At 45.1% G+C, this 576,716-nt stretch overlaps 2 protein-coding genes across 2 annotated transcripts; both read right to left on the reverse strand.

Moving 5' to 3' along the window:
• Nucleotides 1-145,575: 145,575 nt before the first annotated feature.
• Nucleotides 145,576-147,663, reverse strand: LOC123081871 (uncharacterized). Its single transcript, XM_044504386.1, has one exon. The coding sequence runs from the start codon at nt 146,786-146,788 to the stop codon at nt 145,808-145,810; it is 981 nt and encodes a 326-aa protein (XP_044360321.1). The 5' UTR covers nt 146,789-147,663; the 3' UTR covers nt 145,576-145,807.
• A 258,672-nt stretch (nt 147,664-406,335) lies between these two features.
• Nucleotides 406,336-407,394, reverse strand: LOC123081873 (predicted GPI-anchored protein 58). Its single transcript, XM_044504387.1, has 2 exons — nt 407,064-407,394; nt 406,336-406,984 (listed from the first exon to the last, which is right to left on the reverse strand). Exons 1-2 carry the CDS (start codon nt 407,183-407,185, stop codon nt 406,636-406,638), a joined length of 471 nt encoding a protein of 156 aa, XP_044360322.1. The 5' UTR covers nt 407,186-407,394; the 3' UTR covers nt 406,336-406,635.
• Between the last annotated feature and the right edge of the window lie 169,322 nt (nt 407,395-576,716).

Consider the following 576,716-nt stretch of genomic DNA (forward strand, 5'->3'; position numbering starts at 1 on the left):
CATAAGGGGAAGAGGGAGGGGGCGAGGTCGAGGACGAGGTCGAGGCTCTCGGGGAAGAGGCGGGCGGGGTGGAGCGCCAGCTTCGCCTCCGCCGGTGGCTCCTCCCCCCACGGCGGTCCATATAGGGGACGGCCCTTGCGAGTTCTTCGTCAAACTGCGCCGGGCGCCTCGTCGTCGCCTCCGGCTTCCAGCTCCGTTTGCGAGCGCGATGGAGTTGGACCCGCCCGAGACACCGAGACTGCACATGAGGGGCTGTGGAATCAACGGCACGCAAGTCCGCGTTGTATTCCCAGCCCCTAATGTGATGTATCTTGATCGAGGGTGGAAGACGTTCGCCCGTATCCACAGCCTGATGGAGGGGTTCACCCTCCATTTTAAGTTGATGGAGGGCGATCTCCTCTCCGTCAAGGTCTTCAGGTGCTTCGGCACTCGGGCGAAGTGCTGCGTGGACAGCTCCTCCGATAGCGAAGACTCCCCCTCGAGCGAGAGTGACGAGGAGGAGAGCGACAGCGACGATGAGGATAGCGGGCGACGGGGTGGCGGGTCCGACTAGGCGTCGGGCGCTACTTTGCGCGGCACCGGCGACCCCATCATCCGTGTCGTCGGCTCCTTGAACTCCCCGGGGTCGTCTCCTTGGGCGGCTGGGGTAGGGAGGCTGCGGAAGGGGAAGAGGGCTGACGACAAGGCCGTCAGGTCGGAGTACGAGGGCGTGGTGCCCTCGACAGCGTGTTGACGTCCTGCCGCCCCGTCTTCGAGCCCCGCTTCCAGCGCCGCCATCGCCGTCCAGCCTTCGGACGGCCCCCGGGATGCCAAGATGTCGGGGAAACTGATCCACGAACACCTATGGGGATTGGCGGACTGAGCCCCTTTCTATTCAGTGAGGGCGGAGGTTGAACAAAGAGCGGATCGAGGCAGTACACGCGGGCAGTTTTACCCAGCTTCAGGCCGCACGGATGCGTAAAACCCTACTGCTGCTTGTTTGTGTGTATTGAATCCTTGCTCAGGAGCGATGGACGCTATCAGACTGAGCGTGGGAGTGTTTCTGGTGTTTCGGATGAGCCGAACCGGCCGAACCCCCTTCTACGTTGCGCCTGGGCCTCCTTTTATACTTTCAAGGGGTCACCGACAGGTGGCAACGTAGACTAGAAGGGTAAAAATGGAAAAGGATGCGGTAGGTGCAGCTACCGCTACTGTGGATACAGTGCACCCTACCTAACTCTGACGGCAGGGGACAAGAGCATTGAATGCCTGTCTGAGTTGCCTAAACAGTGCAAAAGGTGACCGTTAGGAGCGCCACCGTTTGCCACGATGGCCTTCTCTTCATCTCTGCTTGCCACCACGTACCCCTAGCTGCACGGCCTCCTGCCACGTGTGCTCGGGAGAGTCCTAGAGCGACACGTTAGCAGGTGTGCTGGAGCGCGGGCACGAAGTGGGGGTTTCCCCCGGCAAGCTCCTTGCCGCAGTCGTCATCTTGTCGCGTCCGGAAGCTTGTCGCTCGCCGGATCTTGCCGGGACGCAGGGCGCGTCGCGGCAAGCTTTCTTGGTATGCCTTGAGTGGCCTTCCCGGCAAGCTCCTCTTGCCGGGGTCTTGTCTCTTCCCGGCAAGATCCTCTTGCCGGGGCCTTGGTTGGCCTTCCCGGCAAGCTCCTCTTGCCGGGGCCTTGGTTGGCCTTCCCGACAAGCTCCTCTTGCCGGGGCCTTGGTTGGCCTTCCCGACAAGCTCCTCTTGCCGGGGCCTTGGTTTGAGTACTTTGTTCTTGAATGGTCTTCAAGGGAACCACGGAGGGTCTTGGCGGTCACCCGGCAAGCGTTGTCGCGGGGCGCTGCAACTGCCCGTGCACGAGTTCGGGATACTAGGGTACCCCTACTCTAGTACACCGACAGATACGTTGGAAACATATCAAGCATCCCCAAGCTTAATTCCTACTCGTCCTCGAGTAGGTAAATGATAAAATAGAATTTTTGATGTGGAGTGCTACTTGGCATAATTTTAATGTAATTCTTCTTAATTGTGGCATGAATATTCAGATCCGAAAGATTCAAGACAAAAGTTCATATTGACATAAAGATAATAATACTTCAAGCATACTAACTAAGCAATTATGTCTTCTCAAAATAACATGGCCAAAGAAAGTTCATCCCTACAAAATCATATAGTTTAGTCATGTTTCATTTTCGTCACACAAGAATACTCTCATCATGCACAACCCTGATGACAAGCCAAGCAATTGTTTCATACTTTAGTAATCTCAAACCTATAAACTTTCACGCAAGATATGAGCGCGAGCCATGGACATAGCACTATGGGTGGAATAGAATATAATGAGGGGGGTTATGTGGAGAAGACAAAAAAGGAGAAAGTCTCACATCAACGAGGCTAATCAATGGGCTATGGAGATGCCCATTGATTGATGTTAATGCAAGGAGTAGGGATTGCCGTGCAACGGATGCACTAGAGTTATAAATGTATGAAAGATCAACAAAAGAAACTAAGTTGGTGTGCATCCAACTTTCTTGCTCACGAAGACCTAGGGCACTTGTTGGAATATACAAGCCAAGTTCTATAATGAAAATTCCAACTAGTATATGAAAATGACAAAACAAGAGACTCTCTATCATGAAGATTACGATGCTACTTTGAAGCACAAGTGTGGCAAAGGATAGTAACATTGTCCCTTCTCTCTTTTTCTCTCATTTTTTGGGCCTTCTCCCTTTTTTATGGCCTTTCTCTTTTTTTATTACTCACTTGGGACAATGCTCTAAAAAATGATGATCATCTCAATGATTACAACTTGAGACTAGAACAAAAGATGACTATATGAATGCCTCCGGCGGTGTACCGGGATATGCAATGGACCAAGAGTGACATGTATGAAAGAATTATGAACGGTGGCTTTGCCAAAAATACTATGTCAACTACATGATCATGCTAAGCAATATGACAATGATGAATGTGTCATGATAAACAGAATGGTGGAAAGTTGCATGGCAATATATCTCAGAATGGCTATGGAAATGCCATAATAGGTAGGTATGGTGGCTGTTTTGAGGAAGACATAAGGAGGTTTATGTGTGAAAGAGCGTATCATATCACGGGGTTTGGATGCACCGGCGAAGTTTGCGCCAACTCTCGATGTGAGAAAGGGCAATGTATGGTACCGAAGAGGCTAGCAAGGATGGAAGGGTGAGAGTGCGTATAATCCATGGACTCAACATTAGTCATAAAGAACTCACATACTTATTGCAAAAATCTACAAGTCATCAAAAACCTCGGTACTACACGCATGCTCCTAGGGGGGATAGATTGGTAGGAAAAGACCATCGCTCGTCCCCGACCGCCACTCATAAGGAGGACAATCAAATAACACCTCATGTTTCAAATTTGTTGCATAACGTTTACCATACGTGCATGCTACGTGACTTGCAAACCTCAATACAAGTATTTCTCAATTTCACAACTACTCAACTAGCATGACTTTGATATTATTATCTCCATATCTCAAAACAATCATCAAGCATCAAACTTTTCTTAGTATTCAACACACTCATAAGAAAGTTTTATTATTAATCTTGCATACCAAGCACATTAGTATTTTAAGAAAATTACCATGATATTAAGACTCTTAAAATAATCTAAGTGAAGCATGAGAGATCAATAGTTTCTATAAAACAAATCCACCACTGTGCTCTAAAAGATATAAGTGAAGCACTAGAGCAAAACTATAAAGCTCAAAAGATATAAATGAAGCACATAGAGTATTCAAACAAATTCCAAATCATGTATGGCTCTCTCAAAAGGTGTGTACAGCAAGGATGATTGTGTAAACTAAAAAGAAAAGACTCAAATCAAATGGAGCTGTGCTTTGGAGGCTAGCTTACAGTTACTAAGGTAAGTAAGCACAAGAAAGATCAGGTCAAATGGAGCAAGTAAAATGGTAGTTGCTGTAGAAACCACCATTTCTATCCAGAACAGAATATATTTTCTATAGCAAAAATATCCCAAAAAGTGATGAAATATTTTTTCTCAGGGAGGTGCCCTAGGGTCTCTAGAATATTTGCGAATTATCTCAGAATTTTCTGAGCCATAAAAATTAGGGTTGCTTTGGAGCAAACAGGTTTGGCTTAGGGTTTTCGAGAGAAATTGAATATTTTTCATTTAAGAAAAATGTTCCATTTTGAGGTGGATCAGATGTGAAATGATGGTTTGGGAGAGAAAAGAACACTTGGGTGAAAGCCAAGGATGCCCAAGTGTTTAAGTCCAAATGAAAAGATTCAAAAACTCCAAGTTTCAAAAAAATTCAAATGAAAACTCAAACAAATGAAAGAGGGCAAAAACTAGGCTATCACAAACCTCCCCACTTAGAATGAATCTCGTCCTCGAGATTCAGTTGCTTGGGAAAACCACTCTGGATACTGACCCTTAAGGAATTCTTCCTGCTCCCAAGTTGCTTCTGACTCTGTGTGATGCTCCCACTGAACCTTGTAAAATTTTCTAGCTTTGCTGCGAGTGACCCTTTCCATTTGATCTAAAATTTTGAATGGTCTTTCTTCATAAGTTAAATCCTCTGCCAATTCTATCTCAGTCATTGCAGTCCTTTGCTCGGGCGGGGATATGCGTCGTCTCAATTATGAAACATGGAACACATTGTGTATATCCGACAACTCCGAGGGTAGTTCCAGTTGGTATGCGACCATACACACTCGAGACATAATTGGGAATGGACCAATGAATCTGGGTGCCAGCTTTCCACGAGTCTGAAATCGGTTAACGCCTTTCATAGGAGTGACTCGGAGGTACACGTGTTCTCCGGGCTCAAAACTGACCTGCCGGTGCTTTGCGTCATAATGACTCTTCTGACGGGATTTGGCCAATTGCAGTCGGTCTCTGATTTCTCGGACTTGTCTCTCAGCTTCCATCATGAGATCGGTTTCGAAGATATGGCTATCTCCAGCTTGAGACCAATTTAGAGGAGTGCGGCACTTACGACCATATAGAGCTTCATATGGCGACATCTTTAGACTGGTCTGGAAGCTGTTGTTATATGAGAACTCGGCATATGGCAAACAATCTTCCCATTTTGCCCCGTTGGCTAGTACACAGGCTCGCAACATATCTTTGAGTATTTGATTTACTCGCTCTGTCTGACCGTCCGTCTGAGGGTGATAAGTAGTACTATATTTCAGTGTTGTTCCCAAGGCTTGATGAAGACGGGACCAGAAAGCGGAGGTAAACAAAGATCCTCGGTCGGAAGTGATGGTTCGGGGTACTCCATGCAGACCGACAATTCGGGATACATACAATTGTGCAAGTTCGTCTGCTCTGTATCGGGTGCTGATCGGGATGAAGTGAGCAACCTTGGTGAGGGTGTACACTATAACCCAGATGGCGTCTTTGCCTTGTTGATTCCTAGGCAATCCAGTGATGAAATCCATGCAAACATCATCCCATTTCCATTGTGAAACTGGCAATGGTTGGAGAAGTACAGCTGGCTTTTGATGATCTACTTTCACCTTGTTGCATATGTCGCAACAGGCTACAAAATATGCAATGTCTTTCTTCATCCCATCCCACCAGAATATCCGTTTAAGGTCTTCATACATTTTCGTACCTCCCGGATGAATGGAATACGAGGATTCGTGTGCTTCTGACAAGATTTTCTTCTTCAAGTCCGGTTGATCTGGTACACAAATTTGTCCACGAAACCAGAGGGTACCGAAGTTGTCCTTGAAGAAATCTGGGGATTGCTTTGCATGTTTTTGTAGCTCGGCGTCTTCTGGCTGGGCCTTGCGGATATCCATCTCAAGTGTGGGGGTAACTTCCAAAATATTAGTGAGGCCAGCATCCATGATGACCAAGTTGAGCCGAGCGATCTCCTCCTGAAGTTCGGTAGGCAATGATTTTAACATGACATTTAAGCTGACGGGCTTTCGACTGAGCGCATCGGCAACGACGTTGGCCTTGCCTGGATGGTAATTTATTCCAAGGTCATAATCCTTGACCAATTCTAACCATCTTCGCTGACGGAGATTTAAATCTGGTTGAGTGAAGATGTATTTGAGGCTTTTGTTGTCAGTAAAAATTTGGCACCTTTTTTCCAATGAGATAGTGTCTCCAAATTTTTAATGCATGAACCACTGCAGCCAATTCCAAATCATGAGTAGGATAATTTCCCTCGTGTGGTCGTAGTTGTCGTGAGGCATACGCTACTACCTTGCTGTCTTGCATCAATACGCAACCAATACCTTGTCTGGAGGCATCGCAGTATACATCAAAGCTGCGATAAATGTCTGGAAGAGTCAATACCGGTGCGGTCTTCAGACACGTCTTTAGCTCATTAAAACTCTTCTCACAGTCCTCTGTCCACTCAAACTTTTTATCCTTTTTGAGCAGTTCCGTCATCAGTTTAGCAATTTTGGAAAACCCTTCAATGAAACGACGATAGTATCCAGCTAATCCGAGAAAATTCCGGATTTGTGTCACAGTCGTGGGTGGTACCCAATCAAGCACATCCTTTACTTTGCTTGGGTCCACGGCTATACCTTCGGTGGATAGTACATGTCCGAGAAACCCGACTTTCTTGAGCCAAAATTCGCACTTACTGAATTTGGCGTATAACTAATGGTTGCAGAGCCGTTGTAGCACTGCTCGGAGGTGATCTTTATGCTCTTCTTCACTCTTGGAGTAAATGAGGATATCATCGATAAAGACTACCATGAATTTGTCGAGGAAGTCCATGAACACTTTGTTCATCATATGCATGAAGAAGGCAGGGGCATTGGTGAGACCAAAGGACATCATAGTATATTCGTAAAGACCGTATCATGTAGTGAATGCGGTATTAGGAATATCTTCCTTTTTAATCTTGAGCTGATGATATCCGGTCCGTAAATCGATTTTTGAGAATACTTCAGCCCCACTGAGCTGATCAAACAGATCATCAATCCTTGATAGTGAGTATTTAATTTTGATGGTGACCTCATTCAGCTGACGGTAATCTCTGCACATACGGAGACTGCCATCCTTTTTGCCCGCGAAAATTGCAGGTGACCCCCACGGTGAAGAGCTAGGACGAATATAACCCTTCTGGAGTAATTCGTCAAGCTGTTTCTTTACTTCCACTTATTCTGATGAGGGCATCCAGTAATACTTCTTGTATATTGGTGCGGTTCCGGGCACAAGATCTATGGCAAACTCCAGTTCCCGATCTGGTGGCATGCTAGGCAGTTCTTCTCGAAACACATCAGGGTACTCACTGACCACAGGAATAAATTCCAACTCAACCACAGCGGTGCAAACTAGTTCTAGCTTCGGCACATGCTTGCGAGCACAGAATCTGATGAGCTTCCCATTTAGACCGGTCAAACTGACTTCTCGGGTTGCGCAGTTTATACAAACTTGGTACTTGGTCAGCCAATTCATCCCCAATATAATATCCAACTGTTCAGACTCATTGATTATTAGAGATGTTGGAAAGTGGACCCCGTTGATATTGATCTCCAGATCACGGTAGACTAGATTGCTCTTGATTATAGATCCCGGGGTTTGTACCAGCATATTTTTTCCCAAAATGGTGCAAGGAAAATTGTTTTGGGCGGCAAAACTCCGAGAAATAAAAGAATGGGAAGCCCCAGAGTCAAATAAAATTACTGCAGGTATGTCATTAACAGAAAACATACCAATGACGACTTCTGGCTTCTCTTGGGCTTCCTCGGCGGAGATATGGTTCACGTGTCCAGTTGGCCCTAACTCCATAAAGTTGACTTGTGGCCTGTCCACGGCATTCACCTTGTTGTTCTTGGGGCACTGTTTGGCGTAATGTCCGTCCTGCCCGCAAATGAAACAAGTATTATTGCGCTGGCACTCCTCATGTGTTGGATTGGTTACAATATTCTTGACTTGAGTGGTGGTCCTATTAACATTCTGCTGCCAATTTGGCATGTATTCCACCTGATTCGGCTGCCAGGTACGAGCTTTTTGCACAGGTTGTCCATCCTTCTTTGGCTCAAACTTGCGCTTGTTCTCGTTGTTAGCAGACCTATAATCCGATATAAGCTTGTGCTCCCATTCAGCAATGAACGCTTTGTCCACCAGAGTTTGGAAATCGGTGAAATCAAACATACTAAGAGCACACCAAAGTTGTGGATTTAAACCTCCAAGAAATCTGTCAATCTTCCTTTCTTTAGTGGCCACGTCATACAGAGAGTAGCGGGACAAATGATTGAATTTTTGTAGATACTCAGCCACAGACTGATTTCCTTGGACGAGCGCGAGAAATTCACGCTGTTTGGCCTTCATAACTCTAGTAGGGATGTGATACTTGTGGAACTTATCCTTGAATTTTTCCCAGGTGACTTCCTCATCAACCGGCCACATGGCTTTTGTATTTTCCCACCATATGGTAGCTGCGCCCTCAAGGTAATGGATTGCAAATGGGACTTTATCATTTCCTTCAGTACGGGCGATCTCAAGCTTTTTTCTCCATGGTCCGCAACCAATCGTCTACATCCAATGGGTCAACAACCTGACTGAAACTGGGTGGACTGGTCCTCTGAAAATCTGAGAGCTTTGAGTGGTGACCATTTTGATTTCCATTCTGTCCAACCATAGCTTGCACACTTCTCAATATTTCAATCAGATCATTGTTCCTTTTCTCTTCAAACATACACAGAACTTGCTCGGTGGATGGAGGATCGGGCGGTGGAGGTGGTGGCTGAACATTCAGCTCGGGAGAATATCCTGCCTGTCGTGCAGAACAACGAACAGGAGTTCATGCACGAACGTTGCTACTGCTGCCTCCCCGCGTCATCCTATTGAGTATTTTTCCCAAGGCAACGCAATCGAGATGAGAGACATCCAAGAATAAAATTGGGGGAAAAGCCAGCAACAACTCACGAAAAAGACCAAAAAGAGCGAAGAAAATACGGCGATTAAAGTCCCAACATAATTATACATAGACTCATACATGACAATTAAACTACAAGGCTGGTTCCACTACTCTCATACATGAAGCATCATAACTCATACAACTACATCCGTGCACCATCTAGATGACTATGAATACTCAAAGATACTACTGCTCTGCTGGTGCTGTGGTGTCCTCCCCTGAAGCAGTCTCAGATCCCGAACTGACGTGGTTAACGGAAACCTCCGGGTTAATGGTAACGCGACAACGCTGCCTCGAGGGCTCTCCCTCAGGGGCAGGGGTAGGATGAAGCATCGGGGCTGCAGGGGTAGCGAGAAGTGAGACCCACTCGGTAGAAGCACTGAGAGGGTTCACGGCGTTGACACCTGTGCTACTCGGGGGAGTAACCGGCGAAAGAGGAGAGCTAGAACTAACTGGGACATACGGGGTAAATCCCAGAGAGGACGGAGTAGTGGTGGATCTAGTAGTGACCAAGGTAGTGGCTAAAGCAGTACGGGCACGAGTCAGCTCTCGAGCCAGCTCGTGGATCATTAGATAGCTAGCAGTGATATAACGAGCAAGATGGCTAGCAACACTATCAGACTCCGGGTCAACGAGGGGAAAATGGACACGTTCGTTGTCGTGCAGAGATGGGTAGTAATAGAAACCTGGGTGGTGTTGCATTTGAACCTCGGTATAATGAAGCTCGACAACGATCTCAAATGCAGCAAATTGGACAGCCTGAGAAGCGGTGGAGGCGTAACCGCTCTGAGAAGTGCGACTGTAAGAGCCAGAATCGGAACTGGTGCGTAGAGTAACCACTGCATGATACTCATACACTGAGTCTGCTAGACGCTCCCGGTACACATGTTAGACTGGTTCGTCTCCGTGAGGGTACAGCCGACGCCACACATTGCGGAGAAGGTGCGGTGACATGTACGGCATCAGCTGCAACTGGCATGGATACGGCATCGGAGCCATATACACTCACAACCATTAACAGGTTAGCATAACAATAATAATCAAATGACTAGAATGCAACAACCAGCTATAACTGCTACCGGCACTCAATTTTTCTCGCACCTAGCATCCAGTTAACATGTCGTAGTCTAGCGTGGCCTGCAGTCAGCGCGGCTCTGATACCAATCATTGTGGCACCCCGGCTCAGAGGGACCGGTTTACCCTGCATTGCCAGCCTAGAGACATGTCTTCTGGCAACACACAACAAATTGGTACAAAAAACAACCGCTTTATTGATACTAGCGGAACAGTGTTCAAATTACAACAGCGGTCGAGGCCAAGTGGCACACTCGGTGTGGCCGAACAATATGTACATTATTTAGTGAACATAAAAGGGGCCTCGATCCGAACAACTACGTGGCAGCGGAATAACATCGTAGCGGAAGCTCCATATCACAGGGACACCGATGTGGACACGATCTAGACTCGAACAGCGCTCCTTTCCAACGAGACTTTCCTGAAATCTGGCATGACACGCTAGGTCAGTACATTGAATGTACTTGCAAGCTCACAACAAGCATAATCATAATGACAAACAATATCATGATATTTAGCCAATTATTAAAGATGCAACACTATATGTCAACATGCTATGATCATGCTCGAACGTCCCTCAGGACAACTTACCAACTGTGATCATCCTCTGATCACAAACACCACCAATGTGGTGAAACACACCACTGACATGGTAAGATACACCACCAACGTGGTAAAACACACCACTAATGTGGTCTTTAACAAAATGACTCGTGATCCTTATGACGATCACAACCACGACCAATATCTGGTCCCAAATTCAGCGATTGTCTTTCTGCCATCCTTGACAATGCAAAGTTTACAGCTTAGTGTGTAATTTTTATCATTCGTTGACTCATGGTGGGACCTACTATGAGGTGTCCTTAACCGTGGACGTGGCTATCGATATATTATACACTCTACAGAGGTAGCACACTAGACCCACACCACGAAACCCATGGCCTCGCACTCCCATTCGGGTGGACCAACAGCATTCCAACGAAACCCCTCCATTGCCACAGCACTCTCCCGGCCACTCCGACCCAAATCCACAATGGGCTGGTCTTGGGTGGCCCCGTGTCTACCAAAGACACCCTGACCACCATCGTGGTCAAACTCCCACTCGGGGAAACTCCCACTTGGGGAAATCGGTACCATAATCTTATCAACGAGCACACAAGGTTAAGTCTGCTTGCCGGGCCAGGGCAAACACGACATAACCTTCCCTAGATGGAGGCACCGACCAGAGGCCGTGTCAATGGACCGAATCAAGCCCCCCCATAAAGGCAAATGTGGTTGCACTGGAAAGACTCGATTCAGCGGCACCATGACCCAGTCAACTGTGTATTCAAGTTGAGTTATTTTCAGTTTCAACTTTAAACTAACAATGACCAGTGTCATAGCATGCCATGAAATGAAAAATAACACATGTATCATCAAATAACCGATGTCATATATGCACCAAGCATAACCGTCAACAACTCACGTTACTCTACAGATGACTCACAACTTAATCAAAATATTTTGCAACAAGTTTCATTGATTCCTTACGCAAGAAAGCAATTCCGATAACTTTTTGATATGCATGACAAAAGATTTCACTATCAACAACTTTTACTTTCTTTATCACTAAATTAAGTTCAAACTTTCTGTAAAACAAGTAATATGATTTAACAGAATATTTTCTAACAAATTCTTATCAATTTTAGGAAGGCAAAAATATATTTAAGATAACTATCATGCATAACAAAATTATTTCTAATATCACCTCAAATAAATCTTAACTTGCTTTATCCACTAAACTAGTTTCAACTATTCTATAAATCAAGCATAACAACTATTCAACCTTTAACAGAATACAAATAACTCAATAATTATTTAAATGCATGGATTAATTATTTCAGCCAAGTAAGAAAATCACAAATATTGAAATGGCATCATACAAATGTGTCGTGGCTTGACTTAGTGCAGGAGAGGTTCACAAGCCTCCTGGTGATCCTCAAGACAAGCCTCACCTTCTGAAAATAATTTTAAACACACAAGGAAAATATCAAGAACACTTCTGAAATTCACCAGAAATTTTAAACAGCTCAGAAAAAACTCATCTTTGGTGAGCTGTTAGATTTTCTTTCAAAGAACACAATGCAAAAAGAATCAATTCATTTGGACTTATGGTTAAAAAGTTATAACTATTTGAAGTGTTCTGGAAATTCAAATGAATTTGAATAAAAAGAAAAAGACTGGGGGGGGTGACGTCGAAGGCGTAAAAGCCCAGGGGCGCCACCACTCGTACCGCTTCGCGCGTGTACAGAGAGACTGACTAGTGGGCCCCGCTAGTCAGGTGGGGGAAGAGGGAGAGAGAAACAGAGATGGTCGCGGCTTCGCCGGAGCTCTCGCCGGCGACGAGGGCTCTTTGGCCAAAACGAGAGGGAGGGATGGCAAGAGGAGGTCGAGGTGCACCTTCCCGTACCCGTAGCGTAGCTAGGGGTGGTCGGACGGCATCGGAATCTTGCTCGCTGGCAGAGGTAGAATGGGGAGGTCGTCGGAGTTGGGAAAGATGGCGAGCAGAGGCCGTTCCAGGGGCTCCAAGCGGGCGAGACGGCCTCACCGGAGAGAGGCGGAGGCCCTGGAGAGGTCGCCCAGGCCTGGGAGGGGCTGGAGCTGCCGCGGCGACCAGAGGGGATCGCCGGCGAGCTCGAGCTCGGGGACGATGGCCCGAGGCCTGCCCGGCCGGGCTACGGCTTCCTACTCTACCGTGGAGTGTGTGTGAGTGCTGGAGGATGCCCGGAGAGGGTGGGGAGGGGCTCTATATATAGGCGAGCGGCGAGGGTGCTTCGGGCTCCGCCGGTGGACACCTGTCCATGGCGCCCGGCGACGAGCAACGTCAATGAGAGGGGAGAAGGTGACGTAGGCCACGCGACCACTTTGGACGAGCGGAGATGAGCACAGGGTCGAGGGGGGTGACGACGAGCACAGTGCGCACGCACTGTTGGGCTGGCCGGACCATGCCCGTGCTCGCTGCGGCGAGCTCCGGCGTCGGCGAGTGCCCAGGGTGGAGTTAATGGTGTCGAGACAATGAAGGTGGCGAGCTTTGGCTAGGTTTGGTAGGCGGGGGAAGCGAGCACGCGCGAACAGAGCGCTCGGCGGCTCCCAGAGCGCATCGACACGCATGCCTGGCATCGTGGACACACGTGGTCACCGCATGAACTCCCTTCAAAGGATGGCCTTCGTCCAAAAACCATGTCTGGCATGTTGTTCTGGTGGTTTTGAAGTTTACCACGGTTGGGTTTGGATCCAGGTGCAGTAGAGAAAGTTTTACTAGTCTGGTAAGTTTCTGGACAGTAACTTTGAGGTGTTACTGTGGTCAAATGGCTGGGAGTTTGAAGTTGTGCTTTGGAGGCTAGCTTAGAGTTACTAAGGTAAATAAGCACAAGAAAGATCAGGTCAAATGGAGCAAGTAAAATGGTAGTTGCTGTAGAAACCACCATTTCTGTCCAGAACAGAAAATATTTTCTGTAGCAAAAATATCCCAAAAAGTGATGAGATATTTTTGCTCAGGGAGGTGCCCTAGGGTCTCTAGAATATTTGTGAATTATCTCAGAATTTTCTGAGCCATAAAAATTAGGGTTGTTTTGGAGCAAACAGGTTTGGCTTAGGGTTTTAGAGAGAAATTGAATATTTTTCATTTAAGAAAAATATTCCAAAGGTTATTTTGAGGTGGATCAGAAGTGAAATGATGGTTTGGGAGAGAAAAGAACACTTGGATGAAAGCCAAGCATGGCCAAGTGTTTAAGTCCAAATGAAAACATTCAAAAACTCCAAGTTTCAAAAAAATTCAAATGAAAACTTAAACAAATGAAAGAGGGCAAAAACCAGTCTGTCACACATAGATTCATCAAAATAAGCAAACAACACACGAAAAACAGAATCTGTCAAAAACAGAACAGTCTGTAGTAATCTGTAGCTAGCGCAATATCTGGAACCCCAAAAATTATAAAATAAATTTCTGGACATGAGGAATTTATCTATTAATCATCTTCAAAAAGAATTAACTAAATAGCACTCTCCAAATAAAAATGGCAGTAGTTCTCTTGAGCGCTAAAGTTTCTGTTTTTTTACAGCAAGTGTAACAAGACTTTCCCCAAGTCTTCCCAACGGTTCTACTTGGCACAAACACTAATTAAACATAAAAAACAACCAAAACAGAGGCTAGATAAATTATTTATTACTAAACAGGAGCAAAAGGCAAGGAATAAAAATAAAATTGGGTTGCCTCCCAACAAGCGCTATCGTTTAACGCCCCTAACTAGGCATAACAAGCAAGGATTGATCTAGGTATTGCCATCTTTGGTAGGCAATCCATAAGTGGCTCTCATAATAGATTCATAAGGTAATTTAATTTTCTTTCTAGGAAAGTGTTCCATGCCTTTCGTTAATGTAAATTGGAATCTAATATTTCCTTCCTTCATATCAATAATTGCACCAATCGTTCTAAGGAAAGGTCTACCAAGAATAATAGGACATGAAGGATTGCAATCTATGTCAAGAACAACAAAATCTACGGGCACATAATTCCTATTTGCAAAAATAAGAACATCATTAATTCTTCTGATAGGTTTCTTAATAGTGGAATCCGCAAGGTGTAAGTTTAGAGAGCAATCATCAAAATCACGGAAACCTAACAAATCACACAAAGTCTTTGGAATCGTGGAAACACTAGCACCCAAATCACATAAAGCATAACATTCATGATCTTTAATTTTAATTTTAATAGTTGGTTCCACTCATCATAAAGATTTCTAGGGATAGAAACTTCCAATTCAAGTTTTTCTTCATAAGATTGCATCAAGGCATCAACGATATGTTTACTAAATGCTTTATTTTGACTGTAAGCATGAGGAGAATTTAGCACGGATTGTAAAAAGGAAATACAATCAATCAAATAGCAATTTTCATAGTTAAATTCCTTGAAATCCATAATAGTGGGTTTAGCAACATCTAGGGTTTTAATTTCTTTAATCCCACTTTTATCAATTTTAGCATCAAGATCAAAAAATTCCGAATTCTTGGAACGCCTTCTAGGTAAAGGTGGATCATATTCAGTCCCATCATTATCAAGATTCATATTGCAAAACAAAGATTTAATAGGGGACACATCAATAACATTTAGATCTTCATCTTTATTTTCATAGGAACTGGAAGAACACGCTCTTATAAAGGCATCTTTCTTAGCACGCATCCTAGCGGTTCTTTCTTTGCACTCATCAATGGAAATTCTCATGGCTTTCAGAGACTCATTGATATCATGCTTAGGTGGAATAGATCTAAGTTTCAAAGAATCAACATCAAGAGAAATTCTATCCATGTTCCTAGCCAACTCATCAATCTTAAGCAATTTTTCTTCAATCAAAGCATTAAAATTCTGTTGCGAAGTAATAAATTCTTTAATATTAGATCCAAAATCAGAGGGCATCTTATTATAATTTCCATAAGAGTTGTTGTAGGAATTACCATAATTATTAGAGGGATTACTAGGATAAGGCCTAGGATTAAATTTCCTCTATACGTGTTGTTACCAAAATTGTTCCTACCAACAAAATGCACATCCATAGATTCATTATTATTCTAAATCAAAGTAGACAAGGGCATATCATTAGGATCAGAAAAAACACTCTTATTAGCAAATAATTTCATAAGTTCATCCATCTTTCCACTCAAAACATTAATTTCTTATATCGCATGGACCTTTTTATTAGTAGATCTTTCGGTATGCCATTGAGAATAATTAACCATAATATTATCTAAGAGTTTAGTATATTCTCCTAAAGTGATTTCCATAAAAGTGCCTCCCGCGGATGAATCTAAAAGATTTCTAGAAGCAAAATTCAATCCGGCATAAAATTTTTGTATAATCATCCACAAATTTAAACCATGAGTAGGGCAATTACGTATCATTAGTTTTATTCTCTCCCAAGCTTGTGCAACATGTTCATGATCAAGTTGCTTAAAATTCATAATATCGTTTCCAAGAGAGATGATCTTAGTGGGAGGAAAATACTTAGAGATAAAAGCATCTTTGCACTTGTTCCATGAATCAATACTATTTTTAGGCAAAGACGAAAACCAAGCTTTAGCACGATCTCTAAGCGAAAAAGGAAATAGCTTCAATTTAACAATATCATTATCCACATCTTTGTTCTTTTGCATATCACACAAATCAACGAAGCTATTAAGATGGGTAGCGGCATCTTCGCTAGGAAGGCCGGAAAACGGATCTTTCATGACAAGATTTAGCAAAGCAGTATTAATTTCACAAGATTCAGCATCGGTAAGAGGAGCAATTAGAGTGCTAATAAAATCATTGTTGTTGGTATTGGTAAAGTCACACAATTTAGTATTATCTTGAGCCATTGTGACAAGCAAGCAACCTAACACACAAGCAAACAAAAAGCAAGCGGGAAAAAAGAGGCAAATAGAGAAAGAGAGGGAGGATAGGGAGAGAGGGCGAATAAAACGGCAATGGCGAAGTGGGGGAGAGGAAAACGAGAGGCAAATGGCAAATAATGTAATGCGCGAGATAGGGGTATGTGATGGGCACTTTGTATGTTGACTTTTGCGTAGACCTCCCCAGCAACGGCGCCAGAAATCCTTCTTGCTACCTCATGAGCACTGCGTTGGTTTTCCCCGAAGAGGAAGGGATGATGCAGCAAAGTAGCGTAAGTATTTCCCTCAGTTTTTGAGAACCAAGGTATCAATCCAGTAGGAGGCTACGCATGAGTCCCTCGTACCTGCACAAAACAAATAAATGCTCGCAACCAACGCGAATAGGGGTTGTCAATCCCTACACAGCCACTTACGAGAGTGAGATCTGATAGATATGATAAGATAATATTTTTGGTACTTTTGTGATAAAGATGCAAAGTAAAATAAAGGCAAAGTAAAAGGCAAAGGAAATAACTAAGTAGTAGGAGATTAATATGATAAAGATAGACCCGGGGGCCATAGGTTTCACCAGTGGCTTCTCTCGAGAGCATAAGTATTCTATGGTGGGTGAACAAATTACTGTTGAGCAATTGACAGAATTGAGCATAGTTATGAGAATATCTAGGTATGATCATGTATATAGGCATCATGTATGAGACAAGTAGACCGACTCTTGCCTACATCTACTACTATTACTCCACTCATCGACCGCTATCCAGCATGCATCTAGAGTATTAAGTTAAAAACAGAGTAACGCCTTAAGCAAGATGACATGATGTAGAGGGATAGACTCATGCAATATGATGAAAACCCCATCTTGTTATCCTCAATGACAACAATACAATACGTGCCTTGCTGCCCCTACTGTCACTGGGAAAGGACACCGCAAGATTGAACCCAAAGCTAAGCACTTCTCCCATTACAAGAAAGATCAATCTAGCAGGCCAAACCAAACTGATAATTCAAAGAGACTTGCAAAGATAACCAATCATACATAAAAGAATTCAGATAAGATACAAATATTGTTCATAGATAGACTTGATCATAAACCCACAATTCATCGGTCACAACAAACACACCGCAAAAAGAAGATTACATCGAATAGTTCTCCACAAGAGAGGGGGAGAACATTGTATTGAGATCCAAATAGAGAGAAGAAGCCATCTAGCTAATAACTATGGACCCGTAGGTCTGAGGCAAACTACTCACACTTCATCGGAGGGGCTATGGTGTTGAGGTAGAAGCCCTCCGTGATCGATGCCCCCTCCGGCGGAGCCCCGAAACAGGCCCCAAGATGGGATCTCGTGGATACAGAAATTTGTGGCGGTGGAATTAGGTTTTTGGCTCCGTTTCTGATCGTTTGGGGGTATGTAGGTATATGTAGGAGGAAGGAGTATGTCGGTGGAGCAACAGGGGGCCCACGAGGGTGGAGGGCGCACCTAGGGGGTAGGCGTGCCTCCTACCTCGCGGCCTCCTCTTTTATGTCTTGACGTAGAGTCCAAGTCTCCTCTGTCTTGTTCGTTGAGAAAATCACGTTCTCGAAGGTTTCATTCCGTTTGGACTCCGTTTGATATTCCTTTTCTTCGAAACCCTAAAATAGGCAAAAAACAGCAATTCTGGGCTGGGCCTCCGGTTAATAGATTAGTCCCAAAAATAATATAAAAGTGGATAATAAAGCCCAATAATGTCCAAAATAGTAGATAATATAGCATGGAGCAATCAAAAATTATAGATATGTTGGAGATGTATCATAACTAACTCATTAGTTACAATGCTTGCAAGGCTTATAGTGATGTGCATTACCGAGTGGGCCCAGAGATACCTCTCCGACAATCGGAGTGACAAATCCTAATCTCGAAATACGCCAACCCAACAAGTACCTTCGGAGACACCTGTAGAGCACCTTTATAATCACCCAGTTACGTTGTGACGTTTGGTAGCACACAAAGTGTTCCTCTGGTAAACGGGAGTTGCATAATCTCATAGTCATAGGAACATGTATAAGTCATGAAGAAAGCAATAGCAACAAACTAAACGATCAAGTGCTAAGCTAACAGAATGGGTCAAGTCAATCACATCATTCTCCTAATGACGTGATCCCATTAATCAAATGACAACTCTTTGTCTATGGCTAGGAAACATAACCATCTTTGATCAATGAGCTAGTCAAGTAGAGGCATACTAGTGACACTCTGTTTGTCTATGTATTCACACATGTATCATGTTTCTAGTTAATAAAATTCTAGCATGAATAATAAACATTTATCATGATATAAGGAAATAAATATTAACTTTATGATTGCCTCTAGGGCATATTTCCTTCAGTTCCTCAGTATGTGACTCCTCCAATGGTCCAATTAGTTTTTGTTCTAGTGCTTTATTCACTGCATATTTGTGCTGCTTAGGTGACCCTGTTCTTGTGCTTGCATGTCAAATTTATGTGGTTCCAAGTAGTTTTGATTCATGATATAGGCTCTAGGCACTTGTAGGAGTAGTTGCTATCAATTTTGTTGAGTTTGGTTCACTTTTATTTCGAAGTTACTAAAAATTTCAGAAATTTTTCAGAGGAAGAAATATGTTTAGGAAAATGTACCAAGATGGTTCTTCAAGGAAACAAGGACCCAGGTTTGCAATGAGTGATGCTGATGATGAGCCACCAAGGGACGCTCTAGTGCAGCCTTGTGAATGGCCTTCAGAGGACTTCATGGATCGAGCAGGAATTAAGGAAGAATTTAATGCATATTTGCATAATGCTGATCTTGTGAGCTTCGAGGCAGAAAAATGCCGTCAGTACCACTATATCACTAGCTCCTTTGTGAGGAGGTTTGAATTTTCATCTTCACGCAATTCTCAAACTGTCCTGTTTGATCTTTATGAAAATTCTTATACTATGGACTTAGAGGATTTTACCACTGCTTGCAAACTTCCACAGTGGGGTAGTGCTAGTGAACCTCGCAAATCTGAATTTAGAGATTTTCTTGCTAGTATAACTGTGGGAGAGTCTAGAGATATAGCACAAGATACCATAGGGAGCATTCATTTTCCTGCTCTACATTATTTTGCTCTCTTCATAGGTTGATGCATTAATGGTAAAGATGAAGCATGTCACATGTGTGTGCCTGACCTCAGTATTCTTAGGAGTGCTGTGTTAGGAGATAAATCTTATAATTTGGGAGCCATTGTTGCACGTAGGTTGCATCTTAATAGATTTAATGGAGATTTCTTTGGTGGAATTTATGCAACTCGCATAGCTAATTTTCTTGGTATAACCATTCGTGAGGATGATATTGAGTTGCCCCCTGCTTATTTGGATTATGAGGCTATGGTTCGTCATCAGTTTGTTGAGAGGAACGATTAGTTCCTCCAGTACCGACTAATCTTTGACAGATGACGCACCTATCACGTCGCTCTCCCTGCCTCTACTTTCTTTGACTTTCAGGCAAAAGGGAGATATTTTATAACCAGAGAGGAGGCGGAAGAGTATAAGAGGAGGGCTGATATAGCTCGCCTCCAAGTTGCGGCCCATGATGCAATGACTATTGCATCTCAGTACGACCCCAACTACAACTTTGGATATCCGCTAGGCCATCCGTGGCATTAGACCAACTTAGGCCAAAAGCCTAAGCTTGGGGGAGTACGCATTTCTCACCGACATTACATTCATGTTCACACACTCATTGCTAGTTGTCGGTGCTCATACTTTTTCATTGTAATATCCATGCTAGTTTATTTTCTCTTTTTATGCTTTCTTCTTGTGTGTTAATAAACATTAAGAAAAACGAAAAAATTAGTTGTAACTTTTAGCTAGTTTTAATTTCCATGCTTGTAGTAGTAATTAAAAAGAAAACCCAAAAAGATTTCCTGTTCTTCTTTTGCTTGTTGGGGGCTTTCCCGTGTAAATAGTTTTATTTCTTTTCTTTTCTTTGGGGGTCGATAGGAGAAGACCATAATTAAATTGTTGAAGTGGCTCTTATATGCATTTTTGTTGATCTGACAAAAGAGCCCATATTGCCTTGTCTTCTCCTGTTTATTGAATGCTTGCAGATTCTAGCTTAGTCCAATGCACGTGCATTATTATTATTATCCACATCATTCAGTCATGCAAGTGAAAGGAAATTATGACGATATATGATGAACTGATTGAGATGGGAGAAGCTGGTATGAACTTGACCTCTCTTGTTTTTGTAAATATGATTAGTTCATCGTTCCTGATTCAGCCTATTATGAATAAACATGTTTGCGATGACAATTAGAGATCATAGTTTCTTATGCCATGCTTAATTAGCTAGGAGATTATAATGGTTTACCTTGCGTGCCAACATGCTATTAAAATGGTTGTGATGTGGTATGATAGGGTGGTATCCTCTTTTGAACGATTTGAGTGGCTTGACTTGGCACATGTTCACGCATGTAGTTGAAACAAAATCAACATAGCCTCTACGATATTTATGTTCATGGTGCATTATATCCTACTCATGGTTGCATTCGGTGTTGATTAATTTTAATGCATGTTCATGACTGTTGTCGCTCTCTAGGTGGTCGCTTCCTAGTCTTTTTCTATCCTTCACCTGTACTAAGCGGGAATACTGCTTGTGCATCCAATCCCATAAACCCCAAAGTTATTCCATATGAGTCCACCATACCTACCTATAAACGGTATCTACCTGCCGTTCCAAGTAAATTTGTATGTGCCAAACTCTAAACCTTCAAATAAATATCCTATTTTGTATGCTCGAATATCTCATGTATCAACTAGGGCTATCCGTATCTTCCATGTTAGGCGGGTTATTCTCAAGAGGAGTGGACTCCGCTCCTCACTCACGAGAAAGTGGCTGGTCACCGGGATGCCCAGTCCCATGCTTTATGCAAATCAAATCAAAATAATTGCAAACAAAACTCCCCCTGGGACTATTGTTAGTTGGAGGCACTTGTTGTTTCGAGCAAGCCATGGATTGATGCTTGTTGGTGGAGGGGGAGTAGAAACTTTACCATTCTATTTGGGAACCGCCTATAATGTGTGTAGCATGGAAGATATTGCCATCTCTTGGTTGTTATGTTGACAATGAAAGTATACTGCTCAAACTATTATTCACCTCTATTTCAAAACTGAGCTCTGGCACCTCTACAAATCCATGATTCCCTCTGCGAAGGGCCTATCTATTTACTTTCATGTTGAGTCATCATCCTCTTATTAAAAAGCACCAGTTGGAGAGCACCATTGTCATTTGCATTCATTACTGTTAGTTTACATTGAGTATGACTTGACTAGATCTCTTTTACCATGAATTACAATGTCTAGTCAGTCCTTGATCTTTAAAGGTGCTCTGCATTTATGTTTTGCGGTCTCAGAAAGGGCTAGCGAGATACCATCTTGTTATATCATATTATGATTATTTTGAGAAAGTGTTCTCATTCGAGATTTATTATTATTTCTCGCTAGTTGATTATGTCATTGATATGAGTAAACATGAGACCTAAGCGTTATTGTGAATATGGTTAGTTTATAATCTTTGCTGAAATCTTGAATGTTGGCTTTACATATTTACAACAACAAGAGCAAACAGAGTTTGTAAAAGTTTTTCTTTATCACTTTCAGTTTGTCAACTGAATTGCTTGAGGACAAGCAAAGGTTTAAGCTTGGGGGAGTTGATGCGTCTCCGTCATATCTACTTTTCCAAACACCTTTGCCCTTGTTTTGGACTCCAACTTGCATGATTTGAATGGAACTAACCCGGACTGACTGTTTTCAGCAGAATTGCCATGGTGTTATTTATGTGCAGAAACAAAAGTTCTCGGAATGACTTGAAACTTCACGGAGATTATTTTTGGAAATAATAAAAAATACTAGCAAAAGATCAAGACCAGGGGCCCACACCCTATCCACGAGGGTGGGGGCGCACCTGCCCCCCTGGGCGCGCCCCCCTACCTCGTGGGCCCCCTGGAGCTCCTCCGACATCAACTCCAACTCTATATATTCGTGTTCGGAGAAAAAAAATAAGGGAGAAAGATTCATCACGTTTTATGATACGGAGCCGCCGCCAAGCCCTAAACTCTCTCGGGAGGGCTGATCTGGAGTCCGTTCGGGGCTTCGGAGAGGGGAATCCGCCGCCATCGTCATCATCAACCATCCTCCATCACCAATTTCATGATGCTCACCGCCGTGCGTGAGTAATTCCATCATAGGCTTGCTAGACGGTGATGGGTTGGATGAGATTTATCATGTAATCGAGTTAGTTTTGTTAGGGCTTGATCCCTAGTATCCACTATGTTCTGAGATTGATGTTGCTATGACTTTGCTATGCTTAATGCTTGTCACTAGGGCCCGAGTGACATGATTTCAGATCTGAACCAATTATGTTTTCATGAATATATGTGAGTTCTTGATCCTATCTTGCAAGTCTATAGTCACCTACTATGTGTTATGATCCAGCAACCCCGAAGTGACAATAATCGGGACCACTTCCGGTGATGGCTGTAGTTTGAGGAGTTCATGTATTCACTATGTGTTAATGCTTTGGTCCGGTACTCTATTAAAAGGAGGGCTTAATATCCCTTAGTTTCCGCTAGGACCCCGCTGCCATGGGAGGGTAGGACGAAAGATGTCATGCAAGTTCTTTTCCATAAGCATGTATGACTATATTCGGAATACATGCCTACATTATATCAATGAACTGGAGCTAGTTCTGTGTCACCCTAGGTTATGACTGTCACATGATGAACCGCATCTGGCATAATTCTCCATCACTGATCCATTGCCTACGAGATTTCCATATATTGTTCTTTGCTTATTTACTTTCCCGTTGCTATTGTTATCATCACTACAAAATAACAAAAACATTAATTTTGCTACCGTTACTTTTGCTATCGTTACCACTACTATCATAATACTTTGCTACTAAACAATTTGCTGCAGATACTAAGTTTCCAGGTGTGGTTGAATTGACAACTCAGCTGCTAATACTTGAGAATATTCTTTGGCTCCCCTTGTGTCGAATCAATAAATTTGGGTTGAATACTCTACCCTCGAAAACTGTTGCGGTCCCCTATACTTGTGGGTTATCAAGGTAAAAACAATGAATATGATATATGTCACACATATCCCTAGGAGGGAGCACAAATGCGCACTATGGGACGTCTACACCATGGAGCCGGTCGCCCCCAAATTTAACCCATGGTTGGCTTGTCACCTTCGATCGAAAGGACCACCTACCTAGTATCCGGCACGGAGGTTCGACAGCTTTGGTCCTCGATCCAATCATCAGCGGATTCCATCTTATGCGAGTCCTCATGGATGGTGGCAGCAGTCTCAACCTACTTTATCAGGACACTGTCCGCAAAATGGGTATTGATCCGTCAAGAATCAAACCCGCTAGAACTACCTTTAAGGGAGTAATACCTGGAAAAGAGGCCCGCTGTACGGGCTCAATCACGCTGGGAGTACTCTTCGGCTCGCCGGACAACTTCCAAAGTGAAGACTTGATCTTCAACATCGTCCCCTTCTACATCGGCTATCACGCACTGCTCGGACGAACTACTTTTGCCCGCTTCAATGCGGTCTCGCATTATGCCTATTTGAAGCTCAAGATGCCCGGTCCACGTGGCGTCATTACAATCAATGGAAACAGGGAGCGCTCCCTCCGTACTAAGGAGCATACAGTGGCCATTGTGGCCGAAGTACAAAGTGGCCCTATCAAGTCGCATAGCTCCTCGCCTGTCAGGCCATCGGACTTCCCCACGCAGGACCGATCAGTCGTACATACCGGCAGCCCGGCCACTTCTGGGTTGGATTAGCAGCCTAGCCTCCGCTGACCGCCACATACATCAGCGGGATTCATACCCCGGGTGCACAATTATACACTCAAAATACCTTGGGCATCGGCGGAGGCAACATATGGACATGCCTATACAAAGGTCCGACCCTATACGGCCTTGCCCTTTCTTTAATCATCCTTTCCTTCCTTTTACCACAGGTGAATCAACACCTACTCATTCTTCGAACCCACGAAGACTCTTTTCGAGCCCGGTTCCACATACATGGCCGAAGGCCATTCCTTTAAAGAAATCTTTCCTATTTGGGCGGAAAGCGGCGCAGACGTGCGGCGGGAAGACCACAACTTCGCTCAAGGACCTATATATAGCTTTTCCCTTAGCCCTAGACCCCCGGCATGTAAAATGGCCTTGGTGATTATGGTACCTTTTATAAGATTACGTTTTGACGTATCAATCAGATCTCAGTGAACCAAAATTCTTATTCGGTATCGTTTTTTATTCCGTCTATTGTGTGGTTCCACGTACACACCTCGGCATAAAACTGCCAGGGGCTCTATAAGGCAACATATGTGTTGCCAAACAAAAGTCCGAACAGCTTTTCAGCACAATTCGGTGTCCCGAGTTCGTCATTATATGCATCATCTCCGAATCATGTCTTTGGTCAATAGTTGGGTTGCCCGGCTCATGTGCTTGCTACCTTACGTTCCGTCTGATCGGCTAGGGTGGTGAAGGGAGAACTACTGCGATTGTGTTTCTGGTTCATCTGGTTAAGCACCACGGTAGAGAAAGCCGAAAACTGACTGTCATGATGCAGCGAGAGCTGGTCAGCCACTCGGCGATTCATTACAATCCTTAGCGATTTTTCCGTATTACACGAGGTACCGTTTCCCGGTCACCTATGTAATGCAACCGTATTCGGATCACCACGTACATACCAGGGGCTACATCGTAGACCCATCGTAAAACTCCTATGGCTAAGTGACAGTGTTGAAGCCCTATAGTCCGATTGCCTAGTTCGCCGCACTGACACCTCTGTTACGGACTAAGACATTGGGTCAAGAGTGATCAGGTGCTAGTCCGAACACCCCCGTATTATATGCGAGGGGGCTGAAACCGACGACTGGAAAACTTTCAGATTATAAAAAAATGGCCACACAGGAGGAAATAACTTTTAGGCAAAGGTATGAATATAACATAGCCTTAATGTATCATAATATTGTTCTCACAATTCTGGTGCACCTATCCGAACATAATATCCTTCGAGCACTGACCCTCTATCAAGCAGGCGCCCTCTAGGATGTCCTCCAAATAATGCTCCGGCGTGCGGTGGTCCTTGCCGCCGGGTGGGCCCTTAGCCAGAACATCGGCGGCCTTCATCTTTGCCCAGTACATCTTGACGCAGGCGAAGGCCATCCGAGCACCCTCTATGCACGCCAACCGCTTGACGGCGTCGATACGCGACACTGCATCGACAAGTCGCCGCACCAAACCAAAGTAGATGTTCGTAATGGGTTCAGCCGGCCATAGCCGGACCACGACGTCCTTCATGGCAGCCCCGGACATCTTGTGGAGCTCGGCCCACTGTGCCATCTGTTCTTTCAGCAACGCCTGACGTCGTGGCACATTGAATTGTGACCAAAAAAGCTTCTCTGTAGAACGTCCTTCCCGCGCTTGGAAGAACTGTGCCGCGTTGGAGACACTCTTCGGCAGGTCCAAGAACGCGTCTGGAGAACTCCACAGTTGATTACGGGGAGCCTACTTTGGGTCGCCGAATTTAGTCTGTAAAAGAAAGGGCTTACCAACCGCTATCTCCCCAGCTTGCCGGATCTTATCCAGAGCTGCTCTAGACTCGGACCGTGCCTCTCTCGCCTCTTGTATGGCCTTGTCGAGTTTGGTAGCCTTGGCTTTGTTATCCTCCTCGAGTGATTTGCATTTGCCAGTGGCATCCTCTAGCTCTCGCTCCATGACAAATATTCTCTCCTTGCATTGGCGCCGAGTGGCCTGTTCGGCCTTTAAACTAGCAGTCGCCTTTTGGGCAGCCGCATTACTCATTCTGGCCTGCTCCTTGGCCTGGGCAAGCTCGGCCCGAAGGGTCTCAACCGCGGTAGCACCATCTACAGTTATGCATATCACAATGTATAGTTTTCAGCTTGATGCTCATACTTTTATACATGCATAAGTGGGCCGTCCCAAAACATACCTTGTGCCTCGTCGAGCCGCCTGTTAATATGGGTAATGTCTTCATCAACTAATTCAAGTTTCTGCTTTAAATATGCTACCTCTGCAGATTGGGCAGTAACCTTTGACATAACAGCCTGTTTTCAAATTAATCATGTTAATTCCTGAGCATATCTTTTTTTGATCCTCTGATTGCCTCCATGTGGAGGTCGACCAAAGTATCAGGGGCTACTATCTATACACAGGCGCATCTTTGCATGAAAAGAGCGGTTATTACATTGCATACCCCGAAGCCTCTCAGTAGGCTCATGAAGGCTTCGTTCAATCCGCTTCTCGCAGACAGAATCCTCTCAACTACCGTACCCATTAAGGTACGATGTTCCTCTGCAATGGATGCACTTTGTAATGTGCCCATCAATGTACCCGGCACCTCCGGATTCCCGGAGGTTGCCGCGGGAGTGTGGACTCCCTTCAAAAGGGTACGCTTACTCGACCCTAGAGTTGTCTCCGGCTGTAAACCGGATAGTTCGGGGCCCTCATTTTTTGGTCCCCACAGGGGCCGCTTCCCCTGGACCCTTGACAAACGAAATATCACCTTCGGGTGCTGTCTCCTCTATCCCCCACACCGCTGGAGGATCAGGGGAGATCCTTTGGGACGACACCTCGAAGTCGTCCATCCTTAGGGGCGGTGAAGCTTGTGGAGGCGTCTCGCTTTCCATCATCTCCGGAGGCAAGTCCCCCGATGAGGACGACTGTGGAGGTACATAGCGGGCTGGACTGCGAACATATGGTTTAAATGTTACCCTTGCAAAACCAAAAAACAGGATATGTCTAGAGCATCCTTGTTCACTTACGATTCGGCAAAGGGCTTGCTAAAAAGGAGCTTTGCGTCAACATCGTCCTCCAAACCCGAACCATCTAACAGGGATATCTTCCCTCTCTTGGGTGCCCCCACCTCCAAGTCTTTGGGGGCAGTCCTTTTCTTCCTGTGGGAGGAAGGGATATCCCTTTCTTATTCTTCCCCTTTGTCTTCGTCTTCGGAAGAGGGAACTTCAGTCTCCCCGGACGTAGCGTCCAATACACCTTTAGAGCGTGGGCCACCTTCAGCCATCTTGCTCTTCTTCTTGTCCTCCCTCACCGGCATTTGATACAGCGCCGGGGCTAGCATCCTCATTAACACAGGATCAGTTGAGTCATCGGGAAGTGGAGCCGAACACCTGATTCGCTCCGCCTTCTTTATCCAACCCTGGTTGAAGATAGGTTTCTCAGTACATTGCTATGGGATAATTAACCAAATTGCATTCAGGAGTGGGGTACTTACGAGGGTATCCGGATGGTTGCAGTCAAGGCCGATGTCCTCGGATGTGTCCGGCCACTGCTTTCGAGTCTTGAAGAATAGTTTCCACATCCCTATGTGCATTGTGTTGAAGAATTGCTGAAGGGTCCGCGGCCCTTCCGGATTGAACTCCCACATGCGGAGAGGCTGTCGCTGACACGGAAGAACCTGACGGACTAGCATCACTTGGATCACGTTAATGAGGCCGGTGTCCTTTTAGAGGATGCTTTGGATATGACTTTGCAGCGTCTGCACTTCATCAGTTGATCCCCAGTCAAGCCCCTTAATAATCCATGATGTGAGTCGCAATGGGGGGTCAGATCGGAATGCAGGCGTGGTTGCCCATTTGGTACCGTGAGGTTCGGTGATGTAAAACCACTCCCGCTGCCATAAGTTGGAGGTTTCCGAGAAGGTGCCCTTTGGCCAGACAGTATTGGCGAGCTTGCTCACCATAGCACCACCGCACTCTGCTTGCTCCCCGTCGACTATCTTCGGCTTCACACTGAAGGTATTGAGCCATAGACCTAAGTGTGGGGGGTGCGGAGAAAGGCTTCACACATAATGATGAACGCTGAGATGTGGAGAAAGGAGTCCGGGGCTAGGTCGTGAAAATCTAGTCCATAATAGGACATAAGGCCGCGAACGAAGGGGTGGAGAGCGAACACTAGCCCGCGGAGGAAGTGAGGGATGAATACAACCCTCTCACCAGGTTTTGGCGTGGGGATAACCTGCCCCTTTGCAGGAAGCCTGTGGGGGATTTCCGCGGTCAGGTACCTCGCCTCCCGGAGCTTCATGATATCTTCCTCAGTGATCGAGGAGGCCGTCCACCTACCTTGGGAGCTAGATTCGGACATGACTAGAAGGCTTGGTAGCAATGAAAGAAATCGAGACTTGGGCATTGGAGCTCGAGGCTGGAAAGGCTAAGGAAGAGGCAGGCGTGGGGGAGAAAGGTGGGTCTGTACCACTTTATAAAGGCAATGAATATTGAATGCCTCCTCACGGGCCTTAAAGCTCGCCTATTCCCAAGGGATCGTGCAAACGACACGGTTGGATTACCCACACCCATATTGATAAGAATCCCGTGATAAGCGGGCACGATCTCTGCTTTGACAAGATATGCCAATAAAGATCGTGTCTCATAACATGGAACGAGAGGTTGAAACACGGTTCGAAATAATAACCAGGCAAGGGACGTAACGTCTCGTCTCGAAAGCCGTCAGTAGATGGGACTTGTTAAATATTATATCCTGTTGTGGTTGTATGTGGTGTATGCTTCGTAGAGCCAGACACATTTTCTATGTTCAAGGACTACTTTGAAGTATTCGGAGGAGGAACCCACCTTGCAACGCCAAAGACAATCTGCGTGTCGGACACATCATCATTGAAGCTTGGTTCAGGGGCTACTGAGGGAGTCCTAGATTAGGGGGTCCTCGGGCGTCTGAGCTGTGTGACATGGGCCGGACTAATGGGCCATGAAGATACAAGACAGAAGACTTCCTCCCATGTCCGGATGGGTCTCTCCTTGGCGTGGACGGCAAGCTTAGCATGCGGATATGAATATTCCTTTCTATGTAAACCAACTCTGTACAACCCTAGCCCCCTCCAGTGTCTATATAAACCGGAGGGTTTAGTCCATAGAGGCAATCATAATCATACAGGCTAGACAATTAGGGTTTAGCCATTACGATCTCATGTCAGTTCAACTCTTGTAACCCCTATACTCATCAAAGTCAATCAAGCAGGACGTAGGGTATTACCTCCATCAAGAGGGCTCGAACCTGGGTAAAACATCATGTCCCTTGTCTCCTATTACCATCAATCCTTAGACGCACAGTTCGGGACCCCTACCCAAGATCTGCCGGTTTTGACACCGACACTCCCCTTCAATCCCGTATGAATCAATTTCTATGGTAGGAAGAAGCTTCTGTCACTCTTGCCCTCCAATGCATATTCCTATCAACATACAACTAGCCCCATGGTGTAATCCACATGCTTGATACGTCTCCATCGTATCTATAATTTTTTTACTCTTTCATGCCAATATGTAACTACTTCCACATACTTTTGGCAACAATTTATATGATTTTCTTGGACTAACATATTGATCTAGTGCCTAGTGCCACTTCCTGTTTGTTTCATGTCTTTTGTTTCCAAAAAAATCCATGTCAAACAAAGTCCAAATGCGATAAAATTTTACAGTTTTTTTGGAGTATATGTGATTTTGGGGAAAAGAACCAACAAACGATAATGCTTGAGGGGCCCTGTCGGTGTCAAAACCGGCGGATCTCGGGTAGGGGGTCCCGAACTGTGCGTGTAGGCCGGATGGTAACAGGAGGCAAGGAACACGATGTTTTACCCAGGTTCGGGCCCTCTTGATGGAGGTAAAACCCTACGTCCTGCTTGATTAATATTGATGATATGGATAGTACAAGAGTAGATCTACCACGAGATCAAGGAGGCTAATCCCTAGAAGCTAGCCTATGGTATGATTGTTGTATGATGAAGTTGTCCTAGGACTAAAACCCTCCGGTTTATATAGACACCGGAGAGGGTTAGGGTTACACAAAGTCGGTTACAATGGTAGGAGATCTTGAATATCCGCATCGCCAAGCTTGCCTTCCACGCCAAGGAAAGTCCCATCCGGACATGGGACGAAGTCTTCAATCTTGTATCTTCATAGTCCTGGAGTCCGGCTGAAGGTATAGTCCGGCTACCCGAACACCCCCTAATCCAGGACTCCCTCTGTAGCCCCTGAACCAGGCTTCAATGACGACGAGTCCGGCGCGTAGATTGTCTTCGGCATTGCAAGGCGGGTTCCTCCTCCAAATTCTTCATAAAAGTTTGTAAACACCAAGAGTAGTGTCCGGCTCTGCAAAATAAGTTTCCACGTATTGCCACAGAGAGAATAATATTAACACAAATCTAATCCGCTGACGTATTCCGCAGCGTGACATCACACTACGGCCAAGCCTTTATTCGAATCGTTTTCACTTTTCCACCTCAGCGTGTTTTGCGAGGCGGTTTCCTTGGCACGTCTTGTCAAAGCAGAGATCGTGTCCCCTTTATTTACGGGATTCTCATCAATACGGACGTGGGTAACCCAATCGTGCCCGTTAGCATGTCTTCTCGATTAAAGGCGAGTCCCAAACGGTTACGGGGAGGGCTCCTGGTATTCAACCTCTTATAAAGAGACCAAGGCCTTACTCCTTTTCTCCAATCTCAAAACAAGTTCGCCCGTCGCCTCGAGTTCCAACACCCTAGGCTCCAGATTCCAGGCGCTTCGGACCTTCGACAATGTCCGGTTCCGACCTTCAAGGCCGATGGATGCCCTCCTCCGTCACGGAGGAGGACGTGCTAAAGTTGAGAGAGGCTAAGTTCTTGACCGCCGAAATTTTGCATAGGTTGCCTGCTCAAAGGCAGGCTATTCCCAGTCCCCAGCCCGGTGAGAGCGTAGTGTTCATGTCTCACTTCCTTCGGGGGTTAGGCTTCCCGATGGATCCCTTCGTGAGGGGGCTGATGTTCTATTATGGGCTGGAATTTCATGACTTAGCTCCGGAGTCCATCCTCCACATTTCCTCATTCATCGTTGTGTGCGAAGCGTTCCTCCGTGTTACTCCTCACTTCGGATTATGGCTCAAGACTTTTGGAGTGGAGCCGAAGATGATCGAGGGACGGCACGCAGAGTGCGGAGGCGCTGTCATAAGTAAGAATGCTGATGCTCCATGGCCCGAGGGCTCCTTTCAAGAGGAGCTCGGCTTGTGGCAACGAGAGTGGTTCTATATCACCGCTCCCAGGAGCACCAAGTGGGTGGCGCCTCCTGCCTTTCGCTCGGGTCCCCCACCACGGCTAGCGTCATGGGTCAACAAAGGATTAGATTGGGGGTTATCCAAAGACGTGCCCTTGTTGCAGGGCCGCATTAGGGATCTCTTAGAAAGAGACCTCAACCTGGTCAAGGTGACGCAGGTCATGCTGATTCGCCGAACACTGCCCGGCAAACGTCGCTCCCTTCGTCTGTGGGAGTTTAATCCGGAGGGACCACGAGCTCTCCAGCATTTTATGGGCGCAACGCCCGTGGAGATGTATAAAATGTTCTTCGGATCACAAGCAATGTGTCCGGATTTGACCGAGGACGCAGGTTTAAGCTGCAATCGCCCGGATACTCAAGTAAGTAACCTTGTGCCCGGACTCGCTATCCGTAAAATTGTCATAAATTCGCCCCTAAAAGAGCTGTCCTTTTAAACAGGAGTGGATAGCGAAGGCAAAGCTGATCAGGTGTCCGGCTCCCCTTCCTGAGACCAGGCCGGATCCCGTGCTAGTCAGGATGTTGAAGATCGTGCCTTTGGAGGGAAGTGAGGGGGAGGACAAGGAAACTATGGCCTCCTCGAAGGAGGCTGCTCCGAAGGGAAGAACCGACAATTCCTCTCCTAAGGGGAAGAAGAGGGCCGCCTCTGACGACCCGGAGACCATGGCCTCAAAGCGGGGGAAAAGTCCTCGTCAGAGGGTCCGACGCCGGGGAGATCCTCGGCCGAACTACGCCCTCAAAGGGATCAGCCCTCCAGCGAGCCGTAAGTAGAGAAAGATTTTCCTTTAGAGGGATGAGAGAAATCCTTGCTTTTTATCTGAGAAGATTAACCGAAATTTTACTTTGTAGCTCGGACCTCAGCCCTTCTCAGCAGAGCTCGTCTTCGGGGGATCTTCTTCCGGAGATGATGGAGAGTGGAACGCCTCCCCCTGCCGTACCGCCTGGCGAGGCGGGCGACCCTGAGGTGTCGTCGCGGAGGGTTTCTCCGAATCCGGCAGGGGTGGAAGGTAGCCATATGTCCCCCCAAGGTTCTCCGCGTCCGGCCTTCGATGGAGGTCATAGGACGAGTCCGGCACCGTCCGATGCGCGGTCGGAGGAGCTGATGATTCTGCTGGGGCGAGCTTCTATCTCAGAGGAGCACCGTGCATTGATGGGTACGGTGATTGGAAGGATTTCGTCCGCGGAAAGCGGATTGCATGAGGCCGTCAGAAGTTTGCTGACGGGTTTTGAGGTACGTTTGATAATGTACTTCTTTGTCAGTTGCGCATAAACAAGATGCGCCCTGTGTAGATAGTAGCCCCTGAGACTCTGTGCGTTGTCAAAATTGACGGCGCGCAGAGGATCATAATCCCAGGTCTAAAATGTCGCCTTTGTATACAGGTGGCGAAGTGTCCGGAATCGAGCCGAACTGATGATTTTGCCGAACTAAAGCGGCAACTTGACGTGGCAGATGCCGACATCGCGCTCGTCAACGAGCGGCTTGATGAGGCTCAAGGTATGCAATTCCTCGGGCGGCATCTGGTAAGAGGAGCTTTATGCCAGTATCTTACAATGTGTGTGCTTGACGCAGATGGTGCGGCCGCCGTGGAGAGTCTTCGGGCGGAACTTGCCCGAGCTAAGGAACAAGCCAGGAAAAGTGATGCGGCTGCCGAGAAGGCCCTTGAAGAGCTGAGAGCCGAACAGGCTGCTCACTGCCGAAGCAAGAAGGAGATGGCCGGATGGCCGTGAAGTTAAAAAGTGCTGCTGACCGTTGCAAGTTTCTTGAGAAAGAAGACCGGGCGAGACAGACGGACTTAGAGAAGGCCGTTGCTGATGCCAAGGACGCTCGCTCTGCGATGAGAGCTGCGAAGGAGGAGCTGCGTCAGGCCGGACAGATTGCGGCTGGAAAGCCCTTTATGCTGCGGAGGAAGTTTTGCGATCCGAAGTTTGCTCCGTTGGACCGGATGTGGAGTGCGGAGGACACCTATCTGGATTTGGCAGCGAGTGCTGCTGATGCGACCGAATACTTTCGAGATCAAGAAGATCGCGAAGTGGAAAGGCTTTTCTGGTCGCAGTTCCAGAATCCAGAGCGTCCACTGGCAGTGGACGATCGTCTGGCTCAATGGGCCGAACTGAATAGATTGTCCGGACTCGCCATGAAGTACGTCATGGGTCATCTGTGGCCGGGGAGATCGGAGCCGAAGAGTTATTTCAGCTTGGTGCAGCAATTCCTTGACGCGGTGCCACGTATCAATGCGATGAAGAGGTCAGCATGCATAGAGGGCGCACGGATGGCTCTTGCCCGTGTCAAGACATACTGGGCAGAGATGGAGACCACCGTTGTTGCATCCCGAGATTCGGACAAAAGCCGAGTACCCTCCGAGCACTATTTTCAGGAAGTCCTTGAAGGCGCTCGTGTAATAGAGACGCAGTGCTCGAAGGATGCTATGTTCTGATAGCATATGTAATTATAAAGCAATATTTTGATGAATTGTAGTAGCCTTTTATACTTGTGCCTTCAAGTATTTGGAACACCTCCTGTGCGGCCGTTTTAAGATATATATACAAAATCTGAAAGATTGCAGTCGTTGGCTTCAGCCCCCACGCACATAGTGCGGGGGTGCTCGCAGAAGGCGCATTTTCACACTTAATCCAACGTCTTGGTCCTACAAAGGAGGTGATAGCGCAGCGAGCTAGGCAACCGGACTATAATGCTTTAACACTTTCACTTAGCCATAGGAGCTTGACAATGGGACTATTTAGGTAGCCCCTGGTGGCGACTGCGCTCGCCCGAATTCGGGGCGCGTATGTGCCTGGCCGGGAAACGGCCCTTCGTTAATGCGGAGGAATCCTACAGATTCCGGAGAGTCATCGAGTGGTTGACCAGTCTCACGCCATATCATGACAGTCGGTTTTCGGCTTTCTCTACTGAGGTGCTCGCCTGGCCGAACCAGGGCACAATCGCAGTAGTTCTCCTGGTGCCGCCTTAGCCGATAGAGCGGAACGTAAGGCGGCCGAACACAGGAGCCGGGCAACCCAACATTTGACCAAAATCATGACTCGGAGCTGATGCATATAAGGCCAAACTCGCGACGCCGAACACTCCCTAAGGTATTCGGTCTTTATGAGAGCGGGCGAGGTAACGCTCTGAGGTATAAGCCCCTAGTGTCCAGGTACGCGCAAGAATTCTGACGTGGCCACATGCCAAGACGCCAGCCTCCTCCTTGGTCATAGAACCAGGGGATGTGTATCAACAAGAGACAGTAAAAAAGGTTTACGCAGGGTCTTAATCTGAAAAGAATCCTTGGAACGGGTCCCTACTGCACGTCTGCGCCTGTGTCTCCGTTGTGCCGTATCCTGGACGGGCGCAGCACGACGTTCATCTGTAAAAAGAGAGCAACTAAGTTGAAAAAGGGGCGTGCCGAACAAAAGTTATATGAAATAAACAAAGTGTAAAGTAAAATATGAAAAATTGAGCTTTATTGTCTCTTATTTTATACGTGTGAAGCCCCTAGTGCAGGGGTATATGGCCACTAAGCCTTTATCAACGATACTTTTGTGCCGGACTCGTCTATCCGTGTCCGTGGTCTTAATGACCTGTTCCGATGTTCTGGCTGGTGAAGCCATTGTATTGTGGGGCTGTTAAAGCGGCCGCACAATCCTCCGCTTGGGGGAGGTGTTCTCACTGCTTCCCCTTTAAGGAGATGATGCCGCGTGGACCGGGCATCTTAAGCGTAAGAGATGCATAATGCGGTATTGCGTTAAAGCGGGCGAAAGCTTCGCGTCCCAGTAGTGCTTGATAGCGACTTGAGAATGGGACGATGTGGAAAGTCAGCTTTTCGCGACGGAAGTTATCGGCAGAGCCGAAAATAACCTCGAGCCGGAGAAAACCCATGCAATGGGTGTCCGGACCTGGCGTTACTCCTTGAAAGGAGGTTTTGCTGTGGCGAATTCTTTTTGGGTCGATCCCCATGTGGCGGATTGAGTCCTGATATATCAGGTTGAGTCCGCTGCCACCGTCCATAAGGACATTTGAAAACTGGAGTCCGCCAATTATTGGATCGAGTACCAGGGCAGTCCAGCCTGGGTTCCTGACACTTCTAGAATAATCCAGATGATCGAAGATGATTGGTTTTGACAACCAGTGGCGGGATTCCTTTGGGATAGGCCGTGGGGCGCGTACCTTTATGGGCGCCGCACGTTTTGTTATGTGGAGTAAGTTTACTGTTTTTACTTCTTGTGGGAAATTCTTTTGTTTCCTGGTACTCTGCTTTTGGGGTTCGTCCTCGTCTTCGCTTGGTGTGTCGAGCCCCTTGTGTTCGGCGTTGAGTCTGCCGGATTGTTTGAAAACCCAACAATCTCTGTGGGTATGGTTAGCAGGCTTTCCGGGAGTGCTGTGTATTTGACATATCCTATCCAAGATTTTGTTTAGGTTGGATAGGTCGTCCCTGTTATCTTGGAGGGGCGGCTTTTTCTGATTCTGTCGTGAGCTTTTGAATCCGGCGTTGACTGCCGTGCTCTTCGGACTTTTTTCCTTAGTCCGGCGACGGTCCTTATTGCGTCGCGGTTTTCCGTTTCCATCCCTAGTTTCGGATGTACTTGGGTCACTGGTGCTGCATCTTGCCAACCAGCTGTCCTCTCCTGCGCAAAAGCGGGTCATGAGGCTTGTTAGTGCGGCCATTGTTCTTGGCTTTTCTTGGCCGAGGTGTCTGGCGAGCCATTCGTCTCGGACATTATGCCTGAAAGCCGCTAAGGCTTCAGCGTCCGGACAGTCGACTATCTGATTCTTTTTAGTAAGAAATCTATTCCAGAATTGCCGAGCTGACTCTCCGGGCTGTTGAGTTATGTGACTAAGATCGTCTGCATCCGGAGGGCGGACATAGGTCCCTTGAAAATTTGCTCGGAAAGCGTCCTCGAGCTCTTCCCAACTTCCGATTGTGTTTTCAGGAAGGCTTTTGAGCCAATGCCGGGCTGGCCCTTTAAGCTTGAGGGGTAAGTATTTTATGGCGTGGAGGTCATCTCCTCTAGCCATATGTATGTGGAGGATATAATCCTCGATCCAGACTCCAGGGTCTGTTGTTCCATCATATGCCTCTATGTTTACGGGTTTGAATCCCGCTGGAAATTCATAATCCAGGACCTCATCGGTGAAACATAGGGGGTGTGCGGCACCCCTGTATTTGGGTGTGCCGGATTCTGATAATGGCTTTATTGCATTGCTTACGAGAGCTTGCTTTCTTGGCCCGTAAATGGACCTGGCTGGGCCATGATGCGAATCCTTAAGTGGGTCGCATGCCGGCTTAAGTGCGGCGCTGCTTGCCGCTTTATGCTGGCCATGGGGTCGTCTATCCGACCGTGTGGCTTTCTCACTTTTGGAATGCGAGGGCTCTAAGGCCTCCTCGTCGAATTCAGGCAGTAGCTTTCTCTTCGGATAGCTTTTAGTGCGGCGACTGTCGCCGTATTTGTCTGCGGTATTGATTACTTTACTCCATCTGATCCTGAGTGCATCTTCCGCAGTTTTTAGCTTCCGCTTCTGCTTTTTCAGGCTGCGTGCGGTTGCAACGAGCCGTTTGTGGAGGTTCTTCTGCTTCGTGGGCTTGTCCGGCGTAGGGTCGTCCGGAATGCCATTTTCGCCGGGGGAGGGATGTTCGGTTTCTCTATCCGGGTTGTCCTGTTGGGACGGTTGCTCTAAGGCATGCTCGTCGTCTACCGGCTCATCCTGCTCTATGGCTGGGTCTTTATCGAGGCGGGGCTTGGGTCGGCGTTTACGCCGACGCTTTGATTGTTTTTCGAGAGATCGATCCCTCTTTCCATCCCCGTTTTCCTCGTTGTTGCTTCCTTTAGGGGTATCCACCATGTACACATCGTGAGATGAGGTGGCTGTCCAATGCCCTATAGGCGTTGGTTCTTGGTTGTCTCCTGCATCGTCGTCCATACCGTCGATGTCTTCGGAGTCGAAGTCGAGCATGTCGGTTAAGTCGTCGACAGTGGCTACGAAGTGGGTGGTGGGTGGGTTTTGAATTTCTTCATCATCCGAATCCCATCCTTGCTGACCGTAGTCCGGCCAGGGCTCTCCTGATAAAGAGAGAGACTTTAGCGAATTCAGGATGTCGCCGAAGGGCGAGTGCTGAAAGATGTCTGCGGCGGTGAACTCCATTATCGGCGCCCAATCGGATTCGATCGGCAGGGGCGCGGGGGGCTCGGAGTTCGGAAAGGAATCCGGCTCCTCGGAGTCACGGGCCATGCGGAGTGCGGGGCTGGAGTTCGGCTCGATCGCCTCTGAGATCGCAGCCCCTGAGGCAGCGTCCAACCGCTGATCCTCGATCGGCGCAGTAGGCTCCGAATCAATGGTCGGAACCGATGCGTGTGCGGCCTCCAAGGCGCTGTTCGGCGGCAGAGCTATATCATGCCCATCGAGACAGTGCGGCGCGCTTGGCTGTGGCTCGAATCCGTCGAAGATCAAGTCCCCGCGGATGTCAGCCGTGTAGTTTAGGCTTCCAAACCTGACCTGATGGCCAGGGGCGTAGCTTTCGATCTGCTCAAGGTGGCCAAGCGACTTGGCCCGCAGTGCGAAGCCGCCGAAGACGAAGATCTGTCCGGGGAGAAAAGTCTCACCCTGGACTGCATCGTTGTTGATGATCGAAGGAGCCATCGGGCCTAAAGGCGACGACACAGAGGAACTCTCAATGAAAGCACCAATGTCGGTGTCAAAACCGGCGGATCTCGGGTAGGGGGTCCCGAACTGTGCGTCTAGGCCGGATGGTAACAGGAGGCAAGGAACACGATGTTTTACCCAGGTTCGGGCCCTCTTGATGGAGGTAAAACCCTACGTCCTGCTTGATTAATATTGATGATATGGGTAGTACAAGAGTAGATCTACCACGAGATCAAGGAGGCTAAACCCTAGAAGCTAGCCTATGGTATGATTGTTGTATGATGAAGTTGTCCTACGGACTAAAACCCTCCGGTTTATATAGACACCGGAGAGGGTTAGGGTTACACAAAGTCGGTTACAATGGTAGGAGATCTTGAATATCCGCATCGCCAAGCTTGCCTTCCACGCCAAGGAAAGTCCCATCCGGACATGGGACGAAGTCTTCAATCTTGTATCTTCATAGTCCTGGAGTCCGGCTGAAGGTATAGTCCGGCTACCCGAACACCCCCTAATCCAGGACTCCCTCAGGCCCATCACACGTGTGCCATACCCTGATGCGTGCCAGCAGGCTACCTGAGGCGTTGGGCGTGTCATTTGCGCAGGAGCATATCCAGATAAAAATCCCTCAAAATTCACCCAATGAAGTTTGGATCTTCCATGAAATAGTGACCCGCAAGAAGTGCGAAGAGAAATAGAGAGATAGCTCCAATCTGGAAGGGGCTCCTGCCCTCCGGGAGCCATGACGGCCAAGGACCAGAGGGAAAACCCTCCTCCCATCTAGGGGGTAGGCCAAGGAAGAACAAGAATGAGGGGGCTCTCTCCCCCCTCTCCCCATCTATTATTTTTATTTGTATAGATGTTATTTCTTGTTTGCCATCATCTTAGTAATTCCTATGTATGTATGATATTAAGTACATAAAACTAATATGTTGTTTATTTTATATGAACAGGGGATGGACAAACATCGTTGTTGTTTTGACCTTTACTTTACTGCAGAAAACATTTTTTACAAAAAAGTGTTTTGTGTAGTGCAACTAAAATGACACATTAGTGATGATGATCTATTTTAGGTGCAGTACACAAAAAATGGCAGTTTTATGTGTAATCTCGACCGCAAATCTGACAAGTCGAGGGGAATTTCCAGTGAGTTGAAGGACTCATTCAAGTGCCAGGTTAGCTCCGGTGGCATGGCTAATTCTTCGATGACAAGACTCGTCTACTTATAGATCAATGTTAGCACTTAGTAGAATTTGTAACGTTAAACATTTGGATGTATGTATGAAATGTAATGCAATGCAATTTCGTTGTATGTGCCTATGTATAACTTTCTTCCTTGGTGCATCTTGGGGCTTCACGGCTAGAAACTTATTGCTAGCAGTGGAGTCCTAATTTGCTTGTACATTATTTTTTTATCTCTGACTAGTCTAGCGGTTTGTGTGTGACCATTATCATAGACGGGTCAACTAGTCTGTCTTCTGATGGGACATCATTACTGGCCCCAAGGCACAGGCCAGAAACTTATTCCTTGGTGCATCTTGGGGCTTCACGGCTAGAAACTTATTGCTAGCAGTGGAGTCCTAATTTGCTTGTACATTATTTTTTTATCTCTGACTAGTCTAGCGGTTTGTGTGTGACCATTATCATAGACGGGTCAACTAGTCTGTCTTCTGATGGGACATCATTACTGGCCCCAAGGCACAGGCCGGCCAAAAGCATGTAGTGATAATACAATTTGATTGGTCAGTGTTATGTCGATCTTTAGAAGTGGGACTTCGATACCTGATAACCCACAAGTATAGGGGATCAAATGTAGCTTTTTCAATAAATAATAGTGTCAAACCCAACAAGGAGCTAAAGGTAGGATTTATATTCCCTTCAAGTTCTATCGACCATCGATACAACTCTACGCACACTTAACGTTCGCTTTTCCTAGAACAAGTATGAAACTATTTTGTAGGTGTGGGATAAGTTTGCAAGGATAAAACTAGAAGTACTTAGCGAGAATAAAACTACGAGTAATTTGCAAGATAATAAAAGTTAGTTGTTTAGTAGAAAGCTATTTGTAACACAAGAGAAGGAATTGTCCCTAGGCAATCGATAACCAGACCGGTAATCATTATTACAATTTTATATGAAGGAGAGGCATGATCTAACATAATTTCCATACTTGGATCATATGCACTTATGATTGGAACTCTAACAAGCATCCGCAACTACCAAAGATCATTAAGGTAAAACCCAACCATAGCATTGAGTAACAAGTCCTACTTACTCCCATACGCAACAACCCCCTTACTTGGGTATAAGCTTCTGTCACTCTCGCCACCCACTATAAGCGAATCATAAACGTATTGCAACACCCTACAGTGGTAATCCCATACGGTTTCACAACACATAGGAAAATGATGTCTACTATGCAACTTTATTCTTGTAGACTCGTGTTGGACCTCCAAGCACAGAGTTTTGTAGGACAGTAGCAATTTTTCCTCAAGTGGATGACCTAAGGTTTATCAATCCATGGGAGGTCTAGTATGAAGATGGTCTCTCTCAAACGACCCTGCAACCAAATACAAGAAATCTCTTGTGTCCCCAACACACCCAATACAATGGGAAATTGTATAGGTGCACTAGTTCAGCGAAGAGATGGTGATAAAAGTGTAATATTGATGGTAGACATATATTTTCATAATCTTAATAAATAAAAACAGCAAGGTAGAATATAGTAAATGGGCACAAAAACGGTATTGCAATGCTTAAAAATGAGGCCTAGGGTCCATACTTTCACTAGTGCAACCTCTCAACGATGCTAACATAGTCGGATCATATGATTATCCCTCAAAGTGCAATAACGAATCACTCCCGAGTTCCTATTAGTGGAGAACAAAAGATAGAAATTGTTTGTAGGGTATGAAACCACCTCAAAGCTATTCTTTCCGTTCGATCTATTCAAGAGTTCGTACTAAAATAACACCAAGCTCTTCTTTTCGTTCGATCTATCCTAGAGATCATACTAAAATAACACCAACACAAATTCATATTCATAATACTCGATCCAACACAAAGAAATACAAGGAGACCCCAAAGTTTCTATCGGAGAAAAGATAATAAGAACGTGCATCAACCCCTGTGCATAGATTACCCCAATATCACCGCGGGAATCCGTGAGTTAAATGCCAAAACACATATCAAGTGAATCAATATGATACCTCATTGTCACCTCAAGTATTCATACCCCAAGACATACATCATGTGTTCTCATATCTGAATATTCAATCCGACAAGAAAAAACTTTAGAGGGTAAATTCAATTCATCACAACAATAGTATAGAGGGGAGAAACATCATATGATCCGATTATATTAACAAAGCCCATGATATAGATCACGAGAGAGAGAGAGGTTAAACACATAGCTGCTGGTACAAACCCTCAGCCCCGAGGGTGGACTACTCCCTCCTCATGGTGGTGGCCATCGGGATGATGAAGATGGCCGCAGGAGATGATTCCCCCCTCTGGCAGGGTGCCGGAACGGGTCTAGATTGGTTTTCGGTGGCTACGGAGCCTTGTGGCGGCGGAACTTCTGATCTAGGTTAACCCCGAAGGGTTTTGGTATATTTGGGAATTTATAGTGCAAAGAAGGGGCGCGGGAGGCCACCGAGGTGGGCACAACCCACCTGGGCGTGCCAAGGGGCCCTGGCACACCCTGGTGGGTTGTGCCCCCTCGGGGCACCCCCCAGGTGCTGCTCCGGCCCATCGGGAGTCTTCTGGTCCATAAAAAATCCACAAAAATTTCCGCGGTGTTCAGACTCCATTTGATATTAATTTTCTGCAATGTAAAAAACAAGCAAAAACAGCAATTGGCACTGGGCACTGGATCAATAGGTTAGTCCCAAAAATGATATAAAGTTGCTATAAAATGATTGTAAAACATCCAAGAATGATAATATATTAGCATGAATACTTCATAAATTATGATACATTGGAGATGTATCAGCATCCCCAAGCTTAATTCCTACTCATCCTCGAGTAGGTAAATGATAAAAGAAATAATTTATGAAGTGTGAATGCTAGCAAAGTGCGCAAGTTTGATCAACGATAATTTCAGTCACTTTTCCAAGCATCATAACAACAATTATTTCTGATAAAACTTTTCATGTTATAGTGGCAACCAATTCACATGTTAAGGTTCAAACAATGAATTCTCTTGAAACCCAACAACCTATGTTCTCAGTCACCAAGCAATTGCAATTCAACTTATTCAACAGGGTTTAAGTAAGAGCTCCACATACTCAACCATCATATAGTCTTCTATGATTGCTAACACTCACCTTGTACACATGAGCAAAATGTTTCAACCGGACACATAGAAAGATAGGGGCTTATAATTTTGCCTCCCAACTTATTCACCTCAAGGGTGATGTAAACAATAATAACTCATGCTACCCATATCCAACTGGATATATGTGCCTAGATCTTTCCTCACCACATGATGCTTGCCAAAAGAGAAAAATAAAAAGGAATAGAGAGAAGAACTTTGACTCTTTGCATAAAAGTAAATACATAAAAGTAAAAGATAGGCCCTTCGCAGCGGGAAGCAGAGGTTGCCATGCGCTTATTTGTTTGTATGCTCAACCCCTTAGTGCAAAAGAATGTCATGTTACATTGCCCCTTGTGATAGTGACCTTTATTATGCAGTCTGTCACTTTTATTCTTCACCGTCACAAGTTTGTGCAACGCTCAATTTTCTCTTACACTAAATGGTCTCACACTTTTAGAAGCAATTTTTATTGCCTTTTTGCACCTATGAAAACTTACTTGAAGGATCTTGCTCAATCCTTAGGTAGGTATGCTGGACTCTTGAAAATAAGATTTGGTTTTAAGGGTTTTTTGGATGCACAAGTATTATCTCTACTTGGTGCGGAATTTTTGGCTAGCAAAGATGGTGGCAAGCACCGCATGTTGAAGGATATATGACAATATAAATTCTATGTGAATATGAACAAACATAAACCATTACATTGTCTTCCTTGTCCAACATCAACAATTTTGGCATATAATATTTTGATGGGGGCTCACTATCACAAAAGATTTCCATGATGGTGTATTTGTATGTGAAAGTTCTCTCCCTTATACTAATTATTCATGAATTGCTTACATGACCAATATTGTGATTGTGAAGCCTCAAAAGGTTTCACTTTCTAAACCCAATGTGAAGCTACCACTAGGCATGATATGATTTCAACTTCATGACATTCAATTTATTCAACAATTAATTCATAGGATATAAGTGAAGCACACGAGTAAATGACATAGGAAATAGCTTCATTGACGGGATGTGAATGTCGCTTACTTAGCCTCCTTGGTAACTATTTGAGGATTCTATTTTATTTAAAACTTTCAGATCTAAGTACTTTATTAAAATAGCAAAAAACCAAAAAAATCGCATTCCAATAATAGCACAACTCATTTGGAAAAGCAAAAACTTAGGCTCAACTGATACTAACCGATAATTGTTGATGAAGAAAGGTGGGATGCCTACCGGGGCATCCCCAAGCTTAGATGGTTGAGACTCCTTCAAATATTATCTTGGGGTGCCTTGGTCATCCCCAAGCTGGAGCTTTTGTGTCTCCTTAATTCTTCTCATGTCACGGTTTTCCTAAATCTCAAAAGCTTCATCCACACAATACTCAACAAGAACTCGTGGGATAAGTTAGTATAAACCAATGCAAAAACCTTATCATCCTCTACTGTAGAAAATCACTAAAATTATTATTCAACATTGCATACTAAATGCCTATGCATATTTAATACTCCTATCCACAAAAAGGATCATTAAACAAGCAAACATATGCAAACAATGCAAACATAACAGTAATCTGCCAAACCAATATAGTCTATAAAGAATGCAAGAGTATCAATACTTCTTAAACTCCAAAAATTATGAAAATTTACCACGCTGTAGAAAATTTATCAGAGCTTATTTTGCAAAAAGTTTCAACATTTTATCACATTCTGACTTTTCTAGGGAATTTTTGCAACAGCAGTAAACTTTCTGTTTTCAAACAGCAACATGTAGACTTGTAAAATAAGCATAATAAAGGCTATACATGCCACTTTTATTGAAATAAAAGATGCAAAACATTATTCTAAATAATAGCAAGAAAATACTAACAAAATAAAATGACGCTCCAAGCAAAACACATATCATGTGATGAATGAAAACATAGCTCCAAGTGAGGTTACCAATAATGTTGGAGAAGAAAGAGGGGATGCCTTCCGGGGGATCCCCAAGCTTAGTTGCTTGGATATTTGATGACCCACAAGTATAGGGGATCTATCCTAATCCTTTCGATAAGTAAGAGTGTCGAACCCAACGAGGAGCATAAGGAAATGATAAGCGGTTTCCAGCAAGGTATTCTCTGCAAGTACTGAAATAAGTGGTAACAGATAGTTTTGTGATAAGATAATTTGTAATGAGCAACAAGTAACAAAAGTAAATAAGGTGAAGCAAGGTGGACCGATCCTTTTTGTAGCAAAGGACAAGCCTGGACAAACTCTTATATGATGTAAAGCGCTCCCGAGGACACATGGGAATATCGTCAAGCTAGTTTTCATCACGTTCATATGATTCGCGTTCGGTACTTTGATAATTTGGTATGTGGGTGGACCGGTGCTTGGGTGCTGCCCTTACTTGGACAAGCATCCCACTTATGATTAACCTCTATTGCAAGCATCCGCAACTACAACAAAAGTATTAAGGTAAACCTAACCATAGCATGAAACATATGGATCCAAATCAGCCCCTTACGAAGCAACGCATAAACTAGGGTTTAAGCTTCTGTCACTCTAGCAACCCATCATCTACTTATTACTTCCCAATGCCTTCCTCTAGGCCCAAATAATGGTGAAGTGTCATGTAGTCGACGTTCACATAACACCACTAGAGGAGAGACAACATACATCTCATCAAAATATCGAACGAATACCAAATTCACATGACTACTAATAGCAAGACTTCTCCCATGTCCTCAGGAACAAAAGTAACTACTCACAAAGCATAAACATGTTCATAATCAGAGGGGTATTAATATGCATATAGGATCTGAACATATGATCTTCCACCAATTAAACCAACTAGCATCAACTACAAGGAGTAATTAACACTACTAGCAACCTACTAGCACCAATCCCGGACTTGGAGACAAGAATTGGATACAAGAGATGAACTAGGGTTTTGAGATGAGATGGTGCTGATGAAGATGTTGATGGAGATTGCCCTCTCCCGATGAGAGGAGCGTTGGTGATGACGATGGCGATGATTTCCCCCTCCGGGAGGGAAGTTTCCCCGGCAGAACAGCTCCGCCAGAGCCCTAGATTGGTTCCGCCAAGGTTCCGCCTCGTGGCGGCGGAGTTTCGTCCGAGAAGATGGCTTATGATTTTTTCCCATCGAAAGACTCCATATAGCAGAAGATGGCCACCGGAGGGCACCAGGGGGCCCACGAGGTAGGGGGCACACCCAGGGGGTAGGGCGCGCCCCCACCCTCATGGGCAAGGTGTGGCCCCCCTGGTGAAGTTCTTGCTCTCAATATTTTTTATATATTTGGAAAACATCTTCCGTGAAGTTTCAGGACTTTTGGAGCTGTGCAGAATAGGTCTCTAATATTTGCTCCTTTTCCAGCCCAGAATCCCAGCTGCCGGCATTCTCCCTCTTTATGTAAACCTTGTAAAATAAGAGAGAATAGGCATAAGTATTGTGACATAATGTGTAATAACAGCCCATAATGCAATAAATATTGATATAAAAGCATGATGCAAAATGGACGTATCAACTCCCCCAAGCTTAGACCTCGCTTGTCCTCAAGCGAAAAGCCGAAATCGAAAAATATGTCCACATGTTTAGAGATAGAGGTGTCGATAAAAATAAAATACGGACATGAGGGCATCATGATCATTCTTAGAACAACAACTTATATAATTCTTGTCATATAATCTCTAATGCTAGAGTAATAATTCAATCACAATATCAAGTATGAATCGTAAACTTCATTGAAAACTAACAAACTACAATCTCAGTCATTGAAGCAATTGCAATTTATCATAACATAGGAAAGAGTCAATGTATAAGAGCTTTTCAGCAAGTCCACATACTCAACTATCATATAATCTTTCACAATTGCTGACACTCACGCAATACTTATGGGTATGGAGTTTTAATCGGACACAGAGAAAGATAGGGGCTTATAGTTTTGCCTCCCAACGTTTTACCTCAAGGGTAATGTCAACAGTAATAGTTCATGAAAACTCACATCCAATTAGCCATATATACCAGGATCTTTCCAACATATTGTGCTTGCCAAAGGATAAAATGTAAAAAGGAAGGGTGAAGATCACCATGACTCTTATGCAATGTAGGAGATAAAAGTAAAAGATAGGCCCTTCGCAGAGGGAAGCAGAGGTTGTCATGCGCTTTTATGGTTGGATGCACAAAATCTTAATGCGAAAGAACGTCACTTTATATTGCCACTTGTGATATGGACCTTTATTATGCAGTCTGTCGCTTTTATTACTTCCATATCACACGATCGTATAAAGCTTATTTCCTCCACACCAATCAATCATACATATTTAGAGAGCAATTTTTATTGCTTGCACCGATGACAACTTACTTGATGGATCTTACTCAATCCATAGGTAGATATGGTGGACTCTTATGGCAAGACTGGTTTAAGGGTATTTGGAAGCACAAGTAGTATCTCTACTTGGTGCAATGAATTTGGCTAGCATGAGGGGGAAAGGCAAGCTCATCATGTTGGAAGATCCAAGACAATATAATTTATCTCAGATGTAAGAAAACATAACCCATTATGTTGTCTTCCTTGTCCAATGTCAACTCTTTAGCATGTCATATTTTAATGAGTGCTCACAATCATAAAAGATGTCCAAGATAGTATATTTATATGTGAAGACCTCTCTTTCTTTATTACTTCCTATTAATTGCAACGATGACCAAAACTGTGTTTGTCAACCCTCAACAACTTTTATTCATCATACTCTTTCTATGTGAGCTCATTACTCTCCATAAGACTCACATGATCTCTTTGTTTCTTTTTATTTCTTTCTCTTTTCTTTTATTCACTTAGGATCATGGCAAAATAATCAAGCCCTTGACTCAACACTAATCTTTATTATATAGCTCACGGACTCGATTACATAGAAGGATAATAAAGCAAAACTCATAACTAGATCATACTAAGAACTTTTATTCTACTAGATCAAGATATTACCAAAAGGATCGAACTAAGAAAAACGGTAAAGATAAAAGTGATGGTGATACGATACCCGGGCACTCCCCCAAGCTTGGCAGTTGCCAAGTGGAGTGCCCATACCAGATACTCAATTCTTCTTTGTTGGTGGAGACGGTGGTGATTTTGTTGATGACGTAGGCTTCTTCCTTAATTTGCGCTTGAGGACAGAATTTTGGTCCCTTAGGTCCTCGATCTCCTGCTCCAAGCTCAGTACCTTTTTGCATAGTTCCTGCTTGTTCTCCTGCAAGAGGAGAAAAGGGATAAACTCGATCTTAGGTTTCTTTACCCTATCCGGGAGGCTTGACTTTATGAACTCCACATTCATGTCCCCAGGTTGAGGTAGTGGGACTTCATCTTCATCTGAGCTCATCTCCTCCTTTCCCTTGGGTTCATAATCCTCTTCTTCTTTCGTAGTCCAACCGCAATGCTCCACATCCCCATAGACCTTAGGATCTGCAAGGTAATCAGCCACGTAGCTTTCTCCTTCCGAATCCTGGGACGACATGTTGCTCTGTCTGCAGCAGGACAGCTCAAAACAAAGACAGAAATTTTTGCGTGATACGGGAGTCAAAACCCACGGGAGGTTATATAATGAATTTTTACCGACCAAAATACGTGTCGTGTATGAAAACGGAGTCCGGAGAGCACACGAGGTGCCCACGAGGTAGGGGGGCGCACCCAGTAGGGTAGGGCGCCCCCTCCACCCTCGTGGAGCCCTCGTGTCCTTCCCAGACTACTGCTTATTTTTCTATTTTTCTAAATATTCCAAAACGGAGAAATATTGCCTTAAAAACTGTTTTGGAGTCGGTTTACTTACCGTACCACATACCTATTCCTCTTCGGAGTCTAAAACGTTCCGGAAAGTGTTCCTTATGTATTCCTCCGGGGTTACGGTTTCGATAACATTGGTTTCAACATTTATGGGATTACCTGAGATATAGTGTTTGATTCTTTGACCGTTCACCACCTTCGGATTTGTGCCTTCGAAGTTGTTGATTTTTATGGCACCGGAACGGTAGACCTCCTCGATAACGTAAGGACCTTCCCATTTAGAGAGAAGTTTTCCTGCAAAAAATCTTAAACGAGAGTTGCACAGCAATACATAATCACCTACATTAAACTCACGCTTTTGTATCCTTTTGTCATGCCATCTTTTCACTTTTTCTTTAAACAACTTGGCATTTTCGTAGGCTTGGGTTCTCCATTCATCAAGTGAGCTAATATCAAATAACCTCTTCTCACCGGCAAGTTTAAAATCATAATTAAGTTCTTTAATAGCCCAATAAGCCTTGTGTTCTAGTTCGAGAGGTAAGTGACATGCTTTTCCATAGACCATTTTATACGGAGACATACCCATAGGATTTTTATATGCAGTTCTATAGGCCCATAATGCATCATCAAGTTTCTTGGACCAATTCTTTCTAGACCTATTAACAGTCTTTTGCAAAATTAATTTGAGTTCTCTATTACTCAATTCTACTTGACCACTAGACTGAGGGTGATAAGGAGATGCAATTCTATGATTAACATCATATTTAGCAAGCATTTTACGGAAAGCACCATGAATAAAATGTGAACCACCATCAGTCATTAAATATCTAGGGACTCCAAATCTTGGAAAAATAACTTCTTTAAGCATTTTAATAGAAGTGTTATGATCAGCACTACTAGTTGGAATAGCTTCTACCCACTTAGTAACGTAATCAACAGCAACTAAAATATGTGTATATCCATTAGAGGAAGGAAAAGGTCCCATATAGTCAAAGCCCCAAACATCAAATGGTTCAATAACAAGTGAATAATTCATAGGCATTTCTTGACGTCTACTAATATTACCAATTCTTTGACATTCATCACAAGATAAGACAAACTTACGGGCATCCTTGAAGAGAGTAGGCCAATAAAAACCAGATTGCAGTACCTTATGTGCAGTTCTATCTCCAGCATGGTGTCCTCCATAAGCTTCGGAGTGACACTTGCGTAGGATCTGTTCCTGTTCATGCTCAGGTACACAACGTCTAATAACACCATCTACTCCTTCTTTATAAAGATGTGGGTCATCCCAAAAGTAATGCCTCAAATCATAGAAGAACTTTTTCTTTTGCTGGTATGTGAAACTAGGTGGTATAAACTTAGCAACAATGTAATTAGCATAATCAGCATACCATGGAGCAGTATGAGAAGCATTTATGACATTTAATTGCTCATCAGGAAAGCTATCATCAATAGGTAGTGGGTCATCAAGCACATTTTCTAACCTAGACAAGTTGTCTGCAACGGGGTTCTCAGCTCCTTTTCTATCAACAATATGCAAATCAAATTCTTGTAGCAAGAGAACCCATCTAATAAGTCTAGGTTTAGCATCTTTCTTTTCCATAAGATATTTAATAGCAGCATGATCAGTGTGAATAGTTACTTTAGAATCAACAATATAAGGTCTAAACTTATCACAAGCAAATACAACTGCTAAGAATTCTTTTTCAGTAGTAGCATAATTTCTTTGAGCATTGTCTAGAGTTTTACTAGCATATTGAATAACATTTAGTTTCTTATCAACTCTTTGTCCTAGAACAGCACCTACAGCATAATCACTAGCATCACACATAATTTCAAAGGGTAAATTCCAATCAGGTGGCTGAACAATAGGTGCAGAGATCAATGCTTTCTTAAGTATTTCAAATGCTTCTACACAATCATCATCAAAGACAAATGGTATATCTTTTTGTAATAAATTAGTCAGAGGCCGAGAGATTTTTGAGAAGTCCTTAATGAACCTCCTATAAAAACCGGCATGACCAAGGAAACTTCTTATACCTTTGATGTCCTTGGGACATGGCATCTTTTCAATAGCATCAACCTTGGCTTTATCAACTTCAATACCTCTTTCAGAAACTTTATGCCCCAAGACAATACCTTCATTAACCATAAAGTGGCACTTTTCCCAATTCAAGACAAGATTAGTTTCTTCACATCTCTGCAAAACTCGATCAAGGTTGCTCAAGCAATCATCAAAAGAAGATCCATAGACGGAAAAGTCGTCCATGAAAACCTCACAAATCTTTTCACAAAAGTCAGAGAATATAGCCATCATGCATCTTTGAAAGGTAGCAGGTGCATTACATAAACCAAAAGGCATACGTCTATAAGCAAAAGTACCAAAAGGGCATGTAAAAGTAGTCTTTGATTGATCTTTGGCTGACACAGGTATTTGAGAGAAACCAGAATAACCATCTAGAAAGCAAAAATGTGTATGTTTGGACAATCTTTCTAGCATTTGATCGATAAAAGGTAAGGGGTAATGATCCTTTTTAGTAGCCTTATTTAATTTGCGGAAATCAATTACCATCCTATAACCTGTAATAATTCTTTGAGGAATCAATTCATCTTTATCATTAGGAACAACAGTAATACCTCCCTTCTTAGGGACACAATGGACAGGGCTTACCCACTGACTATCAGCAACGGGATAAATTATACCTGCCTCAAGGAGCTTTAGTATCTCCTTTCTTACCACTTCTTTCATTTTAGGATTCAGCCGGCGTTGATGATCACGAACTGGTTTAGCATCTTCTTCCAAATTAATTTTATGTTGACATAGAGTGGGACTAATGCCCTTAAGATCATCAAGAGTATACCCAATAGCAGCACGGTGCTTCTTCAGAGTTTTCAATAATCTCTCTTCCTCATGCTCTGAAAGGTTAGCACTAATAATAACAGGATATATCTTTTTCTCATCAAGATAAGCATATTTAAGAGTATCAGGTAACGGTTTAAGCTCAAACACGGGATCACCCTTGGGTGGAGGAGGATCCCCTAGGATTTCAACAGGTAAATTGTTTTTCAGAATAGGTTCCTGTTTAAAGAATACTTCATCTAATTCCCTTCTTTCATTCATAAACATATCATTTTCATGGTCTAGCAAGTATTGTTCTAAAGGATCACTAGGAGGTACGGCAATAGAAGCAAGACCAATAATTTCATCCTTACTAGGTAATTCTTCTTCACGGTGTTGTCTACTAAATTTAGAAAAATTAAATTCATGAGTCATATCATCTAAACCGATAGTAACAACATCTCTTTTGCAATCTATGGTAGCATTAACAGTATTTAAGAAGGGTCTACCAAATATAATGGGACAAAAGCTATCTTGTGGGGAACCAAGAACAAGAAAATCAGCAGGATATTTAGTTTTCCCACACAAGACTTCAACATCTCTAACAATTCCCATTGGTGAAATAGTATCTCTATTGGCAAGTTTAATTGTGACATCAATATCTTCCATCTCAGCAGGTGCAATATCATGCATAACTTCTTGTATAAGGAATAAGGTATTGCACTAGCACTAGCACCCATATCACATAAGCCATGATAACAATGATCTCCTATTTTAACAGAAATAACAGGCATGCCTACCACAGGTCTAGGTTTATCTTTATCACGGGGTTTAGCAATTCTAGCAGTTTCATCACAGAAATAAATAACATGCCCATCAATATTATCAGACAAGAGATCTTTAACAATAGCAATATTAGGTTCAACTTTAACTTGCTCAGGAGGTGTATATGTTTTAATATTGCTTTTACGAACCACAGTTGAAGCTTTAGCATGATCCTTTATCCTAACAGGGAAAGGTGGTTTCTCAACATAAGAAGTAGGAACAATAGGATCATTATAAGTGATAGTCTTTTCTTCAACTTTAATAGGTGCAGCTACTTTTACTTCTATGGGAGGATGATATTTAAACCACTTCTCCTTGGGGAGATCAACATAAGCAGCAAAAGATTCACAGAAAGAAGCTACTATCTCAGAGTCAAGTCCATATTTAGTGCTAAATTTACGAAAAATATCGGTATCCATAAAAGATTTAACACAATCAAAACTAGGTGTCATACCTGACTCCTTACCATTGTCGAGGTCCCAATCTTCAGAGTTGCGTTTAATTCTTTCCAATAAATCCCATTTGAATTCAATAGTCTTCATCATAAAAGAGCCAGCACAAGAAGTATCAAGCATGGTGCGATTGTTACCAGAAAGCCGAGCATAAAATTTTTGAATAATCATTTCTCTTGAGAGCTCATGATTGGGGCATGAATATAACATTGATTTAAGCCTCCCCCAAGCTTGAGCGATGCTTTCTCCTTCGCGAGGCCAAAAATTATATATATAATTGCGATCACGATGAACAAGATGCATAGGATAAAACTTCTGATGAAATTCCAATTTCAATCGTTTGTAATTCCAAGACCTCATATCATCACATAGCCTATACCATGTCGATGCATCTCCCCTCAAAGATAAAGGGAAGACCTTCTTCTTAACAACATCTCCGGGTACACCTGCAAGCTTAAATAATCCACAAACTTCATCCACATATATCAGATGTTCATCAGGATGTTTTGTTCCATCTCCTAAAAAAGGATTAGCTAGCAGTTTTTCTATCATACCCGAAGGAACTTCAAAGCAAGCATTTTCATTTTCATTTTTCAGTAGGTTCAGTAGGTTGAGGAGCAACTCTTTGCTCTACTGGTCGGGGTGAAGATACCCCGAACAAGCCCCTCAGAGGATTACTTTCCATGGTAACAAGTGACAGTAAATTTCAGCACACTATATAAATTTTTCCTTACCAAATTCCACCTACCAAAGGCGCTTCACTCCCCGGCAACGGCGCCAGAAAAGAGTCTTGATGACCCACAAGTATAGGGGATCTATCGTAGTCCTTTCGATAAGTAAGAGTGTCGAACCCAACGAGGAGCAGAAGGAAATGATAAGCGGTTTCCAGCAAGGTATTCTCTGCAAGTACTGAAATAAGTGGTAACAGATAGTTTTGTGATAAGATAATTTGTAACGAGCAACAAGTAACAAAAGTAAATAAGGTGCAGCAAGGTGGCCCAATCCTTTTTGTAGCAAAGGACAAGCCTGGACAAACTCTTATATGATGTAAAGCGCTCCCGAGGACACATGGGAATATCGTCAAGCTAGTTTTCATCACGTTCATATGATTCGCGTTCGGTACTTTGATAATTTGGTATGTGGGTGGACCGGTGCTTGGGTGCTGCCCTTACTTGGACAAGCATCCCACTTATGATTAACCTCTATTGCAAGCATCCGCAACTACAACAAAAGTATTAAGGTAAACCTAACCATAGCATGAAACATATGGATCCAAATCAGCCCCTTACGAAGCAACGCATAAACTAGGGTTTAAGCTTCTGTCACTCTAGCAACCCATCATCTACTTATTACTTCTCAATGCCTTCCTCTAGGCCCAAATAATGGTGAAGTGTCATGTAGTCGACGTTCACATAACACCACTAGAGGAGAGACAACATACATCCCATCAAAATATGAACGAATACCAAATTCACATGACTACTAATAGCAAGACTTCTCCCATGTCCTCAGGAACAAAAGTAACTACTCACAAAGCATAAACATGTTCATAATCAGAGGGGTATTAATATGCATATAGTATTTGAACATATGATCTTCCACCAATTAAACCAACTAGCATCAACTACAAGGAGTAATTAACACTACTAGCAACCTACTAGCACCAATCTCGGACTTGGAGACAAGAATTGGATACAAGAGATGAACTAGGGTTTTGAGATGAGCTGGTGCTGATGAAGATGTTGATGGTGATTGCCCTCTCCCAATGAGAGGAGTGTTGGTGATGATGATGGCGATGATTTCCCCCTCCGGAAGGGAAGTTTCCCCGGCAGAACAGCTCCGCCAGAGCCCTAGATTGGTTCCGCCAAGGTTCCGCCTTGTAGCGGCGGAGTTTCGTCCGAGAAGATGGCTTATTATTTTTTCCCATTGAAAGACTCCATATAACAGAAGATGACCACCAGAGGGCCACCAAGGGGCCCACGAGGTAGGGGGCGCGCCCAGGGGGGTAGGGCGCGCCCCCACCCTCGTGGGCAGGGTGTGGCCCCCTGGTGAAGTTCTTGCTCTCAATATTTTTTATATATTTGGAAAACATCTTCCGTGAAGTTTCAGGACTTTTGGAGTTGTGCAGAATAGGTCTCTAATATTTGCTCCTTTTCCAGCCCAGAATCCCAGCTGCCGGCATTTTCGCTCTTTATGTAAACCTTGTAAAATAATAGAGAATAGGCATAAGTATTGTGACATAATGTGTAATAACAACCCATAATGCAATAAATATTGATATAAAAGCATGATGCAAAATGGACGTATCAATATTCCTTAGATATCAACTTGGGGTTCCTTGTGAATCCCCAAGCTTAGGGTCTTTTCACTCCTTATTCCCCTCATATCGACATCTCTCCTAAACTTGAAAACTTCAATCACACAAAAATTAACGGAACTTTGTGAGATAGGTTAGTATGATAAAGAGCAAATAATTCCACTTTTGGTACTGCCAAAGACAAGATTCATAATTTTTCTCACACAATGCCTACTTTAGCATATAATTTCCACAATTTATATTGAGCAATGTAATCCATGGAAACTAGAAAACAAGCAAACTATGCATTGAAAACAGAATCTGTCAAAAACATAACAGTCTGTAGTAATATGTACTCAATCCATACTTCTGCTACTCCAAAAATTCTGAACAATTAGGACAACTTGAGAAATTTGTCTATTGATCATCTACGAAAAGAATCAGCATTTTATCACGCTTTTGTTAAAAATGAGAATTATTTTCCTAAGCGCAAAAGTTTCCGTTTTTCAGCAAGATCCAATCAACTATCACCGTAAGCCATCCCAAAGGTCTTACTTGGCACTTTATTGAAACAAAAGCAATAAAACATGATTACTACAGTATCCTAATCATGTGAACACACACAATAATGAGGTAAAAGTGTTGAGTTGTCTCCCAACAAGCGCTTTTCTTTAATGCCTTTTAGCTAGGCATGATGATTTCAATGATGCTCGCATAAAAGATAAGAATTGAAACATGAAGAGGGCATCGTGAAGCATATGACTAGCACATTTAGGTATAACCCACTTACTATGCATTGGGATATTGTGAGCAAACAACTTATGGGAACAAGAATCAACTAGCATAGGAAAGCAAAACAAGTGCAACTTCAAAGCAATCAACACATATAGAAGAAACTTGATATTATTGACATAAGTAAGATCATAAGTTCCTGTAGCGACCAGAACTCAGACGGTCAAGTCTCTGTGCTTAAGTGTCATCCCTGGATCGGTATTGCTGACACACATAGTACTTGAGGATTTATTGCAGAGTTTCAATCACACACTTATTACATCGAGAATCTCAAAAAGAGTACTTATTACAATAATATGGCTGAAGGCCATCTAAATAAGATAACTGCGGAAGCTTCGAGATAAATGAGTCCATCCAACTCCACGGCAAAACTGAGTGCATGACAACGACCTAGCGCACCTTACTCTTCATCTGAAAATTCCGCAACATGATACGTTGCAGCCGTGTAGGTCAGCACATGGAATATGCTGGCAAGATAACACTATAGAGCAATGAACAGAATAACAGCTATCACTACATGCATATATGGCTGGTGGAGGCTCTATGGTTATCATTTGCATAAAGCTAGTTTTCCCTACAACAAAGGAATATATTTTATTTAACTACAAAGTTTGTTGAAATTATTGAGAAGGTAACCCCAACTCAATCCCAAAATTAAAGAAATTAATAACCCGTCAAAATTAATTAAGTAAAGTGATGAGATCAACATAATAATTCAAGCACCAGATACTCAAGATGTGCATAACCGGGGACACGGCTAATCATGATTAGTTTATACACTCTGCAGAGGTTTACGCACTTTTCTCCACAAGACTCGATCTCCTCCGTTGAATTTCTCGCACTACATGATGTTTGAGATCTGAATGACTGAGACACAGTCTTTCAGAAGCATTAACTCTTTACTATGGGTAGACAGTACCACCTACATCCCCTACATTTGCTAGCCTACCACTGAAAGAGGTCACGCAACATACTGAACTATGCCAGAGCCCATAATGGCTTGTGGCTGCACACAAAAGTTTCTAGCATGAATAACATTATGATCCCTTTGAGCCTGGGTGGCAAACCATAGGATGATCACATGTTGGAAATATGCCCTAGAGGCAATAATAAAAGGATTATTATTATATTTCTTTGTTCATGATAGTTGTCTTTTATTCATGCTATAACTGTATTATCCAGAAATCATAATACACGTGTGAATACATAGACCTCAATATGTCCCTAGTGAGCCTCTAGTTGACTAGCTCGTTGTGATCAACAGATAGTCATGGTTTCCTGGCTATGGACATTGGATGTCGTTGATAACGGGATCACATCATTAGGAGAATGATGTGATGGACAAGACCCAATCCTAAGCATAGCACAAAGGTCGGTTAGTTCATTTGCTAGAGCTTTTCCAATGTCAAGTATCTCTTCCTTAGACCATGAGATCGTGTAACTCCCGGATGCCGTAGGAGTGCTTTGGGTGTACCAAACGTCACAACGTAACTGGGTGACTATAAAGGTGCATTACAGGTATCTCCGAAAGTGTCTGTTGGGTTGACACGGATCGAGACTGGGATTTGTCACTCCGTGTTACGGAGAGGTATCACTGGGCCCACTCGGTAGTGCATCATCATAATGAGCTCAAGGTGGCCAAGTGTCTGGTCACGGGATCATGTATTACGGTACGAGTAAAGTGACTTGCCGGTAACGAGACTGAACGAGGTATTGGGATACCGATGATCGAGTCTCGGGCAAGTAACATACCGTCTGACAAAGGGAATTGCATACGGGGTTTGATCGAATCCTCGACATCGTGGTTCATCCAATAACAACATCGAGGAGCATGTGGGAGCCAACATGGGTATCCAGATCCCGCTGTTGGTTATTGACCTGAGGTCGTCTCAGTCATGTCTGCATGTCTCCCGAACCCGTAGGGTCTACACACTTAAGGTTCGGTGACGCTAGGGTTATCAGGAAGACAAGTATGTGATTACCGAATGTTGTTCGGAGTCCTGGATAAGATCCCGGACGTCACGAGGAGTTCTGGAATGGTCCGGAGGTAAAGATTTATATAAGGAAAGTGGTTAAACGGATACCGGAAAAGTTTCGGTGGCATACCGGTATTGTACCGGGGCCACCGGAAGGGTTCCGGGGGTCCACTGGGAGGGGCCACCCCTCCCGGGGGGCCACATGGGCTGCGTAGGAGAGGGAGCCAGCCCCTAGTGGGCTGGGCGCGCCTCCCCACCTATGGCCCATGCGGCTAGGGCTTGGGAGGGGGAAACCCTAAAGGGGGCGCCCCCTAGCTTGGGGGGCAAGCCTCCCTCCCTTGGCCGCCGCCCCCCCTTAGGGTTTCCCTCTAAGGGGCCGGCCCCCCTTGCCCCTTCCCCTATATATAGAGGGGTGAGGGGAGGGCTGCAACACAACACAACTCAAGGCGCAGCCCCTCCCCTCCCCAACACCTCTCCTCCTCCGTATGTGCTTGGCGAAGCCCTGTCGGAGTACTTCTGCACCACCTACACCACGCCGTCATGCTGCCGTTGGAGCTGCCTTCCTCAACCTCTCCTTCCTCCTTGCTGGATCAAGACGGAGGAGACGTCGTCCGTCCCGTACGTGTGTTGAACGCGGAGGTGCTGTCCGTTCAGCACTTGGTCATCGGTGATCCTAATCACGGCGAGTACGACTCCCTCATCACCATCCCCTTGAAAGCTTCCGCACTCGATCTACAAGTGGTATGTAGATGCAAACTCTCTCCCTTGACTTGTTGCTTAGATGAACTCATAGATGGATCTTGGTGAAACCATAGGAAAATTTTTAATTTTTTGCAACGTTCCCCAACAGTGGCATCATGAGCTAGGTCTATGCGTAGTTCTCTTTGCACGAGTAGAACACAATTTTGTTGTGGGCATAGATCTTGTCAACTTGCTTGCCGCTACTAGTCTTATCTTGCTTCAGCGGTATTGTGGCATGAAGCGGCCCGGACCAACCTTACACGTACGCTTACGTGAGACCGGTTCCACCGACTAACATGCACTAGTTGCATAAGGTGGCTGGCGGGTGTCTGTCTCTCCCACTTTAGTTGAAGTGGATTCGATGAAAAGGGTCCTTATGAAGGGTAAATAGAAGTTGACAAGATCACGTTGTGGTTATTCGTAGGTAAGAAAACGTTCTTGCTAGAACCCAATTGCAGCCACGTAAAAGATGCAACAACAATTAGAGGACGTCTAACTTGTTTTTGCAGCAATTGTCATGTGATGTGATATGGCCAGAAGTTGTGATGAATGATGAATGATATATTGTGATGTATGAGATCATGTTCTTGTAATAGGAATCACGACTTGCATGTCGATGAGTATGACAACCGGCAGGAGCCATAGGAGTTGTCTTTATTTTGTATGACCTGCGTGTCATTGAAGAACGCCATGTAAACTACTTTACTTTAGTGCTAAACGCGTTAGTCATAGAAGTAGAAGTAGTCGTTGGCGTGACAACTTCATGAAGACACGATGATGGAGATCATGATGATGGAGATCATGGTATCATGCCAGTGACAAGATGATCATGAAGCCCCGAAGATGAAGATCAAAGGAGCTATATGATATTGGCCATATCATGTCACTACTTTATATAATTGCATGTGATGTTTATTATGTTTATGCATCTTGTTTACTTAGAACGACGGTAGTAAATAAGATGATCCCTTACAACAATTTCAAGAAGTGTTCTCCCCTAACTGTGCACCGTTGCTAAAGTTCATCGTTTCGAAGCACCACGTGATGATCGGGTGTGATAGATCCTTACGTTCACATACAACGGGTGTAAGACAGTTTTACACAGCAAAACACTTAGGGTTAACTTGACGAGCCTAGCATGTACAGACATGGCCTCAGAACACAGAGACCGAAAGGTCGAACACGAGTCGTATGGAAGATACGATCAACATGAGAATGTTCACCGACGATGACTAGTCCGTCTCACGTGATGATCGGACACGGCCTAGTCGACTCGGATCGTGTAACACTTAGATGACTAGAGGGATGTCAAATCTGAGTGGGAGTTCAATAATTTGATTAGATGAACTTAATTATCATGAACTTAGTCTAAAACCTTTGCAAATATGTCTTGTAGATCAAATGGCCAACGCTCATGTCAACATGAACTTCAACGTGTTCCTAGAGAAAACCAAGCTGAAAGATGATGGCAGCAACTATATGGACTGGATCCGGAACTTGAGGTTCATCCTCATAGCTGCCAGGAAACAATATGTCCTAGAAGGACCGCTAGGTGACGCTCCCGTCCCAGAGAACCAAGACATTATGAATGCTTGGCAGTCTCGTGCTGATGATTACTCCCTCGTTCAGTGCGGCATGCTTTACAGCTTAGAACCGGGGCTCCAAAAGCGTTTTGAGCATCACGGAGCATATGAGATGTTCGAAGAGCTGAAACTAGTTTTCCAAGCTCACGCCCGGGTCGAGAGATATGAAGTCTCCGACAAGTTCTATAGTTGTAAGATGGAGGAAAATAGTTATGTCAGTGAGCACATACTCAAAATGTCTGGGTTGCACAACCGCCTGTCCCAGCTGGACATTAACCTCCCGGATGAGGCGGTCATTGACAGAATCCTTCAGTCGCTCCCACCAAGCTACAAGAGCTTCGTGATGAACTACAATATGCAGGGGATGGTGAAGACCATTCCTGAAGTATTTTCAATGCTGAAGTCAGCAGAGGTTGAAATCAAGAAAGAACATCAAGTGTTGATGGTCAATAAGACCACTAAGTTCAAGAAGGGCAAGGGTAAGAAGAACTTCAAGAAGGACGGCAAAGAGGTTGCCGCGCCCGGTAAGCCAGTTGCCGGGAAGAAGTCAAAGAATGGACCCAAGCCTGAGACTGAGTGCTTTTATTGCAAGGGGAAGGGTCACTGGAAGCGGAACTTCCCCAAATGATTAGCGGATAAGAAGGCCGGCAACACTAAAGGTATATTTGATATACATGTAATTGATGTGTACCTTACCAGTACTCGTAGTAACTCCTGGGTATTTGATACCGGTGCCGTTGCTCATATTTGTAACTCACAGCAGGAGCTGCGGAATAAGCGGAGACTGGCGAAGGACGAGGTGACAATGCGCGTCGGGAACGGTTCCAAGGTCGATGTGATCGCCGTCGGCACGCTACCTCTACATTTACCTACGGGATTAGTTATAAACCTTAATAATTGTTATTTTGTGCCAAGTTTGAGCATGAACATTGTATCTGGATCTCGTTTGATACGAGATGGCTACTCATTTAAGTCCGAGAATAATGGTTGTTCTATTTATATGAGAGATATGTTCTATGGTCATGCTCCGATGGTCAATGGTTTATTCTTAATGAATCTCGAACATAGTGTTACACATATTCATAGCGTGAATACCAAAAGATGTAAAGTTGATAACGATAGTCCCACATACTTGTGGCACTGCCGCCTTGGTCACATTGGTGTCAAGCGCATGAAGAAGCTCCATGCTGATGGACTTTTAGAGTCTCTTGATTACGAATCATTTGACACATGCGAACCATGCCTCATGGGCAAGATGACCAAGACTCCGTTCTCCGGAACAATGGAGCGAGCAACCAACTTGTTGGAAATCATACATACCGATGTGTGCGGTCCAATGAGTGTTGAGGCTCGCGGAGGATATCGTTATGTTCTCACTCTCACAGATGACTTGAGTAGATATGGGTATGTCTACTTGATGAAGCACAAGTCTGAGACCTTTGAAAAGTCCAAGAAATTTCAGAATGAAGTAGAGAATCAACGTGACCGAAAGATAAAATTCTTACGATCAGATCGTGGAGGAGAATACTTAAGTCACGAATTTGGTACACACTTAAGGAAATGTGGAATCGTTTCACAACTCACGCCACCTGGAACACCTCAGCGTAACGGTGTGTCCGAACGTCGTAATCGCACTCTATTGGATATGGTGCGGTCTATGATGTCTCTTACCGATTTACCGCTATCATTTTGGGGATACGCTCTAGAGACAGCTACATTCACTTTAAATAGGGCACCGTCTAAATCCGCTGAGACATCACACGGGTTCCCCGGGATCTCCTTGGACAACACTGATATATCCCCAGGTGCCCACAACCAATCCACCCAAATGTGTATTAAGTAGCCACCTTTAGTTCCCTTAGTTAATAATAACTCTCACATCTTCCATGAATTCTCTCAAACCAAACCACGTCTACTAGCATAGCAAAGAAGTATAAGCAGAACGTAGTAACACCCCAGGTTTGAATGTAAGACAATAGGTTCCTACCTCATCAACTACTTCCCAATACCCACATGTTATCAAATCCTACTCATGCAATGTTTGAGGGTTGAAACTAATGCATAAAAACTGGGTAATAAATGGATATGATCAAAGTGTTACTTGCCTTGCTGACTATCCGAAAACCCTAGATATTTGTAGTAGCAAGCCTCGCACTCCAATAATTATATCATGAACAAACAATAGCATACATAAGCACTCAATCATAATATGCAAAGGTAAACCCAAAAGAAAAGAAGTAAACTGAAAGTTCAAGTGAAGAGCTTCGATTTTCAAAAAGAATCAATTGAATCGGAGTTACGAAACTCAAACTACGATCAAAAGAAATTCAAAATCAAATCTGCTTGAAACCAAATTTTTAGTTTCCAAAATCATGTTCAAGTTGATTATCTGGAGAGAGGGGAAGAAGACGAAGATTTTGGCATTGGTTTGACTGGATTAGGACAAACGAGCAAAAAGTAGTGAGGGTTTAAAGATCAGGGACTAATCTGCGGTAAAAGTAATTACAGATAGGTCGCTGGCCGAAAATAAAACTAAAAAAACCTAACGAATGAACATTCGCTAATAGAAACTAATGAACGAATTCGTTCACTAATAGAGAAGATTGGGTGAACGTTCACTAATTAGCGAACCCTAAAAATAAAACCGATCTAAACGGATAAACTGAAAAAAACTAGGGCGGCGGTTCGGTTTTCTACCGGCTCGGGGTGGTTCGGGGCGGAAAAACCGGCGGCAGCGGCGTCTTGCTCCGGCGAGCGGCGGCAGCACGTCGGGCGGCGGTGCGCGGCAGGCAGCGACGGTGTGCGGCGGTGGCTCGGCAGCGAGCGACGGGCGGTGGGAGGCGGCGGTGGCCAAGGGGGAGAGGGCGGCGGGGCTCCGACTTATAAAGGTCGGGGGAGGGGGCCTGCTTGGGGGAGGGGGCGACGGCGGCGGTGGGAGTACGAGTCGGACTCACTGGCGGCGGCGGCGCGTGCTGGAGGCGGACTCCGGGGAGGCGGCGACGCGCGTGGGTTAGCTGGGCTTCAGCCCAGTCGGTCCGAAAAGTTTTTTTTAATAATTTTGCCTAATGGAAAAATCCAAAAATAAAATAAATAAAACCCTAAAATCCCAAAAACAATTTTCACGGTCCTCTACTAATATTTAGGACAACATGAACATTTTTCTGGGTTAAAATGCAATTTATAAAAATGCAATTTTCCCTAATTTACTCGAATAAAAACTCAAATAAAAATCAAATAATTTTTTATTTAAAATTAAATTTCCGTTATTTCCTCTGATTTGAAGAAGTCATATTATCTTTTGTCATTATTTTATTTATTTTGAAATAATCGGAAAAATAATTTCAAATAAAAATCACTTTGATCCAATTTACCAATTTTGAAAAAAATGGATTTTATGAAAAACCTCCAACTCTCTCAAATGGTCCTTGAGTTGCTTAAGGCCTCTAGGATCAAAATGTCCCAACAAAAAAATGAAAAAAAATGCAAAGAGCATGAATGCAAATGATGACCTAATGATTAACATCCAAATTGAAAATTGGGATGTTACAAACTTTGCAAAATTTGATGACCTTGATGCGTGTAACTCGGCTGGCAAACTCGAGAATCTTGACGGGTTTCTCCTCATAGCTTAGGTCACTCTCCAATTGAATTGCTTCCAAGGGCACTATATCTCTCAGAGGAATATCTGCCATCTCTGCATGGCACTTCTTCAACTAGGAAACTGAAACACATCATGAACTCCTGACAAACCTTCGGGTAACTCCAACTTGTAGGCCACTTCTCCCATACGTTCCAAAACTCGGTATGGCCCTACAAATCTTGGGGCTAACTTTCCTTTGACTCCAAATCGTTTAACTCTTCAAAGTGGTGACACACGGAGATATGCTCTATCTCCAATTTCGTAGGCTACCTCCTTGCATTTAGTATCGGCATAACTCTTCTGCCTGGACTGAGTTACCTTCAGTCTATCATGAATCAACTTAACCTTCTCTTCAGATTCTTTGATTAAATCTGGTCCGAACAACTGACGGTCTCCAACTTCATCCCACATCAATGGTGTCCTGCACCTCCTTCCATACAAGGCTTCGAAAGGGGCCATCTTCAAACTAGCATGGTAGATGTTGTTATATGAGAACTCAAGAAGATCATCAAGAAGAGATGACCAATAGATACATCATCAAGAAGATCCTAAGAGCCTTGGATGGAAAATATGATACCGTGTGCACATTGATCCAAATGATGCCCAATTACAAAGATCTCAAGCCAACGAAAGTCATTGGAAGAATTGTTGCTCCTGAGATGTCACTTAAAGATAAGGAAGAGCTCCACAACAAGTCAAGTGGTGCTTACAAAGCCTCATGTGATGCTCCCACATCATCAAGTGATAAACAAGCCTTCAATGAATAATTGAGCCTAATGGTTAAGAATTTCAACAAGTTCTACAAGAGTAGAAGCAAGGAAAGAAGTTCTAGGTCAAGGTCCTACAATGACAAAAGATCTTCAAGTCGTGAACGTAATTGCTACAATTGTGGAAGACCCGGATACTACTCCAATGAGTGTAAGGCTCCCTACAAAAGAAGAGAAGATTCTCCCAAAAGGAGTAGGAGAGAAGAATCACCACCAAGAGAGAGACGGAGTAGAGATGACCGTTATGAACGAAGAACATCATAGAGAAGCAAGGATTCGGAAAGGAAGGACAAATCATCAAGGAGCTACACAAAACGAAGACATCAAGCTCATTGTCGGTGTCAAAACTGGCGGATCTCGGGTAGGGGGTCCCGAACTGTGCGTCTAGGCCGGATGGTAACAGGAGGCAAGGGACACGAAGTTTTACCCAGGTTCGGGCCCTCTTGATGGAGGTAAAACCCTACGTCCTGCTTGATTAATATTGATGATATGGGTAGTACAAGAGTAGATCTACCACGAGATCGGAGAGGCTAAACCCTAGAAGCTAGCCTATGGTATGATTGTTGTTCTGTATGTTGTATATTCTATCGACTAGCCTGGCCCTGGTTTATATAATGCACCAGAGTCCTAGGTTAACAAGAGTCCTAGCCGAATACGCCAGTGGGGAGAAGTCCTTTTCTTGATCGCCAAGTCTTTGTGGAATCTTCCTTGTATGCGGCAGCTGTCCGAACTTGCCCATGAGTATACGGCCATGGGGGGCCTCGGCCCAATCTAATAGATCGGGAGACGACGTGGTGAGTACCCCCTAGTCCAGGACACCGTCACTCATGTTGGTGAATGGGTATCCGGCTCCGACTCCGACAATCACTCCGAGAAAAGTTATCACTCCGACTCTGAATATACTCAAGATGAAGGTGTTGCCGGTCTATCACTTGTGTCAACCAACTCCTACAACATATTTGAGTCACCAAATGAAGGAATTGGAAGATGCTTCATGGCTAAAGCCTAAAGGTATCACATCCCGAGTATGTTGTTTTCAATAGTGATGAAGATGATTTGTTAGGTGATGATGATTTACTTGTTGACAATTCTAGTGATGAAAACTATGATGAACTTTCTATTAATCATGCTAATCAAGATAAAACGAATGATGATGATAAGAAGGAGATTGAGCATCTAACTAAAGAACTAACCACTCTTAAGTTAGCTCATGAAACTACCTTGGAAAATCATCAAGAGCTTTTAAAGACTCATGAGAAGTTACGCTTTGAAAAGCTCAACCTTGATGGAGAGCATGATTTCTTAAAAGAGATCAATGATGATCTTCGCAAGAAAAGTTCTTCTTACATTGCCAAGTGTTTACTCTTGTCTACTTACATGCCTCAAGTTAAATCTAGCAACAAGAGTAAGAAAGATTCTTCTTCTAGTAGTAACAATAATCATGCTAAATCCAATGATGTTGCTTCTAGTAGTTCTCTTGATTCCACTAATGATTCTCTTAGCCAAGTTACACTTGAGCAAGAAAATATCTTATTGAAGGGAATTATAGAGAAAGGTGTTTACAAGAGCCTTGCTGGAAGTAAGCAATTTGAGGAAATTGTACGGAAGCAAGGAAGACACCAGAAGAATCAAGGTGTTGGTTTTGAATGAAAGTTCAATGCCAATGGAGTTGAGTGGGAAGAAGATCAATACCCCAAGACAAAGTTTGTTCCTCAACAAGAGAAGTATGATCCTACTTCTTTCCAAGGAACACAAGCTCAAGATGATCTTCCACCACTAGACCACAAGCAAAAAGGAAAGGACAAGCTTCAAGAGGAGATTGATGCATTTGAGGAAGCTCCCAAAGCCTTGGTCAAGTGGGTTCCCAACACTACATCAAGTTCTACTTCATCAAGTACGACTACAACTCCAAGGATTCCCATCAAGATGGTGTGGATCCCGAAGAAGAAGAACTAGAGAGTTCTTGAAGGTGACTCCGCCAACATACTTCACTCATTTCATTTTGGCGAGGACAAGTGCAAACAACTTCCACATCTTGCACTAGTTCAAGGAGTCACAAATCCTCTTGTTGGTAACACAAGGGACAAGGTAACCTAATGTTTTCATGGATATCATCCTATGTGAACATCACTCTATGTCTATGGATATCCTTGTTTGTTCCTTGTGGGACTAACCCGTGTAGGTATTGAAAGTGCAACTCACTATTATGGATTGCTCCAAATGATCTACATCAACATTGAGCATCTAAATCTTCAACACCTACATGAAGTCATCATCGACAAAACCCAAGGTTAGTTCATCCCTCTTAGGGGGGATATCACATCTAGGGGGAGCTTTACTCTAATCAATTGAGCTAAATCAACTCTAATGGTGTGAACACAACAATGCTCTATGTAAAAGTGGCAACCCCACTTGTGCTTAAACAATGAGTATGACCTACGATCAAATGTTCTCATTTGACTCCTCAGTCAATATACTCATATATAGATGACCTAGTCATCGCAAATTGATTGATAGATGCAAGAGTGATTGTGCATGCTTTGTCGCATATTTTATTTGCCATCTTATTGTGCGAGCATGTTGGTTGCATATTTTACTCATTCAAGGACATCCATTTGTTGTTTTGATTGTTTGGCTTTTTATCTTTTGCCAAATGGATGGACAAGAATGCCTAAGAACCTCCTTTAGCTATCTATTCTTTTCTCATCTCAAACTCTATTCATGCTACATCACAAAGTTTGATCAAGTCAGATTTGAACCACTCTGTGTGAGGAGCACTCGGATTCCCCGATTCATCATAGACTTAAACTTCCAAAACCTCTTTGTGCATTTCGGTATGACCGAGTCATCCACTTCGGTCACACCGAGTTCACTAAGTTGATCTAGGTTTTCCATCTCGGTGCAACTGATTTGAACTTTTCGGTCACACCGAGTTGCAGTAACCGCTCATGATTCTGCATCTCGGTGCCACCGAGTTGTTCCACTCAGTCACACCGACAGGGTCAGGATATATATACTCACGGGTTGAATTTTGGAAATTTCCCCAAAACTCTTCATCCCGCGCGTGTCCTGCTCTGCCTTCTCGGGTCTGCGGATCGTCTGCTCGCTGCTAGCGACCTCCCGCTGCTGGTCCCCGTCGTCATCAATGGAAATCTACCCCGCCGTTGTCGTCGTAGCGAACTCCCGCCGAACTAGGGTATGGGTTCGACCTTTTTTGCTATTACTTTACCTCTAATTCATAGCACATTGTTTTGCCATGATCCTTACCACATATGCAAACACTCTATCCACTAAAAACATTCTTTAGGTTAGATTCGATTTGAAAATTTAGGGTTAGGTCTCCGCCGAACTCATCTCGGACCGACCGAATTGTAGAAATCAGTCTCACCGATTTGGCTTAGGCCATAGCACATGCATTTTCGGTTTGACCGAAAATTGCAAATCGGTGTGACCGAGTTTGATTCTTTGTGAAACCCTAGCAGACTCGATGCCACTAAACTGTGACTCAGTCTGACCGAGTTCACTAGTTTAGGTTCCAAAAGCTGGTTCGGTATCACCGAGTTTACAAATCGGTAGCTCCGAAATGCTTTCTGTGGAGAACTAAAACTAAGTTTTTAAGTCATCTGTTTTGCAAAACCTCTGCGCTTTGTGATGCTCATCCACTCTACCTCATCTACATCTATTCACAGGGCCTGCTATCAGTAAGTTTGCAAAGATGTCTAATTGGAGTGACAGTCAGAACAGGTTAAGGAACATGTGCAGCTGAGTGAGGGTTCAGATTCCTCAAGCACTTCTGATGATGGCAGCAGGAGCACTCCAAGTAACTTGCCAAAGGCAGCCACCATTACAAGGAAGAAGAGAACCTCAGATTCAAAGGATGAGGACTATTTGGCTACTGAGGAGGAAGTAAGCTCCAAGAAGAAGGTGCTGAAAAAGGAGTATGGCACAACTGCTACAGTTAAGCCAGGGATGAATAGGAAGGCTCTAGCAAAAAGGATTCCTATGTCTAAGGCCAAAGCCTCTACTCAAGAAACAATGGAGTTCACTCTTGAACCCAAAGAAGCTGGAGAGGGTAAGAAGAGAAAGGAAAGAGTCAAGAAGACCATTGCCAGAGTCATTGGCAAGCCCTCCATGATGAAAGATCCCTTTAAAGATGAAGAAGAAGAGGATGCTCCAGCACCCAAACTCAGAACCTTATGGGAGATGCTATAAACTCAGGGGCTGCAACATCAAAGCCCAGAGTTGCCCCCAAAGCTCAAGCTCAGAATCCTCCTAAGCCCAAGAGGAACACCAGAAGTATTCCTGCTGAAGAGAAGAACAAGCCCCTAGTGCCTGAAGCTGAAGAAGAGGATGACGAGTCTCTTGTTTTGAGAAAGTTGAAACCTAAGATCCCAGACCACAATGATACTCATCGAGTAGCTGAAGACATGGACATCAGAAAAGATGCTGGACTGAGATTGTGGAGACAGTCTGATCCCTATGCTGTGAGGAGAAGGACTACAATTGACTATAGGTTTCACATAAAAGAACAGCAAGACTTCTATGAAACTATTTTGCTTGACAAGAAGCCCATTGTGTGTGACATGAGATGGGTTGATTGGGAATTCATCAAGGAGAATGAACATCACTTCCCAGGAGTTTATGACAGCTTCAAAGCATGTGGAGTAGATGAGTTTGTTGGACAGAAGCTCACAAAATGGAATGATGAGCTGATCATGCAGCTTTACTCCACTGGTCACTTTTACCCAGATGGGAAGATCATTTGGATGTGAGAAGGTACTACGTACCACTCCACTATTGAAGAATGGGCCAAGCTGATAAATGCCCAGAAGAACATGAGGATGACTTGGATGTGTATGCCAAGAAGAAGAAAGACCACAACACTATGGCAAACATGTACAAGGAGATCCCAGATAAAGCTTTGGAGACTCACAAGCTTGGATCAGTACATTTCTTATTGTCTAGTCTGCCTACCATCAACTGGATCCTTAGACACACATTGCTACCCAAGTCAGGAGATCACAAGATGATCATAGGGCATTCTATCAACCTGCTATAGCTTTTTGATGCCCCTTAGAAGTTCAAGGTCATGAGTCTGATTGTAGAGACAATCAAGAGGCACTACAAAAAAAAGACACATCCGTGACATTTTGGGCCGAACGAATTTTTTTCTATCATACATATAACAGTTCTATGACGATAATTGTGACAAAACCCGGTATCATCATAGATGTGGTGGGCTCCTACCTCTATGACAAAAAATCATGATAGAAAATGGGCTTTTCGTCCTGGGAGGGCCGGAGGCGCAGCTGCATGACATTCTTTGGGCCGTCCATGACGGAAAAACCGTGGTAGAAGCGAGGGGAAGGAAAATTTCAGGGAGTTCCCGGTTACGTGGGAGGTCGGGGGCCGAGCGATGCGCGTTTCTCTCATACACGTACACGCGTGTGTGTGAGGCGTTGGCTCTAACTAAACCCGAGCGAGGCGTTGGGCTCTAACTGAACCCGAGCGATCGATCAATGGCTGTTAACTGAACCCGATCGAGCGATTCCTTCGCTACTGCTGCTAACTGAAGCCAATCGATGCTGCCTCTGGATGAACAGTGAGCGTTGCGGGGGGGGGGGGGGTGGATGAACAGTTCCTGGTGGGGGTGGATGAACATGACCCCGTGGTGTTGCCTCTGGATGAACATGACCCCGATCGATTGAGCCGGTTGGGGCTGGATGAACAGGACCCCGTGGAGGGCTGGATGAACAGGACCACCCCGTGGAGCGCAAGATGAACAGTAGATGGTGGAGGGAAGGATGAACAGTAGCCCGTGGAGGGGTGGTTGAACAGGAGCCCGTGGAGAGGGTTGGTTGAACAGTAGTCGGTGGAGTAGCACGCAGTGGAGGCTGGATGAACACGAGCCCATGGATGAACAGTCGCATGTGGAGGCTGGAGGAAGTCGACGGTGGATGAACAGTAGCTCGTGGAGGCTGGAGGGGGTCGACGGTGGAGATGAACAGTATCCCGTGGAGTCCCATTTTGCGGTACGCCACACCCCTCCTGATGAACAGGACCCCCGTTTCGATCATAGCGCTCCAACAAAATCCGTTTCGTCCGTTTTGCGGTACGCCACACCCCTCCCGATCAACAGGACCCCCGTTTCGACCGTAGGAGGTCCGTTTCCTCCGTTTTGCGATACGCCAGACCCCTCCCGATGAACAGGATCCCGTTTCGAACATGGCCGGTCGAACACAAGTCCGTTTCCTCCGGTTTGGGGTACGCCAGGCCTCGTTTCCATCGCCTGTTCCGTCAAAGCCCTCCCGATGAACACGACCACGCATTCCGTTCCGACCCAGCCGGTTGGCTCCCACACGTTCCGTTGCCTCCCGATGAACACGACGCATTCCATTGCCTCCCCATGAACACGACGCATTCCGTTGCCTCCCCATGAACACGACACATTCTGTTGCCTCCCCATGAACACGACGACGACTTTCTCCGTTCCGACCTAGCCATGTCAACGAGTCCTCGCCGTACGTATGCGCGAGTAGGCGTTCAAGACCCCGCCCGTATGTACACATACGTGGCCATATTTTCTTTCTTGCACCCTGGCCGCCTCTACTATGACACGTGCGCGCCTCTACATCCACTAGTATATATGTACGTACACGTTCGCGGCCAGAATGACAAACGCTACGTACGCTTCGACCAGGTGGGTCCCGACTGTCAGGCACTTCATTGCGTGCAAAGATGTAGCTGGTGGGTCCCAGCAGTCAGAGGGGCGAAATACGGTGGCCCGTCCGGTGGGTCCCCGCTGTCAGGTGGAGGAATAATTATTTTGCACGTAATAAGGAGGCACTTCCTTGCTGCGGCCGTGGACCCATCTGTCAGCCTCTCCACGTACAGTCCATGTCCGATGGAAGCCGTTCCTTGACCACGTTGACCACGCCGCACCGAGAGCACCATGGAGGTGGACGACGGCGAGGCCTAGGAAGGGGACGACGCGGAGCCGGGGAAGACGCGGCAGTGGATGCCCACGCGTAGAGGAGTACGAGGGTTCACTGGTTTGCTGCGGTGTGAGGTTGCCGTCACCGCAGAATAACAGGGGGTGTGGGTGAGTAGATGGATGGCCTGGCCAGCGGTATGAGTAGTAGGGGGCGGTGAGGCCCCCGCCGCATCGCAGCCGGCCACGGGAGGCAGGACCACGAGGCACGACCGGCGCTGGTTTGGGCAGCTGGAGCAAGAAGACCAGAGGTTGAAGAAGCACTACGGCCGTTGGATGGACATCGTACGGTCACTGGAGCTAGAATCGTGCATATTGACTAAGTTGACAAAGCCCTCCGTCCCCGTCAACTTAGTAGGCCCACAAGTCAGCCTGCCACTATATTGGGTCCCAGCTAATAGCGGGAGTATTCATTTTTTGTGTGCGTAATAAGGAGGCACTTCCTTGCGTGCGAAGATATAGCTGGTGGGTCCGAGCTATCAGCGGCAGTAATGTTTTTTTGCGAAATACAGAGGCCCTTTCGGTGGGTCCCTGATGTCAAGTGGAGGAATCATTATTTTCCGCGTAATAAGGAGGCATTTCCTTGTGTGCGGCCGTGGACCCAGCTGTCGGCCTCTCCACGTACAGTCCACTTCAGATGCATGTCGGTTGTTGACCACATTGACCAGGCCGCGCCTAGAGCACCAGGGCGGTGGACGACAGCGATGCCTAGGAAGGGAACGACACAGAGGAAGGGATGACTCGGCAGTTGTTTCCCACGCGGATGGGAGTACGATTGTACGAGGGTTTACTAGTTCGTCTGCCGTCGCCAGAGAATAACGACAGGTGTGGGTGAGTAGAGGGATGGCTAGTCAAGCGATGGGAGTACGGTGGGGCGGTGAGGCCTGCGCGGCAGCACAGCCGACCGCGGGGAGGAGGGAGCAGGCAGTCCTGTTGGTGCTTGTTTGAGCGGCTGGAGCAGGAAGAGCAGAGGTTGAAGAAGCACGACGGCCATTAGATGGACATCCAACAGTCACTGCTTGTGTGTCAACCTTTTTTTTAGGAAAGCCTCAAATCTGTGGAAAACAGCATACAACCCATCTGCCATTATTTCTAATAATTTTCCGCCCGTTTGCTAATTCTTAAGGTTTTTTTGGAGCCCATGTTTTTTTTGTTAGCATTACAGCCCAAATTGTGGCCATGGTTGAAAAATTATATGAAATTTTGCATATTTCGGTGCGGTCCGAACTGTTTTTAATCCCGAAATTTCGACTCACATTCAAACTAATTTTAAAAACAAATGTTATCAATATAAAATCCAACAAATTCTCCACGCATAAAAATTAATGTAATTTAAAATCTTGAAATGAAAAAAAAGATATTTGAAACTAATTGCCGGTTTGATGTGTTTTAAAAATGTACAACCCATTTCTCATTACTGATGGGCCATTTTCTCGGCCAGCCGAATGAAAGCTCTCCTTGTCTTGAAAGATTTGCAGCCCAACAGGCCTGATAAAGCGATTTACTTGGCAAATCACAAAAAATTGGGTTGTGGTCGTGGACCCAGCTGTCAGCCTCTCCATGTATAGTACTCTTCCGATGGAAGTCGTCCCTTGACCACGTTGACCACGCCGCGCGGAGAGCACCACAGCGGTGGACGACGGCGAGGCCTAGGAAGGGGACGACGCGGAGCCGGGGAAGATGCGGCATTGGAAGCCTGCGCGGAGAGGAGTACGAGGGTTCACTGGTTTGGCTGCGGTGTCAGGCTGCCGTCGCCGCAGGGCCTGGCCAGTGGTGGGAATAGTAGGGGGCGGTGAGGCCTCCGCGGCAGCACAGCCGGCCACGGGAGGCAGGAGCATGCGACACGACCGGCGCTACTTTCGGCGGCTGGAGCAAGAAGACCAGAGGTTGAAGAAGCACTACGGCCGTTGGATGGACATCGTACGGTCACTGGAGCTAGAATCGTCCATATTGACTAAGTTGACAAAGCCCTCCGTCCCCGTCAACTTTGTTGGCCCACAAGTCATCCTCGCACTATGGTGGGTCCCAGCTAGCAGGGGTATTCATTTTTTGTGCGTAATAAGGAGGCACTTCCTTGCGTGCGAAGATATAGCTGGTGGGTCCGACATGTCAGCGGGGGGAACGTTTTTTCATGAAATACAGAGGCCCTTCCGGTGGGTCCCAGCTGTTAGGTGGAGGAATCATTATTTTGCGCGTACAGTCCATGGCCAATGGATGTTGTTTGTTGACCTGGCCGCGCCGAGAGCACCATGGCGGTGGACGACGGCGAGGCCTAGGAAGGGAACGACACGGAGCCGGGGAAGACTCGGCAATGGTTGCCCACGCGGTGGGGAGTACGAGGGTTTACTGGTCCGGCTGCCATCTCTGGAAAATAACAGGAGGTGTGGGTGAGTAGAGGAATGGTCTGGCCAGCAATGAAGTAGGGTGGGGCGGTGCGGCCTGTGCGGCAGCACAACCAGCCACGGGAGGCGGGAGCAGGCAGTCCCACCGGAGCTGGTTTGGGCAGCTGGAGCAAGAAGATCATATATTGAAGAAGCAGCGTGGCCGTTGGATTAACATCCGACGGTCACTGCTGCTAGAATCGTTTGTGGACTAAGTTGACAAAGCCAAAGTACACGTCAACCTAGTAGACCCACAAGTCAACCTCCACATCTGTCCCAAACAGCATACAGCCCGAAATTTCTAGCCAGATTCAAATTAATTTTAAATCTAAATATACATTAATTTAAATTCAATGAAATTTTACCCGCACAAAAACAATGAAATTTAAAATATCAAAATCCGAAAGAAAATAGTATTTTGGAACTAATTGTCTGTTTGCTGTATTTTTTCATTTTACAACCCATTTATTATTACTTATAACCCATTTCTTATTACTTATAGCCCATTTTCTGGGCAAAATGCATCCCTCCTCGTCTCGAAAGATTTCCGGCCTAGCAGGGCATAGAAAAACAAGTAGGCCTACGTTGGTTATTCTGCAAAAAACAAAATAGCTGGCTAGCAATTTTCAGAAAGGAAAAAACAAACTGGGCTGGTCATGTGCTAAACATATGAAATAAAAGCCTGGGCTAGACGGGCCACGGGTCCCGCACAACCCAGTTGATACCCTTCTCCGTCCCGAAAAACAAAATTACTGCGCGCGCTGCTGGGTCCCTACTGTCAGCCTCACCATGTACAGTCATCTCCTTATTCCTCTCGGTTGTTGACCATGTTGACAACACCGTAGGGCGGTGCCGTGGCGAGCGAACCAAGGCGGAGGACGATGGTGAGGCCTCGGACGGGAACGAACAAGAGCCGGGGCAGATCACAGCCAGCCATGGGAGGCAGGAGCAGGCGGTCCCGCCGGCATTGGTTTGGCTTTGGCAACTCGAGGAAGAAGAGACTAAAGAAACGCGACAGACGTTGAATGTCAATCCAATGGTCAAGGTTGGCACAATCATTTGTTGACTAAGCAGACACCAAGTAGCATACTTTTTTTATATATAGGAAGAAAACTGCGAGGAAAATGCGTTCGTCTGCCGTCCTCCTCACAGGGAACGTTCGCCACATAAGTGACTAGAACCCTTGGTTTTCAACCGAGAGGTCTTGGGTTCGAGTCCCAGGAACTCTCAATTTTGTCCTCCTTCCTTCCTCGCAAAAAGGGAAAGAAAATCAAAGACTTGGGAAGGCGTACAGAACAAGCTAGTGTACCAGTAATGAGACGTTGCCGAGTTTTAGAAAAAAGAAAGACGTGTTCCTGTAGCTGGTTCGAATCCAAACCTAGACTATGACTATATATGGTGCTATGCTACTCTACAAGTAATGAAGCTGACATATCCAACGTTCACTTCTCCTCTTCTCTACTTACTCTGCCTAGCATCAAAAGCTCTGGCCGCAGCAACCATGTCCACTGGCTGCTCGTCCACCCGCTCTTCAGCAGGCAACAACCAGATATGCGCCAAGTCGCAACCCGTACCATCGCCTATGGGTCTCATCACACCCTCGCCGGCACGCGCGTCGCAGCCGATTGCTCATCGCAACCCGCTGTCGTTGGTGTGGTGCCACTGCTGCAAATCACGCAGAGTCATCCGTCGCGTCTCAACCACAATCCGCAACCCTGGCCGAGTCTTCTACAAATGCCCGAATCATGGGGTAATAATATGTTTAAGTGTTGTTCTACTGCTTTCAGTTGCTGATTTTTTAATAGTTTGGTTGATGATCTACCAATTTGATTCGTGCAGAAAAGGGAAGATTCGTGTGATTTGTACTTCTGGGAAGTTGCTGATGTGGGGGAATGCAACTACGCTGATTATTTGGTTAGCCGAGGAATCCCAATACCAGCAGGTTGGGGTGTTGGACAAGTAACTGAAGGAACGGCAGAAGAGGAAGATGCATAGCAGAAGGTTAAAGATGCAGTTCCTCTGATCATGGCCAAGCAACAGCTGTTGAACGGCCTTGACAGCAATGAGGAGATGAAAGAGCTTGTGAAGATAATGGGAAAAATCGATGTGCTCTGTAGGATGATTGTCTCTTTATTTGCAGTGTATGTAGCACTCGTGATGTACAGTGGCTACGACATGAGCACTTTGCTGAAACTAGTAATGTATGAAACCTGTGTAGCAGGCTGGGCATAGTGTTGTGAACATCTAATGATTTCTATTAACGGAAATCAGGGGGTATCCCCTTTTGCTCATATAAATAAATAAATAGCAGAGGCCCTGTCGGGTCAGCTTTGTTCTCATTCGAAGACGTCGAGCAAATTGCAGTCCAACAACAAACTATGTCATTAAATTCAAGTTTCACAGCCAAATATGAGTACACCTAAACAACAATGTCGTCATGTTTTAGTTGCCATACAATCACCAAACACAAATATGCATACATAACAAGTGATGTTCTCACAGCAAAATACTAAACAACATGTTCATCAGGTTTCAGTTGTCATAGCAAACACAATTTCACATAGTAGATAAAAAAATGTCTTCTGAACGGCAAATATGAAAAAAGCAATGTAATCATCATCTGCAGCAGCAGCGTTGAAAGTGCGTTATATCGACTAGAGGGGGGTGAATAGGCGATTTTTATGAAAGTCTTCAAAATGTGGAAGTTTCAAAGACAAACGATAGAAATAAACCTATTACCATGCAGCGGAAGGTAGACTACACTAGGCAAACCATAGTCAAGTATTCAATGAAGTGAAAGCACAATGACTAATAGCAGCTAGGTAGTAAGGATCAGGTAGGAAGATATTATGAAGCCAAACAGAACACGCAGTCACTCAGTGAAGACAAAAGATAGTGCAATCATACAATAACTTCACAAGGACCAATAGTAAGTAAAGGGAAGGGAAGGATGAAACCAGTGACTCGTTGAAGACAATGATTTGTTGGACTAGTTCCAGTTGCTGTGACAACTGTACGTCTGGTTAGGGCGGCTAGGTATTTAAACCTGAGGACACACAGTCTCGGACACCCGGTCCTGAACACGTAGCTCAGGACACCCAGTCCTCACCATATTCCCCTTGAGCTAAGGTCACATAGACCTCGCCCAATCACTATGGAAAGTCTTCAAGGTAGACTCCCAAACCATCACAGATTTCATTCACTCGCGATCCACAATGTCTCTTGGATGCTCAGAACGCGATGCCTAACCGGCTGGAGGATTCACAGTCCTCAAGTGTAATAAGTCTTTAGATCACACAGACAAGAAGACTTAAGTGATGCCTAACACTCTTTGGCTCTGGGTGGTTAGGGCTTTATCCTCGCAAGGAATTCTCTCTCAAAGGCTTCGAGGTGGGTTGCTCTCAAATGACAAAAGCCGTACTCTAACTCTGAGCAGCCAACCGTTTATGGTTGTAGGGGGTGGGCTATTTATAGCCACTAGGCAACCCGACCTGATTTGTCCGAAATGACCCTGGGTCACTAAGGAACTGACACGTGTTCCAACGGTCAGATTTCAAACACACACGACAACTTTACTTGGGCTACAAGCAAAGCCGACTTGTCCGACTCTGGACAAGATTCGCTCTCATAGTCTTCACTTGAAGACATAGGTTTTGGTTAAGCATCACTTCAGTCATTCTGATTGGTTCTCTTGGACCCCACTTAACAGTACGGTGGTTCCTATGACTCAACAAAGAAGAAAAAGAACTACAAAAGATCTAAGTCTTCGAGCTCCATAGGCTTCATGCGATGTCTTCTCTTGTCATAGTCTTCAATGTGAATATCTTCATATACCACCTTTGACATCAATGTCTTCATACATTTTTAGGGGCCATCTCTGGTAGGAAAACCGAATCAATGAGGGACTTCTACCTGTGTTATCCTGCAATTCTCACAAACACATTAGTCCCTCAACTAGGTTTGTCGTCAATACTCCAAAACCAACTAGGGGTGGCACTAGATGCACTTACAAGCGTCAACATCTTCGCCATGTGTATCAGTCTGAATCGTAATTCCCCACGGTGTCATCTTCTTCTTCGTCATCAACGTCCTCGAACGTTGGCTTCTTCTTGATCAACTCATGTATGTCCACAGCACGACAGGAAATCTCTTCGCTGGCGTCATTGACGTGATGGTTCTCAAAGATATTAGGAACATCTGTGTTATCTTGTACATCAGGAGCAGTGTAAGCATCATCTTGTTCTGCAACTTCATTAAACGAATTCCTCTGCTCAAACCTTTGCAATACTCTCCAGTCATCGCTACGTGCAAATGTGTCTTCCAAGAAAAATATGTGTGTTGCTTGATTTGCCAAAATAAAAGGCTCATTGGTCTGGTACGCCGCCTTGACATTGATGGATTTGAAATAATCATCAGCTCTGGGTTTTGCGATCCTGGAAAACATGTTATACCAACGACAGCACAACAGAACCACACACCGATGATCCTCAAAACTGGAGATATACTGCAACTGAATAATGTCTGTTATTTTAGCATACATTTCAGTTGTCTCTTTGTCATATGTATCCGTGCTCATGATGGCACTGTTTTGTGTCTTCCTGCCTTCGTCTCGTGCAAGGGTGTTGTAGTGCACATCTCCAACAACGCAAGATTCATAATGTCTTACCCGAGTATCAGGACCCATTGCTAGTGAGTAAAGGGCATCATCAACTGCCTGCCCATCCTCCCGCATCTTCTTAACCTATGGTTAGAAAATAGACAAGCTGATCATCTTATGTACTCAATATATTAAAAAAACTGACAGTGCACTTCAAAAGCTTACATGGTTCTTGAACCATTTCGCAAATCTTGCCATAACCAGTATGTCAATGTTTCTTGGATTTTGCGGCAGTAACTCCTCTTTGTAGATGCTGCACAACATAGTGATCGCGTCAAACATCTAAATATATAAGAATGTGCTGCAAGTTTAGTAGATTACGATGTATAAGCTGTAGTACTGCACTTACTTGATATAAGGTAGTATCTCAGGATAGTTATTCAACACATACCAAACCATTTTGTCCAAATCTTTAGGTTTGTCCTCTTGTCGACTCTTCCCTGTAACTCGAACAGAATAATCAAAAACATTGAGCCCGGGATTGTCTTCACCCACCTCTTTGCTAAGCTGATCAGCCGTTTCAATGTATTTTGAGCAGAATGTCAACGCTTCTGTAGCAATGTAGGCCTCTACAATGGAACCCTCGGGTCTTGCTCTGTTCCTAACATGGCCCTTGAAAGTGCCTAGCCGCCTTTCAATAGGGTACATCCAGCCATACTGTACTGGACCTCTAAGTAGTGCCTCATCAGGTAGATGAACAACCAAATGCACCATCACATCAAAGAAGGCTGGAGGATATATCTTCTCAAGGTCGCATAGGATAGTTGGTATCTTGTCTCTAAGACGCTCCAAAGCATCTATCCTAATAATCCTACTGCAGAGTTCCCTGAAGAATTGTCCCAACTCTGCAACTGCTCTGTATAAGTCAGGGCGGCCCAATCCTCTAAGGATAACAGGTAAAACCCTTTGAAGTAGGACGTGGCAGTCATGAGTTTTCAACCCTTGTACCTTGTTTCCATCTGCACTGACTCTCCTTTCAGGGTTGGAAGCAAATCCATGTGGGAATCTCACACATGACATGACCTCGCAGAATTCTTTTCTTTTTACCTTGTCCAAGACGTACATAGCTGGTGCCATATCCCGTGGTTTACCTTCATCTTGCACCTGCAAATCCTTTCTGATACCCAGGTGTGTCAAATCAATCCTAGATTTTAAGGTATCTTTCGTCTTGCCTTCAATATTAAGAAGTGTGCCGATAATGCTGTCACATATATTTTTCTCGATGTGCATCACATCAAGATTATGCCACAGATCCAAATCTTTCCAATACTCCAAGTCCCACAAAGTGGACCTGTGGGTAAACAATAATCTCTCTTCTACCCTACCACGCTTCCTTTTCCCGCTACCATTACCAGGATGGTTTCCTGGTGTAATATGCTTGACCTTCTCTAATTCCACTTGCAACTCATCGGCGGTGAGCCTCTTTGGCGCATCACGGTTTTCATGCTTTGCACTGAACACATGTATTCGGTATTTTCTAGGATGTGGCTTGTCCTTGGCAAGGAAACGGCGGTGTCCAATGTAACAGATCTTGCTAAGTATTGCATATGATAGCGGATTCATGTCACAGCGAACACATGCATTGTAACCATGTGTCGTTCGCCCTGACATAGTGCCCAAAGCTGGATAATCATGGACGCACCAAATTATAACAGCACGCAGAAAGAAATCAGCTAGTGGGCTACTATATAGGTCTCGAGTGAGAACACCCTTCCATAGCTGTTGAAGTTCCTCCACAAGAGGCTCCATGAACAAATCAAAATCCTTTCTAGGACTTTTTGGACCTGGGATGAGCAAGGCCATCATGTAGTTTGATTCTTTGGTGCAGACATTTGGAGGCATATTGTAAGGGATAACAAGCACTGGCCACATGCTATATGTGGCGCTCTGGTGGCCAAATGGGTTAAATCCATCTGAAGCTAAGCCAAGTCTAATGTTTCTCGGGTCAGCAGCAAACTCTTTGTGTTTATCATTGAAGATTTTCCACTCACTACCATGAGATGGATGGCTCATTACATTCTGATCTCTATACTCCTGGTTCCTAGAATGCCACAGTACATGCTCTCTTGTTTCAGCATCATGAAACAACCTCTGCAATCTTGGTGTAATTGGAAAATGTCTCAGAACATTATGAGGAATCCTCTTCATAGCATCGCCATCTTTCCATCTTGATGATTTGCATTTCGGGCATTCACTTAAGTTGGCATAATCCTTCTGGAACAGAACACAATTATTCTTACAAACATGGATCATATCATATCCAATTCCAACTGCATGAAGGAAATTTTTCATTTTACTGTAGGTGTGTGGCAGCTCAGATGCATCTGGGAAAGATTCGCGGAAAGCAGCCAACATCGCATCGAATGATTTGTTGGTCATCCGCTCAGATGTCTTCACCTGAAGAAAGGTGACCTTAGCTGAGAATACTGACAACTTATTTCGTGGGGTGACAACAATGTTGCATTGTTCCAACATGCGGGCCCACCGTTTTTCTTCTACAGGTGAAAGTTCACGGAATGCACGAGCATTTCGTAGCATTGTTTCAATGTTGGTCAAACTTACTGGCTCCGCCACCACCACCACCTCCTCCTCTTCCACCTGAGCATCAGGCAGATCAAGATGGTGATCTGCTGCTTCCACGTAGTCAATAACATTGACGTTCACAGCTTCACCATGATGAACCCACCTAGTATATGTGACCGACATCCCATAGAAGTGTAGATGATTTTGCATAGTTGACTAGGGTCTTGTAACTGAATTCATACAACTGCTACACGGGCAGAGCACATCTGATTTCGGACCACCGTACTCAGCTCTAATAAAGTTCATGAAGTTTTCAACCCCCTCGACATATGCAGCGGAGAATCTTCAAGAAGAAGTTATCCAAGTCCTTGTCAAGCTTCTTAAGCAGAGCATATTGACAGTAAACTACTTCGGAAAACAGTGAGATTAACAGCGTCTATCAGCTAACATTCAGCGCTACACCGACATGAACGGGGCCTCAGTATAGAATGCGCGTACCGTGGGAGAAGCTGACCGCCGTGCGTCTCCACACGAACGTCTCCAGCGGTGGCGGCGCTGACCGCCGTGCGCCTCCACAAGAACGTAGCCAGAGGTGGCGGCGTGGCTAGAGGACGGCAATCTACGAGAGCGTACTGTGGGAGCGAGAGGATCGTCGAACCGCGGCGCCGACGTATCGGCGCGGCGGGGAGGGCAGCTTTGGCGGAGCGAATGGAGTGGAGGGGGACAGGGGGGAGGGGGTTTGGGGAATATTATTGGCTAGTTGGCCAAAGGGCGGTTGAATCGGATTTGGGGGGAATTTTTTGGTGTGTGTGGGGGGGGGAGGATTTTCGCGCGGTGGGCGCGAGGAGTTTGGCGCATGGTCGGTTTCTCCAAGTGCAGTCCCACGTGTCAGTGAAGAGGCAAGCCGAAGCGCGTTCCGTTTGCGTGAGCCATGTGCAGGACCGAACGTGTGTGGGGTGCAATGCGACCGTGACAGGAGTGTTGTGAGTGTACCGCATTTTTCCTTTTAAACTAGGTGCTTCGCCCCCTCAAAAAGAAATCTGTTACTTCGCGCGATCCATCGATACTACTACTAGTAATCCGGTAATCCCGACTAAAACGGCGCGGCCGGGTCTTTTCCCGCGCGATATGCTGGGTGGTTGGCTTAGTTGGGTTTTTTAGGACGAGTAATGCTACACCTACGTAATCCCAGTTATGTAATTAACATAATGTGAAACGTGTGAGCTGTTGATTATAGATTGGGGGGGAGGGGCCCACCACCATGAAAATCAGGGGAGGAGAGAGAGAGGTAATTTATGTTAACCCTTTCGTAGGTTCCCGTAGATGTAGAAAGATGTGTCCGATCCTGCAATATAGGCCGTCCGATCTATATCTAACGGATAGGAAGGAAACTATGACAATTTACCTGCACTCCTCTCCACATTTGTAGATAAGGCTTTCCCTTGTTCATCCTTTTCTCCCACAAGATCTTGATCTTCCATGCAACGCATGGGCATCTTGCTAGTACTCCTACAATATGTATATTATTGTGAAAGTTCATATACACCGGCCGAGATTAATGCAAACATGGCAGATTTTCATTACATTTCAAACTTTTATAGGACAAAAAATAAATAAAAGAAACCCGACCCTAAACCTATTCTATAGCGGCGACCGACGTCCTCCATCTGTGATCTCCATGTACAGGGGCGGGGTTTAAGACCCGTGAAGTGAAGGTGCGGTCTCCGGCGAGGAAAAGTAGAACACGGGAGACGGACCGGCCAGTTGGCACACCATGCCCTGCCGCCTCCCATGCCCTACTCATCCTCGGAGGAGTCCCCAACCTTGGCGGTGCCGGACGTTGGACGGCGGCAAGTAGGACGCGTGGCTGACGGTGCTCCTGTCATCGGCCGCCAGCGTGGCCACCGCTTGTGCGGCGACTTGAGCGAGGGCGGCGACCTCGAGCTCCATCCCCGAAGACAAGCTCTCCCATAGAGCATTCGCGCTTGCGGTCATGACGGATGTGGTTCCAGGTAGGAGGACGATGCACTATGGTGTGGAGGTTAGCTGGGCGTTCCCGCTTTAAGTAGCGCATTCCGATGAGGCCAAGCGTCCGGGTGCGTCATTAAGTCGTCGGAGTTGGTTCCGCGGGCACCGAGCCTCTTAATGATGACATATGAACGGAGGGCATGAATGCGGGCAGCTGGCGCCGGCTATGAACGCACCGCGCGACGGCACGAGGGATGAGGGTTTTGGTGTGCCAGGGTAGTCAGCTGTGGTCATGGCAACGTTGGAGATTCCCTTTGCTCACATGCGATCCCCGCATGTCATTAAAAAAGCAAAACGACCCGGCATGGTCTCAGGTCTAGAGGATGCAGTTGGCCGCGCTACACCACTTCGCGGACGCGTCGCGGCACCCCGTGCATCCTCGACGAGCCGGGTGTTGGGGTGTGTTTGGATTGTGGCCAAAGTGCACCTTGCCAAAATTTTGGTCATGACCAAAAGATTGGTCTTTGTTTGGATGGTTGCCATTTTTTGGCATGCCAATGAACTCTAGCCAACTCTAGTTCATTTTTCTTGCCAATGTCGGCCAAATCATGGGCAACCAATACCTCAACCAAAATTTTGGTCATGACCCAAAGAATGGTCTTTATTTGGATGGTTGCCATTTCTTTGGCATGCCAATGAACTCTAGCCAACTCAAGTTCATTTTTCTTGCCAATGTCGGCCAAATCATGGGCAACCAATACCTCAACCAAAATTTTGGCTACCCAATGCTTTGATGGGGCAACCTTGGGCACAAACCAAACATACTGTTGGTCGTGCCACAACACTAACGCCACCCTTGGCAAACTGAAACCGACCGTGTCTAGCGACGATATGAGCGTGTTGCTCACCGCGGTCGCCGTGTCCAGAGGCGGTGCTGGAGCTGCGCCCCGTTGTTGGCCCCAACGACCCACATGAACGGTTGTCGGTGGCGAGGAGGTCGTGGGCCAGCTCCTCCGTTGGACTAGTCTGCGCTACGTCGTCCCGACAGGTGTGCCCCACATGTCTGTTTCCCTATTTTCTCGGCCATATTCGAGCGTCAGTGCTCCGCGTTGCGCATTAGGCCTTTCACTATGTAGGCCAAGCGAGACAACTTATTGTTTATTTGAGCCGTTCAAGTATAATCATGTGGCGTTTGCTTATTTCTCATTCCTCTCCAACCCTCTTCTCCATCGATCATGTCGCCCTCCAGTCGAGTCCATCCTCCCGCATGCCTCATTTGAACATTCCGCCGAGTATCATTCGCATGTACCCACCCTAGTCCTCTTTCAATAGATCTCCGGACCCCGAGATGAAATCGAGAGGGAACGAGTGGGGGCACGTGATACCTAAGGCGGATTCAAAATTTTGAACCGGTGATCATAGCATCCGCAAATCATATATAAAGGGTATTCAATGTTCGTTTCGTTTTTGAACGTACAATATACTCCCTCCTATCCTTTCTAGTTTACATATAAGTTTTATGTGTAGTCAAAGTATCTCTACTTTGATCAAAAAGGTATCAACATTCAACAACGCCCAATCAATATTGTTAGATTCGTACGTACTCCTAGATTTGTACTCGAGATGGTTTCCAATTTGACTATTGACAAGATTAATAGTACATGAGATGTATAATGTGAAAATTATATCATTGGAAACTCCTTTCACATACGAATTTGACCGTATGCTTTGTGTAAGTTGCATGTCATATATTATTACTCTAACATTTGGTCAAAGTTAGCCTCGAAAAACGCATTAGACCCTGTATGCTTTGTGTAAGTTGCATGTCATATATTATTACTCTAACATTTGTGTAAGTTGCATGTCATATATTATTACTCTAACATTTGGTCAAAGTAGTATAGTGGAAGTGGATCCTCTGACGTAGGTATCCCTGCCTTACCCTCCCTTTCGGTCACTTACTGGCGGACCCCATGCTTGCTAGGCCCCGCATGTCAGTTACTCAATGGGTTCGGCCACGTCAGGGGATCCTCATCCGTAGTATACTCCCTCTGTTTTTATTTACTCCGCATAAAACGGAGGGAGTGGTGGTATAATAAATGACGCGGGCGGGGGAGGGGGAGGGACGTCGGTTTGCTCTCAACTGCGGTCCCACAAGCGAGCGAAAACGCAAGACGAAGCGCGTTCCATTCGGTGAGCGACGTGGAGGGTCCAGCGTGCCGGGCTGCAACGCGAACGCGACAAGAGCGATGTACAGTCAAAACCGATTGACCGGTCGTCACCGGAACCACTATTCACACCAGAACCTTCGCTGCTCGGCCTACGCCAGCCACTGCCCTAAAACCACACCAAATCTCCAGCCCATTCCCCCACCTTTCGATCCCCTAGCCCGCATCAAGCGTCCCCTAGTTCGCCGGAAAGCCATGGTGCGCCGCAAGATCACTTACTACAAGATGCTGACGCCGGAGCGCCGCGCAGAAATCGCGGCGGCGGTCGGCGCCACAGACCTCCGTTCCCAAGCTCGCTTTGCGGCGGGCCAATCCCCGAGTTCTCTGGAGCCAAGCTACGAGGAGGAGGAAGCCGATCCAATGTTCATGGCGGAGGTCGCGGCGCAGAAGGCCCCCGATGGGTATGAGACGATGGACGTCGACTTCGTGCCGGCGTCCGAGTCCCCCATGGTGCAGGCGGACCAGCGGTTCAACATGGCGATACTAAAGGAGGACCGGGAGGCAGAGGCTCAACTCGACGCGGAGCGCGCGCATGCCGCTGCCATCGAGGCTCTCCTGCAGGCGGAACCGGATGTCGTGGATGTGAACCGGGCGGCGGAGGCTCAACTTGAGGCGGAGCGCGCGGATGCCGCTGCCATCGAGGCCCTCCTGCAGGCGGAACCGGACGTCCTGGACTTGAACCGGGCGGCAGAGGCTCGACTCGACGCAGAGCGCGCGGATGCCGCTCTCATCGACGCCCTCCTGCAGGCGGAACCGGACGTCCTGGACTTGAACCGGGCGGCGGAGGCTCGACTCGACGCGGAGCGCGCGGATGCCGCTGCCATCGAGGCCCTCCTGCAGGCGGAACCGGACGTCCTCGACTTGAACCGGGCTGTGCTCTCGTCCGTGCAGAGCGCCCGCACGCTCCGCTTGAACGAGTAGCTGGAGGCCGAGGACAACCACGGTGCGGAGACACACGTCGGCAGCGACGGCTGGTTCGCGCCGGCAGCCAAAGACGACGAGGCCGTCTCTTTCCGCGAGCAGTGATAGTTTTTCTTTATGTTGTTGTTTTTATGGATCTTTTGCTGTGTAAAAACATATATTTGTTATGCAAGTCGCCTGACTTGGGTCAGTCTACCATTTCAGGCGGTTGGATGAATATCCTACGTCTCCTAACCCTTCTTTCCTTCTTCCTCACCTCTTCTTCTTCCCCAACAGACCACCGCACGGGCCGTACGGATACTCCCCAACATGCGGTTGGATAAACATACTCTATGAACGAAAATTATGTGTCAGCGATAGGATGGCTGAGTTTGGTTTGTTCACATGCGACAGCACGTGTCAGTGAGGGTGCGTTCCCTTGGTTGGGTTTGCGGCGTGCAGGAGCGACTGTGTGAGGGTGCGGTGCGACCGCGGCGTGCAGGAGCGACCGTGTGAGGGTGCGGTGCGACCGCGACAGCCGTGCGCAAGTGTACCTCCTTCTCATTTTGAAAACTTTAGGCAAGCTTGGCAAAAATGTGTGGCGAAGTTTGGCAATGCAAGGCCTAGACCCAAACAGGATAAGTACGTACGTACTAGGAGTACTAGTGTTAAAAAAGAAAGGCGGGGTTTTCCTTCGCGGGATTTAATCGATACAAATCCTCGTTTCACGTGTCAATTAATGCGTATTTTTTCTCCAAAGACCAAAGAGCTAACCATCTCACTCCTCATCGCTTGATTAATGCAGCGCCATGCAAACCAACCTTCTCACTTCCGCATGCATGCAGGGGATATTAATGTCCTTGGTTGCTAACCCCATCAATTTTGCCTCGATTAGTGTTAGTGGCCCTTTGCAAATTGTAATTTTGATATACTGGCCTTGTGTACAAAAAAATGGAGGTAGTAACTATATTTGACTTCCTTCCCCATTGCGGTGACGTCGACGATATCTTTTTTTTGGTGGTTTGGCGAAGTGCGTTCGACGGAGAACACCATTGAGGGAGACCACGGTAAGTCGTTCGCAAGTGCCGCCTGCAAGCCGAGACAACCGCCTTATTTGCATCCAGGAAGTCCTTTACTAGTACTACTAGGAGTACTAGTGCGGTGAGATGGTTTCTCGAAGAAGACGATGGAGAAGCGGAGTCAGCGAAGAGTGAAATGATGGTTGCTTCGTCCGTGCTTTTGTGATTTGACGCCTCACTGCTTTGTGATTTGTGATAGAAGGGACAGGGGAGTAGACTCTGTGCTCTATACTGTACTACATGCGTCCAAGCATGGGAGAAAGAGGAGAGACGTTGCATTTTTCTATTCCTTCAATCAATCAAATCAGGGAGCTTCGGTTCCATCTTTTTGGCTTTGGCAACACCGTCCACAATGGTTCCCACGATGCCAAAAGCTATTTTCACATTTGGCTACACATTGTGGATGCCCTTAACCGTACCACTTGGTTTTGCTCCTGTGTGATATCTATACAAATCTCAATTATATTGATCTAAAAAATTATAGAATCAAGATTAGTAAAAAGGAGGTGATTTTGCCGCGCGGATGGCGGGGGAGGTTTCTTATTTTCGGATCGGAGGACGTTGTCCTGGCGGTTTGCTAACATGCGGTCCCACGTGTCAGTGCTTTACCAAGCCGATCCGCGTCCCACATGAGGCAGAACAACGGCAGAAGCAACACGTGGTTAAGTTGAAGAAGATGAGGGAGAAGCGGATTCAGCAACGAGTGAAATGATGGTTGCTTCGTCCCTCCAACTTCTTTTTTAGCATTATTACTTCGTCCCTCCAACTTAACTGCGGGAAAGGTGCAGCTTTGTGATTTGACGCCTCATTGCTCATTACTACGCCGGCGCCATGACTGGGGTGCTTCACCCCGGCTGCTCTGCACTGTATTCCGGTATGGCACGTGGACCCGGTAGCTTGATGTCCCACATGTCGGCGAAAGGGACTAGAAGATTTATGAAAGCGAGCGCTCCACTCTTACGACGGAGGAGTAGACGACACGACGGCCCAGTGAACTGTCACTTGTACTGTATAGTACTATAGTTTTGCTGTTTCGCACGATCCATCGATACAAACCCGATTAAACAGGAAAGGGCGGGATTTTTCCCGCGCGGTAGATGATACTGGCCATACATTTCAAAGGCAATTTTAATGTATGCAAACTGAATAATTATAAGTAACAATATGATATCTAGTAAAACTAAAAACACATATGATTTATTGTGTTAGAGTGTAGTAGTAGTGCTGTATTGCATAGTTGTTAGATGTAACATGCGAGAACGTGTAGAGATGTAGTTTTGGAGGGCCTACAGAGAGAAAAGCGTAATACGGTCACCGAACTTCAGAATAAGCTGATTACGGTCACTATATACGTTTTGCGGTGATTATACGGTCACTTGCTCACAGTTCAGCATCGGATTGCACTCTGTTGACCGGCCAAATAGTCTGCGTGGCGCCATGTTGACTAGTTAAATTGACCACGTTCCTTGTGGGTCCCACCTGTCAGTTCGCATAGGCAAAAGGTCAGATAAACACAAATTTACGCAGGCGCGACAAGGCTCCAACCCGTGCGCGGGAATCACCTGGTTGTGTATGTGTCTGTCAGGGCCTGATGTGTGCGCATGCACGTGTAGGTTGAGCACTTGAGCGTGAGAGTGTGTGTTGGTCGTGTGGTGTACTGGTGTGTGCATGCATGCGTGCGTGTGCGTGTGAGTGTTGCGTGCGTGCGTGGCTGCGTGTGTACGTGTGAGTGTTGCGTGCGTGCGTGGGTGCATGTGTTTGTGTGAGTGTTGCGTGGATGCAGTTCGTGTGCATGCGTGCGTGTGTGTATAATCACCACACCAGCTCCTGTGTGTTAAAACAGACGGCTCAGCATACCAATACAAGGCCACCTTGTCCGCTGTGCCCGCGGTCATGACTTCGAACCACCGTCCAAATATTTTTTTGTCGTTTGTTTTCATTCTTACTAGCAAGATGCCCGTGCGTTGCACGTAACATCAAGATGCATTTGTATGACTTGTTTATCTTGTGAGAGAAAAGGATGAACGAGGGAAGGCCTTATTTGCAAATGTGGAGAGGTGTGTGGGTACCTTTTTGCAAAATTGCCATAGTTTCTTTCCTATCCGTCAGATATAAATCGGACGGCCTATATTGCAGGATGGCAGGCACACCATCATCACCAACTCTGTTTTTTATAAGAGTGTATTTTATGTATTTTATAAGAGTGTAGATGTAGAGTAGATACAAGTCGACAGGTGGGCACGATGGTAGTGAGATAATGTGATGCAACACTAGAGGTGCCACGTGGAGCGTTTAACTGGTCAACTAGTCATGTCATGAGCAAATACAGAGTTGTACGGTGAGCCCGTGACTGTATAATAACCACTAAACGTAAATGGTGACCGTAATGAGTGGATTCTGAAGTCCAATGTATGTATCGTGCTTTCGCTTCAAATACAATGATCGTCATTGCATATATCGCGAGAGAAAGATGAAACATGCGTGAATTTTCTGGGGGCTTACTTTTAGAGGACCTGGAGATAGTTTTGTGTGCATACGTGAAAGGGGCGTACAGGGGGGTATGCGATGGAGAGAGAGATGCTCTTCGTTTCTCTTTATTATGACTAACTTTGTATATAGTATAAAAATATACAAATTCACAGTGCGGAATAAATATCATTGTGGGCACCATGCAATGCAAATTAGCGTTCGTACTCCTCCATATAACTTTGTAATGTTGTATATATGTAGAAACTCTAAAATAATTTTTTGGCCACACTTTATTCAAAAGGAATGTTGTATGCGAAATAAACGTGAAGAGAGGGCTTTTTAGATCAATGGGGTACGTGATGTAACATGTGTGAATGTGTAGTTGATGCATTTGGCGGGGCCTAGAGAGGTATGTGTGTGTATTACGTATTCGAGAGAGGCATGGATAGAGGGGCCGACGGGGGGGGGGCGTGGGAGAGATAGCACGAGAAATGAGAGTGGTCTAGAGAGAGAGAGACGAATATGACGTCACGACAAGAGATTCCATTCCCTTGAGTGTGTATATGCAAGGGGGGAGGGAATAGAGGCACCAGGAGAAATTTTCTGTGTGTGTGGTGTTTGTGTTGGTATGTGTGGGTGTGAGAAGATAATGAGACGTGGGGGCAGAGGGTGTGTCACCGCGTGAGGTCCGGTGGGTCGAGGTGAGGCCCTTCGTTCGGTTCCGTCCTGCGCCACATTGGTCGGCCCGTGACGCATTTAGGAAGACCCATGGATGACTAGTCGTACAAGACAAAGATAGCAGAATTGTGAAGGACTCTGTGTCCACTGACAAAGCCGGCTAGGATTTGTAACCCTAGGTTCTCGGACTAAGGTAACCCCTTTATCTCTGATATTACTATTCATCCAACCTAACTTTAAGGGGCATCCTACAGAATGCTCTGCTAGAATCATACTCGTCGATTAGGAAGAGAGGTGTGAGACAATGCGTGAGAGACAGGCGTAAAGATAATGTGCGTACATGAGACACGTAGGCAGGTCCATGTATATAGAAAGGGTCGATGAGGATTGTGCGTGTGTATGTTTGCGAGAGGAAGAGTGCTTGTGATAAAGGTTAGTGAAAACAGTTGTAAATGGTTACGAGAGGGAGGGAGGGTTATATCTAGAGCATGTGTGCGAGAAAGACACCTCGGGAGAGAGTGTGTGAGCATGTGTGAGAGACCACCGATGGAGAGTGAAACTACACGTAAAAGACTGCTCTACACATTGATTAAAGATATAAATTGTATCCAAATATTAGGATGGGATCATGATATTTGCAATTCGCGTAAGGAGCGGTCATTGATCCATCAGACATCTAGATTCTATCGAATTTGAGCATGTCTATGTTATTATTCGACACAATTGATCCACATAGTTAGTATTTTGAACTCCAGACAATGCATCGCTTTAGCAATCGAATATAAACGTGAGTATAGTTCATGTTGTGTGTGTAAAGCACATTATACATACGAAAGTTACACAATGGACATTATAAATAGCTACCTATGAACTAGCATACATTTGAATTCAACTTAAGGTGGTTTAAAAAAATCGAATTCAACATGAAGTCCATTCAATTATTTGAATTTGATATCATGGTATTTGTAAACCATACCTAAATTATGGGGGCACCAATCTTTGCTCTTATTTTGTACATAATAGCATATGTAGTCGTGTACAAAATAGATTCAAATTTAGCTCCTCCATTCCAAAATAATCGTAGTTATAGGATTTTTCAAGTGTCAAAATTTCAAAAAGAAGCGGATAATTTAATGAGCTTTTCAAACATACAAGGTCAAATATAACGTTGTATATTTAGGTCAATCCTCATAGTTCAAGAGTACTCTAAACGTGAATGCTTGTGTTTCAAAATTTTGAACGAAGCGCCAAAAGAGCCTCTACTCGCCCGAAACCGCGTGAGACCAATGTTTGGTAGTACAAGGAAATTACTTTTCTAATAACTCCGACCCGTGAAACCTACCGGCCTGACGTCCAAAGGTCTAAACCGGGGTAGGTTTGTAGCTTCATCTAGACGCCATGCAACCGCATCCGAAAACATTCATACACAATGGCCGCCTAAGCACACATGCGCGCGGCCGAAATCGCTCCCGCCCACTATTTTGGACACCTGGGATTACCATCCTACCCCCGACCCACAATACGTCCGAAATTTAAGGGGGGGTCAAAGTTTGTACTTTCCCCAAATTTCAAACAAGCGCGTCCCATCTTTTGTTCAAAAAAGCCAAAAACAAGCGCGTCCCAGACCGAAACATGGTTCCCCCCACCCGTTTGATTCCCCATTCATACTCCGTGGGCACCAAAACTACCTATCCACCAGCCGCGAAACCCCGGCGTCCTCCGTCCGCCACCCCATCCCACCCATCAACCGCCGCCCTCCTCCATCACGTCGGAGCCGATACCCCGACGTCATCGTCCACCGAAACCTCAACCGCAATGCCCTCCACGGCTAGTAGTTGAAGCCGAGGCCGAGCCATCCGTACCCGAGCCAGTTCAACCACGCCGTCCTGCGCCTCACCGTTGCCGCTCCAACTTCGCCACCCTCCACCGCACCGGAGCTGTTCCTGCTACGCCATCCTTCACCGCCTCGGATCTGCTTCCCCTCCGCCGACATACGGCCATGGCAACAAAGTCAACAATTTGGCCATGGGTCCGTCCAAGCCTGCACCCTCCATAACATTGGTTTCCCCAGTAAAAAGAAGAAAATCGGCGCGACTTGTGGAGGTGACCACACCAGCAACCGAAAAAGGTACTCCTCTTCCCTTATTCGTGCAAATCTTACGTCTCTGCTTGCACGGTATTCATCCCACAGAAGACACTAGTTGACCGCTTCTTCTTGATACTAGATGTTCCTAGTAACTCGCGATGCACAAGGTTTCTCCTCATATACTATTTCACCTTAGCTAGAGGTCCGTCGCCCCCCCTGAATTTCAATTTCTGGCCACTTGATTCCCAATTAACGGAAGCATTTCCCGGTGTGCTGGAGGAGTACCTGCATTTCCTGTGGTCATATATTACAAAATCATACAGAGTAGAATCTAATTTTGTTTGCCATGCAATGTTGTAGAGCTATCATATGTCTCCTGTCATTTATTTTTCAGCCACCTGCTATCTGCTACTTTTACAGTGTAGTAGTTCTGCACACACTTCACCCCTACTCTCATTGTTGTGTTTTTATGCAAGGGTATTTCAGACTCTGCTGCCATGAGAGAAGCCAAAAAGAAAAGAGTGAAGTTGCTCCAGTTTGGTGTGCGGCTAGGAAAGACACGTTTCAACGCTTTAAAGGGTGTAGTGTCAGCAGATGGAGACGGGGAGCGTAGCTCTGGAGTTGATGACCTCGCTCGCAATGAACCACCATCCCAGGTGCTTGCTTTAACTTCGCGGTGTCATATGTGGTTGCATGTTCCATATGGTGTCTAGCTTGTATTCGAAAGGCCGAAATCGGTAAGATAAGGAAAGATATTTTTTTACATGAACCACCATCCCGTGAGCACCAGAAGACAAATAGCTAGTCAGGGCACTGTCCGGGCCAGTGACAAGCCCAGCAAAGATAGGCATCACCTGGAAGCCAACTAAAAAGCTGTGATGGTGGCGAAGCAGCCCGCCTCCCACCAGGCTCTCAGGTCCTAGATGATCATGCTCACCACTCCAACCGGATGTCTAGCTTGTATTGCTTCCAATTAGGTTAAATTGCATCTGCTTAGCTTACACATTGTACCTTTGAATATGACGCGCCTTTCTGTTTTTGGTACATACTAGTACATCTGTGTATTAACCATGTTCTTACATCAAACTAATGTTCTTGTGTATCCCTCATCAAACACTTAAGACGAGGCAGGCAGGCAAGGGGACTACTCCTCATTTAAAGAATGCAGCGTCAGCCTCCCGACATGATTCTCAAGAAACAGAAATGCTAGATGAAGATAGTGAACGTAGCTCTGTAGTTGATTACAACATTTCCCCTACTCTAGCATCGCAGGTGCTTGCTCTAACTTGGCAGCGTGATATGTCGTTGCAGGTTGCATATGGTGTCTAGATTGTAATTCTTCCAATCTGGTTAAACTGCATGTGCTAGTTTGCTTAGCTTATACATTATACCTGTTAATGTGACATGCCTTCCTATATTTAGTACATAGTACATCTGTCTATTAAGCATGTTCTTACATAAAACTATTGTTTTTTTTGTATCCCGCATCAATCAGCATGACGAGACACCTTTAGTACATGCAGTGCAATATTAGTTGCATCTTTCATATGATTTATAGCATGCGCTGCTTCTAATTTGTTGAAATTCCATTTATGATGGGACGCTTTTAACTTGGCAGAGTCATATTGGTTGCATCTTTCATGTGGTGTCTAGCTTGCATTGCTTCTTATTTGCTGGAATGGTTTCTGCTTAGTTTACACAAAGAGTTGTGAACATGCCATGCCGTCCTGTTTTTCGTACATATTCCATCCTGGTATCATGTGTTTTCCTTACATCAAAGTAGTGATTGTCAGTATCATGCATGGATGAGTTCTGAAGAGAGAATTTTATTGCTTTTTCTTGTCGGTTTTACTTGACAATTCAAAATCAATAATGCGGAAGGAAGTTAGCAAGGCAGTGGATAAAGGTGCTCCTTCCGAACGGAGGGCCTCTACAGTTTCTACTCCTCCACACCCCCAAGATGATTTCCAAGACAACACATGCATAGACACTCAACAAAGTTGTGTTTATGATGAGCACGTCTCCCCTAGTGCAGCATCACCAGTGCTCCCTCTAACTTCGCACTGTTATATGTGGTTGCATGTTATGTCTGATGTCTAGCTTGTATTGCTTCTAATTTTGTTAAATTCCATCTGCTTACTTTACACATTATACTTGAATAAGACACGTGTTCCTATTTCTAGAACATACAATATCTGTCTATCACACCATGTTCTTACATCAAATTACTACTGTTGTGTAACCTGCAACAATCACTTATCATAAGACACGTTTGACTTTGGAGTGTGATATAGGTTACATCTCACATTCTTTTCTAGCTTGTATTACTAATTTGTTGAAATGGCACTTATGACGAGACATTTTTAACTGGGTAGAGTGATATTCGTTGCATCTTTCATATGGTGTCTAGCTTTCATTCCTTCTAATTTGTTGAAATGCCTTCTCCTTAGTTTACACATCATAAGCTATGAATATGCAACGCTGTGAATATGCAATGGCACTAATGACGAGAGACCTCTAACATGGTAGTGTGATGTTGTTTGCATCTTGCATATGATTTATTTCTTGTACTGCTTCACATTTGTTTAAACGCCATTTATGATGAGACACTGTTAACTTGGTAGAGCGATATTTGTAGCATCTTTCATATGGTGTCTACCTTCCATTGCATTGCTTCTAATTTGGTGAAATGTCTCCTTCTTAGTTTACACATCATAGTTCTGGTTATCTCTTCCGTCCTGATTTTCATACATATTACATCCTCCTATCATGTGGTTGTCTAACATCAAAGTTCAGTTTGTCTGCATCACACATCAATTTGTTCTGAAGAACTAAATTGTTATTCATTTTTCTTGTCGGCTTGACTTAACATGGCACAGAGAAAGAGGAAGAAACACAAAATGGTAGGGAATGAGAAGCGGATAAATCCTGCAGATTCTGCTAGTACTGATGGTGCAATAGAAGGTCAAAGTCCAGCAGAAAATTCTACAAACACGGCATCCCATGCTACATGAGTTGCAAAAAAAGACAAACAGAAACAAATAGCTGCCACCAAACAAGCAGAGACATCCCTAGTTCTTGCAACACCTACCACAGTACTACCAGCTGCACGACGCACTCGTGCGTCAACTGAGCTAGCAGCACATTCCCAAGCTCCCTTGCCACCTGACACTACTTCCAAAGCACTCTTGACACAAGATGAGTTGGCAATATCAGATGAACCTTGTGAGCTTCAACAGTAAGAAGGTAGTTGCTGGAGTCAAGTTACAGTTGCATGTTTCTTTATATGTAGTCTCATAGTTTGATATACACTAACACTTCCTATGTTTGTTGTTGGACTAGCACCTAGGCGCAAGAGGAAACAAACATCAGGGATAATGCTCGATAGGTTAACTAAATCTAGAGGAGGAAGAATGAAGATCCGTTTTGAGGCAGGTTTAAAAAGGCCACGTGATGCTATAGAGTCAGCCAAGTTAGTATCAGAGGCAGCAGTTGTTGTTAGGTGTCATGTACGTATCCTCCCAACATGGATTCAGTACAGGAATGACAAAGACGAAACCCAGTTCAACATCTTCCTCGACCATTTATCTGTAAGTACAGTTATGTATGGAAACTAGTAATATTGTCTTGCTCTATCCAATACTTTCTAGGTTGCTGATAATGAGACTCCCATAATTTTCAACAGATGAGGTTCAAGTTGGATAGCCAAGATGATGCAACAAGACAAGCTTGCACCCATGTTTTCAAGTCTGCTCTGCGCTAGTATCGGTATAACTTGAGGAAAACTCACTTTGAAGGCAAGGCTAACGGTGAACTTGCCCAAACATCTCCAGTGGAAAATATATCTGATGAAGACTGGAGAGGCCTCGTTAAACACTGGTCTGATCCAAAGTATCAGGTACATTATATATATGTCATCAGATCACATGTTAAAGTCCTATTTACGCATGTGCCACACAAATCTATCTTCTTGTAGGTGAATTGTTCAAAGAACAAGGCCAATCGTACGAAAGTGAAATTCCAACAGACGATAGGATCTCGTAGCTATATTGCACACTGCGAGGCTCTTGTAATTAGCTTTTGTTTCACTCTTTTCGCTGTACCATATTATCAGATCTATATTGACTTGTTCCAAATGCAGAGGAAAGCCCGCAAGGACCAAAAAGTACCTGAACCAAATGTTGTGGAAATCTTCAAGGACTGTCACACCAGCAAGAAGAAGGGCATGACTACACCAGTTAAAGCCGTTGTTGTAAGTCCTTAATCCTCATGCCTTTTAACTACTACTTACTCAGACTTGTGCCTTGAACTGCATGGTTTGCAGCCAATGTCTATTACTCTTTTCAATTTTATACACAATTGTCTTAGCGTATCATTGCACCTTACAAGGTTTAAAAGAGAGGAGTGATGTTCCTTTGATCTTGACCCGTAATCTAGTTCCATGCTGGACTTGCCCACACAACGTTACAATTGCATGTTTGTCTGTTCTCAGTTGTTTTGTGATATGAATGACGTCATACTATGCTTACCGTATTATAAACTTCGTCTCTTTATCCTTAGCCCTCAATACAATGTGAAGAAATAGACAATACATTAGCGATGGTACATGGTCATATGTTTGGAACCTGGTTTTATTATGTACTTTGCAATAAAATACAACTAATATTTTACATGGGCTCACCAAAATAAGTTCTGTATATAAACCAAAGCTATTTTGTTTGGTTTTGCTGCCTCCTTAATATCTTCTGTTCTGGTACTACTAATGTAAAACCTCAACTTTTCAGCAAGCTATGGAAAAAATGGTGGAACCGCCACCTTCTGAAGGTGGGGAGGCAACAATAACCGCAATGTCAGCTCTTGCTGTAGTGGGTCAGTACCTGTCCACTAACAGTGCCAAAAGCACGTTCCTACATAATACTGGGTTGGTTGTTAAGGCAATATCATCCAAGCTGCCTCATGATCAAGATATGCAAGCTCAAAGCAATGTTGTATCTGCACTCCAGACACAAGTCCATTCCCTAACAGAGACCCTTTGTGAAACAAGGAGAAACATTGCTAAATGTCGTCAAGATATGCATGGTTTCGAAACCAGACTATTAGACATTTGCTATGTTGTTCAGGAGCCTAGGGGAAATGAAGGCGAGGGTTATGGTTCTCCATCGGACAATACAGCATGAAAACATAACAGTCAGGTCAAATGAACTGAGCTTCTGAACTTCTGGTGGTGCATTTATCTGCTAGACTGTTAAGTTTTATGCTAACCTTCCTTTTGTTATATAGTTGTAATTTGTTTTGGTGCGAGACAAAATTTATTCTTAACGTGCAGCCACCGCCAGAAGAAAACTTCAAGCCATTTTTGTATAGTGTAGGGTGTTCCCTATATTTGCACTGGTGGCGATCTTTGATGCCGAGTGGATGTAATCTGTGCAATCGCCTTAATAGCCTAGCGTTAGTTTCGGCCTTATTTATTTCCTAGTCTTCTTTTTCCCTGGTTTGCTAGTGGCCGCAACTACCATGGGCCATATACGGGTCGTAGGATCCATGGGTCTCCTACGGGTCGTCGATAACTGGGCCTGTAATCGGTGGGCCTCGGGCCGTCGGATAAATGGGTCTACATGGGCCATAATTGGGCGTAATTGGTATCGGCCCAGCACGGTAATAGGTCGTTAACAGGCCGTAGGACAGCAAAGGCTTAATTCTGTCATAGGCATAACAGGTCGTTAATGGGCCAGAATATAGGACGGGCCAGAAACGGCACAACGGGTTAACAAGCCAAAAATGGGCCGACTCTTGCCATGGACCAAATTTGGCCCATTAGGGTAACAGGCCAGTAACGGGCCGACTCTTGCCATGGGCCGAATTTGTCCCATTAGTGGAACAGGCCAGTAACGGGCCGACTCTTGCCATGGGCCGAATTTGGCCCATTAGGGGAACAGGACAGTAACGGGCTGGAAGTAATCGAGGGCCGAAAAGGAGCCCAAGAACGTATGGGCTGTCAATAGGCCGAAAGCTAACACGGGCTGGAAACAGCCCATGTAAATTACGGGCCATTAACGGGTATAAAGAAAATTACTGTTCATTATGGGCTAGAGTCACCGTGGGCCTATAATGGGCCAAAAGATATGAAGGCCTCATATGGGCCAAAAGACATCATGGGCCATACATGGGCCGAAAGTGAAATGGGCTGGTATTATATTCGACGGCCCACATGACGTTGTTGGGCTGATTTCCTTTAGGGCCTAATGGGCCATGAGTTAACGGGACGTAAAATGGGCTATTTGCGAAGAGACCGTTAACAGGCTTTTCATGGGCCAGCCCATTAACTTTTGACCAAGTCAAACGGGTCAGCTTTGTAAGCTAAATGGGCCACTGTTGGGTCGTGCCACGTGTCGACATATCATAGGCGCCTATCTGACCCACTGACGAGCTGACACGTGTTTCCTCTAGCCAATGATGATTTTACACGTGGAAAATCCCCATTGGTCGGGGCTGTTAATGGGTTATCGGATCCAAAACCCGACCCGATAGCTTAACGGCGTTCCGTTACGTTGGATGCCATGTGTCGGTCACCCTTGACGAAAGCACTTCTGTGACGCACGATTTATCGTCATGGAAGTGGACACTCCCGTGATGATAATTTTGGTAATGTCATGGAACACTTCTACGACAGCACAGGTATGACTATCTTGATTCTGTCATAAATTTGTCATGGATGTACATGCATGACAAAAAGCGACCTACTATGACAAACACGTATCATCACGGAAGTGTATGTTTTTTGTAGTGAGGACTGCCGCTGACCAGAAGAGAAGTTGTGGGTATGCTCCACACATTCAGGAGCTCATCAACTCCAAGATGGGCACATGAACATATCTGTTGGATAAGGAGCATCTACCCTCATATCCTGATTTTGAAGACAACATTGTAGTGATGAATGAGGAGGAACCATCATCAGTTCAAGCACAAGAGAAGAGAGCCAAAGCAAAGGTTGAGAAAGCTGCCAAGATGCCAAGTGTTAAAGAGGCATCTCAAGTTTTCCTGAAGAGCAAGCAAGATCAACTTGCATATTTGATCTAGTCTACACTGAGGATTGAGAAGGGCTTGGCCACCCTGATTCAAAATCAGGAGAGCTTGGAGAGGATCGTAGAAACTAAATTTTATGGTCTTGATCTGAAGGTAACTGAGATTCAAACAGCAGTTGAGCAGCTCCAGGAGGAAGCAGAAGAGAAGAGAGGGAAGGCAACTACTGATGCATTTCAGCGAGTGCCTAGAGGACAGAGGTCTGCTATAGTGCATGTACCTGATACAAGAGCAACAACATCAGCACCAGCAGCCACAGCCTCAGTACCACCTCCAGCAGCCACTCCACCAGCTCCAACTACATCAACGGATGCCTTCGTCCTTAGAGTTCTCTCTACACCACCTCCCGAAGACCAAGCCTGAGAGACGCATAGCACTATGCATATTTGAACTTTTTGGTAACTTGTTGCCAAAGGGGGAAAAATATGTATAGATCATAGGCTTCGAGAGAGAGTGCTTTGCTTCTTTGCCTTTGGTTGAATTTTTTATTGCTTGTGTGAGATACTTGTGTGATCATGTGATTGATCATATGCTACTTTAATGCTTTCTTGGATGATACTATCTTTTATATGTCTATATGATCATTCACTTTGCTTGGTGACGAGTGCATGCTTTTAAGTTATATCATTTTGAGTGCTCTACCAAGATGTATGTGACATGGAATAGTGACCCATGATCCTAATCGATTGTGCATTTGCATTCAAAAGCAAATTTTAAATAATTCACAAATTTAGGGGAGCTCTTGGTTATCACATACTTCTCAAAGTGACAATGTATTTCAATCTTATTATCATTTGTCGAAGCTTTGGTCTATATGTTGTCTTCAATTACCAAAAAGGGGGAGATTGAAAGTGCAACTATCCCTGGGTGGTTTTGGTAATTCCTAAAAACATATAGCTCATTGAGCTAATACTATTTCAAGATAAATATTTCAGGAAAGCTCAATGATTGGCATGGCATGGATTAGAAATGTGGACCCCTCAAAATGCTAAGTACAAAAGATTGGCTCAAGCTCAAGCTCAAGACTCTACATTTTACCTTTTAGTGATCCAAGATCACATCGAGTCCATAGGAAAAGCCAATACTATTAAAAGGGGATGAGGTGTTGCTTAATGGGTTACTTGCTCAAAATGCTTAGTGATATGCTCCAAAACCCTCAACCACTTTCTCACATCCACATATGTCCCAAACCAAAAGTCAAACTCGGCCCCACCGAATCTTTCCATCCGGTGCCACCGAGTTCAGTTGACATAGCCACTGCCACAAAACCCTAGTCACTTCGGTCTTACCGATAAGGATCTTGGTCTCACCGGGATGGGATTGCAAACTCTCTGTTTCCCCTTCATAACGTTTCGGTCCAACCGAAATGAGCGAATCGATCCCACCGAGTTTGCCTGACCAACTCTCTGTTTGCTTATGACCAAAATCGGTCCCACCGAGTTTGTGTAATCGGTCTCACTGAGATTATGTTATGTCCTAACCCTAATAGAATTGGTCCCACCGAGTTGACATGTCGGTCCCACCAAAAATCCTAACATTCAGATTATGAACTAAATCGGTCTGACCGAGTTCTCTGATTCGGTCCCACCGAGTTTGGTAAATTATGTGTAACAGTTAGATTTTGTGTGGAGGCTATATATACCCCTCCACCCACTCTTCATTCGTGGAGAGAGCCATCTGAACATGCCTACACTTCCATCATACATTTTCTGAGAGAGAACCACATACACTTGTGTCGAAGTCAAGATATTCCATTCCAAACACATAAATCTTGATCTCTAGCCCTTCCCAAGTTGCTTTCCACTCAAATCATCTTTCCACCAAATCCAATCCTATGAGAGAGAGTTGATTGTTGGGGAGACTATTATTTGAAGCACAAGAGCAAGGAGTTCATCATCAACACACCGTCTATTTCCTTTTGGAGAGTGGTGTATCCTAGATTGGTTAGGTGTCACTCTGGAGCCTCTGTCAAGATTCTGGAGTTGAACCAAGGAGTTTGTATGGGCAAGGAGATCGCCTACTTCGTGAAGATCTACCCTAGTGAAGCAAGTCCTTCATGGGTGATGGCCATGGTGGGATAGACAAGGTTGCTTCTTCGTGGACCCTTCGTGGGTGGAGCCCTCCGTGGACTCGCGCAACCGTTACCCTTCGTGGGTTAAAGTCTCTATCAACATGGATGTATGACAGCATCACCTATCGGAGCCACGCCAAAAATCTCTGTGTCTACATTGCGTTTGCTCCCTCAAACTCCTCCCTTTACCTTCATGTGCAATGTTTTACATTCCGCTGCTATACTCTTAGACTTGCATGTGTAGGTTATTTACTTGACTAGTGCTAAGTTGCTAAAATCTGCCAAGACTTAAAATTGGGAAACGGCTAGATTTTTATTTGGTCAAGTAGTCTAATCACCCCCCCTCTAGACATACTTTCAATCCCACAACTTGGCATATAGCTGATTTTCCCTGAGCTTCTCGAGAACTAAGCGCAAATGTTCCTTGTGTTCTTCTTCATTCTTCGAGTACACCAATATGTCATCAATGAACACCACAACAAACTTATCCAAGAACTCCATAAACACCATATTTGTTTGGTGCCTAGCAACAACTCTATCAAAGATTCTATATCTCAATCTGGTGGCATGCCTGGTAGTTCCTTCGGGAATACGTCGGGATAATCCCTCACAACTGGCACTTCCTCCTGAACAACTCCCAAAAGTGAATTTACTTGAGTCCTCCTTGGCGCATGCCTAGATACATACTTGATCTTTTTTCCCTTAGGAGTGGTGAGTAGTATCGACTTACTAGCACAGTCGATGTTTCCTCCATACTTCGATAACCAATCCATACCTAGTATTATATCCAATCCTTGTGACTCCAAAATTATTAGGTCTGAGGGGAAAACATGGCTTCCAATGGTTAATGGTAACCGATCACACCATTGGCTGGCCATATACTCCGATCCTGGCGAGCTTACTAACATGGGTGACCTAAGGGCTAAGGTTGGCAATTTAAACTTGTCCACAAATCCCCTTTATATGTGTGAATGCAATGCACCAGTGTCAAAAAGAACGAGAGCGGTAAATGACTTAATCAAAAACTTACCAATCACTACGTCAGACTGCTCTTTGACTTCCTCCATGTTGATGTGGTTCACCTGATCTCTGGTGAAGGGATTGGGCTTCTTTACAGAGCTTCCAATGTCCAGTCTTCCCGCACTTGAAACAGGTAACGTGACTCAGATCCTTCTTGGCGGGTGTTGCTGGGTTGGAACGGCTCTGACCGCTGCTTCCTCCATTCCCATTTCCATGCTTAGGGACACTGTGGTTGTGTGAACTCCCTCCATTGTGAGTGTGGCCTCCATGGTTATGATGGTTATGTCCTCCCAAGTTTGGGGTAAAACGAGGCTTCTGCTGAGCTCTAGAGTTGTACTTCCCCTATCCATACTTCCGTTTGCGGTTCTATATCTGCTGCTGCTTGCCTTCAATCATGAGAGCCCTATCTACCAACTCCTGGTAATTGGCGAATGTTGCCACCATCAAATGCATACTCAACTCATTGTTCATCCCCTCCATAAATTTCTCCTATTTCGCGGCATCTGTGGCCACATCATCTGGGGCATAGCGAGCTAACTTGCTGAACTCATCCACATACTACCCCACAGTACGATTTCCCTGGCGTAAGTTGCGAAACTCATGCTTCTTCATGCTCATAGCTCCGGTTGAGACATGTGCAATGCGGAATGCTTGCTAAAACTGATCCCAAGCGACATTAGCCACGGGAAAGTGGCAGTGTAGTTCTCCCACCATGAGGCTACAGGTCCATCTAGTTGATGTGCGGCAAAGCGCACCTGACTAGAAACTTCATCAAGGCATTTTGCTATTGGATCAGCTGAGTGATCTCTGGTCGGAAGACAAATCCGGGGTCACGTCTCGGAGGCATCTGATAGGTTTAGAGGGGTGAGAACAGAACAGAGTGAGGTCTAAAGAGATATCACTACCCATATGCACATGAGACAAACACATCCATTTCACACCATTCAATTCAAACAAGATCATAAATCAATCTAAGCTACAGTTACAAAATCTCGGACTATTACTATATACATGGGAGAATACTACTGATAATATGGTGGTCGACTAGAAATTTTGCTCGGTGGATGACTCCATGATATCTGCTCCAACTTTGTCTTCATAATCATCATCGCTGTCGGGGTCGGAGTCGGTGTCGTCGAGTATGATGTAGTCTTTAGAACGGATGTCCTTTTTCGGTTCGGGATCTCCCATGAATATTCCTAGCTTCTTCTTCAGGTCTTCATTCTTCTCTAGTAGTACAACAATTTCTTCTTCATATCTATCGCATGTAGACTTGAGTTCTTCCTCCAGCTCCGTGTTCCAGGTCATCACCTTGTTCATGTCTATCATACTGGCGCACATTTGGTTCTCTTGGCGATGTATGTGCTGGTTTAATTCCTGTATGTAAGCTGCAATGGATTTGTCCTTCCTGGTGCAAATCATCTCCCAATCCTCATCTTGGCGTCCACATATCTCGTAGATGGTGTCGTTAAGCTCCTTATTGTACATTTCGCCGATGCGTCCAATGGCGATGTGAGCGGCCTTGCTCTTTCCTAGACTCCAGGTTGGTGCATCAAAGGAAAACTCGATGGGCTCGGTAACTGGCGTGAACGTCTTTCCTGGAACATGAACTCGTATCATCCAACGCTCTTCTTCAGGTAGAATGGCAGTGTAGGTTCCGGTGAAGCTTGGTATGCCGATGCTCAGGTACCTAGTGACTTCTTTCAAGTGTCGTCCAAAAGGGGTGTCATCATCTGGTTGAGTGAACTTGTTCCTTGGGTCCGCCATCTATAGAGAAGAAATGGAGAAGAGTCATAAATGAGTAGAGAAGAGTATCCTGTGGCGTGTCCTAGTGGTCACATCCTACAGTCAGCGTGTGCTCTAATACCATCTTGTAGCGACCAGACCTCACACGGTGAAGTCTATGTGCTTAAGTGTCATCCCTGGATCGGTATTGCTGACACACACAGTACTCGGGGATTTACTGCAGAGTTTCAATCACACACTTATGTAACACCCCGGATGTAACTTGCCATATTTGTAACTCCAACTTTTGCCATTTCCGGCTTTAAGTTATGAGATTCCCTTCGTGGTTGGGTTTTGTCTTCGTTTTGCATTTTGTTCATGTCATGCATTTCATATCAAGTCATCATGTGCATCGCAGTTGCATATGTGTTCGTATCATGCATCCGAGCATTTTCCCCGTTGTCCGTTTTGCAATCTGACACTCCTACATGCACTGGCGTGCCTCTCTTGCCTCTTTTCGTGAGTGGGTGTTAAATGTTCTCGGAATGGACCAAGATTTGCCAAGTGGCCTTGGTACACCACCGGTAGACCGCCTGTCAAATTTCGTTCCATTTGGAGTCCGTTTGATACTCCAACGGTTAACCGGAGAACCGTAAAGGCCTCGTGTGTGTTGCAGCCCAACACCCTTCCAAAAACGGCCCAATAACCCTTCCAAACCATCTCCATGTCCTCCGCCGCCGGATCACGATCATGTGGTCAAAAAATAAACTCCATTTGGACACTCCTACCTCCTCCTACCTATAAATATGTGCACCCCGTTCAAATCTCGGGTCCAAAACCCTAGCACCACTCCCTCTCCGCCGGCAGACACATCCGGATCGAGCCGGACGCGTCCGTCGCCGCGCCCGCACCAACCAGAGGACACCACGTGTCCACCGTCCTCGCTCCCCGCCGCTGGCCCGCCCGAGCCCACGGCGGGGCCCCGAAGCCCGCGCCGCCTGACCGCTCCCCCCGCGTGTCCCCGTGCCCGAGTGCGCGAGCGCCGCCGCCGCGCATCTGCTTCCCCGCCCCGCTGACCGCGCCGGCCGCCGCCTCCTTACCGGCGCCGCCCCACCGCCCTTCGCCGGACCTCGCCGGCCGCGCCTCGCCTCCGGCCGCTGTTTGCTCCTGTTACTTATCAGATTATGATGATTTGTCATTTTTGTCACATTTGTTGTGTGCATCATATGGGCATGTGCTCTACATGTGTTTTGATCTATGCCATGCCATCTTTACAGGGGTGCTTGCCATGTATTTTTGTGATCAATGTGGGGACTAGCACAAGCATGCAAAGTAGCCTTCGTGATGTTGCTGCTTTCAGGGACTTAGGATTTTACTAAGTCATTTCCCTGCTGTTATTTTTATGCCATGTAAACATGATGCTACAGTGAGATCCATGCTTGTTTTGAGTACCTTCAGTAAGGATGTTTTGGACATATGGTTATGCTCTATCCATCCATGCCCCTGTTTGAAATTATGGAGTGCCCTGGCATGTCTTAATCTTGCTCTACTTTTGCTATAAAATTTTCCTGGCAGATTGTTTACATGTTAATCAATTTTGCCATGGTAATTGTTAGTGATCCTTGCATGCTATGAACTTGATCTTGCCATGGTTAGCTTCATGAACATGTCTTATTTTTGTTTCCATGCTTGTATTGTCATGAAAGACTTTGTGGTGAGTGATTTGAGCTCGCAAAGATACCTTCATAAGTCTGTTTATGCCATGCTCTGTTTTCTGCCAAGTCTCAAACTATTAATAAAACTTTCTATGTTTACATGGGTGCCAGCATATATTCTGTGCCTTTTGGGCTCATGATCAGTAAGGGACTTTTGTTCTATGCTTTGAGTATATTCATGCCATACCTTTGTTTGCTATGATCTATTACTATAGCATGTTGTTTGCTTGCTCTAAACATTGCTTCCTGATGTTATTCCTGGCATGTTAGTTTTTTCACTAAGTCTGTGAAGCTGATATCTTTTGCACTTTTGCCATGCTTGTTTGAACCTGCTCTTGTGTGATTTAGCCATAGCTCAGTGTTCATGTTTTGTCAAGCATCTTGAGTACATCACTGCCATATGCTTTGTTGCTATGTTGGAGTGCAGTAGCTTAGTTTCTTGTTGCATTCTAGATGGCATCGTGCTGTTAATCGCAGAATTGTGCCATTCTTGTTTTGCTTGCCATTTGCAAACCGTGGATCCGATTCCGGTGATCTTTATATTCATTTCAACCAAAATCATCTCATCTTTCCGGCGGCGCACTTAGTTTGCCAAGTTGATGCCTTGATCATTCTTTTCCTTCCGAAGCACGCATATGCATCGCATATCATGTCTTGCACATCATGCCATGTTTTGCATCATGTTGATTGTGCATTGCACCGTGTTTGATTGTTGTTCCTTTGCTTGTGTTCTTGCTTTGGGTAGAGCCGGGAGACGAGTACGTGATCGAGGAATCTGTTGAGTACGCTAACGAGGATCAAGCTTTCGTCAACTCTGAGAACTTTGCAGGCAAGATGACCATACCATCGAGATCACTTCTATCTTTGCTTGCTAGTTGTTCGCTCTATTGCTATGCCGGAATATCATGCCTCCCATATTGACATGTCAAGCCTCTAACCCACCTTTCCTAGCAAACCGTTGTTTGGATATGTTACCGCTTTGCTCAGCCCCTCTTATAACGTTGCTAGTTGCAGGTGAAGATGAAGTTTGTTCCATGTTGGAACATGGATATTGTTGGGATATCATTATTATATCTTATTTACTTTAATGCATCTATATACTTGGTAAAGGGTGGAAGGCTTGGCCTTATGCCTGGTGTTTTGTTCCACTCTTGCCGCCCTAGTTTCCATCATACCGGTGTTATGTTCCTTGATTTTGTGTTCCTTACGCGATTGGGTGTTATGGGAGCCCCTTGACAGTTCGCCTTGAATAAAACTCCTCTAGCAAGGCCCAACCTTGGTTTTACCATTTGCCATCTAAGCCTTTTCCCTTGGGTTCCACGGACTCAAGGGTCATCTTTATTTTAAACCCCTGGGCCAGTGCTCCTCTGAGTGTTGGTCCAACTTGTCAGCCACTGGTGGCCACCAGGGGCAACTCTGGGCTGGCCTACCGGATGTTTGGACAATCCGGTGTGCCCTGAGAACGAGATATGTGCAGATCCTATCGGGATTTGTCAGCACATTTGGGTGGCTTTGTTGGTCTTGTTTTACCATTGTCGTAACCGGGATTCCGAGTCTGATTGGGTCTTCCTGGGGGAAGGAATATCCTTCGTTGACCGTGAGAGCTTGTGATGGGCTAAGTTGAGACACCTCTACAGGGTTTTGAACTTTCGAAAGCCGTGCTCGCGGTTATGGGCAGATGGGAATTTGTTAATATTCTGTTGTAGAAAACTTCACACTTAACTTAATTAAAATGAATCAACCGCGTGTGTAGCCGTGATGGTCTCTTTTCGGCGGAGTCCGGGAAGAGAACACAGTCTCGTGTTATGCTTGAACGTAAGTAGCTTCAGGATCACTTCTTGATCACTATTAGTTTCTCGACCGTGCTTTGCTTCTCTGCTCTCTCTCTTTTGCGTAATTTAGCCACCACATATGCTAGTGCTTGCTGCAGCTCCACCTCACTACCCTTTCCTACCCTTAAGCTTGAATAGTCTTGATCTCGCGGGTGTGAGATTGCTGAGTCCCCGTGACTCATAGATACTTCCAAATAGATGCAGGTGCCGATGATGCCAGTGCAGGGGATGCTACCGAACTCAAGTGGGAGTTCGACGAGGATTCGGGCCATTACTATGTTTCTTTTCCGGATGATCAGTAGAGGAGCCCAGTTGGCGCGATTGGGGATCTAGCATTTGGGGTGGTCTTTCTTTATTTTGGTTCCGTAGTCGGACCTTGATTGTATTCTGGTTGATGTATGATATATTTATGTATTGTGTGAAGTGGCGATTGTAAGCCGATTCTTTATCCCTTTCTTATTCAGTACATGGGGTGTGTAAAGATTACCCCTCTTGCGACATGCCTACCATGCGGCTATGCCTCTAAGCAAGGTTGAAAAAAGCGGTAGGCATAAGCGAGGTGGTTGGCCTTCTCCTAGTGCCTAGGTGGTGCCTAAGCGCCCTAGGCGCGGCCTAGGCGGTAATATAGTTTTTACTCATAGTGTATTTGTTATTATTATATGGGTGTTGATATTAGTTTAGGGCATACAAATAAGTTAATTACCGTCTACTGCCATTGGAATATAAGCCATTTGGCATATTAGTGTAGTATGTGGCATGATTTCTTTCTTGGGTAGGCAATTCCTTGCATGCCCTGCCTAGACCTCCATTTATGCCCTAGGCGAGGCGTTTGGCTGTTGCCTAGCGCCCAGGCGTGCCTAAGCGCCTCCTAGGCACTGCCTTTTCCAACAGAGCCTCTAAGTCATGCCCCGACACGTGGGAGATATAGCCGCATTGTGGGTGTTACAACTCATTACATCAAGAATCTCAAAAAGAGTACTTATTACAATAATATGGCTGAAGGCCATCTAAATAAGATAACTGCGGAAGCTTTGAGATAAATGAGTCCATCCAACTCCACGGCAAAATTGAGTGCACGACAACGACCTAGCGCATCTTACTCTTCGTCTGAAAATTCCGCAACATGATACGTTGTAGCCGTGTAGGTCAGCACATGGAATATGCTGGCAAGATAACACTATAGAGCAATGAATAGAATAACACCTATCACTACACGCATATATGGCTGGTGGAGGCTCTATGGTTATCATTTGCATAAAGCTAGTTTTTCCCTACAACAGAGGAATATATTTTATTTAACTACAAAGTTTGTTGAAATTATTGAAAAGGTAACCCCAACCCAATCCCAAAATTAAAGAAATTAATAACCCGTCAAAATTAATTAAGTAAAGTGATGGGATCAACATAATAATTCAAGCACCAGATACTCAAGATGTCCATAACCGGGGACACGGCTAATTATGATTAGTTTATACACTCTGCAGAGGTTTGCGCACTTTTCCCCACAAGACTCGATCTCCTCCGTTGAATTTCTCGCACTACATGATGTTTGAGAAACGGATGACCGAGACATAGTCTTTCAGAAGCATTAACTCTTTACTATGGGTAGACAGTACCACCTACATCCCCTACATCTGCTAGCCTACCACTAAAAGAGGTCACGCAACATACTGAACTATGCCAGAGCCCATAATGGCTTATGGCTGCACACGGAAGTTTCCGACATGAATAACATTACGATCCCTTTGAGCCTAGGTGGCAAACCATAGGATGATCACACGGGTTCCCTGGGATCTCCTTGGACAACACTGGTATATCCCCAGGTGCCCACAACCAATCCACGCAGATGTGTATTAGAGTAGCCACCTTAAGTTCCCTTAGTTAATAATAACTCTCACGTCTTTCATGAATTCTCTCAAACCAAACCACGTCTACTAGCATAGCAAAGCAGTATAAGCACAATGTAGTAACACCCCAGGTATGAATGTAAGACAATAGGTTCCTACCTCAGCAACTACTTCCCAATACCCACATGTTATCAAATCCTACTTATGCAATGTTTGAGGGTTGAAACTAATGCATAAAAATAGGGTAATAAAGGGATATGATCAGAGTGTTACTTGCCCTGTTGACGATCGAAAAACCCTAGAGATTCGTAGTAGCAAGCCTCGCACTCCGGAAACTCTATCGTGAACAAACAATAGCATACATAAGCACTCAAGCATAATATGCAAAGGTAAAACCCAAAAGAAAAGAAGTAGACTAAAAGTTCAAGTGAAGAGCTTCGATTTGCAAAAAGAATCAATCGAATCGGAGTTACTAAACTCAAACTACGATCAAAAGAAGTTTGAAATCAAATCTGCTTGAAACCTAATTTCATATTTCCAAAATCATGTTCAAGTTGATTATCTAGAGAGAGGAGAACAACACAAAGATTTTGGCGTTGGTTTCACTGGATTTGGACAAACGAGCAAAAAGTAGTGAGGGTTTAAAGATTAGGGACTAATCTGCAATAAAAGTAATTATGGATAGGTCCCTAGCCGAAAATAAAAATAAAAATAAAAACCTAAAGAACGAACGTTCGCTAACAGAAACTAACGAACAAATTCGTTCGCTAATAGAGAAGATCGGGTGAATGTTCGCTAATTAGCAAACCCAAAAAATAAAACCGATCTAAACGAATAAATCAAAAAAAACTGGGGCGGCGATTCGGTTTTATACTGGCTCGCGGTGGTTCGGGGCGGAAAAACCGGCAGCGGCGGCGTCTTGCTTCGGCGAGTGGCGGCGGCGGCAGCGCGGAAGGCAGGCGGTGGTGTGCGGCTGTGGTGGCAGTGTGCAACGGGCATTGGGAGGCGGCGGTGGCTGAGGGGGAGAGGGCGGCGGGGCTCTGATACGTCTCCGTCGTATCTACTTTTCCAAACACTTTTGCCCTTGTTTTGGACTCTAACTAGCATGATTTGAATGGAACTAACCCAGACTGACGCTGTTTTTAGCAGAATTACCATGGTGTTATTTATGTTCAGAAACAAACGTTCTCGGAATGACCTGAAACTTCACGGAGCGACTTTTCAGAAAATATGAAAAATACCTGCAAAAGATGAAGGCCAGGGGGCCCCACCACCTCTCCACAAGGGTGGGGGCGCGCCCCCTACCTTGTGGGCCCCCTGTTGCCTCTCCGACTCCAACTCCATATATTGAGTTTCGGGGAGAAAAAAATCAGAGAGAAAAAATCATCGCTTTTTACGATACGGAGCCGCCGCCAAGCCCTAAAACCTCTCGGGAGGGCTGATCTGGAGTCCGTTCGGGGCTCTGGAGAGGGGAATCCGTCGCCATCGTCATCATCAACCATCCTCCATCACCAATTTCATGATGCTCACCACCGTGCGTGAGTAATTCCATCGTAGGCTTGCTGGACGGTGATGGGTTGCATGGGATCTATCATGTAATCGAGTTAGTTTTGTTAGGGTTTGATCCCTAGTGTCCACTATGTTCTGAGGTTGATGTTGCTATGACTTTGCTATGCTTAATGCTTGTCACTAGGGCCCGAGTGCCATGATTTCAGATCTGAACCTATTATGTTTTCATCAATATATGAGTGTTCTTGATCCTATCTTGCAAGTATATAGTCACCTATTATGTGTTATGATCTGTTAACCCCAAAGTGACAATAATCAGGATACTTACCGGTGATGACCGTAGTTTGAGGAGTTCATGTATTCACTATGTGTTAATGCTTTGTTCCGGTTCTCTATTAAAAGGAGGCCTTAATATCCCTTAGTTTCCATAAGGACCCCGCTGCCACGGGAGGGTAGGACAAAAGATGTCATGCAAGTTCTTTTCCATAAGCACGTATGACTATATTCGGAATACAAGCCTACATTATATCAATGAACTGGAGCTAGTTCTGTGTCACCCTAGGTTATGACTGTTACATGATGAACCGCATCCGGCATAATTCTCCATCACGGATCCATTGCCTACGAGCTTTCCATATATTGTTCTTTGCTTATTTACTTTTCCGTTGCTATTGCTATCATCATTACAAAATACCAAAAACATTACTTTTACTACTGTTACCTTTTGTTACCGTTATCATTACTATCATATTACTTTTCTACTAAACACTTTGCTGCAGATATTAAGTTTCCAGGTGTGGTTGAATTGACAACTCAGCTGCTAATACTTGAGAATATTCTTTGGCTCCCCTTGTGTCGAATCAATAAATATGGGTTGAATTCTCTACCCTCGAAAACTGTTGTGATCCCCTATACTTGTGGGTTATCAAGACTATTTTCTGGCGACGTTGCCGGGGAGCATAGCTTTATTCTTTGAGTCACTTGGGATATATATCTGCTTATCATTATGAAGAACTTGAGAGATCCAAAAACCAAGATCTATCCCTCAACTACGAGGGGAGGTAAGGAACTGCCATCTAGCTCTGCACTTGATTCACCTTCTGTTTTGAGTAAGCTTGCGACACCTACACCTGCTTCTGCTATTCGTTCTGATACGTCGCATGTTATTGATGATGCCACTTCTTCTATGCATGATACTTATGATGAAACTACCTCTATGCCTGATACTACTGTGCCACTTAGTGATTTTCTTGATGAACAACTTGCTAGGGCTAGAGAGATTGAAAATATTGAATCTGATGATACTGATGAAAGTGATGATGAAGAATCACTTGTGATTCCTAAGGGTTATGTTTTTGATCAAGAAGCTTCTTTAGCTATTTTAGCTTGCAAAAATAGAAATGAACTCAAAAGGTTATTAGCTAAATGGAGTAAGCAATCTCTAAATGCTAGAATGAAACCTGACCCTGCTTTTGCTACTTCACCTATCTTTGTTACTGATAAGGATTATGAATTCTCTATTGATCCTGATATAATTACTTTGGTTGAATCTGATCCTTTTCATGGCTATGAATCTGAAACTGTTGTGGCACATCTTACTAAATTAAATGATATAGCCACCCTGTTCACTAAAGATGAGAGAACTCATTACTTTTACATCCTTAAAATATTTCCGTTCTCATTAAAGGGCGATGCTAAGATATGGTTTAATTCTCTTGATCCTGGTTGTGTGCGTAGTCCCAAGGGTATGATTTATTACTTCTCTGCTAAATATTTCCTTGCTCATAAGAAACAAGTTGCTTTAAGGGATATATATAATTTTGTGCAAATTGAAGAAGAGAGTCTCCCACAAGCTTGGGGGAGGCTTCTCCAATTACTTAGTGCTTTGCATGATCATCCTCTTAAGAAAAATAAAATACTTGATATCTTTTATAATGGACTAACCGATGCCTCCAGAGAGTACCTGGATAGTTGTGCTGGTTCTGTTTTCAGGGAAAGAACACCGGATGAAGCTGAAATTCTATTGAATAATATGTTGACAAATGAAAATAATTGGACACCTCTAAAGCCAATTCCTGAGCCTATTCCTAAACCAACTCCGAAGAAGAGGGGCATTCTATTTCTCAGTCCTGAAGATATGCAAGAGGCAAAGAAATCTATGAAAGAAAAAGGTATTAAAGCTGAAGATGTTAATAATTTACCTCCTATTGAAGAAATACATGGTCTTAATTTACCGCCTGTTGAAGAAACATATGATCTTAATCCTTCACCTATTGAAGAAACTCATGGTCTTGATAACCCGACACAGGTATTAAAGGTAAATTCTCTCTATATATATGATAAAGCTGAAATCCCATTTACTAAATTTGCTAGCCCGTGCTTAGATGAGTTTGATAAATTTATGACTAAGCAAGAAGATTTTAATGCTTATTTCGGTAGACATTTGAAATACAATTCAAATATGCTTGAACACTTGGGTGATTATATGGCTAATGTCAAAGGTGAACTTAAACTTATTAGTAAACATGCTTCTATGGTTACTACTCAAGTAGAACAAGTACTTAAAGCTCAAAATGATTTGCTCAATGAATTGAATAGTAAAGATAATGATAATGCTGTTAGAGTGGCTACTAGAACTGGTAGAATGACTCAGGAACCTTTGTATCCTGAAGGCCACCCTAAGAGAATTGAGCAAGATTCTCAGAGAAATAATATAGATGCACCTAGTTCGTCTAAAAAGAAGAAAAGAAAAATGATAGGACTTTGCATGCTTCTAGTGATCCTATTGTTGAAACACCTGAGAATCCAAATGATATTTCTATTTCTGATGCTGAAACTCAATCTGGTAATGAACCTAAAACTAGTGATAATGTTAATAATAATGTTCATGATGATGCTCAACCTAGTAATGATAATGATGTAGAAATTGACCCTGCTGTTGATCTTGATAACCCACAATCAAAGAAGCAACATTATGATAAAAAAAGACTTTGTTGCTAGGAAACATGGTAAAGAAAGAAAGCCTTGGGTTCAGAAACCCATGCCTTTTCCTCCCAAACCATCCAAGAAAAAGGATGATGAGGATTTTGAGCACTTTGCTGAAATGATTAGACCTATCTTTTTGCGTATGCGATTAACTGATATGCTCAAAACCAATCCTTATGCTAAGTACATGAAAGATATTATTACAAATACAAGAAAGATACCAGAAGCTGAAATTTCCACCACTTGCTAATTACACTTTTAAGGGTGGAATACCAAACAAACTTGGAGATCCCGGTGTACCAACTATACCATGCTCCACTAAAAGAAATTATGTTAAACTGCTTTATGTGATCTTGGAGCCAGTGTTAGTGTTATGCCTCTCTCTTTATATCGTAGATTTGATTTGAATAAGTTGACACCTACTGAAATATCTTTGCAAATGGCTGATAAATCAACTGCTATACCTGTCGGTATTTGTGAGGATGTGCCTGTTGTAGTTGCAAACGTTACTATTTTAAGGGACTTTGTTATTCTTGATATTCCCGAGGGCGATAGTATGTCTACTATTCTTGGAAGACCCTTTTTGAATACTGCAGGGGCTGTTATTGATTGCACTAAAGGCAATGTCACTTTTCATGTTAATGGTAATGAGCATACGATACACTTTCCGAGGAAACAACCTCAAGTTCATAGTATCAACTCTATTAGAATAATGCCATCGATTATATTTGGAGGTTTTGAAATTCCTCTTCCTACTGTCAAGAAGAAATATGATATTCTTATTATTGGGGATGTGCATATCCCTGTTGAGGTAACATAGTGTTACTCGAAATTTCTTCGGTTCCATGTTATTCGGAATGAGTTCGTTAACAAGACTTGATCAACCTTGTTAGTGGATTCCTTCTGATGATCATGAGATGGATGAAACTAGAAGGCACAACCTTCTGTACCCCACTTTTACTTTCTATTATTTATATTAAATAAAATAAAAACAAATATTTTTCTCTCTGTCATCTGATTATCCGTGCAATATAAAAATACCTCGAAAATAAAAGTTCTCCAAATGCCCTGAAATTTAAATATGATTTTTTTCCAGAATATTTGAGAATATTTGGCACTAAGAACACAGCAGGGGGGTCAACCACCTGCCCACGAGGGTGGAGGGCGCGCCCTACCCCCTGGGTGCGCCCCCTTGCCTCGTGGGCCCACGGTGGCCCTCCTCCACTTATCCTTTCACCCATACACTCTTTCTTCCTCCCCCAAACGCGAATATCCAGCTCAAACCCGAGTCCAAGATCGTTTTGCTGCCATTTTCGATCTCCTTGCTCAAAGCACCTCTCACAAAACTGCTTGGGGAGATTGTTCCTTGGTATGTGACTCCTCCATTGGTCCAATTAGTTTTTGTTCTAGTGCTTTATTCATTGCAAATTTTTGCTGCTTAGGTGACCCTATTCTTGAGCTTGCATGTCAAATTTATATGGTCAAGAGTAGTTTTGATGCATGATATAGGCTCTAGGCACTTGTAGGAGTAGTTGCTATCAATATTATTGAGTTTGGTTTACTTTTATTTTGAAGTTACTAAAAATTTCAGATTTTTTCAAAAAATGATGAGGAGACTTTTGAGGGGCTCATCGAGCCAAAGCTCGAAGGAAAAGGCACCGAAGCCTAAGTATAATCTGTCGTGCACCGCGGAGGTTCGGGCGTGTGAATGGCCTTCCGAGGATTTCTTGAGAACAGTCGGGATTTATGAAGATTTTCATGAATTGGCTAAGAATGCAGGCCTCACCGCTTTCCTCCACGACCAATGCGATCAGTATCTCTTACTCACAAATATCTTTGTGCAAAACTTTCATTTCCATTCTAGGAGCTCACCACCTACGGTGGAGTTTTATTTATATGATGAGCATAAGGAGATGTCACTTTATGATTTTTGTCGGGTTTGTTTAGTCCCTTTTGAGGGCAAGACAGAAGAACCACATCGCGATGATGTGGAGGGGTTTATTGATACTATCACTGTAGGGGAAACAAGGAAGGTTTCCGATGCACGAATCACTAGCATACATTTTCCTGTTTTACGTTATTTTGCATTATTTGCTAGTCGTTGCTTAATTGGTCGCAGAAACTGTGGAAACCTTAGTATCCTTGATATTATTATTTTGCTCCACGGTTTATATGGTGATAACTCTGTTAGTATGGGCGGCATTATTGCCAAACGGTTAAGTCTGAACCGTACAAAGGGCCCCATCTTTGGAGGCATCTATGCTTCATGCCTAGCTGCACATTTTAACATACCTATTAGGCATTATGAGAAGGAATAAAAAGTGCTACCTCGTGTTTACCTAGATTATAAAAGTATGGTGGCACATGATTTTATTGTTAAGAATAGGGAAGGAGAGCTTAAATATCAATTGTTCTTTAATAAACATCATCCTGAGACTATTACCCTGCCTGCTCCTTCTTTGTTTGATTTATCTGTAGGCCAATACCTTGTTCCATTGAAGGCTATTCACGCCTACCAGAACCCTGCACCAGCCATGGAGCCAGAGCCGGAACCACAAGTTGATCCTTCACGACAGTCTAATTACCAGTGGGATCCGGAGATGATTGTCAACCAGTGGCAATCGAAGTCTTCCTCTTCTTCTTCTTAGTACGACCCCAACTACTATTATGGATATCCGCCAGGCCAGCCGTGGCCATAGACCAACTTAGGCCAAAAGCCTAAGCTTGGGGGAGTACGTATTTCCCACCGACATTACATTTATGTTCACACACTCATTGCTAGACGTCGGTGCTCATACTTTTTCATTGTACCATCCATGCTAGTTTATTTTCCTTTTTATGCTTTCTTCTTGTGTGTTTAATAAACCTTAAGAAAAACAAAAAAAAATTGGTTGTAGTATTTAATCAGTTTAATTTCCATGCTTGTAGTAGTAATTAAAAAGAAAACCCAAAAATATTTCATGTTCTTCTTTTGCTTGTTGGGAGCTTTCCTGTGTAAATAGTTTTATTTCTTTTATTTTCTTTGGGGGTCGATAGGAGAAGACCATAATTAAATTGTTGAAGTGGCTCTTATATGCATTATTGTTTATCTGACAAAAGAGCCCATATTGCCTTGTCTTCTCCTGTTTATTGAATGCTTGGAGATTCCAGCTTAGTCCAATGCACGTGCACTATTATTATTATTCACATCATTCGGTCGTGCAAGTGAAAGGCAATTATGATGATATATGATGGACTGGCTGAGATGAGAAAAGCTGGTATGAACTCGACCTCTTTTGTTTTTGTAAATATGATTAGTCCATCGTTTCTGATTCAGCCTATTATGAATAAACATGTTTGCAATGACAACTAGAGATCATAGTTTCTTGTGCCATGCTTGATTAGCTATGAGTTATAATGGTTTACCTTGCGTGCCAACATGCTATTGAGATAGTTATGATGTGGTATGATAGGGTGGTATCTTCCTCTGAATGATTTAACTGACTTGACTTGGCGCATGTTCACGCATGTAGTTGAAACAAAATCAACATAGCCTTCATGATATTTATGTTCATGGTGGATTATATCCTACTCATGCTTGCATTCGGTGTTGATTAATTTTAATGCATGTTCATGACTGTTGTCGCTCTCTAGCTGGTCGCTTCCCAGTCTTTTGCTAGCCTTCACTTGTACTAAGCGGGAATACTGCTTGTGCATCCAATCCCTTAAACCCCAAAGTTATTCCACATGAGTCCACTATACCTACCTATATACGGTATCTACCTGCCGTTCCAAGTAAATTAATTTGTATGTGCCAAACTCTAAACCTTCAAATAATTATCCTATTTTGTATGCTCGAATAGCTCATGTATCAACTAGGGCTGTCCGTATCTTCCATGTTAGGTGGGTTATTCTCAAGAGGAGTGCACTCCGCTCCTCACTCACGAGATAAATGGCTGGTCATCGGGATGCCCAGTCCCATGCTTTATGCAAACTAAATCAAAATAATTACATACAAAACTCCCCCTGGGACTCTTGTTAGTTGGAGGCACTCGTTGTTTCGAGCAAGCCATGGATTGATGCTTGTTGGTGGAAGGGGGCGTATAAACTTTACATTCTGTTTGGGAACCGCCCATAATATGTGTAGCATGGAAGATATCGCCATCTCTTGGTTGTTATGTTGACAATGAAAGTATACCGCTCAAAATATTATTCACCTCTGTTTCAAAACCGAGCTCTGGCACCTCTACAAATCCTTGCTTCCCTCTGCGAAGGGCCTATCTATTTACTTTTATGCTGAGTCATCATCCTCTTATTAAAAAGCACCAGTTGGAGAGCACCGCTGTCATTTGCATTCATTACTGTTAGTTTACATTGTGTATGACTTGACTGGATCTCTTTTACCATGAATTACAATGTCTAGTCAGTCCTTGGTCTTTAAAGGTGCTCTGCATTTATGTTTTGCGGTCTCAGAAAGGGCTAGCGAGATACCATCTTATTATATCATATTATGATTGTTTTGAGAAAGTGTTGTCATCCGAGATTTATTATTATGGCTCGCTAGTTGATTATGCTATTGATATGAGTAAACTTGAGACCTATGCGTTATTGCAAATGTGGTTAGTTATAATCTTTGCTGAAAACTTGAATGCTGGCTTTACATATTTACAACAACAAGAGCAAACAGAGTTTGTAAAAGTTTTTCTTTATCATGAATTGCTTGAGGACAAGCAAAGGTTTAAGCTTGGGGGAGTTGATACGTCTCCGTCGTATCTACTTTTCCAAACACTTTTGCCCTTGTTTTGGACTCTAACTTGCATGATTTGAATGGAACTAACCCAGACTGACGCTGTTTTCAGCAGAATTACCATGGTGTTATTTATGTGCAGAAACAAACGTTCTCGGAATGACCTGAAACTTCACAGAGCGACTTTTCAGAAAATATGAAAAATACCTGCAAAAGATGAAGGCCAGGGGGCCCACCACCTCTCCACGAGGGTGGGGGCGCGCCTTCCCCCCTAGGGGTGCGCCCCCCTACCTCGTGGGCCCCCTGTTGCCTCTCCGACTTCAACTCCAACTCCATATATTGAGTTTTGGGGAGAAAAAATCAAAGAGAAGAAATCATCGCGTTTTACGATACGAAGCCGCCACCAAGCCCTAAAAGCTCTCGGGAGGGCTGATCTGGAGTCCGTTCGGGGCTCCGGAGAGGGGAATCCATCGCCATCATCATCATCAACCATCCTCCATCACCAATTTCATGATGCTCACCGCCGTGCGTGAGTAATTCCATCATAGGCTTGCTGGACGATGATGGGTTGGCTGGGATCTATCATGTAATCGAGTTAGTTTTGTTAGGGTTTGATCCCTAGTGTCCACTATGTTCTGAGATTGATGTTGCTATGACTTTGCTATGCTTAATGCTTGTCACTAGGGCCCGAGTGACATGATTTCAGATCTGAACCAATTATGTTTTCATGAATATATGTGAGTTCTTGATCATATCTTGCAAGTCTATAGTCACCTACTATGTGTTATGATCCAGCAACCCCGAAGTGACAATAATCGGGACCACTTCCGGTGATGGCCGTAGTTTGAGGAGTTCATGTATTCACTATGTGTTAATGCTTTGGTCCGGTACTCTATTAAAAGGAGGCCTTAATATCCCTTAGTTTCTGCTAGGACCCCGCTGCCACGGAAGGGTAGGACAAAAGATGTCATGCAAGTTCTTTTCCATAAGCACGTATGACTATATTCGGAATACATGCCTACATTATATCAATGAACTGGAGCTAGTTCTGTGTCACCCTAGGTTATGACTGTTACATGATGAACCGCATCCGGCATAATTCTCCATCACCGATCCATTGCCTACGAGCTTTCCATATATTGTTCTTCGCTTATTTACTTTCCGTTGCTATTACTATCATCACTACAAAATACCAAAAACATTACTTTTACTACTGTTACCTTTTGTTGCCATTATCACTACTATCATATTACTTTGCTACTAAACACTTTGCTGCAGATATTAAGTTTCCAGGTGTGGTTGAATTGACAACTCAACTGCTAATACTTGAGAATATTCTTTGGCTCCCCTTGTGTCGAATCAATAAATTTGGGTTGAATACTCTACCCTCGAAAACTGTTGTGATCCCCTATACTTGTGGGTTATCAGGCTCCCGCTTATAACGGCCGGGGGAGGGGGCCTGCTTGGGGGAGGGGGCGACAGCAGCGGTGGGAGTCCAAGACGGAATCTCTAGCGGCGGCGGCGGTGCGCATGGGCCGGTTGGGCTTCGGCCGAGTCGGTCCGAAAAGTTTTTTTTCTAAAATAATTTCATCGAATGGAAAAATCCAAAAATAAAATATATATTTATATATAAAAATCCTAAAATCCCGAGAACAATTTTCATGGTCCTCTACTAATATTTTGGATAACATGAACATTTTTTTGGGCTGAAATGCAATTTTTAAAAATGCAAATTTTCCCTAATTTACTCGAATAAAAACTCAAATAAAAATCAAATAAAAATATTTTTATTTAAAATTAAATTTCCATTATTTCCTCTGTTTTGAAGAAGTCATATTATCTCCTCTCATTATTTTATTTATTTTGAAATAATCGGAAATTTACCAATTTTGAAAAAAAAATCAAAAATGGATTTTATGAAAAACCTCCAACTCTCTTAAATAGTCCTTGAGTTGCTTAAGGCCTCTAGGATCAAAATGTCCCACAAAACTTATTAAAAATGCAAAGAGCATGAGTGCAAATGATGACCTAATGATTAACATCCAAATTGAAAATTGTGATGTTACAGTTCCTTCCTCATAATAATTTTCAGAAACATCGTGAACGGATTCAACAATATAATTATCACATACAACACTCTTTTCATGATGCAAAAGCATAGAAGATTTATCACTCTTTATGGCATACATGTCATCATAATAATCATCATAGACTGTAACTTTATTGTCATGGTCAATTGAAACATCTTCCAAAATAGTGGATGTATCACTAAATAAAGGCATGACATCTCCAAATCCACTTTCATCAATATTGTAATAAGATTCAACACCCTCCAAAATAGTGGGATCACTACTACCTAGAGTTGACACTCTTCCAAACCCACTTTCATCAATGTAATCATCATAAATAGGCGGCATGCTATCATCATAATAAATTTTCTTATCAAAAGTAGAAGGAATCAAAGGATCATATTCATTAAACAAAGCATCCCCAAGCTTAGGACAAGCATTATTTCCAGAAAATAAATCTTCAAACATGTCATACTCATCAAACATAGCATCCCCAAGCTTGTGGTTTCACATATCATCACAATCATTCTTATCAATAGCATGAATGGCACCAATAGTATAGCAAACATTATTATCATATTCTTCCAAGCCAGTGTTAAAAAGATTTTCAAGATCATAATTGATATCATTGTCTTCCCAATCATAATCATTACATAAAGTAGTAGGTATCACAACATCATGCTCAATATCATCATCCTCCATTAACATATTTGATTTAGTTTCATGAGGCACAATGGTAGGAGCAACATTATTTGGGAGAGATATGCTACCTCTTGAGCATGAGTTAGTTTTCCCTTGAAGAGGAAAGGGTGATGCAGGAAAGTAGCGTAAGTATTTGCCTTAGTTTTGAGAACCAAGGTATCAATCCAGTAGGAGACAATGCACAAGTCACCTAGTACCTGCACAAACAATCAAGAACCCTGCAACCAACGCGATAAAGGGGTTGTCAATCCCTTCACAATCACTCGCAAAAGTGAGATGTAATAGAGATAGTAAAGTAAATATTTTTGGTATTTTTGTTGTATATATTGGAAAGTGAAGATTGCAAAATAGTAAACGAGATGCGATGTAAATAAAATAGATATAATATAATAGGAAAGAGACCCGGGGGGCATAGGTTTCACTGGTGGCTTCTCTCAAGATAGCATGTATTACGGTGGGTGAACAAATTACTGCCAAGCAATTGATAGAAAAGCGCATAGTTATGAAGATATCTAAGGCAACGATCATGAATATAGGCATCACGTCCGTGTCAAGTAGATCGAAATGATTCTGCATCTACTACTATTACTCCACAAATCGACCGCTATCCAACATGCATCTAGAGTATTAAGTTCATAAGAACGGAGTAACGCATTAAGCAAGATGACATGATGTAGAGGGATAAACTCAAGCAATATGATATAAACCCCATCTTTTTATCCTCGTTGGCAACAATACAATACGTGCCTTGCTGCCCCTACTGCACTGGGAAAGGACACCGCAAGATTGAACCCAAAGCTAAGCACTTCTCCCATTGCAAGAAAGATCAATCTAGTAGGCCAAACTAAACCGATAATTCGAAGAGACTTGCAAAGATATAAAATCATGCATATAAGAATTCAGAGAAGAACCAAATAATATTCATAGATAATCTTGTTCATAAATCCACAATTCATCGGATCTCGACAAACACACCACGAAAGAGTATTACATCGAATAGATCTCTAAGAACATCGAGGAGAACTTTGTATTGAGAATCCAAGAGAGAGAAGAAGCCATCTAGCTAATAACTATGGACCTGAAGGTCTGTGGTAAACTACTCACGCTTCATCAGAGAGGCAATGGTGTTGATGTAGAAGCCCTCCGTGATGGATTCCCCCTCCGGAAGATCGCCGGAAAAGGCCCCAAGATGGGATCTCACGGGTACAGAAGGTTGCGGCGGTGGAAAGGTGGTTTCATGGCTCTCCTTGATGTTTCTAGGGTATAAGAGTATATATAGGTGAAAGAAGTACGTCGGTGGAGCTACGAGGGGCCCACAAGGGTGGGGGGCATGCCTACCCCCCTGGGCACGCCATCCCGCCTCGTGGCTTCCACATGGAGTTCCAGACTTCGACTCCAAGTCTTTTGGATTGCTTTCGGTCCAAGAAAGATCATCGCGAAGGTTTCATTCCGTTTGGACTCCGTTTGGTATTACTTTTCTGCAAAACTCTAAAATAGGCAAAAAAAACAGAAACTGGCACTGGGCCTCCAGTTAATAGGTTAGTCCCAAAAATAATATAAAAGAGCATATTAAAGCCCATTAAACATCCAAAACAGATAATATAATAGCATGGAACAATCAAAAATTATAGATACATTGAAGACGTATCAAGATACCTTCTTACCTTTGTTCTTTCTTCTTTTCTTCTTCTTCTTCACCACATCATGTGTGGGTTTAATTAATTCTTTCAAGCTTTTTGTTGAAGAGATTGATTGGATAGGAAGCTCCTCCTCGTTACCTGATTCATCATAATAAACACTAGGAGGGTATTGGGAAATATTTCCCCTTTCATTAGTACTCTCTTCATATTCCATTTGTTTTCTTGTCTTTAGATAGTTGACAATATAAGGATTCTCAATGCAATTTATCGCACAAAACATATAAATTTCTTCTAGATCAAAATCAAGAAATCTCTCGGGATTTGGAAAACCCTTAGTTATACGTTTCATTTCTTCATACCCCAAAAGAAGACTAAGCTCTTTATGATGCTCAAGGGAAATCAAGTTATCACAATTTTTGGACACGAATTGATCATGAAACAATTTGCATTGGAGATTTAAATGACCACGTTCATTGCAAAGTTCACAAGGATGGCGAAAAAATTATATCTTTTAGCACAGTCACCTAGCCTCTCTTGCAAATTTTTCATTTCTAAATATTTATGCTTCTTACAAAATCTATCTTCCCTTTTTGGTGTGCAAATGCATTCCCAATTCACTCCGCAAAAATTGAAATGCTTCCAAGAAACATTTTTGTCCTGACTTGTGCAATCATCATTAGCATTTTGGATATTCAAAGAATTTTTACTAACAACATTGCAGTCATGCTCATCATTCAAATATTTTGTGCCAAACATTTTATTGACTTCTTCTTCTAACAATCGATCACAATTTTCCGAACCATCATTTTCAAGAAAGATATTATAAAGATGATCAATAACATGATGCAACCTCAATTCCAATTTTTTTGTAGTTTTCTTTTTATAAACCAAACTAGTGATAAAACAAGAAACTAAAAGATTCAATTGCAAGATCTAAAGATATACCTTCAAGCACTCACCTCCCCGGCAACGGCGCTAGAAAAGAGCTTGATGTATATTACGCAACTTTATTCTTGTAGACTCGTGTTGGGCCTCCAAGCGCAGAGTTTTGTAGGACAGTAGCAATTTTCCCTCAAGTGTATGACTTAAGGTTTATCAATCTGTGGGAGGTGTAGCATGAAGATGGTCTCTCTCAAACGACCCTGCAACCAAATACAAGAAATCTCTCGTGTCCCCAACACACCTAATACAATGGCAAATTGTATAGGTGCACTAGTTCGGTGAAGAGATGCTGATAGAAGTGTAATATTGATGGTACAAATATATTTTTATAATCTGAATAAATAAAAACAGCAAGGTAGCAAATAGTAAACGGGCACAAAAATGGTATTGCAATGCTTAAAAATAAGGCCTAGGGTCCGTACTTTCACTAGTGCAACCTCTCAACAGTGCTAACATAGTTGGATCATATGATCTTCCCTCAGAGTGCAATAAAGAATCACTCCTGAGTTCCTATTAGCGGAGAACAGAAGATAGAAATTGTTTGTAGGGTATGAAACCACCTCAAAGCTATTCTTTCCGTTCGATCTATTCAAGAGTTCGTACTAAAATAACACCAAGCTATTCTTTCCGTTCGATCTATCCTAGAGTTCATACTAAAATAACACCAAAGCAAATTCATATTCATAATACTCAATCCAACACAAAGAACTACAAGGAGACCCCAAAGTTTCTATCAGAGAAAAGATAATACAAACATGCATCAACCCTATGCATAGATTACCCCAATATCACAGCGGGAATCCGCGAGTTGAATGCCAAAACACATATCAAGTGAATCAATATGATACCTCATTGTCACCTCAAGTATTCATACTGCAAGACATACATCTTGTGTTCTCATATCTGAATATTCAATCCAACAAGACAAAAATTCAAAGGGTAAATACTCAATTCATCACAACAAGAGTATAGAGGGGAGAAACATCATATGATCCGACTATATTAACAAAGCCCATGATATAGATCACGAGAGAGAGAGAGAGATTAAACACATAGCTACTGGTACTAACCCTCAGCCCAGAGGGTGGACTACTCCCTCCTCATCGTGGTGGCCGCCGGGATGATTCCCCCCTCTGGGAGGGTGCCGGAATGGGTCTAGATTGGCTTTCAGTGGCTACGGAGCCTTGCGGCGGCGGAACTTCTGATCTAGGTTAACCCCGAAGGGTTTCGGAATATTTTGGAATTTATAGTGCAAAGAAGGGGTGTGGGAGGCCACCGAGGTGGGCAAAACCCACCTCGGCGTGCCAGGGGTCCCTGGTGCACCATGGTGGGTTGTGCCCCCCTCGGGGCACCCCTCAGGTGCCCCTAGCACGCCCAGGTGGGTTGTGCCCCCCTCGGGGCACCCCTCAGGTGCTGCTCCGACCCATCGGGAGTCTTCTGGTCCATAAAAAATCCACAAAAAGTTTTGCGGTGTTTGGACTCCGTTTGATATTGATTTTCTGCGGTGTAAAAAACAAGCAAAAAACAGCAACTGGCACTGGGCACTGGGTCAATAGGTTAGTCCCAAAAAACGATTTAAGCTTGTTATAAAATGATTGTAAAACATCCAAGAATGATAATATATTGGCATGAATACTTCATAAATTATAGATACATTGGAGATGTATCAGACACCATAGGATAGCACCAAAATAAAATATACAACTCAAACCAATCACGATCATCAATCAACACATAGGACAAAACGAATCTACTCAAACATCATAGGATGGCCATACATCATTGGATAATAATATGTGGCATGAAGCACCATGTTTTGGTAGAGATTACATCGGGGAGACCAGGCACCACTGCATAGAGGGGGAGAGATAGTTGGTGATGACGATGGTGAAGTTGTTGGTGTAGATCGCTGTTATGATGGTTGCCCCGGTGGTGTTCCGGCGCCACCGGGAGAGAGGGGGAGAGAGCCACCTCCTTCTTCTTCTTCCTTCACCCCCCTAGATGTAAGGAGAGTTCCCGCACCGGTCCTTGGCCACCATGGCGGCAGAGGGGCGAGAGCCGTATCTCTCTCTGTTCTCTTCTATTATGCGTTCCTGTTTTCTGTCTGAAAACCATTTCTTAAATATACGGAGATCCGTAACTCCGACTGGGCTAAAATTTTAACATGATTTTTCTGGATATTATCTTTCTTGCGGCGAAAGAAGGGGGCAACCGACTTACGAGGTGCTCACAAGCACCAGGGCGCGGCCACCCCCTGGGCATGCCCTGGTGCCTCCTGGGCACCTCGTGCACCATCTTGCGTTGATTCTTCTTCCCAAAACTAGATTCCAAAATAAATATCCATAAATTTTTATCGCGTTTGGACTTTGTTTGATATGGATATTCTGCGAAACAAAAAACATGCAACAAACAAGAACTGGCACTGGGCACTAGATCAATATGTTAGTCCCAAAAATAATATAAAATCTTGCCAAAAGTATATGAAAGTTGCAGAATATTGGCATGAAACAATAAAAAATTATAGATACGACGGAGACATATCAGCATCCCCAAGCTTAATTCCTGCTCGTCCTCGAGTAGGTAAATGATAAAAAATATAATTTTTGATGTGGAATGCTACTAGCATAACCTTGATCATATAATCTTATTAAGACATGAGTGATTCAAAGCAATAGTCTATAATTTGACATAAAGACATCGATACTCAGGCATCCCAACAAACAATCATGCCTTTTAGAACGAAAATGCTAGAGAACGCTATCCCTACAAAATCATATAGCCTTGTTATCGGTGTCAAAACCGGTCGATCTCGGGTAGAGGGTCCTGAACTATGTGTCTGGGGATCAAAGGTAACAGGAGACAAGGGGGACATGGTGTTTACCCAGGTTTGGGCCCTCTTAATGGAGGTAAAACCCTATGTCCTGCTTGATTGTATTTGATGAGTATAGGGATTACAAGAGTTGATCTACCTCGAGATCATAATGGCTAAACCCTACATGTCTAGCCTATATGATTGTGATAGTCTCTACGGACTAAACCCTCCGGTTTATATAGACACCGAAGGGACCAAGGGTTATACAAAGTCGGTTTACAAAGAGAGGAAACTACACATCCGAGAGTTAAGCTTTCCATCCGCGCAAAAGAGAGTCCCACCTGGACTCCGGAGAAGGCCTTCTTATCTTGTCTCTTCATGGCCCATCAGTCCGGCCCATGCTACACAATTCGGACATCCGAGGACCCCGTAATCCAGGACTCCCTCAGTAGCCCCCGAACTTGCCTTCAATGATGATGTAACATTCGGCCCAGGTCTTCGGCTTTGCAAGGCAAGTTCTTCATTATAATTCGGACCAATGACAATCCGGTGATAACCTCGACGTCTTTTACGATTCCCCCTTGTCGACGCTTTGATTTTCACGCGTCGGGTGAATACGAACGGTCCATGCTTTTTTGCAAATAAGCCCTTTACCATGTTTGGATGGCACCTATATAAGGAGATATGAATCTCCAAATCCCATCTCACATCGCGCAAAAGAAAAACGACCAAGTATAGCCACAAACAAAGCCTTTCATCGTGGCCGACACCCCAGGCTCCTCTTCGTGCCCCCATGGCCCTCAAGACGGTGATTGGCAGAGTTGCTCCATGCCTCATCTTCAACTAAGCCGGCTCCAGATGCAGGGCTACCTCCCCCTTGCAGATCTAGTTGCCGTTCGACCAGGATTATATTCAATAGGCAACGATGAGATGGCTGAGAATTTCCCCAATCCAAATAAGGAAGAGAGAGTGCGCTTCATCCCCTTTATGATGCGGGGCCTGGGATTTCCAATCCATCCCTTCCTCCGGGGGTTATTGGAGTTTTACGGCATCCAACTGCACAACCTCACCCCAGGTTCAATTTTGCACATCCCAGGCTTTGTTGCTCTCTACGAGCTATTCCTAGGTACCGAGGCCCATTTTGGATTATGGAGGAAATACTTCTGCCTTGTTCCCCGCCACCAAGGGGGTTCCATATTTGAAGTGGGCGGTGCCGAATTATGGCGTAATGCCAGATCCGGATACCCTACAGGAACACCTAAAGAGGCATACCCACAGTGGTCTTCGGAGTGGTTTTATATGGACGATGTTCCGCTGCCGGATCCAGTCAGGCGCAGACTCCCTGAATTTTCCAGCGCTCCTCTAAAGAGGCGACTCAACTGGTGTAACGCCCCAAGACCGGAGCTGCAGATGCCTTCCAGGTTTTCCAGGTTTCGTTGTGTGTTTCGTTTGTTTGTTGCTTTCATCATGTCATCATTTGCATTGCCATCATGTCTTTTAATTTTGTAAAACTCAAATAAATAAACCGTATGGATCTTCGGTCCATTTAAACCGAGGGATTTCACATGGTGATTCTCTTTAAAACATATCCTCTTGATATTTAGAGAGCTATAGTAAATATTCCATTTATTTGGAATTAACCATAACACACTTGCATATTAATTCCTTTGGCCTTTTCTTCTTCAAGTGTTGACTCTCTAACCTTGCCTTATATCCTTTCGTCATTTTCCGGAGCTCCACCTAGAATTTCATCATTTTTGGTCACTCCAAAAACCTTGTCCCAGTTCAAGCCTATTTGAATTAAATTCAAATGAGTTCGAAGTCTTTTGTTCGATCTGGCTTTTTCTATTTTTCGCGGAATGAGCACATTTTTTGTGAGTCTGGGAAGATTATCCACGTGTCCAAATTCAATCCCTAAATCTTTCTTTCTTCTCCTTTTCTTCTTTGATATTTTCTGTTCTGGGAAATAAAAGGAGTTAAGGGAGAGAGAGAGAGGGTGAAAGGAGCCCAACTGTCCAGCAAGGCCCAGCAGGCCACTCCTATCCTAACCCTAGCCCGATCAAAAACCCCTCTCGCTCCCCTGCTCGACCTCCAGCGCCGCTAGGAGCTCGTTCCCCTCTCCCTCGCGTGAGCGCATCTCTCCCTCGATCTCATCTTTCTCCAGCGCCGCCACTCCCCTTCCCGATCTCCACGCCCACGCTCTCTCTCCTCTCGCTCGGGCGCACGCAGGTCCAGGAGCCTGAGCGCTCGCCCGATCCATGGCGCCCTTCTCCTCCTCCGCCTGGTGCCTGCGGAGCCGCACACCCCTCGCCCTCCATCGTCCGCTTCCGGCACCTCTGACCCTCTTCTGCTTCGCCTCCCCATCACCATGGCCTGAAGCCCGAGCGCCTCCTGCCACGAGCTTCACCAGGATCACGCCGCTGCCCCGCCTCCAAGTCTACCCCACGCAGGCGCCTAAGCCCCGCCACCATCTCGACCTCGCCATGGCCATCGCAAGCCGTCCTCGGCCATCCCCGACGCGCCCCTCTTCTTTCCTTCTGCTTCGTCTCCATGGCGCTGTCGTCATCCCGGCGTTCCTCCATTCTCCATCGTGCCCCGCTTCTCCTTACTAAGGCCGCTGCCGGCGCCCCAAGCGCAACCGCGACGTGCTGCCGCTGCTCTTCTCGCGTGCCACCTGACCTGCGCTGTTGCAGCACCTTCAACACCTCATCGCCCGCCGCCATCAACCTCTCCACCTGCATCCTGCAAGCTCTCGCCGCTGCCCCAAGCGCTCCTGTCCTCGAGCACCTGTTGGCTTCGGATCCTGTCAAGCGCTCTAACCCGTCACTGCCATGTCCTTGCATCCATCTGGTGATGTTGTTTTCACGAAGCCACTGTACCATGGCCACAAACGAGACCCGTCGGTCATCACCAAGACCCGCTGCGTTGACTAGATCAGTGTCGTTCCAGGCCAATGCACTGTGCTACTACGCTGAGAGAACCCGGATATGCCAAGACTCGGACCGACAAGTACCATGGCACCGAAGACATTTGATGCGTCAAGTCCCTTTTTGAAAGTGTACAACTACCGTCGCCGACGACCCAAGTACCACTACCGTCGACCCTGGAAGACCCCGTGGACGTCAAGTTCCATGTCGTGACCCCGAACATCTACGAAAACATTGTACGACTACTTCCGTGGCCGAAGACCTGTGTACAACTACCGTCGCCGTGTACGACTACTTCCGCTACGAACGTCCCGAAAACGTCTAACTCCTCTACTTTGCACCGAACGAGAATCGTCCCGTTTGCTCGCTTCAAAGGTATAACCACCGAGACGACGACCGTGATCGAATGCATGTGTTGTAGGAGATGATCGTGGTTGCACTGTGTCCTAGTTGTTCTTTGCGAGTTCCTCGTTGCCTTGCCGTCGACATGTGGGAACCCGGAATCCGGGAGCACTCCCACCATTCTTGCATGACTCGCTCACGCCCTATCCTTTTGACCGGTATCTCCATGAGCTACCGGAACCGATATGGTGCCGTGGCACCATTTTCGGATTCATCGTCGTGGCCCCCTTTCCTTTCCACCACGAGGGCTAATGCTTCATAATTCTCTTGTCAATTTTTAATAAAAATTGCATAATCTTGTTCATGTCATCCGCATCATGTTAACAACTTCAAGAATGTTTAAAATTGTTGTTTCCATTGCAGACACTAGTCGAATGTACTTTTTGTTGCCACCAACCAATCATGGAGGAGGATAACCGAGGACGTCCACTGTCTCGCTCCCCAGCCGGAGGACAATAATCGTGATGATGATCCTGGCTTTTGCGAGGATTCGGATATATAATTTGACGATGGGGTATTCTACTAGGCGAGCTTTGACGGTTCGGAAGTGGCCATCACCGCCGACTACCCTCGCCATTACCATTTCTGCATCGTAAGTATCCAGAGGGTCCCTAAGAAGAGATCCACATTTGCATCCTTACCCGTTGTACTGATCCGGATTTTAACAAGATCGGTGCTCCAGGGACCGTATCTCCTCGATGGTGGCCCCTACACAAGGCCGTCATTCAAAACGAAAAGGGACCGGGAGTACTGCGGAGACCTCATAGTCTTCCAAGAGTTATGTATGCTTTAATGCATGCCTAGGCATGACTCCGGATTGTTGAGTGTCTCCCCTTTTTGTCTACTAATCTTCAGGTGGAGAACGCAACAAACGGTGGGAAAACGCCCGATGAGCCATATGTCCACTAATCCGGTGCCGGACTCGTCAGCTAGGACGCAAGCCGACGCCATGCCTGTTCTGCCTCCTCAAGAGGATTCAGATGACACGTCGGTCATGAATTCCGAAGTGGAGAGCGTGATGAATCACCGTCGATTAAAGGAAGCTATGCGTGCTCCGGTCTTGACCGAACAAGAATTCGCCGCACTAAGTGATGAAGCTATGTACCTGGGGTAGGGTCATGGGCCTGTCCTAACTGCCCTACCCAAGGACATCTCTAGAAGAAATCACCTTTCAATTGACTTGAAGGTGTTCCACTCGACAGACTCGAAGACACTCGACCAAGAAGCAATCACTCGACCAAGATCCAACCACTCGACGGCCAGGAGACCTAAAGTCACTCCGCACGCTAACGGTCGGTCATTAAATAGCTTTTATGGTCATCATAGCACTTTATTACCAGCGTTACCAGTAACGCCCCGCCTTAATGTACATTGAACCCTTTGTAACATGGGCTGGCCGGGGTCCTGGTGCACTCTATATAAGCCACCCCCCTCCTCCGAGACAAGGGTTCGCACCTCTGTAACTCATACTCACATAATCCAGTCGACCGCCTCCGGGCTCCGAGACGTAGGGCTATTACTTCCTCCGAGAAGGGCCTGAACTCGTAAACCTTGCGTGCATACAACTTCTCCATAGCTAAGATCTTGCCTCTCCATACTTACCCCCTTACACTATGTCAGACTTAGAACCACGACAGTTGGCGCCCACCGTGGGGCAGGTGTTTTAGCGTTTGTTGGAGGAGTTGCGACCTTTTCCGACCCGAATCATCATGGTTTTCGGCGGAGTTTCGGAGGAGGGCCGCGAGATCCGTCTCGGTGCGCTCACGTTCATCGTCGACGACTCTGCTTGGCTCCAGGAGGCTCCGCTCGACATGGACGCACTCCCTGCTTGCGGGGCAACGCACTTTAGCGCGTGCATCCGCGGCGTTATCCTGCGGCAACCGTTGACCACCTACCGGTCGGCTCCTGTGTTGTCCTCCCTCCCCGTTTCCCGCCGGCGCAAGCGCTCCGGTCGGTCGAGACTTCAGCGGTGGGTGAGGCACGCGGTGGCACGTCAGTCGGCCACCCCTCAAGTCGCTGCAATCGAGCCCGACCAATCCCTCTATGGCCTGTTCGACCTGTCGACTGGCTCCGCAGACACCGCATCCGAGTGCGACAGCAGCGATCCGGCGGCAGAGGTTCTGATGGTCGATGGACCACCCAGTCCTCCCGGTTTTCCCCGCACCAACGGAGGCGCAGGTGGAGGCGACCCGTCGCGTCTCCATGAGGAGTATCTTCCCGAGCGTCTCACATCGCTGCAGAGAGAAGAACTTCGCCGCCGGAACATGGATGCACTGCACACTCCTATCGTTGGAGAAACCCCCGAGGCTCGCGCCTTGGAGGACGCGCGCCTGGCAAACTTGGGTGAGCGCACTCGACTGGAGAACCTCCAGCGAGCACTCGACGAGCGTGCGCGACAACGGGTTCCCAAATCCAGTCGATGTCAGCTCTTCCCGCCCCCGCAGGTATATCAAACACCGATTCAGAATTTAGCAGCTGTGGCCCGTATAGCGGAGTCGATTCAGCCTTCCCAGTCGAAGGCTGGCAGAGGCTTGCTGCAGATCACAGCGTTACTCCGGGCAGCAGGAGATTAGAATTCCGCTGTTTCTCAGTCGCGGAACAGAATTCACAGCAGATCTGTTACCGCAGACACAGTCCAGACGGCTCACAGCCCGAGATCGCCCCCGAGGCATGAGGGACGTGGAGACCGGCGTGACCAGTATGGGAACCATGAGTAGTATGATCACTGAGTCGATCGTGACGGTCGACGTCGAGTGCCCACGCCTCCCCCGAGGAGCGGGTCATATGTGCCTCGCCAGCAGGATGACAGGCGCCCTCACAGTGGTGGGCGAAGAATTCCAGTCGACCCCCGAGGGCCAGGCTTTGACGCAAGATCCATTCTCGTCTAGGGTTTGGTCGACAGGAACAGGGCTCACCGAGAAGGTCACGACAGAGATGCACCTACCAGCAACAGAGTACATGTTTCGGGGCCAGAGTGCTTTAGTAGGGCCATCAGGGCCGCTGTGATTCCTCCCAACTTCAGGTTGGCGACTGGAGTCAGTAAGTTCACTGGCGAGTCCAAGCCCGATACTTGGCTTGAAGATTACCGAGTGGCCGTCCAGATCGGCGGCGGCAATGATGAAGTGGCCATGAAGCACCTGCCTCTCATGTTGGAGGGCTCGTCCAGGGCGTGGCTGAACCAGTTAGCACCTAGCAGCATTTACACTTGGGAGGATCTCTCCCGAGTGTTCGTCACCACATTTGAAGGCACGTGCAAGCGACTGGCAGGGCTGACGGAACTGCGGTCTTGTGTACAGAAGCCGAATGAAACTTTGAGGGATTACATCCAGAGGTGGATCACGTTACATCACTCGGTGGAGAATGTGCCTGACCACCAAGTAGTTTGTGCCTTCAAGGAAGGTGTCAAGTACAGAGAACTGAATTTGAAATTCGGTCGAACCAGGGATATGTCCCTAAAGCGGATGATGGAGATTGCCACCAAGTATGCTAATGGCGAAGATGAGGATCGACTCAGGAGTGGCAAACTCAAGTCAGTCGCCCAAGAGCCCGGAGGCAATTCCAATCGGAAACAGAAGTGGAAAGCCGAGCCAGCGGCTCCCGGGGAAGCCTTGGCTTTAACCCAAGGAAAGTTTAAAGGGAAACCTAAAGGGCCTTGGAACCCCAAAAGGTTAAAGACCAGGACGGAAATGATGTGTTGGACTTGCCATGTCTCGTCCACACAAAGAAAGATGAAGAGGGTAATTTCATTTACCCGAAACATACCACTCGACAGTGTCGACTCTTGATCTAGCAGTTTCAGGGAAAGCAACCCAAAGGTAAGGAAAAGGAGTCGGACAAGGTCGAGGAAAACACTCATACCTAGACAACACTCGACTCCAAATAGGAAGAAGCACTCATCCAGTTCCTCCGTGAGAACTGGGACATTTTCGCATGGAAGCCCTCTGACATGCCGGGTGTTCCCAGGGAGCTGGCTGAGCACTGCCTAAGAGTCGACTCAAAAATAAAACCTGTCAAGGAACATCTCCGACGGTCCCCCGTCCAGAAGAGCAAGGCCATTGGCGAAGAGGTAGCTCGGCTCTTAGCGGCAGAGTTCATCCGAGAAATCTACCACTTCGAGTGGCTCGCCAATGTTGTCATGGTCCCCAAGAAAGACAAGTCACTTCGCATGTGCATTGACTTTAAACATATCAATCGGCCCGCCTGAAAGATCATTTTCCTCTCCCCCGCATCGACCAGATAGTCGAATCGACTGCGGGATGTGAGCGACTGTCTTTTTTAGACGCCTATTCCGGGTACCATCAGATCCGTCTGTATGGACCTGACGAGATCAAAACAGCTTTCATCACTCCATTCGGGTGCTTCTGTTATGTTACCATGCCATTCGGCCTCAAGAATGCCGGAGCCACATTCATGAGGATGATTCAGAAGTGTTTGCTCACCCAAATCAGTCGGAATGTGGAGGCGTACATGGATGATATTGTGATCAAGTCACGGAAGGGTTCCGACCTGCTAACTGACCTTGCTGAAACCTTTGCCAACCTCGGAAGGTTTGATATCAAGCTTAATCCATCAAAATGCACATTCGGGGTTCCTGGCAGAAAGTTACTCGGTTTTCTTGTTTCTGAACGGGGAATCGACGCCAATCTAGAAAAAGTTGGTACTGTACTCCGAATGAAAAGTCCTGTGCGAGTGCACGATGTTCAGAAGCTTACTGGTTGCTTGGCCGCCCTAAGTCGATTCACATCTCGTCTCGGTGAAAAGGCATTACCTCTTTACCGATTGATGACGAAGTCTGACAAGTTCGAGTGGACTCCTGAAGCTGACGCATCATTCGCAGAGCTCAAAGCTCTGCTCTCCACCCAGCCAGTGCTTGCTGCCCCAATCAGCAAGGAGCCTTTGCTGCTTTACATTGCAGCCACAGGACAAGTCGTCAGTACGGTACTTACGGTCGATCGGGAAGAAGAAGGGAAAACCTTCAAAGTTCAGCGCCCAGTGTATTATATTTCTGAAGTCTTGACCCCATCGAAGCAAAGATATCCTCATTATCAGAAGGTCGTATATGGGATTTATATGACCACAAAGAAAGTTGCCCACTACTTCTCTGATCATTCCATTACAGTCGTCAGCGACGCTTCGTTGTCAGAGATCTTGCATAATAGGGACGCAACTGGTCGAGTGGCAAAATGGGCGATTGAACTCATTCCTCTAGATATCAAGTTTGAGGCAAAAAAAGCTATCAAGTCCCAGGCAATCGCGGATTTCATCGTCGAGTGGATTGAACAGCAACTGCCGACTCAGGTTCACTCGGAGCATTGGACCATGTTCTTTGACGGTTCCAAGATGCTAAATGGTTCCGGAGCCGGAGTGGTGTTGGTCTCCCCCAGAGGAGATAAACTCAGATATGTTCTTAAAATCCACTTTGATTCCTCTAACAACGAGGCAGAATACGAAGCACTTTTATATGGGTTGCGCATGGCCATTTCACTCGGCGTCCATCGCCTCATGGTCTATGGCGACTCAGATTTGGTGGTCAATCAAGTGATGAAGGAATGAGACGTCAGAAGTCCAGCCATGACTGGTTATTGCAATGCAGTGAGAAAGCTGGAGAAGAAATTCTAGGGGTTAGAGCTTCATCACATACCCCGACTGAAGAATCAAGTAGCTGATGATCTGGCAAAAATAGGTTCCAAAAGAGAAGCCATTCCCAGCAATGTGTTTTTGGAACACATCCACACACCGTCAGTCCAGGAGGATCCCTTCACTGAAGAGGCCCCATAGCCAAAAAGTGCCACGGATCCGACTAAAGTTGAAGTTCCAGCTGTGGTCGACCTGATCATGGAAGTCTTGGTTATCACTCCCGTCTAGACAGAATCGTACATCGCGTACATCCTAAGGAAAGAACTCCCAAAAGACGAAGAAGAGGCTCGACAGATCGTCCGTCGATCCAAGGCCTTTACAGTCATAAAGGGACAGTTATATAGATAAAGCACGACTGGGGTCGGCTAGAAGTGTATTACACCAGAAGAAGGTCAGATGATCCTTAACGATATCCACTCGGGGACCTGTGGTCATCACGCGTCCTCTCAGACCATTGTGGCTAAAGCATACCGAGCGGGGTTCTACTTGCCAAGAGCCAATGAGATGGCCAAAGAGATAGTCGACAAATGTGAAGGATGTCAGTATTACTCCAATATGCCGCACAAGCCCGCGTCAGCCCTGAAAACCATTCCACTCGTCTGGCCTTTCGCTGTTTGGGGGTTGGACATGGTTGGACCACTGAGAACAGGCAGGAGCGGCTTCACTCATGTGTTGGTAGCAGTCGACAAGTTCACCAAATGGATTGAAGCCAAGCCTATCAAGAATCTTGATGCTTGCACCACTATAAGTTTCATCAGAGAGTTGATATTCAGATATGGAGTTCCACACAGCATCATCACTGACAACGGGTCAAACTTCGATTCCGACAAATTCAGGGCCTTTTGCGCCTCTCAGGGCACTCGGGTCGACTATGCTTTGGTCGCTCACCCCCAGTCGAATGGGCAAGCAGAAAGGGCAAACGGCCTAATTCTCAAAGGACTGAAACCCCGATTGATGCGTGATCTCAAGCACGCAACAGGTGCATGGGTCGACGAGCTTCCATCAGTCCTTTGGGGATTGAGGACAACCCCGAATCGATCGACCGGAAGAACCCCATTCTTTCTGGTCTACGGAGCCGAGGCAGTCTTACCGAGTGACCTGCTTCACAATGCTCCCAGAGTTGAGCTCTACTTAGAAGATGAAGCAGAACAAGCCCGGCAGGACGCAGTCGACCTCCTAGAAGAAGAAAGGGAAATGGCCTTGATTCGATCGACCATCTATCAGCAAGACTTGCGTCGATTCCATGCCAGAAACGTGAAGAGTCGAGCCTTCCAAGAAGGAGACTCAGTCCTCCGAGTGGATCAGCAGAAACCACACAAGCTCGCTCCTACTTGGGAAGGCCCCTTCATAGTCACCAGAGTCCTCCACAATGGAGCATACCACCTCTACAATGTTGATCACCAGATTGATGAGCCACGAGCCTGGAATGCGGAGCTACTTCGCCCCTTTTATACTTGAATTCTCACTCGGATGAGATGTAATAAGAAAAACTCCTGTAGTTTATTTATCAAAGACAAGAGCGTTATAATTTTCCCAGTGATTATTATTGTTTTTGTTTGCGTAAGAAATCCCCCAGTGGGTGGCTTAGCTGCGAATCCGCTTCGCCTAAGTTTGTAAAAACAGTTTCCTACCGAGTGGCGAGCCAGCCTCCCACTCGGGGGCTTAGCTGCGAATCCGTTTCGCCTAAGTTTGAAAAAATCCTACCGAACGGAGAGCAATCCTCCCACTTGGGGGCTTAGCTGCAGTCCAGTACTCGCCTAAGTTCTCCCACTCGGGGGCTTAGCTGCAGTCCAGCAATCGCCTGAGTTTGAAAAAATCCTACCGAGTGGAGAGCAATCCTCCCACTCGAGGGCTTTGCTACAATCCAGTACTCGCCTAAGTTCTCCCACTCGGGGGCTTAGCTGCAGTCCAGCACTCGCCTAAGTTTGAAAAAATCCTACCGAGTGGAGAGCAATCCTCCCACTCGGGGGCTTAGCTGCAGTCTAGTACTCGCCTAAGTTCTCTCACTTGGAGGCTTAGCTGCAGTCCAGCACTCGCCTAAGTTTGAAAAAATCCTACCGAGTGGAGAGCAATCCTCCCACTCGGGGGCTTAGCTGTAGTCCAGTACTCGCCTAAGTTCTCCCACTCGGGGGCTTAGCTGCAGTCCAACACTCGCCTAAGTTTGAAAAAATCCTACCGAGTGGAGAGCAATCCTCCCACTCGGGGGCTTAGCTGCGAATCCGTTTCGCCTAAGTTTGAAAAAATCCTACCGAGTGGAGAGCAATCCTCCCACTCGGGGCTTAGCTGCAGTCTAGTACTCGCCTAAGTTCTCTCACTTAGAGGCTTAGCTGCAGTCCAGCACTCGTCTAAGTTTGAAAAAATCCTACCGAGTGGAGAGGAATCCTCCCACTCGGGGGCTTAGCTGCAATCCAGTACTCACCTAAGTTCTCCCACTCGGGGGCTTAGCTGTAGTCCAGCACTCGCCTAAGTTTGAAAAAATCCTAACGAGTGGAGAGCAATCCTCCCACTCGGGGGCTTAGCTGCAGTCTAGTACTCACCTAAGTTCTCTCTCTTAGAGACTTACCCGCAGTCCGGCACTCGCCTAAGTTTGAAAAAATCCTACCGAGTGGAGAGCAATCCTCCCACTCGGGGGCTTAGCTGCAGTCTAGTACTCGCCTAAGCTCTCTCACTTAGAGACTTAGCTGCAGTCCGGCACTCGCCTAAGTTTGAAAAAATCCTACCAAGTGGAGAGCAATCCTCCCACTCAGGGGCTTAGCTGCAGTCTAGTACTCGCCTAAGTTCTCTCACTTAGAGACTTAGCTGCAGTCCGGCACTCGCCCAAGTTTGAAAAAATCCTACCGAGTGGAGAGCAATCCTCCCACTCGGAGGCTTAGCTGCAGTCCAGTACTCGCCTAAGTTCTCTCACTTAGAGACTTAGCTGCAGTCCGGCACTCGCCTAAGTTTGAAAAAAATCCTACCGAGTGGAGAGCAATCCTCCCACTCGGGGGCTTAGCTGCAGTCCAGAACTCGCCTAAGTACGAAACACATCTCATTCCTCAAGGACGACGAGGGGCAGGTCGACTGCCACCTTCTCCTGGGGAGCTTCGCCACAAATACAATGTGCGCTCCGTACCACTCTACAGTAACAGGGTGTGGGTTGACCGCTACCTTCCCCTGGGGAGCTTCGCCACAAATACAAGACATGGGTCGACTGCTTCCCTCTCCTTCGGAGCTGCACTGCGGATGCAAAAGTTGTCTCGAATGAAGAGTGGGTTCACTCAGCAGGAGATTCATAAAGATATTCAACGGTAAACCAAGTTCGGGTAAATTCCAAAGGTTCCAGATCATATATCGAAGTACTCGGGCATGCAGCCCGAAAAAGTTTAACGGTTACAAAAACCACTCGGCATTCCGAGGCAAATTTAAGGTGGGACATAAGAGTTTGTTCACTCCGCGGGAGGAGGGCTGGCAGGCTCGACGAACTCATCTAGGTCGACGCCGTCGGCTATCCGAGTGGCTGCAGCGATGAAAGTCTCCATAAAGGTTCGGAAGTCATGCTTCTGGGTGTTGGCGACCTTGATTGCTGCCAGTTTGTCCTATCGCACCTCCTTGCAGTGGACACGAACCAAAGACAGAGCCACATCAGCGCCACACCGAGCAGCAGACTTCTTCCACTCCTGCACTCGGTCGGGGATTTCATTTAGTCGAGTCATCAGGGACTCAATATCATTTTGGAGCATAGCCTTTGGCCAAAGTGCCGGGTCAATGCACAACATGGAGACCTTCAGTCGAGCCAAGTAGTCCACGGCACTGTCGATGCGAGATTCCAGACGGAGCAGATTCATGGCAGTTTCATCTTTCACGGGAGAGTTGATTGGATCCAAACCTGGTTCAATCCGCCCAGTATCCTCTTCAAAGTTCTAGCAAAACTCTGCATTCACGATCCAAGGATAAGTCAATTTTCGTACACTGAGTCGACACAAAAAAATCAGTCGGAACAGAATGTGCACCTTCAAGCTTGATGAACAACTTCTTGGCAAGACTTCTCAGATAGCTCTCCAGATCATCCCTCCTGCGAGCAATGCCTTCCATTTTCTCGCCCTGGACGAGATTCGCCTTCTTCCAGCGCGAGCACTCCTTGTTGGAGTCATTCAGAGCGGTCTTCAGCCTGGTATTCTCTTCTTCCAACTGGCCGACCAAAGGCAGCTTCTGTTCGGCCAGAGCGGTCTTGTCGTCAGCCTCCTTACGAGCAGCGGCCAAATCATATGCACTTATGATTGGAACTCTAGCAAGCATCTGAAACTCCCAAAGATCATTAAGGTGAAAACACAACCATAGCATTAAGTAACAAGTCCTCTTTACTCCCATACACTACAACCCTCTTACTCGGGTATAATCTTCTATCACTCTCGCCACCCACTATAAGCGAATCATGAACGTATTGCAACACCCTACAGTAGTAATCCCATACGGTTTCACGACACATAGGACACCATAGGACAAGACCAAAATAAAATATACAACTCAAACCAATCACGATCATCAATCAACCCATAGGACAAAACGAATCTACTCAAACATTATAGGATGGCCATACATCATTGGATAACAATATAAGTGGTTGGTGTAGATCGCCGTCACGATGGTTGCCCCGGCGATGTTCTAGCGCCACCGGTAGAGAGGGGGAGAGAGCCCCCCTCCTCCTTCTTCTTCCTTGGCCTCCCCCTAGATAGGAGGAGAGTTCCCCCTCTGGTCCATGGCCGCAACGGCGGCGGAGGGGCGAGAGCCCCTCCGGATTGGATCTCCCTCTCTGTTCTCTTCTGTTTCACGTTCCTGTTTTCTGGCCGAAAATCATTTCTTAAATATCCGGAGATTCGTAACTCCGATTGGGCTAAAATTTAACATGTTGTTTGGACAGTATCTTTCTTGTGGCGAAAGAAGGGGGAAACCGACTTATGAGGTGCTCACAAGCCACCAGGGCGCGACCACCCCCTGGGCGCTCCCTGGTGCCTCATGGCCACCTCGTGCACCATCTTGTGTTGATTCTTCTTCACAAAAATCACATATATTCCAAAATAAATCCCCGTAAATTTTTATCACGTTTGGACTTCGTTTGATATGGATATTCTGTGAAACAAAAAACATGCAACAAACAAGAACTAGCAGTGGGCACTAGATCAATATGTTAGTCCCAAAAATAATACAAAATGTTGCCAAAAGTATATGAAAGATGTAGAATATTGGCATAAAACAATAAAAAATTATAGATACGATGGAGACGTGTCAATACCATATGCAAACTTGGATCCATGTGCCAAAACCTATTCTCCCTCCTCTAGCCACTAGGTAGACAAGCAACGATGATGAAGAGTTGGGTACTTTTTTTAGAGCGAAGGCTCAATGAGAGCCCGACTTTGAATTAACAAAGCCATCAACCGGCCAGGATTACAACCACTGCATTACAAACTCGAACAAACAAAAAACAAAACACGGCAAGATACAAGGGTGCTGGAAGGCAACTCTCAAAACCTCACACACTACAGCTAGGAGATAGCACATGATAAGCATGAGCTGAAGCACGCAGAGGCCCTCGTCCACCCAAGGCTCACCAGGGAAGGAGAAATGGGGCTCCGGGAAGCGCCCGCTATCGAGGATAGGCTATGACGGCACCAAACACCAAATCCCTGGAACAACATCACCATCCATTCCCACTGTCGAAAGAGGCACCTGCCTTCTCGCCTGACTCGAAAGGCGCCGAACCGTCGACATATGGGTTGCTCACCCTAGAACATGGATGGAAGGATGCAACCAGAAGGAGTAGGAATAGAGCACACCCTACATGACTAAGAAACTTCACCAGAAACACCGCATCACCGCTGCCCACTGACGATCCTTTGAAAAGGAGAAAGATGCCGGTCAGACAACAACAGGGTGTCTAGGGAGGACGGAGCAACGAGGAGGTAGGGCCAAGGCCGAGGAATGACGCTCCGGCACTCACAACTTGCACTACTGTAGCCGCCGGAGGAGGGGAACTCGATCCCCTCCTGGCCAGAGGCCGCCGGACCAAGATGTCACTAGTTGCACAGAGAGCACCAGAAGAAACCCGAACACTACCGGACCTGCCAAGCTACCGCCGCCGCCACTCGGGGCACACAGTCGCCGCCGCCCGACAACCACCACACTGTAGAGCCCACAATCCAAAAAGCATCCAAGGCGACGACTTCAAGAAGCAAATGGAGCCAAGAGCACCATCGCCGCCCAACAAAGTTCAAGCTTTCGCTCGGGAGGCTAGGGGAAGGGGAGGGTGGAGCAAAAGACCTGAATGGCGCCTCCAAGAAGGGGAGCGGTGTCCATGGACGTCGCCGCCATGGATTTCTCCCGGTCAAAGCTCCACACCGCCAACACCACATCCAGCTCCAGGCACCGGAGAACCAAGTCGACCCGGACCAGATCCGAAGGGGTGGAGCACGCAGGGCAGCAGAAGGGGGAAGGGGCGGCCAGATCCAGAGCCGAAGAGGCCAGAAGCCCCACCGCCGGTGCCGTGGATCTTGTCCGCCGGGGAGCTTGCTGCCCGCGCAGCCAAGCCCACCGGACCACACCCGCGCCACCACCAGCCGAGGAGACGGTGGCGCCTCACCGAACGAGGCCGCCGCCCTGGATTCCGACGCCCCCCGCTGGAGAAACGGAGTAGCAGAGGCCCTGCCGCCACCTTCCTTGGCGACGCCCCAGTCTTGCCCAGCGGATGCCTCTGGTGGCGGCGAGGAGGGAGGGGAGGAAGGGGGGAGGCGGCGAGATCTAGGGTTGTCGCCCTCGAGCCGCCCAAGAGGGGCGATGTGAGGGAGGGGGGGGGGGGGAATCACCAACAAGGGGTATATGATTGGTGTTACTTCAAGAGTTGGGTACTACATATTGACTGGAGTAATCTTGGGTAACCAAAACTGACTAGGGAACCAGATGATCGGGGTATTATTAGGCAGTGAGAATAAATTAGACAAATGATTCACCATGGATATGGCAACGGCAATCTAGCATAGAAACCACTCCCAAATTCCTTAGTTCATCCGCCACATCGCCATCACCAGGGTGGATTAACGACCTGCTCGTGCATGCTAATCGTTGTAAGCTTAACAAACAAGAAAACCGATTGACTTCGTTTGTTTGAAGCTCGTCACACTTGTGAGCGCTTTTTAACCAGCACTACCATAAATATTGAACATGCAGTCAAATTCTTTAACAACTTGCCCACACTTGAATTGCCAAGTTCTGGGACAAACCATACATACGCCTCTTATGGGTTTAACGTTGATTTCATTAAATGGAATAGATGGGCTACACTACACCACCACGAAAGAATGCCACTTAAGATAATAATCATTTGTGTGCCCAACTAACGAGCTGGTCATGAAGCTCATTAGCTTGTTCATTAAGCTTGCTCGGCATAGTGAGCTAAATGCAACGCGATGAGCTTAATGGGCCGCGTTAGCGGGCTCTCATTAAACTGGCGAGCTATGAGCTTTGGGTCGACCCCTAGGAAACACGATTGCCTGGAGGCAAAGGAAGGGAGATAAACTAGGAGCAGATCCGGACACGGTAGCCTCATTATTGGCCAAGCACATGGTACACACCAGAAACCAGCAATATTCATAGAATATAAATGACTTAGGGGGCAGTCGAGTTCCTCTTCCCCTCACCTTCGGACTACAGAGCTAGCGAACATAAGATGGGGAGGAGGAAATGGTGAGAGCAAGAGGAAGCATGCATGATGTGGCATGAGAGTAGAGAAACAGACAAAATATTTCGCTTAAAAAAAGGGGAACGTTTACCTTCGGATGACCGGCCGAGCGTTCGGCTGATTGCCCCTCGCTTGCTTGCCTTTTTACGCGGAAGCAACTGTGCCAGGTGCGTTCATGGGCTCAAGCGAGATATCCCCTTTCTTATCTCTTTCGCACAACTTCTTTTTTCTTTTTTTTTCTCTGTTTTTTCTTCTTCCTCTTGCCTTGTTGCTTCTTTCTTCTCTCCTTATTCAACCGACGAGCAAAGCTACAACTGACGAGTTTCGGTGTTGCAATTGTCGCCACCTTTTGCTACGACCGGTGATGGGAATAGCTGTAGCAATTCATGTCGATAGCGATAATGATAATTTTTGCTTCAACCTCATCGGTCTTTGCTATGGCCGGTGATGGGAAATGCTATAACCATTCATGTCGATGTCGCAACCTGCAACCCTCGATGACGGCGATGATTTTGCTTCTACCTTTTTCAGCTTTTGTTACGACCAGCGATGAGAATTGCTACAACTATTCACGTTGATGATGCGACCGACAACAATGACGACCTTCGTCGGCTTTTTCTATGACCAGCGGTGAGAGTTGCTACAACCATTCACGTTGACAATGCGACCCGTGACGGCGGTGGCTACATTTTTGTTGCAATCGTCATCGGATTTTGCTACAACCAGCAAGGTCGGGAGCTGCAACCAGCACAGACGGTGCTACAACTGGTGGCCAGCGAGCTGCAGCCGCTGGTGGAGCTGCATCCAACGGTGACCGATGACGGAGCTGCAACCGGTATGTGCCGGAGCTGCAACCCGCAAATAGGGGCTGCATACGGCATTTGGGAAGCTATAAGGGGGAGGTTGTTGTTTCTACAAGCGACGACAGTGAGCATGCGGGCGAGCGGGGCAAGGCAGTGCTGCAAGCGAGGGGGCGCTATTGCGTCTATGCGAGCCACGTTGATGAGCTCGAGGGCGGCGAGGTGTGCGGTGACCATGAAGGAAACATAGAGCGAGTATGATGGGCTTGCGTACGGGACAAGGATAAGATATGGACGGCTACTCAGATGTACCAGGTGCGATTGGCCGAAATATCGGCCGACATGCCGACGCCTATCATTGGCCTACAAAAATATTTCGCTCGTTCTTAATCTATACCTAATAATAAAGGGGTTATTGTTTCTGCTCCTAAAGTTACTAAATATTAACCACCAATGTCACCTATAAGTGATAAAAAATGTTTTACACAGGGGAATCCCCACCCGGGCCGGCCCATGCAGTAGAGACCTCCTATATTGTGCTCTGCTCGCTGGGAGAAGACGTGTCACGCCCGTTTGGCACGGCCAATGTCCGAGCGGCCTGTTTTTATTTTTTTATTTTATTTCTAGTTTAAATAAATTGGGACTTCAAAAAAATTCCAAATTTTTTAAAAAATAGAATTTTGAAATAAAATGTTTAATAAATCATGAAATTTTGTGGATTCAAAATATGTTCGTGATTTTATAAAAAATGTTTGCTTATTCAACAAATGTTTGAAATCTTGAAAACAATTTTTTGGGAAATAAAAAAAATCATGTTTTTCAAAAAAGTTTGCGAATTAAACAATGTTAATGAGATTGAACAAAATTTCGCCAATTCAAAAAATATTCATGAATGGAAAAATATCCTAAAAATTCGAAAATTGTTTCTGACTTACAAAATAGTTTATTCATTCATAAAATGTTCGCTGATTCAAAAAAAATGATCATGCATTTCAAAAAATGTTCGCTAAATCAAAAAAATCTTCATAAATTTAAAATTTGGTCCATTGATTTCCAAAAAAATGTTCGCCGATTCAAGAAAAATGCTTAAAAATGTTCACAATCTATATTTTATTTTTGCAAACAGATTAAAATGTTCGAAAATTTGTAAAAGTGTTCACGAATCTGAAAAATGTTCATCATTTCAAATATGTTCACGAGTTTAAAAAATGTTTATGATTTAAATTTTTTCATAATTTCATGAAATTGAGAGTGATAGTGGATCTCGGTGATGCAACAAAATATGTTCATGGCCACTAGAGATTATGATTTTTTTTCCATTGCAACACATGGGCCTTTTTACTAGTTTTATATAAGAACTATATAAATATTACAAGATTAAGGAAATCAAAGTATCAACAAGACAACAAATATCTAGTGACCTAACAAATTAATACTCGTTCCTTAAAAAACAATTTAATACTCCAATAAATATGTGCATTTCTATTTCTCTAAATCAAACCCCTAGCGATCTACCATGCAATCTGCAAACTTTACATACTAGCATTTTTCAAATTCCAACCACACCTCACCCCCAAAAGCCTGACGACGTCCCCACGGTAGTCTGAGGGGCGAAGCCAACTATGGTCCGGCAGACGGCCACCACGCCACTGCTGCCTAATGCCGTACCCGCTGGTGCCGGAATAGAGTTAACCGTCCGCTTGTAGGGCCCGAGCCATTTGGTCATCATGAACCGCCTCTTCCTCCAGGGCGGCACACTGAGGCCGCTGCTCTTGAGCGAGCGCCGTGCTGCGGACGCTGCAAGCTTCACAACCTGCCTGAGGTGCTCCGGGCGCGCGATCAGCACTTCCGGTAGTGCCGTCCGAACTGCCTCATACTCCTCGGTCGACCGTGCGACCTCAAACTCCGTCGCGAAGCCGACATCCACGATGTACCTTGTCTCGTCCCCGCCAGCGACGATGTCGATGTATTCGTAGCTCCCGGCGGTCACGCCACTCGACTTGTCCCAACGCACCTTGCACAGGCCGGCGTCGTGGCCACGCTCGCGCAGGCGGGACATCACGGCGCGCCGGAAAGCCGACTGGTTCGGCCGCAGATCATCCAACCCTCGCATGGCATCCGCCACGGCAAAGACGAGCCGGCGGCGTAGCTCGTCAGCACTGCTACCGGTTGGGTCAAGATTGTCCTTGATCTCCGCAAGCATGTCGGCCGCCGCCGTTGAGCTGGTGTCGCCGTTAGGCTCGTCATCCAGATCAGAGGAGCCTTCCACCGCGAGGGTGGCCGACGGGACTGTCGCGTCCGTCTCGAGGAGGTAATCGTTGATGAGGCTGGAGAGTGCGGCCGCCTCGTGCTCGCTGCCGCTGCTGTCGTCGCTTCTGGGGAGAGCGGCGAGGCGGGCTCTCGCGGCCGCATCGAGGGGCGCCGTGGCCCGCTTCGGTCTGAGGCGGGGCGTCGGCGCCGTTGGCATCTGCAGTTGGTGAGAGGTGGGTGGATGCATGTCAGTGGTAATGATCTGCGATTTCGTTGTAAGCAATGTAACGCTGTGCATGCGATCGAAGTGTATATCGCGGTGGAGTGGTCAAGAAATATCAGCAGGTGTCGACAGAACGCCACCATTGTTAGCTCATTAGCTTAAGAAGCAAACAGAACGTCCAACTATCTAAGAGGGACTTCATAGCTTATACTAGTTGGAAATACTTACTTTTAGTCGATATTGATAGTCATTGATAAACGTCATCCTATAATATAAGAACATTTTATACACTAGTATAGTGTAAAAAACGCTCTTATATTATGGGACTGAGGGAGTAGCATTGTAGGGAATATCCTATTTAACGCTAATTGCGGCAAATTGTCAAAGGAACGCACAGGAAACAGGAGCGACCGAGCGAGTGAGCTACATGGGCCAGCCCACTACTGATGGATTACCGTGCTACTTCTTGGTCTTTTTTCTTTTCTTCTTTTTCCGCTTTTCTGTTTCTTTTTCTTCTTTCTTATTTTTTTCTGTTTGTTTTTTTGCGTTTTCCTTTATTTTATTTTTAAAGTTTATTTTTTTAAAGACCATCTGTCGAGAATTCTTGAAAATTTCAAAAAATGTTCCCGTTTTAAAAAAAATCATAATTTCAAAAAATGTTCGTCTTTTAAAAAATTGTTCATAAATTTAAAAAATGTTCCTCTTTTAAAAAATTGTTCGCATTTTTTGAAAATTGTTCACAAATTCCAAAAATGTTCATTTTTTTAAAAATTATTCGCATTTTTGAAATCTTCGAAAATTGTTCTGGAATTTTCAAAAAATGTTCTTGTTTTACAGAAAATGTTTGAATTTTTTTTTCAAATTTTTGACAATCTTTAAAAAATGTTCCCGTTTTAAAAAATTGTTCACAAATTGAAAAAATTGTTCATGTTTTTATTTTTTCAGGAGTTTCAAAAAAATGTTCTGGAAGTTTGAAAAAAATGTAAACATTTTTATTTTTGGTTCAAAAATTCAAGAAATGTTCTCTCTTTCCAAATTTGTTCACATCATGAAAATGTTTATGTTTTACAAAATTTGTTAGAAAATCCAGAAAATGTTTTTATTTTGAAGAAAATATTCGTAATTTCGAAAAATTCAGTTGTAGGTCCTCGGTTCGACCCAATACATGGACTGTAGTTTTGGGGATTTTTTGTGAATTAATGTTCCAGTTTTGTCTGCCACATGTGTCTTTAAATGTTGCGCTGCGAATTGAACATGAGAGCGTGTATGTGGGAGTGGTTTGCACATCGGGCCAATTAGTACGAGGTCGCCGGTTTGAGTTTCAGCTGTAGCGCTACTGGTTTTTCTTTTTTGCGATTTTTCATCTCGGGATGCCGCCGCGTGCAACTGTAAATGGGCCGGCCCAGGCTAGCCTCTCATGTGCGAAGGGCGGGCACTTTGCCGCAGCCAGCGGCGTACAGGAGCTCCCGCATTTTAGTGCATTTTGAGAATATGATTTAAGGGTTGCACATAGTGGCGGACCCTAGCACAGTGGGCCAGGGTGGGCCAACAGTGCAATTGTGCATGTAAATTTAGTTTTTTCTTTTATTTATTTACGACTTTTTGCTATGGTATAAATGTCATTTCCTAATCTCAAGGTGAGCCGTGGCCCACCCTGTCCACCCTCTACCTCTGCCACTGGTTGCACATACATATATACATATACTCTTAGTGATCTAAACGCTTTTATATTTTTTTATAGAGGGAGTATATATTAATTGTATTCATTTTGTTCATGGGGGATTTGCTATAGTTACGTCGTGTTTGGTTTGGAGTTTGGCCAAACTTCAAAAGCCAAACTTCAAAAGCCAAACTGTATGCATATGTACCTGGTCCAAAACATGGTCGTGGCTTTCTTGTGATTAATATATTACCCTTTTTCATAATTCTTCGAAGATTGCAAGGACTACTTATACATACAAGCAAGCATATATACATTTATAGGGTCTCATTATCGTCTGCATGGAATTCATGCCACCTTATTTGGACCGCGTTTGCAACTTTCTGCTTGAGCAGTGTGACAGACTAGCTTATATTAGCAGTGTCTTCTTCCCTGACCAGGCTTGAAGAGCAAAACTTCTGAATTTATGTACTCCCACATTCAAATATACCTCTTAAACAAATATACTTCATATGTAAATATAAGAGCATTTAGATCATTTATCTAAACGCTCTTATATTTCTTTACAAAAGGAGTATTACTTATACCTCTTTATGATTCTCAATAAAATTTTCATGAGAAAAATCGTCCAAGCCCTTAGTTTATGTAATATCTCGTTTTGCGTACAAAAATGCGGTTTACATGTTAAGAGTATACAATATGTGATCTCAAATGTAATTTCTCATGGAACTCGCGTTGGGGTACGGAGTAATTATCAATGTAAGTATACTAAAAATGATAAGGAGGTATAACCAATTCAACTATGTGGTGCATGCGGAGTGGGAGTACATATTCCAAGCAGTTCAAGATTTCTTGCGTCAAGTGACTCATTCCTTGCAGAGCATGAAAAACATTAACACATTCCTAATTAGTGAAGTAGCTCGCTTGGGTTCAGAAGTGGATGTACAATCAATTTCTAATAGACATAATGAAATTTGAGTTCTCTCACATACATGTTTTGCTTCACAAAATGACGTTAGCTATCCGGGTGCTTCCACCTTTATGATGACAACAAGCACATACAACTAATTAGGCCCATGCAAAATATGGGAAGACATTTCATGCAAAGCCATCTTTGTAAAAAATTAAACAACATGAACTTTATTAACGCACCACGGTCAAGATGATAAAAAATTATTCTTGACCTCTGCAACAACAGGACAACCTTATCCGGACTTGGGACACTAAGGATTCACATCACCAACCTTTTTTAAGTATAATAGAAACAATCAATTGTGATCATGTCGTAAGTCGTAACGAGCGTTAGCATACATCACCTGTAGTGATAATGGTCATATGTGCCATTGTTTCTTATCCAACCACTGAAGCCCACACCATTGATCTGCACCTGAGATAGCAGATTCTGCACAACTCCACGCAATTGGTGCCTTCAATAAGTCGCCATTACTAGGCCTAACCAATGAAGACCTAGGGCATTTTCGTCGAAGTAATGATGCCCCCACTTGCCGATTAGGCATTGCCATACCACTAGCTTTTGACAGACTACCAAGACATAAAAAGCCAATGTGTCATCATACCCAAAAGAAGACATGTCATGGATGACTTACCAAAGAGAAGAGCAAATATCCACGCGTACTAGACTAGTGGCACATCCCTAAAAATGAGTCCAGGGTTTGTCGAAATTTATTAGTTCACTAGCTAATCAAAAAGTTCCACATCGGTGTAATCGTGCCAACAAGATATAAGACACACTTGATCAGGAAAGAAGATTCTGCTAATATAAGCTAGCCCGCCACACTGCTCAAGCCGAAACTTGCAAATGCGGCCCAAATAAGGTGGAATGACTTCCGATGGTACGATAACGAGACCCTATATGAATGTAAATACACTTGTTTTTCCTTGCCTGTACTATGTATAAGCAGTCCTTGCACTCTTCGACAAATTATGAACTACTCGCAAGAAAGCCACAACCTTGTTTTGGACCAGGTATATATACGTAGTGTTTTTTTAGGCATAACTTTGGCTTTTGAAGTTTGGCCAAATTCCAAATCGAACACCACATAAATATAGTGAGCTAATGCAAATCCTCCATAAACAAAGTGACTACAATTAATTAGCTATCACAGAATGCGGTTCCCCCTTTTGCGCGCTATTTATAATAATCTCATACGCTGATTTACTGTACTCTATAACAAAGATTTACAGATTATATCGCTTCTACTAGCTCCTACAGCCACCCCAATGAAGAAAGATAAAAACAAACAGATAAAAGAACGGGAGAAAAGGTTGTGCATGGTTGCAATTAATCTACTGAGATCTACGCAAACCTTAATGCCTTGGGATTACGCTGCTCATGCGGACGCTATCCTGACTGATAGAAGCTTTATGGGGGATGAATTAACCAATGAGAGTACACTGCCCGCTCATGTGTGTTTATATGTTGACGGTTACCATTGCCATTATTGGTTCTGGGATCCTGAAATGGAGCATACTGACATCTCTGTCTAGGTTCTGTGCATCCGAAGGAAGGTGTCCAGGTTCGATGAACGAAAGGGCCAGAGTTATGCTCACAAGTACACGTAAGGTCAGTTCAAAAAAAAGAATACATTTGTCGTATGCCTTAGGTAATGCTAGGATTGAAAATCACTAGACCGTAAGTAGTTGAGATGATTGCACTCCAGATACATAATTTGGTACAAAAACTTTTAAAAAATGTTCACCACGGGTGCACGAACTTGGCTTTTGGGTTCATATCATGTACTTCCTCTGTCTGAAATTACTTGTCATAAAAATGAATGTATGTAGATCTAAAATACGTCTAGATACATCCATTACTCCAACAAGTATTTTTCGAGCTGAGGGAGTGCAAATCAATCTTGGCTCGACATATGTGCTCTTTTTTTAATATGAAAAACCCTTGTATACTATTTTTGCGGCTGTAGCCCTCTCCTCATTCTCCATGGTGTACAGAGACGCCACACTCTGTCGTCGTGCCGCTGGCCCAATGAGTGGTCGATCTTGTGCATGGTGAGGAACTCGAGGTCCACTTCATCGACGTTGGGGTCGTTGTCGTAGCTGGCGGAGCTGAGAACGGCCCAGCGCTCGCCGGCGTCAAAGTGGAGCTCACAGCTAGGCAGGGAGAAGGTGTGGCAGAGCACACCGAACGGACCGTCAAAGGGCTCGTCGTCATTGTGGTCGCTTGGATGCACGACAAGCTTTTTTTGGACTGCAGAGGTGAGAGGAAAAGCAAAGGGGCCCTGCCCTCGCGCGCACGCATGATAGAGAAGCCCTTAATAGTTTAGGAGCTTTTATCTACTCCTGCGCAACTCAATAGAATTCACAACACTTTTTTTAACAAGTGTTACAATACGATGCTTTTCGTGGATTGGATTGGTTTTAGCAAGGATAGGATTTCTGATCGTTCGCGTGACCGCCCTAGGATGATGCATGCACAAAATGCGAAGGTGCAGCAGGTGGCAAAGCGCATGCCATTGCACGGGAGATGGTGGCAATGTTAGGGAGGGGAGAGAGACGAGGGGTATGTGAAGATGTAGTGGCCCAGCCACCGACTCGCCACGCGCATGACATGCGCTCCTACAACAACACGTTGGTCCAACCCTAATGTAGTAGTGCATGCGATCGCTGCAGTCTACGCCACCAAGTTGACGCATGGCAGTGCCATACATCATGATGCAACTATCCTAGGAAGGTTTCAATGGCTTCTGGGACTATGGGGAGTTGAGGAAGCAAGGAGGAGGACCGGTGGCTCGCTGGTGGAAGAGATCACGTGCGGCGGTGCTTGGCCAGAGGAGGAGAAGAATAGAGCGGCAGCGACGATTGTGCACAGATCTAGCCAATTCATTCAGCGGGAAAGCTCCTTTGGTTGATGAGATGATGTGAACTTGACGACCAAGGTCTCAAGGCTGCTAGCTAACGTTGGTCGCATCAACAGGATACGACGTTGTCAACGACATGGGCTCACTACAAGGTCGCCATCCATGGCCTCCTGCACGGGCTTCCCTATGGACACACAGTGCAACACAAGGGTCGGGGGGTTGCCCGACCACTCTTGCATAGTGAGTCTCACATAGCCGACCAAGGCTACTGCAAGCAGCCAGTTGCTAGCGGACGACCACTCTACTGGAGATCACTTGGCGAAGTAGGACTGATATACAAGACAACAAAATTAAAAGAAAGAACATGACATGTGTTGATCCAGGAGTTATTTTTACCTGGTATGAATCCAAAGACCAAGTTTGTATACTCGCGGTGAATGCTTTTTGAAATTTTTGTACTAGTTTGTTCCCACCGGCCAAGTTTATGTATCTAGGGCGCAATTACCTCTAAATAGTTGTAGCGGTATACTTCTTGGCATCATGCATTAGCAATTTATTTTGGTGGGTCATATATCTCATTATTGATGGAACAATATCTAATAGAATATTCCATTTACCCTAGCGGACCAGAAATAAGGCCACTCTCCCAACCATCCAACTAACATACGTTTTCTTTTGGGTTTTCTATTTGCATGCCTCTCTTTCGTTGGTTGTGCTCAGTTTTGCCCCACCTATTTAACTCTCCTCATTTTTCCGCTTCTCTCCTTAGCCCAACATCACAAATGCCAAATGGGTGCACTATCGTCGGGTCAAGCACCTTGACATTTACTTCTTGATGAGTGGGGCCGTGTTGAATCCTGATAGGTGGGCCAGGGCCACTAATGACACGTGGGGCTGGGGTAGCTTATGACAAGTGGGACCGGCCTAAGGCTTGGTCATCTCCCCCCCTCTCTCAATTTCTAACCGTCCTACCCCGAGAAGCTCCCGAGACAGCCGTAGGCCCCGCCATGCCTGTCGTGCCGAATCCGTTCATCGGTAGCACGATCAGTGAACATTTGTGTTGCACCTCCGCCGCATCTACCTTACCCCCTCCCTATCTAGTCCATCATAATCGCCCAATCTAGCCTGCCCTTGATGATATGTCGTCGACCAATCGACTGATGCACTGCATCCACCTTTTGTCTTTGCTCGCTTGAGAGGATCTTGAGGGAAGTTGTGGCTGCTTGAGGGGAGCCGCGGGAGCTTGAGAGACTGCTTGAGGGAAGCTGCAGGGCAATGGCGAGCGTTACCCCCTTCCCCCTCCTCGAGCCCATCGACTGTGGTGAAGATTGGGTTGAACCAGGATTACATAACTCATGGATTCCAGCTAGGTAAGTTTCAAATCCCTCGAATGTATGATCTAACTAGAAAATATAGGGCTAGGATTTAAGCCTTGGGCACTTGAATTTTTGCCTGTCTGCCTGAAATCTTGCATGCCTAACTTCACACTTTCTTTTCATCGAGAAGATCGATCCAGGGATTGCTTTTCGGCTGGTAGTTAGAATAGAGAGTGGCATATTGCATGGTACTAAAGTGCATCTACTTTCTGGCTTTTGCTATCCAAAGGTGGTAGGAACAAGTATTTCTTTCAAAGATTTTGTCAATTCCCTAAGTGTTAATTATCCATGGAGCCATTCTCATGTTGTTTATATCAAACACTTCAACATTAGTGAGGAAATATTTGTCCCACTAACTTGCGATTAACATCTAGGTTACCTTTTTGGCTGGAATGCTGACACTTGTTTCGGTACAATTCACATCGAAGTGCTTCAACCACCAAAAGAATAGGAAAAAGGGGAAGGGTGTTCAGACCTCACATAACTCTAAGCCTCATAGGCCCAGACCATCTAAACCTACTGCCAGTAAGCCAGACCAGTAGTACGGAGGTTGCAAACAATGATGCACAGCCTGATGAGGCCGTGCCTCGACAAGATGATGAGGATGAGAGGTTGTATCCTGAATTTTGGAGATATGCCCTAGAGGCAATCATGTCATGATGATATTTCCCTATGTATTCGTGAGTCTATTGTATTGTCCTTGAACATCATCAGTGATATGTATCCATAAGTATGTGACTTGTTTGTGAAATTATATATTAAATGATGATTGTTCTAAGGGTCCCTAGTTGATAAGGTTATGCAGACACATACCCTTTGGGAAGTATATGATTCAGTTGATGACTATGTTTCACAACTCATGGGCATAGAGATGCTAAACCGATAGTATGGACTCGATATGGAGATCACTGAGTCGGACGGATCCACTCTGAGACATAGCGAGATATTGTCATCTATCAGTCTCAAGTACAATGTATATGCCATGTCCTAATGTCCTCACACGTTCTTGAGATTATGATCAACTCACTTAGGGTCTATCTAATGCTACTCCGTAACTGGGTAGTTATAAAGGTAGCTTTCGGGTGAGTCATGAGACATGGTTGATCAAGATGGGATTTGCCCCTCTCATAAGGAGAGATATTCTCTGGGCCCTCTCCGGTGATCAAATTCAGAAAGCATGGCCATGCGACTTGGGTTAAGCGTTAACCCAGTTCGAGAATCGGTATCACGGTTTCGAGAAGAAAGGTCGAGATACCACAAGGGTGACAAGTACTCTTCTTGAGTTCAACAACATATCTCGTGAGGCAAAAGGAATGTTGCATATGACACATTGTTGAGGTTCATCAAATTACTTTAGGCACACATGGGAGTTGGCACATTCTGCTAGGAGCCGCCACCAACTATCGACTCGGGCCGTGTCCATGTGGATGTGAACTTATAGGGTCACACACTTAAGGGGTTGAAGCCCATTCAGTTTGGATCCGAAACAAAATTTGGCGTAGCCTCCTAGCGGGCCTCAAGTGTTGAGCCCACCTTGGACGTCTATATAAAGGGGAGTGGGCTCACCTCCTAGGGGGATCTTTTCCCTCCCTACACAACTGCCTCCACCACTCTCCACGTCCCCATGCTGCACGACCGGACCTAGTAATATGTCATCCAAAGTTGCTCCCCATACGTGTGGATACTGATATGTCTCTATCATATCTATAATTGTTTATTGTTCCATGCCAATATTATACAACTTTCACATACTTTTGGCAACGTTTTATATGATTTATTGGACTAACCCATTGATCTAGTGCCCAAAGCCAGTTCTTGTTTGTTGCATGTTTTTTGTTTCGCAGAATATCCATATCAAACAAAGTCCAAACGCGAAAAAAATTTACGGAGAATTATTTTGGAATATATGTGATTTTTGGGAGGTGGAATCAACGCTAACAGAGGCCCACAGCCTACACAACCCACTAGGGCGCCAAACACCCCCTAGCGCGCCCAAGTGTCTTGTGCCCTCCTCGTAAGTTTGTTGTGGACCTTTTCGGGTGCAAGAAAGATAATTTATGGAAAAACGTGTAAATATTTTAGTGCAATCAGAGTTATGGATCTTCGGGAATTTAAGAAATGATGAAGGGCCAGAAAATAGGAACGCAAAATAGAATAGAACAGGGGATAGATCCAATCTAGGAGGGGCTCCCGCCCCTCCGCCGCCATGGAGGCCATGGACCAGAGGGGGAACTCCTCCCATCTAGGGGGGAGGCCAAGGAAGAAGAAGTCACTACAAAAAAAGACACATCCGTCACATTTTGGGCCGAACAAAATTTTTTCTATCATACTTATGACACTTCTATGACGATAATTGTGAAAAAACCCGGTATCATCATAGATGTGGTGGGGTCCTACTTCTATGACAAAAAATCATGACAGAAAATGGGCTTTTCATCCTGGGCGGGATGGAGACGCAGCTGCATGACATTCTTTGGGTCGTCCATGACGGAAAAAACCGTGGTAGAACCGAGGGCGAGGAAAATATCGGGGTGTTCCCGGTTACGGTGGGTGGTCGGGGCCGAGCAATGCACGTTTCTCTCATACACGCATGTGCATGGGTGCGAGGCGTTGGGCTCTAATTGAAACCCAGCGATTGCACTGCAGGCTACGCGTTACTGAACCCGAGCGATCGATTGATTGATGTTAACTGCACCCGATCGAGCGATTCCTTCGCTACTGCTACTAACTGAAGCCGATTGATGCTACCTCTGGATGAACAATGAGTGTTGCTAGGGGTTTGGATGAACAGTTCCCGGTGGGGGTGGATGAACAGGACCTCGTGGTGTTGCCTCTGGATAAACATGTGTAGGATCCAAAGTATGTCTAGAGGGGGGGGGTGATTAGACTACTTGACCAAATAAAAACTTATCCTTTTCCCAATTTTAGTTCTTGGCAGATTTTAGCAACTTTGGACAAGTCAAGCAATCTTAACACAATTCAAGCAAGCATGCAAAGAGTATATGAGCAGCGGAAAGTAAAGCATGCAACTTGCAAGAATGTAAAGGGAAGGGTTTGGAAGATTCAAACGCAATAGGAGACACGGATGTTTTTGTCGTGGTTCCGATAGGTGGTGCTATCGTACAACCACATTGATGGAGACTTCAACCCACGAAGGGTAACGGCTACGCGAGTCCATGAAGGGCTCCACCCACGAAGGTTCCACGAAGAAGCAACCTTGTCTATCCCACCATGGCCATCGCCCACGAAGGACTTGCCTCACTAGCGGTAGATCTTCATGAAGTAGGCGACCTCCTTGCCCTTACAAACTCCTTGGTTTAACTCCACAATCTTGTTGGAAGCTCCCAAGTGACACCTAGCCAATCTAGGAGACACCACTCTCCAAGAAGTAACAAATGGTGTGTTGATGATGAACTCCTTGCTCTTGTGCTTCAAATGATAGTCTCCCCAACACTCAACTCTCTCTCACAGGATATGGATTTGGTGGAAAGAATGTTTGAGTGGAAAGCAACTTGGGGAAGGCTAGAGATCAAGATTCATATGGTAAGAATGGAATATCTTGGCCTCAACACAAGTGTAGGTGGTTCTCTCTCAGAAAAAGGTAAGTTGGAAGAGAAGGTTCGTTCTAATGGCTCTCTCCATGAATGAAGAGGAGGTGGAGGGGTATATATAGCCTCCACACAAAATCTAACCGTTACACACAACTTGCCAATCTCGGTGGGACCAAATTGATAAACTCGGTCAGACCGATTCAGCAAAGCTAGTGACTGTTAGGGTTTTTGGTGGGACCGACATGCAACTCGGTAGGATCGATATGGTTAGGGTTAGGGCACAACGTAATCTCGGTGAGACCGATTACACAAACTTGGTGAGACCGATTTTGGTAATAAGCTAACCAGAGAGTTGGTCAGGTAAACTCGGTGGGACCGATTTGCTCATTTCGGCGAGACCGAAATGTTTCAAAAGGGAAACAAAGAGTTTACATTGCAATCTCGGTGGGACTGATCGCTCATCTCGGTGAGACCGAAATGTTACGAAGGGAAACAGAGAGATTACAATCCCATCTCGGTGAGACCGAGATCCCTATCGGTGAGACCGAGATCCCTATCGGTGAGACCGATTTGCCTAGGGTTTGTGGCAATGACTATGACATCTGAAGTCGGTGGTGCCGGATAGAAAGAATCGGTGGGGCCGAGTTTGAATTTTGGTTTAGGTCATATGTGGATGTGAGAAAGTAGTTGAGGGTTTTGGAGCATATCACTAAGCACTTTGAGCAAGAGCCTCATTAAGCAACACCTCATTCCACTCTTCTCATCCATGCCATGCCAAACATTGAGCTTTCCTGAGATATTAATCTTGAAATGGCATTAGCTCAATGAGCTATATGTTGTTAGGAATTACCAAAACCACCTAGGGATAGTTGCACTTTCAACAGGACCCCGATCGATTGAGCCGGTTGGGGCTGGATGAACAGGATCCCATGGAGGGCTGGATGAACAGGACCACTCCGTGGAGAGCAGGATGAACAATAGAAGGTGGAGGGCTGGATGAACAGTAGCCCGTGGAGGGGTGGTTGAACAGGAGCCCGTGGAGAGGGCTGGTTGAACAGTAGCCGGTGGAGTAGCGCGCGGTGGAGGCTGGATGAACAGGAGCCCGTGGATGAACAGTCGCAGGTGGAGGCTGGAGGAGGTCGACGGTGGATGAAGTAGCCCGTGGAGGCTGGAGGTGGTTGACGGTGGAGATGAACAGTATCCCGTGGAGTCCCGTTTTGCGGTACGCCACACCCCTCCCAATGAACAAGACCCCCGTTTCGACCGTAGCGCTCCAACACAAGTCTGTTTCCTCTGTTTTGCGGTACGCCACACCCCTCTCGATTAATAGGACCGCCGTTTCGAGTGTAGGAGGTCCGTTTCCTCCGTTTTGCGGTATGCCAGACCCCTCCCGATGAATAGGATCCCGTTTCGAACATGGCCGGTCGAACACAAGGCCGTTTCCTCCATTCTGCGGTACGCCAGGCCTCGTTTCCATTGGCTGTTCCGTCCAAGCCCTCCCGATGAACACGACGACGCATTCCGTTCCGACCCAGCCGGTTGGCTCCCCATGAACACGACGACGACGTTGTTTCTCCGTTTCGACCCATCCATGTACACGAGCCCTGGCCTTACGTACGCACGAGTAGGCGTTTGAGACCCCGCCCGTATGTACATACGTGGCCGTATTTACTTTCTTGCACCCTGGCCGCTATACGTACGTGTACATGCTACGTGCGCGCCTCTGCTACGACACATGCATGCCTCTACATCGACTAGTATGTACGTACACATTCGCGACCAGAATGACAACGCTACGTATGCTACATACATCTTGGTGGAGTGCTCAAAATGATAATAATTAAATACATGCACTCATCACCAAGCAAAGTGAATGATTATATAGGGATATAAAAGGATAATGTCATCCAACAAGCATTAAGGTAGCATATGATCAAACACATGATCATCCAAGTATCACACACAAAGTATCTCAAACAAGCAAATAAAAAAAGTTCAACCACCAAACTTTAAGAGAATAAAAAGCAACACTCTCTCTTGAAGCCTATGATCTATACATTTTCTCCTTCTTTGGCAACAAGTTACCAAAAAGTTCATAAAAATGCATAGTGCTAGATCGACTCTCAGGCTTGGTCTTCAGGTGATGGTGTAGATAGAACTCCAAGGACGAAGGCATCAGTTGATGTAGATGGAGCTGGTGGAGTGGGTGCTGGAGCTGGTGGCACTGAAGCTGTAGCTGGTGCAGATGAAGTTGCTCTGGTGTCTATAACAGGCACTGCAGCAGATCTATGTCCTCTGGGCACTCTAGCAAAAGCATCAGTGGTAGACTTGCCCTTCTTCTCTTGCACTTCATCCTGAAGTTGCTCAACAACTGACTGGATCTCGATGACCTTCACATCTAAATCATAGAACTTCTGTTCCACGATCCTCTCCAAGCTCTCCTGGTTTTGAGTCAGGGTGGCCAATCCCTTCTCAATCCTCAGAGTGGAGGCAATCAAGTAGCCAAGTTGATCTTGCTTGCTCTTCAGAAGGTACTGAGATGCCTCATCAGTGGTTGGCATCTTTGCAGCCTTTTCAGCCCTTGCCTTCTCCCTCTTTGCTTGTGCTTGCACAGAAGATGGTTCATTTTCATCCATCACCACAGTGTTGTCCTTAAAGTCTGGGTAGATGGGCATGCGTTCCTTGTCCAAGAGATATGTGCCAGTTCCCATCTTGGAGTTGATTAGCTCCTGGATCTGTGGGGCATACCCACAACTTCTCTTCTGATCTGCAGCTATTCTCTTTATGGTTTCCACAATTAGGCTCATGACCTTGAACTTTTGAGGCACATCAAATATGTGGAGTAGGTTAATTGCATGGCCTCTGATCATCTTGTGATCACCTGACTTTGGCAAGAGAGTGTGCCTAAGGATCCAGTTGATTGTTGGCAAGCCTGACAGAAGGTAATGTACTGATCCAAACTTGTGTGTCTCAAGAGCAGCATCTGGGATCTCTTTGTACATATGTGCCATGGTGTTGTGATCCTTCTTCTTCTTGGCATAGACATCCAAGTCATCTTCATTCTCCTCAGGAGCATTGATCAGTTTTGCCCATTCTTCAACTGTTGACTGGTACCTAGTACCTTCAGACATCCAAACAATCCTGCCATCTGGGTAGAAATGAGCTGTGGAGTAGAACTGCATAATAAGCTCATCATTCCACTTTGTGAGCTTCTGAGCCACAAACTCATCGAATCCACATGCCTTGAAGCTGTCATATACACCAGGGAAGTGATCCTCATTTTCCTCAATGAATTTCCAATCAACCCATCTCATGTCACACACTATGGGTTTCTTGTCAAGTAACACTGTCTCATAGAAGTCCTGTTGTTCCTTTGTACGGAACATGTAGTCCAGAGCAGTCCTTCTCCTGGTGGCATATGGATCAGACTCTCTCCATAGCCTTAATCCTGAATCCTTCCTGATTTTCATGTTCTCTGCAACTGGGTGAGCATCAATGTGATCTGGAATTTTGGGCTTCAACTTCCTCAAAACAACAGAATCATCTTCTTCTTCAGCAGCTTGAGGCACTGGGGCCTTGTTCTTCTCCTCATCAGGGATGTTCCTGGTGCTCCTCTTGGGTTTTGGCTTTGGAGCTGGAGCAGCAGTCTTAGGAGCAATTTTGGGCTTAGATGGAGCAACTGCCCTTATAGCATCTCCCATAAGCTTTTGAGCTTTGGGTGCTGGTTCTGCATTCTCTTCCTCTTCCTCTTCTTCAGAATCTCTCATTATTGAGGATCTGCCAAGCACTCTGGCAGTGGTCTTCTTGACCCTTTCTTTCCTTTTCTTGCCTTCTCCAACTGCCTCTTCTGATGGCTTGGAGGTTTCAGCAGTGGATGCTCTGGCCTTTGACGTAGGCACTCTCTTGGCAGGAATCTTTGTCTTCATTCCTGGCTTAGTGGTAGCAGCTGTGCCATATTCCTTTTTCAGAATTTTCTTCTTTGAGGTGGCCTCTTCCTCAACAGCCACATAGTTCTCATCCTCAGAATATGAGGTTCTCTTCTTTCTGGTCCTGGTGGATGCCTTAGGCAAGTTGCTGGGTGTGCTCCTGCTTCCCTCATCAAAGCTGCTGGAGGGACTAGTGCCCTCACTCATGTTAACTTGCTCCTTAGATTTGTTCTAGCTGTCACTCGGATCTAACATGATGCAAAAACTGACAGCAGACCCTGTGAATAGATTATAGATGAGGTAGATTAGATGAGCATCACAAAGTACAGAGGTTTTGCAAAATAATGAGTTAAAAATTTAGTTTTAGTTTTCCATAGAAAGCATTTCAGATCTACCGATTTGAAAACTCAGTGATACCAAAGTAGCTTTTGGAACCTAAACTAGTGAACTCGGTCAAACCGAGTCACAATTCGGTGGCACCGAGACTGCTAGGGTTTCACAAAGTATTGAACTCGGTCACACCGATTTGCAATTCTCGGTCAGAGCGAGAATCACATGTGCAATGGCCTTAGCCAAATTGGTGGAACCGATTTCAACAACTCGGTTGGTCCGAGATGATTTCGGTGGAAACCTAACCCTAAATTTTCAATCCACAACTAAACTACGGAGTGATTTCGCTGGATAGAATGATCTCAATTGTGGCAAGATACATGGCAAAACAATGTGCTAGGAATCGGAGAGGGGTTAGCACAAGGATCAAGTCCATACCCTAGTGCGGCGATGGACCTGCTACGGCGGCAACGGCGGAGACGATTCCCGTTGACGGCGGCGGAGACCATTGGCGGGAGGCAGCTGGCGATGAGGAGGACGATCTGGAGACCCAGGGAGGCAGAGCAGGCTGAGCGCGGGCGAAGGGGTTCGGAAATTTTTCCAAATTTTGGCCCAGGGATATATATAGCCTGACCCTATCGGTGTGACTGAGTGGAACAACTTGGTGTGACCGAAAATTTCAAATCAGTTGCACCAAGATTAAAAACCTAGATCGACTTAGTGATCTCGGTATGACCGAAATGGATGAATCTGTCAGACCGAAATGCACAAAGAAGTTTTGGAAGTTTAAGTCTATGACAAATCGGGCACTCCGAGTGCTCCCCACACAGAGTGGTTCGAATCTGACTTGATCAAACTTTGTGATGTAGCATGAATAGAGTTTGCGACAAGAAAAACATAGATAGCTAGAGAAGGTTCTTAGGCATTCTTGTCCATCCACTTGGCAAAAGAAAAAGGAACCAAACAATCAAAACAACAAGTGGATGTCCTCGAATGAGTAAATTATGCAACCAACATGCTCACACAATAAAATGGCAAATGAAATATGTGGCAAAGCATGCACAACCAATTCTAGCATCTATCAAGCAATTGGCGATGACTAGGTCATCTATATATGAGTATATTGACTTAGGAGTCAAATGAGAACATTTGATCGTAGGTCATACTCATCGTTTAAGCACAAGTGGGGTTACCACTTTTACATAAAGCGTTGTTGTGTTCACACCATTAGAGTTGCTTTAGCTCAATTTTTAGAGTAAAGCTCCCCCCTAGATGTGAGATCCCCCCTAAGAGGGATGAACTAACCTTGGGTTTTGTCGATGATGACTTCATATATGTGTTGAAGATGTGGATGCTCAATGTTGATGTAGATCATTTGGAGCAATCCTCTGGAGTGAGTTGCACTTTCAATACCTACACGGGTTAGTCCCACAAGGAACAAACAAGGATATCCATAGACATAGAGTAATGCACACACAAGATGATGTCTATGAAAACATTAGGTTACCTTGTCCCTTGTCTTACCAACAAGAGGGTTTGTGACTCCTTGAACTAGTGAAAGATGTGGAAGTTGATTGCACTTGTTCTTGCCAAAATGATAATAATGAAGTATGTTGGCGGAGTCAACCTCAAGAACTCTCTAGTTCTTTTTCTTTGGGATCCACATCATCTTGATGGGAATCCTTGGAGTTGTAGTCGTACTTGATGAAGTAGAACTTGATGTAGTCTTGGGAACCCACTTGACCAAGGCCTTAGGTGCTTCTTCAAATGCATCAATTTCCTCTTGAAGCTTATCCTTGCCTTTTTGCTCGTGGTCTTGTGGTGGAAGATCATCTTGAGCTTGTGTCCCTTTGGAGGAAGTAGGATCATAATTGTCTTGTTGAGGAACAAACTTCGTCTTGGGGTATTGATCTTCTTCCCACTCAACTCCATTGGCATTGAACTTTCGTTCAAAACCAACACCTTGGTTCTTCCGGTGTCTTCCTTGCTTGCATACAATTTCCTCGAATTGCTTACTCCTGGCAAGGCTCTTGTAAACACCTTTCTCTATAATTCCCTTCAATAAGCTATTTTCTTGCTCAAGTGTAACTTGGCTAAGAGAATCATTAGTGGAATCAAGAGAACTACTAGAAGCAACAACATTGGATTTAGCATGATTATTGTTACTACTAGAGGAAGAATCTTTCTTATTCTTGTTACTAGACTTGACTTGAGGGATGTAAGTGGATAAGAGTAAACGCTTGACAATGTAAGAAGAACTTTTCTTGCGAAGATCATCATTGATTGCCTTTAAGAACTCATGCTCTTGCTCAAGGTTGAGCTTTTCAAAACGTAATTTCTCATGAGTCCTTAAAAGTTCTCGATGATCTCCTAAGATAGTTTCATGAGCTAACTTAAGAGTGTTTAGTTCTTTAGTTAGAAACTCAGTCTTCTCCTTATCATTGTCATTCGTTTTATCTTGATTAGCATGATTAATTGATGTTTCATCATAGTATTCATCACTAGAGTTGTCAACAAGTAAATCATCATCACCTAACAAGTCATCTTCATCACTATTGAAATTAACATACTCGGGGTGTGATACCTTTGGGCCTTTAGCCATGAAGCATCTTCCAAGTCCTTCATTTGGTGAATCAAATATGTCGTAGGAGTTGGTTGACACAAGTGCTAGACCGGCAACACCTTCATCTTGAGTATATTCGGAGTCGGAGTGATTGTCGGAGTCGGAACCGGATACCCATTCACCAACATGAGCTTGATGTCTTCGTTTTGTGTAGCTCCTTGATGACTTGTCCTTCCTTTCCGAATCCTTGCTTCTCCGGGATGTTCTTCGTTCATAACGATCATCTCTATTCCTTCTTTCTCTTGATGGTGATTCTTCTCTTCTACTTCTTCTTTTTGGAGAATCTTCTCTTCTCTTGTAGGGTGTTGTACACTCATTGGAATAGTGTCCGGGTCTTCCACAATTGTAGCAATTTCGCTCTCGACTAGAACATCTTTTGTCATTGTAGGACCTTGACTTGGAACTTCTCTCTTTGCTTATACTCTTGTAGAACTTGTTGAAGTTCTTCACCATTAGGCTCAATTCTTCATTGAAGGTTTGTTTCTCACTTGATGATGTGGGAGCTTCACATGAGGCTTTGTAAGCACCACTTGACTTGTTATGGAGCTCCTCCTTATCCTTGAGTGACATCTCATGAGCAACAATTATTCCAATGACTTCCGTTGGCTTGAGATCTTTGTAATTGGGCATCATTTGGATGAATGTGCATACGGTATCATATTTTCCGTCCAAAGATCTTAGGATATTCTTGATGATGAATTTGTCGGTCATCTCTTCACTTCCTAAGTCAGCGATCTCATTTGTGATAAGAGCAAGCCTAGAGTACATTTCAGCGACACCTTCACCATCCTTCATTTTGAACTTGTCAAGATGACTTTGAAGCACATCCAACTTGGATTCCTTGACGGAGTCGGTACCTTCGTGCATATCAATCAAAGTATCCCAAATTTCCTTTGCATTCTCAAGACGGCTGATTTTGTTGAATTCTTTGGGGCACAATCCATTGAAGAGGATATCATAAGCTTGAGCATTGTATTGCAGCATCTTCAACTCTTCCGGGGTAGCTTCACAATTCGGTTATCTCCCATCAAAGAATTCACCTTGCAAGCCAATACACATAATATCCCATACGACAGGGTTATGTCCAAGAATATGCATTTTCATCTTATGCTTCCAACTAGCAAAATTAGTACCATCAAAGTAAGGACCTCTATGGTGGTAATTTCCCTCGCTAGACGCCATACTCTCCTAGGTTGTGAAACCAAGGCTATGACAACCAAAAGCTATGGAAATCAAAGCAAATGGAGACCAAAGCTCTAATACCACTTGTAGGATCGAAAATTTGTCTAGAGGGGGGTGATTAGACTACTTGACCAAATAAAAACTTATCCTTTTCCCAATTTTAGATCTTGGCAGATTTTAGCAACTTTGGACAAGTCAAGCAATCTTAACACAATTCAAGCAAGCATGCAAAGAGGATATGAGCAGCGGAAAGTAAAGCATGCAACTTGCAAGAATGTAAAGGGAGGGGTTTGGAAGATTCAAATGCAATAGGGGACAATGATGTTTTTGTCGTGGTTCCGATATGTGGTGCTATCGTACATCCACGTTGATGGAGACTTCAACCCATGAAGGGTAACAGCTGCGCGAGTCCACGGAGGGCTCCACCCACGAAGGGTCCATGAAGAAGCAACCTTGTCTATCCCACCATGGCCATCGCCCACGAAGGACTTGCCTCACTAGCGGTAGATCTTCACGAAGTAGGCGATCTCCTTGCCCTTACAAACTCCTTGGTTCAACTCCACAATCTTGTCGGAGGCTCCCAAGTGACACCTAGCAAATCTAGGAGACACCACTCTCCAAGAAGTAACTAATGGTGTGTTGATGATGAACTCCTTGCTCTTGTGCTTCAAATGATAGTCTCCCTAGCATTCAACTCTCTCTCACAGGATATGGATTTGGTGGAAAGAAGATTTGAGTGGAAAGCAACTTGGGGAAGGCTAGAGATCAAGATTCATATGGTAAGAATGGAATATCTTGGCCTCAACACAAGTGTAGGTGTTTCTCTCTCAGAAAAAGGTAAGTTGGAAGTGTAGGTTCGTTCTGATGGCTCTCTCCATGAATGAAGAGGAGGTGGAGGGGTATATATAGCCTCCACACAAAATCTAACCATTACACACAACTTGCCAATCTCGGTAGGACCGAATTGATAAACTCGGTCGGACCGATTCAACAAAGCTAGTGACCGTTAGGGTTTTTGGTGGCACCGACATGCAACTCGGTAGGACCGATATGTTTAGGGTTAGGGCATAACATAATATCGGTGAGACCGATTACACAAACTCGGTGAGACCAATTTTGGTAATAAGCTAACCAGAGAGTTGGCCAGGTAAACTCGGTGGGACCGATTTGCTCATTTCGGTGAGACCAAAATGTTACAAAAGGGAAACAGAGAGTTTACATTGCAATCTCGGTGGGACCAATCGCTCATCTCGGTGGGACCGAAATGTTACGAAGGGAAACAGAGAGATTACAATCCCATCTCGGTGAGACCGAGATCCCTATCGGTGAGACCGATTTGCCTAGGGTTTGTGGCAATGACTATGACATCTGAACTCGGTGGCGCCGGATAGAAAGAATCGGTGGGGCCAAGTTTGACTTTTGGTTTAGGTCATATGTGGATGTGAGAAAGTAGTTGAGGGTTTTGGAGCATATCACTAAGCACTTTGAGCAAGAGCCTCATTAAGCAACACCTCATCCCTCCTTGATAGTATTGGCTTTTCCTATAGACTCAATGTGATCTTGGATCACTAAAATAGAAAATGTAGAGTCTTCTCATCCATTAGAGCCAATCCTTTTGTCCTTATCATTTTGAGGGGTCCACTCTTCTCATCCATGCCATGCCAAACATTGAGCTTTCCTGAGATATTAATCTTGAAATGGCATTACCTCAATGAGCTATATGTTGTTAGGAATTACCAAAACCACCTAGGGATAGTTGCACTTTCAACAGGACCCCGATCGATTGAGCCGGTTGGGGCTGGATGAACAGGACCCCGTGGAGGGCTAGATGAACAGGACCACCCCGTGGAGGGCAGGATGAACAATAGAAGGTGGAGGGCTGGATGAACAGTAGCCCGTGGAGGGGTGGTTGAACAGGAGCCCATGGAGAGGGCTGGTTAAACAGTAGCCGGTGGAGTAGCGTGCGGTGGAGGCTGGATGAACAAGAGCCCGTGGATGAACAGTCACTGGTGGAGGCTGGAGGAGGTCGATGGTGGATGAACAGTAGCCTAGGAGGCTGGAGGGGGTCGACAGTGGAGATGAACAGTATCCCGTGGAGTCCCGTTTTGCGGTATGCCACACCCCTCCCGATGAACAGGACCCCCGTTTCGACCGTAGCGCTCCAACACAAGTCTGTTTCCTCCGTTTTGCGGTACTCCGCACCCCTCCCGATCAACAGGACCCCCGTTTCGGCCGTAGGAGGTCCGTTTCCTTCGTTTTGTGGTACGCCAGACCCCTCCCGATGAACAGGATCCCGTTTCGAACGTGGCCGGTCGAACACAAGGCCGTTTCCTCCGTTCTGCGGTACGCCAGGCCTTGTTTCCATCGGCTGTTCCGTCCAAGCCCTCCCGATGAACACGACGACGCATTCTGTTTCGACCCAGCCGGTTGGCTCCCCATGAACACGACGACGACACTGTTTCTCCGTTTCGACCCAGCCATGTACACGAGCCCTGGACGTACGTATGCACGAGTAGGCGTTCGAGACCTCGCCCGTATGTACGTACGTGGCCGTATTTACTTTCTTGCACCCTGGCCGTTGTACGTACGTGTACATGCTATGTGCGCGCCTCTGCTACGACACGTGCGCGCCTCTACATCGACTAGTATGTATGTACACGTTCGCGACCAGAATGACAATGCTACGTATGCGAAGATGTAGCTGATGGGTCCCAACAGTCAGGGGGAAACGTTTTTTCGCGAAATACGGTGGCCCATCTGGTGGGTCCCCGCTGTCAGGTGGAGGAATAATTATTTTGTGTGTAATAAGGAGGCACTTCCTTGCTGCGGCCATGGACCCAGCTGTCAGCCTCTCCACGTACAGTCCAGGTCCGATGGAAGCCGTTCCTTGACCATGTTGACCACGCCGCATCGAGAGCACCAGGGCGGTGGACGATGGTGAGGCCTAGGAAGGGGAGGACGCGGAGTCGGGGAAGACGCGGCAATGGATGCCCACGCGTAGAGGAGTACAAGGGTTCACTGGTTCGCTGCGGTGTGAGGCTGCCGTCGCCGTAGAATAACAGGGGGTGTGGGTGAGTAGAGGTATGGCCTGGCTAGCGGTGGGAATAGTAGGGGGCGGTGAGGCCTCCGCGGCAGCACAGCCGACCATGGGAGGCAGGAGCATGCGGCACGACCGGCGCTGCTTTGGGCGGCTGGAGCAGGAAGACCAGAGGTTGAAGAAGCACTACGGCCGTTGGATGGACATCGTACGGTCAGTCGAGTTAGAATCGTTCATATTGACTAAGTTGACAAAGCAATCCGTCCCCGTCAACTTAGTGGGCCCACAAGTCAGCCTCCCACCAAGGTGGGTCCCAACCAGCAAGGGGAGTATTCACTTTTTTGTCTGTAATAAGGAGGCACTTCCGGTGGGTCCGAGCTGACAGTGGGGCGAATGTTTTTGTCGCGAAATACGGTGGCCCGTCCGATGGGTCCCAGCAGTCAGGGGGAAACATTTTTTTCGCCAAATATGGTGGCCCGTCCGGTGGTCCATGCTGTCAGGTGGAGGAATAATTATTTTCCGTGTAATAAGGATGCACTTCCTTGCAGCTGTCGTGGACCCAGCTGTCAGCCTCTCCACGACAGTGCTCTTCCGATGGAAGTCGTTCCTTGACCATGTTGACCACGCCGCGCCAAGAGCACCAGGGCAGTGGACAACGGCGAGGCCTAGGAAGGGGACGACGCGAAGCCGGAGAAGATGCGGCAGTGGATGCCCATGCAGAGAGGAGTACGAGGGTTCACTGGTTCGGCTGCGGTGTGAGGCTGCCGTCGACGCAGAATAATAGGGGGTGTGGGTGAGTAGAGGGATGCCCTGGCCAGCGGTGGGACTAGTAGGGGGCGGTGAGGCCTGCACGGGAGGCGGGAGCAGGCGGTCCCGCCGGCGCTGGATTTGGCGGCTGGAGCAAGAAGATCAGAGATTGAAGAAACACGACGGCCGTTGGATTGACATCCAACGGTTACGTCCAACGGTTACGTCTGCTATAATCATTTGTTGACGTATATAATAACTAAAAAAAATCTTGCATATGCGTCAACTTAATAGGCCCATAAGTCAGACAATTCCATCTTTTTTTAATAATTTATATATAGCTCATTGCGACTTCTTATACAATTTATTGCAGTCCGTTTTTTGGTTGGCCAGGGCCAATTTCGCATATTTCTGTGGGTTCCAAACTATATTTAATACCGAAATGTCGAGCCAAATTTAAAGTACTTTGAAGATATATTTAAATTAGGTTAATGCCCAGTGAAATAGGAATCTGAAAAAGTGAAAAAATTCAGAAATTATAAAGTAATTGCCAATTTGTCATTTGTTTTTATATTTACAACCAATTTCATATTACTTTCAAGATTTGCAGGCGCCTTGAAAGAGTTGCAGCCCATCAGGGCATAGAAAAATAAATAGGCCTAGATTGGGTATTCTTCAGAAAAAATAAACTGGGCTCATTTTCACAAAGAAAAAATAGCTGGGCTGGTCACATGGTGAACATAAAATATAAGCCTGGGCTAGACGGGCCACAACCCAGTTCAAACCCTGCTCCGTCTCAACAATAACAAAAACAAAATACTACTCGAGTAGCTACGTCCCAGGTGTCAGCCGATCTTGTGCTGTTCTCTTGTCTATTGACTATATACGCTCACAATGTCGTGGGTCCCAGATGTCAGGAAAACACTAGGAGGAAGCATTTTATTTTTCCATACGCTGACATGGTGGGCCCGTACTGTCATCCTCTCAACATACTTTTGCCGATTCCTGTTGTTTGTTGACCATGTTGACAATGCGAGAGGGCGGCGCCGCGGCGAGCGCACCAAAGCGCGCGGAGGACGACGACGAGGCCTCGGACGTCGCCGTTAACGATATAGGAGACGGTGGGGCGGCAATGCGTGCACTGAGGCGCAGCCAGCCGTGGGAGGTGGAAGCAGGCGGCCCCGCCAGCGCTGGTTTGGTTTTGGCGGCTGGAGGAAGACATGACTGAAGAAACGCGACAGACTGTAAAGCAGTAGGAGTACTTAACAACCTTAACTGAAACCAACAGGGGCACTTAACAACCATAGCTGAAAGCAGTATGAGTACTTATACAGGTTCAACCGTACAAAGCATGCCTCGAACAGTGCTACTTTGCCTACAGTTAACCAAGGGTGAGGCCGCCAAGCCCCAGGATAAGGCCCAGGCGCCACCCCATGCATCCACAACCTTCTAAAAGCGGCTTCATCTCGCAATGTGGTCAATAAAGAGGATATTCGCTTTAGAGCCATGGAAAAGCAGGAACATAATCTTCTGTCCTATTCTCCAAGATGGATGGGCCTTCATTATTTGAGACCACCCATGAATAAGTATCTTTTCACCTCCAAGGGGAATGGAGTAGGTCGACATAAACATCATGTTGTGACCAAGCGCAAGTCTGACCCGACCATGGTCAGGCATCTGTATAGGAACAATAGAACTGGGCAGTTTCTGTTTCAAGAAGATCACAGCTGTAAAACTGTGTATAAGCAATAGTTTATGAACAACATATATAATAGAAAACAGCTCGTACCATAAGTTTCTTGACACAGTTGGACCTATTCAACGAGTGCAGCAGTGGCACACATATCCCACATGGCCTTCCACCATTGAAACGCCCCACAAGGACCTCAAGACGATCAATAAAGTGTAGGAACTTGTTTATGTCGTCCCAGTCAACTTCAGTGCCATCAGTAACAACCAAGTTGTTACAGAATAACAAACGAGCAGCCTGCTTAACTCTGAAAAAACCCACACGTGCCACCAATTATAAGAAAACATTAGTTAGAAGTAGCATCTTCATGAGAGATTCGTTGCTACTTCTAAAGTTAAATTGTGATTAGTTAGACAGAATAGGTGGATTAAGAAGTAATCGAGGCAACAATCAAGAACCAGATACAAAACTAACATGGATGAACAATTGGAATGACATCAGGGTGGAATGAGACCAGCTTCTGCTATTTCCATCAACATTCATGCGCCAACTTTCAGTCTGTAACACATGAGAAAGTTTATCCAAGTTCGGCCATAAAAAAAGTAGCGATCTTCTTGGTTCATGAACCCAACTCGGAACTTATATCCATGGCTTGTCTTCACTGTGACCATTAAACTGGTGTATTCAGTTATGCCAAGGCCGAGCATCTTGAGTACATGTGTTCTGGCAGAGCAAATAATGCACTGCAGGAAAAATAATATGAGAACACAATGTATTCCCTATCCAAATCTAGAAATAACTTCCCCCTTCACGTCAGTGTTGACCATCGTACTGGTAGTACCTTTTATACAAATATAGCAATCCAAATTTCCAAATTAGTCGACAACATGTTCAAAAAAAACCCACCCTCCCGGATAGAAAAGAGGATTCTAGGAACACATTGTGCGCATTTTAAAATCCTGTGTTAGGATGAGAAGGAACAAGTGTGGCATCTCGCCGAGAGCGCAGAAACCTGTAGGGTCCTCGCACTTTGGGCACTGCAAATGAAACACACTAGACTCAGTAGGAAGAAAAATGCATCAACGGCGGCGGCTGCCATCCTAGGATTACCCGCGACCAAGGGACTTGGATTTATCAGGGATGGATGAAGAATTCGTACTTGGTTCTCCATGAGAAAACCCTATGCAATCGTCGAGAGGGGGTTTTCTCTGAACAAGTAGATGAGGGAGAAGGGGATTCAGGCCCAGTGAAATGTTGCCGCTTCATCCGTCCAGCTTACTGCTAAAGCTGGAAAGGGGGGGTTGTGATTTGACGGCTCATTGGGCATTACTGCGGCGCTACGACCGGGGTGTGTGATAACCCACAAGTATAGGGGATCGCAACAGCTTTCGAGGGTAGAGTATTCAACCCAAATTTATTGATTCGACACAAGGGGAGCCAAAGAATATTCTCAAGTATTAGCAGCTGAGTTGTCAATTCAACCACACATGGAAACTTAGTATCTGCAGCAAAGTGTTTAGTAGCAAAGTAATATGATAGTGGTGGTAGCAGCAACAAAAGTAAAGACAGCAAAAGTAATGTTTTTGGTATTTTGTAGTGATTGCAATAGTAGCAGCGGAAAAGTAAATAAGCGTAAACTAGTATATGGAAAACTCGTAGGCACCGGATCAGTGATGGATAATTATGCCGGGCGGTTCATCATGTAACAGTCATAACATAGGGTGACACAGAACTAGCTCCAATTCATCAATGTAATGTAGGCATGTATTCCGTATATAGTCATACGTGCTTATGGAAAAGAACTTGCATGACATCTTTTGTCCTACCCTCCCATGGCAGCGGGGTCCTATTGGAAACTAAGGGATATTAAGGCCTCCTTTTAATAGAGAACCGGAACAAAGCATTAGCACATAGTGAATACATGAACTCCTCAAACTATGGTCATCACCGGGAGTGGTCCTGATTATTATCACTTCGGGGTTGCCGGATCATAACACATAGTAGGTGACTATAGACTTGCAAGATCGGATCAAGAACTCACATATATTCATGAAAACATAATAGGTTCAGATCTGAAATCATGGCACTCGGGCCCTAGTGACAAGCATTAAGCATAGCAAAGTCAGAGCAACATCAATCTCAGAACATAATGGATACTAGGGATCAAACCCTAACAAAACTAACTCGATTACATGATAAATCTCATCCAACCCATCACCGTCCAGCAAGCCTACGATGGAATTATTCATGCACGGTGATGAGCATCATGAAATTGGTGATGGAGGATGGTTGATGATGACGACGGCGACGAATCCCCCTCTCTGGAGCCCCAAACGGACTCCAAATCAGCCCTCCCGAGAGGTTTTAGGGCTTGGCGGTGGCTCTGTATCGTAAAACGCGATGATTTCTTCTCCCTGATTTTTTTCTCTCCGAAAGCAAATATATAGAGTTGGAGTTGGCGTCAGAGGGCATCCAGGGGGCCTACGAGGTAGGGGGGCGCCCCCCACCCTCGTGAGAAGGGTGTGGGCCCCCTGGTCTTCATCTTTGGCGAGGATTTTTTATTATTTTTTCTAAGATGTTCCGTATAGTTTCAGGTCATTCCGAGAATATTTGTTTTCTGCATATAAAACAACACCATGGCAATTCTACTGAAAACAGTGTCAGTCTGGGTTAGTTCCATTCAAATCATACAAGTTAGAGTCCAAAACAAGGGCAAAAGTGTTTCGAAAAGTAGATATGACGGAGACGTATCAACTCCCCTAAGCTTAAACCCTTGCTTGTCCTCAAGCAATTTAGTTGACAAACTGAAAGAAAGAAAGAAAAACTTTTACAAACTCTGTTTGCTCTTGTTGTTGTAACTATGTCAAGCCAGCATTCAAGTTTTCAGCATAGATCATAACTAACCACATTTGCAATAATTCTCAGGTCTCATAATTACTCATATCAATAGCATAATCAACTAGCAAGTCATAATAATAAATCTCGGATGATAGAACTTTCTTGAAACAATCATAATATGATATAACAAGATGGTATCTCGCTAGCCCTTTCTAAGACCGCAAAACATAAATGCAGAGCACCTTTAAAGATCAAGGACTGACTAGACATTGTAATTCATGGTAAAAGAGATCCAATCATAGTCGTACCCAATATAAATTAACAGTGATGAATGCAAATGACGGTTGTGCTCTCCAGCTAGTGCTTTTTAATAAGAGGGTGATGACTCAACATAAAAGTAAATGGATAGGCCCTTCGCAGAGGGAAGCAGGGATTTGTAGAGGTGCCAGAGCTCAGTTTTGAAATAGAGATAAATTGTATTTTGAGCGGTATACTTTCATTGTCAATGTAACAACTAAGAGATGGCGATATCTTCCATGCTAAGCACATTATAGGCGGTTCCCAAACAGAATGGTAAAGTTTATACTCCCCCTCCACCAACAAGCATCAATCCATGGCTTGCTCGAAACAACGAGTGCCTCCAACATACATCAGGTCCCAGGGGGAGTTTTGTTTGCAATTAATTTTGATTTAGTTTGCATAAAGCATGGGACTGGGCATCCCGGTGACTAGCCATTTATCTCGTGAGTGAGGAGCGGAGTCCACTCCTCTTGAGAATAACCCGCCTAACACGGAAGATGAGGACAGCCTTGGTTGATACATGAGCTATTCGAGCATACAAAATAGAATGTTTATTTGAAGGTTTAGAGTTTGGCACATACAAATTTACTTGGAATGGCAGGTAGATACCACATATAGGAAGGTATGGTGGACTCATCTGGAATAACTTTGGGGTTTAAGGGATTGGATGCACAAGCAGTATTCCCGCTTAGTACAAGTGAAGGCTAGCAAAAGACTGGGAAGCGACCAACTAGAGAGCGACAACAGCCATGCACATGCATTAAAATTAATAAACATTGGATGCAAGCTTGAGTAGGATATAATCCACCATGAACATAAATATCGTGAAGGCTATGTTGATTTGTTTCAACTACATGCGTGAACATGTGCCAAGTCAAGTCACTTAAATCATTCAAAGGAGGATACCACCCCATCATACCACATCATAATCATCTCAATAGCATGTTGGCACACAAGGTAAACCATTATAACTCATAGCTAATCAAGCATGGCACAAGCAACGATGATCTCTAATTGTCATTGCAAACATGTTTATTCATAATAAGCTGAATCAAGAATGAGGGACTCATCATATTTACAAAAACAAAAGAGGTCGAGTTCATACCAGCTTTTCTCATCTCAGTCAGTCCATCATATATCATCATAATTGCCTTTCACTTGCACGACCAAACGTGTGAATAATAATAAGAGTGTACGTGCATTGGACTAAGCTGGAATCTGCGAGCATTCAATAAACAGGAGAAGACAAAGGCAATATGGGCTCTTGGTTAAATCAACAATAATGCATATAAGAGCCACTTCAAAAATTTAATTATGGTCTTCTCCTACTGACCCCCAAAGAAAAGAAAAGAAATAAAACTATTTACACGGGAAAGCTCCCAACAAGCAGAAGAAGAACGGGAAATATTTTTGGGTTTTCTTTTTAATTATTACTACTACAGCAGAAAATTAAACTACTACTAATTTTTTTGGGTTTTTCTTAAGGTTTAACAAACACACAAGAAGAAAGCAGGAAAAAGAACATAAACTAGCATGGATATTACAGTGAAAAAGTATGAGCACCGACATCTAGTAATGAGTGTGTCTGAACATAAGTGTAATGTCGGTTAGAAATACGTACTCCCCCAAGCTTAGGCTTTTGGCCTAAGTTGGTCTATTGCCAGGGATAGCCTGGCGGATACCCGTAAGTGTAGCTGGGGTCGTACTGCGACGAAGAATAGTTGGGATCATACTGATGTGCAGCGATTATCGCCTGCTGAGCTACAGCGTGGAGTCGAGCTGCCTCCGCTCTCCTCTCATACTCTTCTGCCTCCTCTCTAGTAATAACATATCTTCTTTTTGTCTGTGAATCAAAGAAGGCAGGAGCAGGGAGAGTAATACGGAAAACACATAGTTTATCAAAAACTAAACGATATAAGAGAGGTGATTCAGGCCTCTCGACAAACTGGTGCGAAGCCATAGGGTTATAATCTAAATATGCAGGAGGCAACTCCGTATCATCCTCACGAATGTCTATCTCAAGAAAATGAGCTAAGCGGGTTGCATAAATTCCTCCAAAGAAATCTCCATTATGTTTATTATGATGCAACCTACGAGCTACAATGGCTCCCATATGATAAGATTGGTCTCCTAACACAGCACTCCTAAGAATGCTAAGATCAGGGACACACATGTGACATGCTTCATCCTTAGCATTTATGCATCTACCGATGAAGAGAGCAAAATAATGTATAGCAGGAAAGTGAATGCTCCCTATGGTAGCCTGTGTTATATCTCTAGATTCCCCCACAGTTATACTAGCAAGAAAGTTTCTAAATTCAGATTTAGGGGGGTCCCTAACAGTACCCCATGATGGAAATTTGCAAGCAGAAGTAAAATCCTCTAAGTCCATGGTATAAGATTTGTTATAGAGATCAAACATGACTGCAGGAGAATTACGCGAAGATGAATACTCAAACCTTCTCACAAAGGAACTTGTGAGATCATGATACTGGGGGCATTTGTTAGCCTCAAAATCCTCAAGACCGGCATTATGCAAATATGCTTTGAATTCTTCTTTAATTCCCGCATGGTCCATAAAGTTTTCCGATGGCCATTTGCAAGGCCGTACTGGAGCGTCTCTTGGTGGATCCTCGTCAGCATCGCGCATAGCAATCCTGGGTCCTTTCTTCTTAGAAGAACCACCTTGGAAAATCTTCCTAAGCATATTGTTTCTCTGAAAAATTCTGAAATTTTTAGTAACTTTAAAATAAAAGTAAACCAAACTCAATAATATTGATAGCAACTACTCCTACAAGTGCCTAGGGCCTATATCATGCATCAAAACTACCTTTAACCATATAAGTTTGACATGCAAGCTCAAGAACATGGTCACCTATGCAACACAAATTTGCAAAGAATAAAGCACTAGAACAAAAACTAATTGGACCAATGGAGGAGTCACATACCAAGGAACAATCTCCCCAAGCAGTTTTGCGAGAGGTGCTTTGAGCAAGGAGATCGAAAATCACAGCAAAAGTGGCTGGAACTCGTGCTTGAGTTGGTTTTTCGGGTTTGTGTGAGACAGAGGAAGAAGATGGGTGCTGGGATAAGTGGAGGAGGGCCACCATGGGCCCACGAGGCAGGGGGGCGCGCCCTAGAGGGGGGGGGCGCCCACCACCCTCGTGGCCAGGTGGCAGCTCCTCCCGCGGTAATTTTTGCACAGTAAATCCTCAAATATTCCCGAAAAAATCATATTAAATTGGCATGGCATTCTGAGGACTTTTATTTTCGGGATATTTTTATGTTGCACGGATAAGTCAGGAAACAGACAAAAAATACTATTTTTACTTTATTTCTACTAATTGACAGAAAATAAAGAGAAGGTACAGAAGGTGGTGCTTCTAGTTTCATCCATCTCATGCTCATAAAAAAGAATCCACTAACAAGGTTGATCAAGTCTTGTTAACAAACTCGTTCCGATAATCATGAAACCGGAGAAATTTCGAATAACACTAAGTTACCTCAACGGGGATATGCACATCCCCAATAATAAGTATATCATATTTCTTCTTGACAGTAGGAAGAGGAAATTCAAAACCTCCAATTATAATCGATGGAATTTTTCCAATGGAGTTGATACTATGAACTTGAGGTTGTTTCCTCGAAAAGTGTACCGTATGCTCATTACCATTAACATGAAAAGTGATATTGCCTTTGTTGCAATCAATAACAGCCCCTGCAGTATTAAGAAAAGGTCTTCCAAGAATAATAGACACACTATCCTCCTCGGGAATATCAAGTATAAAAAGTCCGTTAAAATAGTAACGTTTGCAACCACAACAGGCACATCCTCACAAATACCGACAGGTATAGCAGTTGATTTATCAGCCATTTGCAAAGATATTTCGGTAGGTGTCAGCTTATTCAAGTCAAGTCTACGATATAAAGAGAGAGGCATAACACTAACACCGGCTCCAAGATCACATAAAGCAGTTTTAATATAATTTCTTTTAATGGAGCAAGGTATAGTAGGTACTCCGGGGTCTCCAAGTTTCTTTGGTATTCCACCCTTAAAAGTATAATTAGCAAGCATGGTGGAAATTTCAGCTTCCGGTATCTTTCTTTTATTAGTAATGATATCCTTCATATATTTAGCATAAGGATTTGTTTTGAGCACATCAGTTAATCTCATACGCAAGAAGATAGGCCTAATCATTTCAGCAAAGCGCTCAAAATCCTCATCATCCTTTTTCTTGGATGGTTTCGGAGGAAAAGGCATGGGTTTCTGAACCCAAGGTTCCCTTTCTTTACCATGTTTCCTAGCAACAAAGTCTCTTTTATCATAACGTTGATTCTTTGATTGTGGGTTATCAAGATCAACAACAGGTTCAACTTCTACATCATTATCATTACTAGGTTGAGCATCATCATGAACATCATTATCAATATTTTCATTAGGTTCATGTTCATTACCAGATTGTGTTTTAGCATCAGACATAGAGATATCATTTGGATTATCAGGTGGTTCAACAATAGGTTCACTAGAAGTTTGCATAGTTCTATCATTTTTCTTCTTCTTCTTTTTAGAAGAACTAGGAACATCAATATTATTTCTTTGAGAATCTTGGTCGATTCTCTTAGGGTGGCCTTCAGGATACAAAGGTTCCTGAGTCATTCTACCAGTTCTAGTAGCCACTCTAACAGCATAATCATTTTTCTTACTATTCATTTCATCAAGCACTTCTTTTTGAGCCTTAAGTACTTGTTCTACTTGAGTGGTAACCATAGAAGCATGTTTGCTAACAAGTTTAAGTTCACCTTTAATATTAGCCATATAATCACCCAAGCGTCTAATCATATAAGCATTTTATTTTAATTGTCTACCAAAATAAGCATTGAAGTCGTCTTGCTTAAACATAAAGTTATCAAACTCATCCAAGCACTGACTAGCAATTTTAGTAGGAGGGACTTCAACTTTATCATATCTATAGAGAGAATTTACCTTTACTACCTGTGTCGGGATATCGGGATCAGGAGGTTCTTCAGTAAATAAAGAATTGAGATCATATGTTTCTTCAACGGGCGGTATATTAAGACCATGTATTTCTTCAATAGGAGGTAAATTCTTAACATCTTCAGCTTTAATACCTTTTTCTTTCATAGATTTCTTTGCCTCTTGCATATATTCAGGACTGAGGAATAGAACACCTCCCTTCTTCGGAGTTGGTTTAAGAATAGGCTCAGTAATTGGAGCAGGAGTTGGCTCAGGAGGTGCCCAATTATTTTCATTTGTCAACATATTATTCAATAGGATTTCAGCTTCATCCGGTGTTCTTTCCCTGAAAAGAGAACCAACACAACTATCCAGGTAATCTCTGGAAGCATCGGTTAGTCCATTATAAAAGATATCAAGTATTTCAGGTTTCTTAAGAGGATGATCAGGCGAAGCATTAAGTAACTTGAGAAGCCTCCCCCAAGCTTGTGGGAGACTCTCTTCTTTAATTTGCATGAAGTTGTATATTTCCCTCAAAGCAGCTTGTTTCTTATGAGCAGGGAAATATTTAGCAAATAAGTAATAAATCATATCCCGGGGACTACGCACACAACCAGGATCAAGAGAATTAAACCATATCTTAGCATCATCCTTTAATGAGAACGGAAATATTTTGAGTATATAAAAGTAACGCGATCTCTCATCATTAGTAAACAGGGCGGCTATATCATTTAACTTAGTAAGATGTGCCACAACAGTTTTAGATTCGTAGCCATAAAACGGATCAGATTCAACCAAAGTAATTATATCAGGATCAACAGAGAATTCATAATCCTTATCAGGAACACATATAGGTGAAGTAGCAAAAGCAGGGTTGGGTTTCATTTTATCTCTAAGTGATTCTTTGTTCCATTTAACTAATAACCTCTTAAGCTCATATCTATCCCTGCAAGCTAAAATAGCTAAAGAAGATTCTTTATCAAAACATAACCCTCAGGAATAACAAACATATTTTCATCATCACTATCATCATCGTAGTCAGATTCAATAATTTCTTTTTCTCTAGCCCTAGCAATTTGTTCATCAAGAAATTCACCAAGGGGCACAGTAGTATCAGGCATAGAAGCAGTTTCATCATAAGTATCATGCATAGCAGAAGTGGCATCATCAATAACATGCGACATATCAGAACGAATAGCAGAAGCAGGTGTAGGTGTCGCAAACTTACTCATAACAGAAGGTGAATCAAGTGCAGATCTGGATGGCAGTTCCTTACCTCCCCTCGTAGTTGAGGGATAAATCTTGGCTTTTGGATCTTTCAAGTTCTTCATAATGATAAGCAGATATAAATCCCAAGTGACTCAAAGAATAGAGCTATGCTCCACGGCAACGGCGCCAGAAATTTGTCTTGATAACCCACAAGTATAGGGGATCGCAACAGCTTTCAAGGGTAGAGTATTCAACCCAAATTTATTGATTCGACACAAGGGGAGCCAAAGAATATTCTCAAGTATTAGCAGCTGAGTTGTCAATTCAACCACACCTGGAAACTTAGTATCTGCAGCAAAGTGTTTAGTAGCAAAGTAATATGATAGTGGTGGTAGCAGCAACAAAAGTAAAGACAGCAAAAGTAATGTTTTTGGTATTTTGTAGTGATTGCAACAGTCGCAGTGAAAAAGTAAATAAGCGTAAACCAGTATATGGAAAACTCGTAGGCACCGGATCAGTGATGGATAATTATGCCGGATGCGGTTCATCATGTAACAGTCATAACATAGGGTGACACAGAACTAGCTCCAATTCATCAATGTAATGTAGGCATGTATTCCGTATATAGTCATACGTGCTTATGGAAAAGAACTTGCATGACATCTTTTGTCCTACCCTCCCATGGCAGCGGGGTCCTATTGGAAACTAAGGGATATTAAGGCCTCCTTTTAATAGATAACCGAAACAAAGCATTAGCACATAGTGAATACATGAACTCCTCAAACTATGGTCATCACCGGGAGTGGTCCTGATTATTGTCACTTCGGGGTTGCCAGATCATAACACACAGTAGGTGACTATAGACTTGCAAGATCGGATCAAGAACTCACATATATTCATGAAAACATAATAGGTTCAGATCTGAAATCATGGCACTCGGGCCCTAGTGACAAGCATTAAGCATAGCAAAGTCATAGCAACATCAATCTCAGAACATAATGGATACTAGGGATCAAACCCTAACAAAACTAACTCGATTACATGATAAATCTCATCCAACCCATCACCATCCAGCAAGCCTACGATGGAATTACTCATGCACGGCGGTGAGCATCATGAAATTGGTGATGGAGGATGGTTGATGATGACGACGGCAACGAATCCCCCTCTCCGGAGCCCCGAACGGACTCCAGATCAGCCCTCCCGAGAGGTTTTAGGGCTTGGTGGCGGCTCCGTATCGTAAAACACGATGATTTCTTCTCCCTGATTTTTTTCTCTCCGAAAGCAAATATATAGAGTTGGAGTTGGCATCGGAGGGCATCCAGGGGGCCCACGAGGTAGGGGGGCGCGCCCTAGGGGGGCGCCCCCACCCTCGTGAGAAGGGTGTGGGCCCCTTGGTCTTCATCTTTGGCGAGGATTTTTTATTATTTTTTCTAAGATGTTTCGTGGAGTTTCAGGTCATTCCGAGAATATTTGTTTTTTGCACATAAAACAACACCATGGCAATTCTGCTGAAAACAGCGTCAGTCCGGGTTAGTTCCATTCAAGTCATACAAGTTAGAGTCCAAAACAAGGGCAAAAGTGTTTGGAAAAGTAGATACGACGGAGACTTATCAGTGTGTCTACCGTGCAGTTGTGCACTCTAATTTGTGCATATGGCACGTGGACCCCATTGCCGGATGCCCCACATATCAGCGAAAGGAAGTAGAAAGACAGGAGTAACTAGTTACACAAAAAAATATTTTCGACAGAGATATACTCCCTCTGTAAAGAAATATACAAATCTTTTATATCACAACTTTATACATAAGAAAAATCAAGGGGAATATATATAACATATATAATTATAAAAACAGAGTTGTTTTTAACACAGTATAGACGAGTTGGTGATGATGGTGTGCCCGCCATCCTGCAATATAGGCCGTCCGATTTATATCTGACGGATAGGAAGGAAACTATGGCAATTTTGCAAAAAGGTACCCATACACCTCTCCACATTTGCAAATAAGGCCTTCCCTCGTTCATCCTTTTCTCTCACAAGATAAAATACTCATACAAATGCATCTTTATGTTACGTGCAACGCGCGGGCATTATGGGGGTTCAGCTGAGAATATAATACTCAGACAGGCTCATGGTTCTGGACTTTGGGCCACAGGCCCACCCTGCATGTTTGGGGGCCCATGTGTTCTACCTCAATGCTTTTCATATTGCAAGCGATTGATACGGTGCTGGTTTTAGATGCTGTCGCAAGGCGAATACACAAAATTGAATAAAGCACGTCAACTATTGGAATGAAATCGAACGACAGTTCCTAATCAACAATGAGAGTTGCAATTCTATCAACGATATACCATGTGATAAATAATACTGTCATATTACTTATACACCCAGGACACTTGTTTCAGCATGCCAGATTATTACATCAAAATCTCTCGTAGGATAGATCAGTTCGGCAGTTGCGTGCTGCTACTGAAGAATTTCAAAGTTGATTTGGGCTAGCTCTCCTTGCCGAGAAAGTTCGATTTTGAGATCATACCCTACCACAAGATATGATTTAGATTTGAACCTTGACCATCCTTTAGCATCAATCATCATGTGACCATCCTTTGTACTTACGGTATATTGAGCAGGTTCATTCACACCAAGCTTGTGCATGGTAAGAGAAACTTGGCCGCTGTCGCCCGGATTGTTGAATGACTCCCTCGTTGCTCTAGGAATTCTCTATTTGCAAACAAGAAGACATGCCCAAACAGTTAGATCAACACAATGAATCATGCAAAACAACATGGAAAGAAAAAAGAATGAAACACTTGGACGGTCAATGCTTACCAAGAAGGTGGACATGTCGATTTTTGTAAGGACTTTGGTATATGAAGTGCGAACTGCAGCCCAGTCTGTTGCCGGTGCAACTGCTTGTTCGGTTGCCGCTGCACGGGCCGGAGCAGATGCAAGTGCACGTGTTGGTGCAGGTGCCGAAGCCACTGCTGCTGCCAGAGATGGTGCTCCTTGTAGAGCTGGTGCCGGTGTCGGAGCAGGTGCCGGTGTCGATGCCCGATCCTCCGGTAGATCAGCCTGATCCGCTGACGCGGTCGGTGCCCAATCCTCAGCTGGATCAGACTGAGCTGCTACTGCCGTCAGTGCTAGAGCAACTGCCGGTGCTTGATCCGTTGCTGAAGGTATTACCGATGTGCGAGACATCGGTGATCGTGTCTGGTCTGCTATGATCAGCTTTCTAACCGTGACCGTGACCATGATCCAATTTTTTTCTTCATTTCTTTTAAACACGAGAATGACTAATCGTGGCATTTTTGTTAAACCAAACTGCAGATCATCATAGGGATTCAGCTTGTACCCAGACAACATACTGATCCAATTTTTTCCAGTAATATAAGTGATGGACAGTGCCTTCATTACTAACACGACATAAGAAGTGAAACCTGCAAAATAGCCATCGTAATGCAAACCAAACGGTTTATTCTGTGGTGAATGTCACACGGCAAAACCCGCATCGTAAAATTGCAGGAAATGAAAGAGAACATGACAGTAAATCAATAAGATTTAGACAGTAAATCAATAAGATTTACTTGATGTGACATGAGTGAATCCTTACCAGGAAATCACTATGTTGAAGTACTAAACAGAAGATTGATCGTCCAACTACGGGTGGCATGCAGGGGCCCCGCCTACTCCCACATGCAGGACAGTCCAAAGGTCATGACAAATCGTATGGACCGAACATCCATGGGACTGGAAATCCTGGTGGGTGCGATAAACCCTGCAATGCATACAGATATTGGAGCGTAACCATAATTGATAAACCGTCCTCACAAAAAAGATGATCTGGATACTTCAAAATATACAGACTGAATTGAGTGGACAGACATTAACATAGACCGTTCTCAGGACTGACCACACAACAAAAGCGGCAGTACCAATAAACAATACAGGGTTCACAATCACAAATCAAGTACTGAACAATAGTACTTACTACAGACAAGCAAAGTTGCACTAATTAAATTCTGCAAACTATTTCTTGCCACTGACCTACGCGATAAACCCTGCATAACTGACTAGGCCATGGACTTCGTGAGAGATGTCTACATGCACCATCACCATCTCGTCAACCTTGGAGAACCTAATAGAGTGGTCTTTCCACTCATAAACATGATCATGAAGACATGCCGCATCAGATTTGTTGGGAAGCTTTACAAGAACCACACCCTTCGTAATCGAAGGCACAACCAGGAAATTGTTGTGGTCAAGTACAGCCTCGAGAACACGCCTGACAACAATGCTACAGGAAAACACTAGTTCAGGACACGTGGCGACAAGGACACAACAGCTGGATAGTTTAGCAGTAGAACTCATCCTCAGGTCTTCCAGTTCACACGACATGACTTTGAGAACTTTATCTCCACCGCAGACCTGGTTCTAATTCAAACAGAAACCATATTTTATTACTACCTCCGTTCAAAAATATAAGATGATTTTCGATATTATACTCCATATATGACTACATATACGCACAAAAATGAGTGAACAAAGACACTAGAACATGTCTTCAAAGGCATGAGAGCAGAGGGATTACTTGCAATATCCATAACACAAGTTACTGGGGCAAATATACCCTCTTCAAAGGTAGCATTGATGTTCATAAAGTACTCCCTCTGTCCCAAAATTCTTGTCTTAGATTTGTCTAGATACAGATGTATCAAGTCACATTTACTATTAGATACATCCGTATCTAGACAAATCTAAGACAAGAAATTTGGGACAGAGCGAGTAGTTGAAAGTAATCTATAAGAAATCAGTGTCAACCTCTCGCGTGTTTTGGTCAAAAGAGGAATTTAGAACCGTCATTTGGCACACAAAAATCATATGCAAGATCACCCACAAAGTTGTACTACTAGTACTAGTACTGCGTGTTAGATGAAAAAACACGATCAAGATCGAGAGAAAGATCGTCAAGAAGAGATATTACCTAGACTTGCTTAATGAGGGACCCCGGAGAGGGGGGCTTGGACAGGGCGATGGCTTTGAGCTTGTCTGTGGTAGTCTCGGCGGGGTGCTTGCGCTTCTTCGTGCCATGAGCCTCGACGGTTTTGGCTAGAGCCATAGACATCACTTCGTCCGGTGCTCCAACGTCCATCAAGAAACTGCCAAATAGAAATAAAAGAAAAGAAACCATAATCACAAACCCAAAAGAATAAAAGAGAGGGAGTTGAACAATGGCAGAATCAGGTCGGGGTTTTCTTGAAGAAATGAGGAACAAGATGAGGGAGAAATGAGTTGGGAGGAGAGGAAGCTGAGAGAGAAGAGTGAAATGATGGTTGCTTCGTCCGCCCAACTTACTGCTGGAAAGGAGGGGGTTTTGTGATTTGACGGCTCATTGGGCATTACTGCGGTGCTTCGATCGGGGTAGTCTACCGTCACTCTACTACGGAGTAATTTAGTGCATGGCTGGTGGACCCCGATGCTGGTTGTCCCACACGTCAGCGAAAGTGAGTAATTTAGTGCATGGCTGGAGGAGGATCCGCATGGTAGAGCGTGTCCACTGTTTTTCTGAAGAAGAAAAAATGATTACAGCAAGCGTTTCCACTCTTACGACGGAGGAGTGGAAACACAGCAGCCACTTGAACATACACAGTGCTGCTACTACTAGGCATGTGCAGTGGTTCATACGTCAGTACTACATAATCTTGTTGCTAGTGTAGTAAGATATGATGACAACAAATGATGTTGTGTGCATGTCAACTATATGAACAGTAATGTAGTAACATAGTACCGCTTTTTCGACTGTCCGGTCGAGAATGAACGGTGAGATCAATGTTAACAGAACTAGGTCTATAGCGCATGGAGAGTATGGTGCTATAGTACTCCATGAAACATGAACCATATGAAGCACGAATAGTGCTAGGCAGGGTGTATGAAGGGTGCACGGGATCGGAGCAAAAGTTCCCTTCTCGACCCACTTTTGGGTGTTTGGCAGAGTGCATGAAGGGTGCATGAGTCCACACTAGTAGGTTAAAACAAATACACGAAGAGGAAACAACTATATTGAGATGAGAATGCAACCAAACACACCCACACGCTTTTGCTACAGTGACTGATCTACACCGTCTGAGTTTGATCCAACGGTCATGTTGCGCCGAGACATGGACATGTCCATGCAGAGGGCGCCTAAACACCACCGAAGTCCCTCTGCTTCTCAAGGCGCACAACGTTGGTGATGCAGGGGGCGAAACAGCTGAAAGGCAATGCAATCTACGGGAAGGCGGAGGGAGCCAGCCGAGGAGTGGGGAATCTTTTGGTTTTCACCATGGTAAAACACCAACCGACGACTTCTCACATCAGGGAGCAATGGGTTTTACAGGCGGAGTCATCGTGACTAATTGCTACCGCGCCTGCTCCCATCAATCAAAAAATTAAAAATCCTGCCGCGCCTGCTCCCGTCAATCAAAAAATTAAAAATCCTGCCACACTCAAATACCAGAGCAACGCCGCTGTGGATATTTAAATTTACCTGGCAGCAAGTAGATAAAAGGGGTGAAAAAACAAATGTAGCGGCGGCCTAACTAATCGGTCGAACTAGCCCAACTAGCTAGCCACCGTGCTTCACTGATGTACTCGGCGGGAAAAGTGGCCTTTCATGATTTGACGACTCATTTACTTGCTTCAGCAAAAACGCGTGGTAGGGCATCCCACGTCAGGAAGAATATATGCGTGCACCACCCAGGAGGACCCCGAAACCGCGCGGTAGGGTGTGCCATCTCTCGGCACGGAGGAAAACTGTGCGTGTAAAAATTTACAATATCAGACGTAGTACCTATGGTTCGACCTCGGGACCCAGCCAATCGGTCGAAAACACCCCACTAGCCACACAGCTTCATCATGCTAACATGGCACAGAGGATAGGTGTGGTTAGCTCCGTCTCGACCAGCCACAACGTCTCTTGTTATAGGCGATTCTTCTATTTTCCAAGCTTTTTTTAGTTGTAATAACACCACGGCAAGCTAGCGCCGCTCTTCGTGTGTGCCCGTGCAAAGGTTAGACGATGGAGAGAAGAGAGAGATCGCAGACCTGGGACCCACCAGTAAGTGAGTCAACGGTCATGCACGTGTTGACGAGGCACTCCCTCTACTCTACTCAACGTAGTACTGTATAAAATCAAGTTATGCGACAAAACCAACAACCGTTGTTGTTTTAGGCTATTGACTTACGCTTTGTAGTCCAGGTTGCTAGTTCGAATCTCGTCTTTCAGATTTGTTAGTTTTAGGTCCAAATTTGATTAATGACAAGTGGGACCCTCGTGTGTTGTTCCGATATTTCAGTATAGGATGGTTTTTTTGAACAAACACTTTGCGCGGTTAGACAAGTAACGACACAAGTTACACGTATTTTGCAAGTTTACGAACAAAATGACAGCATCATAGAATATCACATCCACCCCGCAGCTTAGATGCGATGGTGATACGAGTTTTTACACCGTTGGAAGTGAGATCCAATGGCTTGGGAGTAGTCTTTGTAATTATGCGCAATTTCCAAACTCTCCAAAGTTTTTTTTGCAAATAAAACATTCAGGCCTCGTGTGTGCCGCTGCATCTTGGATCCAACAGCTCCCCGTTGCTCATATTAGGTGCTCCCCGTAGCTTAATTACCTGCTATGGTGATATGAGCATCTAGGTCGTATGATCAGTGATCAGATGGCACATGCGTAGTACTTGTACTTTCTGCGCAATTCCCAAACTCTCTCAGTCGTATATTGCGAAAACATTCAAACCTCCTGCCATGGGCCGTTAGATCTCCGTGAACTCGTATCACCATAGAATCTACGATGCGGGAGCACCTCATATTCTCCAATGCGAAAAAACATAAGGTGCTCTCGCAGCTTGGATGCTACGGTGATACGAGCTTCAAGGTCGTTTGATCTAAGATCCAATGGCATCTGAGCAGTCTTTGTGCTTGTAAGCAGTGCCCGAACTCTTTGGGGGCTTTTCTGCAAAACAACATTCGAACCACCGAGGAGGTGTTGGGTCACAAATCCAACAGCTCCGAAGAGCTTGTATCACCAAAGCATCTAAGGTGTGGTAGCACATGATATTCTTACATACAGGAGAATATGATGTCCTCCTTCATCTTAGATGCTACGGTGATACGAGCTTCGAGGTCGTTGGATATGGGATCCAAGGGCATCTGAGTAGTTTTTGTACAAATTGTGTGCAATTCTCAAACTCATCAAGGTTTCCTGTAAAAATATTAAGACATCATGTGAGCTGCTATATCTCAGATCTACAAGCTCCAAGCAACTCGTATCGGCATATAGCATCTAAGGAATGGGGGCACATGATATTCTCCTGGGGAGGAGGGGTGGGGGGTGCACAACCAATCGGTGGTTGGGAGGGTGGGGACAAATATAATATAAACAACCCTAAATAGAGCTTCACAATTTTATCTAAGGTCGAGGGGGTGACCCTCGACAATCATAGCTCTGCCTAATTAAACACAACATTTGCATGTACTGTAGTACTAGACTTAATATTCATGTTTCAGTTTCATGTTCGTTTTAAATATTGAATTGAGGACCATGCATGTCTTACATTTTACTCCCTTCGTTCCTAAATATTAGCCTTTTTAGAGATTTCAAGTGGATTGGCACATACGAATGTATATAGACATATTTTAGAGTGTAGATTCACTCATTTTGCTCCGTATGTAGTCGCTGTTGAAATCTCTAAAATACTAATATTTAGGAACAGAAGGAGTATTTTTGAATTCGTGTCATACATGCATGGTTTGGGAAAATAGATGCACTATACTTATTGGATTGTTGTTGTGTTCGTGTGTGGGTGTCTCTCTCTCTGTGTGTGTGTGGTCATATGCTTGATACATACAAAGTTTTCTCACCTCCATATTGTTCATCTTTTAAATTTGAATTTGCATTGAAAAACTTACTAGGGATACCATGAAATGTGAAATCCACGTTGAGATCACTATATCACAAACTCACTCTAATTCTACAACTCGTCATAAATCAATTACCACGTTGAGATTAGTATCTGCAAGGAAAATACGTGCATTGTAATACACATAGATTCGTTCGGCAATTTAAAAGGTTCCTTTCGTATTCTCGAATGGTAGGACCCAACAGCGTACCAGCCCTTGGCTCGTGTTGATCCTAAAAAAACAAAAAACAAAACAGGCTTGTGTCCTTCTGGTGGCATGCGTGGTACACACATTAGGCAACCCCAACCAATCGAGCCTCTGCGTTTCAAGTCGAAATATCTGGCGGCCAGAATTCCAGCCCTAGGAAATTCCCCTCATGTCCCCGGTCCATAATGACTACCGATGAACAATGGAGGGATGCTTTAGTAACTAGACAATGCTACCTACCGTGCCGAGCACGGTTCAATTCCCTCGGTCGCCGCTCGCCAAGGTCACCTGTCAACTGCATTGCCTAGTACTACTACTACTACACCAGGATGAGCACAAAATTGAGCCCGTTTGTTCGTGCCTAGTACTTGAGTTAATATATCAGGCAATGCACTGGTATGGAGGGATTATCCTTTTGCTCTGCATATATAACTTGTCTGAAGTCTAACTAAGCAAAATGTTTGACCAAATCCTTTCTTAAGAAATACAACATGACAGATGTATGGATTGAAAATTTATTGAATGATGCAGGTTATGATATTGTTTCGAATCCTGGATCTTAAATTTCAGAAAATCCAAAAGTGGCCATAAATTCTTGAAACTGAGCATGGTCACGTGATAAGGCACAAATATTACTTCGTAATTTTTTTCTTCAATTTGAGACAAGCTGCTTATGACAAGTTGCACAAATGAAGAGCCAAGGTATTTTGGAACAAAGACCTGTCACATTAAGGCGAACACTTTCACTATTGAAACCGTGGGCGTTTACATGCCGCCACGAGTCCCACTTCTCATCGGCAGGTGCCGTCCAAGCAAGCGTGTGAGTCGACGGGAGGCATGCGAGCAGAGCACTGCGCCGGCTGACAGGGAGGCGTGCGAGCAGACCGTTGTGCAGGCTCACCGGGAGGCGAGCCCTTTGACCAGGCTCCGCCGTCCACCTTCGTCCCAACTGCTCCCACTTTTAATGTCATCGACACCGCAGTTTAAAATCAACGCCGCACTACCCGGTATCGCTACAATCTTCTCTCTTCCTCTCCAATTCTCCTTTTGTCTACCTCCAACCAGCCTGACCTAAACGTACGCCATGCCGTATCACGATGGTCTGCCCTTAGTCTTCCAGTTTCCCGAGGGAGACACCCAGCCGGAGTCTCAAGAACATAAGGCGCTTTGGGACGATCTTGAACTGGCCTTGCGGGAAGACGTCGCGCATGTCCCCGCTCCCGTTCTGGCTCCCGTCGCCCCGACTACGCCAGCGCCCATCCCCATGGCATTGATGGGCTGGGAGCCACACATTGTCGCCGAGCTTGATGCCACGGGGTTCCACGAGGTCCCTGCCGACTTTCACGCACCCGTGCACCTGCCAGCGCATGTGCCTGCGCGTGCACTGACGCACACGCCCGTGCCCCTGCCAGCACATGCGCCTGCGTGTGCACTGACATACGCACCCGTGCCGGTGCCCGTGCACACAAATGTCTCTGCCACACCGTTGACAGCGCCTGTCCCCGCGCGGGTGCCAGTGCCCCCCTCAGCGGCATGGATGGCCGCCATTGACCGCTTCCTTGCACCAATGCCAGTCGCCTCCTCCCGCCAGTTGACTCGCTCCGAAGTCTAGAACATTTTGGCCTTCCTTGAAGATAGGCCAACATCCAGGAGTACGCCAACAATGGCGCAAGGCGTCGCCGTCGCCGTCGGTCAGTGGCCCAACGACACACAGAGCACGGCAGAGGAGCCGCTTCCCACTGCAAGACGTCGTCGCCACCGCCGTGTAATCCTAATTTGCCATGAAAAACATTCGGATTGCCATGCTTAAAATCTGAACGTTTATCATTTCCGTTTATTTTAGATCGATCATCGTATAATTTAAAGTCGGAGTCAGACTGAACGAAATCTATGGTTTGATCGATTGAATGTTCTGCTAGAGTCGTATCAAATTAAATATAAAACGTCATCAAGCCACATGTATTCCTTGTCATCCAACGACCTAGACCGCTTCAATGTCGAGCGCTCAACATGTTTAGCATGCAGTTAATTTCATGCCAGAAATAGTGCTAATCACATAATAACATGTAATAATATCCTACTTAATATCCGCATGCACTTAATATACTTCCAAATTAACGTGCATTGCACGTGCACACTGACTAGTGCTGCTAGCACGTGAAACTGGTGCTGTAACTTGTGAACGCGTCCAGATATGGTCAACGGCTACATCGCCCGCGAGTTCTTCATGTTTGCCCGTGCGTCTAAACGCAGAAGGGGAGGAGAGAGGGAGAGCACACATGGAACCCACCAGTAAGTGAAGGCGAATAGTAGTAAAAATAATGTTACATGTTATCAATTAAATAGGTTGTGGTAATATAAAAACATTATGTGAACAAAGGGAGGTAGAACAAACATTGATGTTCTAGGTTGCCTATTGACGTGCGGCTTGAAGGCCCTGGTCGCATGTTCGATCCTCGTCCTTTATTTTTAATTTGTATATGGGTCCAAATTTGTTTCATGACATGTGGGCCCCTTAGTGTGTAGTTTGTAGCACTTTAATTTGTGGGTCGAAATTTGTTCCATTCCAAGTGGACTATCAGTGTGTAGTTTTGTAGGTTATTTATAATAATTAAAGAGAACAATAGAGTTTTTTGCAATAATACCATGCTGCGACGTTGAAGGCGAGAAAGGACATGCGAGAGAGCGATGACCGAGCCAGAGGGATATCAACTAGGGGAGTTGCGGGGGTTGCAACGGTGTTTCGAGTAGTTGTGGGCCGAATGCTACGAAAATATAATCTAAACTGACCGGAATAAATGCCTACACAAATTAATCCATGGTTGGAGTGCCCCTCGCAATGTAAATAGCCCCGGCTTTGCGAGGGATGGAGAGGTAGCTTCAATGTGTGGAAGATACGGCGTGAGAAAGCGAGGTCAATCGAGAGACATATAGATAGAGAGACAAAGTGAGTGTGGTCCGACATTCATTGAACAAATATATATGCTATGGAGAGATATTGTCCGATTGAGCTTTTGGCAAGGGTGAGGGCTGTAAGATAGAGCTTGAGAGATGATCCAGTCACAGACGTGTAGATATATTTTGTGCGTGGGAGGAAGCAAGGTCAATCGATCACATAGGGTCGTCGTGCGATCGAAAGAGTGAGACGGGTTGGAGAGAGTGACCTAGATAGACAATGTGCGTGAGAGTATACAATGTGAATAAGTCGAATTGGGCTCAAACATGGTGATATATCGTTTTTGTCCGAGAAAGAGCGAGTTCAATCGAGACATACAAAGAGAGAGAGAGAGAGAGGGAGAGAGAGGGAGAGAGAGAGAGAGCGTGGCCCGCCATGAGGTCGAAAGAGTGGGGGCGGCTTCGATGGACTGGCCTAGATAGACAGTCTGCGTGAGAGAGTATAGAGTGTGTCGATCGAGGTCCGAACAGGGAGATATTTGTGTGTGAAAGAAAACGAGGTTAAATGAGACTCAGATAAAGAGAGCGAGATTGAGCGAGTGTGGCCCGCCGTGCGGAAGAAAGAGTGAGATAGTCTCGAGGGAGTGACCTAGATAGACAACGTGTGTGCGTGCACACAAGAGGTTGGGGGGCTAGATAGGCAATGCATGTATTTAGCGCGAGAGGGTGAGAGGGAGAGGGGAGAGAGAGAGAGCTCGGCATGGGGTGCAATGGCGGGTGTGTGAGGTAAATACATTTCGTAACAGAGTGGAAAAGGGGGGTTGTGTAGTTGAGAGAGTTAGAGATCGAAACATGGAGAGAAAGAATGGATGTGTGTTGGAAACCGATAGGTTCCTAAGGTGGTTAGGAGAGGAAGATTGATCGATACAGGAAGTATGTAGCGTGTGTGCACGCGGGGGGGGGGGGGTGGGGTGGGGGGGGGATAAAAACAACATTTGAATGTAGATAGTATGAGACTTAATATCGATGTTTCAATTCAGTGTACATTGTAAGATTTGAACTGAGGACCATGCATATGGGTAATTATTTCAAATTCCTGCCATACTAGTTTTCAAAAAGTTGACATTGACTCGATTTGTTGTGCTATTTTGTAGGTCATATGTTTGGATCGATCCAAAAGTTTTCTCACTACCATGGTGTTCATCATATACATATGAATTTGTATTAAAAAGTAGCATGGATACATTGAAATGCGAAATACACGTTAGAATTGGAGATCGCTATGTGACACACACTCTAATTCAAATAACTAAATATGTGACACACACTCTAATCCACGTTAGCATGGATACCGTTTCAATTTTTTTCAAATAACTCCTCATTAATTAATTTATAGTATCTCGTTTCGAATGACTAATTATTGCAAGGAAAACACAGGCATGGTAATACATACAGATTCATTTGCAAATGAAAGAAGATTCGTTTGCATTCTCAAATGTAGGCACACCAGGCAGACCAGGGTCGTGTCGTGGTGGTCGCTTGTGTCGGGCGGACGCTTAGCACCCAGCCACCCACCCCCTCCCTCCCTCCCCCCAAAAAAAGGATGACGACAAAATAAGTTCGCGCTTCCATGTTTCGGATTGAAATATCTGGCGGGCCCAATTCCAGCCCTGCAAAATCTCCCTTCTCCACCGTCCCCTTCCGCGCCTAGATTGCTCAAATCCCTAATTCGCCGCCGACCCAAGCAAAGTTCGAACGCCCCTCGTCTCATCTCTTTCCCTACCTCTGTGCCGGACAACGGCGACGAAGACGACGGTCGCGCTTCACCACCGCACCGGAACTACAACGAGCTAGCGTAAGTCCCTGCATTTCATTTAATTCGTACCGGCATTCATGTATGATTTGTGTGCAGTGGCGGATCTACGAATTCAAGTTACCAGGGGAGAACATTTAACTTAAAAAATACGAAGGCACTTGCACTCCGGAAATCAACATAACTTGAGAAATGTGAAGCTACATGCACTTTGAAAACCAGCTAATGATCCAAAGTAGTTCAGATTATAAACACTAAATGATGCAAGCACCAAAAAACAAAAAATGCAACATGGTGTACAAGGACTACATACATGGTCTGTACATGCTTGAATTATTCGTACTTTGGCTGAAAATATTGAAGTGTAATTGCACCTATAACCAGTGCGCAAACTGCATATCAATATATCTATCCTGCACAAGTATGCCAATAGTTTCAAACAACATATTAGAAAAGTATTTATGCTACATTGTCATGATACGAGGACTTTCTGGTAGATGGCATCGACGTTTCCTCAAGTCATGAAAATGCACTATAATTTTCTTATCATCAATGCCTGCAAATCTCTATGTCTCTCTCAACATAGCAGATCATCATTAGACACTAAATCCTTCAATGGGAGCTTGCAAGATGCTTGCATTAGATTCCTCATTAGACACTATATTTTCATCACCAGGAGCATGTAAAATGTTTGCATCAAATCCTTCATTAGCAGTCTGTTCATTAGACACTTCAGGCTCAAGAACAACATGAGCTTGGATGTTTGCACTGGAAACTTGATTAGATTCATCAGATTCGGTCAGTTCATTATTGATTGGGGGAGTTATAAAATAAGTAGAAATTGGTTTCATTTTCTCATAGATTCCCTACATACAAGCAGTTTTACAACACCATCAGGTTTAACTATTGGCCAGAAATTGAAGAGTTGAATTAGATATAATCAGGGATGTGATGTACTTGCTCATTGCGCATGCTACTCTTGCAAGCTGCGACTGTCCGTTTGCGCAAGCTCGATGCCATGCCTGTGCTGCCACCGCTGCCTCCCATGCAGGCTACACCCAGGGTTGGATCTTCATCTTCTTGTCCTTCCGTTCGCTTGAAGCTCGGCGACCGCCCTCCAACGAGGGCGCGAGGAAGTGCCGTGTCGGTCTATCCAGTGGCGGCCAGGTTAGGAGCGAACCAGACTGGAGGCTGGAGCAGATGAATTGAGATTTTTCCTGCTGTCGATCGATATGGGGGGCGCTCGTTTGGGCCGCGAGCCTGCTATAGGGCCTGCCTTGCACTTATGTTATTGGCCTATCCAAATTGAAACATTTTTCTTCATTTTTTACATTGCCTGCTCGTGCGTTGGGACGAACAAAACTAGCCTGGGCCAACCTGGATGACTCAAACTAAGTGCACACTTTCGAGCCACCCGAGGCGGCCGCCCATACCAGCCACTATGGTAGCATCGCCCCTTTTTGCATGTATGATAGGGGTAGTGAAAAATATTCCAGTGGCACTTTTGATTTACACACAGAATGGTTGAATTGCTTGTTTCTATGAACTGAGTTCGCCAATAATGTGAAGGATGCCAGTCTTTTCATCCTATTGTAGATTGCTTAGATCTCGACATGCCAAAAGTAATCACATGAAATATACAGTAAAAGCCAGTGTGATGTGTGTGGCTACAACTAGTCTGACTACACGCCCTCATATAACATATGAAGGACGCACCATCTTACTAGATTGACCATTCGACTTACCAATGCAGTGTGGGAATAAAGAAGTATTAGGACTGTGTATCCAAGCAATTGATGCCATGGACTCCTTCGTACAACCTTGTAAGTGAAAAAGAAGTTGCAGTGTGCCTGTACAAAGAACTAGCGTAAGTTCAGTTACCTGCTTCTCGGAATTTTAGTTAGCCACTTATTGCAAAATTGTTCAATTACGTTGCTTGGCTTAATTTAGTTTGCTACTGATTACATAATGCCAGAACCTGTTAATCCTATTATAGACTGCGCCTATCTATGTGTTTGATACTTACTGTTAAGAATTACCTGTTTGCCTGAACTTAAATAGCTACTTGTTTGTTTAACTGCTTTGCTACTGCAACAACAGGTTACAATGATGTTAATTACTACTTTTCAGCATCGAATTGAAACTCTTTAATTCCTTGTTTGTTTAACTGGTTTGCTGTTATAACTCCCAGTTGAGATGTTTTGCTAACTTCAACTTTCCTGAATCCAATCGGAACTTTAATGGCAAAACAGGTTAGCCCGAGATCAAAGAGTGAGGTCCCCATGGACGTTGTATCATCCCACAGCAGTGGCACCGACCCAATCGTGCATTATGAATTGCCAACTGTTGATGCTCTAGAGGCTAAACTAGTGGTAGAAAAAGATTCTGCTTCTGCACTTAGATATGAAGTTGACATGTTGAGGAAGCAAACAGCACAATCAGTAGCAATACTCAAGACAACCATTAAATATTTGGTGGATTTCAAAACGAAGCAAGCCAAGACTGACCACATTGTTAAGGTCCTGAAGGAAAAAAGGAAATTAAATTCCCACTTAATAAATCATAGGTGAAATGTTCTTTCCATCGTTGAATAACCTTTGTGTTGTTTGTTCATGCAATCAATCAACCCATTTGTTTTAGAGATCATGTAATAATTGTTTTTTGTTTTTTGGTTTGTAATTTTATTTGAGCACAAGTCTGTATTAATTGATAAGACTCGGAGACATTTCATTTTGATTGTTGTGGCAGACCTACAAATATGCCAATCGGGCTGAATGTGCATTCAGCAATAATAGTAGTATAGATGGACCATAAGTGGCAGCATCGGAAAGGGCCAAGATGTTGTAGTAGCTTGGCTAAAAAAAGGATGTTGTTGTAGCAAAGAAAAGTACAACAGCCTGGCTTATGTATGTTAGTTGATACTATTGATCCATATACTCTATAACTGTTTATATGTCTGTTAGTTCTGTACATTCTTGGTTGATTGACTCGGTGTTTGAATCTTGATACATCGCTTGTGTACATATCTAAATGGGAGTACACATTATGCTGCGTGTGACATTTGAGTTGGACATGAAGTGTTCCAAATATTCGAATTCACCTTAAACTGGATTCTAGCTTCTGAATTTGAGTATCAGCATTTGTAAACCATATTCATATGTGACAGTGGAATACATCTTTGTCGTCCTTTTGAAGATATATAAAAACACATAGAATGATTTATAAAGATTCATATAGGAATACAAAATGGATTCGAATTTAGTTGCCAGGGTAAACGTGGATGCTTATTGTCCCAAAATTCGAAAGAAGCGGCAAAATGTCCACGCCCACGTCGGCTGCCCGTAGCCAAGTGTTTGAGAGATGGAAATTACTGTCTACCCATTACACGGACAATCCATCGGCCCAATTTCCACTGCTCTAAATAGGGGTAGGATAGTAACTTCAATTAGACGTGACACGACCGCCTCTGAGCCCATTCTGACATGGTGGGCGCCAAACATGGGCGGCAAAACACATTTGATTCAAGCTTGTCCGAAAGACCTCTGTTTCTCCCTCCATTTCCCCATTCATACATGGTGGGCGGCAAAACAAACTCGACTCAGTCGAAATCGATGTAGGCAAATATTTTCAATAGGGGCAGGTTTGTAACTTCACTCAGACGTAACACAACCGCCTGATGTCTACTACACAACCTTCTTCTTGTAGACGTTGTTGGGCCTCCAAGTGCAGAGGTTTGTAGGACAGTAGCAAATTTCCCTCAAGTGGATGACCTAAGGTTTATCAATCCATAGGAGGCTTAGGATGAAGATGGCCTCTCTCAAGCAACCCTGCAACCAAATAACAAAGAGTCTCTTGTGTCCCCAACACACCCAATACAATGGTAATTGTATAGGTGCACTAGTTCGGCGAAGAGATGGTGATAGAAGTGGTATATGGATAGTAGATAATAGTTTTTGTAATCTGAAAATATAAAAACAGCAAGGTAAGGAATGATAAAAGAGAGCGTAAACGGTATTGCAATGATAGGAGATAAGGCCTAGGGTTCATACTTTCGCTAGTGTAAGTTCCCTCAACAATACTAACATAATTGGATCACATAACTATCCCTCAACATGCAATAAAGAGTCACTCCAAAGTCACCAATAGCGGAGAACAAAGGAAGAGATTATGGTAGGGTACGAAACCACCTCAAAGTTATTCTTTCCAATCAATCCGTTGGGCTATTCCTATAAGTGTCACAAACAGCCCTAGAGTTCGTACTAGAATAACACCTTAAGACACAAATCAACCAAAACCCTAATGTCACCTAGATACTCCAATGTCACCTCTAGTATCCGTGGGTATGATTATACGATATGCATCACACAATCTCAGATTCATCTATTCAACCAACACATAGAACCTCAAAGAGTGCCCCAAAGTTCTACCAGAGAATCACGACAAAAACATGTGCCAACCCCTATACATAGATTCATGGGCGGAACCCTCAAGTTGATCACCAAAACATACATCAAGTGAATCATGTGGTATCCCATTGTCACCATAGATACGCACGATAAGACATACATCAAGTGTTCTCAAATCTTTAAAGACTCAATCCGATAAGATAACTTCAAAGGGGAAACTCAATTCATTACAAGAGAGTAGAGGGGGAAGAAACATCATAGGATCCAACTATAATAGCAAAGCTCGCGATACATCAAGATCGTATCATCTCAAGAACACGAGAGAGAGACAGAGAGAGAGAGATAGAGATAGAGAGAGAGATCAAACACATAGCTACTGGTACATGCCCTCAGCCCCGAGGGAGAACTACTCCCTCCTCGTCATGGAGAGCACCGAGATGATGAAGATGGCCACCGGACAGAGATTCCCCCTCCGGCAGGGTGCCGGAACGGGTCTAGTTTGGCTTTCGGTGGCTACAGAGGCTTCTGGCGGCGGAACTCCCGATCTATTGTGCTCCCGGATGTTTTTAGGGTATATGGAGATATATAGGCAGAAGAAGTACGTCAGGGGGGCACGAGGGGCCCACGAGGGTGGAGGGCGCCCAGGGGGGTGGGCGCGCCCCCCTACCTCGTGACCTCCTCGAAGCTTCCCTTACGCGCACTTCAAGTCTTCTGGGCTTCTTTCCTTCCAAAAATGGGTTCCGTGAAGTTTCAGGTCAATTGGACTCCGTTTGGTTTTCCTTTTCTTCGAAACCCTAAAACAAGGTAAAAAACAGAAATTGGCACTGGGCTCTGGGTTAATAGGTTAGTCCCAAAAATGATATAAAAGTGTATAATAAAGCCCATAAACATCCAAAACAGTAGATATAATATAGCATGGAGCAATCAAAAATTATAGATACGTTGGAGACGTATCAGCATCCCCAAGCTTAATTCCTGCTCGTCCTCGAGTAGGTAAATGATAAAAACGGAATTTTTGATGCGGAGTGCTACTTGGCATAATTTCAATGTGATTCTTCTTAATTGTGGTATGAATATTCAGATCCATAAGATTCAAGACAAAAGTTCATATTGACAAAGAAATAATAATACTTCAAGCATACTAACTAAGCAATCATGTCTTCTCAAAATAACATGGCCAAAGAAAGCTATCCCTACAAAATCATATAGTCTGGCTATGCTCCATCTTCACCACACAAAATATTTAAATCATGCACAACCCCGATGAGAAGCCAAGCAATTGTTTCATACTTTTGATGTTCTCAAACTTTTTCAATCTTCATGCAATACATGAGCGTGAGCCATGGATATAGCACTGTAGGTGGAATAGAAGGGTGGTTGTGGAGAAGACAAAAAAGGGAGAAGATAGTCTCACATCAACTAGGCGTATCAACGGGCTATGGAGATTCCCATCAATAGATATCAATGTGAGTGAGTAGGGATTGCCATGCAACGGATGCACTAGAGCTATAAATTTATGAAAGCTCAAAAGAAACTAAGTGGGTGTGCATCCAACTTGTTTGCTCACGAAGACCTAGGGAAATTTGAGGAAGCCCATCATTGGAATATACAAGCCAAGTTCTATAATGAAAGATTCCCACTAGTATATGAAAGTGACAACATAGGAGACTCTCTATCATGAAGATCATGGTGCTACTTTGAAGCACAAGTGTGGTAAAAGGATAGTAGCATTGCCCCTTCTCTCTTTTTCTCTCATTTTTTATTTTTTTATTTGGGCCTTTCTCTTTTTTATGGCCTCTTTTCTCTTTTTTTATTTGAGCTTCTTTGGCCTCTTTTATTATTTATTTTTGTCTGGAGTCTCATCCCGACTTGTGGGGGAATCATAGTCTCCATCATCCTTTCCTCACTGGGACAATGCTCTAATAATGATGATCATCACACTTTCATTCACTTACAACTCAAGAATTACAACTCGATACTTAGAACAAGATATGATTCTATATGAATGCCTCCGGCGGTGTACCAGGATGTGCAATGATGCATGAGTGACATGTATGAAAAAATTATGAACGGTGGCTTTGCCACAAATACGATGTCAACTACATGATCATGCAAAGCAATATGACAATGATGAAGCGTGTCATAATAAACGGAACGGTGGAAAGTTGCATGGCAATATATCTCGGAATGGCTATGGAAATGCCATAATAGGTAGGTATGGTGGCTGTTTTGAGGGAGGTATATGGTGGGTTTATGGTACCGGCGAAGTTGCACGGTACTAGAGAGGCTAGCAATGGTGGAAGGGTGAGAGTGCGTATAATCCATGGACTCAACATTAGTCATAAAGAACTCACATACTTATTGCAAAAATCTACAAGTTATCAAAGCAAAGTATTACGCGCATGCTTTTAGGGGGATATATTGGTAGTAAAAGATCATCGCTCGTCCCCGACCACCACTCGTAAGGAATACAATCAATAAATAAATCATGCTCCGACTTCATCACATAACGATTCACCATACGTGTATGCTACGGGAATCACAAACTTCAACACAAGTATTTCTCAAATTCATAACCACTCAACTAGCATGACTCTAATATCACCATCTCCATATCTCAAAACAATTATCAAGTATCAAACTTCTCATTGTATTCAATACACTCATAAGAGAATTTTATTATTCTTGAATACCTAGCATATTGGGATTTTAAGCAAATTACCATGCTATTTAAGACTCTCAAAATAATCTAAGTGAAGCATGAGAGTTCATCTATTTCTTCAAAATAAAACTACCACCATGCTCTAAAAGATATAAGTGAAGCACTAGAGCAAATGACAAACTACTCCGAAAGATTTAAGTGAAGATCAATGAGTAGTCAAATAATTATGCAACTATGTGAAGACTCTCTAACATTTAATAATTTCAGATATTGGTATTTTATTCAAACAGCAAGCAAAACTAAATAAAATAAAATGACGCTCCAAGCAAAACACATATCATGTGGCGAATAAAAATATAGCTCCAAGTAAAGTTACCGATGAACGAAGACGAAAGAGGGGATGCCTTCCGGGGCATCCCCAAGATTAGGCTCTTGGTTGTCCTTGAATATTACCTTGGGGTTCCTTGGGCATCCCAAAGCTTAGGCTCTTGCCACTCCTTATTCCATAATCCATCGAATCTTTACCCAAAACTTGAAAACTTCACAACACAAAACTTAAAGTAGAAAACTCGTGAGCTCCGTTAGTATAAGAAAATAAATCACCACTTCAAGATATTGTAATGAACTCATTATTTATTTATATTGGTGTTAAAACTAATGTATTCCAACTTCTCTATGGTTTATAAACTATTTTACTAGACATAGATTCATCAAAATAAGCAAACAACACACGAAAAACAGAATCTGTCAAAAACAGAACAGTCTGTAGTAATTTGGATCAAACGTATACTTATGGAACGCCAAAAATTCTAAACTAAATTTCTGGACCTGAGGAATTTATCTATTAATCATCTGCAAAAATAATTAACTAAATAGCACTCTCCAACTAAAAATGGCAGCAATTCTCGTGAGCGCTAAAGTTTCTGTTTTTTACAGCATGATCGCAAAGACTTTCCCCAAGTCTTCCCAAAGGTTCTACTTGGCACAAACACTAATTAAAAGCATATAACCACATATAAACAGAGTCTAGATGAATTATTTATTACTAAACAGGAACAAAAATAAAGGAACAAAAATAAAATTGGGTCGCCTCCCAACAAGCGCTATCGTTTAACGCCCGTAGCTAGGCATGATGATTTCAATGATGCTCACATAAAACATAAGAATTGTAACATAAAGAGAGAATCATGAAGAATATGACTAGCACATTTAAGTCTAACATACTTCCTATGCATATGGATTTTTTGAGCAAACAACTTATGGGAACAATAATCAACTAGCATAGGAGGGCAAAACAAGCATAACTTCGAAATTTTAAGCACATAGAAAGGAAACTTGATATTATTGCAATTCCTACAAGCATATGTTCCTCCCTCATAATAATTTTCAATAGCATCATGAATGAATTCAACAATATAACCAGCATCTAAAGCATTCTTTTCATGATCTACAAGCATAGAAAATTTACTACTCTCCACATAGGCAAGATTCTTCTCATTCGGAATAGTGGGAGTATCATAAGAGACTTGAATACTATAAATTGTTTCCACATTAAAAGAGTAATGTTCAGAAAAAGGGTAATCATAATCATGACATGTTTTATAAATATAATCATCACTACTTTTATTGCATATGTATTATCACAATAATTATCATAAGTAGGAGGCATGCTATCATCATTATAAATTTGCATATTAAAACTTGGGAGACTAAAAATATCATCTTCATTAAGCGTAGCATCCCCAAGCTTGGGACAAACATTGATTGCAGCAAATATATTCTCAAAAACATCATCTTCATCAAACATAGCATCCCCAAGCTTGGGCCTTTTCATATCATAAGCATAACCACTCTCATCATTAATAGTATGGATAGCACCAATAGTATAGCAATTATCATATTCTTCCAAGCAAGTGCCAAAAAGATTTTCAAGATCATAAGAAGTATCATTATCTTCCGCAATTATATTTTCATGAGGCACAATAGTAATAGGAGCAGCACTATTTGGGAGAGATGTCTTTTTACCTCTCTTCCTTTTCTTTTCTTCTTCTTCACCACATCATGTGTGGGTTCAATCCTCTTTTTGGAGCTCCTTATTAATGAGATTGGTTGAATAGGAGGCTCCTCCTCGTTACCTGATTCATCATAAGAAATAATAGGAGGGTATTGGGAAGCCTCTTCCCTTTCATTAGTATTCTCTTCATCTTCTATTTGTTTTCTTTTCTTTATGTAGTTGGCAATATAAGGATTTTCAATACAATTCACCGCACAATACATATAAATTTTCTCTAGATCAAAATCAAGAAATATATCAAGATTAAACTTTGTAATACCCTCAGTTATACGTTTCATTTCCTCATACCCCAAAAAAAGACTAAGCTCTTATGCTCAAGGGTAATCAAATTATCACAATTTTTGGATACGATTCGGTCATGAAACAATTTGCATTGGAGATTTAAATGACCATGTTCATTGCAAAGTTCACAAGGGGCGCGAAAAATATTGAATTTTTCAGCACAATCATCAAGACTTTCTTGCAACAATTCAGTTTCTAAGTACTTATGCCTCTTGCAATATCTATCTTCCCTATTTGGTGTGTACTTACAAACCCAATGCACTCCACAACAATTGGCATGTTTATAGGAGACATTTTCATCATAATTAGTGCAATCATCATTAGTATCATGGATATTCAAAGAATTCATACTAACAACATTGCAATCATGCTCATCATTCAATATTTAGTGCCAAACATTTTATAGATTTCTTCTTCTAGCACTTGAGCACAATTATCCTTTCCATCATACTCACGAAAGATATTAAAAAGGTGATGCATATGAGACAAACTCAATTCCATTTTTATATAGTTTTCTTTTATAAACTAAACTAGTGATAAAACAAGAAACTAAAAGACTCGATTGCAAGATCTAAAGATATACCTTCAAGCACTCACCTCCCCGGCAACGACGCCAGAAAAGAGCTTGATGTCTACTACACAACCTTCTTCTTGTAGATGTTGTTGGGCCTCCAAGTGCAGAGGTTTGTAGGACAGTAGCAAATTTCCCTCAAGTGGATGACCTAAGGTTTATCAATCTGTAGGAGGAGTAGGATGAAGATGGTCTCTCTCAAGCAACCCTGCAACCAAATAACAAAGAGTCTCTTGTGTCCCCAAGACACCCAATACAATGGTAAATTGTATAGGTGCACTAGTTCGGCGAAGAGATGGTGATACAAGTGGTATATGGATAGTAGATAATAGTTTTTGTAATCTGAAAATATAAAAACAGCAAGGTAACGAATGATAAAAGAGAGCGTAAACGGTATTGCAATGATAGGAGATAAGGCCTAGGGTTCATACTTTCGCTAGTGTAAGTTCCCTCAACAATACTAACATAATTGGATCACATAACTATCCCTCAACATGCAACAAAGAGTCACTCCAAAGTCACCAATAGCGGAGAACAAACGAAGAGATTATGGTAGGGTACGAAACCACCTCAAAGTTATTCATTCCAATCAATCCTTTGGGCTATTCCTATAAGTGTCACAAACAGCCCTAGAGTTCGTACTAGAATAACACCTTAAGACACAAATCAACCAAAACCCTAATGTCACCTAGATACTCCAATGTCACCTCAAGTATCCGTGGGTATGATTATACAATATGCATCACACAATCTCAGATTCATCTATTCAACCAACACATAGAACCTCAAAGAGTGCCCCGAAGTTCTACCAGAGAATCACGACGAAAACGTGTGCCAACCCCTATGCATAGATTCATGGGCGGAACCCGCAATTTGATCACCAAAACATACATCAAGTGAATCACGTGGTATCCCATTATCACCACAGATACGCACGGCAAGACATACATCAAGTGTTCTCAAATCTATAAAGACTCAATCCGATAATATAACTTCAAAGGGGAAACTCAACTCATTACAAGAGAGTAGAGGGGGAAGAAACATCATAGGATCCAACTATAATAGCAAAGCTCGCGATACATCAAGATCGTATCATCTCAAGAACACGAGAGAGAGAGAGAGATCAAACACATAGCTACTGGTACATGCCCTCAGCCCCGAGGGAGAACTACTCCCTCCTCATCATGGAGAGCACCAGGATGATGAAGATGGCCACCGGAGAGGGATTCCCCCTCCGGCAGGGTGCTGGAACAGGTCTAGTTTGGCTTTCGGTGGCTATGGAGGCTTCTAGTGACGGAACTCCCGATCTATTGTGCTCCCGTATGTTTTTAGGGTATATGGAGATATATAGGCAGAAGAAGTACGTCAGGGGGGCCACGAGGGTGGAGGGCGCGCCCACGGGGGTGGGCGCGCCCCCTACCTCGTGGCCTCCTCGAAGCTTCCCTCACGTGCACTTCAAGTATTATGGGCTTCTTTCCTTCCAAAAATGGGTTCCGTGAAGTTTCAGGTCAATTGGACTCCGTTTGGTCTTCCTTTTCTTCGAAACCCTAAAACAAGGTAAAAACAGAAACTGGCACTGGGCTCTGGGTTAATAGGTTAGTCCCAAAAATGATATAAAAGTGTATAATAAAGCCCATAAACATCCACAATAGTAAATAATAGAGCATGGAGCAATCAAAAATTATAGATACATTGGAGACATATCACCACCCTACCTGTCAGCCCCGTTCATACACCGTGGGCGCCAACCACCCTCTCCTCGCCCGAAATCGCTCTAGGCAAATATTGGCGAGATGCGAGATTATCGTCATATCCCCAACCGACGATATGTACAAATTTTAAACGGGGGCTAAGTTCGTAACTTTGCCATATTTTAGACAGGCGCGTTCCAAAAACATGGTTCTCCGTACCTCTCTCTTCATTTTCCCATTCATACACCATCCGCACTAGAACACCATCCCCTCACCAGCCTCCGTCCGCCACCCCATCCATCGCCGCTGTCCTCCACCACATCCATCACTGCCGTCCTCCACCACATCCATCGCCACCATCCTCCACCATGCCGGAGCGCCTACCAAGACTCCATCGTCCACTGCTAGAGATGGACGTTTCTCATCCACGGTGACGGACCAAGAGCCTTGCATCACGTCCTCTCGCTTCATCGGCGTCGTCCTCCTCTTTGCCGGGGCTGCTCACACGACCTTCTCTTCCAACTCAATGGGACTTATCCCCTGATGCACCCATCTACCATCGCAGATCTGCTTCAACGCCACCGACAACCATCGCACCCCTGATGCCTACACGGCGCTGCAAGAGAGGTGGTACTTCATATCTCCTCAACTTTTTGATCTCAACTAGAAAAAATAGATCTTAACTTGGTTACTCTACTTTCTTTTTAGCTCTTAGAATTTAGTTCTTAGTTCGAAGCAAAAAATGGCTGCTAAATATCATTTCTCCGGTTTCCCCCTTTTATGATCACTATACGATCAGAATACGTGCTTCGTGTCATAATAGCACTGCTCGACCCATCAAGCTAAACAAGCTTAGTTGTTCAAATACGAATCTGATATTATTAAAATAGATTTGTTTAATTGGCCAGCTAAATGTTCCTAAATTAGTTTCAAAAATGCATGTTCGCCGCTCGGGTGTGTATCTCTACAGGGTGCCCATGGTGGGCCGGCTTACCCTGGGATTTTGGGTCGTCCCAGGCCCCGATTCCCCTCTGTTCTGCTGCGTGCTTCCGATCTCTACTCGCCCCTAGCTGCCTGCCTCGCTAGCGACTTGCCGTCCCCGGATGGCATGACTCTAGGAGGAGACGCTAGACTAACAAGAGATCAGGAGCCGCTTGCCCAACGGCGTCACCGCTGCCCGGGCGCGCCGCCGTGCCTACCTTCCCAGTCCGTTCAGGGCTCAGGCGTGCAACACCCACTAAGCCAACCCGATTTATCCTGAGATAAGTTGTCAACACTCAGCAGCCACTCCTCATCACCCATTTTCTAATTGATTCATTACTCATTAGGCAGGACTGTCATTAGGGTTTGTTGTGTGCTTAGTGCTACCTACACATAATGGTTCAGATGTATTACGATAATCTTTAGTACCTGTAAAGTTCACAAGGTTTTCAAAATTCCGGCCCTAGGAACAGACACTATTCATTTTGGATTGTTGGTCGTAGTGACATTGACCCAGATTACTACTGCAAGCCAGGTTTGTTGACAATTTTACTTGTCTTTCTTACTCATTCGATATAATATCCAATTATTCACATCGATTAGTTGCAAACAATAAGTGCTAGACAAACTTCTTGATTTAGATTTTAGACGGTCTCTTACTGTAGTTACAATTCTACATACTTGTCCTAGTAAGCTCACAAGTAAATGATTGATTCACTACATCTATGCTTGCCTTGTCATATTTGTTGTCAATATTCTTTTAGGGTGGACCACCCTGTTTCTAAATAATGCAACCGTAGACATGAGTGAATAGTATTTCTCTATGTGATCTCTTCCATCATGTGTGGGTAACGAACACTGCATTGTATAGAAAGAAAGTGTCATTTCCAGCTTTTACATAGGCTTCGATCTTTTACATGGAATAAAATCTGCCTACTTGCTTTGTGTCGCACTACCAACACTCCACCCTTGAAGCTAAACATTATGCCACTCATAATTCCTTAGTTTATTTGTTCAAATACGAATTTCATATGATTCTAATGTTCCTACTTCAGTTTTCAAATGTGTGTCTGCCTGTTATAGAGACATAAGGGGTTTGTATTTCTGTGGGTGGTCTGGTCAGCACGGTTGGGGAGTGAACTTTGCATATGTAGGGGTTTACAGGGAGACACTCTTCGAGTTGAATCCGCAATGCATTCCATAGATAATCTGACTACTTTTTATGTTTTCATGAATCTCAGATTCTAAATAGCATCATAATGATTATGAGCTTGCGCGCATGAAAAGAATAAAGCAGAACAATGCCATGGCTGTCAAACTTGGCATTAAGGGACTGAAATCAAGTCTGGATGCAATGCAATGCAAACGCTCTCCACCTACAGATTCATGCTCAGAATATGATCCTAACAGTGATTCTGAGCTAGAGGGAGACCTAAGTCAATGTAGCTCCCTAGTGGAGGAGTCAGAGGAAGATGCCCTATCTTATTCACCCATCAAGGTGCTTGCTCTAACTTTCCAAGGTTATATTTGTCGCACATATCTTGCAACTGATGCTTTGCATTGTTTCTACTTTGTTGAATTGCCATTAGCTTAGTTTACACATCATGTATGTGAATACGCCCTACCTATCCATTTTTAGTACATATTCCATCTGTCATCATACCATATTTATCCATTAAAATGCTATTCTTGTGTATCAGATGTTCAAAAGGAAGAGGGCGATTGCTGATCATGGAGGAGCACAAGCAAAGTATTTGGAAAAGGTAGTGGCACATGATAAATCAAATAGCCAATTAGGTGTAGTTGCAATATCACCTGACCCACAAAACACCCCAACTCTAGCAGACTCTAGCCCTACTACACCGGTCATTTCTGATGCCCCAACTCAGCAGACCCCAACTGCAGCAAACATTATGATTATGCCAGTTGACATAGCACCAGCTCTACGATGCAAAACCCCCATTCCAGCAAAGAGTACACCGAATCCAGTTGCCAATTCCCTTTTTGAACCAAAGAGAGCCCCAATTGCAGCAAATAGGACCCATGTTCCATTTCTTCCCAGTTTAGAAGACAAATCTTATATTGTTGTCAGGAACTTTGTGCGCATATTTCCTTCATGGAAAGATTATACCGCAAACACAGAAAAAATTCTAGTCTTCCTCCGCAACTTACGCGTAAGTAATGTACTAATGTTATTCATGGTCATTGCTGCATATGTTTCTGCTGACAGAAGACACAAGATTTCATTCTTTTAAATAGGCGAGGACCAAACTGGATTGTGAAGACGAGCAAGGGTTGGCTGCGCTTTTCAAGCACTCATTGATGAAGTATCGTTCCTACCTGAGGCAAGCACACTTCGATGGCAAGCCTCTAAGCGAAATTTTTGTAAAGTCTCCGGTGCTACATTTATCCGACGGTGACTGGAATAATCTTGTTACACATTGGTCTCGGCTGCAGCATAAGGTACTATCTATGATATCACATCACAATTTGAACTACATTTCTGCATTTGCCTTAACGTCTCACTTGTATGAAAACTGTTAGTAGAAGAACATTCATTCTCAAGGGACCACAGAATCTCACAACTATACTACACACTACATTGCTCTTGTGAGTACCTCTTGCCCTGTATGACCATACTTACTTTCATAGTTGTTTGATTATGTAGCATCACTACACATGTTAGCCTCGTTATCGTCCATTTGGTGGACATTATAAGATCCGTATGGACTCTTACATAAATTTAGAATCAACCCAATGCTTTTGAATAGGTTTAGCTCTGCAGTCCTCTTGTAAGGAATGAATGTCCTCTATCACTGTACGTACATTAACATCTACTCCCTCCGTCCCATAATATAAGAACGTTTTGTACAGTACACCAGTGTTCAAAACACTCTTGTATTATGGGAAGAGGGATTGGTTCATTGTGTAGCATTCTGCATCTTATCTCCCTCGCCCACCATTTACTAAAAAAGATCAGATCTATATTTAATCTTACCAAAAAGTAGAATACACAGATAATGCCAGTGCAGAAGTGTAGCCCATTGCTCTTGTTAGTACATTTTGTCCTGTAATGCTTGTACTTCCAGGGATTGGTAGTTGATTATGTAGCATCAATCTGCATCTTATCTTCATTATCCTCTATCCCTTCTAGTATTATCATATCTATAATTACTCTCTAAAAAATGTAGAGTACATGCAATGCTTATGAAGAAGATTCTATGCTGAAATTCTTGAGTTATCCTTCCCTTGACATGGAGAATGGCATTATAAAGCTGGTGTTAACTGTTAATGTAAGTCAGTCCTTCTAAAGCCTTTATCCTCAACTGCTGTTTAATTTGCTCACACTCCCTATCATTTACTGCTGTTTAGTTTGCTGTTTCTACCAAAATGCATGTTCGCAAGAACCGTAGGTTCTAAGTTTTACTTGTAAAACCAAATTCCTTATTCATACCATGCACATTACTCAATACTCCCTATATGTATGCTTGTTTTTGTGGATCTATAATCCAGTGTTTGGTGAAGCAGCCCACATTTGCACCTTGTCATCTCCTGTTTTATCTTATTGATGTGGCTGATGATATGAACAACATGCCATGCACATTAACCAAAATAGATACAATGATTTTATTTGCCCTTCATCTATGCTTGTTATGTTAAAATGGTAATCCAGTAGTGTGGTGAAGCTCCCCGCATTATGAACAATGCCAAATTATGCTATTGATATTTTGAACTTACTCTTTATTTTCTAATTTGAAATTGGATGGAATTGGCAGCACAGCTATCATCTTTGTTTATACACATGCAAAACCTATCATCTCTTTGCTTTGTTTCAGGGTGATATGCCTGATGGTATGCACAAGTCTGCTGAAGGCTGTGAGACAAACCCAACATATATTGCAGCAAAGACGGCAAAACATCTTGAAGATAGTGAAACAACCCCAAAGTCTTGTCTTGATGCAGTGTTCAAGTTACTTGAGACTAGCAGTCAGACAAGCTCACAGAATTCGTTGTCTGAATCAGTTCGACTTCTTCAGTCCCAAGTTCTAGTAGAAAGGCATTCTGCAACTCAACTTCGACTTGAAGTCCTATCTCTAAGAAAGACTGCGGAGAACACCAATGAGAACCTCATCGCTAAACAGCTACACCTGGAAGCTATGACCGACATGCTAGGCCGGTCTCACAGCCTTGCTCAGCAGCTTGTGCAGCAGTTCCCACGCAAGGCTAACCTTTCTTGAACTGTCTTGGAAGTGGTCTCGGTTCAGTATTATTTTGTTATGGCGCAATGGTGCCCGTTTTTGTAATCTGCTTCTTCTTTGCGCGTTATGATCACTGGTGGCGAACTTCGATGCCCAGTGGATGTAATATACCATAAATTCTTTATTGTATAGTGTAGGTTTATTCTTAGTTACTATGCCGTAATTTCTTTACTGTATAGAGTAGGTTTGTTCTTAATTCTTACTAGTTACTGCCATCATTTGCTATCTAAAAAAAATCAGATGTAGTCAACCGGGCCGAAACATTCGCCTCTAACGGGCCTGGTGTTTAGCAGGCCACAATTGGGTCGGCCTGCATCTTTCATGGGCCCGAATCATTGGGGCCTTCACACTTTGCACGAGGCCCACAACTTACACTGGCCTATATTTTAGTTGGGCCTTCTGTGGACCCAGCGCTTAGTTTGGCCCAGGTAGTGTTGGGCCATTAACAGGCTGAATATTGTATTGGCCTGTTACGGCCCAGATGAAATGATGGGCCTTTAGCAGGCCAAAATGCATATTGGGCCTCAATTTTCACTAGCCGTCGACGGGCCTTCAGCAAGCTGAAATCTAGACCGGGACTTTTTGGGCCCAGTTATATCACGGGTAGTTACCAGGACAAAACATATCTCGGGCCTTAGTTGGCCCACTGATATCATGGGCCCTTAAGAGGCCGAAAGCTTAGTACAGACATCAACGGGCCGAATTATGTGACAGGCCTTTAACATGCCCAAAGTCACGTTGGGCTTAACTGTTGCCACCTTTATCACGGGCCATTAGTGGGCCCGATGTCCTGTCGGACCATATATGGCCCATGGGCAGCACGAGCCATTCCCAGGCCGAAAGTCACACCTGGCTGAAATGGGCCCATGTCTACATCGGGCCTCTAACAGGCCAAAAGTCACTGGGCTGTAATTGGGACCAAATATTCAGCGAACAATTAACGGGCCAGATCTGGCTTCGGGCCGTAAATGGTCCCAAATATTCAGCGAACAATTAACGGGCCAGATCTGGCTTCGGGCCATAAATGGTCCTTTATTAAGCAGGTCGTTATTGGGCTGGCCCACTAGTACCTGAGTAAGTACTACGGCCCTTTGTCTGGGTCGGCCTTTTTAACCTATATGGGCCTCTGTTGGGCCGTGCCACATGTCGACGTATCATAGGCGCTTTGGGTCCAATGAGTGGATGATATCTGTCCCAACGGTGCGCCGACACGTGTTTCCTCCAGCCAATGATGATTTTACATGTGGAAAATCCCCATTGGTCAGGGCTGTTAACGGGTTATCGGATCCAAAACCGGACCCGATAGCTTAACAGCGTTCCGTTACGGTGGATGCCACGTGTCGGTCACCCTTGACGAAAGCACTTCCGTCCGCGATTTATCATCATGGAAGTGGACACTTCCGTGATGATAATTTTGGTGATGTCATGGAACACTTCTACGACAGCACATGTATGACTATCTTGATTCTGTCATAAATTTGTCATGGATGTACATGCATGGCAGAAAACGTGACCTACTGTGACAAACACGTATCATCACAGAAGTGTATTTTTTTGTAGTGAGGAGGGGGGCTCTCTCCCCCTCTCTCCTGGTGACGCCTGCCGCTGGGGCAAGGATCGTGACAGCGATCTACATCAACAACCTTGCTACCGTCAACACTAACTTTCTTCCCCTCTATGCATCAGTGTAACACCCCTTCTCCCCGCTGTAATCTCTGCTTAAACATGGTGCTCAACACTATATATTATTTCCCAATGATATGTGGTTATCCTATGATGTTTGAGTAGATCCATTTTTCCTATGGGCTAATTGATGATCATGGTTGGTTTGAGTGTATATTTTATTATGGTGTTGTCCTATGGTGCCCTCCATCTCGCGCAAACGTGAGGGGTCCCCGCTGTAGGGTGTTGCAATATGTTCATAATTTGCTTATTGTTGGTTGCTGGAGTGACAGAAGCCTGAACACGGATAAGTGGGTTATTGTGTCTGGGAGTAAAGAGGACTTGATACTTAATGCCATGGTTGGATTTTACGACCTTAATGATCTTTAGTAGTTGTGGATGCTTGCTAGAGTTCCAATAATAAGTGCATATGATCCAAGTAGAGAAAGTATGTTAGCTCATGTCTCTCCCTCATGTAAAATTGCAAGAATGATTACTGATCTAGTTATCGATTGCATAGGGACAAATGACTTTCTTGTTGACAAAAGTTACGTACTCTTATTACCTTGCAATTTATTCGTAGTTTTATTCTCACAAAATACATCTAGTTTTATTCTTGTTCTAGGTAAAGCAAACACTAAGTGTGTGTAGAGTTGTATCGGTGGTCGATAGAACTTAAGGGAATATTTGTTCTGCCTTTAGCTCCTCGTTGGGTTCGACACTCTTATTTATCGAAAAAGGCTACAAGCAATCCCTACACTTGTGGGTTATCAAGACCTTTTTCTGACGCCGTTGCGGGGGAGCAATAGCGTGGGGTGAATATTCTCGTGTGTGCTTGTTTGCTTTATCACCAAGTAGTTTTTATTTTGTACTCTTGTTTTCTATCTTTATTTATGGGTAGAAAACAAAAAATACCAAAAAAATTAGTTGTACCTACTAAGCCTATGGTTGAAGAACCACCCAAAATATATCATACAGCTGAAGCTTTTTACTTGGATCATCTTCGATCCCTTTGTGCTCGTGTTGAAACCCCAACTAGATTAGTTGAGGGCAAATCATTAGATGAGCATGTTCATTTCATGCGACACTGCTTATCTCAAAATGGGAAACTTTTACTGCATTAAATTAATACTATGCAATGCTATGCTTGCAATTTATGTGAAACACATGATTTTACTTGTTGTTCTAAAGACCCTAAGAAACACCTTCCTTATCAATGTGAGTTTAGAGATAATGGAATTCTATCTTCTTATGCTAAGGGTGTTTATAATTACTATGATGTTGAACAAATTGAATAATTTGTTGCTTCTAAGGGTGCTTATGAAATTGCTTCTTTGATTGAAAAGTATGATACCACTCTTTGCAAATCTGAAAATTTTGCCATACTTAAATATTGCTAGAAAACTATGCTTCTAGTGCTTATATTAATGAGTTTATTGAGAAAGTCAGGGCTGTCCAAGAAGAGACTAATATTTTGCAGGAGCCTATGGAAGAAGAAATTGATGAAACTGTGAGCTCATTGGATGAAAAAGATGACGAGGAGAGCGAAGAACAAAAGGAGGAAGAGCGGATTAGCTACCCGTGCTGACCTTCTAATGAGAGTAACTCTTCAACTCGTACATTGTTTAATTACCCTTTATGCTTACCGAAGGATGAATGCTATGATAATTGCTTTGATCCCATTGATTCATTTGAAATATCCCTTTTTGATGAAATTGATGCTTGCTATGCTTGTGGCCATGATGCCAATATGAATTATGCTTTTTTTGACTGGGAACTGTGGGGCAAAACCCCCATAGCATATCAAAAGCTTTATTTAAACAAATGGTAACAGATACAACAAAGGTATTACAAGAGGTAATCAAAGAAAACTAATCTAGGAGAAAGCAAAAAGAGAGAGATCTTACAACACTATGCCTTAAGGGGGCAGAAAAGAAATCCACTTTAGGAGATCATCCTTGTAAGCAGATTTTATCCTGTATTGCATAAGACTGATATCATGCCTAAAACCACCTCTCCATTTATTAAAACTGCCCCTCATTTCTGAAGACTTTTGCATTTATGATGATCCAGATATTCCAAGAGGCAATGAAGACCACTTCAGTGAAAAATGGCTTATCGAAATGTCTCCTAGCCTGAATAACCAATTCAGACATTGAATCTCCATATGCCCACTCAATCTACAGATAATTCCATACTCTCACACTGAAGTTGTAGTTAAAAATAGGTGATCCCTGGTTTCCCTTGCCTGCAAGGGGCAGAGCCTACAGTGAACTCCATCCTCCATGTGCCAATGCCTTCTGTCCACCATATCCTTTGTATTCAATCTGTCCATAATGAGCATTCAGGAAAACACCTTAATTTTCATAGTACAAGATGATTTCCATATCTAGCAGGTCAAAGGATTAAAGGTTTTAAATACAAAAGTGTGAGAATAGAACATCTTGGGCATGTACTCTTTGGAGGAGGCTTGCCAAAACCACACATCCTTAGTGCCAGTTGTCTTGGTGTGACAGCCCATCAAAGATTGCAACATAGCCAAATCCTCATAAGCCCAGGCTGACAATGGAAGATGAAAATGCTGGTGGATGTGCTGAGAGTTGAAAATCTCCTTAACAGAAATCTATGGGTCCTTAGCATATGAGAATAGTCTAGGAAATCTGGACTGGAGAGTAGAAACTTCATTATCAAGATTCCAGTTGTCAGACGAAAAAAGTGCAGTGTCACCCTCATTTATCTGAACCCAGGGACATTCTCTGAAACTCTGCATTACCTTGCAAATATCCCTCCACCAAAAAGAACCACAATTAGAAGTTCCTTGGGGCACCCTGCCATGGTAATATGAGTCCCAAATTAGGGACACCTAGATGAATTATGCTTATGAAGATGAACTTGCTATAGTTCCTTATGTTAAGAATGAAGTTGTTGCTATTGCACCCACACATGATAGTCCTATTATCTTTTTGAATTCTACCAACTACACTATATCGGAGAAGTTTACACTTGTTAAGGATTACATTGATGGGTTGCCTTTTACCTTGGCACATGATAATTTTGATGAATATAATATGCATGTCCTTGCTGCTCCTACTTGCAATTATTATGAGAGAGGAACTACATCTCCGCCTCTCTAAGTTTCCAACACAACAAAATTGCAAGAAACTACTTATGCTATGTATTGGCCATTACTTGATGTGCATGAATTGTTCTTGTATGACATGCCAATGCATAGGAAGAGAGTTAGACTTCGTCATTGCATGATATATGTTGCTTTGTGCTCACTACTAAATTATAAATCATTGCTAATTAAAATTGTCTTTGATATACCTTAAATCCGGGTGGATCAATTACTTGAGCACTTTGTGCCTAGCTTAATGGCTTTAAAGAAAGCGCTGCCAGGGAGACAACCCGGAAGTTTTAGAGTCATTTATTTCTGTTGAGTGCTTTTATAAAGTTTAAAAACAAAAAAATATAGAGGGGAACCTAAAAACCTTTTTCTAAAAGAGAAGCGATTGAAAGGTGATGCATTGGAGAAGTGAGGGTCGACCTTGAACACTTGTGTTCATGCTCATGGAAATAATGTAATTTTCTCATGGAAAATTCTCGCAAAAATAATTATCCCCTTGTAAAAATCCTTTCTATTGTAAAATAATTGTGCCAAGATTTTCCTTTAGGATGAGTAGATTGCTTGTTCGTATGTGCGGTGCAAAAACAGAAACTTTGGCTGTAGTGCGTGATTTTACATTTTTTTACTGGAACGTCGAAAGTTTCTAAGATTTTTGCACATTATTGCTATACAAATTGTTTATTTTGTCCTAATTTCTCTGAATTTGTGGAATTACAGAAGTATGGTAGATGTCCAGATTGCTACAGACTATCCTGTTTAAGACAGATTCTGTTTTTGATGCATTGTTTTGCTTATTTTGATGAAACTATCGATTCTATTGGTGGTATAAGACATGGAGAAGTTATAATACAGTATCTACAATGCAAAAACAAAATATGAATGGGTTTGCAATAGTACTTAGAGTAGTGATTTGCATTATTATACTAACTGATCTTATCGAGCTTTCTATTGAGTTTCGTGTGAATGAAGTGATCAAAGATCGAGGAGGTCTCGATATGAGGAGAAGGAGAAGAGGAAAGAGCTCAAGCTTGGGGATGCCCAAGGCACCCCAAGTAAATATCCAAGGAGACTCAAGCGTCTAACCCTGGGGATGCCCCGGAAGGCATCCCATCTTTCTTCAACGAGTATCGGTATGTTTCCGTTTTCGTTTCGTTCATGTGATATGTGTAACTCTTGGAGCATCTTTTGTGTTTAGTTATCAATTTTCTTTTATGAACCATGCTGGTATGAGATAGACCATGGTTGATTTATAGAATTCTCATTACACTTGACTTATATCTTTTGAGTATGGCTTTATAGAATGCTTCATGTGCTTCACTTATATCATTTGAAGTTTGGATTGCTTGTTTCTCTTCACATCGAGAACCGCTATTTGTAGAATAATATTTTGCTTCACTTATATTTGTTAGAGTATGGCCTTTTGTAGAAAGAATTAAAATATCTTGCTTCACTTTTATCTATTTAGAGAGTCACGGGAATTGGTCAATTGCATGATTAGTCATAAAATCCTACATAAAACTTGTGGATTACTGAATATGATATGTTTGATTCCTTGTAATAGTTTTGCGATATAGAGATGGAATATGTGGGGGGTACTAGTGGATGATCGTGTTTAGTAAGATATTGGTGTTAAGGTTTGTGATTCCCGAAGCATGCACATATACTCTCTCATTATGCTATGAAGTTGGAGAATGATTTATTATTGATTTTCTTCCTTTGCGTAGAGGTCAGGGGCGCGTGATGGTTAACTCCTACCAACCTCCCCCCTAGGGGCATGCGTAGTAGTATTTTGCTTCAAGGGCTAATAAACTTTTGCAATAAGTATATGAGTTATTTATGACTAATGTGAGTCCATGGAATATACCCACTCTTACCTTTCCGCAATTTGCTAGCCTCTATGATACCGTGCATTGCCCTTTCTCACCTCGAGAGTCGATGCAAACTTCGCCGGTGCATCTAAACCTTGTGATATGATACGCTCTATCAAACATAAACCTTATTATATCTTCCTCAAAACAGCCACCATACCTACCTATTATGGCCTTTCATAGCCATTCTGAGATATATTGCCATGCAACTTTCACCTCTTCCGTTTTGATGACTTGAGCATTCATTGTCATATTGCTTTGCATGATCATGTAGCTGACATAGTATTTGTGGCTCACCACCGTTTATCATTTTTTATACATGTTATCCTAGATCATTGCACATCATGTACACTACCAAAGGCATTCATATAGAGTCATATTTTGTTATAGGTATCGAGTTCTAAGTAAACAGAAGTGTGATGATCATCAACTTTCATTATTAGAGCATTGTCCCAATAAGGAATGGATGATGGAGACTATGATTCCCCCACAAGTCGGGATGAGACTCCGGACCAAAACAAAAAAAGGAAAAGAAAAGAAAAAAATGAAAGAAAGAAAGAAGGAAGAGAAGGCGCATGCCAATTCCACACTTGTGCTTCAAAGTAGCACCATGTTTTTCATATAGAGAGTCTCCTATGTTAACACTTTCATATACTAGTGGGAACTTTTCATTATAGGATTAGATGCACACCCACCTAGTTTTCATATTGAGATTTCATACATGATATGTCCATTTTGCATCATGCTTTTATATGGATATCTATTGCATTATGGGCTGTTATTACACATTATGTCACAATACTTATGCCCATTCTCTCTCATTTTACAAGATTTACATGAAGAGGGAGAATGCCGACAGCTGGAATTCTGGGCTAGAAAAGGAGCAAATATTAGAGACCTATTCTGCACAACTCAAAAGTCCTGAAACTTCATGGAGGCACGTTTTGGAATATACTAAAAATATTGGGCGAAGAAAGAACCAGAGGGGGGCCACCCACCATCCACGAGGGTGGGGGCGCGCCCTACCCCCTGGGCGCGCCCCTGCCTCATGGGCCCCCTGGCAGGCCTCTGGTGCCCATCTTCTTCTATATGAGGTCTTTCGTCCGAGAAAAAATCATAAGCAAGCTCACGGGACGAAACTCCACCGCCACGAGGCGGAACCTTGGCGGAACCAATCTAGGGCTCCAGCGGAGCTGTTCTCCCGGGGAAATATTCCTCCGGGAGGGGGAAATCATCACCATCGTCATCACCATCGATCCTCTCATCGGGAGGGGGTAAATCTCCATCAACATCTTCACCAGCACCATCTCATCTCAAACCCTAGTTCATCTCTTGTATCCAATCTTTGTCTCAGAACCTCAGATTGGTACCTGTGGGTTGCTAGTAGTGTTGATTACTCCTTGTAGTTGATGCTAGTTGGTTTATTCAGTGGAAGATCATATGTTCAGATCCTTTATGCATATTAATACCCCTCTGATTATGAACATGAATATGATTTGTGAGTAGTTACGTTTGTTCTTGAGGACATGGGAGAAGTCTTGCTATAAGTAGTCATGTGAATTTGGTATTCGTTCAATATTTTGATGGGATGTATGTTGTCTCTCCTCTAGTGGTGTCATGTGAACGTTGACTACATGAAACTTCACCATTGTTTGGGCCTAGAGGAAGGCATTGGGAAGTAATAAGTAGATGATGGGTTGCTAGAGTGACAGAAGCTTAAACCCTAGTTTATGCGTTGCTTCGTAAGGGGTTGATTTGGATCCATATGTTTCATGCTATGGTTAGGTTTACCTTAATACTTCTTTTGTAGTTGCGGATGCTTGCAAGAGGGGTTAATCATAAGTGGGATGCTTGTCCAAGAAAGGGCAGTACCCAAGCACCAGTCCACCCACATATCAAATTATCAAATTACTGAATGCGAATCATATGAGCGTGATGAAAACTAGCTTGACGATAATTCCCATGTGTCGTCAGGAGCGTTTTCCTTTATATAAGAGTTTGTCCAGGCTTGTCCTTTGCTACAAAAAGGATTGGGCCATCTTGCTGCACCTTATTTACTTTTATTACTTGTTACCCATTACAAATTGCCTTGTCACAAAACTATATGTTACCGATAATTTCAGTGCTTGCAAAGAATACCTCACTGAAAACTGCTTATGATTTCCTTCTGCTCCTCATTGGGTTCGACACTCTTACTTACCGAAAGGACTACGATAGATCCCCTATACTTGTGGGTCATCAGACTCTTTTCTGGCACCGTTGCCGGGGAGTGAAGCGCCTTTGGTAGGTGGAATTTGGTTAGGAAAAATTTATATAGTGTGCTGAAATTTACTGTCACTTGTTACTATGGAACATAATCCTTTGAGGGGCTTGTTCGGGGTATCTTCACCCACACCAGTAGAGCAAATAGTTGCTCCTCAACCTACTGAACCTACTGAAAATGTTTACTTTGAAATTCCTTCAGGTATGATAGAGAAACTGCTAGCTAATCCTTTCACAGGTGATGGAACATTACATCCCGATTTGCACCTAATCTATGTGGATGAAGTTTGTGGATTATTTAAGCTTGCAGGTATGCCCGAGGATGTTATCAAGAATAAGGTCTTACCTTTATCTTTGAAGGGAAAGGCATTGACATGGTTTAGGCTATGTGATGACATGGGATCATGGAACTACAACCGATTGAAATTGGAATTTCATCAGAAGTTTCATCCTATGCATCTTGTTCATCGTGATCATAATTATATATATAATTGTTGGTATCGCAAAGGATAAATCATCGCTCAATCTTGGGGAGGATTAATTCAATGTTATATTCATGCCCCAATCATGAGCTCTCAAGAGAAATTATTATTCAAAAAATGTATGCTCAACTTTCTCTCAATAATCGCTCCATTCTCGATACTTCTTGTACTGGCTCTTTTATGATGAAGACTATTGAATTCAAATGGGATTCATTGGAAAGAATTAAATGCAACTCTGAAGATTGGGATCTCGACGAAGGTAAGGAGTCAGGTATAACACCCAAGTTTGATTGTGTTAAATCTTTTATGGATACCGATGCCTTTCGTGAATTTAGCACTAAATATGGACTTGACTCTAAGATAGTAGCTTCTTTCTGTGAATCCTTTGCTACTCATGTTGATCCCCTAAGGGGAAGTGGTTTAAATATAATCCTCCCATTGAAGTAAAAGTAGTTTCACCTATTAAAGTTAAAGAAAAGACTACCAGTTATAATGTTGATCCTATTGTTCCTACCGCTTATATTGAGAAACCACCTTTCCCTGTTAGAATAAAGGATCATGCTAAAGCTTCAACTGTGGTTCGTAAGAGTAATACTAGAACACCTACACCCTCTGAGCAAATTAAAGTTGAACCTAGTATTGCTATGGTTAAAGATCTCTTGGCTGATAATATTGCTGGGCATGTTATTTACTTTTGTGATGAAGCTACTAGAATTGCTAGACCCGATACTAAAAATAAACATAGACCTGTTGTAGGCATGCCTGCTATTTTTGTTAAAATAGGAGATCATTTCTATCATGGCTTATGTGATATGGGTGCTAGTGCAAGTGCGATACCTCATTCCTTATACAAAGAAATTATGCATGATATTGCACCTGCTGACATAGAGGAAACTGATGTTACAATTAAGCTTGCCAATAGAGACACTATTTCACCAGTTGGGATTGTTAGAGATGTTAAACTCTTGTGTGGGAAAGTTAAATATCCTGCTGATTTTCTTGTTCTTGGTTCCCCACAAGATAACTTTTATCCCATTATATTTGCTAGACCCTTCTTGAATACTGTTAATGCTAGGATAGATTGCAAAAAGGATATTGTTACTATTGGTTTGGGGGATATGTCTCATGAGTTTAGTTTTTCTAAATTTTGTAGACAACCCCATGATAAAGAATTGCCTTGTAAAGATGAAATTATTGGTCTTGCTTCTGTTGCCGTGCCTCCTAATGATCCTTTAGTACAATATTTGCTCGATCACGAAAATGATATGTTTATGAATGAAAGAAGGGAAATAGATGAAGTATTCTTTAAACAGGGACCTATTTTGAAACACAACTTGCCTATTGAAATTCTAGGGGATCCTCCTCCACCCAAGGGTGATCCCGTGTTTGAGCTTAAACCTTTACCTGATACTCTTAAATATGCTTATCTTGATGAGAAAGAGATATATCCTGTTATTATTAGTGCTAACCTTTCAGAGCATGAAGAAAAGAAATTATTGAAAACTCTGAAGAAGCATCGTGCTGCTATCGGATATACTCTTGATGATCTTAAGGGCATTAGTCCCACTCTATGCCAGCACAAAATAAAATTGGAGAAAGACGCGAAACCGGTTGTTGATCACCAACGATGGTTAAATCCTAAGATGAAAGAAGTGGTAAGAAAATAAATACTAAAGCTTCTGGAGGCAGGTATAATTTATCACATTGCTGATAGTCAGTGGGTAAGTCCTGTCCATTGTGTCCCTATGTAACGCCCCGAGAGCGATGTGCCAGGTGTCCTCCAGTTATTCGCTGTTGTTGCCTTGTCATTGCTTGCGTGTCATGCATCTCATATCATGTCATCATGTTCATTGCATTTGCATACATGTTCGTCTCATGCATCCGAGCATTTTCCCCGTTGTCCGTTTTGCAATCCGGCGCTCCTATGTCACCCGGTGTCCCTTTCTACCTCTTTTCGTGTGCGGGTGCTAAACGTTCTCGGATTGAACCGAGACTTGTCATGCGGCCGTGGTTTACTATCGGTAGACCGCCTGTCAAGTTTCGTGCCATTTGGACTTTGTTTGATACTCCAACGGTTAACCGAGGGACCGTAAAGGCCTCGTGTGTGTTGCAGCCCAACACCCCTCCAATGTGGCCCAAAACCCACCTAAACCCCCTCCATCCTCTCGGTCGTTCCATCACGATCGCGTGGCCGAAAACCGCACCTCATTTGGACTCTCCTAGCTCCCTCTACCTATATATATGTGCCTCCCTATGAAATTCTCGCGCAGACAAACCCTAAACTGCTCCTCGCGCCGCCGGATAAAAGCATCGCACCGCGCCCGGACATGTCCGCCCTGTCGTCTGCGTCCAACCGTGGTGCGCCACCTGTCCACCGCCGCCGTCCCCGCACCGCCGGGCCCGAGGCGCCCAGATCCGGCCCTCCCCGGCCCGGGTCCTTCTGCCGCCGCTGCCGCTCGATGGGAGCCGGATCCCGTGCCGCCCGTCCGCTACTCACCGGTGCTCCGCTCCTCCTCCGCCGAGCCGGCGCGCTCCGGGCCTGCACCACCACCGCGCATCATCGCGGTGGCCACCGCCCCGCCGCCCTTCGCCGCTTCGGGCGCAGCCACCGCTCCTCGCCGAAGCCGCCTCGCGCCGCCGCCACGACGCTCTCTCCAGCGAGCTCCGCGCCCATGCCGACGCCCTCTTCTTCAACTCCGGCAAGAGCTCCGGTGAACTTCGAAGTCCGTGCCGCTACAGTGATTTGAGATCCAGATCTGGATCCATCGTCCTCGGTTGACTTTTCCCCCCTAAACCCTAATTTTTATGCAATCTTCATCGCATCATAACACCCTCATCGTAGCTTCGATTCGTGCATGTAGCATATCAAAATGTTCGTCTGAACGAGTACATCATTTCATCTCATTGCATCATTTTCATTTCAGCTCATCTTAATGCCCGAAATGCTGTTGGAAGAGGGCTATCTGAGGAATATTTCAGATCTGTTTCAGTAAATGGCCTTTTGTCATTTTTGCCATGATTAATGTGTGCATGCTATGATGCTGAGCTCTACATGTGTTTTGTTATATGCCATGCCATCTTTACAGAGGTGCTTGCCATGTATTTTTGTGATATTTGTGGTGACTAGCACAAGCTTGCAAAGTAGCGTAATCGTTGATGCTGATTTCAGGGACTTAGAATTTCACTAATCCTTGTCCTGTTTTCGTTGTCATGCCATATGTTCATGTTGTTCCCTAGTGATGCGCGCCTCTTTTGAGGATGATCAGTAAGGATGTTTTGTTAACATTGTGGTGCTCTATCCATCCGTGTCTTTGTTTGCATTTATGGATCACCCTAGCTTGAGTCAATCGAGCTCTACTTTTGCTATAAAATGTTCCTAGAAGATCGTTGACATGATTAGCGATTTTGCCGAGGTTGTTGCTATTGATCGGTGATTCTATGTTGTTGTTCTTGCGATGTCTAGCTCCTATGCCATGTCTTCTTGATGGGTGTATGCTTAGTTTGTCATGAAATGCTCTGTAGTGAGTGCATCCAGCTCGTAAACATGCCTACTCGTTAACTGTTTTGCATGCTCCAGTTTTTCACTAAGTCTGTATCTGTTTGTGTTTTTGCTATGTTCACATGCTTACAATTGTATTTTCTGATCCCTTTTGGCTCTAGGTCACTATGGGACTTTTGTTAAGTGCTTTGAGTAGCTTCATGCCATGCCTTGCTTTGCCATGTTATGTTCCTGTAGCATGTAGTTTTCATGCTCGTAAGATTGCTTCCTGATGATAAATTCCAGACTTGTGTTAATTTCACAAACCTGTTATCATTTGCACTTTTGTCATGCTTGTTTGAACTTGTTAATGAGTGAATTAGTTGTAGCTCAATGTTCATCTTTTGTCAAGCATCTGGATGCCTGCCATGTATTTTGTTGCCATGTTTGAGTGTTTTAGCATATTTATCTTGATGCATTTAGATGGTCTCTTGCTGATTATCGCAGTTCGGTGCTATATTTGTTTTGCTTGCCTTTTCCAAACCGTGCATCCGATTCCGGTGATCTTTATATCGATTTCAACCGAAATCATCTCCCCTTTCTAGTGTCACTCTTGGTTTTCCAAGGTTGAGGCCAGGTTCCATCATTCCTTTCCAAGTCATGCATATGCATCACATACCGCATCCCGCAATCATACCATGTTCATGTGTTGGTTGTTTACTATATCGTGTGCTTCTTTCCGGTGTTGCTTCTTCGGGTTGGTTCCATTTACGTCGCGTTTGTGAGGACCTGTTCGACTACGTCTGTTTGTCTTCTTCATGGACTCGTTCTTCTTCCTTGCGGGATTTCAGGCAAGATGACCATACCCTCGAAATCACTTCTATCTTTGCTTGCTAGATGCTCGCTCTTTTGCTATGCCTATGTCGCGATACCTACCACTTGCTTATCATGCCTCCTATATTGTTGAGCCAAGCCTCTAACCCACCTTGTCCTAGCAAACCTTTGTTTGGCTATGTTACTGCTTTGCCCAGCCCCTCTTATAGCGTTGTTAGTTGCAGGTGAAGATTGGAGCTTGTTCCATGTTTGGAACATGGTTATTTTGTTGGGATATCATAATATCTCTTATTTAATTAATGCATATATATACTTGGTAAAGGGTGGAAGGCTCGGCCTTATGTCTGGTGTTTTGTTCCACTTTTGCCGCCCTAGTTTCCGTCATATCGGTGTTATGTTCCCGGATTTTGCGTTCCTTACACGGTTGGGTTATAATGGGAACCCCTTGACAGTTCACCTTGAATAAAACTTCTCCAGCAATGCCCAACATTGGTTTTACCATTCGCCACCTACCCTTTTCTTTCCCTTGGGTTCTGCAGACTCAAGGGTCATCTTTATTTAAACCCCCCTGGGCCAGTGCTCCTCTGAGTGTTGGTCCGACCGAGTAGACTGCGGGGCCACCTCGGGGCAACTTGAGGATTGGTTTTACTCGTAGGATGTCTCAGCTGAGTGTGCCCTAAGAACGAGATATGTGCAGCTCCTATCGGGATTTGTCGGCACATTCGGGCGGTGTTGCTGGATTTGTTTTACCATTGTCGAGGATGTCTTGTAACCGGGATGCCGAGTCTGATCGAATTGTCTTGGTAGAAGGAATATCCTTCGTTGACCATGAGATCTTGTGATGGGCTAAGTTGGAACACCCTGTAGGGATTTGAACTTTCGAAAGCCGTGCCCGCGGTTATGGGCAGATGGGAATTTGTTAATGTCCGGTTGTAGAAAACCTGAAGTTGATCTTAATTAAAATACATCAACCGCGTGTGTAACCGTGATGGTCTCTTTTCGGCGGAGTCCGGGAAGTGAACACGGTGTTGGAGTTATGCTTGACATAGGTTGTTCTAGGATCACTTCTTGATCATAGCTTTATCGACCGTGCCTTGCCCTCTCTTCTCTCTCTCATTTGCGTATGTTTAGCCACCATATATGCTAGTCGCTTGCTGCAGCTCCACCTCATACCTTTTATCCTTCCCATAAGCTTAAATAGTCTTGATCGCGAGGGTGTGAGATTGCTGAGTCCCCGTGACTCACAGATACTTCCAAAACCAGTTTGCAGGTGCCGATGATATCGTGCAGGTGACGCAACCAAGCTCAAGGAGGAGCTCAATGAAGATCTTGTCCTTTGTGTTGTTCCTTTTTCCAGTTGATGGTAGTGGAGCCCAGTTGGGTCGATCGGGGATCTGTGTAGCATTTTGGGTAGTGTTCTTTTATTTTGGTTTCGTAGTCGGACCTTGATTGTATCTGGATGATGTAATGCTTTATTCATGTAATTGTGTGAAGTGGTGATTGTAAGCCAACTATGTATCTCTTTCCCTTATGCATTACATGGGTTGTGTGAAGATTACCTCACTTGCGACATTGCTTTCAATGCGGTTATGCCTCTAAGTCGTGCTTCGACACGTGGGAGATATAGCCGCATCGAGGGCGTTACAAGTTGGTATCAGAGCCTTCCCCGACCTTAGGAGCCCCCTGGTTGATCGAATCATTGGTGTTGTTGAGTCTAGAAAAATGTTTTGAGTCATTTAGGATTATATATATCGGAGAGTTAGGATTCTTTTTACTCCTCAGTCCCTTCGTCGCTCTGGTGAGGCATCCTGATGTAGAGTTTTGACTCTTCTCTTCTCAAATTTCACTAAAAAAAATTAGGATCACGCGGGTATCTTGGAATCATTCGATGGTTTTGTGACGAGAACATTGTTCTTGGTGCCTCCTGACATTTAGGGGTTGCGGCAGTGTCCCGGGGAGTTGAGCTCTGAGGTGTTGTCATCACAATTTTATCGTTGCAGTTCTGGAATACCTGAGTTCGCCGACATCGAAAATCTCTTTTATGCAGTTGTTGGTGAGATAACCTCGTCGCCATCCAGTACTGAGGCGGGAGTTCGGGAGTATTGCCATAACTCGTATAACGGATGCTTTTCAAAGGTTGAGGTAAACGATTTCCGAAGGTTTATTGGTTATGTGTTGAAGGATGGATACAGTTGGATGTAGGATTTGCTAGTTTTGGGTGAGATATTATGCTTCCCCTGTATCCCCAACACCTGATTGCGTAACCGGAAAATTTTGGGAGTTTATAAGTGGGAATTCAAGTAGCTCTTAGGATATCTTTTCAACAGATGTATGATATGAAATTGGGGTTCGATGTCTAGTGGTCCGCCTATCCACGGTCGGTTTTACAGTGGTCTCGTTGTGTCTTAAAGAGTCCTTGTCTATGCCGACTCGGGGACGCTTTGTATGTCATGTGCACTTCCTTGTACATGATGATGTTGTATGATCGAGCCCGTGTAGGCCCCACCACGAAAACTTCGGATGAAATCTCTATCATATGTTTGTTCCGGCTTATTCCGCAAGCCAATCCTTTGTTTTGTTTTGAGTTGTGGTATTCGAGTTGCTTCAGAGACAAATGTTGATTTCATCCCTTGTCTAAGCGGTGTTCTCATGTTCCTATGTGAATACTAATCCTTCATGATAATCAAGATTGTCATGTTAATCCTTTTCAACCGGTGTGCTTCTCTTCAAGTGGATCCGATCATTTTAACATCGCAAGATCACCTCCCGGTTTTCCCAACGTTGTCTGTTTCATCCGTCCCCAAGTTGTCTTTGTTTTTCCCGCCCTCCCACCATTTTTCTTCAAGGATTCAGATTTCTTAATCAAGTATCCATCTTATTGATGCGAGGCCTCTTCATTCCTTTTCCGTCAATGTTCTTATTCGGCGATTCTCATGAAGATTCTAATGGACCTTCAAGCTCATCATTCCTCGTTCTTTTCTTCTCCGGTGGTTTCAAGTCAAGCTTTGGTGATCATATCCTTTTCCTCGTTTCAAATGCTTTTCCCATCCGGTGCACCTCTTAATCATTCCCTACTTGTTATTTAATCGCTCCGGAGTGCTCAAGATATCTCGAAGATTCGCGTTTCCACTTTGCATTCATTCAAGCTCTTCGAGGATGTTATCTCAATTCAAGCCTTTTTTATTCAACCGGTGTTATCTCTCTTTCCAGCAATCATTCTACGGTGATTCTTTTGAGTGGGACCTAACCCACAGGTCTTTTCCCAGGATCTTACCTGACTCTTCTAATTTTACCGGAGCTATCCTAAATTCATTTCAAAGATTGACGTAATAATGATTTGTCATCAGTCAAATGTCTTTCTCCAAGATCTTTCAAACTCTTTTCATCTTTGGCTCAACCTCTCCTCTTTTAATCATTTCGGAGTGTCTCAACGATTCATGGTGGTGTTTCTCGTCGTCATTCTCGGATTGTGAAGACCGAAGAAGAGTTTTTTTCCTCCATATCTTATCTATTCTCTCAAAGACTCGTGGTTCTAGTTCGAGGCCATCATCTCATAATTTTTTTTGATTATGAGAATTATTTTCACCTATCCGGAGCAACTCAAGTTTTTCTTTCAATTTGATTCTCCGAAGGCCATCATTTCAGGATTATTCATTCTAGCTTTCAGCTCTCATCCTCCTAATTTTACCGGTGCATCGATCAAATATCCTCTAATCAGTGCATGATCGTTTCGTTCTCTCATATATAAATTCTCTCAAGCATCTTCATTCATTTGCTAATTCTTCCCGGTGTTTCTTTATCTTTTCTTCGTTCATTTTCAATCCTTACGGTGGTTCGTCCAAGATTTCTCTTCCTTATTTATCATATTAATTCATTCGTTGTTTCGATTCTACCGGTGGTTCGTTGAAGACCTTCTCAAGTTTGCACTATATCTATCTTAATCCTTTCTTCGAGAATAAGTAGTATGTCAAATCCGTTGCTTGTCATCAATTTAATTGGTGAAGGATAAGCACAATGTAATTCTTATTCTTGTTTCATCCAAGTGATTAATTCCTTATCCCGGAGGTTCATCAAAATTCGTGGTTTCTTTTGCTCATCTTTCTTTTCCGGAGTTCCAAGTTTCCACTTTATCTCGTCGCAAAGCTTCATCTAAATCATTGCAAGGGTTCACCCTGTGTTTTCAACTTCTCTTTCCTTCCGTTTGATCATTCTTTGTTTACCGGAGTTCTTCATGAAGGTTCTACATGATGGGTCGTCGAGGATTTAATTCTTTCTCGAAGTGTTCATCGAGATTCTCTTCAGAGGAGCTCATGCATTGTTCATCTTGCAATCCGGAGTGCAATTCTTTCTACCGTATCATCGGACGTGGTATTATGTCATTCTTGATAATTTGAGTTCATGTTTCATGATTCACATGTTGTTAAGAATGGGGTATTTTAAATCCATCAACCTCTTCGTTGGAGTTATCTTGGGTTATATTTCACCTAAAACTTCCCCTAAGGTTTGTTGCTATTAATGGTGATAATATATGATCCAAGTTCTTCATCTATCCTCCTGGTGAAATATCTTCTCGTCTCCTTGTTCATATCAATCCAATTCTTTTTCCCGTGAGTGGCAGAATTTCACCTCATAGTTTTGAGTTGTTCTCCATAAGCCCACTACAAGCTTACTCTTTTCATTGTTGGTTTTCCCAACAACTCCGTTCAACCCTTCTCCGAAAGATGCCTTTTTAAGCTATGTTGTGACAGAAGTTGCCTTTTTCTTCTCCATTCTTTTATTTCAATTATCTATCTTCTATTATTTTGTTTCGGAGGTATTGTGATGTTGCTCTCTTCAACCCATCTTCTTGTTTTGTCAGGATCATGTTCTTTTCATGCCTATCCATTTAACCGGAGTGTTGTGCCCTTTTGCTCAAGTTCTTTTTGCCTTATCAGGCCTTGCATCTCTTTTCTATCGGAGTGCTGTCCGAATTTGTTCTTCCTTGTTACTCTTCCCTACCGGAGTGCTTTCAATTTTGTTCTTCTTTGTTGCATTCTTTCTTTCAATTTGTTCAACCTCTAAAGGTTCGTGGTTTCACTCGTTTGTCAAAGAAGCAACTTAATTTTACCACTTCTCTTTCTCTTCCGTTTTCCCTCCGGTGCCATTCTAGATCTCGGGACGAGATCCTCTCGTAGTGGTGGAGTGTTGTAACGCCCCGAGACCGATGTGCCAGGTGTCCTCCAGTTATTCGCTGTTGTTGCCTTGTCATTGCTTGCGTGTCATGCATATCATATTATGTCATCATGTGCATTGCATTTGCATACATGTTCGTCTCATGCATCCGAGCATTTTCCCCGTTGTCCGTTTTGCAATCCGGCGCTCCTATGTCACCCGGTGTCCCTTTCTACCTCTTTTCGTGTGCGGTTGTTAAACATCCTCGGATTGGACCGAGACTTGTCATGCGGCCTTGGTTTACTACCGGTAGACCGCCTGTCAAGTTTCGTGCCATTTGGACTTCGTTTGATACTCCAACGGTTAACCGAGGGACCGTAAAGGCCTCATGTGTGTTGCAGCCCAACACCCATCCAAAGTGGCCCAAAACCCACCTAAACCACCTCCATCCTCTCGGTCGTTCGATCACAATCGTGTGGCCGAAAACCGCACCTCATTTGGACTCTCCTAGCTCCCTCTACCTATATATATGTGCCTTTCTCCGAAATTCTCGCGCAGACAAACCCTAAACCGCTCCTCGCGCCGCCGGACAAAAGCATCCCACCGCGCCCGGACATGTCCGCACTGTCGTCTGCGTCCAACCGCGGCGCGCCACCTGTCCACTGCCACCGTCCCGCGTCGCCGGGCCCGAGGCGCCCAGATCCGGCCCTCCCCAGCCCGGGTCCTTCCGCCGCCGCTACCGCCCGATGGGAGCCGGATCTCGCGCCGGCGCTCAGCTCCTCCTCCGCCGAGCCGGCGCGCTCCGCGCGCCGCGCTGCCGCCGCGCATCATCGCCGGTGGCCACCGCCCCGCCGCCCTTCGCCGCTTCGGGCGCCAACACCGCTCCTCGCCGATGCCGCGTCGCGCCGCCGCCCCGACGCTCTCTCTGGCGAGCTCCGCGCCCACGCCGACGCCCTGTTCTTCAACTCCGGCAAGAGCTCCGGTGAACTTCGAAGTCCGTGCCGCTACAGTGATCTTAGATCCAGATCTGGATCCATCCTCCTCGGTTGACTTTTCCCTCCTAAACCCTAATTTTTATGCAATCTTCATCGCATGATAACTCCCTCATCGTAGCTCCGATTCGTGCGTGTAGCATATCAAAATGTTCGTCTCGATGAGTACATCATTTCATCTCATTACGTCATTTTCATTTGAGCTCATCTTGATGCCCGAAATGCTGTTGGAAGAGGGCTATGTGAGGAATATTTCAGATCTGTTTCAGCAAATGGCATTTTGTCATTTTTGCCATGATTAATGTGTGCATGCTATGATCCTGAGCTCTACATCTGTTTTGTTCTATGCCATGCCATCTTTATAGAGGTGCTTGCCATGTATTTTTGTGATATTTGTGGTGACTAGCACAAGCTTGCAAAGTAGCATAATCGTTGATGCTGATTTCAGGGACTTAGAATTTCACTAAGTCCTTGTCCTGTTTTCGTTGTCATGCCATATGTTCATGTTGTTTCCTAGTGATCCGTGCCTCTTTTGAGGATGATCAGTAAGGATGTTTTGTTAACATTGTGGTGCTATATCCATCCATGTCTTTGTTTGAATTTATGGAGCACCCTAGCTTGAGTCAATCGAGCTCTACTTTTGCTATAAAATGTTCCTGGCAGAACGTTGACATGATTAGCGATTTTGCCAATGTTGTTGCTATTGATCTGTGCATTCTATGTTGTTGTTCTTGCCATGTCTAGCTCCTATGCCATGTCTTCTTGATGGGTGTATGGTTAGTTTGTCATGCAATGCTCTGTAGTGAGTGCATCGAGCTCGTAAACATGCCTACTCGTTAACTGTTTTGCATGCTCCAGTTTTTCACTAAGTCTGTATCTGTTTGTGTTTTTGCTATGTTCACATGCTTGCAATTGTATTTTCTGATCCCTTTTGGCTCTAGGTCACTATGGGACTTTTGTTAAGTGCTTTGAGTAGCTTCATGCCATGCCTTGCTTTTCCATGTTATGTTCCTGTAGCATGTAGTTTTCATGCTCGTAAGATTGCTTCCTGATGATAAATTCCAGACTTGTGTTAATTTCATAAACCTATTATCATTTGCACTTTTGTCATGCTTGTTTGAACCTGTTAATGAGTGAATTAGCCATAGCTCAGTGTTCATCTTTTGTCAAGCATCATGAGTGGATCCCTGCCATGTATTTTGTTGCCATGTTTGAGTGTTGTAGCATATTTATCTTGATGCATTTAGATGGTCTCTTGCTGATTATCACAGTCCGGTGCTATATTTGTTTTGCTTGCCTTTTCCAAACCGTGCATCCGATTCTGGTGATCTTTATATCGATTTCAACCGAAATCATCTCCCCTTTCCAGTGGCACTCTTGGTTTTCCAAGTTGAGGCCAGGTTCCATCATTCCTTTCCAAGTCATGCATATACATCACATACCACATCCCGCATATCATACCATGTTCATGTGTTGGTTGTTTACTATGTCATGTGCTTCTTTCCGGTGTTGCTTCTTCGGGTTGGTTCTGTTTACGTCGCGTTTGTGAGGACCTGTTCGACTACGTCTGTTTGTCTTCTTCATGTACTCGTTCTTCTTCCTTGCGGGATTTCAGGCAAGATGACCATATCCTCGAAATCACTTTTATCTTTGCTTGCTAGATGCTCGCTCTTTTGCTATGCCTATGCCGCGATACCTACCACTTGCTTATCATGCCTCCTATATTGTTGAGCCAAGCCTCTAACCCACCTTGTCCTAGCAAACCGTTGTTTGGCTATGTTACCGCTTTGCTCAGCCCCTCTTATAGCATTGTTAGTTGCAGCTGAAGATTGGAGCTTGTTCCATGTTTGTACCATGGTTATTTTGTTGGGATATCAAAATATCTCTTATTTAATTAATGCATCTATATACTTGGTAAAGGGTGGAAGGCTCGGCCTTATGTCTGGTGTTTTGTTCCACTCTTGCCGCCCTAGTTTCTGTTATATCGGTGTTATGTTCCCGGATTTTGCGTTCCTTACACGGTTGGGTTATAATGGGAACCCCTTGATAGTTCACCTTGAATAAAACTCCTCCAGCAATGCCCAACATTGGTTTTACCATTCGCCACCTAGCCTTTTCTTTCCCTTGGGTTCTGCAGACTCAAGGGTCATCTTTATTTAAACCCCCCTGGGCCAGTGCTCCTCTGAGTGTTGGTCCGATCGAGTAGACTGTGGGGCCACCTCGGGGCAACTTGAGGGTTGGTTTTACTCGTAGGATGTCTCAGCTGAGTGTGCCCTGAGAACGAGATATGTGCAGCTCCTATCGGGATTTGTCGGCACATTCAGGCAGTGTTGCTGGATTTGTTTTACCATTGTCGAGGATGTCTTGTAACCGGGATGCCGAGTGTGATCGGATTGTCTTGGGAGAAGGAATATCCTTCGTTGACCATGAGAGCTTGTGATGGGCTAAGTTGGAACACCCCTGCAGGGATTTGAACTTTCAAAAGCCGTGCCCGCGGTTATGGGCAGATGGGAATTTGTTAATGTCTGGTTGTACAAAACCTGAAGTTGATCTTAATTAAAATACATCAACCCCATGTGTAACCGTGATGGTCTCTTTCCGGCGGAGTCCGGGAAGTGAACACGGTGTTGGAGTTATGCTTGACGTAGGTTGTTCTAGGATCACTTCTTGATCATAGCTTTATCGACCGTGCCTTGCCCTCTCTTCTCGCTCTCATTTGCGCATGTTTAGCCACCATATATGCTAGTCGCTTGCTGCAGCTCCACCTCATACCTTTTACCCTTCCCACAAGCTTAAATAGTCTTGATCGCGAGGGTGTGAGATTGCTGAGTCCCCGTGACTCACAGATACTTCCAAAACCAGTTTGCAGGTGCCGATGATATTGTGCAGGTGACGCAACCAAGCTCAAGGAGGAGCTCGATGAAGATCTTGTCCTTTGTGTTGTTCCGTTTTCCAGGTGATCAGTAGTGGAGCCCAGTTGGGTCGATCGGGGATCTGTGTAGCATTTGGGGTAGTGTTCTTTTATTTTGGTTCCGTAGTCAGACCTTGATTGTATCTGGATGATGTAATGCTTTATTCATGTAATTGTGTGAAGTGGCGATTGTAAGCCAACTATGTATCTCTTTCCCTTATGCATTACATGGGTTGTGTGAAGATTACCTCACTTGCGACATTGCTTTCACTGCGGTTATGCCTCTAAGTCGTGCTTCGACACGTGGGAGATATAGCCGCATCGAGGGTGTTACACCCTAAGAAGGGAGGTATTACTGTTGTTCCTAATGATAAAGATGAATTGATCCCACAAAGAATTGTCACAGGTTATAGAATGGTAATTGATTTTCGCAAATTAAATAAAGCTACTAAAAAGGATCATTACCCTTTACCTTTTATTTTTCAAATGCTAGAAAGATTATCCAAAATACACATTTTCACTTTCTAGATGGTTATTCCAGTTTCTCTCAAATACCTGTGTAAAAAGAGGATCAAGAAAAGACAACTTTTACTTGCCCTTTCGGTACCTTTGCTTATAGACATATGCCTTTTGGTTTATGCAATGCACCTGCTACCTTTCAAAGATGTATGACTGCTATATTCTCTGACTTTTATGAAAAGATTGTTGAGGTTTTCATGGATGATTTCTCCGCATATGGAACTTCTTTCGATGATTTCTTAAGCAACCTTGATTGAGTTTTGCAGAGATGTGAAGAAACTAATCTTGTCTTGAATTGGGAAAAGTGCCGCTTTATGGTTAATGAAGGTATTGTCTTGGGGCATAAAATTTCTGAAAGAGGTATTGAAGTTGATAAAGCTAAAGTTGATGCTATTGAAAAGATGTCGTGCCCTAAGGACATCAAAGGTAGAAGAAGTTTACTTGGTCATGCCGGATTTTATAGGACGTTCATTAAAGACTTCTCTAAAATTTCCAGGCCTCTGACTAACCTATTACAAAAATATGTTCCTTTTGTATTTGATGATGATTGTGTAGAAGCATTTGAAATACTTAAGAAAGCTTTGATTTCTGCACCTATTGTTCAGCCACCTGATTGGAATTTTATCCTTTGAAATTATGTGTGATGCTAGTGATTATGCTATAGGTGATGTTCTAGGACAAAGAGTTGATAAGAAATTAAATGTTATCCAATATGCTAGTAAAACTCTAGACAATGCCCAAAGAAATTATGGTACTATTGAAAAAGAATTTTTAGCAGTTGTATTTGCTTGTGATAAGTTCAGACCCTATATTGTTGATTCTAAAGTAATTGTTCACACTGATCATGCTGCTATTAAATATCTTATGGAAAAGAAAGATGCTAAACCTAGACTCATTAGATGGGTTATATTTCTACAAGAATTTGATTTGCATATTATTGATAGAAAGGGAGCTGAGAACCCCATTGCAGACAACTTGTCTAGGTTAGGAAATGTTCTTGGTGACCCACTACCTATTGATGATAGCTTTCCTAATGAACAATTAGCTATCATAAATGCTTCTCGTACTGCTCCATGGTATGCTGATTATACTAATTACATTTTCGCTAAATTTATACCACCTAGTTTCACATACCAACAAAAGAAAAAGTTTTTCTATGATTTAAGACATTACTTCTGGGATGACCCACACCTTCATAAAGAAGGAGTAGATGGTGTTATTAGACGTTGTGTACCTGAGCATGAACAGGAACAGATCCTACGCAAGTGTCACTCCTTATGGAGGACACCACGCTGGAGATAGAACTGCACATAAGGTATTGCAATCTGGTTTTTATTGGCCTACTCTCTTCAAAGATGCATGTAAGTTTGTCTTGTCCTGTGATGAATGTCAAAGAATTGGTAATATTAGTAGACGTCAAGAAATGCCTATGAATTATTCACTTGTTATTGAACCATTTGATGTTTGGGGCTTTGATTATATGGGACCGTTTCCTTCCTCTAATGGGTATACACATATTTTAGTTGTTGTTGATTACGTTACTAAGTGGGTAGAAGCTATTCCAACTAGTAGTGCTGATCATAACACCTCTATTAAGATGCTTAAAGAAGTTTATTTTCCGAGGTTTGGAGTCCCTAGATACTTAATTACCGATGGTGGTTCACATTTTATTCATGGTGCTTCTCGTAAAATGCTTGCTAAGTATGATGTTAATCATATAATTGCATCTCCATATCACCAACAGTCTAGTGGTCAAGTAGAACTGAGCAATAGAGATCTTAAGTTAATTTTGCAAAAGATTGTTAATAGATCTAGAAAGAATTGATCCAAGAAACTTGATGATGCATTACGGTCCTATAGAACTGCATATAAAAATCCTATGGGTATGTCTCCGTATAAAATAGTTTATGGTAAAGCATGTCACTTACCTCTCGAACTAGAGCATAAGGCATATTGGGCCATTAAAGAGCTCAATTATGATTTCAAACTTGCCGGTGAGAAGAGGCTTTTTGACATTAGCTCACTTGATGAATGGAGAACCCAGGCTTATGAGAATGCAAAACTGTTTAAAGAGAAAGTTAAAAGATGGCATGACAAAAGGATACAAAAATGCGAGTTTAATGTTGGTGATTATGTATAGTTATACAACTCTCGTTTAAGATTTTTTGCAGGAAAACTCCTCCCTAAATGGGAAGGTCCTTGCGTTATCGAGGAGGTGTATCGTTTCGGTGCCATAAAAATCAACAACTTCGAAGGAACAAATCCAAGGGTGGTGAACGGTCAAAGAATCAAACATTATATCTCAGGTAATCCTATAAATGTTGAAACTAATTTCATTGAAACCGTAACCCCGGAGGAGTATATAAGGGACACCTTCCAGAACATTTCAGCCTCCAAAAAGGAATAGGTCTGTGGTACGGTAAGTAAACGGACTCCAAAACAATTCTAATAGCAATTTTTCTCCGTTTTGGAATATTTAAGAAAATAGGAAAATAAGAAGCAGTCCGGAAAGGACACGAGGCATCCACGAGGGTGGAGGGGGCTCCCTACCCCCTGGGCGCGCCCCCTACCTCGTGGGCACCTCGTGTGCCCTCCGGACTCCGTTTTCTTGCATGATACTTCTTTTGGCGGTAAAAATTCATTATATAATCTCCCGAAGGTTTTGACCACTGTACCATGCAAATATCGTCTGTTTTTGTTTCGAGCTGTTTCTGCTATAGATCTAGAGCAAGATGTCTTCTCAAGAGTCAGTCGGGGAGAGTCGGGTGTCTCATCCGATACCGGGGCCAAGAGCAAACAGCGATGCTGACCACTTTGGGCCATCAACTGAGGAAGAGATGGAGGTCGACTTAAAAAGGATAGATGCCATGGAGGAGGATCAAGAAGTTACTTCTCATTTCTGAGCCGGATTCACGATGGGGGAACTACAAAGCTCAGCTATTCCAAACTCGGTCATCCCTTCCAACGTTAGATTTATTTCTTATGAAAATATGAAAAAGAGTGTTACTTGTTCTCCCACAGCTATGCAACATCCTTGGGTGAAAGGAGCTTTAGCCGTCACGGGAAAGCTCTGTAAGGAAATAGTGGACCTCAAGCAGCACGTCAATAAGCTCGAGGAAGAGAATCATATCCTGAGGGGCATTGAGGGAATCCTGGATTAGGGGGTCTCCGGACAGCCGGACTATATCCTTTGGCCGAAATGTTGGACTATGAAGATACGAGATTGAAGACTTCATCCCGTGTCTGGATGGGACTCTACTTGGCGTGGAGGGCAAGCTAGGCAATACGGATATGTATATCCCCTCCTTTGTAACCGACCTTGTGTAACCCTAGCCCCTTCCGGTGTCTATATAAACCGGAGGGTTTTAGTCCGTAGGACAACATACAATCATACCATAGGCTAGCTTCTAGGGTTTAGCCTCTCCGATCTCGTGGTAGATCAACTCTTGTACTACTCATATTATCAAGAATAAATCAAGCAGGACGTAGGGTTTTACCTCCATCAACAGGGCCCGAACCTGGGTAAAACATCGTGTCCGCTGCCTCCTGTTACCATCCACCTTAGACGCACAGTTCGGGACCCCCTACTCGAGATCTGCTGGTTTTGACATCGACATTGGTGCTTTCACTAAGAGTTCATCTGTGTGATCATCATTAGGCTTGATGGCTCCTTCAATCATTGATAGCGATGCAGTTCCGGGTGAGACTTTTCTCCCCGGACAAATCTTTGTGTTCGGCGGCTTCGCACTGCGGGCCAACTCGCTTGGCCATCTGGAGCAGATCGAGAGTTACGCCCCTGGCCACCAAGTCAGGTTTGGAAGCCTAAACTACACGACCGATATCTGCAGAGACTTGATCTTCGATGGATTCAAACCCCTGCCTAGTGCGCCACACAGTCACAATAAGCATGATTTAGCTCTGCCATCGGACAATGTTCAGGAGATCGCGCCGGCAACCGCTCCGACCGTCAATTCGGAGCCAGTTGCGCCATCCATGGACGGGTGGATAGACCCCGCCACGGAGGCCGCACTCTCATGGGTGATCGAGCCGAGTGTCGACCTTACCCTTCACGGGAGGCGTGAGGCCGAACTACCGGATTCTTCCCCGGCCACGGACTCCGAACCGTCTGCGCCCGTGCCTATCGAATCCGACTGGGCGCCAATCATGGAGTTTACCTCCGCGGATATCTTTCAGCACTCACCCTTCGGTGACATACTGAACTCGTTAAGGTCTCTCTCCTTATCAAGAGAGTCCTGGCCGAACTATGTTCGGCAGGATTGGGATGCAGATGATGAAGAAATTCGCGCCCACCCACCACCCACTTAGTAGCCACTATCGACGATTTGACCGACATGCTCGACTTCGACTCCGAAGACATCGACGACATGGACGACGATGCAGGAGGCAAACAAGAACCACTGCCCACAGGGCACTGGACAGCCACCTCGTCATATGACATATATATGGTGGACACACCCAAAGAAGGCAATGGCGGCGGGACAGCGGAGGATGACCCCTCGAAGAAGCAACCCAAGCGCCAACGTCAGCGGCGCCGCTCTAAGTCTCGCAAGCAAAAGTAGTGACACCGGCACAGGAGATAATAGCACTCCGGATAGTGCCGAAGATGACAACAATCCCCTCCAGCAAGATTTAGGGTAGGAGGATGGAGAAGCCAGCCCTCCCAAGAGAGCGGCAGATGGAGAGGCGGAGGATGATAATTACATGCCTCCCTCCGAAGACGAGGCAAGCCTCGACGATGACGAATTCGTCATGCCTGAGGATCCCGTCGAACAAGAGCGCTTCAAGCGCCGGCTTATAGCCATGGCAAATAGCCTTAAGAAAAAGCAACAGCAGCTTCAAGCTGATCAAGATTTGCTAGCTGACAGATGGACTGAAGTCCTTGCGGCCGAGGAATATAAACTCGAACGCCCCTCCAAGAGTTACCCAAAGCGCAAGTTGCTACCCCGACTGGAGGAGGAAGCACCAAAACCTACATATCCAGCGTATGACGCGGCTGATCGGCCACCTCGTGGCCGCGACAAAGAGGCATTCCAGCCAAAAGTTCAGCCCGCACCCCGACGCCACTCAAATAAAAATGTCAAGACATGGGGAAATACGCCAGACCTGCGAGACGTATTGGAGGACAAAGCAAAACACGCAAGATCGATCTACGGATCGCGAGGGCGCGCCACTATGCGAGACGATAACCGTCACGCCGGATACAGTAAAAGTAAGTCCGGCCGGGCCGAACACAGCGGACAAGACTCATTTGAGCTGCGTCGCGATATAGCCCAGTACAGAGGCGCCGCACACCCCCTATGCTTCACAGACGAAGTAATGGATCATCAAATCCCAGAGGGTTTCAAACCCGTAAATATAGAATCATACGACGGCACAACAGATCCTGCGGTATGGATCGAGGACTTCCTCCTGCACATCCACATGGCCCGCGGTGACGATCTACACGCCATCAAATACCTCCCACTTAAACTCAAAGGACCAGCTCGGCATTGGCTCAACAGCCTGCCAGCAGAATCCATTGGCTGTTGGGAAGATCTGGAAGCCGCATTCCTTGACAACTTCCAGGGCACTTATGTGCGACCACCAGATGCCGATGACTTGAGCCACATAATTCAGCAGCCAGAGGAATCGGCCAGGCAATTCTGGACACGGTTCCTAACAAAGAAAAATCAAATCGTCGATTGTCCGGATGCAGAGGCCCTAGCAGCTTTTAAGCACAACATCCGCGACGAGTGGCTCGCCCGGCACCTTGGCCAGGAAAAGCCGAAATCTATGGCAGCCCTCACGACACTCATGACCCGCTTTTGCGCAGGAGAAGACAGCTGGCTGGCTCGCAGCAATAACATATCAAAGAACCATGGTACTTCGGATACCAAGGATGGCAATGGCAGGTCACGTCGCAACAAACACAAGCGCCGCATTAACAGCGACAATACCGAGGATACGACAGTCAATGCCGGATTCAAAGGCTCTAAACCCGGTCAGCGGAAAAAGCCATTCAAAAGAAGCACTCCGGGCCCGTCCAGTTTGGACCGTATACTCGACCGCTCGTGTCAAATACATGGCACCCCCGACAAGCCAGCCAACCACACCAACAGGGATTGTTGGGTGTTCAAGCAGGCCGGCAAGTTCAATGCCGAAAACAAAGATAAGGGGTCACATAGCGATGACGAGGAGGAGCCCCGGCAGCCGAACACTGGAGGACAGAAGAGGTTCCCCCCACAAGTGAGGACGGTGAACATGATATATGCAACACACATCCCCAAGAGGGAGCGGAAGCGTGCGCTAAGGGACGTATATGCGTTGGAGCCAGTCGCCCCAAAGTTCAACCCATGGTCCTCCTGTCTGATCACCTTCGATCGCAGGGATCACCCCACTAGTATCCATCATGGAGGATTCGCCGCACTGGTCTTAGACCCAATCATCAATGGATTTCACCTCACTCGAGTCCTTATGGACGGTGGCAGCTGCCTGAACCTGCTTTATCAGGACACAGTGTGCAAAATGGGTATAGACCCCTCAAGGATCAAACCCACAAAAACGACCTTCAAAGGTGTCATACCAGGTGTAGAGCCCCATTGCACAGGCTCAGTCACACTGGAAGTGGTCTTCGGATCCCCGGATAACTTCTGAAGCGAGGAGTTAATATTTGATATAGTCCCGTTCCGCAGTGGCTATCATGCACTGCTCGGGCAAACCGCATTTGCGAGATTCAATGCAGTACCGCATTATGCATACCTCAAGCTCAAGATGCCAGGACCTCGGGGGGTCATCATAGTCAATGGAAACACAGAGCGCTCTCTCCGCACGGAGGAGCATACCGCGGCCCTCGCAGCAGAAGTGCAAAGCAGCCTCTTAAGGCAATCCACCAGTTCGGCGATTAAAGACTCGGACACCTTCAAGCGTGCCCAGAGTAATCGGCAACAAGACCGCCTGGCACGTTCTGAGCTCGCATAGCAATGCGGCCCCCGCCCCAGTACCAGCCAAACGGCAAAATCCGTGCCACGCGTACATAATTATGCATTAAAAATACCATGGGCACAGGTGGGGAGGGGGAACGACTACGGCATGACCCAAAACGTGGCTCAACCGCACTAGGGGCTTCCCGCTTTGTTATTTTTCTCTCTTTCAGGACTTTAATCTCTGGAAACCCCGTCCGGTAGTACGGTTGCCGGACACACGATGCAACAACAAAGGAGGCAGAAAGCTACGTCGCACCACGGAACTCCCAGGTGGTCTCTGACAACGAGTGAAATACTTTCTTCAAATACCATTCCTCAGCTTGCCCTTGGAGGGGACATGTCAAATAGTCCTACTTTTTGCTTATCGCACTACTTGTATCATTCCGCTTTAACGCACCTTTTTGAATATACAATGCATAGCACTAGAGTATTATCGCATTCTCTGTACTTTATATATATATATGTGTGTGTGTGTTCATTCATGACATCCAGCACCTGTACACTCTGGTACGACCAATACGCTACGGGCTTAAGCATACCCCATAATACGGTGTGAGAAGTCCGAACACTTTCGACAGTGCGGCACCCCGAACTTATAGCATTATATGCATCAGCTTCGAATCATGTCTTGGGTTAATAGTTGGGTTTGCCCGGCTCCCATGTTTTGGTACCTTACGTTCCATTATATCGGCTAAGGTAGCACTGGGAGAACTACTGCGATTGTGCCCTGGTTCAGCTGGGCTAAGCACCTCAGTAGAGAAAGCTAAAACTGACTGTCATGATAAGGCGAGAGCTGGTCGCTGTTCGAGAGGTTTCGAGTCCCTAAAGACTTATGCCGCTTAGAGCGAGGAGTCGGCTTTGTCCGGCTTAAGGCGTGTATAGCGCCCCGAATTCGGCCTTCCGAATACTAGGGGCTTCGCCAAAATTTAAAATTGTAGAATTCTATGGCTAAGTGAGAGTGATAAAGCATTATAGTCTGGTTGCCTTGTTCATTGTGCTGAGCACCTCCCTCGAAGGACCCAACAATGGGAAAAAGAGTGCTCAGGTTTATCCCGAACACCCCAGCACTCGTGGCATGGGGGCAGAAGCCGACGACTGGCCATCTCTCAGATTTGATAAACAGCCGCACAGAAGGTAATATTTTAAATTCAAACAAGCGTTGCATAGCGCATATGAACAAGTTTTCATAATACAGGATCACACGAGCAAGTTCATTCAAAAATTACATCTTTTGCACACTCGTCCGCCACAAGACGGGCACCCTTCAGGACACCCTCATAATACATTTCGGGGTGGCGATGCTCCTTGCCCTGCGGCGGCCCCTCCTTCACCAGCTTCTCAGCGTCCATCTTGGCCCAGTGCACCTTTGCACGGGCAAAAGCCCGGCGGGCACCTTCTATACAGACGGACCGCTTGATGACTTCCAGCCGTGGGCAGGCATCCACAAGCCGCCTCACCAGGCCGAAGTAGCTGTTGGGAAGGGAGTCGCCAGGCCACATCCGGACTATAAAGCCCTTCATGGCCTGTTCGGCCGCCTTGTGCAGCTCGACCAGTTGCTTCAGCTGGTCGCTCATAGGCATCGGGTGTTCGGTCCCAGTATACTGAGACCAGAACAGCTTCTCCGTCGAGCTTCCCTCCTCGGCCTGGTAAAATTTCGCGGCATCCGACACGCTGCGGGGCAAATCTGCGAATGCTCCTGGAGAGCTCCGGACTCGGGTAAGTAACAAGTAATTTACTTTCACATGCTTGCTTTGCATATTGAATGCCTTACCCGCCGCTATCCTCCTCATCGCCTCAATCTCCTGGAGGGCCTTTTGGGCTTCGGCCTTGTCATGCTTTGTGCTCTCGAGGGCCGCGGCAAGCTCAGACTCTCGCGTCTTCGAGTCAAGCTCCAAAGCCTCGTGCTTCTTCACGAGAGCCTGGAGCTCTTGCTGCACCTCGCCCACCCGTGCCTCTTGTTTTCCCGCTCGGTGCGCTCCTTGGCCGCTTTGTCTTCGGCCTCGGACAGCGCTTGCTTCAGGGTCGCCACTTCGGTCGTGGCCCCTGGCACATTCATGATGATCCTGTCATTTCGCAACCACATTTTCTTTTATATATATAGACAAGGTATTACTTACCTTTGTTCTCCTCGAGCTGCCTCTTGGCAAGGCCGAGCTCTTTCTCGGACCCCTCGAGGTCCTGCTTCAGTGCGGCGACCTCCGCAGTCAGTGCGGCAGAGGTCAGCAGCGAAGCCTGCATACGCATACAGACATACTTATATTAGACTCCTGCATATATTATTTGATCCTCTATTCGGCTTTTCTTTGTGAACACCAAACAGAGCATCAGGGGCTACTGTCTATGCGGTAATATTTTTCCTATATTTTAAATACTTACCTCAAAGCCTGTTAGAAGGCTGGCACAGGCTTCAGTCAGTCCGCTCTTGGCGGACTGAACCTTCTTGATCACCGCACTCATAATAGTGCGGTGCTCTTCGTCGATGGAAGCGCCGCGAAGCGCTCCCAGCAGGTTGTCCGGTGCCTCTGGATGGACAGAGGTCACCGGCACGGGCGTCTTGCCCCTTTTGGAAGGGGGCCGCCTGCCCGAGTCCGGAACCACTGGAGGTTCCGGCGCGGTGTTCGGCTGAGAGCCGAACTTGGAGCCCCGGGGAGCCTTGCTCCCTTTTCTCCTGGAGTCCGGAAGGTCGCCTTGAGGCGCCTCCGGGACTGTCTCCCCCCGGCTCGGTGCCCCTGAGACAGTACCTCGGCATTGTCCGTAGGGCAAGGAGAGGTGGCGGTTGGAAGTGTATCACTATTCATGTCCGACGAGTCCAAGGAACCGTCCGACGATGATACATCGATACGGGCTTGGGGCGGACTGCATAATCATATTCGACGTTAGGAGAAGCAGTGCGACAAAGGTATGCTATGAGTTACTCTGGTATCCGAATACTTACGAACTTCGCCAGGGGCTTGGCCCTGAGCAGCCACTCGTCTTCGCCGTCGGCGGCGGTGGTGGAACAGTCCGGAAGGAGAGTCCTTCCCTTCTTGGACCCTTCGGCCTCCCCGGTTAGGGCGGCCTTCCTTTTCTTGTCTCCCTCGGCTGTAGGGGGAGAGTCTTCGTCTTCCTTCTCCTTGTTTCGTGGAGGAGTGTGTCTCGGAGTTATCGGACGATGAGTCCAATACCACCTGGCGCCGGGAACTCTTTCGGTTCCCTTGGCCTTCTTCTTGGTCTTATCCGGCACCTCATAAGGAGCCGGAGTCCACATCTCCGTCAGGAGAGCGTCCGCAGGGTCTTCGGGCAGAGGGGCCGAACAGTTGATCTGCTCCGATGTATCCACCCAGTCCTGTCAAAGGCATGGGAGCTCAGACCCCGCACATGGTTAAGCTAGGGGAAATAAACACCCTATCAGATGTACAGAACTTGCCGGATTCACAGAATGCTTCGCGCTTAGCCCGCGGTCCTCGGTAAGAGAAGGAGGGACCTCGGCGCCCTTGAACAGCACCCTCCAGACGTCTTTATGCGTCGTGTCGAAGACCTCTCTTAGAGTCTGGTGCCGGGCCGGGTCGAACTCCCATAAGTTGAAATCTCGTTGTTCACACAGGAGGATCTAGTGGAAGAGCATGACCTGGACTATGTTGAGAAGCTTAAGTTTCTTGCTTGTCATGTTCCGGATACACTTCTAGAGTCTATCCAACTCCACCGATGAACCCCAGGATAGGCCCTTCTCCTTCCAGGAAGTGATCCGCGTGGGGATTCCGGATCAAAACTCGGGGGCCGCCACCCAGTTGGTGTCGCGCGGCTCGGTGATGTAGAACCACCCCGATTGCCACCCCTTTATGGTCTCCACGAAGGAGCCCTCGAGCCATATGACGTTGGGCATTTTGCCCACCATGGCTCTGCCGCATTCCGCTTGTTGGCCGCCCACCACCTTCGGCTTAATATTGAATGTCTTCAGCCACAGGCCGAAGTGGGGCCGGATGCGCAGGAAATCCTCGCACACGACGATGAACGCCGAGATGTTGAGGATGAAATTCAGGGCCAGATCATGAAAGTCCAGCCCGTAATAGAACATGAGGCCACGGACGAATGGATGGAGGGGCAACCCCAATCCGCGAATGAAATGTGGGAGGAAAACCACCCTTTCGTGAGGTTCCGGGGTAGGGACGATCTGCCCCGCGGCTGGCAGCCGGTGCGCGATATCCGCGGCTAAGTATCCGACTCCACGTAACTTTTTGATGTGCCCCTCCGTGATGGAGGAGGCCATCCACTTGCCTCCCACTCCGGACATGTTTGGAGAGAGTTGAGGAGGAGGATGCGGACTTGGGCGCTGGAGCTAGAGTGCGTGAGAATGGATGAGCAAGGAGGAAGAAGGCGTGGGTAGAAAAAGGTGAGATCTTATCCCTTTATAAGGGCAGACTAAATTGTGCGCCCCCACTAGCCAGGTAAAACTTGCTTATCCCCCAAGCACCGTAATTGATGGCACGGTTGGGTTACCCGCATCCGTATTGATGAGAATCCCGTAATAAGGGGAACACGATCTCTGCTTTGACAAGACGTGTCAAGAAACCGCCTCGCGTTATGTGCGGGGCTGGTTAAAGAAAAATGGTTCGAATAATTACCGGGCCATGGCGTGATGTCATGCTGCCAAAACGTGTTAGCAGAATAGATTTGTGGAAATATTATACTCTCTACGGTGGTATGTGGAACTTATTTTTTAGGGTTGGACACTATCCTTGTATTCAAACTCTTCTGTGGTGTATTCGGAGGAGGAACCCGCCTTGCAATGCCGAAGACAACACTGCACGCCGGACTCATCATCATTGAAGCCTGGTTCATCGGCTACTGAGGGAGTCCTGGATTAGGGGGTCTCCGGACAGCCGGACTATATCCTTTGGCCGGACTGTTGGACTATGAAGATACGAGATTGAAGACTTCGTCCCGTGTTCGTATGGGACTCTACTTGGCGTGGAGGGCAAGCTAGGCAATACGGATATGTATATCCCCTCCTTTGTAACTGACCTTGTGTAACCCTAGCCCCTTCCGGTGTCTATATAAACCGAAGGGTTTTAGTCCGTAGGACAACATACAATCATACCATAGGCTAGCTTCTAGGGTTTAGCCTCTTCGATCTCGTGGTAGATCAACTCTTGTACTACTCATATTATCAAGAATAAATCAAGCAGGACGTAGGGCTTTACCTCCATCAAGAGGGCCCGAACCTGGGTAAAACATCGTGTCCCCTGCCTCCTGTTACCATCCTCCTTAGACGCACAGTTCACGACCCCCTACCTGAGATCCGCCGGTTTTGACACCGATAGGCATCATCGCCAAGAATATCACATCACCCCCCTCCCCGAAGAAAGAGACATAAACACACAGGTATGGGCTCTCCTCTTGGCAACTGCCAAGCTTGGGGGAGTGCCCCGATATCGTATCACCATCACACTTCTATATTTACCGTTTTTCTTAGTTCAATCTTTTTGGTTATATCTTGATCTAGTAGAATAAAGTTTTAGCATGATCTAGTTTTGAGTTTTGCTTTATGATCCTTCTTTGTAATCGAGTCCGTGAGCTATATATAATAAAGATTAGTGTTGAGTCAAGGGCTTTGTCGGTGTCAAAACCGGCAGATCTCGGGTAGGGGGTCCCGAACTGTGCGTCTAGGCCGGATGGTAACAGGATGCAGGGAACACGATGTTTTACCCAGGTTCGGGCCCTCTTGATGGAGGTAAAACCCTATGTGCTGCTTGATTAATATTGATGATATGGGTAGTACAAGAGTAGATCTACCACGAGATCAAGGAGGCTAAACCCTAGAAGCTAGCCTACGGTATGATTGTTATATATGGAGGTGATTGCCTACGGACTACAACCCTCTGGTTTATATAGACACCGGATAGGGTTAGGGTTACATAGAGTCGGTTACAATGGTAGGAGATCTTGAATATCCGCATCGCCAAGCTTGCCTTCCACGCGAAGGAAAGTCCCATCCGGACACGGGACGAAGTCTTCAATCTTGTATCTTCATAGTCCTGGAGTCCGGCTGAAGGTATAGTCCGGCTACCCGAACATCCCCTAATCCAGGACTCCCTCAGTAGCCCTCGAACCAGGCTTCAATGACGACGAGTTCGGCGCGCAGATTGTTCGGCATTGCAAGGCGGGTTCTTCTCCAAATCTTGTGTACCTATAGGAATAATGTCCGATTTTTGTAATGTAGTGCTCCTCGGCTTCCATGCCCAATAATGGCCGTCTTCCACGTGTCAAACGAATGCAAAAAGCCGGGGCGTTTTTACACCCACACCCCTAGCCGTATAAATGAGCCGTCTATTTAACGGGATGGGGATTTAGGTCCAAACCACATCTTCTCCTTTCCGCGAGTTATCATCAGAGCGCTTCCAGCAAAGGTCCATTCCAACATGACCAGCCGTCGCAGCTCCTCCCCTCGCCCCTCCGGTCCCAAACCCGGGGACTGGGAGAGTTGCACCATCCCGCATAGCGAGTTAGTGTCGCTTCAGGCCAAGGGATTTATCCCTCAGGCATACATGGTCCCGGTCCGAGCCGGTCTCGCCACCTACAATGGCGAAAAACAAGCGGAGAGCACCCCCAATCCTTCTAAAGGAGAGCGGGTGTGCCTCGTCCCCTATCTAATAAGGGGACTAGGATTTCCAATTCATCCATTTCTCCGCGGGCTTCTGGAGTTCTACGGCCTCTAGCTGCATAATCTCATGCCCGCCTCCGTATTGCATATTGCGGGTTTCGTCGCCGTTTGCGAGCTATTTTTAGGCGTTGAGGCTCATTTCACGCTGTGGAAGAGGTTATTCTGCCTGGTGCCCCGTTCTCAAAAGGGGTCTATATACCAAGTGGGCGGAGCCGAAGTATGGCGCATCGCCGGGACCGGATACCTATCCGAAACCCCAAAGAAGGCGTCCGAGGACTGGCCTTCGGAATGGTTTTACATAGATGACGTCCCGCTACCAGACCCTATCTGGGTCAGTCTCCCTGAGTTCAACAGTGCTCCATTGAAGAAACGCTTGAGCTGGCGTCCACGGAGCTCTCAGAGAGAAAGCGACAGAGACGTCCTTTACCTGATGGGCCGGATAAGACTGTTGGCTCATTCCGGACTAACCATGATTGGAGTCATGGCCGCATGCATTATGCGGGGGGTGCAGCTGCTTCAATATAGAGGCCACCCCATGTGGGATTTCAACGGGGAGGATGACGCCACATGTTACGGTCGTAAGGGGCCGGCCTCAGCTGCCGCCTTAGTAAAGATCTTATCCTCTTTGTACAAGGGAGAGAAGGAGGAATTCCTCCGCGTCAACCCGCGGGCCGGATTCAGTATGTACGATCCTCCAAGTTGGGTAAGTGAACAATTGCGCTTGCCCGTTTGTTTTATACTCCCATGGTTAGATAGGTAGTCTAACGACTTCAATGCAGGAACTGCGACAGGAGGTAAAGGATATAAACAGCCGCCCTCCACAGCCCGAGGACCCAGAACGGTCCCTCAATCCGGACTCCGAAGAGGATCCGGACATATCGGTGGAGCTTATCGACGGGGTGTTCCATCAGCTAGGCAAGGACAATACCTTGGTAGCCATTACGGCGGATTACCCAGGGTTAATCCTGGCCTCCAGGTGACAGAAACCGGGGTCTTATTCCCTTAAAAGAGATTCCACCCTCACGTAGCCTGGTGTTTCTGACGACAGGCGTGTTTTGCAGGGGAGATTTTCGAGGCAGGAGGCCGAACCTGCGACGGCTAGCCAACGAGGGGCCGCAGGGCCCCGTGGGGCAAAAAGGAATGTAGTCCAGACTGAGATGCCGGCGCAAAGGTATAGTGCACCCTTTGTTTCCCTGGAGTTATTCTGTCAGGGCATATTAACGTTCGTGCTATCTTCAGAATGAAGAGACCTCGCCGGACTACATCCGGAGAGGTTGCCAATCGCGCCTCCACCAGCCAGGCTCCAATGTCTGGCCAGGAAGCGGAGGCGAGCACAAGGCGCACACCGGACGCTCCTTCGACAGAGGATGCGGATAGGCTGTCTGCCACAAATTCTGAAGTGGAGAGTGCCATGAACCACAAGCATCGCCGGACAATTCTACGCGACGCTTGTTTCTCCCAAGAGGCTTTAGATTCCTTTAATTCGGGAGATGCGTACCTCCATGCCGCTCAAAATGGTTTAGCCAGAGCTACGGAGCAGTATGTAAAAGACATACGGGTAAGAAAATTTCGGTTAAATATATATATATATATATATATATATATATATATATATATATATATGCCAGTAGCCCCCGAGATTTGAAGCAGTTAGAGCAACTGATTTAAGGATCATGTAATATGCAGCTTCTTACAGAGAAGAATACCGTACTATCCCAGGAGCTGGAGAAGTGCAAGGCCCAACTAGAGGCCGCACTAGCCGCAGCAGGGGAGCCCAAAGAGACCCCCTCAGGTAAGATACACTTCGAAATATTAGTATTGTGCGGTGTGGGTGCAAATCTGACAAATCATTTTTGCAGATGGCGCCGGGCTTGATCCGGACAAGCAACAACTCTTACGCCGGCTAGAGGCCGGTAAGAGTACGTTGACAAAGGTGAGGCGAGAGAAGAATGATCTTCAGGATGCCAACACCAAGCTGGACGTTGAACTTAAAGATGTTCGTGGCCAGCTGTCGGACTCCACGAAGGAGAATCAGCGGCTTCGACGCGTCATTTTTAGTAAGTGCTTGAACGAACTTTGAAAAAAGAGTTCAGCGAGGAAGTCGACTAACAGAGTAATGTCTGTAGGTATGCTCACAGGTCGTCCTGCAGAGGAGATGCCCGGTTCTACGGGTAACCTTCTTCCCGAACTCTTGCAACTGCACGAGCGAATTCGGCAGGCGATCCAGGGTATTGCCCAAGCCTTATGGCCTGCCCACTCCGTGCCCGAGGGCCTTGGAGAGCTTGCGGAGAAGCTGAAGGGAGCTCGGCGGCGCTTCCGGTTGTGGAAGATATCGGCCTGCCGACAAGGCGCTAGGGAGGCATGGGCCATGGTGAAGACCCGTTTTATGAAGTCTGACCCAAACCACATGGCCGAGGTCGGACCAGTGGGGCCTGACGGGAAGGAGATCCCTGTAAGCTTAGTATACGGCCAAGTAGAGTTGGCCGCGAAGTATTCCCAGCAGGACTGTAAATTAGACAGCTTGTTAGATGGTATAGAAGAGGAATACAATCAGTCAGAATGACTGTGTAATTTTGAATTGACATGTGTAATGCCTTCTAGCCGGATTGTAGATTGTTTGTCATTGCCGATCTTTTCGCTTCAACCTCGGGACCTGACGGTCCGGAGTGTGTCCGAATACCCTAGCGGTTATATAAGAACCGGAGTATGCGTGGAGACCAGGCGTAGGGGTCATCAGTGCTTTATCAGACAAGTGCCCAACTAGTTATGTTATATTACATGGTTAGTGAGAAACATCTTCCAGAGAGAATAGTTCCGTTAAGGGTTCCTTTCGCTGGGAGGCATGCCCTAAGGTGCATGTCCGGACTGCGTGAAGAGATGCAGAAAAAAAGCATCTGGGGGTGCATAAAATGAGTAAAAAGATCATCTTTTATTTCACCGACCGAATATTCCCTTAAGAACGCTAGCTTTCGGCTTCACCCAGTCTGAGGTACACATCCGGCTGACCCGGCAGTAACAATCGCAGAGGTGCTCCCTTTACCGCCTAGCCGAACAATCGGGAACGTAGGGGTAAGCGCAGGAGCCAGGCAACCCAGCTTGGCCAAAACTTAAGTCATATCGATGCATATAATGGTGAAGAAAAAAGGTACATGCGGAAGTTTGATGCATGTGTTGGGCGTGAAGCCCGTATAAATAAGCTTCTGTTAAAGAAGCCCCCAGGTTTAATGAGCGCGAGTGGCGCGTCACTAGATGAGCCTTTAAGGGCTATGAAAGAAAAAAAGGGGAAGGAGAGAAATGTAAGACAGAAAAATACAAAAAGGGATGGACAGAGGAAGGAGACGAACACAGAGTCCGGTGCTAGGCATAGAATCTTCAGAGACGGGTGGCGTTCCACGGGTTCGGCTCAAGTCGGTTGTTCGACGCATCTCGCAGGCGGTACGCCCACCAGTCAGGACTTGGTCGATTATGAATGGACCTTCCCACTTGGGCTTGAGTTTGTCCTTTTTCTTATCTGGCAGGCGTAGAACTAGTTCGCCAACATTGTAATTTTTGGCCCGTACTTCTCTGCTTTGATATCTTCGGGCCTGCTGTTGATAAAATGTGGAACGGGCTTTTGCCACATCGCGCTCCTCCTCCAAGGCGTCCAAGTTGTCCTGCCGATCGAGCTCGTCTTCTCTTTCTTCGTACATGCGCACTCTAGGTGAGTCATGAATTATGTCGTAGGGCAGAACTGCTTCTGCGCCGTACACCATAAAAAATGGTGTGTACCCGGTGGTGCAATTTGTCGTGGTCCGCAGCCCCCATAGCACGGAGTCGAGCTCCTCTACCCAGTGCGTGTTAGATTCCTTGAGGGACCGCACTAGTTTGGGTTTAATGCCGCTCATGATAAGACCATTTGCACGTTCGACCTGCCCGTTGGTTTGTGGGTGATAGACGGAAGCATAATCGAGCTTGATGCCCATGTTTTTGCACCAGAGTTTTACCTCGTCGGCGGTAAAGTTTGTACCGTTGTCGGTTATGATGCTGTGGGGGACACCATAACGGTGTACAACCCCGGATATGAAGTCTATCACAGGTCCGGATTCGGCCATTTTAACAGGCTTGGCTTCTATCCATTTGGTGAACTTATCCACCATGACCAGTAAGTATTTTTTCCTATGGGTTCCACCTTTAAGGGGTCCGACCATGTCAAGCCCCCAGACCGCAAAAGGCCAGGTGATGGGTATAGTTTGGAGTGCGGTGGGTGGCATATGGCTTTGGTTGGCAAAAAGTTGGCAACCAGCGCATCGTTGGACTAAGTCCTGAGCGTCTGCTCGGGCCGTCGGCCAGTAAAAGCCTGTATGGAAAGCCTTGCTAACAAGGGACCGAGCAGCGGCGTGGTGACCACCGAGTCCGGCATGAATTTTAGCCAGGAGGTTCCGCCCTTCCTCTTCGGAGATGCACCTTTGAAGGACTCCAGTAGTGCTTTTCTTATAAAGTTCTCCCTCATGGACTCTGTAGGCCTTAGATCGCCGCACTATGCAGCGGGCCTCATTTTGGTCCTCCGGGAGTTCCTGCCTAGTAAGGTTGGCTAGGAAGGGTTCTGTCCACGGGGCGATAACCGCCATTATTATGTGGGCTGTAGGTGTAATTTCGTTGGCAGAGCCTCCGATTGTGTCAGATTGTTTGACGTCGAGTGGTGCGGCTGGGTTCGGGCTGTTATTTCCGGGTTCCCCCTCCCATGCTACGGATGGCTTGAACAATCTTTCCAAAAAGGCGTTGGGGAGGACTGCATCGCATTTTGCTCCGATGCGTGCTAGGACGTCCGCCGCTTGATTGTTTTCTCGGGCTATATGGTGAAACTCCAGCCCTTCGAACCGAGCTGACATTTTTAGGACGGCGTCGCGGTAACTGCCATTTTTGGGTCCTTGGCGTCGAAGTCTCCATTTATTTGGGATATCGCGAGTTTTGGATCCCCGCGTACCTCTAGGCGCTGGATACCCATGGATACTGCTATCCGGAGGCCATGCAGGAGGGCCTCATATTCAGCTGCATTGTTGGAATCCGTGTACATGATCTGGAGCACATATTGGACTGTGTCTCCTGTGGGGGACGTCAGGACGATGCCGGCCCCCAGTCCGGCCAACATTTTGGACCCGTCGAAATGCATAATCCAGTTTGAATATGTGCCGTACTCTTTAGGGAGCTCGGCCTCCGTCCATTCTGCGACGAAGTCGGCCAAAACTTGTGATTTAATAGCTCGTCGTGGCTTATAGGTTATATCGAACGGGAGAAGCTCGATGGCCCATTTTGCAATCCGGCCCGTTGCATCGCGGTTGTTGATAATATCGTTTAGTGGCACTTCCGAGGCTACTGTTATGGAACACTCTTGAAAGTAGTGTCGTAGCTTCCGGGATGCCATGAATACTGCGTATGCAATCTTTTGATAATGCGGGTACCGTGATTTGCATGGAGTGAGGACAGTGGACACGTAGTAGACCGGCCTTTGAAGGGGGAATTTGTGTCCGTCCGTTTCCCGCTCGACAACGAGCACTGCGCTGACAACTTGGTTTGTTGCTGCAATGTACAATAACATTGGTTCGCCGGTGATTGGCGCGGCCAGGACTGGGTTTGTTGCCAATATGGCTTTTATTTCATCAAGTCCTGCTGTGGCGGCATCCGTCCACTCGAAGTGTTCGGTGCGCCGAAGGAGGCGATAAAGGGGTAGTGCCTTTTCTCCCAAGCGGGAGATGAAGCGGCTTAAAGCCGCCATGCATCCGGTTAATTTTTGTATTTGTTTAAGGTCCTTTGGGACATCCAATTGTGACAAAGCTCGGATCTTGGCTGGGTTTGCTTCAATTCCTCTACCGGATACAATGAAGCCCAAGATCTTTCCGGCTAGAACGCCGAAGACGCATTTTTCTAGGTTGAGCTTGATGTCATATTTTCGGAGGTTATTGAATGTAAGCCTCAAGTCGTTTACTAGGGATTCGACATGTCTTGATTTGACGACCACATCATCCACATACGCCTCCACTGTTTTGCCGATCTGGTTTGCCAGACATGTCTGGATCATGCGCTGATATGTCGCGCCGGCGTTTTTCAGCCCAAAGAGCATTGTGTTGAAGCATAATGGTCCGTATGGTGTGATGAATGCTATTGCAGCTTGGTCTGATTCTGCCATCTTGATTTGATGGTAACCGGAGTATGCGTCGAGGAAACACAACAAATCATGTCCTGCGGTGGCATCGATAATTTGATCGATACGGGGGAGGGGGAAGGGATCCTTTGGGCAAGCCTTGTTAAGGTCTTTAAAATCGACACACAGGCGCCAGGATTTGTCCTTCTTTGGTACCATCACCAGGTTTGCTAGCCAGTCCGGATGTTTTATGTCTCTGATGAATCCGGCCTCTAATAGCTTGGCTAGCTCCTCTCCCATAGCCTGTCTCTTGGGTTCGGAAAAACGCCGAAGGGCTTGTTTGACAGGTTTAAATCCTTTTAGGATATTTAAGCTGTGTTCGGCTAGCCTGCGTGGGATCCCTGTCCTGTCTGAAGGGTGCCAGGAGAAGATGTCCCAGTTCTCTCGTAGGAACTCTCGCAGTGCGGCATCTGCATGACGGTTCAGTCGTGCCCCGATGGAAACTGTTTTATTAGGGTCCGTTGGATGGACCTGGAATTTGACTATTTCGTCAGCTGGCTTGAAGGATGTGGATTTGGATCTCTTATCGAGTATCACATCATCCCTGTTAACCGTGGAGCGCAGCGCAGTCAGTTCCTCGGCCGCTAAGGCTTCGGATAGCGCCTCAAGGGCTAATGCGGCTGTCTTGTTTCCGGAGCGGAGTGCTATGTCCGGATCACTAGCTAGAGTGATAATTCCATTCGGCCCGGGCATCTTAAGCTTCATGTACCCGTAATGGGGTATTGCTTGGAAGATTGTGAATGCTTCCCGCCCTAGTAAAGCGTGATATCCTCTCTTAAACGGGGCCACCTGAAACATGACTTCTTCGGACCTGTAATTATCCGGCGTGCCGAACACCACATCTAGTGTGATTTTTTCTGTGCAGCGCGCTTCCCGACTGGGGATTATTCCTCTAAAGGTTATGCTACTTCGCTCGACGCGGTTCCAGTCTATTTCCATTTTTTGAAGGGTTTCCTCATAAATGAGGTTCAGTCCGCTGCCTCCATCCATGAGCACCTTGGTGAGGCGAAAGCCGTCCACTATGGGACTGAGGACCAATGCGGCTGGTGCTTGGGCTGCTCGGAATCTAGGTTCATCACTTGCGTTGAAGGTAATGGCGGTGTCGCTCCATGGATTTATTGTTGCAACTTGATAGACTTCGGCGAGGCTGCGGAGTGTTCTTTTTCGCACATTGTTTGATGTGAAAGTCTCGAAGACTGTGAGAACGGTACTGGTGTCCTTGGGCTGGCTTTCTGCGGCCTCCGGAATTAAGAGGTCCTCGCCGATTTTGGCCACCTTCCAGAGTATCCAACATGCTCTAAGGCTGTGAGTTGGTGTGGCGTCCTCTGTACTCTGAATTCTACAGGGTCCATCAAGCCATCTTTCCAGTACGGTTCCATGCCCTGTAGAGGGTTTTGGCTTTTTGGTGTTTATCCCGGGTGTCCTGTAATGATGCACCCTCTTAGTTCGGACGGGATTACTATTCAAGGCCGGATTATCCCAAAAATTTATTTCGGTTTTCCAGGCGCTTTCCATTGCATGGTATTTTTGTACTATGGATGCCAAGTCAGCGAAGCATGTGATATCACGACGACTTACAGCGTTAAGGATTCCCTTGTCCGTGCAATTACTGCAGAAAATTAAGATTGCATCTTCCTCGCGGCAATCCTTTATCCTGTTCATAACCAGGAGGAATCTGGCCCAGTAATTATGTACTGTTTCCTCGGGCCTCTGCCTGATTTGGGAGAGATCGCTTATGATCGGGTGGGCGGGTGTTGTTGAATCTGAAACCTCACCCAATCCAAGATTTGGAGGCCGAAGAGTTTCCGAACTCTGAAGTTCGGATTCTTGGATGTTGTCCAGTGAATCTGGCCCATTGCCTGATCCTAAGCTCAGGTCTTGAGTTACATCTACCCCTCCGCGGGTATCCGGTTGGAGGGGTCGGGAATTTGGACGTAGCTAGTCCTTAAAATAGATGAGGGGTTGCTGCACTGCGTCTCTACCACGACAATGTGGTGGGTGACTTGGGGAGAGTTAATTTCTCTTAGATTGGGTTTAAGCCCAACCTGGTCGTAATCCGTAGCGACCCCCAGGGCGGCGATGCGATCCAAGAGCTCGTTTACGGAAGAGAGCTCCATTGGATCTAGCTGCTCGACGAGCTCCGAGCTGACGTGTAGGTTGCTTTTGATGACCCGAGAGGTCACCGTCAGCGCAACAGCCGAACAGGCGGTCATGAGGAAACCACCTAGCCGGAGGGTTTGGCCGACAGCCAAGGCTCCCTTAGCAACGACGCCGTCTTTAAAGATGGGAGGAAGCATCCTTCCTGATTGTGACGGCACAGAGGAACTCTCAATGAAAGCACCAATGTCAGTGTCAAAACCGGCGAATCTCGGGTAGGGGGTCCCGAACTGTGCGTCTAGGCCGGATGGTAACAGGAGGCAGGGAACACGATGTTTTACCCAGGTTCGGGCCCTCTTGATGGAGGTAAAACCCTACGTCCAGCTTGATTAATATTGATGATATGGGTAGTACAAGAGTAGATCTACCACGAGATCAAGGAGGCTAAACCCTAGAAGCTAGCCTACGGTATGATTGTTGTATGTGGAGTTGATTGCCTACGGACTACAACCCTCTGGTTTATATAGACACCGGATAGGGTTAGGGTTACATAGAGTCGGTTACAATGGTAGGAGATCTTGAATATCCGCATCGCCAAGCTTGCCTTCCACGCCAAGGAAAGTCCCATGCAGACACGAGACGAAGTCTTCAATCTTGTATCTTCATAGTCCTGGAGTCCGGCTGAAGGTATAGTCTGGCTACCCGAACACCCCCTAATCCAGGACTCCCTCAGTCTTGATTATCTTGCTATGATCTTGAGGGAATAAAAGAGAGAAAGAATAAAAGAATTAAAGAGGTCATTTGGATATTATGGAAAGTAATGACTTCACATATAAAGAGTATGATGAATAAAAGTTGTTGAGAGTTGACAAACATAGTTTTGGTCATCGTTGCAATTAATAGGAAGTAATAAAGAAAGAGAGGTTCTCACATATAAATGTAATATCTTGGACATCTTTTATGATTGTGAGCACTCATTAAAATATGACATGCTAAAAAGTTGATGTTGGACAAGGAAGACAATGTAATGGATTATGTTTTCTTACATCCGGAATAAATTATATTTTCATGGATCATCCAACATGTTGAGCTTTTCTTTCCCTCTCATGCTAGACAAATTCTTTGCACCAAGTAGAGATACTACTACTTGTGCTTCCAAATATCCTTAAACCCAGTTTTGCCATGAGAGTCCACCATATCTACCTATGGATTGAGTAAGATCCTTCAACTAAGTTGTCATTTTTGCAAGCAATAAAAATTTCTCTCTAAATATGTATGATTTATTAGTGTGGAGAAAATAAGCTTTATACGATCTTGTGAAGTGGAAGAAATAAAAGCGACATACTGCATAATAAAGGTCCATATCACAAGTGGCAATATAAAGTGACATTCTTTCGCATTGAGATTTTGTGCATGCAACCATAAAAGCACATGACAACCTCTGCTTCCCTCTGCGAAGGGCCTATCTTTTATTCTTGTCTTATACTTCATACAAGAGTCATGCTGAACTTCACCTTTCTTTTTTACATTTTATCCTTTGGCAAGCACAATGTGTTGGAAAGATCCTGATATATATAGCTAAATGGATGTAGTTTTCATGAACTATAATTGTTGACATTACCCTTGAGGTAAAAGGTTGGGAGGCAAAACTATAAGCCCATATCTTTCTGTGTGTCCAATTAAAACTTCATACCCATAAGTATTGCGTGAGTGTTAGCAATTGTGAAAGACTAAATGATAGTTGAGTATGTGGACTCGCTGAAAAGCTCTTATATTGACTCTTTCCGATGTTATGACAAATTGCAATTGCTTTAATGACTGAGATTATAGTTTGTTAATTTTCAATAAAGTTTCTGATTCATACTTGAAATTGTGAATGAATTGTTACTTTAGCATAATAAATCATATGACAATATACATATATGTGTGTGTGTGTGTGTTGCTATTATAATAATGATCATGATGCCCTCATGTCCGTATTTTATTTTATCGACACCTGTTTCTCTAAACATGTGGACATATTTCTCGATATTGGCTTCCGCTTGAGGACAACCGAGGTCTAAGCTTGGGGGAGTTGATACGTCCATTTTGCATCATGCTTTTATATAGATATTTATTGCATTATGGGTTGTTATTACACATTCTGTCACAATACTTATGCCCACTCTCTCTCATTTTACAAGGTTTACATGAAGAGTGAGAAGCCCGACAGCTGGAATTCTGGGCTGGAAAAGGAGCAAATATTAGAGACCTATTCTGCACAACTCCAAAAGTCCTGAAACTTCACAGAGGCACGTTTCGGAATATATTAAAAATATTGGGCGAAGAAAGAACCAGAGGGGGGCCACCCACTATCCATGAGGGTGGGGGCGCGCCCTACCCCCCTAGGTGCGCTGCCCTGCCTCGTGGCCCCCCTGGCAGGCCTATGGTGCCCATCTTCTGCTATATGAGGTCTTTCATATGAGAAAAAAATCATAAGAAAGATCACGGGGCGAAACTCCGCCGCCATGAGGCGGAACCTTGGCGGAACCAATCTAGGGTTCCGGCGGAGCTGTTCTACCGGGGAAACATCCCTCTGGGAGGGGGAAATCATCACCATCGATCCTCTCATAGGGAGGGGGATCAGCATCTTCACCAGCACCATCTCATCTCAAACCCTAGTTCATCTCTTGTATCCAATCTTTGTCTCAAAACCTCAGATTGGTACATGTGGGTTGCTAGTAGTGTTGATTACTCCTTGTAGTTGATGCTAGTTGGTTTATTCGGTGGAAGATCATATTTTCAGATCCTTTATGCATATTAATACCCCTCTGATTATGAACATGAATATTATTTGTGAGTAGTTACGTTTGTTCCTGAGGACATGGGAGAAGTCTTGCTATAAGTAGTCATGTGAATTTGATATTCATTCGATATTTTGATGAGATGTATGTTGTCTCTCCTCTAGTGGTGTCCTGTGAACGTCGACTACATGACACTTCACCATTGTTTGGGCCTAGAGGAAGGCATTGGGAAGTAATAAGTAGATGATGGGTAGCTAGAATGACGGAAGCTTAAACCCTAGTTTATGTGTTGCTTCGTAAGGGGCTGATTTGGATCCTTATGTTTCATGCTATGGTTAGGTTTACCTTAATACTTCTTTTGTAGTTGCGGATTCTTGCAAGAGGGGTTAATCATAAGTGGGATGCTTTTCCAAGAAAGGGTAGTACCCAAGCACTGGTCCACCCACATATCAAATTATCAAAGTACCGAACGCGAATCATATGAGCGTGATGAAAACTAGCTTGACGATAATTCCCATGTGTCCCCGGGAGTGTTTTTCTTTATATAAGAGTTTGTCCAGGCTTGTCCTTTGCTACAAAAAGGATTGGGCTATCTTGCTACACCTTCTTTACTTTTATTACTTATTCCCCGTTACAAATTACCTTATCACAAAACTATTTGTTACCGCTAATTTCAGTGCTTGTAGAGAATACCTTACTGAAAAATGCTTATCATTTCCTTCTGCTCCTCGTTGGATTCGACACTCTTACCTATCGAAAGGACTACGATAGATCCCCTATACTTGTGGGTCATCAATACACTTATAGCTCTTAGTGCATTTGTTGCATGGCAATCCCTACTCCTCACAATTATATAACTTGATGGGCATCTTCATAGCCCGTTGTTAGCCCCGTCGATGTGAGACTTTCTTACTTTTTTGTCTTCTCTATATTTACCCCTATCATCATACACTATTCCACCCATAGTGCTATATCCATGGCTTGTGCTCATGTATTGTGTGAGAGTTCAAAATGTTGAAGCGCGTTAAAAAGTATGAACCAATTGCTTGGCTGACACCGGGGTAGTTCATGATAAATACTTTGTGTTCAGAAGATAGAGCATGACAAGACTATATGATTTTGTAGGGATATCGTCCTTTAGCATTGATATCTTGAAAGACATGATTGTTTGTTGGGATGCCTGAATATTGGTGTCTTTATGTAAAATTATAGACTATTGCTTTGAATCACTCGTGTCTTAATATTCATGCCATGATTAGGTATATGATCAAGATTATGCAAGGTAGCATTCCACATCAAAAATTATCTTTTTTATCATTTACCTACTCGAGGACGAGTAGGAATTAAGCTTGGGGATGCTGATACATCTCTGTCGTATCTATAATTTTTTATTGTTCCATGCCAATATTATACAACTTTCACATACTTTTGGCAACATTTTATATGATTTATTGGACTAACATATTGATCCAGTGCCCAGTGCCAGTTCTAGTTTGTTGCATGTTTTTGGTTTTGCAGAATATCCATATCAAACAAAGTCCAATCGCGGTAAAAATTTATGGATAATTAGTTTGGAATATATATATATATATGATTTTTTTGAGGTGGAATCAACACTAATGGAGGCCCACGGCCTCCACAATCCACCAGGGCGCGCCAGGCACCCCCTGGCGCACCCTGGTGTCTTGTGCCCTCTCCGTAAGTCAGTTGGGGCCCTTTTCGGGCGCAAGAAAGATAATTTATGGAAAAAACCGTGTAAAAATTTCAGCACAATCGGAGCTAAGGATCTTCGAGGATTTAACAAACGGTGAAGGGCCAGAAAACAGGAACGCGAAACAGAAGAGAACAGGGGGATATATCCAATCTACGTGGGGCTCCTGCCCCTCCGCCACCATGGAGGCCATGGACCAGAGGGGGAACTCTCCTCCCATCTTGGGGGGAGGCCAAGGAATAAGAAGAAGAAGAAGAAGAAGAAGAAGAAGAAGAAGAAGAAGGAAGGGGGGCTCTCTCCCCCTCTCTGAAGGAAATATGCCCTAGAGGCAATACTAATGTTGTTATTTTATATTTCCTTATATCATGATAAATGTTTATTATTCATGCTAGAATTGTATTAACCAGAAACTTGATACATGCGTGGATACATAGATAAAACACCGTGTCCCTAGTAAGGCTCTACTAGATTTGCTCGTTAATCAAAGATGGTTAAGTTTCCTAACCATCACTAGTGCGCGTCAGTCCTAAACAAACGGTTTAAAACCCCTTCCCGCGACGCCATCTGGAACCGTCACCAAGTGAGTGTGGGTGATAGGGGGGTCCTTCCCACATGACCTAGAAACCGTGGGGGATATGCCCTCCTGGCACACACGTTCGGCAAAATGAGGTCGTGTGCGACCGGCAAGCACTCAAATACAGAAATACGTACAGTAGAGCTAAAAAAAATACAATTATACGGCGAAATTGTTTTCGGTCGCAAGTACATTCCACACAGTCAGTCCCCGCTAAACGTTTCCATTCGTATGCACATCCCACTAGTCGCTCCACGGAAAACGTTTCCGTTCACATGTACCTGAGACACAAGTTTTCCCGTTAAATCGTTTGTGTTATTGAATGTAGCACACACGGTCCACAGAAGAAACTATGTGGCAAAGGCTGTCCATGACACACAGTTTTTATGTGGTAAACGTTTGTGCAAGGTGGCCTAACGCAAACAGTTTTCAAGAGAAAGTCATGTGTGATTGTTCATTGATCCAACACGGTTTATTCCTAGAATCTGTGTGCGTTGCCTGAGGTCATCGCCCACGGTATTTTTTCAACAACCGTTTGCAATATCAAAACCCAATTAGTAGGCTAATTTGCCATTAGCAGGCTAATTCGCCATTAGCAGGCTAATTGCCCTATTATTAATAATCCATTTATTAATCTAATTGACATTCATATTAAGCACACAATATATTCCATTTCCATATTAAGGAAGCAGAATTTCATAATTGAAATACATCAGAGTACAACATGATATAGCTTCAGCACTCAACTACCCCATTACACAACTGCACCAGCAGCAAGTTCCACATGCAACATGTAGAACCTTTCGAAATTAGCATCATAGACGGTATATAGACAGATGCATCTCATCTGGAAAACTGCTGAAGTGGAAGGCGAATATTGAGCCTTCATTCATGTTGAAGGTCTTTGCAACTTTAGGCCAGTTCCTGTGGATGATTGACCGTCCGTCCTTCGACCTCTTCAGGAACACTTCAATATTGAACCGTGGGTGTTGTATGAAAACCTTCCTCGCCTCCTAACCATAGAGGTGGTTTGAGAGGTAATCAGCAGTGAATTGCTTTGGAAAGGCCTAAAAACAAGGATGTGCATAAATATCTTCTCTATATTGGAAATGGGGCAAGCGAATAAAAAAGGCAAGGTATAATAGTTAGTACTATCTTGTAGTGAACGAATGTCTTCTTCATTGTGCAGACAAAGATCTTGTTGTTTTTTGTTGCTAATTTCTTTATCCTAACAATCTTTCTGAGTTTCTTGATTTGATTGATATTCATGGACAACTCATTTCCCCATATGCAAAAAAGGCCGAACAGTGGGTCAACACCTTTGACAGCAGGACCTACATGTGCAAGACCAAATTGTTAAAAACCAAAATATTAGAATGGTTCCTACAATTGCACAATAATGTGCTATTAGACAATGGACCATGCACGTGCTAACCTCGATTGTAAACCTCAATGCTTCCCATTGTTTCCCTGCAACACATATAAGGTAGTTAGTCATCAGGTTAAGTAAGGGTTCGCATGCTATCAATAAAATATGTTGATGAAAAATAAGCAAATTGCAGATTCATCAGATTAATTGAAGCCACACGGAAACCCATTTACCCAAACCAAGCATGATTAAGAACTAGGAAATATAGCACTTGTATATGTTTCTCATGTATTAAGTGCAGCCAAATTCAAATTATTCCTCACATGCACAACAATACAAAATTCTACCCACGGCAATTGGACATCGCATTGCAGAATTGAACCAAGCAGTTAACTAAACACCACAACAAATGAACCAAACATTAACTGAGCACCACATTGCACAATATAACATTGAACCAAGTAGTTAACTAAACACCACAACAAATAAACAAAACATTAAATGAGCACCACATTGCACAAATATAACATACTCCTAATAGAAGATCGGAGAGTTAACCAAACAGTTAACTACAGCCAATTATAGCAATCGTATTTGTTTCTCGTGTATTTACTACAGCCAAATTCAATTTATTCCTTACATGGTATACAATAACAGAATCCACCCACAATTTTGTAAAGATAAATTCGATTTGTTTCTCACATGGAAGACAATACAAAATTGCAGCCTGAAGAATTGAACATCACATTTGCAGAATTGAACCAAACAGTTCACTGAAGACGACAACTAATTAACAAAACAGTTAATAAGTGAGCACCACACTGCACGACATATAGAACATATACACTAGAGCAATAGATTGCATGGTGAAATTAGATAGCACAATTCACTAGATTTTGTGAAGGAAAGGCAGGAGCAGCACACGCAACGGGTAGACCAAGCATGCTTAACCGGCGTAGCTAGCGATTGGCAAGGTGCTCCTCCAAGATCTGGGGGTCGGCATGAATGGCAGCCATCACGACCTCATCCACGCGTGCAGCCGCGATTTGCTTCTCCGCTGACACATGCTCCTTGAGGTCCTGGCTATACTTCGAGCACCATGGCTTAGGCCGGCACTTATTTGGTGGAGGGGTTGGTGATTTGGGTGGAAGGTGTCGTGCTCGCGCCGGCGGTCAGGGCATGTGCAATGTGGAAGGAGGAGGGGGATGGGGGTCGGTGTGGATTACCTGCCTAGATAGAGGAGGCCGAGCAGCGTTGAAAGGATCGATATGGTTGACTAGAGGGGGGTGAATAGGCAACTAACAATATTTAGCTTTTCTTTAGCAATTTAAACTTTGCATCAAAGTAGGTTTCTAGATATGCAACTAGGTGAGCAACCTATATGATGCAACACGGATAGGAACACAAGCAAGCAAGATATATGAAACAATTAAGCTTCCACAACTAAAGGCACGAGATAGCCAAGAGTGGAGACGGTGGAGACGAGGATGTGTTGCCGAAGTTCCTTCCCTTTGAGAGGAAGTACGTCTCCGTTGGAGCGGTGTGGAGGCACAATGCTCCCCAAGAAGCCACTAGGGCCACCGTAATCTCCTCACGCCCTCACACAATGCGAGATGCCGTGATTCCACTATTGGTGCCCTTGGAGGCGGCGACCGAACCTTTACAAACAAGGTTGGGGCAATCTCCACAACTCAATTGGAGGCTCCCAATGACACCACGAAGCTTCACCACAATGGACTATGGCTTCGCGGTGACCTCAACCGTCTAGGATGCTCAAACACCCAAGAGTAACAAGATCCGCAAGGGATTAGTGGGGGAATCAAATATCTCTTGGTGGAAGTGTAGATCGGGGCCTTCTCAACCACTCCCGAGCGAATCAACAAGTTTGGTTGGCTAGGGAGTGAGATCGGGCAAAAATGGAGCTTGGAGCAATAATGGAGCTTAGTGGTGGAAGAGATGAGTCAATGGGGAAGAAGGGGACCCCTTATATAGTGTGTGCAAAAGATCCAAGCGTTACCCACCAACCAGCCCGCGGCCAGCGGTACTACCGCACCTGGCCAGCGGTACTACCGCAAGGCCGCGCGGTACTACTGCTTGCAACGAAGCTCTACTACCGCACGGCTGTGCGGTACTACCGTACTGACCCACGGTACTGCCGCAACCCCAGCACAGAACCGGTAAAGAGACGCACATGAGCTGGGGGCGGTACTTCCGCACGCGCGGTACTACCGCGCCCCCCATGCGGTACTACCACGAGGCAAAAATCCCAGCCAGGGGAGAAGGGAAACTTCCATGCCTACTTCCGCAAAGAAGCAGAAGTAGCAAAAACCGGACACAGTAGTACTGCCGAGGGGCGGTACTACTGCCTGACTGCATAGCGCGGTACTACCGCTCGGCGAACGCGGTACTACCGTGGGCACCTGCGGTACTACCGCGAATGCCCGCGGTACTACCGTTGACCTAGGACCAGTACTACCGCAACCAACAATGGCAGCCAGACAAGGGAGGCAAGAAAATGGAGGAAGCTCCAAGGAAGAAGGAGGGCATAAGAAGGAGACGTGTACGAGATGATTCCACACAAACCTTTCCAACGCGGACCCCCTCTTAATAGTACGGCTTTCCTACGACTCAAATCCACCAAAAAGAAACGTAGAAAAGACGCCGTCTTCGTCAGTCTTCGAGGGGCACCCAATCGTCTTGTGCCTAGCAAAGAAGTGTCTAGAATACTCATGGCACACGATTAGTCCGCAAATGCGTTGTCATCAATCACCAAAACACTTAGGGATAAATATGTCCTTACAATCTCCCCCTTTTTGGTGGATTGATGACAAAGCGGGATTTGCACAAAGAAAATACTATTAAGTAAATGCAAACCCCTCCTCTCTATAATATAGACGGGCTCCCCCTAGATGTGTGCCACCTAGATGAGTGCTTTGGACTGCATGGCACACGAATACTAGGAACAGAGCTCCCCCTATATTATAGAGACAAGGCATATCTATCACTAGACAAGATAGCACAAATATAAGTTAACTACGATAGATAAAGTGCATATGTCTTACACCATATGAAGGAAAGGTCTTGAAAGCACAAACCAAACAAGAGCAACCAAGCACAAACGAGGTCCAAAAGACAAAGCAAATAAACGGAACAGGAACGACACAACGCAAATCCCTACACTCTCTCCCCCTTTGGCATCGAGACGCCAAAAAGGCAGAGAGGACACCTACACACACAGGGTGGCTCAGTCAGAGAAGTAGTCCCACTGCTCCTCGTGCTCCTCGTCAGACTCAGCGGCGGGGATAGTCTCCTCGAGGTCATCCTCTGAACTGGTCCACTTGTATCCCTGCTTTGACATCCAGGCAGCCTCAGGTGTGATGACGTCCTCAGACCCGCCAGACACATCCTCTCCAAAGAGTGTAGGATCGAAAGTATGTCTAGAGGGGGGGATTAGACTACTTGACCAAATAAAAGCTTAACCTTTTTCCCAATTTTAGTTCTTGGCAGATTTTAGCTATTGTAGGACAAGTCAAGCAATCATCACACAATTCAAGCAAGCATGCAAAGAGTATATTGGCAGCGGAAAGTAAAGCATGAAACTTGCAAGAATGTAAAGGGAAGGGTTTGGAGAATTCAAACGCAATTGGAGACACGGATGTTTTTCCCGTGGTTCGGATAGGTGGTGCTATCCTACATCCACGTTGATGGAGACTTCAACCCACGAAGGGTAACGATTGTGCGAGTCCACGGAGGGCTCCACCCACAAAGGGTAACGGTTGCGCGAGTCCACGGAGGGCTCCACCCACGAAGGGTTCACGAAGAAGCAACCACCCACAAAGGGTCCACGAAGAAGCAACCTTGTCTATCCCACCATGGCCATCGCCCACGAAGGACTTGCCTCACTAGCGGTAGATCTTCACGAAGTAGGCGATCTCCTTGCCCTTACAAACTCCTTGGTTCAACTCCACAATCTTGTCGGAGGCTCCCAAGTAACACCTAGCCAATCTAGGAGACACCACTCTCGAAGAAGTAACAAATGGTGTGTAGGTAATGAACTCCTTGCTCTTGTGCTTCAAATGATAGTCTCCCCAACACTCAACTCTATCTCATAGGATTTGGATCTGGTGGAAAGAAGATTTGAGTGGAAAGCAACTTGGGGAAGGCTAGAGATCAAGATTCATATGGTAGGAATGGAATATCTTGGTCTCAACACATGAGTAGGTGGTTCTCTCTCAGAACATATGAGTTGGAATTGTGTATGTGTTCTGATGGCTCTCTCTGCGAATGAAGAGGAGGTGGAGGGGTATATATAGCCTCCACACAAAATCCAACCGTTACACACAGTTTTCCAATCTCGGTGGGACCGAATCAACAAACTCAGTCGGACCGAAAAGGTAAACCTAGTGACCGTTAGAGATTTTCGGTGGGACTGACATGCAACTCGGTAGGACAGATATGGTTAGGGTTTAGGCATAACGTAATCTCAGTGAGACCGATTACACAAACTCAGTGAGACCAATTTTGGTAATTAGCTAACCAGAGAGTTGGTCAGGCAAACTCGGTGGGACCGATTTGCTTTTTCGGTGAGACCAAAAAGTTACAAAAAGGAAACACTGAATTTACATTGCAATCTCGGTGGGACCGATTCGCTCTTTCGGTGAGACCGAAAAGTTACGAAAGGGAAACAGAGAGTTTGCAATCCCATCTCGGTGAGACCGAGATCCCTATCGGTAGAACTGAATTGCTAGGGTTTGGCAGTGGCTTATGACAAATGAAACTCGGTGGCGCCGGATAGAAAGAATCGGTAGGACCGAGTTTGGCTTAGGGTTTAGGTCATATGTGGATATGGGAAAGTAGTTGAGGGTTTTGGAGCATATCACTAAGCACATGAAGCAAGAGGCTCATTAAGCAACACCTCATCCCTCCTTGATAGTATTGGCTTTTCCTAAAGACTCAATGTGATCTTGGATCACTAAAATATAAAATGAAGAGTCTTGAGCTTTTGAGCTTGAGCTAATCCTTTGTCCTTAGCATTTTGAGGGTTCCACTTTCACATCCATGCCATGCCAATCATTGAGCTTTCCTGAAATAATCATTTTGGAATAGCATTAGCTCAATGAGCTATATGTTGTTATGAATTACCAAAACCACCTAGGGATAGTTGCACTTTCAATCTTCCCCTTTTTGGTAATTGATGACAACATATAGATCAAAGCTTCGACAAATGATAATAAGCATGAAATATATCGTCGCTTTGAGAAGTATGTGACAAGTGAGAGCTCCCCCTAAATTTGTGCATATTTAAAATTTTCTTTGGACTGCAAATGCACAAAGAGTTAGAGTCATGGGTTACTCTTCCATGTCACATACATCTTGGTGGAGCGCTTAAAACGATAAGAATGAAATACATGCACTCATCACCAAGAATAGTGAATGATCACATAAGATAGATAAGATATATCAAGCATGCATAAGTGTAGCTTATGATCAAACACATGATCATCAATGTCTCACGAGCAATGACATAGTATCTCAAGCACTCAAAAGCAAACAAAGTTTGAAAAACCACCAAATAAAGCAAGAGAGAAAAAAGCAACACTCTCTCTCTCGAAGCCTATGATCTATACATTTTCTCCCCCTTTGGCAACAAGTTACCAAAAAGTTCCTAGAAAATGCATAGTGCTAAGTCGACACTCAGGCTTGATCTTCAGGTGGTGGTGAAGTCCGGAGCACTCCAAGGACGAAGCCTTCTGTAGACGTGGTTGGAGTTGAGGCTGAAGTGGATGCTGGAGCTGGTGGAACTGAGGCTATAGCTGGTGCAGAAGTGGTGGCTCTGGTGTCAGCAATTGGCACTACATATGATCTCTGAGCTCTTGGCGCTCTGGCAAATGCATCGGTTGTAGTCTTGCCTCTCCTCTCCTGCATGTCATCCTGAAGTTGTTCCACTGCAGACTGAATCTCTGTTACTTTGACATCCAAGTCATAGAACTTTTGTTCCATGATTCTCTCTAGGCTCTGCTGATTCTGAGTGAGGGTAGCCAGTCCTTGCTCAATCCTCAGTGTGGATGCAATCAAGTAACCAAGCTGCTCTTGTTTGGTTTTCAGGAAATACTCAGATGCCTCCTCTTGAGTTGGCATCTTGGCAGCTTTCTCCTTCTTTGCTTGTGCTTGTGCAGATGATGGTTCATTCTCAGTCATGACCACTTGATTATCTTCAAAATCTGGACGGATGGGCAGGTGTTCCTTGTCCAGTAAGTATATGCCTGTGCCCATCTTTGAGTTGATGAGCTCCTGAATCTGTGGGGCATATCCACAACTCCTCTTATGGTCTGCTGCAGTCCTCTTGATGGTCTCTACCATGAGGCTCATCACCTTGAACTTCTGTGGCACATCAAATATATGAAGCAAATTTATTGCATGGCCTCTGATCATCTTGTGATCTCCAGACTTGGGCAACAAGGCGTGCCTCAGTATCCAATTGATAGTTGGCAGCCCTGACAGAAGATAGTGCACTGAGCCAAATTTGAAAGTTTCAAGAGCCTCGTTTGGAATTTCCTTGTACATATTGGACATAGAGTTGTGGTCCATCTTCTTCTTGGCATAAATGTCCAAGTCATCTGCTTGCTCCTCTGGGTCATTAATGAGCTGTGCCCACTCAGCAACTGTTGACTGATATCTGGTTCCTTCTGACATCCATACAATCCTCCCATCTGGATAAAAATGTGCTGTGGAGTAGAACTGCATGATAAGCTCCTCGTTCCACTTTGTGAGCTTCTGCCCAACAAAGTCTGCTACTCCATAAGCATTGAAGCTGTCATACACTCCAGGGTAGTGTTCTTCATTGTCCTTGATGTATTGCCAGTCAACCCATCTCATATCACAGACTATTGGCTTCTTATCAAGCAGCACTGTCTCATAGAAGTCCTGCTGTTCCTTGGTGTGAAATCTGTAATCCACAGCAGTTCTTCTCCTTGAAGCATATGGGTCTGCTTCTCTCCACTTCCTCAGCCCTGAGTCTCTCCTGAGCTTCATATCCTCAGCCACAGGATGAGCATCGTTGTGGTCTGGGATCTTGGGCTTGAGTTTTCTGAGAACTTGCTCTTCATCATCTTCTTCAGCAGCTTCAGGCACTGGGGCCTTGTTCTTCTCAGCAGCTGGGATGCTTCTTGTATTCCTCTTTGGTGCTGTCTTGACCTTTGATGCAGCCTTGGGTGCTTCCTTGGGCTTAGATGTAGTAGCCCCTGATTTGGTAGCATCACCCATTAGCTTGGGTGCCTTAGGTGCTGGTGTAGCAACCTCTTCTTCTTCCTCTTCTTCCATGATGGAAGCCTTTCCAAGCACTCTGGCTACAGTCTTCTTCACCCTTTCCTTCCTTTTCTTGCCTTCAGCAGCAACTGGCTCTATGGGAGTGGGCTTCTCAGAAATCTTGATTGAAGCTCTGGCCTTTGGCATAGGCTGCCTGCCTGCTGGCCTTTTGATCTTTAACCCTAGCTTTGTGCCCTGAGCTGGCTCAATTCTCTTGGAAGTTGCTTCCTCTTCCTCTGCCACATAATCTTCATCCTCAGAATCTGAAGTTCTCTTCTTCCTCTGTCTAGTGGCAGCTTTTGGCAAATTGCTTGGGGTACTTCTACTGCCATCATCTGAAGAGCTGGAGGGACTAGTGCCCTCACTCATCTGCACTTGCTGCTCTGACAAGTTCTGGCTGTCACTCTGATCAGACATGTTGCAAACTCTGACTGCTGACCCTGTGAATAGGTTATAGATGAGATAGAGTGGATGAGCATCACAAAATGCAGAGATTTTTGCAAAAAAATGACTCAAAAACTTAGTTTTAGTTTCCCATTGAAATCATCTCGGATCTACCGATTTTTAAACTCGGTGATACCGAAGCAGTTTTGGAACCTAAACTAGTGAACTCGGTCAGACCGAGTCATAGTTCGGTGGCACCGAGACTGCTAGGGTTTCACAGAGTTCCAAAATCGGTCACACCGATAAGTAATTCTCGGTCAGACCGAGTCTCACTTGTGCAATGGTATAAGCCAAATCGTTGGGACCGAGTTTTTCAACTCGGTGGGTCCGAGATGGTTTCGGCGGAAACCTAACCCTAAAATTTTCAAATCAAAACTAATCTACAAACGCATTGACTGGACAGGAGTGTTTCAATCGTGGCAAGAATCATGATGCTCACAATGTGCTAAGAATCAGATTGGGGAATAGCACAAAGATCGAGTCCATACCCTAGTTCGGCGAAGACTCGCTATGGCGGCAACGGCGGGGTAGAATTCCGTTGACGGTGATGGAGACCAGCGACTGGAGGTGGCTGGTGGCGAGGAGACGATCCGGAGACCAAGTTGGCAGAGCAGGCTATCGCGCGGGCGAAGGGGTTCGGAGAAATTTCCAAATTTTTTGCCTGTGACTATATATAGCCCGACCCTGTCGGTGTGACCGGGTGGAACGACTCGGTGGCACCGAGATGCAAAACTGTACATAGTTATTGCAACTCGGTGTGACCGAATGGTTCAAATCGGTTGCACCGAGATCGAAAACATAGATCAACTTAATGATCTCGGTAGGACCGAAAGTAGGGTATCGGTCAGACCGAGAATCATACAGAGGTTTTGGAAGTTTAAGTCTATGACGAATCAGGGACTCCGAGCGCTCCTCACACAGCGTGGTTCGAATCTGACTTGATCAAATTTTGTGATGTAGCATGAATAGAGTTTGAGACGAGAAAAGCATAGATAGCTAGAGGAGGTTCTTAGGCATTCTTGTCCATCCACTTGGCAAAAGGAAATAAAACCGAACAATCAAAACAACAAGTGGATGTCCTCGAATGAGTAAAATATGCAACCAGCATGCTCACACAATAAGATGGCAAATGAAATATGTGACAAGGCATGCACAACCAATTCAAGCATCTACCAAGCAATTTGCGATGACAAGGTCATCTATATATGAGTATATTGACTTAGGAGTCAAGTGAGAACACTTGATCATAGGTCATACTCATCGTTTAAGCTCAAGTGGGGTTACCACTTTTACATAAAGCATTGTTGTGTTCACATCTTTAGAGTTGCTTTAGCTCAAGTCTTAGAGTAAAGCTCCCCCTAGATGTGATATCCCCCCTTAGAGGGATGAACTAACCTCAGGTTTTGTCGATGATGACTTCATGTAGATGTTGAAGATGTGGATGCTCAATGTTGATGTAGATCACTTGGAGCTATCCCTTTGAGTGAATTGCACTTTCAATACCTACATGGGTTAGTCCCGCAAGGAACAAACAAGGATATCCATAGACATAGAGTGATGCACACACAAGATGATGTCCATCAAAACTTTTAGGTTACCTTGTCCCTTGTCTTACCAACAAGAGGGTTTGTGACTCCTTGAACTAGTGCAAGATGTGGAAGTTGATTGCACTTGTTCTTGCCAAAATGATAAGAGTGAAGTATGTTGGCGGAGTCACCCTCAAGAACTCTCTAGTTCTTCTTCTTTTGGATCCACACCATCTTGATGGGAATCCTTGGAGTTGTAGTTGTACTTGATGAAGTGGAACTTGAAGTAGTCTTGGGAATCCACTTGACTAAGGTCTTAGGAGCTTCTTCAAATGCATCAATTTCCTCTTGAAGCTTATCCTTGCCTTTTTGCTTGTAGTCTTGTGGTGGAAGATCATCTTGAGCTTGTGTCCCCTTGAAAGAAGTATCATACTTTTCTTGTTGAGGAACAAACTTTGTCTTGGGGTATTGAACTTCTTCCCACTCAACTCCATTGGCATTGAACTTTCGTTCAAAACCAACACCTTGATTCTTCCGGTGCATTCCTTGCTTGCGCACAATTTCCTCGAATTGCTTACTCCCGGCAAGGCTTTTGTACACTCCTTTCTCTATAATTCCCTTCAATAAGCTATTTTCTTGCTCAAGTGTAACTTGGCTAAGAGAATCATTAGTGGAATCAAGAGAACTACTAGAAGCAACAATATTGGATTTAGCATGATCATTGTTACTGCTAGAGGAAGAATCTTTCTTGTTCTTGTTACTAGACTTGACTTCAGGCATGTAAGTGGATAAGAGTAAACGCTTGGCAATGTAAGGAGAACTTTTCTTGCGGATATCATCATTGATTGCTTTTAAGAACTCATGCTCTTGCTCAAGATTGAGCTTTTCAAAGCGTAATTTCTCATGAGCTCTTAAAAGTTCTCGATGATCTTCGAAGATAGTTTCATGAGCTAACTTAAGAGTGTTTAGTTCTTTAGTTAGAGCCTCAATCTTCTCCTTATCATTGTCATTCGTTTTATCTTGATTAGCATGATTAATTGATGTTTCATCATAGTATTCATCACTAGAGTTGTCAACAAGCAAATCATCACCTAACAAGTAATCTTCATCACTATTGAAATCAACATACTCGGGGTGTGTTACCTTAGGACCTTTGGTCATGAAGCATCTTCCAATTCCTTCATTTGGTGAGTCAATGATGTCGTAGGAGTTGGTTGACACAAGTGCTAGACCGGCAACACCTTCATCTTGAGTATCTTCGGAGTCGGAGTGATAACTTCTCTCGAAGTGGCTGTCGGAGTCGGAGCCGGATACCCATTCACCAACATGAGCTTGATGTCTTCGTTTTGTGTAGCTCCTTGATGATTTTTCCTTCCTTTCCGAATCCTTGCTTCTCTGTGAGTATCTTCGTTCATAATGATCATCTCTACTCCTTCTCTCTCTTGGTGGTGATTCTTTGCTTCTTCTTTTTGGAGAATCTTCTCTTCTCTTGTAGGGAGCCGTACACTCATTGGAATAGTGTCCGGGTCTTCCACAACTATAGCAGTTTCGCTCTCGACTAGAAGATCTTTTGTCATTGTAGGACCTTGACTTGAAGCTTCTATCTTTGCTTCTACTCTTGTAGAACTTGTTGAAGTTCTTCACCATTAAGCGTAATCCTTCATTGAAGTTTTGTTTCTCACTTGATGATGTAGGGGCTTCATATGAGGCTTAGTAGGCACCACTTGATTTGTTGTGAAGTTACTCTTTATCCTTAAGTGACATCTCATGAGCAACAATTCTTCAAATCACCTCCGTTGGCTTGAGATCTTTGTAATTGGGCATCATTTGGATCAATGTGCACATGGTATCATATTTTCCATCCAAGGCTCTTAGAATCTTCTTGATGATGAATCTATCGGTCATCTCTTCACTTCCTAAGCCGGCAATCTCATTTGTGATGAGAGCAAGCCTAGAGTACATTTCAGCGACACCTTCACCATCCTTCATTTTGAACTTGTCAAGTTGACTTTGAAGCACATCCAACTTGGATTCCTTGACAGAGTCGGTACCTTCGTGCATATCAATCAACGTGTCCCAAATTTCCTTTGCATTCTCAAGACGGCTGATTTTGTTGAATTCTTCGGGGCACAATCCGTTGAAGAGAATATCACAAGCTTGAGCATTGTATTGCAACATCTTCAACTCATCCGCGGTAGCTTCACGGTTTGGTTCTTTCCCATCAAAGAAGTCACCTTGCAAACCAACACACACAATAGCCCAAACGGCGGGGTTATGTCCAAGAATATGCATTTTCATTTTATGCTTCCAACTAGCAAAATTAGTACCATCAAAGTAAGGACCTCTACGGTGATAATTTCCCTCGCTAGACGCCATACTCTCCTAGGTTGTGAAACCAAGGCTATGACAACCAAAAGCTATGAAGATCAAAGCAAATGGAGACCAAAGCTCTGATACCACTTGTAGGATCGAAAGTATGTCTAGAGGGGGGGATTAGACTACTTGACCAAATAAAAGCTTAACCTTTTCCCAATTTTAGTTCTTGGCAGATTTTAGCTATTGTAGGACAAGTCAAGCAATCATCACACAATTCAAGCAAGCATGCAAAGAGTATATTGGCAGCGGAAATTAAAGCATGCAACTTGCAAGAATGTAAAGGGAAGGGTTTGGAGAATTCAAACGCAATTGGAGACACGGATGTTTTTCCTGTGGTTCGGATACGTGGTGCTATCCTACATCCACGTTGATGGAGACTTCAACCCACGAAGGGTAACAGTTGCGTGAGTCCACGGAGGGCTCCACCCACAAAGGGTAACGGTTGCGCGAGTCCATGGAGGGCTCCACCCATGAAGGGTCCACGAAGAAGCAACCACCCACGAAGGGTCCACGAAGAAGCAACCACCCACAAAGGGTCCACGAAGAAGCAACCTTGTCTATCCCACCATGGCCATCACCCACGAAGGACTTGCCTCACTAGCGGTAGATCTTCATGAAGTAGGCGATCTCCTTGCCCTTACAAACTCCTTGGTTCAACTCCACAATCTTGTCAGAGGCTCCCAAGTAACACCTAGCCAATCTAGGAGACACCACTCTCCAAGAAGTAACAAATGGTGTGTAGGTAATGAAATCCTTGCTCTTGTGCTTCAAATGATAGTCTCCCCAACACTCAACTCTCTCTCATAGGATTTGGATCTGGTGGAAAGAAGATTTGAGTGGAAAGCAACTTGGGGAAGGCTAGAGATCAAGATTCATATGGTAGGAATGGAATATCTTGGTCTCAACACATGAGTAGGTGGTTCTCTCTCAGAACATATGAGTTGGAATTGTGTATGTGTTCTGATGGCTCTCTCTGCGAATGAAGAGGAGGTGGAGGGGTATATATAGCCTCCACACAAAATCCAACCGTTACACACAGTTTTCCAATCTCGGTGGGACCAAATCAACAAACTCAGTCGGACCGAAAAGGTAAACCTAGTGACCGTTAGAGATTTTCAGTGGGACTGACATGCAACTCGGTAGGACCGATATGGTTAGGGTTTGGGCATAACGTAATCTCGGTGAGACCGATTACACAAACTCGGTGAGACCGATTTTGGTAATTAGCTAACCAGAGAGTTGGTCAGGCAAATTCGGTGGGACCGATTTGCTCTTTCGGTGAGACCGAAAAGTTACAAAAAGGAAACACTGAATTTACATTGCAATCTCGGTGGGACCGATTCGCTCTTTCGGTGAGACCGAAAAGTTACGAAAGGGAAACAGAGAGTTAGCAATCCCATCTCGGTGAGGAGATCCCTATCGGTAGAACTGAATTGCTAGGGTTTGGCAGTGGCTTATGACAAATGAAACTCGTTGGTGCCGGATAGAAAGAATCGGTAGGACCGAGTTTGGCTGAGGGTTTAGGTCATATGTGGATATGGGAAAGTAGTTGAGGGTTTTGGAGCATATCACTAAGCACATGAAGCAAGAGGCTCATTAAGCAACACCTCATCCCTCCTTGATAGTATTGGCTTTTCCTAAAGACTCAATGTGATCTTGGATCACTAAAATATAAAATGAAGAGTCTTGAGCTTTTGAGCTTGAGCCAATCCTTTGTCCTTAGCATTTTGAGGGTTCCACTTTCACATCCATGCCATGCCAATCATTGAGCTTTCCTGAAATAATCATCTTGGAATAGCATTAGCTCAATGAGCTATATGTTGTTATGAATTACCAAAACCACCTAGGGATAGTTGCACTTTCAAAGAGCCTCATAACCTTCTTGTCACGGCGGCGACTCTCCTTGTCTGCCACGTGAGCCCTGTACTGTCCCTTCGCCTGCATGCAGAAGAGAGTCTTCATCTTGTCCTTTAGCTTCTTGGCCCATGACGGCTCAGAGGAAGAAGTGGTGGACCTAGAAGCACGGTCCTCAGCAACATTCTCAGCAGCAGCAGCCTCCCCCTCACCAGCAGCCCTCCTAGCAGAAGAGGCCTCAGCACGGGTAGTGGTGTTGGCCCAGTTGGGCTTGACGCGGAGGCTGATGGACTCATGGCGAATCCAGTCTGGAGCAAGGAACTCATCACCCGGGTACATCTTCTCCCAAGTGGTGGAGAGCAGCAGAAACAGGTACGGTCCATAGATAGGTACCTTGCGAGTGAACACCGCAAACCGAAGCTCACACCACATGATGTGTGAGACATCAAGTGGCTGAGTCTGAGAAGAACGTGCCTCTGCACACAAGAGCAACATGTCCACTAGATATGCATGTACCTTGTCCTTGTCGCCAATGCGTGGGAACAGAGTGTTGCGGAAGATGCGATGCATGATATCCAGAAAGGAGTTTAACACCCAAGATGACTTGCCATTGGGGAGTACCTTCTCAAGAAGGAAGGGCTGAAGCAGGTTCTTGTTGGCAGACTCAGAGTTGGCATGGGGGCGAACACCAATGGGGGTGTGAAGCCCGTCATCAGGAATGTGCAGCAGATCCATGAACTCTTTCCATGTAGCAGACAGCTGATGGCCATTGGTCATCCAGATCATCCTCCGCTCCTCCCCGGGATGAAAGTACACTGAGGCAAAGAACTGACAGATGAGCTCAGGGTCATAGTCATGGTGAAAAGAGATCACCGACTCAATAGCAAACTACTCCACCAAGTCCAGAACCTCTCCAAAATAGTCACGAAACTTGTCCTTCCGCATGTGATGCATGTCTATCCACTTGACCTCCACGAATGTATTCTGCTTGCTCTTGATTACATCCAGATAGATGAGAACCTGTTGCTTGTTCCAGAACATCTCAGTGCCTCTGAGCACAGCCCGAGGAGTCACATAGGGATTGACCCTCCGGCGTTCGACATACTCACTGACAGAAATCTCGTCCATGCCCTTAGCAGGTTCCTTTTGCTTGCTGGCAGTGGTCTTGACATTGCGCTTGGGGGCATTGGAGCCCTCTGGGGCTTCATCTTGGGGGTTGCGCATACGCTTGGAGCCAGTGCCACGACTGGGATTGGAATGACGAGAGCCACCACCTGAGACACATAACGCAAAAACACCCACAACATCCAAGAGAGATTAATGCAAAGACCACAACAAAGCAAGTGAAACAAGAAGAAAGGACACATGATAAATGCCTAGAGAGAGATTTGATCCCTACGGTAGTACTGCCAAGTGCTGTGGAGCTAAGATAGTAGTACGGCTCTTAGACGCGGTAGTACCGTGCAAGATCACGGTAGTACCGGGTGTAGGAGCGGTAGTACAACCTTAGCGCCGCGGCTAGCGCGGTAGTACCACGTCTACAGAGCGATAGTACCGCACGGTATGGTAGTACCGCACGGTACAGTAGTACCGCACCTGACGGGCGGTAGTACCGCAAGAGCGGTAGTACCGCACATTAGGCACGGTAGTACCGCACCGCGTCAGATCTGAACATGATCAAATCTGAAAAAGCCCGCGAAACCATGGCGGTACTACGGTTGGACAAAGCTACCACAAGACAGCATATCAAGTATGTTTCCTACACATCACGACTCTCCTACATCCTACTCTTGCACAGATTTGGCCTAAAATCTCAAGAACGACAAGTTTCTCCCCAAAAACCTAGAAGCAAGAGAACAGCCAAGAAAAAGAGGGATTTGGGGAAAAACCTTGGTCCATGGCAAGAGGAAGTGGTGGGGAACGATCCCACCGGTCGGAATCCGAGGAGAGTGGCCGGAGACGGAGATCCGGCGAGGGCCTCCAACACTGTTCTTGAGAGAGAGAGACGTGGAGAGAGATACAAAAGAATGGGTATGGGGAGTTGGAACTCCCCTGCCCGAGTCATAACCCCACGCGCCCTCGACGGCGTGGTAGTACCGTGCCCAGACACGGTAGTACCGCCCGGCGCGGTACTTCCGAAGTATCGCAACAGAGCGGTAGTACCGTGCTGTGGCGCGGTAGTACCGTGCCTCCCAAAGCGGTAGTACCGCGGCCAGACACGGTAGTACCGTGAGCTCAAGAAGATGCACATTTCGAGCACACGAAAAACTGGATCTTTGCACAAAACACTCCGAGACAACACCACACCACAAGACCACGCAACACACAAAACCAGAAAGGCACACGACAAACGAACCAACCATGAGACACCATCTCTCCAAAAGAGAGGGCAGTGGCCGTAGCCACCTATGTTTGAGTCAATTGGTATGGCACCACGAAGAATTATCCTTGGGTCCATGACCAGAACTCGTCTTTGAAGCACAAGTACCATCAAACATGGCTAATGTGAAAGACTTGATTGATTTATGCATAATGGGGGGAGGGAGAGTTCATTAAGAGAACATCACTCCCCCTATGTCCATGCCTACATCTAAATAGGACAACACGTTGAGTATGGTGGGGTGTGCAAGGGTTCAAGCAACATTGCTCGAATCGATGATATTTAGCTCATGCCTTAACTCGCGAAATCTTGCTTCATCCAAGGGCTTCGTGAAGATATCTGCAAGGTTATCATGAGTGTTGACGTACTTGAGCTCGATCTCTCCTCGCCTAATGTGATCCCGGATGAAGTGATACCAAATCTCAATATGCTTCGTCTTGAAGTGTTGCACCGGGTTGAGAGAGATCTTGATGGCACTTTCATTGTCACACCAAAGAGGCACTTTGTCACAAATGACACCGTAATCCTTTAGAATTTGCCTCATCCATAACAGTTGTGCACAACAACTACCGGCCGCCACATACTCCGCTTCGGTGGACGAGAGACACACAACTTTGCTTTTTGGAGGACCAACTTACCAAAGAGCAACCAAGAAATTGGCACCCTCCGGAAGTGGACTTCCTATCCACTTTGTCTCCCGCCCAATCGGAATCCGAATACCCTACAAGCTTGAAGTTTGCTCCTTTTGGGTACCATAGGCCAAAGTTTGAGGTATGAGCCAAATATCGAAAGATTCGTTTGACCGCCACATAGTGACTTTCCTTACGTGCGGCTTGAAAACATGCACAAATTCCCACACTCAACATGATATCCGGTCTAGATGCACAAAGGTAAAGCAATGAACCTATCATGGAGCGATATACCTTTTGATCCACCGCTTTACCATTGGGATCTAAGTCAAGTTGGCACTTGGTAGGCATGGGAGTGGAAGCCGGCTTGACATCACTTAGCTTAAATCTTTTGAGCATGTCTTGAGTATATTTGGCTTGATTGATGAAGGTTCCTTCTATTCTTTGCTTCACTTCGAACCCTAGAAAGAACTTCAACTCTCCCATGGAAGACATCTCGAACTTTGAGGTCATGAGAGCGGCAAATTCCTCATTGAAAGCTTTGTTAGGGGAAGCAAATATAATATCATCAACATATAATTGGCACACAAACAACTCCCCATTGACCTTCTTAGTAAAAAGAGTGGGGTCGATTAGCCCAACTTCAAAACCACGGTCTTGTAACAACTCGGTAAGGTGATCATACCACACACGTGGGGCTTGTTTAAGGCCATAGAGTGCCTTATCGAGTTGATACACATGATCAGGAAAGTAGGGATCCTCGAACCCGGGGGGTTGCTTGACGTAAACCAATTCATTAATAGGACCATTAAGAAAAGCACTCTTCACATCCATTTGTTGTAACTTAAAGTTGTGATGAGAAGCATATGCGATCAACATGCGAATGGATTCAAGACGAGCAACGGGAGCAAAGGTTTCACCGTAGTCGATACCCTCGACCTAGGAGTAGCCTTGTGCTACCAAACGAGCCTTGTTGCCAATGATGATCCCATGGGCATCTTTCTTGTTCTTAAATATCCACTTGGTTCCTATGACATTGTGATTCCCGGTCGGTCTTGGCACCAATCTCCACACTTTGTTGCGCTCGAAGTTGTTGAGTTCTTCATGCATGGCATTGAGCCAATCCGGATCTTCTAGCGCCTCATAGACCTTGTGGGGTTCCACACAAGAGACAAATGTGTGATGCTCACAATAATTTGCTAATTGTCTACGAGTGCTTACCCCCTTTCTTAAGCTTCCAAGCACATTCGTCATGAGATGATCCTTGGTGGAGAGCTTGGAAGCAACCTTGGTGGCACGACGCTCTAATTCCTCCTCGGGGGTGAGACGAGGAGTGGTCACTTGATCATCTTGAGCGTTGTCTTGGGCTTGTTCTTGTTCTTGAACTTGCTCGGAGGATGAGAGAACTTGAACTTGGGCATCACTTGATGTGTCAACACCGTCTTGAGCGTGATCTTGCCCTTGGTCATGTTCTTGAGGATGAGGGCCTTCATGTTGTTCTTCGGAAGCGTGTGGGCCTTGGGTTGGTGATGGCTCCACTTGAGTGGAGCTTTGTCCTTCTCCTTCGGCGACAAGGGGTTCCTCAATGGGTAGGATAAAGCCAACACCCATTCTTCTTATGGCTTGGGGAGGAATTTCATCACCTACATCACAAGTGCCACTTTGCTCCACTTGGGAGCCGTTATTCTCATCAAACTCCACGTTACACGTCTCCTCAATAAGTCCCGTGGATTTATTGAGGACACGGTAAGCATGAGAGTTTGTAGCATAGCCAACAAATATGCCCTCATAAGCTCTAGCCTCAAATTTAGACAACCGAACACCTTTCTTGAGAATGAAACACTTACACCCGAATACCCGGAAGTACTTGAGGTTGGGCTTGTTACCGGTGAGTATCTCATATGGAGTCTTGTTCAAGCCCTTGCGGAGGTAGAGCCGATTGGATGTATGACACGTGGTGTTGATGGCTTCGGCCCAAAAGTTGTACAGAGACTTGAACTCCGCCATCATGGTCCTTGCCGCATCCATCAACGTCCGGTTCTTCCTCTCCGCAACACCGTTTGTTAAGGGGTGTAGGGTGCGGAATATTGATGCTTGATTCCCTCATCACTAAGAAACTCATCCAAGGTGTAGTTCTTGAACTCGGTGCCATTGTCACTTCTTATTGTCAAGATCTTTGCATTGTGTTGATGTTGTGCTTCATTTGCAAAGTCAATGACGGTTTGTTGGGTCTCGCTCTTCCTATTGAAGATATACACCGTGTGTACCTTGAGTAGTCATCCACAATCACCAAGCAATACTTCCTACCTCCAAGACTATCGAAGGATGGAGGCCCAAAGAGATCCATGTGAAGGAGCTCCAAAGGCCTCTTTGAATAAATGATAGTCGTGGGAGGGTGAGCCTTCTCATGTAGCTTTCCTTCGATACAGGCACTGCAAGCACGATCTTTAGCAAAAATAACATTCGTTAGTCCATGGACATGGTCCCCCTTGAGGAGACTTTGCAAAGATCTCATATTGACATGGGCTAAATGGCGATGCCAAAGCCATCCCACATCAACTTTAGTCATTAGGCATGTCGCGGTCTTAGTGGGTCGCTTCGAAAAGTTAATCACATAGAGACCGTTCTCGACATGCCCAACAAAAGCTACTTTAAGAGTCTTGCTCCACAAGAGGGCTACGGTATCGATATCAAAGAAAGTGGCAAAGCCCATGATAGCAAGTTGACGAACGGAAAGTAAATTGTATGCAAGGGACTCAATAAGCATGACCTTCTCGATCGTGAGATCATGAGAGATGACCACCTTACCAAGTCCCAATACCTTAGAGGATGAGGCGTCACCCCACTCGACATTGGTGGGCATAGATGGAACCTTGTGCACGTCCACCACCAAGTCCTTGCTTCCGGTCATATGATTTGTTGCTCCGCTGTCGAGCAACCATGATCCACCACCGGAAGCAAACACCTACATGAGATCAATGCTTGGTTTTAGGTACCCATTTTGTAATGGGTCCTTTGATGTTAGTAACAAGGGTCTTAGGAACCCAAATAGACCATTCAATGTACTCATGAAGAGAACCAACAAATTTGGCATAGACATGCCCATCACTAGCACGGCATAACACATAAGAAGGGTTAAAATCGCCGGCTTTGTTGGGAAGGGTGACATTGCCCTTCTTGACATTGTTCTTCTTCTTCTCCTCGAGGGCACTCTCTCCCTCCCTCACAAAGGTTTGCATGAGGGGAGGAGGTTGTTTGGTCTTGTCATTCTTCTTCTTGTTCTTGGAGTCGGGCACGTACCCAACCCCTTCCTTGGCCACACCTCCCTTTTGGTTGATCAAGAGATCATTGAGGTTCTTCTTGCCTTGTATGCAAGTCGCAAGACCTCTCTCAAGTTGATCCTTCAACTTAGCATTTTCCTCAACAAGATGTATATGCTCACAACATGGGTTAGTAGCATTTGCATTATCAATTAAAACCATATGAGGAAAAGTTGCTTTCTCCTTAGTTAGCTTCACTTGGAGTTGATCATGAGACTCCTTGAGACTAGCGTGAATACCCTTCAAGGCCTTGTGGGCCTTATCAAGTATATCAAACTCCTCTTTGAGTCTAGCAAGATCAACCCCGAGTTTGGCCTTCTCGGAATTTAGCACACGAGAAACAATGAGGACATGATCATAATCTTTCTTTAACTTAGCATGATTAACGTTGTGTGACTCCTCAAGAGCCAAACGAAGACCACGCTCTTCCTCAAGAGCATTGGAAAGATCCGAAATCTCATCGGCATAGTCACGACTATGCCCTTCCATCTTAGAGATGGTGTCTTCGTGAGCCTCGATCATGTCATTGGCTTCACCAAGTTGTTCCAAGAGAGCAACAAAGTGCTTCTTGGATTTTCCCTTGAGTTTGCCCATAAAGGCCTCAAACTCGTTAGCCTCCACATTAGCTCCCTCAAGTTCATTAATGCTATCCGTCGGGGAAGGATGATTAATGATGGTAGTTTTGATGTTGGAGGTTATCTTGTTGGTGGCTTTAGCCATGAGGCACTTGGCGGTGATGCTCTCGTTGGGTGAGTCAAAGAGAGACACCCGTGACGTTGTTGCAATGGCAACGGAGGCCATGGCAACCGACTCACCATCTTCATCATCGTCATCATCCTCATTGTACTCTTCTTGCACAACCAAAGCCTTGGGAGGAGTCTTCTTGGTGAAGTTGTTCTTGTTGGGGAACGACTTGGCCTTGTCCTTTCGGATGAGCTTGCCACCATTGTCTTCCCTCTTCTCATATGGGCATTCTGCAACGAAATGACTCACGTTGCCGCAATTGTAGCAAGTCCTTACAATTTGCTTGCCCCTTGTGCCACTCGAGTTGCTTTTGCTAAAGTTTGGCCTCGAGTTTTTCTTGCTCCAAAATTGCCTTGAAGCAAGTGCCATGTGTTCATGATATGCATACTTCGTATCTTCGGGGTTGCTCTCCTCTTCTTCCTCTTCTTCTTCTTCTTCCACGGTGAGCTTGGCCTTCAATGCAAGGTTAGGCTTCTTTGCCCATTGAGAACGGAGCACCACATTATCGGCGGTCTTGTCCAAAATGTTCATGGCCACAAACTCATCCAACACTTCGCTTGAGGTCAAAGTGTGGAAGTCCGGTCTTTGACGAATGACGGAGGACATGGCCTTGTGATAGGGCATCATTGCTTTGAGGAATTTGCGCTTGATCCAATTGTCATCCGTGTCCTTGCTCCCGTGATCTCGTAGTGAGACCGCGAGTTTGGTTACTCTCCGATAAAGCTCACGAGGTTCTTCATCTTCTTTCATTGCAAACTCATCGGCCTCATCTTGTACCACTTCATAATTGGAGCATTGAATGCTTGCGCTTCCCCGGTAGAGAGAGACAACACAATGCCATGCATCTTTAGTCAAGGCGAAGGGACGAAGATGAGGTAGGTCTTCGGGTGGAATTGCATCTTGAATGATGAAGAGAGCATTCTCATTGAATTGATTATCCGCGGCTTCTCGAGGAGTGAAGTTGCTTGGATCATGTGGATAAAAACCTTCTTCAATGATTCTCCAAATGTTAGTGTTCACATGATTTAAATGACGTTTAAAGCGGTAAACCCAAGAATCAAAGTCCTCATTTTTCACAATCTTAGGGGGAGGACCGGCATGATTCAAATGAGTGGAAGGAACCGGTCCACCATAAACAAGTGGTGGTTCCACATGGGCAAAGATGCCGGTGCCATTCTTACCACTAGAAGAAGTAGCCTTTTCACTACTAGCTTCCCCCTTATCGGGGATAGCATCCGTCACCTTGTTGGCGGGGTCACCCACTTTCAACGGTGTGGTGGATAGTTTAAGCCCCTCAAGAAATTTAGTAAACATGCTTTCAACTTCGGTCGTCATGGAGGTTTTCAATGTCTCCAAGGCCACATTGAACTCCTCACGAGAGACCGAGGTTCCCCCAGCCCGTAGACGAGATCGGATTCACACCATAGTGTTCCTCCACACCGTCTACGGTATCAACCATACTCTTTGGATGGTAAAGTCCTTAATAAAGAGACGAGGCTCTGATACCAATTGAAAGGATCGATATGGTTGACTAGAGGGGGGTGAATAGGCAACTAACAATTTTTAGCTTTTCTTTACCAATTTAAACTTTGCATCAGAGTAGGTTGTCTAGATATGCAACTAGGTGAGCAACCTATATTATGCAACACGGATAGGAACACAAGCAAGCAAGATATATGAAACAAATAAGCTTCCACAAGTAAAGGCACGAGATAACCAAGAGTGGAGACGGTGGAGACGAGGATGTGTTGCCGAAGTTCCTTCCCTTTGAGAGGAAGTACGTCTCCGTTGGAGCGGTGTGGAGGCACAATGCTCCCCAAGAAGCCACTAGGGCCACCGTAATCTCCTCACGCCCTCACACAATGCGAGATGCCGTGATTCCACTATTGGTGCCCTTGGAGGCGGCGACCGAACCTTTACAAACGAGGTTGGGGCAATCTCCACAACTCAATTGGAGGCTCCCAACGACACCACGAAGCTTCACCACAATGGACTATGGCTTCACGGTGACCTCAACCGTCTAGGATGCTCAAACACCCAAGAGTAACAAGATCCGCAAGGGATTAGTGGGGGAATCAAATATCTCTTGGTGGAAGTGTAGATCGGGGCCTTCTCAACCACTCCCGAGCAAATCAACAAGTTTGGTTGGCTAGGGAGTGAGATCGGGCGAAAATGGAGCTTGGAGTAATAATGGAGCTTAGTGGTGGAAGAGATGAGTCAACAGGGAAGAAGGGGACCCCTTATATAGTGTGCGGAAAAGATCCAACCGTTACCCACCAACCAGCCCGAGGCCAGCGGTACTACCGCGCCTGGCCAGCGGTACTACCGCAAGGCCGCGCGGTACTACTGCTTGCAACCAAGCGGTACTACAGCACGGCTGTGCGGTACTACCGTACCGACCCACAGTACTGCTGCAGCCCCAGCACAGAACTGATAAACAGACGCACAGGAGCTGGGGGCGGTACTTCCACACGCGCGGTACTACTGCGCCCCCCCATGCGGTACTACCGCGAGGCAAAAATCCCAGCCAGGGGAGAAGGGAAACTTCCGTGCCTACTTCCGCAAAGAAGCGGAAGTAGCAAAAACCCGACACAGTAGTACTGCCGAGGGGCGGTACTACTGCCTGACTGCATAGCGCGGTACTACCGCTCGGCGAATGTGGTACTACCATGGGCACATGCGGTACTACCGTTGACCTGGGAGCAGTACTACCGCAACCAACAATGGCAGCCAGACAAGGGAGGCAAGAAAACGGAGGAAGTTCCAAGGAAGGAGGGGATAAGAAGGAGACGTGTACAAGATGATTCCACCCAAACCTTTCCAACGCGGACCCCCTCTTAATAGTACGGCTTTCCTACGACTCAAATCCACCAAAAATAAATGTAGAAAAGACACCGTCTTCGTTAGTCTTCGATGGGCACCCAATCGTCTTGTGCCTAGCAAAGAAGTGTCTGGAATACTCATGGCACACGATTAGTCCGCAAATGCGTTGTCATCAATCACCAAAATACTTAGGGATAAATATGTCCTTACAAGCGTGAATGAGGGTCGCCGGCGAGGAGGCGGCGGTGCTGCAAGCAAGGAGTGAAGGTTTCAACTTGGAAAGGAAGGTGGAAAGAGGGGAAATGTGGCTTTTGGTAAGGGGGAGGGGGCGGGGAGGTAGATATTTCCGCGGAAGCCAAAAATTTGGAATCGCTTCAGCCAAAAAACTGGCGCACAAAGTGTCATCAGACACGATCCCTTATTCAGAACGGTGTATGATATGTGGACATCACAAACGATTCAAATAGCTTAACCCGTGTGTGATGAGTTTGAACGTCAAAAGTTTTCGTTCGAATTTCGATGGTTACAATGGTCATCCACATCATTGCATAATTTGGGTACACAAAGGAGACTACAGCAAACCCACACTTCTTAATCGAGCAAGTTCAGCAATTAAATAGAGCTAGCTGACCTAAACATTACTCTAACAAATTAAAGACCGGCGCTCTTAATTAAACAAAACATAGAGTACTACTACGGCTGGTGCTCGTTGATCTCCGCCGCCGCCATGTCCAGCTCACGCCCGACGGTCTCCTAGGGAAGGGGCTCCATGGTATCCATCGCACCATACTCGGCAAGCATCTCGCCATCTGCGTCCGCCATCTCTTTGGAAAAGGACGCCACGAGCTGGGCGTGGGCGGACATGATCTGGGCTTGGACGGGCTACATCGTTGCAAGGTATGCGGCGGAGGAACGAACGGCTTCTCGAACGCTCTAGGCGATTGCCAGGTCTTCGGCCGTGGGTTGCCGACCATTGTCGAGGAAGCTTCGTCTGATTTGTGCGGTGACTGCCAGGAGCTGGGCGTGGGCGGCCTCGACACGGTCGTGGGCGGCCTCCATCAGGGATAAGGCCACCGCTGCAGAACGGACAGTTGTTGTGCCACTCTCGCCAGTTGCTATCCCCGAGGCAGATGTTGTTGCCGCCACCTGAGCAGCAACAACGACTGTTTGGTCTGCCTTTGCCGCCTGATCGCAAATTGCGGCCGCGCTCATGCACGTTGTTAGCATGCGCATGGCGGCTGCGGCCGCGCTCTCGCCGGAGTGGGCCACCGAAGTTGCCCTGACGATGCGGGTCCACGTGCCCATCTTTCACCAGCGATGATTGAACAGTGAAATGATATTTGGGGAGCGAGCTAGTGTGCTTAAGACGCCGGTTGTGGACTGTAGCCGACGCACCTTCTCGCGTAAGCCATACGCATCATATACATCAAGGGCGCTCCAAGATATTTTGTACTACATCTCACACGGTTGCTAATAATAAATTGTGTGTGATCTACTTGATTTTTCATCTTCATTTGAATTACGTAATGGGGTCACAGCGGCAATGGATGGTGTTTGAATTGCTAGACCTTTTTATCTGGAGTGAACATGCAACTATGTGTGTGTCGTAAAAGAATTAGAATTATTCAGGGTTCGTTTGAACATTTTATACATTGAATTGGTTTTCTAGCCATTTCAGGTGAACAATTCAAATTTGAACTACATGCACATGCTCCAGTGCATATAAATTTGTTGAAGAATCAAATATGTGTCCTTGGGTGCATGCTTAGGTCCCATGCAAGAAATGGGAATGAATTTCATACACCAGAGCACCGTTGATTGCCAGCAAAACATTGAGATGCCTGGTTTTTAAATTCTAGTAAATCCAAAACTTGTCTGAAATTCATGAAACTTGGCATGCTATCATGGAGTGGCATCAACATGTTATGGTACACATTTTGTCCCATTTGGGGCAGGTTTGGGTATATGCTTCTCACAAACCGGAGCTTCTCACAACAAGCATGATGGTTTTCGGTAGGGAACGTCCCACCTTTAGGGACGAAACGATATCCATTGCCTCTTATTGCTTTCAAATTTTTTTCTCGTGTCAACTTAGAACAACAGGAGTGTTGTGTGATTTTTTGTGATTTTTCGGGGTTCATTCGGACATTTTTATGCATTAACTGAGTTTTCAATGCATTTTATATGCATAATTCAAATTTGAACTACATGCACATGCTCCAGTGCATATAAATTGGTTGAAAAATCAAATGTGTGTCCTTGGCTGCATGCTTAGGTCCCATGCAAGAAATGGGAATGAATTTCAAACACCAGGGCACCGTTGATTGCAGGCAAAACATTGAGATGCATGGTTTTTAAATTCTAGTAAATCCAAAACTCGTTTGAAATTCATGGAACTTGGCATGCTATCATGGAGCGGCATCAACATGTCGTTCCACAAATTTTGTCCCATTTGGGGTAGCTTTGGGTATATGCTTCTCACAAGCCGGAGCTTCTCACAACAAGCATGATGGTTTTCGGTAGGGAACGTCCCACCTTTGTGGACGAAACGATGTCCATTGCCTCTTATTGCTTTCAATTTTTTTCTAGTGTCAACATAGAATAACAGGAGTGTTGGGTGAATTTTTGTGATTTTTAGGGTTCGGTTGGACATTTTTATGCATTAACTGAGTTTTCAATGCATTTTATGTGCATAATTCAAATTTGAACTACATGCACATGCTCTAGTGCATATAAATTGGTTGAAAAATCAAATATGTGTCCTTGGGTGCATGCTTAGGTCCCATGCAAGAAATGGGAACGAATTTCAAACACTGGGGCACCGTTGATTGCCGGCAAAACATTCAGATGCATGGTTTTTCAATTCTAGTAAATCCAAAACTCGACCGAAATTCATGAAACTTGGCATGCTATCATGGAGCGGCATCAACATGCTGTGGTACAATTTTTTTCCATTTGGGGCAGGTTTAGGTATATGCTTCTCACAAACCGGAGCTTCTCACAACAAGCATGATGGTTTTCGGAAGGGAACATCCCACCTTTGTGGACAAAACGATATCCATTGCCTCTTATTGCTTTCAACTTTTTTTCTCATGTCAACATAGAACAATAGGAGTGTTGTGTGATTTTTGTGATTTTTCAGGGTTCGTTTGGACATTTTTATGCATTAACTGAGTTCTCAACGCATTTATGTGCATAATTCAAATTTGAACTACATGCACATGCTCCAGTGCATATAAATGGGTTGAAAAAACAAATATGTGTCCTTGGGTGCATGCTTAGGTCCCATGCAAGAAATGGGAATTAATTTCAAACACCAGGGCACCATTGATTGCCGGCAAAACACTGAGATGCCTGGTTTTTCAATTCTAGTGAATCTAAAATTATGTTAACCATTCATGTGACGCCACGTGTCCTGGTTTTAATGGCTGTAGGAGGTGCCGTGTGATGTCTACTACACAACCTTCTTCTTGTAGACGTTGTTGGGCCTCCAAGTGCAGAGGTTTGTAGGACAGTAGCAAATTTCCCTCAAGTGGATGACCTAAGGTTTATCAATCCGTAGGAGGCGTAGGATGAAGATGGTCTCTCTCAAGCAACCCTGCAACCAAATAACAAAGAGTCTCTTGTGTCCCCAACACACCCAATACAATGGTAAATTGTATAGGTCCACTTGTTCGGCGAAGAGATGGTGATACAAGTGCAATATGGATGGTAGATAAAGGTATTTGTAATCTAAAAATATAAAAACAGCAAGGTAACTAATGATAAAGTGAGTGTAAACGGTATTGCAATGCTAGGAAACAAGGCCTAGGGTTCATACGTTCGCTAGTGTAAGTTCCCTCAACAACACTAACATAATTGGATCACATAACTATCCCTCAACATGCAACAAAGAGTCACTCGAAAGTCACTAATAGAGGAGAATGAACGAAGAGATTATGGTAGGGTACGAAACCACCTCAAAGTTATTCTTTCCAATCAATCCGTTGGGCTATTCCTATAAGTGTCACAAACAGCCCTAGAGTTCGTACTAGAATAACACCTTAAGACACAAATCAACCAAAACCCTAAAGTCACCTAGATACTCCAATGTCACCTCAAGTATCCGTGGGCATGATTATACGATATGCATCACACAATCTCAGATTCATCTATTCAACCAACACAAAGGACCTCAAAGAGTGCCCCACAGTTTCTATCGGAGAATCACGACGAAAACGTGTGCCAACCCCTATGCATAGGTTCATGGGTGGAACCCGCAAGTTGATCACAAAAACGTACATCAAGTGAATCACGTGGTATCCCACTATCACCACAGATACGCACGGCAAGACATACATCAAGTGTTCTCAAATCTTTAAAGACTCAATCTGATAAGATTACTTCAAAGGGGAAACTCAATCCATTACAAGAGAGTAGAGGGGGGAAGAAACATCATAGGATCCAAATATAATAGCAAAGCTCGTGATACATCAAGATCGTGTCATCTCAGGAACACGAGAGAGAGAGAGAGAGAGAGAGAGAGATCAAACACATAGCTACTGGTACATACCGTCAGCCCCGAGGGAGAACTACTCCCTCCTCGTCATGGAGAGCACCGGGATGATGAAGATGGCCACCGGGGAAGGATTGCCCCCTCCGGCAGGGTGCCGGAATGGGTCTAGATTGGTTTTCGGTGGCTATGGAGGCTTCTGGCGGCGGAACTCCCGATCTATTGTGTTCCCCGATCGTTTTAGGCGGAAGAAGTACGTCAGGGGAGCCACGAGGGGCCCACGAGGGTGGAGGGTGCGCCTAGGGGGGTGGGCACGCCCCCTGCCTCGTGGCCTCCTTGCAGGTCCCCCGACATGCACTCCAAGTCTTCTGGGATTCTTTCCTTTCAAAAATGAGTTCTGTGAAGTTTCAGGTCAATTGGACTCCGTTTGTGTCGGTGTCAAAACCGGCGGATCTCGGGTAGTGGGTCCCGAACTGTGCGTCTAGGCCGGATGGTAACAGGAGGCAGGGAACATGATGTTTTACCCAGGTTCGGGCCCTCTTGATGGAGGTAAAACCCTATGTCCTGCTTGATTAATATTGATGATATGGGTAGTACAAGAGTAGATCTACCACGAGATCAAGGAGGCTAAACCCTAGAAGCTAGCCTACGGTATGATTGTTGTATATGGAGTTGATTGCCTATGGACTACATCCCTCCGGTTTATATAGGCACCGGATAGGGTTAGGGTTACATAGAGTCGGTTACAATGGTAGGAGATCTTGAATATCCGCATCGCCAAGCTTGCCTTCCACGCCAAGGAAAGTCCCATCAGACACGGGACGAAGTCTTCAATCTTGTATCTTCATAGTCCAGGAGTCCGGCTGAAGGTATTGTCCGGCTACCCGAACACCCCCTAATCCAGGACTCCCTCAGTAGCCCCTGAACCATGCTTCAATGATGACGAGTCCGGCGCGCAAATTGTCTTCGACATTGCAAGGCGGGTTCCTCCTCCAAGTCCTTCATAGAAGATTGTAAACACCAAGAGTAGTGTCCGGCTCTGCAAAATAAGCTTCCACATATTGCCATAGAGAGAATAATATTAACACAAATCAAATCTGCTGACGTATCCCGCAGTGCATCATCACACTACAGCCAAGTCCTTTACTCGAATCGATTTCACTTTTCCACCTCAGCGTGTTTTGCGAGGCAGTTTCCTTGGCACGTCTTGTCAAAGCAGAGATCGTGTGCCCCCCTCTTACGGGATTCTCATCAATACGGACGTGGGTAACCCAATCATGCCCGTTAGCATGTTTTCTCGATTAAAGGCGAGTCCCAAACGGTTACGGGGAGGGCTCCTGGTATTCAACCTCTTATAAAGAGACCAGGGCCTTACTCCTTTTCTCCAATCCCAAAACGAGTTCGCCCGTCGCCTTGAGTTCCAACACCCTAGGCTCCAGATTCCGGGCGCCTCAGACCTTCGACAATGTCCGGTTCCGACCTTCAAGGCCGATGGATGCCCTCCTCCGTCACGGAGGAGGACGTGCTAAAATTGAGAGAGGCTAAGTTCTTGACCGCCGAAATTTCGCACAGGTTGCCTGCTCAAAGGCAGGCTATCCCCAGTCCCCAGCCCGGTGAGAGCATAGTGTTTGTGTCTCATTTCCTTCGGGGGTTAGGCTTCCCGATGAATCCCTTTGTGAGGGGACTACTGTTTTATTATGGGCTGGAATTTCACGACTTAGCTCCGGAGTCCATCCTCCATATCTCCTTGTTTATCGTTGTATGCGAAGCGTTCCTCCGTGTTACCCCTCACTTCGGATTATGGCTCAAGACTTTCAAAGTGGAGACGAAGATGATCAAGGGACGGCACACAGAGTGCGGAGGTGCTGTTATAAGCAAAAATGCTGATGCTCCATGGCCCGAGGGCTCTTTTCAAGAGGAGCTAGGCTTGTGGCAACGAGAGTGGTTTTATATCACCACTCCCCGGAGCACCAAGTGGGTGGCGCTTCCTGCCTTTCGCTCGGGTCCCCCACCACGGCTAGCGTTATGGGTTAGCAGAGGGTTAGATTGGGGTTTTCCCAAAGACGTGCCCTTGTTACAGGGCCGAATTAAGGATCTCTTGGAAGGAGACCTCAGCTTGGTTAAGGTGACGCAGGTCATGCTGATTCGCCGAATATTGCCCAGCAAACGTCGCCCCCTTCGCCTGTGGGAGTTTAATCCAAAGGGACCACGAGCTCTCCAGAACTTTATGGGCGCAACGCCCGTGGAGATGTATAGACTGTTCTTCGGATCACAAGAGATGTGTCCGGATTTAACCGAGGACGCAGGCCTAAGCTGCAATCGCCCGGATACTCAAGTAAGCAACCTTGTGCCCGGACCTTCTATCCGTATAATTGTCATAAACTTGCCCCTAAAAGAGCTGTCCTTTTAAACAGGAGGGGATAGCGAAGGAAAAGCTGATCAGGTGTTCGGCTCCCCTTCCTGAAACCAGGCCGGATCCCGTGCTGGTCAGGATGCTAGAGATAATGCCTTTGGAGGGGGAGGACAAGGAAGCTATGGCCTCCTCGAAGGAGGCTGCTCCGAAGGGAGGAACCGACAATTCCTCTCCTAAGGGGAAGAAGAGAGCCGCCTCTGATGACCTGAAAACCGTGGCCTCGAAGCGGGGGAGAAAATCCTCGTCAGAGGGTCCGGCGCCGGGGAGTTCCTCAGCCGGACTACGCCCTCAAGGGGATCAGCCCTCCAGCGAGCCGTAAGTGGAGAAAAGATTTTCCTTTTGAGGGATGAGGGGAATCCTTAATTTATATCTGAGAAGATTAACCAAACCTTTACCATGTAGCTCGGACCTCAGCCCTTCTCAGCAGAACTCGTCTTCGGGGGATCTCCTTCCGGAGATGATGGAGAGCGGGACGCCTCCCCCTGCCGTGCCGCCTAGCGAGGCGGGCGACCCTGAGGTGTCGTCGCGGAGGGTTTCTCCAAATCCGGCGGGGGCGGAAGGTGGCTATGCGGCCCCCCGAGGTTCTCCGCGTCCGGCCTTCGAAAGAGGTCATGGGACGAGCCCGACACCGTCTGATGCTCGGCCGGAGGAGCTAAAGATTCTGCTGGGGCGAGCTTCTATCTCGGAGGAGCAACACGCATTGATGGTCACGGTGATTGAAAGGATTTCATCCGTAGAGAGCGTATTATATGAGGCCGTCAAAAGTTTACTGACGGGTTTCGAGGTACATTAGATAATGTATACTTTTGTCAGTTGCGCATGAATAAGATGCGCCCTATGTAGATAGTAGCCCCTGAGACTCTGTGCGTCGTCAAGAAATGACGGCACGCGGAGGATCATAATCCTAGGTCTAAGATGTCGCCTTTGAATGTAGGCGGCAGGGTGTCCGAAATCGAGCCGAACTGACGATTTTGCCGAACTAAAGCGACAACTGGACGTGGCAGATGCCGACATCACGCTTGTCAATAAGCGGCTTGATGAGGCTCAAGGTATGTAATTCCTTGGGCGCATCAGGTAAGAACAGTTTTATGCCTGTGTCTTACGATGTGTGTGCTTGACGCAGATGGTGCGGTCGCCGTGGAGAGTCTTAGGGCAAAACTTTCCCGAGCTAAAGAACAAGCCAGCGAAAGTGATGCGGCCACCAGGAAAGCCCTTGAAGAGCTAAGAGCCGAACAGGCTGCTCATTGCCGAAGCAAGGAAGAGATGGCCGACAAGTTAAAAAGCGCTACAGACCGTTGCAGACTTCTTGAAAAAGAAGACCAGGCAAAACAGACAGACTTAGAGAAGGCTGTTGCCAATGCCAAGGATGCGCGCTCTGCGATGAGAGCTGCGAAGGAGGAGCTACGTCAGGCCGAACAGATTGCGGCCGGAAAGCCCTTTATGCTGCGAAGGAAATTTTGCGATCCGAAGTTTGCTCCGTTGGACCGGATGTGGAGTGTGGAGGATACCTATCTGGACATGGCAGCGAGTGCTGCTGATGCGACTGAACACTTTCGAGATCAGAAAGATTGCGAAGTGGAAAAGCTTTTCTGGTCGCAGTTTCACAATCCAGAGCGTCCACTGGCAGTGGATGATCGTTTGGCTCAATGGGTCGAACTGAATAGGTTGTCTGGACTCGCCATGAAGTACGTCATGGGTCACCTGTGGCCGGGGAGATCGGAGCCGAAAAGTTATTTCAGCTTAGTGCAGCAATTCCTTGACGCGCTGTCGCGTATAAATGCAATGAAGAGGTCAGCATGCATAGAGGGCGCTAGGATGGCTCTTGCCCGTGTTAAGACATACTGAGCAGAGATGGAGACCACCGTTGTTGCGTCCCGAGATTCGGACAAAAGCCGAGTACCCTCCGAGCACTATTTTTAGGAAGTTCTTGAAGGCGCTCGTGTAATAGAGACGCAGTGCCCGAAAGATGCTATGTTATGATAGCATATGTAATTATAAAGTGATATTTTGATATACTGTAGTGGCCTTTTTTATACTTGTGCCTCCAAGTATTGGGAACACCTCCTGTGCGGCCGTTTTAAGATATATATATATATATATATATATATATATATATACATACAAAATCTGAAAGATGGCAGTCATTGGCTTCAGCCCCCACACACATAGTGCGGGGGTGCTCGCAGAAGACGCATTTTCACACTTAACCCGATGTCTTGGTCCTACAAAGGAGGTGATAGCGTAGCGGGCCAGGCAACCAGACTATAATGCTTTAACACTTTCACTTAGCCATAGGAGTTTGACAGTGAGACTATTTAGGTAGCCCCTTGGTGGCAACTGCGCTCGTCTGAGTTCGGGGCGCGTATGTGCCTGACCGGGAAGCGACCCTTCGTTAAAGCGGAGGAATCCGATAGATACTGATAGGTCATCAAGTGGCTGACCAGTCTCACGCTACATCATGACAGTCAGTTTTCGGCTTTCTCTACTGAGGTGCTCGCCCGGCCGAACCGGGGCACAACCGCAGTAGTTCTCCTGGTGCTACCTTAGCCGATAGAGCGGAATGTAAGGTAGCCAAACTCAGGAGCCGGGCAACCCAACATTTGACCAAAGACATGATTCGGAGCTGATGCATATCATGCCAAAACTCGCGACGCCGAACACTCCCTAAGGTGTTCGGTCTTTATGAGTGCGGGCGAAACAACACTCTTTATTAAAAAAGCCCCTAGTGTCCAGGTACGTGCAAAAATTCTGACGTGGCCACATGCCAAGACGCCAGCCTCCTCCTTGGTTATATCAGAAAGAAAAAACCAGGGGATGTGTAGCAACAAGAGACAGTAAAAAAGGTTTACGCAGGGTCTTAATCTAAAAAGAATCCTTTAGGACGGGTCCCTACTGCACGTCTGCGCCTGTGTCTCCGTTGTGCCGTATCCTAGACGGGCGCTGCACGACGTTCATCTGTCAAAGAGAGGAACTGAGTTGAAAGCGGGTCGTGCCGAAAAAGTTTAAAATAAACAAAGTATAAAGTAAAATATATAAGATTGAGCTTTATTGTCTCTTATTGTATATGCATGGAGCCCCTAGTGCGGGGTTATATGGCCACTAGGCCTGCGTCAATGATGATTTTGCACCAAACTCGTCTATCCGCGTTCATGGTCTCGAATGACCTATTTCGAAGTTTTTTGGCCGGTGAGGCCATTTTTCTGTGGGGCTGTCAAGGCGGCCGCACAGTCCTCCGCTTGGGGAGGCACACTTTAGTGCTTCCCCTTCAAAGAGATGATGCCTCGTGGACCGGGCATCTTAAGCGTAAGAGATGCATAATGCAGTATTGCGTTAAAGCGAGCAAAAGCTTCACGTCCCAGTAGTGCTTGATAGCGACTTGAGAACGGGACGATATGGAAGGTCAGCTTTTCACGGCGGAAGTTATCGGCAGAGCCGAATATGACTTCGAGCCGGAGGAGACCCATACAAATGGTGTCCGGACTAGGTATTACCCCTTGAAAGGAGGTTTTGCTGCGGCGGATTCTTGCTGGGTTTATCCCCATGTGCTGGATTGTATCCTGATATATCAGGTTTAGTCCACTGCCGCCGTCCATAAGGACATTTGAAAACTGGAGTCCACCGATTTATTGGATCAAGTATCAAGGCAGTCCAGCCTACATTCGTGATATTTCTAGAATAATCTAGCTGATCAAAGATGATCGGTTTTGACAACCAGTGGCAGGACCCTTTGGGGATGGGCCGTGTGGTGCGTACCTTTACGGGCGCCGCATGTTTTGTTATGTGAAGCGAGTTCACTGTTTTTACTTCTTGTGGGAAGTTCTTTTGTTTCCTGGTGCTCTGCTTTTGGTGTTCATCCTCGCCTTCGCTTAGTGTGTCGAGCCCCTTGTGTTCGGCATTGAGTCTGCCGGATTGTTTGAAAACCCAACAGTCTCTGTGGGTATGGTTAGCAGGCTTCCCGGGAGTACTGTGTATCTGACATATCCTGTCCAGGATTTTATTTAGGTTGGATGGATCGTCCCTGTTATCCTGGGGGGCGATTTTGCCTGATTTTGTCGTGAGCCTTTGAATCCGGCATTGACTGCCGTGCTCTTCGGACTTTTGTCCTTAGTCCAGCGACGGTCCTTGTTGCGTCACGGTTTTCCGTTTCCATCCCTAGTTTCGGATGTACTTGGGTCGCTGGGGCTGCACCTTGCCAACCAGCTGTCCTCCCCTGCACAAAAGCGGGTCATGAGGCTTGTTAGTGCGGCCATTGTTCTTGGATTTTCTTGGCCGAGGTGTCTGGCGAGCCATTCGTCTCGGATGTTATGCCTGAAAGCTGCTAAGGCTTCAGCGTCCGGACAGTCGACTATCTGATTCTTTTTAGTGAGGAATCTATTCCAGAACTGCCGAGCTGATTCTCCGGGTTGTTGAGTTATGTGACTAAGATCGTCTACATCCGAAGGGCGGACATAGGTCCCTTGAAAGTTTGCTCGAAAAGCATCCTCGAGCTCTTCCCAGCTTCCAATTGTGTTTTCGGGAAGGCTTTTAAGCCAATGCCGGGCTGGCCCTTTAAGCTTAAGGGGTAAATATTTTATGGCGTGGAGATCATCTCCTCTAGCCATGTGTATGTGGAGGATATAATCCTCGATCCAAACTCCAGGGTCTGTTGTTCCATCATATGCCTCTATGTTTACGGGTTTGAATCCCTCTGGAAATTCATAGTCCAGGACCTCATCGGTGAAACATAGGGGGTGTGCGGCGCCCCTGTATTTGGGTGTGCCGGATTCTGATGATGGCTTCATAGCGTTGCTTACGAGAGCTTGCTTTCTTGGCCCATAAATGGACCTGACTGGGCCATGATGCGAATCCTTAAGTGGGTCGCATGCCAATTTAGGTGCGGCGCCGCTTGCCGCTTTATGGGGTCGTCTATCCGACCGTGTGGCTTTCTTATTTTTTGAATGCGAGGGCTCTAGGGCCTCTTCGTCGAATTCAGGCAGTAGCTTTCTTTTCGGATAGCTTTTAGTGCGGCGACTGTCTCCGTATTTTTCTGCGGTATTGATTACTTTGCTCCATCTAATCCGGAGTGCATCTTCCGCTGTTTTTAGCTTCCGCTTCTGCTTTTTTCGGCTGCATGCAGTTGCAACGAGCCTCTCGTGTAGATTCTTCTGCTCCATGGGTTTATCCGGCGTGAGGTCGTCCGGAATGTCGTTTTCGCCGGAGGAGGGATGTTCAGTTTCTCTATCCGTGTTGCCCTGTTCAGACGGTTGCTCTAAGGCCTGCTCGTCGTCTACCGGCTCGTCCTGCTCTATGGCTGGGTTTTTGTCGAGGCGGGGCTTGGGTCGGCGTTTACGCCGATGCTTTGATTGCTTTTCGGGGGGTCGATCTCCCGTCCCATCCCCTTTTTCCTCGTTGTTGCTTCCTTTAGGGGTATCCACCATGTACACATCGTGAGATGAGGTGGCTGTCCAATGCCCTATGGGCATTGGTTCGTCGGTATCTCCTGCATCGTCATCCATGTTGTCGATGTCTCCGGAGTCGAAGTTGAGCACGTCGTTTAAATTGTCGACAGTGGCTACCAAGTGGGTGGTGGGTGGGCTTTGAATTTCTCCATTGTCCGTATCCCATCCTCGCTGACCGTAGTTCGGCCAGGGCTCTCCTGATAAGGAGAGAGACTTGAGAGAGTTCAGGATATCGCCAAAAGGCGAGTGCTGAAAGATGTCTGCGGCGGTGAACTCCATTATCGGCGCCCAATCAGATTCGATCGGCAGGGGCACGGGGGGTTCGGAGTTTGGAAAGGAGTCCGGATCCTCGGAGTCACGGATCATGCAGAGTGCGGGGCTAGCGTTCGGCTCGATCGCCTTTGAGATCGAAGCCCCCGAGGTGACATCCAACCGCTCATCCTTGATTGGCGCAATATGCTCCGAGTTAGGGGTCGGAACCAATGCGTGTGCGGCCTCCAGGACATTGTCCGGAGGCAGAGCTAGATCATGCCCCTTGAGATAGTGCGGCGCGCTTGGCCGTGGCTCGAACCCGTTGAAGATCAAGTCTCCGCGGATGTCAGCCGTGTAGTTTAAGCTTCCAAACCTGACTTGATGGCCAGGGGCGTAGCTTTCGATCTGCTCGAGGTGGCCGAGCGAATTGGCCCGCAGAGCGAAGCCGCCGAAGACGAAGATCTGTCCGGGGAGAAAAGTCTCACCCTGGACTATATCGTTGTTGATGATCAAAGGAGCCATCGGGCCTAAGGGCGACGACACAGAGGAACTCTCAATGAAAGCACCAATGTCGGTGTCAAAACCGACGGATCTCGGGTAGTGGGTCCCAAACTGTGTGTCTAGGCCGGATGGTAACAGGAGGCAGGGAACACGATGTTTTACCCAGGTTCGGGCCCTCTTGATGGAGGTAAAACCCTACGTCCTGCTTGATTAATATTGATGATATGGGTAGTACAAGAGTAGATCTACCACGAGATCAAGGAGGCTAAACCCTAGAAGCTAGCCTATGGTATGATTGTTGTATATGGAGTTGATTGCCTACGGACTACAACCCTCCAGTTTATATAGGCACCGGATAGGGTTAGGGTTACATAGAGTCGGTTACAATGGTAGGAGATCTTGAATATCCGCATCGCCAAGCTTGCCTTCCATGCCAAGGAAAGTCCCATCCGGACACGGGACGAAGTCTACAATCTTGTATCTTCATAGTCCAGGAGTCCGGCTAAAGGTATAGTCCGGCTACCCTAACACCCCCTAATCCAGGACTCCCTCAGTTTGATTTTCCTTTTCTTCGAAACCCTAAAACAGGGTAAAAACAGAAACTGACACTAGGCTCTAGGTTAATAGGTTAGTCCCAAAAATGATATAGAACTGTATAATAAAGCCCATAAACATTCAAAATCAGTAGATAATATAGCATGGAGCAATCAAAAATTATAGATACGTTGGAGACGTATCAGCATCCCCAAGCTTAATTCCTGCTCGTCCTCGAGTAGGTAAATGATAAAAAAACAGAATTTTTGATGTGGAGTGCTACTTGGCATAATTTCATTGTAATTCTTCTTAATTGTGGCATGAATATTCAGACCCGAAAGATTCAAGACAAAAGTTCATATTGACATAAAAATAATAATACTTCAAGCATACTAACTAAGCAATCATGTCTTCTCAAAATAACATGGCCAAAGAAAGCCATCCCTACAAAATCATATAATCTGGCTATGCTCCATCTTCACCACACAAAATATTTAAATCATGCACAACCCCGATGACAAGCCAAGCAATTGTTTCATACTTTTGATGTTCTCAAACATTTTAAATCTTCACGCAATATATGAGCGTAAGCCATGGATATAACACTATAGGTGGAATAGAATGGTGGGTGTGGAGAAGACAAAAAAGGAGAAGATAGTCTCACATCAACTAGGCGTATCAACGGGCTATGGAGATGCCCATCAATAGATATCAATGTGAGTGAGTAGGGATTGCCATGCAACAGATGCACTAGAGCTATAAATTTATGAAAGCTCAAAAGAAACTAAGTGGGTGTGCATCCAACTTTCTTGCTCATGAATACCTAGGGCATTTTGAGGAAGCCCATCATTGGAATATACAACTCAAGTTCTATAATGAAAGATTCCCATTAGTATATGAAAGTGACAACATAGGAGACTCTCTATTATGAAGATCATGGTGCTACTTTGAAGCACAAGTGTGGTAAAAGGATAGTAGCATTGCCCCTTCTCTCTTTTTCTCTCATTTTTTATTTTTTTATTTGGGCCTTTTCTCTTTTTTATGGCCTCTTTTCTCTTTTTTTATTTGGGCTTCTTTGGTCTCTCTTTTTTTCGTCCGGAGTCTCATCCCGACTTGTGGGGGAATCATAGTCTCCATCATCCTTTCCTCACTGGGACAATGCTCTAATAATGATGATCATCACACTTTTATTTTCTTACAACTCAATAATTACAACTCGATACTTAGAACAAGATATGACTCTATATGAATGCCTCCGGCGGTGTACCGGGATGTGCAATGATGCATGAGTGACATGTATGAAAGAATTATGAACGGTGGCCTTGCCACAAATACGATGTCAACTACATGATCATGCAAAGCAATATGACAATGATGAAGCATGTCATAATAACAGAACGGTGGAAAGTTGCATGGCAATATATCTCGGAATGGCTATGGAAATGTCATAATAGGTAGGTATGGTGGCTGTTTTGAGGAAGGTATATGGTGGGTTTATGGTACCAGCGAAAGTTGCGCGATACTAGAGAGGCTAGCAATGGTGGAAGGGTGAGAGTGTGTATAATCCATGGACTCAACATTAGTCATAAATAACTCACATACTTATTGAAAAAATCTATTAGTTATCAGAACAAAGTACTACGTGCATGCTCCTAGGGGGATAGATTGGTAGGAAAAGACCATCGCTCGTCCCCGACTGCCACTCATAAGGAGCACAATCAACAAATAAATCATGCTCCGACTTCATCACATAATGCTTCACCATACGTGCATGCTACGGGAATCACAAGCTTCGACACAAGTATTTCTCAAATTCAAAACTACTCAACTAGCATGACTCTAATATTACCATCCTCATATCTCAAAACAATCATCAAGTATCAAACTTCTCATAGTATTCAAAACACTCATAAGAGAATTTTATTATTCTTGCATACCAAGCATATTAGGATTTTAAGCAAATTAACATGCTATTTAAGACTCTCAAAATAATCTAAGTGAAGCATGAGAGTTCATTTATTTCTTCAAAATAAAACTACCACCATGCTCTAAAAGATATAAGTGAAGCACTAGAGCAAATGACAAACTACTCCGAAAGATATAAGTGAAGATCAATGAGTAGTCGAATAATTATGCAACTATGTGAAGACTCTCTAACATTTAATAATTTCAGATCTTGGTATTTTATTTAAACAGCAAGCAAAACTAAATAAAATAAAATGACGCTCCAAGCAAAACACATATCATGTGGCGAATAAAAATATAGCTCCAAGTAAAGTTACCGATGAATGAAGACGAAAGAGGGGATGCCTTCCGGGGCATCCCCAAGCTTAGGCTTTTGGTTGTACTTGAATATTACCTTGGGGTGCCTTGGGCATCCCCAATCTTAGTCTCTTGCCACTCCTTATTCCATAGTCCATCGAGTCTTTACCCAAAACTTGAAAACTTCACAACACAAAACTTAACAGAAAACTCGTAAGCTCCATTAGTATAAGAAAGTAAACCACCACTTGAAGGTACTGTAATGAACTCATTATTATTTATATTGGTGTTAAAACTACTGTATTCCAACTTCTCTATGGTTTATAAACTATTTTACTAGCCATAGATTCATCAAAATAAGCAAACACCACACGAAAAACAGAATCTGTCAAAAACAGAACAGTCTGTAGTAATCTGAATCAAACGTAAACTTATGGAACTCATAAAATTCTCAAATAAATTGGTGTACCTGAGGAATTTATATATTAATAATCTGCAAAAATAATTAACTAAATAGCACTCTCCAATAAAAAATGGCAGCAATTCTCGTGAGCGCTAAAGTTTCTGTTTTTTTACAGCATGATCGCAAAGACTTTCCCCAAGTCTTCGCAAAGGTTCTACTTGGCACAAACACTTAATTAAAATATAAAACCACATATAAACAGAGGCTAGATGAATTATTTATTAATAAACAGGAATAAAAAGCAAGGAACAAAAATAAAATTGGGTTGCCTCCCAACAAGTGCTATCGTTTAATGCCCCTAGCTAGGCATGATGATTTCAATGATGCTCACATAAAAGATAAGAATTGTAGCATAAAGAGAGCATCATGAAGAATATTACTAGAAAATTTAAGTCTAACCCACTTCCTATGCATAGGGATTTTGTGAGCAAACAACTTATGGGAACAATAATCAACTAGCATAGGAAGGCAAAACAAGCATAACTTCAAAACTTTAAGCACATAGAGAGGAAACTTGATATTATTGCAATTCCTACAAGCATATGTTCCTCCCTCATAATAATTTTCAGTAGCATAATGAATGAATTCAACAATATAACCAGCACCTAAAGCATTCTTTTCATGATCTACAAGCACAGAAATTTTATTACTCTCCACATAAGCAAAATTCTTCTGATTAATAATAGTGGGAGCAAACTCAACAAAATAATTATCATGTGAGGCATAATCCAATTGAAAACTAAAATCATGATGACAAGTTTCATGGATATCATTATTATTTATAGCATACAAGTCATCACAATAATCATCATAGATAGCAACTTTGTTCTCATAATCAATTGGAACCTCTTCCGAAATAGTGGATTCATCACAAAATAAAGTCATAGCCTCTCCGAAACCACTTTCATCAACATAATCATCATAAATAGGAGGCATGCTTTCATCATAATAAATTTGATCATCAAAACTTGGGGGACAAAAAATATCATCTTCATCAAACATAGCTTCCCCAAGCTTGTGGCTTTGCATATCATTAGCATCATGGATATTCAAGGAATTCATACTAACAACATTGCAATCATGCTCATCATTCAAATATTTAGTGCCAAACATTTTAATGCATTCTTCTTCTAACACTTTGGCACAATTTTCCTTTCCATCATACTCACGAAAGATATTAAAAAGATGAAGCGTATGAGACAAACTCAATTCCATTTTTTATAGTTTTCTTTTATAAACTAAACCAGTGATAAAACAAGAAACTAAAAGACTCGATTGCAAGATCTAAAGATATACCTTCAAGCACTCACCTCCCCGGAAACGGCTTGATGTCTACTACACAACCTTCTTCTTGTAGACGTTGCTGGGCCTCCAAGTGCAGAGGTTTGTAGGACAGTAGCAAATTTCCCTCAAGTGGATGACCTAAGGTTTATCAATCCGTAGGAGGCGTAGGATGAAGATGGTTTCTCTCAAGCAACCCTACAACCAAATAACAAAGAGTCTCTTCTGTCCCCAACACACCCAATACAATGGTAGATTGTATAGGTGCACTAGTTCGGCGAAGAGATGGTGATACAAGTGTAATATGGATGGTAGATAAAGGTATTTGTAATCTGAAAATATAAACACAGCAAGGTAACTAATGATAAAGTGAGCATAAACGGTATTGCAATGCTAGGAAACAAGGCCTAGGGTTCATACTTTCGCTAGTGTAAGTTCCCTCAACAATACTAACATAATTGGATCACATAATTATCCCTCAACATGAAACAAAGAGTCACTCCAAAGTCACTAATAGCAGAGAACGAACGAAGAGATTATGGTAGGGTACAAAACCACCTGAAAGTTATTCTTTCCAATCAATCCATTGGGCTATTCCTATAAGTGTCACAAACAGCCCTAGAGTTCGTACTAGAATAACACCTTAAGACACAAATCAACCAAAACCCTAATGTCACCTAGATACTCCAATGTCACCTCAAGTATCCATGGGCATGATTATACGATATGCATCACACAATCTCAGATTCATCTATTCAACCAACACAAAGGACCTCAAAGAGTGCCCCAAAGTTTCTACTGGAGAATCACGACGAAAACGTGTGCCAACCCCTATGCATAGGTTCATGGGCGGAACCCGCAAGTTGATCACCAAAACATACATCAAGTGAATCATGTGGTATCCCATTGTCACCACAGATACGCACGGCAAGACATACATCAAGTGTTCTCAAATCTTTAAAGACTCAATCCGATAAGATTACTTCAAAGGGGAAACTCAATCCATTACAAGAGAGTAGAGGGGGGAAGAAACATCATAGGATCCAAATATAATAGCAAAGCTCATGATACATCAAGATCTTATCATCTCAAGAACATGAGAGAGAGAGAGGGAGAGATGAAACACATAGCTACAGGTACATACCCTCAGCCCCGAGGGAGAACTACTCCCTCCTCGTCATCGAGAGCACCGGGATGATGAAGATGGCCACCGGGGAAGGATTGCCCCCTCCGGCAGGGTGCCGGAACGGGTCTAGATTAGTTTTTGGTGGCTACAGAGGCTTCTGGCGGCAGAACTCCCGATCTATTGTGTTTCCCGATCGTTTTAGGGTATATGGAGATATATAGGCGGAAGAAGTACGTCAGGGGAGCCACGAGGGGCCCACGAGGGTGGAGGGCACGCACAGGGGGGTGGGCGCGCCCCCTACCTCATGGCCTCCTCGCAGGTCCCCCGACGTGCACTCCAAGTCTTCTGGGCTTCTTTCCTTCCAAAAATGAGTTCCGTGAAGTTTCGGGTCAATTGGACTCTGTTTGATTTTCCTTTTCTTCAAAACCCTAAAACAGGGTAAAAACAAAAACTGGCACTGGGCTCTGGGTTAATAGGTTAGTACCAAAAATGATATAAAAGTGTATAATAAAGCCCATAAACATTCAAAATCAGTAGATAATATAGCATGGAGCAATCAAAAATTATAGATACGTTGGAGATGTATCACCGTGCGGACAACTGCTTGACCTTGACTGAACGGGTGTTGTGCGAGTGCCGTCCGGTGCGCAGGCTGACCGAGAGGCGTGCAAGTTGTCCTTGAGTGCGCAGGCCCACCAAGAAGCGTGCAAGCTGTATGCTATGCAGGCTCAGTGGGAAGTGAGCCCTTTGATTTCCATGGCTGCCCGCCTTGCTCGCATCCTCTCCATTAATGGCACCCAAGCCACGGTTTAATTTGCTTTTTAAATATAAAACACTCATCGCAAACATTTTAGTTAGAATACCCGTATGCAAACCGACAGCTTCCCCAGGAAGACAAGAGAAAATGTGTCGAGCAGGATTTCTGCAGCTCTTGATCGCAAACGTTTTAGATAGAACACCCATATGCAAAGTGAGAGCAGCGCATGATTTGTGCATTCCTTCAACGCAAACGGTTGTTTTGGATGACCCGTGTGGAACCACGTACAAACAATTTGGTAAGATTTGTCAATCCTTGTAACACTGCGATTTGTTAAGATATGAAGCTAAAAATCACTAGCAGTATCTAATTTTTGCAAGTAAAATTCAGTAATTAAGCATAGATTTCATTCATAGATTAAGCAGTTGTTCTTAATTTATACAAACAATTCAACTCGACAGCTGAACCGACCAAAATTTTCCCCAATTGTTGCCAACCACGTACTGAAATAGCTAGTTCAACTATATATACTAGCTAATTTTAAGTACGTTGTACAGTTCCACCACATATATAGTTAGATGAACTGAAAAAAATAGCCCCTAAATACTACTACGAAGGGGCTTTGTACTACTTTCGGCTGCCTCTCCTCTGCCAAGCACGCTTAGTAATAGGCGGACGAGGAGGAGCCTACCGACGAGCTGGGCAACCGCAATGCGGTGCCTGCCGCTAATGCAGCTTTAGTGACGCTCACCTTGAACGCCCTCTGCCGCTCCAGACGACCCCTCTCGAAGCGGTGGTTCTCCTCGTAGATCTCCTGATTCCTTGCCTCTGAGGCGGCGTGTGCCGCTGCCACTGCGGCGGTAAGGCTCTTTGCATGCTCGATGAGGTGCTCCTCCTCCTCCCGTAGGAACTCGGTGTAGCGCGCAAGGTCACTGTCGCACGTGCGGGCATCCACCTCCACCTCTCGCCTTCGGGCGGCAGTGGTGGAGCAGGTGATGACCCCGGCGGTCGACGGTGGGCTGGCGGCCACGGCGGCTGACGATGGGGTGGCGGCCACGACCACCATCTCCCGCCTTTGGGCCGCGGTGGCGGAGTGGGTGATGGCCACAGTGGCCGGCAGTGGGGTGGCGGCCACGACGGCCATCTCCCGCCTTCGGACCACGGCAGCCGAGCGGGCGATGGCATTGGCTTTCGATGGTGGTGTGGCGGCAACAGCAGCCAGCAACAGCTGTCGACGGGCACCGACGGTGGAGCGTGTGGTGGGTATTCCGCGCACACCCAATAGGGACGCCACGCGCACTACACTACGTCGGGGACTATGCCGCCACCGCGGTGTAGCCTCCCCGCTGGAGCTGTCCTCTGATGATGGCGGAGTGGCTGAGCGACGACGACGGGCCGGTGCCATTGGCGAATGTGGGAGAAGCAGACGAGATAAGCTACAGGGATGGAGGGGAAAATGCAACACAGGACTCGCCGGCCGTGAGGGTTTTTATAGCTAGCTGGTAAGCATTGTGATTTTGGGGGATTTCACCGAGTTGGGCGGGAAGCTTGCACGGGAACCTGCGAGGTTGCGCGAGAACAGGCTCACCAATGATTCATTGGCGCCACAGTTTAGCAAAAAGAACGCCCCCGCACGCTGCGCAAGCTTGCGCTGTAAGCCGTCTGCGGCAGCGGGGTGACAAGACGTGCGAGAGGAGGACGAATGGCCACGTACACATACGGTTAATAAAAAATGTTTGCTATTTAATAACCTACTATACAACCCTCCTGGTTTATAAGTATGATTTAACTAATAAAATACGAATGGATGTTGCCAAAGATTATATAGTTGGATTTGTATTTGAACATAGTTTCCAATTATATAATTTTTAAAACATGCATTAACATTTTGTTGGTTAAATTTGAGGGTAAAGTACGACCCGGAATATAAAGGAGACTATAGAATAGACGGAGGTGGTACCACACGGCCGCTCTCTACGCAGCGACGCAACTGTCGGCCGGCTTGTAGGCGACCATTTGCTGCGAGTTCAACTGCTCCATGCGTGTGGTTGCTTGCGGTTCAGGCGGCCACGGCACGCTCTGCTCGCATCCCGCCGCGCGCGCTCTGCTCTCGCCTCCCTCTGGGTGCTCTGCCCTCGTCCCTCCACACGCGCTGCCAGTGTTTTGGGCCGGCGCACGATCACGCACGTCCGGTGCAACGATGCAGTTACCTGCTGCAAAAACTGCCATGCGGACGCGCCGAGAATCCATGCCGCTCGGCCCCCTTTTATTCCTGCGGCCATTTACCATCATCTCTCATCTCACACATCACAATAAGCACACCCACGAGGACACGTACAGAGAGGACATCCAACGGTTCCAATGGCGCTCCCCGTGGCTCCAATGGCGCTCCCAGCGGCCGACGACGACAGCGGCGGGCAGTTCACCATGCATCACGTAGTGGACACCCACGTGAGGGGGAACGCCCTCTCAGTGGTGTACATGAATGATCCGGTCTCGGTGGAGAGCTCCATCCAAACTATGGAGCAGTTCCTTGCCGAGGACAAGTACCGAGTGGTCAGCTTCGACCTCGACTACACCATCGGTCGTGCCGAGCACGATCAGAAGGTTGTCGTCGCCCAGTTGTGCGTGCGACATGACGTCCTCGTCTACCACTTCGACCTTGCCGCAAGGCCTTGCGAACGTTTCTCTAGGTTTATCAAGAGCTCCGACTACAGTTTTGCTACGGTGGACACCACCAACGATCTAAAAGCGCTCAAGGTTTTGGACTTGAAATGCCCGAATCTTGTCAACATCCAGCACCACTACAAGGTCTGGGGCACCGACAAAAGCAAACTGAACTCCCTGGTTGACCTTGCCTCGGCCATCATCGACCCCTACTACGCGAAGATGAAGCAAGAGAGCAATAAGGACAAGAACGCCTGGCACAGTGTGTGGCATAAGAGACTAGATGAACAACATGTCAAGTATGCGACCATGGACGCGTACACAAGCTACGAGATGTACAAGCGGATCGTTGACATGAGGAGCTGTCATCTTCCTGACCCAAACGAGGGATCGAGCCACATAGCAATGGCGGGAGTGTCACAAGAAGTAGATGACTAGACGATTGTTTTTCCTACTTTAGAATGCATGCAATTGTTTATTGAGGTGTGTGCGAATGATCTGTATAGTTACTTATGTAATTGGATGTTTATTTCAGTTATATATACATATATACATGTTATTCTACTATAGACAGAGCAATTCACACGGCTCATTAGTAGCAATCGTCTGTGTTATTATTGGTCTTCGCACACATTTCAGATTACAGACCTATTTGTCGCGTATCACACACATCTTGTTCAGTTGAACCATTCCCATTGTGTTGCCTAATCACGCACAGTTCATCCCAGTGAACCGTATGTTGTATATCGCACATGCCTTCATCTGGCTACCAGTTTCTTTTGTGCCTCCACATCACAAATAGTTCATTGAGCTGAAACGTATGCCCTGCATCGCACACGCAACTAAATTCTGAATCGTGTTTGATGCATCTATCATCGCACACGTTTTGCACCTTTTTTGACGGGTTTTTTACACCACCGTTTGCGATTATGGCATCGCACACAGTTTCGTCGAAGGGTCTCTGATTCGACTGTCGTGTTTGGACCATCCTGCAGTAGTGCATAGACATGTGTTGTCATTTGATAAACGGGATCAAATCATTAGTAGAATGATGTGATGGACAAGATCCATTTGTTAGCTTAGCATTATGATCGTTCAGTTTTATTGTTATTGCTTTCTTCATGACTTATACATATTCCTTTGACTATGAGATTATGCAACTCCCGAATACCGGAGGAACACCTTGTGTGCTATCAAACATCACAACGTAACTGGGTGATTACAAAGATGCTCTACAGGTGTCTCCGAAGGCGTTTGCTGGGTTGGCATAGATCGAGATTAGGATTTGTCACTCCAAGTATCGGAGAGGTATCTCTGGGCCCTCTCGGTAATGCACATCATGATAAGCCTCGCAAGCAATGTGACTGATGAGTTAGTTACAGGATGATGCATTACGGAATGAGTAAAGAGACTTGCCGGTAACGAGATTGAACTAGGTATGAAGATATTGATGATGGAATCTCGGGCAAGTAACATACCAATGACAAAGGGAGTAACGTATGTTGTCATTGCGGTTTGACCGATAAATATCTTCGTAGAATATGTAGGAACCAATATGAGCATCCAGGTTCCGCAGTTGGTTATTAACCGAAGATGTGTCTCGATCATGTCTACATAGTTCTTGAACCCGTACGGTCTGCACGCTTAATGTTCGATGACGATTTGTATTATGAGTTATGTGTTTTGGTGACCGAAGATTGTTCAAAGTCTCGGATGAGATCACGGACATGACAAGGAGTCTCGAAATGGTCTAGAGGTAAAGATTGATATATTGTACGATAGTATTCAGAAACCGGAATGGTTCGGGAGCATTTATTGAATTTATCGGAGTACCAGGGGGTTACCGGAACCCCTTGGGGGAAGTAATGGGCCATATGGGCCATAGGGGAGAGGCAGGGCAGCCCACAACGAGGTGCCCCCCCCCCCACGGGGAGTCCAAAGTGGACAAGGGGAGGGGCGCGGCCCCCCTTTCCTTCTCCCTCTCCCTCTCCTCCCCCCTTTCCCCCTCTAGTAAAAGGAAGGGGGTCCGAATTGGACTTGGAGTCCTGGTAGGACTCCTCCCCCCTTGGGGGCGCGCCTAGGCCGGCCTCCTCCCTCTCCCTCCTTTATATATGGGGGAGGGAGGCACATCTAAGTAGATCAATTGTTCTTAGCCGTGTGCGGTCCCTGTCGGTGTCAAAACCGGCGGATCTCGGGTAGGGGGTCCCAAACTGTGCGTCTAAGGTTGATGGTAACAGGAGACAGGGAACATGATATTTACCCAGTTCAGGCCCTCTCTATGGAGGTAATACCCTACTTCCTGCTTGATTGATCTTGATGAATATGAGTATTACAAGAGTTGATCTACCTCGAGATCGTAATGGCTAAAACCCTAGAAGTCTAGCCTATATGATTATGATCGCCCCTACGGACTAAACCCTCCGGCTTATATAGACACCGGTGGGGACTAGGGTTACACAAAGTAGGTTACAGAGAAAGGAATCTTCATATCCGCACACCAAACTTTCCATCCACGCCAAGGAGAGTCCCATCCGAACATGGGTGAGAGTCTTCGGTCTTGTATCTTCATAGCCCATCAGTCGGGCCCATGTCCATCAGACCGGACGCCCGATGACCCCTTAGTCCAGGATTCCCTCAGTAGCCCCTGAACCAGGCTTCAATGACGAGGTGTCCGGCGCGCAGATTGTCTTCGGCATTGCAAGGCGGGTTCCTCCCATGAATACTTCAACACAGTCTTCAAACACAACGAACGTGTCCGGATCTACAAAACAAGTACCACACACCACCGTAGAGAATATCTCACGAGTCCAATCTGCTGACAACTTTTTGCAACGTGATATCACGTTCCTGCCTAGTTATTATTTCGAATCGTTTTTTTGGCCCACCGCTCCATATTTCGAGATGCGGCTTTATTGGCACGTCTTGTCAAAGCAGAGATCGTGTCCCCTTATTGCGGGATTCTCATCAATACGGGTATGGGTAATCCAACCATGCCGCCTGCATGGCCCCTAGGGAATAGGGGAGTTTTATGACGAGTGGGGAGGCGCTTGATATTCACTGCCTTTATAAGGAGATAAGGATTCACCTCTTTCACCCACGCCTTCTCTCTTTCCGCCTACCCACTCTCGAGATCCAGCGCCCAAGGTCTCATCTTTTCTGCCTCAAGAAGGCACTCCGACCATGTCCGGAGCACAGGGCAAGTGGATGGCCTCCACCGTCAAGGAGAAGGATATCACCCAGCTTCGGGCGGCCGGATATTTGGCCAAGGAGGTCGCCCATCGGCTTCCGACCGAGCTACAAATTGTCCCTACCCCCGAAGCCCCATGAGAGGGTAGTTTTCATCCCCCACTTTGTCCGTGGGCTGGGATTTCCACTCCACCCCTTCATCCGCGGGATCATGTTCTACTATGGGCTGGATTTCCATGATCTGGCCCCAAATTCCTTCCTCACTATCTCGGCATTCATCATCGTGTGTGAGGCATTCCTCCGCATCCCACCCCACTTCGGATTGTGGCTTAAGACCTTTAATGTGAAACCAAAGGTGGTGGGCGGCCAACACGCAGAGTGCGGAAGTGCAATGGTGAGCAAGATGTCCAACATCCCATGGCCCAAAGGCACCTTCGTGGAGACCGTCAAGGGGTGGTAGAAGTTGTGGTTCTACATCATAGAGCCCCGCGACACTACGTGGGTCGTGGCTCCCGAATTCAAATCCGATGCCCTAATGCGGCTTACCTCCTGGCAAGAGAAGGGCCTGGATTGGTCCTCATCGGACGAGCTGACAATGCTTCAGATGCACATCAGGAGCATGATGGACAAGAACGTCAAGCTTGTTGATGTGATTCAGGTGATGCTCGTTCGCCGGATCCTTCCATGCCAAAACCGGTCTTGCCACCTATGGGAGTTCGATCCGGCCGAGCACAAGACCTTGCAACGGTTCTTCGGAACTACGCACGAAGATATCTGGAAGGTCCTTTTCAAGGCCAATGAGACGTGGCCGAAGACGACTGAGGACCGTGGGTACGACCTGGCCCATCCCGCCAGTTCGGTAAGTTTTCCGTGTTCCAAGATATATCCCTTACTTGCTTACTCAAGGAGGATGTCCGAACTTCCCTATTTGTTTTTCAGGGTGGGACAAAGAAGGCAGAGCGGATTCAGTGTCCGGCTCCGCTGCGCGAGGAACCGGCCATCCCACTTTTGATGAACATGCTGGTTCCGGCACCCTACAAGGCGCCGGAGAAGAAGGCCAAGGGGACCAGAGGTGGCCTCCGTCCCAAGGGTACTTCGGACATGGCGTCCAAAGACGCCGAAACTCACTCCTCCGCCGCCAAAGATGACGAGGAGGAGGAAGAGGAAGAAGAAAGAAACTCCCCCCTCCCCGAGGGGGGAAAGAAGAGGGCGGCCTCCACAAATTTGGAAGCGGAGGTGTCCATGAATGGGAAAGCCTCCCTCGCGGATAGCTCCGTGTGGGACATCGATAGCAGCCTAGAACGGCGCCCTTGAGATAAGCCCCTGGCCGAATCGTGAATATCCAAAGACCCTGACGCATTCATATATCAGCCTCTTTACTTCATAATTTTAACATGTCCAATAGTGAACTTGCAGTCTGGCTCGTTCCACCCTTGAGCGATCCTCGTCTTTGGGGAACTCGCTGGACCCGAAGGTGATGGACAGCGGGTCCCTTCCGGCGGCCTCCTCTCCCAGGGCCATGGATGACACTGAGGTGTTGTCCCGAAGGATCCCCAGCCAGGGAGAGACGCAGGAGGCCGTCAGGACGGCGCCAGAGGGTGAGACCTCGGCCATCGGACACATGGGGGAGCAGATCCCCATGGATACTGGCCATGGGGGCCATTCCAATTCGGCCCCCGGCCGAATACGGTCCCGGAGACCTATACGGCTCCGGAATACGGCAAGCAGCCTCCTTTGTCGGAAGTGAAAGTGCTAGTGATTGACTAGAGGGGGGTGAATAGGCAGTTTTTATGAAAGCCTTCCAAACATGGAAGTTTTGAAGACAAACGATAGAAATAAACCTATTACCATGCAGCGGAAGGTAGACTACACTAGGCAAGCCATAGGCAAGTATTCAATGAAGTGAAAGCACAAAGACTAATAGCAGCTAGGCAGTATGGATCAGGATGGAAGAGAGTATGAAGCCAATCAGAACAAGCAGTCACATTGTGAAGAGAAAAGATAATGCAAACAGGCAATGACTTCACAAGGACCAACTGCAAATAAAGAGATGGGAAGGATAGAACCAGTGGCTCAATGAAGACAATGATTTGTTGGACCAGTTCCAGTTGTTGTGACAACTGTACGTCTGGTTAGGGAGGCTGAGATTTAACTCAGAACATCGTGTCTTCACCTTATTCCCCTTGAGCTAAGGACACCCAGTCCTCGCCCAATCACTCTGGTAAGTCTTCAAGGTAGACTTCCAAACCTTCACAGACTTCGTTTACCGGCAATCCACAATGACTCTTGGATGCTCAGAACGCGACGCCTAACCGGCTGGAGGATTCACAGTCCTCAAGTGTAATAAGTCTTCAAATCACACAGACAGGAAGACTTCAGTGATGCCTAACACTCTTTGGCTCTGGGTGTTTAGGGCTTTGTCCTCGCAAGGATTTATCTCAAAGGCTTCGAGGTGGGTTGCTCTCAAACGACAAAAGCCGTGTACTAACTCTGAGCAGCCAACCAATTTATGGTGTAAGGGGTGGGCTATTTATAGCCACTAGGCAACCTGACCTGATTTGTCCGAAATGACCCTGGGTCACTAAGCATCTGACACGTGTTCCAATGGTTAGATTTCAAACACACACGACAACTTTACTTGGGCTACAAGCAAAGCTGACTTATCCAACTCTGGATAAGATTTGCTCTCATTGTCTTCGCTCGAAGACATAAGATTTTGGTTAAGCATCACTTCAGTCATTCTGCCTGGTTCACTTGGACCCCACTTAACAGTACGGTGGTTCCTATGACTCAACAAAGAAGAAAAGGAAATGACGACACAACTAAGTCTTCGCGCTCCATAGTCTTCACGCGATGTCTTCTATTGTCATAGTCTTCAATGTGAATGTCTTCACATACCACCTTTGTCTTCAATGTCTTCATACATTTTTAGGGGTCATCTCCGGTAGGAAAACCGAATCAACGAGGGACTTCTACCTGTGTTATCCTGCAATTCTCACAAACACATTAGTCCCTCAACCAGGTTTGTCGTCAATACTCCAAAACCAACTAGGGGTGGTACTAGATGCACTTACAATCTCCCCCTTTTTGGTGATTGATGACAAACTGGTTGAAGTTTTCAACAGGGATAAAAGTATGTGAAATTGTAAAGGATTTAGGTATTGTCTTCGTAAGTAGCAGAAAGGCTCCCCCTGAAGATGTGCATATAAGTATTTTGCTTTTGAATGCAAATGCACATGGCAGGTTGTACTTGCGGAGCTCCTCTTCTACTTATGAAGACAATTCATCATGCGTGAAAGGATATATCGAATATAATGACATTCATAATGAAGAATGGACGTCTGCAAAATGACTTCATGCAGAATTTATCATCGCACATGCGGAATTTATCATCACATCACATAGTGTCAAAAAGGTAGCAGACGACCATCAAGTTTAAGTGTTACAACTCCAAAACGAACCAAATGTATCAAAAGCGAGAGTTGTAAGCACTTGGCAAAAGTATAGCAACCACCCATATGGACCCGCTTGAAGACTATCAACTCATATGCTTCTCCCCCTTTTGTCAGTAAGGACCAAAAAGGTTTGAAGACATAGAGCTTCTACTCGTTCCCATGAGGAGTAGGCGAAGCAGCAGGGTCGTCGTTGAGGTCCGGTGGTGCAGAAGAACTTGGTGCAGTGTCGACACACGCTGAAGTTGGAGGTGGTGAGGTAGCATCATCTTGATCATCTATGACTTTGGCATTGACTGTTGCAGCTGAAGAAGAATAGTCAGAGTCTTCAAGTGAGGGAGTCCGACGTAAGTGAGCATTCCTTGGAGGAGTTGAGTCAAACTTGAATCTTTCTGTGAAGCCATCGTCTTGAAGATCAGCTTCAGCAGTGAGTAATGTCAAACTCTTCCAGGACCTCCAACAAGTTTCATGTGTAACAAAAGCATTCTTGGTGGCAAGATTGTGAATGCGATTGACGTCCACCAAGAGGCTGTGCATCTAACGCTTAAGCCAGTCATGATGTTTATCCTGTTTCTGATGTAGAGCGGCGAGAAGCTCTCGGTCATTGAGAACATGAGATCGCTTCTGAGGCCTTTGGGCAATGGTGCTTGAAGTGCCTTCAGTTTGGGTGCGAGGGGCATGTGTGTTGCCAGCCAAGGGAAAACACGAGAGACGGCCTGAACTCCTTCAATGGGCTGGGTGAAGCTTTGACGATCAACATTGTGAAGATAAAATGGCTCCTTTGCAGGCTCTGGGTAAATAGCTTCAACAGACAGATCAACCTCTGGCAAGAATACTAGATGATTGCGCGCAGACGGCTGATAGTTGAAGGCAGAGTGAAGCTTGATAAGACGCATTACCCATGGAGCATAGAACTTCAGACCAAAGATGTCGAAGCCAGATGCAGCCAACTGCCGGATGAAGAAGTCTTGAGCATTGAAGCTGATGCCATTGAAGATATAGAAAATCAAAGTCTTCATTGCTCCTTCAAGCTTCGCTGCAGATGAATGTCCTTTGACAGGCCATAGAGTTTTTCTGATGATATGGTAAATGGTGCGGGGCAGATACTCTAGGTCTTCGACAAAGAATTCCGTTAGGTATTCAGCGTCGCGTGGCAGAGGCTTCATCATGCTCAGCATTTGGCTCATGTTAGGCTCTGGCTTCTGGAAAATGCTCTCCAAAGCATTCTAGTGTTGTTGACAACCTGGTTCATAATATTCGCCAGGAGTGGGCAGGGCTGTAAGCTCAATGATGTCTTGGGCTTTAGCTTCATGATGGACATCGCCCATCATCCACTCAAGGATCCAAGTCTTCGGATCCCTGTTGTACCGACGAATGTGGAGGGTAGCATAGAATTGAAGCAGAAGTTCTTCATTCCAGTGTTCCTTGGCAGTCACAAAGTTGAGCAGACCTGCATCACGGAAGCAGTCAAGGGCTTCTTCAAGGCATGGCAGTCCAACAATGGCTTCACAATCAAGACGCGTATGTGGGAAGATGTGCCCTGATTGTACAAGATGCAGGAATAGTAGCTTCACTGTTGATAACTCCAGAATCGATCTAAGGAGATTCTTGGCCTTGTGTAGGGATTCTTGTCACTGTCAGAGAATGTGTTGTGTGCCTTGAATCCATTCAGATTAAACGATCCTTGTGACATTGCAGTACCTGGAAACCATGGTAGCCTTGGCTTTGGCTTCTGGACCTGAGGCCTGTGCTCCACATGATAGGCAAATTGAGGTCCGGGAGCAGGAGGAGGAACCAGAATTGGCCAGCGGACGGTAACAAGCTGACCACGATCATATGCTTGCTCGATGGTGTGTGGCCTGGGAGGTGGTACAGGAGCAGAGACATTGGCTTCAAGCTGCAGATTTGCATCAGGTGCAGCGACATCTGGCACTACATTAGCTTTAGGTGCCACATTAGCTTCAGCCATGACAACGTCATTGGCTTCAGTGTTGATCTTGGTGGCCGCTCAGTATCGGTAACCTCCACTTCGGGAGTTGGAGGGTCGGACACGTTCTCCTCGAGAACAACTTCAGGGTTGGACGGGGGTGTAGCAACACGTTCTTCTTCTCTTGGTTCCTCTTCTTGGTCATCGGCTGATGCAGCTGGAATATCTTCAGCCGCTTTGGCTTCTGATTCAGGAATGTTCGCAGCAGGAGAGGCTTTAGGAAAGACTTCGCGTGAAACGGATTGGCGCTCTTCTCCTTCTGGAACACTTGACAAAGTGACCTATGGCCTTGGTCCTTTGCGAAACCTGCGAAACACTGGCGAAGCCTGTGGACATGGAGTTGGTTGGGCCTCAAAGTCTTCATTATCAATCACCGGAGTGGTGACCTGGGTTGGGGGAGTAACTGGTGTTTCTTCATCACAAGGGGATTCTTGTGGGTTATCAGCCCATGAGTCATCCTGAGCAATTGGCATCAATGGATGACCAATGCTGATGAGTTCGATGTTCGTGAGAACAGGCGATGATACCAAATTGAGCTTGATCTGAGGAAGGACTTCATCATCTTCAACATTGTCTTGATGACCAATGTCCTCAGCCGCGGGGGGGGGTCAATAGCTGGATTCTCTTCAGCTTCAGGAGCCTCTGTGGAAGCAGGCTCATGAACTACCAAACGACGTTCTTGGTGTGTAGAGGGAGGACGAGCAACAGAAATTGGTTCGACGACAAGTGGCTCTATTGAAGCAGCCCGGTCTCTCTTCTTTGTTTTTCTTTTCTTGGTTGGTGGAGCATCATCAGTGGTGGCTTTGGTCTTGCGCTTTCTGGCTTCGGCTTTAGCTGCTCTCGTTTTCTTGAACTCCGAAGCCACTGTGGGGACCTTTGGCTTCGAGCCTGTCATACTGGCCGGGAAGACAATGCGAGGTTCTTCCTGCCTTGATGCTTCTGGTTCGGCCACAGCTGGCTTCTTCTTCTTCTTGGCAGCCATTCTGGGGTCGATGCCTGGTCGCCCCAAAGCCTTGCACTTTTCAGCTTCATTGTAGCCTTGAACACATTTGGCAGCAAGATTCTTCATGCGCTCACGAGAACCTTTTGCTTCTTCTCGTTTCTTGTGGAATGCCTCCTTGAGCTCATGCATCATGACCTTGAAGTTTTGAATGTCTTCAACATTGAGCTTGGCCATGTGCTTCTTGAACTGAGCCTTTTCATAATCAATCTTGTGCTTTAGCTCACCAATCTTCTGTGCAAGAGCCAGCTCAGGAGCAATGGCTCCATGGAAGGAGATGCTGAGACCAATTGGGAGCTAAAGATCATCAAAACTAAGGTCTGGGCTGTCAAACCACTCATCAATAAATTTGTACAGGATTTCCACATCAAAGAGGGGAAGATCATTGAAGATTTCTGCCTCTTGCTTGCTCTTTATCAATTGCTCAAGAGCATCATCGCCAAGATCGTCATTGCTAGACAGATCAATGGCATCATTCTCGTTTCTCAAAACAGCAGCAGGGGTCAATGCTTGACCAGTTGGTTGCATGGGCTTTTTCAACTTGTCAGACTTGGAGATGCGAGAGAGATCTTCAGACTATACATTGGCTTCAGGAGGTGCAGTGGCCAGAGGCTTCGCCCGTGAGACCTTTTGTGCAGAGGAGGGCTTTGAAGCCTTTGGTTTCTTTTGCTTCACAGGCTTCGGTGGCGCAGGCACTTCGTCAGAATCAGTGTCATCTGCAGAGTGTCCACGGCTGCCGCTTGAACCTGAATATGAGTGATGAGACCTTCTAAGTTGTAGAAGGGCCCAACAAGATTGGGTTCAGCTTCGTGTGTGCTGTCAGCACGTGGCGTAGAGGGGCCTGGGTTGAAGTCTAATCCCAATGACTTCTTGTTTTCCTTGGCCGAGTTCTTTGCAGACTGATAGTTGCACTTGAACAGATTGTCATCTCGACACCATAGCAATGACGATGGGTCGGCATCAGTAGGTTGTGGCCCTCGGACCATGCAAGGGTAAAATCCTTGAGCAATGGCTTCAGTTCTGGTCTTGGGTTGAAGATTTTTATAGAGAATATCTCCCCAAGGACGCGAGAGAGCATTCTTTTCAGCATACTCCTTGGTGACGAATTTGTACTTGAACCATTGCTCGGCCTAGTATCTTCGAATCCATTGGATTCGTGTCTTGTGCTGACCATAGCTTTCTTTGGGGTCAGTTTTGTATAGTTCATAGAGATCTTCGGGCAGGTCCATTGATGTACCCCCATGGCGCTGTCTGCCACCCTTCCTTGCTGATTTCTCTTTTTCCATGAAGTTTAGACTGAAGGGCTTCAACACTGTCAAAGTCTTCCGCCTACTGGTTAGACAGGAACTGGCTTCATGAGAATTTATGTGATGCTGTAAGAATTCTGCAAATGAATGCAGACTATGAGAACCAAGGGATTCTCCCACGGACATGTACCTATGATAGCATTAGAGATGCGAGGGAAGGGGAAGAGGTCATATGCATTCTTAGAAGATTTTGAAGATAAATCAGTTTAGAAGACATTGACCTCATAGTGCGAAGACATTCGCACATATGTAGAGAGTTGGTTCCAGATTTGTACGAATCCATGAATAAGTACAAGTGAGGAATCTAACTATTTTATGAAGCATAAGTGAACATACTAGGCATGCTATGAGATGCAGAATAGGATAGATCCAACTTCGTAGCAACAGAAACCACTTGTGGTTGAAAAGGATGAATCTATCGGATCAAAAAGACTGTAAAAAGAGTTTTTATTTACCACTTGAGGAACTGCTAGACGGAGCAGGAGATGAGGCCGAGCAGTTCGGTCTTTCGTGCCCTAACTTGGCGACGGAGGACACCTACGGCGACGGCGGAGAAGACGATGTCCGCAGCCGGCGTGAGGACGGCGTTGGTGAGGTCGCGGCAGCTAAGTGCTTCGTCACCGGCGTCATCGAGGGAGCGGTGGCGCTAGGGTTTGTGCGAGAGAGAAGTGGAAGAAGAGATAATGACTGGGGTGAGGCGTGTATTTATAGGGACAGGAATGACACAGCGTTATTATGCAGGTGCCCCTAGCGGTTCACATCTGAAGGACATGTGGCGATCATGCAACACATCGGAGGTTGTTACACGTTCCCACGTACGCCTGGATTGTCGGGTGGTCGTTCCTTCTTCTCCGGGTTTCAGGAAAAAAGGATTGAGCATTGAAAACAGATTAATGTTTGTCTCTGTATCTTCTGCTGACAAGGACGCAGAGAAGACATTCGACAGTTTCAATAGAATGCATATGATTTGGATAGGTAGATTTGAGACGGGAGCATAGGAAGGTTAGGGTCCGATCACATTCACTTAGTTCAAAAGATTCAACTAGAAGACATAGCTATAAGTGAATGCTGTAGAGGATAGAAACCAAATCAATATATTAAAGATAAACATGAAGCCATGTTAACATTGAAGACAAACCAAATGCGAAGACTTTGCAAATGTAACGCCAACAGAAAGTATTCTAAACAAAAGTTTGGTGGTGGCGTTACCCACCGTATAGGAAGTATTAGACCCAGACATGGCGCACAATTATCGTGGCGCTCTGAAGTCAAATTCTGTGTTAATGTATTCACACTTAGAGTGTAAGTCTTCAGTTGAAGATATACGTTACTTCGTGTGTTTGCACATCTAAGTCATCAACATGCATAAGTGTTAGGATGTGTGCATGATCACAGGACATTTGAGGATTACAAGATATTTAGCTCACACCGCAACTTGCAAAACCTTTTCTCATCCAAGGGCTTTGTGAAGATATCTGCCAGTTTCTCTTCAGTGTTGACGTGAATGATATCAATATCTTCCTTCATTGCATGATCTCTGAGAAAGTGATGACGGATCTGAATGTGCTTTGTCTTCGAGTGCTGAACTGGGTTGTTGGCGATCTTGATGGAACTTTCATTGTCGCAGTAGAGTGGCACTTGCTTTAGATGAATACCATAGTCTATGAGTGTTTGCTTCATCCATAGAAGCTGAGCGCAGCAAGATCCATCAGCAATGTATTCAGATTCAGCAGTGGAGAGAGATACACAGTTCTGCTTCTTTGAAGACCAACATACAAGTGATCGTCCCAGAAAGTGACATGTGCCTGATGTAGACTTGCGATCCACCTTGTCACCAGCATAATCAGCATCCGAGAATCCAACTAGATCAAACTCTGAGCCCTTTGGATACCATAATCCTAGTGTTGGGGTGTAAGCCAAATATCGAAGAATTCGCTTCACAGCTAAGTGATGTGATTCCTTTGGTGCCGCTTGGAATCGGGCACACATGCAAACACTAAGCATGATATCTGGCCTAGATGCACATAAATAAAGCAAAGAACCAATCATGGAGCGGTATACCTTTTGATCGAACTCTTTACCATTGGCGTCAGAATCCAAATGACTCTTGGTAGGCATTGGCGTCGTATAACCCTTGCAGTCTTGCATTCCAAACTTCTTCAGGCAATCTTTGAGATATTTCTCTTGAGATATGAAGATGGCATTGCGTTGCTGCCGTATTTGAAGACCAAGGAAGAACTTCAGCTCACCCATCATGGACATCTGATATTGCTCTTGCATCATGTATCCAAACTCATCACTGTATTTCTGATTAGTGCAGCCGAAGATAATGTCATCCACATATATTTGGCACACAAACAGTTCACCATCATATGTCTTCATGAAGAGTGTGGGATCCAGGGAACCGGGTTTGAAGCCTTTGCTCTTCAGGAAGTCTTTGAGTGTGTCATACCAAGCACGAGAGGCTTGTTTGAGGCCATACAGTGCCTTGTTGAGCTTATAAACCATATCAGGATGTTTTGGATCTTCAAAGCCAGGCGGTTGTGCAACATACACTTCTTCTTCAATCTTGCCATTGAGAAAGGCACTCTTCACATCCATTTGATACAGAAGGATGTTATGATGATCTGCATAGGCTAGCAGTATGCGTATACCTTCAAGCCTAGCCACAGGAGCAAATGTTTCATCGAAGTCAATTCCTTCAACTTGAGTGTATCCTTGAGCAACGAGATGAGCCTTGTTTCTGACAACTTGACCATGCTCATCTTGCTTGTTGCGATATATCCATTTAGTGCCTATGATATTGTATTTACGAGGAACAGGACGCTTGACCAGTTCCCATACATTATTCAGCTCAAACTGTTGAAGCTCTTCTTGCATAGCTTGAATCCATTCAGGTTCCATGAAGGCTTCATCAACTTTCTTGGGTTCAGATATTGAGACGAATGCAAAGTGTCCACAGAAATTTGCTAGTTGTGTTGCCCTTGAACGAGTGAGTGGACCAGGTGCATGGATGCTATCAATTATCTTCTCAATTTGTACTTCATTTGCAACACGCGGATGAACTGGACGAAGATTTTCCTCTTGCTGATCATTGTCATCGTTTGAAGGATTGTCTTCAGGCTGAGCATTGTCTTCAGGTTGATCAGGTGCAGAGATGATAAGTTCCTCTTCAGGTTGTACTTCAGATGGTATGATTTCTCTAGTTCCCATAAGCTTGATGGATTCACTAGGTGGAATTTCATCTAGCACATTTGGCAGGTGCTCTCTTTGCGAGCTGTTAGTCTCATCGAACCGCACATCCACAGTTTCAACCACTTTATAGTGAAAGAGGTTGAAGACTCTGTAGGAGTGCGAATCCTTTCTGTAACCAAGCATAAAACCATCATGTGCTTTCGGTGCAAATTTTGAAGTGCAATGTGGATCCTTGATCCAGCACCTGGCACCAAATACTCTGAAGTAACTGACATTTGGCTTCTTACCAGTGAGGAGTTCATAGGATATTTTCTTCAGAAGCTTGTGAAGATAAACACGGTTGATGACATGGCATGCAGTATCAATAGCTTCAGGCCAGAACTTCCTTGGAGTCTTGTATTCATCGAGCATCGTCCGAGCCATCTCAATGAGTGTTCTGTTCTTACGTTCCATGATGCCATTCTGCTGAGGCGTGTACGGAGCTAAGAACTCATGAGTGAAGCCCAATGTATCAAGATAAGTGTCGAGGCTGGTGTTCTTGAATTCAGTGCCATTGTCACTTCTAATGTGCTTGATCTCAACGCCATAGTTGTTCATGGCTCGATTGGCAAAGCGTCTGAAGACATCCTGCACTTCAGTCTTGTAGAGGATTATATGCACCCATGTATATCTTGAATAATCATCAACAATGACGAAGCCATAGTGACAAGCAGTAGTAGTAAGGGTTGAGTAGTGAGTAGGGCCGAAGAGGTCCATGTGTAGCAGTTCGAAGGGTTGAGTCGTTGTCATGATTGTCTTCGAGGGATGCTTGGCCCTCGTCATCTTTCCAGCTTCGCAGGCACCGCATAAGTGATCCTTCTTGAACTTGACGCCCTCGATGCCTAGGACGTGCTTCTTCTTTGCAAGAGTGTGCAAGTTCCTCATGCCAGCATGCCCTAGCCTTCGATGCCAGAGCCAGCATTATGAAGCTTTTGTAAGAAGACATACGGCAAGCTGTGGTCCTGCTGAGAAATCTACCATGTACAAATCATCTTTCCGATACCCTTCAAAGACTAGAGACTTGTCAGATTCCATTAGAAGTAGGCAACGATATTTTCCAAATATCACAATCATGTTCAAATCGCAAAGCATTGAGACGGACATTAAGTTGAAACCAAGGGATTCAACAAGCATCACTTTATCCATGTGCTGATCCTTTGAGATTGCAACTCTACCTACACCCAATACCTTGCTTTTACCAGTATCAGCAAATGTGATGTGACTTTTGTCAGATGGACGTAAGGTTGTGTCCATGAGAAGACTTCGCTTGCCAGTCATGTGATTAGTACATCCACTATCAATAATCCATTCTGAAGCAGCTTGTGTCATACCCTACAGTGCAGTTAGGGAGATAGGCTTCACGAAGAGAATTGTGGAGCATAAACATTTGATGAGCAAGAGGATTACTAAAGCTTAGATCGAGGTTAGGACTGATATGGCAAGTAGCAAGCGACTCATGAACAAAATACATAATAATACCATTTGGGCATTTGATCTTGGACCCTACAAGATGTTTAAGGTCCCCAGCAATAGCTTCAGACGCATTTGATTTTCGGCTGGAGACCTTTCCCTGCAAAAGAGAGTTAAGCTTTCTTAGCCACCCACATCTTCAAGGGTGGCTTTGAAGCAATGAGTCTAAGTGCAGCATCTGAGAACTTTGGCTTTGGAGCCCTAGCAAATAGTCTTGCAGGTGGAGTATAGTACTCATAAGAATAAGCAGAGTAGTTCTGGGTCTTATGAACATGGCGGTTTGATGAAACACGCTCGTATTCATAGACCTGAGTATGGTTTCCTTTTAAAACATTTGCATTAGTGCGACTCAAGTGAGTCCTCTGTCTGTATGAAGCCTTTGGACCATATGAAGCCTTTGGACCATATGAAGCCTGTGGTCTGGGGTTTGTCTTCTTCACTTGTGGTGTCATGACGACATTCACAGGAAGATTCTCCAGACACTTTTTCGGCACCCAGACTTTCTTCATAGGTGGCCCATTCCTACAGTTAGTACCAACATACCTGGCAAACACTTCACCATTCTGATTTTTAAACAGTTTATAGTTTGCATCAAAGGATTCATCAATGATGATGGGATTAGCACAAGTGAAGGCAGATAGGGTCGATGGATCCACTGAAGGTTCCTTTGAAGCAACCCATGTGGTTTTGGGGTACTGCTCAGGTTTCCAGTAAGAGCCATCAGCATTCATTTTCCTTTCGAACCCAACACCCTCTTTCCTGGGGTTTCGGTTCAGAATCTGCCTTTTGAGGACATCACATAGTGTATGATGCCCTTTGAGACTTTTGTACATCCCTGTTTCAAGTAATGTCTTCAACCTAGCATTTTCATCAGCAATAGCAGTGGCATCCTCAGCAGAAGGGTTAGTTACCACATCATCAGTTGAAGATATTGCAAAAGTAGCAGCAGTAGAACATCCAACAACAGAAGTAGCGTTATCACGCTCAATGCATTTAAGACATGGTGGTTCAAATGCTTCCTGAGCGGGGCTGATCTGTTTGGTGCGAAGTGACTCGTTTTCCTTTTGAAGATCTTCATGTGCCGCTCTCAATTTCTCAAGATCTTGCTTCCTTTGAAGATAATCATAGGAAAGCTTTTCATGAGTTGTTGAGAGTGTTTCATGACGACTTTCAAGTTCCTCATACTTAACATGAAGATTTTTTATGTCTTCAATTAAGGACTGAGATCGAGTCATTTCAGCGTCTAACAAGTCATCGCTTTTGTCTAACAGTTTTTGAATATGTTCCATAGCTTTCTGTTATTCAGTTGCAATTTTAGCAAGTGTTTTGTAGCTGGGTTTGGAACCACAATCAGAGTCATCTTCACTGGATGTTTGATAGTGAGTAGTGCATGAGTTTACCTTGGCACCGCGTTCCATGAAGCAGTAGGTGGGAGCAGAGTTGTCCTTGTCATTAGCATCGGCGTCGGTGATGAAGTCATTGTCTTTAGTGTTGAAGATGGACTTGGCAACGTAGGCTGTAGCCAGACTTGCAACGCCAGAATCAGACTCCTCCTCATACTCCACCTCTGCCTCCTCAGAAGTAGACTCCTCCTCTGAATCCATTTCCTTGCCAACAAACACACGAGTCTTGCCAGATGAGATCTTCTTGTGTGATGAAGACTTTGAGGAAGACTTGGAAGAAGACTTTGAGTATTTCTTCTTCTTCTTGTCGTCAGAATTATATTCCTTGCTCTTCTTCTTCTTGTTGTTCTCATTGTCCCACTGCCGACACTCAGAGATGTAGTGACCAGGTTTCTTGCACTTGTGGCATGTTCTCTTCTTGTAGTCATGAGCAGAAGCTTCATCATTCCTTGAGCTGGATCATGAGGACTTTCTGAATCCATCCTTCTTGGTGAATTTTTGGAACTTCTTCACAAGCATAGCAAGCTCCTTTCCAATGTCTTCAGGATCATCAGAACTGCAGTCAGATTCTTCTTCAGATGAGGAAACAGCTTTTGCCTTCAAGGCACGAGTTCGGCCATAGTTGGGACCGTAGATGTCTCTTTTCTCAGAAAGCTGAAACTCATGTGTGTTGAGCCTTTCGAGTATGTCAAACGGATCGAGTCTCTTGAAGTCAGGGCGTTCTTGAATCATTAGGGCTAGGGTGTCAAACGAGTTGTCAAGTGATCTCAGAAGTGTCTTGACTATTTCATGCTTGGTGATCTCAGTAGCGCCGAGAGCTTGAAGCTCATTTGTGATGTCAGTGAGTCGATCAAACATGAGCTGAACATTCTCGTTGTCATTTCTCTTGAAACGGTTGAAGAGGTTGCAAAGGACACTGATCCTTTGATCTCTCTGGGTTGAGACGCCTTCGTTGACCTTGGAGAGCCAGTCCCAGACTAGCTTAGAGGTTTCCAGAGCACTCACACGGCCATACTACCCTTTGGTCAGATGACCACAGATGATATTCTTGGCAGTGGAATCCAGTTGAACAAACTTCTTGACATCAGCAGTGGTGACACCTTCACCAGCCTTGGGGACGCCATTCTTGACGACATACCAGAGGTCGACATCAATGGCTTCAAGATGCATGCGCATCTTATTCTTCTAGTAGGGATATTCAGTTCCATCAAAGACTGGGCACGTAGCAGAGACTTTGATTATCCCTGCAGTCGACATGGCTAAAACTCCAGGTGGTTAAACCGAATCACACAGAACAAGGGAGTACCTTGCTCTGATACCAATTGAAAGTGCTAGTGATCGACTAGAGGGGGGGTGAATAGGCGATTTTTATGAAAGTCTTCAAAACATGGAAGTTTCGAAGACAAACGATAGAAATAAACCTATTACCATGCAGCGGAAGGTAGACTACACTAGGCAAGCCATAGTCAAGTACTCAATGAAGTGAAAGCACAAAGACTAATAGTAGCTAGGCAGTATGGATCAGGATGGAAGATAGTATGAAGCCAATCAGAACAAGCAGTTACACAGTGAAGACAAAAAGATAATGCAAACATGCAATGACTTCACAAGTACCAACTGCAAATAAAGAGATGGGAAGGATAGAACCAGTGGCTCGTTGAAGACAATGATTTGTTAGACCAGTTCCAATTGCTATGACAACTGTACGTCTGGTTAGGGAGGCTGAGATTTAACTCAGAAGACCGCGTCTTCACCTTACTCCCCTTGAGCTAAGGACACCCAGTCCTCGCCCAATCACTCTGGTAAGTCTTCAAGGTAGACTTCCAAACCTTCATAGACTTCATTCACCGGCGATCCACAATGACTCTTGGATGCTTAGAACGCGACGCCTAACCGGCTGGAGGATTCACAGTCCTCAAGTGTAATAAGTCTTCAGATCACACAGACAGGAAGACTTTAGTTATGCCTAACACTCTTTGGCTCTGGGTGTTTAGGGCTTTGTCCTCGCAAGGATTTCTCTCAAAGGCTTCGAGGTGGGTTGCTCTCAAACGACAAAAGCCGTGTACTAACTCTGAGTAGCCAACCAATTTATGGTGTAAGGGGTGGGCTATTTATAGCCACTAGGCAACCCGACCTGAGTTGTCCGAAATGACCCTGGGTCACTAAGGAACTGACATGTGTTCCAACAGTCAGATTTCAAACACACACAGCAACTTTACTTGGGCTACAAGAAAAGATGACTTATCCAACTCTGGATAAGATTTGCTCTCATTTTCTTCGCTCGAAGACATAGGATTTTGGTTAAGCATCACTTCGGTCATTCTGACTGGTTCACTTGGACCCCACTTAACAGTACGGTGGTTCCTATGACTCAACAAAGAAGAAAAGGAAACAACGAAACAACTAAGTCTTCACGCTCCATAGTCTTCATGCGATGTCTTCTCTTGTCATAGTCTTCAATGTGAATGTATTCACATATCACCTTTGTCTTCAATGTCTTCATACATTTTTAGGGGTCATCTCCGGTAGGAAAACCGAATCAATGAGGGACTTCTACTTGTGTTATCCTGCAATTCTCACAAACACATTAGTCCCTCAACCAGATCTGTCGTCAATACTCCAAAACCAACTAGCGGTGGCACTAGATGCACTTACAGGAAGGAGGTGTGCCCATTCCGCCAGTGTCCTCTGTCCAACCAGAGGTGCCAGATACTCTATTGGAAGCGCTGCAAAGTGATTCCATCGTTGAGGAACACCATACCCTCATGGGTGCGGTGATTGAGAAGATTCAGTCCGTGAAGAGCAGACTGACCGAAGCCTGCACAAGCCTTTTAACATGCTTTGAGGTAAGCAATGCAATTTGTGAAAAGAAAGTCACAGTGTAGACAGTAGCTCCTGAGACTCTATCCTGTGTTCGGAAAGAAGAACCGAACTAAGGATCAAATAGTTTTTCGCAGGAGACTAACCAGATATGTCTATGTGAATAAGCAGGCGTCCCTGCTAGCCGCGACTTCTCATGCTGCCGAAGTTTCCGGACTGAGGCAGAGTCTGGAGCAGGCCGAGGAAGAGCTTGGTCGAGTGAAAAAGAAGCTGGAGGACAAGCAGGGTATGTAATGACCTATTCAGATATAGAAAGATATGAATTGCTTGTGTTGATCGTATGATAATTTGTAGGAGCGGCGTCCGAGGTGGAAACCCTCAAGGCAGCACTGGCCGAAGCCTAGAAGAGGGCGGTAGATGAACATGCCGCCCGCGAAAAGCACGAGGCCAGGATCGCTAAGGTCCAGCAGGAGCTACAGGACACCATGAAGAAATGCGAGTCCTTGGAGCGCAAGAATGCGGACCAAGAGTCCGAACTTGCCAAGGCTCATCAAAGTGCACAAGAGGCCCGGGTGGAAGCCCAGGGCGCCCTCCAGGAAATCCAAGAGGCGAAGAAAGTTGTGGCGGGTAAGGATTTTATTATGCAGAGCAAGTATGTGAAGAAGAGATATCTCTTGCTAACCTGGATTTGGAGTTCTCCAGGGGCATTTGTGGATCTTCCACACAGTGTTTCTGACGCTGCGGAATTCTTCCGAGCCAAAGAGGGGAGCTCAATGGAGAAGCTGTTCTGGTCACAATACCTTGTGCCAGAACATCCTGTGCCCTTTAGCGACCAGCTAAAACAGCTGGTCGAGCTGCATAGGGTGGCCGAACTAGCCATGAAGGATTGAATAATCCGGCTGCGGCCTACAGAAGCTATACCAGGCGGCTACTTCGGACTCGTGAAGCGGCTGGTCAATGCCTTCCCTCGGCTTGACACCATCAAGCGGTCGGTCTGCGTAGAAGGTGCGCGGATGGCCTTCGCCTGTGTCAAGATACAATGGGCGAAGCTGGACACCGTCAAGCTCGCAACCGAAGGACTGCTCGCGGGCAAGGAGCACCACACGCCCGAGCGGTATTTTGAAGATGTTCTAAAGGGATCCCGCATTGTAGCGGAGCAATGTGCTAAGGGCATCATTTTTGAATGAATACATTCATGTTATCCCATCCTGTATGATGAAAACAATGTTGATATGTAATATAATGCTTTGTTGTTTATTATTTAAATTTTTACCTCCCGTGCGGCCGTTTTTATCAAGTCTGAGAGTTGGCCAGTGGTCGGCTTCAGCCCCCACGTAGGTAGTACGGGGATGTTCGGGATTAATCTAAACACTCTTTATCCAAGAATTTGGTCCTTGAAGGAGGTGTTTAGCGCAACGAACTAGGCAATCGGACTATGTGGCTTTATCACCCTCACTTAGCCATAGGAGTTTGACAATAAAAATTTAGGCGCAGCCCCTAGTATCCGAACTAGGGTGTTGTAAACACCTAATCGGATAAGAACCGATTCATCGCATAATGCGGAAAAAATAGCTAAAGATTTGAAACCTCTGAGGAGCTGACCAGCTCACGCCGCATCATGACAGTCAGTTTTCGGCTTTCTCTACTGAGATGCTCATCCGGATAAACCATGACACAATTGCAGTAGTTCTCCCTTTACTACCCTAGCCGATATAGCGGAATGTAAGGTAGTAAGCACAAGAGCCGGGCAACCCAACTATTGACCAAAGACATGATTCAGAGCCAATGCATATAATGCTAAATTCGGGGTGCCAAACTATACTGTAAAAAGTGTTCGGACTTTGTTGCCATATTATGAGGCGCAATGAAGCCCCTGGCGGACTAAAGCGTACCAAAGTGTATGGGTGCGATTTGATAAGATTATCAAAAGAGCAAACTAGTGCCGCAAAATTTGGGCTGCAAACTATTTCCAATATAGTTTGATTGATATGTCGAAGCATATTTGTACAAGTAGTGCAATAAGCAACAAGGCTATTTAATATGCCACAACCAAGGGGGAGCTGTGTGTGGGTCCTGAAAACGGGTAGAGTGATCGTTAAAGGGACCACCTAGAAATTCCCTTATACGTCAGTGCTTTTTGCCGTCTTGGTGTATCTATCCTTTTGAAAGGACCTATGATCAGGCCTTCAGGAAGGGCCTGTAGAAAAGAAACCTGCAAAGGGGGAAAAGAGGAAAGAAAAAGTGAAAGTATGTGTGTCTAGGGGAGGTCGAGCCGTATTATGGATCACAATCTAGTTATGCCTCCGTCTATGCCCATGGTATTTTGAGTGCGTAGTTATGTACACGTGGCACGAACGCCGCCACTTGATAGGGTCTGGGGCGGAGGCCGAATTGCTAGTCGAGCTCTTGACGAGCTGGGTTGTCTTACTGCAGAGTAGTCCGGACTCGTTTGACAGTGTCCGGGAGCTTGGCCACCGAATTAAGGTTCTGCTTGAAGAGGCCGCTTTGTACTTCTGCTGCGAAAGCAGCGGTGTGCTCCTCGGTATGGACGGAGCGTTCCGTGTTTCCATTGACTGTTATGATGCCGCGTGGTCCGGGCATCTTAAGCTTGAGATAAGCATAGTATAGCACGCGTTGAATCGAGCAAATGCGGTTCGTCCCAGTAGTGCGTGATAGCCACTGCGAAAAGGGACGATATCGAAGATCAATATTTGCTTCCGAAGTTGTCTGGGGATCCGAAGACAACTTCTAGTGTGATTGAGCCCGTACAGCGGGCCTCTACACATGGTATGACTCCTTTAAATGTAGTCTTTGTGGGCTTGATCTCCGGCATCCGGACAGTCGACGATTTGGTTCTCTTTTGTTAGGAACCTGGTCCAGAATTTCCTGGCTGACTCTCCGGGCTGTTGAACTATGTGACTTAAGTCATCTGTATCTGGAGGTCGTACGTACGTACCTTGGAAGTTGTCACGGAAGGCGTCTTCCAAGTCCTCCCAGCTGCCAATAGAGTTTTCAGGCAGACGGTTTAACCAGTGCCGAGCTGGCCGTTTGAGTTTTAGCGGGAGGTATTTGATGGCATGAAGGTCATCACCGCGGGCCATATGAATATGGAGAAGAAAATCTTCAATGCATACCGCGGGATCTGTTGTTCCATAGTATGATTCAATGTTCACGGGTTTAATCCCTTCGGGGAATTCATGCCCCATTACTTCATCAATGAAGCAAAGAGGGTGTGCGGCGCCTCTATCTCAGGCCATATCGTGACGTAGCTTGGTTGGAGTCCGTCTGCGGCATTCGGCCCGGGCATGATTAGGTTTTTCATGTCTGAATAAATAGCCGTCGTCGCATATCGGGGCACGCCCCCGCGATCCGTAGATCGATCTGGTATGTCCTGCTCTACTGTCCAGGTCCTGCCGAAGGTCATATGTATATGCCTGAGCTGTTTTATCCCTGCCTTTACAGCAAGGTAGTATGGGCTGGTGTTCGTCTTGGCTTGCCGCTTTGTCCTGACCACATGGTGGTTGGTCAGCCGCATTGTGCGCTGATGGCACGGGCTCCAATGCCTCATCATCGAATTGAGGTAGTAATTTGCATTTCAGGTTACTTTTGGTGGTCGCTCGAGGCCGTATTCCTCGGCTGCCAGGATGTTAGTCCATCTATCATTTAGTAGATCTTGATCAGCTTGAAGCCATTGCTACTTCTTTTTCAGGCTCCTTGCAATGGCTATTAGCCGGCACTTAAAGCGCTCCTGCTCGAGAGGTTCCTCAGGCACGATAAAATCCTCGTCGCCGAGGCTCACCTCATCCTTGGAGAGTGGAAGATAATTATTGTCCTCCGAGTCTTCGTGCACGGCCTATTCATCAGGGCTGACCCACCCATCTTCCCGTTTGTCCTGTTTGGAAGTTGGCTCAACGGGGTCTTCATTGTCTCTAGCATCGTCTAGAGTACTGTTTTCTCCTGTGTCGGTATTGCTATCTTTTTCACGGCATGACTTAGAGCGGCGCCGCTGTCGTCGGTGCTTTGGCTGTATCTCAGGAGGTTTATCTTCCATTGGGTCTTCTTTGTCATCACTATTAACTTCTTTGGGTGTGTCCACCATGTATACGTCGTAAGAGGTGGCCGTCCAGCTCCCGGTAAATGGCGGGTTTTGCGCCTGCTCCTCTTTGGCATTGTCGTCCATACCGTCAATGTCTTCGGAGTGGTAGTCGAGCATGTCAGTTAGATCTTCGACAGTGGCTATTAAGTGGGGGTGGGTGGGAAGCGAAATTTCCCGTCATCAGTCCCCAGTTCAAACCGGATATAATTCGGCCGTGAGTCCCCTGCTAAAGAGAGGGTTTTTAATGAGTTTAGCACATCGCCTAAAGGTGAGTGTCGGAAGATGTCCGCGGAACTGAATTTGACTATCGGTGCCTGGTAAGGCTCGGCGGACTGATGACCCACAAGTATAGGGGATCTATCGTAGTCCTTTCGATAAGTAAGAGTGTCGAACCCAACGAGGAGCAGAAGGAAATGATAGGCGGTTTTCAGCAAGGTATTCTCTGCAAGTACTGAAATAAGTGGTAACAGATAGTTTTGTGATAAGATAGGTTGTAACGAGCAACAAGTAACAAAAGTAATAAAGTGCAGCAAGGTGGCCCAATCCTTTCGTAGCAAAGGACAAGCTGGAACAAACTCTTATAATAGGAAAAGCGCTCCCAAGAACACATGGGAATATCGTCAAGCTAGTTTTCATCACGTTCATATGATTCACGTTCGATACTTTGATAATTTGATATGTGGGTGGACCGGTGCTTGGGTGCTGTTCTTACTTGAACAAGCATCCCACTTATGATTAACCTCTATTGCAAGCATCCGCAACTACAACAAAAGTATTAAGGTAAACCTAACCATAGCATGAAACATATGGATCCAAATCAGCCCCTTACGAAGCAACGCATAAACTAGGGTTTAAGATTTTGTTACTCTAGCAACCCATCATCTACTTATTACTTCACAATGCCTTCCTCTAGGCCCAAATAATGGTGAAGTGTTATGTAGTCGACGTTCACATAACACCACTAGAGGCTAGACAACATACATCTTATCAAAATATCAAACGAATACCAAATTCACATGACTACTAATAGCAAGACTTCTCCCTTGTCCTCAGGAACGAACGTAATTACTCACAAAGCATATTCATGTTCATAATCATAGGGGTAATAATATGCATATAGGATCTAAACATATGATCTTCCACCAAATAAACCAACTAGCATCAACTACAAGGAGTAATCAACACTACTAGCAACCTACTAGCACCAATCCCGGACTTTGAGACAAGAATTGGATACAAGAGATGAACTAGGGTTTGGAGATGAGATGGTGCTGGTGAAGATGTTGATGGAGATTGCCCTCTCCCGATGAGAGGAGCGTTGGTGATGATTTCCCCCTCCCGAAGGGAAGTTTCCCCGGCAGAACAGCTCTGCCGGAGCTCTAGATTGGATCCGCCAAGGTTCCGCCTCGTGATGGTGGAGTCTCGTCCCGAAAAGTTCCGTCTTATTTTTTCTCATCGAAAGACCTCATATAGGAGAAGATGAGGATCAGAGAGCCACCAGGGGGGCCACGAGGTAGGGGGCGCGCCCCCCACCCTCGTGAGAAGGGTGTGGGCCCCCTAGCCTTCATCTTTGGCGTGGATTTTTCTTTATTTCTTTTTAGACGTTCCGTGGAGTTTCAGGACTTTTGGAGTTGCGTAGAATAGGTCTCTAATATTTGCTCCTTTTCCAGACCAGAATTCCAGCTACCGGCATTCTCCCTCTTTGTGTAAACCTTGTAAAATAAGAGAGAATAGCCATAAGTATTGTGACATAAAGTGAAATAACAGTCCATAATGCGATAAATATCGATATAAAAGCATGATGCAAAATGGACGTATCAACTCCCCCAAGTAAAGACCTCGCTTGTCCTCAAGCGAAAAGCCGATAACAATAAATATGTCCTCATGTTTAGAGGTAGAGGCGTCGATAAAAATAAAATACGGCCATGAAGGCATCATGATTATTCTCATAACAGCAACATATATAGATTTTGTCATATGATTACTTATGTTCAAGTGATGATCTATTCACAATGCAAAAGTATAAATCATAAACCTTATTGGGCTCTGACAAACTATAATCTCAGTCATTGAAACAATTGCAATTTATCATAACATCGGAAAGAGTCTATGTCAGAGCTAAAAAGCAAGTCCACATACTCAACTATCATTTAGTCCTCCATAATTGCTAACACTCACACGATACTTATGGTTATGGAGTTTTAATCGGACATAGAGAAAGATAGGGGCTTATAGTTTTGCCCCACAACCTTTTACCTCAAGGGTAATGTCAACAATAATGGTTCATGCTCCCCTACATCCAATTAGATATATATATATATATATATATCATGTTCTTTCCAACATGCTGAGCTTGCCAAAGGATAAAATAAAAAAGAAAAGGTGAAGATCACCATGACTCTTGCATAAGGTAGAAGATAATAATAAAAGATAGGCCCTTCGCAGAGGGAAGGAGAGGTTGCCATGCGCTTTTAGGGTTGGATATATAAAATCTGAATGCAAAAGAACGTCACTTTATATTGCCCCTTGTGATATGAACCTTTATTATGCAGTCCGTCGCTTTTATTACTTCCACATCACAAGATCGTATAAAGCTTATTTCTCCCACACCAATCAATCATACATATTTAGAGCAATTTTTATTGCTTTGCACCGATGACAACTTACTTGAAGGATCTTACTCAATCCATAGGTAGATATGGTGGACTCTCATGGCAAAACCGGTTTAAGGGTATTTGGAAGCACAAGTAGTATTTCTACTTGGTGCTGAGAATTTGGCTAGCATGAGGGGGAAAGGCAAGCTCAACAAGTTAGAGGATCCATGACAACATACTTTATCTCAGATATAAGAAATACATAACTCATTACGTTGTCTTCCTTGTCCAACATCAACTCTTTAGCATGTCATATTTTAATGAGTGCTCCCAGTCATAAAAGATGTCAATGATAATATATCTATATGTGAAAACCTCTCTTTCCTTATAACTTCCTATTAATTGCAACAATGACCAAAGCTATGTCTGCCAACTCCCAACAAACTTTTAATCATCATACTCTTTCTATGTGAAGTCATTACTCTCAATAAGATCAATATGAACTTTTTGTTTATTTTTATTCTTTTTTCTCTTTCTTTTATTCACCCAAGATCATGGCAAAATAATCAAGCCCTTGACTCAATACTAATCTTTATTATATATAGCTCACGGACTCGATTACATAGAGAGATCATAAAGCAAAACTCAAAACTGGATCATGCCATAAACTTTATTCTACTCGATCAAGATATTATCAGAAGGATTGAACTAAGAAAAACGGTAAAGATAGGAGTTGTGATTGTGATACGATACCGGGGCACCTCCCCCAAGCTTGGTAGTCGCCAAGGGGAGTGCCCATACCCATGTGATTATATCTCCTTTGTAGGTGAAGAAGGTGGTGGTGACGGATAATCGCACATCGAGCGTAAGAGGTCCTCCAGCTTGCGAATAATGCCCTTGAGTGCAACAATATGCTCCTTCAACAAAATATTTTCTTGTGTGAGATACTTGTTTTGTATACGAGCTAACTCAATCATCTTGAAAGCTTCAATCTTAGTTGGGGTAAGAAGGTTATGATCAATTTGAAGGGTGTCTTTTGCTGCTGGAGCTTGATCCTCCGTGGCCTTCTTGATCCTTTCATCCTTGTTGACCTTCGTTGGTTCTTCCCTCTTCAGATCTATCTTCATTAGCCAAGCATCATTTTCACCATTGTTGGAGGAGGGAGACGACATGATGCCTAGCCTGGAAAACCCTGATAGAAAACAGCTCGAAACAAGAACAGCGGAGGTTTGCGTGATATGGGAGTCAAAACCTTCGGGAGAATATCTAATGAATTTTTACCGACCAAAAATACGTAACATGCAAGAAAACAGAGTCCGGAAGGCACATGAGGTGCTCACGAGGTAGCGGGCGTGCCCACCACCCTCGTGGGGCCCTCATGTCCTTCCCGGACTGCTACTTATTTTTCTATTTTTCTAAGGCCTCCTTTGGTTTGTAGGATTTTTGTAGGAATTCTATAGGATAGGATTTGCAAAGGGAAAATTCCTTTGAAGCCCTTTGGTTTGTAGGAATGGATTCCTATTCCTATGTAGGATAGGAATCAATCCTTCACGTTTTGGAGGAAAAAACATTAGTCTAGACTCAATGGAAAAAATCCTATCCTATGCACCAAATGACATCTCTTTCTCTATAGGAATTGACATGCATGTCATCTCACTTCCTATGATTTTCCTATTCCTATAAAATTCTTATCCTATGAACCAAAGAAGGCCTAAATATTCCAAAACGGAGAAATATTGCCTTAAAATTGTTTTGGAGTCGGTTTACTTACCGTACCACATACATATTCCTTTTCGGAGTCTGAAACATTCCGGAAAGTGTCTCTTATGTATTCCTCCGGGGTTATGGTTTCAATAATATTGGTTTCAACATTTATGGGATTATCTGAGATATAATGTTTAATTCTTTGACCTTTTACCACCTTCGGATTTGTGCCCTCGAAGTTGTTGATTTTTATGGCACCGGAACGATAGACCTCTTCGATAACATAGGGGCCTTCCAATTTAGAGAGAAGTTTTCCTGCAAAAAATCTTAAACAAGAGTTGTATAGCAATACATAATCACCTACACTAAACTCACGCTTTTGTATCCTTTTGTCATGCCATCTTTTAACTTTTTCTTTGAACAACTTGGCATTTTCATAAGCTTGGGTTCTCCACTCATCAAGTGAGCTAATATCAAATAACCTCTTCTCACCGGCAAGTTTAAAATCATAGTTAAGCTCTTTAATAGCCCAATATGCCTTATGTTCTAGTTCGAGAGGTAAGTGACATGCTTTTCCATAGACCATTTTATATGGAGACATACCCATAGGATTTTTGTATGCAGTTCTATAAGCCCATAACGCATCATCAAGTTTCTTAGACCAATTCTTTCAAGACCTATTAACAGTCTTTTGCAAAATTAATGTGAGCTCTCTATTGCTCAACTCTACTTGACCACTAGACTGTGGGTGATAAGGAGATGCAATTCTATGATTAACATCATATTTAGCAAGCATTTTACGGAAAGCACCATGAATAAAGTGTGAGCCACCATCAGTCATTAAATATCTAGGGACTCCAAACCTTGGGAAAATAACTTCTTTAAGCATTTTAATAGAAGTGTTATGATCAGCACTACTAGTTGGAATAGCTTCTACCCACTTAGTAACGTAATCAACAGCAACTAGAATATGTGTGTATCCATTAGAGGCAGGAAAAGGTCCCATATAATAAAAGCCCCAAACATCAAACGGTTCAATAACAAGTGAATAATTCATAGGCATTTCTTGACATCTACTAATATTACCAATTCTTTGACATTCATCACCAGACAAGACAAACTTACGGGCATCCTTGAAGAGAGTAGGCCAATAAAAACCAGATTGCAATACCTTATGTGCAGTTCTATCTCCAGCGTGGTGTCCTCCATAAGATTCGGAATGACACTTGCGTATGATCTGTTCTTGTTCATGCTCAGGTACACAACGTCTAATAACACCATCTACTCCTTCTTTATAAAGATGTGGGTCATCCCAAAAGTAATGTCTTAAATCATAGAAGAACTTTTTCTTTTGCTGGTATGTGAAGCTAGGTGGTATAAATTTAGCAACAATATAATTAGCATAATCAGCATACCATGGAGTACTACGAGAAGTACTTATAACATGTAATTGTTCATCAGGAAAGCTATCATTAATAGGTAGTGGGTCCTCAAGAATATTTTCTAACCTAGACAGGTTGTCTGCAATGGGGTTCTCAGCTCCCTTTCTATCAACAATATGCAAATCAAATTCTTGTAGGAAGAGAACCCATCTAACAAGTCTAGGTTTAGCATCTTTCTTTTCCATAAGATATTTAATAGCAGCATGATCTCTTTGAATAGTTACTTTAGAATCAACAATATAAGATCTGAACTTATCACAAGCAAATACAACTGCTAAAAGCTCTTTTTCAGTAGTAGCATAATTTCTCTGAGCATTGTCTAGAGTCTTACTAGCATAATGAATAACATTTAATTTCTTGTCAACTCTTTACCCGAGAAAAGCACCTACAACATAATCACTAGCATCACACATAATTTCAAAGGGTAGGTTCCAATCAGGTGGCTGAACAACAGGTGCAGAGACTAATGCTTTCTTAAGTATTTCAAATGCTTCTACACAATCATCATCAAAGACAAATGGTATATCTTTTTGCAATAAATTAGTCAGAGGCCGAGAAATTTTTGAGAAGTCCTTAATGAACCTCCTATAAAATCCAGCGTGACCAAGGAAACTTCTTATACCTTTGATGTCCTTGGGACATGGCATCTTTTCAATAGCATCAACCTTGGCTTTATCAACTTCAATACCTCTTTCAGAAACTTTGTGCCCCAAGACATTACCTTCATTAACCATAAAGTGGCACTTTTCCCAATTCAAGACAAGATTAGTTTCTTCACATCTCTGCAAAACTCGATCAAGATTGCTCAAGCAATCATCAAAAGAGGAACCATAGACGGAAAAGTCATCCATGAAAACCTCACAAATATTTTCACAAAAGTCAGAGAATATAGCCATCATGCATCTTTGAAAGGTAGCAGGTGCATTACATAAACCAAAAGGCATACGTCTATAAGAAAAAGTATCAAAAGGGCATGTAAAAGTAGTCTTTGATTGATCTCTAGCCGACACAGGTATTTGAGAGAAACCAGAATAATCATGTAGAAAGCAATAGTGTGTATGTTTGCATAATCTTTCTAGCATTTGATCAATAAAAGGTAAGGGGTAATGATCTTTCTTAGTAGCTTTATTTAATTTGCGAAAATCAATTACCATCCTATAACCTGTGATAATTCTTTGTGGAATCAATTCATCTTTATCATTAGGAACAACAGTAATACCTCCCTTCTTAGGGACACAATGGACAGGACTTACCCACTCACTATCAACAACGGGATAGATTATACCTGCCTCCAGAAGCTTTAGTATTTCTTTTCTTACCACTTCTTTCATTTTAGGATTCAGACGTCATTGAGGATCACGAACTGGTTTGGCATCTGCTTCCAAATTTATTTTATGTTGACATAGAGTGGGACTAATGCCCTTAAGATCATTAAGAGTATATCCAATAGCAGCACGGTGCTTCTTCAGAGTTTTCAATAATCTTTCTTCTTCATGCTCTGAAAGGTTAGCACTAATAATAACAGGATATATCTTCTTTTCATCAAGATAAGCATATTTAAGATTATTAGGCAAAGGTTTAAGCTCAAACACGGGATCACCCTTGGGTGGAGGGGGATCTCCTAAAATTTCAACAGGCAAATTGTGATGCAGAATAGGTTCCTGTTTAAAGAATACTTCATCTATTTCCCTTCTTTCATTCATGAACATATCATTTTCATGGTCTAGCAAATAGTGTTCTAAAGGATCACTAGGAGGTACGGCAATAGAAGCAAGACCAATAATTTCATCCTTACTAGGTAATTCTTCCTCACGATGTTGTTTACTAAATTTAGAGAAATTAAACTCATGAACCATATCATCCAAGCCAACAGTAACAACATTCTTAGTGCAGTCTATGGTAGCATTGACAGTATTTAAGAAGGGTCTACCAAATATAATTGGACAAAAGCTATCTTGCGGAGAAGTAAGAACAAGAAAATCAGCAGGATATTTAGTTTTCCCACACAAGACCTCAACATCTCTAACAATTCCAATTGGTGCAATAGTATCTCTATTGGCAAGTTTAATAGTAACATCAATATCTTCTAACTCAACAGGTGCAATTTCATTCTTAATTTCTTCGTATAAAGTATGCGGTATAACACTAGCACTTGCACCCATATCACATAAGCCATGATAACAATGATCTCCTATTTTAACAGAAATAACAGGCACGCCTACCACAGGTCTATGTTTATCCTTATCACAAGGTTTAGCAATTCTAGCAGTTTCACCTTCGAACTGAATAACATGCCCATCAATATTATCAGACAAGAGATCTTTAACAATAGCAATATTAGGTTCTACTTTAACTTGCTCAGGAGGTGTATACGTTCTAATAATGCTTTTACGAACAACAGTTGAAGCTTTAGCATGATCCTTTATTCTAACAGGGAAAGGTGGTTTCTCAATATAAGAAGTAGGAACAATAGGATCATTATAAGTGACAGTCTTTTCTTCAACTTTAATAGGTGCAGCTACTTTTACTTCTATGGGAGGATGATATTTAAACCACTTCTCCTTAGGGAGATCAACATAAGTAGCAAAAGATTCACAGAAAGAAGCTACTATCTCAGAGTCAAGTCCATATTTAGTGATAAATTTACGGAAAATATCAGTATCCATAAAATATTTAACACAATCAAACTTAGGTGTCATACCTGACTCCTTACCTTCGTCGAGGTCCCAATCTTCAGAGTTGCGTTTAATTCTATCCAACAAATTCCATCTGAACTCAATAGTCTTCATCATAAAAGAGCCAGCACAAGAAGTATCAAGCATGGTGCAATTGTTTTCAGAAAGCCGAGCATAAAAACTTTGCATAATTATTTCTCTTGAGAGCTCATGGTTGGGGCATGAATATAACATTGATTTAAGCCTCCCCCAAGCTTGAGCGATGCTTTCTCCTTCGCGAGGCCAGAAATTATATATATAATTGCGATCACGATGAACAAGATGCATAGGGTAATACTTTTGATGAAATTCCAACTTCAATCTTTTATAGTCCCATAATCTCATATCATCACATAGCCTATACCATATCAATGCGTCTCCCTTCAAAGATAAAGTGAAGACCCTCTTCTTAGCAACATCATCGGGTATACCTGCAAGCTTAAATAATCCACAAACTTCATCCACATATATTAAGTGCTCATCAGGATGCTTTGTTCCATCTCCTGTAAAAGGGTTATCTAGCAGTTTTTCTATCATACCCGAAGGATACTCATAAGGAATTTCATTTTCAATAGGTTCAGTAGGTTGAGGAGCAACTCTTTGCTCTACTGGACGGGGTGAAGATACCCCGAACAAGCCCCTCAGAGAATTACTTTCCATAGTAACAAGTGACAGTAAATTTCAGCACACTATATAAATTTTTCCTTACCAAATTCCACCTACCAAAGGCGTTACACTCCCCGGCAATGGCGCCAGAAAAGAGTCTTGATGACCCACAAGTATAGCAGATCTATCATAGTCCTTTCGATAAGTAAGAGTGTCGAACCAAACGAGGAGCAGAAGGAAATGATAAGCGGTTTTCAGCAAGGTATTCTCTGCAAGTACTGGAATAAGTGGTAACAGATAGTTTTGTGATAAGATAGGTTGTAACGAGCAACAAGTAACAAAAGTAATAAAGTGGAGCAAGGTGGCCCAATCCTTTTGTAGCAAAGGACAAGCCGGAACAAACTATTATAATAGGAAAAGCGCTCCTGAGAACACATGGGAATGTCGTCAAGCTAGTTTTCATCACGTTCATATGATTCGCGTTCGATACTTTGATAATTTGATATGTGGGTGGACCGGTGCTTGGGTGTTGTTCTTACTTGAACAAGCATCCCACTTATGATTAACCTCTATTACAAGCATCCACAACTACAACAAAAGTATTAAGGTAAACCTAACCATAGCATGAAACATATGGATCCAAATCAGCCCCTTACGAAGCAACGCATAAACTAGGGTTTAAGCTTCTATCACTCTAGCAACCCATAATCTACTTATTACTTCCCAATGCCTTCCTCTAGGCCCAAATAATGGTGAAGTGTTATGTAGTCGACATCCACATAACACCACTAGAGGCTAGACAACATACATCTTATCAAAATATCAAACGAATACCAAATTCACATGACTACTAATAGCAAGACTTCTCCCTTGTCCTCAGGAACGAATGTAATTACTCACAAAGCATATTCATGTTCATAATCATAGGGGTAATAATATGCATAAAGGATCTGAACATATGATCTTCCACCAAATAAACCAACTAGCATCAACTACAAGGAGTAATCAACACTACTAGCAACCTACTAGCACCAATCCCGGACTTTGAGACAAGAATTGGATACAAGAGATGAACTAGGGTTTGGAGATGAGATGGTGCTGGTGAAGATGTTGATGGAGATTGCTCTCTCCCGATGAGAGGAGCGTTAGTGATGACGATGGTGATGATTTCCCCCTCCTGGAGGGAAGTTTCCCCGGCAGAACAGCTCTGCCGGAGCTCTAGATTGGATCCGCCAAGGTTCCGCCTCGTGGCGGCGGAGTCTCGTCCCGAAAAGTTCCTTCTTATTTTTTCTCATCGAAAGACCTCATATAGGAGAAGATGGGCATCAGAGAGCCACCAAGGGGCCCACGAGGTAGGGGGCGCGCCCTAGGGGGGCGCCCCCACCCTCGTGAGAAGGGTGTGGCCCCCCTGGCCTTCATCTTTGGCGTGGATTTTTCTTTATTTCTTTTTAGACGTTCCGTGGAGTTTCAGGACTTTTGGAGTTGCGCAGAATAGGTCTCTAATTTTTGCTCCTTTTCCGGACCAGAATTCCAGCTGCCGGCATTCTCCCTCTTTGTGTAAACCTTGTAAAATAAGAGAGAATAGCCATAAGTATTGTGACATAAAGTGAAATAACAGTCCATAATGCGATAAATATCGATATAAAAGCATGATGAAAAATGGACGTATCACGGACGCAGATCCACGTAGTTCAGAACCAGTGGCCGGAGATGAATCCGGGGGTCCGGTGACGCAGACCCCGCTCAAGGTTGGATCTGTGTGCGGCTCCAACACTACCGAGTCAACGGCTTCAGTGGCGGGGTTAAGCTTCTTGTCTTCGGATGGCGCAAGCTGCTCCAGATCTAGGTCTAGAGCGCTTACAGGCGCGATCTCCTGGGTATGGTTTAATGACAGATTTAGGTCATGTTCATCCCGGTGGCAGGGAGCGGCTGCCATGGGCTCAAATCCGTCGAAGATCAAGTCCCCGCAGATATCAGCGACGTAGTTCTAGCTTCCAAACCTGACCTGACGGCCAGGGGCGTAGCTGTCGATCTGCTCTAGATGGCCAAGCGAGTTGGCCCGCAGTGCGAAGCTGCCGAATACGAAGATCTGGCCAGGGAGAAAGACATTCCCCTGGGCAGCGTTGTTGTAGATGATGGATGGAGCCATCGAACCTTATGATGACGGCACGATGGAACTCTCAATGAAAGCACCAATGTCGGTGTCAAAATCGGTGAATCTCGGGTAGGGGGTCCCAAACTATGCGTCTAAGATTGATGGTAACAGGAGACAGGGAACATGATGTTTACCCAGGTTCAGGCCCTCTCCGTGGAGGTAATACCCTACTTCCTGGTTGATTGATCTTGATGAATATGAGTATTACAAGAGTTGATCTACCTCGAGATCGTAATGGCTAAAACCCTAGAAGTCTAGCCTATATGATTATGATCGCCCCTACGGACTAAACCCTCCGGTTTATATAGACACCAAGGGGACTGGGGTTACACAAAGTTGGTTACAGAGAAAGGAATCTCTGTATCCGAACACCAAACTTGCCATCCACGCCAAGGAGAGTCCCATCTGGACACAGGTGAAAGTCTTCGGTCTTGTATCTTCATAGCCCATCAGTCCGGCCCATGTCCATCACGCCGGACGCCCGAGGACCCCTTAGTCCAGGATTCCCTAAGCGCCCCCCTCCATCGTTCACTCCTCCGGTCATATTGACGCAGTGCTTAGGCGAAGCCCTGCGCGGATCACATCACCATCACCGTCACCACGCCGTCATGCTGATGAAACTCTCCCTCGACACATTGCTGGATCAAGAGTTCGAGGGACGTCATCGAGCTGAATGTGTGCAGAACTCGGAGGTGTCGTACGTTCGTGCTTAATCGGTTGAATCGAGAAGATGTTCGACTACATCAACCGCGTTAAGCTAACGCTTCCGCTTTCAGACTACGAGGACACACTCTCCCCCTCTCGTTGTATGCATCTCCTAGATAGATTTTGCGTGTTCGTAGGAATTTTTTTGAGATTGCATGCTACATTCCCCAATAGTGGCATCCGAGCCAGGTCTATGCATAGATGATATGCACGAGTAGAACACAACGGTCATAGTCATGTTGCTTACCACCAACATCTTATTTTGATTCGGCGGTATTGTTGGATGAAGCGGCCAGGATCGACCTTACATGACCACTTTCATGAGACCGGTTCCACCAACAGACAAGCAACTTGTTTTGCATAAAGATGGCTGGCGGGTGTCTGTTTCTCCAACTTTAGTTGAATCGAATTTTACTACGGCCGATCCTTGTTGAAGGTTAAAACAGCAAACTTGACGAAACATTGTTGTGGTTTTGATGCGTAGGTAAGAACGGTTCTTACTAGAAGCCCGTAGCAGCCACATAAAACTTGCAACAACAAAGTAGAGGATGTCTAACTTGTTTTTGCAGGGCATGTTGTGATGTGATATGGTCAAGAAATGATGTGATATACGTTATTGTATGAGATGATCATGTTTTGTAAATGTTATCGGCAACTGGCAGGAGCCTTATGGTTGTCGCTTTATTGTATGAAATGCAATTGCCATGTAATTGCTTTACTTTATCACTATGCATTAGCAATAGTTGTAGAAGCAATAGTTGGCGAGACGACAACGACGCTATGATGGAGATCAAGGTGTCAAGCCGGTGACAATGGAGATCATTACGGTGCTTTGGAGATGGAGATCAAAGGCACAAGATGATGATGGCCATATCATGTCACATATTTTGATTGCATGTGATGTTTATCTTTTATGCATCTTATTTTGCTTAGTACGGCGGTAGCATTATAAGGTGACCCCTCACTAACTTTCAAGGTATAAGTGTTCTCCCTGAGTATGCACCGTTGCGACAGTTCGTTGTGCCAAGACACCACGTGACGATCGGGTGTGATAAGCTCTACGTTCACATACAACGGTTGCAAGACAGTTTTGCACGTGCAGAATACTTGAGTTAAACTTGACGAGCCTAGAATGTACAGACATGGCCTTGGAACACTGAGACCAAAAGGTCGAACATGAATCATATAGTAGATATGATCAACATAGAGATTTTCATCATTGAAAACTACTCCATCTCACATGATGATCGGGCATGGTTTAGTTGATATGGATCACGTGATCATTTAGATGACTCGAGGGATGTCTATCTAAGTGGGAGTTCTTATGTAATATGATTAATGGAACTTAAATTTATCATGAACTTAGTCCTGATAGTATTTGCATATCTATGTTGTAGATCAATATCTCGCTTTGTAGCTCCCCTATGTTTTTGATATGTTCCTAGAGAAAACTAAGTTGAAAGATGATAGTAGCAATGATGCGGACGGGGTCAGTGATCTGAGGACTATCCTCCTTGATCCACAAAAGAATTATGTCCCTGATGCATCACTAGGTGAAAGACCTATTGCAGGAGCAGATGCAGACGTTATGAATGTTTGGCAAGATCGATATGAGACTACTTAATAGTTTAGTGCGCCATGCTTTATGGCTTAGAATCGGGGCTTCAAAGACATTTTGAATGCCACAGAGCATATGAGATGTTCCAAGAGCTAAAATTGGTATTTTAGACTCATGCCCATGTCAAGAGGTATGAGACCTCTGACAAATACTTTGCCTACAAGATGGAGGACAATAGCTCAGAGAGCATGTGCTCAGAATGTCTGGGAACTACAATCACTTGAATCAAGTGGGAGTTAATATTCCAGATAAGATTGTAATTGACAGAGTTCTCTAGTCACTATCACCAAACTACTAGAACTTCATGATGAACTATAATGTGCAAGGGATAACGAAAAAGATTCCCTAGCTCTTCGTGATGCTAAAATCGGTGAAGGTAGAAATCAAGAAGGAACATCAAGTGTTGATGGTTAACAAGACCACTAGTTTCAAGAAAAGGGGAAAAGGAAAAGAAAGGGAACTTCAAGAACAATGACAAGCAAGTTGCCAATCCCGTGAGGAAGCCCAAAGCTAGACCTAAGCCTGAAACTAAGTGTTTCTACTGCAAATGAAATGGTCACTGGAAGCGGAACTACCCCAAATTCTTGGCGCATAAGAAGGATGGCAAAGTAGACAAAGGTATATTTGATATACATGTTATTGATGTGTACTTTACTAGTGTTCATAGTAACCCCAGGGTATTTGATACCGGTTCAATTGCTAAGAGTAGTAACTCGAAACAGGAGTTACAAAATAAACAGAGACTAGTTAAGGAGGTGACGATGTGTGTTGGAAGTAATTCCAAGGTTGATACGATCACCATCGCACACTCCCTCTACCTTCGGGATTAGTATTGAACCTAAATAAATGTTATTTGGTGTTTGTGTTGAGCATAATATGATTAGATCATGTTTATTGCAATACGGTTATTCATTTAAGTCAGAGAATAATTGTTGTTCTATTTATATGAATAAAACCTTCTGTGGTCATACACCCAATGTGAATGGTTTATTGAATCTTGATCGTCGTGATACACATATTCATAATATTGATGCTAAAAGATGCAAAGTTGATAATGATAGTGCAACATATTTGTGGCACTGTCGTTTAGGTCATATTGGTGTAAAGCGCATGAAGAACTCCATACGGATGGGCTTTTGGAATCACTTGATTATGAATCATTTTGATACTTGCGAACCATGCCTTGTGGGCAAGATGACTAAAACTCCGTTCTCCGGAACAATGGAGCGAGCCAATGACTTATTGGAAATAATACATACCGATGTATGCGGTCCAATGAGTGTTGAGGCATGCGGCGGGTATCGTTATTTTCTGACCTTCATAGATGATTTGAGAAGATATGGGTATATCTACTTGATGAAACACAATTCCGAAACATTTGAAAAGTTCAAAGAATTTTAGAGTGAAGTGGAGAATCATCAGTTTCTGCGATCTGATCACGGAGGTGAATATTTGAGTTATGAGTTTGGCCTTCATTTAAAACAATGTGGAATAGTTTCACAACTCGCGTCACCTGGAACACCACAACGTAATGGTGTGTCCGAACGTCGTAACCATACTTTATTAGATATGGTGCGATATATGATGTCTCTTACCGATTTACCACTATCATTTTGGGGTTATGTATTAGAGACAACTGCATTCACTTTAAATAGGGCACCATCTGAATCCATTGAGACGGCACCGTATGAACTATGTTTTGGCAAGAAACCTAAGCTGTCATTTCTTAAAGTTTGGGGTTGGGATGCTTATGTGAAAAAGCTTCAGCCTGATAAGCTCGAACCCAAATCGGAGAAATATGTCTTCATAGGATACCCAAAAGAAACTGTTGGGCACACCTTCTATCACAGAGCCGAAGGCAAGATCTTTGTTGCTAAGAATGGATCCTTTCTACACAAGGAGTTTCTCTCGAAAGAAGTGAGTGGGAGGAAAGTAGAACTTAATGAGGTAATTGTAACTTCTCTCGAATTGGAAAGTAACTCATTAGGGAAATCCGTTCTCGTGATGCCTACACCAACTAGAGACAAAGCTAATGATGATGATCAGGAAACTTCAGATCAAGTTACTACCGAACCTCGTAGGTCAACCAGAGCACGTTCCGCACCAGATTGGTATGGTAATCCTGTTCTGGAAGTCATGTTACTAGACCATGACGAACCTACGAACTATGAGGAAGAAATTATGAGCCCAGATTCCGATAAATGGCTTGAGGCCATGAAATCTGAGATATGATCCATGTATGAGAACTAAGTGTGGACTTTCCTGATGATCGGCAAGCCATTGAGAATAAATGTATCTTCAAGAGGAAGACGAGCGCTGATGGTAGTGTTAGTATCTACCAAGCTCGAGTTTTCGCAAAAGGTTTTCGACAAGTTCAAGGTGTTGCCTAAGATGAGATTTTCTCACTCGTACCGGTGCTTAAGTCTGTCCAAATCATGTTAGCAATTGCCACATTTTATGAAATCTGGCAAACGGATGTCAAAAACCGCATTCCTTAAAGGATTTCTTAAAGAAGAGTTGTATATGATGCAACCAGAAGGTTTTGTCGATCCTAAAGGTGCTAACAAAGTGTGCAAACTCCAATGATCCAACTATGGACTGGTGCAAGCATCTCGGAGTTGGAATATACGCTTTGATGAGGTGATCAAAGCATATGGTTTTTTATACAGACTTATGGTGAAGCCTGTATTTACAAGAAAGTGAGAGGGAGCCCTGTAGTGTAACGCCCCGAGACCGATGTGCCAGGTGTCTTCCTGTTATTCCCTGTTGTTGCCATGTCATTTGCTTGCGTGTTACATCTTATCATGCCATCATGTGCATTGCATCATCATGTTTTAAAACTTGCATTTGTCCGGGTTCTCCGAGTTCTTTTCGTTGTCCGTTCTGAGCCCAGACACATTTGCACGCGCCCGCGGCATGTCCGAAATAGTATTTTATAAGTGGCCGGAAAATGTTCTCGGAATGGGATGAAAGTTGGCGTGTGGTCTCATTATAGTGTAGATAGACCGCCTCTCAAGTTTCATCGCATTCGGAGTTTGTTTGATAGCCCAACCGTTAAACTGTATCGGCAGTATAGCCGGTCTAACATCGGACATTTTCGGTCTCCGGAAACCATGCCGGGCTGCATCTCTCCCCTCTTCTCTCAGACCAACCCGCTCTTCACAATCCGCTAGACCCGACCTAACCTCTCTCGTCAGCCCGCGGCCCTCCTCGCGCGCGTCCGAAAATTGTCCCGGACCTGACCCGAGCAGTCGTCACCGTTGGGTCCGGAACATCCCCAAACATCTACAAAATATCACCGTTTTCTTATTTAGGCTCCATAGCCTATTTTCCCTACCATCCGATTAGGATCGGAGAGACGGATTAGCCCCTACCCAAAATCCCCTGCTTTATATATATAGTCCAACCCCTACTAAATCAAGCCAACCCTAATTTCTAGGGGGTTTGTCCCATCACCGCCGCCACTCCACAAAATCCCTCTTGGGATCCATCCCCTCCTCGGTTTCACACCAGTCGTCCAAATCCAGCCAATTCCATCGATCCATCCATCCACCGCTCCACCACCTCACCTTGACGACCGGCGCCGCTGCCGATGACCACCTCCGGGAGTTCCAGCACCATGGCCATCCCGAGCTCGGCCCGCGTGCCCCGAGGGAACGCACAAGGCTGTCCTCCTTGTCCCCGAACCTCTGCTTCGCCATGGATTGGCCTCATCGTCGCCCTCGTCCGAGAGCACCCAAGGCTCCTGCCTCCTCCTCGTCGCCCGCGCCTACAGCTCCTCGCCGGAGCAGGCAACCGGACTGCATCACCAGGCCATGCCCTCCTTCTCCTCTTTCCCCGCTGCTCTCTCTCTCTCTCTCTCTCTCTCTCTCTCTCTCTCTCTCTGAATCGCTCTCCTCGTCCCGTTGTTCCTCGCAGGGAGCCATGGCCGCCGGCCACCAAAGCAGCAGCAGTCCCGAGCGTCGCCCGACCCTGCTTCCACCTCGTTTCTCACTAGAGCAAGCCCCACCACACCGTCCACCGGCGCCCTGACCTCCTCATCGCCCGAGCGCCTACAGAGAACCCCGCAGGTTCCCGTCACCGTGAAAGACCTCCTCGTCGCCCCTCCATCGCCTAAGACTCCGCAGCCGCGCCAAGTTCCTCGCCGTCGTCCTCGCCCTGCTGACCTCGCCGGAGACCTACTGCGTCGCCGCCATGGCCTCCAGCTCCGCCCGCACACCTGCCTCACGAACTGCCGCTCCGCCAAGTCCCTCGTCTGCGTCATCCCGTCGCGCGTCGGGAGGAACGGAGCAGCTCCAGTCTCGCCTCGGCCCTCCTCGACTTCCTGCGCACCGGATCCGTCCCCCTCGCCCTTCCACTCGTCGCCGGTAGACGCCAGCGCCAGGTCCACCGCCGCTTGCGTCCTCTGCTTCCAGGACGAGGCACCCGTTCGACCCCGTATCGCGTTGACTTCTCGCATGGATCCAGCCGGCCTCGTCCCGATTCCAGGCCCAGCACCTCGCCTCTGCTGCCTGAGACGCGCAGCGCCTGCTTCCCCTTCGGCCTTCAAGGCCAGCTCAAGCCGGCCCAGCCCAGCCACCTGCCTCATTCGGCCCAGCATCGCCCCTGCAGGCCTCCCTCCTCCCACCGACTGGGCCAGGCCCAGGGTGAGCAGCCCCCGCAGTGCCCCTCCTCTATTTTTTCCTCCTGTTGGGCCAACTTGTTTCGGCGCGTTTCTATTTTTTTTCCTGTCTAGCGGATTTAGCTATTTTTCCCAGAGAACGTCAGTTTTGTAGAAAAACCCTTGCACTTCATTCATTTAATAACTAACAAATGGTGCATCGGTTTAAAATAAGTTAAATATGAAATATGCTTAGTTTTTCATCTATTTTCATAATATGCCACTTTCATGCATGTTTGCAAATGTTTAAAATGTTGTTTGTTTAAGTTTGCTTAAATAAACTGGCTAAAATGATTTAATTCATAACTATTTAACCGTAACTCCGTTTGTAACAAACTTTATATGTAAATGGGGTGGAAAAATGCCTAGTTTAACATGGTTCACTTACTTTGCATGTTTAACAACTCTAAAATTTTGTTTAGGGCAGAACAGTACCAAACCTAATATATGCATATGGGGATTTACCGGAATTGTTGTTCGTTGCTTCAGGCCTCTTTTAACCTTGACTAGATAGGTAGTTTTACTATGCTTCACCCTCTTGCCATGTTTAACAACATTAAATATTGTTGGGTACATAAACGTGATCGAACTAAATAACTTGTCGTGGTGTTTCGTCAATATGCAACTTGTTGCATATTGAGCTCCACTTAATTTGTAGGATTGCTTGTGCACTTTGTCATGCCATGCCTCATTAAACCGGACATGCATCATACTTGATTGTGCATCATGCCATGATTATGTGGTGGTTGTTTACCATGATTGTTTGCTTCTTTCCGGTGTTGCTTCTTTGGGTTGGTTCCGATAACGTCGCGTTTGTGAGGACCCGTTCGTCTACGTCCGTTTGTCTTCTTCGCGGACTCGTTCTTCTTCCTTGCGGGATCTCAGGCAAGATGACCATACCCTCGAAATCACTTCTATCTTTGCTTGCTTAGTTGCTCGCTCTTTTGCTATGCCTATGCGGCGATACCTACCACTTGCTTATCATGCCTCCCATATTGTTGAACCAAGCCTCTAACCCACCTTGTCCTAGCAAACCGTTGTTTGGCTATGTTACCGCTTTGCTCAGCCCCCTCTTATAGTTGTTAGTTGTAGGTGAAGATTGAAGTTTGTTCCTTGTTGGAACATGGAGATGTTGTTCCTTGTTGGAACATGTTTACTTGTTGGGATATCACAATATATCTTAGTTAATTAATGCATCTATATACTTGGTAAAGGGTGGAAGGCTCGGCCTTATGCCTGGTGTTTTGTTCCACTCTTGCCGCCCTAGTTTTCCGTCATATCGGTGTTATGTTCCCGGATTTTGTGTTCCTTATGCGGTTGGGCTATAATGGGAACCCCTTGACAGTTCGCCTTGAACAAAACTCCTCCAGCAATGCCCAACCTTGGTTTTACCATTTGCCACCTAGCCTTTTCTTTCCCTTGGGTTCTGTAGACTCAAGGGTCATCATTATTTTAACCCCCCCGGGCCAGTGCTCCTCTGAGTGTTGGTCCAAACTGTCAGCCGTCGGTGGCCACCAGGGGCAACTCTGGGCTGGCCTACCAGAAGTTTAGACAATTTGAGTGTGCCCTGAGAACGAGATATATGCAGCTCCTATCGGGATTTGTCGGCACATTTGGGCGGTGTTGCTGGTTTAGCTTTACCTTGTCGAAATGTCTTGTAACCGGGATTCCGAGTCTGGTCGGGTCTTCCCGCTAGAAGAAATATCCTTCGTTGACCGTGAGAGCTTGTCATGGGCTAAGTTGGGACTCCCCTGCAGGGATTTGAACTTTCGAAAGCCATGCCCGCGGTTATGGGCAGATGGGAATTTGTTAATGTCCGGTTGTAGAAAACTTGAAGTTGACCTTAATTAAAATGCATCAACCGCGTGTGTAACCGTGATGGTCTCTTCTCGGCGGAGTTCGGGAAGTGAACATGGTGTTGGAGTTATGCTTGACGTAGGTTGTTCTAGGATCACTTCTTGATCATAGTTTCACGACCGTGCATTGCCTTCTCTTCTCGCTCTCATTTGCGTATGTTAGCCACCATATATGCTAGTCGCTTGCTGCAGCTCCACCTCATACTTTTTACCCTTCCTATAAGCTTAAATAGTCTTGATCGCGAGGGTGTGAGATTGCTGAATCCCCGTGACTCACAGATACTTCCAAAACCAGTTTGCAGGTGCCGATGAGACCGTGCAGATGACGCAACCAAGCTCAGGAGGAGCTCAAGGAAGATCGTGTCCTTTGTGTTGTTTCGTTCTAGTTGATCAGTAATGGAGCCCAGTTGGGGTCGATCGGGGACCTTGTTGCTTTTGGGGTTCTTCTTTTATTTTGGCTCCGTAGTCGGGCCTTGAGTGTATTTGGTTGATGTAATGCTTTATTCATGTATTGTGTGAAGTGGCGATTGTAAGCCAACTATGTATCTCTTTCCCTTATGTATTACATGGGTTGTCTGAAGATTACCTCACTTGCGACATTGCTTTCAATGCGGTTATGCCTCTAAGTCGTGCTTCGACACGTGGGAGATATAGTCGCATCGAGGGCGTTACAAGTTGGTAATCAGAGCCTTCCCCGACCTTAGGAGCCCCCACTGCTTGATCGAATTAGCTGACGAGTTGAGTCTAGAAAAATGTTTTGAGTCATTTAGGAATTATATATCAGAGAGTTTAGGAATTCTTTTTACTCCCCAGTCCCCTCATCGCTCTGGTAAGGCATCCTGACGTAGAGTTTTGACTCTTCTCTTCTCAAATTTCACTTAAAAAAATTAGGATCACACGGGTATCTTGGAATCATTCCGATCGATTTGTGACGAGAACATTGTTCTTGGTGCCTCCTGTCTTTAGGGGTTGTGGCAGTGTACCGGGGAGTTGGGCTCCGAGGTGTTGACGTCACAATTTTATCGTTGCAGTTCTGGAATACCTGAGTTTAGTTCGCCGACATCGAAAATCTCTTTTATGCAGTTGTTGGTGAGATAACCTCGACGCCACCCAGTACTGGGGCGGGAGTTCGGGAGTATTGCCATAACTCGTATAACGGATGCTTTTCGAAGGTTGAGGTAGACGATTTCCAAAAGTTTCTTGGTTATGTGTTGAAGGATGGATACAGCTGGATGTAGGATTTGCTAGTTTTGGGTGAGATATTATGCTTCCCCTGTATCCCCAACACCTGATTGCATAACCGGGAAAATTTTGGGAGTTTATAAGTGGGAATTCAAGTAGCCCTTAGGATATCTTTCCGACAGATGTATGATATGAAATTGGGGTTCGACGTCTAGTGGTCCACCTATTCACGGTCGATTTTACAGTGGTCTCGTTGTGTCTTAAAGAGTCCTTGGCTATGCCGACTCGGGGACGCTTCGTATGTCATGTGCACTGCCTTGTACATGATGGTGCTATACGATCGAGCCCGTGTAGGCCCCACCACGAAAACTTTGGACGAAATCTCTATCATATGTTTGTTCTGGCTTATTTTGCAAGCCAATCTTTTGTTTTGTTTTGAGTTGTGGTATTCGAGTTGTTTCGAAGTCAAATGTTGATTCCATCCCTTGTTTAAATGGTGTTCTCATATTCCTATGTGAATACTAATCCTTCTTGATCATCGAGTTTGTCATGTTAATCCTTTTCACCAGTGTGCTTCTCTTCAAGTGGATCCGATCATTTCAACATCTGCAAGATCTATTACTAGTTCTTCTCAACGGTGTTGTCTTCATCTGTCCTCAAGTTGCCTTTGTTTTTCCCGCCCTCCCACCATTTTTCTTCAAGGAATCCGATGTATTTATCAAGTATCCCTTTTATTCTTGTGAAGTCTCTCCATCATTTTCCGTCAATATTCTTATCCGGTGATTCTCATGAAGATCCTAATGGAGCTTCAAGTTCATCTTTCTTCGTTCTCTTCATCTCCGGTGGTTTCTACTCAAGCTTTCATGTTGATCATATCCTTTTTCCTCATTCCGGTGCACCTCATAATAATTCACTTCTCGCTATTTAATTGTTCCGGAGTGCTCAAGATATCTCAGGAGATTCGTTTCCATTCTCAATCCGTTCAAGCTTTTGCGAGGATGTTATCTCATTCAAGCCATTTAATTCAACCGGTGCATTCTCTCTTTTAAATCGTTCAAAGGTGTTTCTTTTGAATGGGCCTTAACCCACAGGTCTTTTCCCAGGATCTTACCTGACTCTTCTTATTTTCCCTGGAGCTATCCTCAAATTCTTTTAAAGTTTAACGTAAGAATGAATTGTCATCAGTCTCATGTTTTTCCACAAGATCTGTCGAATTCTTTTCATCGTTGGCTCAACCTTTCCATTCTTCATTCCGGAGTGTCTAAATAATTCATGGTGGTGTTTCTCGTCGTCTTTCTCTGCATTGGGAGACCGAAGAAGATTTTTCTCTCAATCTTGCTCCATTCTCTTCAAGATTCGTGATGCTAGCTTACTGCCATCCTCTCATAATTGTTTTGATTGTGAGTATTCTTTTCACCTATCCGGAGCATTTCATGAGTTGTTTCCATTTCTTTACTCCGAAGGCCATCTTTTCAAATATTAGTCATTCCAGCTTCCAGCTATCTTTCTCCAAATCTTACCGGTGCTTCATTCAAATATCCTCTAATCAGCTCGCAATCTCTTCGTTCACTTGCATCTAAACTCTCTCATGTATCTTCGTTCATTTGCTAATTCTTACCAGTGATTCACCCCTTTTACTTTGTTCGTTTTCAATTCTTACAGGTGGCTCGTTCAATATTTCTCTTCCTTTGTTATTGTATTGATTCATTTGTTATTTTTATCCTATCGGTGGTTCATTCAATATTTTCCCAAGTTGGCGCTATATCTATCTTAATGCTCTATACGAGAATAAGTAGTATGTCAAATCCACTGCTTGTCATCAATTTAAATTGGTGAAGGATAAGCATAATGTAATTCTTATTCTTGTTTCATCCAAGTGATTTAATTCCTTATTCCGGAGATTCATCTAAATCGTCGCAAGGCTCCACCTTGTGTTTTCAACTTCTCTTCCTTTTATCATCCTTTTATTACCAGAGTTCTCCATGGAGGTTATACATGATGGTTCATTAAGGATTTAATTCCTTCTCAAAGTGTTCATCAACATTCTTTTCAGAGGAGTTCAAGCATTCTTCATCTTGCAATCCGGAGTGCAATTCTTCCTTCCGTATCATTGGAGGTGGTATTATGTCATTCTTGATATTTTGAGTCCTGTTTCATGATTCACATGTTGTTAAGAATGAGATATATTAAATCCATCAACCTCGTTGTTGGAGTTATCTTGTGTCTTGTTTATGGTGCTCATAAATGACCCAAGTTCTTCGTTTATCCTCCCGGTGAAATAACTTTCTCGTCTCCTTGTTCATATCAATCCAGTTCTTCTTCCCGTGAGTGGCAGGTTGTCACCTCATAATTTGAGATGGATTCCATAAGACCATATCAAGATTATTCTTTTTGTTGTTGGTTTTCCGACAACTCCGTTCTAGCATTTGTTGTAAGCGTACTCTCTCAAGATCGTGTTTCCCTTTGTTCATTCCATTCCATTCTTACTTTTGTTCCGGAGGCATTGTGTTGTTGCTCTCTTCAACCCTTCTTCTTGTTCTTGTCAGGACCTTGTTCTTTTCTTGCTTATCCATTTAACTGGAGTGTTGTGCCCTATTGCTCAAGTTCTTTTTTCTTTATCAAGTCTTCCATCACTTTTCAACCGGAGTGCTGCCCGAATTTGTTCTTCCTTGTCCCTCTTTTCTAACAGAGTGTTTTCAACTTCGTCATCTCTGTTGTATTCTTTCTCGAAATGGCTTAACCTTTTCAAGGTTCATGGTTTCACTCATTCGTCAAAGAAGCAACTTAGTTTTACCTCTTCTTTTTCTCTTCCGTTTTCCCTCCGGTGCCATTCTAGATCTCGGGACGAGATCCTCTCGTAGTGGTGGAGTGTTGTAACGCCCCGAGACCGATGTGCCGGGTGTCTTCCTGTTATTCGCTGTTGTTGCCATGTCATTTGCTTGCGTGTTGCATCTTATCATGCCATCATGTGCATTGCATCATCATGTTTTAAAACTTGCACTCGTCCGGGTTCTCCGAGTTCTTTCCGTTATCCGTTCTGAGCCCAGACACATTTGCACACACTCGCGACATGTCCGAAATAGTATTTTATAGGTGGCCAGAAAATGTTCTCGGAATGGGATGAAAGTTAGCGTGTGGTCTCATTATAGTGTAGATAGACCGCCTGTCAAGTTTCATCGCATTCGGAGTTCGTTTGATAGCCCAATCGTTAAACTATAGCGGCAGTATAGCCGGTCTAACGTCGAACGTTTTCGGTCTCCAGAAACCGTGTTGGGCTGCATCTCTCCTCTCTTCTCTCAGACCAACCCGCTCTTCACAATCCGCTAGACCCAACCTAACCTCTCTCGTCAGCCCGCGGCCCTCCTTGCGTGCGTCCGAAAATTGTCCCGGACCCGACCCGAGCAGTCGTCACCGTTGGGTCCGGAACATCCCCAAACATCTACAAAATATCACCGTTTTCTTATTTAGGCTCCATAGCCTATTTTTCCCGACCGTCCGATTAGGATCGGAGAGATGGATTAGCCCCTACCCAAAATCCCCTGCTTTATATATATAGTCCAACCCCTACTAAATCAAGCCAACCCTAATTTCTAGGGGGTTTGTCCCATCGCCACCGCCACTCCACAAAATCCCTCTTGGGATCCATCCCCTCCTTAGTTTCACACCAGTCGTCCAAATCCAGCCAATTCCATCGATCCATCCATCCACCGCTCCACCACCTCACCTCGACGACCGGCGCCGCTGCCGATGACCACCTCCGGGAGTTCTAGCGCCATGGCCATCCCGAGCTCGGCCCGCGTGCCCCGAGGGAACGCACAAGGCTGTCCTCCTCGTCCCCGCACCTCTGCTTCGCCATGGATTGGCCCCATCGTCGCCCTCGTCCGAGAGCACCCGATGCTCCTTCCTCCTCCTCGTCACCTGCGCCTACAGCTCCTCGTCGGAGCAAGCAACCAGACTGCATCACCAGGCCGTGCCCTCCTTCTCCTCCTTCCCCGCTGCTCTCTCTCTCTCTCTCTGAATCGCTCTCCCCGTCCCATTGTTCCTCGCAGGGAGCCATGGCCGCCGGCCACCGAACCAGCAGCAGTCCCGAGCGTCGCCCGACCCTGCTTCCACCTCGTTTCTCACCGGAGCAAGACCCACCACACCGTCCGCCGGCGCCCTGACCTCCTCATCGCCCGAGCGCCTATAGAGAACCCCGCAGGTTCCCGTCGCCATGGACGACCTCCTCGTTGCCCGTCCGTCGCCTGAGACTCCGCAGCCGCGCCAAGTTCCTCGCCGTCGTCCTCGCCCTGCTGACCTCGTCGGAGACCTCCTGCGCTGCCGCCATGGCCTCCAGCTCCGCCCGCGCACCTGCCTCACGAACTGCCGCTCCGCCAAGTCCCTCGTCTGCGTCATCCCGTCGCGCGCCGGGAGGAACGGAGCAGCTCCAGTCTCGCCTCGGCCCTCCTCGACTTCCTGCGCACCGGATCCGTCCCCCTCGCCCTTCCACTCGTCGCCGGGAGACTCCAGCGCCAAGTTCACCGCCGCTTGCGTCCTCTGCTTCCAGGACGAGGCACCCGTTCGACCCCTTATTGCGTTGACTTCTCGCGTGGATCCAGCCGGCCTCGTCCCGATTCCAGGCCCAGCGCCTCGCCTTTGCTGCCTGAGACGCGCAGCGCCTGCTTCCCCTTCGGCCTTCAAGGCCAGCTCAAGCCGGCCCAGCCCAGTCGCCTGCCTCATCCGGCCCAGCATCGCCCCTGCAGGCCTCCCTCCTCCCACCGACTGGGCCAGGCCCAGGGTGAGCAGCCCCCGCAGCGCCCCTCCTCTATTTTTTCCTCCTGTTGGGCCAACTTGTTTCGGCCCATTTCTATTTTTTTTCCTGTCCAGCGGATTTAGCTATTTTTCCCAGAGAACGTCAGTTTTGCAGAAAAACCCTTGCACTTCATTCATTTAATAACTCACAAATGGTGCATCGATTTAAAATAAGTTATATATGAAATATGCTTAGTTTTTCATCTATTTTCATAATATGCCACTTTCATGCATGTTTGCAAATGTTTAAAATGATGTTTGTTTAAGTTTGCTTAAATAAACTGGCTAAAATGATTTAATTCATAACTGTTTAACCGTAACTCCGTTTGTAACAAACTTTATATGTAGATGGGGTGGAAAAATGCCTAGTTTCACATGGTTCACTTACTTTGCATGTTTAATAACTCCAAAATTTTGTTTAGGGCAGAACAGTACCAAACCTAATATATGCATATGGGGATTTACCGGAATTGTTGTTCGTTGCTTCTGGCCTCTTTTAACCTTGACTAGATAGGTAGTTTTACTTTGCTTCACCCTCTTGCCATGTTTAACAACATTAAATATTGTTGGGTACATAAACGAGATCGAACTAAATAACTTGTCGTGGTGTTTCGTCAATATGCAACTTGTTGCATATTGAGCTCCACTTAATTTGTAGGATTGCTTGTGCACTTTGTCATGCCATGCCTCATTAAACCGGACATGCATCATACTTGATTGTGCATCATGCCATGATTATGTGGTGGTTGTTTACCATGATTGTTTGCTTCTTTCCGGTGTTGCTTCTTCGGGTTGGTTCCGATAACGTCGCGTTTGTGAGGACCCGTTCGTCTACGTCCGTTTGTCTTCTTCGCGGACTCGTTCTTCTTCCTTGCGGGATCTCAGGCAAGATGACCATACCCTCGAAATCACTTCTATCTTTGCTTGCTTAGTTGCTCGCTCTTTTGCTATGCCTATGCGGCAATACCTACCACTTGCTTATCATGCCTCCCATATTGTTGAACCAAGCCTCTAACCCACCTTGTCCTAGCAAACCGTTGTTTGGCTATGTTACCGCTTTGCTCAGCCCCCTCTTATAGCGTTGTTAGTTGCAGGTGAAGATTGAAGTTTGTTCCTTGTTCGAACATGGAGATGTTGTTCCTTGTTGGAACATGTTTACTTGTTGGGATATCACAATATATCTTATTTAATTAATGTATCTATATACTTGGTAAAGGGTGGAAGGCTCGGCCTTATGCCTGGTGTTTTGTTCCACTCTTGCCGCCCTAGTTTTCCGTCATATCAGTGTTATGTTCCCGGATTTTGCGTTCCTTACGCGGTTGGGCTATAATTGACAGTTTGCCTTGAATAAAACTCCTCCAGCAATGCCCAACCTTGGTTTTACCATTTTCCACCTAGCCTTTTCTTTCCCTTGGGTTCTGTAGACTCAACGGTCATCATTATTTTAACCCCCGCCCCCCCCCCCCGGGCCAGTGCTCCTCTGAGTGTTGGTCCAAACTGTCAGCCGCCGGTGGCCACCAGGGGCAACTCTAGGCTGGCCTACCAGAAGTTTAGACAATTTGAGTGTGCCCTGAGAATGAGATATATGCAGCTCCTATCGAGATTTGTCGGCACATTCGGGCGGTGTTGCTGGTTTAGCTTTACCTTGTCGAAATGTCTTGTAACCGGGATTCCGAGTCTGGTCGGGTCTTCCCGCTAGAAGGAATATCCTTCGTTGACCGTGAGAGCTTGTCATGGGCTAAGCTGGGACTCCCCTGCAGGGATTTGAACTTTCGAAAGTCGTGCCCGCGATTATGGGCAGATGGGAATTTGTTAATGTCCGGTTGTAGAAAACTTGAAGTTGACCTTAATTAAAATGCATCAACCGCGTGTGTAACTGTGATGGTCTCTTCTCGGCGGAGTCTGGGAAGTGAACATGGTGTTGGAGTTATGCTTGACGTAGGTTGTTCTAGGATCACTTCTTGATCATAGTTTCATGACCGTGCATTGCCTTCTCTTCTCACTCTCATTTGCATATGTTAGGCACCATATATGCTAGTCGCTTGCTGCAGCTCCACCTCATACTTTTTACCCTTCCTATAAGCTTAAATAGTCTTGATCGCGAGGGTGTGAGATTGCTGAGTCCCCGTGACTCACAGATACTTCCAAAACCAGTTTGCAGGTGCCGATGAGACCATGCAGATGACGCAACCAAGCTCAGGAGGAGCTCGATAAAGATCTTGTCCTTTGTGTTGTTTCGTTCTAGTTGATCAGTAGTGGAGCCCAGTTGGGGTCGATCGGGGACCTTGTCGCTTTTGGGGTTCTTCTTTTATTTTGGCTCCGTAGTCAGGCCTTGAGTGTATTTGGTTGATGTAATGCTTTATTCATGTATTGTGTGAAGTGGCGATTGTAAGCCAACTATGTATCTATTTCCCTTATGTATTACATGGGTTGTGTGAAGATTACCTCACTTGCGACATTGCTTTCAATGCGGTTATGCCTCTAAGTCGTGCTTCGACACGTGGGAGATATAGCCGCATCGAGGGCGTTACATGTAGCATTTCTGATATTATATGTGGATGGCATATTGTTGATCGGGAATGATATAGAATTTCTGGATAGCATAAAAAGGATACTTGAATAAGAATTTTTCAATGAAAGACCTTGGTGAAGCTGCTTATATATTGGGCATCAATATCTATAGAGATAGATCAAGACGCTTGATAGGACTTTCACAAAGCACATACCTTGATAAAGTTTTGAAGCAGTTCAAAATGGATCAGTCAAAGAAACGGTTCTTGCATGTGTTACAAGGTGTGAAGTTGAGTAAGACTCAAAACCCGACCAAGGCAGAATATATAGAGAGAATGAAAATATTCCCTATGCCTCAGTCATAGGTTCTATAAAGTATGCCATGTTGTGTACCAGACTTGTTGTGTGCCTTGCCATGAGTTTGTCAAGGGGGTACAATAGTGATCCAGGAGTAGATCACTAGACAATGGTCAAAATTATTCTTAGGTACCTAAAGAGGACTAAGGAAATGTTTCTCGGTTATGGAGGTGATAAAGAGTTCGTCGTAAAGAGTTACGTTGATGCAAGTTTTGACACCGATCTGGATGACTCTGAGTCTTGATCTGGATACATATTGAAAGTGGGAGCAATTAGCTAGAGTAGATCCATGCAGAGCATTGTAGACATAGAAATTTGCAAAATACATACGGATCTGAATGTGGTAGACCTGTTGACTAAACTTATATCACAACCAAAACATGATCACACCTTATTGCTCTTTGGGTGTTAATCACATAGCGATGTGAACTATATTATTGACTCTAGTAAACCCTTTGGGTGTTGGTCAGATGGTGATATGAACTATGGGTGTTAATCACATAAATATGTGAACTATTGGTGTTAAATCACATGGCGATGTGAACTAGATTATTGACTCTAGTGCAAGTGGGAGACTTAAGGAAATATGCCCTAGAGGCAATAATAAAGTTGTTATTTTATATTTCTGTATATCATGATAAATTCGTATTATTCATGCTAGAATTGTATTAACTGGAAACTTGATACATGTGTGGATACATAGACAAAACACCATGTCCCTAGTAAGCCTCTACTAGACTAGCTCGTCAATCAAAGATGGTTAAGTTTCCTAATCATAGACATGTGTTGTCATTTGATAAATGAGATCATATCATTAGGAGAATGATGTGATGGACAAGACCCATCAATTAGCTTAGCATTATGATCGTTCAGTTTTATTGCTATTGATTTCTTCATGACTTATACATATTCCTTTGACTATGAGATTATGCAACTCCCGAATACCGGAGTAACACCTTGTGTGCTATCAAACGTCACAACGTAAATGGGTGATTCTAAAGATGCTCTACATGTGTCTCTGAAGGTGTTTGTTGGGTTGGCATAGATCGAGATTAGGATTTGTCACTCCAAGTATCGGATGGATATCTCTGGGCCCTCTCGGTAATGCACATCATGATAAGCCTTGCAAGTAATGTGACTAATGAGTTAGCTACGGGATGATGCGTTACGGAACGAGTAAAGAGACTTGCCGGTAACAAGATTGTACTAGGTATGAAGATACCGATGATCGAATCTCGGGCAAGTAACATACCAATGACAAACGGAGTAACGTATGTTGTCATTCCGGTTTGACCGATTAAGATCTTCGTACAATATGTAGGAACCAATATGAGCATCCAGGTTCCGCTGTTGGTTATTGACCGGAGATGTGTCTCGATCATGTCTACATAGTTCTTGAACCCGTAGGGTCCGCACGCTTAACGTTCCATGACGATTGATACGTCTCCAACGTATCTATAATTTTTGATTGTTCCATGCTATTATATTATCTGTTTTGGATGTTTAATGGGCTTTAATTTACCTTTTTATATTATTTTTGGGACTAACCTACTAACCAAAGGCCCAGTGCAAATTGCTGTTTTTTTGCCTATTTTAGTGTTTTACAGAAAAGGAATATCAAGCGGAATCCAAACGGAATGAAACCTTCGGGGGAGTTATTTTTGGAACAAACGTGATCTAGGAGACTTGGAGTGGACATCAAGAAAGAAGCAAGGAGGCCATGAGGCAGGGAGGCGCACCCAGGGGTAGGCGCCCCCACCCTTGTGGGCCCCTTGCAGCTCCACCGGCGTACTTCTTCCTCCTATATATACCCATATAACCCGAAAACATTCAGGAGCACCACAAAACCCTATTTCCACCGCCGCAACCTTCTGTACCCGTGAGATCCCATCTTGGGGCCTTTTCTGGCGCTCTGCCGGAGGGGGAATCGATCACGGAAGGCTTATACATCAACACCATAGCCTCTCCGATGATGTGTGAGTAGTTTACCACAGACCTTCGGGTCCATAGTTATTAGCTAGATGGCTTCTTCTCTCTCTTTGGATCTCAATACAAAGTTCTCCTAGATTCTCTTGGAGATCTATTCGATGTAATTCTTTTTGCGGTGTGTTTGTCGAGATCCGATGAATTGTGGGTTTATGATCAAGATTATCTATGAACAATATTTGATTCTTCTTTGAAATCTTTTATGCATGATTTAAATATCTTTGCAAGTATCTTCGAATTATCAGTTTGGTTTGGCCTACTAGATTGATCGTTCTTGCAATGGGAGAAGTGCTTAGCTTTGGGTTCAATCTTGCGGTGTCCTTTCCCAGTGACAGCAGGGGCAGCAAGGCACGTATTGTATTGTTGCCATCGAGGATAAAAAGATGGGGTTTATATCATATTGCTTGAGTTTACCCCTATACATCATGTCATCTTGCCTAATGTGTTACTCTGTTCTTATGAACTTAATACTCTAGATGCATGCTAGATAGCGGTCGATGTGTGCAGTAATAGTAGTAGATGCAGAATCGTTTCGGTCTACTTGTCGTAGACATGATGCCTATATACATGATCATGCCTAGATATTCTCATAAGTATTCTCTCTTCTATCATTTGCTCGATAGTAATTTTTTCACCCACTGTAGAATTTGCTATCTTGAGAGAAGCCACTAGTGAAACCTATGGCCCCCGGGTCTATCTTCCATCATATTATTTCCATATCAATTTGCTTTTTCTATTACCGTTTATTTTGCAATCTTTATTTTCCAATCTATGCCATAAAAATACCAACAATATTTATCTTATTATCTTTATCAGATCTCACTTTCGTAAGTGACCGTGAAGGGATTGACAACCCCTTTATCGCATTGGTTGCGAGGTTCTTGTTTGTTTGTGCAGGTACTAGGTGATTTGTGTGTTACCTCCTACTGGATTGATACCTTGGTTCTCAAAAACTGAGGGAAATACTTACGCTACTGTGCTGCATCACCCTTTCCTCAAGGGAAAACCAACGCATGCTTAAGAGGTAGCAAGAAGGATTTCTTGCGCTGTCGCCGGGGAGGTTGCATCAAGTCAAGACATACCAAGTACCCATCACAAACTCTTATCCCTCGCATTACATTATTTGCCATTTGCCTCTCGTTTTCCTCTCCCCCACTTCACCCTTGCCATTTTATTCGCCCTCTTTTCCGCTCGCCTCTTTTTTGTTCGCCTCTTTTTGCTTGCCACTTGCTTGCTTGTGTGTTGGATTGTTTGTCATGATGGATCAAGATAATACTAAATTGTGTGACTTTTCCAATACCAACAATAATGATTTTATTAGCACTCCGATTGCTCCTCTTACCGATGTTGAATCTTGTGAAATTAATACTGCTTTGCTTAATCTTGTCATGAAAGATCCGTTTTCTGGCCTTCCCAGTGAAGATGCCGCTACCCATCTAAATAGCTTTGTTGATTTGTGTGATATGCAAAAGAAGAAAGATGTGGATAATGATATTGTTAAATTGAAACTATTCCCGTTTTCGCTTAGAGATCGTGCTAAAACTTGGTTTTCCTCTTTGCCTAAAAATAGTATTGATTCATGGAATAAGTGCAAAGATGCTTTTATCTCTAAGTATTTTCCTCCTGCTAAGATCATTGCTCTTAGAAATGATATTATGAATTTTAAGCAACTTGATCATGAGCATGTTGCACAAGCTTGGGAGAGGATGAAATTAATGATATGTAATTGCCCTACACATGGTTCGAATCTGTGGATGATTATACAAAAAAATTATGCTGGATTGAATTTTGCTTCTAGAAATCTTTTAGATTCGGCCGCGGGAGGCACTTTTATGGAAATCACTTTAGGTGAAGCTACTAAACTCTTAGATAATATTATGGTTAATTATTCTCAATGGCACACCGAAAGATCTACTAGTAGAAATGTTCATACTATAGAAGAAATTAATGTTTTGAGTGGAAAGATGGATGAACTCATGAAATTGTTTGCTAATAAGAGTGTTTCTTCTAATCCTAATGGTATGCCTTTGTCTACTTTGTTTTATAATAATAATGAATCTATGGATGTGAATTTTGTTGGTAGGAACAATTTTGGTAACAACGCGTATAGAGGAAACTTTAATCCTAGGCTGTTCCCTAGTAATTCCTCTAATAATTATGGTAATTCCTACAACAACTCTTATGGAAATTTTAATAAGATGCCCTCTGATTTTGAGACTAGTGTTAAAGAATTTATGATTTCGCAAAAGAATTTTAATGCTTTGATTGAAGAAAAATTGCCTAAGATTGATGAGTTGGCTAGGAACGTGGATAGAATTTCTCTTGATGTTGACTCTTTGAAACTTAGATCTATTACACCTAAGCATGATATCAATGATTCTCTCAAAGCCATGAGAATTTCCATTGATGAGTGCAAAGAAATAACCGCTAGGATGCATGCTAAAAAAGATTGCTTTATAAAAGCGTGCTCTTCTAGTTTCCATGGTAGTAAGGATGAAGATATAAAAGTGGTTGATGTGTCTCCTATTAAATCTTTGTTTTGCAATATGAATCTTGATAATGATGGGACTGGAGATGAGTCAACTTTAGTTAAAAGGCGTCCCAATGATTCAAAGTTTTTAGATCTTGATGCAAAAGTTGGTAAAAGTGGGATTGAAGAGGTCAAAACTTTACATATCAATGAACCCAATATTTTGGATTTCAAGGAATTTAATTATGATAATTGCTCTTTGATAGATTGTATTTCCTTGTTGCAATCCGTGTTAAATTCTCCTCATGCTTATAGTCAAAATAAAGCTTTTACCAAACATATCGTTGATGCTTTAATGTAATCTTATGAAGAAAAGCTTGAATTAGAAGTTTCTATCCCTAGAAAACTTTATGATGAGTGGGAACCTACTATTAAAATTAAGATTAAAGATCATGAATGATTTGCTTTATGTGATTAGGGTGCTAGTGTTTCCATGATTCCAAAAACTTTGTGTGGTATGTTAGGTTTCCGTGAATTTGATGATTGTTCTTTAAATTTGCATCTTGCGGATTCCACTATTAAGAAACCTATGGGAAGGATTAATGATGTTCTTATTGTTGCAAATAGTAATTATTGTCCCATAGATTTCGTTGTTCTTGATATAGATTGCAATCCTACATGTCCTATTATTCTTGGTAGACCCTTCCTTCGAACGATTGGTGCAATTATTGATATGAAAGAAGGGAATATTAGATTCCGATTTCCGTTAAGGAAGGGCATGGAACACTTTCCTCGAAATAAAATAAAATTACCTTATGAATCTATTATGAGAGCCACTTATGGATTGCATACCAAAGATGACAATACCTAGATCTATTCTTGTTTTTATGCCTAGCTAGGGGCGTTAAATGATACTGCTTGTTGGGAGGCAACCCAATTTTATTTTTGTTTCTTGATTTTTTGTTCCTGTTTAGTAATAAATAATCCATAAAGATTCTCTTTAGATGTGTTTTTATGCTTTTAATCAGTGTTTGTGCCAAGTAGAACCTTTGGGAAGACTTGGGGGAAGTCTTTGCGATCTTGCTGTAAAAAACAGAAACTTTAGTGCTCACGAGGTTTGCTGCCATTTTTTACTGGAGAGTCCAATTAGGTTGATTCCTTTTGCAGATGATTAATAGACAAATTCCTCACGTTTAAAAATTCATTTCAGAATTTTTTGGGTTACATAAGTATTCTAAACCTACAGATTACTACAGACTGTTCTGTTTTTGACAGATTCTATTTTTCGTGTGTTGTTTGCTTATTTTGATGAATCTATGGCTAGTATCGGGGGGGTATGAACCATAGTGAATTTGGAATACAGTAGGTTTAATACCAATATAAATAAATAATGAGTTCATTACAGTACCTTGAAGTGGTGTTTTGTTTTCTTAAACTAACGGAGCTCATGAGATTTTCTGTTGAAGTTTTGTGTTGTGAAGTTTTCAAGTTTTGGGTAAAGATTTGATGGATTTTGGAATAAAGAGTGGCAAGAGGCTAAGCTTGGGGATTCCCAAGGCACCCCAAGGTAAAACTCAAGGACAACCAAAAGCCTAAGCTTGGGGATGCCCCAGAAGACATCCCCTCTTTCGTCTTCATCTATCGGTAACTTTACTTGAGGCTATATTTTTATTCACCACATGATATGTGTTTTGCTTGGAGCGTCTTGTATGATTTGAGTATTTGCTTTTTAGTTTAACACAATCATCCTTGCTGTACACACCTTTTTGGAGAGACACACATGAATCGGAATTTATTAGAATACTCAATGTGCTTCACTTATATCTTTTGAGCTAGATAACTTTGCTCTAGTGCTTCACTTATATCTTTTTAGACCACGGTGGTGGTTTTATTTTATAGAAATTATTGATCTCTCATGCTTCACTTATATTATTTTGAGAGTCTTATAGAACAGCATGGTAATTTGCTTTGGCTATAAAATTAGTCCTAATATGATAGGCATCCAAGATGGGTATAATAAAAACTATCATAAAAAGTGCATTCAATACTATGAGAAGTTTGATACTTGATGATTGTTTTGAGATATAAAGATGGTGATATTAAAGTCATGCTAGTTGAGTAGTTATGAATTTTAGAAATACTTGTGTTAAAGTTTGTGATTCCCGTAGCATGCACGTATGGTGAACCGTTATGTGATGAAGTCGGAGCATGATTTATTTATTGATTGTCTTCCTTATGAGTGGCGGTCCGGGACGAGCGATTGTCTTTTCCTACCAATCTATCCCCTTAGGAGCATGCGCGTAGTACTTTGTTTTGATAACTAATATATTTTTGCAATAAGTATGTGAGTTCTTTATGACTAATGTTGAGTCCATGGATTATACGCACTCTCACCCTTCCACCATTGCTAGCCTCTCTAGTACCGCGCAACTTTCGCCGGTACCATAAACCCACCTTATACCTTCCTCAAAACAGCCACCATACCTACCTAGTGTGGCATTTCCATAGCCATTCCGAGATATATTGCCATGCAACTTACCACCGTTCCGTTTATTATGACACGCTTCATCATTGTCATATTGCTTTGCATGATCATGTAGTTGACATCATATTTGTGGCAAAGCCACGTACATAATTCTTTCTTACATGTCACTCTTCATTCATTGCACATCCCGGTACACCGCCGGAGGCATTCACATAGATTCATATTTTGTTCTAGTATCGAGTTGTAATTTTTGAGTTGTAAGTAAATAAAAGTGTGATGATCATCATTATTAGAGCATTGTCCCAAGTGAGTAAAGGATGATGGAGACTATGATTTCCCCACAAGTCGGGATGAGACTCTGGACAAAAAAAGAAAAAAAGAAAAAAAGAGGCCATAAAAAAATAGAGAAGGCCCAAATAAAAAAGAAAAAAGAAAAAAAAAATGGGAGAAAATTAGAGAAGGGACAATGTTACTATCCTTTTACCACACTTGTGCTTCAAAGTAGCACCATGATCTTCATGATAGAGAGTCTCCTATTTTGTCACCTACATACACTAGTGGGAATTTTACATTATAGAACCTTGCTTGTATATTCCAATGATGGGCTTCCTCAAAATTCCCTAGGTCTTCGTGAGCAAGCAAGTTGGATGCACACCCACTTAGTTTCTTTTTGAGCTTTCATACACTTATAGCTCTAGTGCATCCGTTGCATGGCAATCCCTATTCACTCACATTGATATCTATTAATGGGCATCTCCATAGCCCGTTGATACGCCTAGTTGATGTGAGACTATTGATACGTCTCCAACGTATCTATAATTTTTGATTGCTCCATGCTATATTATCTACTGTTTTGGACTATATTGGGCTTTATTTTCCACTTTTATATTATTTTTGGGACTAACCTATTAACCGGAGGCCCAACCCAGAATTGCTGTTTTTTGCCTATTTCGGCGTTTCGGAGAAACAGAATATCAAACGGAGTCCAAATGGAATGAAACCTTCGGAAACATGATTTTCTCACCAGATAAGACCCAGGAGACTTGGACCCTCTGTCAAGAAAGCCACGAGGCGGTCACGAGGGTGGAGGGCGCCCCCCCTAGGGCGCGCCCCCCTGCCTCATGGGCCCCTCGAAGCTCCACCGATGTACTTCTTCCTCCTATATATACCTACGTACCCCCAAACGATCGGGGATGGAGCCAAAAACCTAATTCCACCGCCGCAAATTTCTATATCCACAAGATCCCATCTTGGGGCCTGTTCCGGAGCTCCGCCGGAAGGGGCATCGATCACGGAGGGCTTCTACATCATTATCCAAGCCCCTCCGATGAAGTGTGAGTAGTTTACTTCAGACCTACGGGTCCATAGTTAGTAGATAGATGGCTTCTTCTCTCTCTTTGGATCTCAATACAATGTTCTCCCCCTCTCTTGTGGAGATCTATTCGATGTAATCTTCTTTTTGCGGTGTGTTTGTTGAGACTGATGAATTGTGGGTTTATGATCAAGTCTATCTATGAATAATATTTGAATCTTCTATGAATTCTTTTATGTATGATTGGTTATCTTTGCAAGTCTCTTCAAATTATTAGTTTAGTTTGGCCTACTAGATTGGTTTTTTTTCCATGGGAGAAGTGCTTAGCTTTGGGTTTGATCTTGCGGTGTCCTTTCCCAGTGACAGAAGGGGAAGCAAGGCACGTATTGTATTGTTGCCATCGAGGATAACAAGATGGGGTTTTTATCATATTGCATGGAACTATCCCTCTACATCATGTCATCTTGCTTAAGGCGTTACTCTGTTTTTAACTTAATACTCTAAATGCATGCTGGATAGCGGTCGATGAGTGAAGTAATAGTAGTAGATGCAGGCAGGAGTTGGTCTACTTGTCTCGGACGTGATGCCTATATACATGATCATACCTAGATATTCTGATAACTATGCTCAATTCTGTCAATTGCTCAACAGTAATTTGTTCACCCACCATAGAATACTTATGCTCTTGAGAGAAGCCACTAGTGAAACCTATGGCCCCCGGGTCTCTTTCTCATCATATCAATCTCCATCACTTTATTATTGCTTTGATTTTACTTTGCTTTTACTTTTTACTTTGCATCTATATACCAAAAATACCAAAAATATTATTTATCATCTCTATCAGATCTCACTTTCGTAAGTGACCGTGAAGGGATTGACAACCCCTAAGCGCGTTGGTTGCGTTGAGCTATTGTTTTTGTGTAGGTACGAGGGACTCGCGCGTAGCTCCTACTGGATTGATACCTTGGTTCTCAAAAACTGAGGGAAATACTTACGCTACTTTGTTGCATCATCCTCTCCTCTTCGGGGAAATCCAACGCAGTGCTCAAGAGGTAGCAAGAAGAATTTCTGGCGCCGTTGCCGGGGATGTCTACGCAAAATTCAACATACCAAGTACCCATCACAATCCCTATCTCCCGCATTACATTATTTGCCATTTGCCTCTCGTTTTCCTCTCCCCCACTTCACCCTTGCCGTTTTACTCGCCTTCTCTCTCTATCCTCCCTCTCTATTTGCCTCTTTTTGCCCGTTTGCTTTTTGTTTGCTTGTGTGTTAATTTGTTTGCTTGTCTTTATGGCCAGTCTCATATTTTCTCTGTTGTCTCCCGAGAATGAAGTTCTAAATTTTAAACAAAGGGAGGGAGAAAATCTAAAAGATGCTTGGTATAGAATTTGCAATGCTCAAAATAGATCTACCAGGAAGCAATCTACTTTAGTTCTTCTCCGCAATTTTTGTGTAGGTGCTAGTCCTTGGTATAGATATATCCTTGATACCATTACTGGAGGGAATTTCTTGGGTAGCCATACTTTTGATTCTTATAATGCTATGTTAGATTTATTTGGCTCACCACCTCTTTTGGTTAATGGAACTATGTTAACTTTGGAGCATGTTATGCAAAGACTTGAGATTACTGGAAATAAAGTTGCTACCATTGAATTAATTGAAAATCTAGATAAAAAGATCCACAATCAAATTACCCAATATGGATCTAGTGTAGGAATGACTTTGAAAATATTAAGGAAAAGGAACCCATAGTTAATAAGAAAATAAATCTAGATTCCACTAGAATCGATAAACTTGAGGGTATCATTACAAACTTGGGAACCGCTTTTTCTTCCGTAAAGAATACTCCAAGTCCTCCTACTAAAATTGCCAAGCTTATGTATGTTCCTGAAAATAAGGGTGAATCATCTAGTAAGGAAACTGCGGATCTTAAATCTATAAGTATTCATCCCAATCTTTTTGCTATCATTAAGGAACCAATAGCTACAAATGAATTTTTCGATCTTGTGCCTAAGAGTTTGATAATCACTAGAAAGAAAGAAATTCCTAAGGGAGATAGATGCCTCATTGAATAATTGCCTACCAAAGATGGCAATACCTAGATCTATTCTTGCTTGTTATGCCTAGCTAGGGGCGTTAAACGATAGCGCTTGTTGGGAGGCAACCCAATTTCATTTTTATTCCTTGATTTTTGCTCCTGTTTAGTAATAAATAATTTATCTAGCCTCTGTTTTGGTTGTGTTTTTTGTGTTTAATTAGTGTTTGTGCCAAGTAGAACCGTTGGGAAGACTTGGGGAAAGTCTTGTTGAACTTGCTGTAAAAAAACAGAAACTTTAGCGCTCACGAGAACTGCTGTCATTTTTATTTAGAGAGCGCTATTTAGTTAATTCTTTTTGAAGATGATTAATAGATAAATTCCTCACGTACATCAATATATTTTAGAATTTTTGGGGTTCCAGATCTTGCGCTAGCTACAGATTATTACAGACTGTTCTGTTTTTGACAGATTCTGTTTTTTGTGTGTTGTTTGCTTATTTTGATGAATTATGGCTAGTAAAATAGTTTATAATCCATAGAGAAGTTGGAATACAGTAGGCTTAACACCAATATAAATAAATAATGAGTTCATTACAGTACCTTGAAGTGGTCTTTTGTTTTCTTTCGCTAACGGAGCTCACGAGATTTTCTACTTTAAGTTTTGTGTTGTGAAGTTTTCAAGTTTTGGGTAAAGATTTGATGGATTATGGAACAAGGAGTTGCAAGATCCTAAGCTTGGGGATGCCCATGGCACCCCCAAGATAATCTAAGGACACCTAAAAGCCAAAGCTTGGGGATGCCCCGGAAGGCATCCCCTCTTTCGTCTACTTCTATCGGTAACATTACTTGGAGCTATATTTTTATTCACCACATGATATGTGTTTTGCTTGGAGCGTATTTTATGATTTGAGTCTTTGCTTGTTAGTATACCACAATCATCCTTGCTGTGCACACCTTTTGAGAGAGCCATACATGATTTGGAATTTGATAGAATAATCTATGTGCTTCACTTATATCTTTTGAGCTTTATAGTTTTGCTCTAGTGCTTCACTTATATCTTTTCGAGCACGGTGGTGGATTTGTTTTATAGAAACTATTGATCTCTCATGATTCACTTAGATTATTTTAAGAGTCTTAATAGCATGGTAATTTGCTTAAAATCCTAATGTGCTTGGTATGCAAGATTAATAATAAAACTTTCTTATGAGTGTGTTGAATACTAAGAAAAGTTTGATGCTTGATGATTGTTTTGAGATATGGAGGTAATAATATCAAAGTCATGCTAGTTGAGTAGCTGTGAAATTGAGAAATACTTGTGTTGAGGTTTGCAAGTCCCGTAGCATGCACATATGGTAAACATTATGCAACAAATTTGAAACATGAGGTGTTATTTGATTGTCCTCCTTATGAGTGGCGGTCGGGGACGAGCGATGGTCTTTTCCTACCAATCTATCCCCCTAGGAGCATGCGCGTAGTACCGAGGTTTTTGATGACTTGTAGATTTTTGCAATAAGTATGTGAGTTCTTTATGACTAATGTTGAGTCCATGGATTATACGCACTCTCACTCTTCCATCCTTGCTAGCCTCTTCCGTACCGTGCATTGCCCTTTCTCACATTGAGAGTTGGCGCAAACTTCGCCGGTGCATCCAAACCCCATGATATGATACACTCTTTCACACATAAACCTCCTTATATCTTCCTCAAAACAGCCACCATACCTACCTATTATGGCATTTCCATAGCCATTCCGAGATATATTGCCATGCAACTTTCCATCATTCCGTTCATCATGACACATTCATCATTGTCATATTGCTTAGCATGATCATGTAGTTGACATAGTATTTGTGGCAAAGCCACCGTTCATAATTCTTGCATACATGTCACTCTTGGTTCATTGCATATCCCGATACACCGCCGGAGGCATTCATATAGAGTCATCTTTGTTCTAGTATCGAGTTGTAATCATTGAGTTGTAAATAAATAGAAGTGTGATGATCATCATTATTAGAGCATTGTCCCAAGTGAGGAATAAAAAGAAGGAGAGAAAGGCCATAAAAAGGCCCAAAATGAGAGAAAAAGAGAGAAGGGACAATGTTACTATTCTTTTACCACACTTGTGCTTCAAAGTAGCACCATGATCTTCATAGTAGAGAGTCTCTCATGTTATCACTTTCATATACTAGTGGGAATTTTTCATTATAGAACTTGGCTAGTATATTCCAACAATGGGCCTCCTCAAGTGCCCTAGGTCTTCGTGAGAAAGCAAGTTGGATGCACACCCACTAGTTTCTTTTGTTGAGCTTTCATACATTTATAGCTCTAGTGCATCCATTGTGTCGTGGTTTTGTCACGGCAGATGTCCTAGAGAAAGGACTTAGTCGTGGAGCCATCGCGACGGGTTAGCTTGAAGGGGTTAAAGCGGACACAGGGACGCAAGAGAGTTTATACTAGTTCGGCCCCTTCAATGAAGGTAAAAGCCTACGTCTAGTTGTGATGGAATTGATGGGGTTTCGGTGACTAGGGAGCAAACAAGCTTCGCCTAGGTCTTGATTTGTTGTCTATTGTCCTTGAACCGCCGCCGGGTCGTCCCCTTATATACACGAGTGACTCCCGTCGGCTTACGGAATCCCAATACCGGCTCATAGATATGTCCGGTTTGGTCTCTACTTATTCCTAACTTACAATACAAGTTAACTACTAACGCCGGTTTACGGCTACAGGCCTTGAACCGACCATGGGCCTTGAGCCCTCCTTTGTCTTCTTGGGCTTTAACATACTTAACTACTGACGAAGTTAACCCGGCCCAGATAGGCCGGTTTACGCCCAGTAGTAATATCCCCAACATTAGGCCCCAGATTGATTTGAACGGGTTCATGTCAATCCTTTAACAAAAGCTTCATCTTCAACATCTTCTCATAAATTGGTAAACCGCCATGATGTCATATTCTCTGCTTGCTGTAAACCAGAGTGACGTCGCCTGTCATAACGAAGCTATCCATTATGCTTCTTTGTTTAATAGATCGGCGGAAATCGAGGTGACAACTTCGTTTCGTGGCCCCTTGATTGTCGCGCCTGACACATGTTCTTTCGCTTTATAAATAGGACCAAAGGGTCATTTCTTTTCTCCTTCCATGCCTTCTTCGTCTTCCTCGCGTCGCCAGCCTCGGAGCTCCGCCGCCGCCGTCGACCTCTGCCTCAACCTTGGCCGCTGCATCAACCTGAGCGCACCAGAGCATCGCGACAACCTTCCGCGTCTTCCTCAGCTCCGGTAAATATTCCATCCTTTCCCCCGCAGATCTAACCTAGGGTTTCATAGTTCTTCAGTGTTCATCGTCTGCCTCTTGCTCATACGATAGATCTTTAGATGGCTCCGCAAATTTTTATTCTGTGCAATGGTAGCTGTTTACCCTTTGCCTTTACTTGCACATCTCAAAACCATAGACCTGTATGTACGTCTTGTTCATTGACTCGGTACTGCTCCTTTTGGACCTCTGAATATTTATCTTTTTTCTGAACTTGCTTCAGATCTGTCGCTGTAGAGAAATCTTATGAAATCTGTTTCTGTAAACTTACTCCTCTGCTCCAATGTTTAAACCCGGAGGTTTAACCTTGTTGGAAAAAAATTGCCAAACCGGTTTATACCATTAGTCCCCTTGTTGAACCGCCAAATGTTGTTGCTTCATAAAAACTCCGGTTCAGACAGATCTGTCTCCGGTTTAACATTGCACATACCAATATACCTTGATCAAATGTATTTTTGAACCAAGATCTTCTACCTTGTAGATTCCATCATGGCCAAGCAAGTGTATGAATGCACTTGGGTTCCTTCTCGCGTCACAAAGGCTCAGTTGGACGATCTAGTCTTGATCGGCGCTTTAGGCAGCAAAGATACCATTCATTGGAGGGCTCCTGGCAAAGAATGCCCTCCCACTCCTCAAGAAGGAGAAGTTGTTGTTTTTGTAGATCACTTAGCCCGGGGCTTTAAACCACCCAGTTCTAAATTTTATCGAGATGTTTTGGCCGATTTCCAACTCCATCCACAAGATACTGGCCCCTATTCTGTTACAAATATGTGTCACTTCCAAGTGCTCTGTTAAGCATTCTTTCAAGAGGGGCCCACAGTGGAATTGTTCCGAGACCTTTTCCATCTAAACCGCCGTACTGAGTTTACTGACGGCTCCAATACGGAGTTGGGTGGCATGGCGATCCAGAAAAGGAAAGAGGTCACATACCCTCATGCCAAACTACACAGCCACCCCAAAGAGTGGAATCAGACATGGTTCTACTGCAAAGACACCTCCCCTGCTGGTGAGAATCCCTTGCCCGGCTTTCGTCTGGAGCGGCTCAGCAATACACACCCTTTTCCGCAAAGATTGACTGCCCAGGAGAGAAGCAAATATGCTCCTCAACTGTCGAAGCTCAGAGCCTTTATGGCCAACGGTTTAACAGGGGTTGATCTCGCTCGCTGTTGGATATCATGGAGCATATTGCCCCTTAGTCAGCGCTCCGGTTTGATGTGCGAGTATACCGGCAATGTTGATGATCCACTGCGACATTCCAGAATCCAGCTCACCGATGAAGATATCACAGAAGCTGTGAATAAGATGCTGAATGAACCGGAACATATATGTGCTAAAAACAGCCTGCTTCCCTTCTGTGCCACCAACAAACCGCTAGCTGTAAGGCCTTGATTGTTCCTTTTGCTGAATCTATTATTGATGTATCTGGTCATTGTTCAATATCAGTATATGTGTAATCAGGGCAATGATCCGTTTTGGAGCAAGAAATTGCCGCAGGAGAAACCGGAAAAGCCAGACAAACCGAAAAGAGCAACCCGGCAAAAGACTAAAGCTGTAAAGAAGACTGCCCACAGGAAAAGAACTACCGCATCTTCTAATCCGGCCCCTGATGATGATGTGGATAATCCGGACCTTGAGGTAGATCTTGACTCACTTGGCTTATTTTTCATGCGTCTTATTGATGATGATATTTGTCAGGATGATGCCGAAGCCAGCCACGCTGATGCTGCAGAGGTAATTATTCTCTCTTCCGATTCAGAACCTTTGTCTTCGCTAAAAATCCGTCAGGCAAACCAGAAAGTTAAATTTTCTCATCCTCTTGCTTATTTGGATCCCAACTTTCTTATGAAGACCCAACAGCACGAAGCTCGTCGCACAACCCGGCACAACGGTCAGATAGTTACCTCCGCCGGTTTACCGAACAGTCCGGTTCGGAAACACCGTTCAGAGGTCTCTAATTTGCTTGTCAGTGATTGTCCTAAAGCGGGCTGCTTTCGCCAACCTATTAATCCATCTGACTCCGATTACCAGGTTACTTCTCACTCATCCTCAGGCGAGTCATCGGCTACTCAGCTGCCACCGCTCAAAACGGTGCTTGGGTAAGCTATACTTATTATGATACTTATAGCACATTGCCTTAGAACATATGCTGTATTTGATTTTGTTATTCTTTCCAGGGCCAAACCTAGGCCAAGCAAGAAGGCCCGCCTGGACAAAGCGGCCGAAGAAGATGCCGTTCTTGAGCCAGGCAAGACACCCGATCTTGAAGCGGCTATTCCTGAGGATATACCCAACGATCCACCACAGCAAGACGATGATCTTATTGCTGAAGAGAGACCTACTAATGCCTCAGGTCCTGTCAATCAGCCCACAGGCTCCATCCGGATTGAGAGATCCACCGGTTCAGCAAAACCTACCGACAAGCCAACAGCCCCAGTGCAAACCGGCGATACTCAGGAGGATGAGGTTGTCATTACTGGCACTGGCCATACCGAGCCAAGCAATCCTGTTGCTTTGTCCAAACATTCTGCCAAAGAAGAATTTGCTGCCTTTGTTAAAGGCAAGTGGAATGCTGATCTGGCAACTTACGCTGCTCTGAACGCCCAAGATATCCATTCCGGCTACCTGAACCGGCTGTATGCCAGCCGTGACTATGAAGCCAGTCTGATTAATATGATGAAGGATAAATATGAGGTAACTTCCATACGCTTCTTTCTTGCTTGTATGCTTCAATATTTACTGACTCTCCTTAGCCCCCAAGGGCCGGTTTATAATCTTCTTTCAAACCGGGACTTACTAACATAAATCTTAATACTTTGAACTTTTACCGATGTAGCCCCCAAGGGCCGGTTCAACTTAGCGTAGTTAAACCGGTACTTTAAGTAATTGAGATTGCCGCATCAGAATATATATATACGAGCAAATAGCCATTAGCCCCCAAGTGCCAAGTTGAATACTTGTATTGATCTTGGGACTTTGCAAGCAATTGAAAGATGAAGATCGAATATGCATTAGCCCCCAAGTGCTAAGTGCATAACTTGTTATGTGGTTGGTACTTGAATCCTTATACCGATTTGTTGAAGCATATATCTGTATGCATGCAGGCGGAGCTGAAGACGAAAGAAAACCAAGTCACCGATCTCCAAGAAAACCTGAAAACCCAACAGGCTGAAACCTCCAAACCAAAAGAGGAATTGGCCAGCGCTTTAAGCGCCATGGAACAGCTTAAGGAGAGCTTCAAGAAGAAGCAGGCGGATTGGGCCGCTGAAAAGTCCGCTTTGATCAAACGAGCAGAGGATGCCGAGGCTGCACTAAAACCAGTGGCGGATGAACTGACCAGCATAAAGCGGCACGTGCATGCCATGACTACTGCTATCTTTGGTAAGCCAGTTTGCGTTCTGAATTAGCTCTGCCTTCTTACAGAGTCGCCGGTTTATTAATCCTTTATGGTATTTCAGGGACACGCATTGGTCACTTGGGGTCAGATGCGCGAAAGAAATTGAAAGCCGCCTATACATTGGTTGAACAATTGTATACTGGTGCCCAGCGGATCATCTGTACCGCATCTCATAACAAACCGGCACCCACATTGATTCAAGATACTTTGATGAAACTGTCGGTGCTTCCTGCCCGGGTTGAAGAGCTGAAGAAATCTGCTGCTCGAACCGGTGCGATCAATGCCTTAATCTGGGCAAAAGCCTGGGTGCCGGATTTTGATCCTAATGAAGCGGCTCAGGGCTATCCCAGCTTGAAGGAAGATGGGTCAGAATTTGGTGAAGCGGATCTGCGAGCAATAAACCGGGAGGTACGTCCGCTAGCTTGTCAATTGGCTGAAGAAGCAGACTTGTCTCATTATCAAGCCCAATATGACAGTCAGAACAAGCGAATAGCTGCACCAATCCATGAATCGGAAAATCTGATCCCTCCAATCCGTAAGCATACTTACGCTCCCGATATTGACCCGTCATTGCTGATCCATGATGAAGTTGTTTTTCAAGCATTAATGGGAATCGACTAGACAACTGTGGATTTCCATCCACTGGGTAGAGAAACGGAGGCTAAAGCGGTGCAGGATGACCCACAACCATCAGGCCAGGCTGGTGACCAAGCTTGAACCGGAAGCCGGTTTTAAAACTGCCTCTCCTTTGCGAAAAACAATTATATTATTATGGGCACCATGTTGCCTTGTAATAGGCTAGCTGATACTTTTGATGTTGATATGCCTTCGTGCATAATTCGTTCTTCCTGTGGTGATGAACTTTCCAAAGCACTTTCTGCCATCGTTGAACGTGAAGTTGGCTTGGCCAATCTTGAAGCGGAGTTTTGCAAACCCACACTATTGAGGAGATAATAGCTCCTGTATATATATGACTCTGGTTTACCATGTAAACCGTGCCGGGTTATAATAAACATCGTGTTACTCCATAAAAGGATGTTAACAACAAGGATCAAACCGGGCAAATAGTCTCCGGATTGACGTGAACTGTGTTCCGTCAATTGATTGGTTAAAAAACTTTGTCGGTTTTAAAAAAATGCAATAAAAAGCAAAAAAACCTTCAAAGAAAAGTGTGAAGCAGATGCAATGACAAAACCGTTTGCAAAAAAGGTTTATTTGAGCTGATCAAATGGCGTTACCATGGCCAAAGACGAGCAAGCTCCCGTTAGGTGTAACTATGATTCTAGTCAGCCAGGTCCCCAAATGAAACCGTGGCATTTATGTCGACCAAATGGCATGGTCATGGTTCGGGTTCGACCAAGCCCCCAAGTGATTCTGTGGCCTTAGGCCGATCAAAAGGCATGAGTGGTTCAGACGTGACCAAGTCCCTAAGTGATCTGGTGGCTCTCGCCTATCAGGAGGTATGGTATTGGTTCGGACACGACCAATCCTCCAAGTGATATAACACGATGCTTTTAGAAAAGCGAACTCAAGGGGTAAACCGGAAGCCGCTTTAGGACAACTTCGTGTAACCACACCTGATTTAAAAGAATAGATACCCCGGTTTAGCTAAGGTTCTGGTTTATTATAGCTAATCATAATATATACATCGTAGTAATATGTACATAAGTAGAACCAATGGCTCAGGTATAATAAGGCCGACGATGAGCTATGTTCCACGGCCTGTTGGTTTCCTCCTCTGATGTACGTGAGTCCTTATGCTCTCGAATATCGATCAGATAGTATGACCCGTTGTGCAGATTCTTGCTGACCACGAAAGGTCCCTCCCAAGGTGGGGATAACTTATGCATATCCGTCTGATCTTGGATGAGCCGAAGCACCAAATCTCCTTCTTGGAAGGTTCTGGTTCTGACTCAGCGACTGTGATAACGACGAAGATCCTGTTGATAAATCGCCGATCGGGCGGCTGCTATGTCATGCTCTTCATCCAACCGGTCCAAAGCATCTTGCCGTGCTGTCTCATTGTCCGCTTCAACATAAGCCATCACATGAGGTGAATCATGACGAATATCACTGGGGAGAACTGCCTCCGCTCCATAAACCATGAAGAACGGTGTGTATCCTGTTGACCTGTTGGGTGTCGTATTGATGCTCCATAGCACAGATGGTAATTCTTCTACCCAACAACCCGGCGTTCTTTGCAAAGGAACCATGAGTCGGGGCTTGATGCCTCTCAAGATCTCCTGATTAGCTCTTTCTGCTTGACCATTGGACTATGGGTGTGCCATTGATGAAATGTCGAGCCAGATGTGCTCCCGTTTGCAGAACTCCTTCATGGCACCTTTGGACAAATTGGTACCATTATCTGTGATGATACTGTGTGGAAAGCCAAACCAGAAAATTACTTTTTTAATGAACTGAACCGCCGTGGCCGCATCACACTTGCTAACAGGTTCTGCTTCCACCCACTTTGTAAACTTGTCAATCGCCACCAGGAGGTGGGTCTTCTTATCTTTGGACCTTTTGAAAGGCCCAACCATATCCAGCCCCCAAGTCGCAAACGGCCAAGTAATTGGAATCATTCTCAATTCTTGAGCCAGTACATGAGCACGTCTTGAGAACCTTTGGCAACCATCACATCGTCTAACCAGATCCTCCGCATCAGCATGAGCAGTTAACCAATAGAAGCCGTGGCGAAACGCTTTAGCCACCAGAGATTTTGAACCGGCATGGTGACCACAATCTCCTTCGTGGATCTCACGCAAAATTTCATGGCCTTCTTCAGGAGACACACAACGTTGAAATGCTCCTGACACACTACAATGATGCAATTCACCGTTGATAATAGTCACAGACTTGGATCGCCGAATTATCTGTCGGGCCAGAGTCTCATCCTCTGGTAACTCGCCCCGGTTCTTATACGCCAGGTAAGGAAGCGTCCAATCCGGAATAACATGAAGAGCTGCCACCAATTGAGCCTCCGGATCAGGAATAGCCAAATCCTCTTCACCAGGGATCTTGACCGATGGGTTGTGCAGCACATCCAGAAAAACATTGGGCGAGACCGGTTTGCGCTGAGAGCCCAGCCGGCTTAAAGCATCCGCCGCTTCATTTTTCCGCCGGTCCACGTGGTCCACCTGATAGCCTTTGAAATAACCTGCAACAATATCCACCTCATGACGATATGCTTCCATGAGTGGGTCCTTGGAGTCCCAAGTGCCAGACACCTGCTGAGCCACAAGGTCCGAGTCACTGAAGCACTTAACTCGACTTAGATTCATCTCCTTAGCCATCCGGAGACCATGGAGCAAGGCTTCATACTCAGCTGCATTGTTAGTACAAGGGAACATTAAGCGGAGAACATAACAAAACTTATCTCCTCGTGGGGAAGTTAATACGACTCCAGCCCCCGAGCCTTCCAATTGCTTGGATCCGTCAAAATGAATGGTCCAATACGTATGATCCGGCTTTTCTTCAGGTGCTTGCATTTCCGTCCAATCATTGATGAAATCAATAAGTGCTTGAGACTTAACCGCTGTCCGAGGCACATACTTCAAACCGTACGACCCCAGCTCTATAGCCCACTTTGCAATCCGGCCAGTTGCTTCCCGGTCTGGATGATATCTCCCAAAGGAGCAGAACTGACCACCGTAATTGGGTGCCCTTGGAAGTATTGTTTAAGCTTCCGGCTTGCCATAAAAACTCCATACACCAGCTTCTGCCAATGCGGATACCTTTGCTTGGACTCGATTAGTACCTTGCTGATATAATATCCCCAACACATTGCATGGCAATCCCTACTCCTTGCATTAACATCAATCGGTGGGCATCTCCATAGCCCATTGATTAGCCTCGTTGATGTGAGACTTTCTCCTTTTTTGTCTTCTCCACATAACCCCCCTCATTATAATCTATTCCACCCATAGTGCTATGTCCATGGCTCGCGCTCATATATTGCATGAAAGTTTATAGGTTTGAGATTACTAAAGTATGAAACAATTGCTTGGCTTGTCATCGGGGTTGTGAATGATGAGAGCATTCTTGTAACACCCCGGATATGATTTACCCAATATGTACTCCAACTCTTGCCGTTTCCGGCATTAAGTTGGGTTCGGGTTTTCGTATCCGTGTGTTGTTATCGTTGTCATGCATCTCAAATCATGTCATCATGTGCATTGCATTTGCATACGTGTTCATCTCATGCATTCGAGCATTTTCCCCGTTGTCCGTTTTGCATTCCGGCGCTTCGTTCTCCTCCGGTGGTCATTCATATCTTTCTTTCGTGTGTGGGGATTAATCATTTCCGGATTGGACCGAGACATGCCAAGTGGCCTTGGTTTACTACCGGTAGACCGCCTGTCAAGTTTCGTACCATTTGGACTTTGTTTGATACTCCAACGGTTAACCGAGGGACCGAAAAGGCCTCGTGTGTGTTGCAGCCCAACACCCCTCCAATTTGGCCCAAAACCCACCAAAACCCTCTCCTTCATCTAGAGCGTTCGATCATGATCGCGTGGCCGAAAACCGCACCTCATTTGGACACTCCTAGATCCCTCTATGCCTATATATACCTCCCTCATTCCAAATCTCGGATCCCCTCCTTCAAACCCTAAAAAAAACCACCTCGCGCCGGCCGGACACGTCCGTCCCCGGCCGGACAGCGTCCGCCGCCGCCTCCGGCCAACCGGGGCGCGCCACATGGCCATCACCGCCTTCCTCCGCCGCCAGCCCGGGAGGCCCGAACTGGGCACCCGAGGCCCATCGCGGCCACCGCCGCCCTTCTCCTTCGCCATTGCCTCCTGTTGCCTCGCCCGATCCACCTCTGTCGCGGATCCGCCGCCGTCCAAGGTCGCCGCCGGCGCCGCCCGACCGACCCGCGCCGCCCGCCGCCTCTTCGCTCGGCCGCCGTCCTCGACGCCGGCGTCCGCCTCCCCAAGACCTGGCCGGCCCTTCCCCAGCGGCCTCGAGCTCGAACTCCGGCGGTCTCCCCGTCCAACTCCGGCGAAGATCCGCCGGTGAACCTCGGGAACCACGCCTCAGATCCAGATCCGGATATTTTGGGTTGACTTTTTGCCCCCGTTTCCAGTAATTTTTGCATACTTCATCGTGTCGTAACTCCTCATCCGTAGATCCGTTTTGGGCATATTGCATATCAAAATGTTCGTCTCAGAGAGTACATCATTTCACCTCATTGCATCATTTTCATTTGAGTTCATGTTGATGCCCGAAATGCTGTTGGAAGAGTGCTATTTGAGTTAATTGTCAGATCTGCTGCTCCAATTAGATATTTGTCATTTTTGCCATGATTATTGTGTGCATGATATGCCCCTGAGCTCTTCATGAGTTCTGTTATATGTTTTGCCATCTATCCAGAGGTGCAATCCATGTATTTTTGTGATGTGTGTGGTAACTAGCACAAGCTTGCAAAGTGGAGCATTCGTTAATGCTGATTTCAGGGACTTCGCATTTCCACTAAGTCCTTGAGCTGTTTATCTCAATATGCCATATGTTCATGTTGTTTCCAAGTGATATGTGCCTCTTTTGAGGATGGTCAGTAAGGATGTTTTGTTAATATTGTAGAGCTCTATCCATCCATGTCTTTGTTTGCAATTATGGAGCACCCTAGCTTGAGTCAATCGAGCTCTACTTTTGTCATTTCGTGAATCTGGGCAGATTGTCTACTTGTTAGCGATTTTGCCGAGGATGTTGTAGTTGATCCGTGCATGCTATGTTATTGTTCTTGCAATGTCTAGCTTGCATTTTGTGTATTCCTAATGGGTGTATGCTTAGCTTGTCATGACTTGCTCTGTAGTGAGTGCATCGAGCTCGTAAACATGCCTACTTGATATCTGTTTCAGCTTGCTCCAGTTTTTCACTAAGTCTGAGAACTGATTATGTTTTTGCCATGTTCACATGCTTGCAAATGTATTTTCTGATCCCTTTTGGCTCAAGGTTACTAAGGGACTTTTGTTAATCTCTTTGAGTAGCTCCATGCCATGCTTTACTTTGCCATGTTCAGGTCATGTAGTATATTGTTTTCATGCTCTAAAGAGTGCTATCTGATCTGAAATTCCAGACAAGTGTTAATTTCACTAAGTCTAAAATCTGTTTACCAAATGCATTTTTGCCATGCTTGTTTGAACCTATTAATGGATGAATTGGCCGTAGCTCAGTGCTAGTCTTTTGTTAAGCATCATGAATGGATCCGTGCCATGTATTTTGATGCCATGTTTGGGTGCTGTAGCATGTTCATCTTGTTGCGTTTAGATGACTACTTGCTGTAAATCGCAGAACGTGGTCATAGTTGAATTGCTTGCCATTTCCAAACCGTAACTCCGATTCCGGCGTTCTTTATATCGTTTTCAAGCGATTTCATCTCATCTTTCCAGTGGCACACTTGGATTTCCTAGTTGAGGCCAGGTTCATTCATTCCTTGTCAAATCTTGCATATGCATCCCGCATAGCATACTATCTTTGCATCATGATGTTTGAGCTTTGCACGTGGTTGATTGTGTCCTTGTTGCTTGTTTGTCTTGTTTGGGTAGAGCCGGGAGACGAGTTCACTAATGAGGAGCCCGTTGAGTTTGCTTTCGAGGATCCAGTCAACTCTGACAACTTTGCAAGCAAGATGATCATACCCTCGAAATCACTACTATCTTTGCTTTGCTAGATGCTCGCTCTTTTGCTATGCCTATGCTGCGATGCCAACCACTTGCTTTCATGCCTCCCAAATTGCCATGTCAAACCTCTAACCCACCATGTCCTAGCAAACCGTTGATTGTCTATGTTACCGCTTTGCTCAGCCCCTCTTATAGCGTTGCTAGTTGCAGGTGAAGATTGGAGACCGTTCCTTGTTGGAACATTATTTTACTTGTTGGGATATCATTATATTGACTTGCTATCTTAATGCATCTATATACTTGGTAAAGGGTGGAAGGCTCGGCCTCTCGCCTAGTGTTTTGTTCCACTCTTGCCGCCCTAGTTTCCATCATATCGGTGTTATGTTCCCGGATTTTGCGTTCCTTACAAGGTTGGGTTATAATGGGAACCCCTTGATAGTTCGCCTCGATTAAAGATTTTCCAGCAATGCCCAACCTTGGTTTTACCATTTGCCACCTAGTCTCTTTTTCCCTTGGGTTTTCGGAGCCCGAGGGTCATCTTATTTTAGCCCCCCCGGGCCAGTGCTCCTCTGAGTGTTGCTCCAACCGAGCGATGTCCGGGGCTACCAGGGGCAACTCTGGGCTGGCCTACCCGACGTCTTGCTCATCCGGTGTGCCCTGAGAATGAGATATGTGCAGCTCCTATCGGGATTTGTCGGCACATCTGGGTGGTGTTGCTGGATTTGTTTTAACTTGTCGAAGTGTCTTGTAGAACCGAAATACCGAGTCTGATCGGAACCTCTCGGGAGGAGGTCTATTCCTTCATTGACCGTGAGAGCTTGTCATGGGCTAAGTTGGGACTCCCCTGCAGGGATTTGAACTTTCAAAAGCTGTGCCCGCGGTTATGGGCAGATGGGAATTTCTTAATGTCCGGTTGTAGATAACTTGAACCTTAATTTAATTAAAATGAACCAACTGTGTGAGTTGCCATGATGGTCTCTTCTCGGCGGAGTCCGAGAAGTGAACACGGTGTTGGAGTAATGCTTGCGCAGGTTGTTCTCTAGTTTCTCGTTCGCGCTTTGCCTCCTCTTCTCACTCTCTTTTGCGAACAGGATAGCCACCATATATGCTAGTCGCTTGCTGCAGCTCCACATATTTACCCTACCTTACCTGTAAGCTTAAATAGTCTTGATCGCGAGGGTGCGAGATTGCTGAGTCCCTGTGGCTCACAGATTACTTCCAAACCAGATGCAGGGCCTGATAACTCCGTTCCAGATGACGCGCTTGAGCTCAAGTGAGAGTTCGACAAGGACTCACGCCGATACTACGTGTCTTTCCCTGATGATCAGTAGTGGTGCCCAGTTGGGGAGATCGGGACCGTATCGCATGTTGGGTTATCTTTTATTTTGGCGCCGTAGTCAGGCCATGAGTGTTTGAATGTTGTAATGCTATTTATGTATTTTGTTTGACGTGGCGAGTGTAAGCCAACTATGTATCTCCCCTTTATTATTTATATTACATGGGATGTTGTGATGATTGCCTAACTTGCGACATTGCTTTCAATGCGGTTATGTCTCTAAGTCGTGCCTCGACACGTGGGAGCTATAGCCGCATCCAGGGCATTACAAGTTGGTAATTAGAGCTTTCCCCGACCTTAGGAGCCCCATTGCTTGATCGTTTTTAGCGGCCGAGTTGTGTCTAGAAAAATGTTTTGAGTCATTTAGGAATTATATATCGGAGAGTTTAGGAATTCTTTTTACTTCCCAGTCTCCTCATCGCTCTGGTAAGGCATCCTGACGTAGAGTTTTGACTCTTCTCTTCTCAAATTTCACTAAAAAAAATTTAGGATCACGTGGGTATCTTGGAATCGTTCCGATGGTTTTGTGACGAGAACATTGTCTTGGTGCCTCCTGTCAGGGGTTTTGTGGCAGTGTCCTGGGCAGTTGAGCTCCGAGGTGTTGTTGTCACAATTTTATCGTTGCAATTCTGGAATACCTGAGTTTAGTACGCCGACATCAAAAATCTCTTTTATGCAGTTCGTTGGTGAGATAACCTCGACGCCACCTAGTACTGGGGCGGGAGTTCGGGAGTATCGCCATAACTTGTATAACGGATGCTTTTCGAAGTTTGAGGTAGATGGTTTCCGAAGTTTTTCTCGGTTATGTGTTGAAGGATGGATACAGCTGGATTTAGGATTTGCTAGATTTGGGTGAGATATTATGCTTCCCCTGTATCCCCAACACCTGATTGCATAACCGGAACGGTTCGGGAGTTTCATAGGTGGGAATTCTTGTAGCTCTAGTCCTTCTTCCATGGATATTTGGTTTGAGATTGGGATTTCTTACCGAGTATTCGTTCTTGATCCGTACCTTGTTGATTTATTTCTCTACCTAAATTCTAAGTGGCTTCTCAATTTATGGATATGTGACCATTTCAAGAGGAATGCATTCGTTCTTATGTTCGGATGTGAAGACTATATGTTGCAAATTTTCATTCCGTTGGATTCAGCTTCATTTTATCTGTCAATGTGCTAACGGTGGTCAACCTCTTCAGGATGGCTCCCGCTAAGAGCACCAATCAGAATCAGAATCAAGATCCGCCACCACCTCCACCTCCTCCGGAGGCATGGCAAGCTGTGATGGTCGCAACCAATGCAAACACACAGTTGATCATGCAAATTCTTCAAGAGCGCAATCAAGCGAACCAAGGCAACCAAGGCAACAATCAGAATCACTTTGCTACACTCAACCAGTTCCTTGCTAACGGGCCAAAGACTTCAATCAATTGTGTTGAGGCAACTGATGCTGACGATTGGCTCGTGGATCTGTGCAAGCATTTCGAGTGCAGTAACGTCAGGCCTGAGGACTTCATCAAGTTCGCATCCTTCCAACTCAAAGATCAAGCTGCAGAATGGTTCCAGCAGTACAAGGACTCCAGAGGTGGACGTGTTATTACCTGGGATGAATTCTGTCAAGACTTCAAAGCTCATCATATTCCTCAAAGCGTGGTTGAAAGCAAGCGTGAGGAATTCCGCAACCTGAAGCAAGGCTCTTTGTCTGTCTATGACTACAACAAGTTGTTTCAGAAGCTCGCCCGCTTTGCTAAGCAGGACGTCCCTGACGAGAAGAGCATGATTTACCAGTTCAGGGGTGGTCTCAGAGAAGAAATCCAGCTAGCTCTTGTTCTCTTTGAGCCCTTGAGGTACGATGAGTTCTACAACATGGCATTGAAGCAAGAGGCCGCTCAACTGAGGTGTGATGCTTCCAAGAAGCGAGTCAGAGATGCTACTCCTTCTTCATCTACTCAAGCGGCCAAGCAGCAGAAGTATTGGCTTCCTCCTCCTCCGTTCCGTCAGCCGTATCAGCAGAAGAGCAAAGGTGGAAGTGGATCTTCCCACCCACCCAACCCTGGCTTTCAGAACAAGACTTCGTCTCAAGCTCCAAGATCGAGTGCTCCGTATCACCATCCGCTTTCTGAGGTCACGTGCAACAAGTGCCAACAGAAGGGTCACTATGCCAACAAGTGCTTCAACCAGAGGCATCTTGCTCCTCCTCCTCCTGTGAGATCGGCAAGTACAGCTATGGTCAAGCATAACACCAAGTCCACCAAGGTCAACTTGCTGAATGTAGCTCAGGCAGAGGACTCGCCAGATGTGATTTTGGGTAACCTTCATGTTAATGACATTCCCGCAAGAGTTCTTTTTGACACGGGTGCATCTTTATCATTTTTATCGAAGCCTTTTGCATCCATGCATGATGTGCATACTATTGATTTGCCTAAGCCGATAGCGGTTTCTTCTCCGGGTTTGTTCATGAACACTAAAATGTTGGCTCCGGATGTTACTATCACGTTGGGCGATTACAAGTTTCTTTCTTCTTCAATGGTTCTTGGTAACTCGGATATTGATCTTATTCTCGGTATGGATTGGCTTTCTAAGCACAAGGCGCATCTTGATTGTGCAGCCAGGCAGATTCAATTGACTCATTCTTCTGAGGATGTAATTGTCTTTGCCGCTCGTGATGATACCATCCGTCTGTTTTCTCTCAATGAGAAGGGTGAACTGGATGCTATCTCGCAAATTCCAGTCATTTGCGAATATCAAGACGTCTTTCCAGAAGAGCTTCCAGGAATGCCTCCGCATCGGCCAGTTGAATTCGTCATCGATCTTGAGCCTCGCACGGAACCAGTGTGCAAGCGTCCTTACAAGCTTGGACCTAAAGAGTTGAAGGAGCTGAAGAAGCAACTCGATATTCAAGAGAGAATGGGTCTCATCCGGCCTAGTTCGTCTCCGTGGGGTTGTGGTGTTCTTTTTGTGAAGAAGAGGGATGGAACGGACCGACTTTGTGTTGATTACCGTCCATTGAACAAGAAGACCATCAAGAACAAGTATCCACTTCCCAACATTAACGAGCTGTTCGAACAACTCAAAGGTGCGCAAGTATTCTCCAAGCTTGATCTCCGTATGGGTTATCATCAGATTCGAATCCGTGAGCAAGATATTCCCAAGACGGCTTTCAGGACAAGCTATGGTTCATATGAATACACTGTCATGTCTTTTGGCCTCATCAACGCTCCTCCGACGTTCTCTCGCATGATGAACTTCATCTTCAACGCCTACACCAATGACTTCGTTTTGTTCTATCTCGACGACATTCTGGTTTTCTTGAAGAACAAGGAAGATCATGCCAAGCACTTGCGTTTGGTACTCGATAAGCTGAGGGAACACCAGTTCTACGCCAAGTTCTCCAAGTGCGAATTTTGGCTCGATGAGGTTCTTTATCTTGGTCATATCATCTCTGCCAAGGGCATTGCGGTGAATCCTGAGAAGGTGTCTGCAATTGTGAATTGGGAACCACCTCAGAACGTGAAGCAACTCCGTAGCTTCCTCGGTCTCGCAAGCTACTGTCGAAGATTCGTTGAAAACTTTTCTAAGATCGCGAAGCCTCTCTCTAATCTTCTCTAGAAGCACGTCAAGTACGTTTGGTCTCCGGAGTGTGACATTGCTTTCAACACTTTGAAAGAGAAATTGGTCACTGCTCCAGTTCTGACTCCACCTGATGAATCCAAGCCGTACGAGGTCTTTTGTGATGCCTCTCTCCAAGGTCTTGGCGCAGTGTTGATGCAAGAGAAGAAAGTTGTTGCTTATACCTCTCCCCAGTTGAAGCCCAATGAGAAGAACTACCCCACTCATGATCTCGAGTTGGCGGCAGTTGTGCATGCTCTTTTGACTTAGAGACATCTCTTATTGGGAAGAAAAGTGAACATCTTCACTGACCACAAGAGTCTCAAGTACATCTTCACTCAGCCTAATCTCAACCTCAGGCAGACTCGATGGGTCGAAATGATTCAAGAGTATAATCCGAGTATCGAGTATACTCCAGGCAAGGCCAATGTGATTGCTGACACATTGAGCAGGAAGGCTTATTGCAACAGTCTGATTCTCAAGCCTTATCAACCCGAGCTTTGTGAAGCTTTCCGCAAACTTAATCTGCAAGTTGTTCCTCAAGGTTTCCTCGCCAACCTTCAAGTCTCTCCTACCTTGGAAGACCAGATTCGCCAAGCTCAGCTTCTTGATGCTATGGTGAAAAAGGTGAAGATTGGGATTGCCAAGAGTCAACCCAAGTACAAGTGCTACCGCCTTGATGACAAGGATACTCTCTTCTTCGAGGATCGTATTGTTGTGCCCAAAGGTGACCTTCGTAAAGTGATCATGAACGAGGCTCACAATTCTCTCCTCTCCATCCACCCTGGGAGCACGAAGATGTATCAGGACCTCAAGCAGGCTTATTGGTGGACTCGAATGAAGCGCGAGATTGCTCAATTCGTGAATGAATGTGATGTCTGCAGAAGAGTGAAGGCAGAACACCAAAGGCCAGCTGGTCTCCTCCAACCTCTTGCCATTCCAGAATGGAAGTTTGACCACATTGAGATGGACTTCGTGACTGGGTTTCCAAAGTCCAAACGTGGCAATGATGCTATATTCGTTGTCATCGACAAACTCACTAAAGTGGCTCACTTTCTGCCTATCAAAGAGTCAATCACTGCAGCTCAATTGGCGGAACTCTATACCTCTCGATTGTCTCTCTGCACGGTATTCCACAAGTGATCTCTTCAGACGTGGCAGCATCTTTACCTCCAAGTTTTGGGATTCTTTTCAGAAGGCCATGGGCACCAACATCCGCTTCAGCACAGCTTTCCATCCTCAAACTAGCGGTCAAGTCGAGCGTGTCAACCAGATTCTTGAAGATATGCTCAGGGCTTGTGTGATCTCCTTCGGCATGAAGTGGGAGGATTGTCTTCCATATGCTGAATTCTCCTACAACAACAGTTTTCAAGCAAGTTCGGGCAAGGCCCCATTTGAAATTCTGTATGGCAGGAAGTGCCGTACCCCTCTCAACTGGTCTGAAACCAGTGAACGTCAGCTTCTCGGAAATGACTTAATCACAGAGGCAGAGGAAATGTGCAAAGTCATTCGAGATAACCTCAAAGCAGCCCAATCCCGCCAGAAGAGCTACTATGATAGTAAGCACCATGATTTGGCTTTCGAGATCGGAGATCATGTTTACCTCCGCGTCTCTCCTATGAAAGGTACTCGTCGCTTCGGTATCAAAGGGAAGCTTGCCCCTAGATACGTGGGACCTTTCAAGATCGTTAGCAAGAGAGGCGATCTCGCCTATCAACTCGAGCTTCCTTCAAACTTTGCAAATGTTCATGACGTGTTCCATGTCTCTCAGCTTCGAAAGTGCTTCAAGACTCCTGACCGCACCGTCAACTTCGAGGACATTGAGCTCCAAGAAGATCTCTCTTATCGTGAGCACCCCGTGGCTATTCTTGAAGAGACTGAACGCAAGACTGGCAACAAGTCAATCAAATTCCTCAAAGTCAAGTGGTCACACCATTCCGACTGTGAAGCTACCTGGGAACGTGAGGATCACCTCCGTTCTCAATACCCTGCGTTCTTTTAGTCCTAGATCTCGGGACGAGATCCTTTCGTAGTGGTGGAGTGTTGTAACACCCCGGATATGATTTACCCAATATGTACTCCAACTCTTGCTGTTTCCGGCGTTAAGCTATTTTATTTTCTCGGGTTCGGGTTTTTGTCTCCGTGTGTTGTTATCGTTGTCATGCATCTCATATCATGTCATCATGTGCATTGCATTTGCATACGTGTTCATCTCATGCATTCGAGCATTTTCCCCGTTGTCCGTTTAGCATTCCGGCGCTTCGTTCTCCTCCGGTGGTCATTCCTACCTTTCTTTCATGTGTGGGGATTAAACATTTCCGGATTAGAACGAGACTTGCCAAGCGGCCTAGGTTTACTACCAGTAGACCGCCTGTCAAGTTTTGTACCATTTGGACTTCGTTTGATACTCCAACGGTTAACCGAGGGACCGAAAAGGCCTCGTGTGTGTTGCAGCCCAACACCCCTCCAATTTGGCCCAAAACCCTCTCCTTCATCTAGAGCGTTCGATCACGATCGCGTGGCCGAAAACCGCACCTCATTTGGACACTCCTAGCTCCCTCTATGCCTATATATACCTCCCCCATTCCAAATCTCGGATCCCCTCCTTCAAACCCTAAAAAAAGACCACCTCGCGCCGGCCGGACACGTCCGTCCCCGGCCGGACAGCGTCCGCCGCCGCCTCCGGCCAACCGGGGCGCTCCACGTGGCCATCGCCGCCTTCCTCCGCCGCCGGCCCGGGAGGCCCGAACCGGGCCCCCGAGGCCCATCGCGGCCACCGCCGCCCTTCTCCTTCGCCATCGCCTCCCGTCGCCTCGCCCGATCCACCTCTGCCATGGATCCGCCGCCCCGCCGCCGTCCAAGGTCGCCGCCGGCGCCGCCCGACCGACCCGCGCCGCCCGCCGCCTCTTCGCTCGGCCGCCGTCCTCGACGCCAACCGCCGTCGCGGCTCACCTCGCGGGCGTCCACCTCCCCAAGACCCGACCGGCCCTTTCCCGGCGGCCTCGAGCTCGAACTCCGGCGGTCTCCCCGTCCAACTCTGGCGAAGATCCCCCGGCGAACCTCGGGAACCACGCCTCAGATCCAGATCCGGATATTTTGGGTTGACTTTTTGCCCCCGTTTCCAGTAATTTTTGCATACTTCATCGTGCCGTAACTCCTCATCCGTAGCTTCGTTTTGGGCCTATAGCATATCAAAATGTTCGCCTCAGAGAGTATATCATTTAATCTCATTGCATCATTTTCATTTGAGTTCATCTTGATGCCCGAAATGCTGTTGGAAGAATGCTATTTGAGTTAATTGTCAGATCTGCTGCTCCAATTAGATATTTGTCATTTTTGCCATGATTATTGTGTGCATGATATGCCCCTGAGCTCTTCATGAGTTTTGTTATATGTTTTACCATCTATCCAGAGGTGCAATCCATGTATTTTTGTGATGTGTGTGGTAACTAGCACAAGCTTGCAAAGTGGAGCATTCGTTAATGCTGATTTCAGGGACTTAGCATTTCCACTAAGTCCTTGAGCTGTTTATCTCAATATGCCATATGTTCACGTTGTTTCCTAGTGATCCGTGCCTTTTTTGAGGATGGTCAGTAAGGATGTTTTGTTAATCTTGTAGAGATCTACCTATCCATGTCTTTTTTTGCAATTATGGAGCATCCTAGCTTGAGTCAATCGAGCTCTACTTTTGTCATTTCGTGAATCTGGGTAGATTGTCTACTTGTTAGCGATTTTGCCGAGGATGTTGTAGTTGATCCGTGCATGCTATGTTATTGTTCTTGCCATGTCTAGATTACATTTTGTGTATTCTTAATGGTTGTATGCTTAGCTTGTCATGACTTGCTCTGTAGTGAGTGCATCGAGCTCGTAAACATGCCTACTTGATATCTGTTTCAGCATGCTCCAGTTTTTCACTAAGTCTGAGAACTGATTATGTTTTTGCCATGTTCACATGCTTGCAAATGTATTTTATGATCCCTTTTGGCTCACGGTCACTAAGGCACTTTTGTTAATATCTTTGAGTAGCTCCATGCCATGCTTTACTTTGCCCTGTTCAGGTCATGTAGCATATTGTTTTCATGCTCTAAAGAGTGCTATCTGATCTGAAATTCCAGACAAGTGTTAATTTCACTAAGTCTGAAATCTGTTTACCAAATGCATTTTTGCCATGCTTGTTTGAACCTGTTAATGGATGAATTGGCCGTAGCTCAGTGCTAGTATTTTGTTAAGCATCATGAATGGATACCTGCCATTTATTTTTATGCCATGTTTGGGTGCTGTAGCATGTTCATTTTGTTGCGTTTAGATGACTACTTGTTGTAAATCGCAGAACGTGGTCATATTTGAATTGCTCGCCATTTCCAAACCGTAACTCCGATTCCGGCGTTCTTTATATCGTTTTCAAGCGATTTCATCTCATCTTTCCAGTGGCACACTTGGATTTCCAAGTTGAGGCCAGGTTCATTCATTCCTTGTCAAATCTTGCATATGCATCCCGCATCGCATCCCGCATAGCATACCATCTTTGCATCATGTTGTTTGAGCTTTGCACGTGGTTGGTTGTGTCCTTGTTGCTTGTTTGTCTTGTTTGGGTAGAGCCAGGAGACGAGTTCGCTAACAAGGAGCCCGTTGAGTTTGCTTTCGAGGATCCAGTCAACTCTGACAACTTTGCAGGCAAGATGATCATACCCTCGAAATCACTACTATCTTTGCTTTGCTAGATGCTCGCTCTTTTGCTATGCCTATGCTGCGATGCCAACCACTTGCTTTCATGCCTCCCAAATTGCCTTGTCAAACCTCTAACCCACCATGTCCTAGCAAACCGTTGATTGGCTATGTTACCGCTTTGCTCAGCCCCTCTTATAGCGTTGCTAGTTGCAGGTGAAGATTGGAGACCGTTCCTTGTTGGAACATTATTTTACTTGTTGGGATATCATTATATTGACTTGCTATCTTAATGCATCTATATACTTGGTAAAGGGTGGAAGGCTCGGCCTCTCGCCTAGTGTTTTGTTCCACTCTTGCCGCCCTAGTTTCCGTCATATCGGTGTTATGTTCCCGGATTTTGCGTTCCTTACGCGGTTGGGTTATAATGGGAACCCCTTGATAGTTCGCCTCGATTAAAGATTTTCCAGCAATGCCCAACCTTGGTTTTACCATTTGCCACCTAGTCTCTTTTTCCCTTGGGTTTCCGGAGCCCGAGGGTCATCTTATTTTAGCCCCCCCCCCCCGGGGCCAGTGCTCCTCTGAGTGTTGGTCCAACCGAGCGATGTCCGGGGCTACCAGGGGCAACTCTGGGCTGGCCTACCCGACGTCTCATCCGGTGTGCCCTGAGAACGAGATATGTGCAGCTCCTATCGGGATTTGTCAGCGCATCTGGGTGGTGTTGCTGGATTTGTTTTAACTTGTCGAAGTGTCTTGTAGAACCGAGATACCGAGTCTGATCGGAACGTCTCGGGAGGAGGTCTATTCCTTCATTGACCGTGAGAGCTTGTCATGGGCTAAGTTGGGACTCCCATGCAGGGATTTGAACTTTCAAAAGTCGTGCCCGCGGTTATGGGCAGATGGGAATTTCTTAATGTCCGGTTGTAGATAACTTGAACCTTAATTTAATTAAAATGAACCAACTGTGTGAGTTGCTATGATGGTCTCTTCTTCGCGGAGTCTGGGAAGTGAGCACGGTGTTGGAGTAATGCTTGCGCAGGTTGTTCTCTAGTTTCTCGTTCGCGCTTTGCCTCCTCTTCTCGCTCTCTTTTGCGAACAGGATAGCCACCATATATGCTAGTCGCTTGCTACAGCTCCACATATTTACCCTGCCTTACCTATAAGCTTAAATAGTCTGGATCGCGAGGGTGCGAGATTGCTGAGTCCCTATGGCTCACAGATTACTTCCAAACCAGATGCAGGGCATGATGACTCCGTTCCAGATGACGTGGTTGAGCTCAAGTGGGAGTTCGATGAGGACTCACGCCAATAGTACGTGTCTTTCCCTGATGATCAGTAGTGGTGCCCAGTTGGGGAGATCGGGACCGTGTCGCATGTTGGGTTATCTTTTATTTTGGCGCCGTAGTCGGGCCATGAGTGTTTGAATGTTTTAATGCTATTTATGTATTTTGTTTGACGTGGCGAGTGTAAGCCAACTATGTATCTCCCCTTTATTATTTATATTACATGGGATGTTGTGATGATTACCTAACTTGCGACATTGCTTTCAATGCGGTTATGTATCTAAGTCATGCCTCGACACGTGGGAGCTATAGCCGCATCGAGGGCGTTACAATTCTTGTGTGACGAAAATGAAACATGACTAAACTATATGATTTTTTAGGGATGAACTTTCTTTGGCCATGTTATTTTGACAAGACATAATTGCTTAGTTAGTATGCTTTAAGTATTATCATTTTTATGTCAATATGAACTTTTGTCTTGAATCTTTCAGATCTGAATATTCATACCACAATTAAGAAGAATTACATTAAAATTATGCCAAGTAGCACTTCGCATCAAAAATTCTGTTTTTATCATTTACCTACTCGAGGACGAGCAGGAATTAAGCTTGGGGATGCTTGATACGTCTCCAACATATATATAATTTTTGATTGCTCCATGCTATATTATCTACTGTTTTGGACTATATTGGGCTTTATTTTCCACTTTTATATTATTTTTGGGACTAACCTATTAACCGGAGGCCCAGCCCAGAATTGCTGTTTTTTTTGCCTATTTCAGTGTTTCGGAGAAACAGAATATCAAATGGAGTCCAAACGGAATGAAACCTTCGGAAACGTGATTTTCTCATCAGATAAGACCCAGGAGACTTGGACCCTCCGTCAAGAAAGACACGAGGCGGTCACGAGGGTGGAGGGCCACCACCCCCCCCCCGATGGCGCGCCCCCTGCCTCGTGGGCCCCTCGAAGCTCCACCGACGTACTTCTTCCTCCTATATATACCTACATACCCCCAAACGATCGGGGACGGAGCCAAAAACCTAATTCCACTGCCGCAACTTTCTGTATCCACGAGATCCCATCTTGGGGCCTGTTCCGGAGTTCCGCCGGAGGGGGCATCGATCACGGAGGGCTTCTACATCATCATCCAAGCCCCTCCGATGAAGTGTGAGTAGTTTACTTCAGACCTACGGGTCCATAGTTAGTATCTAGATGGCTTTTCTTCTCTCTTTTTGGATCTCAATACAATGTTCTCCCCCTCTCTTGTGGAGATCTATTCGATGTAATCTTCTTTTTGCGGTGTGTTTGTTGAGACCGATGAATTGTGGGTTTATGATCAAGTCTATCTATGAATAATATTTGAATCTTCTCTGAATTCTTTTATGTATGATTGGTTATCTTTGCAAGTCTCTTCGAATTATCAGTTTAGCTTGGCCTACTAGATTGGTTTTTTTGCCATGGGAGAAGTGCTTAGCTTTGGGTTCGATCTTGCGGTGTCCTTTCCTAGTGACAGAAGGGGCAACAAGGCACATATTGTATTGTTGCCATCGAGGATAACAAGATGGGGTTTTTATCATATTGCATGAAACTATCCCTCTACATCATGTCATCTTGCTTAAGGCATTACTCTGTTTTTAACTTAATACTCTAGATGCATGCTGGATAGCGGTCGATGAGTGGAGTAATAGTAGTAGATGCAGGCAGGAGTCGGTCTACTTGTCTCGGACGTGATGCCTATATACATGATCATACCTAGATATTCTCATAACTATGCTCAATTCTGTCAATTGCTCAACAGTAATTTGTTCACCCACCGTAGAATACTTATGCTCTTGAGAGAAGCCACTAGTGAAACCTATGGCCCCCGGGTCTCTTTCTCATCATATCAATCTCCATCACTTTATTATTGCTTTGCTTTTACTTTGCTTTTACTTTTTACTTTGCATCTCTATACCAAAAACACCAAAAATATTATTAATCATCTCTATCAGATCTCACTTTCGTAAGTGATCGTGAAAGGATTGACAACCCCTAAGCGCGTTGGTTGCGTTGAGATATTGTTTTTTGTAGGTACGAGGGACTCGCACATGGCCTCCTACTAGATTGATACCTTGGTTCTCAAAAACTGAGGGAAATACTTACGCTACTTTGTTGCATCATCCTCTCCTCTTTGGGGAAATCCAACGCAGTGCTCAAGAGGTAGCAACTATCTTATCCTTTTGTCTTCTCCACAACGACCATTCTATTCCACCTATAGTGCTATGTCCATGGCTCACGCTCATATATTGCGTGAATATTGAAAAAGTTTGAGAACACCAAAAGTATGAAACAATTGCTTGGCTTGTCATCGGGCTTGTGCATGATTTAAATACTCTTTGTGGTGAAGATAGAGCATAGCCAGACTATATGATTTTGTAGGGATAACTTTCTTTGGCCATGTTATTTTGAGAAGACATGATTGCTTTGTTAGTATGCTTGAAGTATTATTATTTTTATGTCAATACTAAACTTTTGTCTTGAATCTTTCGGATCTGAACATTCATGCCACAATAAAGAAAATTACATTAAGGATTATGCTAGGTAGCACTCCACATCAAAAATTCTGTTTTTATCATTTACATACTCGAGGACGAGCAGGAATTAAGCTTGGGGATGCTTGCTACGTCTCCAACGTATCTATAATTTTGTATTGTTCCATGATATTATATTATCTATTTTGGATGTTTAATGGGCTTTAATTTACCTTTTTATATTATTTTTGGGACTAACCTACTAACCAAAGGCCAATGCAAATTGTTGTTTTTTTGCCTATTTCAGTGTTTCGCATAAAAGGAATATCAAATGGAATCCAAACAGAATGAAACCTTCGCGAGAGTTATTTTTGGAACAAACGTGATCCAGGAGACTTGTAGTGGACGTCAAGAAAGAAGCAAGGAGGCTACGAGGTAGGGAGGCACGCCCCCCACCCTCGTGGGCCCCTCGCACCTCCACCGACGTACTTCTTCCTCCTATATATACCCATATACCCCGAAAACATCCAGGAGCACCACGAAACCCTATTTCCACCACCGCAACCCTCTGTACCCGTGAGATCCCATCTTGGGGCCTTTTCCGGCGCTTTGCTGGGGGGGGGGAATCGATCACGGAGGGCTTCTACATCAACACCATAGCCTCTCCGATGATGTGTGAGTAGTTTACCACAGACTTTCGGGTCCATAGTTATTAGCTAGATGGCTTCTTCTCTCTCTTTGGATCTCAATACAAAGTTCTCCTCGATTCTATTGGAGATCTATTCAATGTAATTCTTTTTGCGGTGTGTTTGTCGAGATCCGATGAATTGTGGGTTTATGATCAAGATTATCTATGAATAATATTTGATTCTTCTCTGAAATCTTTTATGCATGATTTAAATATCTTTGCAAGTCTCTTCCAATTATCAGTTTGGTTTGGCCTACTAGATTGATCGTTCTTGCAATGGGAGAAGTGCTTAGCTTTGGGTTCAATCTTGCGGTGTCCTTTCTGAGTGACAGTAGGGGCAGCAAGGCACGTATTGTATTGTTGCCATCGAGGATAAAAGGATGGGGTTTATATCATATTGCTTGAGTTTATCCCTTTACATCATGTCATCTTGCCTAATGTGTTACTTTGTTCTTATGAACTTAATACTCTAGATGCATGCTAGATAGCGGCCGATGTGTGGAGTAATAGTAGTAGATGCAGAATCGTTTCGGTCTACTTGATCATGCCTAGATATTCTCATAAGTATTCGCTTTTCTATCAATTGCTCGACAGTAATTTGTTCACCCACCGTAGAATTTGCTATCCTGGGAGAAGCCACTAGTGAAACCTATGGGCCTCGGGTCTATCTTCCATCATATTATTTCCATATCAATTTGCTATTTCTATTACCGTTTATTTTGCAATCTTTATTCATAAAAATACCAAAAATATTGATCTTATTATCTTTATCAGATCTCACTTTCGTAAGTGACCGTGAAGGGATTGACAACCCCTTTATCGCGTTGGTTGTGAGGTTCTTGTTTGTTTGTGTAGGTACTAGGTGACTTGTGTGTTACCTCCTACTGGATTGATACCTTGGTTCTCAAAAACTGAGGGAAATACTTACTCTACTGTGCTGCATCACCCTTTCCTCTTCAAGGGAAAACCAACGCATGCTCAAGAGGTAGCAAAGATTTGTATTATGAGTTGTGTGTTTTGGTGATCGAAGATTGTTTGGAGTCCCGGGTGAGATAACGTACATGACGAGGAGTCTCAAAATGGTCGAGAGGTAAAGATTGGTATATTGGACGATAGTATTCGGACAACAGAATGGTTCCGGGATGTTTCGGGAATTTATCGGAGTACCAGGGGGTTACCCGAACCCCCCGGGGGAAGTAATGGGCCATATGGGCCATAGGGGAGAGGCAGGGCAGCCCACAAGGAGGTGGCGCCCCCCCCCCCCATGGGGAGTCCAAATTGGACAAGGGGAGGGGGCACGGCCCCCCTTTCCTTCTACCTCTCCCTCTCCTTCCCCCTTTCCCCTCCAGTAAAAGGAAGGGGGTCCGAATTGGACTTGGAGGTCCTAGTAGGACTCCTACCCCCTTGGGGGCGCCTAGGCCGGCCTCCTCCCTCTCCCTCCTTCATATACGGGGGTGGGGGCACCCCTAAGCACATCAATTGTTCTTAGCCGTGTGCGGTGCCCCCCTCCGCCGTTTACTCCTTCGGTCATATTGTCGTAGTGCTTAGGCGAAGCCCTGCGCGGATCACATCACCATCACTATCACCACGGCGTCGTGCTGATGAAACTATCCCTCAACACTTTGCTGGATCAAGAGTTCGAGGGACATCATCGAGCTGACGTGTGCAGAACTCGGATTTGACGTATGTTCGGTGCTTGATCGGTTGAATCGAGAAGACGTTCGACTACATCAACCGCGTTAAGCTAATGCTTCCGCTTTTGGTCTACGAGGGAACGTGGACACACTCTCCCCCTCTCATCGCTATGCATCTCCTAGATAGATCTTGCGTGTTCATAGGATTTTTTTTGAAATTGCATGCTACGTTCCCCAACACTCTCTCCCGGTGGCACTGAAGTGCCGCCGAGGCAAGGATCGTGACGGCGATCTACATCAACAACCTTGCTACCATCAACACCAACTTTCTCCCCCTCTATGCAGCAGTGTAACACCCCTTCTCCCCGCTGTAATCTCTACTTAAACATGGTGCTCAACACTATATATTATTTCCGAATGATATGTGGTTATCCAATGATGTTTGAGTAGATATGTTTTGTCCTATGGGATAATTGATGATCGTGGTTGGTTTGAGTGTACATTTTATGATGGTGATGTCCTACGGTGCCCTTTGTCTTGCGCAAATGTGAGAGGTCCCCGCTGTAGGGTGTTGCAATATGTTCATAATTTGCTTATTGTCAGTTGCCGGAGTGACAGAAGCCTGAACACGGATAAGTGGGTTATTGCGTATGGGAGTAATGAGGACTTGATACTTAATGCTATGGTTGGGTTTTACGACCTTAATGATCTTTAGTAGTTGCGGATGCTTGCTAGAGTTCTAATCATAAGTGCATATGATCCAAGTAGAGAAAGTATGTTAGCTCATGCCTCTCCCTCATGTAAAATTGCAAGAATGATTACTGGTCTAGTTATCGATTGCCTAGGGACAAATGACTTTCTTGTTGACAAAAGCTATCTACTTTTATTACCTTGCAATTTATTCGTAGTTTTATTCTCACAAAGTACTTCTAGTTTTATTCTTGTTCTAGGTAAAGCAAACACTAAGTGTGCGTAGAGTTGTATCGGTGGTCGATAGCCTTGAGGGAATATTTGTTTTGCCTTTAGCTCCTCGTTGGGTTCGACACTCTTATTTATTGAAAAGGCTACAAATGATCCCCTATACTTGTTGGTTATTGCTACCTCTTGAGCACTGCGTTGGTTTTCCCTTGAAGAGGAAAGGGTGATGCAGCAAAGTAGCATAAGTATTTCCCTCAGTTTTTGAGAACCAAGGTATCAATCCAGTAGGAGGCCACACGCAAGTCCCTCGTACCTACACAAACAAATAAGAACCTCGCAACCAACGCGATAAAGGGGTTGTCAAGCCCTTTATGGTCACTTACGAGAGTGAGATCTGATAGAGATAATAATGATAAGGTAAATATTTTTGGTATTTTTATGATATAGATTGACAGTAAAGATTGCAAAATAAAATAGATTGGAAACTTATATGATGGAAAATAGACCCGGGGGGCCATAGGTTTCACTAGTGGCTTCTCTCAAGATAGCATAAGTATTACGGTGGGTGAACAAATTACTGTCGAGAAATTGATAGAAAAGCAAATAATTATGAGAATATCTAGGCATGATCATGTATATATGCATCACGTCCGTGACAAGTAGACCGACTCCTGCCTGCATCTACTACTATTACTCCACACATCGACTGCTATCCATCATGCATCTAGAGTATTAAGTTCATAAGAATAGAGTAACGCATTAGGTAAGATGAAATGATGTAGAGGAATAAAGTCAAGCAATATGATATAAACCCCATCTTTTTATCCTCGATGGCAACAATACAATACGTGTCATTTCCCTTTCTGTCACTGGGATCGAGCACCGCAAGATTGAACCCAAAGCTAAGCACTTCTCGCATTGCAAGAAAGATCAATCTAGTAGGCCAAACCAAACTGATAATTCGAAGAGACTTGCAAAGATAACCAATCATACAAAAAAGATTTCAGAAAATAATCAAATATTGTTCATAGATAGACTTGATCATAAACCCACAATTGATCGGATCTCGACAAACACACCGCAAAAAGAGTTACATCAAATAGATCTCCAAGAAGATCGAGGAGAACTTTGTATTGAGATTCAAAGAGAGAGAAGAAAGCCATCTAGCTAATAACTATGGACCCGAAGGTCTGAAGTAAACTACTCACACATCATCGGAAGGGCCATGGAGTTGATGTAGAGGCCCTCCGTGATCGTTGGCCCCTCCGGCGGACCTCCGGAAAAGGCCCCAAGATGGGATCTCTTGGGTACAGAAGGTTGCGGCGGTGGAAATAGGGTTTCGTGGTGCTCCTGGATGTTTTCATGGTATATGAGTATATATATATAGGAGGAAGAAGTAGGTCGGTTGAGCCACCAGGGGGGAGGGCGTGCCCAGGGGGTAGGCGCGCCCCTGCCTCCTGGACTCCTCGTCCGTTTCTTGACGTCCAGTCCAAGTCCTCTGGATCACGGTTGTTTCAAAAATCACGTTCCCGAAGGTTTCATTCCGTTTGGATCCCGTTTGATATTCCTTTTCTGCGAAACACTGAAATAGGCAAAAAAAACAACAATTTGCACTGGGCCTTGGGTTAATAGGTTAGTCCCAAAAATAATATAAAAGTGTAAAATAAAGCCCATTAACATCCAAAACAGATAATATAATAGCATGGAACAATCAAAAATTATAGATACGTTGGAGACGTATCAGTTATCAGATACCTTGGAGGCATAGCATCTGCAGTGCTAGGACGAACCGTCTGAGGGAACCGCAACGAGCCATTTGAGGGATCCAGAAGGAATCATTCATGGGGGATCGACTAGGCAAGGAGGAGACGACTCGGCTGGTCGGCTACATACATCACCAACTCTACTTCTGCTATAGTGACTGCACGTCTAGTGGTCAAGCCGACCTAGTGATATGTCCCCACCAGGATGATCTTAGTTGCGCGGTAGGAAAAAAATTATTTGACGCTAGAGTGGCGTACGGCGTGTCTCAACACTGAATTGGTGGATAAATACATCCAACATACAATGGAAGAAGAATACCCGAAGGAGCCCACCCACCCTGCTCGATTGGATGACATGACAACGATTGAGTGGGACATGAAAATCTCAACTTACTCCAGGAACAATATTCAAATCAATGAAGGACTGTCGAATGGAGTTACGACATACTAGATTTACACTCAAAATGATTTTATGATTCATAAGAGTGAGCCAAGAAGATTGACGGTCCATTGCCTATTCGAGAGGTGTAGGTGGAGGTTGCGTGCCTCCAGTATGCGTAAAAGTAAAATGATCCATATATTATACATTAAATTGACCCCTTATTTGATTCATCTCGGTCTTAATTTTAATTACAATCAGGCTTGATCACAATGTATAATTAATATTTTTTTTTCATTCTATTTCAAATCAAATTGAACCCGAGTGTTCACACATGTCCATGCGGAGGGGAAAGGCCCAAACAAAATTAGCAAAGACCAAGTGAGTGGCATATGCAATCATTGATTGACTTAGAGAAACACCAACCCTTGGTCCAACAACACTGCACAAAAAACTGTTTGAAAAGTATAAAATGAGCATATCATACATGAGTATATTTTACGGTAAGGAAATGGCTCTTGACAAGATTAATGTTACATGGAACGGAAGTTTTTTGCTGTTGTACACGTACAAGGCCGAGTGGAGATGGCTAGGCATGGTAGTGTGGTAGAGATTGACAAGCATACTGGGGACACAAAGCGGGAGGCAAGACAATGGAGAACGAATGATTTAGGAGAGCTTTTGTCAGTTTCAAAGCTTGTTGGCAGGGATTTCTAGTTGGTTCCAAGGAAACAGGAGCGGTATGGCGAGAACGAGAGGAGTGAACCGTTGGGAGCTATCTGTCGCGCCCAAGATGCGATTCTATCCCAATCACGTGATGAATTCATGATCTGGGCACAACCGCATTTTGAGCGCATAGCAAGGTGGATATCATTACAACATACCATGTACTGAATAGATGAGAATACAAGATAAAGACTTACACTCTCCACAAGCCACAACATGAATACATCAATACATCAATTCATAGCAATCATCATACAGAAGAGCAGGATCCGACTACGGATGAAATCAAACAAAAAAGAAGAACGACATCCACCCTGCTAATCCCAGGCTCCCCGACCCGGAACCTAATCCCTTGATTGAAGAAGAAGAACTCCAAAAGCAATCAAGCATCACCTCACGTCAGATCATCGCATTACCCGTACCTGCAACTGTTGTTGTAGTAATATGTGAGCCACGAGGACTCAGCAATCCCATTACCATGGGTATCAAGACTACCAAAGCTTAATGGGTATGGAATGGATAGTGGTGAGGTTGTAGCAAGCACTAAGCATTTGTATGGTGGCTAACTTACGAGTACAAGAGTAAGAAGAGTTACTACGCATAACGGTCGTGAACTAGTAATGATCAATAAGTGATCCTGAACTACTTACGAGTCAAACATAACCCCACCGTGTTCTCTTCTCGAACTCACTCGAAAAGATACGGTCACGGTTACGCACGCGGTTGGTGTATTTTAATTCGGATCTGGTGTCAAGTTCTCTACAACCGGATATTAAAAATTCCCATCTGCCACATAACCGGGGACACGGCTCTCGAAAGTTTAAATCCTGCAGGGGTGTTCCAACTTAGCCCATGACAAGCTCATGATCCACGGAGACAATCCTCCATCGCGGGACATCCGATCAGACTCGGGATCCTGGTGCACAAGACATTTCGACAATGGTAAAACAAGTCCAGCAAGACCTCCCGGCGTGCCGACACCCTGATAGTAGCCACGTGTATCTCGTCTCAGGCCACGTCCGGATGAACACTACGTACGGCAACCAAATACCCCAGGTGAAGGGGCGGCACCACAAGTGGCTCTGTTTTGGGACCAACACCATCAGCACTGGGCCCCCTGTATTATGTTGAAAGAATCCTTGGGGACGCGACCCCCTATGCTAATTAATTAATTATCAAGTTTAGTTATTATGTTGGGGAAATGGTAAAACCAATGTTGGGCCTTGCTGGAAGAGTTTTATTCAAAGCGAACTGTCAAGAGGAGCCCATAAACCCTCATCGTGTTAGGGACGCAAAATCAAGGAACATAACACCGGTATGACGAAAACTAAGACGACAAAAGTGGAACAAAACACCAGGCAAAAGGCCGAGCCTTCCACCCTTTACCAAGTATATAGATGCGTTAATTAAATAAGAGATATTGTGATATCCCATGATATCCATGTCCCAACATGGAACAACCTGCAACTGCACCTACAACTAGCAACGCTATAAGAGGGGCTGAGCAAAGCGGTAACATAGCCAAACAATGGTTTGCTAGGATGGTGGAAAAGGTTAGAGGCTATCAGGGCAATTTGGGAGGCTTGATAAACAAGTGGTGGGTAGCGCGACATAGCGACAACATCAAGACAACTAGCATAGCAAAGATAGTAGTGAGATCCAAGGTGACGGTCATCTTGCCTGAAATTCCGCTAGGAAGAAGACCGAATCCATGAAGTAGACGAACCAACATAACTGAACGAATCCTCACAATCGCAACATAACCGGAACTATCAAGAAGAAGCATCATGGGAAAGAAGCAAACAACAGGGTAAACAACCATCACATAAACATGGCATGATGCAGAATCAAGTATGATGCATGTCCGATTTAATGAGTCATGGCATGGCAAAGTGCAACAAACAATACTACAAATCAAGTGGAGCTCAATATGCAACGAGTTGCATATTGATGAATAACCACATGCAATCATTTAGTTCACTCCGTTTATGCTACCCATCAATATTAAATGTTGTTAAACATGGCAAGAGGTGAAGCATAACAAAACTATACTATCTAAGCAATTTAAATGGGGCCGCATATAACAAACAACAAATCCGAAAAATCCCCATGTGCATTTTTTGGTTATGGTACTGTTCTGCCCTAAACCATATTTTAGAGTTGCTAAACATGCAAAGTAATGCCACCATGTTAATCTATGCATTTTTCCAAGCAAGTTACATATATAATTTATTTAATCTGGAGCTACGGTTATTTAGTTATGAAATAAATCATTTTAGAATGGCATTTGAGCAAATTTAATGCAAACATCAACTTAAGCATTTCAAACATGGATGGAAGTTGCATATTATGAAACTAGATGAAATTCTAAGCATTTTACATATATATAATATTTTAATCCGATGCACGGTTTGTGAGATATTAAATGCATGAACATGAAGGACTTTTCTGTAAAACTGATGTTCTCTGGATAATGTCTAAATTCGCAGCAGGAAAAAACCCACATCGGGCCGAATCTGACTGGGCCAAAAGTGTACAGGAGAGGGGCTGGAGGGGGCTGCTCACCCATGGGTTTCGGCCCGGTCGGTGAGGTGGGAGCTGGGCCGCGGGGCTTGTGGCTGGGCCTAGTCAACGCTCTCGAGAACGAGCGCAGCTGCTCGATCTCCAAGCACGCGGGTCAAGCAGAGCTCCTGCTCGATGAAGAGGAAGCAGAGGCCGTGGCGTGGACTTGGCGGCAGGGACGTCGCGGGGACGACCGGATCCAAGGCGGGGAGGCGCGATGGGAAGCAGGGGCGGCTGGATCCGGGGCGGGGAAGCTCGAGGTGGAGCCGCACGAGGAGGCTCGGGAGGCCCTCTCCATGGGTGCTCGGGCGAAGTAGCTCGGACGGGGTAGCGCTGTTGCTGGCTTCTGTGGCCGCGGACGAAGGCGGCTGCCGGCGACCAGCGGGCAAGGCGGCGGAGCAGCGGCTGTAGAGGACGACTGCGACGGGACCTCGAGAGAGAGCTCAGACCAAGACGGAGAGCTCCTGTCCATGGGGAAACAGAGAAAGGGTGAGGGAGAGGGAAGCCAGGGAGGAAAAGGAAGAAGGGGGCGCGAGATCGGACTTGGGGGTCGCCGGGTTGACGCAGCTCCGGCGGGGTCGACGTGGTGCCGGCGGCGCCGAGAGGGTGCAGCTGCTGCTACTGCTGGCGGCGAGGTCGAGGAGCTCGTGCAGGGAGGCGCACATGAGCGGCTCGGGCAGAGTTGCTGCTCGCGGGGCTCCTGGCCGTCGTTGGACGAAGGTAGCTGGAGGCCGGACGTGTCCATGGGGAATGAGAGGAGCTCGGTTGCATGAGGAATGGCTGTGGGAAGGATGGATGAGGATCGAGAGGTGGCGGCGGAAAACAAGGGAATTGGTCCGGAAGGACCTGGACCGGGAGGAGATCCCGAGGCGGGGGGTGGAGTGGCGGCGGTGAGGGGGATTTGGATGGATGGTACATCATAGGGGTTAGGGTTAGACTGCTATCGGACGGCCCCCATCATAATCGGACGGCCCGGAGAAAAAATAGGCTAGGATAGTCTAATAAAGAACTGAAGATATTTTAGGGATGTTTGGGGATGATCCGGGCTCATCGGTAACGACTGTCTGGGTCGGATTCGGGAGAGTTTCGGACACGGACGATGGGTCGATGCACCGAGCAAAGAGGGGTTAGGTGGTTTGACAAGAGGGAATCGAAAATCCGGTTGGACTCGGATCGGTCAACGAAGGCAAGGGGGGACGCGACAACTACGAACTAATGCAAACTTTATGAAAACATGCAGATGCAATGCGCATGATGCTATAATGAAATGCAACAAACAAATAAAAACACACGGCGATAACGAAAAACATGAAAGATGTCTGAAGCGTCGGTCTCGGGTCGTCACACTATCACCCATAGATCCCTAAAAAGAATCAAGGGATTTTACTCAAAAAGGAAAACAATGATGACAGTGTACTTTAAAACTAGCTAAAACTAGAAGACACCCCACGCGTTGCGGTGGGAATTTGTAAAAGGTGGCTATAATGCGCATGAAAAATCTTAAGGGGAAGATATATATACATAATATAATTACAAATAATATTTGGGTTCAGGATCACAAACATTAGGACATCAAAAATGCATGTCTTATTATTTTCTATTGACCACGGCGAAGTATATACAAAACAAAATATATTTTTCCATTTTATCGAGTAACTACCTACTGCCTAATAAGCGTAAGAATATAAATTAGATGCTATAGTTACGGCATAGCAGTTGTGTTTCAGTTCACCAACTATGAGGATGTAAGGTACTATATCATAGTGATCCTTCATGGATAACAACTCGCTATGTTTTTCATTGCAGACAAATACATGTGCAATCGCTATGTGTTCCCTTGCATACAAATGCATGAGCTGATTAGCAAAAATTAAGAAAACCTGACCCTCTTTCAGTGCAAAATCACTCCATATACTATTGGGCCGTACACGAGCACTGGCCGGGGCACTCGTGCTCGGCGTCGCCCACCCACGCTTAGGCGTACCCGGCGCTGGCGTCCGCGCCATGGAGCGGTGGAGGCCGTAGCGAGCTCTACAGAACCGTTTGATGACCAGGTGCTGGTGCAGGATCACCACCACGAGGGCGCCTTGGGGAGTGCACCGGCCGCGAGCTGGAAGATCTCGACCAGTGTCAGCTGACTTGCCGAAGGAGTAGTTCTCATCGGAGATCTGACAAACCAGAAGGACGCGGGCCGTCGCCTTCGAGGCGACGACGACACCACACGCGGTGGCGTTCGACTGAGATGTCAAACAAACCAGATGCATTCACAATCAAGGATTAGGGCAGCAGTGTGCGCGTCTCCAACGGCAATGGACCCTTGAAGGCTTGGCCGGCGGTGCGGTATGAAGAGTATAGATACAGGAAAGATAGCAGAATTGGTTGGTGTGATTTTTGCAGGGAATCGACGGAGATTTATTTGTCCAGGGAGATGAAGGTACCTAATCGTCAGAGTATAAAATTCTCAATCGTAATGAAAGCAGTTTTCTTGTTCACGTCCCGTTAATTCTCCCATTGTAACCTAGCTTTCTTTTCAAAAAAGGGACTCTCCGGCCTCTGCATCAGAACAATGCATACGACCATCTTTATAAAAAATAAATAGGTTCAACAAAGTCTTGCAGTCTGAAACAAAGTAACGGCAAGCTCACAAAAAGCCACAACGCCAAAAACACAAAAGCCAAGAGGCCACAACCGGCTAGCATAACAAAGATAGAAAAATCAATCGCCTATCTTATTACATGACCGCCATCCAAACCGGTTGAAAATATCCCGTGCTACCATCTCCCACCGGATAGATCCAGTAATCAAATGCTCCCTGGCCTCCGTCGGAGTGAGTAACGACCACATATGGATCAGCGCAATGGCTCGGAATATAACCTGCAAATATGAATATTTGTTCTTTTGTTAAAAACCAAATCATTTCCGCAGTTCCAAATTGCCCAGAACAAAGCACATACTTCTACGCGAATGTGTCTAGCTGTTTCGGACTCTATCCCAACAAGCCACGTTCCAAATAACGTACTGACAGAATTCGGAGGAGTAATGTTAAAGGTAATGTGCACTGTCTGCCACAAACCTTTGGCCAACGGGCAATAAAAAAAAGGTGTTTGATAGTTTCATCCAGATCACAAAAACTACACCTAGTAGATCCTGTCCAGTTGCGCTTTACCAAATTATCCTCTATTAATATGACTTGTTTATGTACAAATCACATAAACGCTTTAATTTTCAAAGGAACTTTGACTTTCTAAACATATGTGGAATTAGGAATGGCGCAAGAGTTGATGACATCGATATACATCGATTTAACTGTGAACTCTCCAGTCCTAGTAAGCTTTCAGCACAACTGATCGGGCTGATGAGATAGCTGAACCTCCATCAGTCTACTCACTAAATGAAGCCACGCTTCTCACCGGTTGCCAACAAGCGTCCTCCTAAAATGAATATTTGTGAAACTGATGCATGTAAGTATTGATTACTATTTATTACACATGGCAAGAAATGGACTCTTGCGTGGAGAGTATTGTGATTGACTTTTTTTCTACTTATCTGTCATGCGGGAGGCTATCAAAGGTTATGCTCGCGATAGTTGAGGTGAATGGGCTGCATGACTCAGAGCTGATTGGTGAAGGACTGCTGGCGTGGCAGCCTGTTGTTGTGGATATGCTGCATGTTTAGAGAAATCAAATGGTGGAGGGCTTCTATTTAGATATAGAAGATATTAGTATAGAATGAGAAGGGGAAGAGAAAAATCAAAGAAAAGGGAAATCCTTCTAAAATGACACCTAAAAAATCATGGTAACATAAGTACTTATATGTATGTTTGAAAATACAGATGAACTTACTACACCATACTGTTTCCGATTGGAAATGCAGCAACCACCATTGTAGCACAAGGGACCCACAGTGGATGAGCAAGCACAGATGCGGATGATACTATGACACAACAGTGGATCAAGAAAAGAAATGGATGTGCTCATAGAAGCACGTGCAAGGGGATGCACCGGAGGCTAGCCCATCGTCAGCCAAGGAGAAGGCTAGAACTTGACTTGGGGCTAATTCTTTTCGGCGATTCTCTTAGAATCGCCCTCCTCCCCAGCTTCTTCCAGAATCGTCACTCTATATTTTTTTTACAATTCTATCTAGTTAAGGTCTTTGAGGAATTAAGTGAGGGTAGTCCTATCTTTTTCCGTCTGTAAGGGAGAGAAAGGTGAGTTCTTTTAGAGAAAGAGAGCATTGCAAAGGCCAAAAAGTATGACACATGATAAATTTGAATGCACACAAAGGCGAGGATAATGCGATAGTTTATCCATAAAATTAACCCTACTTAAAAGGTGTAAATTGGTTTTAAAAGGTGGACTTGAAATAATTGGTAAAATTATGTATGCAATTTAACTATAATATTTTCTGAGAATACATATTTACATATATTAAATTTATACCAGTGTGGCTATGGACGGGCATTCACCTAGTTGGATGGACTAGAGTCACCGGATGAGCACTTGTCGATGAGCATAAATTTTCCTTCTCCCGAAAATACCTCCAACCCTTCTGTATATGGTATCCCCTTTACCGGTTTTTACCCCTTGATCAACGAATACTACTTCACCGGATGCTAGTTTGGTCAAACTTGACCTTTGGGTTATCTGATTGGAACGCTCATGTTAGCCGGTCACTACTATAGAAGACCTCAACTTGCAATATGTGAAGGCGATCGAGATAGCTTTAATCTCTCTGATGATCGAGCTATATTGTTGTTTGTATGCGGCCTAACAAAATGAGCACTATTGTTATGGACCCATTATTTTTGCTGGAACTTATTATGGGCCCGGTTAATGAGCCATATAATATTAGAGCGTGAACGATGGAGGCAGCACCAAGGTTCTTCCCAGTGCATAACACGTAGATACTAGAACATAAATAAGCGCGTTGCTGCGCCCGTATGTCTTAAGGGTAAAATTTTAAATTGTTAGAGAAAATTAAAATGATAGAAATGTCTAGTAATTTCAAGAGAAAAATTATAACACCTTGAAGTTGGTGGTGAGGCATGTGTAAGTAGGATGTAGTAAGTCGAAAAGTCCATTCTGCACCCCGAGCTCATATGCTCCCACATGAACAGTAAAATCGAAAAAAAATAAAAAAAAAATCCAAAAATTCCAAAAAAAAATTCAATTTTTTTTCGATTTTACTGTTCATGCGGGAGCATATGAGCTCGGGTGCAGAACGGCTAATCTGCACCCGAGCTCATATGCTCCCGCATGAACAGTAAAATCGAAAAAAATCAAAAAAAATCAAAAAACTCTAAATTTTTTTGAGAGAAACATTGACAAAAGTTCTAAGTGCCTGCAAAAATTCGTCATGAAATCACATTCCTAGAAGGTGTGGAAAAAAATAGTACTCTGAAAAAGCTACTTTCAAATGCATTTTGAAGCACTGAATTTGTTTTTTTTTGCCACGCCTTACAGGAATGTGATTTCAGGATGAATTTTTGCAGGCACTTACAACTTTTGTCAATGTTTCTCTCAAAAAAAAATTGGATTGTTTGACTATTCTATTATTTTCTCATATCTCTTATCTAATCACATGTTCCTCCGTTCCTGCTTGGACGCTTGATGCTATAAGCGAGCATGGAAAACGAAAGGCTTGCCATCGCCAAGGGCAAAACTACGCCGTGGCTTGCCTGGATGAAAAGAAAGATGGAAAAGGCAAAATAAGGCGATGTGATTGGTAGGAGTATGTATGAAAGTAGCTCAGCTGTAGAAAGAGGCAAACGGATAATCCTTCTCCTCCACCAATAGCAGCAGTTTCAGAAGGGCGACCAATGATCCATCACTACCATGGTTCGGCCGCTGCTTCTCTTTGAAAATAATGATTCGCATGGTCAGAGCAGGTGTAACAGTCCGACGAATGTAGACCTGTGGGGCCGTACAACTGCCAGGGCATGGAGGTCGATGAATGCGGCGGAAAAACAGGGGTGTACGCCGACGCTGCATGCGGCCGCCGCAATTGCAATGGAACACGAACAACGCAGTAGGGCAGGCCATGGGAAAGAAGGGACTCACCTGCGGGAGCCTACGAAGGAATAATAGAGCGCCGACCCCCGGGCACACGTGTCTTAGATGCTCGCCGCCGGGACGCAAGACGGCGGCAGCACAGCGCCGACGAACAGGGGAGGAGCACAGGGCTGGGATAAGGATGAATAGGTTGGAAGGTGCTCACATTGAACTAGGCTAGCTGCGAACGATTGGGCCCAGTGTCCGTTCGACTAGTAAGGCCTGATTACTCACCGCACGCCTTACTCGTTCCGAGGAGCAGCGGCCCGGGTAACGGTGCCTCGAGCGGTCAACGTGCGTAAGTGATCTCTGAGACGACCAAACTAATCTGGAGCGTACATGGATGAGCGTGAACGATGGAGGCAGCACCAAGGTTCTTCCCAGTGCATAACACGTAGATATTAGAACATAAATGCGTGCGTTGCTGCGCCCGTATGTCTTAAGGGTAAATTTTTAAATTGTTAGAGAAAATTAAAATGATAGAAATGTTTGGTAATTTCAAGAGGAAAATTATAACACCTTGAAATTGGTGGTGGGGCATGTGTAAGTAGGATGTAGTGAGTGAGATATTGCAATGTATGCCCATTGCTTCTCCTATTCTGATTTGGACTGTTTGACTATTCTATTATTTTCTCATATCTCTTATCTAATCACACGTTCCTCTGTTCTCGCTTGGACGCTTGGTGCTATAAGCGAGCATGGAAAACTGAAGGCTTGCCATCGCCAAGGGCAAAACTACGCTGTGGCTTGCCTGGATGAAAAGCAAGATGGAAAAGGCAAAATAAGGCGATGTGATTGGTAGGAGTGTATATGAAAGTAGCCCAGCAGTAGAAAGAGGCAAACGGATAACCCTTCTCCTCCATCAATGATTACCCACAAGTGTAGGGGATCTATCATAGTCCTTTCGATAAGTAAGAGTGTCAAACCCAACGAGGAGCAGAAGGAAATGATAAGCGGTTTTCAGCAAGGTATTCTCCGCAAGCACTGAAATTATAGGTAACAAATAGTTTTGTGATAAGGTAATTGGTAACGAGTAGCAAGTAATAAAAGTAAATAAGGTGTAGCAAGGTGGCCCAATCCTTTTTGTAGCAAAGGACAAGCCTGGACAAACTCTTATATGAAGGAAAGCGCTCTCGAGGACACATGGGAATTATCGTCAAGCTAGTTTTCATCACGCTCATATGATTCGCGTTCAGTACTTTGATAATCTGATATGTGGGTGGACCAGTGCTTGGGTAATGCCCTTACTTGGACAAGCATCTCACTTATGGTTAACTCCTATTGCAAGCATCCGCAACTACAACAGAAGTATTAAGGTAAACCTAACCATAGCATGAAACATATGGATCCAAATCAGCCCCTTACGAAGCAACGCATAAACTAGGGTTTAAGATTCTGTCACTCTAGCAACCCATCATCTACTTATTACTTTCCAATGCCTCCCTCTAGGCCCAAACAATAGGGAAGTGTCATGTAGTCGACGTTCACATGACACCACTAGAGGGATGACAACATACATCTCATCAAAATATCGAACGAATACGAGATTCACATGACTACTAATAGCAAGACTTCTCCCATGTCCTTAGAAACAAACTTAACTACTCACAAAGCATATTCATGTTCATAATCAGAGGGGTATTAATATGCATAATGGATCTGAACGTATGATCTTCCACCAAGTAAACAAACTAGCATCAACTACAAGGAGCAATCAACACTACTAGCAACCCACAGGTACCAATCTAAGGTTTGGATACAATGATTGGATACAAGAGATGAACTAGGGTATGAGATGAGATGGTGCTGGTGAAGATGTTGATGGAGATTGACCCCCTTCCGACGAGAGGATCGTTGGTGATGACGGTGGTGATGATTTCCCCCTCCCGGAGGGAAGTTTCCCCGGCAGAACAGCTCCGCCAGAGCCCTAGATTGGTTCCGCCAAGGTTCTGCCTCGTGGCGGCGGAGTCTCGTCCCGAAAGCTTGCTTATGATTTTTTCCTCGACGAAAGACTCCATATAGCAGAAGATGGGCATCGGAGGGCCACCAGGGGGCCCACGAGGCAGGGGGCGCGCCCAGGGGGTAGGGCGCGCCCCCACCCTCGTGGCCAGGGTGTGACCTTCCTCTGGAACTTCTTGCGCTCAGCATTTTTTATATATTCTGCAAATAGCTTCCGTGAAGTTTCAGGACTTCTGGAGCTGTGCAGAATAGGTCTCTAATATTTGCTCCATTTCCAGCCCAGAATCCCAGCTGCCGGCATTCTCCCTCTTCATGTAAACCTTGTAAAATAAGAGAGAATAGACATGAGTATTGTGACATAATGTGTAGGCCCATAATGCAATAAATATCGATATAAAAGCATGATGCAAAATGGACGTATCAACTCCCCCAAGCTTAGACCTCGTGTTTCCTCAAGCGAAAGCCAAAATCGAAAAATATGTCCACATGTTTAGAGATAGAGGTGTCGATAAAAATAAAATACGGACATGAGGGCATCATGATCATTCTTAGAACAGCAACATATATATATATTGTCATATGATCTCTTATGCTAAAGTAACAATTCAATCACAATTTCAAGTATGAATCATAACCCTCATTGAGAACCAACAAACTCTAATCTCAGTCATTGAGGCAATTGCAATTTATCGTAACATAGGAAAGAGTCAATATAAGAGCTTTTCAGCAAGTCCACATACTCAACCATCTTTTAGTCTTTCACAATTGCTAACACTCACGCAGTATTTATGGGTATGAAGTCTTAATCGGACATATAGAAAGATAGGGGCTTATAGTTTTGCCTCCCAACGTTTTACCTCAAGGGTAATGTCAACAACAATAGTTCATGAAGACTCACATTCAATTAGCTATATATATCAGGATCTTTCCAACACATTGTGCTTGCCAAAGGATAAAATGTAAAAAGGAAAGGTGAAGATCACCAAAACTCTTATGTAAGGTAGAAGATAAAAGTAAAAGATAGGCCCTTCGCAGAGGGAAGCAGAGGTTGTCATGCGCTTTTATAGTTGGATGCACAAAATCATAATGCGGAAGAACGTCACTTTATATTGCCACTTGTGATATGGACCTTTATTATGCAGTTCGTCGCTTTTATTTCTTCCATGTCACAAGATCGTATAAAGCTTATTTTCTCCGCACTAATAAGTCATACATATTGAGAGAGCAATTTTTATTGCTTGCACCGATGACAACTTACTTGAAGGATCTTACTCAATCCATAGGTAGGTATCATGGACTCTCATGCCAGAACTGGGTTTAGGGATATTTGGAAGCACAAGTAGTATCTCTACTTGGTGCGAAGAAATTGGCTAGCATGAGAGGGAAAGGCAAGCTCAACATGTTGGATGATCCATGACAATATAATTTATCTCAGATGTAAGAAAATATAACCCATTATGTTGTCTTCCTTGTCCAACGTCAACTCTTAGCATGTCATACTTTAATGAGTGCTCACAATCATAAAAGATGTCCAAGATAGTATATTTATATGTGAACCTCTCTTTCTTTATTACTTCCTATTCATTGCAACGATGACCAAAACAATGTTTGTCAACTCCCAGCAACTTTTATTCATCGTACTCTTTATATGTGAGCTCATTACTTTCCATAAGATCCATATGATCTCTTTGTTTCTTTTTATTTATTCTCTTTTATTTTATTTAATTCCCTCAAGATCATAGCAAAATAATCAAGCCCTTGACTCAACACTAATCTTTATTATATAGCTCACGGACTCGATTACATAGAGGGATCATAAAGCAAAACTCACAACTAGATCATACTAAAACTTTATTCCACTAGATCAAGATATTACTAAAAGGATCGAACTAAGAAAAAGGGTAAAGATAGAAGTGATGGTGATACGATACCGGGGCACTCCCCCAAGCTTGGCAGTTGCCAAGGGGAGTGCCCATACCAGATACTCAGTTCTTCTTTGTTGGTGAGGAAGGTGGAGTTGTTGATGATGTAGGCTTGTCGTCCCTCTTCCAAGGCATAGGCTCACCATCATAGAAGGATGATCGAGTCTCCTGAATCCTCAAATCTGCAGCCAAACTCATCCTCTTGAATCTATATTCATACTCACAGTTTCGGTTTTGCAGGTCATAGATCTAGGCTTGGAGGTGCTTGATTTTCTCATGAAGTTTGAAGACGGCCTCCCCAATGTCCTTGATGTCTAGCTTGTGGTTGTTGGTGAACTCCGTGATCATAATGTGATTGGAGTCGAGTCCACGCTCCACCATCTCCTGACACTTGAAAACTTGTTGCTCCAATGCCTCGAGCCTTGCCTCCATGCTCCCGGTCCTCCTTGGTCCCTCAGCATCGCGGATGTGCAACAACCCCTCACGCATCTCAATGGTTTGAGGGTGTTGCAGCACCTCCGCGGGGTAGGGGTTGATGACCTTCTCGAAGAACTTGTCCTTGGGGGAGCTTGGAAACGACATGACGACCTAGATCTGTCAAAAAAACAGCTCGAAACAAAGACAAGAGATATTTGCATGATACAGTGGTCAAAACCTTCGGGAGATTATATAATGAATTTTTACCGACTAAAAGAAGTATTTTGCAAGAAAACAGAGTCCGGAGAGCGCACGAGGTGCCCACGAGGCAGGGGGTAGGGCGCGCCTCCCACCCTCGTGGGAGCCTCGTGTCCATTCCGGTCTGCTTCTTATTTTCCTATTTTTCTAAATATTCCAAAACGGAGAAATATTGCCATTAGAACTGTTTTGGAGTCGTTTTACTTACCGTACCACGTACCTATTCCTTTTCGGAGTCTGAAACGTTCCGGAAAGTGCCTCTTATGTATTCCTCTGGGGTTACAGTTTCAATAACATTAGTTTCAACATTTATGGGATTACCTAAGATATAATGTTTAATTCTTTGACCGTTCACCACCTTCGGATTTGTGCCTTTGAAGTTGTTGATTTTTATGGCACCGGAACGATAGACCTCCTCGATAACGTAAGGACCTTCCCATTTAGAGAGAAGTTTGCCTGCAAAAAATCTTAAACGAGATTTGTATAGCAATACATAATCACCTACGTTGAACTCACGCTTTTGTATCCTTTTTTCATGCCATCCTTTAACTTTCTCTTTAAACAGCTTGGCATTTTCATAAGCTTGGGTTCTCCATTCATCAAGTGAGCTAATGTCAAATAACCTCTTCTCACCGGCAAGTTTGAAGTCATAGTTGAGCTCTTTAATGGCCCAATATGCCTTATGTTCTAATTCAAGAGGTAAGTGACATGCTTTACCATAAACCATTTTATATAGAGACATACCCATAGGATTTTTATATGCAGTTCTATAGGCCCATAATGCATCATCAAGTTTCTTGGACCAAATCTTTCTAGATCTATTAACAATCTTTTGCAAAATTAATTTGAGCTCTCTGTTACTCAATTCTACTTGACCACTTGACTGTGGGTGATAAGGAGATGCAATTCTATGATTAACGGCATACTTAGCAAGCATTTTACGAAAGGCAACATGAATAAAATGTGAACCACCACCAGTCATTAAATATCTAGGGACTCCAAACCTCGCGAAAATAACTTCTTTAAGCATCTTAATAGAGGTGTTATGATCAGCACTACTAGTTGGAATAGCTTCTACCCACTTAGTAATGTAATCAACAGCAACTAAAATATGTGTATACCCATTAGAGGAAGGAAAATGTCCCATATAATCAAATCCCCAAACAATGGTTCAATAACAAGTGAATAATTCATAGGCATTTCTTGACGTCTACTAATATTACCAATTCTTTGACATTCATCACAAGACAAGACAAACTTACGGGCATCCTTGAAGAGAGTAGGCCAATAAAAACCGGATTGCAATACCTTATGTGCAGTTCTATCTCCAGCATGGTGTCCTCCATAAGCCTCAGAGTGACACTTGTGTAGGATCTGTTCCTGTTCATGCTCAGGTACACAACGTCTAATAATACCATCTACTCCTTCTTTATAAAGATGTGGGTCATCCCAAAAGTAATGTCTCAAATCATAGAAGAACTTTTTCTTTTGCTGGTATGTGAAACTAGGCGGTATAAATTTAGCAACAATATAATTAGCATAGTCAGCATGCCATGGAGCAGTTCGAGAAGCATTTATGACCTTTAATTGTTCATCAGGAAAGCTACCATCAATAGGTAGTGGGTCATCAAGAACATTTTCTAACCTAGACAAGTTGTCTGCAACGGGGTTCTCAGCTCCCTTTCTATCAATAATATGCAAATCAAATTCTTGTAGCAAGAGAACCCATCTAATAAGTCTAGGATTAGCATCTTTCTTTTCCATAAGGTATTTAATAGCAGCATGATCAGTGTGAATAGTTACTTTAGAATCAACAATATAAGGTCTGAACTTATCACAAGCAAATACAACTGCTAAGAATTCCTTTTCAGTAGTAGCATAATTTCTTTGGGCACTGTCTAGAGTTTACTAGCATAGTTGAATAAAATTTAATTTCTTATCAACTCTTTGCCCTAGAACAGCACCTACAGCATAATCACTAGCATCACACATAATTTCAAAGGGTAAATTCCAATCAGGTGGCTGAACAATAGGTGCATAAATCAATGCTTTCTTAAGTATTTCAAATGCTTCTACACAATCATCATCCAAGACAAAAGGAATATCTTTTTGTAATAGATTAGTTAGAGGCCGAGAAATTTTTGAGAAGTCCTTAATGAACCTCCGATAAAAACTGGCGTGGCCGAGGAGGCTTCTTATACCTTTAATGTCCTTGGGACACGACATCTTTTCAATAGCATCAACTTTAGCTTTATCAACTTCAATACCTCTTTCAGAAATTTTATGCCCCAAGACAATACCTTCATTAACCATAAAGTGGCACTTCTCCCAATTCAAGACAAGATTAGTTTCTTCACATCTCCACAAAACTCGATCAAGGTTGCTTAAGCAATCATCAAAAGAGGATCCATAAACGGAGAAATCGTCCATGAAAACCTCACATATCTTTTCACAAGCATCAGAGAATATAGCCATCATGCATCTTTGAAAGGTAGCAGGTGCATTACATAAACCAAAAGGCATACGTCTATAAGAAAAATTACCGAAAGGAAGTAAAAGTGGTCTTTGATTGATCATCAGCTGACACATGTATTTGAGAGAAGCCATAGTAACCATCTAGAAAGCAAAAATGTGTATGTTTGGATAATCTCTCTAGCATTTGATCAATAAAAGGCAAAGGGTAATGATCCTTTTTAGTAGCCTTATTTAATTTACGGAAATCAATTACCATCCTATAACCTGTAATAATTCTTTGCGGAATCAATTCATCTTTATCATTGGGGACAACAGTAATACCTCCCTTCTTAGGGACACAACGAACAAGACTTACCCACTTACTATCAGCAACGGGATAAATTATACCTGCCTCCAGGAGCTTTAATATTTCCTTTCTTACCACTTCTTTCATCTTAGGATTCAGCCATTGTTGATGATCAATAACTGGTTTGGCGTCTTCTTCCAAATTTATTTTGTGTTGACATAGAGTGGGACTAATGCCCTTAAGATCATCAAGAGTATATCCAATAGCAGCACGGTGCTTCTTCAGAGTTTTCAATAATTTCTCTTCCTCCTTCTCTGAAAGGTTAGCACTAATAATAACAGGATATATTTTCTTTTCATCAAGATAAGCATATTTAAGAGTATCAGGTAATGGTTTAAGCTCAAACACGGGATCACCCTTGGGTGGAGGAGGATCCCCTAGGATTTCAACAGGCAAATTGTGTTTCAGAATAGGTCCCTGTTTAAAGAATACTTCATCTATTTCCCTTCTTTCATTCATGAACATATCATCTTCATGGTCTAGCAAATATTGTTCTAATGGATCAGTAGGAGGCACGGCAATAGAAGCAATACCAATAATTTCATCTTTACTAGGCAATTCTTTATCATGGGGTTGTCTACGAAATTTAGAAAATTAAACTCATGAGACATATCACCTAAACCAACAGAAACAATATCCTTATTGCAATCTATCTTAGCATTGACAGTATTCAAGAAGGGTCTACCAAATATAATGGGACAAAAGCTATCTTGTGGGGAACCAAGAACAAGAAAATCAGTAGGATATTCAGCCTTCACAAGACTTCAACATCTCTAACAATCCCAATTGGTGAAATAGTATCTCTATTAGCAAGCCTAATGGTAACATCAATACCTTCTATCTTAGCTGGTGCAATATCATGCATAATTTCTATGTATAAGGAAATAGGTATTGCACTAGCACTAGCACCCATATCACACAAGCCATGATAACAATAATCTCCTATTTTAACAGAAATAACAGGCATGCCTACGACTGGTCTATGTTTATCTTTAGCACCAGGTTTAGCAATTCTAGCAGTCTCATCACAGAAGTAAATAACATGCCCATCAATATTATCGCCCAAGAGATCTTTAACCATAGCAACATTAGGTTCAACTTTAACTTGCTCAGGGGGTTTAGGTGTCATAATATTACTTTTGTTGACCACAGTTGAAGCTTTAGCATGATTCTTTATTCTAACAGGGAAAGGTGGTTTCTCAACATAAGCAGTAGGAACAATAGGATCATTATAAGTGATAATCTTTTCTTCAACTTTAATAGGTGCAACTACTTTTACTTCAATGGGAGGATTATATTTAAACCACTTCTCCTTAGGGAGATCAACATGAGTAGCAAAGGATTTCAGAGAGAAGCTACTACCTCAGAGTCAAGTCCATATTTAGTGCTAAATTTACGGAAAACATCGGTATCCATAAAAGATTTAACACAATCAAACTTAGTTGTTATACCTGACTCCTTACCTTCATCGAGATCCCAATCTTCGGAGTTGCGTTTAATTCTCTCCAATAAATTCCATTTGTATTCAATAGTCTTCATCATAAAGGAACAATACAAGAAGTATCGAGCATGGAGCGATTGTTGTCAGAAAGCCGAGCATAAAAATTTTGAATAATCATTTCTCTTGAGAGCTCATGATTGGGGCATGAATATAACATTGACTTAAGCCTCCCCCAAGCTTGAGCGATGCTTTCTCCTTTGCGAGGCCAAAAATTATATATATACATTTATGATCACGATGAACAAGATGCATAGGATAAAACTTCTGATGGAATTCCAATTTCAACCGTTTGTAGTCCCATGATCCCATATCATCACATAGCCTATACCATGTCAATGCATCTCCCTTCAAAGATAAAGGGAATACCTTCTTCTTGATAACATCATCGGGCATACCTGCAAGCTTAAATAATCCACAAACTTCATCCACATAGATTAAGTGTAAGTCGGGATGCAATGTTCCATCTCCTGCAAAAGGATTAGCTAGCAGTTTCTCTATCATACCCGAAGGAATTTCAAAGTAAACATTTTCATTTTCAGTAGGTCCAGTAGGTTGAGTAGGTTGAGGAGAAACTATTTGCTTTACCGGTCGGGGTGAAGATACCCCGAACAAGCCCCTCAAAGGATTACTTTTCATAGTAAAAAGCGACAGTAAATTTCAGCACACTATATAAATTTTTCCTTACCAAATTCCACCTACCAAAGGCGCTTCACTCCCCGGCAACGGCGCCAGAAAAGAGTCTTGATGATGTTGGGGAACGTAGTAATTTCAAAAAAATTCCTACGCACACGCAAGATCATGGTGATGCATAGCAACGAGAGGTGAGAGTGTGATCTACGTACCCTTGTAGACCGACAGCGGAAGCGTTAGCACAACGCGGTTGATGTAGTCGTACGTCTTCACGGCCCGACCGATCAAGCACCGAAACTACGGCACCTCCGAGTTCTAGCACACGTTCAGCTCGATGACGATCCCCAGACTCCGATCCAGCAAAGTGTCGGGGAAGAGTTCTGTCAGCACGACAGCGTGGTGACGATCTTGATGTACTACCGTCGTAGGGCTTCGCCTAAGCACCGCTACAATATTATCGAGGATTATGGTGGAAGGGGGCACCGCACACGGCTAAGAATATGATCACGTGGATCAACTTGTGTGTCTATGGGGTGCCCCTGCCCCCGTATATAAAGGAGCAAGGGGGAGGCCGGCCGGCCCTTGTGGGTGCGCCAAGGAGGAGTAGGATTCCTACTCCTAGTTGGAGTAGGTTTCCACCTTTCCTAGTCCAACTAGGAGAAGGGGGAAAGGGGGGAAGAGGGGAAGGAAGGGAGAGAGGGGCCACGCCCCAAACCCCTTGTCCAATTCGGACTGGGCTTGGGAGGGGCGCGCGCCACCTCCTGGTCCTTCCCACTAAGGCCCACTAAGGCCCATTGCTTCTTCCTCGTATTCCCGTAACTCCCCGGTACCTCCGAAAATACCCGAATCACTCGGAACCTTTCCGATGTCCGAATATAGTCGTCCAATATATCGATCTTTACGTCTCGACCATTTCGAGACTCCTCGTCATGTCCCCGATCTCATCCGGAACTCTGAACTCCTTCGGTACATCAAAACATATAAACTCATGATGAAACTGTCATCGAAACCTTAAGCGTGCGGACCCTACGGGTTCGAGAACAATGTAGACATGACCGAGACACGTCTCCGGTCAATAACCAATAGCGGAACCTAGATGCTCATATTGGCTCCCACATATTCTACGAAGATCTTTATCGGTCAGACGCATAACAACATATGTTGTTCCCTTTGTCATCAGTATGTTACTTTCCCGAGATTCGATCGTCGGTATCTCAATACCTAGTTCAATCTCGTTACCGGCAAGTCTCTTTACTCGTTTCGTAATACATCATCTTGCAACTAACTCATTAGTTGTAATGCTTGCAAGGCTTATGTGATGTGCATTACCGAGAGGGCCCAGAGATACCTCTCCGACAATCGGAGTGACAAATCCTAATCTCGAAATACGCCAACCCAACATGTACCTTTGGAGACACCTGTAGAGCTCCTTTATAATCACCCAGTTACGTTGTGACGTTTGGTAGCACACAAAGTGTTCCTCCGGCAAACGGGAGTTTCATAATCTCATAGTCATAGGAACATGTATAAGTCATGAAGAAAGCAATAGCAACATACTAACGATCGGGTGCTAAGCTAATGGAATGGGTCATGTCAATCACATCATTCTCCTAATGATGTGATCCCATTAATCAAATGACAACACATGTCTATGGTTAGGAAACATAACCATCTTCGATTAACGAGCTAGTCAAGTAGAGGCATACTAGTGACGTTTGGTTTGTCTATGTATTCACACAAGTATTATGTTTCCGGATAATACAATTCTAGCATGAATAATAAACATTTATCATGATATAGGGAAATAAAATAATAACATTATTATTGCCTCTAGGGCATATTTCCTTCAGTCTCCCACTTGCACTAGAGTCAATAATCTAGATTACACAGTAATGATTCTAACACCCATGGAGCTTTGGTGCTAATCATGTTTTGCTCGTGGAAGAGGCTTAGTCAACGGGTCTGCTATATTCAGATCCGTATGTATCTTGCAAATCTCTATGTCTTCCACCTGGACTAGATCCCGGATGGAATTGAAGCGTCTCTTGATGTGCTTGGTTCTCTTGTGAAATCTGGATTCCTTTGCCAAGGCAATTGCACTAGTATTGTCACAAAAGATTTTTATTGGCCCCGATGCACTAGGTATGACACCTAGATCGGATATGAACTCCTTCATCCAGACTCCTTCGTTTGCTGCTTCTGAAGCAGCTATGTACTCTGCTTCACATGTAGATCCCGCCACAACGCTTTGTTTAGAACTGCACCAACTGACAGCTCCACCGTTTAATGTAAACACGTATCCGGTTTGCGATTTAGAATCGTCTGGAGCAGTGTCAAAGCTTGCATCAATGTAACCATTTACGATGAGCTCTTTGTCACCTCCATATATGATAAACATATCATTAGTCCTTTTCAGGTATTTCAGGATGTTCTTGACCGCTATCCAGTGATCCACTCCTGGATTACTTTGGTACCTCCCTGCTAGACTTATAGCAAGACACACATCAGGTCTGGTACACAGCATTGCATACATGATAGAGCCTATGGCTGAAGCATAGGGAACATCTTTCATTTTCTCTCTATCTTCTGCATTGGTCGAGGATTGAGTCTTACTCAATTTCACACCTTGTAACACATGCAAGAATCCTTTCTTTGCTTGATCCATTTTGAACTTCTTCAAAACATTGTCAAGGTATGTGCTTTGTGAAAGTCCAATTAAGCATCTTGATCTATCTCTATAGATCTTAATGCCCAATATGTAAGCAGCTTCACCGAGGTCTTTCATTGAAAAACTCTTATTCAAGCATCCTTTTATGCTATCCAGAAATTCTATATCATTTCCGATTAGTAATATGTCATCTACATATAATATCAGAAATGCTACAGAGCTCCCACTCACTTTCTTGTAAATACAGGCTTCTCCAAAAGTCTGTACAAAACCAAATGCTTTGATCACACTATCAGAGCGTTTATTCCAACTCCGAGAGGCTTGCACCAGTCCATAAATGGATTGCTGGAGCTTGCACACTTTGTTAGCTCCCTTTGGATCGACAAAACATTCCGGCTGCATCATATACAACTCTTCTTGCAGAAATCCATTCAGAATGCAGTTTTGACATCCATTTGCCAAATTTCATAATCATAAAATGCGGCTATTGCTAACATGATTCGGACAGACTTAAGCATCACTACGGGTGAGAAGGTCTCATCGTAGTCAATCCCTTGAACTTGCCGAAAACCTTTTGCGACAAGTCGAGCTTTGTAGACAGTAATATTACCGTCAGCGTCAGTCTTCTTCTTGAAGATCCATTTATTCTCAATTGCTTGCCGATCATTGGGCAAGTCAACCAAAGTCCATACTTTGTTCTCATACATGGATCCCATCTCAGATTTCATGGCTTCAAGCCATTTTGCGGAATCTGGGCTCACCGTCGCTTCTTCGTAGTTCGTAGGTTCATCATGATCTAGTAGCATGACTTCCAGAACAGGATTACCATACCACTCTGGCACGGATCTTACTCTGGTTGATCTACGAGGTTTAGTAGTATCTTGTTCTGAAGTTTCATGATCATTATCATTAGCTTCCTCACTAATTGGTGTAGGTGTCACAGAAACAGGTTTCTGTGATGTACTACTTTCCAATAAGGGAGTAGGTACAGTTACCTCGTCAAGTTCTACTTTCCTCCCACTCACTTCTTTCGAGAGAAACTCCTTCTCCAGAAAGTTTCCGAATTTAGCAACAAAAGTCTTGCCTTCGGATCTATGATAGAAGGTGTATCCAATAGTTTCCTTTGGATATCCTATGAAGACACATTTCTCCGATTTGGGTTCGAGCTTATCAGGTTGAAGCTTTTTCACATAAGCATCGCAGCCCCAAACTTTCAGAAACGACAACTTTGGTTTCTTGCCAAACCACAGTTCATAAGGTGTCATCTCAACGGATTTTGATGGTGCCCTATTTAACGTGAATGTGGCCGTCTCTAGAGCATATCCCCAAAACGATAGCGGTAAATCAGTAAGAGACATCATAGATCGCACCATATTTAGTAAAGTACGATTACAACGTTCGGACACACCATTACGCTGTGGTGTTCCGGGTGGCGTGAGTTGTGAAACTATTCCACATTGTTTTAAATGTACACCAAACTCGTAACTCAAATATTCTCCTCCACGATCAGATCGTAGGAATTTTATTTTCTTGTTACGATGATTTTCAACTTCACTCTGAAATTCTTTGAATTTTCCAAATGTTTCAGACTTATGTTTCATTAAGTAGATATACCCATATCTGCTTAAGTCATCTGTGAAGGTGAGAAAATAACGATATCCTCCACGAGCCTCAACATTCATCGGACCACATATATTTGTATGTATGATTTCCAATAAATCTGTTGCTCTCTCCATAGTACCGGAGAATGGTGTTTTTGTCATCTTACCCATAAGGCACGGTTCGCAAGTACCAAGTGATTCATAATCAAGTGGTTCCAAAAGCCCCTTAGTATGGAGTTTCTTCATGCGCTTTATACCGATATGACCCAAAAGGCAGTGCCACAAATAAGTTGCACTATCATTATCAACTCTGCATCTTTTGGCTTCAACACTATAAATATATGTGTCACTACTATCGAGATTTAATAAGAATAGACCACTCTTTAAGGGTGCATGACCATAAAAGATATTACTCATGTAAATAGAACAACCATTATTCTCTGATTTAAATGAATAACCGTCTCGCATCAAACAAGATCTAGATATAATGTTCATGCTTAACGCTGGCACCAAATAACAATTATTTAGGTCTAATACTAATCCCGAAGGTAGATGTAGAGGTAGCATGCCGACTACGATCACATCGACTTTGGAACCATTTCCCACGCGCATCGTCACCTCGTCCTTAGCCAATCTTCGCTTAACCCGTAGTCCCTGTTTTGAGTTGCAAATATTAGCAACAGAACCAGTATCAAATACTCAGGTGCTACTGCGAGCATTAGTAAGGTACACATCAATAACATGTATATCACATATACCTTTGTTCACCTTGCCATCCTTCTTATCCGCCAAATACTTGGGGCAGTTCAGCTTCCAGTGACCAGTCTGCTTGCAGTAGAAGCACTCAGTTTCAGGCTTAGGTCCAGGTTTGGGTTTCTTCTCTTGAGTACCAACTTGCTTGCTGTTCTTTTTGAAGTTCCCCTTCTTCTTCCCTTTGCCTTTTTTCTTGAAACTAGTGGTCTTGTTGACCATCAACACTTGATGCTCCTTCTTGATTTCTACCTCCGCAGCTTTCAGCATTGCGAAGAGCTCAGGAATAGTCTTATTCATCCCTTGCATATTATAGTTCATCATGAAGCTCTTGTAGCTTGGTGGCAGTGATTGTAGAATTATGTCAATGACACAATCATCTGGAAGGTTAACTCCCAATTGAATCAAGTGATTATTATACCCAGACATTTTGAGTATATGCTCACTGACAGAACTGTTCTCCTCCATCTTGCAACTATAGAACTTATTGGAGACTTCATATCTCTCAATCCGGGCATTTGCTTGAAATATTAACTTCAACTCCTGGAACATCTCATATGCTCCATGACGTTCAAAACGTCGTTGAAGTCCCGATTCTAAGACGTAAAGCATGGCACACTGAACTATCAAGTAGTCATCAGCTTTGCTCTGCCAGACGTTCATAACATCTGGTGTTGCTCCAGCAGCAGGCCTGGCATCCAGCGGTGCTTCCAGGACGTAATTCTTCTGTGCAGCAATGATGATAATCCTCAAGTTATGGACCCAGTCTGTGTAATTGCTACCATCATCTTTCAACTTTGCTTTCTCAAGGAACGCATTAAAATTCAACGGAACAATAGCACGGGCCATCTATCTACAATCAAACATAAACAAGCAAGATACTATCAGGTACTAAGTTTCATGATAAATTTAGGTTCAATTAATCATATTACTTAAAGAACTCCCACTTAGATAGACATCCCTCTAATCTTCTAAGTGATTACGTGATCCAAATCAACTAAACCATGTCCGATCATCACGTGAGATGGAGTAGTTTCATTGGTGAACATCACTATGTTGATCATATCTACTATATGATTCATGCTCGACCTTTCGGTCTCCGTGTTCCGAGGCCATATCTGTATATGCTTGGCTCATCAAGTATAACCTGAGTATTCCGCGTGTGCAACTGTTTTGCACTCGTTGTATTTGAACGTAGAGCCTATCACACCCGATCATCATGTGGTGTCTCAGCACGAAGAACTTTCGCAATGGTGCATACTCAGGGAGAACACTTCTTGATAATTAGTGAGAGAACATCTTATAATGCTACCGTCAATCAAAGCAAGATAAGATGCATAAAAGATAAACATCACATGCAATCAATATAAGTGATATGATATGGCCATCATCATCTTGTGCTTGTGATCTCCATCTTCGAAGCACCGTCGTGATCACCATCGTCACCGGTGCGACACCTTGATCTCCATCGTAGCATCGTTGTCGTCTCGCCAATCTTATGCTTCCACGACTATCGCTACCGCTTAGTGATAAAGTAAAGCATTACCGCGCTATTGCATTGCATACAATAAAGCGACAACCATATGGCTCCTGCCAGTTGCCGATAACTCGGTTACAAAACATGATCATCTCATACAATAAAATTTAGCATCATGTCTTGACCATATCACATCACAACATGCCCTACAAAAACAAGTTAGACGTCCTCTACTTTGTTGTTGCAAGTTTTACGTGGCTGCTACGGGCTTAAGCAAGAACCAATCTTACCTACGCATCAAAACCACAACGATAGTTTGTCAAGTTGGTGCTACTTTAACCTTCGCAAGGACCGGGCGTAGCCACACTCGGTTCAACTAAAGTTGGAGAAACTGTCACCCGCTAGCCACCTTTGTGCAAAGCACGTCGGGAGAACCAGTCTCGCGTAAGCGTACACGCAATGTCGGTCCGGGCCGCTTCGTCCAACAATACCGCCGAACCAAAGTATGACATGCTGGTAAGCAGTATGACTTATATCGCCCACAACTCACTTGTGTTCTACTCATGCATATAACATCAACACATAAAACCTAGGCTCGGATGCCACTGTTGGGGAACGTAGTAATTTCAAAAAAATTCCTACGCACACGAAAGATCATGGTGATGCATAGCAACGAGAGGGGAGATTGTGATCTACGTACCCTTGTAGACCGACAGCGGAAGCGTTAGCACAACGCGGTTGATGTAGTCGTACGTCTTCACGGCCCGACCGATCAAGCACCGAAACTACGGCACCTCCGAGTTCTAGCACACGTTCAACTCGATGACGATCCCCGGACTCCGATCCAGCAAAGTGTCGGGGAAGAGTTCTGTCAGCACGACGGCGTTGTGACGATCTTGATGTACTACCGTCGCAGGGCTTCGCCTAAGCACCGCTACAATATTATCGAGGATTATGGTGGAAGGGGGCACCGCACACGGCTAAGAATATGATCACGTGGATCAACTTGTGTGTCTATGGGGTGCCCCTGTCCCCGTATATAAAGGAGCAAGGGGGAGGCCGGCCGGCCCTTGTGGGCGCGCCAAGGAGGAGTAGGATTCCTACTCCTAGTTGGAGTAGGTTTCCACCTTTCCTAGTCCAACTAGGAGAACGGGGGAAAGTGGGGAAGAGGGGAAGGAAGGGAGAGAGGGGCCGCGCCCCAAACCCCTTGTCCAATTTGGATTGGGCTTGGGAGGGGCGCGCGCCACCTCCTGGTCCTTCCCACTAAGGCCCATTGCTTCTTCCTCGTATTCCCGTAACTCCCCGGTACCTCCGATAATACCCGAATCACTCGGAACCTTTCCGATGTCCGAATATAGTCGTCCAATATATCGATCTTTATGGCTCGACCATTTCGAGACTCCTCGTCATGTCCCCGATCTCATCCGGAACTCCAAACTCCTTCGGTACATCAAAACATATAAACTCATGATGAAACTGTCATCGAAACCTTAAGCGTGCGGACCCTACGGGTTCGAGAACAATGTAGACATGACCGAGACACGTCTCCGGTCAATAACCAATAGCGGAACATGGATGCTCATATTGGCTCCCACATATTCTACGAAGATCTTTATCGGTCAGACCACATAACAACATACGTTGTTCCCTTTGTCATCGGTATGTTACTTGCCCGAGATTCGATCGTCGGTATCTCAATACCTAGTTCAATCTCGTTACCGGCAAGTCTCTTTACTCGTTTCGTAATACATCATCTTGCAACTAACTCATTAGTTGTAATGCTTGCAAGGCTTATGTGATGTGCATTGCCGAGAGGGCCCAGAGATACCTCTCCGATAATCGGAGTGACAAATCCTAATCTCGAAATACGCCAACCCAACACATACCTTTGGAGACACCTGTAGACCTCCTTTATAATCACCCAGTTACGTTGTGACGTTTGGTAGCACACAAAGTGTTCCTCCGGCAAACGGGGGTTGCATAATCTCATAGTCATAGGGACATGTATAAGTCATGAAGAAAGCAATAGCAACATACTAAACGATTGGGTGCTAAGCTAATGGAATGGGTCATGTCAATCACATCATTCTCCTAATGATGTGATCCCATTAATCAAATGACAACACATGTCTATGGTTAGGAAACATAACCATCTTCGATTAATGAGCTAGTCAAGTAGAGGCATACTAGTGACGTTTGGTTTGTCTATGTATTCACACAAGTATTATGTTTCCGGATAATACAATTCTAGCATGAATAATAAACATTTATCATGATATAAGGAAATAAAATAATAACATTATTATTGCCTCTAGGGCATATTTCCTTCAGATGACCCACAAGTGTAGGGGATGTTAGCACCTGTACGAGTACTGGGCCGGAGACCCAACTGCAATGCAAGGCCCAGCCAGAAGTGATCAGTCGCACAAGCCTTTGCAAGCGACAGCCAAGCAAGCGAACGACTGGCCAGGAGTGGGTGATCTCGCTAGAGGATAAGAAGGAGGCGAAGGAAGGGAATTAGGGATCGAAGACTCGATCAGAACCCGGCGGCAGCGGCGGCAGCGGCTATCTCTCCACCCTTGTGTTCTTGCTTCTTCCAGTTTCAGCACCTTGTGCATGTAATTCCTAGCCTAGTTGTACTATGATTCCTATCTCGTGCACTAAATAGTAGAGAGAGGTTAACACTTGGTATACAAAGCCATAAAATTTCCCCACCACCATCGTTCTGGCGTCATCTATCATCGAGACAAGGCAGCAGAAGGCAGATCGGTTGTCAAAGGAAGCGATGGATCCTCTCACCAAGGCAGATCTCAAGCAGCTACTGCAGGAGCTCAAAGAGGACATCAAGGTCTCGGTGGCGTCCGAGCTGAACAACTGGAAGTCGGGGATCGAGACGCAGCTCACTCATCTACACACGGCGGTGGAAGCGCTGCAACAACACGTCTTCCACAACCCAAATAGCGACACGGGGGAGGCGTCAGTGACGGTTCTCTCTGCTCCGTCGGCGCGGAAGGACAAACCATCCATGGCGAAACTTCCTGTGCAGGAAACTCCTTGGGCCAGCGGCCACGGTGTCGACACGACTCCACGGACGGTGGTCAATGGAGCCGGTGACCCCTCCGGCCAACGGTACGGTCGACCCCCTGAATTCCCAATTCTCTAGTGGCCAGCGTTTGTTCCAGTCAGAGGAATCAGGCAATTTGGTTCAATTTTTTCGCCCATGGCACAAAATCATCCATCGATGCCCTTCCCACAGTTTGATGGAGAAAATCCGCATCTCTGGAAGGATTTATGCGAACAATACTTTGCAATATATGGCATCCAGGAATCGTTTTGGGTTCAGATGGCTACTCTGAACTTTTCCCCCACTACTGTCGTATGGTTGCAGTCTGTGAGGAAGAAAGTACTTGGTATGAATTGGGAAGGATTATGTGCCATTCTCTATACTCGATTTGGTCGACATCAACACCAATTATTAATTCGGCAGTTCTATGCCATTCGACAGTCTAGTACAGTACAGGAGTATATTGATCGATTTGAACACTTGATGAATCAACTCCTGTCATATTCTGATGAGATTCACCCTTTTTATTTCTTGACACGGTTCATCGGTGGCCTGAGAGCGGATTTGCGTGCGGCGGTCATGGTGCAACGACCGCCTGACCTGGACATGGCGTGCTCTCTCGCCCTGGTCCAGGAGGAAGTGCACGGCGGAACACGACCGGAATATGCGCGCGTCCACGAACAAACTTCTCGGCCACCGCCTAAAGTACAACTACAAGCTGTACCACTACACCAACCATGGCCAGCTTTGACACCAGCCGCGACTGATCATCACGGTGTCGACGCGGCTCGGGCAACAATTACTGAATCGGCACGACCGGCTGTTACTGAAACCAATCCGTTGAGAACTTTGTGTGCATATCGTCGAGCTCGGGGATTGTGCTTTAAGTGTGGTGAAAGGTGGGGACGTGATCACACTTTCCCGGCTACGATTCAAATGCATGTGTTAGGAGAGTGGATGGATTTCATGGGAGTTACAGTGGATGACAGTGATGCAGTCCCAGTGCAGTCTGCCACATCTAAAGAAGTTGTCATGGCCATATCCATTCAAGCGTTCAACGATAATGACGCCGCAACTCTCCTTCAGCTTATGGCTAATGTTAAGGGCAAGATGGTGTCAATTTTGATTGATTCAGGCAGTTCTACGTTTTTCATCAATGAACGACTGATTGATGGGCTTCCTGGAGTACGACCTCTTGGTAAAACAGCTCGTGTTAAAGTTGCTAATGGGGCAGAACTGTATTGTTCTCAGGAATTAGTGGATTGTGACTGGGTGTCACAGGGGCATCAGTTTTCTACCACATTCAAAGTATTACCATTGGGAAGTTTTGACATTATTCTGGGAATGGATTGGCTTGAAGAGCACAATCCTGTCATTGACTGGGTACTGAAGAAACTTAGCTTTCAGTGTCACAATGAGCAGATTTGCTTACAAGGACAACATGTTTCTTCTCTGTCGTGTGATACTATATCTGTGGCCCAGTTTCAGCAGTTGTTACAAGAACAAGAGATTGAGCATATGGTCTTTCTATGTGCCATGCCAGTTAGTGACCCGCCAGCAAACGAACATACACTGTCTGACAACAGAGTTCCTGTAGCTATTCAGGCTATTGTTGATGAATTTGCTGATCTGTTTGCCGAACCAAATGGCTTACCTCCGAGGCGTTCATGTGATCATCTCATTCCATTATTGCCTGGCGCCCAGCCAGTTAACATCCGACCTTACAGGCATTCACCGGAGAGCAAAGATGAAATTGAAAACAAGTTTCAGAATTGTTGCAAAGTGGTGTCATCCAGCATAGTACCAGTGCGTTTGCTTCTCCTGCTATCTTAGTCAGAAAGAAAGATGGCCAATGGAGGATGTGTATCGATTATCGCCGGTTGAATGCATTGACGGTACCAATCAAGTTTCCTATTCCTGTCATCGATGAACTTTTGGACGAATTGACAGGAGCAAGTTGGTTCAGTAAGCTGGACTTATGAGCCGGGTACCACCAAATACGTCTTGCAGAAGGTGAAGAGTACAAAAAGGCGTTTCAAACGCATTCTGGACATTATGAGTATACCGTGATGCCATTTGGCATCGCTGGAGGACCAGCTACCTTTCAAGGCGCGATGAACTCCATGCTTCACCCTGCTCTACGCCATTGTGCTTTGGTGTTCTTTGACGACATCTTAATATACTCGAAAACTCTAGAGGACCATGTGGAACACTTAAAAACTGTGCTGTCGTTGCTCAAGGCAGACTAGTGGAATATTAAGAAATCAAAATTTTCATTCGCTCAACGTCGTGTGTCCTATTTGGGTTATGTCATCAGCGGCGAGGGAGTTTCAACGGAACCTGACAAAGTGTGCAAAGTTCAGAGTTGGCCAATTCCTGCTACTGTCAAAGAGCTTCGACAATTCCTTGGCCCGGCAGGTTACTATCGAAAGTTTGTGCGCCACTACGGCATCATTGCTCGGCCACTTACTCATTTGCTCAAGAAGAATGTTCCATTCATGTGGACCAGTGAATGTGACATAGCTTTTGAGACTTTGAAACACAGCCTTACTACTGCTCCAGTGTTAGCACTGCCTAATTTTCAAAGTCAGTTCGTAGTAGAGACAGATGCAAGTGACCTGGGCATTGGAGCTGTTTTGCAGCAGAATGGACATCCGTTAGCATACTTAAGTAAAGCATTGGGGCCTCGCAACAAAGGTCTCTCCACTTATGAAAAAGAACTCATGGCTATCCTGTTTGCTGTTGAACATTGGCGATCATATTTGCAGCATAGTGAGTTTGTTATTAAAATAGATCAACGCTGTTTGGTTCATTTAGAGGATCAGCGCCTTCACATCCCCTGGCAGCAGCGAGCTTTCACCAAGTTGTTGGGGCTGCGTTATAGGTTGTGCCATGGGAAAGGTGCAGATAATGGGGCGGCTAATGCTCTCTCGAGGAGGCCACATGCTAGTGAGGATACATTAAATGCCCTTTCAGTCTGTCATCCAGATTGGTTAGAAGGTGTTCAACAGGGATACCAGCAGGACCCTCACACTGTTAAGATATTGGAAGACATTGAAAAAATTCCTCTTTCTCACACACATTTTGTGCTTAGAGAAGGAGTGTTGTATTACAAGGGGCGTGTGTGGGTGGGTCACAATTCAGCAATGCAACAATCTCTACTCAAAGAGGGGCATGATTCAGCAGTGGGTGGTCATTCCGGGGCACCTGCTACTTATCAACGTCTGCGTGCAATTTTTGCCTGGCCTCGCATGAAAATCATGGTCACAGAGTATGTACAGGCTTGCCCAACTTGTCTGCAAGCTAAGCCTGACAGAAGCTGTTACCCATGCTTTTTGGAGCCATTACATGTTCCAACTCAAGCATGGCAGATGGTTTCCCTAGATTTTGTTGAGGGGCTTCCACAATCGGGAAGATACAACTGCATCTTGGTAGTTGTCGATAAATTCTTCAAATACAGTCACTTCATCCCACTGTCACATCCCTTTTCGGCGGTTCAAGTTGCCACTGCCTATGTGGATCAGGTCTACAAGCTGCACAGTATGGCGGAATCCTTAGTGTCAGATCGTGACCCAGTGTTCACTAGCAGATTTTGGCAAGAGTTATTTCGTCAGACTGGCACTACGCTGCGCATGAGTATGCCCTATCATCCAGAAACAGATGGCCAAACCGAGCGTGTTAATCAATGCATGGGAACATTCCTTCGTTGTTTTGTGCATTCGTGCCCGAAGAAATGGAGCTCTTGGCTACCTTTGGCCGAGTACTGGTACAATACAACATGGCACAGGGCTCTCAGAAAAAGTCCATTCCATGTGTTGTATGGACATGAGCCAAGGCATTGGGGTATAGAAGCAGTTTCAGCAATGCCGGTCTCAGATTTGAACATCTGGATTTCTGAGCGGAAGGAGATGACTGAACTAATCAGAATGCACCTTCTCCGAGCGCGAGATCGTATGAAATAGCAGGCCGACAAGAATCAGTCAGAGTGCTCCTTTGAAGTGGGTGATCAGGTTTTCATTAAACTTCAACCGTATGTGCAGAGCTCGGTTGCAAAACGCGCCTGTCACAAACTGTCGTTCCGTTACTTTGGTCCATTTCCTATCCTGGAACGTATTGGCCAAGTGGCGTACAAGATCAGATTGCCTGAAACTTCAGCTATTCACCCAGTTTTCCATGTGTGGCTTCTCCGAAAGGCTCTGAAGGCTACTGATCAGGTATCAACCACACTTCCTTGTGAGGCTAATCAGTTTGTTGTTCCCCTGCAAGTGATGGACCATCGTCACAAAACCAAAGCAAACAGAGTGGTGGAGCAGGTGTTAATCTGTTGGTCTGGAGAAGCAATGCCTGATACATGGGAAAATTTAGAGGAGTTGCAATCCGTATTCCCGTGTGCTACGGCTTGGGGTCAAGCCGTCCCTGAAGGGGTGTTAGCACCTGTACAACTACTGGGCCGAAGACCCAACTGCAATGCAAGGCCCAGCCAGAAGCAATCCGTCGCACAAGCCTTCGCAAGCGACAGCCAAGCAAGCGAACGACTGGCCAGGAGTGGGTGACCTCGCTAGAGGATAAGAAGGAGGCAAAGGAAGGAAATTAGGGATCGAAGACTCGATCAGAGCCCGGCGGCAGCGGCGGCGGCGGCTATCTATCCACCCTTGTGTTCTTGCTTCTTCCAGTTTCAGCACCTTGTGCATGTAATTCCTAGCCTACTTGTACTATGAATCCTATCCCGTGCACTAAATAGTAGAGAGAGGTTAACAGGGATCTATCATAGTCCTCTCGATAAGTAAGAGTGTCGAACCCAACGAGGAGCAGAAGGAAATGATAAGCGGTTTTCAGCAAGGTATTCTCCGCAAGCACTGAAATTATCGGTAATAGATAATTTTGTGATAAGGTAATTGGTAATGAGTAGCAAGTAAGAATAGTAAATAAAGTGCAGCAAGGTGGCCCAATCCTTTTTGTAGCAAAGGACAAGCCTGGATAAATTCTTATACGAAGGAAAGCGCTCCCGAGGACACATGGGAATTATCGTCAAGCTAGTTTTCATCACGCTCATATGATTCGCGTTCGGTACTTTGATAATCTGATATGTGGGTGGACCGGTGCTTGGGTACTGCCCTTACTTGGACAAGCATCCCACTTATGATTAACCCCTATTGCAAGCATCCGCAACTACAATAGAAGCATTAAGGTAAACCTAACCATAGCATGAAACATATGGATCCAAATCAGCCCCTTACAAAACAACGCATAAACTAGGGTTTAAGCTTATGTCACTCTAGCAACCCATCATCTACTTATTACTTCTCAATGCCTCCCTCTAGGCCCAAACAATGGTGAAGTGTCATGTAGTCGACGTTCACATGACACCACTAGAGGGATGACAACATACATCTCATCAAAATATCGAACAAATACCAAATTCACATGACTACTAATAGCAAGACTTCTCCCATGTCCTCGGGAACAAACGTAACTACTCACAAAGCATATTCATGTTCATAATCAGAGGGGTATTAATATGCATAATGGATCTGAACATATGATCTTCCACCAAGTAAACCAACTAGCATCAACTTTAAGGAGTAATCAACACTACTAGCAACCCACAGGTACCAATCTGAGGTTAGGATACAAAATTGGATACAAGAGATGAACTAGGGTTTGAGATTAGATGGTGCTGATGAAGATGTCGATCGAGATTGACCCCCTCTCGATGAGAGGATCGTTGGTGATGACGATGGTGATGATTTCCCCCTCCCGGAGGGAAGTTTCCCCGGCAGAACAGCTCCGCCAGAGCCCTAGATTGGTTACGCCTCATGGCGGTGGAGTCTCGTCCCGAAAGCTTGCTTATGGTTTTTTCCTCAACGAAAGACTCCATATAGCAGAAGATGGGCATCGGAGGGCCACCAGGGGGCCCACGAGGTAGGGGGCGCGCCCAGGGGGTAGGGCGCGCCCCCCACCCTCGTGGCCAGGGTATGGCCCCTCTCTGGAACTTCTTGCCCTCAGTATTTTTTATATATTCTGGAAATAGCTTCCGTGAAGTTTTAGGACTTTTGGAGCTGTGCAGAATATGTCTCTAATATTTGCTCCTTTTCCATCCCAGAATCCCAGCTGCCGGCATTCTCCCTCTTCATGTAAACCTTGTACAATAAGAGAGAATATGCATAAGTATTGTGACATAATGTGTAATAACAGCCCATAATGCAATAAATATCGATATAAAAGCATGATGCAAAATGGAGGTATCAACCAACAGCAACAGTTTCAGAAGGGCGACCAATGATCCATCACTACCATGGTTCTTCCACTGCTTCTCTTTGAAAAGGATTATTCGCATGGTCAGAGCAGGTGTAACAGTCCGACGAATGTAGACATGTGGGGCGGTACAACTGCCAGGGCATGGAGGTCAATGAATGCGGCGGAAAAACAGGGGTGTACGCTGATGCTGCATGTGGCCGCCGCAATTGCAATGGAACACGAACAACGCGGTAGGGCAGGCCATGGGAAAGAAGGGACTCACTAGTGGGAGCCTACGAAGGAATAATAGAGCGCCGACCCCCAGGCACACATGTCTTAGATGCTCGCCGCCGGGACGCAAGACGGCGGCGGCGCTGCGCCGACAAACAGGAGAGGAGCACAGGGCTGGGACAAGGATGAACAGGCTGGAAGGTGCTCACATTGAACTGGGCTAGTTGCGAATGATTGGGCCCAGTGTCCGTTCGACTAGTAAGGCCCGATTACTCACCGCACGCCTTACTCGTTCCGAGGAGCAGCGGCCCGGGTAACGGTGCCTCGAGCGGTCAACGTGCGTAAGTGAACTCTAAGACGACCAAACTAATCTGGAGCATACATGGATGGGATCCGACGACTGAGAACGTCAAATCACTGTGGAAGGGTATAGCTAGCTGTGTTTTACTGTTTAGTAATAGATATTTGTTTTGAAGTTGGTATCCAAACCCACCCTTGCTCAATGGTAGGAATTGTCCCTTCCTTAGTCTCTCATCACTAGTTCTTTTCTTTTTCTTCATTAATTTTTCTAAAGCAAAAAGACAACACACTACCATGCAGAGCAGAACTTGCCTCACCCATCGCCATTCCAACACTTTTTTCAGCGAGGAACTGAAATCCTTTGCAAGACTTGCCAGCCTCTCTGGGCAGCATCTTTTGTTTGAGATATGCTAATAGAGCTGATGTGGCAGCTAGGGCAATTGTTGTTGGGTTCTACGGTAGGGTGCGTCGACTGCAAATTAAAATTTTCATACACGCAGAACAACCAAGAACATGCTACGGGAGATGGATCACAGTTTGTTACCACTAGACGCGCAGTGTCGTGCAGCGGAAGAAGAGTTGGGGCAGCGCGTCTGCGTGGATCGTCTCCTCCTCGTACGATCTCCCTCGTACAGCCGGTAGTTAGTTCCCATGTACAGGTTCGTCGGAGCGGCGCAAGTGCACCGCCTCTAACGATATCCGCGCGTGCAGGAGGAACGTCATGCGGTGGACTGCTAGGTCCAATCACACAACCGGCGGCGAGTGGAGGTGTCTATTCGCAACACATGCAAACCCTAGTGACAGCGCCGAAGCGATCAATCACGTGAGTGTGCGGCACCTCCACTTTATATAGGCGTCCTTCGCGGGCTCAACACTTGGGCCTCGCACGGACCCTAAAGCCCATAAGTCTACTCGGCCACAATCCGAATACAGCTCGGATCACATCCGACCAGTGTCCTCGGACCCGACCTCGTAGGTTCCTTTCCTTAAGCGCGCGACCCCTTAGGTTCAAGCCGGCTTGGTCGCAGTTCGGATCACCTCCGGACTAGATGGCTGGTAGCGGCCTCTAGCAAGGCGTGCCGACCACCAAGCAGGCGTTGAAACTGGTTAGGCGAACTGTACATCACACTTCCATTCCTTCTGCCACACGATATATGTTGTCGGGCTCAAGGCGAGTATGTCATCCTTGTGCTAGCCCGACCTCTTTCTCGTTCCAGTGATGCCGACCACAAACCAGATTATCTCATAATCCTTGTCGCATGGCCATGCTTATCCTAGTCGGATCACACGAGGGGCCCAAAGTATATCTCTCCTGATTGGAGGGGCAAATCCCATCTTGCTCGACCACGTCTCGTAGCATGGTTCTGGACAAACCCGAAACCTACCTTTATAACTACCCAGTTACGGAGTAGCGTTTGGTCGGCCCAAAGCAAGTCTGTCACCATCCCAAGTACATGCGTCAGCTCAAGTCTTAGGACATAGAACATATGTTGTACTCGAGACTCACAGATGACATATTGATGCATCTCATAGTTGGGTTTGTCCGACTCGGACCTTATCTCGACTCAGATCCGACTACGTCGAATCCGACCAGATCCTTCCAAGTCCATATTATCCGGTTAGCATCCAATGCTCCATGGCTAGTGAGACCAAGCCATCGACCATGTCATATGCTAGTCTAGTTGGCTGCGCATCCAAACATCCCTTTCGACTAGGGACCTTTTTGGACAGTCATCATACAATGCATAGTCCCACAAACAAGTCACGTACTTGCTGATACACATCATTGATAATGTCCAAGGACTATATTTATTCATAAACACATAGGAAATATCATCATACATGATTGCCTCTAGGGCATATCTCCAACAGTCTCCCAGTTGCACTAGAGTCAATCAAATAAACATCGAATGACCATAGCTCTAACGTGCCCCTCATGCTTGGGTTGTGGAAGCGGCTTAGTCAACGGATCTGCAACATTTGCATCCGTGTGAATTTTGCATAACTCTACATCACCACTCTTTACGATCTTTCGTATTAGGTGATATTTCTGATCTATGTGTCTGACCTTGTGGTGATTCCTCGGCTCCTTGGCTTGTGCGATGGCACCAGAATTATCACAGTAAAGGTCCAATGTTTTTACTGAGGCTGGGAAAATACCAAGATCATCCAGAAAGTTCTGGATCCAAACACCTTCCTTTGCAGCTTCACAAGCCGCGATGTATTCGGCTTCTGTAGTAGAATCGGCCACCGTATCTTGCTTGGAACTCGTTCAGCTCACTGCTCCTCCATTCATGACGTACACGAATCCGGACTGTGATCGATAATCATCTATGTCGGTTTGGAAACTAGCATCGGCGTAACCCCTTACGACGAGCTCTTCCTCACCTTCATAAACTAGGAACATCTCTTTAGTCCTTTTCAGGTACTTCAAAATAGTCTTTACCGCTGCCCAGTGACTCTCACCTGGGTTGGCCTGGTATCTACTTGTTAGGCTTATTGAAAAAGCAACATCGGGCCACGAACATATCATGGCATACATGATGGATCCGATTGCCGAGGCATACAGAATCCTACTCATCCTGCTTCGCTCATTAGATGTCAAAGGACTCTCAGTCTCGCTTAGCCTTATACCATATGAGAGTGGCAAGAACCCTTTCTTTGCCTCACTCATGTTGAACCACTTCAACACTTTATCTATGTACGTGCTCTAGCTTAAGCCGAGCAGCCTCCTTGATTTATCTCTATAGATCTTAATGCCTAAAATGTACATTGCCTCACCAAGGTCCTTCATCGAAAACTTGCCATTCAATGACTCATTGACCGAGTTCAGCATCGAAATATCATTTCCGATCAGTAGTATGTCATCCACATACAAGATCAAAAACACTATCGAGCTCCCACTTAACTTCTTGTATAAACAAGAGTCCTCTTCGCTTTTGATGAAGCCGAAACTAGTGATGACCTCATCAAAACGAATGTTCCAGCTCTGAGATGCTTGCCTCAACCCATAAATGGATCTCTTGAGCTTGCATACCTTGCTAGTGCTAGTCGGATCGACAAAACCCTCGGGCTGTATCATATACACGTCCTCGGTTAAATTTCTGTGAAGGAAAGCCGTCTTGACATCCATCTGCCATATCTCATAATCGAAATATGTAGCTATATCTAGTACGATCCTCACCAACTTCAGCATCGCTACCGGCGAGTAAGTCTCGTCATAGTCAATTCCTTGAACTTGTCCATAACCGATAGCGACAAGCCGAGCTTTGTGGATCTGAACATTTCCATCCACATTGGTTTTCTTCTCAAAGACCCATTTGCAACCAATGGCTGTTACGCTAGGCAGCGGATCAACCAAGTCCCAGACTTGATTCTCATCCATGGACTTTAACTCGGATCTCATGGCCTCCAGCCATGCCTCGGAATCTGGGCTCACCAGTGCTTCCGCATACGTGGCCGGCTCGTCACTTTCTAGCAATAATACATCACGCACTCTGCGCAATCTTTCCGACCTCCGTGGTTCTGGTGCCGCTTCCACTACGGGTTCCCTGACTGACTCCGGTATGATCTCATCACCAGCCGAGCCATCCCCGAGTGGTCCTTGAATTTCTTTGAGTCAGACCGTCCTCCCACTGGCCTCCCGACTGAGAAACTCTTTCTCAAGGAAAACCCCGTTCTGAGCAACAAACACTTTGTTTTCTTCCCGGTTGTAGAAGCTATATCCCAAGGTTTCCCTCGGATATCCGATGAATATGCATTTATTTGACTTGGGTGTAAGCTTGTCTGACATAAGTTTCTTGACAAATGCTTCACAACCCCAAATCTTTAGAAAAGACAAACTGGGACTCTTCCCGGTCCACATATCATGTGGTGTCTTGTCTATGGATTTTGATGGTACCCTGTTAAGTGTGAAAGCTGCAGTTTCTAGAGCGTATCCCTAGAATGACAAGGGTAAATCCGACTTGCTCATCATAGATCAAACCATGTCCAACAAGGTACGATTCCTCCGTTCCGATACACCATTTCTCTGTGGCGTACCTGGAGGTGTGAGCTGAGGTACTATACCTCTGCTTTTCAGATGATCATCAAACTCCTGGCTCATGTACTCATCTCCACGATCAGATCGTAGAAGTTTTATAGTCTTGCCGAGCTGATTCTCAACCTCGTTCTGAAACTCTTTGAACTTTTCAAAAGTTTCCGACTTGTGCCTCATCAAATAGATATATCCATATCTACTCAAGTCGTCGGTAAAAGTCACGAAGTACTGATAGCCACCTCTGGCAGTTGTGCTCATTGGTCCACACATATCACTGTGTATTAGTTCCAACAGCTCGGATGTCCTCTCACAACTCTTTGTGAAAGGAGACTTAGTCATCTTGCCGAGCAAGCATGATTCGCATGTCTCGAGTGACCCAAAGTTGGTCGAAGTTAGGAGTCCATCATCATGGAGCTTCTTCATGCGTTTCAGACTAATGTGTCCAAGCTGGCTGACGGTGTCCTGGACTAGGGGGTACTCACCACGTCATCTCCCGATCTGTTAGATTGGGCCGAGGACCCCCATGGTCGTATACTCATGGGCCAGTTTGGACAGCTGCAGCATACAAGGAAGATTCTACAAGACTTGGCGATGAAGACAAGGACTCCTCCCCACCGGCGTATTCAGCTAGGACTCTTGTTATCCTAGGCCTCTGGTGCATTATATAAACCGAGTCCAGGCTAGTAGATAGAGGATATATCAACAATCATAATCATAGGCTAGCTTCTAGGGTTTAGCCTCTACGATCTCGTGGTAGATCAACTCTTGTAATACTCATATCATCAAGATCAATCAAGCAGGAAGTAGGGTATTACCTCCATCGAGAGGGCCCGAACCTGGGTAAACATTGTGTCCCCCGCCTCCTATTACCATTAGCCTTAGACGCACAGTTCAGGACCCCCTACCCGAGATCCGCCGGTTTTGACACAGACATTGGTGCTTTCATTGAGAGTTCCGCTGTGTGATCGGCAAAAGGTTCAATGGCTCGCCCGCAGGTCAACTGCGATGCCAGCATCTTCGTCGCCGACTTGACTTGTCACCTTGGCTCGACCGAGGACCGTGCTCCATCTCCGATCGTCATATTCGGATGGGGGCCTTCATCAAACATCAACTCCGATCTCTATCATGATCATAGAGGAATCATCCATGGAGCTTGAGGGCCGAACGTCAACATTGCCCTCGGGCGGACGTGTTGTTTTTCTGGACAGTGAATTTGTATTCGTCATCACCGCCTCCTCGAGCGTTTTTTTGACGATTGCTTTAGTGGAATAGTGCAGAATTACGTCTACAACAGCCATGCAAAATTTCGTCGAGTTCCGATGGAGGAATCTCCGACAATCTACGATATACCGGAGCCCTGTCAAATCTGGACGGGAATCTGGACGAGTTTAGGGCCTGGTGTCCAGCTTCTAGCTCGGACGTCCTTTGGAATATCCAACCGTTTATCGGCTGCGGAATTCCTATATCTACCACCCCTCAAAATGTCAGCTCGATCCGACCGTCCAAACTCCGGGAACCTTTTGATCAGTGCATCACTTTTCGGATTTGTTTTCTGCGCGAGAACGAATCCGACTTTTTTATGAACGGGATTCTGGACTTCCTTTTTGAAGGAAGTTTTGTATGGGGTATTGTGTTTTGTTCCCAAACACATGACGCTAATTTTGAAGTCTTTCCAATATGATCTTCACCATCGCGCTGGTGTCAAACCAGCCCGATAATGTTGCTCTACGACTGCCGACCTGCGCTAGACACGTTGTCACTTTATTGAGCCGAGCTCAACTTCTTCGGATCATCATCTCGGCAAGCCGAACAAGAGTTCGGCATCGCGAAGGATAAATCATCACCAACATCGCCGCCCCATGGATTACATGGAGCGGGCAAACCGACACTAGGCATCACCGCATGGTCACTTCATCAAGCCGGCATTGACCACGTCACGACCGGCATCGGCATGGCCGCACTGTTGCTTCTTCAAGCCGATGTCCATCATGCCGACCTACTTCGACTCATCGGCTGACATCGAGGCTTAGACATCTCGGCTGGACCGGGGGCTTCGCCATCTCTTCATCAACCTACTCCGGAGACTTCAGCGTCACTAGCCGACCAGCTCCGTCACGTTAGCTGGACCGAGGGCTTTGCCTCGGCGAGCCAACCTTTGCCAGCATCGCCATGCCGTCGCTTTATCGCCCATCAAGCAATGGGTGTGCGGATCGAGTCCCAATTTTGGGAATCACCTTTATTCGAATTGCTACAACAAATAAACCAGGTGCTATTAATCCTAGTATTTCTTGCTTGTTTGGGTTCATTTTTCCCAAGTAATTATTACTCTGGTTTGTCCATCATATGTACACAGGTCTATCAAATGGTGGCCGCATTAATGACGGTAGCATGGTGGTTCGGTCAGTTTCCGTACATAGTCCGGCGAACGCCGCATCCGGAACTCGGACCGACCTGTGAATTCAGGCTTTGCCACACCTTTACCACATCACGCCGACGCCCTACATCGACATTGACTTCGGCGCCAGGCCATATTTCTTTTATTACTCACTTTGCATAAATTATTTATTATGCAACAATTTTTTTAATTATTATTATTACTATTATCTCCGATTTACACTATTTTTTGTGCACAGGAAATTGATCCGGGTTGGGCAGTATCGTCAACCCAGCGTACTGACATACCACATCACCTCGGCTGGACGGGGGGCTTCGTCAACACTACATTTACCCCATGCCGGGTACTTCGGCATCACTCAACCGGCCTGCATTAACCGTGCTATGTCACCACTTCGGAGTGCCGAGCTCTTTGCTCCGCCACCTCGGGACCGGCTTGGGGGATGGAACCTTGTCCCGCATCAAGCTCGGACCGCATCATCAATACCAAACACATTAACCAGCTAAGTTGCCTTCATGCTCAAAGTTTTAAATTTTTAACTTGTGTTCGGTTCGACCAAGCATTATACTTTTTTGGAAAAAAGTTGCTTGTAAAAAATTTCCTTGTCAAAACTTTGTTTGTGACAAACAAATTCAAATACCCCATTTACTTGGGGGCATCCTTTATGAAGCCTTCCCTCTTGCAAATGATTACACTTGTATGGCTTCATTCCTTGTTCGTGTATTACGCCACAATATGCACCATGTTGACTTAAGCGATTTGCAAGCTGGGTTGCCTCACTCCTGTGTTTACCCCTACGTTCCCGATTGTTCGGCTAGGGAGTAAAGGGAGCACCTCTGTGATTGTCACGATCGGGTCATCCGAGCCAGACCTCTGACTGGGTGAAGCCGAAAGCTAGCGCTCTTATAGTTTTCAACTATGGTCGGCACACAACGGAACTCATGAGTACGAAAAATCTATTGCACAAGTCTCATAGTAGCAACGAGAAACTGAAGAAAGGTATTGGTGGGGGTACTATTTTCTTCGAAGATGCTTCTTACACTTCGTCAGTAATATAGCATAAGTTCCCTGAGCGCACTTTGTCTGTTACAGCCTTATGGCCTAATTGCCTGGTTATTGAAAACACCATCAATATTATCGACAGGTGAACTACATAACACTTTTCGGCCCTTGACCGAAGAGGGAGAAGCCGACGGTCAGTTAAGACGCGTATAAAGTTTGGGTGAACACATATATGATATAAGTACTTTGGTACATACAATCATTATACATAAAATTCTTTTACCCAAGTCACTTGGGGGCTCTTAAATTTATATGAGCCATTTTATAATAAGTGTTCTTCTTCTTAGTCGTTGCAAAGTTTATTATTATTATTATTTATCACTCCTTTTTTCAACACAAGTGTGTGGTCACTAGCCGGGGAGCCTAATTTCTCTCTCAAAGCCGCTAGAGTTTAGTTTGCTAAACTGGCCTAATGAGAAGTACTCCGCCTTTGGGATAGGAGGTTGACGCTGTAGGCTGACCCGCTTGAAGTCTTGAGATAGGATGTGTCATGTTAAAGAACAACAGAAGCACTTTTTTTCTCTAAAGTCCAATTTTCAGATTGGCACCGAACACTTGGTCTTATTTGGACGTCAGGTTTTCACTAACGTTTTTTGGTTTTCCAAGCCTACGGCACTTTTTAACTACTTGTGTGTTTCGAACATTAGTCTCGTAGTGCAACGCCGGACACCTTTAGAGATTTGGCAAAAACACTCTCGGATATTGCCATATATGCATCGGTTTCGAATTGTGTCTTCGGTGAGTAGTTGGGTTGCCCGGCTCCTGTGCTTGCCTCCTACATTCCGCTTTGTTCGGCTAGGTGTGGAAAGAGAGAACCATTGCGATTGTGCTTCCAGCTCACATGGTTAAGCACCTTAGTGGAGAAAGCCGAAAACTGACTATCACAATAGGCGTAAACTGGTCAGCGATCCGATGACTATGTTAAATGACGGGCTGTTCATAACATTGGCCGAAGTGTTTACGGCTTGACCTCGGATGTCGCCGAACACTAACCGGGGGCTCATAGCTAGCTTCCCCAGTTTAAAGCTCCTATGACTAAGCGAAAGTTATAAACCCCGCATATCTAATTGCCTTGTTTCCGCTAACACAAGCGCCTTCGGGCACCGAGATGTCGGCTAAGGGTTGTTTTGTTATTGCGGAAACACCCTGTATAGTATCTACCAAGGGGTAGAGGTCGACGATGGGCCACTTTCAACTGATAAACGGTTGCAATGGAGTCAAAATAATGATGTAAAGTACTTGGATACATAGAATCATTACACATAATCTGTGATTTGATATCGATCCTTAATTCGGCCACCCGTGCCCACATTAAGGCTCGGGGGCTACTGGGCTTTGCGCTCATTATTTACAAATATTAAAGGGGCACATCGATCCCCTGATCTGGTGTTGCCACCCGACCAGTGTCTCGGGGGCTACTGCATTGCCTATTCGATGCAGAAAATTCAAAGGGCTCAGTGTTCGGCTTGATCGAACTATGGAAAAGCACGTCTTCGGACAACAATAAGTACCATCTGGACCTATCTGGCATCAAGCTAATATATCACGGCGACTTCTCACGACCCTCTCCCAGGGGCCCGTTCGCCGATCACTATTATCTCTAATATATTACACTGCGTTTTTATTCCTATGCATGTTGCTGAGCTAGGAGTTGATCCTTAGGCTGATTTCGCGCATCGACTTGAGTCTCAGGGGCTACTAGGAACAGTGGTTTTATGCTTGCCTTCAGGTGCATCTCGGGTTTTAGACTGATACACACCTTGAGGGCTATTGGATATACATCGGCAGAGAATAAACTGCACCAGTTAAAAATATTCACAAAAAATCAGCCTGCGGTCGGGGTGGTGCACCACCTTGGAAGCAGTCCGGCATAAAGCTCGGGCGCTAGCGGCTAGCTCCATAGAGGGCACTTCCGGCATTAAGCTCGGCTAAACTCCTTCAACTTTTTTGGACCAAGATGATCTATGACATCTTGGATATAGTCCGGCGTTGGAGCTCGGGTACATTTCGGCGTTGGAGCTCGGAAGCAGTCCGGCATTGGTGCTCGGCTGCAAAAGATACCTCCAATGCAGTCCAGTGTTAGAGCTCGGACTCAAGAGGACACTGCCTCCCGGGAACAACTTCAAACCCGAGGTGTGGCATAAAAGTAACAAGGCATTGATAAAGGCCGGAAACTTAAGGGGGCTCCTCGGATACCCGACGTGTAAACTCTTCGGATTCACTTTGGCGATCCTCAAGATCGAAGATGAGAAGATTTATTGAACCAGTTTTCAAGACCGACGACCGAAGATGAAGAATAGTTCGGAAGAATCAAGGAGCGTCCCTAACTTGAAGACCGGTTCAGGGGGCTACTGACGGTGTCCTGGACTAGGGGGTACTCACCACATCATCTCCCAATCTGTTAGATTGGGTCGAGGACCCCCATGGTCGTATACTCATGGGCCAGTTCGGACAGCTGCCGCATACAAGGAAGATTCCATAAGACTTGGCGATCAAGACATGGACTCCTCCTGTAACACCGCGGTAGTTAACCTATAGTAACCACACACCCTAATGGTGCCATGACATCGCATTTAATTTTATAAACCTCACTTTGATCCAAACCGAATTCAAACTCAAATTAAAATAAAGTCAAATTATTATTTCGTCAAGCGGTAGAACAAAAATGTTCGTCGTGTTGCAAAAATTCACTAACTAATTCTTATGTATAATCCAACATTATTTGAGTTATTAAAATGCCCTTAAATGTTTTAAACTGGTCCAAACAGCCCCAAAATAAATCGTTTCTATTTAAACAAAACTCAAATGAGATCAATTAATCTTTGAACTTTTTGAGGCAGTGCAGAATATTGCATAATAATTATTTTGGCAAGTTATACATTTTACTAAATTCATTTAGTGCCCAAAAGGAATGCAAACTGTGAGGGAAATCAAAACAGAAAAAGAAAAGTTAAAAGAGGTAGAACCAACTATGCACTTAGGCTTTAATTCTACAGTATAAGGCCCAGCTCACCCCTGCACCTTCTTGAAAGGATCAATATGGTTGACTAGAGGGGGGGTGAATAGGCAACTAACAATTTTTAACTTTTCTTTACCAAATTAAACTTTGCATCAAAGTAGGTTGTCTAGATGTGCAACTAGGTGAGCAAACTATATGATGCAATAACAACAAACAAACAAGCAAGCAAGAGAAGTAACACTAAAGAGCTTGCACAAGTAAAGGTAAGAGGTAACCAAGAGTGGATCCGGTGAAGGCGAGGATGTGTTACCGAAGTTCCTTCCTTTTGAGGGGAAGTACGTCTCCGTTAGAGCGGTGTGGAGGCACAATGCTCCCCAAGAAGCCACTAGGGCCACCATATTCTCCTCACGCCCTCACAAAATGCGAGATGTCGTGATTCCACTATTGGTGCCCTTGAAGGCGGCGACCGGACCTTTACAAACAAGGTTGGGGCAAACTCCACAACTTAATCGGAGGCTCCCAACAATACCACGAAGCTTCACCACAATGGACTATGGCTCCGTGGTGACCTCAACCATCTAGGGTGCTCAAACAACCAAGAGTAACAAGATCCGCTAGGGATAGGTGGGGGAATCAAAAATCTCTTGGTGGAAGTGTAGATCGGGGCCTTCTCAACCACTCCCGAGCAAATCAACAAGTTTGATTGGCTAGAGAGATAGATTGGGCAAAAATGGAGCTTGGAGCATTAATGGAGCTTAAGGGGGAAGAGGTAGGTCAACTTTGGGGAAGAAGACCCCTATATATAGTGGGGGGAACAAACCAACCGTTACCCCCCACTCAGCCCCGCAAGCCAGCGGTACTGCCGTTCCACCTAGCGGTACTGCCACGCAAAGGAGAGAAGCAGGGACCTGGACCCAGAGCGGTACTACCGCGGTGGTAAGGGCAGTACTACTGCTGAGAAGCGGTACTACCTCCTCTACTGCCGCACAACCCGACACGAGAAAAAGAGCCCTCGAGTCGAGGCGGTAGGAACCTGGCAACCCAGCGGTAGTACTGCTGCGGAGTCACCGGTGGTACTACCGCTGCGGAGCGGTACTGCCGCTTGTGACCCCTCAGTGGTACTACCGCTGGGTACCATGGTACTACCGCTGGGACCCAGACAAGACACACAAGTAGAGAAAAGATCTCTCTATTAAAGCAGAAGGGCTCGGAGGGTGAGAAGCGGATGTGTACGTGTTGATTCCACCCAAGCAATACCACAGTGTACCCCCTCTTGATAGTACGGTGCCCTCTATGCAAATAGTCCACCAAAAGAGAAACGAAAGAGCTACACCGTCTTGAATGACACTTCGAGGGGAAGAAATCGTCTCGTGCCAAGGATGAATCTCTGAAATGCTCAAAGCACACGATTAGTCCGCAAACACGTTGTCATCAATCACCAAAACCACATCGAGAGAGATATGCCTGAACAATCTCCCCCTTTTTGGTGGATTGATGACAACTAGGGATTTGCACAAAGAAAAGATATTAAAGTAAGGATACTTAGAACTACAAAATATAGACGGGCTCCCCCTGAATGTGTGCACCTAGTTTGTGGAGCCTTTGGAATGCAAGACACACACATTCGGATCAACACTCCCCCTATATTTTATAGTCCAACAATTCTAAGTACATCATATATGAGAGTAGGGTATAAAACATGATAAGCATGCAACTCATAAGATACTACAGTACTGAATAAACATCAGTAATAAGGTAGCGACAGGGAGCATATGTCTCACACCATATGTCTAGAACTTAGGTCTCACAGGCACCAAACCAAACCGAACAAAGACAACGAGAAAACACAAGACACAAAGACACACTCGCAACACGGCAACAACACAAATCCCTAAACTCTCTCCCCCTTTGGCATCGAGACACCAAAAGGGCAAAGAGCGACGCTACAACTCCAGGTGATGGCAAGCAGAGGATCTCGAACATCACATCTCAGCGTGATCGTCTGCATCTCCGTCGTTGGTCGGAAACTGCTCGGCGTCTGAATCGGTCCAAGGGCAATGCTGGTGAATCCATTCCTCCTCTTCAGTGATCTGTCCCTCAGAACCGCTGGCAACGGTCGCACCCAGGTGACGCATGAGCTCCTTGTGGCGCACCCTGGCCTGCTTCTCAGCCACATGAGTCATGTACTGACCATGAGACTCCATGCAAAAAAGCTTCTTCATCTTGCGTTTAAGCTTCTTTGCCCAAGAAGGTTCTGCACTAGTGGGCCCAAAGTCCTCCTGGTGATCATCAGTTGCAGCCTCACCCTTAGGCTCCATGGCAGCAGCAGCAGTAGATGGACCCCGGGTTTAGGCGCTGGGGTGCCCCAATTGTCCTTCTTCCTCAGACGCTTGATTTCATGAGAAACCAAGTCTCCAGTTTCCAACAGCACTCTGGGATAGACACGAGCCCAAGCCTTCTCAATGAGCATCATGATGAATGGACCATATATCGGGCACTTGCACTCAAAATGGCAGAGAGAAGTTCAGACCACATAACATGAGAAATGTCCAGGCTCTCTCCAGTGTTTGCTTCCTTCTCATGCTGGCAGAAAAGAAGCATGTCCACGAGATAGGAGTGGACCATATCCAGATTCCTGATGCGAGGGAAGAGAGTCTCACGGAAGACACGATGAAGAACGTCCAGATACGTAGACAGCTCATAGGTTTCCTTCTTAGTCACTGGGTGAACCTTCACAGTGCAGTAGGGCCAAAGGGCTTGCTTGTGAGTGGATGTAGCATTGCGGTGAGGGCGGAAGCCTACTGGAGTCTCAAGCCCTTGATCTTCCACATCAAGTAACTCCATGAAGGTCTTCCACTTGACGGAAAGCAACTTGCCATTGGTCATCCAAGTGAGAGTCCTCTCGGCATCAGTTCCAAGATGAATAGTAGCAAAGAATTGAGCCACCAAATCTGCATCGAAATCCTTGTTGAACTGCATGATCCTGAGAATGTTCAGCTGAGAACACATCTGAAGGGCTTCGCCAAAGTACTCAGGGTCCTTCTCCATGGCATCTGTGTCGATGGAGTGAACATCAACAAATAGTCTTTTCTTGGCCTTGATCACATCAAAATAGATGGCAAACTGAAAGCGGTTCCAGAACGGGCGGTTGACCAAAGTGGGATCTTGGTCTGCTTCATAGGGGTTGCGGCGACGCTTTTCCCAAAACTCCTTGGCAGTCATCTCAGTCACAGTCTTTACCTTTGGCTTGTTGGAGGATCTCTTCGACTGCTGAGGTGGTGGTGGAGCACTTGCGGATGTGCCTGCTGGTGGCGGTTGAGTACTAGAGGAACCACCTGCTGGCTCAAAGGTGCGGTAGCGCTTTGACGTTGCACGCCCGGGGTTGACACGGCAAACCTGCTGCTCAGGATGATCATCACCTGGAACCAAACACAAGAACACGCAAAACAACCAGAAAGAACGAGCATAAGCCAACAAACACAACAAAAAGGATCAAGGTATGGCAGGAACATGATGGAACTTGGCAGGCAGCGGTAGTATCGCGACATGCACGCGGCAGTACCGCCCAAGCGGTAGTACTGCTCCAAAGAGAGCGGTAGTGTCGCTCGAGGCGGGGAAATAGTAGTTCCCTACTACCATGGTCAGATCCGGCGCTACCGGCCTGCCAAATTCAAAAATATTCCTACCAAACTCTAATCTAGAAAGTCTAGTTGCCTTCTCCAACCTACTCAAGCCTAGATTTAGCCAAAAATCTAGAGATGCAACCACCATTTTCCCTAAGACGCAAGATCTGAAAACGAGACAAAGGAGAGAAGGAACGGCGGCAATACCAGCATCCATGGCAAGAGAACGGGGTGGGGATCGACTCCACCGAAGGAAATGGAGAGGGACGCCCCGGAGACGAAGATTCGCTGGAGCCCTCCCGCGGTGATGCGTGGCTGGAGAGAGGAAGAGGAATGAGGGGGCGAAGCGAATGGGTATGGGGGAGAAGAAACCTCCCCCTGGCCCGATATAACCCCCTGGTCCCATCCCGCAGCGGTAGTACCGCGCTGGGGGCGGTAGTACCGCTTATAAGCAGTAGTACCGCGCACCACCAGTGGTAGTACCGCCCAGAACGCCACGACAACTAAACAACACGGCTTAGCTCGAGAAAAAAAGAGAACAAAAGGCAAGAAGAAGAGAGAACACACCAGCAAGAGGACAAGACACACCGCTTCAAGAGAGGGCGGTGGCCGAGGCCACCTATGTTTGAGTCAAGAGGTATGGCGCCGCGAAGATTTTAACCTTGGGCCCATGACAAAAACTCGTCTTTGAAGCACAAGTACCATCAACAATGGCTAATGTGAAAGACTTGATCAATTTATGCATAAAGGGGGAGGGAGAGTTCATTGAGAGAACAACACTCCCCCTATGTCGATGCCTACATCTAAACTAGACAACAAATTGAGTGTGGTGGGGTGTGCAAGGGTTCAAGTCACATTGCTCGAATCAATGATATTTAGCTCATGCCTTAACTCGCGAAATCTTGCTTCATCCAACGGCTTCATGAAAATATCTGCAAGGTTATCATGAGTGTTGACATAGTTGAGCTCGATCTCTCCTCGCCTAATGTGATCCCGGATGAAGTGATACCGAATCTCAATATGCTTCGTCTTGAAGTGTTGCACCGGGTTGAGAGAGATCTTGATGGCACTTTAATTGTCACACCAAAGAGGCACTTTGTCACAAATGACACCATAATCCTTTAAAGTTTGCCTCATCCATAAGAGTTGTGCACAACAACTACCGGCCGCTACATACTCCGCTTCGGTGGATGAGAGAGACATACAACTTTGCTTTTTGGAAGACCAACTTACCAAAGAGCAACCAAGGAATTGGCACCCTCCGGAAGTGGACTTCCTATCCACTTTGTCTCCTGCCCAATCGGAATCCGAATACCCTACAAGCTTGAAGTTTGCTCCTCTTGGGTACCATAAGCCAAGGTTTGGGATATGAGCCAAATATCGAAAGATTCGTTTGACCGCCACACAGTGACTTTCCTTAGGTGCGGCTTGAAACTGTGCACAAATTCCCACACTCAACATGATATCCAGTCTAGATGCACAAAGGTAAAGCAAGGATCCAATCATGGAGCGATATACCTTTTGTTCCACCTCTTTACCATTGGGATCAATGTCAAGTTGGCACTTGGTGGGCATTGGAGTGGAAGACGGCTTGACATCACTTAGCTTGAATCTCTTGAGCATGTCTTGAGTGTATTTGGCTTGGTTGATGAAGGTTCCTTCTCTTCTTTACTTCACTTCGAACCCTAGAAAGAACTTCAACTCTCCCATGAAAGACATCTCGAACTTTGAGGTCATGAGAGTGGCAAATTCCTCATTGAAAGCTTTGTTAGGGGAACCAAAGATAATATCATCAACATATAATTGGCACACAAACAACTCCCCTTTGACCTTCTTAGTAAAAAGAGTGGGGTCGATTAGGCCAACTTCAAAACCACGGTCTTGTAACAACTCGGTAAGGTGGTCATACCACGCACGTGGGGCTTGTTTAAGGCCATAGAGTGCCTTATCGAGTTGATACACATGATCGGGAAAGTAGGGATCCTCGAACCCGGGGGGTTGCTTGACATAGACCAATTCATTAATAGGACCATTAAGAAAAGCAATCTTCACATCCATTTGTTGTAACTTAAAGTTATAATGAGAAGCATATGCAATCAACATGCGAATGGATTCAAGACGAGTAACGGGAGCAAAGGTTTCAATGTAGTCGATACCCTCGACTTGGGAGTAGCCTTGTGCTACCAAACGAGCCTTGTTGCAAATGATAATACCATGGGCATCTTGCTTGTTCTTAAATATCCACTTGGTTCCAATGACATTGTGGTTCCCCGTCGGTCTTGGCACCAATCTCCACACTTTGTTGCGCTCGAAGTTGTTGAGTTCTTCATGCATGGCATTGAGCCAATTCGGATCTTCGAGCGCCTCATATACCTTGTGGGGTTCGACACAAGAGACAAACGCGTGATGTTCACAATAGTTTGCTAATTGTCTACGAGTGCTTACCCCCTTTCTTAAGCTTCCAAGCACATTCGTCATGAGATGATCCTTGGTGGAGAGCTTGGAAGCAACCTTGGCGGCACGACGCTCCAATTCCTCCTCGGGGGTGAGACGAGGAGTGGTCACTTGATCATCTTGAGCGTTATCTTGAGCTTGTTCTTGTTCTTGAACTTGCTCGGAGGAGAGAACTTGACCTTGGGCATCACTTGGTGTGTCAACACCGTCTTGAGCATGATCTTGCCCTTGGTCTTGTTCTTGAGGATGAGGGCCTTCACGTTGTTCTTCGGAAGCATGTGGGCCTTGGGTTGGTGATGGCTCCACTTGAGTGGAGCATTGTCCTTCTCCTTCGGCCACAAGGGGTTCCTCAATGGGTAGGATAAAACCAACACCCATTCTTCTTATGGCTTGAGGAGGAATTTCATCACCTACATCACAAGTGCCACTTTGCTCCACTTGGGAGCCATTATTCTCATCAAACTCCACGTTACACGTCTCCTCAATAAGTCCCGTGGATTTATTGAGGACACGATAAGCATGAGAGTTTGTAGCATAACCAACAAATATGCCCTCATAAGCTCTAGCCTCAAATTTAGACAACCGAACACCTTTCTTGAGAATGAAACACTTACACCCGAACACCTGAAAGTACTTGAGGTTGGGCTTGTTACCGGTGAGTATCTCATATGGAGTCTTGTTCAAGCCCTTGTGGAGGTAGAGCCGATTGGACGCATGACACGCGGTGTTGATGGCTTCGGCCCAAAAGTTGTATGGAGACTTGAACTCCGCCATCATGGTCCTTGCCGCATCCATCAACGTCTGGTTCTTCCTCTCCGCAACACCGTTTTGTTGAGGGGTTTAAGGTGCGGAATATTGATGCTTGATCCCCTCATCACTAAGAAACTCATCCAAGGTGTAGTTCTTGAACTCGGTGCCGTTGTCACTTCTAATTGTCAAGATCTTTGCATTGTGTTGACGTTGTGCTTAATTTGCAAAGTCAATAACGGTTTGTTGGGTCTCGCTCTTCCTCTTGAAGAAATACACCCAAGTGTATCTTCAGTAGACATCCACAATCACCAAGCAATACTTCCTACCCCCAAGACTATCAAAGGATGGAGGCCCAAAGAGATCCAAGTGAAGTAGCTCCAAAGGCCTCTTTGAGTAAACGATAGTCGTGGGGGGTGAGCCTTCTCATGTAGCTTTCCTTTGATACAAGCACTGCAAGCACGATCTTTAGCAAAACTAACATTCGTTAGTCCACGGACATGGTCCCCCTTGAGAAGACTTTGAAAAGATCTCATATTGACATGGGCTAAACGGCGATGCCAAAGCCATCCCACATCAACTTTAGCCATTAGGCATGTCGCGGTCTTAGTGGGTCGCTCCGAAAAGTTAATCACATATAGACCGTTCTCGACATGCCCAACAAAGGCTACTTTAAGAGTCTTGCTCCACAAGAGGGCCACGGTACCAATATCAAAGAATGTGGCAAAGCCCATGATTGCAAGTTGACGAACGGAAAGTAAATTGTACACAAGGGACTCAAGAAGCATGACCTTCTCGATCGTGAGATCATGAGAGATGACCACCTTGCCAAGTCCCAATACCTTAGAAGATGAGGCGTCACCCCACTCGACATTGGTGGGCATAGATGGAATCTTGTGCACGTCCACCACCAAGTCCTTGCTTCTCGTCATATGATTTGTAGCTCCGCTATTGAGCAACCATGATCCCCCACCGGAAGCAAACACCTACAAGAGATCAATGCTTGGTTTTAGGTATCCATTTTTAATGGGTCCTTTGATGTTAGTAACAAGGGTCTTTGGAACCCAAATAGACCATTCAATGTACTCATGAGTAGAACCAACAAATTTGGCATAGACATGCCCATCACTAGCACGACATTACACATAAGAAGGATTAAAGTAGTCGGCTTTGATGGAAGGGGTGGTATTGCCCTTTTTGACACCGCCACCCTTCGCATTGTTCTTCTTCTCCTTGGAAGCACTCTCTCCCTCCTTCACAAAGGTTTGCATGAGAGGAGGAGGTCATTTGGTCTTGTCATTCTTCTTCTTGTTCTTGGACTCAGGCACGTACCCAATCCCTTCCTTGGCCACAACTCCCTTTTGGTTGGTCAAGAGGTCGTTGAGGTTCTTCTTGCCTTGTATGCAAGTCGCAAGACCTTTCTCAAGTTGCAACTTTAGCTTAGCGTTCTCCTCAACAAGATGCACATGCTCACAACACGGGTTAGTAGCATTTGCATTATCAATTAACATCATACGAGGAAAAGTGTCCTTTTCCTTGGTTAGCTTTACTTGAAGTTGATCATGAGACTCTTTGAGGCTAGCATGAGCACCCTTCAAGACCTTGTGAGCCTTGTCAAGTAGATCAAACTCCTCTTTGAGTCTAGCAAGATCAACCTCAAGTTAGGCCTTCTCGGAGTCTAGCACACGAGAAACAATGAGAACATGATCAAAATCTTTCTTTAACTTAGCATGATCAATGTTGTGTGACTCCTCAAGAGCCAAACGAAGACCACGCTCTTCCTCAAGAGCATTGGAAAGATCCAAAATCTCATCGGCATAGTCATGACTATGCCCTTCCATCTTAGAGATGGTATCTTCGTGAGCCTCGATCATGGCATTGGCTTCACCAAGTTGTTCCAAGAGAGCAACAAAGTGTTTCTTGGATTTACCCTTAAGTTTGCCCATAAAGGCTTCAAACTCATTCACATCCACATTAGATCCCTCATGTTCATCAATGCTATCCATCGAAGAAGGATGATTAATGATGGTAGTTTTGATGTTGGGGGTTACCTTGTTGGTGGCTTTTGCCATGAGGCACTTGGCGGTGATGCTCTCATTGGGTGAGTCGAAGAGAGACACCCGTGGAGTCGTCGCAATGGCAACTGAGGCCATGTCAACCGACTCACCATCTTCATCATCGTCGTCATCCTCATTGTACTCTTCTTGTACCACCAATGCCTTGGGAGGAGTCCTCTTGGTGAAGTTGCTCTTGTTGGGGAATGACTTGGCCTTGTCCTTTCGGATGAGCTTGCCACCATTGTCTTCCCTCTTCTCATACGGGCACTCCGCAACAAAATGACTCACATTGCCACAATTGTAGCAAGTCCTTACACGTTGCTTTCTCTTCGTGACACTTGAGTTGTTTTTGTTAAAGTTTGGCCTTGAGTTCTTCTTGCTCCAAAATTGCCTTGAAGCAAGTGGCATGTGTTCATGATATGCATACTTTGTATCTTCGGGGTTGCTCTCCTCTTCTTCCTCTTCTTCTTCTTCAACGCAGACCTTGGCCTTCAAAGCAAGGTTGGGCTTCTTTGCCCTTTGAGAACGGAGCACCGCATTATCGGCGGTCATGTCCAAGATGTTCATGGCCACAAACTCATCCAACACTTTGCTTGAGGTCAAAGTGTGGAAGTCCGGCCTTTGACGAATGACGGAGGACATGGCCTTGTGGTAAGGCATCATTGCCTTGAGGAATTTGCGCTTGATCCAATTGTCATCCGTGTCCTTGCTCCCGTGATCTCGGAGTGAGACCGCGAGTTTGGTTATTCTCCAATAAAGCTCACGAGGTTCTTCATCTTCTTTCATTGCAAACTCATCGGCTTCATCTTGCACCACTTCATAGTTGGAGCGTTGAATGCTTGCGCTTCCCCGGTAGAGTGAGACAACACAAAGCCATGCGTCTTTGGCCAAGGCGAAGGACCGAAGATGAGGTAGATCTTTGAGTGGAATTGCATCTTGGATGATGAAGAGAGCATTCTCATTGAATTGATTATCCGCGGCTTCTCGAGGAGTGAAGTTGCTTGGATCATGCGGATGGAAACCTTCTTCAATGATTCTCCAAAGATTAGTGTTCACATGATTTAAATGATGCTTAAAGCGGTAAACCCAAGAATCAAAGTCCTCATTTTTCACAATCTTAGGGGGAGGACCGTCATGATTCAAATGAGTGGAAGGAACCGGTCCACCATAAACAAGTGGTGGTTCCACATGAGCAAAGATGTCGGTGCCATTCTTACCACTAGAGTAAGGGGCCTTTTCACTACTAGCTTACCCTTTGTCGGAGATAGCATCCGTCACCTTGTCGGTGGGATTACCCACTTTCAACGGTGCGGTGGATAGTTTAAGCCCTTCAAGGAATTTAGTAAACATGCTTTCAACCTCAATCGTCATGGAGGTTTTCAATGTCTCCAAGGCCACATTGAACTCCTCATGAGAGACTGAGGTTCCCCCATCGCCCGTAGATGAGATCGGATTCACACCGGAGTGTTCCTCCACACCGTCTACGGTATCAACCATACTCTTCGGATGGTAAAGTCCTTAATAAAGAGACAAGGCTATGATACCAATTGAAAGGATCGATATGGTTGACTAGAGGGGGGGTGAATAGGCAACTAACAATTTTTAACTTTTCTTTACCAAATTAAACTTTGCATCAAAGTAGGCTGTCTAGATGTGCAACTAGGTGAGCAACCTATATGATGCAATAACAACAAACAAACAAACAAGCAAGCAAGAGAAGTAACACTAAAGAGCTTGCACAAGTAAAGGTAAGATATAACCAAGAGTGGATCCGGTGAAGACGAGGATGTGTTACCGAAGTTCCTTCCTTTTGAGGGGAAGTACGTCTCCGTTAGAGCGGTGTGGAGGCACAATGCTCCCCAAGAAGCCACTAGGGCCACCGTATTCTCCTCACGCCCTCACACAATGCGAGATGCCGTGATTCCACTATTGGTGCCCTTGAAGGCGGTGACCGGACCTTTACAACAAGGTTGGGGCAAACTCCACAACTTAATCGGAGGCTCCCAACAATACCACGAAGCTTCACCACAATGGACTATGCTCCGTGGTGACCTCATCCGTCTAGGGTGCTCAAACACCCAAGAGTAACAAGATCCGCTAGGGATAGGTGGGGGAATCAAAAATCTCTTGGTGGAAGTGTAGATCGGGGCCTTCTCAACCACTCCCGAGAAAATCAACAAGTTTGATTGGCTAGAGAGATAGATCGGGCAAAAATGGAGCTTGGAGCATTAATGGAGCTTAAGGAGGAAGAGGTAGGTCAACTTTGGGGAAGAAGACCCCTATATATAGTGGGGGGGAAACCAAGTGTTACCCCCCACTCAGCCCCGCAAAGAGCGGTACTACCGCTTGGGTGGGCGGTACTACCACTGAGCCAGCGGTACTGCCATTCCACCTAGCGGTACTGCCGCGCAAAGGAGAGAAGCAGGGACCTGGACCCAGAGCGGTACTACCGCGGTGGTAAGGGCGGTACTACCGCTGAGAAGCGGTACTACAGCCTCTACTGCCGCACAACCCGACACGAGAAAAAGAGCCCTCGAGTCGAGGTGGTAGGAACCTAGCAACCCAGCGGTAGTACTGCTGCGGAGTAACCGGCGGTACTACCGCTGCGGAGCGGTACTGCCGCTTGTGACCCCTCAGCGGTACTACTGCTGGGACCCAGACAAGACACACAAGTAGAGAAAAGATCTCTCTATTGAAGCGGAATGGCTCGGAGGGTGAGAAGTGGGTGTGTACGTGTTGATTCCACCCAAGCAATACCACAGCGGACCCCCTCTTGATAGTACAGTGCCCTCTATGCAACTAGTCCACCGAAAGAGAAACAAAAGAGCTACACCGTCTTGAATGACACTCCGAGGGGAAGAAATCATCTTGTGCCAAGGATGAATCTCTAAAATGCTCAAAGCACACGATTAGTCCACAAACACGTTGTCATCAATCACCAAAACCACATCGAGAGAGATATGCCTCAACACTTCTCCTATCTCTGTTCACAGGGGGCGTGCTGGACGAGCAGCGCTCGTCCATGGCTCGGATGGCCTCGTATCGAGCATCTGACTTCTCCCCGCGTGGTTAAGGTCGTCCCTGCACCTCTCTGGAACCCTAGCAACATTTCCCCCTTTCCCTTGCACCCATTTCCTTCTCCCCTACGCTCGTCGGACGCCGTCGTCGCCATGGCCCCGTCGCAGGCGTGTCCACCGGCCACCATCCTCCGTCCTGTGCTGTCCAGGAGCTCCATCACGTTCTTCTCCTTCGACTACTTCACCGGATCGAGCTCGGGGAACCACGTCGACGCCGCCCTCATCAGTTTTCTCCATCACGGCCACCGCGGCCTCGCCGTCGATGCCGTCGCTCCGGTCCACCCCGGTCCTCCCCGAGCATGCCAACGGACTCAACATGAGCTCCTCCCTCGGATCCCCCTTTTCCCCTTCGATTTGTACGCCGTAGGCCACTGTCACCGTCGTGCCTGAGCTTCCGTGTACGTGTACCTGTGTGCGTACTGCCGCTGCTCTGCCTCTTCTCCTTGCAAACTGCTGCTGCTCTTCACTGCCGCGTGCCATTGCCGCTACTCTCATGCGCTAGCTGCCACTATTTTGCTCTGCTGCTTGTCGTCGGGCTGTTCTGCTTGCCACTGCCTGCGCTGTTGTCCGCCGCCGCTCGCTCCCTGCCGTTGCCTACTATGCTGCTAGTGCTGCTGTTGCCGCACACTCCAGAGTGCCATTCCTGCATGCAGCCACTCTTGGCTATCCATGGCCGCCGTGGCCTTTGTGTCATGCGTGCTAGCCGGCATGGCTTGAGCCACTGCCAAACGGCCGGCCATTAGATTAGGATTTAATCTTACTTAGCTAACCTCAAACCGGTATTAGTACTAACCTTAGATACTAATTAGTGTATGACTTATGGCCCCCACCACTAATTGGGCTAATTAAACAATCTGTCAAACAAATGGCCCTATGACACATGAGCCCCACTGTCCAGTTTTGCCAGTCAACCCAGGAAATGTTGAATGTTCACCCTGTTGACTCAGCACACCCCTGCCCCCATTGTCAGCCTCTAACACACTGTTGGGTTCACTGGACCGGGTGCATCTAGTATTTTAGGTGTATTTTAGAATTAATATTAAATCCAGAAATTTCAAAAAATGTTTAAAACTTTGAAAATTAATATAAAATAAACCGTAACTCGGATGAAAATACTTTATACATGAAAGTTGCTCAGAACGACGAGACAAATCCGAATACGCAGCCCATTCGTCCGCCACACATCCCTAGCATAGCGAACACGCAACTTTCCCCCTCCGGTTCATCTGTCCGAAAACGCAAAACACCGGGGATATTTTCCCGGATGTTTTCCCCCTTCACCGGTACCACCTCATACCGCGTTAGGGCACGCTTAGCACCGATACTTGTCTTGGCATGCATCTCTATGCATCTGTTTGCTTAATATTTATTGTTTCTTCCCCCTCTTCTCTCGCTAGACACCGAGACCGACGCTGCTGCTACCCATTACGACTACGGTGTTGAGGACCCCTCTCTCTTGCCAGAGCAACTAGGCAAGCCCCCCCCCCCTTGATCACCAGATATCGCCTACTCTTCTCTCTACTACTTGCATTAGAGTAGTGTAGCATGTTACTGCTTTCCGTTAATCCTATTATGTTTCATAGCATGTCATTGTTACTACAACTGTTGATACCTTACCTACAATCCTACATGCTTGGTATAGGATGCTAGTTTATCATCAGTGGCCCTACATTCTTGTCCGTCTGCCATGCTATACTATCGGGCTGTGATCACTCGGGAGGTGATCACGGGTATATACTTATACATATATACATACTATAAAGGTGGTGACTAAAGTCGGGTCGGCTCGTTGAGTACCCGCGGGTGGTTCTGATGTGGGGGCTGAAGGGGCAGGTGGCTCCATCCAGGTAGTGGTGGGCCTGAGTTCTCGACGGCCCCCGACTGTTACTTTGAGGCAGAACGATAGGGCAGGTTGAGACCACCTAGGAGAGAGGTGGGCCTGGCCCTGGTCGGCGTTCGCGGTTACTTCAAAATAACAGGATTAACGAGATCTGGGTATTTGATCTGAGTCTGGCTACTGGCCTATACGCACTAACCAACTACGCGGGAACAATTATGGGCACTCGACGTCGTGGTATCAGCCGAAGCCTTCGTGACGTCAGTGACTGAGAGGCGTGCGCCGGGTTGGACTGGAACGCCTGCTCTTGTATAAGAGAGGCTAGGTCTGCTCACCGGCCGCCCTCGCAACGTGCAGGTGTGCAATGGGCGATGGGCCCAGACCCCTGCGCCATAGGATTTAGACCGGTGTGCTGACCTCTCTGTTGTGCCTAGGTAGGGCTGCGATGTGTTGATCTTCCGAGGCCGGGCATGACCCAGGAAAGTGTGTCCGGACAAAGGGGATCGAGCGTGTTGGGAAATGTGTTGCACCCCTGCAGGGAAGTTAATCTATTTGAATAGCCGTGATCTTCGGTAACAGGATGACTTGGAGTTGTACCTTGACCTTATGACAACTAGAACTGGATACTTAATAAAACACACCCTTCAAAGTGCCAGATACTACTCGGTGATCGCTCTCTAACAGGGCGACGAGGAGAGGATCACCGGGTAGGGTTATGCTACACAATGCTAGTTGGTGGACTTACCATCTACTCTCTTCTACATGATGCAAGATGGAGGTGGCCAGAAGCGTAGTCTTCGAAAGGACTAGCTATCCCCCCTTATTCCGGCATTCTGCAGTTCAGTCCACATATGATACCCCTTTTCCATTTGATACCAATGCATACATATGTAGTGTAGCTCCTTGCTTGCGAGTACTTTGGATGAGTACTCACGGTTGCTTTGCTCCCCCTTTTCCCCTTTCCTATACTCGGTTGCTGCGACCAGAAGTTGGAGTCTAGGAGCCAGACGCCACTGTCGATGACGACTACTACTACTCGGGAGGTGCCTACTACTACGTGCAGGTCACTGACGACGACCAGGAGTAGTTTAGGAGGATCCCAGGCAGGAGGCCTGCGCCTCTTTCGATCTGTATCCCAGTTTGTGATAGCCTTCTTAAGGAAAACTTGTTTAACTTATGTCTGTACTCAGATATTGTTTGCTTCCGCTGACTTGTCTATGATCGAGCTCTTGTATTCGAGCCCTCGAGGCCCCTGGCTTGTAATATGATGCTTGTATGACTTATTTTATTTGTAGAGTTGCGTTGTGATATCTTCCCGTGAGTCCCTGATCTTGATCGTACACGTTTGCGTGTATGATTAGTGTACGATTGAATCGGGGGCATCACAAGTTGGTATCAGAGCCAACTGCCTATAGGAATCCCCCTTTCACACTCCTTGGCCGAAGTCGAGTCTAGACATTACAAAACTTTTTACTAACATGGTTGTGTGTCTTACGGGCTCACATCGCCATTTGGGTGGTATTAGGATCTTTTATTCCTCGTCTATACTCTGGGACTCTAATCTCTCTTCTATTCGGGTTAAAATGAATTTACTAATTCTAACTCTAGGTTCTCGTGCCCACTTCCTCCCGGAGAGCCCCTCACTCCAGAAGCTTGCTTGGTGCACCAAAGGATTCTGAAGATACTCTCAGATGATCTCTCGAGACTTTGTGCCATCGTTTTTGCAATTCCCTTTCATCGATAAACCCCCTATGGATGACCCCGTACACTTGTCACTCATACAGTCATTCCTCGATGATCTTATTATTACAAGATACCCCAAAATACTCTATTGTTTCGAGAATACTTTCTGCCTACTACCTTGCAGTTCTTTGCCACATGAATACCACTACGGATAAATTCCTCGCACTTGCTGAGTATCCGCTCATCCCCAGTTGTTCATGTATTTCCCAAAAGTCTTCGAAATACCATTCGATCTTTCAAAAATCCTCAACCGCCAGTTGTTCTTGAAATTCTTGCTTGCTTGCATTATGGTTAATCCCATAAGTATACTAATCTTAGTGGCATCCTTGGTCACTATCATTTTTGAGTCCATTAATTCAATAAGTTGCAAATGTTCACAATCATCAGTCAAATCCTAGGATTATCCTTTCGGCTTAGACGTCCTTCTAAACATGAGCTGGATCTCGACCAATCAAATGTTGCCATCGATTGTACCCCTAAGGCTATTCAACTTATCCATCCCTAATCAGAGCATTGCTTCTGACCCCTTGTCTTGGAATTGATAATTCCTTTGCATTTGAACTTTGAGTTAGTCAGTTGTTTCTATAAATTGGTCTCCTTGCATTCTTCTTCCTCTACTTGAGTACCGATGCATACGTCAGATCCCTTGTGGACCACCAGATCCTTTGTTGGATTTTATCCGACAACGTACTTCTTATTCAATAAGCCTGTGAGCCTTTCCTTGGATACATAATGACTTTGATAAATTGTATCCTCTGCTTTGTTGACCATGCTTTGTTTTAGAGCTGGTATAAATTACTCCTGAAGTTTGTGGTATATGTTCCTAAGAGGCCCTGGTGGGTTGAACCTATGCCTTTTCTAATCTGTGTGAACCTGGAAACTACTACGGGTCATACTCTACTGTTGTTATGTCAGATAAAACTTCAACACTACAACTTCGTCGAAGGCGAGAAGTGAATGAAGGGTTATACATTGAAGAAGTGGGAGTCGACCTTGAACTTGTGTTCATGCCCATGGACATGATGTAGATCCTATCATGGAAGCTTCTTATAATAATAACTATTGCCTTGATATAATATCATCTGGTATCTGTGAATTGATCCTTTGCAATCGTGGTTCCGACCATATTTTCTACTTGATCCCATTTCTCAGGCAAGTGAAAACACTTGTCTTCCGCGGATCAATACATCTCCACAACCCCTATGTCGATCTACCTTCGAGTTTTTCCCTCCTGTATCTCAAGAGTGTCAAAGAACTGTGTTGCTTCCTATGAGTCTTCATCTAATATTGCTTCTCACCGACTTCAGGTTTCCCCTGGGTTCTGAGTTATTAGTCACTCGAGAACACCGATAAGTGAATCGATTCCGCACTCCGATTCAATAAGTCTAAGTAATTTTCAATGCTTATGAGTTTAATATTCCTTCAATTCGTTCCTAGCCTAATCGGCTATATCATTTTGTGCTCAATTTTAACTATGCTACCCGGTCCTTCTTCCCGGAGCACAAATTTCGACAGTGAGCTACTCTTACATCGATCTTCCTCGTCATATCATTTCTCCTTGAATAGCAAACTTGAATTCGAGTTTGTGTCCTACCCATGGTTCCAATAACCTTCCGCTTCATCATTCCTTTGACTTGATGTCATCACCGATCGATTACATCTTCATGAAATTTCTCAACAAATGTGTCGGATCATCATCAGCCTACCGAGCTCTTCCAGGATATCAATTGAATTCATTATGAGAAATACCATCCTTTCCCTCGATGATTTGTGTTATCATTGACCACTTTACTGCCTTCCCTCGAACACAAACTTGTTCGTGTTCTGGGTTATACCATGAGTTCCTTGCTACCCAACATTTGTTCTTCTTTAGCTTGGAGTATTACCATCTCTTATGACAAGAATGTCGTGAGGATTACTCCACCTCTTAGAAATTCTTGGTATAGTGATACTTCACAAACACCATTTTTCTTGGTCCCCGTGTTGATTCTAACTGGGATACCAACAAGTGAACGATGCTGCTTGGATTCTATAATTCTAGCTAACCTATTGCTTGGAAGTTAGTGGTCGACATTTCATTCTCAGACCATTGGTTATCGAATCACCATTTTAACATTGATCGTGCTACCTAAGCCCATATCTCGGGTGCACCTTTCAACCAATTATCAGTTGTGTATGCTTTCCTCGAGCATACATCATTATATTACTTGATCTGACAAATGTTATCTCCTTGTTCACCTAATTGTGGAGATCCATCTTTTGGAAATCTCAATGAATTTTTGCTAAGTTCATCAGCCACCTCCTCCTCCTCTCCTTGGCTTAATGATGAACTCTTGTTTCAGAACTCACTTTCATAGTTCATTTCCTGAGAATCTTACAATGTCATCTCGTCAATTTAAGTTGCACCTTTTCTTCTCAGGCATCCTGAGTCTGGGGTATCCTGACACCAATCGAACCTGAATCTCGGTCAGATACGATGGTTGGAACATACTCCCAAGAATTATAACATTCGTCTTTAACCCAATAAGGTGCTGTCATCCTAACACACCTGCCCGGAGGGCCTATTGTTATAGTTTCCTTTTTAGCAAGGTTAGCCATTCTTCCATGAGGAAATTGTAAGACTTATTAATAGGTTTATCCTGATGGATCCTTTGTGTATCCGAAGTCTGACCTTTGCTTGAAGACCATGTCAATGCTATCTCGAAGCATGTCTATGGTACTCCGATTTTCAAGAAGAACATTTGAAGCCCAATGCTAAATGTTTCTTGCTCAATTATCCAGACACCGTTGTATGGGTAATGTAATGAAATTTCTCTCCCCTTACCTAAGGGTTTTCTACATTATATCCTATAATGGATATCATGCTCTGCTTGTCATTGAGCAGGATATACCCCTGAAATATGTGTTTAAACACATTTTCCTTCCATTGTGTTGTTTAACCTATCTTGTAATCTGACTTAGCTGAGCAGTGATAATTCCCTGCTTAGGTAAGCACCTCGTTGTACCACCCTGTCAGTAAGACCCTATTACTATTGTTGATGACATTCCGGTAGCCACCGATGGACGAGAACTTTGCCTATTGGTCTGCCTCGTTCAACGAGTAGGAAAATGGTCCTCTTCGTCCCTCGCCCTTGGTACCGGTGTTGTTGCCGACATAACTGACAGGCTACCCTCTGACTTGCCTTGCTATCATGACCATGCAAAATGTCACCGGTCCTCCTACTTTTAACCCACATGCTGGGCCCATAACCCATAGTTCTACATGATCGAAACCTGACTCCCCTGTACACCCCTGATTCCAAAGGTATTCCTCACGCTTGTCTTCGTATATAATTCATGAGCCACCCTCATAGAGTTCTATTCTGGTATCGAAAGAAATATTATTTCTGCTGCTCTGAACCCATTTCACACTTTGTTTCAGGCATCGAACGATTGCCTGCCCGCTTGAAACTTCTTATTGTACCTTCTTACTTTGATCTCAATGGTTTTTCTTAAAGTTTTAATTCGGCAGATTCTTTCTACCACCTTCCCCGAGTTATCTACCAGATAAGCAACCTTGCAGAGGTCCGTTCTTCCGAAGTTACCCCTTGTCCTTTCGTAAGTATGATGGAGTTCCCAAAGAAAGGATGACAACTTCGTCACGACACCCTTATGCAGAGAAATGAAGACACCAATGCAATGGACTGGCCTCTTCAAGAAGAGCAACCAAGACCGAGAAGAACTGATAGAAATTTGTAACCAAAATTTACCCCCTAATCTACCTCTTAAATCTCGGGACGAGATTTCTTGTAGTGGAGGAGATTTGTAACACCCGGGTAGTTAACCTATAGTAACCACACACCCTAATGGTGCCATGACATCGCATTTAATTTTCAAAATCTCACTTTGATCCAAACCGAATTCAAACTCAAATTAAAATAAAGTGAAATTATTATTTCATCAAGCGGTAGAACAAAAATGTTCGCTGGGTTGCAAAAATTCACTAACTAATTCTTATGCATAATCCAACATTATTTGAGTTATTAAAATTCCCTTAAATATTTTAAACTGGTCCAAACAGCCCCAAAATAAATCATTTCTATTTAAACAAAACTCAAATGAGATCAATTAATCTTTGAACTTTTTGAGGCAGTGCAGAATATTGCATAATAATTACTTTGGCAAGTTATACATTTTACTAAATTCATTTAGTGCCCAAAAGGAATGCAAACTGTGAGGGAAATCAAAACAGAAAAAGAAAAGTTAAAAGAGGTAGAACCTACTGTGCACTTAGGCTTTAATTCTACAGTATAAGGCCCAGCCCACCCGTGCACCTTCACCTATCTCTGTTCACAGGGGGCGTGCTGGACGAGCAGCGCTCGTCCATGGCTCGGATGGCCGCGTGTCGAGCATCCGACGCCTCCCCGCGTGGTTATGGTCGTCCCTGCACCTCTCTGGAACCCTAGCACCATTTCCCCCTTTCCCCTGCGCCGCTTTCCTTCTCTCCTACGCTCGCCGGACGCCGTCGTCGCCATGGCCCCGTCGCAGGCGTGTCCACCGGCCACCGTCCTCCGTCATGTGCTGTCCAGGAGCTCCGTCACGTTCTTCTCCTTCGACTACTTCACCGGATCGAGCTCGGGGAACCACGTCGACGCCGCCCTCATAGTTTTCTCCATCACGGCCACCGCGGCCTCGCCGTCGATGTCGTCACTCCGGTCCACCCCGGTCCTCCCCGAGCACGCCAACGGACTCAACGTGAGCTCCTCCCTTGGATCCCCCCTTTTCCCCTTCGATTTGTACGTCGTAGGCCGCCGTCACCGTCGTGCCTGAGCTTCCGCATACGTGTACGTGTGTGCGTACTGCCGCTGCTCTGCCTCTTCTCCTTGCGAATTGTTGCTGCTCTTCACTGCCGCGTGCCATTGCTGCTACTCTCATGCGCTAGCTGCCGCTATTTTGCTATGCTGCTTGCCGCCGGGTTGTTCTGCTTGCCGTCGGGCTGTTCTGCTTGCCAGTGCCTGCGCTGCTGTCCGCCGCCGCTCGCTCCCTGCCATTGCCTACTACGCTGCTAGTGTTGGTGTTGCCGCACACTCCAGAGTGCCACTCCTGCACGCAGCCACTCTTGGCTAGCCATGGCCGCCGTGTCCTTTGTGCCATGCGTGCTAGCCGGCATGGCTTGAGCCACTGCCAAACGGCCGGCCATTAGATTAGGATTTAATCTTACTTAGCTAACCTCAAACCGGTATTAGTACTAACCATAGATACTAATTAGTGTATGACTTATGGCCCCCACCACTAATTGGGCTAATTAAACAATCTGTCAAACAAATAGCCCTATGACACATGAGCCCCACAATCCAGTTTTGACCAGTCAACCCAGAAAATGTTGAATGTTCACCCTGTTGACCTAGCACACCCCTGCGCTCACTGTCAGCCTCTAACACACTGCTGGGTTCATTGGACTGGGTGCATCTAGTATTTTAGGTGTATTTTCGAATTAATATTAAATTTAGAAATTTCAAAAAATGTTTAAAACTTTGAAAATTAATATAAAATAAACTGTAACTCGGATGAAAATACTTTATACATGAAAGTTGCTCAGAACGATGAGACGAATCTAAATACACAGCCCGTTCGGCTGTCACGCATCCCTAGCATAGCGAACAAGCAACTTTCCCCTCCGGTTCATTTGTCCGAAAACGCGAAACACCGGGGATATTTTCCCGGATGTTTTCCTCCTTCACCAGTACCACCTCATATCGCGTTAGGGCACCCCTAGCACCTATACTTGTCTTGTGATGCATATCTATGCATCTGTTTGCTTAATATTTATTGTTTCTTCCCCCTCTTCTCTCGCTAGACACCGAGACCGACGCCGATGCTACCCATTACGACTACGGTGTTGAGGACCCCTCTCTTTTGCCAGAGCAACCAGGCAGGATCCCCCCCTTGATCACCAGATATCGCGTACTCTTCTCTCTACTGCTTGCATTAGAGTAGTGTAGCATGTTACTGCTTTCCGTTAATCCTATTCTGTTGCATAGCCTGCCATTGTTGCTACAACTGTTGATACCTTACCTGCAATCCTGGATGCTTAGTATAGGATGCTAGTTTATCATCAGTGGCCTTACATTCTTGTCCGTCTGCCATGCTATACTATCGGGCCGTGATCACTCGGGAGGTGATCACGGGTATATACTTATACATATATACATACTATACAGGTGGTGACTAAACTCGGGTCGGCTCGTTGAGTACCCGCAGGTGGTTCTGATGTGGGGGCTGAAGGGGCAGGTGGCTCCATCCAGGTAGTGGTGGGCCTGAGTTCTCGACGGCCCCCGACTATTACTTTGAGGCGGAATGACATGGCAGCTTGATACCACCTAGGAGAGAGGTGGACCTGGCCCTGGTCGGCATTTGCGGTTACTTCAAAATAACACGATTAACGAGATCTGCGTATTTGATCTGAGTCTGGCTACTGGCCTATACGCACTAACCAACTACGCCGGAAGACTTAAGGGCACTCGATGTCGTGGTATCAGCCGAAGCCTTCGTGACGTCAGCGACTAGGCGGCGCGCGCCGGGTTGGACTGGAACCCTAATCTTATATAAGGGAGGCTAGGTCTGCTCACCGGCCGCCCTCGCAACGTGCAGGTGTGCAATGGGCCCAGACCCCTGCGCCATAGGATTTAGACCGGCGTGCTGACCTCTCTGTTGTGCCTAGGTAGGGCTGCGACGTGTTGATCTTCCGAGGCCGGGCATGACCCAGGAAAGTGTGTCCGGATAAAGGGGGTCGAGCATGTTGGGAAATGTGGTGCACCCCTGCAGGGAAGTTAATCTATTTGAATAGCCGTGATCTTTGGTAACAGGACAACTTGGAGTTGTACCTTGACCTTATGACAACTAGAACCGGATACTTAATAAAAGACACCCTTCAAAGTGCCAGATACAACTCGGTGATCGCTCTCTAATAGGGCGACGAGGAGAGGATCACCGGGTAGGGTATGCTACACGATGCTACTTGGTGGACTTACCATCTACTCTCTTCTACATGCTGCAAGATGGAGGTGGCCAGAAGCATAGTCTTCGAAAGGACTAGCTATCCCCCTCTTATTCCGGCATTCTGCAGTTCAATCCACATATGATACCCCTTTTCCATTTGATACCAATGCATACATATGTAGTGTAGCTCCTTGCTTGCGAGTACTTTGGATGAGTACTCACGGTTGCTTTGCTCCCTCTTTTCCCCTTTCCTATACTCGGTTGCTGCGACCAGACGTTGGAGTCCAGGAGCCAGACGCCACTGTCGATGACGACTGCTACTACTCGGGAGGTGCCTACTACTACGTGCAGGTCGCTGACGATGAGCAGGAGTAGTTTAGGAGGATCCCAGGAAGGAGGCATGCGCCTCTTTCGATCTGTATCCCAGTTTGTGCTAGCCTTCTTAAGGCAAACTTGTTTAACTTATGTCTGTACTCAGATATTGTTTGCTTCCGCTGACTCGTCTATGATCGAGCTCTTGTATTCGAGCCCTCGAGGCCCGTGGCTTGTAATATGATGCTTGTATGACTTATTTTATTTGTAGAGTTGTGTTGTGATATCTTCCCGCGAGTCCCTGATCTTGATCGTACACGTTTGTGTGTATGATTAGTGTACGATTGAATCGGGGGCATCACACCTCCCCACCGGCGTATTCGGCTAGGACTCTTGTTATCCCAGGCCTATGGTGCATTATATAAACCGAGGCCAGGCTAGTCGATAGAGGATATATCAACAATCATAATCATAGGCTAGCTTCTAGGGTTTAGCCTCTACGATCTTGTGGTAGATCAACTCTTGTAATACTCATATCATCAAGATCAATCAAGCAGGAAGTAGGGTATTACCTCCATCGAGAGGGCCCGAACCTGGGTAAACATCGTGTCCCCCGCCTCCTGTTACCATTAGCCTTAGACACACAGTTCGGGACCCCCTACCCGAGATCAGACGGTTTTGACACCGACACCGGCAATGCCGGAAGTATGTCGGATTTATCTCATTAGGCTTATGCCTCTTGACATTCACGTTATAGACCGGTTCATGTTCTAGATTCAATATAAATAACCCATCAACAATGGGTGCATAGCCGTGGAACATACCATTCAAATAAATCAAACAACCATTGTCCTTTAAATTGAATTCATAACCCTGACTTATCAAGCATGAGGCAGAAATAATGTTCCGACTAAGTGCATGAATGTAATAACAATTATTCAGTTCCAAAATAAATTCAGAAGGAAGCTGGAGCTGCATCGTGCCGACCTCCAACGCAGCAACTCTTACTTTGTTGCTGACCCTGATGTCAATCTCCCCTTGCGCCACACACCTAGTTCTTACCAGCCCCTGCATCGAGTTGCAAATGTGAACAACCGATCCGGTATCAAATACCCAAGAGCTGCTAGGTATGTCAGCAAGGTAAATGTCTATAACATATGCAACAAGTGTACCTTTGCCTGAAGTAGCATTCCTGGCCTTCTTGCCATGCTCTGCAAGCCACTTGCTACAGTTTCTCTTCTAGTGACCAGTTTCATCGCAATGATAGCAAATGGTCTTTGAGTCTAGTCCAGACTTCGGTGCAGCGGCAGAGGTTACCGTCTCCGTGCCCTTTGCCTTAGCCTTTTTCTTGGACCAACTCTTCTTGAACTTAGCCGATTTCTGCACCATCAACACTTGATGTGTGCCTTTCTTAATATCCTGCTCTGCCACTTTGAGCATCCCATGTAATTCAGTGAGCTTCTTATCCATGCCATGCATATGATAGTTCGAGATGAACGTCCCATAGCTGGGCGGAAGAGAACCCAGAACTGCATCAGTAGCCAGCTCATCCAAGAGCGGGAAGCCCAATCGATCCAAAGCTTGCACATATCCGATCATCTTGATCACATGCGGGCTCAGTGGATCACCTTCCTTCAGCTTACAATCCATCAAGGATCGCCAGATGTTAAACCTTTCGGTCCTAGCCTGCACCTGAAACATGCTCTTGAGACTCTCGATCGTATCGAAAGCCCCAACGTCTTCGAAATGCTGCTGCAAATCGGGCTCCATACAAGCCAGCATGAGGCAGCTGATCTTGTTTGATTCATCAACGAGTTTCTGGTAGGCATTCTTGGTTGTGGTACTAGCATTATCGGCAGGTTCCTCTGGAAGCGGATCCTCTAGAACATGTTCCTTTTTATCATGCTTGAGAACAATTCTCAAATTTCTATACCAGGTGGTAAAGTTTGTTCCATTCAGTTTATCCTTTTCCAGAATTGATTTCAATGCAAAGTTGGGTTGAGCAGGTGATGCCATTGATCTACAACAGAAAAATATGCAATCACTAAGCAATGTGTTTATGTAGAGTAATTCTAGCCTTAAACAGAAATACTCCCACTGAAGTCAGCATCCCTCCGCAAACTCTCAGTGATTCAGGATCCGACTAGCACATGTGACTAGTGAGCTTTAGCAACACTGCTAGACAACATGCCTATTTGGTAAGCAACTCCTTACTAATCGTATCTCTATATGACTCCCGTCGGTCGGGTAGGTATCTCATACCCTGGCTCCCGACCTCTTTTGCCACAAGGTCCAAAACCGTTTTGATAGCCTTGTCAAGTTAACCTAATGCAGTGCATGTCCGTGTCCGACACGAACCCTTCAGTTCAAGGACACCTAGCAGCACCCCAATTTTATGAGCCCACTACTAGACATACTTGACGTGCAAAGGTGTAACATCGGGAATGGCAATTTACTTGATATTCACGAGGGATCTTTCTACCATTCTAACATGCATAGAAACAAACAAGCATAACAATCACAAGTAAAACATATATTGTGAAATAGTATGGCTCCTTCATGGATGTCCTTCTAGGTCGGCTCCGACTCCGATGACCATCTAGGAACTCCATCTAGTTTGTCATGTCGGGACGCCAAGCCACCAACCTGATCTCTATTATCCAACTACTACAACTAGTAATGAATTTTACATAGAGTCACAAGTCGACACGCAGGTCGTTATACAATATAATGACAACACTTTGGCTCCTGCCGGCTGACAAACATGACACGCATGCCATGTATAATTTACACACATGCATCACATACATATGAGCCATACTATACACATCAAACCTGCAAAACAAAATTATGCATAGAATCGCATTCTACCGTTTTGAGTGATCGTGTATGAAATACACTTGGGCCTCGCACGGACCCTAAAGCCCATAAGTCTACTCGGCCACAATCCGAATACAGCTCGGATCACATCCAACCAGTGTCCTCGGATCCGACCTCGTAGGTTCCTTCCCGTAAGCGCGCGACCCCTTAGGTTCAAGCCGGCTTGGTCGCACTTCAGATCACCTCCGGACTACATGGCTGGTAGCGGCCTCTAGCAAGGCGTGCTGACCACCAAGCATACGGTGAAGCTAGTTAGGCGAACCTGTACATCACACTTCCATTCCTTTTGCCACACGATATATGTTGTCGCGCTCAAGGCAAGTCTGTCATCCTTATGCTAGCCCGACCTCTTTCTCGTTCCAGTGATGCCGACCACAAATCAGATTATCTCATAATCCTTGTCGCATGGCCATGCTTATACTGGTCGGATCGCACGAGGGGTCCAGAGTATATCTCTCCTGATCGGAGGGGCAAATCTCATCTTGCTCGACCACGTCTCGCAGCATGGTTCTGGACAAATCCGAAACCTACCTTTATAACTACCCAGTTACGGAGTAGCGTTTAGTCGGCCCAAAGCAAGTCTGTCACCATCCCAAGTACATGCGTCAGCTCAGGTCTTAGGACATAGAACATATGTTGTACTTGAGACTCACAGATGACATATCGCTGCGTCTCATAGTTGGGTCTTTCCGACTCGGACCTTATCTCGACTCGGATCCGACTACGTCGAATCCGACCAGATCCTTCCAAGTCCATATTATCCGGTTAGCATCCAATGCTCCATGGCTAGTGAGATCAAGCCATCGACCGTGTCATATGCTAGTCTAGTTGGCTGTGCGTCCACACAGCCCTTTCAACTAGGGACCTTTTATGACAGTCATCATACAATGCATAGTCCCACAAACAAGTCACGTACTTGCTGATACACATCATTGATAATGTCCAAGGACTATCTTTATTCATAAACACATAGGAAATATCATCATACATGATTGCCTCTAGGGCATATCTCCAACAGGTGTACACTCGATAGCGTTGTCCATGCCCTTAGTCATGGACAACCGAGTTCGTTCCTCCCATTTGCTCGAGCCTGGTCAGGCGAGGGTAAAACACCGACGGGGCTACTATGTCCCTCGTATTGTGAATCCTAGCCTGGCACGTGTCTTTACTCTTATAAAAAACAGAGTTGATGATAATGGTGTGCCTGCCATCCTGCAATAATAGTGTGCCTGACATCCCGGTCCATTTTAAAAGGAGCTTTGTTGATTGCTGCGTGCAGAATAACATAATACGACGCAAACACATCTTTCCCAACATGACGAGAAATTTCTTTCCAAGTTCTTCGCAGATTTCAGCAGATTCATAACAACTTCTTTGGATTCAATTCATCAACGTCTTTCGATCATGTGCATACGAGCTACGAGCAACTGCTTTGCAGTAGTGCTAGTTACAACTGCAGTATGGCATGTTTCGAGAAGAAGGATATATGTATACAAAGTGACCAGGACACTAGTTACGGATCAACTGGCTTCTTGACTAGAGCCCTGAGCCATGTGAAGCTGGCTCCTGATCGCGAAGGTTTTCTTGACCATGGAGCTGTTGCACCTCCTGATTGGCTGCATCATCTTGGGCGCCTGCACCAATTGCGTCTTGCGCCGCCGTTTCGCATCCTCCGCTTCTTGGTAACCTTGGCGGAGCTTGCGCTTCGCGGCTTCCATCTTGTCCTCCGAGAAGAACCCGACACGGTCACCGTCGGCGAAGCCGGCGGCAGGATCGGACGCTTTTTTGATGATTTTCGTCGTCTTCTTGGCCAAAGGCTCGCCGAAGATCTTGGGAGGCCGCTTCGCCTTCGCGTCGGAGACATCCTGCTGCTTGCCGACGGTCACCTTGGGCTGCGGCAGCTTCTTCATTGGCATGACTGGTGTGACCTTGACGACGTCGTCCTCGACAGAGGCCTCCCACCCACTGACATCGTCCTCAATAGTGGATACTAGGGATCAAACCCTAACAAAACTAACTCGATTACATGGTGAATCTCATCCAACCCATCAGCGTCCAGCAAGCCTACGAAGGAATTACTCACGCACGGCGGTGAGCATCATGAAATTGGTGATGGAGGATGGTTGATAATGACGACAGCGACGAATCCCCCTCTCCGGAGCCCCGAACGGACTCCAGATCAGCCCTCCCGAGAGGTTTTAGGGCTTGGCGGCGGCTCTGTATCGTAAAACGTGATGATTTCTTCTCTCCTATTTTTTTCTCCTCGAAAGCAGTTATATAGAGTTGGAGTTGGATTCGGGGGGTCTCTAGGGGGGCCACGAGGTAGGGGGCGCGCCCTAGGGGGGTGCCCCCCACCCTCATGAGAAGGGTGTGGGCCCCCTGGTCTTCATCTTTGGTGAGGATTTTTTATTATTTATTGTAAGATATTCCGTGGAGTTTTAGGTCATTCCGAGAACTTTTGTTTTCTGCATATAAAACAACATCATGGCAATTCTGCTGAAAACAGCGTCAGTCCGGGTTAGTTCCATTCAAATCATACAAGTTAGAGTCCAAAACAAGGGCAAAAGTGTTTGGAAAAGTAGATACGACGGAGACGTATCACGACGCCTCCTCCAGCCGCGGCGCTGGCGCCCCTGGCACCCCCGACGTTGGCGCCCACGGCCCCCGTGGCGCCTTTGGTGCCCGCGGCACCCCCAGCGCCCCCGATGTTGGCGCCTGCGGCCCCCCTGGCGTCCCCGGTGCCCGCAGCCCCCTCGATGCCCGCCGCCCCCTCGGCGCCCGCGCCCCTGGCGCCTGTGGCCGGTCCGGTCACCCGCGCATGTACGGGCGTTTTTCGTCCCCCCTTGGCGCCCCCGGCGCCACCGCGCCCACGTCCCCCCGACGCCTGTGGCCGGTCCGGTCACCCACGCTCGTACGGGCGTTTTTCGCCCGACCTCGTGCTATGACTTGGATGACTACGTCCATGCGGCGTCCACCTCTGAGTCGTCGCCGTTGCCGTCCTCCGTTCGAGCCGCTCTTCGTGGCCCGCTCTGGATGGCTGCGATGCAAGAGGATTTTGACGCCCTGTTGCGCAACCGGACGTGGTAGCTTGTTCCCCGTCCCCGGTACGCCAACGTGATTACCGGAAAGTGGGTCTTCAAACACAAGCTCCGTCCTAATGGTACCCTTGATCGCTACAAAGCGTGCTGGGTCATTTGTGGCTTCCGATAGCGTGCTGACATCGACTTCACCGACACCTTCGCTCCGATCGTCAAACCCGGCACGATACGCACGGTTCTCCACCTTGCGGTCTCCCGTGCTTGGCCGGTGCACCAGATGGACGTCTCCAACGCCTTCCTCCATGGTCACCTCGAGGAGCAGGTCTTCTGCCAGCTGCCCACCGGGTTTGTTGACCCGGCACTTCCCGACCACGTGTGCTTGCTTTCGCGGTCCTTGTACGGACTGAAGCAGACTCCGCGCGCTTGGTACCAACGCATCGCAGCATTTCTCCACCAGCTTGGGTTCCGCTCTACCCGCTCGGACGCCTCGCTCTTCGTCTATTATCAGGGCTCTGACACGGCCTACTTGCTGCTCTATGTTGACGACATCATCCTGATGGCATGTACGGCTAGTCTCCTCAGTCAACTCATGGCTCGTCTTCGCGCTGAGTTCGCCATCAAGGACTTGGGTCCTTTGCACTACTTCCTCGGTGTCGAGGTGGTGCGCCGTCCGGATGGCTTCTTCCTTCATCAGCGGAAGTACGCTCATGAGCTCCTCAAGCACGCCGTCATGCTTAACTGCAAGCCCGCCGCTACGCCTGTTGATACGAAGGCCAAACTTTCTGCCACGGATGGTTCTCCTGCTTCGGATGGTGCTTTTTATCGGTCTCTTTTTGGTACTCTCCAGTACCTCACTCTGACTCGATCGGAGATCCAGTATGCCGTGCAACAGGTGTGTCTTCATATGCATGCTCCTCGAGACGTTCACTGGGCTGCCGTCAAGCAGATTCTCCGTTATATCTGTGGCACTATGGATCTTGGCGTCACGCTTCACGCCTCTGCCGACACCGCCCTCACCGCCTACTCCGATGCAGACTGGACGGGCTGCCCTGACACTCGTCGCTCCACTTCGGGCTATTGTGTCTATCTTGGACCCTCACTCATCTCGTGGTCGTCCAAGCGGCAGCCTACGGTCTCTCATTCCAGTGCTGAGGCTGAGTATCGTGCGGTGGCCAACGCCGTCGCTGAGTGTTCGTGGCTTCGCCAGCTGCTGCAGGAGCTCTTTTCCCTGTTGACCGTGCCACAGTGGTCTACTGCGACAACGTCTCGGCGGTCTACCTCTCCGCTAACCTGGTGCATCATCGACGGACCAAACATATTGAGTTGGATATTCATTTTGTTCGGGAATAGGTGGCCCTTGGCCATATTCGCGTTTTGCACGTCCCTTACTTCACAACAATTTGCCGATATCATGACCAAGGGCTTGCCTATGGCGTCACTTGAGGAGTTTCGGTCCAATCTTTGCGTCAGCCGTGGTGCCGCTTCGACTACCAGGGGGGTTGAGTATATGTGTTATGTGCATATTGTGTATTGGGCCCGCCTCCTAGTTCGTTGTATAGTTGAGGTCCATGGCCCATCTTTGTACATCATATATACATGCCTATGCACAAAGAGCGATACATCGTGCAATTACAACATCTTTGTGCATATTTTGTATTGGGCGCCGCTACGCGTCCGCCGACGAATGTGTTAGAAACATCCGTCACTCGGAGAGCCGTTTGATTAGACACTCGACAGCCGTCGGATGCAACCATCACTCGCAATTGACCAGGTCGTTACTTCCTGCAACAGACGTTCTGTTTCAGAAACATAATCCCCTGTACGCCGCCGTCCAGACACAACCCCGCCCATTACTTCCTGCAACAAGACTCGTGTTGCGAACCTAATTCCTGCAACACAACCCAGTTACAAAATTTATTCTCCTTTTTCCTGCAACAAGACTCTTGTCGCGAACCTAATTCCTGCAACAAGTGCAACAAGACCCCAGATGCAAAATTTATTCTCCTTTTTCCTGCAACAAGACTCTTGTTGCGAACCTAATTCCTGCAACAAGATCTCAGTTGCAAAATTTGCAATATCTACAACCTCTTCTTTGTATTCTTCCAAAAGACCATTGTTGCAAAATTTGCAGTAGCATCTCTTACCTCTTCTCTGTATTCCTGCAACAAACCCCTTGTTGCAATTTTACCCAACAAAGAACATGATGCAGAAAACTTCACCTCGTCCCAGCCGCCATTACAATAACACCATTGTTACAGGAACTGCTGCTGCATGCGGTACTGGCGTTTGTAGCTGACCTTGAGGAAGCGGCAGTCATGCCTATCCACACCAGTGCTCCTCCAGGATGGTGACATAGTGCTCCGGCAGTGGCGTGCCTCACAGAGGAAAGAGGGAAAGGAGGAGGGAGGAGAAGAGGACGGGCGCGGGTGGCAGAGCAACAACGTTTGGTTTGATGCAGTGGAGGTGAAAGAAGAGGTTGGGAAAGAAAGATGTGGATGGGATCTGTTTGTTGGAGATAAGGAAAAATTAAAGCGATGGTGCAGGCTCACGTGGGCACGTGGCGCACAGGAGAGACGGCGGACGTTTAGCATTGGATCCGTCGGATGATTAGAATCTTTTCCCTTTGTTGATTGCTGCGTGCAGAATAACATAATACGAGGCAAACACATCTTTCCCAACATGATGAGAAATTTCTTTCCAAGTTCTTCGCAGATTTCAGCAGATTCTAACAACTTTTTTGGATTCAATTCATCAACTTCTTTCGATCATGTGCATACGAGCTACGAGCAACTGCTTTGCAAAGTGACCAGGACACTAGTTATGGATCAACTGGCTTCTTGGCTAGAGCCCTAAGCCATGTGAAGCTGGCTCCTGATCGCGAAGGTTTTCTTAACCATGGAGCTGCTGCACCTCCTGATTGGCTGCATCATCTTGGGCGCCTGCACCAACTGCGTCTTGCGCCGCCGTTTCGCGTCCTCTGCTCCTTGGTAACCTTGGCGAAGCTTGCGCTTCGCGGCTTCCATCTTGTCCTCCGAGAAGAACCCGGCACGGTCACCGTCGACGAAGCCGGCGGCAGGATCGGACGCCTTTTTGATGATTTCCGTCGTCTTCTTGGCCAAAGGCTCGCGGAAGATCTTGGGAGGCCGCTTCGCCTTCGCGTCGGAGACATCCTGCTGCTTGCCGATGGTCGCCTTGGGCTGCGGCAGCTTCTTCATTGGCATGACTGGTGTGACCTTGACGACGTCGTCCTCGACAGAGGCCTCTTACCCGCTGACGATGCCGCGCGCGAGGAGGCGGACGCGCTCCGAGTCGTGCTCCCGCAGCGCACGCACAGACTCGGCGAGTTCCGTGGGGATGGGCACCCCCGGCGTTGATGGAACCACCCTGAGCGTCTCGAGAGACTCTGCCATGAGGTCGTCGAGAATCCCGCAGATACGCTCCGCCTGGTCCTCGTCGGCGGCGTTGCCGAGCCCTTCCAACAGGTCACCCCTCGCGCGCTGGAACACGTGGCGTGAATATTGGTCTGGGTCGGCGGCCTCGATGGCGGCGTCCACGGAGTCGAAGGCGCCGTAGAAGCTCTTCCACCGGCGGAGCATCTGCGCGGCCATGGCAGCGGCTTTTCCGCGAGCTCCTGTGATGGATTTTGGAGTGGATGGAGAAATGGGGAGGATTGGATGGAGAAATTGGGAAGGAAGACGACAATCGCCTACCACGAGGCCCCCAATCGACTTATATCTCTCGGCAAGGCGGTGGCCGTACTCCAGTCGGACGTGAGCAGAGCGCCACTCCCGGTCGAATTCGGAAGCGCGTTTCACTCCAGGAATCCGATCGAACAGCGGCAAACGCGCACCATGCATTGCGCGCGCGCCACGAAAAATTGCTCTCCGACACGCACCAGCAGAGGGGGCGGGAACCCCATGGCCACCGTCTCGCGAAGAGCCGCTGCGGAAGCCGCCATTGGCGCCATGATCGATGACCACGCCGCCGGCTCCCGCAAGAGACGCCGCTGACTTGCGTGCTCGGGAAGGGCGGCTTGGGCGTCGTCGTCAAGGACATCGCCCTGAAATGCCTCATCCGCTCGCCCGACGACGGCAGCAGCAAGAGGAGGCGCCGTGCCCACGTGCTCCTGCTGCGTGAGGCGTGCTACCTCGCGGCGTGCCGCGGCCACCCCTCCGTCGTCGGCTTGCACGGCATCGCGCGGGACCCCCACACCGGGCAGTGCAGCCTCGTGCTGGAGCACGTCGGCCCGAGCCTCAGCCGCGTTCTGCTTGATCGCCGCGGGCCGTTCTCGGAGGAGGAGAAGCGCCACGTCCTGCGGCAGATACTGGGCGGCGCCGGGAGAATGTACGAGCGCGGCATCGTCCACAGGGACATCAGGACCGGGAACATCCTCGTCGGCGGCGAGGACGTGGTGAAGATATGTGATCTCGGGCTGGCTATTTCCATGATGAGCGCCACGACGCCGAGCGGCTAGGCCGGCACGCTCTGGTACATGGCCCCCGAGATGCTCCTGGGGAAGCCGGACCACCACGAGCTCGTGGACGCCTGGTCGCTCGGCTGCGTCATGGCGGAGCTGCTCGCCGGCGAGCCACTGTTCCCTGGCCACAGCGCGAACGCATGCACGCACTGCACCTTGTAAGCATGCTTGAAAAGTGTACAAAGCTTGAGCTGTAATGGAATTGTAAACGAGTTGGTTTGACATAGTGCCATATCACTGTGCTATCAATACTGCAGACCAGTACACGTCTCCACGACACGCGACATGGAGAGCCGATCGGTGATCAGCATAGAAAAAAAATTAGCCTTTGTTGAGAGAGCATCCGGAAATAAAATGCTGGTTGTTCCACGGACATTTCCACTCAAAACGTCGAACATAAACCGTTTCTTGCTGTTGCATTGTACAGCAAACAAGGCCAACGGCACCCCTGACCTCTACAAAACCGCTGTTCCCGTTGACAGCATTTGCTACCATTGCTCAAGGATATCTGGCAGACGCAATGTAGGAAGGAGCGGAGCTCTGTAGGGGCAAAACAGGGCCATGGCCCGCCCAGGAATTTGACCAATTTTTTTTACCTATGTGTCATCGCAGCCCAGCCCATTGACACTGAGCCCACGCACGCACATGCAACATCTCGTCTCCTCGTCTCTGTCTCACGCACAGGCACGCACAGGCCTCCCCAACTCCCCATCCTCTCTCTCACGTTCATGTAGCCGCCGCCGACCGCCGACCGCCGTGGAGCAATGGGAGGCACGCCGGCCCCCTTCTCGCGGAGAAACCGCCGCGGCGACGCACGCGGGCCCCCTTCTCGCGGAGAAACCGCCGCGGCGACGCACGCCAGCCCCCATTCTCGCGTAGAAACCACCGCGCGACGCCAGCCATCGCTGGGATTTCGCCTCGCGCCCTTGCTCCTGCCCTGCTCCCTACCGCAGCGGCGCCGCCCATAATGCACCGACCATCAGTTCGTCGTGCGTGCTGCGGGCCATCAATTCCTGCCGTTGTTCTCCTAATCTCCTCCAACTCCAAATAGGGCAGCGCATGACCTGACTCGTGAGCGAGTTCCCATGACTCCCCCCTGCCCCATCACACACAGGTACATGTGCAATTTGATAAGCAATAGCCTGATTCTTTTATTTGGAGATTTTGTTCAGTTTCATACATCCAGTGATCAGTCCTGCTAGTGAAGTAGTGATAAATAATAGCCTGATGATTTGATCATATGCAAATTGCAATATAGGCAGTCATGGACAAGGAAAATCAGACCGAAAGAAGCATTGATTTGATCTTTAAAAGAAAAAGAGATGACACATCTTCTAGCTCAATCTTGTGACATGTCCTTATGATTCATAATTTGGAAAAAAAAATTGCTCTCCTTTAGTCTGGCCCGCCCAATTTTTTCTTTCAAGCTCCGCCACTGAATGTAGACATAAAACTGGGACACCAGGGGAATACATGGTTTATACTATAGTACGGTGGTAACCAATACTAGTGTCCTGTGATTTAGCAAAACTTTTCTATCAATTTGAAAACACCAAAAATGTGACCCAGCCGGGCCTCTCAAATCTGTCCCACACATCCGAACTGACCGGAAGTCCCATATCCGACCCATATCTGGGTGGATATGGGAAACCCGGACGCGCCTAGACACCGCCGCCATGTCAGACCGGCCCGCTATGCGATCCTTAGCGTAATGATCGCCCACTAGCAACCATAGACCGGCCAGCCCATTATAAATCAAGAAAACTGCCAACACCGCTTTTAATAGGTTCCTAAATTATCTTTCAAACATACTAGAAAGTTCCTGAATATTTTATTTACTTTACTGGTGTTCTCTCTTTTTACTCTTTTCTTAGACATTTATGTTTTAATAATTTTAAAAGAATCAAAATTGATCGAGGTTCTAAAATTTGTTTGTTTTTTCAAAAGTGGTTGCAATTTTCAACTCGCTTGTGTTTTAAAAAAAGCAAGAAAATTTATAATTATTCACAATTTTAGAAAATGTTTGGAACTTGAAGAAATATTCACAAATTTATAAAAAAAATGTTCAAAAAATGTTCACTTAGAAAAAAGAGAATATTTGAAAGAAAAATATGTTTTGAAAATTTGTTTAGGGTTTTAGGAAAATGCTTGAAAATTCAAAAAATGTTCGCATTTCAAAAAACTTGTTCTTGATTTCAATTTTCTTTTGAGATTTTCAAAAATTGTGTGTGCTTTTAAAAATTATTCATGATTTGAAAAATGTTAGAGGAAATTTATTGTATTTTGCATGAAACATGTTTTGAATTTGCAAACATCTTTCTAAAATCATGAATATTTAATGTTTTTGAATTTCGAGAAATGAACATATTTTAAAGTCGGGAACCTTTTTAGAATTCTGGAACATTTTTTGAATGCACATGAAAAAAGAACGAATTCGCAAAAAAAGTATTCGTAAGTTTTTTGATCAAATTAATAATTAAACTAACCATAAATACGTGTACTCCCTCGTTGAGCCATGCGCATCATACGCGGGGGATGTGAGCGTAACGCTCGCTGTGAATTTTTTTTGAGGGGCAAAAGGGATTTTATTCGCTGATAACAATGTGCGGAATACAAATGATATTGGGCAAAATCCCTAGCCACAAGTGGCGCCCGACTGCAAGAGAAGTAGCAGCCTTAACCAAAGCATGAGCTTCATCGTTCGACTAACGAAATTCAAAAGAAAAATTAACAAACTCTAGTTCCTCCATGCGGTCCCTTATCTCGTGTAGGACCGGGCCATAAACCGGCGCTCCTCCCTTGTTGATATTGTTCATCACCTCAAGGCAATCTGAGGCCACCTGAACTCTCCACAGATTCAGATCTTTGGCCAGTGCTAAAGCTTCATTGCATGCTTGTGCTTCGAGACTAGGTGGATCCACTAGGCCATCGAAAACAATTGCAGAAGCTCCCAAAAAGGCTCCCGCTTCATCTTTGCATATGACAGCCGCTGCTCCTCGTGCTCCATTCCTCGAGACCCCTCCATCTACATTCATCTTCACGTTACCAGTAGCCGGTTTTAGCCATCTGTTGGTCCTCCTGGCGTGATCTGTAACCGGAACTGTGTTCCTTCCACAAGCGGATGCTATACTCAGATCCTCAAGATAGAGGTTTATGAAGCTCATGGTGCTCAATGGGCTCTGAAACTCCCCATCATGAATCGCTCATCGTCGCGCCCACCATATGGCCCACATGGTTACCAACACCCGCGCTAGATCCTGCTGATTCAGAGCCTCAAACAGCCAAAAAAGCCATAGTCACGCGTCTTCTATCCGAGTTGATATCACATGCTCCAGGGTGTCCTCATCTACCAAGGCCCAGACACACCTCGCATACGGCACTCAAAGAGTGAATGCCTCCATGTATCCTCAGCCGAGTTACAAATTGAGCACACGTCTGTATCCGCCATCTTGCGCTCATGCCTCGTCGTTCTAGTCGGTAGCGATGTATGTGCCAATCTCCAGGTAAACACTCGCACCTTTGCTGGGACTTTAACCTTCCACAGATACGTCCATGATTTCTTGTCCGCCTCTTGATTGGAGTGTCCTGTTCGCTCCTCCAACCACGCCTCCCGCTACGCCAGGATGCCAGTAATCATCATGTATGCCGATCGGACGGAAAACACCCCTCGTTTGTCATAGTGCCAGGACCAATAATCCTCCTGTATATGAGAGATTAGCGGAATGTTCTTAATAACATCAACATGAGGACCGACAAAATGATCATGCAGCTTCTGAACATTCCACGTCTTCGTCCCGCTATCTATCAATTCATACACCATCAGTGGCGGGTTTTGTGAGATAGTACATAGTGGCCGAAGATTAAAATCCCTTGGCAGCCAATTTTCATACCAGATCCTAGTCTCCTGCCCCGTGCCAATCCGCTTTATCAAGCCCAAATTGAGCACATCTCTTCCTCCAGTAAGGCTCTCCATACTTGCGACAGATTCGAACCAATGCTTGTTGTTAATATATCACTCTCGATGTGATACCTTGCTTTGATAATTCGAGCACTAAGAGAATTCGGCTCTTGCATTAATCTCCAAACTTGCCTTGCAAGAAGTGTCAAGTTAAATAGTTCTATGTCACGAAAACCCATTCCACCCATATACTTAGGTATTGACATCGTCTTCCACGAACCCAAGCTGTCTTCCTCTCCCCTCTCTTACTGCCCCACCAAAATTTCCTCAAGAGGCCGTTGATATGTTCACAAGCCCACGGGGTAGTTTAAAACATGACATGGAATAAGTCAGAATGGCTTGAGCTACCGACTTGATCAACACCTCCTTTCCTCCTGCCGACAAACACTTCTCCATCCACCCTTGAACATGCTTCCATACTCTATCTTTCAGATATTTGAAGCACCCCTCCTTTGATCTTCCAACGTCCGAAGTCAGGCTAAGATACTTCTCTGACAAAGACTCGTTATGAACATTGAGAACATTCTTCACCTCCTCTCGGGTACTCTCCGGTACCCCTTTGCTGAATTTTTTTGATGATTTGTCTATGTTGATTCTTTGGCCCGATGTGTTGCAATATTTGTGCAGCAACTCCTGAACGCGGGTCGCTGCCGTGTTGTTCGCCTCGAAGAACAAAAGACTATCGTCAGCGAACAGTAGATGATTCACTTCCGGGGTTGGAGGAGCTACTTTGATGCCTCTCACTCCATCCGCCCCTTTGAGCAAGCAAGATAATCCCTCAGCCGCCAATAGAAAAAGATATGGGCTGATCGGGTCTCCTTGTCTCACTCCACGGGAAGGCCTGAAAAAGTCTAAAATTCCACCATTAAACAACACTGAAAATGATACTGATGTGACGCACCTCATTACAGTTTCCGTGAAGCGTGGGCTTATGCCAAGTTTGAGCATCACAGCCCTAAGGTACGACCATTCCAATCGACCATACGCTTTCATCATGTCCAGCTTCAATGCACAAAATATGTTCCCCTTAACTCTCCTTGTTTTCATATAGTGTAAACACTCATAGGCAGATATAAAGTTGTTAGTAATGAGACGTCCTGGAACGAAATCTCGGAGATGACCTCAGGAAGAATAAGTTTCAGCCTGTTTGCTAAGACCATTGAAGCAATTTTAAACATCACATTACAAAGACTTATCGGCCGGAACTGTCCTAAAAGTTTTGGACTTGTTATCTTGGGAATCAACACAATGAACGTACTATTGATATCTTTCGGTGAGTCCTCTCCATTTAGCACTCGAATGATCATACTAGTTACCTCATCACCACATAGCTCCCAGTGACGCTGAAAAAAATGTGATGGGACCCATCAGGCCCCGGGGCTTTAGTGGGAAACATTTGAAACAAAGCATCCTTTACCTCCTCCTTGCTGTAGGCTTTGTTTAAAGCCGCATTCATAGCTCCATCAACCCTTGTAGGTATATGATAAAGAACCTCTTCCATCCCAATAGTGCCCTCAGATGCATAAAGATTCGAATAAAAATTGCTAGCCATCTGCGCCATCTCTTCCGAATCATTAGTCAGCGAGCCATCCTCCTTCTGGAGCTGTGAAATTTTGTTCTTTGCCCTCCTTGCACTTGCTTTCTTATGAAAAATTTATGTGTTAATGTCTCCCTCTGTCAGCCATTGAATCCAGGATCGTTGGCGCGTCATAATTTCTTCCCTATATGACAGCTCAATCATTCTGTCTTGCACTTGTTTCTCCTCCTGGCCTAGACCAACCCGAGATGGATCGGCCCGAAGAGCTGCAAGTCTCAGCCGCAACGCCCTTAGCTCTTGCCTAATGGAGCCAAAAGTGTTTCTGCCCCATCTCCGTAGTGAGCTAGCCATCGCTGACAATTTATCCGCCATTGCTAAAACCGACACTGGCGCTCGCTGTGATGGATACACAGCAAAATCGGCTCCCACAAGGCAACTCTGCTGGGCCGGCCCATCTAGATCAAGATCGATCGCATTTTATCTCCTCTCGGTTCGCTCGATCGCATTCGGGAAAAATCATAAAAAGGGGGAAAAACCATGATTTCAAAAATGATCAGGGATTTTTAGAAAACATTCATGATTTTGAAAAATATATTTAAAAAAATTTCAACAAAATTGAAAAATAATTCTTGGATTTTGAAAAAACTGTTCTTTGAATTTGAAAAAAAAGTGAATCAAATTTCCAAAATAACATAGATATTTGAAAAAAGTTCATGGATTTTGAAAAAACATCAAGTTGAAAAAGTTCATCGAACTTCAAAATAAATTAATTTATTTGACGAAAAAGTTCACGTATGTGCAAACAATTCATCGAACCAAGTAGAAAAAAAGAAAAAAAGACGAAAAAGGAAAAAGGAAAAAGAAGGAAATTTTTTAAGGTTACCAGATCATGCTGGGTGGCGGGGTAGTTACACCAGCGTACCTTGATGAGGGAGGTCACTGGTTTGATTCACAACCAGGATGCTGTTTTGGGCTCGGTAGGTTTTGAACATGAGACATCTCAGTGCAAAAAGCATGTTGTTAAACAACTAGAACTAATGAACCATAGTCATTAATTAGGGACGCCGATATCCATCACATGTGTGACATCTAGGGGGTGTGCCACACGCCCCGTGTGGCATTGACACAGCCCCGCCCGCACCCAGCCATAGCCCGCACGTCCCGTGTGTGGCATGATCGCCCACACGTCCTGGCGAGCGCCCCTGCGGCACGTGATGTCTACTACAAAACCTTCTTCTTGTAGACATTGTTGGGCCTCCAAGTGCAGAGGTTTGTAGGACAGTAGCAAATTTCCCTCAAGTGGGTGACCTAAGGTTTATCAATCCGTGGGAGGCGTAGGATGAAGATGGTCTCTCTCAAACAACCCTGCAACCAAATAACAAAGAGTCTCTTGTGTCCCCAACACACCCAATACAATGGTAAATTGTATAGGTGCACTAGTTCAGCGAAGAGATGGTGATACAAGTGCAATATGGATGGCAGATAACGGTTTTTGTAATCTAAAAATATAAAAACAGCAAGGTAACTAATGATAAAAGTGAGCACAAACGGTATTGCAATGCGTTGAAACAAGGCCTAGGGTTCATACTTTCACTAGTGCAAGTTCTCTCAACAATAATAACATAATTGGATCATATAACTATCCCTCAACATGCAACAAAGAGTCACTCCAAAGTCACTAATAGCAGAGAACAAACAAAGAGATTTTTGTAGGTTATGAAACCACCTCAAAGCTATCCTTTTGATCAATCTATTCAAGAGTCCGTAGTAAAATAACACGAAGCTATTCTTTCCATTCAATCTATCATAGAGTCCGTACTAGAATAACACCTTAAGATACAAATCAACCAAAACCCTAATGTCACCTAGATACTCCAATGTTACCTTAAGTATCTGTGGGTATGATTATACGATATGCATCACACAATCTCAGATTCATCTATTCAACCAACACAAAGAACTTCAAAGAGTGCCCCAAAGTTTCTACCGGAGAGTCAAGACGAAAACGTGTGCCAACCCCTATGCATAAGTTCAGGAGGTCACGGAACTCGCAGGTTGATCACCAAATCATACATCAAGTGGATCACGTGATATCCCATTATCACCACAGATAAGCATGTGCAAGACATACATCAAGTGTTCTCAAATCCTTAAAGACTCAATCCGATAAGATAACTTTAAAGGGAAAACTCAATCCATTACAAGAGAGTAGAGGGGGAGAAACATCATAAGATCCAACTATAATAGCAAAGCTCGCGATACATCAAGATTGTACCAACTCAAGAACACGAGAGAGAGAGAGAGAGATCAAACACATAGCTACCGGTACATACCCTCAGCCCCAAGGGAGAACTACTCCCTCCTCGTCATGGAGAGCACCGGGATGATGAAGATGGCCACCGGAGAGGGATCCCCCCCTCCGGTAGGGTGCCGAAACGGGTCTAGATTGGTTTTTGGTGGCTACGGAGGCTTCTGGCGGTGGAACTCCTGATCTATTGTGTTCCCCGATGTTTTTAGGGTATATGGACATATATAGGCGAAAGAAGTCGGTTAGGGGAGCCATGAGGGGCCCACGAGGGTGGGGGCACGCCCAAGGGGGTAGGGCGCACCTCCCTGCCTCGTGGCTTCCTCGAAGCTTCCCTGACGTCTACTCCAAGTCTCCTGGTTTGCTTCTGTTCCAAAAATAAGCTCCGTCATGTTTCAGGTCAATTGGACACCGTTTGGTTTTCCTTTTTTGTGATACTCAAAAACAAGGAAAAAACAGAAACTGGCACTGGGCTCTAGGTTAATAGATTAGTCCCAAAAATCATATAAAATAGCATATAAAACATCCAAGGTTGATAATATAATAGCATGGAACAATCAAAAATTATAGATACGTTGGAGACGTATCAAGCATCCCCAAGCTTAATTCCTGCTCGTCCTCGAGTAGGTAAATCATAAAAAACAGAATTTTTGATGTGGAATGCAACCTGACATATTTATCCATGCAATTGTCTTTATTGTGGCAAGAATATTCAGATCCATGAGATTCAAGACAAAAGTTTAATATTGACATAAATATAATAATACTTCAAGCATACTAACAAAGTAATCATGTCTTCTCAAAATAACATGGCCAAAGAAAGCTATCCCTACAAAATCATATAGTCTGGCTATGCTCAATCTTCGTCACACAAAATATTTAAATCATGCACAACCCCGATGACAAGCCAAGCAATTGTTTCATACTTTTGATGTTCTCAAACTTTTTCAATCTTCATGCAATACATGAGCGTGAGCCATGGACATAGCACTATAGGTGGAGTTGAATGGTGGTTGTGGAGAAAAAAAAGGAGAAGATAGTCTCACATCAACTAGGCATATCAACGGGCTATGGAGATGCGCATCAATAGATATCAATGTGAGTGAGTAGGGATTGCCATGCAACGGATGCACTAGAGATATAAGTGTATGAAAGCTCAAAAAGAAACTAAGTGGGTGTGCATCCAACTTGCTTGCTCACGAAGACCTAGGGCATTTTGAGGAAGCCCATCATTGGAATATACAAGCCAAGTTCTATAATGAAATATTCCCACTAGTATATGAAAGTGACAACATAGGAGACTCTTTATCATGAAGATCATGGTGCTACTTTGAAGCACAAGTGTGGTAAAAGGATAGTAGCATTGCCTCTTCTCTCTTTTTCTCTCATTTTTTTTGTTTTTTGGGCCTTCTCTTTTTTTGATGGCCTTCTTTTTCTCTTTTTTTTTCATCCGGAGTCTCATCCCGACTTCTGGGGAATCATAGTCTCCATCATCCTTTCCTCACATGGGACAATGCTCTAATAATGATGACCATCACACTTTTATTTACTTACAACTCAAGAATTACAACTTGATACTTAGAACAAAATATCACTCTATATGAATGCCTCTGGCGGAGTACCGGGATGTACAATGACTCATGAGTGACATGTATGAAAGAATTATGAACGGTGGCTTTGCCACAAATACGATGTCAACTTCATGATCATGCAAAGCAATATGACAATGATGAAGCGTGTCATAATAAACGGAACGGTGGAAAGTTGCATGGCAATATATCTCAGAATGGCTATGGAAATGCCATAATAGGTAGGTATGGTGGCTGTTTTGAGGAAGGTAAATGGTGGGTTTATGGTACCGGCAAAAGTTGCGCGGTACTAGAGAGTCTAGCAATGGTGGAAGGGTGAGAGTGCATATAATCCATGGACTCAACATTAGTCATAAAGAACTCACATACTTATTGCAAAAATCTATTAGTTATTGAAACAAAGTACTATGCGCATGCTCCTAGGGGGATAGATTGGTAGGAAAAGACCATCGCTTGTCCCCGACCGCCACTCATAAGGAAGACAATCAAAAAATAAATCATGCTCCGACTTCATCACATAACGGTTCACCATACATGCATGCTACGGGAAACACAAACTTTAACACAAGTATCTCTCAAATTCACAACTACTCAACTAGCATGACTCTAATATCACCATCTTCATATCTCAAAACAATCATCAAGTATCAAATTTCTCATAGTATTCAATGCACTCTATATGAAAGTTTTTATTATACCCCTCTTGGATGCCCATCATATTAGGACTAGTTTCATAACCAAACCAAATTACCATGTTGTTCTAAAGACTCCCAAAATAATATAAGTGAAACATGAGAGTTCATCTATTTCTTCAAAATAAAACCACCGCCGTGCTCTAAAAGGATATAAGTGAAGCACTAGAGAAAATGACAAACTACTCCGAAAGATATAAGTGAAGATCAATGAGTAGTCGAATAATTATGCAACTATGTGAATACTCTCTAACATTTAAGAATTTCAGATCTTGGTATTTTATTCAAACAGCAAGCAAAACTAAATAAAATAAAATGACGCTCCAAGCAAAACACATATCATGTGGTGAACAAAAATATAGCTCCAAGTAAAGTTACCGATGAACGAAGACGAAAGAGGGGATGCCTTCCGGGGCATCCCCAAGATTAGGCCCTTGGTTGTCCTTAAATATTACCTTGGGGTGCCTTGGTAATCCCCAAGCTTAGGCTCTTGCCACTCCTTATTCCATAGTCCATCAAATCTTTACCCAAAACTTGAAAACTTCACAACACAAAACTTAACAGAAAACTCATAAGCTCCGTTAGTATAAGAAAATAAATCACCACTTAGGTACTGTTGTGAACTCATTATTTATTATATTTGTGTTAAACCTACTGTATTACAATTTTTATATGGTTCATAAACTCTATTACTAGCCATAGATTCATCAAAATAAGCAAACAACACACAAAAAACAGAATCTGTCAAAAACAGAACAATCTGTAGTAATCTGTAGGTTTCAAATACTTCTGGAACCCCAAAAATTCTAAAATAAATTGCTGGACGTGAGTAATTTATCTATTAATCATCTGCAAAAATAATTAACTAAATAGCACTCTCCAGTAAAAAGTTGCAGCAAATCTCGTGAGCACTAAAGTTTCTGTTTTTTACAGCAGGATCGCAAAGACTTTCCCCAAGTCTTCCCAAAGGTTCTACTTGGCACAAACACTAATTAAAAGCATAAAACCAAATCTAAACAGAGGCTAGATGAATTATTTATTACTAAACAGGAACAAAAATCAAGTAACAAAAGTAAACTTGGGTTGCCTCCCAACAAGCGCTATCGTTTAACGCCCCTAGTTAGGCATGATGATTTCAGCGATGCTCACATAAAAGATAAGAATTGAAACATAAAGAGAGCATCGTGAAGAATATGACTAGCACATTTAAGTATAACCCACTTCCTATGCATAGGGATTTTGTGAGCAAACAACTTGTGGGAACAATAATCAACTAGCATAGGAAGGCAAAACAAGTATAACTTTAAAACTTTAAGCACATAAAGAGGAACTTGATATTATTGCAATTCCTACAAGCATATATTCCTCCCTCATAATAATTTTCAGTAGCATCATGAATGAATTCAACAATATAACCATCACATAAAGCATTCTTTTCATGATCTACAAGCATAGAAATTTTATTACTCTCCACATAAGCAAAATTCTTCTCATTCGGAATAGTGGGAGTATCATAAGAAACTCGAATACTATAAATTGTTTCCATATTAAAAGAGTAATGTTCAGAAAAGGGGTAATCATAATCATGACAAGTTTTAGAAATATAATCATCATTACTTTTTATAGCATAAGTATCATCACAATAATCATCATAAGTAGCAACTTTGTTCTCATCATAATCAATTGAAACCTCTTCCAAGATAGTGGAATCATTACTAAATAAAGTCATGACCTCTCCAAATCCACTTTCATAATTATCACAATAAGATTCAACATTCTCCAAAATAGTGGGATCATTACTTCCTAAAGTTGACACTCTTCCAAACCCACTTTCATCAATATAATCATCATAAGTAGGAGGCATGCTATCATCATAACAAATTTGCATATCAAAACTTGGGAGGCTAGAAATATCATCTTCATTAAACATAGCATCCCCAAGCTTGGGACAAACATTAATTGCAGCAAATATATTCTCAAACATGTAATTCTCATCAAACATAGCATCCCCAAGCTTGGGCCTTTTCATATCATAAGCATAATCACTCTCATCATTAATAGTATGGATAGCACCAATAGTATAGCAATTATCATCATCACAATGAGTAATAGGGGCAACATCATTTGGGAGGGATACCTTTTCACCTTTACTTCTCCATCTTTTCTTTTTCTTCTTCACATTATGAGTGGGTTCAATCCTCTTTTTAGAGCTCCTTATTGATGAGATTGGTTGAATAGAAGGCTCCTCCTTGTTACCTGATTCATCATAAGAAATAATAGGAGGATATTGGGAAGCCTCTTCCCTTTCATTAGTATTCTCTTCATCCTCTGTTTGTTTTATTTTCTTTATGTAATTGGCAATATAAGGATTTTCAATGCAATTCACCGCACAATACATCAAAATTTCTTCTAGATCAATATCGAGGAATTTCTCAAGGTTATATTCTGGAATATGCTTAGTGATACGTTTCATTTCCTCATAACCCAAAAGCAAACTAAGTTCATTATGATGTGCAAAGGAAATCAAATCATCACAATTTTTGGACACGATACGATCATGAAACAATTTGCATTGGAGATTTAAATGACCATGTTCATTGCAAAGTTCACAAGTATGGCGAAGAAATCTTAAATTTTCAGCACAAACATCTAGCCTCTCTTGCAACCATTTGGTTTCTAAATACTTATGCCTCTTGCAAAATCTATCTTCCCTATTTGGTGTGTACTTGCAAACTCTATGCACTCCACAAAAGTTGACATGCTTATAAGAGACATTTTCATTATGACTAGTGCAATCATCATTAGTACTATGGATATTCAAGGAGTTCATACTAACAACATTGCAATCATGCTCATCATTCAAAGATTTAGTGCCAAACATTTTATAGACTTCTTCTTGTAGCACTTGAGCACAATTTTCCTTTCCATCATTCTCACGAAAAATATTAAAAAGATGAAGCGTATGAGGCAAACTCAATTCTATTTTTTTTATTTTATAAACTAAACTAGTGATAAAACAAGAAACTAAAAGATTCGATTGCAAGATCTAAAGATATACCTTCAAGCACTCACCTCCCCGGCAACGGCGCCAGAAAAGAGCTTGATGTCTACTACACAACCTTCTTCTTGTAGATGTTGTTGGGCCTCCGAGTGTAGAGGTTTGTTGGACAGTAGCAAATTTCCCTCAAGTGAATGACCTAAGGTTTATCAATCCGTGGGAGGCATAGGATGAAGATGGTCTCTCTCAAACAACCCTGCAACCAAATAACAAAGAGTCTCTTATGTCCCCAACACACCCGATACAATGGTAAATTGTATAGGTGCACTAGTTCGGCGAAGAGATGGTGATCAAGTGCAATATGGATGGTAGATAAGGGTTTTTTGTAATCTAAAAATATAAAATCAGCAAGGTAACGAATGATAAAAGTGAGCACAAACGGTATTGCAATGCGTTGAAACAAGGCCTAGGGTTCATACTTTCACTAGTGCAAGTTCTCTCAACAATAATAACATAATTGGATCATATAACTATCCCTCAACATGCAACAAAGAGTCACTCCAAAGTCATTAATAGCGGAGAACAAACGAAGATATTATTGTAGGGTACGAAACCACCTCAAAGCTATCCTTTCTGATCGATCTATTCAGGAGTCCGTAGTAAAATAACACGAAGCTATTCTTTCCGTTCAATCTATCATAGAGTTCGTACTATAATAACACCTTAAGATACAAATCAACCAAAACCCTAATGTCACCTAGATACTCCAATGTCACCTCAAGTATCCGTGGGTATGATTATACGATATGCATCACACAATCTCAGATTCATCTATTCAACCAACACAAAGAACTTCAAAGAGTGCCCCAAAGTTTCTACCGGAGAGTCAAGACGAAAACGTGTGCCAACCCCTATGCATAAGTTCACGAGGTCACGGAACTCGCAAGTTGATCACCAAAACATACATCAAGTGGATCACGTGATATCCCATTGTCACCACAGATAAGCATGTGCAAGACATACATCAAGTGTTCTCAAATCCTTAAAGACTCAATCCGATAAGATAACTTCAAAGGGAAAACTCAATCCATTACAAGAGAGTACAGGGGGAGAAACATCATAAGATCCAACTATAATAGCAAAGCTCGCAATACATCAAGATCGTACCGACTCAAGAACACGAGAGAGAGAGAGAGAGATCAAACACATAGCTACCGGTACATACCCTCAGCCCCAAGGGAGAACTACTCCCTCCTCGTCATGGAGAGCACCGGGATGATGAAGATGGCCACCGGAGAGGGATCCCCCCCCCTCCGGCAGGGTGCCGGAACGGGTCTAGATTGGTTTTTGGTGGCTACGGAGGCTTCTGGCGGCGGAACTCCCAATCTATTGTGTTCCCCGATGTTTTTAGGGTATATGGACATATATAGGCGAAAGAAGTCGGTTAGGGGAGCCACGAGGGGCCCACGAGGGTGGGGGCGCGCCTCCCTGCCTCATGGCTTCCTCGAAGCTTCCCTGACGTCTACTCCAAGTCTCTTGGATTGCTTCCGTTCCAAAAATAAGCTCCGTCAAGTTTCAGGTCAATTGGACTCCGTTTGGCTTTCCTTTTCTGCGATACTCAAAAACAAGGAAAAACGGAAACTGGCACTAGGCTCTAGGTTAATAGGTTAGTCCAAAAAATCATATAAAATAGCATATAAATGCATATAAAACGTCCAAGGTTGATAATATAGTAGCATGGAACAATCAAAAATTATAGATACGTTGGAGACGTATCAGCCCGCACAACCTCTCTCGCCCGTCGTCCCTATCCGCCTGCGAACCATAGTGCCACCGTCCGTCGTCGTCTTCAACCTCTGAATCGGCCAATCTTCCCTTACCTCCATCGTCTTCCTTCTCTAGTTGCCATGGCAACTAGAACAGATCTCTAGCGCCCCCTCCCCATCGACGGAAAACATAGCAATGAGCTAACAGGTCATTCTCCTATCTCCACCTCCTTCCCCTGGCCCCAATAATTTCACTTCCAGATTGCCCACATAGATGGCTTCTGGATCCACACTGTCATGGAAAACACACCACAGATTTGTGTCGCGTGGATATACAACTAACATGAATTTCGTCCATTCATGTTTATTCCCCTTCCAAAGAACACAAAATCTGCCATGTTCTATCCTAGATCCGATCTTAGCTTTTAGGTTGGGGTTGCTACCAGTAGGCGCTCGAGAAGGATGTGTAGGATTTACTAAGAGTTAGGATTCACTAAGCTTAGGGCAGAAAAGAGCAATTTGGGCGGTACAGATGGAGGGAAAAAATTAGTTGCCACCTATCTTTGTTGTTAGTTGCCATCATGTTATGTTGTTACTTGCCATCATATTATGTTGGTTGTCGCCAGCAGTTCAACATGATAGTTGCCATCCAGATTGTATTAAAGAGAATGAATGTGCATGCCCTATCAACAGATATGCACGGCTGCGATGTTTTCCTACTTGCCATGATGTACTGGTTGTTTATGCAAGATATGTGATAAGATTGTCGTGTTTCCTTTTATGTGGAAACAACAAAATGAAATTCGAATAGTAATGTGTTCTTGTTCATGCAGTGACTGAAAACACAGTGGGAGAAGCAGAAAAAATGAATCATGAAGACGGGACTGATCCTTGGTTTTCTCGAAGGCCGCAAGCGCCCCCTTGGGATGCAATAGAGTACAATCAACTCATTTTCGTAGGACCGTTGCTGCCACTACTAGAGCAGTACGCGAACATAGGTACGATGCATGATCAAAAAAAGGATAGTTGACATGTTTGTGGGCTAGAAAATGACATTCTACTTATGTACTACAATGTCATTGTTTGCGGGTTCTTATGACACAACCACACAGGCAGGGATACCGTGGTAAGTTGCAACACAGGGGGCTATCAGTAATAGATATACGGGAGACCAGCTTCAAGTAGCAAATGTGGCAAATCAAGGTAATGCATAAAGATAGCATACTGATGTGGTCAAAAAAACTTGCAAGGATGGCATGACTTACGAATTTTTTGAAAAAATATAGGACCATCATGCAGCACGTGGCAACAGGTGGCAACCGGATACCTGCCATCAACGTCATACACAGATGAGTCATATGAAGTGATCTTGCAGACAGTGTATCAGAAAAAGGAAACTAGGTGACATTGGTGTTTACGTGGTGTGGTGAAAATTGAAAAAAGATGACATTGGCGTTTGTTGCTGATAGAAATAGAAAAAAATGATGGAAAGTGCATCTGCCAAGTCTGGTCACCTGTATTTGCCACATGTGGACAACTGCGTGTGTCAAATTGAATGTATGACTGACAGTGGCCACACGTGATTGCACGTAGTTGCCATGTCTTAACAACTGAAGTTGCCATGTCTGAGCAGCTTTAGTTGCCATGACTAAACAACTATGATTGCCATGTGTGAACAACTCTGGTTGCCAAGTGTGAACAACTATAGTTACCATGATTGAACAACTACATATGCCATGTTATAGAAACTACGGTTGCCATGCATTGACCAACTGCACATGGTCGCAGGTTCTTATGGTGGAACCATAGCAGCAAAGGTCTCGTGGCAAGCTTCACCATTACAGGCCATCGTTATTGCATATACAACACACCAAATTGAAGTGACACACCAACTTCAATTAGCACATGCAGCCATGCGGCACAACAAGGTAAATATGTGAACCAATAAAAATCGTGCATTTGCTTTTGTGGAAAAGCATTGGGGAAAGTGGATTTGTCACGGTGGTGGTGGCAAACTACGATTGCCACCAAGTGAATACGTCCATTAGTCGTCTATGATCATCTGGATTTGTCAATTACTATCTGCGTGTATACGCCATTTGTGATTAACTACATTTGCCTTGTGGGCTCGTATCTAGAATGCTACTTTTGATGTTAAGGTGCTGGTTGCCATGATTTGGCAACTGCAGCTACCATATTTGGTCAACTATAGCTGCCATGGCTGAAAAACTGCAGTTGCCATGCATGGCCAGATGCTCAAGGCTTGCATGTATGAATGATATCATGCCAATCAGATGTAGCTGCTGTATTTAATTATGATGAATATGCCATTCAAGCAATATTGCTTACACACGTACCTGTTTTTTGTAGGAACTTCAACTACAATCAACAGCGGCGCAGGAACATCTACTGCAGGAACCTCAGAGCACACTGAAGGGGCGTTCCATAAGCAAGTCACCGATGCTGCCACAAACAATGCAGAATCAGTGTCAGAACTTGCAATCGTTGCAGCAATGACGACAAGCATGCCTGTGCATGCCAGCACAAGTAACACTGAAGCACATGAAACAGCCGCCAATACTGAAGTGAATGATGAAACTGATGACAAAACGCAAGGGGGGTGTCATGGAATTGTCACGGCAGATGTCCTAGCGGAAGGACTTAGTCGTGGAGCCATCGTAGCTAGGTTAGCTTAAAGGGGTTAAACGGGACAAAGGACACAGAGAGTTTATACTGGTTCGGCCCCTTGCGATGAAGGTAAAGGCCTACTCCAGTTTGGGGTTGTATTGCTAGGGTTTCGATTACCAGGGAGCGAATACACTTGACCTAGTTCTCGATCTCTTGTTTTTCTTGCCCTAAACCGCCGTCGGGTCATCCCTTTATATACACAGGTTGACGCCCGGCGGCTCATGGAGTCCCGGCCGGCTCATATACAATGTGTCTGGCTCGATGACTAGCTACGCTTGCCTTACAATACAAGTCATACATACATGGCGGTTCATCCTCCTGGGCCTTAAGTCACCTCTCGGTCTTGGGCCGTCAACAGGCTCGCATGATCCGCCATCTTCATTGGAAGCCGCCAGTGGTATAACCCGTCCCCTCCTAGGCGGTTCATACCCAATAGTCATATCCCCAACATTAGGCCCTAGGTTGATTTGAACTTGTTCACATCAATCTTCAATACCTGACTTGTCACAATCTTGCATCACTTGTCTGATAAACCTTGCTGCAACCCGCCATGACGTCAGCTCACAGAATTTTCTTAAACCGCCATGGCGTCACTTCGCATTAACTTCACACGTGGCCCAGAACATCTTAACTGATCTTTATCTTAATAAACTTCCCAAGAATCGAGGCATCCATATAGCCATATGATGATTTCAGCCTCCTCGATTCCCGCGCATGCCTTGTATCCACCCCCTTATAAATCAGGGCAGGGAGTCTTTATCATTCCCCCTCGCCTCCTCCTTTGTCTTCCTCTCGTGTCTCATCTGCTGCTCGAGCTCCTCTGTCGCGACCTCCGCCGCTGCACCAATTCAGGCCCGCACATCGACCTGATCAGACCAAAAAAAAAACTCTGACACGCCGCCGCCGCTCCATCGCGTCTGTAAGTACCCTTTTATCCAAGCCTAAGATCCGTGCTAGGGTTCAGACCGTTCATCGGTGTTCTTGCTGTTCTTCGTATTCCTCAACTCCAAACAGCGTTCAATCTAAATAAGTCATAAACTTTGTGCGTTAGTAGTTTAGTATTCGTGTGCATCGTCAAAGTAGCTTCTTTCCATAGAAAACCTTATCGGAGCATCAAAACTTGCCACTGCCGCCACCTTAGGTTTAGAATTTCACTGCGTTTTCTGAACTGCCATAGATCCAGAACTACAGCTTTAGCTTACAAAATATGTTTGTCCACCACTTAGCAAATCTTTCATTTGACAGATTTGAAGCACCAACACTGCCATGGAGGCTTATGACATAGACCGTAACCCACTATATATCATTAGGCCCCATTAAGCCACCATCCTTTACTTCATAGTTACTAACTCTGTAACATCCTTTCGGTTTAACAACTGCATTTTTTAAACTGTATTTCCATAACTATTAGCCTTGTACAGAGAACAATAATTTGTAAGTCACCATATATCTGTCAGTTTTAATGACATCTTGAACCGCCTTGTGCAGGTTGTACATCCAACCATGACTAAGACTGTCACATCATGCGATTGGGTTCAGTCCATCGTTACTAAGACAATGCTCCAAGAATATGTCAAGATTGGCTTCTTACCGGCCAAGAATGTCATTCACTGGCGTGCTCCCAAACCGGATGAAGTCAGGCCTCAGCCCCAAGATGATGAAGTGACCGTTTTTACTGACCACATGAACTGGGGCTTCTGACCGCCCGGGTCAAAGTTCTTCCGTGACGTTCTGCACTTTTTTCAACTTCATCCTCAAGACATCGGTCCCAATTCCGTGTCAAACATCTACAATTTCCAAGTCTTCTGTGAAGTATATCTTCAAGAGGAACCAAGTGTTGAACTTTTTAGAGAGTATTTTTACTTGAATCGCCAAAATGAATTCACTGATGGGCCCAGTCAGGAGCTCGGAGGGATCTTGATTCAACGACGCAGAGACACCATCTTTCCTTATGCCAAACTTCCAAGCCATCCTAAGGATTGGAATAAGACCTGGTTCTACTGCAAGGATACATCTCCTGCCGATGAGAATCCCATGTCCGGCTTTTGTGACCAACGACTCAATCCAAAGCATCCTCTCCCCGGCCGGCTTACCACTGCTGAGCGGGCCAAACTTGCGCCTACCTTCTGAAAGGTCAGAGCTCTACTAGGCAATGGATTGACCGGAATTGACCTGGTTTGATGTTGGGTAGCCTGGAGGATCATAGCTTTAAGTCGTCGGTCTGGCTTAATGTGTACGTATACTGGCGACACCAAAGATTTACTGCGTTATAGTTCAACACATTTAACTGATAAGGCTATCAATGAGATGACCAAGACTCTTCTCAATGATAGTTTGGAGAGCTGCAGTCAAGTGGGTTTGAATCCCTTCTGCATATTCAACCCTGCACCGGATGTAAGTCTGTCCGGTTTATATACCTTACTTTGTTGTTCATAAAATCTAGAAATTCCCAAACTTTGTTGTAATTTGTTGCAGGCTAAATCGGCCTTTTGGGACAAACAATATGATGAAAAAGCCGCCAAAAGGGGCAGGGCTAAGACCAAAGCTGTCAAGAAGAACAATAAGAAATCCACTGCTTCTGATCTATTTAATTTGGACAAAGATGATGATGAGTCGAAGGTAGACCTTGATTCTCTTGGCTCTTTTTTCATCCATCTTATTGACACTGATTGCTATCAGGATGAGGCAGAAACCAGCCAGGCGGGTGATGACGAGGTAACTATTATTTCCTCCGACTCAGAGCCATTGCCAAGCAAGAAAACTCGACAAGTGATCCGGAAAGTAAGGTTTTCTAACCCTTTAGCTCACTTGGATCCCAACTTTATGTTGAAGCAATGACAACATGAGAACCGGCGCAGAACCCGGACCAGTGGAGGTGGAGAACTTTCCTCCGGCTTGCCCAACACGCCAGCCCCATGCAAGCGACGGAATGATGTACTTCCAAATAATTCCAACTCTTGTTTATTCTCAAGCAGATTTTATTTGTCAAATGCTTAGCCCTCTGACTCAAATTACCAGGGGACCTCTCACTCTTCATCTGGAAATTCATCTCAGACCTTGCTTTCGGCTTTCAAGACTACCCCCAGGTACCAACTTAGTCTGACCTTTTCAACATCTATAAACTCATGATGACTTTTTAACCCTTTTGTAGTTGGAAAGCAAAGCCTAGCAAAAAGGCTAAGAGAAACAAGCCAACAGAGGATCCCAAGACTCATGAACCTGAAAAGCAAGCACCTATTTCTGAAGCTTCCGTAGAACAACCGAAGGAACCTGCCAATGACCCGCCACCACAGGATCGTGGTACCTCTACTGATCATATAAGTGTCGACCCCTTAAGCACTGAACCGCTGATTCCAGCCAAATCTTCAAAGCCAGACACTGAGGAAGTATTGATCACTGGCACTGGTTTCCAAGAACCGGGGAATCCTATTGCTCTAGCAAAGCATTCTGCCAAGGAAGAGTTGGTTGAAAGGTGCAAAGTCAAATTTGACATGGCCAACTATTCTCATTTGAGTATGAGTGAAATCCTCTCCAGTTATTTGAATCAAATCCACATCAGCCATGATCTGGAAATTGACATGGTCAAGCACATGCATCAGAAGCATGAGGTATCATTTCTTGCTTTCACATAAGTTATATTCCTTTAGCCCCCAAGTCTACTGAATATGGTAGAATTAAATATACTGTAGACTTGTTAGATAGCCTTAAGCCAAACGTGTAGCCCCCAAGGGTCGGCTTACATTTATAAAGATAAGCCGGGACTTGTAATGATCAACTTTGCACCTGTGTATCCCCCAAGGGCCGGCTTACACTTATAAAGATAAGCCGGGACTTGTAATGATCAACTTTGCACCTGTAGCCCCCAAAGGTCGGCTTAAAGAATTAAACTGGGTCTTCAGTAATAATGATCAATTTCCCAGCGGCAGCCACCAAAAGCCGGTTGAATCCATATGATTAAACCAGAATTTATCATTTGTCAGATAATCTTTAATCCCTCTTGCAACCGGGTTAACTTTGTTACAAAGTATGAATCGTGGTCATCTGTCATCACATCATAAAGGAAAAAAATGTGCATGCATTAGCCCCCAAGTGCCAAGTGCTATTGCTTGCAAAGGGCTTGGGACTTAGCAATATGTAAATGTGATACAAGAAAACTTTCTGCATGCATTAGCCCCCAAGTGCCAAGTGCTATTTTCTTGCAAAGGGCTTGGGACTTATCAAGATATAATATTTCATAATTGTGCATACTTGTTTGAACCTACTATTTCAAGAAGCATCTAGTCAATTTCAATCTCAGCTGACTAGTTTAAAAACCCGGCTTGAAGCATAAGAATCTGAGACCCAGAAGGCTGACTCCAAGTTCAAATTTAGCTTGGAAGAAAATGAGAAACTCAAGACTGAGTTTAATATTGAAAAAGCTGCTTGGGCTGAAGAAAAACCTTCCTTGATCAAGAGAGCTAAAAAGGCTGAGGCCTCATTAGAAGAGGTCAACACAGAACTTATGAGCTTGAAGCATCATATCAATTAGATGACTTTTGCTATCTTTGGTAAGACTTGTTATCTTGTAATGATTTTCCACCCTCCATGTTATAAACTGTCAGGTGATTTAATCATAATATGCCATATGTAGGTCCCAGAAGCAACAATCTTGGGAAGGAAATGCGGACAAAGCTAAAGGCGGTTTACACGTTGGTGGAACAACTATACACCGGAGTTTAGCGTACAATAGCCACCATCTCCCCAAGTAATCAAGCACCAAATTTGCTCAGCAACGTTTTAAGCCAACTTTCTATTTTGCCTGCCCATATCCAAGAAAACAAACATTCGGCTGCGAGAGCCAATGCCATTACGGCTTTAAGCCAGGCGAAGGCATGGCAGTCAGAATTAGACCCGGCCGAGCTAGCCACTGGCTGTCCTAGTTTCAAAGAGGACGGGTCTATTTTCGATAAGAAAGATTTTGCTGCATGTGTGAAGGAGATGTGTCCCTTGGTGAGCCTGCTTGTTGAAGAAACAAATCTGACCAAATATCAGGTGGCTTATACTACAGAGAACCAGAAGATGCCCACACCGGCTTACAAAATTGCAGATCTTATCCCTCCAATTCGTAAGCATACTTTTGCCCTGAAATCGACCCGTCTGATCTTATCGATGATGAAGCTGAATTCCAAGCCTTGTCTGGCATCGATTGGTCATCGCTTGACTTCCAGATATTGGAGGGAGAAGAAGAACCGGCGCGGGATGACCTGGAAGCCTCGAACCGCCAAGACCAGGGGAGTTGAACCGCCGGACGGCTCACAATGTTCATCATCAAGCATTACCTTTGAAAAGACTTAATCAATTAGGCTCAGGGAGCCATGTAATAGACTAGTTAAACTCTGATCTGCTGTGCCATCGTGCACATTTTGTTTCGCACAATATTGCTGATCCGCCAATTGAAGATCTGCCACTTATGCTCATGACCTCATAAAATATATAGATCAGAGCTACTATTTTTCCTGCACACAAACATATCACAAGTGCCCTGGCGGTTCACCCCAGGGCGGGTCATAACACCCCATATAAAAACCACTGGGGACTTAATCTGTCCATAACCAGGGCCGGTTTAATCATAACCTTACATACAAAAATATCATACCTACGATAGTTTTGGTCATACAGCCGGTTCATCATATTCCCGATGTTTGAAGCCAAACAAGGGTTATCAAAACTATGTTTTGTGAATCAAAAAGGCCCCAAGGGATGTACTTTGAACTTTCAAGGCCGTGTACCTATGTTTGAGCTGTCCTTTGCAACACACTCTCTTTGGTCCATGTAACTCGGCCATTAAACCTCCAAGTAGGCCAGAGCTATGCTCATTTACAATTTTGGCTTGATAGATGGATTAATAAAGTAATTAGAGCTATGCTCATATAATATTGGCTTGGTAGCCAGATTACCAAAGTAATCAGAGTTGTGCTCATATGAAGTTATAATATTGGCTTGATAGCCAGATTACCAAGGTAATCAGAGCTATGCTCTTATAATATGGGCTTGATAGCCGGATTACCGAAGTAACCAGAGTTGTGCTCTTATAATATGGGCTTGATAGCCGAATTACCGAAGTAACCAGAGTTGTGATCTTATGATATGGGCTTGATAGTCGGATTACCGAAGTAACCAGAGTTGTGCTCTTATAATATGGGCTTGATAGCCCGATTACCGAAGTAACCAGAGTTGTGCTCTTATAATATGGGCTTGATAGCCCGATTACCAAAGTAACCAGAGCTGTGCTCTTATAATATGGGCTTGATATTCGGATTGTCGAAGTAACCAGAGTTGTGCTCTTATGAAGTTATATAAAAGACTCATATTCTTATAAAGAAAACGACAGGGGCCCTGAATTATCAGGGATGCCGGCTTTATTATATTCATCAGAATGCATACATTGTCAAGATATGTACATCACAAGAGCCGGTGGCTCAGGTGTAGTAAGGCCTAAGATGAGCAATATTCCACGACCGAGGGGTCTCCTCCTCTGGCGTGCATGAGGCCTTGTGGTCTCGAACATCGATAAGATAGTAGGACCCATTGTTCAGATTTTTGCTGACCACGAAGGGCCCTTCCCAAGGTGGGGATAGCTTGTGCATATCAGTTTGATCCTGGATAAGCCGGAGCACCAAGTCACCCTCTTGAAAGGTCCTGGTTCTAACCCGGCGGCTTTGATAATGACACAGGTAAATCGCCGAACGAGCCGCCGCAAGGTCACGCTCCTCATCCAACAGGTCAAGTGCATCCTGACGTGCCTTTTCACTGTGAGCTTCAACATAAGCCGCCACTCAGGGCGAGTCATGATGGATGTCACTAGGGAGAACCGCCTCTACTCCGTAAACCATGAAGAAAGGCGACCCGTAGATCTGTTGGGGGTGGTATTGATGCTCCATAAAACTAAGGGTAACTCCTCCACCCAACAACCCGGCATCCTCTACAAAGGGGCCATAAGTCGGGGCTTGATGCCTTTCAAGATTTCTTGATTGGCCCTCTCACCTTGAGCATTGGACTGAGGGTGAGCCACTAATGATACATCAAGTCGAATATGCTCTCCTTGACAAAACTCTTTCATAACACCCTTGGACAAATTAGTGCCATTGTCAGTTCTAATGCTGTGGGGAAAACCAAAATGTCACCTTTTTGATGAATTGAACCGCTGTTGTCGCGTCACACTTACTAACTGGCTCTGCTTCAACCCACTTTGTGAATTTGTCAACCGCCACCAAAAGGTGAGTCTTTTTATCCTTGGACTGTTTGAAAGGTCTAACCATATCAAGCCCCTAGACTGCAAATGGCCAAGCAATTGGAATCATCCTCAATTCTTGAGCCAACACATGAGCTCGCCGTGAGAATTTCTGACAACCATCACATTTACTGACCAAATCCTCTGCGTCAGCATGAGCCATCAGCCAATAAAAACCATGACGGTAAGCCTTGGCGATGAGAGGTTTAGAGCCGGCATGATGACCGCAATCTCCTTCATGAATCTCTTGTAAGATCTCAACCTTCCTCAGGAGAAACACAACGCTGAAATGCCCCTGTGACACTGCGATGATGCAACCCTCCATTGACAATAGTCATTCACTTAGACCGTCGGGTTATCTGCCTGGCCAAAGTTTCATCCTCAGGTAACTCGCCCCGGGTCATACACACCAAATATGGAACCGTCCAATCAGGAATAGCATGAAGAGCCGCCACAAGATGTGCCTCCGAGTCAGGAATAGCAAGATCTTCCTCTGTAGGCAGTTTGACTGAAGGATTATGCAAGGTATCAAGGAAAATATTGGGTGGCACTGGCTTACGCTGAGATCCCAGCCGGCTTAAAGCATCAGCCGCTTCGTTTTTCCTTCGATCAACATGTTCTACTTGATTACCCTTGAAGTGACCAGCAATAGCATCAACCTCACGGCGATAAGCCTCCATGAGCAGATCCTTAGAATCCCAAGTGCCTGAAACTTGCTGAGCCACCAAGTCTGAGTCACCAAAACACCTCACCTGGCTTAGATTAATCTCTTTAGCCATCTGAAGACCATGGAGCAAGGCTTTGTACTCAGCGGCATTGTTAGTACAAGGGAACATCAACCTTAAAACATAAAGAAATTTATCACCTCATGGGGAAGTTAAAACAACTCCAGCCCCCGAGCCTTCCAACTGTCTAGAGCCATCGAAGTGAATAGTCCAATATGTGCTATCTGGCTTCTCCTCAGGCATCTGCAGCTCTGTCCAATCATTTATGAAATCCACAAGTGCTTGAGACTTGAATGGCTGTGCGAGGCATATACTTCAGACCATGGGGTCCAAGCTTGCTACCTCTTGAGCATGCGTTGGTTTTCCCTTGAAGAAGAAAGGGCGATGCAGCAAAGCAGCGTAAGTATTTCCCTTAGTTTTTGAGAACCAAGGTATCAATCCAGTAGGAGACCACGCGCGAGTCACCTCGTACCTACACAAACAAATAAGAACCTCGCAACCAACGCGATAAAGGGGTTGTCAATCCCTTCACGGCCACTTGCAAGAGTGAGATCTGATAGAGATAATAATAATAGGATAAATATTTTTGGTATTTTTATGATGTAGATTGAAAGTAAAGATTGCAAAATAAAATAGATTGGAAACTTATATGATGGAGAATAGACCTGGGGCCCATAGGTTTCACTAGTGGCTTATCTCAAGATAGCATAAGTATTATGGCCGGTGAACAAATTACTGTCGAGCAATTGATCGAAAAGAGAATAATTATGATAATATGTAGGTATGATCATGTATATAGGCATCATGTCCATGACAAGTAGACCGACTCCTGCTTCCATCTACTACTATTACTCCACACATCGACCGCTATCCAGCATGCATCTAGAGTATTAAGTTCATAAGAACGGAGTAACGCTTTAAGCAAGATGACATGATGTAGAGGGATAAACTCATGCAATATGATTAAACCCCATCTTTTTATCGTCAATGGCAACAATACAATAAGTGTCATTTCCCCTACTATCACTCGGATCTAGCACGGCAAGATTGAACCCAAATCTAAGCACTTCTCCCATTGCAAGAAAGATCAATCTCGTAGGCCAAACCAAACTGATAATTCGAAGAGACTTGCAAAGATAACCAATCATACATAAAAGAATTCAGAGAAGGTCCAAATATTGTTCATAGACAATCTTGATCATAAACCCACAATTCATCGGATCTCGACAAACACACCGCAAAAGAAGATTACATCGAATAGATCTCCAAGAGAATCGAGGATAACTTTGTATTGAGATCCAAAGAGAGAGAAGAAGCCATCTAGCTAATAACTATGGACCCGAAGGTCTGAGGTAAACTACTCACACATCATCGGAGGGGCTATGGTGTTGATGTAGAAGCCCTCCGTGATCAATGCCCCCTCCAGCGGAGCGCCGGAAAAGGCCCCAAGATGGGATCTCACGGGTACAGTAGGTTGCAATGGTGGAATTATGTTTTCGTGGTGCTCTCTGACGTTTTCAGGGTACGTAGGTATATATAGGAGGAAGAAGTAGGTCGGTGGAGCCACGAGGGGCCCACGAGGGTGGAGGGCGCGCCCCCTGCCTCATGGCCTCCTGATTGATTGCTTGACGTCCACTCCAAGTCCTCTGAATCACGTTTGTTCCAAAAATCACGCTCCCGAAGGTTTCATTCCATTTGGACTCCGTTGATATTCTTTTTCTGCAAAACACCGAAATAGGCAAAAAACAGCAATTTGGGCTGGGCCTCCGGTTAAAGGTTAGTCCCAAAAATAATATAAAAGTGTATAAATAAGCCCATTAAACATCCAAAACAGAATATATAATAGCATGGAACAATAAAAAATTATAGATACATTGGAGACGTATCAAGCATCCCTAAGCTTAATTCCTGCTCGTCCTCAAGTAGGTAAATGATAAAAACAAAATTTTTGATGTGGAGTGCTTCCTAACATATTTCTCAATGTAATTTTACTTTATTGTGGCTTGAATGTTCAGATCCAAAATATTCGAGATAAAATTTTAATATTGACATAAAAATAATAATACTTCAAGCATACTAACTAAGCAATCATGTCTTCTCAAAATAACATGGCCAAAGAAAGTTATCCCTACAAAATCATATAGTCTGGCTATGCTCTATCTTCATCACAAAAAATACTAAATCATGCACAACCCTGATGACAAGCCAAGCAATTGTTTCATACTTTTGATGTTCTCAAAAAATTTCAACTTTCACGCAATACATGAGCATGGGCCATGGAGATAGCACTATGGGTGGAATAGAATGGTGGTTTTGGAGAAGACAAAAAGGAGAAGATAGTCTCACATCAACTAGGCGTATCAACGGGCTATGGAGATTCCCATCACTAGATATTAATATGAGTGAGTAGGGATTGCCATGCAACGGATGCACTAGAGCTATAAGTGTATGAAAGCTCAACAAAAGAAACTAAGTGGGTGTGCATCCAACTTGCTTGCTCACGAAGACCTAGGGCAATTTGAGGAAGCCCGTCATTGGAATATACCAGCCAAGTTCTATAATGTAAAATTCCCACTAGTTTATGAAAGTGACAGCATAAGAGACTCTCTATCATGAAGATCATGGTGATACTTTGAAGCACAAGTGTGGAAAAAGGATAGTAACATTGTCCCTTCTCTCTTTTTGTATTTGGGCCTTCTATTTTTTGGTCTCTTTTTTTTTGTTCGGAGTCTCATCCCGACCTGTGGGGGAATCATAGTCTCCATCATCCTTTCCTCACTGGGACAATGCTCTAATAATGATGATCATCACACTTCTTTTTACTTACAACTCAAGAATTACAACTCAATACTTAGAACAAAATATGACTCTATGTGAATGCCTCCGGCGATGTACCGGGATATGCAATGAATCAAGAGTGACATGTATGAAAAATTATGAAAGGTGGCTTTGCCATAAATACGATGTCAACTACATGATCATGCATGGCAATATGACAATGATGAAGCGTGTCATAACAAACGAAACGGTGAAAAGTTGCCTGGCAATATATCTCGGAATGGCTATGGAAATGCCATAATAGGTAGGTATGGTGGCTGTTTTGAGGAAGGTATATGACGGGTGTCGGTGTCAAAACCGGCGAATCTCGGGTAGGGGGTCCCAAACTGTGCGTCTAGGTCGGATGGTAACAGGAGGCAGGGGACACAATGTTTTACCCAGGTTCGGGCCCTCTTGATGGAGGTAAAACCCTACGTCCTGCTTGATTAATATTGATGATATGGGTAGTACAAGAGTAGATCTACCACGAGATCAGAGAGGCTAAACCCTAGAAGCTAGCCTATGGTATGATTGTTGTTCGTCCTACGGACTAAAACTCTCCGGTTTATATAGACACCGGAGAGGGCTAGGGTTACACAGAGTCGGTTACAATGGTAGGAGATCTACATATCCGTATCGCCAAGCTTGCCTTCCACGCCAAGGAAAGTCCCTTCCGGACACGGGACGAAGTCTTCAATCTTGTATCTTCATAGTCCAGGAGTCCGGCCGAAGGTATAGTCCGGCCATCCGACACCCCCTAATCCAGGACTCCCTCAGTAGCCCCTGAACCAGGCTTCAATGACGACGAGTCCGGCGCGCAGATTGTCTTCGGCATTGCAAGGCGGGTTCCTCCTCCAAGTACTTCATAGAAGATTTTGAACACAAAGGTAGTGTCCGGCTCTGCAAAATAAGTTTCCACATATTGCCATAGAGAGAATAATATTTACACAAATCTAATCTGCTGACGTATTCCGTAGCGTGACATCACACCACGGCCAAGTCTTTATTCGAATCGTTTTACTGTCCCACCTCAGCGCGTTTAGCGAGGCGGTTTCCTTGGCACGTCTTGTTAAAGCAGAGATCGTGTCCCCTTATTCCGGGATTCTCATCAATACGGGTGTGGGTAACCCAACCGCGCCATTGACTATGGCGCTTGGGAGATAAGCGAGTTTTACCAGGCTGGTGGGGGCGCATAGTCGCGTCCGCCCATATAAGGGGATAAGGATCCACCTTTTCATCCACGCCTTCTTCCTCCTTTGCCTATCCATTTCCGCGCACTCGAGCTCCAGCACCCAAGTCCGCACACCCCACCTCAACCTTCTCCAGCCATGTCCGGAGCGGGAGGCAAGTGGATGGTCTCCTCCGTCACGGAGGGACACATCAAAAGACTGAGGAAGGCCGGATACTTGTCTAACGACATTGCGCACCGGCTTCCCGAAGAGGGGCAGCTCATCCCCACCCCTAGGCCCCATGAGAGGGTGGTGTTCCTCCCCCATTTCCTCCATGGACTGGGCTTCCCTCTCCACCCATTTGTCCGGGGGCTCATGTTCTACTATGGCCTAGATTTCCACGATCTGGCCCCGAATTTTGTCCTCAACATCTCGGTGTTTATCGTCGTGTGCGAGGCTTTCTGCCGCATCCACCCCATTTCAGCCTATGGCTCAAGACTTTCAATGTCAAGCCGAAGGTGGTGCGCGGCACCCAAGCGGAGTGCGGAGGCACCATGGTGGGCAAGATGCCCAACGTCCTATGGTTCGAGGGCTCCTTCGTGGAGTCCCTAAAGGGGTGGCAGTCAGGGTGGTTTTACATCACCGAGCCGCGCGACCCTGAATGGGTCGCAGTCCCCAAGTTTCGATCTGGACCCCCTACGCGGCTCGCCTCCTGGAAAGAGACGGGCCTGTCATGGGGTAAAAAAGGAGAGCTGACCGGACTCCAACATGCGTCCAAACCCTGGTGGACAGGAATCTCAAACTTGTCAACGTAGTCCAGGTTATGCTCATCCGTCGGATCTTCCTGTGTCAACAACGGGCTTTCAACCTGTGGGAGTTCGACCCGGCGCGGCACCGAACTCTGAGCAGGCTCTTTGACACGACGTACGAAGATGCCTGGAAGGTGCTTTTCAAGGGCGCCGAGGCCCCCGCATCCGCTACCGAGGATCGTGGATTCAGCACGCAGCGTCATGCTCGTGCGGTAAGCTGTTTTCACCTTTTACAGGGTATTAGTTTTTCATAGTTTGACTCCATGCGGGATCTAAGTTCCCTTACCTTTGACAGGATTGGCAGGAGACGTCCGGACAGATCAACTGTCCGGCTCCTTTTCCCGAAGGCCCAATGGACGCTCGCTTGGCGAAGCTGCTGGTTCCGACACCTTACGTGGTGCCGGAGAAGAAGGCCACAGGGACTCGAAAGAGTGCCCGGCGCCAGGAGGTGTCGGATTCACCATCCGACGACTCCAAGGCGCACTCCTCCCATGAAGACGAGGAGGAAGAAGAAGAGACCTCTCCCCCCCAGCGGGGGGAGGGAAGAAAAGGAAGGCCGCCCCAACCGGGGAGGCCGAAGGGTCCAAGAGGGGGAAGACCCCTCCTCCGGACTACTCCACCAACGCCGACGACGGCGAAGAGGAGTGGCCGCACAGGGCCAAGCCCCTGGCGAAATCGTAAGTATCCGGATACCAGAGTGATTCATAGTATTCCCACATTGCACAGCTTTTCCTTACGTTGTACATGATTGTGTAGTCCGCCCAAGGCCGGGCTCGACGAGTCGTCGAGCGGCTCCCTGGACTCGTCGGATATGAATTCGCTTCCGATGGATTCCTCCCCCCACCCTACGGACGGCGCCGAGGTGGCGTCCCAACAGGTTCCAAGCCAGGAGGAGGTGGTCCTGGAGGCGCCGCAAGGCAACCTCCCGGACTCCAGGCGTAAAGGTGATAGAACCCCAAGGGCTCCAAGTCCGGCCTTGAGCCGGACACCGCGCCGGAACCTTCAACGATTTCGGACTCCGGTAGGCAGCCTCCTTCCAAGAGGAGCAAGCCTACCGAGCCGGTGACCTCCGTCCAACCGGAGGCACCGGAGAATTTGCTGGAGATGCTTAACGGCGCATCCATCAACGAGGAGCACCGCACTGTTATGAGTGTGGTGATCCAGAAGGTTCGATCCGCCAAGAGCGGTCTGACTGAAGCCTGTGCCAGCCTTCTAATAGGCTTTGAGGTAAGTAAAGAATATGTAAAAATATTACCGCATAGATAGTAGCCCCTGATGCTCTGTTCGGCATACGGAAAGAAAAGCCGAATAGAGGATCTAATAATTGCAGGAGTGTAACGTAATCAAGTCAATATGTGTATGCAGGCTTCGCTGCTGGCCTCCGCCACACTGACTGTGGAAGTGGATACGCTGAAGCAGAACCTCGAGCAGTCCGAGCAAGAGCTCGGCCTAGCCAAGCAGCAGCTCGAGGAGAAGGAAGGTAAGAAGTACCTTATTGAAATATGGGAAATGTGCAATTGCAAAAAGTGACAGGATTAACGCGGCTATTGTAGGGGCCAAAACTGAGGTGGCGACCCTTAAGCAAGCGCTATCCGAGGCCGAAAAGAGGGCGGCCACGGAGCGCACTGAGCGGGAGAAGCATGGGACGTAGGTTGGCGAGGTGCGGCAAGAGCTCCAGGCTCTGATGAAAAAACATGAGAGTTTGGAGCTTGACTCGAAGACGCGAGAGTCTGAGCTCGCGGCGGCCAATGAAGATGCCAAGTCTGCCAAGGCCGAAGCCCAGAAGGCCCTCCAGGAGGTTGAGGCAATAAAAAAGATAGCGGTGGGTAAGGCATTCTTTATGCAAAGCAAGCACATAAAAGTGAATTACTTGTCACTTACCCGAATCCGGAGCTCTCCAGGAGCATTCGTAGACTTGCCCCGTGGTGTGTCGGATGCCGCCACCTTCTACCGTGCCGAGGAGGGAAGCACGATGGAGAAGGTGTTCTGGTCTCAGTATGCCGAGGCCGAACACCCGTTGCCCTTAAGCGACCAGCTGAAACAGCTGGTCGAGCTCCATAAGGTGGCCGAACAGGCCATGAAGGGCCTCATAGTCCGGCTGTGGCCTGGAGAGGCCATGCCTGGGAGCTACTTCGGGCTGGTGAGGCGGCTGGTGGAGGCCTGTCCAAGGCTCGAAGTCATCAAGCGCTCCGTATGCATCGAGGGTGCCCGTAGGGCGCTTGCCCATGTGAAGGTGCACTTGGGCAAGCTGGATGCTGAGAAGCTTGTGAAGGACGGGCCGCCGCCGGGCAAGGAGCATCGCAAGCCCGAGATGTATTATGAGGGCGCTCTGAAGGGTGCCCGCCTTGTGGCGGATGAATGTTCCATGAATGTAATTTTTCAGTGAACTCGCTCGTTTTGTCCTGTGCGCTGAAAACTTGTTCATGTGCGCTAAGCAATGCTTTTTGAATTTAAAATATTACCTTCTGTGCGGCCGTTTATCAAATTTGAGAGATGGCGAGTCGTCGGCTTCTGCCCCCATGGCACGAGTGCTGGGGTGTTCGGGATAAACATGAGCGCTCTTTTTCCCATTCTTGGGTCCTTCGAGGGAGGCGCTCAACACAACGAACAAGGCAATCGGACTATAGTGCTTGAACACTCTCACTTAGCCATAGAATTCTATAATTTTAAATTTCGGCGAAGCCCCTAGTGTTCGGAAGACCGAGTTCGGGGCGCTATCCACGCCTAGGCCGGACAAAGCCGACTCCTCGCTCTAAGCGGCATAAGTCTTTAGGGACTCGAAAACCTCTCGAACAGCGACCAGCTCTCGCCTCATCATGACGGTCAGTTTTAGCTTTCTCTACTGAGGTGCTTAGCCCAGCTCAACTGGGGCACAATCGCAGTAGTTCTCCTAGTGCTACCTTAGCCGATATGACGGAACGTAAGGTACCAAAACATAGGAGCCGGGCAAACCCAACTATTGACCCAAGACATGGTTCGGAGCCGATGCATATAATGCTATAAGTTTGGGGTGCCGCACTTGTGAAAGTGTTCGGACTTCTCACACCATGTTGTGGGGTACTTAAGCCCCTGGCGTAATGGCCGTACCAAAGTGTACGGGTGCAACATGTCATTAATGAACATATATTCGTAAAAAAGAGGTAATGCAATAATAGACGGAAGCTATGCATTGTTTAAAAAAAGCTGCGATCAAAGCAGAACGATACAAATAGTGCGATAAGCAAAAGATGGGACTATCAAATATGTCCTTTCCAGAGGCAAGCTGCGGAATGTTATGCGAAACAGGTATACTTCTTGTTATAGAGACCACCTTAGAGTTCCGTAGTGCGGCGTAGCTTTCTGCTTCCCTGGTTGTATCGTTTGTGCGGCAATTTTACTGCCGGACAAGCCTTCCGAAGAATGGAGTCCTGAAAATAAGAGAAAATTAAGAAACCGACAGCACCTAGTGCGGTTTAAGCCGCATTTCAGGCGTGTTGTGATGGTGCCCCTCCCCCTGTGCCCATGGTATTTCTAGAGCGTAGTTATGTACACGCAACACTGGTTTCGCAAGTTCGCGAGGGCTGTTGGGGCCGCATTGCTACGCTTGCTCGGAACGTGCCAGGCGGTCTTGTTGTAGGTTACTCTGGGCGCGCTTGACGGTGTCCGGACGTTTAATGGCCGGACTGGAGAATTGCCTTGAGAGGCTGCTTTGTACTTCCGCTGTGATAGCCGCCATATGCTCCTCTGTTCGGAGAGAGCATTCAGTGTTTCTATTGACCGTGATGACGCCTCGAGGGCCTGGCATCTTGAGCTTGAGGTATGTGTAGTGTGGCACCGCATTGAACTTGGCAAATGCGGTTTGCCCGAGCAGTGCGTGATAGCCACTGCGGAACGGGACTATGTCGAAGATTAACTCCTCGCTTCGGAAATTATCCGGAGATCCGAAGACCACTTCAAGTGTAACTGAGCATGTACAGTTGGCTTCTACACCTGGTATGACGCCTTTAAAGGTCGTTCTGGTGGGTTTAATCCTCGAGGGATCGATGCCCATTTTTCGCACTGTATCCTGATAAAGCAGGTTCAGGCTACTGCCGCCGTCCATAAGGACTCTAGTGAGGTGAAATCCGTCAATAATTGGGTCTAGAACCAATGCGGCGAATCCGCCATGACGGATGCTAGTGGGGTGGTCCCTTCGATCAAAAGTGATCAGGCAGGAAGACCATGGGTTGAACTTTGGGGCGACTGGCTCCATCGCGTATACGTCCCTTAGCACACGCTTCCGCTCCCTCTTGGGGACGTGGGTTGTGTATATCATGTTCACCGTTCGCACTTGTGGGGGAAAACCTTTCTCTCTGCTGTTGTTCGGCGGCCGTGGCTCCTCCTCGTCATCGCTATGCAGCCCCTTGTCTTTGCTTTCGGCATTTAACTTGCCTGCCTGCTTGAACACCCAACAATCCCTGTTGGTGTGATTGGATGATTTTTCAGGGGTGCCATGTATCTGGCATGAGCGGTCGAGTATTCGGTCCAAACTGGACGGGCTCGAAGTGTTTCTTTTGAATGGCTTTTTCCGCTGACCGGGTTTAGAGCCTTTGAATCGGGCATTAACTGCCGTATCCTCAGTATTGTCGCCGTTAATGCGGCGCTTTTGCTTGTTGCGATGCGACCTGCCACCGCTGTCCTTGGCATCCGAATTACCAGGGCTCTTGGTCATGTTATTGCTGCGAGCTAGCCAGCTGTCTTCTCCCGCGCAAAAGCGGGTCATAAGTGTCGTGAGGGCTGCCATAGATTTCAGCTTTTCCTGTCCTAGGTGCCGTGCAAGCCACTCATCGTGGATATTATGCTTGAAGGCTGCTAGGGCCTCTGCGTCCGGACAGTCGACGATTTGATTTTTCTTGGTTAGGAACCATGTCCAGAATTGTCCGGCCGATTCCTCTAGCTGCTGAATCATGTGGCTTAGGTCATCGGCGTCTGGTGGTCGCACATAAGTTCCCTAGAAATTGTCGAGGAATGCGGCTTCCAGGTCCTCCCAACAACCAATTGATTCTGCTGGCAAGCTGTTGAGCCAATGCCGAGCTGGTCCTTTAAGCTTGAGTGGGAGGTATTTGATGGCGTGTAGGTCATCACCACGGGCCATGTGGATATGAAGGAGATAGTCCTCGATCCATACCGCAGGATCTGTTGTGCCATCGTATGATTCAATGTTCACGGGTTTGAAACCCTCGGGGATTTGATGATCCATTACTTCATCTGTGAAGCATAGTGGGTGTGCGGTGCCTCTGTATTGGGCTACATCATGACGCAACTCAAACGAGCTTTGTCTACTGTGTTCAGCCCGGCCGGATTTACTGTATCTGGCATGACGAGTACCGTCTCGTGCCATGGGGCACCCACGTGATCCGTAGATCGATCTTGTTTGCCTTGCCTTATCCTCCAATATATCTCGCAGGTATGGCGCATTTTCCCATGCCTTGGTAGTTTTTGAGCGGGACGGGGGTGCGGCTTGAGTGGAGGGCTGAGAGGCCTCTCTGTCGCGGCCACGGGGTGGCCGGTTGGCCGCATCATGCGCTGGTGATTTAGGTGCTTCCTCCTCTAATTGGGGTAGCAACCTGCACTTTGGGTAGCTCTTGGAGGGGCGTTCGAGTTCATACTCTTCGGCCGCAAGGACTTCAGTCCATCTGTCGGCTAGCAAATCTTGATCAGCTCTAAGCTGTTGCTATTTTTTCTTGAGGCTACTCACCGTGGACATAAGCCTGCATTTGAAATGCTCTTGTTCGACGGGATCCTCCGGCATGACAAATTCGTCGTCGTCGAGGCTTGCCTCGTCTTCGGAGGGAGGCATATAATTATCGTCCTCGACCTCTCTGTCTGCCGCTCCCTCATGAGGGCTGGCTTCTCTATCCTCCTGTGCTGAATCTTGCTGGAGGTGGTTGTCTTCGGCACTGTCCGAGATGTTATTATCCCCCGTGCCGGAATCACCGTTTTTGTTTTGGCGGGATTTAGAGCGGCGCCGCTGACGCTGACGCTTAGGCTGCTTCTTGGAGGGGTCATCCTCCGCTGTTCCATCGCCATTGCCTTCTTTTGGGGTGTTCACCATGTATATATCATACGACGATGTGGCTTTCTAGTGCCCTATAGGCGCTGGTTCTTGATCGTCTCCTGCATCAGCGTCCATACCGTCGATGTCTTCGGAGTCGAAGTCGAGCATGTCGGTTAAATCATCGACAGTGGCTACGAAGTGGGTGGTGGGTGGGCTTTGAATTTCTTCATCATCCACATCCCAACCTTGTCGACCATAGTCCGGCCAGGGCTCTCCTGACAAAGAGAGAGACTTTAGTGAATTCAAAATATCGCCGAAGGGTGAGTGCCGAAAGATGTCCACGGTGGTGAACTCCATGATCGGCGCCCAATCGGGTTCGATCGGTCGGGCGCAGAGGGCTCGGAGTCCGGAGAGGAGTCCGGCTCCTTGGAGTCACGTGCTTCGCAGAGAATAGGGCTGGTGTTCGGCTCGATCGCCGTAGAGATTGCAGCCCCTGAGGCGGTGTCTAACCACCCATCCTTGGTTGGTGTAATCGGCTCCGAGCTAGGGGTCAGAGCGGACACGAGTGCAGCCTCCAGGGCAGTGTTTGGCGGCAGAGCTAAATCATGCCCATCGTGATAGTGCGGCGCGCTCGGCTGTGGCTCGAATCCGTCGAAGATCAAGTCTCCGCGGATGTCGGCCATGTAGTTCAAACTTCCAAATCTGACCTGATGGCCAGGGGCGTAGCTTTCGATCTGCTCCAGATGACCAAGCGAATTGGCCCGCAGTGCAAAGCCACCGAATACGAAGACCTGTCCGGGGAGAAAAGTCTCACCCTGGATCGCATCGCTGTTGATGATCGGAGAAGCCATCGGGCCTAAAAGTGACGACACAGAGGAACTCTCAGTGAAAGCACCAATGTCGGTGTCAAAACCGGCGGATCTCGAGTAGGGGGTCCCGAACTGTGTGTCTAGGTCGGATGGTAACAGGAGGCAGGGGACACGATGTTTTACCCAGGTTCGAGCCCTCTTGATGGAGGTAAAACCCTACGTCCTGCTTGATTAATATTGATGATATGGGTAGTACAAGAGTAGATCTACCACGAGATCAGAGAGGCTAAACCCTAAAAGCTACCCTATGGTATGATTATTGTTCTCTCTACAGACTAAACCACTTCGATTTATATAGACACCGGAGAGGGCTAGGGTTACACAGAGTCGGTTACAATGGTAGGAGATCTACATATCTGTATCGCCAAGCTTGCCTTCCACGCCAAGGAAAGTCCCTTCCGGACACGGGACGAAGTCTTCAATCTTGTATCTTCATAGTCCAGGAGTCCGGCCGAAGGTATAGTCCGGCCATCCGGACACCCCCTAATCCAGGACTCCCTCAATGGGTGTATGATACCGGCGAAAAGTGAGCGGTAATAGAGAGGCTAGCAAATGTGGAAGTGTGAGGGTGCGTATAATCCATGGACTCAACATTAGTCATAAAGAACTCACATACTTTTTGCAAATATCTATTAGTTATTGAAACAAATTACTATGCGCATGCTCCTAGGGGGATAGATTGGTAGGAAAAGACCATCGCTCGTCCCCGACCACCACTCATAAGGAAGACAATCAATAAATAAATCATGCTCCGACTTCATCACATAACGGTTCTCCATACGTGCATGCTACGGGAATCACAAACTTCAACACAAGTATTTCTCAAATTCACAACTACTCAACTAGCATGACTCTAATACCACCATCTCTATATCTCAAAACAATTATCAAGTATCAAACTTCTCATAGTATTCAATGCACTTATATGAAAGTTTTTATTATTCCTAAAAGAAAATTACCATGCTGTTCTAAAGGACTCTCAAATAATATAAGTGAAGCATGATAGATCAATTATTTCTATAAAATAAAACCACCACCGTGCTCTAAAAGATATAAGTGAAGCACTAGAGCAAAAACTATATAGCTCAAAAGATATAAGTGAAGCACATAGAGTATTCTAATAAATTCTGATTCATGTGTGTCTCTCTAAAAAGGTGTTTACAGCAAGGATGATTGTGGTAAACTAAAAAGCAAAGACTCAAATCATACAAGACGCTCCAAGCAAAACACATATCATGTGGTGAATAAAAATATAGCTCCAAGTAAAGTTACCGATGAACGAAGACAAAAGAGGGGATGCCTTCCGGGGCATCCCCAAGCTTACGCTTTTTGGTGTCCTTGGATTTTAGCTTGGGGTGCATTGGGCATCCCCAAGCTTAGGCTCTTGCCACTCCTTGTTCCATAATCCATCAAATCTTTACCCAAAACTTGAAAACTTCACAACACAAAACTTAACAGAAAAATCTCGTGAGCTCCGTTAGCGAAAGAAAACAAAACACCACTTCAAGGTACTGTAATGAACTCATTATTTAATTATATTGGTGTTAAACCTACTGTATTCCAACTTTTCTATGGTTTATAAACTCCACTACTAGCCATAGATTCATCAAAATAAGCAAACAACACACGAAAAACAGAATCTGTCAAAAACAGAACAGTCTGTAGTAATCTGTAACTAACGCAAACTTCTTGAACCCCAAAAATTCTAAAACAAATTTCTGGACGTGAGTAATTTGTCTATTAATCATATGAAAAAATAATTAACTAAATATCACTCTCCAATAAAAAATGGCAGCAATTCTCGTTAGCGCTAAAGTTTCTGTTTTTTACAGCAAGATCAAAAAGACTTTCCCCAAGTCTTCCCAACGGTTCTACTTGGCACAAACACTAATTAAACACAAAAAACACAACCAAAACATTGGCTAGATAAATCAGTTATTACTAAACATGAACAAAAATCAAGGAATAAAAATAAAATTGGGTTGCCTCCCAACAAGCGTTATCGTTTAACACCCCTAGCTAGGCATAAAAGTGAGGATAGATCTAGGTATTGCCATCTTTGGTAGGCAATTCTTCAATAAGACACCTATAACTCCTAGGAGTTTCTTTATTTTTATTAATTATCAAACTCCTAGGCACAAAATCAAGAAAATCATTTGTAGCAAAAGGTTCCTTAAGGATAGTGAGAAAGTTGGGGTGAACACTTATGGATTTGAGGTCTGCATTTCCCTTACTAGAAGTTTCACCCTTATTTTTAGGAACATACATCAATTTGGAAATCTTAGCATTAGAAGGAGTGTTTTTCATGGAAGAAAAGGCAGACCCTAGGTTGGTAATAATATCCTCAATTTTATCAATTCTAGTGGAGTCTTGATCTATTTTTTCATTAACCATAGATTCCTTTTCTTTAAAAAATTTAAGAGCAACTCCTACCTTAGATCCATATTGGATAATTTGGTTATGGATCTTCATAACCAAATTTTCAATCAAATCTATGGTGGCAATTTATTTTCAATAATTTCAAGCCATTGCATCACATGTTCCAAAGTTAAAATAGTTCCATTAACCAAAAGAGGTGGTGGGCCAAACAAATCTATCATAGCATTATAAGAATCAAAAGTATGGCTACCCAAGAAATTTCCTCCGGTAATGATATCAAGAATATATATATTCCAAGGAGTGATGCCTACATAAAAATTGCAAAGAAGAACGAAAGTAGATTGCTTCCTAATAAATCTATTTTGCGCATTGCAAATTCTGAACCAAGCATCTTTTAGATTTTCTCCCTCCCTTTGTTTAAAATTAAGGACCTCATTCTCGGGAGATAAAGGAGTAGATAAAGGACTAGCCATAATGATGAAGCTAGCAAAAGAAAGGGCGAAAGGAAAAAGAGGGCGAATAAAACGGCAAGGGTGAAGTGGGGGAGAGGAAAACGAGAGGCAAATGGCAAATAATGTAATGCGAAGGGTAAGAGTTGTGATGGGTACTTGGTATGTCTTGATTTGGCATAGATCTCCCCGGCAACGGCGCCATAAATCCTTCTTGCTACCTCTTGAGCATGCGTTGGTTTTCCCTTGAAGAGGAAAGGGTGATGCAGCAAAGCAGCATAAGTATTTCTCTCAGTTTTTGCGAACCAAGGTATCAATCCAGTAGGAGACCACGCGCGAGTCACCTCGTACCTACACAAACAAATAAGAACCTTGCAACCAACGCGGTAAAGGGGTTGCCAATCCCTTCACGTCCACTTTCAAGAGTGAGATCTGATAGAGATAATAATAATAAGATAAATATTTTTGGTATTTTTATGATGTAGATTGAAAGTAAAGATTACAAAATAAAATAGATTGGAAACTTATATGATGGAGAATAGACCTGGGGGCCATAGGTTTCACTAGTGGCTTGTCTCAAGATAGCATAAGTATTACGATGGGTGAACAAATTACTGTCGAGCAATTAATAGAAAAGCGAATAATTATGAGAATATGTAGGTATGATCATGTATATAGGCATCACGTCCGTGACAAGTAGGCCGACTCCTGCCTGCATCTACTACTATTACTCCACACATCGACCGCTATCCAGCAGGCATCTAGAGTATTAAGTTCATAAGAACGGAGTAACGCTTTAAGCAAGATGACATGATGTAGAGGGATAAACTCATGCAATATGATATAAACCCCATCTTTTTATCCTCGATGGCAACAATACAATACGTGTCGTTTCCCCTACTGTCACTAGGATCGACCACTGCAAGATTGAACCCAAAGCTAAGCACTTCTCCCATTGCAAGAAAGATCAATCTAGTAGGCCAAACCAAACTGATAATTCAAAGAGACTTGCAAAGATAACCAATTATACATAAAAGAATTCAAAGAAGATTTAAATATTGTTCATAGACAATCTTGATCATAAACCCACAATTCATCAGATCTCGACAAACACACCGCAAAAGAAGATTACATCGAATAGATCTCCAAGAGAATCGAGGAGAACTTTGTATTGTGATCCAAAGAGAGAGAAGAAGCCATCTAGCTAATAACTACGGACCCGAAGGTCTGAGGTAAACTACTCACACATCATCGGAGGGGCTATGGTGTTGATGTAGAAGCCCTTCGTGATCAATGCCCCCTCCGGCAGAGCGCCAAAAAAGGCCCAAGAGGGCATCTCACGGGTACAGTAGGTTGCGGCGGTGGAATTAGGTTTTCGTGGTGCTCTCTGACGTTTTCAGGGTACGTAGGTATATATAGGAGGAAGAAGTAGGTCGGTGGAGCCACGAGGGGCCTACGAGGGTGGAGGGCGCGCCAGGGGGTAGGCGCGCCCCCTGCCTCGTGGCCTCCTCGTTGATTGATTGACGTCCACTCCAAGTCCTCTGGATCACATTTGTTCCAAAAATCATGCTCCCAAAGGTTTCATTCCATTTGGACTCCGTTTGATATTCTTTTTCTGCAAAACAATGAAATAGGCAAAAAACAACAATTTGGGATGGGCCTCCGGTTAATAGGTTAGTCCCAAAAATAATATAAAAGTGTATAAATAAGCCCATTAAACATCCAAAACAGAATATATAATAGCATGGAACAATCAAAAATAATAGATGCGTTGGAGACGTATCAAAGCTCAATGGCCCACTTGGCTACCCGACTAGTGGCTTCTCTATTTTGAATAATATCCCCTAAGGGAGCAGAACTAACCACAGTAATGGGATGACCCAGAAAATATTGCTTAAGCTTTCGACTAGCCATGAACACCCCATATACAAGATTCTGCCAATGTGGATACCTCTGCTTGGACTCAATGAGCACTTCATTGGAGTAGTAAACCGACCGCTGAACCGGATATTCCTTGCCTGACTCCTTCCTTTCCACCACAATCGCCACGCTGATAGCCCGGCTATTTGCAGCCACATATAACAACGAGGGCTCTTTATCAATAGGAGCAGCAAGAACTGGTGGCTCAGCCAACTGTTTCTTCAAAGCCTCAAACGCCTGATCAATAGTATCACTCCAGACAAAGTGATATGTCTTCTTCATCATCTGGTATAGGGGGATGGCCTTCTCACCCAACCGGCTTATGAACCGGCTCAAAGCCGCAATCCGACCCACCCGACGCTGAACATCATTGATACATGTCGGCTTAGCCAGGGCAGTGATAGCCTTTATCTTCTCTGGATTAGCTTCAATGCCCCGTTCAGAAACCAGAAAGCCCAAGAGCTTGCCTGCCGGCACGCCTAAGACACATTTTGCCGGGTTAAGCATCATCTTGTAGACCCTGAGATTGTCAAAGGTCTGTTTCAGATCATCTATCAAGGTTTCCTTCTTCTTGGACTTTACCGCAATATCATCCACGTAAGCATGAACATTACACCCAATTTGATTATGAAGGCAATTTTGCACACATCGCTGGTAAGTCGCCTGGGCACTCTTGAGACCAAAAGGCATAGATACATAACAGAAGGCTCCAAAGGGAGTGATAAAGGCTATCTTCTCCTGATCCTTAACTGCCATTTTGATCTGATGATAACCAGAATAAGCATCCAAAAAGCTCAAACGCTCACAACCCGCCATAACATCAATAATCTGATCAATAAGGGGAAGAGAAAAGGGATCAGCCGGACAGGCCTTGTAAGTCCGTGTAATCCACACACATACACCAGGTACCATTCTTCTTAAGCATCAACACTGGGTTGGCCAATCACTCAGGATGAAAAACTTCAACAATAAACCTAGCCGCCAAGAGCTGGGCCACTTCCGCACCAATGGCCTTGCGCCTTTATTCATTAGAATGGCAAAGGAATTACTTGACCGGTTTAAACTTTGGATCAATATTGAGAGTGTGCTCAGCGAGTTCCCTCGGTACACCTGGCATGTCTGAAGGCTTCCATGCAAAGATGTCCCGGTTCTCATGGATGAAATCGATGAGCGTGCTTTCCTATTTTGGATCCAGATTAGCACTGATGTCGAACTGCTTGGATGAATCGTCGGGAACGAAATCAACTAGCTTAGTGTCATCCGCCGACTTAAATTTCAACAGGTGGTCATGCTCTGTGGTTGGCTTCTTCAAAGATGTCATATCCGTCGGGTCAACATTATCCTTGTAAAATTTCGATTCCTCTGTTGCACAGATAGACTCTGCGTAAGCAGCGTCGCCTTCTTCACATTCCAAGGCTATCTTCCGGCTTCCATGCACCGTGATGGTACCCTTATGACCCGGCATCTTAAGCTGCAAATAAACATAACAAGGCCTTTCCATAAACTTAGCATAAGCCGGCCGCCCAAACAGAGCATGATATGGACTCTGGATCCTAACTACTTCAAAAGTCAATGCCTCGGATCTGGAGTCATAATCATCGCCAAAAGCAACCTCCAAAGATATCTTTCCCACCGGATACGCCGACTTACCAGGCACCACGCCGTGAAAAACAGTGTTCGATGGCTTAAGATTCTTATTAGTTAACCCCATGTGATGGAAAGTATCATAATAAAGGATATTGATGATGCTGCCTCCATCCATGAGCATTTTAGTGAATTTGTAACCTCCAACCTGAGGCACCACCACCAAAGCCAAGTGACCCGGATTATCAACCCGGGGTGGGTAATTGCTACCTCTTGAGCACTGCGTTGGATTTCCCCGAAGAGGAGAGGATGATGCAGCAAAGTAGCGTAAGTATTTCCCTCAGTTATTGAGAACCAAGGTATCAATCCAGTAGGAGGCTACGCGCGAGTCCCTCGTACCTACACAAAAACAATAGCTCAACGCAACCAACACGCTTAGGGGTTATCAATCCCTTCACGGTCACTTACGAAAGTGAGATCTGATAGAGACGATAAATAATATTTTTGGTATTTTTGGTATAGAGATGCAAAGTGAAAAGTAAAAGGCAAAGTAAAAACAAAGCAATAATAAAGTGATGGAGATTGATATAATGAGAAAGAGACCCGGGGGCCATAGGTTTCACTAGTGGCTTCTCTCAAGAGCATAAGTATTCTACGGTGGGTGAACAAATTACTGTTGAGCAATTGATAGAATTGAGCATAGTTATGATAATATATAGGTATGATCATGTATATAGGCATCACGTCCGAGACAAGTAGACCGACTCCTGCCTGCATCTATAACTATTACTCCACTCATCGACCGCTATCCAGCATGCATCTAGAGTATTAAGTTAAAAACAGAGTAAAGCCTTAAGCAAGATGACATGATGTAGAGGGATAGTTTCATGCTACAGGATAAAAACCCCATCTAGTTATCCTTGATGGCAACGATACAATACGTGCCTTGCTGCCCCTTCTGTCACTGGGAAAGGACACCGCAAGATCGAACCCAAAGCTAAGTACTTCTCCCATGGCAAAAAAACCAATCTAGTAGGCCAAACCAAACTAATAATTCGAAGAGACTTGGAAAGATAACCAATCATACATAAAAGAATTCAGAGAAGATTCAAATATTATTCATAGATAGACTCGATCATAAACCCACAATTCATCGGTCTCAACAAACACACCGCAAAAAGAAGAATACATCGAATAGATCTCCACGAGAGAGCGGGAGAACATTGTATTGAGATCCAAAAAGAGAGAAGAAGCCATCTAGCTACTAACTATGGAACTGTAGGTCTGAAGTAAACTACTCACACTTCATCGGCAGGGCTTCGATGATGATGTATAAGCCCTCCGTGATCGATGCCCCCTCCGGTGGAGCTCCGGAACAGGCCCCAAGATGGGATCTCGTGGATACAAAAAGTTGCGGCGGTGGAATTAGGTTTTTGGCCCTGTCTCTAATCGTTTGGGGGTACGTGGATATATATAGGAGGAAGAAGTACGTCGGTGGAGCTTCGAGGGGCCTGAGGGAGTCCTGGATTAGGGGGTGTCCGGATAGCCGGACTATACCTTCGGTCGGACTCCTGGAGTATGAAGATACAAGATTGAAGACTTCGTCCCTTGTCCAGAAGGGACTTTCCTTGGCGTGGAAGGCAAGCTTGGCGATATGGATATGTAGATCTCCTACCATTGTAACCGACTCTGTGTAACCCTAGCCCTCTTCGGTGTCTATATAAACCGGAGGGTTTTAGTCCGTAGGATGAACAACAATCATACCATAGGCTAGCTTCTAGGGTTTAGCCTCCTTAATCTCGTGGTAGATCTACTCTTGTAATACCCATATCATCAATATCAATCAAGCAGGACGTAGGGTTTTACCTCCATCAAGAGGGACGAACCTGGGTAAAGAGGGGGCCCACGAGGGTGGAGGCCGCGCCTGGGGGGGGCAGGCGCGCCCCTACCTCGTGCCTCCTGTGGCTATTGAGTTGACGGAGGGTCCAAGTCTCCTGGTCTGTATCTGATGAGAAATCACCTTCCTGAAGGTTTCATTCCGTTTCGACTCCGTTTGATATTCCTTTTCTTCGAAACCCCTAAACAGGCAAAAAACAACAGTTCTGGGCTGGGGCCTCCGGTTAATAGGTTAGTCCCAAAATAATATAAAGTGGATAATAAAGCCCAATAATGTCCAAAACAGTAGATAATATAGCATTGAGCAATCAAAAATTATAGATACGTTGGAGACGTATCAAGCATCCCCAAGCTTAATTCCTGCTCGTCCTCGAGTAGGTAAATGATAAAAACAGAATTTTTGATGCGGAGTGCTACTTGGCATAATTTCAATGTAAATCTTCTTAATTGTGGTATGAATATTCAGATTCAAAAGATTCAAGACAAAAGTTCATGTTGACATAAAAATAATAATACTTCAAGCATACTAACAAAGCAATTATGTCTTCTCAAAATAACATGGCCAAAGAAAGCTATCCCTACAAAATCATATAGTCTGGCTATGCTCTATCTTCACCACACAAAGTATTTAAATCATGCACAACCCCAATGACAAGCCAAGCAATTGTTTCATACTTTTGAAATTTTCAAAACTTTTTCGATTTTCACGCAATACATGAGCATGAGCCATGGATATAGCACTATATGTGGAATAGGATGGTGGTTGTGGAGAAGACAAAAAGAGGGGAAGATAGTCTCACATTAACTAGGCATATCAACGGGCTATGGAGATGCCCATCAATAGATATCAATGTGAGTGAGTAGGGATTGCCATGGAACGGATGCACTAGAGCTATAAGTATATGAAAGCTAAAAAAAGAAACTAAGTGGGTGTGCATCCAACTCGCTTGCTCACGAAGACCTAGGGCATTTTGAGGAAGCTCATCATTGGAATATACAAGCTAAGTTCTATAATGAAAAATTCCCACTAGCATATGAAAGTGACAGAATGAGAGACTCTCTATCATGAAGATCATGGTGCTACTTTGAAGCACAAGTGTGGTAAAAGGATAGTAACATTGTCCCTTCTCTCTTTTTCTCTCATTTTTTTGGGGCCTTCTCTTTTTTTATGGCCTCTTTTTTTCCGTCTGGAGTCTCATCCCGACTTGTGGGGGAATCATAGTCTCCATCATCCTTTCCTCACTTGGGACAATGCTCTAAAAATGATGATCATCACACTTTTTTTCTTACAACGCAAAAATTACAACTCAGCACTTAGAACAAAATATGACTCTATATGAATGCCTCCGGTGGTGTACTAGGATATGCAATGAATCAAGAGTGACATGTATGAAAGAATTATGAACGGTGGTTTTGCCACAAATACGATGTCAACTACATGATCATGCTAGCAATATGACAATGCTGGAGTGTGTCATAATGAACGGAACAGTGGAAAGTTGCATGGCAATATATCTCGGAATGGCTATGGAAATTTGATGATAGGTAGGTATGGTGGCTGTTTTGAGGAAGGTATTTGGTGGGTGTATGATACCGGCGAAAGGTGTGCGGTATTAGAGAGGCTAGCAATGGTGGAAGGAAGGAAAGTGCGTATAATCCATGGACTCAACATTAGTCATAAAGAACTCATATACTTATTGCAAAAATCTAGAAGTTATCAAAGCAAAGTATTACGCGCATGCTCCTAGGGGGGTAGATTGGTAGGAAAAGGCCATCGCCCGTCCCCTACCGCCACTCATAAGGAAGACAATCAATAAATAAATCATGCTCCGACTTCATCACATAACGGTTCACCATACGTGCATGCTAAGGAAATCACAAACTTTAACACAAGCATTTCTCAAATTCACAACTACTCAACTAGCATGACTCTAATATCACCATCCTCATATCTGAAAACAATTATCAAGCATCAATTTTTTCTTAGTATTCAACGCACTCAAAAGAAAGTTCTACAAATCTTGAATACCAAGCATATTTATTATTAAGCAAATTACCATGCTATTAAGACTCAAAATAATCTAAGTGAAGCATGAGAGATCAATAGTTTCTATAAAACAAATCCACCACCGTGCTCTTAAAAGATATAAGTGAAGCACTAGAGCAAAATTATATAACTCAAAAGTTATAAGTGAAGCACATAGAGTATTCTATCAAATTCAAAATTATGTATGGCTCTCTCAAAAGGTGTGTACAGCAAGGATGATTGTGGTAAACTAATAAGCAAATAATCAAATCATAAAGGATGCTCGAAGCAAAACACATATCATGTGGTGAATAAAAATATACCTCCAAGTAAAGTTACCAATAGAAGTAGACGAAAGAGGGGATGCCTTCCGGGGCATCCCCAAGCTTTGGCTTTTAGGTGTCCTTAGATTATCTTGGGGGTGCCATGGGCATCCCCAAGCTTAGGCTCTTGCCACTCCTTGTTCCATAATCCATCAAATCTTTACCCAAAACTTGAAAACTTCACAACACAAAACTTAAAGTAGAAAATCTCGTGAGCTCCGTTAGCGAAAGAAAACAAAACACCACTTCAAGGTACTGTAATGAACTCATTATTTATTTATATTCGTGTTAAACCTACTGTATTCCAACTTATCTATGGATTATAAAATATTTTCCTAGCCATAGATTCATCAAAATAAGCAAACAACACACGAAAAACAGAATCTTTCAAAAACAGAACAGTCTGTAGTAATCTGTAGCTAGCGCAAGATCTGGAACCCCAAAAATTATAAAATAAATTGATGGACGTGAGGAATTTATCTATTAATCATCTGCAAAAATAATTAACTAAATAGCACTCTCCAAATAAAAAATACAGCAGTTCTCGTGAGCGCTAAAGTTTCTATTTTTTACAGCAAGTTCAACAAGACTTTCCCCAAGTCTTCCCAACGGTTCTACTTGGCACAAACACTAATTAAACACAAAAAAACACAGCAAAAACATAAGATAAATAATTTATTTATTACTAAACAGGATCAAAAAGAAAGTAATAAAAATAAAATTGGGTTGCCTCCCAACAAGCGCTATCATTTAACGCCCTTAGCTAGGCATAACAAGCAAGAATAGATCTAGGTATTGTCATCTTTGGTAGGCAATCCATAAGTGGCTCTCCTGATAGATTCATACGGTAATTTTATTTTCTTTCTAGGTAAGTGTTCCATGCCCTTTTTTAGAAATTGGAATCTAATATTCCCTTCCTTCATATCAATAATTGCACCAACCGTTCTAAGGAAAGGTCTACCGAGAATAATAGGGCAAGAAGGATTGCAATCTATATCAAGAACGATAAAATCTACGGGCACATAATTCCTATTTGCAACAATAAGAACATCATTAATTCTTCCCATAGGTTTCTTAATAGTGGAATCCGCAAGATGCAAATTTAGAGAGCAATCATCAAAATCACGGAAATCTAGCAAATCACACAAAGTTTTGGGAATAGTAGAGACACTAGCACCCAAATCACACAAAGCATAAAACACATGACCTTTAATTTTAATTTTAATAGTTGGTTCCCACTCATCATAAATTTTTCTAGGGATAGAAACTTCCAATTCAAGTTTTTCTTCATAAGATTGCATCAAGGCATCAACGATACGTTTAGTAAACGCTTTATTTGGACTATAAGCATGAGGAGAATTTAGCACGGATTGAAGAAAGGAAATACAATCAATCAAAGAGCAATTTTCATAGTTAAATTCCTTGAAATCCATAATAGTGGATTTAGCAACATCTAGGGTTTTAATTTCTTCAATCCTACTGAAAGGATCGATATGGTTGACTAGAGGGGGGGTGAATAGGCAACTACCAATTTTTACTTTTCTTTACCAAATTAAACTTTGCATCAAAGTAGGTTCTCTAGATGTGTAACTAGGTGAGCAACCTATATGATGCAATAACAACAAGCATACAAGCAAGCAAGGTAAGAAACACTAAAGAGCTTGCACAAGTAAAGGTAAGAGATAACCAAGAGTGGATCCGGTGAAGACGAGGATGTGTTACCGAAGTTCCTTCCTTTTGAGGGGAAGTACGTCTCCGTTGGAGCGGTGTGGAGGCACAATGCTCCCAAGAAGCCACTAGGGCCACCGTATTCTCCTCACGCCCTCACACAATGCGAGATGTCGTGATTCCACTATTGGTGCCCTTGAAGGCGGCAACCGAACCTTTACAAACAAGGTTGGGGCAATATCCACAACTTAATCGGAGGCTCCCAACAAGACCACGAAGCTTCACCACAATGGACAATGGCTCCGTGGTGACCTCAACCATCTAGGGTGCTCAAACACCCAAGAGTAACAAGATCCGCTAGGGATGAGTGGGGGAATCGAAAATTTCTTGGTGGAAGTGTAGATTGGGGCCTTCTCAACCACTCCCAAGCAAATCAACAAGTTTGATTGGCTAGAGAGATAGATCGGGCGAAAATGGAGCTTGGAGCATTTAATGGAGATTGAGCAATAAATGGAGCTTGGGGGAGGAAGAGGTGAGTGAGAGAGAAGAAGGGGACTCCCTTTTATAGTGGGGGCAACAATCTCGTTGCCCCCCACCAACCAGCCCTGCACAGGGCGGTACTACCGCTGAGAGGGGGTGGTACTACCGCCAGGACAGCGGTACTGCCGCGCTGAGGAGACTAGTAGGGAAAGGACCCAAATGCGGTACTACCGCGGTGGTAGGGGTGGTACTACCGCTCCTGGAACGGTACTACCGCCTCTACAACCGTAACTAGTGCCGCAAAACCCGACATGAGAAAAAGACCTCTCGAATCGAGGCAGTAGGAGCCAGACTGCCCAGCGGTACTACGACAGTGGGGTCACGGGCGGTACTACCGCTATGGAGCGGTACTGCCGCTTGTGACCCTTCGGCCGTACTACCGCAGGCAGTGCGGTACTACCGCTGGGGCGCGCACGCGAGAGAGAGAATCTCTCAAAGATGTTGAGGACAAGGCGGAGGTGCCAGGCCCCCAGCGGTACTACTATTGTGGAGCCACGGGCGGTACTACCGCTGTGGAGCAGTACTGCCGCTTGGCTCCTCAGCAGTACTACCGCTGGGTTGCGCGGTACTACCGCTTGGACCCAGACAGGACAAGGAAGAGAGGAGAGATCTCTTCAATGGAAAGGAGATGCTCGGAGGGTGAGAAGCTGATGTGTACATGATGATTCCACCCATGCAATACCCCAGCGGACCCCCTCTTGATAGTACAGTGCCCTCTACGCAACTAGTCCACCGAGAAAGAAATGAAAGAGCTACACTGTCTTGAAATACACTCCGAGGGGAAGAAAGCATCTCGTGTCAGGGGAGAATCTGTGAATTATTCAAAGCATAAGATTGGTCCACAAACATGTTGTCATCAATCACCAAAACTACCTTGAGAGAGATATGCCGTAACAATCTCCCCCTTTTTGGTGGATTGATGACAACTAGGGATTTGCGCAAGGAAAAGAAATAAAATGAAGAAAACTAAGAACTACAAAATATAGACGGGCTCCCCCAGAATGTGTGCACCAAGATATGGCACGACACACACATTCGGATCAACACTCCCCCTATATTTTATAGTCCAACAATACTAAGCACAAGATATATGAGAGAAGAGAATAAACAGGACAAGCATGCATCTCATAATAAACTACAGTACTCTGAAAAGACATAAGTAATAAGGTAGCGATAGGGAGCATATGTCTCACACCATATGTCTAGAACTTAGGTCTCACACCAAACCAAACCAAATAAAGACACCGAGAGAACACACAACAAGAAACCACAAGACGACTCAACGACTCAAAGCACGGCAATAACACAAATCCCTACACTATCTCCCCTTTGGCAGCGAGACACCAAAAAGGGCAAAGAGTGACGCTATGACTCCAGGTGATGGGAAGAAGACGATCTCGAACATCACATCTCTGCATCTTCATCATGGGTCGAAAACTGCTCGGCATCGGAGTCGGTCCAATGGCAATTCTGATGAATCCAGTCCTCCTCTTCAGTGATCTGACCCTCAGACCCACTGGCAACTGTTGCTCCCATCTGACGCATGAGCTCCTTGTGGCGCGTCCTGGCATGCTTCTCCGCCACATGAGTCATGTACTGACCATGAGACTCCATGCAGAAAAGCTTCTTCATCTTGCGCTTAAGCTTCTGTGCCCACGGTGGTTCTGTACTAGAGGGGCCAAAGTCCTCCTCATGATCATCAGTAGCAGCCCCACCCTCGGTCCCCATGGCAGCAGCAGCAGACGGACCCCCTGTGGCAGCAGTAGCAGATGGACCCCCTGTGTGAGGCGCTGTCCAATTGTCCTTCTTCCTCAGACGCTTGATCTCATGAGAAACCAAGTCTCCAGTTTCTAGCAACACTCTGGGATAAGTCTGTGCCCAGGCCCTCTCAATGAGCCTCATGTTGAATGGACCATATATAGGGCACTTGCGCTTAGACACGACAGAGAGAAGTTCAGACCACATGACATGAGAAATATCCAGGCTCTCTCCAGTGCTTGCTTCCTTCTCATGCTGACAGAAAAGGAGCATGTCCACGAGGTAAGAGTGGACCATATCCAGATTCCCGATCCGAGGGAAGAGAGTCTCACGGAAGATGCGATGAAGAATGTCCAGATACGGAGACAGCTCATAGGTCTTCTTCTCAGTTACTGGTTGAACTTTCACAGTGCAGTAGGGCCAAAGGGCTTGCTTGTGGGTGGACGTAGCGTTGCGGTGAGGGCGGAAACCGACAGGAGTCTCAAGCCCGTGATCCACCACATCAAGTAACTCCATGAAAGCCTTCCACTTGACCGAAAGCAGCTTGCCATTGGTCATCCATGTCAGAGTCCTCTCGACATCCGTCCCAAGATGGACGGTGGCATAGAATTGAGCCACTAAATCTGCATCGAAATCCTTGTTGAATTGCATGATCCTGAGAATGTTCAGCTGAGTGCACATCTGAAGGGCTTCGCCAAAGTACTCCGGGTCCTTCTCCATAGCATCAGTGTCAATGGAGCGAACATCAACAAAAAGATTCTTCTTGGCCTTGATCACATCAAAGTAGATGGCAAACTGAAAACGGTTCCAGAACGGGCGGTTGACCAAAGTGGGTTCTTGGTCCACCGCATAGGGGTTGCGGCGACGCTTCTCCCAAAACTCCTTGTTGGTCATCTCAGTCACAGTCTTCCCCTTTGGCTTGTTGGCGGATCGCTTCGATTGCTGAGGAGGTGGAGGAACACTTGCAGATGCACTTGCTGGAGGCGGTTGGGTGCTCGAGGAACCACCGGCTGGCTCTGAGGTGCGGTAGCGTTTTGATGTAGCACGCCCGGGGTTGATACGGCGACCTTGCTGCTCGGAATGGTCATCACCTGGAGCCAAACACAAGAACACGCAAAACAACCAGAAAGAACGAGCATAAGCCAACGAACTCAACAAAAATGATCAAGGTAAGGCAGGAAAATGATGGAATTTGGCATGCAGCGGTAGTACCGTGACATGCCCGCGGTAGTACCGCCCCAAGCGGTAGTACCGCCCCAAAGGGAGTGGTAGTACCGCTCTAGGTCAAGCGGTAGTACCGCTCCAAAGAGAGCGGTAGTACTGCTCGAGGCGGAGAAACAGCAGTTTCCTACAGCACGAGGCGGTGAAACAGCGGTTTCCTACTACCGTGGTCAGATCCGGCACTACCGGCCTACCAAATTCAAAAATAATCCTACCAAACTCTAATCGAGATAGTCTAGTTGCCTTCTCCAACCAACTCAAGCCTAGATTTAGCCAAAAATCTAGAGATGCAACCACCATTGCCCCTAAGAAACAAGATCTGAAAACGAGACAAAACGAAAGAAGGAACGGGGGCAATACCGGCATCCATGGCAAGAGAACGAGGTGGGGATCGACTCCACCAAAGGAAATGGAGAGGGACGCCCCGGAGAAGGAGATCCACCGGAGCCCTCCCGCGCGAGTGGAGGCTGGAGAGAGGAAGAGAAAAGAGGGGGCGAAGTGAATGGGTATGGGGGAGAAGAAACCTCCCCCTGCCCCGACTTAACCCCCTGGTCCCGTCCCTCAGCGGTAGTACCGTGCTGGGGGCGGTAGTACTGCTAATGAGCGGTAGTACCGCACACCAACAGCGGTAGTACCGCCCAGCACGCCACGGCAACTAAACAAACAAGGCTTTTGCTCGACGGAAAGACAAAAACGGCAAGAGAAAGAGCACACCAGCAAACGACCCAGACACACCTCTTTAAAAGAGGGCGGTGGCCGAGGCCACCTATGTTTGAGTCAAAAGGTATGGCGCCACGAAGATTTTAACCTTGGGCCCATGACCAAAACTCGTCTTTGAAGCACAAGTACCATCAACAATGGCTAAAATGAAAGACTTGATCAATTTATGCATAATGGGGGAGGGAGAGTTCATTGAGAGAACAACACTCCCCCTATGTCCATGCCTACACCTAAACTAGACAACAAAATGAGCGTGGTGGGGTGTGCAAGGGTTCAAGCCACATTGCTCAAATCAATGATATTTAGCTCATGCCTTAACTCGCGAAATCTTGCTTCATCCAAGGGCTTCGTGAAAATATCTGCAAGGTTGTCATGAGTGTTGACATAGTTGAGCTCGATCTCTCCTCGCCTAATGTGATCCCGGATGAAGTGATACCGAATCTCAATATGCTTCGTCTTGAAGTGTTGCACCGGGTTGAGGGAGATCTTGATGGCACTTTCATTGTCACACCAAAGAGGCACTTTGTCACAAGTGACACCGTAATCCTTTAAAGTTTGCCTCATCCATAGGAGTTGTGCACAACAACTACCGGCGGCAACATACTCCGCCTCAGTGGACGAGAGAGACACACAACTTTGCTTTTTGGAAGACCAACTTACCAAAGAGCAACCAAGGAATTGGCACCCTCCGGAAGTGGACTTCCTATCCACTTTGTCTCCCGCCCAATCGGAATCCGAGTACCCTACAAGCTTGAAGTTTGATCCTCTTGGATACCATAAGCCAAAGTTTGGGGTATGAGCCAAATATCGAAAGATTCGTTTGACCGCCACATAGTGACTTTCCTTAGGTGCGGCTTGAAACCATGCACAAATTCCCACACTCAACATGATGTCCGGTCTAGATGCACAAAGGTAAAGCAAGGATCCAATCATGGAGCGATATACCTTTTGATCCACCACTTTACCATTGGGATCTAAGTCAAGTTGGCACTTGGTGGGCATTGGAGTGGAGGCCGGCTTGACGTCACTTAGCTTGAATCTCTTGAGCATGTCTTGAGTGTATTTGGATTGATTGATGAAGGTTCCTTCTCTTCTTTGCTTCACTTCGAACCCTAGAAAGAACTTCAACTCTCCCATGGAGGACATCTCGAACTTTGAGGTCATGAGAGCGGCAAATTCCTCATTGAAAGCTTTGTTAGGGGAACCAAAGATAATATCATCAACATATAATTGGCACACAAACAACTCCCCTTTGACCTTCTTAGTAAAAAGAGTGGGGTCGATTAGCCCAACTTCAAAACCACGGTCTTGTAGCAACTCGGTAAGGTGGTCATACCACGCACGTGGGGCTTGTTTAAGGCCATAGAGTGCCTTATCGAGTTGATACACATGATCGGGAAAGTAGGGATCCTCGAACCCGGGGGGTTGCTTGACGTAAACCAATTCATTAATAGGACCATTAAGAAAAGCACTCTTCACATCCATTTGTTGTAACTTAAAGTTATGATGAGAAGCATATGCAATCAACATGCGAATGGATTCAAGACGAGCAACGGGAGCAAAGGTTTCACCGTAGTCGATACCCTCGACTTGGGAGTAGCCTTGTGCTACCAAACGAGCCTTGTTGCGAATGATAATCCCATGGGCATCTTGCTTGTTCTTAAATATCCACTTGGTTCCTATGACATTGTGATTCCCAGTCGGTCTTGGCACCAATCTCCACACTTTGTTGCGCTCGAAGTTGTTGAGTTCTTCATGCATGGCATTGAGCCAATCCGGATCTTCTAGCGCTTCATAGACCTTGTGGGGTTCCACACAAGAGACAAACGCGTGATGCTCACAATAATTTGCTAATTGTCTACGAGTGCTTACCCCCTTTCTTAAGCTTCCAAGCACATTCGTCATGAGATGATCCTTGGTGGAGAGCTTGGAAGAAACCTTGGCGGCACGACGCTCTAATTCCTCCTCGGGGGTGAGACGAGGAGTGGTCACTTGATCATCTTGAGCGTCGTCTTGGACTTGTTCTTGTTCTTGAACTTGCTCGGAGGAGAGAACTTGACCTTGGGCATCACTTGATGTGTCAACACCGTCTTGAGCGTGATCTTGCCCTTGGTCATGTTCTTGAGGATGAGGGCCTTCATGTTGTTCTTCGGAAGCGTGTGGGCCTTGGGTTGGTGATGGCTCCACTTGAGTGGAGCTTTGTCCTTCTCCTTCGGCCACAAGGGGTTCCTCAATGGGTAGGATAAAGCCAACACCCATTCTTCTTATGGCTTGGGGAGGAATTTCATCACCTACATCACAAGTGCCACTTTGCTCCACTTGGGAGCCGTTATTCTCATCAAACTCCACGTTACACGTCTCCTCAATAAGTCCCGTGGATTTATTGAGGACACGGTAAGCATGAGAGTTTGTAGCATAGCCAACAAATATGCCCTCATAAGCTCTAGCCTCAAATTTAGACAACCGAACACCTTTCTTGAGAATGAAACACTTACACCCGAATACCCGGAAGTACTTGAGGTTGGGCTTGTTACCGGTGAGTATCTCGTATGGAGTCTTGTTCAAGCCCTTGCGGAGGTAGAGCCGATTGGATGCATGACACGCGGTGTTGATGGCTTCGGCCCAAAAGTTGTACGGAGACTTGAACTCCGCCATCATGGTCCTTGCCGCATCCATCAACGTCCGGTTCTTCCTCTCCGCAACACCGTTTTGTTGAGGGGTGTATGGTGCGGAATATTGATGCTTGATTCCCTCATCACTAAGAAATTCATCCAAGGTGTAGTTCTTGAACTCGGTGCCGTTGTCACTTCTTATTGTCAAGATCTTTGCATTGTGTTGACGTTGTGCTTCATTTGCAAAGTCAATGACGGTTTGTTGGGTCTCGCTCTTCCTTTGAAGAAGTACACCCACGTGTACCTTGAGTAGTCATCCACAATCACCAAGCAATACTTCCTACCTCCAAGACTATCGAAGGATGGGGGCCCAAAGAGATCCATGTGAAGGAGCTCCAAGGGCCTCTTTGAATAAATGATAGTCGTGGGAGGGTGAGCCTTCTCATGTAGCTTTCCTTCGATACAGGCACTGCAAGCACGATCTTTAGCAAAACTAACATTCGTTAGTCCACGGACATGGTCCCCCTTGAGGAGACTTTGCAAAGATCTCATATTGACATGGGCTAAACGGCGATGCCAAAGCCATCCCACATCAACTTTAGCCATTAGGCATGTCGCGGTCTTAGTGGGTCGCTCCGAAAAGTTAATCACATATAGACCGTTCTCGACATGCCCAACAAAAGCTACTTTAAGAGTCTTGCTCCACAAGAGGGCCACGGTATCGATATCAAAGAACGTGGCAAAGCCCATGATTGCAAGTTGACGAACGGAAAGTAAATTGTATGCAAGGGACTCAACAAGCATGACCTTCTCGATCGTGAGATCATGAGAGATGACCACCTTGCCAAGTCCCAATACCTTAGAAGATGAGGCGTCACCCCACTCGACATTGGTGGGCATAGATGGAACTTTGTGCACGTCCACCACCAAGTCCTTGCTTCCGGTCATATGATTTGTAGCTCCGCTATCGAGCAACCATGATCCACCACCGGAAGCAAACACCTACAAGAGATCAATGCTTGGTTTTAGGTACCCATTTTGTAATGGGTCCTTTGATGTTAGTAACAAGGGTCTTAGGAACCCAAATAGACCATTCAATGTACTCATGAAGAGAACCAGCAAATTTGGCATAAACATGCCCATCACTAGCACGGCATAACACATAAGAAGGGTTAAAATTGCCGGCTTTGTTGAGAGGGGTGACATTGCCCTTCTTGACATTGTTCTTATTCTTCTCCTCGGGGCACTCTCTCCCTCCCTCAAAAAGGTTTGCATGAGGGGAGGAGGTCGTTTGGTCTTGTCATTCTTCTTCTTGTTCTTGGAGTCGGGCACGTACCCAACCCCTTCCTTGACCACACTTCCCTTTTGGTTGATCAAGAGATCGTTGAGGTTCTTCTTGCCTTGTATGCAAGTTGCAAGACCTCTCTCAAGTTGCTCCTTCAACTTAGCATTTTCCTCAACAAGATGTATATGCTCACAACACGAGTTAGTAGCATTTGCATTATCAATTAAAACCATATGAGGAAAAGTTGCTTTCTCCTTAGTTAGCTTCACTTGGAGTTGATCATGAGACTCCTTGAGACTAGCGTGAATACCCTTCAAGGCCTTGTGGGCCTTGTCAAGTATATCAAACTCCTCTTTGAGTCTAGCAAGATCAACCCCGAGTTTGGCCTTCTCGGAATTTAGCACACGAGAAACAATGAGGACATGATCATAATCTTTCTTTAACTTAGCATGATCAACGTTGTGTGACTCCTCAAGAGCCAAACGAAGACCACGCTCTTCCTCAAGAGCATTGGAAAGATCCGAAATCTCATCGGCATAGTCACGACTATGCCCTTCCATCTTAGAGATGGTGTCTTCGTGAGCCTCGATCATGTCATTGGCTTCACCAAGTTGTTCCAAGAGAGCAACAAAGTGCTTCTTGGATTTTCCCTTGAGTTTGCCCATAAAGGCCTCAAACTCGTTAGCCTCCACATTAGCTCCCTCAAGTTCATTAATGCTATCCGTCGGGGAAGGATGATTAATGATGGTAGTTTTGATGTTGGAGGTTACCTTGTTGGTGGCTTTAGCCATGAGGCACTTGGCGGTGATGCTCTCATTGGGTGAGTCGAAGAGAGACACCCGTGACGTTGTTGCAATGGCAACGGAGGCCATGGCAACCGACTCATCATCTTCATCATCGTCATCATCCTCATTGTACTCTTCTTGCACAACCAAAGCCTTGGGAGGAGTCTTCTTGGTGAAGTTGTTCTTGTTGGGGAACGACTTGGCCTTGTCCTTTCGGATGAGCTTGCCACCATTGTCTTCCCTCTTCTCATACGGGCATTCCGCAACGAAATGACTCACGTTGCCGCAATTGTAGCAAGTCCTTACACGTTGCTTGCCCCTTGTGCCACTCGAGTTGTTTTTGCTAAAGTTTGGCCTCGAGTTTTTCTTGCTCCAAAATTGCCTTGAAGCAAGTGCCATGTGTTCATGATATGCATACTTCGTATCTTCGGGGTTGCTCTCCTCTTCTTCCTCTTCTTCTTCTTCCACGGTGAGCTTGGCCTTCAATGCAAGGTTAGGCTTCTTTGCCCGTTGAGAACGGAGCACCGCATTGTCGGCGGTCTTGTCCAAAATGTTCATGGCCACAAACTCATCCAACACTTCGCTTGAGGTCAAAGTGTGGAAGTCCGGTCTTTGACGAATGACGGAGGACATGGCCTTGTGATAGGGCATCATTGCCTTGAGGAATTTGCGCTTGATCCAATTGTCATCCGTGTCCTTGCTCCCGTGATCTCGTAGTGAGACCGCGAGTTTGGTTACTCTCCGATAAAGCTCACGAGGTTCTTCATCTTCTTTCATTGCAAACTCATCGGCCTCATCTTGTACCACTTCATAATTGGAGCGTTGAATGCTTGCGCTTCCCCGGTAGAGAGAGACAACACAATGCCATGCATCTTTGGCCAAGGCGAAGGGACGAAGATGAGGTAGGTCTTCGGGTGGAATTGCATCTTGAATGATGAAGAGAGCATTCTCATTGAATTGATTGTCCGCGGCTTCCCGAGGAGTGAAGTTGCTTGGATCATGTGGATAGAAACCTTCTTCAATGATTCTCCAAAGGTTAGTGTTCACATGATTTAAATGACGTTTAAAGCGGTAAACCCAAGAATCAAAATCCTCATTTTTCACAATCTTAGGGGGAGGACCGGCATGATTCAAATGAGTAGAAGGAACCGGTCCACCATAAACAAGTGGTGGTTCCACATGGGCAAAGATGCCGGTGCCATTCTTACCACTAGAAGAAGGAGCCTTTTCACTACTAGCTTCCCCCTTGTCGGGGATAGCATCCGTCACCTTGTTGGCGGGGTTACCCACTTTCAACGGTGCGGTGGATAGTTTAAGCCCCTCAAGAAATTTAGTAAACATGCTTTCAACTTCGGTCGTCATGGAGGTTTTCAATGTCTCCAAGGCCACATTGAACTCCTCACGAGAGACCGAGGTTCCCCCATCTCCCGTAGACGAGATCGGATTCACACCGGAGTGTTCCTCCACACCGTCTACGGTATCAACCATACTCTTTGGATGGTAAAGTCCTTAATAAAGAGACGAGGCTCTGATACCAATTGAAAGGATCGATATGGTTGACTAGAGGGGGGTGAATAGGCAACTACCAATTTTTACTTTTCTTTACCAAATTAAACTTTGCATCAAAGTAGGTTATCTAGATGTGCAACTAGGTGAGCAACCTATATGATGCAATAACAACAAGCATACAAGCAAGCAAGGGAAGAAACACTAAAGAGCTTGCACAAGTAAAGGTAAGAGATAACTAAGAGTGGATCCGGTGAAGACGAGGATGTGTTACCGAAGTTCCTTCCTTTTGAGGGGAAGTACGTCTCTGTTGGAGCGCTATGGAGGCACAATGCTCCCCAAGAAGCCACTAGGGCCACCGCATTCTCCTCACGCCCTCACACAATGCGAGATGTCATGATTCCACTATTGGTGCCCTTGAAGGCGGCGACCGAACCTTTACAAACAAGGTTGGGGCAATCTCCACAACTTAATCAGAGGCTCCCAACAAGACCACGAAGCTTCACCACAATGGACAATGGCTCCATGGTGACCTCAACCATCTAGGGTGCTCAAACACCCAAGAGTAACAAGATCCGCTAGGGATGAGTGGGGGAATCGAAAATTTCTTGGTGGAAGTGTAGATCGGGGCCTTCTCAACCACTCCCGAGCAAATCAACAAGTTTGATTGGCTAGAGAGATAGATCAAGCGAAAATGGAGCTTGGAGCATTTAATGGAGCTTGAGCAATAAATGGAGCTTGGGGGAGGAAGAGGTGAGTGAGAGAGAAGAAGGGGACTCCCTTTTATAGTGGGGGCAACAATCCCGTTGCCCCCCACCAACCAGCCCCGCACAGGGCGGTACTACCGCTGAGAGGGGGCGGTACTACCGCGCCAGCCAGCGGTACTGCCGCGCTGAGGAGACTAGTAGAGAAAGGACCCAAATGCGGTACTACCGCGGTGGTAGGGGCGGTACTACCGCTCCTGGAACGGTACTACCGCTCCTGGAACGGTACTACCGCCTCAACAAGATGCTGAGGACAAGGCGAAGGTGCCAGGCCCCCAGCGGTACTACTGTTGTGGAGCCACGGGCGGTACTACCGCTGTGGAGCGGTACTGCCGCTTGGCTCCTCAGCGGTACTACCGCTGGGTTGCGCGGTACTACCGCTTGGACCCAGACAAGACAAGGAAGAGAGGAGAGATCTCTTCAATGGAAAGGAGATGCTCGGAGGGTGAGAAGTTGATGTGTACGTGATGATTCCACCCATGCAATACCCCAGCGGACCCCCTCTTGATAGTACGGTGCCCTCTACGCAACTAGTCCACCGAGAAAGAAACGAAAGAGCTACACCGTCTTGAAATACACTCCGAGGGGAAGAAAGCGTCTCGTGCCAGGGGAGAATCTGTGAATTATTCAAAGCACAAGATTAGTCCGCAAACATGTTGTCATCAATCACCAAAACTACCTTGAGAGAGATATGCCGTAACACCTACTTTTATCAAATTTAGCATCAAGATCAAGAAGTTCCGAATTCTTAGAATGCCTTCTAGGTAAAGGTGGATCATATTCAGTCCCATCATTATCAAGATTCATATTGCAAAACAAAGATTTAATAGGGGACACATCAATAACTTTTAGATCTTCATCATTATTTTCATAGGAACTAGAAGAACACGCGTTTATAAATGCATCTTTGTTAGCACGCATCCTAGCGGTTCTTTCTTTGCACTCATCAATGGAAATTCTCATGGCTTTGAGAGACGCATTGATATCATGCTTAGGTGGAATAGATCTAAGTTTCAAAGAATCAACATCAAGAGCAATTCTATCAACGTTCCTAGCAAAATCATCAATCCTAAGCAAATTTTCTTCAATCATAACATCAAGGGCATCTTATTATAATTTCCATAAGAATTTTTGTAGGAATTACCATAATTATTAGAGGGGTTACTAGGATAAGGCCTAGGGTTGAAATTTCCTCTATACGCGTTGTTACCAAAATTGTTCCTACCAACAAAATTCACATCCATAGATTCATTATTATTCTCAATCAAACTAGACAAGGGAACATCATTAGGATCAGAAGAAACACTCTTATTAGCAAATAATTTCATAAGTTCATCCATCTTTCCACTCAAAACATTAATTTCTTCTATCGCATGCACCTTTTTAGTAGATCTTTCAGTATGCCATTGAGAATAATTAACCATAATATTAATTAGGAGTTTAGTAGCTTCTCCTAAAGTGATTTCCATAAAAGTGCCTCCCGTGGCCGAATCTAAAAGATTTCTAGAAGCAAAATTCAATCCGGCATAAAAATTTTGTATAATCATCCACAAATTTAAACCATGAGTAGGGAAATTACGTATCATTAATTTCATTCTCTCCCAAGCTTGTGCAACATGTTCATGATCAAGTTGCTTAAAATTCATAATATCGTTTCTAAGAGAGATGATCTTAGCGGGAGGAAAATGTTCCATGAATCAATACTATTTTTAGGCAAAGACGAAAACCAAGCTTTAGCACGATCTCTAAGCGAAAAAGGAAATAGCTTCAATTTAACAATATCATTATCGACATCTTTATTCTTTTGCATGTCACACAAATCAACGAAACTATTAAGATGGGTAGCAGCATCTTCACTAGGAAGGCCGGAGAACGGATCTTTCATGACAAGATTCAGCAAAGCAGTATTAATTTCACAAGATTCAGTATCGATAAGAGGAGCAATCGGAGTGCTAAGGAAATCATTATTGTTGGTATTGGTGAAGTCACACAATTTAGTATTATCTTGAGCCATCGCGACAAACAAGCAATCCAACACATGAGCAAACAAAAAACAAACGGGCAAAAAGAGACAAATAGAGAAAGAGAGGGAGGATAGAGAAACGGCAAGGGTGAATTAGGGGGAGAAAATGAGAGGCAAATGGCAAATAATGTAATGCAGGAGAGAGGGATTGTGATGGGTACTTGGTATGTTGACTTTTGCGTAGACTCCCCGGCAACGGCGCCAGAAATTCTTCTTGCTACCTCTTGAGCACTTCGTTGGATTTCCCCGAAGAGGAGAGGATGATGCAGCAAAGTAACATAAGTATTTCCCTCGGTTTTTGAGAACCAAGGTATCAATCCAGTAGGAGGCTACGCGCGAGTCCCTCATACCTACACAAAAACAATAGCTCAACGCAACCAACGCGCTTAGGGGTTGTCAATCCCTTCACGGTCACTTACGAAAGTGAGATCTGATAGAGATGATAAATAATATTTTTGGTATTTTTGGTATAGAGATGCAAAGTGAAAAGTAAAAGGCAAAGTAAAAACAAAGCAATAATAAAGTGATGGAGATTGATATAATGAGAAAGAGACCCGGGGGCCATAGGTTTCACTAGTGGCTTCTCTCAAGAGCATAATAATTCTATGGTGGGTGAACAAATTACTGTTGAGCAATTGACAGAATTGAGCATAGTTATGAGAATATCTAGGTATGATCATGTATATAGGCATCACGTCCGAGACAAGTAGACCGACTCTTGCCTGCATCTACTACTATTACTCCACTCATCGACCGCTATCCAGCATGCATCTAGAGTATTAAGTTAAAAACAGAGTAACGCCTTAAGCAAGATGACATGATGTAGAGGGATTGTTTCATGCAATATGATAAAAAACCATCTTGTTATTCTCGATGGCAACGATACAATACGTGCCTTGCTGCCCCTTCTGTCACTGGGAAAGGACACCGCAAGATAGAACCCAAAGCTAAGCACTTCTCCCATGGCAAGAACAACCAATCTAGTAGGCCAAACCAAACTGATAATTCGAAGAGACTTGCAAAGATAACCAATCATACATAAAAGAATTCAGAGAAGATTCAAATATTATTCATAGATAGACTTGATCATAAACCCACAATTCATCGGTCTCAACAAACACACCGCAAAAAGAAGATTACATCAAATAGATCTCCACGAGAGAGGGGGAGAACATTGTATTGAGATCCAAAAAGAGAGAAGAAGCCATCTAGCTACTAACTATGGAGCCGTAGGTCTGAAGTAAACTACTCACACTTCATCGGAAGGGCTTGGATGATGATGTAGAAGCCCTTCGTGATCGATGCCCCCTCCGGCAGAGCTCCGGAACAGGCCCCAAGATGGGATCTCATGGATACAGAAAGTTGCGGCAGTGGAATTAGGTTTTTGGCTCCGTCTCTGATTGTTTGGGGGTACGTGGATATTTATAGGAGGAAGAAGTACGTTGGTGGAGCTTCGAGGGGCCCGCGAGGCAGGGGGCGCGCCCTAGGGGGGCGCCCTCCACCCTCGTGACCGCCTCGTGGCTTTCTTGACGGAGGGTCCAAGTCTCCTGGATCTTATCTGATGAGAAAATCACGCTTCTGAAGGTTTCATTCCATTTGGACTCCGTTTGATATTCCTTTTCTTCGAAACCCTAAAACAGGCAAAAAAACAGCAATTCTGGGCTGAGCCTCCGGTTAATAGGTTAGTCCCAAAAGTAATATAAAAGTGGATAATAAAGCCCAATAATGTCCAAAACAGTAGATAATATAGCATGGAGCAATAAAAAATTATAGATATGTTGGAGACGTATCAGTAATTTTCATGACTCCAGAGAATAAGGTGTTCGAACCATCGCAAATAACGAGGAATTGCCGGCTCAACTTCATTCACTGCCCTTTTATGAAGCTTTTGATCCCGCTTGCATAAACTTGTGGTGAAAACGTGCTACTGCCCACTATTCAACTGCTTTGAGTTACTCTGATAACCAGACTCCTACTGTTGATTCCCCTGACCGGACTGTTGACTATAACCACCCTGATTGCCTTCACCTTGGAAACCGGTATTAGAACCGCCACCACCATAACCCGGACCGTGAGAGCCGGATCCTGAGCCGCCGTTGGGGCCATGGTTGTTATGAAAGAGATCGGAAGCTTTGAATTCCTTCATGATATAGCAATCCTTCCATAAATGAGTGGCTGGCTTGTCGCGTGAACCGTGCGTCGGACAAGGCTGATTCATTATCGCTTCGAGGTTGAGTCTCGAACCCCCGGGCCAGGCTGGCCTTCCCTTGCGATGCTGATTATTATTCTGCGCACAGGTGTTAGCCACAAAGTCTAAATTACCACTGGCCTTACGCTTGCCATTACCACCTTGGCTTGTTGAGTTATACTGCTGCCCTTTCATGTTGCCACTCTTCTTTACCTTTCCCGGCTTTTCATCATCAGACTCGGGGTCCTTGGTACTGCCGGAGTCGGCATACTTGACAAGAGCCGCCACGAGCTCCCCCATGTCACTGCAGTGGCGCTTAAGCCGTCCAAGCTTCTGCTTGAGAGGGAGGAAACGACAATTTTTCTCCAACATCAAAACCGTTGAACCGACGTTGATGCTACCCGACGAGTGTATAATAGTCAAAATCCGGTGCACCCAGTGGGTTGTTGACTCGCCCTCACCTTGGACACAAGAATCTAAATCCAGGATTGACATAGGCTGCTTGCATGTGTCCTTGGAATTTTGGATAAAACGGGCCTTCAGCTCCGCCCATGACCCGATGGAGTTGGCGGGCAACCCTTTCAAACAAATACGAGATGGACCATCCAACATCATGGTGAAATACTTAGCACATGCGGTATCGCTAACATCCAACATTTCCATGGCCATCTCATAACTTTAAATCCACGCTTCCGGGGGTTGATCTGCTGTATAATTAGGTACCTTGCGAGGACCCTTGAAATCCTTGGGTAAACGCTCGTTAGGCAGAGCCGACACTAGACATGGCACCCCCAAGGTTTTAGAAATCACACTTGCCTCCACTCAAGCTGACGGATAAGCTGGAGAGTGTTGATGAGTCGCTTGCTGAGCCGCCAGCTCGGCCTCCCGACGCGCTCTGCCCTGATCCACCAGGGTTTGAGCATTGTCACCACCGTGCATCGGGTCATGTCCATGAGGCTGGTTGCGGCATCGTTCACTGCTTGAAACTGCTGGTGAATCAATGTGCCTGCTGTAGCTCCGGCTTGGACGAGGGGTTGAGTGAATCCGCTCGCGACTATAAGAATAAGCCGCCTGCTGAGCCACGACTGTCTGAAGAAGTTCCCGGGCCCGTCACATCTCTATCACCGTCGGAGACTCGCCTTCAACTAGTAGAGCCACCAATCGCGTTGCCGCGGCAATCATATTGTCCAAAGGGTTAGAAAAATGACCCGGCGGTGTCGAAACATGCTGAGGCGGGGTATTATTCACATGCGGAGAGCCCATCATGCGTGGCTGAACCGGCACTCCAGCCCCAGGCGGGTTGCATTTTAAGTGGAGTTGCCACATAAGTTGCGTTAAAAGTTCACACTTATTTTACATGGCAGTTGTTGCCACATGAAACGTCTGTCACGAACAATATGTAACCCACATATGAAGTATAACTACTAACAAAACATAGCATGGAAAAATATATACAACAAGAAGAAACACTCACATATTTCTTTAGTGTGAGCTTGAAATCACCATGCGCGGAAAAATGCTTCCTCGGGATTTTATGGTGGAAGTCACCATCCCATATTTTGCAGGTCACGTTGTACTGCATGATCGTCTTGTCAGGACAAATGTCCACATGCTTGTTGATGAAGTCAATCCCACACGCAACTACATTCTTTGACATTTTACCAGTAGGCTTCACAGACTCGACAAGATCGCCCAGGTCGAGGTATGTCGCTTCGCATTGTATGATTTTGTTTCTGTCCAAACATGAGTTGTATGAAAATGATATAACATCAAACAATCATGTCTACTAAAAATTAAAAATAAACAACGCATGGTCAAAAGGGCAAAAAAGCAAGTAAGGGGTTATGTGGTGTGGACATTACGCTTTCAGCTCCTTCATGTGCTTGTTGTTCGACCTTGCATTTCTGAAACGCTTGACAATATCGTCCTTTGTAGCCTTAACACCAGGCTCAAAGTCATCCACTGGTGGTGCGTGAACTACCCTCATCCGCCTCACAGATTCAGGGGTTGCACTTCTGACAGTATCCTCGGATACTGCCTCAACAGGTACGTCAGAACTTGTTTGGCCCTGATTTCGTGAGGACCTGTTGTTTAATGCTTCCTGCTCAATCCTACGGCAAGCTTCTTCGAGGGATGGCGAAATATCCTCAGGAGTGGCTGGAAGAATAAGACAGTGGGATAAGAAACTTGGGCACAACAAGTTATTGTGCAAAAAAGTTCAAACTGTGAAGTGTAAGTGCTGGTAAGAAAGTATCAATGTCAAATGTTAATTCGTAAACAAAGTTTGCCATGTGGAAAGTGCACTGCAGTCGCCATGTGCAATGCAAAATAGTTGCCACGTGGCAACAACTCCAGTTGCCATGCGCAATGCACTGCACATGCCATGTGGCAACAACTATAGTTGCCATGTGCAGTGCACTTCAGTTGCCATATGGCAAGAACTGCAGTTGCCATGCACAATGAACTACAGTTGCCATGTGTCAACAACTACAGTAGCCATGTGCAAATGCACTATAGTTGCCGTGTACAATCCACTTAAGTTGGCATGTGGCAACAATTACAGTTGCCATATGCAACTAACTACAGTCGCCATGCGAAAACATCTACAGAAAATAAGGGTTGTCATCTCGTAAATAAAAAATCAGTTGCCATGCATATATGAATAGCAACTGCCGAATTAGGTAACCTGGAAATGACAACTACATGTGCATCCCATAAGATTGGCCATCACAATTCAAAAACCAAAAGCTTGCGACAAATGTCAGACAAAAAATCTAGAAACAAAATGATAAACACAAAAAAGTTTACCTTGCACTATAGGCTCTGCAAACTTCACAACCTTCCTGCCAGCAGCCATTGGCTACGCCATCATTGGGACCGTGCCTGCCGGGAAAGAAAAGGAAACACGCATAGGATCGTGCACTAGTTCATCCTGAGTGCGATCGATGCCAAGACTAAAGCTCGGTGGAGTGAAAGCCATGGGGTGCCTCTCCTGCCTACCAGCCGGATTGCGAACAAATTGTTTGGCAGAATCTAGAGGTGACAGATCAACAAACATGTTTGTCTCGTCTGCTGCAGGATCATCGGGCTTATTAGTAGGGCGGGGCGTGCTGTGAGCGGTCTCAATCACAACTTTCTTGCCTATCTCCATGTTTGGGTTGTAGGTAGGGATGTAAATGGATCGGATCAGATCGGGTAATGCCTTTACCATATTTTTTGTCAGATTCGGAGCGGATTGGATAATGACCGGATGCGGATTCGAATACAGATTATATCGGATTACGGATTCGGAGTGGAAGCAGAGCCGATTTAGACTGAAAACGGATAAAAAATCTATGTGCATATTTTCCATCATATCTATCATGATCTATGCAAAAGAAGAATGGTATATAAGTAACCAATCATTTTTTACATTTTTTTACTGATCAATGAAACTAATAGCTTAGACGTTGCAGCAAGCAAGACATTAGACATCATAGGTTCATAGTGTTCTCTAGTCCGTAATAAAATATGTTTAAATATTAGATAAGTGATCTTGTACAGTATGTGTTCTCAAGTCAATTGGCTACACTTGTACATACATGTGATGTGCACAGTCGTACCATGGTGCTATTAGGGTTGGGGTTATATGATATTTATATGTGGTTATTTTAATCAGTGGCCTAATTGGGTATTTGGGCTTGTCGATTGGACCAAATTTATCAGGTGATGCTATTTTATAACACCGGATAATCCGCAAAAAATAAAGAATAATCCACATCTGCCGGATATTATCGATACCATATCCGCTACCATATTCATCGGATATCTGATTGACCAAAATCCGCATCCGCATCCGTATCCGTCGGATTTGTGAAAGTGCATACCATATCCTCAAAAACGGATGCGGATGCGGATCCGGAACGGAAATTATCCATACCATTTACATCCCTGGTTGTAGGGGACACCAATGTTGACACGGAGCTTAGAAGTGCGCATACTTAAGTTGGTGTTCTCCATGGCGATAAAAGACGCAGCCTGCTCTGAACGTCCACCTCCTTCAGTGGTGCATTGCTTACCACCTGCATCTGTTGTATTGCGGACTTCCCTCTTCTCGACTACATTGCTTTTGGCAGAAGGTGGGAACAATGTGGAAGCAGGCACATAACCAGAGTCACCTCTGTTGCTCTTAACTACCTCTGGTGCATTGGATAACTGTGCAAGATTCTTGCGGGGGCTACGCCGCCTAGGTGGCAGGCCAGCTCGCACAAACGGTTCTAGTAGCAGCCTTTGGGCCACCAGCCGCTGGAGCTGTTGTGCGATGAGAGTCATCTATGGATGGCCTGTCATTCTGAAATGTGGCCGCAGCCCCTTCTTTCATGGATAGAGAAGTGCCACCAACCACACGCTTGGAATCCATGTCAGATGAGCGGGAATCTTCCTTGTTTAGGTTGAGCTCGGGAGCGTCCACTTCAACACTTGCTGATCGGGTGGCATGTGTCACAACAACATCTCTCATTGCCACCAGGGTAGGGAATATCTCAGCAGTCCTGGCAAATACTGACTCGTCACTCCCATATGTACGGATGCCTGCTATTGTAATCTACACATCTACAAACGGCGAAGATGGGTGTCCGCTTGCATTAGAGCTAGCGGGAACAGTGGACAGTGCAGTGGCAGATTTGTCGACTGGTGGCTCATGAATATCTGCATTATTAGATGTCGACAACTTGGAGTGAATGCGTTCAAGTGGGTCTTTGGTAGTGCGATTGATCGAGCATGCAGTAGTCCTCTTCACCCTGCAAAAAAATGTGTCGAATGATAAGACAACCATTCAAGAACGCATGCAGAGAACAAAAGGTGAGCGCCAGGAACAAAATAATTGCCATGGTAGTCATCATAAAATGAAAATGTGTGATATGCCAGAGCTGCCATTTGAAAACAAGGTATGGATGAACACACATGAGATGAAAGCGGTTGAAGTTAGTGGAAGCTACCAATTGCCATATGAGTGGACAAGATTTGCCATGTGGTCTAGTAAGCAGTTGCCATGCAGAAGAAGCAGGAGTTGCCATGCAGAAAATTTAGATCATAAAACAACAGTTGCCATGTGGGACAGATAGGAGTAACCATGTGGCAAGTTAGACAGTTGATGTGAGCGTCAAACAGTAGTTGCCACAAAAATGGGTCAAGTAAAAAAGTTGTATATGAATTAGAATGCATCAAACAAAATTAGCATTAGGACAATAAATAACTTGTCAAGATCAACACGTGCAATTGCCATGAAAAAGTTCAAAGAGAATGCATTTCTGTATCGCGACATAATGAAGATAGCTCAATTACAAAAAAAAGTAGATAAAAAACAGGGAGAACCCACCTCTTGATTGTCTTCCTCAAGTCTTCCAGCATGACAGGATCCCCGGTGTTGGACGTCGATGTGCGAGGAGATGACCTAGTGGAAGTGCTGGCAGCAGCAGCGGGAGCCCCCTTGTTCAACCGGGTAGAAACACGGGTTGGCGTGGGTGCTTGTTTCTGTTTAACTGGTCGTCCACCAGCTGTCGCCTCACTACACGTAGAAAAATGGCAAAAGAGAGCAAAAAAATGCAAAATATAACCAAGTGTGAGACACAAAAATCATGGCACACATAGCAATGAAAAAAAGTAGGGCTGTTAAAAAGGTAGAACAAATAAAACGCTAAAGAAACATTGAACCTCCTCCTGGCAGCTACGGGATCGGTCCTACACCTCTTGCCAACAGAGCCCTGGACAACATCTTCTGGAGCCCTGCCCCTCTTTGAGAGTGAAACCCTCATGTCTCTCGCAACAGTTGGATCAGTGCCTCCCTCCGGTGGAGGAACTTTCGGTGCATCCTTATTGTTCTTACCCCCTACATGAACTTCATGATGTCCGTCATGGTCAGTGTCACGTGGCACATTCTCCATGTCATTGTCACCGTCCTTGTTGATACCAGCATCCACACCACTGAAACCATCCCCGACTAGCTCCTCTTGCGTGTCAGGGAGCTCCTTAGAGTTGTTGTAGTCGTACCGGCCACGACAGCCAGTTGGTCAATGTGTACGTTCTCCAACAAATGATGTGAACTGCCTCACAACTGCATCGCTATCAGAACCATTAAGTGTTGTCCAACCCTCGACCAACTTCCCAAGCAAGCTGGTCATGCCGGAAGCAAACTGCCCGACTAGGTGCTCAACAGGTGCCCTCGCCTGATCAGAAAAGAAAAAGTAACAATTACCAAACATATTAGAAACACATGCATAAGAAAAATAAGGCAAAACAACTGTAAAGAGAAATCAAATGCAAGAAAATATCATTCAGAAAACAAATAAACATGCTTGATCACCTCAGCGGGACAAGATGGAGCTAAATGCACACCCATCCACTTGCCAAAGCTCTGTGGCCCACCAAACACACTCTAGTCTATGGCATGCTTGGCCATCGGCTGAAAAATAGCAAAAATAACTAAGATGTCACAAGAAATAAGAAGCAGTGACTACAATCATGGATTGCAAGGAAAAAAGGAGTTCGAGGGGGAACGATGGAGTTGCCGTATGGAAACAAACATGGTTGTCATGTGCAGACAACCATGGTTGCCAAGTTCTTTATGGCTTGTTAGCCATAATGAAAGCGGTGAGGTGGTGGAATGGAATGCACAAACAAAATTGACTGCAAAAAATGGAGTATGGATGCCAAGTAAAGTGTTGTGCATTTCCCACGCAGAACCAAACGTATTTGCCATCATGTATACACTATAGATTCCCATCTTTGAAAAGAAAAAATATATGAACAACCAGTATGGATTAGTTTTAGTTTTTTCATATTATTTCCAACAGTGAACTTCAAGAATGTCGTGCAAGAAAGAAGGCAAAACTAACCCGCAGTTTCCCATGATTTTTATCAGATATCCTGTCTGCGGCAAGCACGGCCTTGACAGCATCATAAGTTCAGGCAGAGACAACAAACTTATGTGGAGGCGGCGGACTTCCTATCTCAGTAATGTCGACAGTGGACAAATCAAGATGATCGACGTACATGAGCTGGTTTACACAATAAAGCGAGCAATTAAATCAGAATATGACAATGATCGATGTTGTGCAGGAAAAGAAAACAGATAAAAATGCGGGAAAAAAGAAAAGGAAAATGACTACGGTTTAAAGTCATTGGCAACACAGTCTCCCTTGAGTCACAAGTTCAAAAAAGAAGAAGAAATAAGAAACATTTGCCATGGGTGTGAGCTTATGTTTGCCATGTATCACTAATTAAAACGAAAGGGAAAAATGAATATATGAAGTGAACACTATGTGTGTTATAGAAAAATGCAATTGCCTTGTAGACACCAACTACAGTTGCCATGGATCAAACAAACTTCACTTTGACATGTAAAGTCACAAAAAAATGAAACAAAGTGTTGCCATGCATGATCGACTATGGTTGCCATCAAAAAAGCAAAAAATCAGTTAAATCTCTATCAAACTAGGTTTGACAGATTATGGCCAAATAGAGATACCACATGCAAAACAATTTGGTTGCCACTTATGAACAACTGCAGTGGTGATTTAGGAAAGAATGAACCGTGGTAAGAGCATTTGCATAAGAGTAGGGGGAAATACCATTAGGTGCAAGCAACAGCCCTTCTCGTACATCTTATTTGAGAATGCATCATGCAGGAAGTCGGCAATGAATTTACACCAACTCATGTTTTTAACAAGTTTCAGCTTCACCTACACAACAGAATTCAGGACAAAAAGATCCCGCATCGACATTCGATAAAAATATCAAACTGGCAGTGACTAGCTTCTGCATGACATCAAAAACAGAAGATTGTAGCGAAAAGAATAGAGAGAGAGCATTCACCAAGATAGGGACGCACTTGTTGCTTGGGCGAAGAGATGTGGTAGGCGCAAAGACAGCCGAGATCAAGTACATCAGCAGCTTCATCTTAAATATATACCTCGCCATCGGTTGTCATGCCTTCCAGCGAAGTTGCCAGCACAGTCGTATTAGGCATGGATGCCATTCCAGGAAACAAACGGGCGAGCAAAACTTCCTCAATCTCATTGTTCACCCCATATGGGACTTTGATTTCTCCACGGGGGACACCCAAAGTGCATAACATAGATTCCTCACCCAAAGGCAGTCTTCCATGTCCCAGAATTATGAATTCCCTAGACTCAGGCTCATATATCTCACCGAGCCAGTCACATACAGGGTTTACTAGGTTCGTGCATCGAATATCCATCAGAGCCTACATCCCCATCTCATTGGCAGCTCCCTTCTGGTCAGTAAATCCCTGGGTCAATATAGTCAGGCGTTCTTGCGAAGCCCTATTGCGCTGATGTTTCTTCTTCTACAGAACACAAAAGGATCATTGTTGGCATGTTCAATGTAATGAAAATTAGTTCTAACGTATGAATGAAAACTCAGTATCACATTAAAACATAGGAGAAAAGTGACCTCGTCGCCATCTTTTGTATGACCGGTCGCACGATTCCGTGGTGGTAACTCCATGAAGTCGTCATCATCATCTTGATGGTCACCACAAGCCATTGTGCTACGGTAAGAACAAAAACACATTAGTGTAAAATGAAAACACACCCGACAGATGCAGAAAGAGAAGCAGGAAGTAACGATTCACTAGATATCATCGATAACAAAAATGGAAACTGCCATGTTTACCCCAAAGTTTTAACATGTGAAAGGAAGTAATTGCCGTCTGCTGAACATGCACAAATAGGAAAAAATGATCAATGGAAAAACAAGTGCAAAAACATGGCAACTGGATAGGTGTGTGCTTCTTAAAAATGTAGTTGCCATGTAGCAGATTCAAGTTGCCATATTGGCACTAAACACTGTGGCAACAGAGGCAGTAAAGTGGAACACCCAACTACCATTATCCAACATGTAATGTGGCAACTGACACATTGGCTTAATAAAAGTACAGATGACATCTACTAGGTTCAAGTTGGCATGTTAACAACAAAGGACGTGGCAACTAATGCAGTTCAATAGAACAGACAACTGCCATTGTGCAACGTATAATGTGGCAACTCACACCTTGGCCTCATAAAAAAGGAGTTTCCATCTAATGGAATCAATATGTTGTGCTATCACAAAGCAGCGTGGCAACGAAGTGAGTACATGTAACAAACAAACCGCCATTACTCTACATATGACATGGCAACTGGCATAGTTGATTCACAAAATTAGTTGCCACCTAGAAGGATAGTTGTAGATAAACAAATGCAATGAAATTGCCATGACTGCCGTTATCCCACACTTCAAATATGCATCTATCTAGATCTAGGGCTCATACACAACTATCACTCCCTGAGTTGGACTCACAAACTGTCATTATCCTACATAGGACATGGCAATTGACATAGTTGATTCAGAACATTAGTTGCCATCAAGGAGGACAGTTGTAGATAAACAAGTGTGTTGAAATTGCCATGACTTCCATTATCCTACACATCGAAATGCACCTAACTAGATCTAGGGTTCATACACAACAATCAGACCCTCAATTCAACTACAACATTACCCTAAAACAGTGATAGTCACAGCCTACGAGACAATCAGAACTAACAAAAACACATTAGAAATCGCTCACACACAGAATTGCAGGCATCTAATCTCTTGTACATAGAGAGGTGGTTGCCGACCGGGCGAGCCTCACCGACTTGACTACCACCGCGACGGCGACGGAACTGTGCAATGCCGCCCTAAATGGCACACACGTGACTCCCCGCCGACGAGGACACCGGAGCGTCGCGAATCTGCCTGAATCTCGAGAGGGCTCAATAGGAATGTAACTAGGGAAGAAGCGAGACAGATTGCACCAGTACAAAAAGCTTTGATAGCCTTACCTACTCGTTGTGGCTGCTCCGGCAACGACGCTCCGGTCCGGTGAACACCAGCAACGGTCGTGGATGTCTTCGACTCTTCCGCCACTGTCGCCACCTCCTCCTCTTGACTTCTCCTCCAATCGAATGGAACTGCTGGAGAGGGTGGGTTGGGGAGTAATGAAGGGGATGGGGAGAAACCGCAACATCGCTGAGGGGGGAAATGGCCAGTCGTGGGAGATGGAGAACAGAAGTCATGCGCGGCGTGCGGGCGCGACAGTAGTTCCACCGCACGCCCCAACTCGCAACCGGTCTCGTCCGAGGGAGAAACAGCATGCGGGCAAACTAAGAAAACTCCACACACCGCCCTTGTCCTACGTGGCACACAAAAACTGCCTCACTATGTCAAGATTCGTGCAAATTTAAGTGGATGGCGATCCACGCGTGTGGGCAAGTTGCAATAGTGTCACACGTGTGGGCATTAGTATTTTCGTTAATTAGAAGAGAAACACTTTTTAAAAATTGCATAAACTTTTTAACTGTAAATATATTTTGAAAACACAAACATTTTTTTTGAAAAATAAATAAAAAATTGTTATTGCATTTTTTAAAGTAAACATGAACAATTTTTGAAATATTAAGAAAATCGTAAAAATCTGAACATTTACTGAAATTCTGATTTATTCTGAAAAATAGGATCATTCTTTGAAACTCCAACTTTTGTTTTGAAAAGTGAACATATGTTGCATATATTAAAATTCTAAGAATTGAAACATTTTCCGAAATTCCAAATATTTTTGACGATGCAAGACTTTTTTCAAACATGCAAACATTTTTTCAAAATGTGAATTTTAAAAAATCATTTCTTTGGAATAGAATTAACATTCGGAATGTGATCACAATTTGAAATTCTGACTCGTTTTCCGAAATTTGGAAAATTATTAAATATTTTGAACTTAAATTCTGTTTTTTTAATATGTGAACAGTTTTTTAAAGCTATTTTGATAATTGAGCAGTGATAATAAAATTACAAACTATTTTTGAAATTCTGCAATATTTGAAAAATAGGAAAGAAACAGAAAAGAATGATAACGAATAAAAAAGAAACCAAAAAGATGAGAAAATAAAGGAAAAATCGAAAAGCAGTAGAAGAAATAAAAATTTGGTTTGGGGGACCTTCTAGTAGAAGGCATGTACTGTTATATCCGGTCGAACTCGGCCTGCCCATCTATTCATCTATTTTGTTGCTCGTATCGATGCATGTGCGAATCAATGGCAGTTTGCCGCTTGATGCGGCAAATAGTATTTTCGGTTCCTATATGCCGCACATTGTGGCAAAGTGCCGATGTTTCGCACAGGGGCACATAACCTGGGCCGACCAATTTTCAGTGGCACGCGGAGGCACCTTTGTGAGGTTAAAAAAGCAAAAGTTACGTTGCGCACCTGAAGTGACTTGCTGTTTAATATCTAACTTGGGTATTTAATAGGGCAGTATTGTTAGATCAAATGTCTTATTAAAATTCAAACATGATTTTTTGAAGGAAATAAATAGTTTTTGAAACGCGAAATATTAAAAAAATCAAACAAAATTTTAGAAAATGAAACATCTCTTGATTTTACGATTTTTCTAAAAATGGAAATATTATTTGAAATTGGGAATAAAAGTGAAAACACGAACATGTTTGGAAACTCTGAACGAAAATTGAAAACATGAAAAAAAAGATATGAACAAAATTTGAAAATACAAATATTTTTTGAATCTATTTACAATTTATGAAAACACGAGCAATTTTTGAAAATAAAACAAATTGTTAACAAATGCGAACATCTTCTAAAAACACGTTTTTGTTAAATTCACGAACATTTGTAAATTTGTGAAAAAAGTGAAAAATTCCAACTTTTTAAATTTTTGGACACTTTTTGTAAGGTGCAAAGATTTTTTGAAGTTGTGAACAATTTTTGATAAAATGAGAACAATGTTTGATTGGGAACAATTTTATGGAACGCTGAATTTTTTTTGAAAAGCAAGAAACGTTTTTGAATTCTCAAACTTATTTTGAAATAAAAAGAAAAAAGGAAAATAAATAATTCCCGAGAGCTCTGCCTTAAGCGCCAGTTAGGCAGCGCCCACAGGCGCGCGTTCTGGGCCGGCCCAGCCACGCCTGATAGTTGTTGATAGGTAGGTGGTGGACCGTTGACTAATGGAAAAAACTGTGGATTTGAAAACAGTTCATAAATTTCAAAATAAACAGGTATATGCGAAATTTAAAAAAATGAAAAAAATGGGGCGAGAAAAACTAAATATTTGAGAACAACCTGGAATTTGGTAACAGTTCATAAATTTCAGTAACCAAAAAAAATCATATGTATGGAAAATTTCATGGATTTGTTTTTGAAAAATAAACTTTAAAAATTAAATGGACTCTGAGAAAATGTTTGCGGATTTTGGAAAAACTTTGTGGATTTGGAAAATGTTCATGCATCTGAAAAAAGTTAGTGGATTCGAAAAAGTCCACATGTTCCAAAATAAAAATAATTGGTTCTTGGAAGTTCATAAAAATTGAAAAAAACTTAGAGAAATGTGAAAATGTTTACGAATCTGAAAAAAGTACACATTTGAAAAAGGGGAAAGGTAGATAAAAGAAAGAATAATTTGGAAAATAAAAGTTTAGGAAATTTGAAAATAGTTCGCAAATTTGAGAAAAGTTCACATAATTGAAACATGTTTAAGCATTTGAAGAAAAAATAAAAACAAGAAAAACAACCATAAAACTTGTCGTGAAAAAACTAGACGAATTTTCAAATTTACACTAGTGAGAAAGAAAAAACTTAGATGGGATGAGCAAAAGGTAGAGGGAGATGTGCCAAATCCTATATACCTAAGAAAGTTCATCCCCACTAAATGATTTATCTTTACATGCAGCATGCACACATCAGCAAGCCACATCACACCATGCATTCCACATCAGCAAGCCACATCACACCCATGCATTCCCATCGCAAGGCGCAATCCCACCTCCTCGGTGTCAACTAACCATTTATTTCTCCTAAATTCAAGCCATGCATTATTATAGCCATCTGATTCAATGAGCTACGAACAGAGCATGTTTGGCCTTCTCCGCTTCACCTCCTTGGCCGCCACTTCTCATTCTCCTCTCAGCCACCCTCCCTTCCTCTTCCCTCCCCTCCACTTTCCTCATTCTTGCACTTCCATCCTCACCAGGGCTACATACGCTCACTGCTTCGTTGAGACGGCGTTCGCGGAACCCTAAACAACCTTTCCCAATCTTTTCCAGCCGCTCCGGTTTCTCCTTCCGCCTCCGGCCTCCCCACGCCGGTGTTCAGAGCCATTCCCTCTAGTCGCTCCTCCACTCTGGGTCCTCCTCGTGGCGGCGGCAACAGACGCACTGGACGCATCCATCCGCATCGCGGCCCCAATTTGTGTGGCATCCAGCAGGGTGGCCTCGGGAAGGAGCAGATCGCCGGTATTCCCCCACCTCCTCGCCGCCGCCATGACCGTCAAGCCATCACCGCACAACCATGTTCAGTTTTGATTCAGAATTTTAGAGGCGGGTGCTTACGGTGTCATGCAGTACAGTGAAAAGGGTGTTCATCTCTTTTTTAGGGGAAAAGGAAAGGATGTTCCTTCGGGTTGTTGTGCTTGGGAAGACGTAACCAATGAACGTCTTGGCAATCTACCCGGAGACGGCTGAATGGGCTCCTTTCCGCTCCATATCACTTAGGGTACAATCGGCAATCTACCATCCTTGGAGAATGGCGCCAGCAAACCAACAATGTAGGTGTTTACTCCCTCTGTAAACTAATATAAGAGCATTTAGATCACTATTTTAGTATTCTAAATGCTCTTATATTAATTTACGGAGGGAGTACAACAATACAAGTTGAATGTGTTTATTAATCCCCAATCCATAGCCTTTTGCTTCCTACCTGTTTAGTTTTTCTTTAATTGGAGGAGGCTATCGTATTTTTCTGTTCACAATCAATTAACTGCAACCTCAAAAAATTCTTGAATTTTTTTTTGCAAGTATAAGCGGTAGGATGCACTACTGTTCATCTTGAAAGTGGATGCACGGTAAATGATGCCTCAGCCATTATTCTCTCTCTCTCTCATCTTGATCTTCTATCTCCAGATTGTCAGTCGGCATTGTTGTATACTTAGACGGGAAAGTTGTGAAAGTGCTAGAATTGTACTCGGGTTTAAGCTTTCCCCAGCCCCTTTTCATCAATGGACTCCTGATGTCTACGAAGGAGTGTGGTTCGTTCGATAAATTCCTACCTCTATATCTATCTCTGAGGTGTTTGGGTTTTGCAAAACTCCATAGACATGCAGAAGAGAAATGCTATCAACACTACGACCAAGATACAACTTTTATCAAAAGTTTTTTGTGATCTTTTTGTTCAAATAACAATTAAGGTGAAGCAGGGTCAGGAACAATGAATCTCTTTATGTCATATACCAATCGCAGCCAAGCCTAATTTTCCAGTTTGGGGCATTCAAAGGGCCTTATGCTAATTCATGACTTTTCCTACGGTTACTTTATGCTAAAGTATATGCCATCAGTACACCATTTTCACTTAGATTTATGACGATTTCAATTTTTATCTGCAGAAAATAATTTGCAGTACAGGAAGCCATCAGAAAACATAATCACATTGTTCTTGGAAATTTTAACAAATTCAGCATAATATTCTATTTTTACAACAAAACCCTTATAGCTAAGAGTTCCGCAGCACCGCGCGGGGTATCATCTAGTAGGATTTAAGTCCCTTGCCTCTCCTCACCTCTTGGGCTGGTTGTTCTTCCCGTGGTGGGCGACCCGTTATACGGTTCTACAAACTAGTCTGGAGCAGTTTGACAACCATCCATGCATCTTTTTTGTGTTTCTGTTTTCTAAGTTTTTATTGGTTTTCTCCTCTTGTATGTTTGTTTTTTTCTTGTTCTTTTTGTTCTTGTGTTTTATCCCTTTTTTTCTTTTTTCCTTTCCCCCTGTTCTGTAACATCCCAAAATTCTAAATTTTGGAATGTTATAATAAATAGATAGATTTGATTGATTGTTTGATTGATTGACTGAAAGTGAGTGAAATTTGAAAACTTTTCGAAGGTTAAATGAGAGGGACTAAAAGGACTTTCCCAAACTTTCATTTTTGCATTTATGCTCTCCGTGAATTCAAATACTTCTCATCACAAAACCCTGGAGAGAAGATGACATGACTTCTTCCATTATTTAAATGACAAGGGGTGTTGAAAATATTTGAATTTCATTTGGAAAATATTTCCAACCCAGGAACTTTATGCAACTCAATGATTTTCACGAGCGAAGATAAAATGACTTCTTCAAAATATATGAAATATGAGTTGGGAGTTTCAAAGAATTAAATTCAAAGTTCTTTCGAATTTATTTTCAATTTGGAGTTATTTGAGTTTTATTCAAATTATTTTTCTCCAAAAATAAAATATATGAAAAATAGGGTAACATGATTCCCTACAATAGAAAATTGGACAAAAATAAATTTAAAATCATTTTGGTATTTTTAAAATGATTTTTATTGGATTTTATTAGACCAGTAGCACCCTTTGAATTATCTCAATTCGTGTGGATTTTATTTGACTCTGGAAAAATGTTCAGCTTGAAGGAAATGTTTTTCTGAAAATTTTGATATATTATATGCCTATAGTTTTTTATTTATTTAAGGTTTTTCTTTTTTTCTTGGCGATGTTTAAAAAAATCCCTGGGCCAACTGGGCCAAAGCCCAGCCAGCCGGCCCAAGTCGTCGCCGCCTCCCTCCTCCCGTGCACGACCGGGACTTCCCCGAAGTCCGGCGCCGCCACGGCACCGTCGCCCCTCGCCCAAGTCGGCCACCGCCCTTATAGGCTGCGCCCGGACCCCCCCCCCCTCCTCGCATCGCGCCGCCGCCCTTGCGCCGCATCCCGCCGCCGCGCTTTACCGCCACTGCCTCGCTGCCTCGCCGCTTTGCCTCGTCGCTGCTCGCGCCACCACCGCTGCCAGATCGCGCCGCAAACCCCGCCGCCCGCAGCCACCGTCGCCGCCCACGGTCGTCGCCAGAGCCGCTGATGAAGCTATGTACCTAGGGTAGGGTCATGGATCTGTCCAACATACCCTCCCCAAGGACATCTGTAACACCCCGGATATGATTTTCCCAATATGTACTCCAACTCTTGTCGTTTATGGTGTTAAGTTATTTTATGTTCTCGGGTTCGGGTTTTGTCTCCGTGTGTTGTTGTCGTTGTCATGCATCTCATATCATGTCATCATGTGCATTGCATTTGCATACGTGTTCATCTCATGCATTCGAGCATTTTCCCCGTTGTCCATTTTGCATTCCGGCGCTCCGTTCTCCTCCGGTGGTTATTTCTACCTTTCTTTCGTGTGTGGGGATTAAACATTTCCGGATTGGACCAAGAGTTTCCAAGCGGCCTTGGTTTACTACCGGTAGACCACGTGTCAAGTTTCGTACCATTTGGACTCCGTTTGATACTCCAACGGTTAACTGAGGGACCAAAAAGGCCTCGTGTGTGTTGCAGCCCAACACCCCTCCAAGTTGGCCCAAAACCCACCAAAACCCTCTCCATCATCTAGAGCGTTCGATCACGATCGCGTGGCCGAAAACCGCACCTCATTTGGACTCTCCTAGCTCCCTCTATGCCTATATATACCTCCCCCATTCGAAATCCCGGGTCATTCCACCCGAAACCCTAGATCTGACCCTTCGCACGCCAGACATTGTCCGCTGGCGCCGGACACGCCGCCGCCAGCCATTCCCGTGCCGCCACGTGGCACCCCACGCCGTCCCCACCACCGCGGCCTGGAGAGCCCGGATCGGGCCCTCCCGGCCCATCTCCCCGCGCGCCGCCCGAATTCCGCGCCGCCGCCGCCTGCACCTTGCTCCGCCGCGCCACCACCTTCGCTGGCCACGGCCACCGGCCGGCTCCGCCCCACGACGCCGGCAAGCTCCCGAGGCCTCCGCACGCCGTGCCGCCTCGCCGGGGCTGCCCACCGGCAGGCGCCGCCTCGCCTCCCCGCATCTTCTTCGACTCCGGCGACCGGAGCACCGGCCGGATCCGGCGAAGTCCCCATCTCCGGCGAGCATCAAGTCCCTCTCCGGCGAACCTCGTAACCCATGCGTCTAGATCTGGATCCGGATCCCGTCTCGGTTGACTTTTATCCCCGAAACCCTAATATTTTGGCTATGTTCATCGCATCGTAACTCCTCATCCGTAGCTCCGTTTTGGGCATTTAGCATATCAAAATGTTCGTCTCAGAGAGCACATCATTTCATCTCATTGCATCATTTTCATTTGAGTTCATCTTGATGCCCGAAATGCTGTTAGAAGAATGCTATTTGAGATAATTGTCAGATCTGCTGTTCCAATTAGATATTTGTCATTTTTGCCATGATTATTGTGTGCATGATATGCCCCTGAGCTCTTCATGAGTTTTGTTATATGCTTTGCCATCTATACAGAGGTGCATCCCATGTATTTTTGTGATGTGTGTGGTGACTAGCACAAGCTTGCAAAATGGTGCATTCGTTAATGCTGATTTCAGGGACTTACATTTCCACTAAGTCCTTGATCTGTTTATCTCATTATGCCATATGTTCATGCTGTTTCGTAGTGATCCATGCCTCTTTTGAGGATGATCAGTAAGGATGTCTTTTTAATCTTGTAGTGCTCTATCCATCCATGTCTTTGTTTGCAATTATGAAGCACCCTAGCTTGAGTCAATCGAGCTCTACTTTTGTCATTTCGTGAATCTGGGCAGATTGTCTACTTGTTAGCAATTTTGCCGAGGATGTTGTAGTTGATCCGTGCATGCTATGTTATTGTTCTTGCCATCTCTAGCTTGTATTTTGTGTATTAATGATGGGTGTATGCTTAGATTTTCATGACTTGCTCTGTAGTGAGTGCATCGAGCTTGTAAACATGCCTACTTGATATCTGTTTTAGCATGCTCCAGTTTTCAAAGTCTGAGAACTGATTATGTTTTTGCCATGTTCACATGCTTGCAAATGTATTTTCTGATCCTTTTTGGCTCAAGGTCACTAAGGGACCTTTGTTAATCTCTTTGTGTAGCTTCATGACATGCTTTACTTTGCCATGTTCAGGTCCTGTAGCATATAGTTTTCATGCTCCAAAGTGGGCTACCTGATCTGAAATTCCAGACAAGTGTTAATTTCACTTGGTCTGAAATCTGTTTACCAAATGCATTTTTGCCATGCTTGTTTGAACCTGTTAATGGATGAATTGGCCGTAGCTCAGTGCTAGTCTTTTGTTTAGCATCATGAATGGACCCCTGCCATGTATTTTGATGCCATGTTTGGGTGCTGTAGCATGTTCATCTTGTTGCATTTAGATGGCTACTTGCTGTAAATCGCAGAACGTGGTCATATTTGAATTGCTTGCCATTTCCAAACCGTAACTCCGATTCCGGAGTTCTTTATATCGTTTTCAAGCGATTTCATCTCATCTTTACAGTGGCACACTTGGATTTCCAAGTTGAGGCCAGGTTCATGCATTCCTTGTCAAATCTTGCATATGCATCACATTTTGCATCCCGCATAGCATACCATCTTTGCATCATGTTGTTCGAGTTTGCACGTGGTTGATTGTGTCCTTGTTGCTTGTTTGTCTTGTTTGGGTAGAGACGGGAGACGAGTTCGCTAACGAGGAGCCCGTTGAGTTTGTTTTCGAGGATCCAGTCAACTCTGACAACTTTGCAGGCAATATGATCATATCCTCGAAATCACTACTATCTTTGCTTTGCTAGATGCTCGCTCTTTTGCTATGCCTATGCTATGATGCCTACCACTTGCTTTTCATGCCTCCCAAATTGCCATGTCAAACCTCTAACCCACCATGTCCTAGCAAACCGTTGATTGGCTATGTTACCGCTTTGCTCAGCCCCTCTTATAGCGTTGCTAGTTGCAGGTGAAGATTGGAGACCGTTCCTTGTTGGAATATTATTTACTTGTTGGGATATCATTATATTGCCTTGTTATCTTAATGCATCTATATACTTGGTAAAGGGTGGAAGGCTCGGCCTCTCGCCTAGTATTTTGTTCCACTCTTGCCGCCCTAGTTTCCGTCATATCGGTGTTATGTTCCCGGATTTTTGCGTTCCTTACGCGGTTGGGTGATAATGGGAACCCCTTGATAGTTCGCCTTGATTAAAGCTTTTCCAGCAATGCCCAACCTTGGTTTTACCATTTGCCACCTAGCCTCTTTTTCCCTTGGGTTTCCGGAGCCCGAGGGTCATCTTATTTAAACCCCCCGGGCCAGTGCTCCTAGTGTTGGTCCAACCGAGCGATGTCCGGGGCTACCAGGGGCAACTCTGGGCTGTCCTACCCGACGTCTGGCTCATCTGAGTGTGCCCTGAGAACGAGATATGTGCAGCTCCTATCGGGATTTGTCGGCACATTCGGGCGGTGTGGCTGGATTTGTTTTAACTTGTCGAAGTGTCTTGTAGAACCGGGATACGGAGTCTGATCGGAATGTCTCGGGAGAAGGTCTATTCCTTCGTTGACCGTGAGAGCTTGTCATGGGCTAAGTTGGGACTCCCCTGCAGGGATTTGAACTTTTGAAAGCCGTGCCCGCGGTTATGGTCAGATGGGAATTTGTTAATGTCCAGCTGTAGATAACTTGAACCTTAACTTAATTAAAATGAATCGACAGTGTGAGTTACCGTGATGGTCTCTTCTCGGCGGAGTCCGGGAAGTGAACACGGTGTTGGAGTAATGCTTGCCATAGGATGTCCTCTAGTTACTCGTTCGCTCTTTGCCTCCTCTTCTCGCTCTCTTTTGCGAACAGGATAGCCACCATATATGCTAGTCGCTTGCTGCAGCTCCACTTACTTACCTTGCCTTACCTATGAGCTTAAATAGTCTTGATCGCGAGGGTGCGAGATTGCTGAGTCCCTGTGGCTCACAGATTACTTCCAAACCAGATGCAGGGCCTGATGACTCCGTTCCAGATGACGCGCTTGAGCTCAAGTGGGAGTTCGACGAGGACTCACGCCGTTACTACGTGTCTTTCCCTGATGATCAGTAGTGGTGCCCAGTTGGGGTGATCGGGACCGTGTCGCATGTTGGGTTATCTTTTATTTTGGCGCCGTAGTCAGGCCATGAGTGTTTGATTGATTTAATGCTATTTATGTACTTTGATTGATGTGGCGAGTGTAAGCCAACTATGTACCTTCCCCTTTTATTATCTATATTACATGGGATGTTGTGATGATTGCCTAACTTGCGACATTGCTTTCAATGCGGTTATGCCTCTAAGTCGTGCCTCGACACGTGGGAGCTATAGCCGCATCGAGGGCGTTACAAGTTGGTAATCAGAGCCTTCCCCGACCTTAGGATCCCCATTGCTTGATCGTTTTTAGCGGCCGAGTTGTGTCTAGAAAAATGTTTTGAGTCATTTAGGAATTATATATCAGAGAGTTTAGGAATTCTTTTTACTTCCCAGTCTCCTCATCTCTCTGGTAAGGCATCCTGACGTAGAGTTTTGACTCTTCTCTTCTCAAATTTCACTAAGAAAAATTTAGGATCACGCGGGCATCTTGGAATCGTTCCGATGGTTTTGTGACGAGAACATTGTTCTTGGTGCCTCCTATCTTTAGGGGTTGTGGCAGTGTCCCAGGGAGTTGAGCTCCGAGGTGTTGTCGTCACAATTTTATCGTTGCAATTCTGGAATACCTGAGTTTAGTACGCCGGCATCGAAAATCTCTTTTATGCAGTTCGTTGGTGAGATAACCTCGACGCCACCCAGTACTGGGGTGGGAGTTCGGGAGTATCGCCATAACTTGTATAACGGATGCTTTTCGAAGGTTGAGGTAGATGGTTTCCGAAGTTTTTCTCGGTTATGTGTTGAAGGATGGATACAGCTGGATATAGGATTTGCTAGATTTGGGTGAGATATTATGCTTCCCCTGTATCCCCAACACCCGATTGCATAACCGGAAAGGTTCGGGAGTTGCATAGGTGGGAATTCTTGTAGCTCTAGTTCTTCTTCCACGGATATTTGGTTTGAGATTGGGATTTCTTACCAAGTATTCGTTCTTGATCCGTACCTTGTTGATTTATTCCTCTACCTTAATTCTAAGTGGCTTCTCAATTTATTGATATGTGACCATTTCAAGTGGAATGCATTCGTTCATTTTGTTCGGATGTGAAGACTTTATGTTGCAATTTCAACCCGTTTGATTCAGCTTCATTTTATCTGTCAATGTGCTAATGGTTGTCACCCTCTTCAGGATGGCTCCCGCTAAGAGCACCAACCAGAATCAGAATCAAGATCCGCCACCACCTCCTCCTCCTCCGGAGGCATGACAAGTTGTGATGGCCGCAACCAATGCAAACACACAGTTGATCATGCAAATTCTTCAAGAGCGCAATCAAGCGAACCAAGGCAACCAAGGCAACAATCAGAATCACTTTGCTACACTCAACCAGTTCCTTGCTAACGGGCCAAAGACTTTCAACAACTGTGTTGAGGCAACTGATGCTGACGATTGGCTCGTGGATCTGTGCAAGCATTTCGAGTGCAGTAACATCAGGCCCGAGGACTTTGTCAAGTTCGCATCCTTCCAATGCAAAGATCAAGCTGCAAAATGGTTCCAGCAGTACAAGGATTCCAGAGGAGGCCGTGTGATTACCTGGGATGAATTCCGTCAAGATTTCAAAGCTCATCATATCCCTCAGAGCGTGGTTGAAAGCAAGCGTGAGGAATTCCGCAACCTGAAGCAAGGCTCTTTGTCTGTCTATGATTACAACAAGTTGTTTCAGAAGCTCGCCCGCTTTGCTAAGTAGGACGTCCCTGACGAGAAGAGCATGATATACCAGTTCAGGGGTGGTCTCGGGGAAGAAATTCAGCTAGCACTTGTTCTCTTTGAGCCCTTGAGATACGATGAGTTCTACAACATGGCATTGAAGCAAGAGGCCGCTCAACTGAGGTGTGATGCTTCCAAGAAGCGAGTCAGAGATGTTGCTCCTTCTTCCTCTAGTCAAGTGGCCAAACAGCAGAAGTATTGGCTTCCTCCTCCTCCGTTCCATCAGCCGTATCAGCAGAAGAGCAAAGGTGGCAGTGGATCTTCCCACCCACCCAACCCTGGCTTTCAGAACAAAACTTCGTCTCAAGATCCAAGATTGAGTGCTCCGTATCACCGTCCGCTTTCAGAGGTCACATGCAACAAGTGCCAACAAAAGGGTCACTATGCCAACAAATGCTTCAATCAGAGCGTCTCCCTCCTCCTCCTCCTGTGAGATCGGCAAGTACAGCTGTGGTCAAGCATAACCCCAAGTCCGCCAAGGTCAACTTGATGAACGCAGCTCAGGCAGAGGACTCGTCAGATGTCATCATGGGTAACCTTCCTGTTAACGATATTCCTGCAAAATTTCTTTTTGACACTGGTGCATCGCATTGTTTCATCTCGAGACCATTTGTTTCTAAGCATGAGTTGCCTTTACAAGATTTGCCTAGTCAGTTATCTGTTGTTTCTCTGGGTAAATTCATGAATGCAAGCGCTATGGCCCCGGATATTACTATCACGTTGGGCGACTACAAGTTTCTTTCTTCTCCGGTGGTTCTTGGCAACTCGGATATTGATCTTATTCTCGGGATGGATTGGCTTTCTAAGCACAAGGCGCATCTTGATTGTGCCGCCAGGCAGATTCAATTGACTCATTCGTCTGAGGATGTAATTGTCTTTGCCGCTCGTGATGATACCATCCGTCTGTTTTCTCTCAATGAGAGGGGTGAACTGGATGCTATCTCGCAAATTCCAGTCGTTTGCGAATATCAAGACGTCTTTCCAAAAGAGCTTCCAGGAATGCCTCCGCATAGGCCAGTTGAATTCGTCATCGATCTTGAGCCTGGCATGGAACCTGTGTGCAAGCGTCCTTACAAGCTCAGACCTGAAGAGTTGAAGGAGCTGAAGAAACAACTCGATGTTCAAGAGAGAATGGGTCTCATCCGGCTGAGTTCTTCTCCATGGGGTTGTGGTGTTCTTTTTGTGAAGAAGAAGGATGGAACGGACCGACTTTGTGTTGATTACCGTCCATTGAACAAGAAGACCATCAAGAACAAATACCCACTTCCCAACATCAATGAGCTGCTCGAACAACTCAAAGGTGCCCAAGTATTCTCCAAGATTGATCTCCGTATGGGTTATCATCAGATTCGTATCCGTGAGCAAGATATTCCCAAGACGGATTTCAGGACAAGCTTTGGTTCATATGAATACACTGTCATGTCTTTTGGCCTCGTCAACGCTCCTCCGACTTTCTCTTGCATGATGAACTTCATCTTCAACACCTACACCAATGACTTCGTTTTGGTCTATCTCGACGACATTCTTGTCTTTTCGAAGAACAAGGAAGATCATGCCAAGCATTTGCGTTTGGTACTCGATAAGCTCAGGGAACACAAGTTCTACGCCAAGTTCTCCAAGTGCGAATTTTGGCTCGATGAAGTTCTTTATCTTGGTCATATCATCTCTGCCAAGGGCACTGCGGTGAATCCTGAGAAGGTGTCTGCAATTGTGAATTGGGAACCACCTTAGAACGTGAAGCAACTCCGTAGCTTCCTCGGTCTCGCAAGCTACTGTCGAAGATTCGTTGAAAACTTTTCTAAGATCGCGAAGCCTCTCTCAAATCTTCTCCAGAGGCACGTCAAGTACGTTTGGTCTCCGGAGTGTGACATTGCTTTCAATACTTTGAAAGAGAAATTGGTCACTGCTCCAGTTCTGACTCCGCCTGATGAATCCAAGCCGTACGAGGTCTTTTGTGATGCCTCTCTCCAAGGTCTTGGCACAGTATTGATGCAAAAGAAGAAAGTAGTGGCTTATACCTCTCACCAGTTGAAGCCCAACGAGAAGAACTACCCCACTCATGATCTCGAGTTGGCAGCAGTTGTGCATGCTCTTTTGACTTGGAGACATCTCTTATTGGGAAGAAAAGTGGACATTTTCACTGATCACAAGAGTCTCAAGTACATCTTCACTCAGCCTAATCTCAACCTCAGACAGACTCGATGGGTCGAAATGATTCAAGAGTATAATCCGAGTATCGAGTATACTCCAGGCAAGGACAATGTGATTGCTGGCGCATTGAGCAGGAAGGCTTATTGCAACAGCCTAATTCTCAAGCCTTATCAACCCGAGCTTTGTGAAGCTTTCTGCAAACTTAATCTGCAAGTTGTTCCTCAAGGTTTCCTCGCCAACCTTCAAGTCTCTCCTACCTTGGAAGACCAGATTCGCCAAGCCCAGTTTCTTGATGCTATGGTGAAAAAGGTGAAGATTGGGATTGCCAAGAGTCAACCCAAGTACAAGTGCTACCGCCTTGATGACAAGGATACTCTCTTCTTCGAGGATCGTATTGTTGTGCCCAAAGGTGACCTCCGTAAAGTGATTATGAATGAGGCTCACAATTCTCTCCTCTCCATCCACCCTGGGAGCACGAAGATGTATCAGGAACTCAAGCAGGCTTATTGGTGGACTCAAATGAAGCGCGAGATTGCTCAGTTCGTGAATGAATGTGATGTCTGCAGAAGAGTGAAGGCAGAACACCAAAGGCCAGCTGGTCTCCTCCAACCTCTTGCCATTCCAGAATGGAAGTTTGACCACATTGAAATGGACTTCGTGACTGGGTTTCCAAAGTCCAAATGTGGCAATGATGCTATATTCGTTATCATCTACAAACTCACTAAAGTGGCTCATTTTCTGCCGATCAAAGAGTCAATCACTGCAGCTCAATTGGCGGAACTCTATACCTCTCGAATTGTCTCGCTGCACGGTATTCCACAAGTGATCTCTTCAGACCGTGGCAACATCTTTACCTCCAAGTTTTGGGATTCTTTTCAGAAGGCCATGGGCACCAACATTCGCTTCAGCACAGCTTTCCATCCGCAAACTAGCGGTCAAGTCGAGCGTGTCAACCAGATTCTTGAAGATATGCTCAGGGCTTGTGTAATCTCCTTTGGCATGAAGTGGGAGGATTATCTTCCTTATGCTGAATTCTCCTACAACAACAGTTTCCAAGCAAGTTCGGGCAAGGCCCCATTCGAAATTCTGTATGGCAGGAAGTGCCGTACCCCTCTCAACTAGTCTGAAACCGGTGAACGTCAACTTCTGGGTAATGACTTAATCACAAAGGCAGAGGAAATGTGCAAAGTCATTCGAGATAACCACAAAGCAGCCCAATCCCGTCAGAAGAGCTACTATGATAGTAAGCACCGTGATTTGGCTTTCGAGATCGGAGATCATGTTTACCTCCGCGTCTGTCCAATGAAAGGTACTCGTCGCTTTGGTATCAAAGGGAAGCTTGCCCCTAGATACGTGGGACCTTTCAAGATCGTTAGCAAGAGAGGCGATCTCGCCTATCAACTCGAGCTTCCTTCAAACTTTGCAAATGTTCATGACGTGTTCCATATATCTCAGCTCTGAAAGTGCTTCAAGACTCCTGACCGCACCGTCAACTTCGAGGACATTGAGCTCCAAGAAGATCTCTTATCGTGAGCACCCCGTTGCTATTCTTGAAGAGACTGAACGCAAGACTCGCAACAAGTCAATCAAATTCCTCAAAGTCAAGTGGTCACACCATTCCGACCGTGAAGCTACCTGGGAACGCAAGGATCACCTCCGTTCTGAGTACCCGGCGTTCTTTCAGTCCTAGATCTCGGGACGAGATCCTTTCGTAGTGGTGGAGTGTTGTAACACCCCGGATATGATTTTCCCAATATGTACTCCAACTCTTGCCATTTCCGGCATTAAGTTATTTTATGTTCTCGGGTTCGGGTTTTGTCTCCATGTGTTATTGTCGTTGTCATGCATCTCATATCATGTCATCATGTGCATTGCATTTGCATACGTGTTCATCTCATGCATTCGAGCATTTTCCCCGTTGTCCGTTTTGCATTCCGGCGCTCCGTTCTCCTCCGATGGTCATTTCTACCTTTCTTTCATGTGTGGGGATTAAACATTTCCGGATTGGACCGAGAGTTTCCAAGCGGCCTTGGTTTACTACCGGTAGACCACGTGTCAAGTTTCATACCATTTGGACTCCGTTTGATACTCCAACGGTTAACTGAGGGACCGAAAAGGCCTCGTGTGTGTTGCAGCCCAACACCCCTCCAAGTTGGCCCAAGACCCACCAAAACCCTCTCCATCATCTAGAGCGTTCGATCACGATCGCGTGGCCGAAAACCGCACCTCATTTGGACTCTCCTAGCTCCCTCTATGCCTATATATACCTCCCCCATTCGAAATCCCGGGTCATTCCACCCGAAACCCTAGATCTGACCCTCCGCGCGCCGGACATTGTCCGCCGGCGCCGGACACGCTGTCGCCAGCCATTCCCGCGCCGCCACATGGCATCCCGCACCGTTCCCACCGCCACGGCCCGGAGAGCCCGGATCGGGCCCTCCCGGCCCATCTCCCAGCGCGCCGCCCGAATTCCGCGCCGCCGCCGCCTGCACCTTGCTCCACCGCGCCGCCACCTTCGCTGGCCACGGCCACCGGCCGGCTCCGCCCCACGACGCCGGCAAGCTCCCGAGGCCTCCGCACGCCGTGCCGCCTCGCCAGGGCTGCCCACCGGCCGGCGCCGCCTCGCCTCCCCGCATCTTCTTCGACTCCGGCGACCGGAGCACCGGCCGGATCCGGCGAAGTCCCCATCTCCGGCGAGCATCAAGTCCCTCTCCGGCGAACCTCGTAACCCATGCGTCTAGATCTGGATCCGGATCCCGTCTCGGTTGACTTTTATCCCCGAAACCCTAATATTTTGGCTATGTTCATCGCATCGTAACTCCTCATCCGTAGCTCCATTTTGGGCATTTAGCATATCAAAATGTTCGTCTCAGAGAGCACATCATTTCATCTCATTGCATCATTTTCATTTGAGTTCATCTTGATGCCCGAAATGCTGTTAGAAGAATGCTATTTGAGATAATTGTCAGATCTGGTGTTCCAATTAGATATTTGTCATTTTTGCCATGATTATTGTGTGCATGATATGCCCCTGAGCTCTTCATGAGTTTTGTTATATGCTTTGCCATCTATACAGAGGTGCAACCCATGTATTTTTGTGATGTGTGTGGTGACTAGCACAAGCTTGCAAAATGGTGCATTCGTTAATGCTGATTTCACGGACTTACATTTCCACTAAGTCCTTGATCTGTTTATCTCATTATGCCATATGTTCATGTTGTTTCGTAGTGATCCATGCCTCTTTTGAGGATGATCAGTAAGGATGTCTTTTTAATCTTGTAGTGCTCTATCCATCCATGTCTTTGTTTGCAATTATGAAGCACCCTAGCTTGAGTCAATCGAGCTCTACTTTTGTCATTTCGTGAATATGGGCAGATTGTCTACTTGTTAGCAATTTTGCTGAGGATGTTGTAGTTGATCCGTGCATGCTATGTTATTGTTCTTGCCATCTCTAGCTTGTATTTTGTGTATTATTGATGGGTGTATGCTTAGATTGTCATGACTTGCTCTGTAGTGAGTGCATCGAGCTTGTAAACATGCCTACTTGATATCTGTTTTAGCATGCTCCAGTTTTCAAAGTCTGAGAACTGATTATGTTTTTGCCATGTTCACATGCTTGCAAATGTATTTTCTGATCCTTTTTGGCTCAAGGTCACTAAGGGACCTTTGTTAAGCTCTTTGTGTAGCTCCATGCCATGCTTTACTTTGCCATGTTCAGGTCCTGTAGCATATAGTTTTCATGCTCCAAAGTGAGCTACCTGATCTGAAATTCCAGACAAGTGTTAATTTCACTTGGTCTGAAATCTGTTTACCAAATGCATTTTTGTCATGCTTGTTTGAACCTGTTAATGGATGAATTGGCCGTAGCTCAGTGCTAGTCTTTTGTTTAGCATCATGAATGGACCCCTGCCATGTATTTTGATGCCATATTTGGGTGCTGTAGCATGTTCATCTTGTTGCATTTAGATGGCTACTTGCTGTAAATCGCAGAACGTGGTCATATTTGAATTGCTTGTCATTTCCAAACCGTAACTCCGATTCCGGAGTTCTTTATATCGTTTTCAAGCGATTTCATCTCATCTTTCCAGTGGCACACTTGGATTTCCAAGTTGAGGCCAGGTTCATGCGTTCCTTGTCAAATTTTGCATATGCATCACATTTTGCATCCCGCATAGCATACCATCTTTGCATCATGTTGTTTGAGTTTGCACATGGTTGATTGTGTCCTTGTTGCTTGTTTGTCTTGTTTGGGTAGAGACGGGAGACGAGTTCGCTAACGAGGAGCCCGTTGAGTTTGTTTTCGAGGATCCAGTCAACTCTGACAACTTTGCAGGCAAGATGATCATATCCTCGAAATCACTACTATCTTTGCTTTGCTAGATGCTCGCTCTTTTGCTATGCCTATGCTATGATGCCTACCACTTGCTTTTCATGCCTCCCAAATTGCCATGTCAAACCTCTAACCCACCATGTCCTAGCAAACCGTTGATTGGCTATGTTACCGCTTTGCTCAGCCCCTCTTATAGCGTTGCTAGTTGCAGGTGAAGATTGGAGACCGTTCCTTGTTGGAATATTATTTACTTGTTGGGATATCATTATATTGCCTTGTTATCTTAATGCATCTATATACTTGGTAAAGGGTGGAAGGCTCGGCCTCTCGCCTAGTATTTTGTTCCACTCTTGCCGCCCTAGTTTCCGTCATATCGGTGTTATGTTCCCGGATTTTTGTGTTCCTTACGCGGTTGGGTGATAATGGGAACCCCTTGATAGTTCACCTTGATTAAAGCTTTTCCAGCAATGCCCAACCTTGGTTTTACCATTTGCCACCTAGCCTCTTTTTCCCTTGGGTTTCCGGAGCCCGAGGGTCATCTTATTTAAACCCCCCGGGCCAGTGCTCCTCTAAGTGTTGGTCCAACCGAGCGATGTCCGGGGCTACCAGGGGCAACTCTGGGCTGTCCTACCCGACGTCTGGCTCATCTGAGTGTGCCCTGAGAACGAGATATGTGCAGCTCCTATCGGGATTTGTCGGCACATTCGGGCGGTTTTGCTGGATTTGTTTTAACTTGTCGAAGTGTCTTGTAGAACCGGGATACGGAGTCTGATCGGAATGTCTCGGGAGAAGGTCTATTCCTTCGTTGACCGTGAGAGCTTGTCATGGGCTAAGTTGGGACTCCCCTGCAGGGATTTGAACTTTTGAAAGCCGTGCCCACGGTTATGGGCAGATGGGAATTTGTTAATGTCCGGCTGTAGATAACTTGAACCTTAACTTAATTAAAATGAATCGACAGTGTGAGTTACCGTGATGGTCTCTTCTCGGCGGAGTCCTGGAAGTGAACACGGTGTTGGAGTAATGCTTGCCGCAGGATGTCCTCTAGTTACTCGTTCGCTCTTTGCCTCCTCTTCTCGCTCTCTTTTGCGAACAGGATAGCCACCATATATGCTAGTCGCTTGCTGCAGCTCCACTTACTTACCTTGCCTTACCTATGAGCTTAAATAGTCTTGATCGCGAGGGTGCGAGATTGCTGAGTCCCTGTGGCTCACAGATTACTTCCAAACCAGATGCAGGGCCTGATGACTCCATTCCAGATGACGCGCTTGAGCTCAAGTGGGAGTTCGACGAGGACTCACGCCGTTACTACGTGTCTTTCCCTGATGATCAGTAGTGGTGCCCAGTTGGGGTGATCGGGATCGTGTCGCATGTTGGGTTATCTTTTATTTTGGCGCCGTAGTCGGGCCATGAGTGTTTGATTGATTTAATGCTATTTATGTACTTTGATTGATGTGGCGAGTGTAAGCCAACTATGTACCTTCCCCTTTTATTATCTATATTACATGGGATGTTGTGATGATTGCCTAACTTGCGACATTGCTTTCAATGCGGTTATGCCTCTAAGTCGTGCCTCGACACGTGGGAGCT

Source organism: Triticum aestivum, chromosome 4A, assembly GCF_018294505.1.
Source record: "Triticum aestivum cultivar Chinese Spring chromosome 4A, IWGSC CS RefSeq v2.1, whole genome shotgun sequence".
NCBI lineage: Eukaryota > Viridiplantae > Streptophyta > Magnoliopsida > Poales > Poaceae > Triticum > Triticum aestivum.

Coding starts and splice junctions, on each gene's coding strand:
- LOC123081873 (XM_044504387.1), bottom strand. CDS start 407,185: ATGTGCGCCTCCCTGCACGAGCTCCTCGACCTCGCCGCCAGCAGTAGC. Junction 406,985..407,063: donor GTCAACCCGGCGACCCCCAA/GTCCGATCTCGC, acceptor CCCCATGGACAG/GAGCTCTCCGTCTTGGTCTG.
- LOC123081871 (XM_044504386.1), bottom strand. CDS start 146,788: ATGCACAGCGTTACATTGCTTACAACGAAATCGCAGATCATTACCACT.